We start from the raw sequence: 559,406 nt of genomic DNA, 5'->3' as shown, positions 1-559,406 counted from the left end.
GTGTGCCCGGGGAATGCAGACTAATTTTCATAATGGCCTAAGGGAAACATCTTGAGGAAGGTAAGTTTCCTGCCAAGAAAAAAAAAAATATATACACACACGCACATATAAAATGCATTCCAGATCGAACTTCTGAGATTTATCCCTGCCTGGGATTTGCTTTTCTGCATCACCACCAGCAACCTCAAGCTGACCATAACCCCCTGTTGCTGGAGACGCACGACCAGGGGCAGTTGGTGCCAGGTGGGCCACAAAGACATAACTGTGGTCAGCGGGTGGTTTGTTTGAACACGCACTAGGATCTCAGCCCTCTTTCACTCCATTCGCCTTTAAAGATCCGCGGTGCCCTGCTCTCAGTTCTCTTTTAAACGTGAGGACAAATTGCTGGTGCTCTGCTTTTGGTGCTCTGGATTCTTTGCAGCAAGCTCTCGCGGTGGCAGCAGCAGCAAGCAGTGGTTACTAGCACGTATTTACAGTCAAAAAGAAAGGGGTTCCTTGCCGTTGATGCACCTGTCACCTCTCGACTGAGCCGCAAGACAGGGTGACCCCGTGTGCCTGGCACTGAAGCTCAGCCATGGCGATGGTCTCGCAGGGTGCTATAGAATAGAAATCCTTCCCCTGTGCAGGTGTGTCAAGGGACCGGAAGGAGTTCGGTGGTAACTTATCCAAGGGGTGACGGGGAAGAAATGCAAGGACCAGCTCTGGAATGATTGGTCTGCCACACGAACCCGTTTATCTCAAGTGCAACTGTTCTTCCTGTTGCCCTTTCCCCCTTATTCCATGTTGTTTGAATCCATAGGAGGGGACGGGGCTTGTCGGGCTTGTTGGACACAGAGCTGTCCTGTCCTGGGAAAGGGCAGGGTAATGGCAGATACCAGTGGACTTGGCTGAGTAGAGACGAAGGCGTCAAGGACCAGCTGGAGACAAACCGTGATGATGCGAAGGTTTTCTAACCACCCCCAGTGGGTCCTTGCTCAGCCACCTTCAGAGCAGCGAGGGCTCAGATGGTCGTGTAAGGAGGACCATAGGGTCTCTCTTTGCGGGCTCCTTGCAGAAGCAACATGAAGTCTCATGAACCCGTCGATCCACGACAGCCTCACATGACCCTGTGGGCGGCCTCGCTAGGAAGGGTCAACGGAACACAGTCTGTTGAGAGAAAGACCATGTTTATGTAGGGAACATTCATACCTGCTTAATCAGCCAGAGCTTCATGAGGCAGTAAATACACCTTGGGATGAATGAAGCCCAGTGAATACTTTTGCTTTTTAGAGCTGCACCCGCGGCACATGGGAGTTCCCAGGCCAGGGGTCTAATCGGAGCTACAGCTGAGGGCCTATACCACAGCCACGGCAGCGCAGGGTCCGAGCCGAGTCTGCGACCTACACCACAGCTCGGGGCAACGCCGGATCTGTAACCCATGAGCAAGGCCAGGGATGAAACCCGCATCCTCCTGGTTCCTGGTCAGGTTCATTACTGCTGAGCCACATCGGTAACTCCTTTTTTGCTGTTTTTAAAATGACTGCACCCGTGGCATATGGAAGTTCCTGGGCCAGAGATTGACTCCAAGCTGCAGCTGCAGCAATGCCAGATCCTTAACCCACTGAGCTGGGCCGGGGATCGAATCCACACCTCTGCAGCGACCTGAGCTGCTGCAGTCAGATTCTTAACCCACTGTGCCTCAGTGGGAACTATGATACCTGGGCTTCTTAAAGTGTTAACCAAGTCCAAGCTCATACTGCTTGCCACCCAACAGGCCAATAAATCAAGAGATGAGTTGTTGGGGCAGGACACAGTGACTTTATGCAGAAAGTCAGCAAACTGAGAAGATGGTGGATTGGGGTCCCAAAAGAGCCATCTTTCCTGAATGAGAGTTCAGGTTTCTTTACTTCTAAAGGGAGGGAGGAGTGGTTGGTGGTGCAGACTTCTTGGTTCTGGAATCTTTTGTTCTTGCAACTGCCCCTGTAGGTCAGGTCATGATGTTTCTGTAAACCTCCAACAAAACAAATGTTATTCACTGTTCTGCAACTTTGTGTCTCTTTATGAACAGAAAAGTCTGCAGAGCCTTGAGAATGGGCTATTCTGTGTATTTCAGGCTACAGGCAACATTCTTGTAACAAAAGCAATAGAATACAAAAGTTAATGGAAAAGAAACATCCAATATGGAGTCAGGTTTGTTCTCCCCCAACTCAGAAGAGGCCTCCACACCTTAAAAGTTACACCTGCCTGGGGAGATTGGACACAAAGAACCGAGATAATAGGCACTGCTGTAGCCTGGGAAATAATCAGTCTCTCCTGCTGGACTGGTCTGTGTCTTAGGGTCAAGAGATTTTGACTTGCTATTTCCTACCTCAGGCGGGAGGCGAGGGGAAGAACCTGGGAGTTTTGGTGGGTTGCATCCTGAGCACATGTTCTAGCATGCCCATAGGGCAGTGTGTGCTGTACAAATTTGGAAAGATCCTGGCTTGGAGGTATTCAGACTCTGGTATTTGATCTCGCCCTTGACCCAAGGTCCAGAGAAACATTTTAAGACCAGCAGGGACTGAGTGCTCTGCCTTCAAATGAAAGGCAAGTGATGGTCTCAACTAGTCTGCAGAGAGAAAACCCGAGAAGCAATCCCACCTATAGAATCCTGGGTGGTGGGAAGGGTGAATTCCTAGAATGTGTAGATGGTCCATTTTGAACAAAGCAAAGTTCTTCCTTTACTCGAGTCGTGCTTAAACCAAAGATGCTGTAGGTTGATGGTGAACCAAATCCCTGGATTCGGGAGGTGGATGAGAGTGAGTGGTGGGGAGGAGGTGGCAGCATCTGTCCGGGATTAGTGTTCTTCAGCCTGGCCGTTGGGCCATTGGGCCCTACACGACTCGGGGCAGGGTGGGTCCTTATGTGATGTGGTTTGTCTGAGTGCCCTTTTGGAGAACTGTGATTTATGTCCAACCAAAGACTTGGAATGTCCTTGTCATGTTGAAACAGACTCCAAAGACGAGGTACGTACAGGGGCCAGCTCTTGGTGAGCAGGGGTCTTTAAGGGCTCTGGATATGTCAATCTCCAAAGCCACATGGGACACGATTTAGGACACATCTGGCTTTGGTGTCTGCCTGGGAGGCCAAGAGGGAGGTTATAAGTTGGACAAGAGCGCTCATCCTCAGGAGGCCCCTGCAGAGAAGTGGGTCACCCAGGAACCAGGCCAGTGGAAACATCGGCTCTCAGCTGTAGTGCAGCGGGGCGGGGGGGGGGGGCGGTGCACACGGCCACGGTCAGGGTGACTTTCTGTGGGAGCCCAAGCTCTAGTTGGGTTTGATCAGAGGCAAGAGGGCATTCTCCCATGAGTTCTTTGTGGGCAGCACCCATCACTGGTTCTTCGCACCCTGGATGCTACAGATTGCCTCACACACCCAGTAAAGCACCTGCTGTCCTGGACGTGGAGGAGTGAAGGCCGGGATGTGGGATGAACGGGTCTGGGATAGGTGTGGGCAGTGAGGGGGCAGAAAGGAAATGTGTGGGAAAAGCAATAGCTTTGACTCTGCAGCCAATGGAAATCACAGCTAACTTCATATCCCATTATCACTGTTGTTAGATCTCACAGCATCTTTCATACCGTCACTACTTCAAGACTGCAATTATTGGACTAATGCTAGATTTTGAATTGAACGCGTTAGTAAAGAAGCACACTGATTATTAGGTCACGCATTTGCTTTATAAATATCTCGATATCTGTATTTTGATTATAGTTGGCTTTCTTTAAAAAAATATATATATATATATATTCTCCATTTGAAAATATTATCCTGAGGAGTTCCCGTCGTGGTGCAGTGGTTAACGAATCCGACTAGGAACCATGAGGTTTCGGGTTCGGTCCCTGCCCTTGCTCAGTGGGTTAAGGATCTGGCGTTGCCGTGAGCTGTGGTGTAGGTTGCAGACGTGGCTCGGATCCCGCGTTGCTGTGGCTCTGGCGAGGGCTGGTAGCTACAGCTCTGATTGGACCCCTAGCCTGGGAACCTCCATATGCCTCAGGTGTGGCCCTAAAAAACAAAAAACAAAACAAGGAGTTCCCGTGGTGGTGCAGTGGTTAACTAATCCGACTAGGAACCATGAGGTTTCGGGTTCGATCCCTGCCCTTGCTCAGTGGGTTAAAGATCCGGCGTTGCCGTGAGCTGTGGTGTAGGTTGCAGACGCGGCTTGGATCCCGCGTTGCTGTGGCTCTGGCGTAGGCTGGTGGCTACAGCTCCGATTAGACCCCTAGCCTGGGGACCTCCATATGTCGTGGAAGCAGCCCAAGAAATGGCAAAAAGACAAAAAAAACCAAAGACCGTGGGTTTATAGTATAGGACTAGGGAAGGGTGGGATTATAGTGTGAAGCCTTCAAATGCCAGGCGAGGAGATTTCAAATTTAAGTGGGCACACTCTAATGCAAATTATTGAATAGGACCTGACCTGATGCCCAGGGTATAGAAAGAAGATGAACTAATAAGAAGCTCAAGGCCTTGGGTTCAGCTCCCTTTATACCCCATCTGCTCAAGCCTCCCCCACATGATCTTTTTTTTTTTTTTTTTTCCTTTTTGGCTTTTTGCCATTTCTAGGGCCGCTCTCGTGGCATATGGAGGTTCCCAGGCTAGGGGTCGAATCGGAGCTTCAGCCGCTGGCCTACACCACAGCCACAGCAACACAGTATCCGAGCCACGTCTGCGACCTACACCACAGCTCACTGCCACGCCGGGTCCTTAACCACTGAGCAAGTCCAGAGATCGAACCCGCAACCTCGTGGTTCCCAGTCGGATTCGTTAACCACTTAGCCATGACGGGAACTCCAGCCCCCAAACGATCTTGATTTGGAGCTTTATGGGCAAGTCAAGCCTATTCTACCCAAGGGTACCTTTTGAACGTCCAGGCTTAGAATTCAGTCAGACACATTAAAAGTGGTCCTCGAAGCCTCCCCGTCCGTCACATCCTTACGCTGTGGCCAGCCATCTGCGTGCATCCTCTCTATTTCTTTTCTTTTTCTTTCTTTTTTTTTTTTTTTTTTTTTTGGTCTTTTTGCCTTTTCTAGGGCCGCTCCCGTGGCATATGGAGGTTCCTAGGCTAGGGGTCTAATCAGAGCCGTAGCCACCGGCCTACACCACAGCTCATGGCAACGCCAGATCCTTAACCCACTGAGTGAGGCCAAAGACCGAACCCGCAACCCTATGGTTCCTCGTCGGATTCATTAGCCACTGAGCCACGACAGGAACTCCCTCCATTTCTTGAAGCAATGCTTTCAGCCCCCACTGGCCCTCCGGGCGCTCCCAGGGGCACGCCCTTCTGCTTTGGCCTCCTGGCTCTGGAAAGAAGCTCAGAGAAGGATCCCTGGACTGTGGTTCCCTAAACACTCTCTTGTAGGGATCTGGGATTACAAGGGGGTGGGGAGACCTCTTCAGCTGTTCTCCAGCCAGCTAGCAGGATGAAAGCCAGAGCCAAAGGGGAAGGAGGAGCCGCTCCTGCTGGCCTCCTGCTGTCCCAGGTGGCTTCTGTCACTTGGGTGATCACAGTTTGGAAACTCCAGAGCTCAGCTGGACTTCTTTCTGGGCCTTTCTCTGGTAAACGAAGTTAATCCCTGCCTGGCCTGCTGCACAGGAAGGCCGGTTAGGAGGAAGTGCTGGGAAGCTGCACAAACCAGGAGTCTGGGAAAGGCGATGGCCTTCCAAGGTAAGGAAGGCCCTTCTAGGGGATGCGGGCATCTGGAGCGGCTTCGCCCATCACAGGCCTTCGCCCAGACGAAGCCTTGCTTTACAAAGCCTTGCTCACCAGGCTCCATGGCCTCTAAGGGCTCTGGAGCTGCGCTGACCATCCCCGAGGCCTGATCTGGACAGCAAGGAGCCAGCCCAGCTGCGGGGACTCAGATCCTGGCCCCGTGTGCCCTCTCGGCTCCCTCTCCGCGTTCAGAACGGAGCTGGCCTGTACCCCTCCCATTGCCCAGTGATGGCAGGAAAGCTGCATTTAGATCAAAGCCTCCAGGAGTTCTCTTTGTGGCTTAGCGGAAACTAACCCGATTAGCATCCATGAAGATGTGGGTTTGGTCCCTGGCCTCCGCTCAGTGGGTTAAGGATCCAGCGTTGCCGTGAGCTGTGGCTGTGGTGTAGGCTGGCAGCAGCAACTCAGATCGGACCCCTAGCCTGGGAACTTCCATATGCTGCAGGTGTGGCCCTAAAAAGCAAACAAAAAAATAGCCTCCAGCCGAGTTTTTCTAGAAAATGAGCACGTGGGAGTGTGAAGCCTGGTTCTTGCTAATCAAAAAGGATCCTAACTCTCTAATAATAACATACTCTTTTTCTTTATTTTTTGGCTGCTCCCACAGCATTCAGAAGTTCCCCAACCAGGATCAAACCAGAGCCACAGCAGTGAGGATTCCAGGTCCTTAACCTGCTGAGCCACCAGGGAACGCCTAATAATGACATATCCTGATTTGAGGGTTCAAAACAGGAGACGTTCCAAAGGGCCCCTTTAGCTGCCGTCTTTCACTGTTCTTCATCCCTAAAACCCACCTCTTACTCCTCAACCAAGGCAGCTAGAGGAGAGTTCCACACACTAAGCCTGGTACCCAGGAGGCAGCCAAGCATGACACTCAGGCGGCACCTCTCCAGCCTCCTGATTGCCCATCCGCACCCCACCTGTCTCCACCTTTCTCCCCAGTTTCCATCAGACTGAGGTCCTGGGGCGTTGCTGTCTCCCTTGCAAAGAAAAGCTCTTCTCGGGACCTCTTGTTGTGGCTTAGGGGTAATGAACCCTCATAGTATCCATGAGGACTCGGGTTCGATCCCTGGCCTCGCTCAGTGGGTTAAGGATCCCACGTTGCCGTGAGCTGTGGTGTAGGTTGCAGACTCAGCTTGGATTTGGCGTTGCTGTGGCTGTGGTGTAGGCTGGCAGCTACAGCTCCGATTCTACCTCTAGCCTGCTGCAGGTGCGGCCCTAAAAAGGAAAGGGAAAAAGAAAGAAAAGAAGAGGTTTTCTCTCCTGGTCACATAATGAAGCTGCACCAGCTCCTCTGGCTCCAGGGTAGACAGAGGGGAAGCAGAAAGCTACGTAGAAGTGTCTCCCACCATCAAATTCCCAGCTGTATTTCCCCAAAGAATCCAAAGTGGTCTTGGAAGGGGCGGGGATAAAGGGATAGCCTGGTGCCAACAAAAAGCTGTCTTGGGCCTTTTAGGCATTTTGCATGTTTCTTAGACTGGCCCTGTGGTCTTCAGAGTTCCACAGAGTCAAAGCTTGGGCAAAAACGAATAAAGGAAACTACACTTCAAGACGCATCCTGTGGGGTGGTTAAAAAAAAAAAAAAAAAAAAGGTTCCCATGGGGGTGCAATGGGCTTGGCAGCATCTCTGGAGCACTGGTACACAGGTTCAATCCCTAGCCCAGCACAGTCGGCTAAGGATGCAGCATTGCTGTGACATAGGTCGCAAGAAGCAGCTCAGATCTGATCCCTGGCCCCGGAACTCCACATTCCTCCGGGCAGCGAAAAAAGAAAAAAAAAAAAAAGGAAGAAAAGACACATCGTGTAATGAGCAGTAGCCAGTACCCATGGCTGTTTACATGACAGCTTGCTGAGTGGCAGTCACCTTCTGGAGTGATGTAAAGGTGTCTTCACTGCCGACTTCAAGTTGGGAAAAGGTGACTATCAGTTGTACCCAGCATTGTACATTTTGAACATTTTTTTTTTTTTTGGTCTTTTTGTCATTTTAGGGCCACTCCTACAGCATATGGAGGTTCCCAGGCTAGGGGTCAAATGGGAGCTGTAGCCACCGGCCTACACCACGGCCACAGCAACGCAGGATCTGAGCCACATCTGCGAACTACACCACAGCTCACGGCAGCGCTGGATCCTTAACCCACTGAGCAAGGCCAGGGATCGAACCCACAACGTCATGGTTCCTAGTCAGATTCATTTCCGCTGCGCCACGACAGGAAGTCCGAAACATCTTAACTAGATAATTATCTTAGGAACTTGCTGAATTTCGTGTGGAGCAAAAGGTGCCATGCCGCAATTTGTGTGGCACAAGAGGGCCCCCTTCCTCACCCATCTTCCGCAGATGGTGACGGGGTCTGTGCTATGTGTTCTAGGCGCTGGGGATAAATAACAAAGCAAAATCGACTTGGTGGCCATCTGGGGGAGCCCACCCCTAGTGAGGGAGACAGACAATCCAGTAGTCACAGCAAGGGAAGTGTGATTACAGAGTGAGATGACACCTCACAGTCGAAAATAGTTCAAGTTAGAGCCTTGGGAAGCCCCTCCATCCCCAGTTACGCGTCATGGCCGTAGCCAAGGTCTAGGGCAGCGGCTCTCCAACTTGAGCATGTATCAGCATCTCCTGGAGGAACTGATAAGCTGCAGATGACCAGGCTCCACCCACCCCAGAGGTTCTGATTCAGTAGACTGTGCCCAAGAATGTGCATTTCTACAGTGATCCCAGCTGATGCTGGTGCCGCTGGTCTGGAGACCTGCAAAGCCGTGCGGAGCCTGCCCTTTGATTCGGGACACGCAGCCCTCTGGGGGCATTCAGCCAGAGGCAACTCCAGGGAGATACGGGGAAGAAAGGAATCCAGAAAATCACCACGCCAGCAGGTTCAGCTTTTGTGTTCCCAAGTGGAGCCCAAGCTCTGTCCACCATACATCCCAGACTCCAGAAAAGGCCAGGCGAGCGTGGAGAGTCTGTGAAGTAGATGTATGAGAGGTGGCTTTTTTTTTTTCTTTTTCTTTTTTTGGCCGCACCTGCAGCCTGTGGAGTTCCTGGGCTGGGGATCAAATCCGAGCTGCAGTTGCTACCTACATTGCAGCTGTGGCAATGCCGGATCCTTGACTCACCATGCCAGGCCGGGGATTGAACCTGCGTCCCAGTGCTCCAGAGATGCTGCCGATCCCATTGTGCCGCATTGGGAACCCCAAAGAGGTGGCATTTTATAAGGGATCAAGGAGTTACCTAAACATGATCACGCCCCTGGGACGCTTGACACAAGTACGGGGCTGTTTCTAGACCTGTACTGAAGGGCATGGGCAATTTTGAGCAATCCCCTGGTCTGTCTTGCCTAAAATCTCTGGCCTTGACCACATAGATTGAAATCCACATCTCCATAACATCCTGAGAGGACAAGATGCCATCAAAGGCTGTGGTATTAGTTAAGACCTTTGTGGCCACACGTAAGGATACATCCAACTCCAAATGATTTAAACAATATGGGACTTAGCATCTCACATAACAGGAGGCCACGATGCAGGGCAGCTGCAGGGATGGTTGTTTCTCGATGTTATTATCAAGGATCCAGATCATCTTTCCATCCTTCAACTTTGCCAACTTCAGCTTGTTGGATAGCTTCCCTCGTGGTTGAAAGAGGGTTAGAAAACTTCAATAAAGCTGAAAAGAGGAAAAACCGTGGCTGCCACAGTGGGAGGAACAAGACACCTTCACACCTAACTTTGTGCTGGTCGCAAGGAGACTCTTTTCTTCCTTAAGCCTGTTTTGAAGAATGCACACCCTCTTCCCCCAGACAGCCCCTCACCACTCATTGCCAAGGATCAGCTCACATGCCCTGAGCTGGTGAATATAAGGGCGAACCAAGACGCATGCCCTGGGCGGAGGCCAGGCTTAGCTGAAAGACATGGCTGCAGGAAGGAGGATGAACACTAAACGAATGAGGGGATGATGGCCAAGGAAGAAGGGAGTGATAGCTATTGGGTAGGCGAAGAACTGGATTGGCTGCACCTGTGAACTACCAGAGGGCAACCCCAGTAGGCGTATAGGGCACTCTTGCGGCATCTGGGGTGGAGAAGTGAGTTAAGCACCCACAACTTTAGCAGGAAGAGAAAACTCCGTCGAGCTTCAGGGATTCCAGAATGTAGAGCTACCCAGGAAGAAATGCATCACCTTCCAGACGTAATACCAGCTCAACGCAACTCCCAAGGTCTCTTAAAGGACATCCGGGTCAATCTTGAACCTCCAGTGACAAGGATCTCACCACTTACAATTGTGTGACTCTAAGCAGCTCTAAATGTTACACAGGGTTTTCTGCCGATGCCAAAGTGTGCACACATGTGATTAGGTGGCGGAGCCTTTGAAGTTGCCGTCAGTGTTTACTGGAAATGAAGTTTTCAGATGTTTCCAACTAAAATTTCCTTGCAGATTCATATGCTGCGTTGCCATAAGATACTTCAAGATATAAACCACCAAATAACTCTGGGAACATTTGGGCTTGTCTGCAGTAAGATCTTTAGATATTTTTCATAATTCAAACCCATTTTTGGATTGACTGGTTTAAATTTTAGCAAGAGCTTAGACCATAGCTAAACCTCATAACTAACATTTTGGAAGGCACTGCTGTAAGGCAATGCCTTGCAGTATTAGCTTTGCAAGCAGTCATTGGCGGTGAGTTCCTTATTGCTCCTTCCCCAGTCAGACCGGAGAAGCCAAGCTGAACTCCTGGTCGTCCCTGTGGAGGAGGGGGTCATTTTTCCTTGGCGCCACCTCACACAATGAGAGTAGCGTGTGTGTTTGGTGTGTGCACGTGCATCCAGGTGAATGGAGAATAATACTGGCTCCTGCCTCAGCCAAGACAGCTTGAACATGGTAGCACCGACTGCTGTGCTGTGGTGGGTGGGGTTGGGGACTGTGTCCCAGGGAGGGCAGAGATTAAGGGACACTTTGTCCCCCGGTGACTGTTCTTCTCTGAGTACATGGATCACCACTGCCTGACCAGACCAAAGGGAGTTGCCCAGGCTCACCAGCCTCATGGATTCTAGTCAATTGTTTGTAAATCTCAATATGCTGCTATGGGAAGATTTCTCGCTGTCCAGCTGGGAAGACTGCGCATACGTATGTCTGCATAGTCAGAGACATGATATTACTTGTTTTCATGAAGTATAGCTGATATGCAATAATATTATATAAGTTATGGGTGTACAATACAGTGATTTACAATTTTTAAGGGTTATATACCATTTATAGTTATCATATACCTTAGAAATCTATACATAGAACTTCCATATGACCCCGCAATCCCACTCTTGGGCATCTATCCGGACAAAACTCTACTTAAAAGAGACACGTGCTCCCGCATGTTCATTGCAGCACTATTCCCAATAGCCAGGACGTAGAAATCACCCAAATGTCCATCCACAGATGATTGGATTCAGAAGATGTGGTATATATACACAATGGAATACTACTCAGCCATAAAAAAGAATGACATAATGCCATTTGCAGCAACATGGATGGAACTAGAGAATCTCATCCTGAGTGAAATGAGCCAGAAAGACAAAGGCAAATACCATATGATATCACTTATAACTGGAATCTAATATCCAGCACAAATGAACATCTCCTCAGAAAAGAAAATCATGGACTTGGAGAAGAGACTTGTGGCTGCCTGATGGGAGGGGGAGGGAGTGGGAGGGATCGGGAGCTTGGGTTTATCAGACACAACTTAGAACAGATTTACAAGGAGATCCTGCTGAGTAGCATTGAGAACTTTGTCTAGATACTCATGTTGCAACAGAACAAAGGGTGGGGGAAAAAATGTAATTGTAATGTATACATGTAAGGATAACTTGACGCCCTTGCTGTACAGTGGGAAAAATAAATAAATAAAAAACAAATAAAAAAATAAATATAGTTATCATAAAGTATTGTCTATATTCCCCATGTTGTACAATGTATTCTTTTTTGGGGGGGTGTCTTTTGTCCTTTTAGGGCTGCGCCCGCAGCACATGGAGGTTTCCAGGCTAGGAATCTAATTGGAGCTGTAGCTGCCCGCCTGTGCCGCAGCCACAGCAACGCCAGATCCAAGCCACATCTGTGACCTACACCACAGCTCACGGCAACGCCGGATCCTTAACCCACTGAGTGAGGCCAGGGATCAAACCTGCCACCTCATGGTTCCTAGTCGGATTTGTTTCCGCTGCGCCATGAATGGAACTCCTTTTTTTTTTTTTTTCTTTTTTTGGCCACACCCACAGCATGTAGAAGATCCCAGCTCAGGGATGGAACTTGCACCAGAGTGGCAACCAGAGATGCTGCAGTGCCAATGCTGGATCTTTAACCTGCTGAGCCACAAGGAAACTCCTGTATGATAAATTCTTATAGCTTATTTTCTTATTTTATACCTCATAGTTTGTACTTCTTACTCCTCTACCCCTTCATTTCCCCTCTTCCCCTTCCCTCACCTCACTGGTCACTACTAGTTTATTCTCTTTATCTGGGAGGCTCCTTCTATTTTGTTATATTCACTAGTTTGTAGTATTTTTCAGACCCCACATGTAAATGATCCCATACAGTATTTGTCTTTCTCTGTCTGACTTATTTCTCTGAGTATAATACCCTCCCAGTTCATCCATGTTGTTACAAATGTCAGTATTTCATTCTTTTTCATGGCCAAGTAATATTCCATTGTGTGTGTGTGTGTGTGTGTGTGTGTGTGTGTGTGTGTGTGTGTGTGTATCCCTTCTTCTTTATCCATTCCCTTCCATGACTTGGGTATTGAAATTAATGCTACTATGAACATTGGGGTGCATTTTTTTCAAATTTGAGTTTTCATTATGATATTACTTTATTATTTTTTTATTTTTTATTTTTTGTCTTTTTTGTCTTTTTGTTGTTGTTGTTGTTGTTGTTGCTATTTCTTGGGCCGCTCCCGCGGCATATGGAGGTTCCCAGGCTAGGGGTTGAATCGGAGCTATAGCCACCAGCCTACGCCAGAGCCACAGCAACGCAGGATCCGAGCCGCGTCTGCAACCTACACCACAGCTCACGGCAACGCCGGATCGTTAACCCACTGAGCAAGGGCAGGGACCGAACCCGCAACCTCATGGTTCCTAGTCGGATTCGTTAACCACTGCGCCACGACGGGAACTCCATCATTATGATATTACTTTATATTTCAAGGTTGATTCTATCTACAATGTTTCCACCTCTTTTCACCACCCTCGTGATTCATGATCCACTCCACCACCAACTCTGAAGCCACTACATTGCAGCACCTCTCCTTCTCCCTTCCCCTTCCCTTCCTTGGGCCTGGCCACCCCGTGTTCAGACATGGGCTTTGGATTTGGTTTTGGCTTTGTCAAAATATGGGTAAAGCAGAGTCAAACTTCTCTAACAGTGGCCAAGAGCTTGATATAACCTATGGAATCAACCATCAGAAAATTGCTCCCACCTCCCAGCAGTCACACTTGGCTCTTCTTTTTCTTTTCTTTCTTTTTTTTTTTGGTCTTTTTGCCATTTCTTGGGCCGCTTCCGCGGCATATGGAGGTTCCCAGGCTAGGGGTCTCATCGGAGCTGTAGCCACCGGCCTACATCAGAGTCACAGCAATGCGGGATCCAAGCCGCGTCTGCAACCTACACCACAGCTCACGGCAATGCCAGATCCTTAACCCACTGAGCGAGGCCAGAGACCGAACCCGCAACCTCATGGTTCCTAGTCGGATTCGTTAACCACTGAGCCACGATGGGAACTCCAGGCTTTTCTCCTTTAACAGATGTGCCCTCATTTTTCCAGTGGTGTCTGTGTAGGCTGTACCCTCCAGAGGTTAGGCACTCACTGCTCCTGTGACTCAGTGGGGAGTGCCTTCCCAGCATGTGGCACACGTGGCATCACCCCTACTTTGGGGCACATCTCCTAACTCTGATGATGGGTATACTTTTTTTTTTTTTTGTCTTTTTGCTATTTCTTGGGCCGCTCTGGCAGCATATGGAGGTTCCCAGGCTAGGGGTTGAATCGGAGCTGGAGCCACCGGCCTACGCCAGAGCCACAGCAACGCGGGATCCGAGCCGCGTCTGCAACCTACACCACAGCTCACGGCAACGCCGGATCGTTAACCCACTGAGCAAGGGCAGGGACCGAACCCGCAACCTCATGGTTCCTAGTCGGATTCGTTAACCACTGCGCCACGACGGGAACTCCCCTTTTTTTTTTTTATAGTCAAAGGACAGAATGAACTTTGCAGAACAGATATTGACTCACAGACTTTGAAAAACTTATGGTTTCCAAAGGAGACAGTTCGGGGGGTGGGGGGATGCACTGGGCTTGTGGGATGGAAAGCTTATAAAATTGGATTGTGATGATCATTGTGCAACTATAAATGTAATAAATTCATTGAGTAATAAAAAAAATTAAAAAAAAAAATAAGTTAAGGCCAAGTCTGATGCACTGGCCAAAGGCTTCTGTCACCAACCAGGTCATATTATATTAGGTACCAAGGAAGCCGAGTTCTCATGGGGTTCCCTCAGTCACAAGGTAAGGAATTTCGTTTAGAAATAAGATGTGGTTGTGAAGGAAGGAGAGAGACTTTCTCATGTGACTCAGAATGGGTGCCAGAGGCAGGTCACGTGAACAGCGCCTTAAGTCATGTGAGTCTCACAATATGGCTGGAGCTGGTGATGGCCTCCCACCTGTACTTGGAAGGAGCCAGCGTGCTCAGAAGGGCAAGTCCTGCTCTTTTGTTGAAAGTCACAGATTTCACGACTGTATGGACGCATGGTGGTGGCGTGAGGCTGCATCAGGAAGTCGCATCAGCTTGGGGGTACATCTCATCCCTCGCTCTCATCGGGCCCTGTCATCCTGACACCTGCTTCTCTGGCAGTCACTTCTGGCGTGTTCTTTACTCAGACCCATTGGAACCTCAATCTGTGTGATCTCTGTGACAAATTCTGAACCTGAAAAATAAAACTTGAGGAAAACCAGGCTTGTTCCAGGCCCCCACAGCCTGTCAGGTATCAGGGTCTTCCTACTTCCCACCGCAAAGCCCCAGAGGCTCCCATGGTGATAGTTGGCTTTCCCTCCTGGAGCATCTGATTTTGATGGGGAGCAAAGTCACGGTCATGTAGAGCTTGGAGGTAAAGGCAGAGAGGAAGGGCGGGGCGTGGGATCAGGCTTCCACGTTGCCCCAATCACTCATTAGCTCTGGAAACCCCCAGCCAACCGATCGTTTCACATCCTCCAGAGAATGTGCCACCAAGATGGTCTCCAGAAGCTTGGCATGACTGGTCAAGGGGAAGACGGTTTTTGTACCATCTATACCTCCATCTGCTCCCCTGACGGAAGGCTTGGCTCGTCCCATTCAGTGCTTTAATGCCAGGCAGGAGCCTGGCTGGTGACATGGCCGGACTTTTCGGGTGGCTGCGTGGATCGCAGAGAAGCTGAGTGCGGACTCAGGGTTGAGGGCACCGGAGTGGATGCCAGCCAGACCTCCGTGGCCCAGGTGAGCTGATGGGACAGGTGGACCCCCGCTCTGAGGAGGACTGGGCTGGTGGGGAATTAGAGCCTGGTTCAGCCATCGACCTCATCTGAGGCCTCAGGAAAAATGTGTTTGGTAATGGAGACCCTGATATTGAAAACAGGTGGTGTTTGGGCTTTTGCCTTCTCGCAAAAATGGATCGTCTGAGGCCCGCAGTGCTTTTCTGGCTCCAAACTCTCAGTCTGTTGGCAGTTTGCAGCTCTGCTAAGGACAAGGCCTGTCGGAGCGTCTGTTCTGAAGGGGGTTCCTTGAAGGTCACCAGAGATATGGGGTTGTTGTTGAGCTGCACGTCTTGCCTCATGGTGAAGAGCAGGAGAAAATCATTGGGGCTGAAGTTCCCGTCGTGGCGCAGTGGAAACGAATCCGACTAGGAACCATGAGGTTGCGGGTTCGGTCCCTGCCCTTGCTCAGTGGGTTAAGGATCCGGCGTTGTCGTGAGCTGTGGTGTAGGTCGCAGATGCGGCTCAGATTCCGTATTGCTGTGGCTGTGGCTGTAGTGTAGCCTGGCAGCTATAGTTCCTATTTGACCCCTAGCCTGGGAATCTCCAAATGGCACGCGTGCAGCCCTAAAAAAAAGCAAGCAAACAAACAAACAAAAAAAACAAACAAAAAAACCCCCAAGAAACAAAACATTGGGGCTGCCCCGATTAGCAGTAGGAAGTCCAACTTCTGTCCCGTCAGTCACCTGTGCGCCTGTGCTTGCTTGGGACAAGGGACTAAGTAGCTGCAAAAATTACTTGGAGCCCCTCCTGTGTGCTAGGCACTGTGTAAGCAGGTGGGAGAGACAAAGCTGGGGCGTACATGGTAATACAAGGCATAAAAATAAGAAAATGATAACAGTAGAAGGTAACACGACTGCCAACAAGCAGTACGGACTAGGGTCTTCCAGACTGTTCTCTCAAAGCGACTATTGAAACTTGGGGGTGTGTTTTAAGTAGAGTTGCATATTCCCTGATGCATTTATTTATTCATCCATAAACTCTTCTTCCCTGGAGAGACAGGTCCGTCACATGATTGTGTGTGTGTGTGTAGAGTAAGAGCTGCTGGTTGCTATTTAAATAATGCATTTCCTTTCTTTTCTCTCTGCAAACCATACTCTCATGTTCACCCTGTAGTGTGTTTATTTTCAAGTGCAGTCAAGAATAAGTCAGGAAGCGATCTGACCAAGTGCTGGTTCCTAGAAATAGAAAGTGTATTCCGTTTGTATGCCCAGCCATCCATAATACCCCTGCTATATAAGTGATCTCATTTCAAATATTTTACCCTTTTAAAAAGAGAACCTGGATAAATAACAAGGGCCTACCATACAGCACAGGGAAATACATTCAATCTCCTGGGAGAGACCAGGATGGAAAAGAATATAAAAAAGAATGTATAAGAGATAGGAGTTCCCGCTATGGTACAATGGGTTAAGAACCTGAATGCAGTGGCGCAGGTTGCTGAGGAGACACAGGTTCGATCCATGGCCCAGTGCAGTGGGTTAAAGGATCCAGCGTTGCTGCAGTGCTGCAGGATGGATTCTGTCCCCGGCCTGGGAATGTCCATATGCTGCAGGTGTGGGGAAAAAAAAGAATGTGTGTATATATATATGTATAACTGAGTGACTTTGCTGAACAGCAGAAACGGGTACAACATTGTAAATCAGCTATGCTTTAATAAAAAAATTAAGTCAACAGTAAAGTAAATGGATACATAAAAGAGAAAACGCTCACCATTGTATATTGGTAATAACTGGTTGATGTAGGGCTGACCTGGAGTTTTTGTGGGTTGGTGCGTTTAATGTGCTGGTTCCGTGGATGTGGAGGCAGAGCTTGGGCAGATTGAAAGGAGGGCGTGGCGAGATTCCCACCACCAGCAGCCCACGCCGGAAGCCTCATTTGGATCAAAAGGACCATTCTGTTTAGGTAATACTTGGGTGTTTGTGATTCTAAAGTTTCTACCTGCTTTACCTGTCAGTGATTTGAAGACCACTCAACGTTGGGAGGGCAGCCAAGGGCTTAAGTGTGGCCCCTATTATTATCATCATTGTATTTTTTTTTTTTTTTTTTTTTTTTGCTTTTTAGGGCTGCAGCTGCAGCATGTGGAGATTCTAGGCTAGGAGTCGAATGGGAGCTACCGCTGCCAGCCTACACCACAGCTCACGGCAACACCGGATCCTTAACCCACTGAGTGAGGCCAGGGATCGAACCCCATCCTCATGGATCCTAGTCAAGCTCATTAACCACTGAGCCCCGAAGGGAACTCCCTATCATCCCTTTTGATTTTGCCTTATATTAAAAGACTTTGGCTACAATGAAGAAGATAAATCTACTGTGAGATTTTCCAATATGTTGGGCCCCTTTGGCTGTCTATGGAATTACTGGGAAAATTACCTGCAAGATTTTCCCCAGTTATTGGTCTCAGCTACTCACGAGAATGCGACGAATACAGAAGCATTGACATAGTCAAACCCTGAGGAATTGGCAGGTGGCTATCTGCTGGGGGATAGCAGGGACCCAGGCGATTCTCTGAATTCAGTTCCTAAACGGGGAAGTTCAACCTTAGCACTTTGTTTCATGTCAAAAATATGGGCCGGGAGTTCCCGCTGTGGCCCAGTGGTTAACGAATCTGACTAGGAACCATGAGGTTGCGGGTTCGATCCCTGCCCTTGCTCAGTGGGTTAAGGATCCAGCGTTGCCGTGAGCTGTGGTGTAGGTCGCAGACGCGGCTCGGATCCTGTGTTGCAGTGGCCCTGGTGTTGGCCAGCGGCTTCAGCTCCGGTTGGACGCCTAGCCTGGGAACCTCCGTATGCCGGGGGAGCGGCCCTAGAAATGGCAAAAAGGCAAAAAAAAGACAAAAAATATGGGCCGATGTGGGGTGGCTTTCTGGTTCTCATCAAAATGCCTCGGAGCCTTTCCACCTCTCTGCCCTCTGTGGGTCTGAGCCTGCAGTTGGACAGCCTGGCTGTGTAGCCAAGGGGGATCTGAGGTTGGAGGCCATTTAGTTTATGACCATTCTGGGGTCTTAAACCCTCACAGAAAGGGTCTTTTTAATTTTGTTGCTTAGCTGGGTAATTGCTTCAAATTCCATTTGGTTTTTGGCTGGGGCCTCATGCTCTTGTTTTTGTTTCTTGAGGACTCTCCCTGATTTCTGTCTCTTGAATCTTATAACGGTGCCATCCACAGTGTCCCTTAGGGGACCTCTCTTTGGCCATGTTCTCTGACAGCTGATAAACAACTCAAAAGTCCTGCTCCTCATCGGTGACTGGGTGCAGGGGGAGTGGGGAAAGTTGATCCAGGTCGTGGACATTTCGGTGGCCTCTCCCGCGCTGCTCACCCAAACGGCTTCCTTGCTTAGGGAAGACCCAGCTCTGAAGGGAGTCTGCGTTGGATGTGACCAGAGCGAGGGAAGATGAGGCGGGAGGTGCTTCATATACCTTTGGGGAAGATTTCTCTTTGCATATGTGTCTGTGTAAAAATAAACATTGTGTGGCGTTCCTGCTGTGGCTCAGCCGAAACGCATCTGACTAGCATCCATGAGGACGCAGGTTCAATCCCTGGCCTCGCTCAGTGGGTCAAGGATCTGGCATTGCCGTGAGCTGTGGTGTAGGCTGGCGGCTACGGCTCCAATCTGACCCTAGCCTGGGAACCTCCATATGCTGTGGATGAAGCCCTAAAAAGACCAAAAAAAAAAAAAAAGAAAAGAAAAGAAAAAAGAAAAAAACCACTGTGAATTCACCTTCTCTAGCATCAACTCACCAGCGTTAACCTAGTAATATACTTAGAGGCCATTTGAACTCTTTTTCTGGTTTCTTTGTGCTGTCGAAATCCCAATATAATAAGCCATTCATTCCCCTAATCTACGAGAAATTAGTCATATTTGTAGGTGAAAATGTTGAGAAATAAAGAGTAAAGAGAAAGGGTCTAAAAAGTTCAGGTATAGGCACAGTACACATGTGTCTTTTTTTTTTTCTTCCCCCCGAGACTCTGAGAAGAGAAATGTTTGCATTTTTTACCAAGTTGATGAGCTTTTCTGATTTCATCACAGGATAAGCTGGTTTTTTTCTTCCCAAGTGTAAGCTAGAATCTAAATCGAGGGCAACCTTGCCTTCTTGGACTGAGAGAGTGTTTTCCGGGCAGAGTATTTTAAGGCACAACTTTCCTCGTAACTGATCAGTATATACAGAAATGTTTGAACAAGTGCTTTCTTCATTACATGACAAACAAGGTGCTGATAAGATACAGGAATAAAAATATAACCACCTGTTCAGTAAGGAGGGGAGGAGAATGTGTGTGATCCTGTGTCTCAAGCCGAGGACTTGGCTAGTCCAAATGACCCAAGTTACAAAAGAATAGGGGGTGAGTCTCATTCAATATACTCCTAAAGTTTGTTACTTTTCTTAGAAAAACAGCACAACCCCTTGGGCAATGTTCACGGGCTAGTTTGCAAAAGCAAAGCAAGGGAGTTGCTTGAATCTTCTTTGAAAAGTGCCATGTGGGCCAAAGCTTCAAGGAGATGTATCAAAGTCTTCCAAGTAGCTTCTAGAACAAAGGAGGGCTGTAATATCCAAATCGTGTAAGCCCAGGCCATGGGGGCTGGAAGGCAGTGGAAGGTAAGGCTATTTTAGAGGAGGCAGCATTTTCCACTCACAGTTCCTTTGTCCTCCTTTGCCTACCTCCTCAGTCATGGATTTGTCAATGACAGGATTGACCTAAAGAATTTCCTGAGAGCAATGGCTTGTTATCAAGCAAACAATTATAGTAAGAATGTTGAGATTTGTGCTCCAGTTGTATTTTGTTACACTGACTTCCTTCAGACCGAAAGTGAGTCTGGTATGTAGAGCTTTAACGTGAAATGATCTCTACGAAGAATTTCATTTTCCCAGGATCTTTGGATGAACTGGATACCGATCCGCTATTGTCTTCTCCCAGGGCTTACCTGGAGGGAGAACAGAGGGGCTATAGAAGTGTGCGCTCCTCTCTTTCTTTGGGGGAGAGATCAAGCAGATAAGCGCCAGGGATCTTGCACCAGCAGACTCTCCTTCAGAGCAGGAATGCGAGCAGGTCAATTCTTCCAGCCCCTGATGGGTTTGGGTTAGGAGTTTGTGTGTATTTACGTGTGTAAAATTGGGCAAGCTAGCCCTCTCAGCTTGGGCTCATAAATAAATTTGATCAAGGAACTCTCTCTCTCTCTCTCTGTTTTTTGGCTGCACCTGCGGCATGTGGAAGTTCCCAGACTAGGGAACTGAACCCAGGCCACAGCTGCGACCTGTGCCACAGCTGCAGCAATGCCAGATCCTTAATCCACCGTGCTCCAGTGGGAACTTCCAAGGAACTCTCTTTACTTGCATCTTTTCTTGACAGAGAATGTTCATCCGCACAGGGCTGGAGGGTCCCATCTTCCCCCTAGCCGACTGCAGCCGGCTGCAAACCTCCTTCAGTGTATTGTCTAGCCCACATTTCACAGTTTTATGGATGAGACTATCATGGAAGACAATAACAGTTTAGAACACACAGAAGATCAGCAGAACTTTGAATATGCTGGTAAAGAAGAGTACTAATTAGACCAGAAAATCTGGAGAAGGGGCTTCACACTTTTTTGTCAGCGAGGAAGGAATTAAAATTCAGTATTAGAGGAGCTCCCTGGTGGCTCAGTGGGTTAAGGATCTGGCATTGTCACTGCTGTGGTGCCTGAGTTCAAGCCCTGACCCGGGAACTTCTGCATGCTGTGGGTACTGCCCAAAAAAGTATCAGAAACCTAAGCTACTTGAGGTTGATGTTTTTATTTTTGTTGCAGCACTCTGTTGCAAAATATAATCCATGGTGTAGGTTCCGTCATTCTCAGTACTTTCCATTATCTTCATGGTGTCCTGTATTTAACACCTCCTCCAGGTGTTGTTATAGAAACAAGAACACTATGGCCTTTCCTGCTTCCCCTCATCAAACATCACTCTTTGACTGGAGCCGCTCAGAGGTTTCCTCTTTAACCTTTTCAAGCCCAAGCGTGTGTGGGCTCCACATTCTTTTCTAAATATGCAAAAGCCACCTGTTTGATAACACGGTCCAGAATATTGCTGAGGCTCAGTGTCAGGTTCACTGCTTTGCAGTTTCCGGAATCCACCCATATGTGTGTCTATATTTAGTTGCCACCATCAACATTTTCCATCTCTTACATGTTTAGCCAACTTTTGTGTGGGCTGTTGCTTTGACCTTGCAGTGAAGTTCTAAGCATGTATGAGACCCAAAATAAATAATGAAAAGATCATCTGTTCACGGCAGTCAGCAGCCTCTTCAACCTATCTCATTTCAGCTATGGTTGGTACCCAAGCCAGGCATACTAGACGGATGAACGGCTCATCTCAATGGCTTTGGACAGCTGAGGGTCTTATACCTGCAGCTTGGGGTTTTGCCCCGCAATAGAAATGTTCCCCAGCGTTTCTGCTGTTGTACAACCAGATCAGTGGTGTCTCTGGAGCCCTGGGATGCAGGTTCGATCTCCAGACCAACACAGTTAAGGATCTGGCATGGCCACAGCTGTGGGCGTAGGTCACAGCTGCAGCTGAGATCTGATCCCTGGCCTGGGAACTCCATATGCCATGGGGCTGCTAAAAAAAGAAAAAAATATTCCCTTACAGATACACAGCAGGGCCCCATACACTCTGAGAGGGGTGCGGGCTATGGGATAGGGACTGGTCACAGATGCCTGGACAAGGAATACTAGAAAAAGCCGAATCCTCTACCTGCTTGAATGGGACAGAGATTGGTGACAGTGGCTACTTCTGGGAGACCCTGAAGGGGAAGGGAATGACACGGCATAGACTGCTCTTGTTTAGTAATTTCCTCTGTAAAAGCTTCTTTAAATGAACCCCCAGGGCAGATCAGCAGGGAGAGGGGGTGCTACAAACGGTGAGCCTTCAGGGGCAGGCAGGGGGGGTTGGTGAGAAGGGCCTGAGGAAAACCGTGTGACAGAGCAATTCTCAGCTTATTTCCGGAGCTCTGCATATGGACCTGTCTGTTGATATCTGATGCAATATCCCCTGTTTAAGCAGCAGAGTGGGGAAGGGAGTGGTAGGGCAAGCCCTGGATTGACATCTCAGGAGGGAGGGGCCCAGATCTGTCTTACTCACGACTGTAGCCCCAGTGCCTAGAACAATGCCTGACATGGAGTAGGAAGGAGATCAATGATTATTCGTTTAAATCCATGATGAAAAATAGTGTCATAATTCTGTTTAAAGAACAAAATAAAAGGAGTTCTCGCTGTGGCGCAGTGGGTTAAGCATCCGGATTCAGTGTTGCTGCAGCTGTGGCACAGGTCACAGCTGTGGCTCAGATTCAGTCCCTGGTGCCCGGGAACTTCCATATGCAGCAGGTGCAGCCAAAAAAAAAAAAAAAAAAAAGAACAAAACAAGAAAAAAAGTTAAACTCATTGGTCCCCTTTGAAGATGGTAGGTAACTAAACCCGCTGAAAGGTGTTGAATAAAAATAAAAGATCAAGCATTTATCTTCCTTTTCTACATAAACCATACTCTAGGGGAACCAAATATATTATGAGGCAAAAATTCATGTTACTGAAAGCATTGCAGCTAATAAATGAAGAGGGACTGACAGGATTGGAGTGTCAAGAGTCTGCATCCACTCAAAGATCAATGGACCAGGGCTTGATCATCAGTTACATTAGCATCATAAGAATGACAACCAGAAGTTCCTGTCGTGGCGAAGCGGAAACAGACCCGACGAGGAACCATGAGGTTGTGGGTTCGATCCCTGGCCTCGCTCAGTGAGTTAAGGATGTGGCGTTGCTGTGAGCTGTGGTATAGGTCGCAGGCAAGTCTCGGATCTGGCGCAGCTGTGGCTGTGGTGTAGGCCGGGGGCTACAGCTCCGATTAGACCCCTAGCCTGGGAACCTCCATATGCCGTGGGTGCAGCCCTAAAAGACAAAAAGACAAAAAAAAAAAAAAAAAAAAAAGAATGACAGACAATGTGTGATTCCTGATGACCCACACACCACCACCTGTGAAGGAGTCGGCCAAAAGACTCGAACCTGAACCTGATCAAGCTTCAAATTCTAACTTCCAATTGACGGGAAATCTAGGGAACAAAGGAGAATGTTGCCACGAGTCAAGTCCGGACTGTGGGAAACTGGACAAGACAAACAGGAGGAGAAAAGAGAGAGAGCAAAGGGGGAGCTTAGAGATTTTTAAAGGCTTAATTTATTGATTAATTGCAATGAATGAATTTGAGTTTGATCCTGATGTGAACAAATAAATTGTTTTAAAACGTTTCAGGAGTTCCCGTCGTGGCGCAGTTGTTAACGAATCCGACTAGGAACCATGAGGTCGCGGGTTCGGTCCCTGCCCTTGCTCAGCGGGTTAAGGATCCGGCGTTGCCGTGAGCTGTGGTGTAGGTTGCAGACGCGGCTCGGATCCCGCGTTGCTGTGGCTCTGGCGTAGGCCGGTGGCTGCAGCTCCGATTTGACCCCTAGCCTGGGAATTCCATATGCCGCAGGAGTGGCCCAAGAAATAGCAAAAAGACCAAAAAATAAATAAATAAAAAATAAAAAAAATAAAATGTTTCAAAAAAGAGAGAAATATTTGTTGATGGATGGATGGTGGCAGGTTGAAGGCGAAGGCTGCAGTTTGCTGAGCACGGCTGTGCTCAGGGTCCAGCCCAAGCCACAGGGCAGTGGGGGCTAATTTTAGTTCCCACCTGCTGGTGGAAACTGCGAAGATTCTGCCAGGCTTGATGGGAATCAGTATATGCTCCATTTCAAAGCGGTAAAAAACAGTTGGAAAGCTCCGAGGGAGCCAAGACCAAGTGTACCTTATTCGCTTCTGTCTGCCAGTGCCTAGGAAGGTGTGAGGCCCATAGCAAGTGCTCTGAAGGATCTGCTAAGTGGGGAGACCTAGACTGCGCCGCTAACTTGCTATGACCTAGGCAAATGATTGCTCCTTCTTTGGCCTTCTGTTTCTCCACATGTGCAAAGAAGGAACTGGGCCTATTGCTAGGAAAACTCCTTCCGGTTCACATAGTCTGTGATTAAAGAAGAAGCACTTTATTTCCCAGAAATGTGGCCAAGCTTAACCCCACATCAATCCGTGAGAATTGTTTCAGTGCCGTGAACACCATGACACTTGCTGCCTTACACCATCAAACAGCCTCCTTGACCACAGGAGAAGGACCACTGCCTTTGTGCACTCGCTGTGCACTGACGGAACTTGAGTTTTCTTTGTGAATTTCCAGTTGGCTTTCTGGTAACAGGAAAGGGGCCAAACTGACCCGGAGGCATTTCAGTTTGTTTCCCTCCTGGGAGCCAGCCGAGTGAATGATGGAATACTCCTCTGCCAGGGTGGTGGGAGCTGCCTGGAGCTCATTAGACCAAGGGGTGGGCCTTCAGACTTTCCAGAACTGCTCAACAGCAGAGCAGGTTCTTCCTGACCCAGGGAGCATGCTCACAGGAGTATCCTTTCCAGAGCCTTAAGACAAGTCTGACTCTGGATCCAGAATCAGCTCCCTGGGTCTCCAATCAAAGGAACTCTCCAAGGAAGAGTGAGGACCGCAAAAGCCTGAGCAGAGGTTTGGAGACACTTCCAAGTTCTACCCCCACCCCCAGGCCAGGTCGCACCTCCCAGCCTGGGAGCTGGGGGAGGGCCCAGCGACCTGAGCAGACTCCTCCAGGGAATAAGGATGCCCTTTGGTGATGGTGGTTGACCTGCACCCCACGAGGAGGCTCGTTCAAGGCCAGTTATCAAATCAACCAGATTAAAGTATTCTTCACTTCCAAGGGTTCTGTTGGAGGATGTGTTGTATTGTGGGGTCCCTCTGCACTGAGGCTTGGGAGGCTGCGGACTGGTGAGTGGCTGAATGCTGGGTACTGTCGGCATCTTTGAGAGTCTAGGGAGTTCCCTTTGTGGCTCAGTGGTTAACGAACCTGACTAGGATCCAAGAGGATGTGGGTTTGATCCTGGGCCTCGCTCTGTGGGTTAAGGATCTGGCGTTGCCGTGAGCTGTGGTGTAGGTCGCAGAGGCGGTGTGGATCCAGCATTGCTGTGGTGGCGTAGGCCGGCAGCTGTAGCTCTGATTCAACCCCAGGCCTGGAAACTTCCACATGCCGCAGGTGCAGCCCTAAAAAAAAAAAAAATCCCTGTTGGTCTAAAATGGAATATTAAAGTGGGAGAAAGGTTGTCAATATGATGCAGTCAAGCTCACCGGAGAGCTCATTCAGGGTGAGGAGAGAGAAAATGTGAAATTTGTCTGGACTCACTCCGCTGATGGAGATGTAATTTAGAGAAGGGTTACCTTCTAGGTTGGTGATGGAGCATAACATGATTTTTGGAATTGTGCAGCTTTCAAATTGATTTCTTACCTCATTTGCTTATTTATCCTTTGGTTTCTACCCCCCCCCCCATCTGCTTCCCCCCAGAGACTTGGAGGCGGCTTTCTTCCCTGGTGAAATTTTCAAAGCTGGACCATTTTGAAAGACCTTTTCATACTGCCAGCGGCAGCAGGAGCCGGCCTGGCTGCTGGAGGAGGGCTGGGCCCCCAGTTCTGGCTGCTGAACTATTCAATACGTGGAGTATTTATGGGGCACCTGTGTGCATAGTGCTGCGGGGCTACAAAAGAGAAAGAAAGGCTGTTTCTGTCCTTTCTACTTGGTCCATTCCACTCCCTCGGGCCTTGGGAACTTTAAGGGGTGGGGAGCAAAGGTGAGAACCTCAGAACAAAAGGGGACATGTGGCAATTAGGAACTTAGGAGCCTCTTATAGAAACTGAAAGATGGTGGGGGCCCTTTTAGACATCACCACCTGTGCTTCCCCAACTGAGGGCCGCAGACCCCTAGGGTTCCAAGACAGTGGGCCATGGGGTGGGACTTGAAACCACCAGAGAAGCATTATGTCATCTTAAAGATATTGATTAGAAAGTGGAGGCAGGGAGAGAGATCTTTTTTTTTTTTTTTTTTTTTTTGCTTTCCTTTAGACCTGATGTTTTTCTATCAAAACAAGCACACACGCATTTGAAAACCAGAAAAATGAGATTTCAAAGACTCCCCCCCCCACCCCGCCTTGCTTAAGCAGAATGCTTCAGATGATGCTCTGAACCAGCCTCCCCCAACCCCCTTCGGTGGTACTTGTATAGGCTTTGAGCGATATTTCTGTGGGAGAATTTAAGCGGTTTTAAGATGACTGTTGCAGCCCAGTGTTGCCCAAGAGAAACACAATGTGTACCACACGGGTAATTTCACATTTCATGTTTAAAAAAAGAAAGGAACAGGGGAACTCGATTCTGGTAATAGATTTCGTTTACCCTGACATACCCCAAAATGTTATCATCTCAACATATAACACATGTGTAAAAAACTAGTAATGGGATGGTTTACGTTCTTTGCAATTTTATTTTTATTTTTTAACATTCTTTTTTTTTTTTTTTCCATACTAAGTCTCTGAAATCGGAGTCTCCCTCCAGACCAGCCTCATTTCCAGGGCTCAGTAGCCACACGTCACCGGTGGCAACTATACTGGATGGTGCGAGTCTCCCTGCTTATTGCACAAATGAAGAAACAAGGCCAGGCCCGGAAGTTACAGTTTCTGGTCCGCCTTCCTAAACCTTCCCCACAAAACTTGGGTTCTCCTCCCAGGTCTTTACTCTTCCTTTAGGGTATGGCTGTTCTTTTAAGTAGAGACGCAGGCAGCCGGACGCACGCACGCACATGCGCACGCAGCAAACGTACGTGCGCGCGCACGCACACAGTGTTTGCCCGTAGGCTTTGCGCTTTGCTTTATACGCTTCCTCAGCACCAACTTCCTGGCCCGGCACAAATGGAAATGCTCCTTCCTGTGGCCTGTTGACCCCCCCAGGTCCAGCCTCCCAGGCTGACAAAGCAGACACTCCAACCCCAGGTCCGAAGTTCATGGGTGCTAATGGGTTCACGTGAGAAGCCCTCCTCCACCCCCACCCCAGCTCGCTCCTCATACAGTCCTGCGTTTTCGAAGAGGCCTTCTGGAAATCAGGGCCTTATCCTGACTCTGCTCTGTGGGAAAGTTTACACAGCAGGGCCGCAGCCTTTTGGGGTGGGGTGGGTCAACGCTATTGAAAGAGCCGGCATACAGGAGTTCCTGTTGTGGCTCAACGGGTTAAGAACCCGGCTAGTATCATGAAGACTCAGGTTCGATCCCCGGTCCTGCTCAGTGGGTTAAGGATCTGGCGTTGCCGTGAGCTGTGGTGTTGGTCGCAGACACGGCTCGGATCTGGCATTGCTACCGCTCCGATTGGACCCCTAGCCTGGGAACTTCCATATGCTGCAGGTGCAGGCCTAAAAAAAAAAAAAAAAAGCCAGTATAGTCATTGTTTCAATAAATGAGAAATCCAGTGACTAGGAGGGATAAAAGAAAACTCACAGCCCCTCTCCGCAAACTCCTGCACAGGGGCCTTTGATGGGACTGGGACCCCGGCGGCTGTAACCTCCCTCAGTGACTTTCCCTCAGGAAGGGCGGCCGGCAAGGGCTCCCTAGGGCAGGGGAACCCTCCCAGCCCCTTCCCACAGGCATCCCCTCCTTACAGACGTCAACTGCCATTGAGACTGTCCCCCTCTGTCTCCAGCGCAGCCTGAAGCTGTCAGTCGTGCACACAAGGAGCCGAAGCTGCTGGAGCAGGAAGCGAGGCGGCGGGGCTGGCATTGTCCGCCTCCTCCCAGGCAGGGGCAGCCTGTGGAGGTTCCTTGACCCCGGTGGCCCCGGGCTGACCCCCTGCCAGAGGAGAGGAGCCCGACTGCCAAGAATGCAGTGGAATCCCGCTGAGGCTGGAGCCACGGCCCGAGAAAATGTGCGGAATGCCATTTGTTCAGACACACTGGCCTTTGCACAGAAAAGCTCTTTGGGCTTCAAAAAAGGTAGGTCGCATTGTTTCAGGACTAAGGGGCTGATCCAAGTTCACTTCAGTCGGTCTCAAAAGGAGGACGCCAGCTCATTAAAAACAGAGCAAAGCAGTGGTGCCGCAGAGATGACTTGAACTTGACAAAGTTCCCACCCTGTCTCAATTTTGAGACTGATGTCAGATCTCATGTTAAAAAAAAAAAAAAAGAAAAGAAAGGAAAAGAAAAAAAAAGCCCTTGGGCCGTTCACAAAATGGGTATTCTTAGAAGGCTAATCCTGCTGTGACCTACAGTGTAAGGAAAAGATTTAGAAATTACGAGTATTTAGAAATTGATTATTTTTATTTAAAAATGATCATCGTGAGGAATTTTCGTTAACTTGAGGGGATTTCATTTTGGTGGCGGGAGAGGGTGGGTGCTGGGAAGAAGCAGGTGCAAAAGTTATATCAGAATCAGGCTGAGGCTGCCTAACATTTGCCTAATACTTTCCAGTGGGCACACTTTTTTTTTTTTAAAGTCATTTTTCCACATAATTAAATCATATGTAACCCTGGAGACAACCAAAGGGTATGGGCTGTTATTTTGGTGAGATGAGGAAACTGAGGCAGGCCACCAGGAGGTGAAGGGAGTAGCCTGTGCTGACAAGGTTTATCCATTAAAAATAGCGTTAGTAATACAATCGCCGTCATCATCCTCCCGATGCGAGGTATCCTAGCGGACACGGTGCTCGCTTCATGCCGGTTGCCCATTCTGAGGGCTTGGAAGGTATTTCCTCATTTCACCACTCACAGTCCAATAGGAGAAGGTATGTGTTATGATTCTTCCCGTTTTATAAATGAGGAAACTGCAGCACAGAGACGTTCAGTACCTTGCCTAGAGTCACACAGCTAATAGGTGTCATCAGAGAGCCTGTGTTTGAACCCAGACCTCTCCATCCGCTACCCTGGCTCCCATCACCTTTTCTCCTTAGCAGACTCGAAGGAGCATTTGAGAAACATGGGTTGGTCCATTGCAGATCTGTCATGTTTGACCCCAATACAGATTTCTTCTGTTAGCATTTATTGCGTGACTACAGCATGCATGATTCTGTGTGTGTGTGTAGGAGAGGTGATGGTGGGGAGAGGCGAGAGAGATCAGATCTTCAAGAAATTTATTTACTATTCATTTATCTAGTCGTTGTTCCTGTCCTCGTTGTGTTTATGCTCCAGAGTGGTAGGCAGATGGGTAAGCATCTAGAAGGTATTGGTAATCTGCTGGGGGCCGAGTGCCTCGGCTTAATTCGAGAAGGGGAGAGAAGAAATGAGCTTCCCCCTGAAAATAGCCTGAGCAACAAGGTGGGGTCATGGGACCCTGTCACCAGAGCAAGGCCGGGGGGAGTAGGAAGCTCCCTGCTTTTGGAACTAAGGTGTGGGGAGGCTTGAAACAGTGAAAGGTGAGTCCAGAAAGACAATTTAGGAAGTTCCCTAGTGGCTCAGTGGATTAAGGGTCTGGCATTGTCACTGCTGGGTTTTGTGTTGATGCTCTGCCATGGGTTCGATCCCTGGCCTGGGAACTTCCACATGACGTGGGAATGGCCAAACAAACAAACAAAAACTTATGGCGGAGTTCCTGTCGTGGCTCAGCGGAAACCCATCTGACTAGCATCCATGAGGACGCAGGTTTGATCCCTGGCCTTGCTCAGTGGGTTAAGGATCTGGCATTGCCATGAGCTCTGCTGTAGGTCACAGATGCGGCTCGGATCTGACGTTGCTGTGGCTGTGGCGTAGGCACGACTATCTTGGCTCTCCTCTTGGTACTCGAAGGGAAGTACTGCCAGTAGAGATACTGTACGGGCAGGTCGTGGTGCTCTCCAGGGCCCTCCCCTAACCCTGAGGATGAGACACCATTAGTGACCTCAGAAATGAGCCACCTGGGACCCTTGAGCTCAGAATTATGAATTTAAGAATTAAGGGAACCTCAAAGGATCTTAATTCAAAGACTTTCCCTGGGCTACTTTTTTTTTTCCCCCCAGGGACTCCGCTAAGGTTATAGGAATGTTACCATTAATAAAATAACAGCCCTGCCCTCAGGATTGTCCCAATCTAGTGGGGAAGGCAGACAGATGAATAATTCAATGTTGGAAGTTCCCTTCGTGGCTCAGCAGTTAATGATCCTGACTAGGATCCATGAGGACGCGAGTTCAATCTCTGACCTCGCTCAGCAGGTTAAGGATCTGGCATTGCCATGGCTGTGGTGTAGGCCGGTGGCTGCAGCTTCAGTTGGATCCCTAGCCTGGGACCTTCCATGTGCCACATGCAGGTGCGGCCCTAGAAAGAAAACAAAACAAAACAATGTAGTGTCCTATGACAAGTGTCCCCGTGGCTGCACAGCCTCCAGAGGGCCGAAGCCTCTGTGAAACCCTTCGGGAGGCCTGGAGGCGCTAAGCTGACCCAGTGGGAGGAGGAACCAACAAAGAGCTTATATACATGGAGACCTTTCCAGTTCACCTGAGCACTTGACGTGTGTGAACTCACTTCCTCCTCATCCTTATCATTATGCCCGTGTTACAGATGAGCAAACTGAGGCCCAGGGAAGTTAAGTGACTTGTCCAAGGTCACACCACTGGCCAGGGGCAGACCTGGGATCCAGGCAGACTGGCTTCAAAGACCCTGCTTTTAACCACACTGTGGTAAGAGTTCCTAAATGAAGATGCCGTGCTTGGCTTGGCTCCCGGAAGCTGGGGTTACTGAGGTGAGTCTCCACACCGAAGCAGAGCTGCCTCTGCCCCGAGTCCCTGGCAGATTTGTTCTCCAAAGGACCTTGCATTGTAGACCGGGAGCTGGTGTTCCCCGGGCAGCCCCGGAGGTGTCGGCGGCAGCGGGGAGTTCTCAGGGTTCCTGTGAGCGGTTCGGCGGCCTCGTAGCGCACTGAGAACATTAGGCCTCGGAACTAGGCTACCTCTGTTATCCAGCCCCTCCGGAACTCTGGGACCGCAGACTGTTTTTTTTCTGACCATGCTCATGGGCATGGGAAAGTTCCCAGGCCAGGAATCGAACCCGTGCCACAGCTGCAACCCAAGGCCCTGCAATGACAACGCCGGGTCCCTAACCCGCTAGGCTACAGTGAACTCCAAGTTTTCTTGTTTCACCGAAGGAGGACCAAAAGAAGTGGTAAATGAGATGGTGAAAAGGAAAATCTAGTGATTCTATCTTGAAAAAGGGCAGCGTGCTTTTAGCCCGCTGTGTGAACACTGCTCCTCTCGGAGAGCCTCACTGAGAGTTGACTAGATCTGTGTCTTGGCTGGATGCTGGACCCCCTGATTTAAAGCGCATCCATTTGAATTGCAGACAAGGATTGAGTGAACGCTTCTTTTGCTCTGGCTCTGAATAAAAGGTTTGCTGAGCAAATTCAGAGTGTAAACTCAAATGCCTGGATGAATTAAAGAGAACAAACGTCTCAGCCCCCCTCAAATGCTGCAGACGTGTACACCGATGTCAAAAAATAATATGCTGATTAAAAATCATTCTTACTCATTCAGCGAATCCTCCAAGGAGTTCCATGTAATTGTTTGGTTAGGCTCAACCTAATGACTCTATGAAAATAATCTTGGAACCAGCCTGTGGGGTCTGGCACACCCCACCTCTGCTTTGGATCACTTTGTGTACGCATGTAATAAGCTTTAGGGCTTTAGCATTCCTTGACATTTAGTTTAGTTATTTTATCAACTGTTTTCAAAGGACTTGTAGTAAAAGGCGTCTTCCCCTCACCACCCTCCCCCAGCCCCATCATATTTCATGGCGTTATTTGAGCTAAGTGTGTGCTGAAGGGGTTGTAGCCCGGCCTCTGCAAGTAAAGTGGAAGATTTTGAACGGCATCACGTCCGAGGCCTGGACTAACCTTCCCCCAGACAAACACCTCCTGGGCTTTATAATCGGCCGCCCCGTGCCACGCCCCCTGTGACTGCCCAGGAGGAACAGGCCACCCCTCTGCCCCTCCCGTGTGACTTCTTTCACAGCCCACACCACACGGCCCAGCACATGCTTTGTGTACACGTCTGTCTCCTTCAGAGGCTCTTTAATGCCTCCAGGGCAGGGGCCCTTTCTAAGTTTTTTCTAAAGCTTTGAACAGCTATTTCAGTCACACAGTCACACAAGTAATACCTCGAAACAGTTTCATTGTAAAAAAAAAAAACCAGAGATAAAACGACTTTTCTTTCCCCTATTCCCATTCCGCCCACATCTGTCCAAGTGCTTCTGTTTTGTTTTTAATTTTAATTTTGTCTTTAATTGTGCTTACGAGCACCTGACATTAAATTTACCATCTTAATCATTTTTAAGACTATAGTTCAGTAGTGTTAAGTATATTCAGTTTGTTACACAATAGATCTCTAGAGCGTTTTATTCTTGCCAAACTGAAATGCTGTGCCCGTTAAACACTATTTCCCCCCAACTCGCCCCAGCCCTGGGCAGCCACCTTTCTACTTTCTGTCTCTGTGAATATCATTGCTCAAGGTACTTCATATAAATAGAATCATACAATATATGCCCACTTGTGACTGGCTTATTTCGCTTAGCATCATGACTTCACGTTTCGCATATGTTACAGCATGTGTCAGAATCTTCTTTTTAAAGACTGAATAAAACTCCGTGATATATGGCTGTACATTTTGTTTATCCATTCATCAAAGGACATCTGAGTTGCTTCCCCTTCTTGGCTGTCAGGAATAATAAGGCAATGAACGTGAGTGTGCAAATATATCTTTAAGATCCTGCATTGAATTCTTTTGTATATCTACCCAGAAGTGGGATCAGTGGATTACTGGATCATATTTTTAATTTTTTAAGGACGCATCATACTGTTTTCCATAGTGGCGGCACCGTTTTACATTCCCACCCATAGCACACCATTGTTCCGTTTTCTCTGTGTCCTCACCAGCACCTGGTTTCTGCTCTCTTGGTGGTGGCCATTCTAATAGGTGTGAGGTGCTATTTCATAAGGGTTTTAGCAGTGACACCATTTTAGGCTGCAGGCCACGAGGGAGGTCCTCTCGATGGTTTAGAGGAAGGAAGAGTCTCTGTTGATTGCTGATGTTGAGCACTCTCCCCCGCCCCTGCGGAGACTGAACTTTTTTTAAATTTTTTTTTATTTATTTTTTATTTTTTCCATCATAGTTGGTTTGAGCATCTTTTTTTTTTTTTTTTTTTTTTTTGTCTTTTTTGTCTTTTTTTGTTGTTGTTGTTTTTTGTTGCTGTTGCTATTTCTTGGGCCGCTCCCGCGGCATATGGAGGTTCCCAGGCTAGGGGTGAATCGGAGCTGTAGCCACCGGCCTACGCCAGAGCCACAGCAACGCGGGATCCGAGCCGCGTCTGCAACCTACACCACAGCTCACAGCAACGCCGGATCATTAACCCAGTGAGCAAGGGCAGGGACCGAACCCGCAACCTCATGGTTCCTAGTCGGATTCGTTAACCACTGCGCCACGACGGGAACTCCTGAGCATCTTTTTGATGTTGGCCATTTGTACATCTTCAGAGAATTATCTGCTGAAGTACGTTGCCCATTTTTAATCAGCTTAATTTTTGTGGTTCAGTTGTAATAGATATGTGATTTTCAAGTATTTTATCCCATTGCACGGGTTGCTGTTTGAATCTGTTGATTGTTTCCTTTGATGCACAAACGTTTTTAAGTTCGATGTAGTTCCATTTGTCTATTTGTACTTTGGTTACCTCTGCTTTTGATGTTATAACTAGGAAAGCATTGCCAAATCCAATGTGCTGAAGTTCCCCCCCTCCCACCGTGTTTCGTAGTTTTAGGTCCTAAGTTTAGGTCTTTAATCCATTTGGAATTAATCGTTTGTATATGGTGTAAGTTTAAGGTCAGCTTCATTCTTTTGCCTGTGGATATCCAATTTTCCCTGCAGCATTTGTTGAAGGAACTATTCGTTCCCCTTTGTGTGGTCTTGGCACCCTTGTGGAAGATCATTTGACCAGTATACATAAGGGCTATTTTCTGGGCTCTCAGTTTTGTGCCATTGGTCTATATGTCTGTCTTTATGCTAGTACCACGCCATAATGATTACTGTTGCTTTGTTTTAGGTTTTGAAATCAAAAAGTGTGGGGCTTCCAGCTTTTTCTTTTTTCTTTTTTCTCAAGATCATTTTGGTTATTCTAGATCCCTTGAGATTCCATATGAATTTTTTTTTTTGTCTTTTTTGTTGTTGTTGTTGTTGTTGTTGTTGTTGTTGCTATTTCTTGGGCCGCTCCCGCGGCATATGGAGGTTCCCAGGCTAGGGGTTGAATCGGAGCTGTAGCCACCGGCCTACGCCAGAGCCACAGCAACGCGGGATCCGAGCCGCGTCTGCAACCTACACCACAGCTCAGGGCAACGCCGGATCGTTAACCCAGTGAGCAAGGGCAGGGACCGAACCCGCAACCTCATGGTTCCTAGTCGGATTCGTTAACCACTGCGCCATGACGGGAACTCCTCCATATGAATTTGAGATCATTAAGTCACTGAATGAACCCACATCTTCATGGATGCTAGTCAGATTTGTTTCCCCTGAGCCACGATGGGAACTCCTAGATTTTTTTTTTTCTATTTCTACAAATATTGTTAGGATTTTGGTGAGGACTGCATTGACTCTGTAGATCCCTTTAGATAGTATGGACGTTTTAACATTGTCTCCCAATCTACATACACAGGACGTCTTCCATTTATTTGTATCTTCTGTGATTTCTTTTAACCATGTTTTTTAGTTACTTTTTTTTTTTTGGTTGGTTTCTTTAGGGCCCCACCTGAGGCATATGGAGATTCCCAGGCTAGGGGTCAAATCAGAGCTGCAGCTGTAGACCTATGCCACAGCCACAGCAATGCCAGATCCAGGCTGCATCTGTGACCTTTGTGACAGCTTGCAACAATGTTGGATTCTTAACCCACTGAATGAGGCTGGAGATCCAACCTGCATCCTCACAGACACACTATGTCAGGTTCTTAACCCACTGAGCCACAATGGAAACTTCATGTTTTTTAGTTTTTAATGTACAAGTCCTTTGCCTCCCTGGTTAAGTTTATTCCTAAGTATTTTATTTTTTTTGGATGCTAATGTAAATGGGATTTTTTTTTTTAAGTTCCTTTTCAGATTGGTCATTTTTCGAGCATTGGAATGCAATTGACTTTTATGTGTTAATTCTGTTTCCTGCAACTTTGTTAAATTTAGTTTTAACAGTTGTTTATGTGGAATCTTTAAGGACTTTCTACACTAAGATCATGTCATTTGTGAACAGAAATACTTTTACTTCTTCCTTTCCAATTTGGATGCTTTTTATTTCTGTTTCTTGCCTAATTGCTATCGCTAGGACTTCCAGTACTATATTAAATAGAAGTGTTGAGAGTGGGCATCCTTCCTTTCTCCTGATCGTAGAGAAAGAGCAGGGTTTTTTTTTTTTTTTTTTTACTGTTGAGTGTGATGTTAGCTATAGCCTTTATCATATTGAGGTAGTTTCCTTCGGTTCCTAGATTGTTGATTGTTTTTACTATGAAAGGGTATGGAGTTTTGTCGCATGCTCTTTCTGTATCAACTGAGATGATCATGTGATTTTTGTCCTTCGTTCTGTTAATGTGGTGTATTACATTGGTTGATTTTCTTTTTTTGTAAGTGAGTTTTATTTTTTTCCATTATAGCTGGTTTACAGCCTTCTGCCAATTTTCTACCACATTGGTTGAGTTTCACATGTTGAACTATCCGTGCATTCCAGGTATCAATCCAACTTGACCATAGCATGTCATCCTGTTAATGTGCTGTTGAATTTGCTTTGTGTGTTTTGTTGAGGATTTTTGCATCAAAATTCATCGGGGATATTGGTCTCTAGTTTTTTATATTACCTTTGGCTGGCTTTGGTATCTATGACTGCATAGAATGAGTTTACAAATGTTCCCTCCTCTTCCAGATCCTGTTCATGCATTTACATAAGTATCTGTTTCTATGAAAATCTATAGTCTTGTTCAGAATATTTATGTAAAACTGAAATGAAATCAGATGAGGCAGATGTCTCTGCTTTTGTGAAGCTGCAGCCTGACTTGGAAAGCTCTCATGGTGGTACATGCTGAGCTTTCCCCATTCTTTAAGCTGCTGCATAGTCTTCAAGTGATGTTTGATTGTCTCCTATATCTAGGCACTGTGCTAAGCTTTAGGTATCAGAGGGGGAAACATAGGTGCCAGGATACAGCTGTGTACAAGGCAGGCAAGAACCTTTACCCTCAGGGAGTTTACTAGTTGGGAGAGAGAGACAATAACCTGAGCAGTAAGGTGATAAAAATCAAAAGATTACAGTAAATGCTGTGAAGGAAATAAAAGGGTGATGTGATGACATGACCTGGAGGTTGGAGGGTTCTTGGGTTGCTCATGGAAGGCTTTAAGGAGACATTCATGTGGCCTGTAAATGTTTGTTGAATGACGGAATGAATAAGTAAATAAAGTACTGACAGGATGAATAAATAGAAGTAATTTGGTTTCTAGTATGAATATATGTCTATCAGCCCATAATGTATGTGGCTCTATATAGTTACAGCTGCCTATAGAGAGTCAACTGTCTCCTAAGGCTAGACATGGGGTGGTTAAGACCAGAAGTCCCAAGTTTCGATGCTGCTCTAACTCAAGAAGGGGCCTAGGTGAGTTAGCTGTGAAGACCAGGATATTTGCTCTTGGGTAACTTGAGTCTTTGAAGCTCATAGGCTGATGCCCTTCTCCTTAGGGGAGGGTTTGAGAGATGAGGTGCCAGGAGTTTAGTGTGGATAAAGTCACCTGCCCACCACTACCTGGCACGGGCAATTACAGGATGTATACCTGCAGGGAAGGTGGACCTGAGAAAGGGGAGAGTCGACAGACCCAGGGAAAAGGGAGGAAGACCTGGGGTGGCACCAGACCTTCCCAGAACAAGGTCATCCCTGCAGAGCGTGGTCTCAGCTCCCTCTTTGTCGCAGGCCCACAGAGAGTGAGCAAGCCTCCGTTTCCTCCCTCTGGGGCAGAGAGTCAGATGGGAACAGCTATGCAGGGAAGGTGGGGGAGCTGGGGGAGCCAGTGGCAGCAGAGCTGATGTCAGAGCCAGGGATACCTTCCTCGGTGGCACCATTGCCTTGCTGGTGGTTGTGCAGTTAAGAGTGACCGTGGACTTTGGGTGGCTGGACAGTCTGCTGTGGCTTTACCTCTAGAAGGGTGACAGTAGGAACTTTTGGCCAGAGATGAAACTTCTCACTTGTTGAGGTTTTGTGTAAAAGCAGCCATGGGGATTTGGCTGGGTTTTCATGAATCACTAACCTGACTTTAGTGTATTCCTATATTTCTCTTTGGATCCTACGTGGAAGGAGCAGGTCCACAGAGATAGACTATATATTCTCTGAAAGTTGATTGCGTGACTGTGGCCCTTTACATTATTTCCCAATAATCAGGCATGGATTCAAAACCGCTTGAAGGATGATGCTACTAAAAAACCTGGATTGAGAGTTGCAAGTCCTGGGTCTCAGCCTGTGCTATTTCATGGGCCTCCCAACCTCCCTGGACAGCAGTTTCCTCATCTAGAAAATGATGAGGCTGGACTAGATGATTTCAGCTGCTCCTTGCAGCATGGGGTTCAGCGATGATACAACTTTTGCAAAGGTAGATATTCCTCTGGAGCCCCCGATGGTTTTATGCAAACCACAGAGGTCAGGTGAGCCCAAGCCTCTTGGGTTTGGAGGAGGAAAGATAACACATTATTTACAAGATTCCCTAGATTCTGAAGTAGCTGGGTTTGTCAAATATGCAATGAAGAAGGAAATTAGAAAAGCAAGATTAAACGTGAAGGGACAGGAAGAAAAGATCAAAGCCTTGGCGCTTTATTCTCCAGTTGCAAAGTGCGGCTGTCGGGGACTTCCCCCCTCCCTCCTCACCCCCCACTTCCTATCCCCCCTCAGATGGAGACAGGGCCTCAGTGGGGCTGCTGAATAAGAGCCCTAGAGTTGGGCCCATCTAGTGGCACTTCCCTACCCTTTGGGGGCGGTGCTAGAACAGCCAGCTGGATCCTTGGACCCAAGTGAACCCCCCGTCTAATTGCCCTCCCTGCCTTTGTTCCTAATGCTGTAGGACCAGGCTCCACTCCATAGTCCCACAAAACAGGTCAGTGACTCTGGTGGTCAAAGTTTGGGATATATCAAGTTCTTCCATTTTGGACTCATGTGCTCCCATTGGTATGAAAATCTGCTTTCAAGGAATCTTTCCCTCGAATGTTCTTTCTCTAGTAATAAGAGAAGGCTACAGAGTTAGAGCTGGTTCTCTTTACTCTAAATGCATCTAAAGTAACATTTAATGAAACTATTCTGTCAATGTAATGGAGCAGCAAAACTAGACGGATCTGTATCTCCCACCCCTTACCACAGAGGTCAAGTGCAGGGAGGAGAAATTTCAGAAATCGTTTTTTTAGAGGCTTTTCACCTTTGCTCTATAGATATAGGCATAGATAGGTATCTTTTTTCTTGGCCATACCCGCAGCATGCACAAGTTTCCAGGCCAGAAATCGAACATGCTCTGCAGCTGTAACAATGCCAGATCCTTAACCCACTGAGCCACAAGGGAACTCCTGCAATATATTTTTCAAAAAAAAGAACAACAGTAGGGAATGTTCTGCTTTTTGTTATGATGTCACTTAGGCCAGGCAGCCAAAGGCGTGGGCCCTCAGCAGGACCCACATCCCACGTAGGCCATGGCGTCTACACTGTGAAATTGAGGAGGGGGTGGCTGGAGGCCCTGGGCTGTGGAGCTTCAAACCTTACTCCTACCCAAGGGGAAGGCCTGACCCCCCCCGCCGCCCCGCGCCAGAGAACAGTGCGACTCAGAAGATGGAGTTCTGCCAGAGCCACCTGTAATCCCCAGAACAAGCTCTCCTCTGGGGAGGCCCTGCTGCCCAGGGCATGGCGGCCACAGCAAAGGTGAGGCCAAGAGGCAGGACGTGCGTCACCTCCGGGAGCAGCTGTGAAGGCAGGCGCCCTGGCACACCTGCCCTCAGGGCAACAAGAAGTGGTGACTGGAGACTCCATGGCACAGAAAGTACTTTGGGGAACTGCCAGATGGGGAAAGAAGAAAGGAAGAGATGCAGGGGGGCGGGGGGGCGGACGCCGATGCCATGGACGCACAGGAGGCAGGCAGGCAAGAGGGTCCCAGGAAGGAGACAACGTGAGGCGGAAGGGGGTGGCGATGGACCTCAGAGAGATGGAAACAGTTCAGGCAGGGGCAGCCTCCTTTGCCGCTCTCCTTCCTTTGCGCTGCAGAGACGTGCGGGTGTGGCTTCCAAGCCCGAGAGGCCTGGCTGACCCTGGCCTCGCGCCCCCCCTGGCCTGCACCCATCCTGACCCTGAGGCTGCGGTCGGCGGGTCCTCTAGGTTTTGGGCCCTCGCCCTGGCGCCCTTCCTCTGCCCTCTTCCTCCTCCTCCTCCTCTCGCTTTGACTCCCCCTGCCCCCGCCCCACTCTGCCAGCACCACCTCTCCTGGAGCTGGCCTTTGGTCCCCTATTTGCAGTACCCAGAACCAAACTGAGGATGAGGCAGGACCTGAGGGTGCTGCGTTGTGGTGACAAGGTTCCCGTAGAGGGACACGGACTGTGTTGCACGGTCAGCAGGAATGTTGGCCTTTCTCTGCACCACTGACAAACCCTCGAGGGCCTGTGGAGTTTGTCAGAGGTCACTCTCACCTCCTGGTGAGATCCCCTGGGCCTCAGTGGAGACGCTTCTGACCGTTGACTCCCTGGCTCCTTGCACATGGGCTTTAGTAAGGTCGTGCTAATGGAGTTTCATCGGTCGCAGTAAGATTTGTGACCTGCCCAGATGGGCAAACGAAGGGGGGATCCCTTCCCCCCAACAAATTAACATCCACTTCGTGTTTACTAGCCCAAAGCGAGTGTGCTGTATGGACTGCCAGTGTGTAGTTCAAGGTCGCCAACTCTTTGTGCCTCCAGCTCCCTTCCCAAGCCCCAACCCTCGTGGCAACCTGTGGCCGTCCAGGTCCCGGTGGGCAGTGACAGCCATGAGGAAATTTGCCAAAGGGTGGCAGGAGTAGGACCGTTTATGAGACCTCAGCCTTAAAGATAAGATGAGCATATTTCCAGTACTCCTCTCAAAAAAAAAAAAAAAAAATCAGGACCCACAGTGTGACCAGGCCAAGTGTGCTTACATCAACGACCGGGAGAAGTATTTGAAATTGGGACTGTTGTATGAAACACAGGACACGTGCTTGCCAGAATCATGACAACCACTACTTACCGTAAACCCAGAGTAGGGTTGGCAGGGTCCCTTTGGAAACCTGGTCTGAGTTTCTATGGCTCTGTTTCCCACTCCCACCCCTTCCTGCCCTCACTCCGCTTTTGGTGGCATCAGAAGGCCTTGCTAATCACCGAGGGCAGGTGACAGAAGACAGATTTGGGAAGGGATAGCTTTGCTGTTGCCAACATCATGGGCATTGTTTGTTCGCCTTTGTTGGTTTCGGATGAGGAGTGGAAGGAGGAGGAGGGACTTGATGGAGCCCTTGCACCTAGAACTCTGAGAGCCGCAAGCCCTGGGGCTGTGGCTGGGCCCTCTCTGCCCACTGTTAGGCTGCACGCTGCTGCCACGCAGGGCAAACACTGAGGTTCGGAATGGTTTTCGGTGCCCTCCTGGCGTTCTTGCCACAGAGTTTACATACATGCTTTAAAAGAAAAAAAAAAAAAGAGCAAAGTTGAAGTTCCAGAGAAGTTCTTGTGAGACACTGCATCATAGGCAAGGGTTTTCTGTTACAACAGCGTGTCAGGTGTAGACGAAAGGTCTAGAGAGTCTTCCACTATGGCTATTCTGGGATTTTTTGACATCAGTATATCCTGTAGACGCAAAAAGCTGATGCTTTCCTCATGGAGAAGAGGAAAACATTTGTATTGATGTTTATTTGTGAAGTGATAAAGAGTATTGCGGACTTCCCGTCTTGGCGCAGTGGTTAACGAATCCAACTAGGAACCATGAGGTTGCGGGTTCCATCCCTGGCCTTGCTCAGTGGGTTTAGGATCCGGTGTTGCCGTGAGCTGTGGTGTAGGTTGCAGACACGGCTCAGATCTAGTGTTACTGTGGTTGTGGTGTAGGCCGGTGGCTACAGCTCCCATTTGACCCCTAGCCTGGGAACCTCCATATGTCGCGGGAGCGGCCCTAGAAAAAGGCAAAAAAAAAAAAAAAAAAAAAAAAGATTATTGCAAACTTTCCGTCCAGTTGGGATGTCACACATAGAATGTCTATGTATATAGGTGCACTGAGTTATTGTTTGGTTTGGTTTGGTTTGGTTTTTTTGGCCAGGCCCATGGCATGTGAAGTTCCCGAGGCCAGGGATTGAACCAGAGCCACAGCAGTGACAACGCCAGATCCCTAACCATTAGGCCACCAGGGAGTTCTGGTGTACTGAGTTATAACCTGAACTTGAAGTCCTGCATGGGATTGGGGGTATTTTCCTAAGAATCTGGTATTTCTTCAGATAAACACTAGGTGGCATGGAGAACTTAATAAATAGAAAACACTAATATCAGAAATTGAAAAATAGGAGGTGACCCTCTCCTTCATTTTGCAGCAATTACAAAATCTCCCCGTCGAAGTTCAGCAGAAACACAGCAGCAGGACGGCTCGCGTGGCCCATGGAGCCATTCCCAGAGAACACTGTGCTGAAGGAATGCCTTCCCCAGATCTCCTCTTACCATCTTTTCTTGAGTATCGTTTTATAAACATGACGATAAATTCAAAAATATAATTGTTACCATGACCAGATTCCTTAATGGAAAACAGCCTATTTCTGTCAGTGTGGACGTGTTTTTCATTTGAGAAATCCTGACTGACTTTTCTCCTCCCCCTTTTCCTTTGTGAAAATCAGCCAAGGGGGCTGGGCCTGGGGAACAAAGCAGGCTCACGTCACTCTTTTCCAAACATCCCTTTGGATAAGAAGGCAGGATTTTCCCTGCCATTTTGGATAGCCACAGTATGTTCGTTTCCCTGCCTTCAGGGCTAGAAAGAGGAGTGTCTTTCCCGTAATGCCAGGTATGGCAGCATAGGGAACAGGCGTCCTAGTTCAAGAATTAGATCACTTCAGGAGTTCCCGTCGTGACTCAGCAGTAAGGAACCCGACTAGTATCCATGAGGATGTGAGTTTGCTCCCTGGCTTCACTCAGCGAGTTCTGGATCTGGCGTTGCTGTGGCTGTGGCGTAGGCCGGCAGCTACAGCTCGGATTGGACCCCTAGCCTGGGAACCTCCATATGCCGAGGGTGCGGCCCTAGAAAGACAAAAGAAGAACTAGATCACTTCTGACGATATAGCATCCTGTCCTTTTCTTAGCAAATCCTATCAAGAAAGCAAAGCTCCATCACTCAAAGACATTCTCTGCCCACCAGGGACTGATTGTCAGAGCCTGGCCTCTTTAAAAAGGGCCTTTTCTGGCCTTCTGGTAGTTGAAAGTCCTAAAAGACACAGTCCTCAGCTGTTTAGCGATACCGTGGTCTTGCCCCCCGCCAGACAAGAGGTTCATAAAGACAGAGGTAAAAATCCTTGCTGCTTAGACCAGTGGAGCACGGTCATCTGCAGGTTGGATTTAGTCCAAGAGTAAGAGGCACTAACTGACTACTCCAAAAGGCTTTGGCCCTGTGAAGGAGAGCTGTCTTGTCATAGCTGACACCTATGCTGCAGTAGCTTGCCATCTGCTTAGTGAGAAGACCCTCCCATCCAGGAGTTCCCATTGTGGCTCCGCAGGTTAAGGACCTGACGGTGTCTCTGTGAGGATGTGGGTTCGATCCCTGGCCTCGCTTAGTGGGTTAAGGATCTGGTGTTGCCACAAACTGCAGCATGGGTAGCAGATGTGGCCCAGATCTGGCATTGCTGTGGCGAAGGGTGGCAGCTGCAGCTCCAACTTGACCCCTAGCCCGGGAACTTCCACATGCCACAGTTGTGACTGTAAAAAGAAAAAAAAAAAAAAAAGACAGTCCTGTCCAGGCTCCATAGAGACCGTGGTCAGGTGCCAGGCAATACGAGTTTGTGCCTCCGCTCTCCCCTTGACAGCTGTGTGACCTCTCTGACTCCTGGCCCCTGTGTCCTCATCTGTGAAATGGGCTGATAGCAGGGTTGTATAGAGGAGCACATCCAATGGGGAGGCCTGTGGGGGGACCCATGTCAACTGCAGCATTGTTACTCCAAGCAGGAGAGAGGGAGACACCAGATCGTGCTGCTCGCTTCTGACTTTGAGCAGAAGCAGCAACAACAGGGCAGTCCAGTTTTGTAGATGGATCTGAGCAGTGTGAAGCTACATTTTTGGGGTTTGTTTTTTGCTTTTTAGGGCCGTACCTGCAGCCTTTGGAAGTTCCCACGCTAAGGGTCGAGTTGGAGCTGTAGCCACCGGCCTATACCACAGCCGCAGCAATCGGGATCTGAGCCATGTCTGCCACCTACACCACAGCTCACGGCAATGCCGGATCCTTAACCCACTGAGCAAAGCCAGGGATCGAACCCGCAACCTCATGGTTCCTAGTCAGATTTGTTAACCATTGAGCCATGACGGGAACTGCCCCCCGCCCACAGAATTTAACAAGCATTTAAAGCAGAAGGAATATTTTCTTTCTCGAGGGCTTTGGGGACACTGTATTAAAAACCAGTACAACCTGGTTGCGTTTTCTCTGAAATCTGGACATCTCTGTATTTCATATTCTCTCTCTCCCTGGGAATGAAGAACCTGCTAATATGGTTTCACCAAGGATCACATCCACTTCGTTACTCTGCTGCACTGCTCAGAAGAGAAGGACTTGTTTAAAAATTAATCAGATAAATCTTTTTCCATAAAAATGACCATGCCCTGAATTATCAGTTTTGCAAATGTGGATTTTTTTTTCCTGAGGAAAATTATCCTTTTTTTCCCCTGGCAGTCTGTTATGAAAAATCTTCAACATACAGCAGACTTGAACAGTTTTTACAGGGAGGATCCATATACCTATCGCCTAGATTTTGCCACCGATGTTTGAGTAGATATGTTTTATCACCTATCTTTGGACCCATTCCCTCTACCATCCACTAATCGTCTTGTTTGTTTTCTCACAGCACAAGTGTGGATTTTGGCCTAATCCAAAATTTGAATGTGCTCAAAGTGATATCCACTGTTGGCACTCTTGCAAAACTTGCTCTCTTTCCCCACCTACTAAGAGAGAAAAATCATCGTTCACCTGAAGACTTATTTTCCCTTGTGAGCTCACTCTGCATAGATACAAACATGGTCCCCTTGTGCTGCTCCAGTCAGAGGGTGCAGCACAGCTCTGCTGATGGACTGTTAGCCATGGCTCAGGGACCTCAAGGTCAAATGGCCCCAGTTCTGGGCTGTGCCTGTGGCTCAGACTAAATGAAGGGGTTTCTGGGGCCCCAGCAGCTCGAATTATCATGAATGACTGGGTATCATCATGAACATACTTCCTGTGCTTCTGCTCCGTTCCCCTTGAAGTCAAATTAACCTTCAGTCCCACCACCGTTTCTCTAGGTTAGGCGTGAGCAACCCACAGCTTGCACACCAAAAGTGTCAGGCTTTGATTATTTTCACTAGCCTGTAAGGATAGCTGATAACCTATTCTGGGTATCTGAGTGCCCTTCCTCCTCCATTTTTATACTTTGGTCTTGCTTACTGGTGGCCCTTCTTTATCTTACCTACAGAAAATGTGTGATTTCCGCCCCCCACCCTGACTGTCTCCTCAGAGCTACCCTTCCCCAGATATTCTAAGCTCTGAAAGTACTGCTCAATAAAAATTTTCATTGTCACATTGTAATAGATCTCAGATAAGAGAATATTACTGAGTACAAACTAAAAACATTTATACTAAAGTGTGAGTGGCTAATAGACTCTTATCATCTCAGAGATTAACTGCCTTTTAAAAGAATGAGGTACTTATTAGGGCAAATGGATATTGGGATGGTAGTGTATGTGGGATATGATCACGTGGCCTGTCGTAGTGACCCTTGTCTACCTCTAGACCTGTGCTCCCCTGGTTCCCTTACCTTTTTTTTTTTTTTTTTTGGCCATTCCTGTGTCTTGGGCCAGGGATCCAACCTGCACAACAGCAGCGACCTGAGCCGCTGCAGTGACAACACTGGATCCTTAACCTGCTGGGCCACAAGCGAACTCCCCCCTTTACCCTTTGGTACACAGAACAAGAATTTGTTATATCTGGACTCTTTTCAGAGAGGTTGGTAACCCTTGCTCCAGACCTTCAGCTAAAAAGGTATACTTTTCCCTTTGATTTGAGCTTGTTTTCCTCTGCCATCTCCTGAGTAAAGAACATCTTAAACTATCTTAGGTAGTTCCGGGAAAATTTAGGAGTTTTCTGAACGTGGAACAGATGCACAGAACATCTGGGTGGTAGGCTCTTGGCCATGCTTCAAGGGTCCCATTGTCACTGACAGCTGGGGCCCATCTGCCAGGGTGGGCATTCGGAGGCTCCTAATGCAGGAAAGTCTCTTTTTTATCAGTTTATCTCAAATGAACTTTTGGGAACATAGATGCCCATATAGTGCTCAAAGTTTCTGCCCAAATTTCCAGATCTTCACAGTGCACCAAGTGTTTGTTTTTGAAACATACCATTTCCACATTAGACATTTGTATTCAGGTTTCATTGACAACAGAACCACAACATATGCTACAAAACCAAAGTAATGATAATAAGCTCTTGTCCTTGTTACAATAGGTGGGTTTTGAAGTACTCTTGTGTCTGTGATCTTAGTTGATACTCAGAGCAGCACTGATGGATAGGCAGGGCAGATAGATACCCACTTTATAGATGAGAAAATGGAGGCTCAGAGACTCCAAATGACTTGCTTAGGGTCACATAGCTAATGGGGGTCAGAACTTGATTTCAGATTTTCTAACCCCTAGATTATAGGACCCTACGGATTGAATTGATGGGGAAAGCTAGCTTCTGAGAGTCTTGCCTGTATGCAATGGAAAGATTTGGTTTGGGGGCTGTTGGTATATGGTCTCTAAGATTGAGCTTTAGGTGCTGGTACTTCCTTTCTTCCTCAAGAACAGAGCTTCATAATTTTTTTTTTCGGTCACACCCACAGCATATAGAAGTTCCTGGGACCAGGGATCGAATCTGAGCTGCAGCTGCCGGCCTATACCACAGCTGCGGCAGCTCTGAGTCTTTAACCCACAGCAGGAACTCCCAGAGCTTAATATTTTCAAACTCATTAGACTGCTCCGTGGCTAAGAATTATTACAGAAAGAGAGAGCGTGTTGAGCTCCAGGGCCAGCATGTTATATGAGAGCCGGGTGGAATCTCTGTGCTGTCCACACCCACAAAACAGGATGAATCATGTTCCAGCAGATGACTCAGTGCCGCACATCTGAAGACAGCAAGGATTAATAAGCTTGGCCCGAGTCATCCTCAACTTGGGTCACCTTGTGAATCTCAGAACAATCCCTCTGCCCTTTGGAGCAGGCCTGAGGGTTCACGTTCTTTCTTTCTACCTTCTCTACAAAGCAGTGCCAGCTCTGATCCGTGATGAAATTTGGATGCTAAGAACAAAATGGGGAAAGGCCAATTTCCAGAGTCTTCCCTGAAGACTCCATTGCGTCCTGCCGTCCCAAGAGCCTCTCACCTCCCTCCAAGCCAAACATTCATATGGGGTCTAGAGCAGCACCGCCTTTGCTGTGGTTTCAGAGAGAACTTTAGAACCAAACCCAGTCTCCTCCTGATGACCTTTGAACCATTCTCCCGTTGGGGAGGCGAAGTGGAATCAAATACAGGAGTCAGTGCTTATCTTCTGGCTGGATCTACTTGTCATCAGAATAATTGGTGTGTCACCTAGCCCAAAACTCACTGAAACAGTCAAGTACCTTCACACAGAATCAGGAATCTGGTTTATGTCCAAAGATGCAGCCTAATTTTAGAATGTGTATAGTCTATCAAATTGGATGTTTAAAGGAAAGTTACTTCTTTAGGGGTGGGTCAGCCAAATAATAGATCACACTGGAGAGGCAGACTGCTTTTAAAGAGATGGAGTTATCAAAGGTAATTAAAAGAAGAGATTTAAGCATCCTGCCCAACGCTGAAACCCGGCTCCTCCCACTCAGTATCAGGATCTGTCTTTGATGCGGAAAGTCCACATGATCAGAGCTGATCTGTGTCTCAGCACTAAGTGACAACCGTCGAGTCAACCGGTGACCCAGCTCATTTGGATACTGTGTGAGACACCAGTCATGGAAAGCTGCATTTTTTTTTTAATCCAAAAATGTCTCAACCTCATTTGGACCGAAATGGAAAATGACATTTCAAACTTTAATCCCTTAATATGTAGTCTGGTGCTTTCCAAAGGTTGCAAGATTTCCAAGTTCTGGAATTCATAACTAACCATATGGAGACAGAATGGTCTACATAGTTTGGCTTCCCAAATATTGTCAGAGTATGAGTGACTCTCATTGACACTGGGCAGGACCGTAGGCACAGCCAGTCATCCCTCTTCAGCTGCGCTCTTTGCCAGGGCACATCCTTTTCTCTCACACGGCTAGTGCCCTTCCTAGGCCAAACGCATTGACTGCGAAACTTCTATCACCAAGATTTTGTCCTTGCAGTTCCCCCCACCCGACCCCCACCCCACCCCAGAAAGAGTGCCTTCTTCCCTCCTCATCTTTCCAGATCCATCTCAGGTGCCACCTGCCCATGAAATTTTCTTTGAGGACTCCAGCCAAGAGAGATGCCTCCAGTTCCTCCCAGCTCACGGGAGGTATTACCTACATCGCGCACGTTGAGACTCTGTCGGTCTCGCTGTCCCCACCCGCTCTGCTCCTGTCCATTCTCCCATCACACCACGCTGCCACGCGAACTAGCCTCTCAGAGGACAGGAGTAGGCTGGGGGGTTCCCTGGTGGTCTCGTGGTTAGGATTTGGTGCTTTCACTGCCGTGGCCCAGGTTCAATCCCTGGTCTGGGAATTGAGATCCCACATCAAGCCACTGCACGCCATGGCTGAAAAAAAGGTAGGCTTGAAAGTCAAATGGATGCATCTTCAATTTGGGGCCCCTCCACTTTCTCACTGCAAGCACAGCTTAATCACCTCTCCCAGCCTCCCTCCCTTTCTTCTCCCACAGGAAGCATGGTGTCTGTTTCCAAAGGTTGGGAGAGAACGTTTGCAGTGTGCCAGTAGCACAGTGCCTGGCACATAGTAATCGGGTAATAAACGGTAGAAATGTGTGTACTTCACAGTATCTACCCGGGTGAGGCACATGTGGGCAATGGATCATGATTGGATTACATCATACATTTGTAATGCAGTATCCCTGAGAATTAGATCGTAAGATAATAATAATTCTAGAGTTATGAGCCTGGGAAAGGTCAGACGTCATCTTACTGTGATGTATTTATTATATGGAAATATGTTCACTATTATTAAGCCAAAAAGGCAGTTTCTTAAATAGGATGTTTGGGGTCTGTATGTATTTGTGTGTGGATGTGTGTGTGTGCACATACATGTATGTGTGTCGTGTGTGTGTGTGTGTGTGTGTGTGTGGTTTTTAAATTGGAAAAGTATGCCCCAGAATGCTCACAGTGGTTTATCTCTGATCGGTAGGATTGGAGACAGTTTTAATTTTCTTTTTGCTTATCTGTCAATTTTTGTATTATGAATATATACTACTTGTTTAATTAAGACCTGATACATGATTTTTTTTAAAGTATCACGTGTGTATATAATTAAAGTATAAGTAAGTATAGATCGAGGCTAGGAGTTAGAGAAAATGAAAAAAAAAGGGGGGTATGTGGGATATGGGTTTTTTTCTTCCCCCAAAATCCTTTTTTTTTTTTTTTTTTTTTGTCTTTTTTGGTCCACACCCGCAGCATATGGAGGTTCCCAGGCTAGGGGTCGAATCAGAGCCACAGCTGCCGGCCTACACCACAGCCACAACAATGCCGGATCCTTAACCCACTGAGTGAAGCCAGGGATCGAACCCGCGTCCTCATGGATACTAGTCGAGTTTGTTACCACTGAGCCTCAACAGGAACTCCATAAATCTGTTATTTTTTATTGTTATCATTTCACTATCTTTATATAAAGTTTTTTTTTTTTTTTTTTTTTTTGTCTTTTTGCTATTTCTTGGGCCGCTCCTGCGGCATATGGAGATTCCCAGGCTAGGGGTCCAATCGGAGCTGTAGCCACCGGCCTACACCAGAGCCACAGCAACGTGGGATCCGAGCTGCGTCTGCAACCTACACCACAGCTCACAGCGATGCCGGATCCTTAACCCACTGAGCAAGGGCAGGGACCAAACCCGCAACCTCATGGTTCCTAGTCGGATTCGTTAACCACTGCGCCACAATGGGAACTCCTATATAAAGTTTTTTGTTATAGAAATCGTTTTCTAAATCATTCCTATACTTTTATTCCGGTCAAATTCATTTCTAGTCAGTACACAGTTGGCAGTTCCCAGTCAGCAGTGTTCTGAGAGGGGGCTCTTCTTCAGCTCCTAAGAATTGTCTCCATCTATAAAATGGGCAACCTGGGTCTTGACCCATCCATTAATTAGTTTCTTTCTGGTGGACCCCAGTTATTTTGACTCTGATGCCCTGTGTCATGTGGAGCCTGCCGAGACGTTTCGGAATTGTTCTGCAGCTTTTTGAATCGAGAAGCTTTTGTCCTGGTGGCCAGGGCGGGATGACTTGTGTGTATCCACCCATTTGGGGTCACCTTTCTGTGAGGCTGGAAACAGTGTCACCAGTGAGCACCCCTGGGATGCAGACTGTCCTTCTCCTCCGTCATGTGATCTCCTATCCTAGGCGGTGCCTCCCTCTCCCATGACCTCAGCATGGTGGCCAGCTCGGGACTAGGATTTGGAGCTCAGACTCCTATCTCTTGTGGTCACACAAGCTAGGTTTGTAGCCGAGGTAGAGAAGTAAGCGGGGTCAAGACCAGGAGACACAGGGTAGGGTTGAAGGAGTCTTATTCCTTTCCCTGTTGGCTTTAGGACCAGCTAAGCGTATGCTTCCTGCCATCACCTGGATTTTAAAGTCATATTGTGGAGTTCCCCCTATGGTGCAACAGGTTAAGGATCCAGCGTTGTCTCTGGCAGTGTGGATTCGATCCCCGGCCCAGTGCAGTGGCTTAAGGATCTGGCATTGCCACAGCTGTGGCTCAGATTCAGTCCTTGGCCTGGGAGCTTCCATATGCTGCAGGTGAGGCTGAAAAAGAAAGAAAAATAAAGTTACATTGTTTTCCAGTTGACAACAGTAAGAACAGAAAGTATTTACTGAGTGCTTAGGATGCATCAGACACTGTATACAGTGGAGCTAACCAGTGAGAAAAACAGACCCAACTCCTCCCCTCGTGTACTTCATACACTCCCGGAGACTGTCCAACCCCATGACACCTTCAATTCCAATCAAAAAAGAAAATAACACAGTTACTACAGATGACCGCTGGGTTAAGAACTGACCGGCAACATTCCACTCTTCTCAGTGGCGGGGCAGCTCTTCGGGACTTTATCTCCTTGTTTCATTAGGTTGTGATTCTGCCAGAAAAACCACGTCTTCCTTGCGAACACTTGCTTTAATCTGCTCTTTATGATCATTTCAGAAAATAACTCCAGGGACCAAAATTTTAGCTTCTGGGACAAGGGTGAGCTATCGGGGCGGACAGCCGTCCTCACTTTCCTGATGAGACGGATGAGAGGGCGGTGGTCCCCCTTGCTCTCGGTGGCCGGGCACACTGCAGAGAGCCCGGTTTCCTAAGGACGATAACAGGACATGCTGTGGGAGACACACGGCCAACTGAAGGAGAGCTAAGCGATGTCAGATCTGAGCGACTCTGTTCTCATGTGATTCGAACACGGTGTTGTGATTGTGTTTCTCTCTTGACTTTCAGACTGCCGAAGAGTAGGGGAGTTTTGGGGAAAAACTTAAGGTGTCCCGTTTTTAACCTGGATCTTTCACAGTGGGGCTTGCAAAATGATGGATCAGAAGGGATAGGTCCATCTGTGGATCTCTTTCCTCCTATAGGCGTGTGCGTGCGTGCGTGCGTGCGTGCGTGTGTGTGTGTGTGTGTGTGTGTGTGTGTGTGGAGAGAGAGAGAGAGAGAGAATATATCTAAGGATATGGAGAGTCGTTTTGTTTGGAGAACATGGCCCGAAGCTTATTACAGTGCCTTAACAAATCTCCTGGCACTAGAATCCAAGCATTGATTTTCATTAAGCTTTGGAGCGTTTGCAGTTCTCGCTGAGCTGAGGTCAGAGCCGGCGGAGCCTGTGCGCCCTCATAAGCGCAGCCTCTGAGTACATATGTGGTCTTAATGGCCAGAGGAGCATCCTCCTCTTCCTCCCCACCGTGACTGTCGGTGCTTCAGAAATGCCCCCAAAATGGCACTAAATGACGTGCAAACATGCCAGATGGATTGCTAATCTCTTTTCGAGGCTTCCTTAATGGTGCATTCACAGCCCCTTGGAGCAAACTCAATTTCTCTTGGTGCGTGCTATTTCCACTTCTACAATTTTAGAAGAAATCATTTTGGCCAACATATTCTTTGACTCGGAAGAGAGGTAATTTATACAATTGCTTACCTACTATGACAACAGGCAGCAACTCCAGTCACAGGACGATGGATGGCTATTCATCAGTCACAGTGGAGACACATAAATGGACCTGGCGCCTTTTACGAGGCTTGAGGCAGTGAACCTAGGGGCTACTTCAGGCAAATCTGGTTTCCTTGTGGCGAGGCAGGGAATGGAAAAACAAGTCAGCTCTTTGGATCGTCACCTTTACACGGATCACCACAGCCTAAGGGAAACACAGAGGAGACAAGGAGCCCAACAGAGAGGGTAAAGCTTGAATGGTACAAATGTCAGATGCCACAGAGCTAGAGGTGGGCACTGCCAGGTCATCCGTCTCAGGGACGTAGCTGTGGTCCTGATCTTTGAGGGTAATGAGGAGACGGAGTGATGGGACATGACTATTTTCCCCATGGGACAAGTCAGCCCACCCCTTACCTCTCCTGAGGGAGGCTGTGGTCATCCCCAACAGAATTCCAGATCCGCTCAGAAAACATTGCTCTGTGCTTGAGGCTTATGGAGAATATAAACGAATACACACACGTCCGTGGATGGAGGAGGAGCTCTTCGCCAGGTGGGTCTGTTCTAAGCCGTTGGTCTACAACCCCAGCTGCCCCTTAGAATCACCTGAGATGCTTATCAAATTCCCAGATGCCCGGGCCCACCCAAACTGACTCACAATTGCTAGAGGTGGGACCTGGAAGTCGGTATTTTTTCTGAGCTCCCCAGATGTGCAGCCAAGGTTGAGAATCAATGCTCTAAGCAGTTAAGGCTGACTAAAACAATGGGTCTCTTAATTTTAGGGCATACTGGAATCATCTGGGGAAATTGTTTTTTTTTTTTTTTTGTCTTTTTGCCTTTTCTAGGGCTGCTCCTGCGGCATATGGAGGTTCCCAGGCTAGGGGTCCAATTGGAGATGCAGCTGCCGGCTTACACCGCAGCCACAGCAATGCAGGATCCGAGCCGCGTCTGCGACCTACACCACAGCTCACAGCAACACTGGATCCTTAACCCATGGAGCAAGGCCAGGGATCGAACCCACAACCTCATGGTTCCTAGTCAGGTTCGTTAACCACTGAGCCATGACAGGAACTCCCTGGGGAAATTGTTACAATGCAAATTCATGGGACTGGGTTTAGGGCCTGAGGGTCTGTGTTTTTATTTTATTTTATTTTTTTTGTCTTTTTGCCATTTCTTGGGCCGCTCCTCCCAGGCTAGGGGTCGAATCGGAGCTGTAGCTGCCAGCCTACGCCAGAGCCACAGCAACGGAGGATCCGAGCCGTGTCTGCGACCTACACCACAGCTCACGGCAATGCCAGATCCTTAACCCACTGAGCAAGGGCAGGGATCGAACCCGAAACCTCATGGTTCCTAGTCAGATTTGTTTCTGCTGAGCCATGATGGGAACTCCCTTTCTCATGCCTCTTGTTTTATTTCACAGTGGTCCTCTCTTCTTATACAGATTCCCCCTTTGCCTGGGCATATGGGAGAGGTTATGGTCCTGAAGGGTAATCAGGCTATAAATTCAGACACTTCACCTTGTCACTTCCAGAAGTATCAAGTCAATAGATCAAAGGGGTGCTTGGGGTGGAGGGTGGAGGTGCGGAGAGCACAAAGAGAGGGGGAAAGACTGGCTTTAGTCCAGGAGGTGCTGGAGAGGGAATCCAGATCTAGAGTGGAGAAGTCAGGCTTCATCGGCCACAGTTGGAAAGCTCAGCCCTGAAGCACCCCCCTTCCCCCCCAAAAAGGAAGGATCTACTAAACCTGGGCCTCCACAAAGACATCCAGAGCTGGAGCTCTGAACATGCCTTCAGAGCTTGTCCAAGCCGTAGCCAGCTCTGCCGCAAGCCCCTCCTCCCCGCAGCCCCCACCAGGGCAGCACTGCTGCCCAGCCCAGCCCATGTTTTCCTCACCCACCTCCCGCAGAAAAGTCTGATGATTGCTGCTGCTTATCTTATAGAAATAAGATAAGGGGAAAGGATGGGTGGTGGGGAGAAGCAGAGCCACAGGGAAGCCATCCCAAGTGAGTCTCCTAGTTGCCTGCGCTCTGTTAGGTAATTGTCTGTTCTGGGTACCTTACTGCTCATTCCGCAGACTCAGCGGATGTGGGATTGGAGTGCAGAGCCTTTGATGTCCGGTGTGAAGCAAACTGTTACATGGAAAAGAGCATGGATTTTGCAGTGAAACTAGCGCTCCAATCCTACCTCTGCCACTTAAGAGTGGCTTGGCCTCCCCTTAGCCCCTGTCCTATGGCAAAGTCCCTGTTGGTCACCTCTGTTGGGGGTGAGAGTGCATGAACTTAGGGAAGGCTTCAAAGAGGAGGTCGCCTATAGCTGGGCCTTGCAGGACGGGAGAGGATTTCTGTAGGCAGAGATGGAAGAAAGTAACTTTCTAGAAGGTACAAAATGCTAGAAAAGGTGATTACCGTATTGTTCGAATTTGCTGCTGGAACCAGTCCTGGTGGCTGCTGTGAGTTACTTTGTTGTTTTTACCAAGTTTGTTTTTAAATTGCAGTGGGCATTTAGCCTCCTCTGACCAATCAGGAGACAGCTATGGGTTACTTTGTTGTTTGTTTACCCTGGACTTTCCAAAATACCTTCAACCTCCACCAAATGAAAAACCAGTACACACCTTGAGTCCTTCCCGCCCAGTCCAGCCCAGTGCTAACTGATGCCAGAGCTTCCAACACTGCCCTGCACCCCAGCTCTGAGGTTTTCCCCTATTTCCCACCACACAGCGGCAGGAGAGGGCCCGTTACCTGTGGGAGCGGGAAAGAGAACCAGGAAGGCTTCACGCAGGAGGCGGCCTTTGAGCTAGGTGCTGGGGGATGGGCATTGGCGGGAAAAGGACATTCCAGTGAGAGGCAACAGCACAAAAGGCACGATTACACTAATGATCAGTTAAGCACGCACATGGGTGCTAGGGGGCCATGGGTCAAACTCTTCTGGCCCTTTCCTCGTCCTCCTCACGATCCGGTCCCTCAGTCCGCTCACACCTCACACCCATTCTTCGTGCTGCAGGAGCATGCTCCTCACTGCCCGTGCTCAGTGAGGTGCTTGCAATGGCTGCACAACCGCTTTCACTGGTGGCACTTAGGGTGCGAGGTGAAAACAGCCAGACCATGACTTACTGGCTCTGAGGTCTCGGGTGAGGTGCTTAGCTTCTATGACCCTTAGTTTCCTTATTTGTAAAATGGAAATGTCGAAACTATACCCTTACAGAGGGTTGTCGTAGTAATTAAAAGGCCGTATATAAAATTCTTAGCGTCCTTCCTAGAATATAGTAAAATTTTAACAAATTATCTCACTATATTATCACTTAGGGTATTAAACTTGTATAATATGAGATGAGCGCATGAATAAAAGTTGGCAGGACTGTGAAAAAGAATCAGAAAAAAGAATTTCAAATCCTTTAAAAGCAGTTAGGGAGTCCTTTTGTGGGCTCCAAGGGTCAACTCTTTTTATAACTAAGTTCTCACCTCATTCATTCATTCTACGTGTATTTATTGAGCCCCTATAACAAGCTAAGGGTCATGCTAACTGCTGGGAACATGGGGAACAAGACAGAGTAAACCCTCCTCTCACATGGGGCTTACGTTCTAGCAGAGAAAGAGCATCACTAGACCAAGTGAATACACATTAAGTCAGTTGGAACAAGTTCTAAGAAGAAACTCAAGCCGTGTGGGTGGATGGGAAATTTGGGGGCTGGGACATCAAGTAGTCCGGGGAGGCCTGACGTAGGAAGTGTCCTCTGAGCAGAGGCCTGAAAGCCAGAGAGAAGAAGTCATGCCAAAGAGAAGGGCAAGTGCAAAGGCCCTGAGGCTGGAGAGGGCCTAGTGTGTTAGAGGCCCAGCAAGGAGGCCTTATTTTGTGAATCCAGGGGTCTGCTTAAAGGGACACATGATTCTCAACACCTGTGTGTTTATATGAACGTGCAGAAGACTGGAGGTCCTGGAAAAGAAAGCTAATTGGGAAGTCTGATGATTGCGGATTCCCCAGTCCCTGTCATCCTGCTCCTGTCTTAGTCGTGAGCCTTTATGTCCTGTCTGCCTTTGCTGTATGAGTTTGGTCTGGAGTGCCCGGGGAAGGGTGCTGGGAGGCGCCCTTAAAGGAGCTCCCACTATATAAGGCTAAGGACCCAGGTGAAGGTACTGGATTTTTATGGATCAATAGCCTTCCCTTACTCATCCCTCCAACTCAATAAGCATTTATGACTCACTTTCTTTACATATAACTGTACTAAATTTTATGAAAAATATGAATAATTCTAAGACAATAGCCTATCCATCTTGAAGCCTCTTTGGAAACATTTGGGATAAATCATAATTTTTTAGAACTATGCAATCCCAGTCTTTTTGGCTTTTTTTTTTTTTTTTTTTTTTTTTGCTTTTTAGGGCTACACCTGCAGCTTATGGACGTTCCCAAGCTAGGGGTCGAATCGGAGCTACAGCCGCCAGCCTATACCACAGCCACAGCCACAGCAATGCGGGATCCAAGCCGCATCTTCGACTTACACCACAGCTCACAGCAATTTCGGATCCTTAACCCGCTGAGCAAGGCCAAGGATCAAACCCGAATCCTCATGGATCCTAGTTGGGTTCGTTAACCGCTGAGCCTTGAAGGGAACTCCCGATCCCAGTCTTTAGGGACTAAATGGAGTGAGGAGACATACATGTATGAAGAGCTAATGAAGGGAGTGCCCCTTGTGGCTCAGCGGTAACAAATCTGACTAGTACCCATGAGGATGTGGGTTCGATCCCTGGCCTTGCTCAGTGGGTTAAGGATCTGGCGTTGCCGTGAGGTGGTGTAGGTCACAGATGCAACTCGGATCTGTCGTGGCTGTGGCTGTGGCATTGACTGGTGGCTGTGGCTCGGATTCGACCCCTAGCCTGGGAACGTCCATATGCTGCGGGTGCAGCCCTAAAAAGCAAAAATAAATAAATAAATAGATAATAATAATGATGATGATCAGAGTTAACATCAGCCCGAGACAACTGTAGTAGAAACAGCACAGTGCAGTGTGTGACGATATGTTAGATAATGTCGTTCAAATGATGAAGGCTATAGCAGCTGGTCAGGGGATGCTTGCTGGAGGTAGAAAGGCTCAGATTGAGCCTTGAAACGTCTGCTAGGGCAGAGAGCAAGAAGGAGGGAACACGAGAGCAAAAATGCCAACCGTTTTGAAATGATCCCTCCTGGAAAAATGTATGCTAAGTCAGTCATGCCAGTTAGCCCCACCCGCTCTGCCATTCGAATCCATGGTCTAGAGCTGTCATAACTTTTGTAATACTTCCATTCTCTAAAACCTTAAGTGCTTTTGCATCCCATGTACTAAGTGAATGCCTAATCCTCAAAATAATAGTATCTGCAATTGCCTGAGAGCCCGGGCCTAAGGTAACAACTGGTCTCAGTCTTAGTTTGCTTCGAGTTTATGCAAACCATTCCAACTTGCCACAGGAAGATGGATGGCCTCTTCCAACTTGGATAGGCTGTGAAGGCGAAGGTGACTAGGGCATCATTGTTAAGTTTGAGCAGGAAAATATCTACAGAGGCCCAGACACCAAGGCCAAATGGCTTTTGTTGGCTTGATGCAGTTGTTTCTCTCGTGGACTTCTAAGCTGGGTGGGTGCGGTGGCTGTATCCCGTGAGCTCAGCTCTGGCTGCTTTGCCAGCACTGCAGTCTCTTGGACTAGGCTGGAGCTTTGCTTTCAATTACAACAGCAAACTGAGCATGGATAGGAGTCTTACTTTTGTTCTTATGTTAACTCATCCCATGCCTCCCAAGTTCCCGTCTCATTCTTTTCCCTAGAAGGGACTTTTGGAACTCCACACGCTCGGCATGGTCGTGAAGTCCAGAGAGGGGTGGTAGCCCATCTGTATTAGTACTGCTGCTGTTTGTGCCCTTTGGTTTTGAACTATCCAGTCTGGGCGAGGAAGCCACGATCAATCGATGACTCCTCAGGTCAAAGCCCTAAGGCCCAGTGGTGGAGAGTTTGGTCACGTTAATAACACTAGCAATGGCTACTATTTACTGCATGCTTACACGGGGCCAGGCTGTCTGCTAATCTGATCTTTCCAACCACTCTGAGAAGTAGATACCATGATTATCGTCTTTTTATAGATGGGGAAACTGAAGGTCAGAGAGGCTAGGGGACTTGCCTAAATTCTTTTTTCCCTTTCCCCCCGTTTTACAGCCACACCTGGAGCATATGGAAGTTCCCGTGCCAGGGGTCGAATCGGAACTGCAGCTGCCAACCTACACCACAGCCACAGCTACGCCAGAGCTGAGTCATTCATATCTGCAACCTACCTACACTGCAGCTTGTGGCAACGCCAGATCCTTAACCCACTGAGCAAGGCCAGGGATCAAACCCACATCCTCGCAGAGACTACATCGGGTTCCTAACCCACTGAGCCTCAATGGTAACTCTGACTTGCTCAAGTTCTTAGAGCAAAGGAGTCCCTTCTGGAGGTTGGTTGGGTTTGACGTCTGATGCCCAGCTTGGTCTTTCTGATTTGTACAGTAGCTTCATCCCCTTTTCTGCAAAGTCGTATGACAGAGCCCCTACCTCACCAAGTGGCTGTGAGGATGGAAGTAGAGAATGGCGACCGAGTGCCCATGGGGCCTGGCAGATAGTAGGTGCTCAGGCAATTGGAGCTGCTCTTATGAGGAACCTGATCCCCAGGCTTGGAACCTGAGCTCTACAAGCACCTCAAGGCCAAATCACGTGTGGGTTCCACTGAGCTGCCAGGACGCCCAGCTGTTTATATCCCCTCCATCTCATCTAGCAGGGGCGTGCTCCAGTGCTAAGGTCAGAACGTGGGCCCGATTTGTTGGCTCGGGTAAGTTGGGCAGGAAGCTCTAGACAATGTAAAGCATTCAGGTAATATTCCTTTTGGAATTCATCGTGTGTTTGCACATCAGACCTACAGGAGTGTCATTTCTTCAGAAATCCAGTGGTCAGTACTAAAGACCCTGAGCTCTAAAACGCATCTGGTGATGCAGACTGCAGGCAAGCAAATGTCTCCTGCCGTGAGACAGACGTAAAGGCCTTTCTGTGTGATGAGTTTCATTACTTTGATGGGCAGCTCCTGGCCCCCAGAGGATTAAGGCCTCTGTCTCACTCCATCCTGAAAAACGTGTTCTGTGGCACGTTGGCCTGGTGTGAAGGGGGCGTGTGTGTGCCTGGTCTGTGAAGAATAGGATGTGGGACCCAAAGTGAAGTTCCAGGAGTTCCCGTCATGGCTTGGAGGGTTAAGAACCCGACACAGTGTCTGTGAGGATGCGGGTTCAATCCCTGGCTTTGCTCAGTGGGTTAAGGATCTGGCGTTGCTGCAAGCCGAGGCGTAAAGTCACTGATGAGGCTCAGATCCTGTGTTGCTGTGTCTGTGACGTAGACCAGAGCTGGAGCTCCAACTCGATCCCTAGCCTTGGAACTTCCATATGCTGCTGGTATGGCCATAAAAAGAAGAATGAAGAAAAGCAAAAAGAGAAAATGAAGTTCCATCTCTATTATGAGGGCAATTATGCAAAGTGTCCAGAGAATGACTTTGATTAAGGGTTAAAAAAAAGGCTGTTCTGGTCCATCATGTAATGGCAGGTAAAGTCTTGGGGTGTCACGGACTGAATGTCTGTGTCCTCTGAAACCCCTGTGCTGAAGCCCTAACCCCAGTGCGCTGGTCTTGGGAAGTGCGGCCTTTGGGGAGAACTAGAAGGCTCTGGTCTCCAGATCCAAGCATTACGGCAGAGCGTCCTGCAAAATCTAGTGCCTGGAAAGTGGAATGAAGACTCACAATCACATTTTATTTTCCTCCAGCATTGAAATTTCACGTGACAAAAACCATGGGAATGATACCTGACCCTGAGCACAGCAGACGGAATCACTGAAACCTTCAATTACTAACCCCCCTTTCCTAGGGTCTTCTTATTTCACGTATATCTTCCTAAAACCCTTCGTTTACCAAGTCACTCTTTTGTTCAAGAACTTTCAGTGGCTCCCTGTAGCTTCTAGCGCCAAGTTCAAACACTTCAGCCTGTCTCTGTGTCACGGTTGTACTCCCCACCTTCCCAACCAACTGCAATTGTAATTCATTAATTTTTTCATCCAGTACATCTTTTTTTTTTTTTTTTTTTTTTTTTTAGACTGTACCCATGGCAGGTGGAAGTTCCCAGGCCAGGGACTGAACCCGTGCCACAACAGTGACTGGAGCCACAGCAACCAAGTCCTTAACCCCTCAGCCACCAGGGAACCCCCCCCATCCAGTATATCTTTACTGTGCACCTAGCCCTGTGTGTTCGCACTGGGTAATGTGCTGAGGACAGGCCTCTGAACCATCCAGATGCCCTCACAGACCAGCTGCTTTAAGCTCTCCTGCCTCCTGTCCTTCGTTCATTCTGCCGCGTGCACACTCCCGCTCCTCTGTTGGAAATGTTTCCTCCTTTCTGCCAACGTATGCTTCTCACCACCTCTAAAACCTCTATTAAAATGCAAGCTTGGGAGTTGCGGTTGTGGCTCAGCGGGTTAAGAACCCAACACAGTGTCTGTGATGATGTGGGCTTGATAAGTGGCCTCGCTCAGTGGGTTAAGGATCCGACGTTGCCACAAGCTGTGGCATAGGTCGCAGATGCGGCTGAGATTGGACTCCTAGCCCTTGAATTTCCATATGCTGCAGGTGCGGCCGTTAAAAAAAAAAAAAAAAAGGAAAAAAAAAGTAAACTTGCCCAACATGCCCCACCTGTAGAAGTAGCTAGCAGGCGCACAGGAGGGGCTGTCTTGTCCAGAAGACTAGAAGAGCTGTAGCCAGACGCCATCTGTCTAGAACTTCTGCCTGCAAGCAAAGGAAGAAACTTCCAAAGACTTTATATGTGCTGTTTCTCAAGGGTCATACAGTAGGGATGAGAAACCCAGTTCCAGGCTAGAACAATCCCTGAAGGTGATAGACAGAAAATACAGCAAAGCTTGGGTTATCATGGATTTTGTGGGTGTCTTGGGGGTGGGGGTGGGGATGTGTGGGTGAGGTTGATTAACCAAAGCTTTGTCCGTCTTTGGTATGCTCTATTAGTGACACGAATTGCTTTGGAGTAAGTAGGTAGGACTTATTAATATGCTCACATTTAGGCTCGGTGATAGAAACGTAAATCTGAAATGAAAACAGCCCATGATAGTCACTCAGCCAATTACGTGCTGCGTAGCTACTTTGCTTAAGGCAAGCCTGTCCCTATCCTATGTGGGGCCCAGGGCAAATGTACAAAGGGAGCCCCACATACCACATGGCTGAAGATTTCCAAGTTATAAATTAAGCTAACAGTTGAATAAAATGTATTCTATACTCCTACCTTGACAAGCAAAGCACACCTTCATAACAATCTGGAAGCTCAGGTTCAAGTTTAAATTTTTGTTATTTTGTCTTTTTTATGGCCACAGGTGCAGCATGTGGAAGGTCCCAGGCTAGGGGTCAAATTGAAGCTGCAGCTGCCGGCCTACCACAGCTGCTGGCCTTCCAGATGCAACACCAGATCCAAACTGCGTCTGCAACCTACACTACACCTCATGGCAACACCAGCTCCTTAACCCACTGAGCAAGGCCAGGGATTGAACCCACATCCTCATGGATGCTAGTCAGGTTCCTAACTTGCTGAGCCACAATAGGAACTCCACAGGTTTAAAATTCTTGGATTCTTCAGCGTTTCCTGCCAAACATGACAGCACAGATGGATCAGTTGCAAGTGCCCAGTACCCAGCCTGACCTCCTGATCGCCTTTCTTGCTCTGCATCTTCATCCTGTACCACGAGGGGCCTTGCCCTCCGGCCCTCCTGTCCAAGGGTGTTGCACACCGGTGGTGTGTTCTACTCCTAGGAGGACGGACAGGTAACAGGGGGCTGCACCGGCCTGGCAAACAGGCACAAGGCTGTTTAGACAGGAAATTCCTGGGGCCTGTGTATCCAGAGTATGAACTGGAAGGGGAGGGCATGGACTCTGGTTAGGCACATTTCTTTGGTCTAGTGGATTCCTGTTCCCGGCGGAGGTACAGCCAAAGGAGGGCCAGAGTGAGGTCTCTAAGGCCTGGGGCCAGGTATCTGCCACGTCCTGGGGATTAGGTGATCAAAATCTGCTCGCTCTCCTCCAGGAACTTACAACCTGGTGAAATACACATACAGGTCCACAGCCCAGTCTAATGTGCTGGGGTAAATCAGTTTTCTCTTTGCTGAAACCCAGAACACAGAGAAAGATACAGTAGAAGGAGACGATGGGTGTGAGGAATGGCAAATAGAAGAAGAGCCAGACAGCAAATACCATACCTTTTGTTCCTTCTGGTTTTTTGAAGTTTAACTTTTCGTTCATTAAGTGCAATTAACATTCAGCCAATGGCGTTCCCGTCATGGCGCAGTGGAAATGAATCCGACTAGGAACCATGAGGTTGTGGTTCAATACCTGGCCTTGCTCAGTGGGTTAAAGATCCGGCATTGCCGTGAGCTGTGGTGTAAGTTGCAGATGTGGCTTGGATCTGGCGTGGCTGTGGCTGTGGCATAGGCCAGCGGCTATGGCTCCGATTAGAACCCTAGCCTGGGACTATCCACATGCCATGGGCGCAGCCCTAAAGAAAAAAAAAAACATTCAGCCGAGTGCTCCAATTCCACCTTATAGCGTAATGAATTATTATAATTCCAGCAGATCACAGGCCCTCTCGTGCCCCACCCCTTGCCAGTCAACATCCCTGCCCAAAGGTAACTGCCCCTCTGCCATCCATTGCTGTAAATTACTTTGGTTTCTTTTTCTACCTCATATAAATGCCAAACATTTACAGACAAACAAACATGTAACTGATTTGGTTTCTTTCATTCGCAGTATGTCTCTGAAATCCAGCCATGTTGTTTGGTGGAGCTGTAGTTTGTTCTTTTTCACTGCTGTATAGCATTTCATGTTATTAAAATATGACATTTGGGGGGGAGTTCCCTGGTGGCTCAGTAGATTAAGGATTCAGCATTGTTGTCACTGCTGTGGCTTGGGTCACTGCTGTGGTATAGGTTCGATTTTTGGCCTAGGAACTTCTCCATACTGTGGGCACAGCCAAAAAAATTAAGATATTTTATTTATCCATTTTACCATTGATGGACATTTGGGTTATTTTCAGTTTCAGGCTATTATGAATTAGGGCCGTTATGAACTTTCTTGTTCATATTTTTTGGTGAACATTTACATAATTCCTTAAAAATACTTCAAATTTTGAAATATGTTCAGGCTTAAATGCAAAAATATTTCAGAGAATTCCTGTATATTCTTCATTCAGGTTTCATTCTTTTAAAAAATAGCTATATAGTATTCCATTATAAATACTTTTTAAAACATTTACCTCTCATTTCCCCAAAACACTTAAAGCTTTTTCATTTCTTTTCTGTTTTCTGTTAAAGAAATTAAAGCAAAATATATACTTTGTGATCTACATTTATTCTTTGAATTAAAAGAGATAGTTGTACTTCAGATTTACATTTTATCAGTGCCTTTTTCAATTTGTGGCCCATAATTTCCAATTGTTTGTTTTTCAGAAACAGCTCTAGCTCTTCACATTTCTAGTTGAATTTTCTTATTGAAATTCCTCTCATTCCTCCCAGATTCCCAAAGCCAGTCTGCTTTCTGCCCTTTCTTGATGTAGGAAAAAATATCTGATTTCTCTCAATCCTGCTTCTGCTCAGCTGAGACCATCGGAGGCAGCCTGGATTTACGATTTCATGAGCCTCTGTCCAAGACTGACAGTCTGGCTCCAAGACCTACCACCTGTGGTTGGTAAAGGGCTGTGTTTATAAACATCCACTGATGAGTGATCCACCAACACACACACACACACACACACACACACACACACACACACACACACACTCACTCACTCACTCAGAGAGACTGAACCTGAGCTTATGAGGCCTCCAAGGCAGGCACATCTTTGCTTCAGGTAGCTTTAATGCAAAAATACATTATCCATGAGTTCCCTGGTGGCTCAGTTGGTTAAGGACCCGGTGTTGTCACTGCTGTGGCTTGAGTTTGATCCCTAACCTGGATCCTTCCACATGCTGTGGGCATGGCCAAAAACAAACTAACTAAAAAGGATTATCCACAAAAGCTTAATTAGAAAATTCAATTAATGGCAAGCCATTTAACTGAGGGGTTTCCATCTATATGTTTTGCCTTCTTCCCACACTCACCCTTCCCACCCCAACCCTATATTTGTGTTACCCAGTGAGCACCATGGAGGTTGGCTCCATTTCCCAGAAGACAAAGGGGCTCACAGTTCATACTCTGGCCCATTGACACTCCTTATGGCTGTTACTAGAATGAGGTTAGGCCATAGGATATTTTCTTCAGAATCAAGTGACCATTTGACTGAAAACCTACTCATTTCTGTCCTCTTCTTCGTGAACTGGCACTCAACACAACAGATGCTGAAAACACCGCAGGCCTTCACTACACACTTCTTGCTTAATGGAGACAAACTCTTTGAGGCAAACAAGAAGGCGGAATAGACGGTCGGTCCTTTGGAAATCTCTTCTGCCCCATTATTCAAAGATTCCCTCACTGTTTCCCGATCCAACAGCACCCCCAGCTTTTTGTACATTTAATCCCTATGTTCCTGATGCATGGATGTTTATAAATTACTAAAAGGCGGATTTAGAAAAGTAACTCATTGTCCAAGATCCCTTAGGAGCCATCTTTTAAAATTATGAACCAGATGTCTCATTTTCCCAGTAGGAAATAGACTTTGAACTTGGAAAGTTCACATTCTGTTTTCTCCTCACCTCCACACAGTGAGAGGATTTTCATATTGGTCAAGTGAGCCTCTTGGATCCCAGAGCAATGGAGCGTGGTTTGCACTGTGCAGGCTGTCAGTGGAGTTGGGCTTTGAGTCAGGAAATCTGTCTTCTGCTTCAGATTCCCCTGCACATTCAGGATGATCTCTGGGGAGTCACACCTTTTCTGGGGGGGAGGTGCTTTGTTTCACCACCAGTAGAGAATCACACCTTGACTGCAACATCAGATAATAGAAAAGAGATGGCGCAGAGCGTTCTGAGCTGGCTCGGGGAAGGGTAATCACATACTCCCAAAGTGGCCTGCCATCACCATCATTAGATTTTTTTAATACCATCAAATGAGTTCGGCCCTCTGAGATCGAGCCTTCAGTCTGCTTGTATCCCTTATGTTCATACAGACTCCTGCGGTACTAGAAGGACCTTTAGAGAGACCCTCTATCCCAACTGTCCGTGTGGCCAGTGAACCACTGAGTAGCATCCTAACAGATTGACACAAGGCCTGGGCTCCAACACTGTTGGCCCAAGGGGTTACTGCTGTCTGACCAAGCCCTTTCCTTTGTTTAACCACTGTTGTCATCAGCAATGTCTTTCTTACATTAAGCTGGAATCCATGCCTGTGTAACTTGTGCCTGCCGCTCTGAATTGTTTCCTCTGGAGTCACAAAGATGAAGTCTTTGCTTTCTTCCACAAGGTTGCTCTTCAGACATTCGCAGACAGCTTTCATCATGTCTCCTTCGCCAGACAAAAGTTATTTTCCTTAATATCAAATTCGACCCCCGTGCCAGGACCTCTTGCTGAGATGATCATGGTAAGGCTCCAGGGACTGTGGCCACAGTCCCTATGTCCCCCAAGAGGAGCTATTGAATCTCATCCAAATAAGCCCACATGTACAGTCCTGAGCCAAGGGGACCAGCAGGTGACACGCCCAGCAGATCCTCCTTCAGCGCACCCTCAAGTACACTAAAGGGCCTGGAGGATTTTGTTTTGACAACTTGCAGTCCGTTTGAACACTGTGGATTCTTTGCTCTTGTTTTCTTTTTATAGCCTCACCTGCAGCACATGGAAGTTCCCAGACTAGGGACTGAATCAGAGCTACAGCTGCTGTCCTACACCACAGCCAGAGCAATGTCAGCAACGCCAGATCCTTTACCGACCAAACAAGGCCAGGGATCGAACTTGCATCCTCACAGAGACTAATGTCAGGTTCTTAACCCACTGAGCCACAAGTGGAACTTCCCTGTGGATTCTTGAGAGGTCCTGAAATTCAGCTGAAGAGAACTTGATAATGGCTGATATTAAACAAAACACCAGGTAAACTGGTAAAGCGATTGATGGCCAATCTCTTTTACACAAATGACGGGGTAGATATTTATTGAGCACCTACAAAGCTCACCATTTTGTACATGAAGACACAGAGGCACAGAGAGGCTAAGTGACTTTCCCCAAGTCACACAGCAAGAGCTCGGAATCTGTCTGCTTGCCAGACCCTCATCTGTTCCACAAGGCCAAGCTGCCTCCCCCTTTATGTGACTAAAATATGCATGACTTCTCTTCTGTGAGAATGCAGGAAAGCTCTTCCTAAATCTGCCCTCCTCTTTCCTCTCTGGGATCCGAGGCTGCTTTGCCTTGTAGAAGCACTGGATCCACTGTCCATTTCCTGAGCCCCGGGGCAAACTCCTGGATCCCCCCATAACCTGCACCCACCTCCCCCCACCACGATGAGCTAGGAGATGTCAGCAAGGGCTGGAAAGCTCCACTTCCATCTTGACCAAAGCAAACAGACTTGCAGGGACCAGAATCTTCTGGGAGGGCATGGATAGCAAACAGAACTTTAAAAGCCATCGATGAGGCCCAGGGCACTCCCAAGGGCCCAGCACTTGTTTTAATGCTCCACTCTCATATTTTAAAATTCCTTAAAATTTTTTGAATAACGGAATCCGCAGTTTAATTTTGCATAAGCCCCACAAATTCTGCAGCTAGTCCGGTGCTACACTTACAACTGGGCATGAAGGGCCTCTGCCCTGTGCCTTATGGTTTAAAAGGCCCCACCTTGCCAGTGTTATGCTGGTAAATGTTTCCCAAATGGCCGTCTTGGGGAGTGGGGTGGGTGTGAATAATGGAAAGCCTTGGTTTGTAGCGTTTATTGATTTCCATGGCGTAAGGGGTCCCACCACTGCTAATTTTAAGCTACCCGTATAATGTCACCAAACCCACAGTTGGGAAGAGATGCCCGAGTTGGTTCTCACAAACCTGTGTGAGCCAGTTCTAATGCACCACTGCGACCCTTCTCAAATGTCAAACGAGTGAGTGAGTGAATGCTCAAACACCAGAGCACATGGGTGCCTCTGTAACTTGGGACAATAATTCTAAACATCTGTGCATATGAATAACTCTAATCATATTCCAGGGAAACGCTTCTAAATATCTCTTGGCCTGTTTCCTGCTCCAACAACAATGATAAGAGCACAGCATGTCTGCAGAGTGTGAAGGTTTCTGGGTGGGGCTGCAGAGGCCAAAGATGGACACCATTTTGGAGTCCAGAAAGGATTAGAGTGCTAAGGTTTAAAAAAAAAACAAATTTATTTATCAAATCCTTATTTTCTGATAACATAAAGACAACAGATTTCTGCACAACAAATAGTTTCCCAATAGTTCATTTCCTGGCTTTCAATTTACGGTGCTGAAAGTCTTTGCAAATTAGCATTCAGTTCACAACTGTTCTACTTGGTGTCTGAGGAACGTTTTGTGACATTAAATAACTCATAGCACTCTTAAATGTGTAGCTGTGGGTCTAGGTGCTAAGAGTATAGCATGATTCTAATGGACATTGAATGTTATAATTGCAAATAGTTTTATTTTTATAAACATATGTGATGAGATTGAATCAAATGACAGCTCAGCTCTAGTAATATAATTTTAATTTATTTTTTTGTCTGCATCCACGGCATATGGAAGATCCCAGGCACGGATTGAATCGGAGCTGTAGCTGCATGCAGTAACACCAGATCCTTTAACCCACTGCTCTGTGCCAGGTATCAAACCTGTGCCTCAGCAGAGATCCAAGCAGCTACATTTGGATTCTTAACCCACTGCGACACAGCAAAACTCCTACAATTACATTTTATTTTGTAATCCTTTGTCAGTTTTGACAAAATATGGCTCACCTGGGAGCTGCTTGTTTTTGTAAAGTTTTACTGTTACACAGCCATGCCCATTTTTTTTTTACATATTGTCTATCAGAGCTTTAGGCTGCAATGGCAGTTGAGTAGTTAAGACAGAGACCTTGGAGTTCCCATCGTGGCTCAGTGGTTAATGAATCCGACTAGGAACCATGAGGTTGAGGGTTCCATCCCTGGCCTTGCTCAGTGGGTTAAGGATCCAGCGTTGCCTTGAGCTGTCGTGTAAGTCGCAGACGTGGCTCGGATCCCGCGTGGCTGTGGCTGTGGTGTAGGCCGGCGGCTGCATCTCCGATTGGACCCCTAGCCTGGGAACCTCCATATGCCACGGGAGCCGCCCAAGAAATGGCAAAAAATAAAAAAAGAAAAGACAGAGACCTTATGGTCTGCAAAGCCTCAAATTGTTACTATCTGGCCCTTCATGGAAAATCTTTGCTGCCCTCTGCTTTAGATCATAAGTGACAATTCCACAAGTTATGTGAAAAATCTTGATCATAATAACATCATATACTACAAACAGTGATTTTGCCAAAATGAAGGCAAGAAAAAAATTTTATGGAATAAATGCAGTTCTCCAGCTATGTATGTCCTTAAGTTAATACTCATCCAAATATTGTTGGCCTATCAAAAGAACATCCAGGAATTCCCATTGTGGCTCAGCAGGTTAAGGATCCAACTAGTATCCGTGAGGAAGCAGGTTCAATCCCTGGCCTTGCTCAGTAGGTTAAGGATCTGGTGTTGCCTCCAGCTGCGGCATAGGTAGCAGATGCGGTTCAGATCTGGAATTGCCATAGTTGTGGCATAGGTGGCAGCTGCAACTTTGATTTGACCCTTGGCCCAGGAACTTCCACTATTTGCTGCCGGTGTGGCCGTTAAAAAAAAAAAATGAGAGAACATCCAGATATGCACAATGTACAATTACATTCAGTCTTTTTTGATATTGGGCTGACTTTCCAAAGTAAAAAAAAAAAATTTAGACATATTCATTGCTTTTGTTGTTATAAATTATAGTTGTCAGAGTTAGAACATATTTTAATAGTTCATTGCCTTGACTTACAGTTTTTAATCATTAGACATAGGTTATGTGGGCCTCTGTATTCTTGCTTGTAGGTCTCCCGAGTGTTAGGGGGAGGCTTGGTAAGCATGTCAGTAGGTGTCAGGAGCCATCTTTTAGGCTTTTGGAGCCTGGCGCTCTGATCAAAATCTCTGAGAGGTTCTGCCCGTGCCTCAGGAGTACAGCCAAGGCCACCTGTCTGCAGCCAGCTCGGGGCCCTGAGAGAGAACCCCGTAGAGCACAGTGTTTTCAAGGTTCATCCATCCTGCAGCAGAGGCCAGTACTTCATTCCTTTTTATGGTAGACGAGTCCATTGTGCGGCTAGTCCACATTTTGGAAACCCACCATGCTGTTTCCCTGCAGATGTTGCACCGTTTTACGTTCTCACCAGGGCTCTGGGATTTGGCTTTGACGAGTCCTGGAAGCAGGGGCGACACTCGCAACGTCACCTATGTATAGAAGAGATACTGGCCGGTTTTTTTGAGCCAGCTCCCCTTTTGTCCTGTGCTCTTGTCGAATCTTGCTAAAAGACAAACCCCGCCCCCCGACCTTTTGAACGAGTCTTACCATGGTGGCCCCACCTTAGAAGTCTTGCAACCCCTGAAAGACTCCCGAGGAGCTCGTGGTGCTGAGAAAGAGACCCTGTGCCTCCCAGGGCCAGGTCACATACCTCCACTTGCCTTGCTTGGCAGACTTGGCTTTGAGGAAAGGCCATGCCTGGCACCAGGCGTATCTGAGTGAGCCTGGAGCAAAGCCTTGCCAGCCAAGTGCAGCCAGGCAGCCCGAGACAACACCTCCTCCGGCCTTCTGGCCTCCTAATATGCTCTGCATTCAAAGCCCCATTTTGGTTTTGCCTTTGAGTCCTTGCTAGGGGAGCAATAAAAGATGAGCCATTAACATGTGGCCCATGGGGATGTAGGGATTGAGAAGTGACTACAGTTCATTCAATTCAGGCCCTCCCCCCCACCACCAGTATTGCCTGCGGTGATTGTTGTGTTCTGGTTCCAGCTCTGCCACTAACTGGAGGCGCAATTTCAGCAAGGGCCTTCCCCTCTCTGGGGCCTTTTCCCTATGGACTCAACGAGGGGGGAATCTCCAAGGAGCGCTTCCAAGGCTAAATATCTGTGGTTAATATTCAGACAGAGCCTGGCTTCTGATGAACGCGCCAGCCATCCACTCTGTGCAGTGGAATGGTGGGCAGTACTTTGGAAGTTATTTTCTTTCCCGGGGTGAAATGCTATGAAATAAATTTCTTTCATAATGATACCAGTCTCGCACCCTCCAAAATGGAGTGACACCCTTAGATGTGTTGTAGGAGAAGGTTTTCTTTGCAGAATCTCAGTGTGACCTTTCCTGAGGCACAGCGTTGTGTTGGGGTTGAGGGGGGGAGAGTGGTAAGTGGGGGTGGGAAATGCTGGATCGTGATTAACCAGATAATGAACCCCGTCTGCTTCTAATCAGCCCCTTCCTGTTCTCTCAGACCTCTAAAGTTTTAATATTAATGGAAACAGATTTGAATTCTGGAAAGAGCTATTCTGGAAAATAATTGGATATTTACTAGGTGAAAAGTGAAATTGCACAGGCATTTCATAGGCTTTGGTATTTGACAGGTGCCATTTTTCTTTCCAATGTGTTGCATACCTCTGTTTTATAAACCAATATGGATAGTGGCATAAAAAGATTACAGGTTTACATGGTGGCGAGTCCTGGGAATATGTTCTGGGGGATGTGGGGGGTGTTGGCAGGCAGGGAGAGAGAACTTCCACTGGGGACAAGGCTGAAATGCTTGAATTCGTAGGGCAGAATTATTTGAAGGCAAAGAATGATATATCTTTAAAAGAGAGACAACCCTGTTCATAAATAGAGATTGCACCCAGAGAAAGAGAGAGATGTCACTTACAGAACTTACTTATGGAAGCCTGACTCCATCCAGGAAGGTAACACCTCCCTTGGCTTCAAAAAGAACTTTGTAGTGAAAGGAGGTCGGAAGGCACTGGAAGGGAGTGGGGAGCTTTTATTAAAACAAAGTGCAGGCCCCTCCAGGGTTGTGGGCTAGCAGAACAAGCTCCAGGCAGATCCCTTAGGAGGGAAAGGAGGGCTGCCCCTGTGGGTCGTGGGTGGACTCAGTCCCTTTGGGTTCTTTCCCTTGAGGGCCTCTCACTTGAGCTGTTACTGCTGTGAGCCTCACCACCCCGGCCTGTTCCTCCTTTAATGGTTTGGCACTTGCGGACCGAAGACTCCTTCAGGGGACTTCTTATGGTCCAATCAGGCAGCTACCTTTGAGGATTATTCTTCTCTACATAAGGGAGAGAACCAAAAGGAAATGCTTTACAGAGAATACAAGCAGCCCTCAAAAGAGGCTTCTTGGAGCTCCCTGGTGGCCTAGCAGTTAAGGGATCCGGTATTGTCACTGCTGTGGCGCAGGTTCAATCCCTGGCCCAGGAACTTCTTCATGCTGCGGGTGTAGCCAAAAAACAAAATAAAACAAAACCAAGCTTCCTGAGTAGATACTTTCCTGATGCTGCCATCACTTACTTGCAGTTCCAGACAACTGGTTGGGTTTTAGCTGCTTCGGAGACCTGCTCTTTCCCTGTTCGTCCCCACATGGCGGTGGCCATTTTATTCTCCACCTGGGAAGTGTGCTCATCCAGTCATCTTTTCTGTTCTAGTCACAAAGTGACTTCTTTTTCTCCCTCAAGTCATTGTTTCTGGTCTTCAGGCTGAAGGAAGCGCTTGTTTACTGGCAGGATGAGGGGTGTCTTTTATCTGGGAGTGCAGTGCTGGCCCCAGGGGAGGCTGGTAGCAAAGTCTGGACGGCTCTGTGCAGATTGAGCGATGAGGCCCTACACCTGGTGATGAAGCAGCACATGTAGGTTTCAAAGGACAGGCAGAACTACTCTTTAGGACTTTATTCATGTCCTGTAGGGAGGACACTGGGGCAGCAGCAAGGAATTATTTCATTCATATAAAAAACTTTCTTTCGTGAAGGAGTCTTGGATGACCGTATATGCTATTCAGTCTTTTAAATTTGTTTAGCTGGTGACTTGGTGCAAAATATTGTTTCAGCTTCTGAATATTCATGAAGAACATGGTGCACTTTCAGCTCATCTTGAAAACAAGGCCTTTAGACCAGTGTTCTTGCAGATGCGGAAACTTAGGCCAGTACAGGCGAAGGAACTTATCAGAGTCACTCCATGGATCACAGACAGAGCGAGGACTAGCCTGTAGGCCACCTGAATGCCAGGGCGGTGCACTGCCAGGTGAAGAACTTTGGGGAACCAAATTAAGGCAACAGATTTAAGCCACCTTGCTCACAGAGAGATCCAACCAGGACCAAAGATGTCTCAATATTGCTTTCTTTTAAAAAATGTTTTTGAAGTATAGTTGATTTACAACATTGTGTTAATTTCTGCTGTACAGCAAAGTGGCTCAGTTATATATATAATATATATATGTATATATATAATTTTTCACATTCTTTACCATTATGGTTTATCACAGGATATTGACTATAGTTCCCTGTGCTCTATAGGAGTTAGTATTGCTTTCTTTCTTTTTTTTTTTTTCGTCTTTTTTGCCTTTTCTAGGGCCGCTTCCCATGGCATATGGAGGTTCTCAGGCTAGAGGTCTAATCTGAGCTGTAGCCGCTGGCCTACACCAGAGCCGCAGCACCTCGGGATCTGAGCCGCGTCTGTGACCTACACCACAGCTCACGGCCACGCCGGATCCTTAACCCACTGAGCAAGGCCAGGGATCGAATCCGAAACCTCATGGTTCCTAGTTGGATTCGTGAACCGCTGCGCCACGACGGGAACTCCCTAGTATTGCTTTCTGATCCAAGTTTATAAAGGGCCCCAGTTGGTACGGGTGCCCCGAGCAAGAAGAGGTCTCTTTGCTACCAGGTTGAGTCTCGTCACCTGGGTCTCCCTGGTTGTAGCTAAAAGCTAATCCCTGGTGGAAAATTCCTATTACTTTCTCTCCCAATTACTGTTTCCACTCTGCTAAACTTATACCAGACATTGTGTTTGTTCCACAAAATTCGCAGAAGTTGTGTCTGGAGTGAACTGGGTGGTGGAAGAAAAGGAGAGGGGAAGACGGAGAGGATGGACTTCTTGGGGTCCGTGGGCCAAGTTCAGCTCAGCCACATGCAGTGCCGTGGGCGCTGTGTCCTGGGGGCTGCTCCTCTGCAACAGACTATCTAGAGAGACTTGCTGTGGACCAGACACCCTCCAAGGACCGTGTCCTCTAGTCTGCCACATTCTTGCCCTGCAGAAACCCAGCTCAAGAAACCACAGCCCTTTTTATACAGTTTATCTCTGTGTCAGAGATTCACTTCGTGGAACATCTACGGCAGCTTTCTTTTGGTGAAACTCACATAAGATGAACCATCTTACAGTGAACAATTCAGTGGCAGTTAGTACATTCGTGACACTGTGGACCCACCACCTCTGTCTAGTTACAAAACATTTCCATCACCCCCGAAAGAAAACTCCGCACCCGTTAAGCAATAACTCCTCACTCCCGTCTTCCTCAGCCCCTGGCAAACACCAGTCTTCAGTTCCTCCTCTATTGATTTACCTCTTATGGAGCTTTCATATAAAGAGCATCACACAATCTGTGACCTTTGCTGTCTGGCTTCTTTCGCTTAACATCTTCAAAAGTCATCAAAGTTGTAGCGTGTGTCAATATTTGATTCTTTTTTATGGCTGAGTAATAGTTCATTGTCTGGGTATACCACAGTTTGCGTATCTGGTCATCCAGGGATTGGACTTTGGGTTATTTGTACTTTGGGGCTATTGTAAATAGTGCTACTTATGAGTATATGTGTGTACATGTGTTTGTTTAAGTAGCTGTTTTTAATTTGGGGGAGCTGTATCTAAGTAGAATTGCTTGGTCATTTGGTAATTCTGTGTTTAACTTTTTGAGGTACCGTATGGCAAATTGTTAATATCCCTGGGCTTTTCTGACCATTTCCCAGGCTCTGTGGCCATATTTGCCCTCTCCACAGCTGGTAGATGTCAGGGGATATTAATTTGTTTTCAAATTAATCTCTTTAGTCAGAAACTAACCATATGTAGCTTTTCAAGTACATTTTACTATAAATTCATCGTGAAATGCTTTCAAAATCAAATAGGAGGGAGTCCCCCTCGTGGCGCAGTGGAAATGAATCCAACTAGGAACCATGAGGTTGCGGGTTCGATCCCTGGCCTCGCTCAGTGGGTTAAAGATCCGGCGTTGCCGTGAGCTGTGGTGTAGGTCGCAGACGTGGCTCAGATCCTGAGTTGCTGTGGCTCTGGTGTAGGCCGGCGGCTACAGCTCGGATTAGACCCCTAGCCTGGGAACCTCCATGTGCTGCGGGTGTGACCCTAAAAAGACAAAATCATAAGTAAAAAAAAAATCGAATAGGAAACGACTTTTGGATTATAAACCAGCATTATCTCCCAGAACTTTCCTTCACTGTCCAGGATGGTAGCCATTAGGTACATGTGACTATTGAGCACTTGACATGTGACTAGTGAGCCTGAGGAAGTGTATTTTAATTTTTTTTTTGCTTTTTTTTTTTTTTAGGGCCACACCCGTGGCATATGGAAGTTAGCAGGCTAGGGGTTGAATCAGAGCTTTAGCTGCCAACCTACACCACAGCCGCAGCAAATTTGGGATCCAAGCCACGTCTGCAACCTACACCACAGCTCACGGCAATGCCAGATCCCTGACCCACTAAGTGAGGCCAGGGATCAAACCCAAATCCTCATGGATACTAGTCAGATTCGTTTCCACTGAGCTACAACAAAAAACTCCCTAATTCTATTTTATTTTTTAAAATTTTATTAAAAATAAAATTTAAAGGAGTTCCCATTGTGGCTCAGCAGTAACAAACCTGACTAGTATCCATGAGGATGAAGGTTCAATCTCTGGCCTTGCTCAGTGGGTTAAGGATCTGGCATTGCTGTGAGCTGCGGTGTCACAGACAAGGCTTGGATCCCCAGTTGCTGTGACTGTGGTGTAGTCTGATGGGTGCAGCTCTGATTCGACCCCTAGTCCAAGAAATTCCATGTGCCGCGGGTATGGCCCCTCCAAAAAGCAGAAAAAACATTAACATTTAAATAGCCACATGTGCCTTGTGGTTCCTGTGGTTATAAAGCTGCATCCCCAAGCTTTTCTAGGAGAGCAAAATCTGAAACTTACCCCCAAGTAGTATTTATTTTACACATTAGTGGAGGGAGATGGCCTTGGATATGCTGTAAAATAAATTGAGTTTTCTTTATAGATATCAGGCATAAATACTCACTGCTGGTAAGGTTAATACAAAAATGGTATTTTTTTTTTTTTTGCCTTTTTTTAGGGCCACACCCATGGCACATGGAGATTCCCAGGCTAGGGGTCCAATCCAAGCTGTAGCTGCCAGCCTACACCACAGCCACAGCAACATAGGATCCGAGCTGCGACTGCAACCTACACCACAGCTCAGGGCAACACAGATCCTTCACCCACTGAGCAAGGCCAGGGATTGAACCTGCGTCCTTATGGATACTAGTCGGGTTTATTTCCACTGAGCCACGGTGGAAACTCCCCAAAAATGGTATTTTCATGCAGCGCTGGTGCTAGTGTAACTTTTGTTCAACTGAATTTCATTCAGCAGCTCCCACTGTGGCACAGTACGTTAAGGATCCAGTGTTGCCACAGCTGTGTTGCAGGTTGCAGCTGCAGCTCGAATTTGATCCCTGATCCCGGGAACTTCCATACGCCGCAGGTGTGGTGGAGAAAGAAAAAGAAATAAAATAAAATTCATTCATTTGTACATTCATTCATTTAGCCATATTCTCCAATAAATGTTTTGACTGGATGCTTATTGTGTGCCAGGCACTGTGCTCTGTGCTGGGGACACAGAGATGACCAAGACATGATCTCTCCCAGTCAAGCAGCCTGGTAAGACAAGATTGCAACACGATGTGATGAAGGGCTTTGTATACATGATTTCATTTAGTCCCTCCCCTAGCCCTGATAGTGAGTTAAGTGTCATTCTCCCCATTTTACGGACAAGGAAGCTGTGGCTTCAAGAAGTTAAATGAACTGACCAATGCGGCACAGGGAACGCTGTAATCGAGGTCTGTACAGTGAACAGTTCTTGTGCAAATGAGCGAGTGATTCCCTATGCTTGGAGTACAGATAGGAGTGGAAGGAGGGAAATTTGAGCTGGATTTTGAAAGATGAGCAGAGATATGTCTGACAACAGTCCATTCTGTTCTATGGCTTTAAAAAGTTTTCCCATGATTTGACAAGTAACTCTGTTTAAGGGAGTTTATCTCAAGGAAGTACCCAAAGGTAAGGGAAAAAATCCTCCATGAATGAGGGTGTTCATTTCTCTATTATTTATGAGTAAACAATCGGAAACCAGCTACATGCTTAACAGTAGGGGAGTGCGTAAATCAATTCCAGTCCCTCTACTCTATCGATGCCATCAATGCACAAATTTTAATGATAATTAAGAAAATTATGTAGCAATATCAAAAGTACATATAGTATGATGTCAAGAGATAAAAGTAAAATACTACACGTATATGCGCTTTGAATGCAATTATGGAGCCCATGATTACATATGGACAGGGCTACAAAGGATGGATACACACACACACACACACACACACACACACACACGAAGTTGCCATCTGGCTATAGGATCAGGGCTGAGAGTTTATTTGTCTTTTTTCAAAAAAAATTTTAATGCTATTTTATCTTTTACTATAAGGGGAATTTTTTTTTTTTTTTAATGAGAGTTGCAACGTTTATTTCAGGTTCTCTCTTGTTTTTTTTTTTTTTGTATTTTTTTTTCTTTTTTGCCACACAGGCAGTATGTGGGAATTCCTGGGCCAGGGATTGAACCTACGCCGCACAGCAGCAACCAGAGCCACAGCGGTGAGAACGCAGGAGCCTCAACCCGCTAGGCCATCAGAGAACTCCCGGGAAAATTTTTAATCGTAATTTTTTAAATTTATTTTTTGCTTTTATTAAAGTACAGTTGATTTACAGTGTTGTGCCAATTTCTGCTGTACAGCAAAGTGACCCAGTCACACACACACATATATATGCTTTTTCTCATATACCCAAGAGATTGGATATAGTTCCCTGTGCTGCACGGTAGGACCTCATTGCTTTAAAAGAGACATCAAGCCTGTTTTAATGTGACTTTTACTTGTTCCAAATAGTCATTTTCACTGGAAAATTTGAGATTCCTTTTAAAATAGATCAAATATGGAAAATATTGTGTGGTCCATTCTGTCTTAGTCAACTCAGAATGAGTCTCTGGGCCATGAAAGTAAGTTGAGAATTGTTTTCTCTGCACATGTTTTCATGGCCTTGATTTCGTCGTTTTGTGCAACAGAAATCACGTTGCTGTCAAATATCTGCTAATGTCTGTGGGGCCACGGACTTGGAATGCGTGAGCTAATGAGCGACAGTCCTTCCATTTTCAAAGTGCCTCTCTTTGAGAAATGAAGTGGGATCGTAAGTGTGTTTCTTTTTATTTGATGTGAAGACATTAATATAAATCCAGGTCTCAGTTTGGTAATGGGCTGCTGCTGATAGACAAGAGAGGAAGAGAAAAGGAAGTATTGCTGGTCCTTAAGTTGTTGGGCTGAGAGAGCGCTACCAATATAAGCTCGGTGATGCTGTGGCCTTGGTGCCCTGCAGGATAAGCCCTTGAGGCGCAATCCCCATTTACTGATGGGACTGTCGGAGATAAGCAACACAGACATACAATTTTTTAAATTCTTTTTAAAAATTTTTGGCCACTCCCACGGAAACAGAAGTTCTCCGGCCAGGGACTGAACCCGAGCCACAGCAGTGACCTCAGCCACAGCGCTGACAATGCCAGATCCTTAACCTGCTGTGCCACCAAGGAACTCCCAGAAGAAGTGTTTCTGTTCAGAGTTTATTTCTCTTCCAACAAACAAGGTCAGCTATTAGATCCAGCATGACCCAGTGGCTAAGAGTTAACACAGACCAAGACGCAAACCTTGGCACCTCCATATGGGAGTTGTGTGACCTGTGCCTCAGTCTTCTCATCTGTAGAAGAGAACAGTAATAGAGCCTACCTCATCATGTTGTTTTGAGTTTTATCTGAGACCCTACCTACAGCGGAGCCTAGAATCTGACACACAGTTGCTTAATAAATGGCAACTGCTGTTATTGGTGTTCATGCTAAGTGACAGCTTGTTCACTTGTCTTGTCCCTTGTTACGTTATAAACTACTTGAGGGCAGGGGCTATGTGTGACTTGCTCACCATTGTAGCCCCAGTCCCTAGCACAGGCTTTGGCATGCAGTAGTTGCTCAACAAATATTTGTGGATGTTTCATATTCTCTTATGAGATGGTCAGTCAGATGTAGCCATAAGAGGAGTCAGAGGAGGGAGTTCCCTGGTGGTGCAGTGGGTAAAGTACCTGGTGTTGTCACTGCCATGGCTTGGGTTGCTTCTGTGGCGCAGGTTTGATCCCTGGCCCAGGAACTTCCACATGCTGCGGGTGTGGCAAAAAAAAAAAAAAAAAAAAAGAAAAAGAAAAAAGGATGCAGAGGAGAGACTCAGGGGAGCAAAGTGTATTATACTCACAGGTGCAAGAGACTGGGGAAGACACCAGGGTGCTCAGGAGGCAGAAGGCAGGCGGGAGGGGAGGGTTTAGGCCTCAGCCCTTACTGGGGTTTCCCGTCTTTATTGAGGTTTCCTGGGAAAGGCAAGACAGGGCAGAGGAACCTGGTTCAGATTGGCTAGTTTGAATACCTTCCCTGGGTTTTGGGCTATAGTGTGGTCTCTACCTGTCTGGCCCCTGGCCCCGGGGTGATGAAGGCAGAGGAGTATGGTCCCCTGGGTGTAAGGGCCAGGCAGAGGAGACGCGGTTCTGAATCTGTTCGCTGACAGATCAAGGGCATACTGCCGGCTGGGTTCTTCCCATCTCTAAGAATTGGCTCGCTGCTGGAGGGGCTGTCTCTCCCCAGCCAGAAAGGTCTTGCCAGATGTCAGAACATCACAAGGAACAAAAAAGTTAAAATATTTACAATACAGTGGAGTGACCTGAATGACCGACCAGTGATTTTTGGAAACACCAGGAAGCACGAACTGTACACCCCCACCTCTGCTCTTCGGCAGTTTACGGACATTGCAGGTGGGGGCAGAGGGTGTGGGGAGGCATGGCCAGCACCTGGGCCTTCGAGGGAACAGGTGCTTAAAAGTCAGAAAAACAGGTTTCCAATACTAGTTCTGCTTACTAGCTCTGTGGCCTTCAGAATGTCAGTGAACCTTTCTGAGCCTCAGTTTCCTCGACCTTAAAATGGGGATAATAATGATAATAATAAACTGCTCAAAGTAAATTTATATATGATATGAATTTACATGATAAATGTATGTGAATGTGTTTGGTGAACTGGAAAACAGCCTACGGAACTAAAGAGGTATAGTTACTCTAAGTATATACTGTTCTGGAAATGACAAGTCTCAGCTGTGGGGACCTTATTCTCTATAAAAGCTACAGAAACTCTCAAAAGAGAAAGGAAGACTCCAGAATAAGTGTTATTTAGATGATGCAGGGGAGGAAACTTTTCCCTTCTTCCCTTCTAGGGTCTTTGGCTTGTCTAATCATTAAATTGATATAAGACAGATTAACAGGAGAAAAATACATTTAATTTCATATGTATAGGAGCGCCGAAGATATAAAGCAGGCAGCTTTTATACTTTTTAGACAAAGAAACAATACATTTGTGAGGAATTGGCCAAAACAAAGGAGTTGGGGCTTGGGGTAGCAAATTAGAGAAGTTTTACATGTTTGTTTATTTAACTTTGTTGACCTTGAATTCCCTATCCTTGGTGACAAGGATGTCTCTCTATCTCCTGGCCCAGGGAAGTTACTTTTTTTTTTTTAATTAAAAAATTTTTATTTTTATGACTGTACCTACAGCATATGGAAGTTCCCGGGCCAGAGACTGAATCAGAGCTGCAGCTGCCACCTACACTGCTGCCATCTACGCCGCTGCCACTTACACCACTGCCACGGCAACACCAGATCTGAGCCACATCTGCAGCCCGTGCCACACCCTGCAGCAACCACTGAGCCAGGCCAGGGATCAAACCCACACCCTCACAGAGACAACATCGGGTCCTTAACTCTCTGAACCACAACAGGTACTCCAGGGAGGGTACTTTTTACCTGGGAGGTTTATTTCTTGCTTTCAGGGGGATAAAGGAGGGCCAGAGCGTACTTATTGCAGCCCTCTGTGTTTCTCAAGCAACTTGAATTCAAAATAATCAATATGCCAAAGCAGCGTATTTCGAGGTGACACATTTCGCTCCCCTTCAATTACTATTATTATACTGGCTTGTCAGTTAAAAATTATATTCATTATTCTTCACCCTTTAGAGAAAGAGGATAAGGGCTAGGAAATGATCTGCATTTCATCATGTCCAATCTTTACTTAAATTGTTTCTAAGATTGAGGCAATTGATTGGAAACTCTTGAGATGGCCAGATTTCCCTTCTGCTACGATAATGGATGATATCAAAACCAATTTGCAAGTGTGGTAGAGAAATTAAAGTTTGGAGTGTCCTATTATCTCCACTTTCAAGTCCTCCCTCTGTCCTCACCCTCCCAGATGCTTTTTCAAGTTGTTTCAGCCCCAGAGCTGTGGTAGAAATACCAAACCGATCTACCTGGAGGATGAGAGGAGCAAGCAGATGCATAAAAGGCACAAAAGCATTAGTTCTAATGTTGACTTGATTAATGGGCAAAGGAAAAGCACAAAGCTGTGTGTGTGTGTGTGTGTGTGTGTGTGTGTGTGTGTGTGAGAGAGAGAGAGAGAGAGAGAGATTCTTCCTTAAGTAGAAGCTTCAGATCTTTGAACCCACTTAGTGATCTACCATTGCTGTTGGAATCACTAGGTTGGCACCTTGGGTTTGGCCCCAAGGGGAGTGCGTGTAACAGGTCCCCAGCGCATGGCACCGCAGAATCCTGAGCAGGTGCAGAAACCATTTTTCTGATCTGTTCAGAAAAGAAGAAAATATAATTGCAATATACAGATCAGTCTCTGCTTTGAGCGTAACAATATAAAATGCTTGATTCGGAGTTCCCATTGTGGCTCAGGGGAAAGGAATCAGACTAGGAACCATGAGGTTGCAGGTTCGATCCCTGGCCTCGCCCGGTGGGTTAAGGATCCGGCATTGCCGTGGGCTGTGGTGTAGGTCGTAGACTCAGTTCGGATGTTGTATTGCTGTGGCTGTGGTGTAGGCCGGCGGCTACAGCTCCAATTCAACCCCTAGCCCTCCAACTTCTGTATGCTGTGGTGTGGCCCTAAAAAGCAAAAAAGTAAATAAATAAATAAAAATAAAAATGCTTGATTCTGGAGTTCCCGTCGTGGCGCAGTGGTTAACAAATCCGACTAGGAACCATGAGGTTACAGATTTGATCCCTGCCCTTGCTCAGTGGGTTAAGGATCCGGTGTGGCCGTGAGCTGTGGCGTAGGTCGCAGACACGGCTCGGATCCTGTGTTGCTGTGGCTGTGGTGTAGGCCGGTGGCTACAGCTCCGATTGGACCCCTAGCCTGGGAACCTCCATATGCCGCTGGAGCGGCCCAAAGAAATAGCAAAAAGACAAAAAAAGAAAAAAAAATGCTTGATTCTGTGGGGAAGGAGAAATAATTTTCCCCTTGACCCTTCCAGCTTTTTGGGTGGGACTTCTATAATAAAAGACAGACTATCAGGAGAAAAACAAACGGAAGTTTAATAACATGGATACCCTGTCCACATAGGAGAGAGCCAGGAAACTGGAATAACTCCCCTCCAAGGCCCAAGCTATCACCTTAAAAATCACCTCCAGCTAAAGACAAAGGAAGACATTGGGGGTAGAGGAGGCCAGTTATAGGCGGTGGTGGTGGGGGGGAAGCACAGTAAACAGGATAAGATTATTATGCAGATACAAGCGTTGCTTTCTCCACTGATAAGAGTTTCTAGAGGTTCAGAGTCATTTTTCTCTTCCTGGTGCAGAAAGAAAACTACCCTTACAAATGGAGATTTCTCTCATGAATGTAAACATGTCTTACAAAAGGTTAGTTTCCACTTGGTTTTCAGAGCTTTTCCTGTGTCCCCTGTTTCTTAAAAATAATCAGTTCAAGGAGTTCCTGCTCTAGTGAAGTGGGTTAAGGATCTTTTTCGGGGGGCAGTCGAAAAAAAGAAAAGAAAAATCAGTTCAAAATAACCTCTAGTCACTTAGGACGGAGCATGATAATGGGAGAAAAAAGAATGTATACATGTATGTGTAACTGGGTTACTGTGCTGTACAGTGGAAAAAAATTGTATTGGGGAAATAACAATTAAAAAAATAATCTTTATCCCAGATACATATTTTGGGAGGTCAAGTTATCCTCCCCTTCAGTGTGATTACTTTCATTTTCTTTCTTCCTTTGATTAATTGGGCTGGGAGGCCACTGTGCTGTAAGTCGGGCAAACACAGACTTTGGGGTCAGACAGTTTGGGGTTTGAATCCCAGCTCTGCCCCTTGTTAGCTGGGCAATGCTGGGGAAGGTCCTTACTGTTGTAGTTTCCATTTGAAAAATAAAAGTTTTGTGAGGATTTAATGTGATACTGTATATAAAGCAACTGACTCCAAATAAATGCTCCAGCAATAGCAGGCAAGGAAAGAAAAAGTATGCTTTGGTTGTCTCTTCAAAAGAAAGAAAACATCACTGGAGCGAGGGGTGGTCTCTGGCTCCTACAGCATTAACTCACGTGCCTTTGTTAAGTCTTTGATGGCAGTGTTTCTCATCTATGCTGATCAACAGACACATTTACACTGAGGAGAGTACAAGTATTTTCACGGGTCTGATTGGGGATCTTTATCCCAGTTCTTTCTCTCCACATTATAAGCTAACTCAGATTTTTTTGGGGGGAAATACTTGTTTTTATATAATTTTTTAAAATGTTTTCCTTAGAGTAGTTGATTTACAGTGTTGTGCCAATTGATGCTGCGCAGCAAAGTGACTCATTCATACATATATATGTGTGTGTGTCTGTGTGTGTATATATGTACATTCCCTTTTATTCTTTGTCTTTTTAGGGCCAAACCGGCGGCAGAAAATGAAAGTTCCCAGGCTAGGAGTCAAATGGGAGCTACAGCTGCTATTCTACGCCACAACCACATCCACATAGGATCTGAGCTGTGTCTGAGACCTACATGGCAGCTCATGGCAACACCAGATCCTTAACCCACTGAGCAAGGCTAGGGATCGAACCTGCATCCTCATGGACACTAGTCAGATTTGTTACTGATGAGCCACAACAGGAACTCCCTACATTCCCTTTCTTATATTCTCTTCCATCATTGTCTGTCCCAGGAGACTGGATAGAGTTCCCCGTGCTGTACAGCAGGACCTCCCTGCTTATCCATCCTAAATGGAATAGTTTGCATCTACCAACCCCAAACTCCCCGTCCATCCCACTCCCTCCTCTCTCCCTCTTGGCAACCACAAGTCTGTTCTCTAAGTCTGTGGGTCTGTTTCTGTTTTGTAGGTTTTTTTTTTTTTTATAATTTAATAACATCATTCTGTTCTCCCCTTCTGCCCAGGTTGGTTCTTCAATCCATTCTAAACAACATCAGCAGATTAATTGTCCTGAAACACCGAGTTGAGAGTAGTATTTCCCTACTCAATAGAGTCCGGTGGCTCCCCCCTGCCTGCTTCCCAGCTTGGCGGTCAAGGTCACATCTAGGACCCTTACAGTTTTATTGTATGTTGCTCTAAACTAAGAGATCAGTAAATGGCTAACAGTCGATTTGTTGACCTGCAACAAACAGACTGCCGAATATTTCTCCAGCAAAGATGGGTTTATTCAGGATTAGCAGAGAGTTGCACTTTGGGGTCTGCAGCCACAGTGAGTCACATGCAAGTCCTTGCATGGCAAGAGAAAGTGACCACTTTTATAGATGGGAAAAGGAAGTTCGGGGGAGGGAGCTGGAGTGAACAGAGAGAGTCCATGGCTTTTCACTGGCTGAGTCCTTGCTGGGAAAGAAGAGGAAACTTTGTTCTTCCTGTTGGGCTGTGCTATTGTCGACAGGGCATGAGAACTCCCCCTTTTGGGCTCCCGACTCTGTTTAACTGAGGTTTCTGTTTATTAATTTTAAATATTTCCTGTATGTAACGTGCTTTCCTGGAAAGTGCTTTGGAAGAGAAGAAGATAGGAAAGAAAAAATGGGGAATTACCACAGGGCCTTCAATGTGTGTGCATGTGTGTGTAATCCAGCCAACTTTTCTCACACTCTAGAAGGACTTCTCCTGTGAAAAGATAGCTGGAAAGAACCACTTCTGTAGTCTGTGCCCCTGCTTATGGAACTGCCACTATTCCTTCAACTTGCTTCAGTCTGTCTTGCCTCCACCCTTTGGCTCACATTATCTTCTCTGTCTGGGGTGTTCCATTCCCCCCCCCTCCCCACACACACACACCCCTCCCCATCCCCGCCTATGAAAATCCTACTCATTCATCAAGGTCAGGTTCAATTTCCACTCCACTTTCTGTTCCTTCCCTCTCTTCTGAATTCTTTTTTCTCTTTTCTCTTTTGTTTTTCTTTTTAGGGCCACACCTGCAGCATATGGACCTTCCCAGGCTAGGGGCTAGGGGTGGAATCAGAGCTGCAGCTGCCGGCCTAGGCCGCAGCCACAAAAATGCCATATTCGAGCCACGTCTGGGACCTACATCGAAGCTTGTGGTAACGCCGGATCCTTAACCCACTGAGCAAGGCCAGGGATCAGACCTGCATCCTCATGCATACAATGTTGTGTTCTTCATCCACTGAGCCACAACGGGAACTCCACATCTTTATGTACCGTATGTGCAGTGTTCATCTCTTCTAACCCTGTATTTTAGTGTTTCGTGTTTCTTCCCTGAGAGCGGGGTTGTCACATAGAGTTGTTTGGGTTGTGCCCTGAAGAAAGGTGCCTGGCCGAGGGGGCAAATTGGGGCTGAAATCCACCTGCCAAGCCAGGCTTGGCAGAAGCACTTTTTGTAATTTACACAGATCCACAGTGGGTGCTTTCAGCTCTGTCTGTTAGACGAAGAGCTCCTTGTGGGCAGAGACTAGGGCGTGAACATCTTTGGGCTTCCCCCAGCACATTGGCCAGTGCTCGCTGGACGCTCCTTGCAGGTATCGAAAGCAACTCCTCCTCCCCCCCCCCCCCCGAGGGTTAATTTTAACATGTCAACCTGACTGGGCTAAGGGATGCCCAGGTACCTGGTAAAACCTTATGTCTCGGTGTATCTGTGAGATTGTTTCCAGAAGAGATTAGCATTCAAGACCGTAGACTGAGTAAAGATCTGCCTTTATCAGTGCGGATAGACATCACCCAGTCTGCTGAGGGCTCCAATAGAACAAAACGGCAGAGGAAGGCAAATCCTCTGTCTCCTGGAACTGGGCCAGCCAGCTTCTCCTACCCTCAGTCACTGGAGCGCTTGGTTCTCGAGCCTTCAAACTTGGACGAAATGCTACCACCTGTTGCCCTGGCTCTGCAGCTTGCAGATGAGAGAGCGTGTTGCGGCACTTCTCGGCCGCCGTAGTCACGTGAGCCAGCTCTTGTAATAATCCCGTCGTCTGTGTCTCTGTATATCCTGTTGGTTCTGTGTCTCTGGAGGCTGCGAATACACTTTCTCCCCCACCGTATCCAATGAATCACACTGTCTTGTTGATTCTGCCTCCTACATAACTTCTCTCATCTACTTCTCACTTCTGTTTCCAATGCTGCCCCACCCCGAGGCATTGTCAGCTTGCTTGGGATTCCCTAGAAATGCAATGGGAAGTTTCTCAGCCTCCTGTCTTGTCCCCTTCCCAGCTCTTCTCCTCACAGCTGCCAGGTCATCTACAAGAAAATTGTTCCCATCCTGTGCCATTGCCGTGCCTTCATCATCTGCATCTACTCCAGCTTTTCTCCCTCCTTGCCCACCCCCTCTTCTTACCCCCGGGCTGCCTCCTCTTTCCATTCTTCAAAGACCTTATGTTCTCTCTTTGGTCCATACTTTTCTTTCTGCGTAGATTTTTCGTCCTGGCAGCTCATGCCTTTCATGGGATAACTCCTATTCATTTTTCAGGCCCTAGGTTGGACTTCGCATTCTTCAGTATCCTAAACCAACCCCAAGTTCACACACACACCCTGACTTTCCCTGCCGCACTGTTATCACAATTGTCCATTCGCGTTTCTATCCCCTCCACCACACCGTGTGATGTAAGCTGGTAGCTGTAGCTTCAATTCAACCCCTAGCCTGTTAACTTCCACATGCCATAGGTGTTGCCTTAAAAAGCAAAAATAAAACCCAAAAAACAAACAAACGAAAACACAGTGAGATACCACTCTATACCTATAAGGATGACTGTAATATTAATAATGATAATAATAATAATAATAATGGAGTTCCCATTGTGGCTCAGTGGGTTAAGAGCCAGACTGGTATCCATGAGGATGCAGGTTCGATCCCTGGCCTCCCTCAGTGGATTAAGGATCCGGCATTGCCACGAGGTACAGCATAGGTCAAAGATGTGGCTTGGATCCCACGTTGCTGTGGCTGTGGTGCAGGCTGGCAGCTGTAGCTCTGATTCAACCCCTAGCCTGGGAATTTCCATATGCCACAGGTGCAGCCCTAAAAAGAAAATAATGAGAATAATAATAGTGAAGATAATAAATGTTAATGAGTATGTGAAGCAGTTGGAAGCCTCCTACACTGCTGATAGGAATGTAAAATGCAGCCATTTTGGAAAACAGTTGCTCTAACAATTGAACAGAGTTATCACTTGACCCAACAATTCCGTTCCTGGGTATGCTCCTGAGAGCAATGAAAACAAATATTCAACGCAAAAACTCATATATGAATGTCCATAGAAACATTATTTATAATAGCTCAAAAGTGAAAATAAAATATATAAGGAACTCAATAGCAAGAAATAAATAAATAAGTAAATTCGCCCAGTTAAAACCTGTGCAAAGACCCGAATAGACATTTCTCAGAAGACATACGAATTGCCAACAGATACATGAAAAGATGCTCAACATCACTAGTCATCAGGGAAATGCAAATCAAAACCACAATGGGCTATCACCTCACAGCTGTTAGAATTGTGTTATCAGGGGAAAAAAAGGAGCCTTTGCGCACTGTTGGTGGGAATGTAAATTAATGCAGCCACTGTGGAAAACAGTATGGAGGTTCCCCAAAAGATGTAAAATAGATCCACCTTATGATCCAGTAATTCTGCTTCTGGGTATACATCCCAAGGGAAACGAAATCACTATCTTGAAGAGATAGCTGCACTCTCACTTTCATTGTAGCATTATTCAGTCTTAAAGCAGAAGGAAGTCCTGCCATTTGTGACGGTATGGATGAACCTGGGGGACACTATGCTACATGAAAAAAGCCAAATGCAGAAAGACAAATGCTGGATGATGTCTAAATCTAAAATGTCACATTCATAGAAATAGAGTAGAGGCGTTCCCATCGTGGCTCAGTGGTTACCGAATCCAACTAGGACCCATGAGGTTGCGGGTTCGATCCCTGGCCCCACTCAATGGGTTAAGGATCTGGTGTTGCCGTGAGCTGTGGTGTAGGTCACAGACGTGGCTCGGATCCCGTGTTGCTGTGGCTGTGGCTGTGGCCTAGGCCAGCGGCTACAGCTCCAATTAGACCCCTAGCCTGGGAACCTCCATATGCCGTGGGTGCGGCCCTAGAAAAAAGACAAAAAACAAAAACAGAAACACAGAACAGAAACAGAGTAGAATGGTGGGTTATCAGGGGATACAAGGAGATCTTAGTCAAGGGGCGTAGTTTCAGTTATGCAAGATGAGTTAGGTTCCGAAGATCATGTCCAGCCCTGTGACCATAGTTAGCAATAATGTATTGTATACTTGAAATTTAAGAGAGGAGACCTGAAGTGTTCTCACCATGCGCACAAAGATGATAACCATGCGAAGTGATGTATATGTTCGTTTATGATGTATACTATGTCAAATCATGTTGTACATATTAGGCGCATATAATTTTCTGAGCCACAGGGGAAGTCCAAATTCATATGATTTAAATTGTCAACTATAACAATAAAGTTGGAAAAAATTTCAAGATATATCTGTTTATGTATATATATACATATATGTATGCACATGAATTAAACTACAAAAACAGTGGAAACGATCTAAATGTCCATCAACTGGTCAATAGATAAACAAGATATCATTTCTTCTTAAAGTGCCTATGAGAATTTTAAATGTTTAATAGAAATTAAAATTAAATAGAAATGTTTAATACAATTTACCAATGAAGCCATCTGGGGGCTTGGTGGGTTTTTTGGTAGGAAGGTTTCTAATAAAAAATTCAATTTATTGTATATGTATATATATATATATATAGCTATAGGGGGATTGAGGTTAATAACTTCTTTAGTAAGCTTTGATTGTTATCTGTCAAGAAATCTTTCCATTTCATCTAAGTTGTTTAATGTATTGTATTAAAGTTTCTATGATATGAAACAAAACAATGTGGTATATCTTCACAATGGAATATTATTCAGCCATAAGAAATGAAGTACTGGAGTTCTCTTGTGGTGCAGTGGGTTAAGGATCCAGCATTGTCACTGCAGTGGCTTGGGTTGCTGCTGTGGCATGTTCGATCCTTGGCCCAGAAACTTCCACATGCTGCAGGCACGGCCAAAAAAGAAAAAAAAAAGAAAAAGAAACAACCCCATATAAGGTATTATTCCATTTGTGCAAAGTGCCCAGAACAGGCATATCCACAGGTACAGAAAGTAGATTAGTGATTGTCGGGGTCTGGGTGGAAGCAGAAATGAGGAGCGAGTGCCTGATGAGGACGTGGTCCTGTAGACGGGGACAGTGGTTGTACTGTGCTGTGAAGGTACCAAAAGCCACCGAATTGTATCCTGCAGAAGGGTGCACTTTATGGTGTGTGCATTTTCTCTCAATAAAGCTGTTATTTTAAGGAAATGAGGAGTTCCCTGGAAGCCTAGAGGTTAAAGACTTGGCATTGTCACTGCTGTGATGTGGGTTCAATCCGTGGCCAAGCAATTTGTGCAAGCCTTAAGTGTAGCCAAAACATTTTTTTTTAATTTCAAAGGAAATGAACGTAAATATCTCATCACCCCAATTCACTTCCAGTACCCCTCCGTGCTTACATAGATATTTATTTTTATATTTGTAATCAGTGAGCGTCCAATATTTTGTTACATTTTTCATTTACGGTCGTCTTCTCTTATCTGCAGGGGACATGTCCCAAGACCCCTGAAACAGTGGATAGTACCAAACTCTACATATACTGTTTTTTCCTATACATATGTACCTATGATAAAAATTTAATTTATAAATTAGGCACAATAAGAGATTAACAACAATAACTAATCACAAAATAGAACAATCACCACAGTCTACTGTAATACACATTATGTGAATGTGGTTTCTGTCTCAAAATATCTCATTGTACCGTATTTACCTTTCTTCTGGTGATGATGTGAAGTGATAAAATGCCTACGTAATGAGATGGAGTGAGGTGAATGATGCAGACATTGCAACATTAGGCAAAACCTCAGAAAGATCCTCTGCCTCCAGGGATGGCTGGTTGTCGGGAGCAGGTGATATCATGGCTGGAGATCCCCGGCTGGGATGGAGCAGGATGATGTGAGATTTTGTCACACTACTCAGACCAGCTGCCTTTAAAGCTTAGAAGTTGCTGATTTCTGGTTTTTCCATTTAATGTGTTCTGACCATGGTTCACTGTGGTCAGCACAGAAAGCAAAACGGGTTAAGGAGGGGCCACTGTAACATCATTTCACACTTACCCACATTGAGATCCATTAATTAAGTAGTGATTTCTGTTTCAACTACTCTGTTATTTCTGGCTCGATGTATGTTCAGTTATTAATCAGTTCTATTCTGGAATGTTAATATTTCCTTCAGCATTTAAAAATCATACATCATCATATAGTTTTAATAATTTGTTTAAAAATCTTAAAGAATTAATCTACAGTAACTACTCTTCCAAAAGAAGAATATTTTAACAACTTGGGTCTCAGTGGGTTTCATTTGTACTGCATTCAATTTATATGTAGACATACCTTTCTTTATATTTGGTCTCTCAAGTATTACTTCTTCGTAAATAGCTTTATTCTCTCAAATTAGGTAAACAACCAGGTATTTACTATTTTGTCTTATTGTGACTCTCCTTTTTCATTATATTATCTAACTTTGTGTCACTCTTACTAGCAATGCAACTGACTTTTGTCAGTTATACTATGTTGCTGATCGTCTCTTATTATTTTTAATTAATTTTACGTTGATGTCTTAGACTTCTTTATATAATCCTGTCATTTGAGAGAAGTGATATTTTTATCTCTTCATTCCATATATTTATAACTCATTTCTTTTTCTTCTTCAGTCACATTTTATTACAAAGTTAATTAAGACTGATGAGAGAGACATCCTTGTCATATTTATGTATTTATGGAGTGTCTCCAGTGGCTCTGACTCTTGATTTTTGATGTGTAGATAATGATCCTGTTAAGAAAGAAAATCTTCCATACCACTTTATTTTGTTTAATCAGTGGAAGTTATGAATTTTAAGGAATGTCTTCTCACCATCTTTTGGAAATACCAGGTCTCAGCTCAAACCATCCCAGAGAGGCCTTTCTTGATAACCTTATCTAATCTGACCACTCGCCTCTGGTCACAGTCTGTCATATCAGTCTCTCTCATTTTTGGCAGAACTCTTGTCGCCCTGTGAAACTGTTTTACTTAGTTATTGCCTTACAGGTCTCCTCCCCCCACCCAGAATGGAAGCTCCAAGAGAACAGGGTTTGAGGTTTTTTTGTTTTCTTGCCACACCTTCGTCTTGTGGAAGTTCCTGGGCCAGGGATCAAACCTGCGCCACAGCAGTGATAATGCTAGATCCTCAAGCAAGAGACTACCAGGGATCTCTGAGAATAGGGCTTTTTGACTGTTCACTGTTGCATCCCCAGTGCCTAGAACAATGCCTGATACATACTAGGCATGCAACACATGTTTGAAGGCATAAATGAATATCATTTTTGAACCTTATCCATTAATGTGATATGCTTAAAGTGTTTCTAAGTTTATAACATCATTGTACGAAGCTCACAGCTGTTTTGTGTATTGCGTTCTTTTTGTTGTATTACCTAGAATGTTTGTGTCTATATTCATAAAACCAACCTATAATTTTCTTTCTTGATATTGTCAGTTTTGAGCATTTAAATAAAAAACATACTGAGAATGTAAATTGGTGCAGCCATTATGGAAAACAGTATAGAGTGTCCTCTAAAAATTCAGAATAGAAATGCCATATGATCCAGCTATTCCACTTCTGGGTATTTATTTGAAGAAAACAAAAACACTAACTAGAAAAGCTGTATGCACCTCTGTGTTCATTGCAGCATTATTTTCTCTTTTTTTGTCTTTTTTTTTTTTTTGCTTTTTAGGGCTGCAGGTGTGGCTTTTGGAAGTTCCCAGACTAGGGGTCGAATCGGAGCTACAGCTGCTGGCCTACGCCACAGCTACAGCAATGTGGGATCCAAGCCGCATCTGCAACCTGCACCACAGCTCATGGCAATGCCATATCCTTAACCCACTGATCGAGGCCAAGGGTCAAACCTGCATTCTCATGGATACTAGTCAGATTTGTTTCCCCTGCACCATAACGGAAACTTCACAACATTATTTTCAATAGGCAGGATATGAAAACAACCTAAGTGCCCATCAACAGATGAGTGGAAAAAGGAGATGTAAATATGGTGTGTGTATATACATATATACACTGTGGAATACTACTCAGCCATAAAAAAGAATGAAATAATGCCATTTGTGAAAAAATGTATGGTCCTTGAGCATAATCCCCTTGGTGGAATAAGTTAGACAGGAAAATACAAATACTGTATAATTTCACTCGTAGAGAAATTTTTTAATTACTGAATGAATTTTATTGCATTTATAGTTGTACAACAATCATCACAACCAAATTTTATAGCATTTCCATTCCAAACGGTCAGTGCATCCCCCCCACCCCCCAACCTGTCTCCTTTGGAAACCATAAGTTTTTCAAAGTCTGTGAGTCAGTATCTGTTCTGCAAAGAAGTTTACTGTGACCTTTTTTTTAGATTGCACATGTAAGTGATAACATTTGAGTTGGTGTCTCACTGACTGACTTCACTTAGCATGATAATTTCTAGGTCCATCCATGTTGCTGCAAATGCCATTATTTCTTTCCTTTTAATGGCTAATATTCCATTGTGTATATGTTACCACACCTGCTTTATCACTCATATAGAATATTTAAAAACTAAAGAAATAAAACTAGCAAACAAAAGAAAAACAAACACATAGATATAGAGAATAAAATAGCAGTTACCAGAAGGGAAAGGGGGTGGGGGAGGGTGAAATGGGTAAAGGGAGTCAACTGTGTGGTGACAGATGGGAACTAAACTCTTGGTGGTGAGTATGCTCTAATGTATACAGAACTGGGAGTATGGAGTTCTCGTCGTGGCGCAGTGGTTAACGAATCCGACTAGGAACCATGAGGTTGCAGGTTCGATCCCTGCCCTTGCTCAGTGGGTTAAGGATCCGGCGTTGCCGTGAGCTGTGGTGTAGGTTGCAGACGCGGCTCGGATCCTGCGTTGCTGTGGCTTTGGCGTAGGCCGGCGGCTACAGCTCCGATTAGACCCCTAGCCTGGGAACCTCCATATGCCGCGGGTGCGGCCCAAAGAAATAGTAAAAAGACAAAAAAAAAAAAAAAAAAAAAGAACTGGGAGTATAATGTTGTGCACATGCAACTTACATGATGTTATAAACCAACATCACATCAATGAAAACTAAATAAAAATCATATCTGCTTCACAAAATACATTTGGTAGTATACTCTTTTCTGTATTTTTGGACAGATTGTTTAACAGAAGGATTGCTTCTTGGAAAAATTCTCCAGTGAATCAATCAGAGCCTGATTTTATATTATTTTATTCTTATTTATTTGTATTTCGGCTTTACTGGGGTGTAATTGACAATATTTAAAAATATTCCCTTTCCTTTTGTTTCCTCTATGAATAGTGTACTCCTGCTAATTTCCTGTGTCATAGTCAGTATTGTCTATTTATGTAGGTCCTCATCCATAGCGACTCGGTTTTCACTTTCATTAGCATGTAGCTGAGAATAATTCACTCAATCTAATCACACACTCATTTGACAAACCCTTTTTGAACTACTGCCCCTAGGTGCTGGTGGCACAAGTGATAAGGCAGTCTCTGTTCTCATGATGTCTTTTCCATTTTGCTGATTCGTATTTGGTGAAGCGTGCCGGTTCATCTTTGTGGCTCCCTTACCCCCACCCTAATCCATTCTCTGCCCTTCTCTGCCTTGCTCTGTGCCCTGGGCGGCTGACCCCTGTGGACGCAATCTCAAGGCTTTCCGGCCTTCTGGTTGCAGGTAGGAATCCATCTTTTGGAGGAATGGCAGGAAGTGAGAGGTCACAAGGTGGGAGAGGCTGGCGTATTTCTTCCGCCGGCTTCCTGCTTCCAGGCTGTGATTTGGCGGCGGCTTCCCTCTTCTCCCTGTGGCCACAGCTCCTGTTGGGCAGCGCCCTCTGTCACAGCTCCAGTTCTTGCCAAGTCCCCTTAACAGTCTTCCTGCTCCTTGGCCCCTAGGGCTGGGGCACTCTTGACCTGTTGATGTTGGTAGCCCCAGGGTGCTGCGACACCCCTTGTTGGCTCCCCTAACCCTGAGCCTATTATTGCAAATAGGCCCTTTATTAGTCTCTTCAGTAAAACCTTTTGGAGTGTGCCATCTGTTTCCTGCCAGGAGCCTGGCTAATACAAGGAGCCAGGCAAATAAATATATAATTAAAATATCACACAGTAAATGTTTTAATAGAGATGTGCACAGGGTGCAATAGAAACGAAGAGGGGCACATAAACCCCAGTGTTTTGATTTTCACGGCTAATCATTGCTAAATCTCCTTTTTCATCTTTGATTATGTTGTGTGTTTTTTTTCTTTTTTGTAACTCATTTGTCCAAAAATTCTGCTAAATTTTCAAAGAAACAGCTCTAGATTTGTTGATCAAATGGTTCTTTTTATCTTTTCCATTTTCCTGATTTTTTTGGGGGGGTGCTTCTGTTTTTATATTTTGGGGGGTTGCTTTAGTCTTTTTAAAGGGGATTTAGAGATTGAGTTCATTGTTTCTCTCCCTCTTTCTTATTAATGTTGGCATTTACAGTGTTACGCTCTCCTTTAAGTACTGCGTTGGCAGCATTCCACATATTATGAAATTCTTTATTTATATTTTCATTAAAAAATATTCTGTCCTTTTGTATTGTGTTTCCTCCCTTGACCTGGGAGTAATCTAAGAGAGTGTTTAAAATTCTATATCGTTGTTAATTATTTAGTTTCATTCTTGATATATATATTTTTAATGTTATTTCATTGTAGTCTGAGACTGTGCTATGTAGAATCTTTTTTTATATTTACAAAATGAAGTTTTGCATTTTCTGTATGTGACTGATCTTTGTGACATGTCTGTCTTAACCCAAAATTGTGTCTTCTATTGTCTGATCATGAACTTGTCTCCATGCGGTAATGCTGTCCAGCCCAGTGAGGGTCCTTTAACAAGTCATTCAGGGAATTCCCTGCTGGCACAGCGGGTCTAGTGATCCAGCAGTTGTCACTGCTGTGGCTCCGGTCGCAGCTGTGGCTAGAGTTCGATCCCTGGGCCAGGAACTGCAGCGTGGACACAGCTAAAAAAAAGTCACTCCAGTCCCTCACCAGGTGCCACCACTTGAACGGAGTTTCCTGTTTTAAAACCAAGATCTAAACAACTAATTGCACAGAAACCTCAAACCTTGTCTTGATTTTTTTCTTCTGGCAGGGGGAGGTTGCTTGTTTGTCTGTACTCTTCTAACCGCTGACTTTGTTGTTCCTTTTCTGTTATGCATTTGGACCTTTGGAACTAATGAATGAATGCCTCTTTCTTCCCTCGGACAACTCCAGCTGCTCTAATGACTCTACTTCAACTTTAGGCCGCGAGTCTCCTAGTTGCATCTGCCATGGACAAATGCTACCTTATTTTCTATGTTTGACTATTTCATTGTTTGGTCTCTGACCCTCTGTCGCAGAGGTGGCTGGCTGGCCCATCCAAACTAACACTGCTCCCTGGGAAGTAGCTGCAAAACCAGGCCCTAAATTTCCCCGCTCCCCCTGCATGGGGGCGGGGTCATGTTCTCCCCAAAGGAATGTGAGCCGAGGGGTCTTCATCAGCTCCAGGCTGGGGCCTCCGAGAAGTGGTGGGGTGTTTCCACCCTCTCTTTCCTCTTCTAATGGCCAGGTGCAGAGGACTCCGGGGTCCTAGGAGAGTGGTAGAAATACAGAATGGAAGCAACTTGGCCTCTTAATTATTACAGGCAAGAAAGCTGCCCAACAATCCGGAACATCCCTATTCAGCTGTTCAGTCAGTGAGAAACTTCTAATGCATTAAGCTATTGAAGTATTGGGATTTATTTTGCTTGTAGAAGTTAGCATCACCCTAATTAATATACTCTTTGAACGGTCCTATCTCAAATATTAAGATCTTTAATTAAATGAAATGTGAGTCTTCTGACATTTCTGTCAGTTTAGGTTTTTTTTTTTGTTTTTGTAGGGAGATTATGTAACTGTTATTGAGATCAATTAATTGCAAATATTCTTGATGTATTCTTGAAATAATCTAGGAATGACTTTTCTGTGTTGTATTATATAATGGTTTGCTTATGTTGTGTATCTACTAAAGGCTTTATTTCCTTAATTTAGCAGCTGTTTATCACCTTATATGCAAAACTAAAAGGAACCCAGCTTCATTCCCATCCACTAAAAAAGTAAATCCTTGAGGGGACTTCCCCAGGTGGCAAAGTTGGTAAAGGATCTGGCATTGTCCCTGCTGTGGCTCAGATCACTGCTATGTTGCAGGTTTGATCCCTGGCCCAGGAACATCTGCAAACTGCAGACATGCCCCACCCCACCCCAAAAAAAGTAAAAAAAAAAAAGTAAATCCTTGGGAGTTCCTGTTGTGGTGCAGTGGAAACAAATCCGACCAGTATCCATGAGGATGCGGGATCTATCCCTGGCCTCGATCAGTGGGTTAAGGATCTGGCATTGCCATGAACTGTGGTGTAGGTCGAAGACGTGGCTCAGATTCGGTGTTGCTGTGGCTTTGGTGTAGGCCGGCAGCTATAGCTCGGATTCAACCCCTAGCCTGGGAACTTCCATATGCCATGGGGCGGCCGAAAAAGAAAAAAAAATCTGAAGCAAATTTTACAGGATGGCTGTGAGAATTAAATGAAATTAAGATGTTGGACTCTGCTGACAATTTGCTTTAGCCTTTATAGAACCTAAAATATATAGCTTTCCAAAAGAAACCTCAATTTGGTTGGCTCCTTGTGAGACTAGCTTCAGTTCACTTAGTTTTGTATAGATTTTCCTTCCTGATTTTTTTTTTTTTAATCTTCTCCAGAGCATGATGGGCAAGATTTGGAGGCATTCTTTAAAGATTTTATTTTCCTTTGGCAGGTCAGTAACGTCCTTCATGTTAAAGTGGAAATGTTTGCTATGTAGGTAGGCAGCTTTGAACCCAGATTTTCTGACCCTCGAATCCAGAGCTCTTTCCTGTGCCTTAGGGTTGCTGGCAGATGAGCCAAGAACTTCCCTCATCTCCCACGACCACCACCACCATTAAAGACAAAGCCACAGAAATCAGTGGCCCTTTACACGATTCCAAAAATCGTGAAAGGTGTGGTAGGTGGTTTAAGGCCGTTGAGGTTTTATTGAATTTCAGAAGTTTTTTCCCCTTTAGTTAACTTGGTAATCTCTAGATGTGATAGCTTTCTGGATGATTAAGAGGTTTGGAAAGAACGATGGGGGTAAGTCGCCTGAGAGACAACCTTGTGTTGCTGCTGATTCGTTATATAATTGTCCTAAGCCTGAATGCTGGTGGTACCAAACCCTGCTTTGTTGTCCTCTGAGATTCTGAAACAGCAGTTCTGGCATAACATCTTTCCACTTCCCAGAGAAAATAGAGCTTTCAATGAGCGATCCAATTGCGGGTTTAGGGAGAATATTTTCTGGGGACGGAGAATGAGTATCCAGGGTTGTGGTTTTGCAGTGAGATCCATAATTGTGTGTTCCCAAGGGAAGAGGTTCAAGACCAAGATGGGCATCTCAGAGGGAAATTTCAGCCCCTCCTCTGTGGCTCGAGTATGACCATGGAAGCCTAAAAGTAGATGTATGAAAAGGGCGGAGCCAGGCCTGAGCTTCCAGGAAGATAGCCGGTTGCATGGTGTATTTTGAGAGGCATCAGAAAAGCCTCCCCTTGCTCCCTGTACTGTTCCCCTGCCTCTCCTCTCCCTGCAGTGATTCCAGAAACTTCATCTGAGTGTACTCGTGTTGAGTACTGGCCATCTTAAAAAAAACCACGCAAGGCGTTCCCGTCGTGGCTCAGTGGTTCATGAATCCGACTAGGAACCATGAGGTTGTGGGTTTGATCCCTGGCCTTGCTCAGTGGGTTAAGGATCCGGCGTTGCTGTGAGCTGTGGTGTAGCTTGCAGACGCAGCTCAGATCCTACGTTGCTGTGGCTGTGGTGTAGGCTGGCGGCTACAGCTCCGATTAGACCCCTAGCCTGGGAACCTCCATATGCCGCCGGAGCGGCCCGAGAATTGGCAAACAGAAAAACAACAACAACAACAAAAAAAATCCACACAAATCACCCCGGTGCCAGTACTCCTCAGGCTGCTGGCTCCTCCATGTGAATGAGTTTCTCAGCCCCTTTCCTTTCCTATCTGACCACAGAAACAAAGGAAAGGTGAGTTGGAAGAGGGCCCCAGCCCCCTTGGACCTGGTTCCCTTGGCGTTATTGCAAAGCTCCTCCGCACACCATCCACACCACAGAGGCTGCCAGTTCCTCAGCAGGAGCCCCGGAGGCCTTTGCAGGCGTTGGTGTTTGTGGCAGGGTTGGGTCAAGACACTTCGTGGACCAGGGCTGCCTTTCGGGGCCTCTGCGACTCACGCCCAGAAGGCGCCCCGGCTCTTGGTAGGAAGAGACTCTTTGGGCCTTCCTCGAAGGCGCTGGCCACCGAGGCGGGGAAGGGCCAGGCAGCGGAAGACAGATGTCCAGGTTGCAAAGGGCTCAGAAGGGAATCACCACGGACTTAGGTGTGTGCCCTCGTGTGTGTAAGAAACATGTTAGCTGACACACAGCTGGTGGAGGGAAGAGAGGAAGTGGCGGTGGCGCTGGCGGAGAGGGAGGGACACTTCCCTGTCCTGGCTCCTGAGGAGCAAAGGCAGCTGCCTTGTGTGTCTTCCCTCTTGGTTCCTGGGAGGGCCTGGCCAGATCCTGAAGCGGGCAGAGTTGCGCTTGGCTGGCTGTCTCTCCACCTCTGCCTTCAGCTCCCCTCCCAGACCCGTTCGCCCCTTCCCATCCCGTCTCCTCTCAGCACTCTGAGTTTAGTACTTTCTCTCTAGTGCCTTAGGAGAATGAACCTAAGGCCTCATTTAAAATTTAGGGGGTGACATTTTTCACGTGGCAGCCTACCTAGGAGAACTTCCGCTTTTGTTGTTGCTGGTTTGGTTTGGTTTGGTTGGTTGGTTGGTTGAGGGTTGGTTTGTTTGTTTTTCCACTGCAGCAAAAGTTCCTGGGCCAGGGGTCAAATTGGAGCTGCAGCTGCGACCTACGCCACAGCCATAGCGACACCAGATCCAAGCACATCTGCGACCGACACTGCAGCTTGCAGCAGCACTGGATCCTCAACCTGCAGAGCCAGGCCAGGGATCCAGCTCGCATCCTCACAAGAGACAATGTCGGGTCCTTAACCCACTGAGCCACAACGGGAATGCCAAGAGAACTGCTTTTTGTAAAGGGTCTGTGGAGGGAGGGGACATTGGCTCACCCCCAGGCCTGAATCTCTAGTGGAGGAATCAGGACAGGAGCAGAGATGAAGCTCAGTGTCCCTGGAAGGGTGGAGCCTGGTATCAGGGAGTGTGAAGAGCCGCCCGAGAACTGCCATCCCCAGCAGAGGGAATTTGGAGCCATTTTCCAGCCCACAACTCAGTGTCCTGGGCTCCTGCCCACCCCCCAGAACGCACCTCGAACATTTTGGCAACAGCAGCCAGCCTTGCTGGCTGTCGATTCCTGTCAGCCTATATGGTGATGGTTTAGGCTGAGGCTGTGTTTGAATGAAATCCAAACAGTCTTCCCTGCCTTAGATCAGAATTCAGACAAGCAGGAAAACTCTCAAAGCCTCACCTGTTTGTGGTTAATCGCCACCAATCAGGGCCCTGCTCTCTAAATGCAGTTACTGAGAATCAGAGTATCCAAGCAGAGGGGCGATCTCCTAATCCCCCTTCCCCAGTTCCAGAACCAGAGAGAGCCGAGCAGAGACGACGGCTTTTAATGGAGTCCGGGAAACTCCTAAACACACGTCAGGTTTAACATTAATGTGTTTAGAAAAGTCACCCAAGATCATGCTTTTGAAATCTGCTTTGTAAACTGCCTGCAAGCAGGCCTCCCAGGATCGTTTTTAATTTGTTGGGTCTTGCACCTGAAACCTGTCCCTCAGAGATCCCGGGCGGCTGGAAACATCCTCCTATTGATGAGGGGAAAAAAAAGGAAGAATCATGAGAAGAGAAATTTTACAGCGAGAGCTGAGTGCATTCAAAGAGGAATGAAAATCAGGAGTCAGCCTCAAAAACACATGGCTTGAGAATGACATTCCAGCCTCTGTCAGGGAGTTTTCCATCCTCCATGCCAGCCCTGTAAGTGCATCCCTGTGGAACCAAGCAGGGGCTCCCAGGTCCAGTCTTCAGGCAATTGTGCGAATCTGTTGCCTTCTTGTTTGATGAAGAGAGTAAGCCGTTATTTACAGTTGTCTCTCAGGAGCCTCTGGGAGATGCAAAATCATGGTAGTTCCCAGCAGTGTGATTCAATTGTGTGTAAGCCTTGCCCTGCAGCAAGGGCAGAGCCGCAAAGTGAGGAAGTACTTCGTTCCTATGGGTATTTAAATTGGAAAAGCTCACTCGAGACCTTCCAGCCAAAGGACAAAGCTTCAAGGCCATCCTGGAAAGGCACGGGTGAAGTGTGCTGGGCCTTCGGATTTGGTGTCGCCGCAGCCGGCTGGGGTCAGGGGCAGCCTGAGCCCTGTGAATTATGGGCCTGACTTGCATCTGGGAGGAACCAAGTTTTAGAGCAAGTTCTGTGGCTCCAGGAATGGAGGGGCCCCCCAGGCCTCTGCAGCCAACAAAAATCCTGGGGGGCCCTCATGAGAGGGACACCGGGAGAGGGGAGAGGGCATGGGAAAAAGAGGAGAATAAACATTACAAAAGGCGTGAAGGACACCTCCAGAGAACTCCTGCTTTTCCCTACATGTGCTACTTGAAATTTAAGTGTATGCGCATTGTTTTTGTTTTTTGTTTTTTTTTCTTTCGCTAATTTATTTTTTCTTTCTTTCTTTTTTTTTCTTTTTGTCTTTTTGCTATTTCTTGGGCCACTCCCGCGGTATATGGAGGTTCCCAGGCTAGGGGTCCAATTGGAGCTGTAGCCCCCGGCCTACGCCAGAGCCACAGCAACGTGGGATCCGAGCCTCGTCTGCAACCTACACCACAGCTCACGGCCACGCCGGATCGTTAACCCACTGAGCAAGGGCAGGGACCGAACCCGCAACCTCGTGGTTCCTAGTCGGATTCGTGAACCACTGCGCCACGATGGGAACTCCTATTTTTTCTTTTTTTTAAAACAGATATATCTATTCTTTTTTCCTATGTAGGTTATTCCAAACTATTGACTAGATCTCCCTGTGCTATAAAATAGGTTCTCTTTAGTCATGTACTTTATACAGTAGTGTGTATGTGTTACTCCCACCCTCCCAATTCTTCCTTCCCCATGAAAGGTTTCCCCTATGGTAACCATAAAATTGGTTTTGAAATCTGTGAGTCTGTTTCTGTTTTTTAAATAAGTTTTTTTGTATCATTTTTATTAGATTCCACATATAAGTGATACCATATGATATTTGTCTTTGTCGGACTTGCTTCACTCCGTATTTGCTAATTTCTCAATTGAACACTCAGGGCAGATCCCCTTGCTGTGGACTGAGGACTCAGGCTCAGCAGCTAGAAAGCGCACCTGCATGAGGGCGGGGCGAGCGCATTGCTTTCCATCAAAATATTTGGCTCTTATTTGAGCAAATCAGGAAAGGAATTCCTCTCAACCCAACTGACTCTGTGGAGGAGAGGTCACCGGGGCAGAAGAGGAGAGAGTGCTTGTCTGACCTCCAGAAAACTTTCCTTCTAGTCTCAGCCTTCCCCCTCCTTCAGGTTTATGACCTTGAGTCAGTTGCTTCCCTTCTGGGGGCTTTAGTTTTCTCATCTTTAAAATGAAGAGATGGGAGTTCCCATCGTGGCTCTGTGGTTAACGAATCCAACTAGGAACCATGAGGTTGCAGGTTCGATCCCTGCCCTCGCTCAGTGAGTTAAGGATCTGGCATTGCTCTGAGCTGTGGTGTAGCTCACAGAGCGGCTCGGATCCCACGTTGCTGTGGCTCTGGCGTAGGCAGGTGGCTACAGCTCCGATTTAGACCCCCTAGCCTGGGAACCTCCGTATGCCGTGGGAGCAGCCCTAGAAAAGGCAAAAAGACAAAAATTAAAAATAAAAAAAATAAAATGAAGAGATGAATCTTTTTTTTTTTTTTTTGGTCTTTTTTTTAGGGCCGCACCTGCAACATATGGAGGTTCCCAGGTTAGGAGTCAGATCACAGCTGTAGCCACCGGCCTACGCCACAGCCACAGCAACGCCAGATCCGAGCTGCGTCTGCAACCTACACCATAGCTCAGGGCAATGCCAAATCCTTAACCCACTGATTAGGGCCAGGGATCGAACCTGCGTGCTCATGGATGCTAGTCAGATTCGTTTCCAATGAGCCATGACGGGAACTCCTAAAATGAAGAGATGAATCATCTTTAAAATTGCCTTCTCCTTCTAGGAATCTGTCAGCTCTGAGGATAAGAGCTGTCATCTCAGGCCCTGTGTGTTCTACTCAAGTTCATTACCACCTTTCAAAGGTCATGCTCACAGCAGTTTAGAGGGGCCATGTTCTAGTCTTGCATTTATTCCCGTCATCCAGTCGGTTCTCCTTGGCAGTGAGCTCTTTGTGAAGACACCAAGAACTTGAACCTATTTGTATTCTAGACCCACTAGCATCTTGGATTGGTCTAGTGTGATTGGCCAGTCATTTTATGAACATTGACCATTTTTGTAAGACTACTCTTCTACATGAATTACAAGTCCATCTCTTGGGGGACTTGTAATTTGGTACTAATCGGTTTCAAACACACCAGACTTCTGGTTGGGAAGCTGATACAAGCGCATCTGGGGCATGGGCTTTGGACTTTTTAGGCAGAGCTGAGCTTGAATCCAGGACTCTCTGTACCTCTTACCAGCTAGGTGACCTTAAGACATGCAACCCGATCTCCTTAAGCATAACCTTCCTCATTTGGCAAAAGGGTTGTGGTGAGAATTAAACACGTGGACCCACCTGTCCAGTGCCTGGGACAGAGCATTCCAGCAAGGTAGCCATTGTTGTTCTTGTGATTTCACCGGGCTAATGCCAAACCACCGCCTCTGTGTTTGCCGCCGTATTTGGTTGGAAGGGCCTGCTTTCACGGTTTCGAGTGTTCGCTGCTGGATTCTCTGCCTCTTTCCTGCCCCTTCTCCCCTGACCGGCCCTGTCCATTCCTCTCCCATCTTATCTTCCTCTTCCTCCCTCCTCCCTGACCTTTACGTTTTCCTCCCTCCCCCCTCCCCCCTTTCTCTCCCCCCACGTCCCTACTTCTCATACACCCAACTCGCACACAAGCATCCTTTGTACCTGCCTTGGCTGCTTTCCTGGTTCAGTCTAACTCACTCGGGATGTGCCCTTGACGTTCGGAACAATAGCCCTTCACTCACACAGCCCACACTGTGTGCTTTACACATAATAAATCAACTCATCGTCCCAAGGCTGAGAGGCAGCTACAATTTAAAATCTCTGCTTCAAAGACGAAAGCATGAAATACAGAGAGATGCCATGACCTGTTCATGGTCACAGGACGATTAGTGGTGGAAATGGGATTTAGGCTCTGAGAGTTTGGCTCTGGGACCTGGGTTCCAGGATCTGTGCTCTTAGGCAATACAGGACACTGCCTCCATGAAGCAAAGAGATGGGCGACTCCAGTGTCTCCACAGATAATCCAAACAGTGAACAATGCACTTATTGATAATTAAAGAGAGTTTGAGTGTCTGTCCTTTCGGAGGCTGACATGTGCCACGAGTTGAACCTTTACTTCTCTATGGCATAACAGCAGGAAGGGGAGTTCCCTTGTGGTGCAGTGGGTTAAGGATCTGGTCTTGTCACTGCAGTAGCTCAGGTCACTGCTGTGGCACAGGTTCGATTCTTGGCCCAGGAACTTTTACATGCTGTAGGCATGGCCAAAATTTGTTTGTTTGTTTTTGTTTTTTTTTAAAAAAAAACAACAACAGCAGGAAAGGAATGGGGGCAAGGTCGAGTGGTGGAGTACGGCGGGTGTCAGTAATGGTCTTGGTGAGAATGAAGGGAGCCCTGCAGTCCAAACCTTCCCTAGGCTGCATCCCTGAGCAGACCCCAGGAGCTTGCTTGCATCACGAGGAAGCTCCACTTCCAGGGCCACCTTTCCTGCCCCGCCCTGAATCGACTTTGCCCTTCCTGTTGCTGCTGAAGCAGGTCTTGCTGAAGTAGCTAAGGGTTCTCTTCCCACCAGGGTTAACAGCTCTTTCACTAGGTCACCTGCACCACTCCGTTTCCTCGTCCCTCAAATGGGAACTGTAGGGGAGAATAACTGTGTGGACTTAAGATAGGGAGTATAAAGCACACTTAATGCTGTATACGGCACACAGTGGGAGCTCTTAAGAAGCTGCCAAACGGATGGCCTAGACCTTTCGGTGTTTATGCTGGCGCACCCTAGCCTCTGACGGTGCTGACACCACCCCGACTCCCAAGGCCTCGTGGACCTTTTGGTCCCTGATGAGAACTCCTTGCCCGTCTTGGGCATCCCCTTCTCCACCTGCATAAGCCCCTTTGTTGGGGCGCTTAATCCAGATGTCCCTGCCTCCTGCACATGGTAAAGTGTATGACCTTATACAAGTCCTTTCCCTTTCATGGTCTTTAGTTTCCCCCTATACTTGTTCATGCTCATAATTGTGGGGTACCTGGAGGCTGTGGGACCTCTGTGCACATCTGCTTGCACTGGATTTCACAAATGTCTAATATCTGTGCTGAGACACTGCACATGTCTTTCTGGAAAGTTGTGTGCATCTTAAACATGTTAGTTGTTGCAGCCTGGGAATTTTCCCGTTGGTTAGTTCTTGAAATTGGTTCAGATTTCATCACTTCTGTCCAGTGTTCCACAGTGTAAATGTCTCTCATTTATCTGATGATGGACCTTACCTCATTCATTCTCCACATTCATTAATCCCCCCCCCCAAAATAGTCAGGAATTGGAGTTTGAAGGCAAGGGTGATGTTTCTTTGATAGCAGTTTGTTAGCCTGTCAGTTATCTAAGCTAGTCAGGCAATGAGAAATCAGGTTATCTGGTGAGGGTTGAGGATTCCTCTTTCTGCAGTGAAACGGCTCTGAGGGAGAAGCTTCCTCACGCACGAGTGGGCTCTGGGATCTCGGGTGCATCACTCTTCACTGGTTAACCTGGGTTCTCAATCATGTAGGTGGACCAGAGATCAGCAAATCATGGCCCATGGGTCAAATCTGACCCACTGCCTGTGTTTGTACACCTATGGGGTTTTTGGATTTTATTTTTTGTTTTTTGCTTTTTAGGGCCATATCCACAGCATATTGGAAATTCCCAGGCTGGGGGTTGAATCGGAGCTGCAGCTGCCTTTCTATGCCACAGCCATAGCAACGCCAGATCTGAGCCGCGTCTGCAAACTACACCACAGCTCATGGCAACGCCAGATCCCTAACCCACTGAGGGAGGCCAGGGATTGAACCCAAATCCTCATGGATACTAGTCAGGTTCATTACTGCTGAGCCACAATGGGAACTTCACATACAACTGTTTTGCAAGCTAAGAACAGTTTGTACATTTCCAAATGGTTGAAAAAATCAAAAGAAGACTAGTTTGTGGGAGTTCCCATTGTGGCTCAGCGGTAACAAACCCAACTAGGATCCATGAAGACACAGGTTTGATCCCTGGCCTGGCCTTGCTCAGTGGGTTAAGGATCTGGTGTTGCCATGAGCTGTGGTATGGGTTACGGATGTGGCTCGGATCCTGCGTTGCTATGGCCATGGTGTAGGCCTGCAGCTCCAGCTAAGATTTGACCCCTACCTTGGGAACTTCTATATGCTGTGGGTGTGGCTCTAAAAAAGCAAAAAAAAAAAAAAAAAAGACTAGTTCCTGACACACGATAATTTTGTAAAATCAAAATGTCAATATCCACAAATAAAGTTTTATTGGAACACAGCCACACTCATCCATTTATATATTGTCTACAACTACTTTTGCACTCAAGGGTGGAGCTTCTTAATTGTGGAAGAGTCTGTATGGCCCACAAAGCTGGTAGTGGCCCTTTATACAAAATGTTTGTCAAACTCCGAGCTGGAACTTATTAAGATGCTTCTGAAGGTGATTTTATTGTTGTTTTTCCTTTTGAGAATTTTAAAATGAGATTTCTTGGAGGTCCTACTGTGGCACAGTGGGTTAAGAATCTGACTAGAGCAGCTTGGGTCACTGCGGAGGTGTGGGTTCTATCCCCGGCCTGGCACAGTGGTTTAAAGGATCCAGTATTGCTGCCGCTGTCGTGTAGGTTGCTGCTGTGGCTCAGGTTCAGCCTCTGGCCCGGGAACTTCCATATACCACTGCACCACAGTAGGAACTCCAGTTTTCATGTGTTTTTAAGGACTTTTTTTTTTTCCAGAAATAGATTTTGAAAATATCACTGATGTGTTTGTTTCCATTAAATCCAGAAAAGTAAAATTATAATAAATTCTGTTTGGGGTATAAGTAACCTCCTGAAGCCTAAAATAATGGGAGCTTTGATATACCTACTTTTTCAATGTTTCAGTGTTTTGTGTTTTTTTTTTTTTTTTTTTTTTTTTGCAACTCTCTTAGTTTCGATTTTGTAAAATAACTCTCCTGTATCCCTTGGCTGGCTTGACAAAATCAACCAGCAGACATGACTTAATTACTGTTTCTGCAGCACTGGACTGGATGCTGGAGGTGATACAAACGTGGTGGGATCACCGGGTTGCCTGGAAGGAGCTCAGAGCAGGCCGGCAGAGGTCAGACAAGGCACTGCTGGGCTTCAGAAGACGGAGGCGCTGCAGGAGGTTGGTCCGAGCAAGGAGACTTCTGGAAACAATGGCAGTTTAGTTGGAAACAATGTGCAAAAGCCTACGGTCTGGAAGAGGCGATCCACTGGCCACAGCACAGCGTGCATGTGAGGGAACAGGAAGGGGTGAGATGGGGAAGGTAGGCGAGCCCGGAAAGGGAGAATCTGATGGAGAGGTTGAGGATGGGCTCTGGAGACTGATTGCTCTGGGTTCAAGACTCAGCTCCACCCGTCCCTTGCTGACCAAGTTGTTTTGCCTCGTTTCGCTAACTTGCAACCTGAGGGTGGGCTGGGTGTTACCTGCACGCTCCTCCAGGTCCTTCTCCATCCTGCTTGGTTCCCAGGAGAGGGGTCTTCATGGGCGGCATCTGTGGGCCCCCATGCCATCTGGCTTCTGTTTGGATTGCGCCCATAGGAGGCAGTGACAGGAGACCAGAGGTCAAGAGGAGAGTGAGAGGCCGCAGATTTGTTCCCCAGGCTTCCTCCTTGCATCCCTCTCCCCAGAGCCACCCACAGTTTCTTTTCAGGCACAGATGACCTTTTGTCCCCTCAGCCTAAGGTAAGTGTCCCCTGCTGATGTAAGCGTGCCATCCTTTGTTTGTTTACGTATTTATTTATGTTTTTTTTTTTTTTTTTTTTTTAGAGCTGCAGGTGTGGCATATGGAAGTTCCCAGGCTGGAGGTCGAATCGGAGCTACAGTGGCCCCCCTATGCCAGAGCCACAGGCATGCCAGATCCTTAACCCACTGAGATGGAATGGATGGAACCCTCTTCCTCATGGATACTAGTTGGGTTCATTTCTGCTGTGCCACGATGGGAACGCCTTGTCATCCTTTGTTGGTTACTCCAGCGTCACCCATACTTTAGTAAACAGTCTTCATTAAATTCTCCTTAGTTACCTGTTTTGAATGTGCCTTATGTTTTCTGCTGGTTGTTGGCACAGAGCAAGTGCTCAAGAAACATCCGCCTTTTCCCACATGCTTGTCTAGATGAACTGTTCGGGGTGATGGCTCCTGCTGGAAGGCTCCATCCTCTGCAGAGGCCTGCCGGGGGCCCTGCCTTAGCTTACTTGTCAGCAAAATAGAACAAAGGATTCTCAATTCAGAGTCAGCAGCTGTGCCAGGGTAAATGCCAGGACCGGCTTCCCCAACAGACTGGCTCTGTGATGCCAGCCAGATCATTATTCCAGGCAATTTCTCCTGCCATTGTCCCCTTGGACTGGGTCCATCATTTTGTCACCTGGTTCAGAGGCTTCAGTGAGCAGTGTATCAACATTCATTACAAGTGGCTGTGTTTCTGTTGCAGTCTTTGTTTCTGTCTTTGGATTCATGCAGGTCAACTCCCCACTGAACTCAGTCTCTAAAATAAAGACCTTGGCCGAGGCTCCCTCCTGCTCCCTCCCATTCGCGTGTGGGAGGCTGGAGGGTAGCACTTTCAGGTTCCCTGAGGCGGCACCATTGGGCATTTTATCAGGGACCTTCCTGGATGGATTTTCCTGTGGTGCTGACCAGTCCGTGGAGAGGAGTTGTATTTCTGAGGACCGAAAGCTCTAATTCCTGGCCTTGGCAGAGATATTACACTGGCTTCCTTATTCCCCCTAAAGTTGCCAGAAATCCCAATTCTGTCCCCTCTCCCTTCACTGTTGGTGTCATCACTGAAGATGCCGTTCCAGGAATGGAGCCTCTGATTTATCCTGCGATGTTTACGAAGGCTGCAAACACTGTCCTGACTGGACGCACATCCATTCTTCCGAGTGATCTTACAGTTACCTGTGAAGTGTGCACCTCACACCTACTGCAGTGAATTCGGAGAGACGCCTTGTTTATTACTGGTGTGTCTGTTTCAGTCCCTTCTCATTAAAGCAGAGCACAGCAACCTTGGCCGATTAGAAAAGGGGGAAGAACACAGTGGCACAGGTGATCTAAACCACGAAGGAGGGAAACGGGATGCAAAGTGCCCTTGAACTCACCCGCATAGCACTAAACTGTTTTTAACAGGGAAATCCAACCTTCAGATAAAATGCATAGAGAATGTGGCGAGTCTTGCTCTGGAGAAACCACGCAAACTTTACTGTTGCTGTATCCACTTAGGCAAATGGGTCCAGTGTTTGGGGTGCTGCCTGTGATGCGAAACTGTGGAAGGGGCAGCTGCGGTCCAGGCATGGGAACCACACGGCCTCCCCTTCCTCTTCTTTTCTGCTAAAGGTGCAGAAGAGAACAAAGGCCCGAAGGTGGGAAAAGCCAGTAGCAAAAAGGATGAGCTGGTGCTGCATGGCTTCTGCACAGACGCAGCCCTATGTCTGACCAGGCTCTTCAGACAGAGGATAGACTGGGCCCAGCAGTGTGAGTAGTGAAACCACAGCTTCCTTGTCATCGCCCCTGCCTGTCTGTGAGGGGGTCTAGGTGGCAGTGCTCACACGCTGGTGGTGGTATTTGGCCCTGCAGGTCACCCTCGTGTCCTCACCTTCCAGTAGGGCCTCCAGTCCCATCTCCAGGGACAAAGCCAAGGCCTTGGGATTTTGGCCTGACATTTCTCTAAGAATCACAATTCCTCCTTAGATTTATTTAGGGAAAAAAAAACAAAAACCAGGTATCTACACTCGTGATTTGAGATGCAGGCATATGACAAGTAAACAGTCCCCCTTAACTCTAGGGAGGGGAATACTGTTCAAACAGAATGCATGAAGCGTGAAAGTGTCCAGCTAATCTACAGTATCATTAAAATTCCGCTTGAGCCCATCACTGTCTCAGTATTGTGTTTCTAGGCAAGTCCCTTTGTTTGCTCTGTCACTGTGTCATCCTTCCACTGTTTGCTCCCTTTCTGGAGTTGATGGATTTGGATTTCTACTGCACAGGTTTGGAACCACAGTGGTATATATATTTTTTTTACCCTTTTCATTTATTTTTATTGTGAGCTTAAACAACTCTACTGGAAAAAAAAAGACTCAGAAGCTCATGCACATTTAATTCTATTTGTGTCACTCCAAGTTCATTTATGATCCTGGCTGATGTAAAGACCGGGTTATTGTGTACACATATCTCCATAGCTCAACAAAGCCCGCACACTTGTCATCTTTAATGGCCATAGAGAAGCCCACCATGGAACCACAGCACTTTAAAAGACATCGTATTTGCATGTTTTCCTATTTGTGGCTGGTATTTCAAAATGTGCTGGCTGTAAAGAGAGCCCTGCCACTCTCTTTATTGGCCACAAATCAATAACCAGACACAATACGAATTAAGTCACATTGGAATGAAACCTCACCAAGTTGAACTTAATTAGTATATATTGTTTCAGGGTAATCTAGCCTCTCTTGGCCTGAGCCCCTGATGTTTCGGGTTCTAGCTATTCACTCAGCTCAGGATAGAAGATGCAATTTGAAATAAACCTGAGCTGTTTGGGACTGAGATTCTAAGTGAGCTTGGCTCTCATCTTCGAGATGCCCACATTCTGTTAGGCTCCTCTGCTTGGATCCTTTACGTTTACACCGCAGGGAACTGGACCTATGTTGTCTTCCTCCAAGCGTTCACGTCTTTTTAATTTCCTAGCCGTTGTGGTCTGACAGAGCTTAAGCGCTGACCTGAAGCGCTGGGAGACAGAAGCGGTACACGCTGCCAAGATACCACAGCGTTTCATTTCTTCATGTTGCCGCTGGTGCGTCTAAGGATTGTCAGGAAAAGCCTGCACCTGGCATCACGGTACTTTTTATTTTCAGGGAGAGATTTTCATTTTCAGAATCGATGTGTTTTGTATCCCTTGTGAGTTGGAGTTAGTAACCGGGTTCATTTTCCTCCCAGTGAGGGGTAAGGATAGAGTCTCCTGCCGAGGCTGGACGAGTCCTCTCGATGTGATCGTTTAAGGCTATTCAGAGCCTTTTGATGTATCTACCTGTTTGAGCCAAATTCAACCTTGGGCTATTACACTGTGACAGATTCTAGTGCGGCAGTAACATCTCTACCATCTTAAAATAGCCAGAGGAAAGACTTTATTATTTGCAAGGCAGGTTAGGTGGATGAGAGAACACACTGACAGGTTTGTTCAAAAGAAACTGCTCACGGAGTTCCCTGGTGATGCAGTGGGTTAAAGCTCCGGCATTGTCACTGCAGCAGCTTGGGTCAATGCTGTGGCGTGGGTTTGATCCCTGGCCTGGGGAACTTCCACATGCCACCAGGCACGGCCAAAAAAGAAAAAGAAAAAGAAACTGCTCAGTGGCCAGGGGCTGCACCATATCCAAGGTGCCTGCCTGAGCGCTTCATTCCAGAACAATGGAGACAGGAGAGATGCTCAACCCACAGTCAATCTAAGCGGCTTTCTTTGTACTTGGTATCCACAGGGAGCCAGAAACCTAACAAGGAGGGCCTGGTGTCCTGTCCCAAGGTGAAAACTCTGGACACACTCTCAGCAGGACAGACAAGTTCCTGGACAAGCTTCACCAAGTTCTCCGGGCTCAGACATGACGGCCCCTCGAAACAGCCGGCTCACCTGTTCAAGTTACCTGCCTAGAGTTAGGGGTGCATTCTATGGGCGGGCTACAGAATTAATCCACCTAGCCGACAGGGAAACCAAGCCATGAACTTGGCCCCCTTTGAACCTATGGTCTAAGCAGCTGACCTTACCAGTTGCTGCTCACAAGCCATCTCTGCTACTGGAAAAACAATTCGTGCACGCTGCCTACTGATAACAGGATGTAATAAACCAATACGGTGGGTGGTCCAGGAAATTGGTCTTTGCAAGTCTGAAGAGGCAGTAACTAGCATGGTAGTCCTTTGGTTATTTAGGAAGCTGTGTTTGGCCTGCATAGGACCCTTGCACTAACAAGCTTTCATCTTTTGTTTGCTTACTGATTCATGAATTCATTTTTTCAGTGATTTGTGATTCATTTACCAGATACTTATGAAATACTTTATACGTGCTAGGCATTACACTAGGCTGAGAGGCTACAGAGATAAATAAGGCAGTTTCTATTCTGGAGGGCCTGACGTGTAAATTCATACTGCCTTTACTAATGACTATAATATAATTGTATTACAATTATTAAAACGTGAATGATGCAGAAACCAAAGCATATACACTTATGTGGGGGTCACAGGTGACGTGGCCACTTTAGTCTTGGGGCAGGAGGTGGTCAGGGCGGAGGTCACCGACTTGACGTTGAAGGTTGTGTAGAAGTTCACGCAATAAGCAATGGCAAGGAGTCATCAGGTTATTGAGATCAGGCACTGTTTCATGTTAATGCAACAAGAGAAGAAAATTTCCCTTGTGCAAAGAAAAGAGGTTTATATTTGTCCTAATTTCATTCGAACCTACCTTCCTTTACTCATTCATTCATTCAATATATTTACTTTTTCCAGTTTTATGGAGAGAGGGTTGACTGTAACATTGTGTTAGCGTAAGGTGTACAACATAATGATTTGCTCTGTGTGTGTATACGGCAAAACGATGGCCGCGGTATGTTTAGTTAACATCCGTCACCTCATACAGTTACAAATTGTTTCCTTATAATAAGAATTGTTATGATCTACTCTCTTCGCAACTTTCACATATGCAAAGCAGGATTGTTAACTGTAGTCCCCAAACTGTGCCATAGCTCCTCAGAACGTCTTCATCCTGTAACTGGAAGGTTGTACCTTTTGGCCACCTTCATCCCCTTCCCCATCCGCCTGCCTCTGGCAGCCACCACTCTGATCTGTTTCTATTATTGGTTTGGTTTTGGTTTTTGTTTTTAGGTTCCTATATAAGTGAGAAAAACAGTATTTGTCTTTCTCTGCATGCCTTCTTGCTTTCTTTCCTTTTTTCTTTCTTTGCCACCCCGCAGCATATAGGGTTCCTGGGCCAGGGATCAGCTCCGAGCCATGGTTGTGACCTGTGCCGCAGCTGGTAATGCCAGATCCTTTAATCCACTGTGCTGGGCCAGGGATGGGACCTGCGTCCTGGCGCTGCAGAGACACTGCCAATCCCATTGCACGACAGTGGGAACTTCTGTGTGACTTATTTCAGGTAGTGTAATGTCTCAAGTTCCATCCATGGTTTTGCAACCGGCAGGATTTCCTTTTTCATGGCTGAATAGTACACCTGTGTGTAGGGGGGGAGTGCGTACCTGTGTGCACATACCAGATTTTCTGTACCCACTCATCTGTTGGTAAACCCTTAGGTTGTCTCTATGCCTCGGCTATTGTAAATCATGCTACGATAAACAGGGGGCCCGCATACTATTTACTGAGTAGGTATTATATGTGCTATGCGCTATTCTAGGCACTGAATTAGTTCTAAAATAATAGACAAAAGTTCCTGCCCTCCTAGAGCTTAGCTTTTGATAAGTAAGCAGACCTACAGTAAGGAAATGAGCTAAGGCATAGCAGAGGAGAATATGTTCTTTGGAGAAAAAGTAGGAAAGGGATATAGGGGTTGGAGCGCTCGAATTTCAGGTGGTAGGGAGAGGCCTTGTGGAGAAGGTAACATTTGAGGAAAGGGGCAAGTCATGAAGCTCTGGGGGAAGAGTTTTCCAGGTAGGCCGGTCAGTGTGGCTGGAGCAGACTGGGAGGGATGGTAGCAGGAAATGAGATCAGAGAGGTAACAGGAGGTCAGGCCGTGTAGAGCCTTGTAAAATCTAGTCGGGTATCTGGCTTTTACACTGAGACAAGAAGCCACTGGAAGCAATAAAATCATAGATGCTGGTTGTAAATCTGGCTCTCAGACTCGGGGAAACTCCTGCACTGAAACAAGCTTTAATATTTTCCAATGTAAACAATAAACCAAGTTTTAAAAGCTTTCTGTGCAATCAGTGAGTTTATAAACTTTAAAAAAAACTTTCATGAAGTTACAAAATTAAGAGGCTTTTGTGAAAGTCATTATTGTAGAATATTTTGTTCCATAACTCAGTGTTTTCTCCTTATTATGCCTTGCTCCTGCTTTTAACACTCTCTGTGTGCCTCATCCACTCCAAATTTCGAACAAGCTGTGTGTGAAATTGCAGGTGAGCTGGTAAGAGTGTGAAGTGTATTCCAGAGAATTGTCCCCGAGGAAGGGGCAGGGAGGGACGTGGCATGACTTCACAGGGAGTGGGCGTTTGGGAGATCTTGGAGAGAGAAAACACTTGCAGAAGAATCCTTGTAGCACCTGCTGAATCTCTGGAAAATACTCGTGATGAGACCTTTAAAATAAATACATTAATAATAGAACAATTAGAAGATTCTTGCCTTGAAGACTGTTACTGCTTAAAATTAGTGAACACTCATTAACAGGAATTTCAGCAGGCTATTTTAATTTTTAATATTTGTTATTAAAGTATAGTTGATTTACAATGCTGTATCAATTTCTGCTATTCAGCAAGGTGACCCGGTCGCGCACACACACACACACACACACACACACACACACATGTATATATGTATGTATATATATATATATATATATATATATATATATATATTTCCTTTCTCATACTATCTTCATCATGTTCTATCCCAAGAGACTGGATAGAGTTCCCTGTGCTGTACAGTAGGACCTCAATGCTTATCCATCCTAAGTGGAATAGTTTGCATCTATTAACCCCAAACTCCCTGTCCATCCCACTCCCCCCCACCCGCAACCGTGTCTGTTTTCTATAAATGTGAGAGCTCTTAAGCTCTCTAGCCTCTCTACACATTAAATATCTCATCTCTAAAATGGAGATTAATAATAGCTATTTCATTAGTTATTATGTTGCTATGAAATTAAAAAAAAAACTTTGTTAAAGTAAAGTATAGTTGACCTACCATGTTCCGTCCATCTCTGTTGCACAGCAAAGTGCCCCGGCTATATATATATATATATATATATATATATATATATATATATATCTCCATTCTTTTTTTTTCATACTATCTTCCATCATGTTCTAACCCAAGAGACTGGACACAGTTCCCTGTTCAGCATGCTTTTAAACAAACAAACAAACTGGACAAGAACCTGTAGCTCGAGCCGTCACATTTGGCCTTCTCTAGCAACACTGGAGAGTTTATAGAACTGGCAGCTCTCCTCTGGGTATTTCTCCAAGCGGCCACTGAGTGGCAGTCCAGGTAAAATAAAAGCAAGAACCTCGCTGAATACAGTTGTTAAGTAGAACTAACACAATGCTGAGGGGGGAAAGTTTTTCTACCTCTGGACGCTGCAGCTCTCTCAGTCCTGCCCCTGACCCACTGCAGACAAAGGCCGGGTCGTTTGTCAGTGGCCCGCCACGACTAAAGGCCACACATCTTTCATAGCCCCTCTGGGGCAAGTGTGCGGGTGTTTTAAGCAGGTGTGTGTTTATGTATATATGTGTAGGTCATGAACATTAATCTGCCAGTGCTGTTCAGGTGACACTTAGAGTGTTTCTCCTTTAGCTGCATAATATGTTTTTTAAATAGAACGAAACCAATCTGTGGCTGCAGCCCTATTCAGCAATCTGGTGGGGTGACAGAGAGTGGGGAAGAAATAGGGCTGCCAGCATTGATTGAACAGTCGAGATGAAAGTAGCAGGGGCTGAGAGATGGCAGTGAAGGGGCCGAAATACAAACTACTGAAATGTAGTCCTACTTCCTTTCCATCAGCTGCTCCTTGGTATCCTATTAAAATCGCTCTGTCCTAGCGCTCTATCTTGGAATGCCACTCACATGCAAGCCTTCCAAGAGGTTCAATCTTTGCCCCTTTTTTCTTCTCCTAGAGTCTCTCCTTGGGAGCTATTGTTCACTATTACAAAGAGGACTCCCCTGTCCAGTCTTGGCCCACCACTAGAAGACGGCTCACCTGGGCGTCTCACAAACACCTCAGCCAATATAGTCATGGTATGTGTTGATTTGTGGTCCCCAAAGTTCAGATGAATTCCTTCCTTTGAAGGCCTAACTCCTAGTACCTCAAAATATGACTGTATTTACAGAGGGTCTGGCCTTTTGTTTAATTTTCATTGAAGTATAGTTGATTTATAATTCGTTAGTTTCAGGTATACAGCAAAGTGATTCTATATATATATTCTATATATATATATATATATATAGTGTTTTTCCAGATTATTTTCCATTATAGGTTATTACAAGATATTGACTATGTTTCCCTGTGCCATATAATAAATCCTTGTTGCTTATCTATTTTTCCTAGAGTCATTTGCATATGTTAATCCCAAACTCCTAATTTATCCCTCCCCTTCCTTTCCCCTTTGGTGACCGTAAGTTTGCTTTCTATCTCTATGACTCTGTTTCTGTTTTGTACGTAAGTCTGTTTGTGTCATTTTAAAAGATTCCACATATAAGGGGTATCATATGATTTTTGTCTTTCTCTGTCTGACTTCACTTAGTATGATAAACTTTACGTCCATCCATGTTGCTGCAAATGTTGCTGTTTCATTCTTTTTTATGGTTTAGTAGTATTCCATTGCATGTATGTACCACATCTTCTGTATCCATTCATCTCTTGATGGACATGTAGGTTGTTTCCATTCTTGGCTATTGTAAATAGTGCTGCAGTGAACATACGGGTGTGTATGTCTTTGCGAATTAGAGTTTTCAGCTTCTCCAGATATATGTCCAGGACAGGGATTGCTGAATCATATGGCAACAATATTATTAGTTTTGTAAGGAACTGCAGAGGGTTTTTATAGAAGTAATCAAGTTAACTTGAGGTCATTACCATGGGCCCTAATCCCATATGACTGGTGTCATGAGAAAAGATTAGGACACGGACACGTATAGAGGGAAAACCATGTGAAGATAGAGGAAGAAGATGACATCAGCAAAGCAAGGAGGGGGCCTCAGATGGAACCACCCTGGGGACACCTTGCGATCAGACACTGAGCTTCCAAAGTTGTGAAAAAATAAATTTCTGTTATTTAAGCTACCTGGTCTGTGGCCCTATGTCATGGCAGCCCTAGAAAATGAATACAAGCCCCAAACGCAACTCACTTTCCCTATTTCGTAGTTGATGACATTGCTATTTGCACGTCACCCAGGCAAAACCACTCAGTGCCTTCCCTCTTTTTCTCTTTTCCTTCCGACTCTCTTGCATTCCCCGTGTGATGGGACCCCAAGCTCTATCTATCGTGTTGCTGAAATGTCTCCAGAATCCATCTTCTCCGTTCAGTGCTCACTTCTGTTGTCTTCGTTCAACCCACATCATCTCCCTTCACTTTACCATCAGGTGGCACTTTATTTATTTATTTTTTAGGGCCACACCTGCGGCATATGGAAGGTCCTCGGCTAGGGGTTGAATTGGAGCTAGGGCTGCAGGCTTATGCCACAGCCACAGCAGCACCAGATCCGAGCCTCATCTGTGACCTGCACCGCAGCTTGAGTGGGTCCTTACCCACTGAGCGAGGCCGGGGATCAAACCCCCATCCTAATGGATACTAATTGGGTCTTTAACCCACTGAGCCACAACGGGAACTCTCCAGTTGGCACTTTTGTGAGGGGGAAATGTTAGCCTGATGTGTCCCAATGGGAATAATGCAGTAGAGAGGGAAAGATGATGAGGCAGGAGAGAAGTGGCAGAATTTCTGGTGTTACAACCTGGCATAGGTGAGATGGGAGGGAATCTAGTACCCACATGTGCCAGCACACAGGCATGGCTTAAACCAGAATCCAGAAAGCTCATCTAGAGTAACAGGAAAACAAGGAGAGAATATGGTTCCAGTGTAGCTCGTTTGTAGATTTGGTGGTGGTGCTGTAGAAACGCTCTTTTGGCTGCTGTTACCTTCTCAATGGAAGGGGAAGCAAGATCAGCAGTCAGTCACCCCAGAATGAGAAGAGTAAAGATGAGTAGTAGTAGGTTTGAGAAGAGCAGAGAAGGGCTGAAATCATCAGCCTGGCAGGGAGAGAGGGCATGATGCTGAGGGCACTCAGAGCCCCCTGGGGGTAAAGCGAGAGCAGTCAGCAGAGCTCGACGTTATCTCTAGCTCTAACGGGCTGCACAGATGCAGGTCCAGTGCTGGTCGAGAGGTGATTTAACCAGGTCGCTGGTTTGACAGGTGAGAATAACAGAGGAAGGTGGAGACAGGAGAGTCGAGGGTGTGTGTATATAAGAGAATTACCAGAATAATGGGCCACAGGATTTCATGCCAGGAAGGAACCGAAGATTTGAGGGGCTGAGCATCAGTGAAAAAGTGGTACGATCAGTAGACTTTACGGCCTGTGAGGTTGAGGGATTGTTGGCTCTGTGGTTCTAAGGCAGGTGAACTAGAGAGTTAGGAGATGGTGCCCAGAGTGGGAGGCTTGAAAATGAGATTCTGGGTTGAGAAGCCAAGGCAGCATGAAGGACAAGATCCTTGGGGGAAAGGAGTTGAAGGAATTGAGAGGCCAGAGTGTAGGAAGGATATTGAAACTACTAAGAATGATGACAGGTCATAGAGTTTGGGAGAGATTGTGATCCTAGACCTAAAATTGAAATCAGAAATATGCAGTTTGGGAGTTTCCATTGTGGTGCAGCAGAAACGAATCCAACTAGGAACCATGAGGTTGCGGGTTTGATCCCTGGCCTCACTCAGTGGGTTAAGGATCCGGTGTTGCCGTGAGCTGTGGTGCAGGTCGCAGACACAGCTCGGATCCTGCGTTGCTGTGGCTGTGGTGTAGGCCGGCAGCTGTAGCTCCCATTAGACCCCCTAGCCGGGGAATCTCCATATGCCTCAGGTGCGGCCCTAAAAAGCAAAAAAAAAAAAAAAAAGAAAAGAAAAGAAAGAAAAAGAAATATGCAGTTTGGACCCTTGGAAAAGACAGGACTCAACCAACACCAAACAAAGCCATTTTAAATAGTGTTTGACGTCACCTTCAGAGTCTGTCACATTCCCCATCCTCACCACCTCTTGACTCAAGTGAAGACCTATGTGCTTTACTGCTCTGAGACCTATAGGTTTAGCTAACACGTCTCTAATTTCCGAAGTAAAGACCTTCACTAGAACAGATTTTTGTCTTCTCGTATTTCCCAAGGTATCAATCCAGCTTTCTGAAAACATTGAAATGTTTTCAAATATAATGTGCCCTGGGAACTCACAGACTTAACTTTGAGGTCTCTACCTCTAGGATGTCAACACCATGTAGTCATTTGCAGTTTGGGTGAGGCATAAACTTGAACTTCATTCTCTACCAGGTAGAAGTTCAAAGTGACACGGCGGTTGACCAAGCTTTGGATTTTTGGTTTTTGGCGTCCCCGTGGCATGCAGAAGCTCCCAGGCTAGGGATCAGTCCTGAGCCACAGAAGCGACAGTGCTGAATCCCTAACCACTAGGCGACCAGGGAACTGTGACCAACCCTCATTGAGCCTAGATAATCACTCAGCCTCCATAGCTAGGAATAAGAACTCCTATAACGTCCAAACTTTATAGTTTTGCTTCTACCACCAACCATTTAAAAAAAGGCCCCGAGGAGTTCCCTGGTAGCTCATCAGTTGGGAACTCAGTGTTGTCACTGCTGTGGCTCAGGTCATTGCTGTGGTATAGGTTCGATCTCTGGCCCTGGAACTTCTGCCTGCTACAGGGGTTGCCGATAAACAAACAGGCCCTGAAAAGAAAGCTAGCAAAGAAGGTGAGCAGAAACTAAGGGCTTCTAAGGAAGCCATGATTCCTTTTTTGCAGAACACAGAGGATTTATGAGGGAAATCAGATACTACAGTGATATTTGGGAATTTTAAGGACTTCCTGTACAGCTGTACAGAAGAAAAGGCAGTCTGCATATTCTTTTTCAGACACTTCTGCTCTGGAATACCAAGACGTGTCCTCACGTCCACACCCCATATCATCCCCAACTTAATGCTCTTTGTAAATAAAGTACAATAAGGAACATTCACTTCGTGTGAGAAAAATTCAAACCATAAATAGCTGGCTCTTCTCTACACCTTGTAACAGTAGGTTTCTCGTTTATGGAGATTAGGCTAAAACTAGCAATTTCGGTGTCTCGTCAAACTTGTTAAAATAGAATTCTACCTGCATAGGCAAATCTCACAAAGGCCGTAGAAAGATTTAGGTCAGATGGACGAGGGCTTTAATTATCAGCTGTGCGTGTTTTCAGATCTTAAAGCCTTTTGTGAAACCCCAGGTTGCCTGCCCCAGGTAACCACTCTATTACTGAATTGAGTTGGAGATGATCTCTCCAGGGAGAAGTTATAATTGGAAGTGTCATTTATCCTAAACTTCTGTCCTAAAAGACAAGATCCTCGGCACAAAGCCAAGAACCCCGTATATTTAGAGTATGTTGTAAACCCTCAAATGAGGAAAGATGCTTCAGTGTACATTTAAGGTTCAGGGTTCTCTTGAGACAACATTTTTAAAAGGAGGGCAAATAATACTTAGCTTTATTTTAATGATATCTCTGTGGAAGTCCCCAAGGTCCCCTCCAGCCCTAAGATTCTGTGATTTTAGGACTGGTGAAACTATTTTAAAGGACTCATCGAAGGAATAACTACAGATGAGCTACCTTGGGGGGATTTTTAATGATCAATGGATCGGCCTTGTAAGTGTAAGACCACATCTTGAATTACTTTGGTATCCACCGCAAGGTCTAATGGGAACTTAGACCTATAGAATTTTATCCAAGACATCCTCTCGTTGACAGATTACTTTACGAATAATGAAATTGGGGAGGGTACTGCATTATTTTTTGTGAGAGTCATCATAATGATGAATTACAGAATCATAGTTCTTCAGAGCTTGATGAGACCATTGGGATCATGAAATCCATGTTTTCAGTTTTTAAAGCCGTGCAAACGTTTCTCCAACGAGAATGTATTAGTTGGCCGTAGGGATAGGGATCCTAGACCTCTGCAGGACATGTCTTTTTGGCCACGCCCACAGCATGCAGAAATTTCCAGGCCAGGGATGGAAACTGAGCCACAGTAGTAATGATGCCAGATCCTCAACCCACTCAGCCACCAGAGAAACTCCCAGAACACAGTTTTACAAAAACACTGGGCTGGTCCAACACTCTCATTCAAGAGATCAAGCAACCAAGACTAGAGAGGGAAAAGGCCTTGGCCAAGGGTACACATTAAATCAGTGCTGGAGTCCTTGACTCGCCTATAATTTATGGCTTTTCCTGAGTTACTTTGGTTCTTAGTCAGATCCTATATCTGTGATCATTTGTTCATCACTACCTTATCTGAACTGAAACATTTCCATTCACGCCTATCTTTATTTCATTTAGCAAAAAGGAAGAATAAATCTAAATTCCATGGGATATTTGGCCTAGAATTTAGAGTTTTAATGGCCTTTCCAAACCATGTGAAAAGTCCAAAGCCAGTACTGAAGGATATGAGAGTTCTGTGAGGGTAGGGATATTGCCTGTTAGATCACTACTATATTGCCAGCACTTAGTACAATGCTTGGCAGATAATGTGATGGTTAACTTTATGTGTCAACTTGACTGGGCTAAGAGATGCCCAGATAGCTGGTAAAATATTATTTCTGGATATATCTGTGCAGGTGTCTCTAGAAGAGATTAGCACTTGTATCAGTAGACTGTGTGAAAAAAAGACCACCCTCACCAATGTGGGTAGGTCTTATCCAATTCACTCAGGGTCTGAATAGACCAAAAAGGCAAAGGAAGGGTAAATTCACCCTTTACTTGAGCTGAGGCATCCATCTTCTCTTGTCTTCACACATTGGTACTCTTGGTTCTTGGGCTCTTGGACCCAGGCAGGGCCTTAAACCATTGGCTCCCCATTTCTCCTAAGTCCTTCAAACTCAGACTGAATTATACCATCAGCTTTTCTGGTTCTCTAACTTGAAAATAGTAGATCATGGGAATTCTCAGCCTCCATAACCACATGAGCCAATTCCTATAATTATCTATCTATCTATCTATCTATCTATCTATCTATCCATCCATCCATCCATACATATATCCATCCATCCTATTGGTTCTCTTTCTCCAAAAATGTGAATTAATACAGATAGTAAGTATTTTTTTCTTTTTTTGCTTTTTAGGGCCACACCCATGGAAGTTCCCAGGCTAGGAGTTGAATCCGAGCTGCAGCTGCCGGCCTACACCACAGCCACAGCAATGCCAGATCTGAGCTGTATCTGTGACCTACACCACAGCTCACAGCAACGCCAGATCCTTAACCCACTGAGTGAGGCCAGGGATCAAACCTGAAACCTCATGCATCCTAGTGGGGTTCGTTAACCACTGAGCCACAAAGGGAAGTCCCCAGATAGTAAGTATTCAGTGAGTATCTGTTGAATAGGTAGTGACAAATGATCTTGACCTTGATGAGTTCTGGTAAGAAACGAGTGCAACACTGTGTAGTAAAAATCTCGGCTTTGATTGACATCAACAAAATGGTGGAATAGGAAATTCCAAACCTTTGTCCACCTAAAGAAATATTGAAAACAAAAAAAGTGGCTAAATAATCTTTTAGGAGCTCTGGAAAACAGTCAAAGGTCTATAGCAATCAAGTGAATGCCCAATCACGAAAAAAACATGTTCAAAACAGTAGGAAAACTTTCGGCATTTTTGCACACCCTTGCTCCCTCCCTCTTCCCCAGTGCAGCATGATCTTGGTCTGGAGAAGGTGGCAGCCCAGTTTCCAGTTCCCTCCCTAGAACCAGAGGGAGAAGAGCAGATCTTATTTACAACATTCTAACTTGTCTGGGTATTGCTTAATGGACTACAAATGTGTTTCACCTAATTCAGATCTCAGGTGAGGGGAAGGAGTGGATGCTGTGAGAGGAAGCTGCAGGAGGAATAAAATCCATAGATGCCTGTGACAAGCGATTATGGGTACAGACATACACTAGACCAGCTAGGGCTCCAGAAAGAAGCAGAGTTGAGACTCTTTAAGAAATTAAGACTTAAAAAGCAGCTGTGTATGCAGAGGAATTGAAAAAGCTAGACACAGGCTCACATAAAATGCATCCTCAGTAAAGACCTGAGAAGACCTTAAGCTTTCTCCTCAAGCTGACCCCAAGGCCCAGAGCACACCAGATATTTAGCAAAGGACTTCGGTACAAAGCCAGTCTGCGAAGATGGGGAAGTGGCTTTTCTTTTTTTTTAAATGCCCATTCCCATCCCTCAGAATCATAGAACAAACAAAGAAACACGGAAACATGCCTCATCCAAAGGAGGACCGTAAAGTGGCAGAAAATTTCACTGAAAAAATAGGCAGCAGATGTACTAAAAAGACTTTAAGACAATTGTCTTAAATATGCTCAAAGAGCTAGAGGAAACCATGGGCAGAGAACTAATGTAAATCAGGAAAATGATACATGAACAAAGTATCAACAAAGTGATAGGACTTATTAAAACAAAACAAATTCTGGAGCTGAAAAATGCAATAACTAAATTGAAAAATTCACTAAAGTCTTTCAGCAGTGGATTTGAGCAGATAGAAGAAGGAATCAATGCACTTGAATTTTCAAATCTGAGGCACAGGAAGAAAAAAGAGTGAAGAAAAGTAAATAGAACCAAGGGACTCTGTTGATGGGGCACCATCAAGAAACCCAATATATACATTATGGGAGTCCCAGAAGGGGAAGAAAGAAAGGAGCAGAAACATTATTTGAATAAATGATCAAAATCTTATAAATTTGATGAAGACATACATCTACAAATCCAAGAGGCTCAATAAACCCTAAGGAGGATAAATCTCTAAAGAGATCCACACTGAGAGACATAATCAAACTGTAGAAAAAGCAAAGACAAAAAGAAAATCTTGAAAGCAGCAATAGAGAAATGGTTTGTCATGTACAAAGAGCCTCAAAAAGTATATCAACTGATTTTTCAGCAGCAACCTCAGAGGTGAGAAGGCAGCGACTGGGATGGTATATTTAATGTGCTGAAAAGAAAAAGTTGTCAACTGAGAGTTCTGTACCTGGCAAAACTGCCTTCAAAAATCAGGGAGCATTTAAGACATTTCCAGACAAACAAAAGTTAAGGGAGTTCATCACCACTATACCTACCCTATAAGAAATGCTAAAGGGAGTTCATCAGCTTGACATGAAAGGAAGTTAGACAGTAACTTGTAGCCATATGAAGATAGAAAGATCTCTGGTAAAGGTAAATAAATACATGGGCAAATTTAAAAATCAGTAGTATTATAATTTGGGTTTGTAACTCCACTTTATATTTTCTACAGAATGTGAAAGACAAATACATGAAAATAATTAGAAATCTTTGCTAATGGATATACAATGTACAAAGCTGTACTTTGGGAGTTCCCATCGTGGTGCCGTGGAAACGAATCTGACTAGGAACCGGGAGGTTGTGAGTTCAATCCCTGGCCTCGCTCAGTGGGTTAGGGATCCAGCATTGCTGTGAGCTGTGGTGTAGGCTGCAGACGCGACTTGGACCCTGTGTGGCTGTGGCGTAGGCTGGAATTTGACCTCCGATTTGAGGTCAAATTGTAGCTCTGATTAGACTCTTAGCCAGGAACCTCCATGTGCCACGGGTGCAGCCCTAAAGATAAATAAATAAATAAATAAATATCAAAGATGTACTTTGTAACGTCAGTAACATAAAGCACACGGGGGACAGAGGTGTACGGGAGTAGAGTTTTTATATGTGATTTTGGTTAAGTTGGTATCAATTAAAGAAGATTGTTCTAACTTTAGAATATTATTTGCAATCTTCATGGTAACCATAGAGACAATATCTACAGAATATACAGAAAAGGAAATAAAAAGGAAATTGATATATGTCACCACAAAAAAAATCCACTAAGTGCAAAATGGAGGAGACGAGGGACCAAAAAACCTATGAGACGTGCAGAAAACAAATAACAAAATGGCAAAAGTAGGTGCTTCCCTAATAGTAAATACTTTAAATGTAAATAGATTAAGCTCCTCAATCAAAAGTCAGATTGGTAGAACGTGTTTTAAAAAAAAATGATCCAACTATTTGCTGTCTATAAGAGACCCATGATAGATCTAAAGACACAAACACATTGCAAATGAAATGATGGAAAGCAATATTCCATGCAAATCATAATCAGAGAGAAGAGGTGGCTATACTAACATCAAACAATGTAGACTTTAAGTCAAAAACTGTTACGAGAGACAAAGAAGGATATTATACATTGATAAAAGGGTCAATTCATGAAGAAGGTATAACATTTAAAAACATGTATGCACCAAACATCAGAGCTTCAAAATGTATGAAGCAAATAATGACAGAATTGAATGGAGAAACAGGCAGCTCTACATAACACTTAGAGGCCTTAATATCCCAATATCCTACTTTCAGGAGTAGGTAGAACAACCAGAAAGTTGATCATCCAATGATTCTGAAAGCACAGAGGTTTTTGTTGAGGTTGAAACAGGATAAGGGAAGGAGGTTACTCTGGTAAGGACCCTGTTTTCATTAAAGGGCATACCAATTATTTCTGGCTATGTTAGAAACTATTCTAAAATAATGACTTAAAACAATTTAGCTCAAAATTCCCTGGGTTGGCAATTTGGGCAGAACTCAGCTAGTGGTTTACCTGCACTTGGCACCATTTTCTCTCACAGTAGTGGCCAGCTGCTGGGTCGGCTGCAGGCTGGCTGGTCTAAGATGATTTGTCTCAGCTGGAATGACATGTCTCTGTTTAACAGTCTCTTATTCTCCAATAAACCAGCCCAGGCTTGATCTCATGGCCACTGGCCAGGCTCTGAGAGAAGAAGTGTACAGGATCTCTTAAGGCCTAGGCTCTGAACTGATACACTCTCACTTTGGCCATATTCTACTGGGCAAAGCAAGGCACAAGTCTAACCTGGATTCAGGCGGGATAAAAATAGATTCTATCTAGAAAAGAGAACCCACAGTTGGTGGGAATGTTAAATTGGTATAACCACTATGGAAACCAGTATGGAGTTTCCTTAAAAAACCAAAAATTAGACTTCCCTTGGGATGCAGAGGCTTAAGTATCCAGAGTTGTCACTGCAATGGCTTGGGTTGATGCTGTGGTGTGGGTTTGATTCCTGGCCCAAGAACTTCCACATACCTTGAGTGCAGCCAAAAAAAAAACAAACCTAAACTGAAAACAAAACTACCATATGATCCTATAATCCCACTCTTGGGCATATATCTGGGGAAAACTATAATTCAAAAATACATATGCATCCCAATGTTTATTGAAGCACTATTTACAATAGCTGAGACATGGAAGCAACCTAAATATCCATTGACAGCTGAAGGGATAAGGAAGACATGGTGTGTATATATCTATGTATCTATACACAATGGAATACTACTCAGCCATGAAAAAGAATGAAATAATGCCATTTGCAGCAACATGGATGCAACTAGAGATTATCATACTAAGTAAAGGAAGTCAAAAAGAGAAATACAGTTGATATCCATATGATATCACATATCTGGAATCTAAAATATGACACAAATGAACTTTTCTATGAAATAGAAACAGGGACTGATAGACATAGAAAAAAGACCTGTGATTGCCAAGGGAGGGCTGGGGAGGAATGGATTGGGAGTTTGGGGTTAGCAGATGCAAATGTTAGTATACTGAATACATAAACAACAATGTCCTACTGTATAGCACAGGGAACTGTAGTCAATATCCTGTGATACACTATAATGGGAGATAATATAATAAAGAGTGTATATATATATGTATGTGTGTGTGTGTGTGTGTGTGTGTGTGTGTGTGTGTGTATGATTGAGGACATTTTGCTATACAGTAGAAATTAACACAACACTATAAATCAACTATACTTTAACAAAATAAAATTTTTACGAGTTCCCTGGTGGCCTAGCAGTTAAGGACTTGGCATTGTCACTGCCGTGGCTGGGGTTACTGATGTGGCTTGCATTCAGTCCCTGGCCCGGGAACTCGTGCATGCCACAGACAGGGCCAAAAAGTAAATAAACTAAAATAAAAATTTTAAAGTAGACTCCACCTCTTAGTGGGAGGAACTAAAACCATACTGTAAAGGGTCTGATGGAGAAAAGAACTTTGGCCATTTTTGTCACCAACTGCAAAGAGCCACCTCAGGGACCTAGAATCTGCTGGTCTCTTTTCCTGGAATTCTGTTTTCTTTACTTTATCCATGACTGGTTTTTCTCATCTTTCACAGCTTAACTATCACCTTTTTAGAGAGGTCTTCCTGTCAGCCTGTCCTGCTATTCTCTATCTAAAATCTTTATTTTTTCTTCTTTCAAATACTTATCTCACTTTGTAATTGTATTATTTATATGTTTATTGATTTCTTTCGATTACACCACTAGAACAAGAGTTCCATAAAATCAGGAAATAAGTTTGTCTTTTTTTTTACCATTGTATTAACAGTATTTAGCCTAGTAGTAGGCCCTCAATAAATATTTGTCCAATGAACGAATTGAATGAAAGAGGAAGGCAATGTAATTTATCTAATTGAGGAAAAGACTGAGCATTCCAGAAGAGGGTAGAAGGGTTAGCCTGGTCGTTGTGATAAGTAGAACATAGAAAGAATCAAAGGAGATGAATAAAAAGGCCCAGTGAGCTCTGATGACCTGCACGACGTCCTTAAAGGGGTCCAGGTAAAGTGTTCTCGCCCTAAGATGGTCCTTCGTACCTGAGGTTAAAGCATGCTGGCACTTGGAAGGACCTTGAAACCCAAGATGACTTATTTCCAACCAAGAATCAGGGCATGCGGATTGCCAAAGGATCATTTTTCTGATTCATGACTGTGTTAAAATAAGAGCACTAGACATATAATGGACATAAAAAGAGTTTATTTGCTTAATAAATCACCATCACCAGAGGAGTAAAATGATGAGAAATGCGAACTTTTGTGTGTGGGGGGGTTGCATATATGCTTGCTGTGCTTCAAGGCCAGCATCAGATTATCAGTGCTTTACGTTTTGAGGCTGTTGACCCTCAAGACACTGTACATCTACAATTTTCCTGAGGACCAGTCCTGTTCCCAGCCCCAATTTGCTAGACTCTAGGGGAATGATTCTTACCTAAGCTGGTTTTGCTCCCCAAGGATTTCAACAATATCTACACACATTCTGGGGGAGAATGCTCTTAGCATACAACTGGCAGAGGCCAGAGGTACAGCTAGACATCCTACAATGCCCAGGACAGCACCTCCAACAAGAATTGCCAGGAGTTCCTGTTGTGGCTTAGCCGGTTACTAACCTAACTAGTGTCTATGAGGGTTCAATCCCTGGCCTTGCTCATTGAGTTAAAAATCCGGCATTGCCACAAGTTGTAGATGCAACTTGTTCAGTGTGGCTGTGGCTGTGGCTGTGGCTGTGGCGTAGGACAGCAGCCGCAGCTCCGATTTGACCCCTAGCCTCACATGCCTCAGGTGCAGCCCTTAAAAAAAGAAAAAGACACACACACACACACACACACACACACACAAACTCAAAAAAGTTTTAAATTAAAAAAAAAAATTTTTAAAAAAGAGAAAGAATTGTCAGCCCTTTTATTGCAGCATTATTTACAAAGAGCCAAGCCTTGGAAACAACCTAGGTACCCATCACTAGATGAATAGATAAAGAGAATGTGATATATATGTATATCATATATATATATATATATGGATATTATTCAGCCATCAAAAAGAAGAAAATCCTGCCAGTTGCATCGATACGGATGGACTTATGCTCAGTGAAATAAGTCAAACACAGAGTGACAAATACTATATGATCTCATTTACATGTGGAATCTAAGAAAACCAGACTCATAGAACCAGAGATCAGATGTGTGATTTCCAGAGGGGGGGTTAGGGTAGGAGAGGGAAGTGGGGAAATTGGGTAAAGGTGGTAAAAAGGTTCAAGCTTCCAGTTATAAGATGAATGACACATCCAGGCGATGCCATGTACAGCATGGTGACTGTAGTTAACGATACCAAATCGTCTGTTTAAAAGTTGCCACAACAGGAGTTCCCGTCGTGGCGCAGTGGTTAACGAATCCGACTAGGAACCATGAGGTTGCGGGTTCGGTCCCTGCCCTTGCTCAGTGGGTTAACGATCCGGCGTTGCCGTGAGCTGTGGTGTAGGTTGCAGACGCGGCTCGGATCCTGCGTTGCTGTGCCTCTGGCGTAGGCTGGTGGCTACAGCTCCGATTCAATCCCTAGCCTGGGAACCTCCATATGCCGCGGGAGCGGCCCAAGAAATAGCAACAACAACAACAACAACAAAAGACAAAAAGACAAAAGACAAAAAAAAAAAAAAGTTGCCACAACATTGTAAATCAACTATATAATAAAAAAACATACAAGCTAAAAAAAAAGTTGCTAAGAGAGTAGATCTTAAAAGTTCTCATCACAAGGAAAAAGATTCTGGAACTATATGAGCCGACGGATTTTAACTAAACTTCTTGTGATTGTATCACAATACATATCAAGTTATTATGGTGTATGCTTTCAACAAGTACAGGGTTATGTGTCAGTTGTATCCCAACAAAACTGGGTAACACAACAACAACAACAACAACAACAACAAACAACGAACAATAAGGAAAGTTAGCCCATTGCAAAGGTCAGTGGCGCCAAAGTTAAGAAACCTTGCTGTTGAGGGAAAGACCCGGTGGGTATGGAGAAGGAGTTCTGCCACATGCTGTGGCATGGATGAACCCTGAGGACATGATGCCCAGTGAAATAAGCCAGACACCAAAGGACAGATACCGTATGAGTCCACTTATATGCGGTACCTAGTACAGTCAGATTCATAGAGATGGAAATGAGAATGCTGGTTGCCAAGGGCCGGGGCGGTGGGAGGGGGAGAGACTGGGGAAGTATTATTTAATGGGTACAGACTTTCAGTTTGGGAAGATAAAAAAATTCTGGAGATGGATGGATGGCAGTGATAAACACACACCAATGTGAAGATACTTAATGCCACTGAATTGTACCCTTAAAAATGTTTTTTTAGGAGTTCCCGTCGTGGCGCAGTGGTTGACGAGTCCGACTAGGAACCATGAGTTTGCGGGTTCGGTCCCTGCCCTTGCTCAGTGGGTTAACGATCCGGCGTTGCCGTGAGCTGTGGTGTAGGTCGCAGACGCGGCTCGGATCCCATGTTGCTGTGGCTCTGGCGTAGGCCGGTGGCTACAGCTCCGATTCAACCCCTAGCCTGGGAACCTCCATATGCCGCGGGAGCGGCCTAAGAAATAGCAAAAAGACAAAAAAAAAAAAAAAGTTTTTTTATAGGAGTTCCTGCTGTGGCACAGCGGGTTAAGGACCCAGTGTTGCCACAGCTGTGGCGGAGGTCACACCTGGGGCTTGGATTCGACCCCTGGCTCAGGAACTGCCATATGCTGAAGGTGCAGCTGAAAAAGAAAAAAAAAAAATGACAATGTTTAGTGATCCTCCTGACAAATATTTACCCTTAAGCCAAGCCAAAAGCTTCGTCTGTGAGGTATCAGACATCAATCCCTCCTCTCCCTCCCTGCTTCTTTCATGCCTAGCCTTCTGGAGGACACACCAGCGACTCCAAGGAAGTTGTATTATGACTAGCATCCTGGTCATAATATCACTTTTGGTGACAGGTGCAGCCAAAAAAAATGTTTGTTTGTTTTTTAAATGAGCAAAACATCAGAATAGACATTGATCCAAGGAAGATATACAAATGACCAATAAACGCATGAAAGGCACTCAACGTGATTAGTCATTAGGGAAATGCAAATCAAAGCCAGAATGAGATACCGCTTCACACCCAGTAGGATGGCTAAAATCAGAAACTGGCCAAAACACAAACTTCCAGTTATAAGATACATAAGTACTAGGGATGGAATGTATACCGTGATTAATAAAATTAACACCGCTGTATGTCATAGATGAAAATTGTTAAGAGAGGAATCCTAAGAGGTCTTATCACAAGGAAAACATTTTTTTCTATTTCTTTAATGATGTATCTGTATGAGTGCCGGGGTCCAGCCCCAGCAGCCAGGAGATGACGAACAGGAGGAGGGGCTACAAACAGGCGCGGGAAGAATTGGAGCCAACTCCCTTAGCAAGTGCTGCAGATGACCCGCTTATTGAAAGGAGAGCATCAGCTTTTATACATTTTACTCTTATGCATGATTATGCAAACAACAATATATGTTAATTTATTATTCCAAACTATTCTTTTAGTTTTAGATTTTAAATAAAGATTACGTACAAAGATTACATACTTTTATTCTTAGAAAATAAGTAAATAGCAAGCAGAATAATAGGTATCTAATTTTTTACTTTAACAATGATTTGGCATAAGGTGATAGATATTCTTGCCTCAAGCTACCTATTGTGCTCCTCTAGCAGGCATGAACAGCCATTAATGGGGAGTGGGGTATTCACACGTGGCTTGCTTTCGAGGTCAGGCTGACCTCAGACCATTAGCAGGTTGTGGGAACATAAACTTTTAAATAAACCTTATCTATTATAGAAATCTTTATTAATTATAAAATCTATATATCAAAAGAATCTTGCCAATTATAATAATAATTTCCACCTGCTGGATCCCAACAGGTAGCGTTTATTGCAGAAAAAAATATATCTTGTCTTTAGTATCCACAATTGTTGGGCCATGGGCAACACCCAAACCACCCCCTAATCTGTCTCCATGGGGACGGACCAAGTCCAACAAAGATCTCCAGGCTTACGTGGCAGTTCTGCGTAATATTTACTATTACTCCTCTGAAGGGAAACTTCCCATTCTTAGGAAAGTTCTTTATGATAGTTCAATTGTTTTCAACCTATTTGACAAGGGCTTAGGTTTATAAGTAGGTAATGGCCCATACTTGGGTGGAAGCTCAGGAGTTTGAGAAGGTTCCCATATTATGAGCCAAGAATGACTCACAACACACATAAACGTCAGACGGGACAGAAGCGCAAGAATAGAAGAGGAAATCATATTTCAGGAATTTTTACTAAACAGGATCAGCTGGGGGATTCTTCGAAACTGCTTTGCAGCTTCAGTTTCTTCAGCCTCTGCTGTAGCTTTGCTTACAGTTAGGCCTCACGCAGGATTATTCTTCTTAGCCACTTTGTGGCTCCCAGCATATGAGATGACAGGTGTCCTTATTGTGATCATCATTTCATGCTGTATGTAAGTCAGACCATGATGCTGTGCACCTTACACTCACACAGTGCTGTTATGACAATCATATCTCCATAAAACTGGATAAAAACAAATCAGGAAGGATGTGGAGAAAGTGGAACCCTCATACCTTGCTGCTGGGATTGTTGTACAGTCGCTTCGAAAAATAGCCTGGCAGTTCCTCACAAAGTTAAACTTAGAGCTATCATAGGACCTATCCATTTCACTCCTTGGTATATACACCAAAGATCTGAAAATACATATCCACACAACTTGTATACACAAGTTTTACAACGGCATTATTCTTTTTTTTTTTTTTTGTCTTTTTTTTTTTTTTGCTATTTCTTTGGGCCGCTTCCGCAGCATATGGAGGTTCCCAGGCTAGGGGTCTAATCGGAGCTGTAGCCACCGGCCTACACCAGAGCCACAGCAACGCGGATCCGAGCCGAGTCTGCAACCTACACCACAGCTCACGGCAACGCCAGATCGTTAACCCACTGAGCAAGCGCAGGACCGAACCTGCAACCTCATGGTTCCTAGTCAGATTCGTTAACCACTGCGCCACGACGGGAACTCCACAACGGCATTATTCTTAATAGCCAGAAAAATGGAAGCACCCTAAATGCCCATCAGCTGATGAATGGATAATCAAAATGTGGTATGTGCCACAGTGGATTATTTTTTGGCCATAGAAAGGAATGGCATTAGTATGGATGACTATTGCAAAGGGAAAACAGCCAGTCAGAAAAGGCCGTATTTTGTATGATTCCATTATATGAAATTTCCAGTATAGACAAATATTAGACTCACAAAAGCGACTAGTGGTTGCCAGGTCCTGGATAGAAAGGGAAATGGGAGTGACTACCAGTAGGGAACGGGTTTGTTTTGGGGGTGATGAAAATGTCTTAAAATTAGTGATGATTGCTTCATAATTTGGTAGTATGCTAAAAACCCCACTGAAATGTGCGCTTTTAATGGGAGAATTTTGTGAAATAGTCACTAAATCCCAACAAAGCTGTTATAAAGCAGTGAGAAACAATATTGGTTTTTCTTTTTAACTAGAAAAGTACAATTCAGGATCTGGAGTGATATTGTTGCATTCTCACTTTCTATGGAAGACATTTCACATAAATTACAACATTGCTGCAGAAAATTAGCCAGGGAGAGTTTGGATCCAAATTCTAGCGACTGTGGAGTGGAAAAAACCAAAGTGGGGAGATGTATCTCAGAGGAACAAAAATGTTTTTGTATAGTCAGCAACAAAAAGTTCCGTGTCAGAAGTGCAGACAGTCGGAGACAGGAAAATTATAGCACGTGACGGCTTGAAAGATGGTGAAAAACTTCACATCATCGCAATGAATCTTGTCAGTGGGTTAAGACTAGCATTCACTGGGTTTTTTTCTTTTTAGTTGTTTCTGTTCTCCCACCATTAAAATAATTGTAACTTGTGTAGCTCAGAGAGCTAGATGTCTTCCTAGGGATTGTCTTCAGGCCCTCATTTTACAGAAAAGCAAAGCAAAGGGCACTTATTTCCTTACCGCAAGCGGAAGCAACAGCGCAAGCCTTCACATTTCCAGGTCCGCCTCTATACTGAATGGCTTCTGTTTTGTTCAACATCGCTCTGAAACCTACTGATACGCTTTTTATTTGGCCATGCCCCCAGCGTGTGGACGTTCCCTGGCCAGAGTTTGAATCTGAGCCACAGCCACAACCTGGGCCTCAGCTGCAGCAACTCCAGATCCTTTAATCCATTGCGCCACACGGGAACTTCCCCATACACTTTTTTTTTTTTTCTTTTTCTGTCTTTTTAGGGCCACATTCGCAGCATATGGAAGTTCCCAGGCTAGGGGTCAAATCGGATCTACAGCTGCCGGCCTACAGCACAGCCACAGCAACGTGGGATCCGAGCCACGTCTGCAACCTACACCACAGCTCACGGCAATGCCCGATCCCTGACCCACTGAGCGAGGCCGGGGATGAACTTGAGTATTCATGGATACTAGTCGGATTCGTTCCCACTGCGCCACAATGGGAACTGCCCTTATACACTTTTTAATGGGAAAAAAAAAAAAAACACACTTGGGAAACCATCACTACGATTGCATTTTAGGAGTTCCCGCTTTGGTGCAGTGGGTTAAGAATCTGAATGTAGTGGCTTTGGTCACTGAGGAGGCATGGGTTTGATCCCCGGCCCGGCACAGTGGGTTAAGGATCTGGTGTTGCTGCAGCTGTGGTGTTGGTTATACCTGCAGCTCAGATTCAGTCCCTGGCCTGGGAATTTCCATATGTGACACAGGTATGGGCATAAAGTTTTTTTAAAAGTTCAGTTTTAATGTTTGAGAGGCAGTAGAGTGAGCTAGTCAAGATCCAGTGGCCTCGGAATGGGATAGACCTGAGTCCTCTCCTGGCTCTGGCCATTACTGGCTGTGTGCCCTCAGAAAGCTTTCCTCAAGTCTCTGAGCTTCTATTTCTGTGGGGTTTTTTTTGGTGGGGTAGTCATAGGACTTAGCTCATGGGGTGGTTGTGAGGATAAAGTGACTTATTGCACATACAGTGCTGCAACCACAGCACTAGCTCAATAAGAGAGCTGGGTTGATCGCGATCGTGGGGCTATTTGGAGCCAGGATACATCTTTTTGCCAGCCAGGGGGCTATTCAGAGGACCTTGATGCTGAGATGGCGCTTCATCATCTACAAAAGTCACTTTTCAAGCCCCCTCAAAGCTCCGTGGCTTGTTGAAACTGCCGCCCCCAGGCTCTTCCCCTTCCAAGCTCCCACATCTTGTTCCCGGCTGGCACAACCATTTTCAACTCCTACACAGCCTCTTTTAATAAAAAGAACCAAAACATTTCTCTTCCCAATTTCTCTCTCTCACCTTCCCTTTCCTCGTGTCCTTACCCACCCGCTTCCTCCCACCAGTGTACACGCCTCTGCGTCCCAGACCCTCCCAGCGCGAGGGGACTGGGCCTGCCAGAGCCTGGAGCTTGTCCCTGTGAAACGATTTAGAGAAATGATTTTCACTCTTGAACTTGACATTTTTGCCCTTCTCTCTTTACCTCTGAGAGTTAAGGCCTGAGACATTGACAGTCGGGCCCTCTCTCTTTGTCCCCCTCTCTCTGTGTCCCTCTTCTCTTCCAGGTCACTATAGATGCTGACCTGGAAGTTAGACATCCTCGGTGGTTGTTCAGCATAAGTTAAGCATGGAGGTGCCCATTCCGTTTTGGGCTTTGGTTTCCTTGACTGTAAAAGGTGGGGCTGGAAACACTCTCTAGAAAGATCGCAGGCTCTCCGAGGTCAACAAACTATGTGTGTGTGTTCAGCGATATTCACTCATTTACGGAAGATAAGTAGAAGCCAAGTATTTGAAATGATAACTATCTGCCCTTTCTAAATATCCTTCTGAAAAAAATACAAAACAGGAGTTCCCACTGTGGTGCTGTGGGTTAGGGATCTGGCGTCCCTGAAGAGGCACAGGTTCGATCCCTGGCCCGGCACAGTGGGTTAAGGTGTTGCTGCAGCTGTGGCACAGGTCGCAGCTTTGGTTCGGATTCGATCTCTGGTCTGTGAACTTCCATATGCCACAAGGGTGGCCGAAAAAGAAAAAAAATACAAAACACGACATGGGGAAATACCTTCTTAAAGGACTTTTCGGATTCCCTGAGTGAGGATTCCCAAAGCAAGGTTTCTAGATAGGAAAACACTGCAGCCATGGACACTCACCAGTGGGAAAAGGGGAAAGCAAAGCTGGTGGAAGCAGTCCATGACATTTATAGGCTTGGAACAAATAAATTGATAATATAGAGATTACCCACCCTGCCAATTTGTCATGGCACTCACTATTTCATTTTTAGTAGAGATCGTGTGCCAGTGTGGTGCCAGTGGACCATGGTGCCACAGGCTCCCAGGGGGCCTTCATAAGACTCCTTGTGTTCAGGGGAGGAGTACCTGTGCTGGGGAAGGAATAGAGAGAGATGTAGTGGAAGCCAAATGCTACCACCAGCTGACCTCCTCCTTGGTATTTTTATGTTCCTGATACAAATTTGTCCAGTAATTTATTCATAGAAACCAGGTAAAGAGTCGCAATAACGACAAACGTCAAAGAAAAGAGGGACAATGGGGCATTGCACAGCTGTCCCCAGGCAGCACCAGCATTCCCTTCTTTGACTTCCAAGAGCCTTTGAAGGATAGTTTTCGTCTCAAAAACTGTCTGAATCGGAGGCTGTTCTCTTTCTCTCTGCCCTTGACTGTCTCTGCCTTGATCTCCTTCCTGCCTTTTTTCCCTCCCTCTCTTCCCGCAGGCCTACCTTGTCGCCTGTGCCCACACGTCCAGTGTGTACTTAGCTCGCAAGCAGCCATTCGAGGTTCCCCAGGCCGACTTCTTCCTTCCATGGGGAGGCGGGAGTGATTGGGGACCGGGAGCGTGCTCACGGAGATTGTATCTGGAGCTCATCCCAGCTGTCCACGTGGCTCGATTGTGTGACACCCGGCAGAAGAGCAGAGGGCTGCCTTCAGAGAGTCCCTCGCCCGTCTCTGTGGGTTTGGGAAGCGCTTAGAGAAAATACCAAGACACAAGGCCCCATCCACGCCTCGGAACATTAAAGGGGTCTGAAGCAGCAGCAGCCACATAGCCGGAGTACAGATTCTGCCTGGACTTTGTCTCTGGCATCACCAGGAGCGAGCCATTGTAAACCACTTCCTTCGCTGGCTGGCAAGGAATCGAGAAATGCATATAAAATATGCCAATGGGTTTTAAAGCAGATTTTGATTTCTTCTTGTTCTCCAAAGCATGGGCCATGCCAAGATGAGAATTTCCATTCAGCAGAAGCCCCCTGTAATGGGCTTTTATTCAAATGTCGTGTGTTGTGTGCTTCCTTCCGTTCCCAGTGTCTGCGCCTATAGAAACGGGACAGATCAAAAGCACTAGTGGTTGTATAACTGCCAGGTGATCTCCTCCTTGGTATTTTGTGTGTTGTTGATTTGATGAATGAATGTTCCCCTGCTAACAAACAGGGGAACATTTGCTCGTTAACAAAGAAACCTTTCGGAGAACCCCAGCGTGCTTCCTGGGGCTGTATTTATCAGCTGTCTCTGCAGTGTTGCTCAGTGGTGGTTTTGGTTTAATAGAGTGGCACTGTGATTGTTGGTGGGAAGGTAAAATGGTGTAGCCACTATGGAAAACAGTCAGAAGGTTCCTTGAAAAATTAAAATTAGAATTAGAATTCCCAGGAGTTCCCACCATGGCGCAGTAGGTTAAGAACCCAGCTGCAGGGGCTTGGGTCACTGTGGAAGTGTTGGTTTGACCCCTGGCCTGGCACAGTGGGTTAAAGGATCCAGCGTTGCCCGTCTAAGTGGCCTAGTTACAGCTGTAGCTCGGATTCACTCCCTGGCCGGGGAACCTCCATATGCTGTGGGTGTGGCCATAAAAAAAAAAATTAGAATTCCCTTATGACCCAGCAATTCCACTTTTCGGTATATATCCGAAAGAATTGAGAGTAGGATCTCAACGTGATAGTTGCACACCCGTGTTCATTGCAGCGTTATTCAGCATAGCCAAGAGATGAAGCCATTCAAACGTCCATCGGCAGGTGCACAGATAAACAAAATGTGGTATTTGCATAAGATGAAATATTACCCTTAACAAAGAAGGAAATCCTATTACATAACTACACATACTATACATATTCTAGATGAAACTTGAGGACAATATGCTAAGTGAAATAAGCCAGTCCCCAAAACAACAAATACAGTATGATACCACTTCTATGAGGTTTATAAAGTAGTCAAACTCAGAGGCAGAAAGTAGAATGGTGGTTTCCAGGGGTTGGAAGGAGGGGGAAATGGGAAGTTGTGTAATGGATATGGAGTTTCAGTTTTGCAAGGATGAGAAATTCTGGAGCTCTGTTGCACAACGTTGTAAATACATTTAACACTGCACAACTGTACACTTCGAATGGTTAAATGGTACGTTATGTTTTTACCACAATTAAAACTTTTATTCTTTTCTTTTTCTTTCTTTCTATTCTTTCTTTTTTTTTCTTTTTTCTTTTTTTTTTTTTTTTTTTTTGGCTACAGCCGTGGCATGCAGAAATTCCAGGACTAGGAAATGAATCCATGCCACAGCAGTGACAATGCCAGATCCTTAACCTGCTGAGCCACCAGGGAGCTCCCTATTTTTAAAACTATTACCAATAAAAATAGAGCTGCACTATGAAGTTTGTTTTTGTGTGGGTCTTAGTGTCGTTTTGTTTCAGAGGCTCCTACAGTGTGCTACAGTTGTGTTGGCAGGAACAGCAGGAGAAGGGCTCGTCCCAATGCGCTGACTGTGTGGCTGGTGGGAGTAGCCCCTTGAGGCATTTGCACTCTGTCCCTCGGCCCCGGGTCAAGTGTGGCCTGTCAGACAGTTCCTCCAAGTGCCTTCTGAAGACCTGGCTTTCAGAAAATACAGGCGGGAGTTCTCCTTGTGGCTCAGTGGTAATGAATCCGACTAATGAATGCGGACATGGGTTCCATGCCTGGCCTTACTCAGTGGTTTAAGGATCTGGTGTTCTTGTAGTGTAGACCAGCAGCTGCAGCTGCAGCTCCCATTCGACCCCTAGCCTGGGAACTTCCATATGCCACGGGTGCACCCCTAAAAAGACAAAAAAATATAAAATAAAATCAAAGAAAAAAGAAAATACAGGCAAAAGATGTGCATAGAAATCCCCCCCTTGAGAGTTCTCTGGTGGCCTAGGGGTTGAGAATCCGGCATTGTTACTGCTACAGCTCAGGTCACTGCTGTGGCTTGAGTTTGATCCCTGGCCCAGGAACTTCAGCATGCTGTGTGCATGCCCCCCCACCCCCACAAAAAAACCTTATTTTCCAGGTTTCTGTGACCACACACCATGAACCTGAGGCTGGGTTAAGTTACTCTAGAAAAGATACATCCAGCACAGCAGCTACAAGGAGGGGTACTACTTGGTAGAGTGTGCGGTTGTCTGCTGTCATTCTGCACAATCTGTCTGGATCTTGTAGTGTCCAGTCTGGTGAATTCAATAGGGATTTGATGGGAGCAACCACCCCTGCATCATTTAGGTGTCCAAGGTGATCTCTGAATATTCACCCACACATTTTTAATTCGCCCTACTTCTGGGGATTAGAAGGCAGTTTCAGTAACGCATGTTGCCTTCTAAGACAAAAGTGTCTTCCTTGTCTACAGGCAAGAGGTGGGCACTAGTTTTTCACAGGGGAGAGTGGGCTACTTTTGAGGGCCCAGAGGGTGCAGAGGAATCTGGGGAGCCAAGAGTTTTGAGTGCATCACCCCAGATTCACCAGTCCAAGTCTTAGGATCCCCCTCCTTCTTAATCACGGCCCCACCCTCAACCCGCCAGATCTGTTGGGAATGAGGATTCAACCTTCTCTGGAGATCGACTCCTTTTTTCTTTACTTTCCTTTTCTTATTTCTTAAAGTATAGTTGGTTTACAATGTGGTGCCAATTTCTGCTGTCCAGCAAAGTGACTCAGTCATCCATACATATATATAAAATCTACACATACGTTCCCTATCTTATGTTATCTTCCACCATGGTCTATCCCAAGACATTGGATAGAGTTGCCTGTGCTGTGCAGCAGGACCTCCCTGCTTATCCCTCCTAAATGGAATAGTTTGCATCTACCAACCCCAAACTCCTCGTCCATCCCACTCCCTCCCCCCTCCCCCTTGGCAACCACACGTCTGTCTCTTCTCTATGTCTATGAGTCCGTTCTATAGATAGGTTCATCTGTGCCGTGTTTTAGAGATCTGCTCCTCTTAAGCTCAATGTGAGTTAATTTAATTATAGCATCTCTCTCTCTTGTTCCAGGATTCAGAATAGCGTGAGAAGGCTGAACTGAAGAGTGATGGAAGGCATATTCAGAGCAGGGATAGGGATAAAGACAGAGGGGGCAGCAGAGAGGCTGGTGGACAGAAAGTCCACAGAAGGAAAACTTTACAAACTTGGCAAGTTTTTCTTCTGTCGCAGTGTTAGACTCCCTCCGCAGCTGTGTGCTAATGAGCTAGGCTGTCACGAAGCTCCAGCCTTGATGGGTGAAGAAACACCAATCTTCAGCCCCATCAGGGGCCCTGTGGGAGATGGAGCCTTGCGTACTGAACAGTCTAGTACAAGGGGACTCATACCTTCCCTCCTGGGACTCGACCTGAAGATCGGAGTGGGGGGTAAGTACAGTAGGTTATCCCTGACTCTGGGGCCCTCATTATGAGTCATTCACTTGGGCTGCATTTTGTTTTCATTTTCATAAATGAATAATTACTCTAGGACACTAAAGAAAGCAAGTCTGAGCGCTCTTGTGGACAAGTGAGTATCTTGGAATACTTTCTTGAAACTGCACAGCAGGAGTTCCCGTCGTGGCGCAGTGGTTAACGGATCTGACTAGGAACCATGAGGTTGCGGGTTCGGTCCCTGGCCTTGTTCAATGGGTTAAGGATACGGCGTTGCCGTAAGCTGTGGTGTAGGTCGCAGACGCGGCTTGGATCCCGCGTTGCTGTGGCTCTGGTGTAGGCCGATGGCTACAGCTCCGATTGGACCCCTAGCCTGGGAATCTCCATATGCCGCGGGAGCAGCCCAAGAAATAGCAAAAAGACAAAAAAAAAAAAAAAAAAAAAAAAAGAAAAGAAAAGAAAAGAAACTGCGCAGCAGAGAGAAAACAGCCACAGAGCTCCCTGGTGGCTTAACAGGTTAAGGATCTGGAGTTGTCACTACTGTGACACAGGTTTGATCCCTGTTTGATCCAAGAACTTCCACATGTCATGGGTGCAGCCACAAAAAAAAAAAAAAAAAAAAAAAAAAAAAAAAAAAAAAAGAGAGAGAAAGAAAACAGCCAATGTGGTAAGTGTCTCACTAGGTTACAGAAAGGGCTGGAAGACCACAATGAATTTTAATACCAAGTGATCCAGTGACCTTACTGTCTGATCCCAGATGGCAGCAGAAAGGATATGTTTATCCCATGGTTTATATTTGTTATTGTTCCAATCAAGAAGAACGTAATAGGAGTTCCTATTGTGGCTCAGCAGTAAGGAACCTGGCTAGTATCCACAAGAACACAGGTTCAATCCCTGGCCTCGCTTAGTGGGTTAAGGATCTGGCGTTGCCGTGAGCAGTGGTGTAGGTCACAGATGCAGCTCAGATCCTGGGTGGCTGTGGCTGTGGCTGTGGTCAGCAGCTACAGCTCTGATGCAACCCTTAGCCTGGGAACTTCCATATGCCACAGGGTGGCCCTAAAAAGACCCCCCCCAAAAAGAGACAAGAAGACTGTAATATATCTACTTAAGCATTTAAGATGCCCATCCTACCAGCTCAACTATTTCTCAGCCTTCTTGTGGACCACTACAGTAGTCTCCTAATTGATCTTCCTGTCCTCAGTCTCATTCTTTTTGAATCTCTCCTCCCCAGTGCCCCAGATAAATATTCCTATACTGCAAATTTGCTGACATGGATTCCATCCATAAATCCCAGTTGTCTCTAAGATGAAATTCCTTGACGTGTCTTACTAGGATCGCCATGTTTTGACCCCTCCCAACAGCTCACATTTTCATTGAGCACATACTATGGGCCAGTAGCAGTCTGACTGCTTTATGAGCATCATTTAATTTTAAGGTTTATAACAGCTCTAAGTATGATTGCACTGCTCTTTTACAGATGGGGAAACTGAGCCATAGACTCCTTTACCTCATTGTCCAGTTCACAAGATCCGGAACTGGAAGAGCTGGAGTTTTTTTTTTTTAATCTTTATTTTTTCAATTGAAATATAGTTGATTTACAATGTTGTGTTAGTTTCAGGGGGAGGGCAAAGCTATGCACTTACACTTGGTAGAGTTGGAATTTGAATCCAGATCTTCCTGATGCCAAAGTTCATAACCACAACCCACACATCTATACTTCCTGTCTCTCCAGCTTCACTTCCTGCTATATCTGCCCCCACCTTACTCTCTAACAACACCAGACTGCCTTGTTTTTGTTTGTTTGGGTTTATTATTTATTTTTGGCCATACTTGTGGCATGTGGAAGTTCCCAGGTCAGGGATCAAACCCTTCCCATAGCAATAACCAGAGCCACAGTAGTGATAAGGCCGGATCCCCAACCCACTGAGCCACCAGGGAACTCCGTTTTCTGTTTTTAAGATAAACAATATTTTAATGTAACTATTTTAAAGAATCTGTATTAATGCCAAGAAATTCATGATGAACAAAGTAACAAGGTTTTAAATAAAAACAAGATCTCGGAGTGCTATGCCAAGCTATATTGGAAGCTAAGGCAAAAGGAAAAATGTGTACCCCGATATACATGTTTTTATGTCTGTTTTAATGTTTCTTTTCTTTTTTGTTTTTCAGGACCACACCTGTGGCATATGGAAGTTCCCAGGCTACGGGTCAAATTGGAGCTGCTGCTGCTGGCCTATACCACAGCCACAGCAACACCGGATCTGAGCCACATCTTTGACTTACACCACAGCTCCTGGCAACACCGGACCCTTAACCCATGGATCCTTCATCTTTGCATCCTCATGGATACTAGTGGGGTTCATAACCCACTGAGCCACAACGGGAACTCCTGTTTTAATGTTTTCTTAAAATTTTACTGAAGTATAGCTGCTTTACAGTGTTGTGTTGATTTCTGCTGTACAGCAAAGTGACTTTGTTATCCATATATATATATTCTTTTTCATATTCTTTTCTGTTATGGTTTATCTCAGGATATGGAATATAGTTCCCTGTGCTATATTGTTGTGTTTTAATGTTTAATTACAATCAGGGCTATGCAATGATACCTTCTATACATATGATTTTTTCCCAGAACATGAAAATAGTTAAGAAAAATTTAAAAATTGAAAAGTAGAAAAGGTCACATTAAATCTGAATTTTTTTATACCCAAACCAGAACTTGCCATCACTTTCCTGTCCTTTATTCAATGGAAGCAAGCTCATTGATAATATTTTCATTAAAGCCATTAACCAGTTTTAAAAATACATAAAACCACGTGTATAGTCGTATACAGTACGTTAACACAGATTCTGCCTTTTGCCTCCGGCTCCTGTGTGGCTCAGCCCAGCACTAGCTGGTCTGTGACTTAAACAACCAACCTCGAACATCATAAGGGCTCCATAAATAGGGGCAGAACAGTCGATAACACATACTCTTCAGCACTCCTATCACAGCTCCTTTGGGTGGTAGCCTTTCTTTTCATGGAAAAATATCCTCAGTTTGCTACTGATTATCAGCCAGGAGATGCTCCTCAGCTCCTTCTCCATAAGGCAGCTCACCACATGGCCGCTTTCTTCTTCCGAGTCAGCAAGCCAGACAGGCATTAGGATCCTAAGTAATGGAATCCGTAATCACACATCTGTAATCACACACATTCTGTCACCTTTTCGGTGTTTTATTAGCTAGAAGCCGTCCCAGGTCCTGCCACCACCACCCACCACTTGGGCGGGGGGAGGGCATCACCCAGTGGTGTCAACACGGTATCTCACCATCTAGACCTAGAGCTACCATATCATGCAGCTTCCTGGAGTTGTGTGTTATGACAGCCCTTTACGAAGTGCTCAGTAAATATTTGTTGGCTAAAAGCAGAAAGAAACCAGACGAGCTTCGGGGCAAAATTAATTGGGGTGTAGCATTATAGAAAGAATTTTAACATGGGAATTGAGACTTCATCAGTCTGAGTCTCAGTTTCCTGATCTGTAAAATGAGCGGCGTAAACCAGCTGATCTCTAAGATGCTTTTCATCTTTAAAATTCTGAAATTCTAGATCATCTGTTTCTTTCCCTCTTTATCCATCGCTAGCTTCTTCGTGACATGATAATAGCTAATGCTTATATAGTATTTACTTGTGCCAGAAGTCCTTCTTTTTTTTGTTTTAAAGCTAGGTTTATTTTATTTTATTTTATTTTATTTTATTTTATTTTATTTTATTTTATTTTATTTTATTTTATTTTATTGTCTTTGTAGGGCTGCACCTACGGCATATGGAGGTTCCCAGGCTAGGCGTCCAATCGGAGCTACAGCCACTGGCCCACACCACAGCCACGGCAACATGGGATCTGAGCTGCATCTGCATTCTAAACCACAGCTCATGGCAATGCCAGATCCTTACCCCACTAAGTGAGGCCAGGGTTCGAACCCACATCCTCATGTATCCTAGTCAGGTTCGTTACTGCTGAGCCACGACTGGAACTCCTAGGGTAAAACAGTTTTTCCTTCTTTATTTATTTTTGGCTGTGGCAGCATGTGGCAGCTTGATGTGGGATCTCAGTTCCCAGAGCAGGGATTGAACCTGGGCTGCAAGTGTGGAAGCGATGACTCCTAACCACTGGACCACCAGGGAACTCCCCAGATAGTGTTCTACATGATTGATGGGTTCCAGCTTCTCACAACAACACTTGAGGTCCTTTGATGTCCCCCATCATACGGATGAGGCAGCTGAGATTCAGAGAGTTAAGTGACATCAGTGTGGCCCTCGAGCGTATGCGGTGACCCAGATGCAGTACCGTCTTTCTAGAAGAGAGAGACGGAAGAGGGAGGAAAGGGGAGGAAACGAATTGTCAAGGCTTGGTCGGTTGTATTTAGGATTTCCTTTTCATTCAAGGGTCAAATTTGAGGTTTAAGCACCATGAGTCTAGGGAAGGGAAGACTCGACAATTGTGGCCGCTCTTTCTTAAACTTGGCATCTCCCTGAGCATGAAAGGCATATGGGGAGAGCCAAAGCTCGGCTCAGCCAGCAAGGAGCAGTGGGAGGGAGAAGATTGAAAAGCCCCAACAGGAAATTCGACGACTCAAAGCTGAATCCCTCCCCCTCTCCTGCCCCAGGCAATGCTGGCAGGCGCCGGCTCCCTCTGTCCATTCCTGATCTGCCTGGGTGGACAGTGCCCCCTTCCCTGGTGGAATTTCTAAGGAGAAGGACAAGAAGGTAGGGGTCAGGCTGGTGTGGATGGTGGGAGGGAGTCGGGTGAGAAAGGCAGTGAAGCAGAACAGACCCCGGAGCGACAGTTTCTTATTCATTAAATGATCAGCTCCCTGACAGAACAGACTGAGTCGAAGGAAATCCTTATTAGGCCTGCACTGGCCGGGCGTAGTCCTGACACTTTGCTCTCTAAGTCATTCTTTTATTTCTCTACTAGGTATAATCCGATATCAAAGAGCAAGGTGTACTCCGACTTTTAATTCCTTTCCTGTGAAGTGGTTGTTTCTGGTGCAGGGGAAGAGCCAGGGCAGGCATTGGAATCTCTCAGCCCCTTTCTCATCTAAATTAAACGGAAAGTCAGAAACAAGGCGAGCTGCCTACTTTGTTCCATCCTGCGAGACTACATTTTAGCTTTTATGGAACAGAATCAACAATTTAATGGGGAGAAGTAAAAATTTATGTCCTTAATGATCACTTTGGAGAGAATGAAAATTCTGTCAACCTCCTCGACCCAGCCGCAGACACAAACGGGGATGTGTGGGCAGACGGTGGATCCACCCCAGGCCCTGGGTAGGGGGTGGGCTCTGGGACTCTGGGCCCCACCGTCACTGAGTCAGCAATCGAGCCCAGGCGAATTCTCCTTGAGAGGCAAGGGAACTTGCTGCAGTGTTTCCGAACACCCTCGCTGCCTGGTTTTTCTTCTCACATCAGAATGGCTTGCAGAGGTTTACATTTAATGGGGGGAAATAAAATACGGCGGAAAGTCTTTCCGTTTGGATGAATCATTAGAAGGTTTTAATGATAGAGGTTTCAGAAATTCCAACCTAGCATCATGGTTAAGTAACGTCATGGCTGTTAGGAATGCAGACTCTCCAGCTAGACGGGGTTCGAGTCTGGATGCTCCCATTTGCCAGCTGTGCAATTGTGAGCTAGTCACTTGACCTCTCTGTCGCTCAGTTTTCTGTACTATGTTGCTTCGTCTGTACTATGAAGGTAATAATGGTACCTGTACTCATAGGCTTGTTAGGAGGGTTAAATGAGTTAAAATTTGTAAAGCTTTAGAATAATGCCTGACACTTAAAGAGCACTGTGTAAGTATAAAATGAAAAGGAGTTCCCTTGTGGTGCAATGGGTTAAGCATCTCGTGTTGTCCCTGAATTGGCTTGGGTCCCTGCTGTAGTGTGGGTTCGATCCCTGGCTCGGGAACTTCCACATGCCGTGGGCATGGCCCAAAAAATAAAAAATAAAATGAGTGAACTAATATTCATTCACTCACTGCGGGGTGTTACGAAGTAGATTTTCTCTTTTGTTTTACAAAACACTCTGAAATGTAGGTGTGTGGCCAAGCAGGACCCTGTAGGCCTTCCCTGCATCCTCAGCTTTAGCTCCTCTCTTAATTGCCTGCACAAGGGCATCTGATGCACATTTCCTGAGTTGTTTTACAAATGTGAGAGGTGCCCCCGGCCATGGCAGATGTTGGCTACTTGATGACCATGGGCACACAGCCCCCAGGCCTCCTGGAGCCTAGGGATCGATGGGGAACCCCTGTGACCCTGCCCTGCTGCCTCACCATCAGCCAATTGGAGACTTGTGCGCAGGCTGATTGTTTGCCCTATAACTGTCCTTCCCTCACCTGGCTTTTATTTATTTTTTATTTTTTATTTTTATTTTTTGTCTTTTCAGGGCTGCACCCGCAGCATATGGAGGTTCCCAGGCTAGGGGTCGAGTCGGAGCTGCAGCCACCGGCCTACACCACAACCACAGCAACACCAGATCCAAGCCACGTCTGCGACCTACACCACAGCTCACGGCAACGCCGGATCCTTAACCCACTGAGCAAGGCCAAGGATCGAACCTGCAACCTCATGGTTCCTGGTTGGATTCGTTTCCCACTGCGCCATGACGGGAACTCCTCACCTGGCTTTTAACAGTGCTTTGCAATTTTGGTTCAGGGAGTCTGGCCTTTTAGGGGGCTCGAGTATCCTTGCATGGCCCTGCAGTAAACCTTTCTCTGGAGTTCCCATCTTGGCTCAGTGGAAACGAACACGACTAGTATCCCTGAGGATGTAGGTTTGATCTGGTGTTGCTGTGAGCTGTAGGTCGCAGACGTAGTTCGGATCTAGCATTGCTGTGGCTGTGGGGTAGACCGGCAGCAACAGCTCTGATTTGAGCCCTAGCCTGGGAACCTCCATGTGCCGAAGATGTGGCCCTAAAAAAGCAAGCAAGCAAACAAACAAAAACCTTTCTCTGGAGTTCCCGTCGTGGCGCAGTGGTTAACGAATCCGACTAGGAACCATGAGGTTGCGGGTTCGGTCCCTGCCCTTGCTCAGTGGGTTAAGGATCCGGCGTTGCCGTGAGCTGTGGTGTGGGTTGCGGACGCAGCTCGGATCCCGAGTTGCTGTGGCTCTGGCGTAGGCCGGAGACTACAGCTCCGATTGGACCCCTAGCCTGGGAACCTCCATATGCCGTGGGAGCGGTCCAAAGAAATAGCAAAAAGCCAAAAAAAAAAAAAAAAAAAAAAAGTTTATAAAAAAAAGCCCAAAAAACAAAACCTTTCTCTGCTCCAAACTCCAATGTTTCAGTTATTTTGGCCTCACTGTGCATTGGGCACACGAACTTGTGCTAACAGTTATTCCCTATTTATTGATGTGGAAATTGATCCTCAGACAGGTTATAGGACTTGCTCAAGGGCACACAGGTTGCATGTTTCAGATGAACTTTCAAAATCAAATATGTCTCCTTCAAACGCAGAGACCCCCTTCCATCACCCCCCAATAGCTTCCCTTTTCTAGCTCCCTGGGATTTTTCTCTCCACTTCCAGGAAGGATGAGGACCTCAAACAAACTTCTATTGACACCAGTCTCTCCATCTCCCCTGGAGCCATGGCTGCAGGAGCCTCCAGCCGCCATCTAGTTCAGTGTAGGTAGTCTCTGGTTTTGTCACTTCTTATTTGAGGACTATACTTCTGGAAAGCTGCAAGTCCCCAGAGTAGGAACAAACGAATTGACCATATCCTCTCTCAGCCCCAAAATGAACTTGGGTGGTTGAGTCTGGTCTGACTTCTTCTCAGAGAAACCATGTTGTCTTCCTCAAGCAGATTGCATTTAGTGACAAGCTCTTTGTAGATGTTTCAAATTCTGCTAGTCAGCTTGGCATTCAGCAACCTACACAGTCCTAGCCGCTGCTGCTTACTCCCGACTACCACTCTAGACCCAGTAATCCGTACTTCCTTTAGACATCAACCGTTGGGACCCCTACAGTGGGGCTCTGCCCTTTAGAGAACCCTGCATGGACCTCCACCTTCCCTAACGGGGTGACGATTCTGTGGGGCCACTCTTTGGGTGGCAGGAGCATAGTGGACATAGCAGGGATTCTGGAGTTGAGCCATACTTGAATTTTTAGACCAAGTCCATTTCCTCAACAGCGATGGACAGTTGGGCAAGTTCAGCTAATCTTTCTGGACCTCAGTTTCCTCATCTAGGGAATGGAGACAATAAAATAAACCTCAAGTTGTTGCAAAAATTAAACGATGTGATAAATGTAAAATATTCAGAATGGTACCTGGCACCTAGACACTTCAGGAAACTTGAGCTCCTTCTGCATAGTAATTTTCTAGAATCACAGACTACAATTTTTTTTTTTTTTTCGTTTTTGGCTGTCCTGAGATGGAGTTCCCAGGCCAGAGATCAGATCCCAGCTGCAGTTGCGACCTGTGCCACAGCTGTGGCAACAGGGACCCTTAACCAGCTGTGCCGGTCTGGGGGATCGAACCTGTGTCCCAGTGCTCCAGAGATGCTACTGATCCCATTGCGCCACAGTGGGAACTCCCAGTCTACACATTTCGACAAACATCACCACAATTTCCTTAACATCCTTAGATGGAGATTGCCTGACCCTGTTCCTCTTGATTGATCTACATTATTAACATAGTTTGTAAATTAGGATCAGAATATCTTGTGCACCTGACATTTTCTAATCTGGTACATCTCTTTGATCTGATGCAAAATTCAATATATTGGGGAAATGAGAAGGAAAGCAGCAAAGTGGAAAGTAAAAATGCATTTTTTGACGGAGGTAGATGTGTTTCCAAAGCTTGTTGCAACTTTATCTCCCATCCCACATGCCCTTCTGCAACTTGGTCTTGTCATTCCTCCCATTGACAGGTGAATTTAGACTGGCCCTGTGACCTCTCTTGGCCAATAGAACACGGCAGAAGTGACAGTTGAACCTCGAGAGACCTTCAGTCTCTGCTTTCCTGTAGGAACACTTCTTGGAGTCCAGTCGTCATAGTGAGAGAAAGCCCAAGGAGGCTTGTAAAGAGGCTGCCATGAAGGAAAATTGAGCCCTTAACCAACAACCTCAGGGAGCTCCCAGCCAGGAGCCAGCTCCAGGTACCAGCCCTGTGAAGAAGGCCGTTTTGGACCTTCCAGTCATCCCAGAGAATCAGCCACCACCACGTGAAGTGGAAGAAGCATCTAATCCATCCACCTTGGAAATAACAAATCGATGTTGTTTTCAACCATGAAGTTTTAGAGTTGTTTGTTATACAGCAAGAAAGCAACTGACACCGAAACATTTACTCATCATGTTGTGACCATGTACCCTGTTTACCTGAAGGCGTCTTTCAGTGATAAAAACACAGGGAGGAGTTCCCCTGTGGTGCAGTGGGTTAAGGATCTGGCATTGTCACTTTGTCACTGCTGGGGCTCGGGTCGCTCCTGTGGTATGGGTTTGATCCCTGGCTGGGGAACTTCCACATGCCTCAGGCGCGACCCACACACACACACAGAAAAGGAAACACATCATATTACCCTTGTAACAGCTTTGAGAGGGGATCCTCTTAGAAAAATTAATGGCACTTCTGTATTAGAAGCACATAAATTTATTCTTCATATTCTTCATATGTATGGAAGTGACCTTTTTCACTATTTTAATTTTTAAACAGGTGTGTGTGGTGATCAGTGTGAAGAGCTGTATCTAGTTCCTAATTTTGTTTTGGATTGTTAATCATGGATAAGAAGACCTGAGCTAAAATGTGGAAATGATTGACTTCATGTGTGATATTCATAGAGAGGGACAGAGACCTCCTGCGGGACACTGTGCGTCTTTTTGTGCCATCACTTTGGATGCTGTAATTGATTCCCCTTTTCGTTGCATCAAAATGTTACTTCCTGTTTTCGCTGGGGGACGGACAGGAATACGAGGCCTATGAAAGAAACACACACACAAGGATTCTAATATACTGACATGTGTAAATTGTCATTCTTCATTTACTCACTTCAAAGTCATTGCCTCCAATTGGTGCTAGCCACTGCTTTCACGTGCCAAACAGGTCCTTCCCCTCTCTCAGGGCTCTGGTGCTTTTTTGGTATGAAAACTCTAAAACTTTAATATACCGTAATACGGTTAGACATTTCTTTCTTGCTTCACCTTTACGGGAGGCCTCAGCCCATGCTTTCATTGGTTTGAACCTATGATTGTGCAAGTGTTATCTAACATCTTGCGCGATTAAGACCTTCTCCGATGCGCTCAAATAGGAATCATCATCTGGCATTGAACCCTGTGACAGCCTAGATGAGACTCTCTCCTTAGCAACAGCAGTTACCTGTCTAAAGCTCTAATTCTACATCCAGCAACTCAGATGCATGAAGGGAAATGGAAACAGTATTTTGAAGGCTGACCCTAAATGCCAAGCTTCTCTTGGAAAACACAGTCTTAATCACCTATTATTGTTCAGTCCATTGTATTTGGGTGGGGAAAGTAACTGATCAGAGGTGGCCAGAACTGCCTTTGCTGTTAACAAACTGAATGAGAGTAAATTTGCTTTCAAGGCAAAGGAGCAAATGTTCAGTTGATCCATTGTTGCAAATAAATAATTAGAAAATTGTACTAGAGAGTAAAGGATCTTCAATGAGAAGTCATTTAAAAATGGACCTGACTCAGTGCAAGCCCTGGGCCCAACTCTTTCTTCACTTGGCCTCTCTGACCTACTTCTTTTTGTCTAAAGGACATTTTCCCCAAATGAGAGTGTTCAAAGAATAAAAGATAAAGCAAGCCTGTGATGCAGGCCATTGCATCCTGATTTCATCTAAACTATAATTCATTATTTTTTCCTACATTTATTCAAGAACTCATCGTTCATTATCCTTTCATCACTCTGTGATTAGAACAATTTGTATGTGTCCCTTGTACATTGGCCAAATGATGAAATCATCATTTGTGCATCTACACAGTGTTTTTACACTTAGTGTTCACAGTCTCATGTACTCTACGAAGTCATTTTATCATCCTCGAACAAGGAGAGGAATCTCTAAAGCGTCTGGCCCATGGGTATTTATTGGGTACCTACTATGTGCTAGGCACCGGAAAAACGGACAAGAATCCTTATCCTCTTGGAACACACATTCGAGAGAGGAGAGACGGGCTGCAAATCAATATAAAGAAGTAAAATACATGGTGCACAGGAGGGTTAAAAAGAGCTGTAGACAAGAGAGAAATAGAGAAAGGGGAGAAGGAGAGTTTGGCAGATGTGTGTCATTTTCAATAGGATTATGGAGGAATGCTTATTGATAAGAGGGTTTGAACAAAGCCCAGAAGGATGTGAGGGAAGCAGTGGACTTTGTGGGTACTTTGGAAAAGAGCTTTCCAGGCAGGGAAAATAACAAATGCAAAGGTCCCGAGGCAGGAGTAGGTTTACATGTGAGAGAGGACCAATAAAGAAGACTTTTGTGTGGAATGGAGTGATAGAGAGGAAGAAGGGTGGGAGATAAGGGAATGGAGAAGGGTATTGTTCTGGTTCTTATGGGCCAGAGGAGGGCTTTGTCCTTTAGATGAGTGAGGGGAGCCAGAAGAGGAATAAATCAGCTGATGATGACCTTACACTTTAACAGAATCACTGTTTGCAGTATTGAGAACTGACTACAACGCAGGAAGAGGAATTAAGAAGCTCCTGCTGGACTCTAGGTAAGATAGGATGGTGGCTTTGACCAAGGTGGTGGCAATGAGCACTGAGAAGTGAGGGCATTCTTGTATACATCGTATAGGTAGGAACTGCAGGATTTGCTAATAGACTGGATGGAAGGCCCAAGAGAAAGAGAAGGGTGATTCCAAGATTTTAGCCTAAGCAACTGTTAAGGATTGGGTTGCGGTTTACTAAGACAGGAAGACTTGGTGGAGGAGCTCGGTTAGGGGTGAAAGGAAGGACGTTCTTTTTGGACATGTTCCGTGTGAGGTTGGTTGTGGCAGGGCCTGGCCGTCAAGCCAGGTGAGAACCCCGGGATTGGAGATAGACCAAACGGAGCCCATATTCAATTCACAAATGTCCGTTCGTGGCACCCAATTAGCACACAACAGAGATTGGTCAGAGCAAGGAAGGTAGAAAGGGGGTAAGAAAGTGCTCCAGGGAGAAGGCCTGGCAGGAAGCGGCTCTGCAGGAGCAGCGGTCTGGGGTCTCACAAGGGTGACGGGGGCCTCTGGCATCGATCCTTTGAACAGCTCCCTGCAGCCCCAGGTCCTCCAGCCTGGAGCCTTCCAGACGCTTGGCTCCATCGTCCCTTTTTAAAGGTAAGAGTTACTTCAGGGCAAGGGGTCTTTTTCTTTCCTTATTTTTTGTCTTTTTAAAAATTGAAATATAATTGATTGATAGTATTGTGGCAGCTTCAGGTGTACAGCAAAGCGATTCCGTTTTCTACATATACGTATTTATTCAGATTCTTTTCCATCATAGGTTTTACAAGATAGCGTTCCCTGTGCTGTACAAGTCAATGCTTGTCGTTTATCTATTTTACGTGTAGTAGTTTGTATCTTTTCATCATCGCATCCTCCCTGAGTTGCCGCTGTTTGAACGTTGCCACCTGCGAATGGGCAAAAGCGTTTACGACTAGAATCTCAGTCAATCTAATGGATGTTCTAACAAAGACCCTCTGATGGAAGGGACATGAAAGAAAGGAAGTGAAATGATTCTTTGTACTAGAATTATAGATGGTTTGAACTTGAAGGGACCTTAGAGATCATCTGGTGCAAGTCCTTCAATGTGGACCTGGGGAAACTGACATTCAGGTCACAGGGCTGTTGGGGGTCCAATTAGAACCCAAGCTGAAGTGGCTTGGATCCTGACACACGCTCTTTAGTGCGGAGTCCTTCCCTCAGAGCACCAGGGATGGGAACATCTAAATAGATGCAAACTTTGAGAGGCAACAAAGATTTCCTCTCCGTGCCAAAAATTGAGGTAAAGCGAAGAATGATTATGATATCCGAGAGGAAGATTACCAGTAGGTGTTTCCATTTCCTTTTGTAAGTCTCTTTCTAGTCAATTAATTAATTAAGATATATGTTTTGCTCGCTAGATACCATATGTTAATATGTAGAGACAAGCTTAGTTGTAGTTCAGAAAAGGTCAGAGCCTGCACCTCAGTGTTACAGTGAGCTGCTGCTTCCCTCAGACACTTTATAATCATCTATTCATCCAGATCTTAGGATGTTAAGTGTTTTCTAGGTCACAAGTTAAATGTCATTGTATGCTAAGAAATCGCCCATCAAAAAAAAAAAAAAAAGAAAGAAAGAAAAAGAAAGAGTTCCTGTCGTGGCTCAGCAGAAAGGAATCTGACTAGCATCCATGAGGACACGCAGGTTCGATCCCTGGCCTCACTTAGTGGGTTAAGGATCTGGCGTTGCAGTGAGCTGTGGTGTGGGTTGCAGACGTGGCTCGGATCCCGCGTTGCTGTGGCTGTGGTGTAGGCTGGCAGCTCCAGCTCCGATTCGACCCCTAGCCTGGGAACCTCCATGTGCCAAGGGTGCGGCAAAAAAAAAAAAAATCGTCCATCAGTGAAAGAGTGTCAATTTGCCGTGTGTGTGTGTGTGTGTGTGTGTGTGTGTGTGTGTGTGTGTGTGTGTCTAAAATAAGATAGGCATCAACTTTCAATTCTCTGCTCATGCCAAATGGCTAGCCTGTAGCCTGTGGTCCCGGGCAATTGATTCAATAAATCACCTTTCTCCATCTCAGTTGAAACCCTATAATAATCCATTTGTTCAATGCACATTTGGGTCTATTTGTAGGATTTTTATCATCTCCCATTAATTTGTTACTCTATTCTTAGTACAGAAACACATAGTTTTTATTACCATATCCTTGTAATGCACTTTAATGTCTGGTGGTGGTATTGACCTCTCATTTCTCTTCTTGTTCAAAATGGTTTTGGAAATTTCCTCATGATTACTTTCTAGATGAATTTTGGAGTTCTATGTTCAAGTTTCAAAGTGAAATGTTATATTAGTATATTTATTGGTATTATATTGAATATTTAGATTAATATAATTAATTTTTAAGCTATTTGTACCTTTTACAAAAATGTGTGTCTTTTTAATGTACCAAAGTCTTTTATCGTTATCAGTAGAGTTTTATAATTGTGGGTTTTTTTCGTATAAGCCTTATACATATCTTGTTAAGTGTATGTCTAGGAAATTAATCTTTACTTTTATTTTTATTTGCTTTTTAGGGCTGCAGGTGCAGCATATGGAAATTTCGGGGCTGAGGTCGAATCTGAGCTGTAGCTGCCGGCCTCCACCACAGCCACAGCAACGCCAGATCCGAGCTGCGTCTGCGACCTTCACCACAGCTCACGGCAATGCCAGATCCTTAACCCACTGAACGAGGACAGGGATGGAACCCACATCCTCATGGACACTAGTCAGGTGCGTTACTGCTGAGCCATTAGAACTCCAGTGAAGCGGGATTCTATTTGCTAATATCCTCCCACCATGGATAGTCTATTTTTTTCCCCAAAGCAACCACCCTCCTTATTTTTATTTTATTTTATTTTATTTTTTTGTCTTTTCTAGGGTCTCACCTGTGGCATATGGAGGTTCCCAAGCTAGGGGTCTAATCGGAGCTGAAGCTGCCGGCCTACGCCAGAGCCGAAGCCACACAGCATCCCAGCCGAGTCTGCGACCTACCCCACAGCTCATGGCAACACTGGATCCTTAACCCACTGAGTGAGGACAGGGCTCAAGCCCGAAACCTCAGGGTTCCTGGTCTGGTTCATTAACCACCGTGCCACGAGGGGAACTCCTCCGTCCTTTTTTTTTTTTTTTTTGACCCTATAAAATATTTGTTTAATGAACATAAGAATGGGAAAAAGTTTCATGTTTGCCCATTTGAGAAACTGTAGACTAGGCTGCTGAGAGTCTTATTACAGTATTAAAAGTTGGTGTTTGGAAGTTCCCTTGTGGTGCAGTAGGTTAAGGCTGTGGTGTTGCTGAAGCTGTGGCTCGGGTTTGATTCCTGGCTCAGGAAATTCCACATGCTGTATGTGCAGCCAAAAAGCGGGGGGGGGGGTGGGGGGGGTGGATGTTGGTGGTTTTTTTCCCTTTTCACCCCCGTTGCCCATTGTCTCCCATCTCTAGCTCAGTTTGTGCTCGTTCTTTTGACAGTGGTCGTGGGAGATGGCTCAAGTGTTATCTGCCTCCAAGAAAATGAGTTTCCCTTGGCAAATCCAAGCTGGTATCTTATGTAACACACAATAAACACTCTTCCTGCCCAACCCCTCCTTTAGAGGCACACAAGATGCTAGAAGAGGAAGAGAGCTCTGATGTTTAGAAATAGTTATGGCTTAGGTAGGTCCTAGCGTTTAGAGGTCCAGGGCTAAACCAAGCTCAGAAAGGCAATCATATAAAGCCTGGGGCTCCCATGTGATTTTTGCCTTTTCCCCTTATAACGTGGACATAGCCATGAACAATTCGGAAACCGATTGTTGTTAATGGGAGTACAAGCACTTGCCACAGATGTACCACCAGGGCTCAGTGCAAAGAGGGCAGGCAGAGCGCCCAGCTCCAGTGTTTCCCTATCAGATTGAGATGGCCATTGCCTCTTCATTCCTGTCTCCCAGAGAAAAGGAGGCATTAGTCTGGATTCCCCAGGGAATTATTTCTGTGAGCTCCTTGTCAGAGCTGGGTCAGAGCCGAGCCTCTGCGGGCCAGTGGTCATCTAGTCAACTAACAAACGGTGCGATAGGCCAGGTGAGGGCAGCAAAGGGCTGATCATGGAGCAGGATTCCAGTCCAGTGTCAAACAATTAGCCCTGGAGGCAGATGGAAAGAGGTGCATGCTGGATGCCATGTCTTTCTTAGGAAGGCCAAGGCTGCAAGGATTAGATGAGACTGGGAGGGTGTGGGGGATGTTCCAGAGAGAAATGAGGGCGATTCAGGTGCACAAGCAGGGAAGGAAAGTATTAAGGGCATGGGAGCCAAACTAAGACCAGGAGCGGAGGGAAGGAACTTTCTGGCACCTACTTTGAGCCAGATATTTATCTATAATCATAATTACAATTTAGGTAAAAATGAATACCGCCATTCAATTAGTATGTCTTGGATATTGTGCTAGGCTGCTAAATGTTTGTGAACATGTATATGAATAGGCATATATATATATATATATATGTATATGCAGGTGTATTTTTTATGTAGTGCTTAAGCTCTGAAATCAATACATGGATAAAGGTAGATAGCAGAGAGTTTCAAGGCCTCAACCCTGAGCACTCCAATGTTTAGAAGTGAGAAGGAGAACAAGCAAGAAGCCCTAAAAAGCAACAGTTAGTTGCTGATGTATAAATAAATAGATGTAGGGAGTTCTCTTGTGGTGCAGAAGGTTAAGCACCAGCATTGTCACTGCAGTGGCTTGGGTTCCATCCGTAGCCCAGGAATTCCACATGCCACAGGTGTGGCCAAAAACAGGGTATATTTATATTATATAATATATAATGCTTCCTTTCATATAATACATAATGTAGTATTATGTATAGCAAATTTACTTTATTATCTTAAAAAGATACACAAGGTAACTGTTACTACCCATCTTTAGTAGCTGAGCAAACTAAAATCCAGAGAAGTTAAGTAATTGTCCCATGCTCAGTGTATGGTTAAGCTGATGCACAAATTCACAACTTCCTGATTCAAAATCAGCACTTTCTATAACATCATATGCTATATGTCTTACACTGTACTTCTATGAATTTGTCTATGTCATCTAGATTATCTAACTTGGGAGTTCCTGTCATGGTGCAGTGGAATTGAATCCGATTAGCATCCATGAGGATGCAGTTTCCATCCCTGGCCTCACTCAGTGGGTTAAGGATCCGGCGTTGCCCAGAGCTGTGGTGTAGGTTGCAGATGCAGCTTGGATCTGGAGATGCTGTGGTTGTGGTGTAGGCCAGCAGTTACAACTGCGATTCAACCCCTAGCTTGGGAACTTCCATATACAGCCGGTGTGGCCCTAAAAAGACAAAAAAAAAAAAAAAAGGAAAAAAGGTAGATTATCTAATTTGGTGGCATACAATTTTTCGTGGTATCGCCTTATAATCTCATTTATTTCTATAATGTCAGTAGCAAAGTCCTTTCATTGCTGATTTTTGTGTATTTAGTATTCTTTTTTTTTTTCTTGGTCAGTAGCTAAAAGCTTGTCAGTTTTGCTAATCTTTCAAGAAACCAACTTTCTATTTTGTTGATAACCTCTATAATTTTTCTATTTTCTTTCCTCGTTTTCTGCTTTAATATTTACTATATCTTTCCTTCTGCTTGCTTCCAGTTTAGCTGGTTCTTCCTTTACTTCCTTAAGATGGAAGCTTAGGTTATTGACTTATTTCTTCTTTTTTTGAGGAGGTCTATAGCCAAGGCATGTGGAAGTTCCTGGACCAGGGATCAAACGTGCACCACAGCAGTAGCAACACAGGATCCATAACTCAGGGAACTCCAGAGATATTTTTCTTTTATAACATAGGCATTTATATTTGTAAAGTTGCAGCACATAAGTTTTGTTATGCTGTATTTTAGTTTTCATTCATCTCAAAGTATTTTCTAATTTCCTTTGATTTTTTTTTCCCCTTTCACCCATTGGTTATTAAGATGGTGTATTGTTTGATTTTCACATACTTGTGAATTTACCAAATTATTTTGTGAACTTCTAACTTCATCCATTGTTTTATGAAGTTTGTCTACTTACAATCCCCTTACATTGGTTAAGACTTGATTTATGGCCTGTACATGGTCTATCATGTAGTTAGTTCCATGTGGATTTCAGAATAATATGTTTTCTGCTATTTTGAGGTAGAGTTTTCTGTAATTTGGTGTCTACTTGGTTTATAATGTCCCCCAAGTCTTCTACTTCCCTGTCGCTCTTTGATCTTTTGTCTGGTTATTCAGTCCATTACTGAAAGCACTGAAGTCTCCAACTATTAATTTTGAAATTTTTTTTGTCCTTTTTAGGGCCACACCCTTGCCATATGGAGGGTTCCCAGGCTAGGGGTCCAATTGGAGCTGTAGCTGCCAGCCTACACCACAGCCACAGCCACGCCAGATCTGAGCCGTGTCTGCGACCTACACCACAACTCACGGCAATGCCAGCTCCTTAACCCACTGAGCAAGGCCAGGGGTGGAACCTGCAACCTCATGGTTCCTAGTCGGATTTGTTTCCACTGCGCCACAATGGGAACTCCTAATTTTAAATCGGTTATTTCTCCCTTCAATTCCATCACTTTTTGCTTCATGTATTTTGGGATTCTGTTGTTAGATGTATACATGTTAATAAATATTACAATTTCTGGAGTGATTTCATCTTTTCTCATTAGAAAATATTCTTTGTAGTAAAAATTTTGTCTTTTGTCTGATATTGAGATAGCCATTCCAGCAGTCTTTGATTACTGTTTGCATGATATATCTTTTTCATTTGTTTTACTTTCAACTTATTTCTGTCTGAATCCAAAGTCTATCTATTGTAGATAATACTGGTCAGATCATTTTTTAATTAATTAATTAATTGTTTGTTTTTCTTTTGTCTTTTTTTAGGGCCACACCTGTGGCATGTGGAGGTTCCCAGACTAGAGGTTCCCAGATCATGTTTTAAAGCACTCTATTTTTTTCCTAATTTTTGAGGGCCGCATGTGCAGCATATAGAAGTTCCCAGGCTAGGGGTCAAATGGGAGCTGCAGCTGCCAGCCTACACTACAAGAACACCAGATCCTTAAACCACTGAGTGAGGCCAGGGAGGGAACCCACGCCATAGCCATAGCCATAGCGATGCAGGATCCGAACAGCGCCTGTGACCTACACCGCAGCTCACGAGCAATGCCAGATCCTCAACCCACTGAGCGAGGCCAGGGATCGAACCTGAATCCTCACAGATACTAGTCAGGCTCCTTACCACTGAGCCACAATGGGAACGCCCAGGTCAGATCATTTTTAAAATCTATTCTGCTGATCTTTGTCTTTTCATTGCAGTGTTTTCATTTACACTGTATTCTGCTTACAATTAATTTAATCAATAAGTGAAGGTGTATGCTTGTCATTTTTTTTTTTTTTATCTTTTTAGGGCTGCACCCACAGCATATGGAGGTTCCCAGGCTAGGGGTCAAATCGGAGCTGCAGCTGCCGGCCTACGCCACAGCCACAGCAATGCCAGATCCAAGCCAAGTCTGCGACCCACACCCAGCTCGAGGCAACACCGGATCCTTAACCCACTGAGTGAGGCCAGGGCTCAAACCTGCAACCTCATGGTTCCTAGTCAGATTCGTTTCTGCTACGCCACGATGGGAACTCCTTTTTGTCATTTTAATATTTATTTTCTATGTTTTACAGACTTTTGACTCTATTCTTCCACTACTGCCACCTTTTGTATTAAATATATTCTTCCACTACTGCCACCTTTTGTATTAAATATTTTCTAGTATATCATTAAGTCCCTTTAATTTCTTTACTACATATTTTTTAGTTATTTTCTTAGTGGTTGCCCTGGAGATTACAATTAACCTCTTAACTTATAACAATATAGTTCTGATTAATACCAGCTAAATTTTAATAGTATAAGTGAGTGACTGAATAATAGGTACAGGGTTTTTTTGGGAGGATGATATTTTTTAAATGTTTGTAACTCAGTAGTGGGGTTGGTTTCACAACATTATGAATGTGCTTAATGCCATTGAATAGTATACTTTTAAATGGCTGAGGTGGTAAATTTATGTTATGTTTATTTTACTACGGCAACAAATCCAAACAGAATTTAAAAGGAGGATAAATTAAGACATTCCCAGATAAATAAAAATAAGAATTTGTTGATAGCAAACCTAATTGTTGCACAGCAAATACTAATGGCAGTTCTTTATGGTAAAATTAAAGAATACTAGTTATAACTTGCTTGAATCCACATGAGAAATGAAAGTATCAGTAAAGGTAACTACAGAGATATAAAAGAAAGTATAAAGGTACTTTTTTTTTTTTTTTGAGTTCTTATTGTGGCTCAGTGGGAACGAACCCACCTAGTATCCATGAGGATGTGGGTTGGAACCCTGGCCTTGCTCAGTGGGTTAAGTATCCGGCGTTGCCAGTGAGCTGCGGTGTAGGTTGCAGATGCAGCTCAGGTCCCGCGTGGCTGTGGCTGTGGCTGTGGCCGGCGGCTGCAGCTCCCATTTGACCCCTAGTCTGGAACTTCCATATGCAGCAGGTGTGGCGTAAAATAAATAAATAAATAAAAATAAATAAAGGTATTTTTTTGTTTGTAACTCAGTTTTTCTCTAGGGATCGAACCTATGCCACAGCAGTGGCCCTAGCCGCAGTAGTGACAACGCCAGATCCTTAACCCACAGAGCTAGTAGAGAATTCCTGAAATGTTAATTTTATATTATGTTATGTTATGTGAATCTCATCTCAATAACAACGACAAAAAAAACGCAGCTCCGTGACTGATAAGGATTGGGGAATTTGGGGACCACACTTTGGTCAGCTAATCTTAATCAGCTAATTTGGGCCTCCGAAGGATGAGGATTTTAATTCTATGTTCTTTCCACTTGAAGGTCTCTAGAGTCAAGTAGAAAGAACTAAAATAGAGGGCCATACCATCTCCACCACACCCCTTAACTGCACTTGTCTGGTTCAGTCCATTTAGCGCACTCCCTCCGCCCCTCCAGCTTCCTGTCATGATGGTATGTTCCATTCTGAACCATGGTTACCATGTAAGCTCCTGGTTTTGACCAATCCGGTTGATTGTTGTGCGTTACTTTGGTTACCAAGTTCGTTGTCAACTTGTTTGAATTTAAACTTCTCTGACCAATCAGGAGGCAGGTATGGGTTACTTTGTGGCTTACACTGAACTTCTAGAATATCTGCAATCTCACACAAGTGCAAACTCCCAAATACAAGGCTTATAGCCTTCCCGCCCAGTCCAGCCCAGTGCTAACTGATGCCAGAGCTTCCAACACTGCCCTGCACCCCAGCTCTGAGGTTTTCCCCTATTTCCCACCACACAGCAGTAGGAGAGGGCCCGTTACCTGTGGGAGCGGGAAAGAGAACCAGGAAGACTTCACGCAGGAGGCGGCCTTTGAGCTAGGTGCTGGGGGATGGGCATTGGCGGGAAAAGGACATTCCAGTGAGAGGCAACAGCACAAAAGGCACGATTACACTAATGATCAGTTAAACACGCACATGGGTGCTAGGGGGCCATGGGTCAAACTCTTCTGGCCCTTTCCTCGTCCTCCTCACGATCCGGTCCCTCAGTCCCCTCACACCTCACACCCATTCTTCGTGCTGCAGGAGCATGCTCCTCACTGCCCGTTCTCAGTGAGGTAGTGAGGTACTTGCCATTCTGTGCACGTGGTCTTCAATGGTTGGAGCCCTCCCCACTTCGTGCTCCTAGTGCATATGTATGTGTACTTGTCAGGTGGGCAGCTGTTTAGGCTCACTTTCCCCTTCAGATGGATCCTTGACGCACTATCACCTTCATTCAACTCTTTCCCAGTTTTAGTATATGTGCTTCTGAAATGGGCACTCCCAAGCATAGTTGCTGTGGGGAATTGAATTCCCTGCTGAGATAGATTTGGTCTCTGGCCTTAGTTTGACCCCAAAAGCAGAAATGGAGGGAAAGAACTTTCCAGAAGGAGACGACGCTATGCAAATCTAAAAAGGACAGTTGAAGGATGGTTTGAATTCACTGCTTGGACCAATCACGGAGGCTGGTTTGAATTACTTTGTGGTTCGTTTCATCCTGTGCTTCCCACAATTCCTGCAACCCCCAATTCCGGAACGAACCCTCCAAGAGCAAATCTTTCCCACCAATAAGAGCAATGCTTAGGATACGAGCGGGTCTTCCACTTATAGAGAAAGAGCGAGTGGATACTATCTCTGTCAATCATTCTCGACCAAACCAATCAGAATCTTTGTAGGCGGAGCCATCTACTGGCTATAAAAGGAGCTCAACCGTTTGCTGCGGTGAGCGTTTCGCTGTAGGCTGTGTGGAGAAGTGGTACCCTCAGTGATGAGGGATCATGGTGCCTGCTCCCATGTGCGTAAGGTTAATTTCCTTCTTATTTGTTATTGGTGGTAGTTTATAGTGCGTTTTTATAGAGTATATGGAATGTAGTAATATACTTTAACAATATTATAATTAATAGTATACTGGATTAATATCTTGACGGCTTTAGATTTGTGGCAATATGGGACCCTTAGCTAAACTTGGGCACAATGTTGTGCTTTATATTACAAGATGATGACCCTTTAATATTTCATTTGTTTAAATATTGGTCTTGATCCCTTTTTTATGTGATGTTAAGGTGCTTTTTTGGCTGAGCAGGTACCGGAGAGCATTGCGGCTGACAGGGAGCCGATTTTGCCTTTTTATTTTAGATCTTTGGATGATTATTGTCACTGGGTATTTAATTCTTGGTCTTAGCCCCTCTGTTTCTGTTATTTTCAACCCGAAAAGAAGAAACTTTACAAGCTGAGGGATTGTGCACGGGTTTAGTCAGTTAGTGGCTGCCCTTGAGCATAGGTGTGTGCGTGCTTTCTTATTTGTGTGGTTAATTTTTGGAGTCCTCTCATACACTGACTTAATTTAAAAAGAAAAAAATGTTTCCTGATATTTTCACTTTGGAGATGATAAAATCGACGATCAGATTGGCATGGGACTTGTTCGTTGATGACTTTAAATATCCTTCAGTCACCATCGGCACCGTTTTGCATTTTCATGCAATATACTTGTGTATTTAAAGTCACATTTGACTAGACATGATCCTGAGGCTTTTCATGCATTTTCCTTTGAAGGCTGGATCTTTTTTGCGCTTGGTGTTTTGCAAAAACCATGTATTCCCCAAATCCTCTCTTCAGCCAATATTGGATGAAGTTTGGCATTTAATTTTACAAAACAGTTGTTTGTTCATTCTCATTGCATGCAGTTAAGTTTTGATGTTGGGGATTCCATAGATTCCTTATGAAAGGTTTTGTGAAATTTTCGATTTCCAGTGGAGAACATTAACAATCAGATTGCGTGCCTTTTATTTGGTAATCGTGTATTTGGTGTAGCTTTATTTGTCTAAATTCTGCTCTTGTTCCCATTTTATAAATTTCTTTTTAACAAATAAACGTTTCAGGAGTTCCCGTTGTGGCACAGCGGAAGCGAATTCAACCAGTATCCATGAGGATGCGGATTCGATCCCTGACCTCGCTCAGTGGATTAAGGATCCAGCATTGACATGAGCTGTGGTGTAGGTTGCAGACGCGGCTCGGATTCCGAGTTGCTGTGGCTGTGGTGTAGGCAGTTGGCTGCAGCTCGGATTCGACTCCTAAAAAGCAAAAATTAAAAAATAAAAAAATAAAATAAAAATTAGAAAAATAAACGCTTCGGGTTCTCAGGATTTACAAATAAATGCAAAGTTTAATCATCGGATGGAGTCCCTAATGTTTTATGATAGTGAATGCCCATAAAGTGTCTGTAGTAGGCTGCCTTGTAACGCGATTTGGCACTTTATTTTACGGAGGAATTGTGTGTTTGGTATCATTTTAATCTATTAAATGTAAGTCCTGGTCCTTTTCATAAGCTTTGTGTGAAAAAAGCTGCGTGTTACCTTCGATTCACGAATAAGGAAACAAGTTTTCTAATTGGTAGGTTTGTGGTATTTTCAATGTAAAAATACACCCCTGGACAATCAGAGTGGCCACTTGTTTTAGGACAGTGGATGCTCAGAAGTGCCCGGCACTGGCCACTGCTGAGCAGTTCATTTCCTGTAAAAATCGTATGTTGAATATGAGGTTATTCAATAAAATTCTGTCCCTAGCCTTTGGCATACATTTTATTTGAAAAGTCTGAGACGTTTCAAGGTATAAGTCAGGAAAGTAACGGCGGAGATTGAGGACTTTACGTTTCCTAGCAGCTAAGCAGCTATTGGAAGTCGGAATTTTATTTTACAAGATCGTTGTGCATTTAAAATAATAGTAATTTTAGAATTTCGATCTAGGTTTCCTTCCCAGGTGTTTATTCGTAGGGGGGGAATTCTTTGTACAGTTTCTATTTATAGGCAAGATGGACAGCAGAGTTGGGTACCAAGTTAGAACAGGAAATGGCGGGAATTCCAGGCTCCTCCCCTCACGCGCTGCTGGCCGCGCCCCCTTGGGCAGGAGCTGCGGAGGTTTGTGCGGTTAAGCATGCTGCGCGCGCACGCAGCCTTCTGAAATCTGTAGCGACCGCCTGTGTACGCTTGTGCCTCCGTTAAAGGACATCAAGAGTGTATTCGAAAGTAGAATTAAACGAAAGGAAAACCCTCGCTGTTTCTCTCAAAAACCTGAGGACCAAACTCACTGAGAGGAACCTGTTCTCGCTTTGAGGTAAAAATGTGCTGGTGTTGAATTTGTCTGGTTTATACTTGATTTCTACTTGAATTATGTAGATTTAGTATCTCAGGGACTTCCTGACACCTTTATTGGTAGCACACTAGTGATATCCAAGTATTCTTTTCCTGGATTATGTTTAGAAATCAGAAAGATGGATTGTTGGTAGGATTGAAAGCTGCCTCTGCGTTTGTTACTAGGAGGTGCCGAAGTCTTAGGCATTGGGACATTAACCAGCCTCAGGAATACTACCGTTTCAAGTCCTAGACCTTGAATGATTTTTTTTTACTGTGGGAGTTAGGTCCAAGGATCAGGTTTGAAGGCACCTTTATAGCATCCACTTTGCTCATAGGATTTCTAGAGGGGATATTTTCTAAGGAACACATTGGTAAAACCAATATTAGCAGCTGTCCAGTTTCTTTCATTGTTATTGCCTTGAAGGATCTATGCTCAGTTTCAGAAGATAGAAAAGTTATTTAATGGTTGGGATTATTCATAAAAGGTACCCTGAATGATACTAGCTGCTTTTCGATGTTTGTAATTTTCTAACTTACTGCGTTACCAATTACTTAACACTAATACACCATGAAATGTTGTTGTGGAATCTGGTGAACAGCTCAGCTTCCCATTTCAAAGGTTTCTTATCCATAATCCTGCCTGAGTCTTTTGCTGTGGTATTGAATAAACAGATTTGTTCAAAACTCCCCCTTATAGAAATTAAGGGACATTTCCTTTCAGCCTGAGTTCGTACTTCCCTGTAATTAAAGCAGGATGAACTTTTTAACTTAATTTTTTTTTTTGGCTTTTGTCCTTTTGGGGCCACACCTGTGGCATATGGAGGTTCCCAGCCCAGGGCTCAAATCGGAGCTGTAGCTGCTGGCCTACGCCAGAGACACAGCAACTCAGGATCCGAGCCGTGTCTTTGACCTACACCACAGCTCACGGCAACACCGGATCCTTAGCCCACTGAGCAAGGCCAGGGATCGAACCCACAACCTCATGGTTCCTAGTCTGATTCGTTAACCACTGAGCCACGACGGGAACTCCTTAATTTAATTTTTTAAAAAAGGTTAATTCTGGCTCGGCAGGTTACAAACCCGACTAGTTCCCATGAGGATGCAGGTTCGATCCCTGGCCTTGCTCCATGGGTTAAGGATCCAGCATTGCAGTGAGCTGTGGTGTAGGCCAGCAGTTGCCATTCTGATTTGACCTCTTGCCCTATGCCACAGGTGAAGACCTGAAATGCAAAAAAAAAAAAAAATTTGAATCTGGTCTTGTAGCCACAAGATGAGCGTAGTCCCTGCCTTACATTATCTTTCACTCTGCCTGACTGGGTACCCCTACCCCACCAAGCAGCCCCAGAAGTTCCTCTGGATAAGGCGGGGGTGGGGGGGAAGATGTTTGTCCCAGCCACTCACCTAAATAAGTTTCCAAATTAAGTAACTTTCCCACCGTGATGCTAAGATGTCTGCTCTCAGGCAAGTCTCCTTGCAGATTTGTATAATCACCACCCTTTTCGGGACCTGCTGCGGAAAAGTCCAGTATTGATCAATCTGTGGGCTTGTAACATGAAGGAAAAGGAACCAAAACCAGTAGTCAGAACCAGCCAGATGAATAAGTGCATCTCTGTGTAGTGTGAGGCAAGGGGTGTTGGGCAGAGGGCAACTCTGCTGTCTCCTGTCTTGATAACACCATGTTGAACCCCATCCCTGGGTCCCGCCTCCCTGGCAGGGTCACTCCTGGGCACTGTCGACCAACCCTAAGGTAGAGATCCTGTTTCTACAACCAGTTCCTTCAATTAAGCCAGAGCATCTTTTCCCCTATACTTATTTGTATTCCTCTGTGCACTGTGGCTGCCACTGTGACAGAGACATTGGCATAGTAAGACTTCTGATTTCAAAGAAACCTCACTTTGACTTTTTTTTTTTTTTTTTTTTTTTTTTTGCTTTTAGGGCAGCACCTGCGGCATTTAGAAGTTCCTGGGCTAGGGGTAGAATCGGAGCTGTAGCCACCAGCCTACACCAGAGCCACAGCAACTCGGATCTGAGCCACGTCTGCGACCTACACCACAGCTCATGGCAACGCCGGGTCCTTGGCCCACTGAGTGAGAGAGCAGGGATCGAACCCACAACCTCATGGTTCCTAGTCAGATTCCTTTCCACTGAGCCACGATGGGAACTCCTCACTTTGACTGTTTAACACCAAAGTTTTGATCTTTCTTTTTATTCTTTTCGGAAAGCCAGTAGCAGACGGCAGAAGGATGGAATGGACTAGATTATAGGAAGCAAACTTTGAGAGTCAAAGGAGTGAGAGGTGCTGCTTGGATTCCTTTGTTCAACAGGTATGAGAAGGTGGATTTGAATGTAATTTTAGATCTCAACTCCATGTAGAGAAAAGGAGAGATGAGGTCCAGAGATCAGGTGGGAAGCAGGGAATGGTAGTCAGCCATCCTGCCTACCCTTCCTGTGCCATTTATGTGGTCGGGGTCCTGAAGGCATAGCCTAACAATTAAAGTCGTATGGAGGTCGTACTCCTCCAAATCTTTACATTGCATGCATTGTTGCCTATTTTTCTGCTTTGCAGACATTGCTGGGACCACATACCATGTTTAATACACAGTAAGCCCCCAATCTGAGAGAGTTTGAGAGACCTTTAGTTCATTTTCACTCTAAGGCAAGTCTGGTAGCTCAGCTGGCTTCTAACATATTATTTCAGCACTTTGTGCCACTGTTAACAACTTTCAACGAATTCAGATTTTGGCAGCTGGGGACAAGGTTTGAGATTTGCACATGTGAGGCTCCCTGACCCCTGTGTCTCCTATTGTGTTACACCGTGGGATGAGTGGATTTGGGCGCAGTGATCATGATGAAAAGTGCTAATGGTGGTTGAATTACTTTGACTGCTCCTGCATATTAAATGCTCTCTCTTGTCCCTGCCCAGGTCTTTGGTGACTGTCAGTACAGCGGCCAAGCCACAAGGCTCGCTTGGTAAGGATTCCTCATATTTGGTGCTAGTTTGCCCAGATTGCTCTCTGACATGTTTCTTAAAAACAAGTAGAGGTCCTGTGTGTGAACTTTGATTTCACCTTGGCTAACTGTCAGTTTTCTGGCAGGCTATGTAGTAACTGGGTCAGGATTCCTTTCTGGTAGGTGATGAGATTTCATATTAATTTGGGATTGAAGCTTTCAGAATATGGTAATACCTGATCTCAGGATGAGGCTAGCCACAGTTTACATTTTTGGAGTCATTGCTCATTTTGGTGTATGTTTTGGAATCTAGTCTTCTTCTTCAGCTATACCACAGTGAGCCCTGTGAACTGTGCTTGTTATAATCATCCGTAGAGCAAATGCCTACACTATGTAGCTCTATGATGCTTCATAACTTGCCACTTAGGTTGCTTTGGAGTCAGTCAGATCACAGTTTAAAGCTGATTCCGCCAGTAACTGTCTATCCTTTATTCCTAACTAACCCTTTGAGTCTCCGTTTACAGGTAAGGACCTGCAAAATAGGACTCATACATTGCTATCAGGCATGTTGTGAGAATTAAGTGTTAATTAACCTCTGTAATGCACCCATTAGTTAGTTAGTTAATTAATTAATTAGACTTAACCTCTGTACGAGTTCCTGTCGTGGCTCAGCAGAAAGGAATCTAACTAGTATCCATGAGGACGCAGGTTCGATCCCTGGCCTCGCTCAGTGGGTTTAAGGATCTGGTGTTGGCATGAGCTGTGGTGTAGGTCGCAGATGCAGCTTGGATCCTGTGTTGCTGTGGCTTGTGGTGTAGGCCAGTGGCTACAGCTCTGATTCCGACCCCTAGCCGGGGAACCTGCATATGCCACGGGTGCATATGGGACCCTAAAAAAAAAAAAAAAAGAACTAACCTCTGTAATGCACCCAGTACACAGGAGATACTCAAGGAATTAGCTCCCCATTTCCTAAATGCACATTTGCTTGGTTTAGACCCTTGCCTGCAACGCTTCCTGTGATTGTCGTCTTTGCTTTCTTAGGTACAGCGAATTCTTTATAGGTTACACTGGCTTCTCTTTGGCAACCACACCTCTCTGATCTTGCTATGAAATATGAGCAAGAGATGGCCCAGGAACCCAGAATTTTCATTATTCTGAACCCAGGTTCTGTCCTGGCTAATAACTTGGACACCTTACACTGAGGCTCACCCATTGGAACATTCTAGGATTTGTTGAACTATGCTGGCTGGAGGGTGCCTGTTAACTGGCAGTCCTAGAAAGTTCTTCTCCATTTCCTTGTCCTTAGCAAGTCACTTCTGAGCTTAGTTCATATTTAAGATGAGGTGAAAATGCCGACAATGTGGAAGATGGGAGAAAATGCTAAATATAAAGATGCACTATCCTAAGATGTTCTTAAGGAGACTTTTAACCCTTGGTACCCAAAGATACTTCTAGGAGTTCCCTCGTGGCTCGGTGGGTTAAAGATCCAGCATTGTCACTGCTGTGACACAAGTTTGATCCTTGGCCCAGGAACTCCCACACGCCCTGAGCACGGCCAAAACAAAACAGTGAAAAAAAAGTTCTGTCCACAGCATAAAAAGAGCTGATGAAGTTGCCACACTATGGCTGGATCAGGCCGAATCCCCAGGTAATGCTAGTAAAATACTGCGTCAGGACTCCAGAGAGCCCCGAGTGCCCGGGGGAGCCTCGTGACTGCTAGGTCCCCAAAGAGCAGACCTGTGAGCCCCTGCTGGAGTCCTTCTTCCAGAGTCAGGAGTGGAGGTTCTGCCCTCCTTTCTCTTTTTCTCACTGATGAAGCAGGGATTAATGCCTAAGGAAAGACTTCCCTAGAGGAGGCAAGGCAAGAGATGCCAGCTTCGAAGGATGGCGGGAAGAGAGTAAAGAGAGAAGAGCGATTGTTGATAGAGCACAAAGGTACGTGTGTGGCTTTGCTGCTCAGGGAGTAACTTGTCTATATTTGATCCCAACAGATCCGGTTTCACCGTTTACCCCGGGGGTGATAACGGCCTGCCTCTCTCAGGATCCTTGTGGAGGTGAGGACATAGGAGAGTCATAAAAGAGAAGCATTTTTTATAGTACATCCTTTTGCTCCACCAAGTAAGCAAAATGGCTGCAGGTGAAGATTTTCACAGCTTGCATGAGTGTTAATTAGAAACAGTTAGAAGTCTTGGCTGTAAGAAGGGCTTGTGTAATTTAAATATCTATGCAAAGAAACTGGTCCTTATCAGTTAAAACCATGCCTGGCACCTAGCCATCCTGAAACTCCCAAACCCATCTGTTCCCTTAGACTTTTGGCCCAAACAGTCACCCCTACACACACCTAGTTAGTGTAAGTGTTGATCATTTGGGTACTTTGACTCAGTGGAAATTTTGATTCCTCTATCAAGCAAAAAGCAAAAACGAAAAACCTGCTTTCCGGCTACCTATTTCAGCATCTCTCATTTTTGGCTGTTCTATAGACCTTTTCTCCATTTGCGCATGTAGTTAGCTTGGAAATGTCAAGGGACCACGGAGGGGGGTATGAAATTCCATAAAAATCTGCTTTCACAAAACTGAGGTTTATTGGTATTCTACAGGAGCTGGTAATGACTTCTTTTCCATCTGAGTCTGCTCCCCACCCCCTTCCCCTCACCTTGAACTTTTGCTTGCATCTAGGAATCAATTTTGTCTAATTTCCAAATGTTGCTTGTCGGTGGTTTGGCTGGGTTCGTTATATATATACCCAGAATGGAAGGTAACTTGGCACATGTTAATGACATAAACACTACCCTTATCCGCAAAGCTTTTTTCTCCCTTCGTGCTATTTTGTTTTTATAATTTCATAGCAGAATGAAGAGATAAGATGATAATTTTATTAAAACAAGGGGTTCTCTTAACAGTACAATGCCCCTGCTATCTCATTTCGTGATCAACTCTACTCATCATACATAGGCATTTGTGGGAATTGGTATTTTTCATAGAGGTCTAACAAGTCAAAAGTGATCCAGAAAAGACTGTCCTTTGGTCATTGACCATCCAGCTGTGGGGCTGACGTGCGTTCTCTGCAATCTGTCCATGCACAAACCAGTCAGGAACTAGAAGTTTGTGTTCTTTGAAAATTTGTATCAAACTTAAACAAGTATGACATGAGGAGAAGAAAATAATTCCACGCGGTTTACTCATAAAATAGGACTTCCCCCGGCCCACCACCATCCCTCATTTCCTGTTCACCATGTGTATTCAGAAGTGACATCATGTGATTTTGCAGTGATAGAAATAACTGGTGCCGAAAACTGCTCAGAAAATCACGAGAGCTTTGAAAGGGATTAAGACGAGGTTTGGGAGCCATTCTTTGTCTGTCTTTGTAAAGGGAGAATTCCAGGATAAATCCTCAGAAAGGGGATCAGGAGAGGGGAACTGACAAATACGAAACAGTCTCTCACCTTCGGGGACCTATAGCTCAGAGGTGGGGAGAGGCTCGGAACAGCAGCCCTGGGTAGGGCAGCTCCCAAGGCTGAGGAGAGAGCAGACAGTTAGAAGCGCCAGGGCTTTGGTTGTGAAAGGTGTTATGGGCACTCTGTGTTCAGCGGTGTCTCCCAACCCATTCCCCTTCCCACTCCTCCCTGTGCTCCGACACCTCCCCAACTGGCTCCGTAACCTAAGGGACATCACGGATCTGAGATGTAGCCCGCAAATACGGAAGGGATGTATATATCAGGAGGCGACATCATGGCTTACTGCCAACGTCACCTCTCCCTACAGGCTTTAGCTTCAGAATATAAGCGTTCAAAAGAAATGTCTAACACTGTTGTCACTCGATTTTTTTCCATGTGTCTTCTCCCCTCTGCCTTGTGGTTTGATTCAACTAATAATGACTAATTTCTAAAGATGGTTTGTAGGGAGTTCCCTTAGTAGTTCAGTGGGTTAAGAACCTGACTAGTATCCATGAGGATGTGGGTTCGATCCTTGACCTCGCTCAAAGCGTTAAGGATCTGGTGTTGCCGTGAGCGGCAGCGTACATCACAGATGTGGCTCATATCCCGCGTGGCTGTGGCTGTGGCTGTGGTGTAGGCTGGCAGCTGCCGTTCTGATTCCACTCTTAGCCCGGGAACTTCCATGTGTCACAGGTGCGTCCCTAAAAAGCAAAAAAAAAAAAAAAAAAAAAAGAGAAAAAGATGGTTTGATGGGTTTTAGTGAACAAATATACTAGTGTAGATAAGACTTTAAATTTTAGTGACCTTGAAGGCAACCTCAGTTTGAGATGCTTTAAATGCTTCATTTAAATATGTATTCCACCTATGGTCTATTTTTTAAACACGTGGGCAGAGAACTCCTAGCTCCATGCTTTTAACACTGTCATCTTTATTGGTCTGTTATTAAAGTGGCAGCAAGACTGATTGCTCTTGATACGTAAGGAAAGGATGGTGATGTTGATCATCATCTTTTTATCATCTGGGGTCTGAGAATGATTCTTTTTAGCCCTGAAAAGATACTGTACTCGCCAAAATGCAGAAGGATATTTGAGCTCCATTGTAGGTCTTTTATTTTATTTTATTTGGGGGGGGGGCACTGTGTGTCTTGATGTGGGATTTCAGTTTCCACACCAGGAATTGAACCTAGGCTGCAGTGGTGGAAGCACCAAATCCTAACCACTAGACCACCAGGGAACTCCCACATTGTAGGTGTTTTAGATACTAATTTCTTGGTGGCAGTTTCTCAACCTGGAAAAATGCTAGCTTGGAGTCTTAGGCATCTAAACCCATGTCATGAGTCCACACAAGGCCAGGAGACAGGGCAGGTTAGGCACTGTGGAAAGGAGTGAAGGTAAAGTGCGTGCACTGGAGAATATTCAATGGGCGATTCACAGTCAGACCATTTGTAAGGAGACCGTCATCTATGAACCTTTCAATTCTCAGAATTACTTTATATATTTGATTCATTTCTTTCCCAAGCCCCTTGAACCTAAAGGGAAATGAGTAGTTTGGAATTGGATGGCATTGTCTATTCAGAGCTACAGTAACATGGGGTCATTAAAGAATGGCAGAGAATTAAGGGTTCTTGATACAATCCTCCAAATACGTATAAGGAAGAAGCAAATACCTGTGCCTGTTTTGAGTCTAGGAGAGAGAAGTGCCCTTTTGCAAAGTTGTGAAATTGGTGATGGAGACGACTCTACCGTTTTGCCTGATTTCTGTATTTCTGAGTTAGTGTGGGCTTTGCTGCCCTTGACTCTCGTGGATTTTTATTGGGCCTTTGAAAAATGGTTCTGGGGATAGGTGGCCTTTCAACTTCTCATTTGTTGAGAGGCTTGAGTTCTGGGACAGTCTTTTGCACACGAGCTGTTCTTTTGAGGGTGAGATTGTTCCAATATATTTGTCAACACACCGTTTTCCTGCAGCTTTTCTGTATTCCAAGTCTTTCTGCTGTACTTTAACCTGAAGTCATAGTTGCTGCCTGTAATATTTCATTTCCCTCTTGCTATCTCTCATTTATTTTTCAAGAGGGCTCGGTTTTAATTCCATACATTGGTCGGTTTCTTTTTCTTATTTGGGGCCAATTCCGTACGCTGAGTTGCAGTGCCTTTTCCCCTCTGATATCTCATTTTCTGGACCAGACTTTTGTTTTCTTAGTATAGTCTTGTTTGTGGGGTTACACTGCAATGACACTTCTAAAATTGATGTGCTTTGTGTCTGTCAGAAAACATCTATTCAACTAAATTCTGCCTCTTTTCCATAAACACCATCAGGCCATCTAAAATCTGCTCCAAGCTTTGGTTTTCTCTGTCCTTGTTCTGCCTGGCTAAACCTTATCATGTTTCATCATTGATTTGCCTTTCCTAATTTCATACATTTCTCTGCTGTGTGCCCTTAAGAAACATGCAATTCCTATAGGCCCACCCACCTATGGTAGCAATCACTAGATAATCATCCAGTTAATCTGTTTCTATTTTATGCTGATATTCCTGGACTTTTCTTCTAATCTGTCTTTTTTTATCTTAATCTTTAAGAGGTATTTTTCTAATTGCTACTACCATACACCTTGTGTGTTTGTTTGTTTGTTTTGGCCACACCTACAGCATGTGGAAGTTCCCGGGCCAGGGCTTGAACCCATAGTGACCTGCGCCACAGCAGTGGCAACACTAGATCCTTAACCACCAGGCCACTAGGGAACTCCTGATGAGTTCTTATGTCTCATCATTTCTTAGGTTCTCGACGATCCTGACCACTGTTTGTGATTTTTAGCAACCTAAACATCCTTCTCTACATGTTGCTTTCTTGAAGAGAATGGAGACTCATTGTGTATTTCCTGGTCTTCACCATCTCATATTCCCCTGTCTGCACAGGCTGACATCCAAGATCTCATGCTTAATATTAGGAACTCTTACTTTGAGCTTAGTTTACATTCTTCTACTGCTGATGTGCTTTGATTTGGCTGATTACTTAACTTCTCTGAACTTTAATTTCTCTAAGTGTAACATGGAGATGATAAAATCTACCCCAGCTTCTTAAAGGGGCTGTTATGAAGGCAGAGTTAAAAGCATTGTTAGGAGTTCCCATTGTGGCTCAGCAGGTTACGAGCCTGACTGGTATCCATGAGGATGAGGGTTCAATCCTTGGCCTCGCTCAGTGGGTTAAGGATTTGGTGTTGCTGTGAGCTGTGGTGTAGGTTGCAGACATGGCTCAGATTTGGTGTTTCTGTGGCTGTGGTGTCAGCTGGCAGCTTACAGCTCCAATTTGACCCCTTGCCTGGGAACTTCCATATGCCACCAGTGCAGCCCTAAAAAGCAAAAAAAAAAAAAAAAAAAAAAGGATTGTTAAATGCTGGGTGCTGGGTCCTCAGAAATACCACCAGCATAATAAGGCAAAGTTGAATTTATCCTTACTATGGTAAGGACGAGTACTAGCTTGAAGGAAGAATGGGGGTAATTATGCGGTTTGGGAATCTGATTAAAGGTGGCTATTGGCATATGTGAGATTGATCAGGACGGGGTCAGGGTCTTGACGTAGTAGTTTGACATGGGTGGACAGAACAAGGAGGTGTTTCTTGAGACAAGGGTATTGCTCTTAATCCTATCTGCTGAAAGTGTTTTCTGTTCATTTCATGTCTTTTTTTACCCAAAAGTTTCTGGAGTGAGCAACAGAGTTATTTGCAATGTTTTTCTTCCTGAGCAAGTTACCTGGAATATTAAAGTCATGTTGATGAATACAGTAGAATAGTAAAATTATATTTGATAAGACAGCTGAAGAGTAAAATCATGTTAATGTAGGCAGTGAACTGTGAGGGGGTAGATGCTTTTAGTCCTCAGTATATAAAAGCACTTTGTAAATGATAAGTACTGTATAAATGGTGATGGTGTATTCATAAGGCAAATGTTTCACTTTTTTTTCACTTGTTTTTGATTCTTATGCCTTTTTACCTAAATGCCATATTTTTCTGCTTGAACTCAGTAGGAAGGGGAATCTTTATTCAAAATGACTAAGCTTCTGAAATGGCATTTAGTTCTCTTCCATGCCTAGGCCCAACCTAGCTGGAAAAAGTCAAGTGTGTAACCACTACACGATTTTCCTCAACCCTCTCAGAAAATGACTAATCATTAGAGATAATGAAGGGCAAACTCAGGGGGTTTTCGTCCAGGTTAATCCTTCAAAATGAGATAAAATGTTTGGGGACAGATGTACACCAACATGCGGAATGAACAAAAAGTCAGCTGGGCAGTCAAGAGGCAGCCTGCTGCCTCCTTATCTGAAAATGAAATCTTGGTAAGTCTTTCCTTTCTAGCTTCTTCCGATCTGGCCTTAATGCTGGCTCACTAGTTAACTCTAGCTACATGGTGTATAGACTGTTTTTAAAAGCTAATTGGCCATAAACTGGAGAATGGGCTTTTAACCTATAGGCTAATATAGATAAAGTATCAGAGGAAGGTTATATTTAGCTTTGGCTGAAGAGTTAAAATTTAGTTCTCCCGAGATAGTTATTACAGAGTCCATTATCTCTGGGTACCGTAAACATCAAATCTGTATTATTGATTAGTTCTCTTTTCATTCGATAGTCAGGTATGAATTCCCCCTCATGTTTCTGACACTATTGTGGAAAATAGTGGACAGCGAGGAAGGAGCACTGGTTGGTATTCGGTCACTGGAGTACGAATGTGGACCATCATGAAGGAGGAGAACTGCAAGAGTCCTCAAAGGCCGCCCAGTAATTCTCCTAGCTCATTTGGGAGGTAAACAGTGAAGAAAGTAGATTGGCTCAGGATTCAGAGTGCATTACACACTTGAAATAAACTCAGGACGAGGCCAGACATTGAAGAGAAAATGAAAAAAAAAAAACAAAACAAAACAAAAAACATGGCAAAGAAATGACCCTTTTCTCAAGGATCTTACAGTCTAGTTAGAGAGGCCAAGCTAACTTACATTCCCCTACTCTGGGTAACGGGTGGAGAATGAGGAAACATTGTGATTTAGATGGAGGGGTCTTAGTGTTAATGGTGGGGTGCTGCTTATTTTGGCTTTCCAAATAGAGCAAAAGGGAGAACGCGCAGAGGGGAAGGGCAGGGGACTCAAGAGGAGAGAAAGGTGTGAAGTAAGGAGACGAACTGGGAGGGCACAGATAACCCTGTGATCTTTTTTTTTTTTTTTTTTTTTTTTTGCCTTTTTAGGGCCACACCGCAGCATATGGAGGTTCCCAGGCTAGGGGTCGAATCAGCTGTAGCTGCCGGCCTACACCACAGCCACAGCCACACCAGATCCGAGCTGCGTGTGTCTGTGACCTACACCACAGCTCAGGGCAACTCTGGATCCTTAACCCACTGAGAGAGGCCAGGGATCCAAACTGTGTCCTCATGGATGCTAGTCAGGTTCGTTACTGCTAAGCCACAATGGGAACTCCAGTCCTGTGATTTTTAAAGCTGAATTGCTGATTGAAATCTTCTGCTGCCGCCACCAGCTTTACATCTTTCCCAGCACTGGTGCAACTTGGCCCTGAGTACGCAGAGGCTTTATTGGATTATTGCGTCTGTGACACTGCAGCTATTAGTCACACTCAGCCATAGGACCTGACAATATAATGATGTTCTATTTTTACTTCTGTCCTGATAATGTCCCAGAAGTACTGAAATTATGGCCAGAAAATTAATTTCTTTTGCATTTGGACAAGAAGTAAAAGAACAGGGAATAATTCTACATTCAGGCTATAAATCTCCAGAGTTGTTTAGAAACATTTTGTGTTAACAGTTTGGGCTGAATTTTGCATTAAAGCTTTGCACTCTTTCCTGGAGAAACTGGTGAGAAAAATCTCTGGTCAGAGCATTTTAATGTTATTCAAGGCTAGCAAACGGATGCTTGCACAGATATGCACACACAGTTGTAACAATGATCAATTTGCAAGGTCAGAAAAAGAAGGGCTGTTTTGTGTCACACACTAGTTATTTTCCTAAGTGCAGAAATAAAATCAGCTGCTTCATTCAGGCCTCTCAGAGGAGATTTTCTTGAAGGTCTGTGCATATGTGTGTGTTTTAATACCAGGAGATGAACACACAGAACCGTTTATTTATTTATTTATTTATTTAGTCTCTTTTTAGGGCCGCGCCTGCGGCATGTGGAGGTTCCCAGGCTAGGGGTTGAATCAGAGCTGCAGCTGCCTGCCTACATCACAGTTCATAGCAACGCAGGATCTGAGCTGTGTCTGCAGCCTACACCACAGCTCACGGCAATGCTGGATCCTTAACCCACTGAGCAAGGCCAGGGACCGAACCTGCAACCTCATGGTTCCTAGTTGGGTTCATTTCCGCTGTGCCAAGAAGGGAACTCCTGGTTTATGTCTTTTACGTTGAATTCGCATCAATTCATATTGATAAGATCAGTTGGGCCACATTCTCAACACTCTTCTGTAATACTTAGTCTAGAGTCTCAAACTGTCATAGACAGGCATGCCTTGGACATCACTGTCCCGTATATAAGTAAAGAAATGCCAATTTAGCGAAATAATGACCACACAGATTGTGACTGAGCTGGCACTGCAGTCTTGTCCCCTGCTTTGTATTGTTACTGTATTATTGTGCCTTTCCGCTGGAGAACTCAAAACTCACATTTCTAGGAAGTTGACAGTTAAACAAAGTCCCTTTTTCAGATGAAAGAATGGAACCACAGTGACCTTAAGTGCTTTATCCGCAGCCACAGGCTTGATCAAGGATCTCTGTCACCATGCTGTGGTCACACTCCCGTTTGATATCAGCATCAATGTTTAGGAAGAAATGTCATGTAATTAGGTGGTTAATTTCTCATCACTTAGACCAACTGATACGTACTGCATGTGCCATTCAGCCATTAGAAAGTCATTGCCATCTTTCTAGAATCCAAAGTTGTAGAGTGGTTTCTTATAAGTTTGTATATGGACTTAGATTGGGGTTAGCGTTGAGGCACTGGGGGTAAAGGGGGTAGTGATGGAGCATACATAGGTGAATCCCATAGGAGTTTAGCCTTCCAGGAGCTCCTTAACACACATGCTTTATAATTACATATTTCTCATTTCTTTATAGGCATGTAATTAGAAGGTAGAAAGTAGTAAGTGCTATATGACCGAGGTCTGGATCTGGATCTCATGCTTTAAATCAGCTCTCAGGAGTGCTGCTGTAAGGCACAGACACCAGGGAGTGTCTTTGTTAAGCCCATGTTTTCTGTGAAGTTGGGGAAATCGTTGGGCGAGATAGGAAATGACTAGAACCATTAGATATCCTTGGAGGAAAGTATGTTATTTCTTTTTTTAGATCCCATGAAGTAGGTTTAGACAACCATCATTCTTTGATTAACTCAGCAAGTAAGTATTGAGTTCCATTTTATTAATAGAATAGATTGGGGACCTTTAATAACTCACTGTTTAGCTTGTGTGTTCAAATGAGGAGTGAGAGTGAAGTACAAAGCCAGTGTTAGCTCTGTGGATGGACTACGAATTTGCTATTTAGAAATAGTTTCCAATCTCAGCTTTCCCACTAAAACCTACAATTAGTTTGAATGTTGTCATACGCTGATTACCATACTGCTTGAAGTAAAATATCACCCTCCCTTAATTGCAGTTTCTTTCACATTTGAATTATTCATCCTAGTTTTGAAAGAATTCTATGCATATCAACAATATAACAAACGCCGGTAGTACTTTTTTCATGAAACTGTGTTTGAATCATTTTATAAGGTGGTGTGGAAACAGTCCCCTATGACCAAGTTGGCTGTCTGTTGTTGGGAGTGATTTTCTAATTCAGGCCAGTCTGCGTTCACAGGCTGTCAAGAATGCTATGAAAGGGTCACCTGGGAGGGTAGCTCAGATGACTTAGAAGGTCTCTGCCAGCTCATGAGTATGTGATTCGGTGACAGGCTAAATTGGTAGTAGATCAGATAGAAACCATTTGCAAATGACATTTAAAGGGTTTTGAATTTCTTTTCCTTAGAGCTAGTAAGGACCAAAATTCTTCTTGCCGAAGAGCAGAGCTTAGCTTCCTATTTACGGCAACCGTTATTCATTTGTCACACTATTTGAAATTAATAGAGTATTATGTTCAACTTCACGATGCTGTTGCTTTAAGGTGTAATATGTTTTTCCTATGTGCCATTTACAAAATGCTCTGTGGTACTAACCCTTGCATTCTTGAAGGACAGAAGGAGGCAGACTTTCCCAGAGGCCCTGCCTACATGGACGTATGTGTTTGAGGGGGCTGTGTGGAGAGCTAAAAGCACCGCGATAGTGTGTCTGTCTGTGGGGAACGCTTTTCCCCATCATGTTGAGTGTCGCACACATGCACACACACAGCAGGGTGACCGTGTGGCAGCCTCTAGCATCTGTAAGGCCAAGAGTTCTGTTTGTAAGGATGCATTTTATCGGTTCTTAATTTTTCTTCCCTGCACTCAAACCCACACCGAGGTTGCGACCTGTACCACAGCTGTGGCAGTGCTGGATCCTTAACCCGCTGCGCCACAAGGGGACTTCCTCTTAAATTTGTTTGTTTGTTTATTTGTTTGTTTGTTTTGTTTTTGTTCAGAGATGAATTTGATAACCTGTTGACATTCTATACCATCTCCTTAGAAAAAATAGGCTTCTGCACACATCCACAGACTTTTACCAGTCTTTAGGGGTTCAGAGACTAACCTCAAGAGTCCAATGTATTATCCAGGCTGAGAATTCCTCTTAACGTTATCTAAGCCAGTATTTCTTTATTTGCTCATAAGACATTTGATTGCCTGCCGTGTACTCTGGGCCCTGTACTCACCAGCCACGTGACCTCGGGGCCATTCTTTTATCTCCTCAAATCTGTTTCCTATAATATAAAATTAGGGTGTTTGAATGGAATGATCCCTAAAGCCCTTAGAATGTTTTACTTACTGAGCCTTGTTTTGAGTGCAGAAAGGAATGCAGGGTCTAAGCATCCAATAACACAGGACCATGACCAGAACCAGGAAAAACAAGAAACAAAGGGAACAAAGGCTTCTGTTTGGTCATTTGAAACCTAGGCAAAGAAATGATGTCTCACTCACGTGAGGCTACTGCAGCACCAAGTCTGCCTCTGTATGTGGCACTGGATGTTAGAATAATAATTAATTCTCATGCGATTAATCCTTTGGAGCTATTATGCGTGGTTCTTTGACTTTATTCTTGGGTTGCTTTTAAACTTTGTAAAACATGGAATCCTTTTCAACCAACTACTTAATGTGTCGAGTTACTGCTATTGGACTGCAGGAGGTCAGGGAGATGGTACCTGGTGTGAGGAAGAGTAGAATTAAATTTTAAATGTCTATGTCATCACAGGCTCTACTGAAAGCGTTTCTAAAGCCCTTGGTAAACTTGTCCCTAGGCTGCTCGTGTCTATATTTATTCAGCTTTCAAATATTCATTTGCTCGTGTTGAGATGTGTGTTTGTTTTATTTTTTTGTCCAGTATGATTTAATTTTATACTTAGGGTTTGTGTAACTGAGACTTCAAGCTTGTATCAGGATGTCCAAGCAAGTTCATTAATTCTGGGAGACTTTCTCCTAACAAGTAGAAATTCATCAACATCGTAATGACATATTAAACCTATTAAATTGAAAATATCTTTATAGTCACCCTGGAGCTTAAGTATGTCAGCCAATAATAATCACATGCCACCCAATCACTCACAATTTTCTGAGAAGAGAAAATTAGCTGGTTTTAATATGTCTGCAAGATAAATCAGATCATCAATGTTTTATCATTCATATGAGAAATTTATATAACTCACATTAAACACATCAGATCAACTGGAAAATTAGAGTAATTAAATATTATAGGGGAAAGAATTTTATTAGAAGAGCAACAAAGACACTGGTGCTGGCAAGACCATATCCTAAAGAGCCATGAGGAAATGCAGATACGCCAGGCCAGAGGGCGTGATGAAGGAACCAGGTTCCCAGGTGTCCTTAGGAGTAAAGAGGGAGGGGCCAGCGTATCCAGATGCCTGACAGGTGACTAGCTAGGCCTAGAATAGGGCGGCCTAAAATAGAACAGAAGAGGACAGATGCTATAAAAGTTGACTTTACTCTTTTATTTAAATTTAAAACATTCTGAGGAGTTCCCATCCTGGCGCAGCAGAAACGAGTCCGACTGGGAACCATGAGGTTGCAGGTTCGATCCCTGGCTTTTCTCAGTGGGTTAAGATCCGATGTTGCCCTGAGCTGTGGGTGTAGGTCGCAGATGCGGCTTGGATCTGGCATGGCTGTGGCTGTGGCTGTTTCCGTGTCTGGCGGCTACGGCTCCGATTCGACCCCTAGCTTGGGAACCTCCATGTGCCACGGGTGCAGCCCTAAAAAGACCAAAAGCAAACAAACATTTCGAAGTAAGAAAAGATAGAAATACTTTGGGGGAGTGCAGGGCCATGCCTGTGGCATGCAGAAATTCCTGGGCAGGGGATTGAAACTATGCCAGAGCAGCGACCAGAGCCACAGCAGTGACAATGCCAAGTTCTTAACCACTAGGCCACCAGGGAACTCCTAGAAATACTTGTAAACATAGATGCATTTGTGATGAAGACCAAGAGCCTTCTCTCCCATGTTTCTCTACCTCCTCTTCAATATCCGTTTTTAGTTCCGGCTAGTTCGCTGTCTACATATACTATCTTTTTAAATAATTTTTATTATAGTTGATTTACAGTGTTCTATCAATTTCTACTGTACAGTAGTGATCCAGTTGTACACATATATACATTCCTTTTCTCATATTAAATACACTATCTTAATACTCATTGTTTACAATTTTAAGAGGTTGCCTATTTTATTCTGTTCTGATGGCTCTTTTACCTCACCCCCTTTTCTTTAGTCTCTTTCTCCCAAATTTATATCACTATTGCTCTACTAGTTACCCCTACAACTTAAGCCACTGTACTTCCACATCCATTTCTTTTTTTTAAAATAGATTCTATTGTGGTAGAGTTGACTTACATTGTTGTGTTAGTTTCAGGTGTACAGCAAAGTGGATCAGTTATGCATATACAGTAATCCATTCCTTTTCAGATTCTTTTCCCATGTAAGTTATTACACCATATGGAGTAGATTTCCCTGTGCTTTACAGCAGGTCCTTGTTCCCTCTCTGTGTGAAAGGTGGGAGCATACATATCGACATCCCTCTCTTATTGCTTCAAGAGTCCATGCTTGACAACCATGTTTATTTTCCCTTTCTGTCCTTCCCTTCGTTTCTTTCCCTTTTGCATTTTGTACTCTATATACAAAATATACTCAAATATACTTTAGCTTTTATTTTTTATAATCACCTTCTTTTGTGGAGTAAATCATTAAGTGTAAACTCCTAAGAAAGGTATGTGTGAAGCAGAGTTTGTGAACTGCTAATTATTTGAAAATATTTTTATTCAGACCTCACAATTGATACTTGGTATAGAATTCTAGGTTCAAAACCATGGGCCCAGAGTTGGTTTTCTTTTTTCTATTTTCTTTCTTCTATCTTTTTGGCTCTTTTATTAGATATTGGGTCTCCTTGCCCCGTTGCCTGTAGCATTGGCGTTTCTCCTTACATCTGTCTTGTACATTTTGCTCTATGTTCTGGGAACACATTCTCAATCTTGGGAAACTGGTGATTCATTGGACACCCTGTTCTAGGCCACAGTGGACTCCCTATTACCTGGGTCTTTCCTAGGACCCATTCTTTTTTCTTTCTTTCTTTCTTTTTTTTTTTTTTTTTTTTTGTCTTTTTGCCTTTTCTAGGGCCGCTTCTGCGGCATATGGAGGTTCCCAGGAGGTCGAATCAGAGCTGTAGCCACTGGCCTACACCAGAGACACAGCAACTCGGGATCCAAGCCGCGTCTACAAGCTACACCACAGCTCACGGCAACGCCAGATCCTTAACCCACTGAGCAAGGCCAGGGATCGAACCCACAACCTCATGGTTCCTAGTCAGATTCGTTAACCACTGAGCCACAACGGGAACTCCTCCTAGGACCCATTCTTGATAGGCTCTCTTAAGCTTCTCACTCATAGTTGTGACTCCAGCTATGCTGATAGTAGACACATATGTCATTATTTCTAATCTTCAGTTGCATTCTCTAACAAATGAAATATACACCTCTTTCCTCCCCTGTCTTCCCCTTAATTTCTCATGAAAATGTGCCTTCTCCTTCCCTTGGAATGTCATTATGCAGTGTAAGGTACCAATTATAGACTTCTCTATTTGCCTAAACATCATGAATGTTGCCTTTCACAATGCCATGCCTGGCTTCTTAATATGATTTATTTTGTCAACTTGTTCCACAGCTGATTTCTATACCCATTCTTCTTGAATCTGGGTAAATAAAAATAGTGCAAGGTCAGGAGTTCCTATGTGGCTCAACAGGTTAGGTATCCAGTGTTGTCACTACAGTGGCTCAGGTCGCTGCTGTGTCCGGAGTTTGATTCCTGGCCTGGGAACTTCCGCAAGCTCCTGGTGTGGCCAGAAAAAAAAATAGTAGAAGGTCATGCATTAAATGAGCCATTTCAAAACATCTCAAGTAACAAATTGAGGAAGAGGGGAGGTTACTCGTGTAGGAGTCTCACTGTCCAGATAGTTATAAATTAAAATCTACAATGAGCACTCTATTCCTTTGAGCTGCTCATTAGCTCATTCTTAATTGGCAGGCGCCTTCAAGATCCCACCTTGATAATCCAAATAGTTTTTGCTTTAACATGTATCAAGTCACTAAACTTAAGCTCTACACGGCAGTTAACTCCTTGAAATATATAGCATCCCTTCTGTCACAGAAATTCTTGAGAATTTTCCTGCAATTATTTTGTGTTTAGGGCTAAGTGGAAACTTTCCAGGTGATGGGTTCATCCAGCCTCCCACTTGCTGCAAGATTCCTGGCACACTAAGCCCTGCCAGTTTCTCCTGCCCGGTAATCAACCAGATCCTTCAGCTAGAACGGGGAGTCCATACTGTCAGTGGGTACATGGAATGAGTAAATGAAGTAAGTCTTTTTCCCAAACATTTAAACTGTCTAGAAGCATCCAAAGCAAAATTGTGAGATGAGGTTAAGGCTTCTGATCTTAGAATTTGGAGCTGGAAGACACTGTTTCTTTGAAGAACTGTTTCCTGTCTCTTCTTTCCCATTCAGTGTTCACTAGAGCTGCTCTTATTTGGGCAAAAGTTTCACGTGCCATTCCTCACTTCACAACCTGTGAAAGCATCCACAGATTGTAATTTTGGACAGATGGGGGCTGTGTCTTTCATACTGAGAAGTGACTGAGGGAAATAAGACCTTGAACATGCATTGCTGTTCATTCTGCCTCATTGGAGCATTCATTAAATACTCTCAAAGAATGTGCCTCTCTATCTGTATTTAAGGAGCAGAGATGGGGAGTTCTCATTATGGCTCAGTGGTAATGAACCTGACTGGTGTCGGTGAGGATGTGGGTTAAGGCTCTGGCGTTGCCGTGAGCTGTGGTGTAGGTCGCAGAGGCGGCCTGGATCCTGGGTGGCTGTGGCGGAGGCCAGCACTTGTAGCTCCGATTGGACCCCTAGCCTGGGAACCTCCGTGTGCCATGGGTGTGGCCCTAAAAAATAAAAATGAAAACAAAAACACCCAAACAGCAAAGATTGCCCCAATACATTAATTAATGAATCCTCTATATGAATTGATAGAATCCTTAAAACATCGTTAATTTTCTTTTTTGGCCGCACTTGGAACACGTGGAATTTCCCGGGTTAGGGACTGTACCCACGCCACAGCAGCGACCTGAGCCGCTGCAGTGACAATGCCGGATCCTTAACCCGCTGCACCACAAGGGAACATCCTCCCTTCCTTTTTTTTTTTTTTTGATTTTGAAAAATGTTTTTTAAAATTGTTTATCTGATTTCAAGGCAAGACCAACATCTAGATTGTTGTCAGATTTCTGTGCTTTTATTACTAATCTACTGAACAGAATGCATTTCGACAGAGCAGAGCAGAGCAATAGTCGAAACAATTAGGAATTGTTAGGACTTCTGTGGGTCACACCGTCTCTTGCCACAGCAGAAGAGTGCTTCAGCCTCTTAGAGAAATGATTGCATAAAACCCCAAATCTCTCATACTCTAAATCTCTATTTCAGTGCAGTATTGAATTCTACTTTGATTAATGCCCTTTTCTGTCACTCAGCACTCAACAGCTTGGACCTGGGCAGTGCTGGGTTACTAGGCGGGAATTGATGAAGGCCTGTTGTCAGGCTTTTGTGCTCTTACACTAATCTGCAGAACAGGATGCATTTCAGCAGAGCAGAACTATAGCATTAGGATTAGGGCTTTTGCGCTTCCAGTGGCCTCTTTCTTGTATCTCATATCTTGAACCATTTATTGCTTTTTTTATCTGTCTCTTGGAGGAGATTATCAACACTTTTATAAAGAGGAAGAGTCGGAGTTCCCTTTGTGGCTCAGCGGTTAATGAACCCAACTAGGATCCATGAGGAAGTGGGTTTGATCCCTGGCCTCGATGAGTGGGTTAAGGATCCGGTGTTGCCTTGAGCTGTGGTGTAGGTCCAGACAAGGCTCGGATCCCTCATTGCTGTGGCTGTGGTGTATAGGCCGGTGGCTACAGGTCTGATTCCACCCCTGAAAGCAAAAAAAAAAAAAAAAAAAAAAAAAAAAAAGGAAAAGGAAAAAGAAAGAAAGAAGTAAAAAGAGGAAAAGTGGAAGTCCAGCAAGTAGATTTACTGTATGCTTCTGTTGAGAGAAGTCCTTTGCTAGGTCCTGGACCTATTGGTGGAGCACTCTTGGCTTTTGTGGCTTGATGGCAGGCACCCAAAATAGTGGCAGTCCCAGAGCTTTGCTTTAGGAGGAGAAAAATTAGAGGAACTAAATTAGTGGACTTTTTCTACTGTAACTTTCCTGGTGATCACAGAGGGTCGTCAGATTTGTCCCCAGATTTCAGTGCTGTTAATAGTGGCATCCAAAACAGGAATGGTTAGTGATTGTTGAGTGCTTAGTATGTGCCAGCCAGCATTAAATTCTAACAGCTACCTGGTGAGGTGTGCACTAATGCACACTGTGTAAACATGAGATAAGGATGCTAAACCTTAAAGCCCTTCTGTTCTTTCTCACTCAGGCCGTTAGACTCTAGAGAAGATGCTCTTAACAGCTAGGTGTGTGTCTTGGTGTCTCTCCTGCCACCGTGCAGTGCTTGAGAGACTCAACTTTTATAAGGTGGAGGAGTTTTCTAATTTTTTAAAAAGTTCGAGATCGCTAGCTGGCCTGCCCTGCAAGAGATATTAAAAGGAAGTTCTTCAGGGAGAATGAAAATGATTTAAGTAGAAAATCAAAGCTACATTTTTAAAAAAGAGTGTTGGAGAAGGAATAAATGCAAGAAAAATAAAATTTTAAATTATTTATTTAATGGGTAGTTTCAAATAATAGTAAGAAAATATTGGGTGATTACAGGATCTGGATAAATGAGGCTTTTGAGAGTGATATCGTAAAGGATAAGAGTTTGGAATTGGGAATTCTCTGTCATAAGATAGATGCCAGGACTACTGGTGAAGCAGTATGGTGTTATTAGAAAGTCAAATTATAGTTGAAAATATATATTGTAAACACTAAGGGAATCATTACATTTTTTTAAAAATGAGGACCACACCCGAAGCATGTGGAGGTTCCCAGGCTAGAGGTCGAATCGGAGCTGTAGCTGCTGGCCCACGCCACAGCCACAGCAAGGCGGGATCCAAGCCACTTCTGTGACCTACACCACAGCTCACGGCAATGCCGGATCCTTAACCCACTGAGCGAGGCCAGGGATTGAACTTGCATCTTCATGGGTGCTAGTCAGATTCGTTTCTGCTGTGCCATGATGGGAATCCTATATTTTCTCTTAAAGTATTGTTGATATGCTAAGAGAAGAGATAAAATAGACTCATAAAATGCTCAGTTAAAACCAGAGAAGGCAGAAGTAGAGGGAAAGAAAAAAAAAGAATTAAGAGCAGGGAATAAAAATTGTTACTAACAGGGAATTCCTTGATGGCTCTGGGGGTTGGGCATCCGGCGTTGTCAACTGCTGTGGCTCAGGGTTGATCCTTGGCTTGGGAACTTACACATGCTGCAGGTGTGGCCGGAAAAAGAACAACAAAACCCCCAGATTTTCAGAGTGATGAAAAAGTAAGACTCAACTGTACGTTGTTTATGAGAAACCCATTTTAATTAATTAATTTAGTCTTGCCATTTTCTTGGGCTGCTCCCGCGGCATATGGAGGTTCCCAGGCTAGGGGTTGAATTGGAGCTGTAGCCGCCCGCCTACACCAGAGCCACAGCAATGCAGGATCCGGGCCGCATCTGCAACCTACACCACGGCTCACAGCAACACCAGATCCTTAACCTACTGAGCAAAGCCAGGGATTGAACCCACAACCTCATGGTTCCTAGTCGGATTCGTTAACCACTGAGCCACGAGACGGGAACTCTGAGAAACCCGTTTTAAATATAAATAGGTAGTTCCTAAATAAAGGGATGGAGAAAAACGTCATCGCTGGGCAGGAGAAAACTGGAGTAGCTCGGATATTTTCACACAAAATAGACTTCAAAACAAGGAAAGTTATCAGGGATCTGATTTTATCATTATCATAATGATAAAAAAAGAGAAAACTCTCCTAGAAAACATAACAAGAATTTTACGGCACTTAAACCTTACAACAATTTGTCAAAACAGCCAGCGATCTGGGGAGAAGGCGTTGTCGTGGCCAGGGGCCAACTCCAAAGAGTCTGTTCAGCCATGACAATTTTTAAAGGGAAAAGCAGGAAACCATCTCAGTTAATCATGGAGGTAGGAGGGCAGATCCTTCGTCGTTTCCATTGCGTGCAGGCCTGCTTGCTGGCCTCTCCTGATCTTCCTCCGGATGTGCTCCTGCCCGCGTGGTCCGCCTACACATTTGCTAAGGGGGAAAGCAGGTGGGGGTCCAGAGTCAGTCATTCTTCAACAACTTAAGTTTTCATTTTTACTCCTTTTAATCCAGAACAGGTTAGGCCAGGCATTGTGTACATTCAGTAGAAGTCAGGATTTAGGTTAAACGTTACCTAGGGATCTCATTTTTGTGATTAAGGTCTGAGGAAAATAGAGATGAACAAAGATAAAAGGGGGCAAAAGAACTACTTACAGACCCCCACTTGTCAGACATCTTTCCATTTCTGTGGGATTAGGAGGGAAGGTCTATCTTCTGTAACTTCTTCATGCTGACACCGTGCTCTTCGAGTGGGAGCTGTCGACATGGCCCTGTGGCATTTCTTCACTGACAATTTTAGCTGCCTGCTTACATATATGGGCCGAGCAAGCTGCAGTTACTCTAAGGCCCACAAAGATATAGAGCATTATGAGAATAGTGTTAATCCCATTCTTTCATCGGACACAGCCTGGGACTCTACTGTCCTTGTCATTAACTGCTTGAGCCTGCTCTTTGTGACTCTGAGAAACTTGAGAGACTTCAGCTTTTTTACAGACAAGAAGCAGGGAACATGGAGGGGTTTTGTACTTGGGAGGGGGGCTGCAGAGTTCTACTTGGTTCCATGAATAGGTACCACATCTTCTTTATTCATTCATCTATTGATGGACACTTAGGTGGCTTCCATATCTTGCCTATTGTAAAGAATGCTGCTGTGAATATTGGGGTGCACTTACCTTTTGAATTGGTGTTTTCTTTGTTTGTCTTTTTCTTTTGGCTCCAGCTGTGGCATGCAGAAGCTCTAGGGCCAGGGATCAAACTTGAGCCACAGCATCAATCCAAAGGCTGCTGCAGTGACACTACCAGATCCTTAACCCTCGGCTCCACAAGGGAACTCCATTTTTGGGGTATGATTATATGCAATTTCAAATGTGTCCCAGATCTGCCTCTGAGTTCCTGAGTGTAGCTCCTGACAGAGAAATCCCTTAATTAACTGTTCCTAGGAATTTCTAGCTCTCTCTTTTCAGAAAATAAAATTCATACCGGCCAGAAAGGAGAGAAGGTGAAGCATATCAGGGGTTCACCCTTATGACTTTAAACGTAATGACCTCCTAAAAAGCCTTATCTCCAAATACAGTCACATTGGGGGCTAAGGATTCAATATATGAATTTTGGGAAGACACAGTTCAGTCTGTGGCAAGGTGATACTCTTGGGGGCTGGAACATGATTATTTTGTACCAATAAAACCTGTTCTCTCTTCATGGCAATAATCCACAGGATCTGATAAGCCAAGCAGAGAGTAATCAGGGTTCTGCAGCTATCTATTAAGGCAGTGTTCATGCAGAACAGAAATGGATAAATATTCAGTAGTATATGGTAGCCATTTTTTGGGGGGGGGTCTTTTTAGGGCCGCACCTGCAGCATATTGAAGTTCTCAGGTTAGGGGTCGAATCAGAGCTGCAGCTGCCGGCCTACACCACAGCTCACAGTGATGCCGGATCTTTAACCTACTAAGCGAAGCTAGGGATCCAACCTGCATACTTATGGATACTAGTTGGGTTCATTTCCATGGAGACACAACGGGAACTCCCTTGGTAGCCATTTTTAAGAAGATTATGACTCAAATGAATAGTAGAATTCAAGGACCATCTAACTGTGACCACTTGGGCTCTCATTCTGAAATATCTGAGCTCTCCTATTTTCTACCTCTTCCTTCCTTTGCTACCAATAGGAAAGATGTGGGTGACAATTGGTTTGGACCTGTTTTCCCTCCTGCCTGAACCTTCTGAAGGGAGGTCTTATCAGAAGCCAAGCCCTGCTTCTAAAACTGAGAAAGTAAGATTTCTGCTCTTGAAGCCACCCAGTTTATGGTATTTGTTATGGCAGCCCAGTCTAAGACCTCCTCCATTCTTCTTTCTCTGGCCATGGAGGATCGTTTGGAGTAATAGCTAAAGTATTGCCTACATATAAAGCACAGATAAAGAAATTCCCTCTGTGGAAGTTTGGCATTTACAGTTGTTTAAAGGGCAATTTGGCTTGTCTCTTTATGTTTTAATAGCAGAAAGGCATTTCACATAATAATTCAACTTGGGGCTCACTCTAATCTAGGTCTGTGAGTGGGGGTTTGCATTCTTTGCTTGTGATTTACATCGCCTGACACCTAACATAATGACTCCCACTGCAAGGGCCATTGCTGCATCTGTGCAGCTCCAATTTGTCACTGGCAACATTCTGAGAGCTGGGGTAACCCCCCCATTCAATCAAGAAACTAGAGCTGGGTGTAATTAATTACATCCTTTTGCCCCAACCCCACTAACTGCTATACATCACTTCTCTTAAAAACTCAGTCAATGCAATATTTTTCCCATACCCCCCCTTTTCAGTAAATGCAAACACGGTTGGGCAATCAATCATCGAAACTTCAGGCTTTTTTTTTTTCCCCCGTTTCAAATATTCATGACCATGTCTCTGTTGCAAATTTCAAATGCATTCTTTTAAGGATGTTCTTCGTATCTGATCTTCCTAATGAGCGACTATACTTGAGGAAGATCTTTGAAACTGGAGTTGCAGCCATCTGTATGTAAGCAGCAGCCGTCACTGTGACTGTCTTCTCGGCCTGGAACAGATGTTTTAGCTGATAAATAAGACCCGTAATTTTATTGTCAGCATTGCAGTTCAATGCCAATACCTAAGAACTAAGTTATTCTGTGGGCTAGGTTTGAATGGGGTAATAGAATGTGGGACTAGAATTTCAAGGGTAAGATTTGATATGATTATTTAGGTTGTATCATTAGGCATTATTACCCCCAATAATTCATTCAAGTGGATGGTCTTCAATTTTCAAGTCACTCAGATTTTGAGTGACTGATAAATTAAGAGAAAGAGGTTCATTATGGGCAGTGAGAAGAAAAAAGTGCATCAGAAGCTTGGAAAAGAACAGAATCTTAAAACCAGCTAAGCCCATAATGCATTCCAGTGAATTGTTAAGACGCTATTATTATGTTAAGAAGTTCTCTGCTTTCCTATAAAGGTCTCGGAGAGTATTTTCTGTTGGCCATTAAGACAGAGCAGGGCAAACCAGACAGCAATTGTGACTTGAATGCTCAGTGCTGTAAAACTATTATGTGAATCCATTTCAGTTTAGGTGTGGAAGAGGATGGTGTCTCAGTGCCGTCTGCATCATTAAAACCCAAGAGGGAAAATGGAAAGCGCGTGCAAAAGAGGAAGGTGGAAAAAATTAATTGGAGCTGTGAGGCCAGCGACACTCCCACCCGGTCAACCCCATCTATAGAATTAAAAGGCTGTCTAGAGGACTCAGTCACTTTTTTTGAGTCGCTGGAAGGCTGTTAACCTCTTGCCCACATTTAGGAAGCGTAGCCCCTGGAATGGACTCTGCACACTACAAGCTAGAAATCCCGAGGAAGGCAGAAGTTCTTGGAGTTTATCCAGGAGAGTTCAGTTACTGAAATAATGAATCTCCTCATTACCCCGGCTCTCTCCTCCAACCTAGCACATGCCTCCTTGCACTTAGGGTCTTTGTGCTGCTCCCCATCCCCAGAACGTGCCCCCTCCCTTCACTTAATGCGTAGGCGGGAAAGGAAGAGACTGCACTCACGCGAGTACTGCGGTAGGAGTGGTAGGAGTTCTAGTCCTGGCTCAGACGCAGAAAGCCTCTCTGACCTGAACGGCCTTGTCTGACAAACTCGGCTGTGAGGGGGAGGCTCTTTTACATCTCATCAGCAGCAAGAGTTCTTGAGTAGAGCATTTACCAGCGTCAGAGAGGTCCCTGCTCTGCGGCCCGTGGGCACGTAGTGGGAGGTGGGATTTACTCCCATCTAGAAAAGAACATTGACCTGGCTCTTGAATTTTCACATTAGAAGATTGATCCAATTTACTCTGCTTGTCTCCAGTATGAATCTGGTTTTCTATCAGCAGTAGAAAATATTACCGCCTGCATTTTTTCTAGGCGTATTTCTGCAAAGACACGAGCTCATCACCATATTCATGATTAACATCTTCTTTTCTTTTGCGGAAAGTTCTCGTGCCAGGCGTGACAGAACCTGAGCCACAGCAGTGACAATGCCGGATCTTTACCACTGACCCACCAGGGAATTCCCATCCTCCTTTCTTACCATATCCGTGTCATGGGCTCCTTATAGTAACCGCAGATCCTGAACCAGGGAATGTAGACAGAGTATATCGAAGGGAGTCACTCTCAATGCAGGTGTCAGAAAACCAAGCAATTCAAAGTAGGTTTTAAGCAAGAAAGGAAATTAATGGCATGTTACTGACAAATCCTATGACGGCACCTAGTTTCACATATAGTATTCACTTTCATTCTATTTCTCAGCTCTGCTTTCTCTTGTTCTCTAACTCTTGGCTCTTTCCTGACACGGAGAGGCCCCATCCATATGGTGAGAGGAGACACGTACCAGTGCTCCCCCTTGTCTGCGTTGTAAGAAGAGATGTTTAGACTCTGGGGGATCTGATTGTCTCTGCATGGCTCAGGTGCACTGCGCCTGTCTTGGTGGACAGGGTTCATGGTACGTTGGTGGACAGGGTTCCTGGCTACCATGATGGGCAGGCAGCAGTCTGTCTGCCTGTTGCCTGACAAAATCAACAGCACTTCACCGCATTCTATTTCTAGTCTGCCCAGCACTCTCACACTCTCACTGAACTGTGTACAACCACCCCCCTCCTTTTCCTGGAAATCTTTGCACAAACAACCTCCTGGCTGGAATCACAAACACACTCTCTTTCCAATTAAAAATAACCAGAAGACAGTCACATCAGTGTTTCCAGCAATAGCTGTGGAGGGTTTTCTTTCCTCAGTTGTGAAATTCATTTTGTGAAGTCTTTAACAGGAATAAAAATCAAATTTTACATTTTTCCACCTTTTTGGTATTCACAGGCACATTCACTGCCTTTTCTGCATTTAAATGTCAGCTCTTTCAAGTGGTTCTGAAGCTTTGTAAACATTCGGGCACACTGGCCAACTAGTCACACGTGTGGCATCAGATGCCATTAGTGATCTGAATGTCGCCGTCATTCCCACTCAGGTGTATTGTCTTAGCTCTTTAAGTGGACAACCAGTTGTCTGCTTCAGTCTCTCTTGAACTTGGAGCCCACTGTCATAAATCATTTTTTTCATTCTCCATCTCTGGGACCACATCTCAGTCTCATTAGCCACATTCAGGTGTTCAATAACCCCATGTGGCTGGTGGCTGCCATACTAGACAGCACAGATAGAGCACATCTCCATGTCTGCAGAAAGTTCTGTTGCACAGTGCTGTACTAGATGAAATAGGGTCTGTGAAGGGATGCGTGCGTAGCTCCCAGTCTCAGAGTTGGCTAGTAGCTAAGCGGAGACCGGACACCTGGCCTCCTAACGTTCAGATGGTGTTCTTTCAAGTAGAAAGGATGGTTTTCTATAGATCTCTGTCATGCAGCGTTGTATTGCCTCTTATTCTCAAGAAATTATACCTTATTTTGTTGTTCTTCTGTACTGTAGTGTATGTGAATGGCTGAAAATGCTGACATGGCTATTCTGGTGCTTTAACTCATCGTGCATGGAGTGCATGCATGCATTGTATGCATATAATGTATTGTAACATTACATTATAGCCAGGGACTGAATGGCTATAAAGAAGTCAGTTGAGATAGGTGAGAATTGCGGTAACATTCAAGAAATCTGTTTTAGCTTTAATTTTGTTCTACTTTTTGTGATGGCTAAAAGACAGTGCCCCTTTAAGAAACCAGATTTAAAAAAAAAAAAAAAAACATATGCTTCTGAGGCTTAAATAAATGAATGAGGAATAGCCAGAGGCACAAAATGTTGCGTACCCTTTAAAAAGCTTTTTGGATCCTCAGCCTTAAAAAGGGCTAGAATGAAAGAGAAAAGTGCAGAAGCTGAGATGTTCTAAGAGTAATAAAGAGGAGGTAGGCTGTTATCAGCTAGATTCTGTGTAATAGCTAGGTAGAAATGGAAACATCTGGTTTAAAGCATGTGTAAATCGCCTTGGGTGATAGAAAAAAACAAAAGAAAAGGCATTAGTTAGAAAAATAGGGAATATTAGAAGTAATTAAGAAATAAGAATGGTTGCGTGTTTGAATTTTTTGGGGGGCCATTCCCCCCAAAATAGCTATTAAAACTGGGAGTATTATTGTTTATCTAAAACTATATGAGCACATTATCTGGTTTATTGCTGTCATTTTTGGTTTCTCCTTAGAAATTAAGCTAGTCTGTGCTGCCTCAATTAGCCATCATTAATCACCTTGCGGCTGTAGCCAGAGGTGAAAGTCAGCATCTCAGAAGAGTAAGCATCACCCTATGGTAGCAGGCCTTCATTTCTAACCCTCTTCTTCTTCTTTTTTTTTTTATGGCCTCAACCACAGCAAATGGAAGTTCCCCGGCCAGGGATCAAACCCTCACCACAGCAGGGACCCGGGCTGCTGAAGTGACAATGCCGGATCCTAACCTGCTGCCACAAGAGAACTCCTTAGCCCCCTTTTTAATAATGAAAAAACCATGACACGGAAAATCAAATTCTTGGCGGCAGCCCACTCAGGCGCATGAGTTAGGACATGTCCTGTGTTCTTGAGCATTAGCCTCATAGTTTTCATACCAAAGAAATCTGCCTTTTCAACTAACTCGGTTCCCTGGTTCATTCAGTCTCTGCATGTTTTTCAAGCCCTCAATAGGGAAATAAGCAACCAGTCTTAGTACCTAGAGGTTGGGAAGATACTGGGTCCTTCTAGATATATGCTTTGCTTGTTTTCACACACCCAGAAGACACACACTGTGGCTTGGGGAAATACCACACAAGTAACCTATGGAGAATCTGAGTGGGAGTCTCAGCTATGAGGATGTGTGCTCTGACAAGCCCGCACACTGATACTTAAAGAATATGAGGGAAGGAGTTCATGTCGTGGCTCAGTGGTTAACGAACCCGACTAGGATCCATGAGGACGCAGGTTCGATCCCAGGCCTCGCTCAGCGGGTTAAGGATCCGGCGTGGCTGTTAGCTGTGGTGTAGGTCACAGACGCAGCTTGGATCTGACGTTGCCATGGCTGCGGTGTAGGCCAGCGGCTACAGCTCCGATTCAACCCCTGGCCTGGGAAGCTCCATATGCTACACCCTAAAAAGACAGAAGACAAAAAGAATATAAGGGAATTTGTGCTCTTGAGCAAGTCATTCATCTATAGCCGTATTTTCCTTATTTGGAAATGGAGAGCTTGGAGAAGTATTTTGTGGCACAAATCTCATGATTCTGCATGGGAGATATGCCTGCTCCTCAGTCTCTGGAAATCATTACATGTGTCACTCCTCAGCACAAGTGAAAAAAATGCACTGTAACTGCTGAAAACAACTGCAGTGGCAAATGCCCAGTGCAACACATGGTCTCTTTCCATGAGAAAATTGCAAGTTCCCAAGGAAATTCTAATGAATTCTGACCTTCATCAGGAGGCACTGTGTAAATCAATGCAATTTTGATCAACCTGCTGTGATAAATCTATTTGGCTTTCCTTCTCTGAGTTTCCATACCTCTGGGGTGAACAACACGTCCAGCAAAAGCCTGCACAGCTAGCAGCCCAGCAGCTCCTCTGAGCAGTCAGCATAGGTGCTTTCCCAAATTTCAAAGGTGTTCTGCTTATCGAGCAGAAGTACACAAATTGCAGTGGAAGGAAAGCAGCTTGTCACTGTAGCGTTGCTCTAGGGTACACAGGCTCTGTCACACGTACTCTGACTTGTCCAGTCAAAAGCATGGAGAAGTAAAACCCATAGACATGTAATCATGAAAGCAGGGATATAATAGCTATGAAATCCAAATCCCTTTCAGTAGTTTCAAAGTCAAGCGCCAAGTAGGAACTCTTTTTACTATTACCCTCTTCCTGCCAAATCGAAACCAACCCCTCCGCTCACCCTATGAATTAATGACTCGATTCAGTATTTATCACCTGGGCGTGTTGAATACTGGCTCCCCAAAATATCACTGGACCAGCCTGTTGCCAAGAGAAAAGAACTAGCTGAGATTATTGCTTGCCACTGCAAGGGGCCAAGAACTCCATAGTGACAGATACTAGCGCTTTAGGACAGGAAAGGAAAAGCTAGGATATTGAGACTTCGAAATCTGTCCTAATTATGAGGAGAACGTGATTAAAATTGGGTGAAGATCATAACAAAATGGATTAGAACAGGTGGGCATGGCAAAACAGGGATTTGGAGGCAAAAAGATTCAAAAAATCTTAGGGATTAAACTCTCAGTTGCTATTTTCTATCGAAGCGTTGCTGGAATGCCCAGTAAAGCTATTGGCAACTCGTATCTTCCTGGGCAAAGGTCTTTTCAAATAGTAAGGCCATATTGATGACAGTAGTGGAATAGTAGGCTCGTGTCGATGCAGACTGTCAGCTATATGGGGTACGTGATTTTGGTTCTGGGGGAGTACCTGTGCCTTGCTTATGTATTTGAAAGTTCACAGAGATAAGCCAGAGTTGAGGGAAGGGAGAGAGCATGAGGTTGGGAGAATGATGGAGGTGAGTTTGAGCTGTGGATGCCCTGATCATTGGTTATGTTTAGAGCATTAGAGTGGTAACCTAGTGTTTCAGGCTGAAGGCTCCTACTGCTGGGCTTAGTCATGTCTTCATTTCTTCTTTAAGGGTTCATGCAGGACAAGTAAAGACTTTCCCAGTTTTGCCTTGGTCTCGTGGAGGGAAATTGAAAGCAGAGTCATTGGGTGAGGGTTGGGGCCTTCTTTCTGCAGCCTTCTGGGCCCTGTGAAGCAAAGTGACATGTTTCCTTGTCTGTGCCTGTCTATAAACGGGCTCAGAATGTGGGACAGAGCTTCTTAGCTCTGCCTTCTCTACTTTGAGGATGGCCTCCATTCGTACCACATAAACGTCACTCAGGTGCCAGCAGGGAAAGGGGGGGGAGGTGGTTTTGTTGGACTCTAGGGACACTGTTCAAGGATGCAAGTCCACAGCAGCAACTCATTTTCTTTCTTTCTTTTTTTTTTTTAGGGCCACACCTGCAGCATATGGAGGTTCCCAGGCTAGGGGTTGAATCGGAGTTGTAGCCACTGACCACAGCCATAGCACAGCAACGCCAGATCCGAGCCACATCTTTGATCTACACCGCAGCTCACAGCAATGCTAGATTCTTAACCCACTGAGCAAGGCCAGGGATTGAACCCGCATCCTTTTGGATGCTAGTTGGGTTTGCTAACCACTGAGCCACGACCGGAACGCCTCATTTTCTCATTTAAGCTTTGTGAGTTCCTTTTCTTTCCAAGACGACTGAGCTGAGAGCAGAGCCCTATTTTTGTCAAACAGTAGGTTATAGACCCTGAAAGCATGAGCACTGGTTTTCTTTGATTTTTGAAGAGTGCTCTATCTCTCATACACACACACACACACACATTTTTTTTTTTAATGGCAAAGGGAAAACATTTGGAATGCTGAAAGAGAGACCACTTAAGTAGGGAGATGAATGAGAATCCCTTTTTTTTTTTTTTTGTCTTTTTGCCATTTCTTGGGCCGCTCCCACTGCATATGGAGGTTCCCAGGCTAGGGGTCTAATCGGAGGTGTAGCCGCCGGCCTACGCCAGAGCCACAGCAACGTGGGATCCGAGCCACGTCTGCAACCTACACCACAGCTCACGGCAACGCCGGATCCCCAACCCACTGAGCAAGCGCAGGGATCGAACCTGCAACCTCATGGTTCCTAGTCAGATTCGTTAACCACTGAGCCACGACGGGAACTCTCTGAGAATCCCTTTTTTTAGAGGTTAGAGAGGTATGACTTAGGTTTGGGGAATCCATTGTTGAGGATATTTCCAGATAAGTTAAAATAAAACAGAACAATGAACAAATTAAGGCAGCTTCACTTTTCTCCTGTTCAGGGAACTGATCCTTCAGATGACAGAGTAGTATTCTGAAAGCATTATGAGGGATTTTCATTCCAGCACTCATGGCATTTACTACATTTTGAAGTTCATATCCCCTCAAAGCGGCTTCGTACAGTTCCCTCGGAGCTCTTACTGGGCCTGTGTCACAGCCTCCTTGAATTGCGGCCCTCCTTCCCTTGGAAAGGAAAATGCTATAGCTCCCCCTCGTGTCCTGTGAGGCCCAGTACATGCTGACTTGATCCACATCAGCTAGAGCCACCCCACTAAGTATCCTAAAGTATTTCCTCCAAAGTTTTTTGGTGATGAGCTTTGCTCGTTGCTATGCAGGAAAGGACCAGAGAATCCGCCTACTAGTTTGTCATTTCTCCCTTATTTCGTCCTTTCCTGTAGTCTCTTTCCTGGAGGGTCAGCTTTTTTTGGCACACAGTTTGGGATGATTTTCCTCATGAGGTTATAGTCCAGTTATCTGCCACGTACTATGTTCAGTCAGTACAATTTCTTGTCCAAGTAGAGGAAGTGGAACTTGCTTTCACTGTGGCCCCCTCTTGCCCTGTCACAGGGGCCACTTGGTTCTGTATCCTGACTTCTCCGTTGGCATCAGGGACCCGTTTCTTTGTCCTTCTACCTGCAGAGTAAACATGTCAAGGTTTCCCAAGTCTCTCAGCCTCTAGCCCTTGAGTTCGAACTGAAAACATTTTGGCTGCTTAGTGAGGATGCAGCCAGGGTGTGAGAGGCAGGCACACATCTCTTTTGGAGACAATTCCCCATTCGGAGTCCCTGCGTCACACTTGGACATAGGAGTAGGGGAGATGCCACAGTGGTCCCTATTAATGAATTCCTTACTTCAAATAATACTTGATAACTATTGATATTCTTCACACATGTAGCCATTCTTATATAATAGGATTCTTTTTACTGATTTTACATCTTAGCCAATATTGCAAGAGAGGAGGGGAAGGTCTCATTTTATAGGTCATTTTAAAATTATGTGAGTGGGAGTTCCCTTCGTGGCTCAGCAGTTACAAACCCAAATAGGATCCATGAGGATACGGATTTGATCCCTGGCCTTGCTCAGTGGGTTAAGGATCTGGTGTTGCCGTGAGCTGTGGTGTATCTCACAGACATGGCTCGGATCCTGTGTTGCTGTAGCTGTGGCGTAGGCTGGTAGCTGTAGCTCCGATTCAGCCCCTAGCCTGGGAACTTCCACATGCCGTGGGTATGGCCCTAAAGCAAATATATATATATATGTGTAAGTAGAAGATACTGATTGTTATAAAGATGTACCCAGTTTTGCAATTATATATGCAGGACAGAACTGTAAACAATTGCTTCCTTAAAGTGTGTGTGTGCATTTTAAGTGTGATAGATGGTAATCTTCACGTGCTCGGTCTCCTGTCTCATCGAACTTCTCTTCATGTCATAGCCTGATGCTCCAATAACCGTTCCAGCCCATTTAATTTTACCCCTTCCTGCCCTGCCAGCCCCCATTTTAAAGTTTTGGACACTGTTTTCTTAAGGGAAGTTAGAATTCTTTGGTTCCAACCCTTAAAGGACTCCTCATCCAACTTTATGATTTCTCTTAGGAAAGAAGTTTCGCTCTGCAAGGACTGAAAACCAACTCATTGTTCTCCGACATCTAGTAACTTTGAGGTAGGTTCGTATGAAGCAGTAGTACAAGGTAGCATGGGTCAAGTGACAATGTCAGAAAAATGAAGGCTCTGAATTCTGAGGCAGGGAAAATCAGGACCAAGTCTTAAAAGGAAGAGTAGAACTAAGGCAAAAATAAGGAGCTAATTAAGGAATTTCAGGCAGAGAAGAAACGCTACAAGAACCTGAGATGGCAGAAACACACGGACTCTTATGTAATACTAACTAGATTGTGTTTGATATGTTTTCCCGGTGCTGCCATTTTTTGGCATATTTGTCTTACAACCTATGTGAGTTGTACTCGAGAGTACCTTATCACTTTATCTTGGGATCTTGCCCATAGTCGATGTCCATAGTTGATTAGGTATCGACACATATTTTGGTTAGTAAGTAAACAAAGAAATGTGATACTTAGCAGAAGGGGCTGTAAAATACTAGGAGGGCTGCAACAGGAGACAAGGAAGTAATTTCCAGAAAGCCGCATTGGTCATGATTTCAATGTAACAAGTATGCACTTTCTCATGAAAGAATACTCGTTCTTAATGAAATCATATTTAACTTCTGGGAAATGATCTGCATTCTGTTGTCCTGATCAGCTATGTTTTATTAATAGCACTGGCATAACCGTTTTAAAGAATGAAAAACAACAACAGAAAAAGCTCTACCAAATCTGTCTCTGAGAAAAGGTTCAAAGCTTGAATAGTTCATGGGAACAATTTGCTAGTCTAGAGATTTCTTCCCATTTTGGTCCAGGCCTCCCATGGCGAGATTTATGTGCAGTGTATGTCAAGAGGCAAAATAATGGCATTTCTATGCTATACAATGAGTCGGACATTTGCTGAGTGCAGAAATGCACCTTTAAACCAGAGAAAGAAGCAGACTCTGCCCTGATCCAATCATTTTGAAAAGCCATGCGCACTGAAGCTGGGGCCAAACATAATGACAGGATTTAATTGCTAATGCCCTAGAGGCAATGCGCCTCTTGATGTGTTGACCTTTAACCCAGACTTGGGAGGGTGAAAAAAGAGAGGGGATGGTTCTCCCTTCTGCCTTTCCCCTCCCCCGTCCGCTCAGGCCTGCCTCTAACCCTGTGCACATCCCCCTAACAGTCATCCCCCCACCTCCTGTTTCCACTAGTTACTTCCAGCTTTGGGGCCGGGCGAGGATAACTAGCAGAGCGGAGGGGAAGGTGGGAGGAGAATAGGAGGAGGTCTACAGGCAGTTGACAGCTGCTTAGGAGCTGGGGGCAGTACTAGAGCTATGGACAGGAGAGCCCAACTCTCGGTCCCCTGCTGCTTCTACCCCACCCCAGCCCCTGATGTCCTGAGATTTAGGCCTTCCCATGTTTCTGGTCTCCACCCCCCAGTTCAGCCTCTCAGGTCCATATGTATAATCACTCCCTTCTGAACCTCTCTTACTCGGTTATTTATGAATGACAGAATCTTGAGCAGAGTTAAATTCAGGGCTCTGCCTATTACACATCTGCGCCCTGGCCGCCAGGCAGCTGAGTAGAGCTGGAGAAAACCACACGCAGGCTCCTTGGTCTCGCTGTAAATGCATGACCATGGCCTTAGGTGGACCTTTTGTGCTGATCAGCAAGGTTACCAGTCCATTCACTCTCCTGTTTTTTTTTTTTTTTTTTTAAATAAATCGTTCACACCTCCCTTCTCTTCTTCCTTTCTCTTCTTCTTTCTCTTCAGACGTCTTCACCTTCTCCAGCCAAGATGGTCTGCTTTCTGTTTCTAAGGTGTCAAGCACTCCCTCATCTGAGAGCCTTTTAATTTGTTCTCCCTCCTGCTTGGAGCACCCTGCATCTATCTGTCTGCTTCCCCACTTCCTTTGAGACCTTGCTGCAGAGTGTCATTACCAGTCAGGCCTTCCCAGGCCGCTTAAGTCCACAAAGGCAGCCCCTCCATGCGGGCGCGCCCTGTTCCTCTGACTGCATGTTTTCTTTAGCAGCTACCACCATCTGGTATTCTCTGTATTTTGTGTTTGTGTATTATTATCCATCTGCTAGAATGGAAGTTTTATGAAAACATGGGTTTTTTTCATTCTTCTTTACTTAGAGCTTAATACAATGCTTGCTAGTATGGTGTACGTATTTGTTTCTGGAATGAATGGATAAATGAATGGCTCTTGGATTTTGAGAAGCTCCTCTTCCTGTTTGCCAAAACCAGCATATTCACCTACTCACCATCTAGATGTTTTGTATGGAGACCATAGTTTCCGAGCTCAGATTCAACCCACGTCATCTAATTGGGGGGGTACCTTTTATTTGGATTGTCTGGGGAAATCCAACGTGCTTATTAAGTACATTCTACCTAGAATCAGATCTCATAGCATGGGATCCTCAAAGGAAACTTAGAAGATCATTTCCAATTAGTTGAATCGCCCTGATAGAAGATTTAGCTTACCAAGGTCACTAAGCTATGTTTAGTTTAAAATAAGCACAAGCTGAAATTGTTCGGTTTTTCAGAACTATTGCTTGGGCTTGTTGGAGATACCCAGAAATTATTGGAGACCTGTGGTGATTATCTGGCCCTGTCTGTTCTCCTTAGTGCAGTCAGCGGCTAGCACACCACCTCATGGGTCCTTTATCATTTCCATTCAGTGAGGTTTGCTTGAGGAACCGAGCAGGATTTCTCACCATATGCCTGCTGTTGGTCTTTGTTCTCTTATTTCACATGTTTTCAAACTTAAGCGACTGTAAAATGAAATAATTAAAATTCCTCACTTGTACCAAACCACCTTCTATACCTTGACCCCCATCTCTTCGCTAAAATAAACACATCCTTGAGTTTGTACGGGGGATCACAGTTGTAATCAGATGTCAGTGGAAGAGATCTGACATAGAGATACCACGCTCTCGTAGTCATTGAGCCTAAAGGGCCTTCTGGGTTTACTCACCTACCTCCAGGCATAACCACCTCCATATTTTCTCCTTTTGTAATGAATGCTTTGGGAGTGAGAAATGCATATTCAAATTTGAAAGGTCTATTCTCATGGGTTTTCTTTTTTTTAAATTTTTTTTTGTCTTTTGTCTTTTTTGTTGCTGTTGTTGTTGCTATTTCTTTGGGCCGCTCCCAGGGCATATGGAGGTTCCCAGGCTAGGGGTCTAATCAGAGCTGTAGCCACTGCCTACGCCAGAGCCACAGCAACGCGATCCGAGCCGAGTCTGCAACCTACACCACAGCTCACGGCAACGCCGGATCGTTAACCCACTGAGCAAGGGCAGGGACCGAACCCGCAACCTCATGGTTCCTAGTCGGATTCGTTAACCACTGCGCCACGACGGGAACTCCTGGGTTTTCAAGTTTTTCTAATTCTTGAAACAATGACAGCATGAATGGTGGATAACAGGATACAGTGGGTAAATACTCCAAAAGCCTCACAAGTCCTCATTAAATTATCTTACCACAGAATTAATAACCTGGGTTTCTAGGTTCTCGAGTTTGTCGGCATTCTTCCCCAGGGCCCATTTCTTATTTGCTCTTCAAAGGATGAGGTTAAGCCTCATTTTGCAGAGTTGTGGGTAGGGCTTGAAAAAGCTCCGTCCAGGAGATCCTCTCTTTCATGAAACACTGCTTCCCCACCCCCACCATGTATGTCAAGGTCTAGAAAATGGCAGTGAAAGGATATTTTCCCAGATTCTTTGTCCCCACTGGAAGCAAGGCCCTCTTCCGTTGTGATGTGTATACAGTGGCGTTTAGGGTCTAACTTGTTTAAGTGCAGTGGGCGCTCGCATCCCTGTGTCCCCGAGAGCACTGAGCACAGTACCCCACATGGAGCAGACACTGCGGAAATCATAATCTGCATAGAGCAGAGGCTCAGCAAGTACCCAAGAAGACCCATGTAAAGCGAATTAGTAAATTAACAACGGAGCAGGCATTTCTACCAGGAGTCCTTTTACCTCATGGCCAACTTCTTGACACCAAAGGTCATGCCTCCAGATTTAACAGGAGTAGTGCAGCTTTATGAGTTCCTGGCTCTCCTTTGAGATCAGCAGCTGGCCGGTTGCACTCATAGGTGATCAGTGAGATTTAATGGACTGAGTTTGTGAGTAAAAGGGGAAGCATACTTTGGCTTTTAAAACTTTCAAATGTAGTTGTCGTCCAGATGTTTCAGTCTGATTGTGGGGGTGGCAAGGGAGAGGGAAAAATCACCACTGTGGAGGTTTACTTTAGGCTACACAGCAGAACAGTCACCCAGTTCTTTTCATCAGAATCTTAGAGAACAGATACATTTTAGTTTCAAATCTCCCCCCGCCCCAAACCTAGCAATCACAAGAAGCCCTAAAAGCCCTTGAGGGATGAGGCAGAATCAAGAGGGGATTTAAGCTTAAGATGTGCCAGGAAGGAAGCAGTAGTTAGACTGCTCAACTGTGCGCCAGCCAGATGATTCTTGATCTTCACTTCCCATGCTCAGTGGGCTTCAAGAGGTCTCCTTTATTCTGGAATGAAATGTAAGCAGGTGGAATTGTGAAGAAGGTATGATGAATAGAGCCATCATTTTGGAAACACGTGTCTCTTAACTGTGTTTCTGAAAGCCACGTGGAAATGCCATGAGGGTCTAGATTATTTCAGCTGCCATTAGAAATAATGGACACCAATTTTTGCTAAATACAGAGCAGCTAGAATTACAGCATTTTTAAGTGCGAGATTGAAAGTGATTCTGGGGTTGTAGAATCTCTCAAGTGGTTGAAATAGGAGCATATAAGAGTTTTTTGTGGAGAGGAAATAGTTTAAACTCTTACTTAGCATCTATAGTAGGACAGTGAACTATAAATAATCCGGATCCTTGAATTTGTTGTTGTGCCTGAACGTTTTTATGGCCCCATTTCCACCATGATAAATATGGCCGTTCTCTCACTTGGATGCATATGCATTTTGATATATGGATGGATGCAATCTGTATTTGACTGAACATAGGTTGATAGATAAAATATTTGATAAAACAAATCTCATTAATATATGCTTCACCAATTTTGAGTTTTAGATCATTTGAATAGGGATCGAGTTGAAGTTTCATTTAGTATTATTCAAAAAGACAGGGTTTGCTGAGCAAGTTAACAGCATAGACAAGATTCAGGAAGAATATTTAACTATGTAGGAGAAAAACCTAATTTCCAATCAGTTATTGGACATATACTTTCTGATAGAAGCATTTGTAGTGCTAAGCGCTAAGCTATTGATTAATTCAGATGGGTTCACGTCAGAGTTGTTCAGAAATTTAAAATTTTGAGTGATTAAATATATCTGATCTTTCCTTGCTGGATTTTTGTTTGTTTGTTTTTTGCCTTTTGCGTTTTTAGGGCTGCACCCTCGGCATATGGAGGTTCCCAGGCTAGGGGTCTAATCGGAGCTGTAGCCCCAGCCTACACCAGATCGATAGCAACACCAGATCTGAGCCACATCTGCAACCTACACCACAGCTCACGGCAATGCTGGATCCTCAACCCACTGAGTGAGTTCAGGGATCGAACCCGCAACCTCGTGGTTCCTAGTCAGATTCGTTTCCGCTGCATCGAGATGGGAACTCCCCCTTGCTGGTTTTGAGTACAGGGAGCTAGCTCAGGTTATGTGGACCTGTGGCCTGTACATGATGGGCAGGAAGTTGTTATTTGCGTACGTCTTCTTGCCAGGGAGCCAGATACTCGAGTCAACCACAGTGTCAGTGGGATGCTAGTCATAATATAACTTCCTTGGTGTGTCCTGCAGAAGGCTAAGCATGAAAGAAACAGAGATTGGAGTTCCCATCATGGCTCAGCAGAAACAAATCTGACTAAAAAGAATCTGACTAAAACGAATCCGGCCCTAAAAAGACAAAAAAAAAAAAAAAAAAAAGAAGCAGGGATTGATGTCTGATACCTCACAGACGGAGCTTTTGGCTTGGCTTAAGGGTAAATATTTGTCAGGAGGATCACTAAACATTGTCATTTTTTTTTTTTTATTTTTCCGCCACACACATGGCATATGAAAGTTCCCAGGTTAGGGAGTGAAATTGAGCTGCAGCTGTGACCCATGCCACAGCTGAGGCAACATCGGATCCTTAACCCACTGCACCAGGTCAAGGATCGAACTCAGACCGCCTCAGAGACAACACCGGATCCTTAACCCGCTGTGCCACAGCAGGAACTCCTAAACATTGTCATTTTGCACATACTGTACAGTGCTCAACACCAGTGGGCTTGTACTGTTGGCCATTGGAAGGAGACATTCTACTTTAGGGAGAAATATTCACTACCAGTAGGATGAGGTCTTGGCTGTTAGGGAGTGCATTTTAATGTCATCTTAGAGCACTTAGGGCTTTGGGAATGGCTCCCCCTTGGTACTCAGGAGGTGGTCCTTGCATTGAACATGTTCTCACATGTTATCATAGTATGTTCAAGATGTTTTGGACAGCTAGGACATTTGGCTGAAAGTTTTCTGCATGTCTTGACCCTTTGTAGTTGATACAGAATGACAAGCAGTTACTTATGGTGGGGCTTTTTGGGATGATCTCTTCCTGTTGTATTTTGGAGCACTTAGTGTGGGGGGTTGTCAGTTCCACCCTGACTTCTTACGTGTAGGCCACGGGGATCTTAGTGCAGTGTTCTGGCGCTGCTCTGCATAACCTGGTGGAGTCTCCTCCTTCCTCATGTCATGTTTTGTTGTCTTAACTGTCTCCTTTTATTTACTTTCTGCTAGGGTGCTGTGTACTTAGAAATGTTGATATGTAAAGAACTGGGGTTACAGATTTATCACTTTGTGAGATTAATTAAAAGATGCCAGGGAGTTCCCTGGTGGCCCAGCAGTTAAAGGATCTGGCATTGTCACTGCCATGGCTTGGGTTCAATCCCTGGCCTGGGAACTTCCACATGCCACAAGTGCAGCGCGCCCCCACCCCGCAATAAAAAGACACTAAAGTATCTTTATGACTGGTGTGTTTGCAAAGCCTCAAAACATGTTTGGGGAGTTCTTGGACTGAAGTTCAAAGTGGCTGACTGAGGTTTTCAAGCCAGAAGTGACCTGAATCAGCCCAATTTGGTTCACCCAACTTGTTGAAATATATGTCTCAATGGTGGTTTGGAAGTCAAGGTACCTGAGAAGTAGAAAACTGGGATTATTTCAAGAAATTTCTCTCATTTAGCTTGGGGAAGGTAAATATGAGGCACTTTGTGTTAGTTGCAAATGTAATCAGATGGAGGAGGGTATAGAAGCAATTCTAGACCATCAGAAGAATCATGCTAGACTGTGATTATAGAAATAGTCCTTTTATTTATTTATTTGTGTCTTTTGTCATTTTAGGGCCACACCCGCAGCATATGGAGGTCCCCAGGCTTGGGGTCCAATCAGAGCTATAGCCACCAGCTCACACCACAGCCACAGCAACTCGGGATCTGAGCTGCATCTGTGACCTACACCACAGCTCACGGCAACGCCGGATCCCTAACCCACTGAGTGAGGCCAGGGATGGAACTCGCAACCTCATGGTCCCTGTTCGGATTTGTCTCTACTGCGCCACGACAGGAACTCCAGAAGTAGTTATTTTACAGTCTGAATTCCAGGTAGTCTGGAATACAAACAGATCCCACAGTCATCAATCCAGGTCCCATAATTAGCCCTGGATGAAAGTCCTTTGTACTAGTCCTTGGATGGCGCTGTGTATGTCCTAAAGATATTCAGATAGTATTTTCTGGAAAAGAGAGTATAAGACCTAAGGACTATTAGAAGTTATTGCATGTGATTTTCTTACTCCTCATGCTGGTCAGTTATACTGCGAGGCCTCAGGACAGTTCTTGACAGGCTCGCTGATCCAGGGATTCTGTTGGTGATCCTCCTTTAGACAGTTGAATATGAATATAATTGCAGGGATGAGGAAAGCAGGACTAAAGATCTTGGAGATGGTGTTTTTTATGTTGACCATATCCAGTTTTTCTCGAGGTCATATGATGATGCATTGAGAAATAGAAAGTTAGACATATGTTAATTGGTACTTAGTAAGAAATTCACATGTGTTCATAACAGACTCTTGAATGCTGACTTGGTTTTACCTCTGGCACAATGGCCAAAAGGTCTCCAGGCCATTGGTTTCTTGCTTTTTTTTCACCTGGGGCCATCTTCGCTCTCCATGGATTATACTGTCCTTGAAATTTGGGCATGCCTTCATAGAAACAGTAAAGCCAACATTGGAATCAATGGGAAACTCTCCACGCATCACATCCCCTTGCTTATAAAGCTTTTATACTATGGGTTTGCTTGTTCCGTAGTAGAGCATAGTAAACCCAGCCTTTTTTTTTTTTTTTAACGCAGTCTTGAACTGAGTCTCAAGTACCATTTTAACTAACCAGAATAGTGAGTTTTTGAATGATCTTGCTCAGCATGACTTTAAATTTTAAATCACCCTGATTTATCCCACTTCGAATCGGGGATTCTTACAACATACCAGTTCATCTTGGCTCATTGGAGCTGGTGCTTTGATACCTGCTTAAGCAGGAGTAGTTAGGCCTCCACATGGGGTAGAATGTGTGCACTTACCCTGGTGCCACATGAAAGGAAGAAACATAGGACTTGGAAGGAGGTAGCTTGAGCTCTCCACCTGTTACTGGGTTGAGGGCTACGTAGGGCCTCTCACTTTCTTATTCCCTTATTGTAGGTGCCCTGTGGGATCATTCTGTGACAGGAGGATTAGCATATTATATACATACACTTGAGACACTCTTCAGTATGCTCTTCAGCTGTGTACTGAAAGTCTTCCAAATGTTAAATGATTTCAGTTGAAGTGTGGAAATTTATCAGAATGGAATCTAGTATTGCAGAGGAAAGGAGGTTTAGTGTATGGGAGTAGACTTTGAGTTCTATCCAAGTATTTCCCTGATAGTTTAAATGATTTTTTCTTGATTTTTTTTCCCCAGTAGTGACCTTGCCTTGAGAATCAAGACTCTGCCATCATAAAACCGTGGACAGCTCTTGAAGGGTATTGGTTTTATCGCTAAAGAGCTGGATATCCAGAATTTGAAGAGATTCTAGTATAAAACTAACACTTGAAACAGGATCAATCTGTACAGAGAAACTAAAGAATTACTTCTTTGGTGTTGTCTCCAGACACAATTCGTTGCAAGCAAATTGGAACTTTAAGATTGTCAATAATTCAGGATACGTGTATTTTATTTGTAAAGAGACCATGGCTGCTCTAGTGGCACATGGTTTTGTCCAAATATGGAGCAGGAAAACTGGTATGTCTAAGTCGAAAGAAGCATTCATTCAAACAGTAGAAAGAAAGAGCAAAGTTAGATTGGTGGTCTATTTCCGTACTGGAGAGCATACAACTTTTCGTCTAAGTAATAATATTAAAAGCGTGGTCCTTAGATCCTATGGAAAAAAACAAAACCACGTGCACTTAACGTTCCAAGATAATAGCTTCTTGTTCATTGAAAAATTATCCTCCAGAGATGCTGAAAATTTGAAGGCATTCCTGGATAGGGTCCATGAAAATAATCTTCAACCACCCATAAGACCTGATAGGGATGGGAGCGTCTTTGCCAGCACAGCAGTACGCAAGCCAGTCAACAAAACTTCATTTCACAAAACATGTAAGAAGTCAGGTAGTCCATCTTTTGAGAAAGGGGGAAAAAATGAAACACCTGATCTTGAGAAGATGCCTTTGTTTGCTTCAAAATCATCAACATTGACTTGGGAAGAGTTATTAGAAAATGGATATGGGAAGAGAAAAAAGATGCTGTCATCTGGCTCAGAGATGAATAGGAATTTCCTGAAAGAGAACATCTTTGTAAGAAAGAAGAGGTCTAAGACAAATCCCTTCAGGCATGCAAGCCACAAGGAGAGGAAAGAATCAAGGTTAAAACAGAATAAGAAATTGGAATTTGGGCCTTCATTCAAGATCAGTTCTACTGGAAAACCTTACCTAGATGGCGTTGGTCTTCTCCAGATGCTGACTAAGAATATATATTTGGCATTTCTGTCCGAATCCAAGTATGGTGAGGATGACCCAGACTGGGACAAACTCAAGATGACCTTGGACTTTTATCCAGAGAAACTATGGCAAGGCTTCCCCAATTTGGGAAACACCTGTTACATGAATGCTGTTTTACAGTCCCTATTTTCAATTCCATCATTTGCTGATGATTTACTCAGTCAGGGTTTCCCATGGGGTAAAATTCCCCTCGATGCACTTAACATGTGCTTGGCACAGCTGCTTGTCTTAAAAGACATTTATAACATAAAAATCAAGGAGAGGTTACTTGTGAATATTAAGAAAGCCATTTCAGCAGTTGCAGAGATATTCTCTGACAACATTCAGAATGATGCTCATGAGTTTTTAGGTCAATGTTTAGATCAGATGAAAGAAAACATGGGACAATTAAACTCGATTTGGGAGACCACATTTGAGTCTGAGCAAGGAGATTCACCTCAACAGGTTCTCACCGGCAGTACTGCCACCGAAATGCTTGTCTGTCCTGTCATCACTAATTTTGAGTTTGAGTTGCTGTGCTCAATTGTTTGTAAAGCCTGTGGGCAGGTTGTTCTTAAGACAGAAGTGAGTAATTATCTCTCCATCAACCTTCCCCAAGGAACGGAAGCACTTCCCTTGTCTATTCAGTCTAGTTTTGATCATTTCTTTGGAGCAGAAGAGCTTGAGTATCAATGTGAGAAGTGTAAGCACAGGGGTTCCGTTGCTGTGCACAAGTTCGGCAGGCTGCCCAGGGTCCTCATTGTCCATCTGAAACGCTATAGCTTTAATGAGTTTTGGTCTTTAAAAAAGGATGACCAAGAGGTCATTATTTCCAAATATTTAAAGTTATCTTCCCATTGCAGTGAAAGCACCAAACCACCACTTCCCTTAAGCAAGAATGCACATATTAGGGAGTTCCAGATCTTAAAAATCTTTCAAAGGATAAATTCCGAAATCTTCGGTTTATCAACGCCTTCAGCAGAACCGACCTCGGAATCCAAGGATTCCTTGGCTGCTCACATTGGATCGGAAAAAGAGGCTGAGTCACAAAAATACCAGATTCTTGATAAAGGTTTAAGTGGAGAACAGCAAAAAGACCTGGGAAAATCTACACCGAATGTAATGGACTCCACATTGTTAAACTCAGGAGATGGAGCAGCCATTGCAAGAGAGCTATTAGCAGTGAGCTTAATGATGGATCTGGAAGACAACTTCCTTTCTCCGAAAGGTAAACCCACCAGCAGCACATGTCAAGAAGTGCCTGAAAATCCAAAACTAAAGAAATGCAAGAGATCCAACATGTTTGTAGATCTTGAGGGTGTCACTGAGACTATCAAGCATGTTTGTAAAGATAAACCCTCCAGAATTTCAGAAGTATTTCACCAAGAGTCTGAACAGGCGCAGCAGTATGAAAGGCTGAGACTCTATGAACAAGCCCTTTGGCTGGCACTGCTTCAAAGCCTTCCAAAGCCAGGTGCCCGGTACACAAAGAACCCGAGAAGACCTACAGAAGTACATTTTCAGGGGGCCGATGTGAATTCCCTAGGTGCATTGGGTTCCGATAAAAACCCTGGAAACAAAAAATGTTTAGATAGGAAGACAGAACCTGAAACCAAGAAACCAAAAAGAAATGCCGAGATGGAGGATCCTCATGCCTATCGGCTCATTGGTGTTGTCAGCCATCTTGGGAAGACCCCCAATTCGGGCCATTATATCAGCGATGCCTACGACTTTGAGAGGCAAGTCTGGTTCACTTACAATGATCTGCAGGTATCAAGTATCCAAGAGGCCCCAATGCAGGAGGCTAGGCTTTGCACTGGGTACATCTTCTTTTACATGCACAATGAGATCTTTGAAGAGCTGTTGGAAAGAGAAGAGAACTCCCAGCCTCATAGCACAGAGGCAGGGAAGACCCCTCGGGAGTAGTAAGAGGGACAGACTCCTGGTTGCACAGATCTGCTTGACTGCCTCTCCGTCACTTTCTCCATGGAAGGAAAACTCTGAACTCTAGCCGAACATGAAGAGGCAATTCGCATCCAGGACTAAAGTTCAAGCAGAAACACTTGGAAATCTCTGTTCTAACCCCAATCCAGACACCTCAACCCCCCAGTTCAGACTGATAAACATTCATCTCTCCTACTAGACGAGAACTGTGCTTTTCATAGTCTCATGCAGTGGATTTTAAGTGCAGTCCTCAAACCAGCAGCATAAAGAGCACAGAGGACTTTGTGAGAAATAGAGTTTTTTGATTGCACCTTGGACCCACTGATTCAGAAACTCTGGGGCGGGAGGCAGCAATCGATGGAGATTCTGCTGCCTGACGAAGTTGAAGAAGCACTTCTCTAGTGTGCAGAGGTCTTGGTGTATTTTGCTGTTGTCTATTTGAATTGTTCATATTTTGTAAAGGGATTTGATTACATTTTTTGTTTTTTAGATTCACATATACCTTTCCTTTGTAAACTTATTAAGCTCAAAATGTACACACAGCCTTACTCTCTGCTGATCATATTCAGCGATTTGATGGGGAAAGAAAGTTTCTGAAGTCCTGGCACAAAAAGGCAGGCTGGAGGAGACCGGTTGCTGCGGTCCTGGCAACACATACTACAAGAAGCTTGTAACTTCTGAATCCTCTTGGGCAAACCTAGATGAGACTGAATGCCATATCAAGTCTCCAGACTTTGCTAGGTCCCTCCTTTTCTGCAGTGTCAGGGCTACACCTTGAAGGTGGAGAAGTTGCTGTGCCCTGAAGAAATTTAACACCTTTTCCTGTTTGTCTGCGAGCGAGCTGTCCTTGTGGTCTAAGCCCGCTGTGCCATTGTGGTCTTTTCAGAGGGGCACTTGCAGTGCCTCAAAGAAACACTGATTGCCTGGACTTCATCTGAAGCTTTGAACTATCTTAATTCAACATGACAAGACTAATTCCAGATTTCTTTTACTTTTACTTGTACCTAATAGTATGGTGACCTTATTCCTTCAACGAGGGAATAATACCTGCTTTAAAGCAGACTTGTAGGATTTGAAAATCTTGTTACCGACTTGATAGTGTCAAAAAAAATGTGTGCCTGAATATGATCTGCTTCTGGGTAAAAGCCTCATGGATCCCGAGGTGATCATATTCTGTTGGAGCTTCGTGTAACTCAGGGATTTAGTAATTCCGATAAAAAGCTCGTGCCGTCTCCAACCTGACCTTTTGCTGTCTTTGAGGCAGTGATCCTGTAACATTTTGTACCTTTGTAATTAACAAATCACTTGTGCTAAGAGGCTTTCTCTTATCACGTAAAGGGGTTAAACGTCGGGTCCCACCTTTACTAGCCTGGGTGTGACCCCCTGGTGTGTGGGGTATGGTCTTAGGACACTTGAAGTAATCCAAGAGCTTCTTGGCGCTAGAGGCGCCCGAGGAGGTGAACTGGAGCTCTGGGGCAGGGGAGCTGGAAGATGCCCTCCAAGGAGAAAACCAGATTCCAAAGCTTGAGAAACAAAGTTTGTTCAGAACGCAGTGTATCTAGAAGGAGGTCTGAACGGGAGCTGAAGGATGCTGAGGTAGACGGGAGACGTTTCCTGGGTTGAATTAATCGCTTCCGCAGAGGAAAGGTGTCACCCAGACCGTAATGAGAGGTCCGTGCAGCCTGCGCAGAACTTCAAGTGGCTGCCGCAGGTGGAGGATGGGCTTGGAGTTGGGAAGTTAGAGGAGGGAGTGAGAGTTCATTTTCCCAATTTCAGATGTTTGACTTCTCTAAAATAGTTTAAACTGAACCCAGTTCCATAGGCATCAAAGCAAGTGTCTTGGAAAGTGAGGGGAATGCTATTTTGTTTTGAAAGGAGAAAGAAGATGCCAGCAGTTTGCAGAGATTAAAAGTTTGGGGTCTGGAGTATACAGTATCGTACATCCGGAACAGGCTACTCTGCAGCATGTCTCATGTCCACCCGCAGGCAGACCAGAAGGTGGTGGTGAGGTCCTCCTGGGCAGGTGGCTCGGGTGGGCTCCACCAGGGCCTCCTGAGAAGACATTCTTAGTGCATGGTGAGCAGCTGTATACTACCTACCTGTTATATTGTTATTACAAATAAAAGATGAAAAATTCTTAAGTGATTCAGTGGCTCTCATTTGCTATGAATCTTAATCGGTCCTCTGATTTACAAATCAGGTTTCCAGGTGACCCGTGGCTGTAAAGACGTCCTTTGAGGCTCCATGTATTGGCTTTCTCTTGCTTCTATAAAAATTACCACAGAGTTAATGGTTGCAAACAGCACAAATTTATTATCTTAGAATTCTGGAGTTCAGGACTCCAGGATGGATATCGCTGGGCTACAGTCCTTGCGGATGCTCAGAGGGGATGATCTGTTTGCTTGTCTTTCCCGCCTTCCTTGGCTCGTGGCTTCCTTCTTCCACCTTCAAGGCCAGCGGTGCTGGCCCAGTCCTCACACTGCCGTTCTCCTCTTCCACGTTTAAGAACCACAGTGAGACTGGGCCCAGATGATCTAGGATAATCTCCCTATTTTAAGGTCAGCTGAATGGCAGCAACCTTCCTTCCCATTTGTGTCATAATAGTATATTCACAAGTTCCAAGCCCTAGGATGTAGACGCCTTTGTGGGGCCCGTCTCTCCCTACCACACGACAGTAGAAGGGCATGAAAAATAATCACAACAAAAGCAGAATGATTCAGGCCTCAGACCCTTAGGGAATGGGTTTAGTCACCCCACCAGGCAAAGGACCCAAAAGCATCTGAGGTTTTAACCAAAGATGTAGGAAAACGGTAATTGGTAATTGAAGAACTAAAACCTGGGGACCAGTTACAGAAACAAGGGCTCTATTAGCGTTGCATATTTTCTCCGTGTTTTTTATATGCTTGTGTCTATTTGCACATACTCACCATTCTCTTTTTCTCTATCCTGCCTCTTATTTTTTATTTTATATACAAGTTATTGGAAGTTCACTTTACAACTTGGTCTTTAAAGGTAGCGACAGAGGGTGGTCTGGTGGTGAAGGATCCAGCATGGTCACTGCAGCGCCTCGGGTCACTGCTATGGTGCGGGTTCTATCCTTGGCCCAGAAAATTCCACATGCCGTGAGTGTAGCCAAAAAAATAATTTAGAAAAGGTAACAACAGAATATTCAATGGCTGCTTGACTGAATTTGAGGAATAATTAATAGAGCCCACGATGGATGCAGTGACTTGGGTGTGAGTCATCTAATTTGGGGGAACGGTGAAAACATAGGAAAGGATTGGTGTATCTATTCAGTAGAAATAACGGATTTTGTTTTTTTTGCTGCTGGAGGAGAGTTAAATGTATGTGGTTGTGCACAGGGAAGTGGAGTAATAACCAAAGAGTTGGCCCAGGCCACTTATCCATGCCTCTCAGTTTCAAGTTCACTCCCACCACCACCCCCCCTTATTTTTGGTCACGCTCATGGCCTGCAGAAGTTTCAGAGTCAGAGACTGAACTCCTGCCACAGCAGTGATAATAACGCCAGATCCTTATTAACCCGCTCTGCCACCAGGGAACTCCCCAAGTTCACCCTTCAATACAAGCTCTATGACCTTGGACAGAATTCCTTGAGGCATTTCTCCTTCCTAGACAGCACAAGTGGAGCTTTCTTAGTAGAGGGTGTGAGGGGTACGGTGGGTGCAAGTGGAAAGGATTCTCTCGCTAGTTCCAGTTGTTGACGTAGGTAAGCAGTACCAGCTGCGATCGCAAGAAAATCTGGGGTGCAGTCACCTGGCCGTGGAAGCAGACTGTGTGGTTCCTGAGACCTCACTTCCGGCCTGGAGATGACTTTCCTGCGGCCATCTCCACCTGGACACCATGTGCCCTGACTCCCTTTGATCATGTGCTCATCCCAGGTTTGGATTTTCCACATGTAAAAGTTCCAGGGCCAGGGATGGAACCCATGCCACAGCAGCCACCCAAGCCACTTTAGTGACAATGCCTTAACCTGCTGTGCCACCAGGGAATTCCCAGGGCATTTTAAATTTGACCCAAAATCTTCCACGATGTTGCAGCACACTGATTTCTCCATGTTTTTGTTTTTATTTTTATTTTTAGGGCTGCACCCGCAGCATGTGCAAGTTGCTAGGCTAGGGGTCGAATGGGAGCTGCAACTGCCAGCCTACACCACAGCCACAGCAATGCCAGATCCCCGACCCACTAAGCAAGGCCAGGGATTGAACCCGCATCCACATGGATACTAGTCAGATGCATTGCCACTCTGCCACAACAGGAACTCCCCGCTATGATCTGTTTTTGAAAATAAAATATGGGAAAATAGCCCTCCTGATTCATTTACATACTCTCCAACTCCAGCAGTCCAGTCTAGTAGTTGTGAAAAGGCCTGGAAAGCCTAAAATATTTCCTATCTTGCCCTTTAAGGAAAAAAAAAAATAGCCCTTGCTTAGACTGCCACTCTGATAGGGCTTGAAATTCCGCACTGGGGACACAGCATTTGGGGATGATCCTCTTGCTCTCGGAACAAGCCTGGGTAGAGACAGTATTCCAGTGTTCAGCGAGTCAGGGGCTTTTCTTTCCCAAATTTTAGCCAAGGGCAGAGACAAATAGGGATCGGAGGAGGGAGAGAGGAAGCTGGAGCATTAAGAGGTTCTATAGGGCAGAGTAAAAAGGAGGGTATGTATATGAACACAGTTTACCTTCATGGGATATACCTAGATATCTGTATACATATATAGAGAGAGAGATATGGGTATGTAGGTACATCCTATGTAATATACCAATATAGGATACACACAGAAAATAGGGAGCACTGGGTGGCAGACTTGAATGCTTACCATTCCTTGCAGCATTTGTCGAGGACAAGCCCAAACATTGAGGAATGGCATGGACAACATTACACTGAGACTTTGAACAAATACCAAAAAGACAGAGAAAAGGTTCCAGTTGAAGAGAATTCAGTTAACCTCCACAAGGATTAACGGAGTCCTTCATCTATTAATAGCCAACTACAGGTGGATAGCCTAGCTGAGAAGAGAGGACTTGATCTAAAATATTATTGAGTTCCCTGGTGGCTCAGCGGTTTAAGGATCTGGCATTGTCACTGCTGTGTTTCAGGTCACTGCTGTGGCACGGGTTTGATCCCTGACCCGGGACCATCCACATGCCGAGGGAATGTCACAAAAACAAGAAAAAAAAAAAAAGGAGAGGGTAAGCTGGTTAAAATGGTCTTTTGTATCCAGAGAAATTGCTACTTATGCTAAAGATAACGTAGTCATGTGTGTGCGTGTCAGGGTAGTAAGCGACCCTCCATACACACACCCTGCGAAGTGGCCACCCAGTGAAACCTAACATGAAGAAGCGAAGGTGACATCCATGTCCACATTGAGACCATGTTAAGAGATTTTACATACAGTCCGCTGATATTTGTGAAATGCCTGAGAAATGAATAGAAGGTGGTTCGTTTCTGGTTTGTTTAGCAAATCTGTAGCAATTTATCTGCCACAAAGCCTGAAATATTCTTCAGGACAAATATGCAAGCTAAGTCTTGGAAAGTCTCTCCTTTGCTATATCTTTTGGAAGCAGTCTTCCCAGGACTCTGAGCTTTTCTTTCCAGCTGTGACATGCTGCCTCACCCACCCCCAGCATTGCGCCTCGGCAGCAGGTAGGAAATGAACACTGAGAAAGAGCCCTTTCCCCTCGGAATTGTCTCTTCCTGGAACACCACGTTCCTCACCCCATGCCCGGTGTCCTCACACAGCATCTAACGCTATCGTTAAGGACGTACTTCCGGTTTTAAGAATAACGAGTTCTGGGGGGGCTGATGCCCACATGGTGATTACAGCTAATCACGCCAATAATACTGCATCAGCATAATAACAGCATGGTACTGCAGACTTGAAAGGTGCTCAGAGAGGCCATCTCAAATGTTCTACCCACAAGAAAAAATGGTAATTACGTGACACGACAGAGGTGTTGGCTAAGGCTGTGGTGATCATCGTTTTGTAACATATACGCGGATCGAATCAACACGTGTACTTTAAACTCACACGAGGTTATCCGTCAATTATATCCCCATAAAGCTGGGAAAAGGGAGAAAGAAACCCCCTCCCCCAACTCTTTTGTGCTCCGGGAAATGACTGCTTGTAAAGAATCTTCCCCCAGGACTTAGGTAAGACTTGGGCTGACACCGACCCTCCAGATGCCCATTCTGGGTCTCATCAGTTGAACCGAACTGTTTGTTTCCATTAACCAATGGGGACCTGGTTTGACTCAAGTCCAGCTCCTCCCCTCCCAACAGATCCCTGAACTTTGACTCACTCTGAGCCTCAGAAAGCGAAGTGGCCCCTCCATAACAGGCCCCCCTGAAAAATCAGGCGTCCACAAAGAAAGACATTCCTTGATTAATGGCCAGATTATGCCAGGTTGGGGTCTTTCTGGCCTGAATTACTCCCTCCTGTAACAGAAAACCCCCGACCCCAACCTTTGAGCTGCTTGGACTTCGATGGTCAGAAGGTTCTCCAGTGGCCACAGCCTCCCTCCTTAGATGGCAGTAGCCCCTCCTTCCCTCGGTCCCCTTCCCTAGGTCAGGACTTTTTATTCTACTTTATTGTATTATATTGTATTTATTTATTTATGGACTATGGTCATGATATGTGGAAGTTCCTGCCAGGGATCGAACCCATGGCACCCAAGCCACTGCAGTGACAATGCCTTAACCCACTATGCTACCAGGGAATTCCCAGGGCTTTTAAAAAATTTTTATGTATTTATTTTTAAATGATTTTTATTTTTTTTTTCATCATAGCTGGTTTACAGTGTCCTGTCAATTTTCACCATGTCTTTTTAAATTTGACACATGGTGTAGCAGCGCACTGATTTCTCTGTGTTTTTTTGTTTGTTTTGGTTCGGGTTTTTGCTTTTTGCTTTTTAGGGCCGCACCTGCGGCATATGGAGGTTCCTGGGCCAGGGGTCGAATCGGAGCTACATCTGCCGGCCTACACCACAGCCACAGCAACGCCAGATCAGAGCTGTGTCTGCAACCTACACCACAGCTCACGACAACACCAGATCCTTAACCCACCAAGCGAGGCCAGGGATGGAACCCGCAACCTCATGGTTACTAGTTGGATTCGTTTCCACTGAGCCACTATGGGAATTCCCTGATTTCTCCTTGGTAATCGAGATCAACCACACCAGTTAGTAGACTAACCCCCTCTTTATGCCACTTTGCTACAAGATCAAAATGTCCAACCCCCAGTTCCCTGGAACCATTTGTGTGGTCCCAGGTGGAAGCATCCTTCCCTTGGGAACTAGTATCTCCAAACCAGTAGAGTTCAAAACTCCTAGCCTGGAAAGCAAAAACGCAGGAAGTGTGTAATTGGGTGTAATAGTGACAGGAGCCGTGCCCACGCCCACTCCCACCCTCTAATTCCTGGACCCATGTGCTCTGGGTCTGGGGGGACACAGGATGACCTGTGATTTAAAACATAAACTGCATCCTGGGAGGCTGAATCCCATCCCAGCAAGGTGTTTTCTCCCAGTTGGCGCTGTAACTGAGTCTTCTGTAAGCCATTGCATCTCTCAATTAGGCCAGCTGCTGATGGGTAATGGAGGATGTTGGAAGACCAGTTATTTCCATGGGTACAAGGCCACTGCTGCCCTTCCTTGCTGTGAGATGAGTTCCCTGATGAGCCGCAAGGCTGCATGCACTGCCATAGCTCAGATACGGCATTCTCAGTCCACGGATGGGGGTGCTGGCAGAAGCATTCCCCACAGGGGAGACAAACCAATATCCAGAATATCTGTCTATTTCAGTGGGGACAGATATTTGCCCCCTGTATGGGAGAAGAGGTCCAGGGTAATCAACACGCCCACAGCTAGTGGGGAATGGTGCCGGATCCAGGGCTCCGTGTTGATCTCTGTCATCAGCCGGTTACACACTCCGCAGTAGCTGTTGCCCAGTCAGCCTTCCCAAGGGGAAGTCTATGTTGTTTTGCCCATGCGCAGCCTCCATCCTTGCCACCCATGGCTACTTTGTTCAGAAGCTCATTGAGCAAGACATCAAGTGGCTGGAGAAAGAGGCCCATTGACCTTCACAGAGGGCACCATCCTGGCCACCTGCGATCTTCACATCCTGTGCTTATCCAGAGTCACCTACCCACGTGCCTCTTCCCGGGACTTCCTCACGTCCACACCCCTGACCCACTGCACAACTGCCAGAAGCAGCGGAGAACCCTTTCCTCCTGCAATGTCCCTCCAGCGCCCTCTACTGGCAGATCCCGGCACTGTGCTCCGTGTGAAGGAGGACAGTTTCAACGTGTTCTGTTTACCAGAGTGTGAATTGATGTGTGAATTTGGAGCTAAGAGACAATGCATTGATAACTGGCACGGAGTCCTCACTTCAGTATCATCAAGCCCGTGCTTTATTTGGATTATATTCCTGTGTGCTTGTTGAGCTAGTAAATTTCTGAGCCTCCATTTTCTGACCCTTGGAACAGAGCTCAATGTTCAGGGCTTAACATTGGTATATTTTTTCAGCAACAGATTTCCCAAACACTTGAAAGTAAATCTGTCCCTTTTAGAATCTTGCCTGAAATCCTTGAGTCTTCCTTTTTTCTACCCCACAGAACATTCGCTTCACTTAAAATTTTTGAAATAAGTTACTCATTCATTCTACACTCATGAATTCCCCAGAAAGGCGGTCGGAGCAGCTGAGCTGCAGGCCTCTGGCTGTAAGGTTCTACTGAAGAAAGGGAGACGTTTGGAGTTTTTATACTAACAAGCCCCCCCCACCCCCACCCACCGCTTTGCTTCCAGTCTTTTCGGTGCAGAGGTTGACTGATTTGCCTTAGGAAAGACGAGTTGATGGTAATGAAAGCCCTAACAACTGGCCTGATGCAACAATCACTTTAAAAAATTTTTTTTTTTTTCTATTTAGGACTGCACCTGCACCATATGGAAGTTCCCCAGCCAGGAATCAAATAGGATTTGCGCTCGGGCCCTATGCCACTGTCACGGCAACGCCGGATCCAAGGCCCATCATTAACCTGTGCTGGTTCCTTAACCCACTGAGTGGGGCCAGGGATGGAACCCGCATCCTCACAGAGACAACGTCAGGCCCTTAACCCACCGAGCCACAATAGGAACGCCCATAAGTACTTTCTATACCTTAGCATTACTGGTGCTACAGGGCTCCAGGCGTCATGGGAGGAAGCTTCTTGTGACATGGCTCGGGCCACCAGGAGCTCCTCTAGCACATAGTGGGTATCCTCGTGTATGATGAGTATCCTTGTATCGGGCTCTCCCCAGAGGGCCTAGGATGGCAACAAAACGTCCATAGGCTTGTCCCCAGGACCCACAAGCCTCTGGGCGATTTGGAGACAGTTTTGCACTCCGCAAAACTGCAAGCCCGTTGTTTCTCAGCCCCTCTGCAGGCACCGCCTGTGACCTTAGCCCCCTTTTGCTTTGCATCAATTCCGCCCATCTTGCACAGCCCACCTTCAGGTCTACTTGGACCTCCCTCAGTCTCCAAAGCCTCTGCCTTTGTTGCAACCTCCACCTCCGCTCTGTGTTATCGCGAGACTGCCTCTCCCCACAGGACGGCTCCCGAAAGCCTCTTCTTCTCTCTGCCTCCCCCCCCCACCCCGCTCCACAGCCTTCCCTTAAAGCGCAGGGACGCTCTCCTTTCCTCCGTAGGCCAATCCCCCTCCTCCCGACCCGCGACAGTAACTGCATGGTCAAGGCGAATCGCTGTTTGCTGAAGCTTAACTCCCCTCTCACTGCGCCTGTGGTGAAGCGACAGGGGCTGGACTGTGGGACCCCTCCCGAGTCCGGGGGGTGGGGGGCGAGGCATAGTTCGCTTAGTTCCGGAGGCCCCATGGATTGAACTCCACTGTCTGGGTCACGTTGGCAGTTCCGAGGGAGAAGCTGCCGTTCAGCAGAGAGAGATACAAGGAGAAAATGAAACGTTTGCTGAGCAGAAGCTCTCCTTGAGCAAGAATTATGACCATTATTGAAAATGATTATCTTCACTATAGGTTTTTCGGTTTCCTCTTCGAGAAGCTTCTAATGTTCTTTTGGCCCTTTTCATTTTACAAGCAATTATCCACAAGTGCAACCGAAGTGCCAGGGATCTGAGCTGTTATTAAAACGGACAACGACGCGGTCTAAGGACTAAATGGGAAAACTGATCATACCTTTCATAGGCCGTCTCCGTCGGTTTTGTTCTTGTTTGTGTTAGAGGCGCAATTTCCGTAAAGAAGGAAAACAAACTGCGGTGCTTGTGTTACCTAGAAACCACCATGCTGAACATTCTTCTCTTAAATTGGGGTCCAATAGTCACTAAGAGCACCCTCCCCCGTGTCTGCAGCGCTGCTCCTAAACCGGGGGTGTAATGAGGAAGAGCTAAGTTCTGAAGCTGCCTTACCTTGAACCAGCTATTTAATGACTGTGCCTCGGTTTCCTAATCTGTGAAACGCACACTGAAATAATTTATCTCTGGATGGTGGCGGGATTAAAATAAATAATGTGTGCCATAACACCGTGTATAGACTTAAGGGTCAAACAAGTGTTAAACTCGGAGAGCCCTGCCCTTTAGGATGATAGATGATGGTTGCAAAGCCAAGTTTAAGACGCACGTGGAATAACTAAATAGCACAAAACATTTCCATTCCAAGCTGTGGATATCTTAGAATTCTAAAGCTCTTGTCTCCCAAGGAAATCGAGGCGTTCAAGGCAGCATTTTCCAGCTTGGTAAGTAATAAGCAATGAAAGTCCACGCCCACCTTCCCATCCTTCTTTCCTGTGCCACCACCCCCCCCATACCATTTTTCTGTGGTGTTCGAGGCAGTTCATAGGCAATTTATTTGAGTCTGGCTTCCTGGGAATTCTAGGTAGGACCTAACCAGTGGTGTGTTGGAGGCAGTTTGGACTGGGACTGGATGTTTATGTGATTCCTGCCCAAGTCCATAGTTGATGATATCCATTGGTAGCTTGAACTTGGCCATGGTGGGAGTTTTCATGCCACAGTTGGCAACTGCTACAAATCAGCTCTTTTCTTTTGGCCGTTCAGAGAGCTAGTTGTTAGACATTTACCAGCATACCTATCTCTTTTGTTTGTTTTGCTTTGTTTTGTTTTTGTCTTTTTGTCCTTTTTTTATGGCTGCACCCGTGGCATATGGAGGTTCCCAGGCTAGGGGTCGAATTGGAGCTGTAGCTGCCGGCCTATGCCACAGCCACAGCAATGCCAGATCTGAGACGTATCTGTGACCTACACCACAGCTCACGGCAACGCCGGATCCTTAACCACTGAGAGAGACCAGGGATCGAACCTGCAACCTCATTGTTCTTAGTCAGATTCGTGAACCACTGAGCCACGAAGGGAACTCCCCCTGTCTCTTTTGGGTTCTCGATTGCTCAGAGAGACACCGCTTCTCTTCCTGAAGCAGGCAAGAGTGTATTTGGCAGCTTGTAACCAAAGCCCCCAACTGAACGATAGTGTAAGTCTAGCTGTGTGGTAGCAGGTATTGCTGAAGGTTGTTCAGCTGTGTCTTCCTTAACATACTGACCTGGTGGTTCCTCCTTTCCATCCAGATATTGGACCCCCCCTCCCCAGACAATTCATTTTGCACGTGGCCACCAATAGCTGCGAGTTGTCCAGGAAAGTGTGTGTGGTGAGCTTTGCCATCTCTGTGGCAGAGAAAAGCAAGACAAAGGATAGATGGGATTGGATTTGAGGGGAGACGTCAGCCCCAAATCCATCCCTGGTTATTGGGCCCCTGATATTAACAAGATTCAGAGTTAAGATTCATTTCAAAGAATGAGTTAAAGCATAAAATAGGCAGATGCTTTGTTTCTTCTAAAACAGTTGTGGTTCCAAATTGAGTCCATGGGACATATCTTTATTTCCTCTAATGCCATCCCCCGTTGTATGGTGTTACTTAGACGTGATGATGTTGTGATTGTGTGTGTGTGTGTGTGACTGGGGCTGCGAGTCTTTGTAAAGGTCATCGCAGAGCCACTACTGCTGCCTGTTACTCATATCTTGATGCTTTTAGAATCCTTCATGGGATCCTTAGTCTGCAGGATTATTTGGGGATTATTTCAAAGAAAATTCCAGACACCGTAACATTTCACTTGAATATATGTGAAAATCTTCAGGAGCTTGCTTTTTATTTTTATTTTTTAGCCCTGCTCGCAGCTGTGAAAGTTCCTGGGCCAGGGATCGAACCTGCACCACTACAGCAGATACCCAAGCTGCTGCAGTGACAACACTCGATCCCTAACCCAGTGACCCACCAGGGAACTCCAGGAGCTTGCTTTTTAAAACGAGAAACAGAAACCTTTGTGAGTAACTGCCATTGACTATGCAGTTTACAGAGAATAGCTGCCTAAGGCAGAAATGTTTTCCTTGTTTGTAAGAAGAAATGTGAGGGAATTCCCATTGTGGCTCAGCGGGTTACAAGCCTGACTAGTATCCATGAGGATGCAGGTTTGATCTGTGGCCTCACTCGGTGGGTTTGCCATGAGCTGCGGTGTGGGTCACAGACGCGGCTTGGATCCTGTGTGGCTGCGGCTGTGGCGTATGGAGACCGGCAGCTGCAGTTCCAACTCAACCCCTAGCCCGGGAACCTCCATGTGCCGCAGGTGCGGCCCTAAAAAGATAAAAAAATAAATAAATAAAATGTTTTTTAAAAAGAAGTATGGTGACATGTCCTTCCTATGATGTTTTATAGAAAGCTTTGTCCTTTCTTTATATCATACATATTTGTCATCTCATCTTGATTATAAAGCAGCTAAGGAGAGAGCCTGTTTATCTTATTCATGTTGTAATCGTCAGCTTTGCAAGGTCTGGCTGTCTTCCAGAAACTCCAGGCCTGTGCCGTTTTTTGTTTATTCAGTTTTTCTATGGTGTCAGCCTCATAGACATAGTTTAGTCTTAGTGATCTGTTATATATCACTGTTTGAAATGGTGTCGGTTCCTGGCCTTCAATATTTACAATTCTACCTCTGTGTTCTGCCTCTTTATTAGACCATCCTAGGCTCGAGTAGCTGGCAATAAGTTGCCTTCTTTATGAAGAAAAAAAATCAATACCTTGTTAGTGGTGTTTTTCCAGATGAAATGAATGGATTAAATCAGCTTTTACCTTATTACAAAGTTTATTTTTGAGCAGTAAATGGGGGTCAGAGGAGCCCAAGAACTGGGTGTCTTCTGGAAAAATTTAATGACCTGGTTTCATTTGAGATGAAACAGCTCCCACCTAAGTGACTCTGTTCTCTATGACCCAATCCATAACCGGAGCCTGTGATCAAGTGGGCTAATGGTCAAGCAAAGTATCTGATGCTATTGGGCATTAGGATCATACTTCATATTTTGCAAAGTGCTTTTTCATTATTTATTCCTCACGACCTACCTATGAGATCTCCTGGCTGTCTTATCTCCCATATTGTGGCTGAAATATGACTAACCGATGCTCATAAATGCTTCAGGAAGCTGAAATGAATATAGGTCCTTGCCGACATACAAACACCCGACGTTCAAAATGGTCAGCCTGCTTTGCCCTTGGGAAGGGGGGATGCAGCTCCCCCAGAGAGCGGGAAATATCTCCATTCTCCTGTGGGTACAGAGGTCTGGGGGCGGCAGGGATGGGAGTTACGAAGGAGGGCCGTGAGGGTGAGCGATTCTACACTGATTGCTGCTCCAGAGACACATTGTTTAACTGGGGCTTCTGTGCCCAGCGAAGTTCACAAATGCCCACGCACCTGCGATGCTCTTCCGTTTGTGCTTCCGTGACGGCCTATCAGGGCTTTTGGGATTTTGAGTATAAAGGAACCCTGGGTTCACTGAGGGAAGGACCTTCGACACTTTGGAGGTTTGCATCCTGTTTTGGACTAGCCCCCCCCCTTTTTTTTTTGTCTCAAGCTACTTCTGCTGATACTTGATCACATTCTCCTCCAGCGAAGTTTCTAGAATAGAACAGTCTTTAGGGAAGGTCTGATGGGGTGACACAATAAGAGAGGAGGGCTTCTGTCTGCCGTGGCTGCCTAAGTGATCGTGAATGGCAAAGAGAATTTTATTGAAAGCCTCTTTGTGCCTGAGATGGTTAGGTGCCATCTCAACATCTCAAATTGCGGTGGCTCCATCCCGTCATTCTAGAGCAAGGGCAGGAAGATGGAAATCTGTTTACATTGTGAATACAGTACATATATGCACACATGAATTCTCTGGTGATTTGGTCTCAGTTAAATATGTTAGTGCTAATTAGTTTCAGAAAGTACAAGATTTGCTGGAGTTCCCATCCTGGCTCAGAGGTTAACGAACCTGACTAGTATCCATGAGGACATGAGTTCAATCTCTGGCCTTGCCCAGTGGGTTAAGGATCCGGCGTTGCCATGACCTGTAGTGTAGGTTGCAGGGCAGCTCGGATCCTGAGTTGCTGTGCCTGTGGTGTAGACCAGCAGCTGTAGCTCTAATTCGACCCCTAGCCTGAGAAGTTCCATATACAGCAGGTGTGGAAGTAAAAAAAAGAAAGAAAGTGAAAACACTCATTCAAAAAGATATATGGGAGTTCCCGTTGTGGCGCAGTGGTTAACGAATCCGACTAGGAACCATGAGGTTGCGGGTTCGGTCCCTGCCCTTGCTCAGTGGGTTAACGATCCAGCGTTGCCGTGAGCTGTGGTGTAGGTCGCAGACGCGGCTCGGATCCCGCATTGCTGTGGCTCTGGCGTAGGCCGGTGGCTACAGCTCCGATTCAACCCCTAGCCTGGGAACCTCCATATGCTGCGGGAGCGGCCCAAGAAATAGCAACAACAACAACAACAACAACAACAAAAGACAAAAAACAAAACAAAACAAAACAAAAAGATATATGTACCCCTATGTACAACATACAAGAACAGATGGATAATGCAAATACGGAGATTGAAATGCTATGAAATATCAAAAGGGAATGCTAGCAGTTAAAAACACAAACAGGAGTTCCTGTTGTGGCTCAGTGGGTTAAGAGCGCAACGCTGTCTCTATGGGGATGCAGGTTCAATCCCTGGCCTCAGTGGGTTGAGGATCCATCGCTGCCGTGGCTGTTGGGGCAGGTTACAGCTGTGGCTCCAATTTGACCCCTAGCCTGGGAACTTCCGTATGCCACAGGTGCAGCCCTAAAAAGACAAAAAAAGAAAATCTTTGAATTGATATTTCTTTCTAATGATGCTATAGAGTCCATATGATTTTTTTGAGGGGTGAATTTTAAGAGAAAGTGCAGTGGATTAGACGTCAGGAGATTGAACGACCCTCAGATCTAGTTCTTTGATTGACTAGCCTGCAAATGGGTCCTTCGCCAAACCACCCAACCCCTCTGGACTTGTTTCCTCAGGAGTCGAATCAGGGTGTTGAGCTAGACTGACACTGCCGCTTCTTGGCAGCATTGGGACTTTCTGCTTTATGCCGAAAGGGCATGGATAGTAACAGGCCAGCTAGTGCTAGAGAAGGTTCATTGCCAGAAAGCAGGCAGAGGATCTTATCTCAGAGGATGACACTGGAACTCGTTTCCTCTTTTATTTTTCTTTCTCTCCAGCAACTCGTTCCCATTCATGCACCTGATTTTTGCTCAAGACATGCACACACCAATCTTAGATCCAAACGCCTTAACACCAGTCATATCAAGGTTTTTCGTGTTTTGCATCTCTTCCTTATTTCCCAGCTACTGGAGCTTACGCCTGGGTCACCAGGAGCTGTGGCCTTGCAACCTGTCCATAAGTGTTCTTTCGTTGGCAGCACTGCTTTATTGAAGCAAGAAAGGAAAAGGGTGTGTGTCCATTGAAAATGAAACCACCTGCAGAGCTTTCCCAGCAAGAACTTAGGTGATGCTTCTTTAGAAGTATGAAGCATAGGGACGATGTTTCCCAAAGATAATCGATAAGACTAGAAAAGCCCAGTCCAGAGAGGAGTTTAATTGTGTCTTTCAACCATTAGTAATGAGAATAGAGAAAATACTAAATAGATGCATCCTTATCTGTACTGTGATTAGAGCTGTGCATACACTTTATAGTTGGCATTCACTCAGTTGTGAACTCTGCAAAGCAGAGACTGGATGGGTTATCAGATAGTAGTAAAGCAGTTTTGTTTTTTTGGCCGCACCCAAGGTGTATAGAAGTCCCTGGGCCAGGGATCCAGTCTGTGCCACAGCTGCAGCAACAGCAGATCCTTAACCCACTGCGCTGGGCCAGGAATCAAACCTGCACCTCAGCAGTGATGGAAGCCACCACAGACACAAGGCTGGAGCCTTAACCCTGCCTACAACCTATAAGTTTTTGTACATAGTATATGGCATCCTGGCGGTCCTTGAAAGACAGCCAGTACTCCAGGTGCAGACTGCTCTAGGTTGGTATCTGGGGGCTTGGTGTCAGTACCTGAGATAAGGCTCTGAGGCTCATCTGCTCTCTGTGTAGAGGTGAGAATAAGCCCATTGGCACGGCCTGGACCAGAAACCCAAATGTGAAGCCAGGCAGATAGACATGGCGTTCCTGAGAAAAATATGGAGGGAACTGTCCAAGGTATAGAATCCAGATAATTAAGATCCGGGATTGAGAACCGGAAGAGAGCAGCAGGAATCAGTTTGATCTGTGGGTGGGGCTGGATCGGTCATCTATCATAAAATATTGGTCAGATTGATTTGAATAAATGAGGGAAATGGTGTGCTCTGTCTGGTTGTGTTAAAGTGGTGCATGTGGCGGCATTTTGCAATCATCGGTACATTTGTTGAGTGCTTACCACGGCGAGATGGGAGGACTAGGAGATGTGCATAGAAGCAGCGGGCTTAGTAAGAAACAGCCTTCCTCTTAACTATGGCGAAGGAGGGGAAAGAAAAAATTTCTGATGTTCTTTAAAGTAAATTGGCCACGTCTCTTTCAATTCAGAGTGTTTGGCATGTACCGTAAAGCACTTTAGAGTAAGAGAATAATTGAGATTTATGGGAAAAGGGGGTGGAGGCGCAGAGGATAGGAACATAACAATTTAGGTTTCAAAAATATCTGAAGGGCAAGAAAGAGAAGGTGGAAGGTATTTTCAAAGACTGGTAAAAATGCTTTGATTGCCCTCAACATCAGAAATGACCTGGCTTCTAAAATTACAAACTTGTTGGGTTATGAAGAGCAGAGATTGGCACTACTCAACCAGCCTTGAGCTGCTTGCAGCCACCCCTTAATAGGTACGCTTTAAAAATTTTCAGTACAGCCAGAAAATGGAAAACTACTTTGCAGTTAAGATTGAGGCAAATCTACATCTAAAGTTACTGGAAAAATGTTTAAGGGACAGCGAATGAAAACAGGAAGTTGTAAAATAGCTAGTCTGGTCTGATTCCATTTTACTAAAAAGCTTGTCAATATGTAGAAAATAGTCTGGAAAGAATACAGCCACATAATAACAGTAGTCATTTCTGGGAGACCTTTTCTTTCTACTTTCTTCATTTTGAAATAATGTTACTTTGTATAACCATTGTGAAATTGTGTTAGTATACATGGAAATCAATTTGGCTATATTGAAGATCCTTAATATTCAAAAATATTGAAATTGTCCAAACGTTGAAAAGATTTTTTTTTAAATGTCGAAGAGGAGCTGTGAAATAGCTCCTGTTCTTGACTTCTTTCTTTTGAACGCATCACCTGAAGTTTTTACTATCTGGTCTAAGTCAAGAATCATGTTGCAGGAGGGGATGTGGAATGCAAAACATAAATTGTTCAAACATGATACATTTTAAAGATTGTGAATATATGTCTTTGATGATCTCAACTTAGATGTGGAGCAATTTATATTGGTCACTTTGATTTCAATTGAGATTTGAGGGCTTGGTTTTTTTTTTTTATCAGCAATGAGGAGGTTTTTTTTCATCTTCTCTTGGTGAATTTGCAGCAGCTTGGAATGTAAGTACAATCTGGGAAGCTGGCATGCAGTGTTTAATCCAGGCCAACAATTTGGACAGCATGCCCACAAACTGCAATGACGTTTCTTGCTAGAGGTTAAAAATTGTCATTCGTTTTTTAGATTTAGATTTTTGGCAAGGAAGAGGATATTACACACAGTTCCTAGAATTTATGGTATGGAGGGATACAAAAATCTCTAGGTCTTGGGCTCTCATTCTGGAGTTTTATACAATATATGCCGTTGTTTGTGCATTTTTCTGGATTAAAGTTCTTTTCACATATATCTGGCTCTCAAGGAATAGAAGACCCAAAGCACATTTAGAAAAGTTTGAGGTTCCTGCAAATATGTTTCGTATTTGTTATAGTCTAGTGTTGATTGATATTAGCTAAAGCATGCTAGAAAGAAACAAACGAGTGCATATTAAACATTTGTCAAAATTTGCCCTGGCTTTCTGACCCATGAACAAAGGCTGCCCAGATGGGGAGGTCAGGTAGGAGCCACAGGAGCTCTCTTTGCCTCTTAAGTTCTAGCACAGGTCCTGCATCTCAAGTAGGCAGTGCGACTGTTATGGTGATGTGTGTTGGTCTTCTGTTTCTTTTTTTAATTTTTAATTTTTTAATTTTTGGCTGCATCCATGGCATGCAGAAGTTTCGAGGCCAGGGATCGTACCCATGCCACAGCAGTGACAATGCCAGATCCTTAACCCCCTGAGCCGCCAAGGAACGCCTAGGCCCATTGCAGAGTAAATTTTTCTCCCAAACATCCTGAACACAAAATCTGCAACACCTCACGAGTTCGCGTGTCATCCTTGCGCAGGGCCATGCTAGGCTTCTCTGTGTCGTTACAATGTTTAGTACATGTGCTGCCCAAGCGAGCGCCCCCTGTTTACCTCGATGTTCTCTCTTGGTGGAAGTGATTTCCTTCTTTGTCAGACCACCTGTGTGGTTGGGCTGCCAGCGGAGGGCACCTGGATATCCACACCCCGAGGCCAATTCAGGGTGCTTGTGTCAGTAGTTAAAAAGAAAGAATTATCAGATTCTCCCATGATTTTTTTTTTTTTTTTGGTCTTTTTGCTATTTCTTGGGCCGTTCCCGTGGCATATGGAGGCTCTCAGGCTAGGGGTTGAATTGGAGCTGTAGCCACCGGCCTACGCCAGAGCCACAGCAACGCGGGATCCGAGCCGCGTCTGCGCTTACACCACAGCTCACGGCAACGCAGGATCCGAGCCGCGTCTGCAGCCTACACCACAGCTCACGGCAATGCCGGATCCTTAACCCACTGAGCGAGGCCAGGGATCGAACCTGCAACTTCATGGTTCCTAGTCGGATTTGTTAACCACTGAGCCACGATGGGAACTCCACCCCTTCTGTATTAAGAGGTGGATCACCCATTAGGCTGTGAGCCACTCCTACACAGCCACACACTCCTGTGTACCACCCAGCATAGTGTCCCCATTGTCTGCGCCCCTCTCCCCAGAAAGTGTCTGCAGTGCCGATCTGGGTGGTGGCGATCCTGTACGGGATTGAGGGGTTCAGCGAGCAGATGGCCAGTGACATTTGGGGTATTGCTATGACCCCAACTCCATTCCAGAACACCCTCTCATGCTTGTCATAAAAGTCTGGTAATGAATTTTGTCCCAGTTCAGATACAGTTTGTACGGCCCGTCCCCACTGGCCCCCAGTGGACGGTGGCGGAGAGGGGGGGTTGGCCAAGTGTAAGGCGTCTGCCCTTGGCCTGGCTCTGTGTGCGAGACTTGTGTGAGTTAAGGTCACCACGGCCAGAGAAGAGCCCGGGCCACGCGAGGCAGGCGTTGCCGCTGTTGCATTTCTATGCGCTGTCAACTCCCACAGATCCGGGGAGAGGTTTGCGCCTTTGTTATCCATAACAGCAAGGGACTTGGGAAGTGGAGGCGTCATTGGGAGTATGAATGACCTCGAGGGCTGGAGTACCTTGTTCCCATTTGTTGAGGGCTGTTTTGGGGGTGCCAGGTTCTGTTCACTATCTGCAGCATCTCCCTGAATCATCGCACCCCTGGTGGTAGAATAAATCATCACCTCCAGGAACAGTGAGGCTGCACAGCGAAGATGTGCATTCTTTTTTTTTTTTTTTTTTTTTTTGTCTTTTTAGAGCCGCACCCACGGCATATGGAAGTTCCCAGGCCAGGGGTCGAATCGGAGCTACAGCTGCCGGCCTCCACCACAGCCACAGCAACACCAGATCCGAGCCGCGTCTGTGACCCACACCACAGCTCACGGCAACGCCGGATCCTTAACCCACGGAGTGAGGCCAGGGATTGAAGCTGCGTCCTCATGGATACTAGTCAGATTCGTTTCTGCTGCGCCACGGCGGGGACGCCAAAGATGTACATCCTGACTTGGAGTCCATAGGGACTAGTTTCTGCTGATTTTACAAACAAGACGAAGGGAGTTCAGAACCAAGATTGGAGCACACATGTATCTGATTATATAGCTTGTGTGCTGTTAGCCATGTAGCACCCCAGGTTGTCATGGGACATATGGGGGTCGGGTAGAGGAATTATCAAACATTATTTTAAAAATCATGGGAGTTCCCTGGTGGCTCAAGGAGTTAAGGATCCGTCAGAGACTCGAGTTGCAGCTGTGGCTCAGGTTTGATCCCTGGCCCAGGAACTTCCACATGCCACGGGTGTGATCGAAAAAAAAAAAAATCATGTCAGTTAATGAGATTGTAAAAAATAAAAAGGTATAAAAGAAATTCACTGGGAGTTCCCGTCGTGGCGCAGTGGTTAACGAATCCGACTAGGAACCATGAGGTTGCGGGTTCGGTCCCTGCCCTTGCTCAGTGGGTTAACGATCCGGCGTTGCCGTGAGCTGTGGTGTAGGTTGCAGACGCGGCTCGGATCCCGCGTTGCTGTGGCTCTGGCGTAGGCCGGTGGCTACAGCTCCGATTCAACCCCTAGCCTGGGAACCTCCATATGCCGCGGAGCGGCCCAAGAAATAGCAACAACAACAACAACAACAAAAGACAAAAAAAGACAAAAAAAAAAAAAAAAAAAAGAAATTCACTGTATTTTTGCCATCTAAACTCCCAAACTTCTACTATTTTGTATGTTCATCCCGCCCTACTTTTGGAGAGTTATAATTATTTAGGTATGTACTTTCAAAAACCCTACTGTGTATGCAGTTTTTCTGTGTTTTCACTCAGTGTAGCATAGCATTCTCTATGGTATTTATTTACTTTTGTAGTCTAAATTTTTCATTGATTTTAAAAAATAGCTTTGTATTCTTTCTGATTATAAAAATGGTTTCTGATTAAAGAGAATTTGAAATTCAAAAGGACACAGAGAAAATAATGAAGAATGAACTCTAGGATTTCCCGCTGTGGCACAGCAGGTTAAGTCTGGTGTTGTCTCAGCAGTGGCTTGGGTCACTGCTGTCGGTGCCTCAGGATTCGATCCCCGGCCTGGGAACTTCCACATGTTGCAGGCATGGCCAAAAATATAAATGAAGTTTGTGATGTGAACTAATTATTAATTCAGACAAAATAAGTATGTCTTCACCCTTAGTCTTCATTTGGACTTTTCCTCACCCATTTAATAAAGTTATTTGAGCTAGAATCTGTTTTGATTGATTGATCTCTAAGCTTTTTTTTCAGCTCTGAGGTTTTATGGATTAAAATGGAGAAAGTTGCATCAATCACAGACAAATCAACTTACTACTATTTCCTTATATTTGGCTATCAAAATATGTTTGAGAGGATTTGTGAAAAGGCGGAGGGCAGGTAAAATGAGTGGATTAGGTTATTCTATCATGTAAAATCATTTCATTTTCTTTTTTCTGCCTTCCCAGGTAAGGAAAGAAAAGTGATCGATGCAGAAACTTCAAATGTACCTATCTCAGTTGTCATTTACTAAAATTTTAATGTTTTTGTAAAACTTTCATCTATCTTGCCTTTAGATACTGTGCCCAAAATTGATTTTAAAAATTGATTTAAATAGAATGCACAGAAAGCCAGTACTTTGACTATAGAGGCTAAACATGCATTCCTCGCTGAATGCCTAGGTAGATGCAACAGAAGCTTAGGACGTGCAGAGTTGTGTCTTAACAAAACAGCTTTGGGAGCCCCAGGAAGCCTCAGACCTGCTTCCACAAAGAGGCTGATCCCTTTTCTTAGCCTCCTGGGTGAGGGTGCTACCTGGGGCCCTTCCCTCTCTGAACTCAGGAAGCACGTGGCATATTTAACCCCACGTGTCCCAGACCCTGCTCTGCATCCACATCACCTGGGATGACTCTGTGTGTGTGTGTGTGTGTGTGTGTGTGTGTGTGTGTGTGTCTTTGTGAAAATACAGATCCCCAGGTCCCACTGCCCAGATATTCATAAGTAGGGTAGGACCTGAAAATCAGCATTGCAACAAGCTTTCTAGCTGATTCTGATACAAGAGACCCAAGATCAGCACGTCAGCCATTGGCAAACCAGGAACTGGGCCGATGGGGAGAATGAGGCCAAGAAAGGCTGAATGGCATTGCTCCGGGTCACACCGTGGAGTTTCCGAAGACGAACACAAGCCTTTGTTCCTCCCAATTTGATGGTGAATGTGAAGGTGCAACCAGAGCACAGCCTTCCAGGAGAGATAAAACTGGAGAAAGTGCTAAGCTGGGAGGAGACGAAAGAAACCAAATGTTTAACATTGCCCTCGGGCCCGATCTGAGAACGTTTTTCCAACTCATTTTCTTATTTGGGTGACTGGCCCAAAGCTCTCCCCATCCCGCATTACATTTCACAGCGTTTTTGTTTTGTTTTGTTTTGTGTGTGTGTGTTTTTTTTTTTTTACACTGCTATGGGACACAGAACCTTTTTCTTTTTTTTCTCAATGAATTTTATTGCATTTATAGCTGTACAATGATCATCACATCCCAAGGGCACAGAATCTTTTGACAGTAATTACCTGGTTTTGTTCAATATCAATGGAATATTTATTAAAATGACATGATGACTGGATGCAATATGGTGTCCTGAACTGGATCCTAGAGTAGAGAAGAGACATTTAGTGGAAACACTAGTGAGATCTGAATAAAGCATGCAGTTTAATGGTCATTTACCAATGTTACTTTCTGAATTTCGACATTGTTAGGTAAGATGCTAACACCAGGGAGACCCCATGACAGGTGTACAGGAACTCCGCCACTTCTCTATAGATATAAAATTATTGCAAAAGAAAAGCTTGTTTTAAAAAATAGGCTTAGCTAAGAACAAACCAGAGCAGTCAATGAAGCAAAGACAAATTGCTAATCACATAACCGAGCAGGACCCTGTAAGGTCTTCCCGGAGCAGAGCCCCCACTCACGTCCTCCCCCTGCCTCTCTACCTATACAAACACTTTAGTCCAAGAATCAATTTAATCAGAGAAAGGAGGCAATACAGAGACAAGGGAAAAGAGCCAAGCAGGACAGAATAATGAATGGTGGTCCAGCCGTGCCACGCAGCCAAGGACCTTTCGTTAATTCTTCCTCAAAGACTGTGGACACTGCTCACTCGGAGCCATGTCCTTGGAGCTGCTGAGCAGGTGCTGAAGCCCCACCAGGTGGAAGAAGACCGGATGCCGCCCACAAGCAGGCGGGCCCCAGACGGGCTGGACCGAGAAGGCCGAGGATGCTGACTCGCAAGCATCTCACTACCCGCCAGTCAGGAAGAGGTCCACGGGCGGAGGACAGCCTGCCCCGCGAACGCTGCACGACGCCTCGCTGCCCCCTCCCAGGCGGTGCGCGGTCCTCGAGGCACTAGCCTGCTGTGTTCCCTCTTCGCCGGGCGATTAAAGCTGCTTTTCCTGTTTCTGCAACTCCGTCTCCGCATTTCTGTTTGGCATCGGTGCACAGAGGCAACCGAGATTTCGGCAACAATCTGAGCAAATTCCCTCTCGCACTGGGGCAAAACCCTTTGGGGACATGACAGCTTGATTTGTGTGAGAAGGTGACTGAGGAGAAAAAGCCTGTTTACTCCCAGAAGTGAACCTGGCTGAGCTGGGGAGGCAAGTGGGCTTTCACTTCAGGAGAATTCGATTGCGGATTTCCTTCTTTAACAGCACATCCTGTTGGAGTTCTCGTCGTGGCTCAGTGGGTAACGAATCCCACTAGGAACCATGAGGTTGTGGGTTTGATCCCTGACCTCGCTCAGTGGGCCCGGTGTTGCCATGAGCTGTGGTGTAGGTCACAGACGAGGCTCGGATCCCACGCTGCTGTGGCCGTGGTGTAGGCCAGTGGCTACAGCTCCGATTAGACCCCTAGCCTGGGAACCTCTATATGTCGCAGGAGTGGCCCAAGAAGATGGCAAAAAGACAAAAAAAAAAACCCCCAAAAAACAGCACATTCTGTTTATGCTATTTTCATTGAGGTGACTGTTTTCCTTTTAAGTAATCAAGAAAAACTGGGGAGTTCCCTTGTGGCTCAGTGGGTTAAGGATCTGGCATTGTTGCTGCTGTGGCTCAGGTTTGATCCCTGGCCCTGGAACATCCATATGCCTTGGGCTTGGCCAAAAGAAAAAAGAAACAGAAAAAGAAAACCCTAAACTGGAATAACCTCTTAATGGCGTTTCTATACATTAGGCTGAAGTGGATACATGGCTTAAGCGAAAGACAACTATATTATTTATATGCATTGTGTAGCAGTGAATATTTTAAAAAATAAGTAATATTTTTGTAAAGGGTAGTCGTCTTCACTGAGCTGTGACCATACCTGAGGCACCTCTGTAGTTTACGTTTTCATTCAATGAACATTGACTGAGTACATTAGTAATGACAACTAAGGAGTTCCTGCTGTGGATCAATGGGATCCGCAGCCTCTCTGGAGCCCTGGGACACAGGTTCGATCCCCAGCATAGGCACAGTGGGTTAAAAGGGTTCGGCATTGCTGTAGCTGTGGTGTAGGTCACAACTTCGGCTCAGATCTGATCCCTGGCCCCTGGGAATTCCCTTACCGAGGGGTAGCCCCAAAAGAAAAAATAATAATAACAGCTAAACCATAAAGAATCATTATGATGGGGCAGGAAATTTACATCAATTCTTTTCATTCTTGCAGCCACCACACAAGTTATTATCTTTGATTCTTTGGACGAGGGCACAGACTGTTTAAGCAACTTTTCCAAGGTCACACAGGAAATAGGAGCTGGATGTTGAGCCTGGTTTTATCTGACTCTCTCACTTTGGATCTTCACGGGAAAATGCCCAGCACTACAGGGAACTGTGCGACAGGGGCAGAGGGCAAATGGCAATGAGGGAATTTTATCTGTGTGCCTGTGGGGTAGGGAGCCAGGGGCAGTGTGGTTGGTGAGAGGTCAGATGTGATGGAGAAGTAAGAAGCAGTGGCAAGAGTTCCCTGGTGGTCTAGTGGTTAGGATTTGGTGCTTTCGCTGCTGTAGCCAGAGTTTAATCCCTGGTTTGGGAACTGAGATCTCACATCAAGCCGCACCCAGTGGCGAAACACAAAGCAAAGACAAACAAGGAAGCAGTGGCATTTAATAATTTGTGCCATTTGAGTTCAGGCTGGTACTGGTGGGATCAGATCCAGACCCAGAGGTGTAAGGAGCCAGGGGGCAAGGACAGGGTGCAAGTCTGCCTCTTTGGTGGGGGATGGAAGGAGAGAGAACAGCGCCGCTGGAGGCTGGAGGCTGAGAAGCTCTGTGAGGTGGTGGATCTACTGTTGAGCGAGAGCGCTGCTATGCAAGGAGAAGGAGGACCATTGACTCTTGGCGACTGGGAGCAAGGGGGACGGGGAGGGATGAGGGCGCCAGGAGCGGAGGAGGAGCTGCCGCCGCCGGTGACCCCAGGCGGACCCGGAGCATCTGTGGAGCTCTCCTCCCTGAGAGAATATCCCTTCTCCTTCCTGCCGGCCCCTCCCTTCGCTCTTCTGGTTTCTGCATAAGCCCGGGGGGAGGGGAGGGGAGGCTCAAAATTGTCCTGAGGTCCAGACTCGCAGCAGCCGCCAGCCCCCCAGCCCCCACCAGGGCACAGCATCAGAAAGCAAATGTCCTTTGGGTCATCAATGGGGCTTATTTCAGATCGGAGGTGCGATTTCACCAAGGGCTTCTGCTTTTAGTCTTTTATCAACACCACAAAATCGCATTAGCTCCCTGATCAGTAGGTTACTTCGGCCAACATCATAACCACATTCATACCCCCACATATACCTCACTCTTCACTCAGGGTAATCAGTTTTAATGACACTCGCTTCAGTTTCTTTCATAAATCAGGCGCTTTTATGAGATAATGGAGGAGAAACAGCTAATTTTGATCTCCGACAAACGAAAAGTGAATGCATGAGTTTTTAAATGTATTTCTGGTGGCTTACCATGCCCACTACTTCCAGGGAAAAGAATATCTCCCGACTTCTCTTTTAGAAACAAATGAGGCAAAAGTCCAGTGGATTTGGAATACCAAAGCATTCGCTGTAATGTACTGCAAATAAACAATAGACGTAGCTCCTCCTTGGTCGGTTTCGCACGAATCTCCATGGACTAGAAATCGGTGGTTGTCAGCAGCCTGTGCGGTATTCTTCCTATGTGTTAAGGAGGGAAATCTTAACACCACACCTTTACAGGAGCAGAATCCGACTGAGTCGGCTGAGTTGTCCGCAGAAAACAGAACAGCCATTTCTTCCTTCCGTGTGGAATTCCTGCTATGCACCAGGCAATGTACAGAGGTGGATAAAACACATTTTCTGTAGCACCTGCAGAGAGAGCTTCAGCAGACAATAGCTTTGTTCCACCCATTTTTATATCCCCCCCATCCTTCTCTCCAAAGGCGCACCCACAGATCCCAAAGGGGTTTTCCTTCTCTCGTTCCCCTCCCACCTTGGCCCCCGTGGGGGAGAGGAGTCCCCCGCGGGATGGGATTGAGCCACTCTCCTTGGGGGACCTGCCCTGAGATCCCACCCCTGTGACTTCCTGCCCTCCCAGCCACTCCCTCCCATTTCATCAGGAGGATTTAGATCCTTGCCTCAGGCTCTGCTTTAGGGGGGATGCAGGCCAGAGATGGGGGCTCAGAGACGGGGAGATTTTCTCCTGCTGAGGGGAACAGAAGTCAGCCTGAGGAAGCAGCATTAAAGGAGAAGTGGGTCCATCCAGTCTCAGGGCTGATGGTTCTTAATGAAATAAACAAACACAAAACCCTGTTTTCTGCTCTTGAGCAGATGGCATGTTTTAGTTAAGGAAGCAGACACAGTATAGGCGTTCATTCACTAGACTGTGCTGGGATAAAAGCAATTACAAGGTGAAATGGGAGCACCGAAGATAGGTATTGTGGGTAGTGCATGCGTGCGTGCGTGTGTGTGTAGAGCTGTGGGACTGGTCGCAGAGGCTCGCAGAAACGGTGTCCTGCTGGCATTTGAGCTCCTCGAGGAATTAGAATCCTTAGGAGAGGAGAGATCTTGCCAGTCTTTCCCCGGGTAGAGACCGTCCTATGTTTCTCCAAAATCAAGTCCAAACTCCACGGGGGCATAGGAAGCTCTTTATTTTTATTTTTATTTTTTGTCTTTTTGCTATTTCTCTGGGGCCGCTCCCGCGGCATATGGAGGTTCCCGGGCTAGGGGTCGAGTTGGAGCTGTAGCCCCCGGCCTACACCACAGCCACAGCAACACAGGATCCGAGCCGCGTCTGCAACCTACACCACAGCTCACGGCAACGCCGGATCCTTAACCCACTGAGCAAGGGCAGGGACCAACCCGCAACCTCATGGTTCCAAGTCGGATTTGTTAACCACTGCGCCACGACGGGAACTCCGGAAGCTCTTTAAAATACGATCCCAGACTGCCTAGGGGACCCTTTGGTCCAACTCTTTGTCTCCCAGAACTTCTAGTATTTCCAGAACCTGCTTTTTTTTTTTTTCCTCACAGGTCCTTTCCTTTCCAGGTACCACTCTCATCACCTCGAATGCGCATCTCCCCGTTTCCAGCTTGGCAAGGGGACCCTTGTCCATCTAGCTCCAGAGTCAAGAGGACGTCTTGGCAACAACACCCCATACAGCTCTCTCTCTCCGGAGCTGCCGCTATTTCCCCTGTCCTGGTGGATTAGGGTCCTGGTCCTGCTGCCCAGGTCTTTTCCATGGAGAACTGGCTCCTAAACATTCCTTGCTTCTACCTACAGAAATGCCGAGCCCCTTTATTTTCGGCCTTTCGATGCCAACTGTGGGGGGGGGGGTGGATGGAGAACGGAGGTAGAATGACATTTTCCTCTGGTTCCATCCCAGGGAGGTAGATTATAATTTTCTGTGAAGATTATCCCAAACCTAAGCCCTCCATCCTGTGGCTCTCTTGGTCAAAATTGCCTTTGGATAATTAAGAGCAAATTTGGCCATCATTACAAAAAAATTTTAAAAGCTGATGCCTTTCGATCTTTAATCCTGCCCATAAGGCTCTCCTGGGTGAGTACAAATCTTTGGACGAAAGCCTGTTGCCCCTGCATTTCAGCTCTCATTATGCCTTCCTCGGTATCATTATGTCTTTGCTGAGGCTGAATTACAGCAAAATAAGTTAATTATTATGGAGTTGATATGATGGGCCTAGAAGAAGAAGGCTGGAATGAAGCCTTTTGAAGGAATATTATTCCCCATTGTAACACGTTTTACTGCTTTTAAGAATTAGTACATGATGGTTCCTACTATTGGCGGAATTACATAAATGCTAATGTCAACATCAGGCATCATCTAGAAGAGAGATGGAGAAGCATTTTTTTGTTTTTAAATGTCAAAACCATTTCTCATCCATCAGGTAATAATTTTTCAATTTTCTTTTCACAAATATGGAACATTGTCAGGGCTACCGAAGTCATAATTGATTGCACAGCTATGAAACCCTGGGAAGCCAAAGGACCTTCCTTAGAAGACAGAGCTTGAAAATATGAATAAGACACCACTTCCACAAGAACCACAAGATCAATATGGGACTGCAGCAGACAAGCTGAAGCATGCATTTACTATATCACCTTGGCTTCGGATGATTGCCAGATGGCAAGCAAGTAGGTCTTAAGTGACCACCACGGGCTCGAATGAGTTGCTTAGTAAAAAACATGGTGCTTTCAATTAAATGTCAGAGGCAATTACACGGGGAACATCAGAGAGCTCCAGAAGTAGGACGGAAAGATTACATTTCACTGACCTAACACTCCATCACCAAACTTCTCATCTTTTGGTGTTTTGACAGAAACCTTGATGTTCCATATTCATGAAGAGGCACAATAAAAGCACTTTGGTGTCAATGTCACTTTCCAGATAATATGTGACCAACTTAAAGGCCCTGGAAGTGTAAACCAGCAAGACTCCTGTGGTTTTTGATCTCTCAGCCAACATCTAGAATCTTGTTGAATTTCTTGAACCTGGTCATCATTCTTCGGGTAAAAATAAAATATTCAGACAATCACGTCGCTTTACTGCAGAACTGACCAAATCTTTCTTTGCTGTTTTCATTGACTCTCTTGTTTTCCTCATCCCCCATTCCATTGAGCATCAGTTGTTGGTAAATTGTCTAGAAGCTATGAGAAATTCAGGCTTCAGTCTTTGGGCATCAGGTAAAGGACTTGGGTCTGCTGGTTGTTTGGAGGACCCAGCTGTTCACCCTCTGAATTTATTCTAGAAGTATTGGACTAGAGCCAGCATCATCCATGTTTATAGCTAGCCCAGTGGAGGAGATTCTACTTATGTAGAGGTTTGGCCAGCACCGTCAAAGAAACCAAGAAGTGAGTTCTTACCATGACCAGTCCAAGGCCAGTCAAGACAAACTTAAGAAGAAAGGTAAGCTTGGGTTTGGGGTTCCTCTGCCCATGCTCTAGGGACCCCCATTTTTTCTGTATCCTAGTCCCAGATACCCTGGAAAGCACTTTAAATTATTAAACCATATTTTCCAATCTCTTTCAGGGCATACGAGATCAATGACATATTAATAGGCATTTGTAAACAACACATTAGCTGACAAGTATGTTCGGGAAACTATGATGTTCCATATCCCCCCATGGGAGATGGACAGCATCACTCAGCACTAAAGACTCTAAGAAGCCCTGTCCTTACAAGCCCCTCTTTATTTTATTTAACTCAGCCTTTCCTACGTTTATCTGACCGTGGAGCACTTCCTTTCATGTAATAGCTGATGCTGTACTGCGAATACCTAGTCCCTGAAGTTCAGCTATAGATTAAGAGGAACTTCCCAAAGCAAGTTTTCGTGGGAATTGGCCCCTTCAAGTAGATTTGAGGTTTATGTAACTCATCTGTGCAGAAATGTACCTTTCTTTATTTCTCCATAACTGATGCCGACCTGCTTGTGAGCCCGCATTTCCTCTGATGGAGGACATAGGTAAGCCTTGCCCCTTTAAGATGACTCAGCATCTTTTGATTTAAGACCTCACTTCTTGGCAAATTTTTTTTTTTTTTAGGACCACACCTGCGGCCTATGGCTGTTCCCAGGCTAGGGATCAGATCGGAGCTGTAGCTGCCGGTCTACACCGCAGCCACGGCAATTCAGTATCCGAGTCGTGCCTGCGACCTATACCATAGTTCATGGCGATGCCGGATCCTGAACCCACTGAGTGAGGCCAGGGATCGAACCCGCATCCTTATGAATCCTAGTCAGGTTCGTTACCTCTGAGCCACAACGGGAACTTCTCTCGTTGGTGATTAATCACTCATTTGCTCTGGCATTGCAGCTCAGTCCATTCAAAGCTCAATTCCAGGGCTGTCCAAAACTCGCAAGACTCTTCTCCTGCACCCCTCCTCACCCTCCTCCTTTTCCTCCCTCCTTCTCTCCTCCTCCTCCACGTCTTCCTCCTCTCCCCTTCCCTCCTTCTCTTCCAATTCCCTTTTCTTTTGCTCATCTTCCACTTCTCTTGGGGACTGTGACTTTTCACAGGAAGCAACTCCCCTGTGCAGGTAAGTGCTTTACCATACTGCGTGCCAGAGCCGAGTGTGCCACGGTGCGACCGCCGGATCCTTCAGAAGCACGTGGGGAAATCACGTTAATTAAAATTTCTTTTCCTCCCGGGGCAAGAGTAACTTAGTGCTAAAAATATCAGCGAGTATTTGGCTGGACACTCTCCTCCTTCCAGGGAGCTGTAAGAAATAACCTCTTTTCCAAATGTGCTTTAATATGGCAGACGGAGCAAGACCCAGAATGTTTCATGCCTGTCAGTCATAATGTCATTGTTACTGAGCGCAACTTCCTGTGCCCGATGCCCAGTGACACCGAACAATTCTGCAGCATCACCTTGGAGCGGAGAAAGGTTTATTGCTGGGCCAGGCAGGAAGATCGGGTGGTCCCTGCTCAAACAATATCCAACGACCCAAAGGGTTTCAGGAAAGCATTTCTAAAGGCAAGGTGAGGGGTGGGGGGCGGGGAGGTGGAGAGGGGTAAGGGGGTGGGAGGGGGGTGGTTTTCCAAGCCTGTGATCAGCTCATGCACAGTTCTCAGATTGGTTGATGGCGAGGTAATAGGGCAATGAACATTATCCATCCTTAGGCGCCAGGAGGTCTGGGGCCACATACTCATGCTCATCAAGTAATTGCTTTCTTCCATTTGCTGGGGGTTTTGGCATCTGGAAACTTGAGGAAATGTACATGAGATGCTATAGATACTCTCCTCTGGCTGCTTCAGAGAGGAGCTACCCCCGCACATGTTGGGGGTGGGGGGTCTGTCCCCGGAAGAGCCCATAGGGTCCTGCTGGGTGATATGGTGCCTTTGCAAGGGAGTTGAGAAAACAACATCCTTTTAAATTAGTTTTCATTGTCTTGTGGGAAGCTTTGGTCCAATGTATTTCTAAAGCTGGTGAAAAGCCCCGTGGTAAGTCTAAGATGACAGCAGATGGAACGGTAAGGAAAGTAGCTGCATTTTTGGTAGAAAGACAAGTTAAATGAACCCACGGGAATCTGTTATTTATGTGATGCGGGGTCTGACTTCCTTCTTCTGCAAAATGCCTACTCTGCGATCATATCTATTTTATGTTCCATGTGGTTGCTCAAAGAGTAAGGTAAATGTGACATTAAAAAAAAAAATTATCGAAGGAAAGCGATGTGTTTTTACAGGCCCGCCACCACAGCAGGTATGGAACTCAGGTCTCATTGTTACCTTTTCACAGCCTCACTTGAGACATCGCACCCCTGGAGGATCTGCTTTTTTTTTTTTTTTCTCTAAAATATATTCCCTCTTTCGTTTACTGATTTATTTGGCTACACCCACAGCATGCGGAAGTTCAGGGGGCAGGGATCGAACCTGCACCACAGCAGCGGAGCCACAAGACAACGCCCTGTTTGTGTTCACCTTTCTCCAGAGAAGCCCTTTGGAGTTCATCATATTTTCGAAGCCAAGTTCTTTCATAACGCACAAAAGGTTGAGAAAGACGGCTCTAATCTCTTGAAGAATCCTTTGCGGCCTCCAGAGAGACTTTATCTGGAGCTCTACCTCCGGCATGCTCGACCTGCAGCCGCAACGGTGTCTGTTCAAGCCTAGACCCAGCCACCCCCCACCTTCCAGGCTATTCGTTCTCTTGGCATCACCTTTGCTGTCATCTCCAACCTGTCTTCTCACAAAGCTCTCTCCAAACAGCAAGCCTTCTATCCAGCCACACTTGTTCTGCTCCCCAGGCGCCGGCCACCTGCTCTCTGCTGCCCCTCTTGTTCAAACTGGCAGGGACCTAGGAGGCTTCCTTTCCTGGGGTCATTCTTGGCCCCTTGGAAGAGTTGGCCCTGCCTGTGGTTCCAGGAGGCCATGTGGAGTTGGCTCACCCCTGTGGGCACGTAATTACAAGGCCTTATTTCCAGAACTCCAGAAAAGGCCTTCGAAATGGAGGATATTCTCCTGCAGCTTGAGGCCGAGATTTTACCTTCAGAGAACAGTCCATTTTAACTGAAGATTCTGACCTGTGCGCAAGTGTACCCGGAGCAAGAAGATTCTCAGTCACCGACACTGTAGGGTGAACGAAGGGTCTGAGGGGGGGTTTAGGGAGGGCGAGAGAAGGCTGCTGAGCCCCCAAGAATATGGAAGTAGATCAATCCACAGGGGTCAAATAGTGGGGAGTACTGGTAAGGGGAACGGGACGAAAAACCTTCAGCCTTCCTGCTTTTCCACAGGGTCCATTTGGAACGGTGTTGTCCTTCGAAGCTTGTTGTCATCATGACTGTTCCTGCTTTGTCCCCTCAGTTTATCCCTAGCAACGAAGAACAAGGGCCTCTGATTAACACCCAGCTCTAGCTTTGCTGAGAACAGAGGGGAGGGAGGGATGAATTCACCCTTATTGAGCACCTGCTGTCAGCCAGTTACCACGAATGTCCGCATCACATCAGCATTAGTTTTTTTTTATTATAGTTGATTTATTATATTCTGCCAATTTCTGCTGTACAGCATAGTGACCCAGTCTTACATATTAAGTGAGAATACGTCTTACTTATTCTTTTTTTCCTCCTATCCTCCATCATGGTCTATGCCAGGAGATTGGCTACAGTTCCCTGTGCTGAACAGTCAGACCTCATTGCTTATCCATACTAAATGGAATAGTTTGCTCCTACTAAACCCAAACTCTCCATCCATCCCACTCCCTCGCCCATCCTTAGCAACCACAAATCTGTTCTCTATGTTTGTGAGTCTGTTTCTGTTTTGTAGCTAGGTTCGTTTTGCCAAATATTAGATTCCACTTACAAGTGATATTGTATGGTATTTGTCTTTCTCTTCTGACTTACTTCACTTACATTGATAACCTCTGGTTGCATTCATGTTGCTGCAAGTGGCATTATTTCGTTCTTTTTTATGGCTGAGTAGTATTCCATTATATGTATATGTACCACATCTTCTGTATCCATTCATCTGTCAATGGACATGTTTTCAGGTGTTGGCTATTGTGATAGTCACTTCAGCCTTAGTTGTTGGAGAAGGCTGGCATTAACTCGAAGCAGCCAAAAGGCATCGAGCAAGCTCACTTAGCCATCTCATCCTCTTCCTTAGCATCTCCCTTTTGACAAATGTGGAAGCTGAGAATCAGGGTAAATAACTCCCCAAGACCCCACAGCTAGTCTGTGATAGAGCTGAGTTTGCATTCTCTTCTGTCTGAAAGAAGCCACACACCCTTCTGGTGCCGACATGACATGCAAAAGAGAGGAAGGGGGATGTCTGCCTTTGCTTAGGTATATCTATTGATGGGTGTCAGGTGTTAAGCTGTAGGTACATGTATTTCCAGCAGAATGCAAATCAGAAGGGAAACACGATGGGATAGAGTGTTCCAGTCTTCTGTGGCAGCTGCCAATATAGAAAAAAAAAGCAAAATAAAAAAAAATAAGGAAAGAAAAAGAAAGAACCAAGGTAGCTGAGAGGCATACATTCTGGAGAACTCAAAAGATAAAAATGATATTCTAGCTTGGAATTTATCTTAATGAGCAAGACTCAATCAATGGAAAGTGACAGATGGGATAATATAAAGTTCAAGTTTCCTTCTTCTGTTTCTTAGTATAAAAGAGAAGCAACTTTTTGATCATTTTTGCTCAGCTGTAATATTCTGCTGCATAAAGAAGATTGAACACCGAATACTACATTAATATGTTATTGGCATCTTTCTTTTTTCATATCTTACATGTTGATTGTAAAACCGTCCAGAGAGACTGATAGCTGTAATATATTACAGTTTCTCAACTTCAAATTAATTTCATAACAGCACAGTAGAGTCAGATATTCTCTGCTCTAAGAAGTAACTCAAAGTAGGCAATATTCTTTTTCTTTACTCTTTTGAAACCCCAGGTCGGGTTATTTTCTTTATTGGATCACCTATCTAGACTTGACTTCCTTATGATCCATTACCTGCTTCAGTAATTACTACCTCCTTTGAAATGTCCAATCCTCCAGCAGGTGGGTTGAGTGCCTCTCTGCAAGTGCCCTGAGGGTGAGCTGCACGAAGCTGCTATGAGCCGGGGAACTGTGTGTGAGCTGTGAAATCCATGTCTCCAAAATTCCCACTTCACATCCAGAGTTCCAGCTTGGGTCAATGGGCCTGTGTAGACTAAGCCAATAACCACATGAAGGCACATGTCAAGGCGAAGTCCAGTGACTGCAAGAACGTGAGTCCCTCTATCCTCCAGCCCAAGATCCCCTATCGCCGGCATTTGGGGGAAGGGGTGTGAAGAGCAGGACCTGCACCTTCTCCTCTCACCTATGCGTCTCAGGATCCCTCTGGCTGCCACAATCAAAGGATCAAAAATGGATTCCGTGGAGTTCCTGCTGTGGTGCATTGGGTTAAGAATCTGACTTCAGCGTCTCGGATCACTACAGAGCCATGGGTTCAATCCTTGGCCCAGGAACTTCCATACGCCTCAGGTGTGGCCATTAAAAAAAATGAATTTCAATCTTCGATCTCTTCCCTCTTGAGCTGCACTGTCCAATATGGCAGCCCCTAGCCACTTGTGGTCATTTAACTTAACTCAAAATTAAAGTGAATAAAAATGACATTATTAATTGGATTACAATTTGGAGTTCCTGTGTGGCTCAGCAGGTTAAGGATCCAGCGTTGTCACTGCAGCGGCCTGGGTGACTGCCGTGCTGCAGGTTTGATCCCTGGCCCGGGAACTTCCACATGCCGTCAAAAAACAATTGAATTCCTCCGTTACACCAGCCACATTTCAAATGGTCAGTGGCTCCAGGTAGCTTGCGGCCATGGTATCGGAGAGTGCAGATAAAGACTACATCCATCATTACAGAGAATTCTTTTTGACAGCTCTGCTCTGGACCCTAACCGATGCCGATCTTGAAGGAAGAGCAGCATATTGATTAGTTGCAGTGAAAAGGGAAGATATTTCAGGACATAATTTGCAGGGGCAAATGTTTATTTTGTTATGGGACAATGCTCTATGAAGAGAGCATCTTTAAATCTCTGGGTTTCTGCAGTAGTCCCGCTTTGGTAAGCATATCCAGAAAGAATTTAGGGTATTCTAAAAAATTTTCTCATCCAGCCATGTAAAGTAAAATAAAAAATGAGGTAGAAGAAGAGGGACTATGTAGGTTCAATAGCTGTAAATACACAATTAAATCTTTTCCCACGTTCAAAGTCAGAAAATACTTTTTGGGGGGCAATGACCTAAGGTTTGATTTATAAAATAGGATTGCTGGAACTGTAAAAATATTTTATTATAATTGTTGATAAAAATAACCTAAGGTTTATATCTTGAGGTAACATTTATTTGTTCCCATAACCAATTTTTTAAGCACCTGCTGTGTGTCAGGCACTCTTTTAGTCCCCTGGGATCTATCAATAACCTACCAGAGATCCCTGCCATGCAGAAGCTCATGTCCTAGTGGGTGGAAATAGAAAGCAAACAATAAACATCATAAATTAGTAAATATGTGGAATATTTGCGAGTAATAAGTTCCATGAAAAATAGAGCACAGTAAGGGACATGCAGAGTCCTTGGCGGTAATGTCAGTGGTTGGAGCAGGCAGAGGGCGTTAGGCATTGTCTCCTGGATCCTGACACAGACCAAAAAATCCTTATTTTTTACGTGTACAAAATGAAGCCCAGATTGGCTGTGGTTCATTTATATCATAACATGTGTTGGCGAGGATGTGGCAAGCTGGGTAGTCGCGTATGATATTCATGACACCGCCCTACTGGAGGCCAACATGGCAGGATCTAGTGCCTTGGTCATAGCAATTCCACTTCAGATTTCTGTATCGGTCAGGATAGGCTGGGTCATTTTGTGCTAACAAAGACACAAATTTCCGAAATGTTGGTGTCGTGTCTTGTAACAAAAAAATGTTTATTTCTGTATGCACACACGTTCACCAAAAGACCTGATCCTCACCTTATGGGGACCCTCACAAACATAATGTTGAGTGAGGGAAGCCAGACATAGAAGAGGACCTAGTGTATGGGGCAGCCTGAACTCTAAAATGGCCCTTCAAGATTCCAGAGCCCGGTACACACACACCTGCCCCTGGTTATGTACTCAGACACTCATCTAGGGGCTTCTGTAAAGGGATTTTATATATTTATGGTCCCCAATCAGTGACTCTCAAGATAGCGGAGATGATCTAGGTGAGGCCTGACCTATGAAATGAGTTCTTGAAAAGCAGAGTGTGCTCTTTGGCTGCGGGCAGAAGAGGAAATCAGGTTAAGGCATGAGAGGGATTGCCATGAGAGCGGTTCTCTGCTGCTGGCTTGAAGGTGGAGGAGGCTTTGTGACAAGAACGTGAGGGGCCTCTAGTGGCTGAGAATGGCCCCTGGTTGAGAGCCCGCAGGAAAACGCAGACCACAGTCCTACAACCACAAGGAGGTAAAGGCTGTCAACAACCAGTGAACTGAAGAGAAACCCAGCCCCAGAGGACTCCCGGGCCCTGGTGGACGACTGGATTTCCACCCTGGGAAGGCCTGAGCAGAGAATCCAGCCCCCCTGTGCCTGGATGGTTGACCTACAGAATTGCAAGATGATAGATTTGTGGTGTTGTTTTAACCTGTGCAGTTTGCGGTAATTTGTTACACAGCACCGTAAAACTAAGACACGGTATGATTTGGTTTGTATAAAGTTCAAAAGCAGACAAAACTAATTGATGCTGATATAAGCTACAGTTGTAGCCAGTGTTGGGAGTTTATTGATCGGAAAGGGGCACAAAGGAGGCTTTGGAGGTGAAAGTCATGTTGTTTCTGGATATGTGCGCTGATTACATGTGTGTTCACTTGGTGAAAATTCAAGCAGTTCACTCATTCTGTGTTCACTTTTCTATATGCATATCGTACTTGAACAAAATATTGAAACATATATACAAAACATACATTTTTTTTTTGGTCTTTTTGCTTTCTGCGGCATATGGAGGTTCCCAGGCTAGGGGTTGAATCGGAGCTGTAGCCACCGGCCTACGCCAGAGCCACAGCAACGCGGGATCCGAGCCGCGTCTGCAACCTACACCACAGCTCACGGCAACGCCGGATCGTTTAACCCACTGAGCAAGGTCAGGGATCGAACCCAAAACCTCATGGTTCCCAGTCGGATTCGTTAACCACTGCGCCACGACGTGAACTCCCAAAACATACATTTTTAAACCAAAAAAAAAAAAAAAAACCCACACAAAACAACACTAAGTATTTTCATATGTATATTCTTATGTGCACTTGCTTGCCAAAAACAGCCCCCAACCTACACAACAAACTGAAAACAGCAATTGGCTTGAGGGAAGGGAGGGGAATTGTATGCAGGTCAAGAGAATTTTTGTGTTTTCCATATTTGAACTTCCGTAGAGTTTTCAGTCAGGAATGACTTGGCTCTTCACAAACAGGAAAGTAGAAGAAGGAGGAAGGCGTAGGTATCAATCCAGTGACTTATTGGAGCAGAGTAATTCTTGTCCACAGTGGATGCAGACATTCAACCAGGATGGAAGGACACTTGTTCAATGACAATAGCTTCCGTTTGCCAGATACCCATTCTCTGCCAGGTCCTGTAAAAGGAACTTTATATACATCTTCTAGTTTCTCATGCATACTTTACGAGACAGCTGATTAGAATCACGCCCATTGTACAGAGGAAGAAACGGAGGCTCTGGAAGGCTAAGAGCTTGCCCGAGGCCACCCAGCTAGTAAGGAGCCAGATGAGGATTCAAATCCTGGTCTGACTCCAGAAAGTGTGGTCTTTCCACTATAGCTGCCAGCTCCTCCAATGGTCTTATCGATGCTTAGGCTGGGCCACATCACTGTATTATGGTTCATTCATTCATCTAAAGCTCCGGGTTCCTTATACCTCCATGGAGGTGACACCGGAGGTGCTCCCCAGGTGACTTTCTTCCCCCTTACGTGTCAAAGCAAACCTCCAGGCACAGGTGGGATGCCTGGGAAGATGGCGCTCTTACAAAAAGAAAGATGCAGTGTCCTAGGCAGGATGGACTTGAACTTGATTTTGAATTCTCAGAATTCCCCAGGGTGGCTGAGTGCTTAGGGTGACTCAGTCTCCTGGGGCCTCAGCTCAGCCTAGCTTCAAGCAGCAGCCTTTATAATGTGGATTCCAGCTTGCTCTCAATATGATCCCCCTGTATAGACTATATTAATAACCTTGGTGCAAGCGCTGTAGACATGGAAAGTGAAATCCAATCCCTGCCCAGGAGATTCCAATCCTCAAGGCATAAGAGCCAAGCCATCCGTTGAATTGCAAAAGACTTACAATGGAGGCAGCTGACTCGAGCCTGGACTTGACTCGGAATTCACTGAATACCGGAGATGGAGCCCGCTCTGCAAAGGCGCTCGGGTTACTGAGATGAAAGAGCAGCCTGCAGCACTGACCAGAGCCTTCTCGGTGGACTTTGGAGAAGGAAGGGCAGGAAAAGACCTGCTCAGAGCACACTATTTCTTTGGTTGGGGGGGACTTCTTACATGAAGAATGGTCTATCAATATTCCTAAGAGGGACCCCTGCCTTATCATTTCGGATCGGTTTCAGGGGTATTTGTAGGGGGCACAATTCAGCCTGAATCTCCTACTCTCTATTTTTATCTAACTATCAGGCCTACAAAGTCTGGTGTACAATAGAGCACGAAGAAGCCTTGGAGAATAAAAGAACATCTTTATGGTGAATTGTTTGGATCATACTGATGGTCCCTCATTTGACGAAATCTGGCACTAGCAACTAACCAGTTGCAGCCAACAAAGACGATAGCTTCTCCTGCATTCTGGGCATGCGTCATCCTGGCAAATTATTGTTGCTGTTGTTGTTGTTGTCGTCGTCGTCGTCATTAGCTTGCTACGGCCACAGCGTCTTAGCATCTCAGCTGGCCTAAGATTTGTCCTTGATAGCAGAGCCAGAAGCAGTTCATTTGGCAATTCACTATCTGGCTCTCTTCCAGAAGATTCTGGAAAACCAAATGTCAGTTTCCACTTTGACTTGCTACCAAACCGCTGGGGAGACCTGGAACTACGGAAACATTTGGGATAAAATGCAGAGGGCCTTTTCTTTTGCCTAAACTGTGTCTATCCTGCTCGCTCTTCTCCCTGTGAGCAGCAGCTTTATTGATTTGGTCTAAAAAAATCAACTATTTTTTCTCCAAGGGGCCTGTGCTTGTGTGGCCTCACACTGTCTCTTGATGGAAGAGCCCACAATGTCACACTCCCGGTGCCACCGATGGAGGGCGGGATTTGTAGCTGGGGAGAGCTACAGGACATTTTTTACACAACCTCATGGACAAGCAAGGGACCGGGTCCCTGGGCTCAAGGAAAGGCGATCAAAAGAGTTTCTAGCAGCAGAAGTTCCTCTTGCTGGGAGGCAGACAAAAAGGAGGAGAGACCAGATTGATTGGCTTTTTTTGACCCCTCTGATGTTTGCTAGGAAACCTCTGAGCTTTCCAGCCCACTTGGAGCATCCTTGGGGTTTCCAGCGCATTGGAGCCCGTGCCGCAGACTAGTCAGTGGTTCACTATCCTGGCTCCCTGTGTGCTGGTGGCTGGGTTTCTTATGTCGATGCTAAGCTCTCTGACAACACAGGCCAATCTTGGTTGGAGATACTGGGGTACCTGGTAGGATGCAATTACTGGAAAGAAAACATTTTATTTTATATTTTATTTTATATTACTTCATTTTATTTTTTGCTTTTTAGAGCTGCACCTGCAACATATGAAAGTTCCCAGGCGAGGGGTCGAATCGGAGCTGCAGCTGCCGGTCTACACCACAGCCACAGCCACATGGGATCCAAGCCACGTCTGTGACCTACACCACAGCTCACAGCAACGCTGGATCCTTAACCCACTGAGCGAGGCCAGGGATCAAACCTGCATCCTCATGGATACTAGTTGGTTTCATTTATGCTGTGCCACAATGGGAACTCCTGAAAATATTTTAAAAACCACAAGTGTCAAGGAAGGGGAGAGTGACCATCTCCTGAGCACCTTACTCTGTGCCAGACCCTTTGTGAGGTGCCATGGCATTACCCAGTATTGGCATGCGCCCTTGGGCGGGTCGAGGGACTGGTCAACAGTGGCAACTCGGTACAAGCTAGGTATCCTGGAGCAAGTTTCTCCAGCCCGCAGAGATGCCATCTCCTCATCTACAAAGTGAGGACAATACCAGCCGCCTAGCTGAGTGGCTGTGAAGGTCCAGCCAGTGTCTGTGAAAGTATTTGGTAAACTGAGAAGTTTTAGACCAAATATGATTGTTATTGGGCGCTATGGAGAGGTTTAAAAATGCAGGAGCCAAGGTCCCACCCTTCCAGAAGGTAATGGCTTCGGAGGGTGGACAGAGATGCTTAGGGCACTTCCAGAACATAACAGTATCAGATACTGCGGGGCTTGTCCCAAGGCCGCATGTGGGTTGTCATCCAGTTAGCAGTATCTCCATCTCCGGGGCCCTCCTTACTGAGATTCAGGCTCTGGGCCTCTACCCTTTATCAAGCCTTCGGGGCCTTCAGAGCTTGTGCACGGACACACGTGCAAAACACCCCCCCCCCCCCACACACACACACCCTTCCCCCATGACCTCTCTGGGCCCAGCTTGCCTGCCCGGAATGTGGACAATCTGTCTCCTGACACTCCACCTGGGGACCGGAGGTCTCAGTCTCCAGCGCACCCCCAGACACCCTGGAGCCAGAAGAGGATCACGCTGGCACATCGGAATTCTTACAGGCTGTGGAGTTTTGACAGATTTGGGTTCAAGTCCCAGCTCCACGGCTTCTGAGCTGGGCCGCTGTAATTCTGAACCCCCGTTTTACTCATCCGTGAAATAAGGACAACAGAAGTAACCGCCTCGTTGGGATGCTGAGCCTGTCCCTCGAGAAAGGGCAGGTAGCGCCTTCAGCGAAATGCTTGATGGCTGTGGAGTCTGGGAGCTGTTACGGGGCATGGTTTGCTGAGCGTTCCGGAGCCAGCCTACAGGGGGCGTCACCACGGCTGGCCCTCCAGGACCGCTGAGCGGAGCACTGGAGCTGCCATCCTTGGCAAGAGGGGGCCTTCACCCTTCCTTCCGTCCTACCAACTTCATTTTCTCTCTTCTCATTAAGGACTTGAATATTGGCTTCTGCTTCAGCTAAATCGTTCACAAGATTGTACCAAGGCAACTTTCTTCAGTGGAGACGAATGGTCGGTGTGTCTTTTACCAAGTTCACGGGATTCTGCTGCTCCAACGTTGCCGCTTTCTTTCTTTTCCCCATTTTCGGCCACCCTGCAGCAGATGGAGCTCCCAGGCTGGGGATCAGATCTAAGCTGCAGTTGTAACCGACGCTGCAGCTGCGGCGATGCTGGATTCTTCACCCACTGTGCCGGGTGGTGGGTCGAACCCTTGTCCCAGCACTCCCAAGACACCACTGATCCTGTTGTGCCACAGCGGGAACTCCCGCTGCAGCTTTCTTTGTTCTCAAGCAGTTTGGTGAAATGCAGGTTTTGAAAATAAAAAAAGTAAGCACATAAGACAAATAAGTCCTTTTCCAGGTTTTGCTCTCAAGCCCAGTTAAGTCTAGTCTGGCTCTCCCTTATTAAAAATTAATTTTCATTTAGTCTGTGACATGTATGATTTCTCTAAAACTAATTTTCTCTTTTCCTGGGCTGTTCTTATAAAACATTCCCCTTCAAGCCCATTTGAGTGACAAAGAAATCCCTTTCCTGGGAGCAACTTCGGCCTCCAGGCCAGCTGCCTCCAAATCCTTCACGTTGCTCTGAGATATAATTTTCAGCTTTCGCATTTTATTATTCAAAACCAGAACTCCCACGGCGACCAGTCAGGAGATCAGCAATGGGCGTGCTCCTCTCTCACAAAGATCCCAGAGTAAGGAAGACAAGTGGGAGGCTGCGGGCCTGGCAAGGCCATTCTTGTTTTGGTTATTGTCAGTATTAAGATGTACCAGGGCTTCTGCGTCAGCTGGAGGTCAATTCTCAACACTTTTCCACAGTCCTTCAGTTTTGACTTTACCTTCCAAGTCAGTAGAAGCCCGGAAGGCTCATTTTCCAGTTTCTCTCTTATTTATTTATTTATTTATTTTTTTTTTTTTTTTTGTCTTTTGTTGTTGTTGTTGCTATTTCTTGGGCCGCTCCCGCGGCATATGGAGGTTCCCAGGCTAGGGGTCGAATCGGAGCTGTAGCCACCGGCCTACGCCAGAGCCACAGCAACGAGGGATCCGAGCCGCGTCTGCAACCTACACCACAGCTCACGGCAACGCCGGATCGTTAACCCACTGAGCAAGGGCAGGGACCGAACCCGCAACCTCATGGTTCCTAGTCGGATTCGTTAACCACTGCGCCACGACGGGAACTCCTCTCTCTTATTTATTGATTTGTCTTTTTAGGGTGGCACCTGTGGCATATAGAGCTTCCCAGGCTAGGGGTCCAATCAGAGCTGGAGCCGCTGCACAGCAATGCCAGATCCAAAGCCGCGTCTGCAACTGACACCACAGCTCACGGCAACGCCGGATCCTTAACCCACTGAGCAAGGCCAGGGATCGAACCTGCGTCCTCATGGATGCTCGTTGGGCTCATTAATCGCTGAGCTACGACGGGAACTCCCAGTTTCTCTCTTATTTAAGTCCTTCTTTTGCTTTTCTGACCTAGCTCCTAGCTGGATGGTTATCTTTGGCAATGCATGTTCGCCCACACAAAGGCTAGAGAAAGTGGGGTCTCTCCCCAGCTCTTCCTGGGAGCTGGCATAGCTCAGAGCACAGGAAACTCCTGCTGGGATGGGCCTACAGGGTCATGTAACGCAGCCCATCAGCTTAGCAGGGTCAGCAGCTAGATCCCAGAGACGTCAGGAGACCAGCCCAGGGTCACATAGTGAGCTGGAGGCAGAGCTGAGACTCAAACCTTGTTTTCTTGGCATCCAACCTGGTGCTCTTTCTTCTCGGCCACAGTGAACGGGCGTCGCTGGCCCAGCTCTGGCTCTTACAGGGCAAACACAAAACTGTTTTTGTTCGTTTGTTTGTTTGTTTTCAATCTGCCTGCTGTGGTTGGCCCAGCCGAGCAAGTTAAAACTGCTCTGGCAGAGTTCCTGTCATGGCTCAGTGGTTAACAAACCCGACTAGCATCCATGAAGATTCGGGTTCGATCCCTGGCCTCACTCAGCGGGTTAAGGATCCAGTGTTGCCGTGAGCTGTGGTGGAGGTTGCAGACGTGGCTTTGATACCGGGTTGCTGTGGCTGTGGCAACAGCCGATTGGACCCCTAGCCTGGGAACCGCCAAATGCCAGGGGTGCGGCCCTAAAAAGACAAAGAAAAAAAAGAAACTGCTCTGGCAGTTATGGAAGTGAATGGGGTTGGGACTTAGTGGCAATAGTTTAGAGGGGTCCTGGAAGTTCTCCACATCCTTATAACTCTCGAGTCTGCTCCATCCCAGCTCCCCAAGCACTTTTCCCATTAGGTGTGTTTCCTGGAGCTTCCACCAGAGGTAAAGCACTGACCTTGTCTTCCTTTTCTGTAGGTGTCTCCTGCCCCGGGTCCCGCGTACATGTCCCACTCCCGAGTGTGCCTAAGTGGGTCAGAGACGTCCCCTTCTGCAGGGGACCCCAGGTGGGAGCGAGCTGGAGCGGCGTGGAGGCAGCGTGAGAAAAGACAGGCAGAGAAACGGGATGGCAGCAAAACTCTCATGAAACATGTGTATATGCAACCATTGCGGGAAATACAACAAAGAGCTCCAACCAAAGATATTCAGAGTCGAAAGGGTAGAGAAATGAACATTTACTCAAGGTCTACTTTTTCCAGGAACTAGACCGAGTGCTCCCCATAGGTTATTTTGGGTAACACATATAACAACTGGGTATTGTGGATGGTATAGCCCCATTTCCATGGATGAGAAAACTGAGGCTCTGAGAGAGGTCAGAGAGGCAATGGGCTGTCCAAACCGGTACGCTCTCATTTTTATTATTTTTTATTATTTATTATTTTTCATTGTTTTGGCCACACCTGCATCTTGTAGAAATTCCTGGGCCAGGGATGAAACCGAAGCCACAGCAGTAACCTGAGCCATAGCAGTGACAATGCCAGATCCTTAACCCCCTGGCCTACCGGGGAACTCCTCCTTTTTACAAAGGACCTCGTTTGAGATTGACTTCCTCCTTACTGTACCCCTAAGCCAGCTTTCTGAGGCTACCTGGTCGGGCTATTTTATAATGATGGAGACTGAAGCCCAAAGGGGTAGCTTGACTGTCACAGGAGCAGAGTCTGGCCTGCTGCCTGCAGTTGCCAGGCCTTGGCTCACCATGGTTTTCAAAGTCATGCCTGAACTGACTCTTCCATTTGTCAGTGAGAATTGGGGGGGGGGGGGTCAGGAGTCACGGTCAAGAAAATGGTGTGCAGCTCCCGTCAGGAGAGGGTGGTCATGGGTCTGCATGTTTAGAATCAACCATGAACCCCAGTCCAGGCTTCCTGGCAGCACGAGTTCATTCAGTACACACCTCACCCCAGCATCACCCTCCTCTTTTAATTCCTTCAGCTCCATCTTCTCCTTCTCCTTCTTCTTCTGCAGGTGCATATGGAAGTTCCCAGGCTAAGGGGTCAAATCGGAGCTACAGCTGCCAGATCAAGCCACGTCTGCGACCTAGAGCGAAGCTCACAGCAAGGCCATATCCTCAATCCCCTGAACGAGGCCAGGGACCGAACCCGGGTCCTCATGGATCCTGTAGTTCGTTACCTCTGAACACGGGAAGTAACCCCCCCACACACACACCGCCCTGTGTTCTTTTTAAAAGCTGAACAAATACAATTCAGTGCTTTGTGGGGAAAAGAGAGACAACTGTTCAGGGTGCTGTATGTAACACACCCAACCTGTTTCGAATATTAAAGCTCGAATTGCAGAGCCGTGCTTTCATTAAGCGCTGAGCTCATTCAGTTTGGAGAGACTCATAAAAACAGCAGCGAAGTGACTCAATAGTTCGATGCCTTCAATCTTTGTGACAAAAATCACCTATAATGGAGAGTATGAGTGGTTTTTTAAAAAATTAGTGACAGCTGGAGAGACAGCACAGAGGAGAACGCGGAGGGTAAGGGGAAACATATTTTCTCAGTGTTTTATGCTCTGTTTAAAGAGTGCCAGCACTTTCTTTGACATCAGGTTTTCACTGTTTCTGCTCCAATTTGAACAGGGGATCCTGCTCTTACCCCTGTCACGTAGGCTCAGAACAAGCCCAGCTGCCGATGGCCCGGTGGGCCCCCACCCTGTGAGTGTCACAGGAAGCAGGGCAGACCGGGCTGTCCCCTGCAACCAGGCGCTGAGGGATTGGCAGCACTTTGGCCCTTGAGCAACAGAAGAGAGCACGTGACGTACAGTGTGAGGGCAGGAAGATGCCCTTTGAATCGCAGCCTTGACTTGACCTCTGACAAATAGGGAAGCTCAGCCCAAGGGTGAGTATCTTCTCTTTTGGATGAGCCCGCGGCATGTGGAAGTTCCCAGGGCCAGGGATCGAACCTGTGCCGCAGCAGCGACCTGAGCCGCTGCAGTCAGAATGCCAGATTCCCCACAGGCTGTGCCACAAGGGAAATCCAGCGATCAAGTATCTTTCTCCTTGGCCTAGAGGGTCTTATTTGTGGCAGGCAAGACAAGAACCCAGGTCTCTGGACTCTCAGGCCAGCACTCTTTCAACCATCGCCCTCTGTCCTCCCAGCCTGCCGTGGCTGGATGCAGGTCTGGAAGTGCACTGCTCGGTCCGCAAGCCAGCCTGACCTTTACGCTCCTAGAATTGTCAACCTTTTGTGGAAACCATGGAAGGACAAGGTTCTGGAAAAATAATGAAAAGCACGGCACGCTGTGGAGACAACCAGAATCCCTGATCAGACTGCAGAGTCCTCCTCACCTTCCAAGTCCTGAATCCCAAATATACACACACGCGGCAATCCAGGTCGCCCTAAGAAAGGACATGCAGAGCCACAGAGCTGGCAATTCAGGCAGGCAACTGCATCCTCTTTTGCCCTCCATCCCAATCGCCAAAATAGGGCTGACTTCTAGAGCAGCAGGCTCTCTGTTATTCAGTTCCTGCGAGGAACCAGTTCCAGGAGGTGGGCCCGGCCCCGGACTGCAGGAGGCCTTGGAATGACCTGCAAGGGCCAGGGATCGAACCCATGCCATAGCAGTGACCCAAGCCGCTTTAGTGACAATACCAGATCCTTAATCTGCTGCACCACAAGAGAACTCCAAGAAGTCCCTCTTCTTAGCAGAGAGCTTCTTTGCCCCAAGATGGGTCCTCTGAGACGTGTGGGCTCCCCTGCTCCCCTCGCAAAGACAGCTTCCACTTTTTGGAAGGCTGATATGTGAAATCCACCATGAGAGATTCATTTCTTTTTCTTACAGCCTGAGAAGGGTGGAGGAAAGGCTTGTACATGCAAATACCCTCCAGTGTGTGCCAGTCCCCGTGATCTCTCAGAATAGAAAGATCTCTCCAGTTAGTTACCGAGGGCACAAAGGTGTAACCCACCAACCAGAAAAAATTCCTTGGGGACCCACTGAATGTCATACGTTGGTGTAATGGCAGCAGGGGTGGGGGGTGGGGTGGAGGTGTCCTCTTAAGGCACTGTGAGGAGAGCCACCTACTGGACGGAATTAAAGAGGTTGACTGGGTGGCCCAGGAGGAGCAGGTGCGGACATCAGGCAAGCTGAACTCCTGAGCCACCCCCATGGCGGTCCACCCCCCTGGCTCACCCTCACCTGCATACCTGTCCCACAAGCCTGAGGGCATCCGGGGAGTTCTGGGGGGAGCCAGGAGGTCTATCTTGTGAGTTGCTGTATCTGGCTCCTTAGTACAGGTTCATCAGTCAGAGTGTCCCTGTGGGACACCCCCCCCACACACACACACAGGTGAAATGCCTGAAATGCAGGAATCTCAAGAATCCCTAATGCCTGTAGCCAGACAAAGGGTCTCTCACTGTCCCCGGTGTGGGGGGCACAGGGAAGTCCAGCCAGGACTGGGAAAGTCTGGTGGGGGAAGGTTAGGGCAGGGGGCACAGCTGTCAAATCGCCTGAGGAGAGCCCTCCACCTTCACCAGCCCGTGACTCAGTGGACACATCTGAGCTTAGAGGAGCAGGGGAACAGAGCCCAAAGGCCACCCTCGCAGTGACCCCGTTGGTTAAAGAGGAGGAATGAGTCCTATTTTACTGAAGAAGAAACTGAGGCTCAGGAGAGTCAAGTCATTTGTCCCAGGGCTGCCCAGCAAGGAAATGATAGCATATCAGGATTCTCAGACCAGTGCTGGCCCTTCACCGCACAGAGCGACTAGAAGAGGGATGAGCAGAGCTCAGCAAGGCACCACATGTTCTGAGAGAAATACTCGGAGAGCCTGTCTCTGGAGGGACTTGCCCCCCACCAGCCCCCCACCAGCACGGAAACGCTGCTGCCACCACCGTGCATGCTTCTGCAGGGGCAGGACTGGACAGAGATGGGAATTCTGGTTCCCAATCCGAAGCAAGCTCCACCTGATCAATCGGATAGGAGCAGTCTGAGTCCTGGGGACCGTGTCTTAGAGGCATATTCTTTCTTTCCTTGCTAATCCTACATGGCTGGTCCTGCAGCCAAAGAAAAGAGCCTTTGAGGATGGTCTGCATCTATTTATTACCTAAAGAGGTGGTGTTAGGAATGGATGGCTTCCTGGGTTCAAACCCTGGGGCTCTGCTGTGTGACCTTGGGCATGTCCCTTTCCCACTCTGGGCCTCACTTTCCTCATCGGTCACATCACCTCGCATTAGATGTAGTCCTTAGTCCTGTGCCTTTCCTTTAATCAACGTTACGAGTGAAACCCTCCTGTGACGCTGAGGATTGAGCAAGACGACGGGAAAAGGGGCCGGTCTCTGCTCTTAAAAAGCTCAAATTCCCATTCTGTAACGTTTCCTGGTCATGCTTTTCCTTCATGCTGACTTACCTTTTCAGAAAATGCCCCCGCTTCCGTTGGAGAATGGAAATTGGCAAGGAGAGAGGGAAAGGTCCAATTTGCGCCTTTGCTATTTTAGGGTTGGTTGAAATTACGAGCTCAAGTGTGGTGATGCGCTCACTGGAGTGACCTCCGTTCCCCAAGACAGGAAGAAAACCCAGGTCCTCTGCCTGCGAAGTGGTTCGAGCGCTTAGGCGTGAGGCATTATTACATAAATTCAGGCTCGCTCCTGATCCTTAGTACCCTGAGTTGCCTGAAGGGGGGAATGGCACTGCCTGTGTGTGCAGCCCGGGCGCTCGGGCCGCCGTTGCAACCGGAGCGAGGAGCGCCCGCCCGCCCCACCTGTCCCCGCCGGCATTCCAGAGTAGAGGCCGAATTGGCAGCAAGCCGGCCCGGATCAGCCGCCGCCTCAGTCCGCGCGGGCCCTCCTAGGGGTGTGTCTCGCGGATTCAACTCCCAGGCGCTCCTGGACGAGCCCCCAAAGGCATCTTCCTCGCTGGCGGGAGCCGCGCGCGCCCCTCTCTTCGCGCTGCTGCCCCGAGGCCGCCGCAGGCGGATGCACGACCTCAGGAGACGCTGGGACCTGGGCTCCCTCTGCCGGGCCCTGCTCACCCGGGGCCTGGCCGCCCTGGGCCACTCGCTGAAGCACGTGCTCGGCGCAATCTTCTCCAAGATTTTCGGCCCCCTAGCCAGGTACGTTTTAGGCGAAAGCGGGACTCGCGCTCCCGGGCCGGGACGCGCGGGAGCCATGCGGGGAGGGAAGGCAGCCGCGAGGGGAGGGAAGGGCGCAAAGTTCCAGCTGGCCCGTGGCGGCCAGGCTCGGGGGCTCCGGCGGGGCGCGGCGCGCCTTTGGCCACGCTGCGGCTCCCTCCCCGCGGTTCCGCGGACACCCGTAGCGCAACGTCTCCGCTAGCAAGCCGGGCTGCCTGAGGACCCCCTTCCCTCAGGGGAACTCCGAACGCTCGGCTCCGAGCTCCCTCGAGGCGGCCCGCAAGGTGGGCTACGCGGGGCGGGCAAGAACTGGGCTTCGGCGCGCACGGGGGAAGGAGCCCGAGAGTCGGGCAGGCGAGGCGGCGGCGGCGGCGGCGGCGGCGTGCGCGCCAAGGGGACTAGGGGCAGAAGCGCCGGGGAGAGTCCGGTGGGCGAAGCAGGATGGGGATGGGAGCCACGGAGCCACCGGGAGTGGAACGAGGCGCGCGGGGGCTCGGGCCCGGGTGTGAGTTGGGGAGTGGGGCAACCGGGGCCAGGCGGGGTCCCATGGGCACGAATCCCCGCGAAGCGGCTCGAGAGAGCTCCGGCGCGGGGAGAGGGCAGGCAGCCAGCGGGAAGGAGTCGGGGGGAGGAGGGGGGTGTGCGGCAGAAGCCACAGCGCTGAGCCTGCCGGGAAGGAAGGAAGCGGGGAAGGGCGCCGCCGCGGCCGCTGCCGCGGTGGAGTACTCGGTGCCGAGGGGAGGGGGAAAGGGGCGCAACGGCGGCGCCAGAGGGAGGGGGCGGTACGGGCGCATGGCGAGCGCGGGCCGAGCTGCGGGATTGACGTAAGGAGCTTGGGTTTCCCCCAGCGTCGGGAACATGGATGAGAAATCCAACAAGCTGCTGCTGGCTTTGGTGATGCTCTTCCTCTTTGCGGTGATCGTCCTCCAATACGTGTGCCCCGGCACAGAATGCCAGCTCCTCCGCCTGCAGGCGTTCAGCTCCCCGATGCCGGACCCGTACCGCTCGGAGGATGAGAGCTCCGCCAGGTTCGTGCCCCGTTACAATTTCAGCCGCGGCGACCTCCTGCGCAAGGTAGACTTCGACATCAAGGGCGATGACCTGATCGTGTTCCTGCACATCCAGAAGACCGGAGGCACCACTTTCGGCCGCCACCTGGTGCGCAACATCCAGCTGGAGCAGCCGTGCGAATGCCGCGTGGGTCAGAAGAAATGCACTTGCCACCGGCCGGGTAAGCGGGAGACCTGGCTCTTCTCCAGGTTCTCCACGGGCTGGAGCTGCGGACTGCATGCCGACTGGACCGAGCTCACCAGCTGCGTGCCGGCCGTAGTGGACGGCAAGCGCGACGCCCGGCTGAGACCGTCCAGGTGAGTGCGCGCCCGCGGCGGAGTGGGGCCCAGGAGTGCGGGAGCAGACCCGGCCGGGGCGGGCGGAGGGCGGGGAGGCCGAGCCGGCTGCTGCCGGCGACCCAGGGAGCACCTCGGCGCCCCTGCGGTTGCGCCCTGGCTGGGCGGGCGCCGGGCGCCCTGGAGCGCGCGCTCGTGGCGCTGTGGCGGCCGCAGGAAGCTTGTCCCTTCCGACCCGGGCCGGCTCGTCTGTCTACCTGCGGGTTGGCCTGCTTGGCGGCTGGGAGTGCGCGCAGGGGAAGCGGCCGGGAGGCCCGGAACGAGCGCCCCCGGGCCGCCGCCGCCGGGACAGGGTACCGCGCGCAGACTCGGCACCGGAGCGCCGGGAAGAAAGAGCCGCGCTCTGCGTGTAACGTCCCTGACCCCCTCCAGCCCTCTCTCTTCTTTCCTCCTCACCCAGGTCCCCAAGCCCCTCTCGCTCTCTTCTTTCCGGCTCCCGCATCCCCCCGCCCCCGCCCCGCGCCTTTCCCCTTGCTTCCTCTATTTGCCTTTCTCTCCTTCTTGTGTTCGAGATCTTGTCAGCTCCTGGCCTCTCCCTCTCTCCTTCTCCCTCCGTTTACTTCTCTCACTTCGCTTCTCGTTCTTTCTTCAACCTTTCTGTTTTTTTTCTCTCTTCCTTCCTGACTTTGGTCACCTCGCCTCCTCCTTTGCGCTGGCTCTCTCTCCCTGGGCGAACGCGTGTCCCTCCGCGGCTGTTTGGGGACACCCAGAGGGGATCCAGGTGGACACCCGGAGGGAGCCGGTGGTATCCGGCTTGCGCCTCACACTGCTGGCTGCACGCCGGGCATCCTCCGCGCTTTGTCAGTGCCCAGGGGGGCACCCCGCGGGCCGCAGCGCAGGTTGGGACGCTGCCCCGGATCCCGCGCGGGGTTCAGTCTTGAGAAACCTCTCCTGATTTACGAACTCTGAATTTTCTGAGGGGGTGTCGCCAGGCCACTTGCTGGGAACCCAGGGCTGATGCGGAAAGTGCTGTTTTGTGAAGAGCCCATAGGCAGTTGCTTTTGAAGCTGGGGCATTTCCCCCTTCCGCCGCAATGCCGGCTTGCCGGGGCTCATGGAGCGCCGTCCACGAAGGAGGAAGGAAGGACTTTTGGGGATGCAGTGGCTCCATTCAGCCCCCCTCCCCGCCACCCCCGCTTCTGCCGCTCACCCTGAAAAAGATCTGGGCTGCGGCATGGAGCCCAGGGAATGGTCAGGATAAGTCTAGTTGACTTGGCCTTGCTCTCGGCCTCCCCATCTAGGTGGCCTTAGGGATTCTCCAGGCTGCTGCTGTTACAGAGGTTGCCTACCTGGACGGGCGTCCCTGCTCCCTCCTCTGCCTCCCCAACCCCCCAGGGTGAGGGGTGCTCTGTGCCCTGGACTTGGCCGCGTTTTGTTGATGCCTCTGCCAATGCCAGGGCCAGTGCCGTTTCTTCTGTCTGTCTGTCCGGCTCCAAGTGAATGCAGCCCCCTGACTTTCTGGTCACCATTGAGCTTTAGAGGAAACCTCACCCCTTCCTTGCTTCCCCTTCCCGCAGTGTCCTTTGGGAAAGCTGGAATTCTGGGAGCTGTCATTTCCCTTCCAGCACTGACCAGGTTGCTTTCCCCCATCCTGAGAGGACCTTGGCCCTAACAGGAGTGCCCCCTCAATGCATGGTAAGAACCGTGCCAGTCCTTGTCACCATGAGATTTTGATGTTGAAGAAGTTCCCAGACAATTTGGCAATATTAAAAACAATCCCTCTTGCTGAGGGAGCCGGTAGGTGTAGTGAGAGGTGGTGTTATAAAAAGCCCTTGAGGGCAGAAATAGAATTCCACAGCCAGGGCTGTGGCAAAGGAATAAAAATGAGATCTTGGCTACCGAGGCCTCCCCGGCCTGTCTGGAGTCCGCCAGGGCGCGCGTGCCTTTTAAAAACCTTTTGACCATGTAGGTCGGCATGTGACCTGGTCTGTAGACACGCATTATTATCGTGGTCTTGCTTATGTCTTTGGGGGCCACAGTCCTTCAGGAATCTTCCACAGGCACATTTCCATAGGAAACCAGGACCCCTCCAGGGGAGGGTTCAGCCTCTCGGACTGCCCCCAGTGGAAGCAGAATTATTTGCGATGAGATGTTCTTGGTCATCGAACCACTTTTTAAAGCGTCAGAGTTCCCGGCTCTTCCATTATTCGCCAGCATGACGGAAAATGCGTTAGAGAGGCCCAGGGCTCTCCCGAGGGGACCTTTTTTATTTCACTCATCCCTACCCACCTCCAGAAATCTTCATCTTGCAGCGTGGTGGCTGCCTGAGGGTTCCAGAGAGTCCCAGAATGCCGACAGATCCCTGCTGACAGGACCAGCTCTGCGAGTTCGGAGCGTCTGTGCAAGAGGAGCCATGCACAAGTGTGTGACAGTGGGAGAGAGGGTGTGTGAGTGTGTGGACAATTTTGAGACAGAGGCAGCTGTGCTGGCAGTGATGCGTGAGGGCGAGGAGCAGATCCCCGAGGTGAGAAAGTCAGCCATGGGGAGCTCCTGTGGGGAGCAGCCTTCCATGCCAGCTGCTGGTGGTCTCTGTGCTCTGTCCAGCAGGCCTGGGCCTTGGTTCCAGGCCGGCCATGAACCAGCTGTGGTGACCTTGGACCAGAGCCTCCTGTCCAAGCCTTGTGTGAGTGGAGAGTTCGTCCCAGTTTCAGCCGAGCTTTGGTATCCGTCTGGTGTGTTTCTGGAAACTTGTGCTGTCTGTAGGGAGAGGGCAGGGTGGGCACAAGTCTCCCCACTGATCAGATGAGAGGGAAGCCCAAAAGGGTTGAAGGACTTTCTCAAGGTCATTGAGCTCCTTAGTGGCACGGCAGGGATCTTGCACTAGTTCTGGCTGATTCCATCGCCCTTGCTCTGTTGACTGAGACGTAGTGAACAGAGTTGTGGGCTTTTTTTTTTTTTTGGTGAAAACACAGGTATTTCATGTGAGTCATCAGCACAAAGTGAACACTCAGCGAGTGTTGACTGATACAGTCTGTCACCCGCATCGTCGCCATTTCCAATAATTTTACACACGTGAGTTTGAACAAGTGACTGGACCAGAGTTGCCGCCCCCATTGGGAACAAAGCAGATTCCTAGCTCCCCCAGGCTTTCTGCTCACGGGGAGCAGGCCTCATGATTGGGTTGCAGAGGGGGCCCTCACTGCCTCTTCAGAAATCACTGCAAAGCTGAGCAGGATGGGGGGACGCTGGGGGCCTGGTGAATAAGCATCAGTAGGAGCCCTCAGCGGTGACAAGGGCCACCTTCTGACTCACAGCCTTTTATCCACATTGGCGGGGGCGGGGGGGGCGGGGCATGAGAGGCCATCGTGGCTGCAAGCCAAGACCTGAATCCTGCTCCCAGGGCTACATTCAAGATGCTTCCCTGCCTCAGCGGATGCTGAAGTGCTTGGGTGATATATAACTGCTGAGTGGAAACGGCTGCCGTCACGTTGCCTGGAGAGGACAAAGAGCGAGAGTGCTTGGCTGGCAAGAGGCACAAGTTGTTTATTAGGAGTACTATTTCTTTTCAAAAAAAAAAAACCACCTAGAAATTGCCTTTCGTACATCTGTGTGCCAATATGTTGTTGGGGGTCAGAGAAAGGTCTGGCTCATTCTAGAATTTCCAAGACCATTTTTGAAAATGGATCAAAACATGGTTTCTGACCAGCTCTTCAAACTCCCGAATTCCGCAGGCTTTTCTCAGGCCAAATTCCCTCTGTTTGTAGCCAGCTCTGTGGGAGGAATTCAGAATTGGGCGCCAGGAAACGGAGCCAGTCTGCTTCCTCTTCCCCAGGTATGGTGCTGCTGGCACACACCGGTGTGGCTGGGGTCGGGGGAAGGTCAGGTTCTAAGGGAACCAAGTCAAAGTATCTGATGGTTATATTCACGCTGCATCCTAGACTTTTAGCATCTCTACGTGTTGCAGCAGAATCATATGGAAGAGTAATTAATTGTCATTTAAAATCCACTAGGTTATCACCGACGGGAAAGGACTAAAAGGCATTTATATGGAGAATAGAGCTTGCTGGCTTTTTTCTTCTTTTTGGTCATTCCTTTTCGATATTGTGGTGGAGGCTTCCTTTTCTTTCCCTTTCTTTTCTAAAGGTGGCTCTACTTGGAAAGAGCCGTGTCTTAGGAAGAACCTCACGGTGCATGCACCTGCTTATGCCTCACGTGTCCACGCTCCCACTCCTTCCCTCTTGCAGCGAAGCTGGAGGATGCGACAGGCTTGTGGTACAGGGCGAGGCAGCCAGTGAATGGACTTGACACAGACAGCAATGCCGTCCTTCTGGTCCTTCAGGCTGTAGGCCACTGGGTTCTCACAGGGGTAGCTTTACTCAGCTGAGGATGTTAAGAGGATGCTAAGAGCTGTTCAAGCCGAGCACATATTTCATAGGAGAGGGGGCGCATTTCATCACGATCACATCCGTAGGTGTTAGCGTCTTTGTGTGGATGGCAGACTTTGCCAACAAAGCTCGAAGTTCTCCAGGTAGTCTAAAAAGCAATTCAGACTTGGATTTTCTTAATAGTCATGTTATTTGATTTGATTTGATGTTTTTCTTTTTAGGGCCGCACCTGTGGCATATGGAGGTTCCCAGGCTAGGGATCAGAGAGGAGCTACAGCTACCCGCCTACGCCTACGCCACAGCAAATACCAGATCCAAGCCGTGTCTGTGACCTACAGCACAGTTCACGGCAACGCCGGATCCTTAACCCGCTGAGCAAGGCCAGGGATCGAACCCTCAACCTCATGGTTCCTAGTCGGATTCGTTTCTGCTGTGCCACGATGGGAACTCCCTTAATAGGCATTTGGGATTAGTGCTCTCCTGTGGCCAGAAGAACGTTAGAGCTTGTCTTTTGTAGATATCTGTCCTCAGCTTCATTGTGAAACGACATTGAAGAAGAGTCACCTCTTCCATCTGTCACTCGTTAAACAAAATACTGTGAAACTGCCCATTATATTCGGGGGTGGGGGAAAGGCACGTCATCTTTGTTCTCACTGAGCTTACAGTAGAACAGAATAATTTGGCATTTTTGATGTTGAATAAAGAATGTGAGTTTTGTTTGCAAATGATTTGAATATTAATATTGTCTTTATAATGGCATTCCTTTACCAGAATATATTTTAAAAATAGAGAAACGTCCCTCTGTGTATGCAACAGTTTAGGTCTAATCAGCAAACTTTGTGGAATAAGTATTATGACCTGTCCAGGGCTAGCAGTGAGGGGAGATTAGAGCCCGAACAAATTCAAAAAAGCCAAGGTTAGGTTCAGCCTCAAGGCCTTTAAGATTAGATGGTAGGCGTTCCCTGGTGGCCTAGCGGTTGAGGATCCAGCATTGTTACTGCTGTGGCTCGAGTCACTGCTATGTTGCAGGTTGATCCCTGGCCCAGGAACTTCTGCATGCCGCAGGGACAGCCAAAAAAAAAAAAAAAAAAAAAAAAGATGAGATGAAAAAGTGCAGAACTATGCAGTATAGACAGATGGGGGTGGGGAGGCCCCTGTGATTTAGGGCAAGTCCATAACATAGGAGATTTAAACAAGATGCTTTCTAAGGCCCTTTCCTTTCTAACGTAGGAGAAACAGGCCAGGAAAAGAAGAGATCTGTTTGGAAAGGCTTCTGAGAATAGGTGGGTTGTATTGAGAAGACAGAAGGCATCATGGATGGGCGTGGCATCCTTACAGGGTCCTAAGGTCAGGTCAGCTCGCCTAGCCAGGGGTGAACAGGCCCGAGAAGTTTCCTGCTTGGGGAAGGGTTGGGGAACCTTATTGTAGAGGTCCTGGCATGGCCCCTGAGGAGGTTGAACCCCAGTGAGTATGAGAAACTCTTGTGTGGCAGGCATGTTAAAAACCACAAAATTCAACGAAGCCTGGAGTCCGGGTAATGGTACCTCCCTGATTGCCAGCCTGGAGTCTAGGTGGTACCGTTGACAAAACAGAGAGGTTGAGAAGGGGATCTGGCTGGGACTGGGAGAGTACTGAGAGCTGTGACTGCGCTAAGTTGCCTGGGCTTCTAGTGGCTAAGGCTTGTGAGGAAGTGAGAAGAGGGGCTCTGGGCAGCTTAGGGCTTAGTTGTATATGTAGGAGTCCGTGAAGCCAGTTAATGTGAATTTACAGTTGGCGTTGTTATTATTTATTTATTTATTTATTTGCCTTTTGTATTTTTTTTAGGCTGCACCCGTGGCATATGGGGGTTCCCAGGCTAGGGATCTCATCGCAGCTACATCTGCTGGCCCACACCGCAGCCACAGCAACGCCAGATCCGAGCTGCGTCTGTGACCTACACTACAGCCCATGGCCACGCTGGATCCTTAACCCACTGAGCGAGGCTGGGGATCGAACCCGCATCCTCATGGTTCCTAGTCGGATTCGTTTCCGCTGCGCCACGACGGGAACTCTGGGGTTGTTATTTAAATGACAGCTGCAATTCCTGTATGGGACTCTCAGACAAGGCAAAGGCTGTTTGAAGAGAGGAAAGGATCGACAGCTATGATTACATAAAAATGAGAAAGGCTCATCTGTTCCAAAATACCCCAAATGAAAAGGCATATGTCAAACTGATGAAAATAGGCACAACAAATAAAACAGACAAAAGGCTGACATCTTTTCTGTATAAAACACTCCTACGAATGGATCAGAGAAACAGAGCCTGTGACCAGAGAGTTTGAGACATGGGAACCACAACTAGTTTACAGATGTCGAAAACTGGTTTAGACTTACTGGTACTAAGAAAACGCAGACTTAAATAATTGTATATAGGAAACCCTTTTCGTCTCTCTAATGAACCCAGAGTAAGGAAAACAGCAGCAACTCGGTATATATCACCACCACTACCACCAAACAGCCACCAAAAGATAATAGCCAGTGCCGACAAGGGTATGGCAAGTACCATCCTCATATATTGTTGGTAGGAACCTACATTCCAATGATTCTTTTGGAAATAAAAGAGATAATAGAAACAGAGAACATTGAAAATATTTATTTTTTTAACCCACCGTTTCTTTTGGGGGATTTTACTGAAAAACAATCCTGTACCTGTTTTTCTTTCACTTATTTAATTCATTTATTTACAAATGTATATTGAATATCTCTTATTACTGTGCTGTGTGCTGGAGGCACCGTGAGGAACCTGGCAGGTGTGGGTCCCTGCCTTTGTGGAGCAGGAAAGATAGATGTGAAACAAATAATTCATTACTTAAAATTACAAGAAGGGCCGTGGGGAAAAAACATAGGTGATTGGAAAAATCTGCATCCGTGTATAAGGAGAATGGTTTGGGAAATCTCAGTACAGCCACTTGAAGATTATTTCAACACCATTTAAATGTCCTTTTAAAGAGTATGGAAAATTGGTAGTGATTTAATGCTAGGAAAAAGAGGTTGACAATTACGGACCCAGTATGAGTACATTTATGTGTGTGTGTGTGTGTGTGTGTGTGTGTGTGTGTGTGTGAGAGAGAGAGAGAGAGAGAGAGAGAGAGAGAGGGAAAGAGAGAGAGAGGGAGAAATTATCTTTCCATCCCTCTCAAACCTAAGTAAAAAAGACAAAGAATGGAAGAAAAATACCAAGATATCAATATATCAGTTGATTTATTTTCTTGTTCTGTTTCTCGAAAGGACCTTCATTTCCTTTATGAGTATGCATTACTTTTATAATAAAATAGAATATTAACAGTTCTTTAGATGATGCTTTATTATGGCTGTGATCAATTACACATGTCTGTTTTTGGTTCCTAAAGCCTGTGGCTGGTTATTTCATTAGCCTCTTGATATTCTGGGAGTCCTTAATGAGGAAAGCAGCCTCAGTTAAATAATAATCTCTTAGACTGAAAGGCAGGGGTGATAAGTCAGGCACAGGCTGTTGGTTTTCTGATGATTGGCTGTTATCGTATTCCATGGACTCCACGGGACTCTTATACCGGTACAGTCTGGAGATATTTGAGTGGATGGCTAGTGCTTGTTCTCTGTTTAACAATTAAATGAAACAGGAGATTAATAATGGCACACAGTCGAAGATAGACAGCTTGGCGCTGCCCAGCCAGAGCCACCCGAGATAGCCTGGATTTTGAATCTTCCTGAGCCTCTTTGCAAGTGAGCCGATATCAGAGCTACTGGTCTGGCTAGAAGAGTGAAGTCTTGGGGTTGGAGAAGGGTTATAGGTCTAAACGCCCAGAACTGAGAGCTTCGATTGGTTAGTGCGTGTGTTGCCCTCATCCAGGAGCGAAGGGGAATCCACCTGCTGGAGCAGCCTCCTCTTAGAGCAGTTTCACTTCATAAGACCATTGCCCCCGGTTAACCGTAAATTAAGTTTGACTACAACATTCCATTTCTCAATTGCTGTGGATTATCTGCGGGGCCACTGAATATGGTGAGGTTCAGAATCTCATTGTGGAAATTCCTCTGAAGCCACATCCTAGGTGCAGGTTATTTTGACAGCATGAAGAACGTGCCTCACACTTGGAAGGCTAATACCAGCATTCTGTGACAAATGCCATGAGATATTTAGGCACTGGGTGTAGGGGAAAAAAAAAAGGTATGAATGGGAATATTCCCTCTTCCGTGAAAGCGTAAATGAAGAATCCAATTAATGGTCTTTGTCTTCTGATACAATATCATTGTAAGCTTAGAGAGATATTTTGTCTGAACTTAGTAAAATATTTATTGGCAAAAGAGCGTTCCTAGCTTTGCTAGCTATTGGACTTCACAGATTATTCGGTTGGTCTTATTGCGTCCCATTTGTTATTTCTGCCATTTTGCCTCTAAGAACAGTGTTGAAGACGTTGACACATTTCAGAGCATTACACTAAATAAATCTGTCTTGCACATTCCACTGTGCTTTTTCTGGAATATTATAAATATTCAAATATAGGCACACATGCACATTCAAAATAAAATTCAATACATGCAAATTTGGCATAAATTCCATATTTATAACTTAGCAATAGTTTTGAACTTGTTATGCCATGATATAAATGTATCAAATATGAGCCCATGGGAATTACCAATAAGTATATTTTTCTGATTAAACTGTAGGTTCTTTTTTAGTCACGATTTAAGCTTCAATTTTGGGATATATTATAAGAGAATAATTTGCACTTCATTTACTCTGAATTGTCAAGAATCATGTTCTTTCCCAATGTAAATGTCTCCAAAAAGGACTTCTTCTTCAGTTTGACTGCTTTTTGAATTTTACTAGTAGAAATGCCCTAGTGAGGCTAAGACAATCGGTCTGTTTCTTGCGAAGAGTTTAGTTCTAATGAATCACATCCGTGCACTTTTCTGAAGGAATACAGAGAAATTGAAATGGGCAAGGCATTGATTTACATCAAGTGGATTAGGCTTGGGTGCACTATTCCTTGCATTAATTGACTTTTTCCCATAAGTGTTCTAATAAAGACAAATCTTAAGTATAGTATCGGCTCAGATTCACTCATGGAGATCATTGGGCTTTGGCTAACTTCCTCCAAGAGAGTGACTGCAAGCAAAGAGTGTTTAGAAATTGACTAGAGGGGTGTTCCCGTCATGGCGCAGTGGTTAACGAATTCGACTAGGAACCATGAGGTTGCGGGTTCGATCCTTGGCCTTGCTCAGTGGGTTAAGGATCAGGTGTTGCGAGCTGTGATGTAGTCGCAGACACGGCTTGGATCTGGCATGGCTGTGGCTGTGGCTGTGGCTGGCGGCTATAGCTCCGATTCGACCCCCAGTCTGGGAACCTCCATATGCCGAGGGAGTGGCCCTCAAAAGGCAAAAAGACAAAAAAAAAAAAAAAAATAGAAAAGAAATTGACTAGAGGGACCAGGTTACAGCCAGAAAACACAGAGACCCTTTCGAAAGGTCCTCTGATCTTGGCAGCCGGCTCCTCAGTTATTACAATAAATAGGAGTTGACTGAACTTACCAATTGAAAGACATAGTTTTTTCACAATAGATAAAAATACAAAATCCAGATATAGGAGTTGCTGTTGTAGCTTAGGGGAAATGGATGCGACTAGTATCCATGAGAATGCGGCTTTGATCCCTGGCCTCGTTCAGTGGGTCAGGGATCCAGTGTTGCTGTGGCTGTGGTGTAGGCCGGCAGCTACAGCTCCAATTTAACCCCTAGCCTGGAAACTTCTATATGCCACAGGTGAGGCCCTAAAAAGCAACAAACAAACAAACCAAACCAAAAACAAACAAAATCCCCCCAAACAGCTATATGCTGTGTATGAGAGACAAAGCTGAAACATTAGGTCACAGATAGGAGTGGAAAAGATATACGATGCAAATACTAACCAGAAGGAAGCTGAAGTAGCTAAATCGACTAAGGGAAAACCTTTTGGGGGTAAACAGGATCACAGAATCATGATAAAACGTTCAGTTCTTCAGATGACAATTCTAAACATGTATGCACTTAATCCCATAGTCCTGAAATATGTAAAGCCAAGATTGACAGAGCAATAAGGAGAAATTGTAAAATCTACTAACTTCTTTCAGAAATTGATAGATGAAATGAACAAAAAATGACTAAGGAAACAGAGGTTTTGAGGATTGTGGTGAACAAGCTCACTAGAGGAGACCCGCACCCGGTTAGAAGAATACACATTCTTATCAAGGACATTTTTGAAAATAGACCATGTACTAAGCCATGAAATTGGTCTGGAACAACTTTAGTTAATAAATACCTTACAAACCCTTCTATCTGACCATGCAGTGCCTAGGAGGGCACGAAGGATCGGGTGCACCAGAAGGAACATGAATAGTCTAATATATTTGGAAGTATTGTCAGTCCTTCGGTGACCACATCAAGCTTCTTAATTCGCATGCAAGGGTGAAGAACTCCATGGTACTGTCTAGATAATGTACATCAAAGATTCAGCACCTAGCATATAATATGTGCTAAAAAATGATGGCTGTGATGGTTACATTTTGTTGTCATTACCCATGCGGAGAACCTTTGCATCTTCAGAGGACTATAAAAATATTTGCATTTGGCAGATCATGTAGCATTAATGGAAGAACTGGTCCTTTGTGGAAAAAACTCTATTACATATAAAACACTCAGATACATTTCTCCAAGGTTCATTGGGGTAAAACATTCACAAGGCCCTTTCACACAAACTTAGAGATATCCAACAAGCTCATAAAAATGTACCATGAGGATGCGAGTTTGATCCCTAGCCTTGCTCATTGGGTTGGCGATCCATCGTTGCTGTGAGCTGTGATGTAGGTTGCAGACGTGGCTTGGATCTGGCATTGCTGGGGCTGTGGTATAAGTCGGCAGCTGCAGCTCTGATTGGACCCCTAGCCTGGGGACCTCCATATGCCACAGGTGCAGCCCTAAAAAGCAAAAAAAAAAAAAAAAGAGAAGAAAGAAAAATCATATCTAGCTACATATATGCACACACACACACACATGCAAGGTATTATACAAGATAATGTGTATAATTTGTACATTATACATATTATCTTTACTGGGGTTTGCAAACTATGGGTCAAATCTTGTCTCCACTGATTTTTGTAAATAAAGTTTTATTGGAACACATCCAAAGAAAAAGTGAGGAACTCTAAGACTTAGGCAGAGAGAAGTGCTGTGAAGTGATGGTTTGACTCAGGTAGCTGGGCCTGACTTTCCATGAAGACGTATTAGTATTTTGGGTTACCTACTGAGCCAGGCCATATGCCAGTGGGCATAACATATATTTTTCTCATGTAATCCTCAAAACAACCTTCTGAGGGAGATGTTTGATACAATCCATTTCAAGATGAGAAAACAGAGAATTGGATGAGATATATAACCTGCCCAAATTTACACAACTGGTCAGTGGTGGAGTTGGCATTTCAAACCAACTGGGCCACCTGGCCTGTCTGATAGGTTTTAATGTCCACTCAATTCTCAGACAAATTTCTAAAGTCCTTTACCCTCTTTTTTAGTTATTATTTTTATTGAAGTATAGTTGATTTACAGTGTTGTATTAATTTCTGGTATACAGCAAAATGATTCAGTTATATATGTATGTGTGTATGTGTTTATATATATGTATGTGTATATTTAGTCTTTTTCAGATTATTTTCCATTACAGGTTATTACAAGATATTGAATATAGTTCCCTGTGCTATACAGTAAGTCCTTGTCACATATCTGTTTTAGGTTTACTAGCTTGTGTCCCTTGGTGTCATACTCCGAATTTATCCCTCTGCAACCCCCTTTTCCCTTTGGTAACCATAGTTTGTTCTCTATCTCTGTGAGTCCCTTTCCATTTTGTTATATTCATTAATTTGTTTTTTTTCTTACATTCCACGTGTAAGTGATATCATACAGTTTTTGTTTTGTCTGATGTATTTCACTAAGTATAATACCCTCCAAGTTTATCCATGATGCTGCAAATGGCAACATTTTATTCTTTTTTTTTTTAATGGCTGAGTAGTACTGCACATACATGTGCCACATCTTCTTTATCCATTCTTCTGTCCATGGACATTTAGGTGGCTTCCATGTCTTGGCTGTTGAAAATAGTGCTGCTATGAACATTGGGGTGCATGTATCTTTTTGAATTAGAGTTTTCTCTGGCTATATGCCCACGTGCGGGATTGCTGGATCATATGGCAGCTCTAGTTTCAGTTTTTCAAGAAACCTCCTTTCTGTTCTCCATCGTAAAAGGCTTTCCCCTCTTTTTTGGCGATGTGTGTGTACGAGCTGAGTGGAATGGAGATCTGAAGTGACTATCTGGAGATACCAGGATCCAACGTGTTAACAGATTTTTTTTTAAAGCATCTTTTAAAAAGTTTAAGTTTTAATTTAAGCATCTTTTTAAAAGTCACTCTGTAAAGGTGAATTCTGCAGCTCTTTTTCCCTCTTAAAGAAGGATTTAGATATCCAGGATATTGCCAGTGCCTTCGACAATGATTTACACAAAAAGAATTATGTTTTAGGGGAAATATAAAAAGAAAGGAGTTATGTAAGAGGAAAGATGCAGGTTTTTTTTTCTCCAGATCAGAAGAATGAAGACCTTTATTTTATTTTAATTTATGCCCCATGTGGATTTAAAATACGGTGCCTATACTTCACAAGATTTGTAAGAGGCCAAAGCATCGTACTCCTTCTGGAATGTTGGCAGTTGCCACACTAGCAATTTGAATGGCACTGCTCTGACCATGGCCTGTTTGGATAAATGACCTTTGGTCTGTGTGGACACAGCCTTGGGAGGGTAGCGTGACTGAGTTCAGCCGGGACAGCTCATATAATCTTAGATTATTAGAAGCCAGTGAAATAAAGCTACTTTCTCTCAAATTCAAGTGAGGAGTTCCAGAGAAAGTGAATATTGAAGCCTGCTCTTCTCCCAGGGTTCACCATGAAGATAATAAAAGTGTAGTTTATTTCTGAAATAACCAAGTAAAGGTAGCAACTTCCCATACAAGCGACCGTTCTCTCTCCTTGGAAGAGGCAGCTTTAGAAAAGAGCCATTTAGGAGTTTTTGTCGTGGCTCAGTAGAAGGAAATCTGAGAGACATCCATGAGGACACAGGTTCGATCCTTGGTCTCGCTCAGTGGATTAAGGATCCAGTGTTGCTATGAGCTGTGGTGTGGGTCACAGACACGGCTCGGATCTGGTGTTGCTGTGGCTGTGGCCTAGGCCAGCAGCTGTAGCTCTGATCGACCCCTAGCCTGGGAACCTCCATATGTCATGCCTGTGGCCCTAAAAAGAGAAAAAAAAAAAAAAAAAAGAAAAGAGCCATTTAAAAGAATTTGCAAATGAGCACAGGCCTACCAGACTGGCAAGACATAGTGGGAGCAGCAGAGGAATTAGGTTGAAGGTTTGGAAGGATGGTAAAAAGATGCCCAATACAACGGGAGAAGAGTTTGGCCTTCGGATGATGGCCACCTCAGCAGATGCCTCGTGACCGAGACTTTGCTGCATAGAAGATTCACTGGCACAACATCTTGAAGGTTGAAGAACTGCTTGAGCCTATTTGCCATATAAGCTAGAGGCAAACATATTTGTCATTTTTGTGATTGGTTTTGCCAAAAGTGGTACAGCATGTTCTATGAGTGTAATAGGCCAACTAAAGCTCATTGAAATGAAGCATATTGGGGTGAATGATGCAGAGTAGGCTACTTATGAAAAATTACTTCAGGAGTTCCCTGGTGCTTCAGTGGGTTAGGGATCTGGCGTTGACATTGCTGTGGCTCGAGTTTGATCCCTGGCCCAGGAACTTCCACATGCTGTGGGCATGGACAAAAAAAATTACTTCCATAAAAATTGTAATGGATGTGTAGAAATGATTTTATGCATAAACATTATAAAATTAATGGAAAATAATTAAGCTAATGCAAGAACACAGAGCCAAAGAAAGGTGTTTAAAAAATATTTTGGGAGTTCTTGTTGTGGCTCAGTGGGTTAAGAACCCAGTGCTGTTTCTGTGAGGATGTAGGTTTGATCCTTGGCCTTGCTCAGTGGGTTAAGGGTATAGATTGCAGGTGCAGCTGGGATCTGGTGTTGCTGCGGCTGTGGTGTAGGCTGGCAGCTGCAGCTCTAATTCGACCCCTGGCCAGGGAACTTCCTACAGGTGTGGCTGTAAAAAGAAGAAAAAAAAATGCAAAAATTGCTTCTGGAGTTCTCTTGTGGCATAGTGGGTTAAGGATCGGATGTGGTCTTTATAGTGGCCCGGGTGTCACTGCTGTGTCATGGGTTTGATCCCTGGCCCAGGAACTTCACACGCCATGGGCGTTGCCAAAAAAGAATTTATTTTGCATAATCAGACAAAGTGGTCTGTGTGTATTTCTCCTTTTAGATAAGGATCCATGCTTAGCATCTACTACTCTCAACTTGTTCTTTGTGACTTGGAAGCAAAGCAAAAGCAAAAAAAAAAAAAAAAATACCATTTTAACATTCATATAGCATTTTACAATCTTCTGGCAGCTTTTGTATTTATTGCCATATGGGTGTACATTAAATCTGCATCTCCCTCTCATTTGTATGTTTATGAAGATATAAAGATATACACATGTGCACACAAAATAATTAAGCAAGTGATATGTGTTTGACAATGTTTGGTGACTTAATGCCAATTAGAGAGTTTTTTTTTAAAAAAAAAAAACACTCTTGCTTTTCTAATCCAATTGCTCGCATGCGTTTTGGTTTATGCACTTAAGGACAGAATCCATTTAAAGCGCCGAAATTTGCATGCATGCAGCTTTGAGTGAGACTTCCATTTATTCCAGATGGCCCTGAAAAATTATTATTGAGGGGCTTAGAGACCTGGATGTCACAAGATCCATTAAGATGAGACTAAAATCACACTTTTTGGTTTCCATCGGTTTCTCCTGTCCAGGAGGGGGCTCGTTGATACCTTTGACTTAGGGGGAGCTGAAGGTATGTGGTTTGGCCAGACTGTGGAGTGCAGTCCAGTCAGCCCAGGTCCGCCCTCAGTGAGCGGACCTGTGTTGCAGGCATCTTGACTAACGCTGAAGCTAACTTAAAGGCTGCGTACAGGATTTGCATGCACGGAGTTAGCAGTGACATTGACCGTCCCTCCCCTTTGAAAAAATGTGGTTGGATTGGAATGAGCAAGATTGGGATGCCCCCCGCCTTTGAATGTCATGTTTGTTTGGCTTTTAAACCATAGTGATGGAACGTTATTCCTTGTAGGAAGGTTATGGTTCCAGTATCAAGCAACTGGGTGTGGGGTCTCAGGTTGTGGTCTTTGGCTCGACGCATCTTCTCTAGAGCATGTCACAGAGGTCAGAGTTCCCTTCCTGCAGCAAAGAAGCCAGGGACCACAGACATCCAGCTCTTCTGGTCTGCTGCAATCTGAATCCAGGATGCAGCTCTTTCTGGTTAATGGAGCGGAGCTCTTGCGTGCACGGAGCCTGCTAAGATGGATATTTCTGAGTACCAGAAATCCTGAGGTCTGCTCAGCTGTATCATTTGGCATTTGGTTACGTACCTTGGTGGTCTCTGAATTTAGCTTAGCAAAACAACTGTTCTCCTAGAACTTTAACCAGGTAGAAACAGTAGGAGTTTCGATTGAAATGTCAGAAGTTAAAGTTGGGTCTGAGAAAGAGCAATAGCCCTGGGAAAAAGTAAACTCTTGCTGTAATTAAATGGCAGATTGCCTCTTAGTGACCTTGACCTTGCCCTCCTAGGTAGAGCTTTGGGCACAGCAGGTCCACCACATCTGCTGCAGGGCCCTAGAGGGAGGCAGTGGTCTCATGCAGACTGGCTGCTTTAATAGCGAGCACCTTAGGTCTAGGGCCACTGGAGGCTTTCAGTTTGGAATTCTGGGGCATCAAGGTTCTGCTGGATTAGGAGTGAGAGCTAGTTTGGGGCGCCTCCTCAAGATTCATCCAAACTGTTGCTTGTAGCAAATAGTTCATTCTTTTTTCTTGCGGAATAATATCTCACGGAAAGTATGTACTACAATTTGCTTAACCCTTCACCTGTTCAAGGACTTCTGGGCTGATTCTAGTTTTTGGCTGTTACGAAGAAAGCTGCTATGAACTTTCGTGTATAGGCTTTTGTGGGATGCTAAATGTTCTTTTCTCCAGGATAAATGCCCAAGACTACAACTGCTGGGATGTTTGGTAATTATATGTCTAGCTTTATAAGGAACTGCCAAAGTGTTTTCCAGAATGACTATATATCATTTCACTTTCCCACCAGCAATGTATGAGTGGTCCAATTTCGCCGCATCCTTTCCAGCATTTGGTGTTGTCACTATTTTTTTCCTTATCAAATTTAAAAAAAAAATTACTCAATGAATTTTATTACATGTATAGTGTACAGTGATCATCACAACCCAATTATAGCGTTTCCATCCCAAACCCCCAGCCCGCCCCCCCACCCCCCAACCTGTCTTATTTGGAAACCGTAAGTTTTTCAAAGTCTGTGAGTCAGTATCTGTTCTGCAAAGAAGTTCATTGTGTCCTTTTTTTAGATTCCACATGTAAGTGATAGCATATGATATTGGTGTCTCACTGCCTGACTAACTTCACTTAGCATGACAAATTCTAGGTCCATCCATATTGCTGCAAATGCCATTATTTCATTCCTTTTAATGGCTGAGTAATATTCCGTTGTGTATATGTACCACATCTTCTTGATCCACTCCTCTGTCGATGGACATTTAGCTAGTTTCCATGTCTTGGCTATTGTATAGAGTGCTTCAATGAACACTGGAGTACATGTATCTTTTCGAGTCATGGTTTTCTCTGGATAGATACCCAGGAATGGGATTGCTGGTTCAAATGGTAATTCTATTTTTAGTTTTCTGAGGAATCTCCATACTCTGTTTTCCACAGTGGTCACACCAATTTACATACCCACCAACAGTGTAGGAAGGTTCCCTTTTCTCCACACCCTCTCCAGCATTTATTGTTTGTAGACTTTTTGATGATGGCCATTCTGGCTGGTGTAAGGTGGTACTTCATAGTGGCTTTGATTTGCATTTCTCTAATAATGAGTGATGTTGAACATCTTTTCATGTGTTTTTTGGCCATCTGTATGTCGTCTTTGGAGAATTGTCTGTTTAGATCTTCTGCCTATTTTTTGATGGAGGTGTTTGGGTTTTTTTTTGGTATTGAGCTGTAGAAGTTGTTTATAAATCTTGGAGATTAATCCCTTGTCAGTTGCTTCATTTGCAAATATTTTCTCCCATTCTGTGGGTTGTCTTTTTGATTTGTTTAGGGTTTCTTTTGCTGTGCAGAAACTTTTAAGTTTAATTAAGTCCCATTTGTTTATTTTTGTTTTTATTGTCATTACTCTAGGAGGTGGATCTGAGAAGATATTGCTGTGGTTTACATCAGAGTGTGTTTGGCCTACGTTTTCCTCTAAGAGTTTTATAGTATCTGGTCTTATATCTAGGTCCTTAATACATTTTGAGTTTATTTTTGTGTATGGTGTTAGGATGTGTTCTAATTTCGTTCTTTTGCAAGTGGCTGTCCAGTTCTCCCAGCACCACTTATCGAAGGGGCTGTCTTTTGTCCATTGTATATACTTGCCTCTTTTGTCACAGATTAGTTGATCATAGGTATGTGGGTTTAATTTTGGGCTTTCTATCCTGTTCCACTAATCTATATGTCTGTCTTTGTGTCAGTACCATGCGGTTTTGATAACTGTAGCTTTGTCATATAGTCTGAAGTCCGGGAGCCTGATTCCTCAAGCTCCATTTTTCTTTCTCAGGATGGCTTTGGCTATTCTGGGTCTTTCATACTTCAAAAAAAAACTTTAAAATATTTTTTTCGAGTTCTCTGAAAAATGTCCTTGGTAATTTGATAGGGATTTCACTGAATCTGTAGATTGCCTTGTGCAGTATAGTCATTTTGATAATATTGATTCTTCCAATTGTCACTAAACATTTTAGCTGTTCTGATAGATGTATAGTAATATCTCATTGTGGTTTTTTTTTTTTTTTTTTTTTTTTTTTTTTTTTTGCTTTTTAGGGCCACACCCGTGGCACATGGAGGTTCCCAGGCCAGGGGTCCAACAGCACAGCCACAGCAATTCCAGATCTGAGCCACGTCTGCAACCTAAACCACAGCTCATGGCAATGCTGGATCGTTAAACCACTGAGCAAGGCCAGGGATCAATCCTAGGTCCTCATGGATGCCAGTCAGATTTGTTTCCACTGAGCCACGATGGGAACTCCTCTCACTGTGGTTTTAATTTCCCTTACCCTGATGGCTAATGATGTTCAACATCCTTTCACATGCTTATTAACCATCTGTAGGTCCTCTTTGATAGAACATCATTTGCTTGTTTTCTGATGGAATTCTTTCGGGTTTTTTGTTTTTTAACTGTTGAGCTTTAAGTGTTACTTCCATGTGCTGTAATTTTACTCTTTGTCAGGTATATCATTTGCAATATTTCCTTTTGGCCCACTGCCTGGCTTTTAAAGTTTTCTCTTTTTCAACTTTTTTTTGACAGAGCAAAATCTCTAATTTGATGAGGTCCAGTCTATCAGTTTTTCTTTCATGGATCATGATTTAGTGTCAAGAATTAGTTGCCTAACATGAAAGATGCTCCACATAACTAATTATTAGATAAATGCAAACCGAAACTACAATGAGTTATCACCTCATACGGGTCAGAATGGCCATCATTAAAAAGTCTATAAATAACAAATGCTGGAGAGGGTGTGGAAAAAAGGGAACCTTCCTACACTGATGGAAGTAATGTAAATTGGCGTAGCCACTATAGCAAACAGTATGGTGGTTCCTCAAAAATTGAAATATAGGGAGTTCCCATCGTGGCGCAGTGGTTAACAAATCCGACTAGGAACCATGAGGTTGCGGGTTCGGTCCCTGCCCTTGCTCAGTGGGTTAACGATCCGGCGTTGCCGTGAGCTGTGGTGTAGCTTGCAGACGCGGCTCGGATCCTGCGTTGCTGTAGCTGTGGCATAGGCCTGTGGCTACAGCTCCGATTCGACCCCTAGCCTGGGAACCTCCATATGCCACGGGAGCGGCCCAAGAAATAGCAAAAAGACAAAAAAAAATTGAAATACAGAATTGCAATATGATCCAGTAATCTCACTTCTGGGCACATACCCAGACAAAGCTATTATTTGAAAAGATACATGCACCCCTTTGTTCATAGCAGCCCTATTTTACAATAGCCAAGAAGTGGAAGCAACCTAAATGTTCATTGACAGAGGAATAGATAAAGAAGATGTGGTACATGTATATAGTGGGATATTAGAGAATATATTAAAGGGAATAAAATAAAACAAAATAGATAAATACCAAGGTCCTACTGTATAGCAGAGGGAAATGTTATTCAGTATCCTGTTATAAACAATAATGGGAAAGAATATGAAAAAATGTATTTATGTATAACAGAACCATGTTGCTATATACCAGAAATTAACACAACACTATAAATCAACTATACTTCAATTAAAAAAAATTAATTGCCCAGCCCTGGACCTTGAAGGTTTTATTCTATGTTTTATCTAAAATTTTAAAGTTTTTCTTTCTTGTCTCTTTGTCTTTTGAGGGCCGCACCCATGGCATGTGCAGGTTCCCAGGCTAGGGGTCTAATCAGAGCTGTTGCCACTGGCCTATGCCAGAGCCACAGTAACGCCATATCCGAGCCATGTCTTCGACCTACATACACCCCAGCTCACGGCAATACCAGCTCCTTAACCCACTGAGCGAGGCCAGGGATCAAACCCACAACCTCATGGTTCCTAGTCGGAGTCATTTCTGCTGTGCCATGACGGGAACTCCTGACAAAGAATGGCTTTAAAGAAAGCTTAGTGGACACTTCCAAAGAGGCTAAGCAGTGGTTAGAAGCCAAAGCCACAGACACAGGGTATAATCCTAAAATTTTATAGTTTTAATTTTTTTAAATCTATGATAAATTTTATTATTTTTTATTTAGATACACTCCACACTATAATATTCACCCTTTTAAAGTGTATAGTACAATGAATTTTAATATATTCACAAGGTTGTGCAGTCCTTGCCACTGTCAAATCCCCCCCCCCCAAATTTCATTACTCTGAAAAAAACTCTGTACCCATTACCCATCACTGTCCATTCAGCCTGCACCCAGCCCTCTTATGGGGGTGAAGTGGTACCCTATTGTGGTTTTGCTTTGCATTTTCCTGAAGAGTAATGGTGTTGAGCATCTTTTTATACGCTTATTGTCCATTTGAATGTCTTCTTTGGAGTTCCTGCTGTAGCACAACGGTATCTGTATCGGTGGCTTCTCTGCAGTGCCAGGATGCAAGTTTGATCTTGGTCTGGCACAGTGGTTAAATGAACCAGCATTATGGTATAGGTTGCAGCTGTGGCTTGGATCTGATCCTTGACCTGGGACCTCCATATGCCAGGAGGTGGCCAAAAATCAAAACAAAACAAAGGGTCTTCTTTGATTCAAATCCTTTGCCATTTTTAATTGTGCTTTTTTTTTGGTTTGTTTTACTCTTGTGTTCTGTATACATTCTAGAGATAAGTCCCTTATTATATTTGTGCTTTGCAAATACGTTTCTCCCATTCAGTGGGTTACCACTGCACTTTTTTGATGATGTTTACTGAAGCACAAAAGTTTTAAATTTTCATGACCTCCAATTTAACTTTTTTCTTTTGTCTCTCATGAATGATTTGCCTAACCTAAGATCACAAAGATTTACTCCTCTGTCTTCTTTGAAGAGTTTTAAGCTTTATCTTTTACTTTAAGGTCCATGATTTATTTTGAGTTATGTTTTGTGTGTTAAATAAGGAAGGCGTCCAACTTTATTCTTTGCTGTGGGGATATCCGTTGTCCCAGAATCATTTGTCGAAAAGACTTTTTCTTTATTGAATTGCTTTGGTAAGTTTGTTGGAAATCAATTGGCCATAAATGTGTCTGTTTATTTCTGGATTCTTAATTCTTTTTATTAATCTATACATCTATCTTTATGAAACACCATGTTGTCTTTGACTACTGTTGCCTTGCAGTTAGTGTTGAAATCAGGAATTATGAATCCTCCAGTTTTTTTCTTCTTTCTCTGGAATGTTTCGGCTGCTGGGGGCCTTGAATTTCAGTGTGAATTTTAAAATTAGCTTATCAGTATCTGCAAAGAAGCCATCTAGGGTTTTGTTAGGGATTGTTTTGAATTTGTAGATTAGTTTGAGTGAATATTACCATCTGAACAATATTAAGTTTTTAAAATCCATGAACATGGGCTGTCTTTCCATTTGAGTGTTCTTTAATTTTTTTCAGTAATATTTTGTAGTTTTTAGATTACAAGTTTTACACTACTTTGGTTTTTTTTTTTTTTTTTTTGGCTGTGCCCACAGCATGTAGAAGTTCCTGGGCTAGGGATTGAACCCTCTCTACAGCAGTGACAATGTTGAATCCTTAACCTGCTGAGCCACCAGGTAACTCCAATGTAATTGTTTTCTTAATTTCATTTTTTTTGTTCTTTTTGTCTTTTTAGGGCTGTACCCGTAGCATATGGAGGTTCCCAGGCTAGGGATCGAATGGGAGTTGTAGCCAGCGGCCTACACCACAGCCACACCAGATCCGAGCCACATCTTCCACCGACACTACAGCTCACGGCAACACCGGATCCTCAACCACTGAGCAAGGCCAGGGATCGAACATGCAACCTCATGGTTCCTAGTCGGATTTGTTTCTGTTGCGCCATGACGAGAACTCCTTAATTTCATTTTTGGATTTTTCATTACTGCTGTATAGACAAACGGTTTTTTTAAAATATTGATTTTCTATGCTGCAACCTTGCTAAACTCATTTAAAAAAATCCTTATCGTTTTTTACTGTACTCCTTAGGGTTTTCTATACACAAGGTTATGTCTGCAAATAGATACCTTTACACCTTCCTGTCTAGTGTGGATGCATTTTATTTAGTTATTTATTTATTCATGCCTAGATCCCCATGGTCTTGGGGGGGATTGTCTTTCATCATTAAATATGATGTTGATGTTATCTCTGGCCTGGGAACTTCCATATGCTGTGAGCGTGGCCATTAAAAAAAAAAAAAGGTGTGAACTGTAAGGCAGCAGATAGAAATGATAGCTCATCAGCATCTTATGAGCCAATTATTTACCGTGTCAGATATTCTCCCACCTTGTCCTTCTGACCACACAATTTGAAAGAAAGAAGCCCCAGGGTTCTATGTCATTGTCATGTCTAGCTGAAGGAGGCCGTGGGCTTTTCATTGGCTGACCAACCTGAAGAGAGCTCTTCCCTTGTTCAACTTGAGCCTGCCTGTTGGTTGGCTCTTGACCCCAGTATGAAAGTAGGAAGGTGAACTTGTAGTCTGTGAATATCTCAAACATGGCATTCACTATGCTATAGTAGAATTGTTTTTTTAAAAAAATTTATAGGGAGTTCCCGTCATGGCACAGCGGAAACGAATCCGACTAGGAACCTTGAGGTTGTGGGTTCGATCCCGGGCCTTGCTCAGTGGGTTAAGGATCCGGTGTTTCCATGAGCTGTGGCGTAGGTCGCAGATGCGGATCGGATCCCGAGTTGCTGTGGCTCTGGTGTAAGCCAGCAGCTGCAGCTCCGATTGGACCCCTAGCCTGGGAACCTCCATATGCCGTGGGAGCAGCACGTTAAGGATCCTGAGTAGACACTGCAGTGGTTTAAGTTGCTCTTGTGGTGTGGGTTCAGTCCCTGGCCTGGGAACTGTCACATGCCGTGGGCGTGGCCAAAAAAACCCCAAGATAATAAATTATTTTGTATTATCGGATGTGAGCTCTCTAAGGCCAGGGACTTTCTTTCATGTCTGTCTTCCAGAGCCTTCATCCATAGGAGTCAATTAATATTTATTGACTAAGAAAATAACTTTCACACACCATATCTCCAATCTGCCAAAACCAAACCCAGTTTCATCTTTCAGTGGATGGCCAGCTCTCAAAGGAAGCTGAGGGTTCTCTAAACCAGCCCTTTCAACTTTATTCTGTGCACATGAATCACCTGGGGATCCTGTTAAAATACAGATTCTGATTCAGTTGGTTTGAGTGGGACCTAAGAGTTGCATTTTGAACACGCTCCCAGGTGAAGCAGATGCTGTTGGTCTGTATATTACACTTTGAGTGTCAAGGATCATCTCCAAAATTTAATCCATCACCAAGTCTATTGATGCTCTTTTCTGTCTCAATTCTGGTCATTCATCTTGGTTTCTCTTGCCACTGCTTTATCTGAAACCTTCATCTTTTTCTGAGGGATTAGAGTAGTAGCTCTCATCTAATCTCCTTGGCTCTTTCCCTGCACACCATTCTCTATGCTGCAACCAAGGTGATATGTCCCAAATACATTTCTGATCTTGCTTACCTTTGTAGCCTTCTGTGTATGGTAGAACAGCGACCTCTCTATTGCCAGATTGTCTTTGTATTATATGAGAACAGAGGTAGGGGCAAAACAATGTGAGGCTTGAGGAACCAAGGGCTTATAGTGGTGGTGGACCAGTATTAGGGGCCACTTCATGCATACAGGGCTGCCCGCAGATACTATTCCATCCATTCATCCATCCATCCACTCATCTATCCATCCATTTATCCATTTATCCATCCATCCATCCATCCATCCATCCATCCATCCATCCCTTTAACCATCCATTTATCCATTTAGCCAACCAATCATCCAGCCACCCGGTTGACTGACCATCCATCCATCCATCCATATGTTCATCCATCCATCCCTCCATCCACTTGTCCATTCAGTCAGTTAGCCGGCTGGCCAGGCACCCAATGTGCTAGGACTGTTGGCTCTTGGATCAGACAGTCAAAGAAATCTTTTCATGTCATTTACGGTATAACTGCAATAACTTGATATCCATTGTTTCAGCTTCTCTGGCAGATGAGATGCCTCAAAGTTTTCTAGTCAAAATATTTGCTGTTCTGGGCCCAGTCAATCCCAAATCCCTTGCTCACATTCTTTTTTTCATTTGAATTACTGCAAATGTTAGTGGACCCTGAATGACAATTTGTTACACATCCCATACCGAAAAGATTACTTGTCATTTCCCTTTCCTTTCAGATGTCTCTGGCTGTGCTTTCAGCCAGGGATTGGTAGATGGGGTTGGTGTGTGCAGATTCATTTCTCAGTGAGGTGTGAGCTTTGCTGATACTGAACCCGTCCTGGGCATGGGCTAGTCCTGCCACAGTGCCCAGTGGCTGCCGACTGTTCTGATTAGGCTTTTGGTTTGGACCTTAACAAAGGAGCCCACCTGTTTTTTTTGTTTTTTTTTTTCGGTGGGTGGATGAATGGGAGAACTCTGTCTCAGGAATTCTTAGCTCTCCACTATTCTTCAGCCAGAACCTGCCCCCTCTGCTCCCAGGCTCCCACCTCTGGAGTGTGGTCGCATGCAGGGGAGAGTGCTGCTGAGCTCTGTTGACGTTTGGTAGCGTTTGTTTTCTTCCCCTTTCAGTTTTAGCAACTCATCACAGGGGTTGTTCTTTGTTCATCTTTCCTGGGTTTTTTTGTACCCTGACTAATGCTTACAGCTGGCTTTCTCGAGAGAGAAGTGCTGGGAAGATCAATCAAATGAGATTCTTAAAGGGTAAATCAGGGTTTCAAATGTGTTCAGGCAGCTTCTGTTCACTCCAGTGAGAAGAAGTGCTTCCAAGGACAGAAATTTGCCCAGTGAAATGCCTCCTAAATGCAGCAGAGCAATCATGCCTCGGATGGCTGTTTTGCAGCCGGAGCATCCTGCTCTGCTTAGATTTCAAATGACCATTTAAAACTCAGAGCACAAGGTGGTGGTGGGTGGGGGGGGGGATGAAGTGCATTTGACTTGAAGGAATTTGCTAATGGAAGATCAAAGTTGTAAAAACTGTACCTTCTCATGCGTCCCGGGAGGGTCACGAGAGGGAGGATGGAGACGAGAAGCTGCGCAGAATACCTTTTTCCAACCATTTCACGTTTCCTTTAGTTTTTCAGGGCCCGTAAGACTCAAGAAATACCTCACATGAAACCTGCATTGTATTTCAGGAAAAGAGCAGAAATAGTTGCTCAGGCTTTCGAAGTCAGAACTGCACGCAGGCCTGTGTGTGTGTAGACATCCCGAATGAAAATGTTTCTGGTGGAAGTTGACCGATGCAGCGGGTTTGTGACTGTCGTGTAGCAAATTTGGAAACTGCGTTGTCTTTTGTCCTCTGTTATGACATGAAAGTATGTTTGTACCCACAGGATGAAATGAATATTCTAGCCCCTTGCATTAGGAGATGAGCCTGTTTCTGCACGGTGACCTTTGGTGCTCTGTCCTTGCAGCTGTGACCTCTGGGGGCTGGATCAGGAAAAGCAAGTTATTTCCACGACCCCTTAAAGGAAACATAATTCGGAAGAAGATTTTGTAAAACATCCCCCAGCATAGCCCCTCATCCAGCAGGAATTATTCCTTCATTATATCCTTTTCTAGACAGGCCTCGTTCCCCTCTGTTAGTTGGAAAATTCAGGACTGATTCCCTAAAGAAGCAGAACGGGCTTAGGGTCAACCTGAAGGTGTGATCACTTGTGATGCAGTGGGTTAAGGATCCAGTGTTGCCGTAGCTGTGGTGTAAGTTGCAATGGTGGCACGGGTTCGATCCCTGGCCTGGGAACTTCCATGTGCCGCAGGTTTGGCGAAAAAAGTTATCATCAATAATAATAATAAAAAAAAAGAGTTAACAAGGCTTTCCTCCCTTCTGCAGGTCATTTATTCTGAGGTATGGCCTTCATTTGCTTCCAGAATGGGACTCTTAAGCTGAGGGTGACTGGCTGGCTGCCAGCAGGAGGTGGGACTTTTTTTCAGAGTAAACAGAGCAGCCAGCAGGGCTTCACTGAAGACCACCCAGTAAGAGAGCCCATGCCTTACCTGACCACATTCCAAGGAGGTGGCCGCTGGGCTTTAATGGGAATCCATTCCGAAGGCCCTCTTGGCAGGGAAGGGGTGGGCAGAATGCCTCCTGTCTTGACAATGATGGCTGTTCATATGTTGTACATGTTGGGCTTACAGCTACAGTTTCATGGGATGGTTGATTTCTGCTCCTACAAAGATTGAAAATGGACCTACTCCAGCCTATTTCTTCTAGCAAGAGAGAGATGGTCATTCATTACCAAGGTCATAACTAAGGTCATAACCCCCTTAGTTACCTGGGGGTCTAGCACTAGAACTTGACCCTCTCGACTGCCCATCAGCTGCTCTTCACCGTGTCCCCATGTCATAGGGCTTCCTTTTTTTTCCGGCCAAGGGCATGCAGTAGTTCCCGGGGTAGGAATTGAACCCGAGCCACAGCAGTGACCTGAACCACAGCAGGGACAACCCCCGATCCTTAACCCTCTGACCACCAAGGGAATTCCTATAGTGCCTCTTGTCTGCAGTCATGGCTCATCGCCAGTGAAATTTCCTTTGCTATGACTTGCCTTGCCCGCAGGAATTGTAAACTCTTCTTATGCAAAGTTAGCAGCAATAGGGACATTTTTGTTCCTATAGCCCTTTGCATTTTACCGAACCCGTGCACACACCCTTCCCGCCCGTCTTTACCAAATCGTATGAGGCAGGACGAGGGGAATGTCGTCATCGCCGTTTCCGTCATCATCGGCATCAATACTGTCTTCTTCATTCTGTGGATGAGGAGCTGGGGGCGCAGGGAGGATAAACCAACGGTTCAAGATCATGCAGATGGTGACAGAACTGAGACGACTCTCCTTGGAGGCAGACGTCCTCCAGGCCGTGTTGTTACACATCGAAGCAAAAGGCGAATCTAAAGGTACATCTCGGAGTTCCCGTCGTGGTGCAGTGGTTCACGAATCCGACTAGGAACCATGAGGTTGCGGGTTCGGTCCCTGCCCTTGCTCAGTGGGTTAACGATCCGGCGTTGCCGTGAGCTGTGGTGTAGGTTGCAGACAAAGCTTGGATCCCGCGTTGCTGTGGCTGTGACATAGGCCAGTGGCTACAGCTCCAATTAGACCCCTAGCCCGGGAACCTTCATATGCCACGGGAGCAGCCCTAGAAAAGGCAAAAAGACAAAAAAAAAAAAGAAAAAAGAAAAAAAAAATAAAGGTACATCTCTAGGAAAGCGACATGGACTAGCTGCTCGCGGAAACATCACGTGACTGCTGAACGCCGCTCCTCTTCGCAAGGGAGACTGAGTCACCATTGCCCCGGAAACCCCAAGTCATTGGGTACTTTTTACCTACAAGGCATCGTCCTAGCCTGAGCCCCGAGGTCTCTGTTATTCTGAGCGTCGGTGGCTAAGGTTCACCCCTGGGCTGATGGCCAATGGCAGTGCTTCCCGCACCAGCAGTGAGAGGGCCTGGCCAAGGAGGAGCTGAGACTGGCATCTGAGCTGAGACTGGCAACAGTCCGGTGGCTAATGTGGGGCTTAGCTGTTGCTTTGGCTCATCGGTCGCCAGTTCAGGTTGGTTGCAGGGGGGCCTCTAGGACTCCTTTCAACAGGCTCCTCCTTGGTCTGCTGCAATTTTCCCCTTTTCAGCACACTTTTCCTTTTATAAATCGAATAAGCCATTGCCATTTTTAGAGAGTTGATCATTTTTAAGCTGGCATAGAAATGTTTCTAAATATTAAGATTTCCAAAAAAGATCTGGGGGACTTCCCGTCATGGCACAGCAGAGACGAATCCCACTAGGAACCATGAGGTTGTGGGTTCGATCCCTGGCCTTGCTCAGCGGGTTAAGGATCCGGCGTTGCCATGAGCTGTGGTGTAGGTTGCAGACGTGGCTCAGATCAGGCGTTGCTGTGGCTGTGGTGTAGGCGAGCAGCTGTAGCTCTGATTAGACCCCTAGCCTGGGAACCTCCATATGCCGCGGGTGCAGCCCTAAAAGAAAGACAAAAAAGAACAACAACAACAAAAAAATCTGGGAGTTCCTGTTGTGGCTCAGCGGGTTAAGAACCTGACCAGCATCCATGAGGATGTACGTTCGATCCCTGGCCTCGCTCAGTGGGTTAAGGATCTGGCATTGCCGTGAGCTGTGGTGTAGGTCACAGACACGGCTCAGATATGGCGTTGGTGTGGCTGTGGTGTAGGCCGGCAGCTGCAGCTCTGATTTGGCTCCTTGCCTGGAAACTTCCATATGCCGTGGATTTGGCCCTTAAAAAAAAATAAGCAAAAAAATGTAATGGGCAAAAGAAAAACCTCATTCCCTGGTTGGATCCCTTTGTGAGCAGCGTCAGGGCCTGTGCTGCATTTAGGAGGGCAGGCCCACCTCTGCAGGCCTTTGCATGTCCACGGAGGTTCAGAAGAAAGAGATTTGGGGTCACACCAAGCAATCGAATCTCAGAGGTGGCTCTGGGCCCTTCAGCTCAGGGCCCGTGTTGATGAGATGGGTGCCTGGAAAGAGTCCAGCCACTCCTTTAGGTTTCGCTTGCGTGGCTGAAGAGCAAGTGTCCATCTAGAAAGCTTTAGGTTGTGAATTTTGCTTACTTTACGGGGACAAAAAGGCCAAACCTGCAATTATCAGTCAACCACCCTGCAAACATGAACCATCCTGATAACCGCATTTGGGGGTCGGGCTGAACGTTTTGCAGACTCTGGTTTTTCTCAGTTTCGAAAACAGACAGGCTTCAGAGCCAGAAGTGAGTGAGTTACATGGCTTGGTGCTTGTCAGATGAAGGTCCCTGTTCGCCTCGCTTGGGTAGATGATCGGGGTAGTAACTGCTGGTGGATTCCGTACCTCCCTGGTCAGTTTAAGCAGGGGGTGCGGATTGTTAAATGGGTGAAATCGCATGGAAAGCACGGCATCGGGGATTTAGATGGTAGCACTGGGGTGGCGCCTTAATTATCTCTTCCTCCCTTTGGGAGAGCGGAATGGGCTAAACACAAGGGTCTGTTTATATTATTGAAGCACAGATTTTCACATTCTAAGAGAAGTCAATGAGTTTTATTGAATGCAACTGAAGTAATTCAATGATGACTTCGTAAGCCGGTGTTTAAAAGGGTGGGTAAAGAGGGCAGCATTTCAGGAGTCCCCATTTTGCATTACCGACTAGTATCTAGGAGGACATGGGTTCTGTCCTTGGCCTCCCTCAGTGGGCAAAGGATCTGGTGTTGCTGTGGCTGTGGTGTAGGCTGGCAGCTGCAGCTCATATTCGATCCCTAGCCTGGGAACCTCCATATGCTTCGGGTTGCGGCTCTAAAAAAGACAAAAAAAAAAAAAAATAGGACAGCATTTCAGAACAGGTGATATGAAGCCTGCAAGAGGGGAAGAGGCCACCATTTCCTCTGAACCAGCCACCACTTCCCAGGACGGGATACAATCATTTTCGACTTGGTGGAACAGGCTTTTTATGGGTAACATATTTCTCAATCCCAAATCAGGGAATGCTGTTTTTTTTTTTTTTTTTTTTTTTTTTTTTGTCTCTTTAAGGCTGTACCCATGGCATATGGAGGTTGCCAGGCTAGGGGTTGAATCGGAGCTGTAGCCGCTGGCCTACACCACAGCCGCAGCAACGCAGGATCCGAGCTGCGTCCGCAACCTCCACCACAGCTCACGGCAACGCCAAATCCTTAACCCACTGAGCGAGGCCAGAGATCGAACCTGTATCCTTATGGATGCTAGTCTGATTCGTTTCCGCTGAGCCACAGTGGGAACTCCAGCCCTGGGTCATTTAAGTTGCTCTATCCTCATACAGGGCCTGGCATAGGGTGAGAGCTTGTAAACTAAGTGTGGAAGACTGAATTATGGAGGATGCCACCCAAGGGTTGTAGGGAACAGTGATTCACCAGGACTGGCAGAGCACAGAGGCAAGAGGAGAAGCGACAGGTTGGAAGTTTCCATAGTGGGTCAATGGAAGGGACCAAGTTCACCAACTAGAAGAGCACAAAGATGAACAGTTGACAAGAAGGTTCCGAGAGAAATGATAGTGCAACATGAGGGGGTTAAATTCTGAGCCACAGGAGTTCCCGTCGTGGCGCAGTGGAAACGAATCCGACAAGGAACCATGAAGTTGCGGGTTCGATCCCTGGCCTAGCTCAGTGGGTTCAGGATCCGGTGTTTCCGTGAGCTGTGGTGTAGGTCGCAGATGCAGCTTGGGGATCTGGCGTTGCTGTGGCTCTGGTGTAGGCCGGTGGCTGTAGCTCTGATTGGACCCCTAGCCTGGAAACCTCCATATGTCGCAAGTGTGGCCCTAAAAAGGACAAAAGACCAAAAAAAAAAAAATTCTGAGCCATAAACCACAGATGACTTTAACCCCTTTGTTGGTTGTAAAAACCTTTCCAGCCCTGGACACGGTGGGGTGCCACGGCCTGCAAGGATTAGACTGCGTGTTCTATGGAGTGGAACTGAGTGGTGTCTGGGAGAGGAGGGGATGGGTCACGTGCCTTTAGGGATCCTAACCCGGACCTGACGTCAGGGCAGCTGAGAATTCGGGATAGGCGTGTGCAAATGTAGGCGGTCTAGAGGCAGAACAGGCGACTCCCGGAGCAGGGAGGACCTGTGCATCTCATTGAGAGCCAATCCCTCCCACGAAGAGATGGGGAAACTGAGGCCTCAGGAGGGGAAAGGACTTGTCCCAGGTCACCTGCCAGGTTCGTCAGCGCAGTTCGTCAGCGGAGGCCCCCTCATTCTCTATCGAGAACTCGTTCCCCTTTCCACTTGACCGTGACTTTGCAGTAGAGATCCCGCAGACGAGGGTCAGGAGACGCCGAAAATTAAGTGACTTGCCCAAGGTGACGGTAGTGACTGGGAGAGGCTCAGGTCTGTCTGATTGCAGAGTCTACAGATGTCCCCGTACGTGACAGATGGTCTTGTGGCGGAAGGGGGTTACAACTCCTTACGAGGGATGCTCAGGAAAGGCGGGGCTAAGGAGCTCACATTTGAGCTGAAAGCCTGGAGAATACAGGAAGGAATGAGCCATGGAAAAGCCGGAGGACGTCCAGGCTGAGGCAACTGCATTGGCAAAGACCTTGTGGTCGACTGGCTCTAAGAACTGTTGATGCGATCGTGGCTTAAGCCCTTTTTGGAGTTTATTCTTTGACAGACCCACTAGGCATGTGTTACTTTGCTAGTGTATATAACTCAAGAGTTGGCCTTCTGGGAATTCCCTGGTGGCCCAGAGGGTTAAGGAGCCAGTGTTGACACTGCGGTGTCATGGGTTCAATCCCTGGTCCAGGAACTTCGGTGTGCTGCCTAAAAAAGAAAGAAAGAAAGAAAGAAAGAAAGAAAGAAAGAAAGAAAGAAAGAAAAAGTTGGCCTCCGAAGCTCATGTCATGAAATGCCCCTTAATACCTGTCTGTTTACCTGCTGAGTTTTTGCTGAGAGCAGGATGGATGAATGGAGTATAATAGGGCGCCAGGAGCAGTGGGAAGGAAACTAGTTAGGAAGGGCCTATTAAGTGTGTGTACCAGGTTACCAGTAAAATGCTGATAAATAGTTCATGTCTAAGACTGTGAATATACGTCATGCTACAGGATTCCTAGAAGTATTTTTTCCTCTGTCCATCAGAGGCTTATATTTACAGAGGCAAGCGGATCAAAGGCGAGGGACTGCCGGCTGCTAGAAACATGAAACCATCCCCGTGTGGGCTAGACCCTGGAACAAAGCAATACAAGGCCAGGATATTACTTCCTGCTCGGGAACTGACTTGCCTTTGACTCTGCAAGCCTTGCTTTTCTGCTTTATATATGATACGCATAAAATGCTTACTCTTTCCCTTTCTAACACAACTGTAATTTCATCGACCGCATTCATGACGGCGTTAACAAAATCCACATTCCCCATGGTGTGGATTGTGAGCGTGTTCTTTGGCTGTGATTTAGAGAAATGCATGTTTTTTTGGAAGCGGCCAAGTTGCCTTGCACCTTGCCTCTGGAGAAAAGATCATGGCACCCCAATCTAGGCTCCTCATTTCCTCCCCTCCTTTTTCTTCCCCTGGCTGTAATGCTTTTGGAGGTTACATTCTTCGATAGTCAGGGTTGGCCACACTCACCTGGTGAACAACAATTGGTTCTGAAATTATGTGCCCCAGCTCCGAAGCCGAAAGCATTTTCCCAAAATAGGATCCTTAGATGTGTTTGGATTGCGGCTTATTCCTAACTGAAATTCCAAGACCTGTTGGTGACAGTCGAGATTCATAGCAACCAGTTGTCACAAGAGTTAGAAAGAAAAGAATAGAATTCTTTTTTTTTAATACGTGTATGTATCTTCCCTTTTGTATATTACCTTCCATCACGGTCTAGCCCAAGCTGCTGGATGTGGTTCCCTGTGCTGTACGGTAGGGACTCATCACTTATCTAAGGAATAGAATCCTTCTATTACAAGGCTTAGGTCCGAATGTGAAGGCTTTCTGGATCCCGAGATGGCAAATGGTGGAGGCAATGCGGAGACCCTAGGAACTCTGGCTCACCGCCTCGGCTCCTGGCCACTTGGGAATGGTGGCGTGTCGGCAGGATGGGTGGGCGTTTCTGATGACCCCGTTTACTGTCACCTCTGTAGCTATGTTAAGTCTCGAGCCACCGTTCTCAGGGGTGGTGCAGTGATGCCGCGTGAACTACTGCCTCCCTAAGGCTCTCACTACAGGCCAGAGGTGGTCCCAAGAAATCCTTGCTGCTGCGGTGAGGCTCCGTTTACCAACACGAAACCACAGAATGAGGTCATGTCCATTTGTGCCTTTGAAACGTGGTTGGAGGGAAACCAGGATATGAACTCGCGCCAAGTGAAACATAATGCCCCAGGAATAAAAGAGAAGATCCCGTAAACGTTAAAATGATCACCAAAGCGACCATCTGGGTTATCCATTAAACCACAGCTCTCAATTGGTTATGGTTTGGGGAATGACCTCACACCGTGTAGTCCTCTTCCTTAACCCCAGGAAAGCGCTTGATTTTTGTAAATGTAGTGAGCAAAACATTTGCCTTCACTTCAGTTGTGTGGTTATTATTATTATGATGATGATGATGATTGCTTTTTAGGGCTGCACCTGTGGCATTTTTTTTTTTTAAGTTCAAATCAATAGTTTTGAGCTTTACTCCACAGGCCTTTAGCCCTGTGTTTACTGACCCCTTTACATGGAGCCTTCCTATGCGGTCTTGCATTGCTCATTGCCTTGTAGCTGTGGGAAATACACCAGTGCACAGTCACTGGGCCATGAGGTAAATCAAATCAATGCCGAGTTGACAGTTGAAAAACCCGCTCTGCCTGGACTCAGGAAACAAAAGCCTGTTCAACTCTCTTCGGAAAACCCTCAGGCATCAAAATCCTGGCATTTTCATGTTTGGAGACCATTGAGGAGTAGCCCTGTTTTGATAATCGTTTCAAAGTATTTTCCTTAAAAAGTAGTTTACTTAATTAGAGGAGGTTGGCTCAGGCGGAAAATCATATTTCTGTGTTAACCTGGCTTGAACCCTTCTTAGCTGTCCATTGTTTCTATTTAGCAAAGACAGCCTGGTGACCAGCTTCACGTGGGTTGGGGGTTTGGTAGACCGCAGGCTTTGAGAGTAGCTAATCCCAAACCTGCGATTCCAGGGGGGTTCCTCTATGGGTCTGGCTTTGAAACTTTTTCATTCTGTTAATTTCGGAAAGCAGTGGCGCCAACAACCCATGTACAACTCAGCTTCTTTGATGGGACTCTTGAGCTCGCTCCTAGTTTCGCTTTTTCTTTTTTTTTTTTTTTTTTTGTCTTTTGTCTTTTTTGTTGTTGTTGTTGCTATTTCTTGGGCTGCTCCCGCGGCATATGGAGGTTCCCAGGCTAGGGGTTGAATCGGAGCTGTAGCCACCGGCCTACGCCAGAGCCACAGCAACTCGGGATCCGAGCCGCGTCTGCAACCTACACCACAGCTCACGGCAACGCCGGATCGTTAACCCACTGAGCAAGGGCAGGGATCGAACCCGCAACCTCATGGTTCCTAGTCGGATTCGTTAACCACTGCGCCACGACGGGAACTCCGCTTTTTCTTTTTTTAAAAAACTTCTTGGAGGGTTTCCATCATGGCTCAGCGGAAATGAATCTGATTAGTATCTGTGAGGACGCAGGTTCGATCCCTGGCCTTGTTCAGTGGGTTAAGGATCTGGCTTTGCCGTGAGCTGTGGTGTAGGTTGCAGACGTGGCCTGGTGTTGCTGTGGCCGTGGTGTAGGCCAGCGGCTACAGCTCTGATTAGACCCTTAGCCTGGGAACCTCCATATGCCATGGGTGTGGCCCTAAACAAAACAAACAAAAAAGGGACAAAAAACCTTTTTGGAATACATAATTCACATGCCATACAAGTCACCCATTTAGAGGGTACCATTCAGTAGTTTTAAGTGTACTCACAAAATTATGCATCCAAAACCACAATCACTTTTAGATTTTTTGACCACACCCACAGCAGGTGGAAGTTCCCAGGCCAAGGATTGAACTTGAGCCACAGCAGTAACCTGAGCTATAGCAGTGACAACACCAAGTCCTTAACCTCTGGGCCACCAGGGAGCTCCCTAGAATATTTTTATTATCCCTAAAGAAACCCTATACGCCTTATAGCCCTGAAAACCACTAATTAACCTACTTTCTGTGTCTATAGATTTAATATGAAGGCGATAATAAGATATGTGGTTCTTTGTGACTGGCTTCTTGGTTCATCTGTATGGTAGCATCAATCAGTCCTTCATTTCATTTTATTGCTGAATAATATTCTGTTGTATGGATGTACCACATATTATTTATCTATTCATCACTTGATGGACATTTGGTTTGTTTCCACTTTGGAAACAAACTATGGTGAATGATGCTGCCATGAACATGTGTGTGCAACTATTTTTGGGCTTATACCTTCATTTCTCTTGGGTGCATACCTTGGAGTGGAATTGTTGGGTCATATGGTAACTATATTTAATCCTTTGTAGGTTGTTTTTCAACGTCACCACACCATTTTGTATTCGCACAAATGTATGAGGGTTCCAATTTCTCAACATCCTTGCCAACGCTTGTCATTATTGCTCTTTTTTCAGAACCACTCTCATAGCTTTGAAGTGGTGTTACGTAGTCATTTTGACTTGCATTTCCTAATGACTACTTCTATTATCATCTTTCCCTCTACTCTTTGGCTGTTTGTGTGTTTTCCTTGGATAAATGTCTATTTAGAATCTGCGCTTATTTAAAAATTGGATTACATGATTTTTTTTAGTAGTGGGTTGTAATATTCTTTCTATATCCTAAATATGTCTCTTATCAGTTATGGAATTTGCAGAACATTTCCCCCATTCTGTCAATGGTCTTTTCCCTTTCTTGATGGTGTTCTTTGCAGCATTTTAAATTTTGATGCTGTTCAGTTTATTTTTTCTTTCGTTGTTTATGATTTTGGTATTATATTTCAGAATTCACTGCCTCTCCAAGTTCACAAAGACTTACAGCTACCTTTTCTTCTAAGAGCTCTATAGCTTTTGCACTTACATTTCTGTCCTTGATTCTTTTAGAGTTAATTTTTGTGTATGGTGTGAGGTAGGAGTCGAAGTTTGTTCTTGTGCATGTAGATGTTGGCCTGACCCCAAACCATTTGCTGTCGGCAGTTCCTTACCTCACCCTGCCATGGCCTCAGATTATCAGCTTCTAGCAGAGGAGACCTGGGGTCAAGGTGAGCTGTCTCTGGTGGCATTGGCACCATAACCACGCTCCCAAATTTTCCTGTTCGGTCTCAGTGACATTGATGTGGATCCACTCAGAGGAACTTGGGGGATTCCTTGGCCAGAGTGGAATTTCATTGTAGAAACAGGTGGTAGGGAATTAATGGGTCGCCTTATGGACAAAGCAGGAGACTCAGTATCTAGTGAAGAATGGTATGGGCATGTCACAGCCCTGTGTGTTGCCCCAGAATTTTGATGCCTTGCTTTGGCTGCTAAATTTATAGAGTTATTACAGGAGATTTCAGATAGGGACGAGACAAGGACGTCTACAGTCTTCTTCAGTGATTTCCTGGAAATCCTAAACTGCACAGTAAAGCCAGAAAAATAGATAATGAGAATTGAGAAGAAGCTGTTATTTTGCACAGATATGATGGTACGAATAGAAAATCCACAAGAATCTTCCAATACATGTTTAGAATTAATAACAGTTAAGCAAAGTATAAAGTTAGTCTAAAAATCAGTTGCATTTCTATGTATACATAAATAAGTATGGTTTAGAAAAAGATGCCATTGGCATCAAAAACCATGCAATGCTTAGGAAGCATAACAAAAGCTATGCAGGACTTCTCTGAAGTTTACAGAAACTTATTGAGAAAGAATAAAGATGACCTACCTAAGTAGAGAGAGAAACTATACATGTGGATTAAAGGATTTGATATTATACAACTTAATTCTCCTCACATTGATCCACAGATCCAATATAATGGCAATCAAAATCTCATTTACTTTTGCGGGATTTGTTAAGCTGATTTTTAAACACGAGGGAAGGGGATGGCAGGAGCCAAAAAGAGACAAGATGTTCTGGAACAATCACGAAAGGGGCACACTTGCTCCTCCAGGTGTCACGCTGTAATAAATCAGCCTGTGCGTTGATGCTGGAGTCGTTGTGGACGCCAGTGGAACAAAATTTGAGAAGCCCATCCAGGAGCATGCGGACTTTGACGTGCCTTAAAGAAGGCGTGGCAGAGCAGTCGTGAGTGGATAGACTTTTCATAAAGGTTGACTTGGAGAATTGGCTATCCATATAGGAAAAAAAGTTTCCCTGACTGCTACCTTTTCATACAGACAAACAAAAATCAATTCTAGATTTATTAAAAACCTAGATGTGAAAAGCAAAGCTAAAATGCTCTTTGAAGGTAATATAAGAGAGTGTCTTTATGACCTCAGGGTAGAAAAAAACTTATCAAACAAGTCATTCAAAAGTGATAACTGCAAAGGAAAGGTTTTATATTCAACTTCATTGAAGTGAAGTAACTTTCTTCATCAAAAGCTACCATCAGGATAATAAGACAAGTCACAAATTGGAAGAAGATATTGGCAAAAACATTACACATGCTTAAATAGCCAGAATACACAGAGAACTACAGCTGGGGAAAAAGAAAAAGAAAAAGATAAGATAAGTAAAAGACCAGCAAGTACTGTACAAAAGAAGAAAACGAAATGGCCAGGAAAAAAACTTTTTTTTTCAGCCTTGTTAGCAATCAGGAATGGAAATTAAAATCACACCGAGACATCATTATACCCTACAATTGGCAAAAGTTAAAATGGCTGATGCAACCAAGCCTTGGTACTATGGCAGTGGAGTGTGACCCACATCTGTGGGCATGTAAGGTGATGCAAGTAAGTTGGAAGACAATTTAACAGCATCTGCTAAAATTCAAAGTACTTTACACAAATCCCTGTGACTCAACAATGACACCGATAACCGTAGACCATAGGTACTGCACCGTGAGACACACAGCCAAAATCTTCATAGCCACATAGTTTGTAATAGTGAAAACTGGAAATGTTTATCAGTAGAACCGTGGTCTATTTATACAATGGAAAGCGGAACAGCAGTGAGAGTGAACCAGCCCAGCTACGCAGGAGGCTGATTCCCACTGTATCGACTGAGAGAGGCCAATCACAGAAGACCATTGAAAGTAGCATTTCATTTATATATGGTTCATTAATAGGAGAAATTAGATGATACTAGATGGTAACTCTGTAGCAAGAAGTAGAGAGATAATGACCCCAAGAGTCGGGATGTGGAGACCTCTGGGTGTAACTTGCTGGAGGAATCTGAGGGCTTCAAGGCTGGGACCAGTGTCCTGTAGCTAAACTTGGGTCATGGCCACCTGCAGCGCTTGCTTCATAATCTTTGATTTTTACATATGGGTGAAAACATTGTATGCTCTGATTCATTTGTAAAAATGACAATGAACTACTATGACATCAAACACACCGGAATATTTGGAAGCCGAGAAGCAGAATTGTAGTTAAAAAAGATGCCGTTTTGAGTTTATCTTTTGAGGAAACACACAGGTTTTGAAATATTAGCATGCAAATAATGTCATCTTTTGGTACTGCTAAATAATTGTCATAAATCCTATGCAATAAAAATTGATTTTGTGGTGTCCAAATAGGCGACTGTTTCCCCACTGAATTGTTTCGCCACTGGCTTAGCACTGTTGTTAAAAATCAATTGACCGTAAATATGAGGGTTTATTTCTGGACTCTCAGTTCTGTTCCATTGAATCTACAGCCCTATTCTTAAGCTAGTTGATGAATGTTTTGCAATAGGGAAATGTAAGTCCTCCAACTTTGCTCTTTTTCGTGATGGTTTTGGAAATCCTGGTTCGCTTCTATTTCCATGTCACTTTTAGGATCAGCTTGTCTATTTATGCAGAGAAAGCTGGGATTTTCATAGGTATTGCATGGAATCTGTAGGTCCGTTTGGAGGGTATTGTAATCCTAACTGTATCAAGTCTTTTGATTCATAAACATGGGATGTCTTCTCATTCCTCTTGGTCCTTTTAACTTCCTTCTACAATGTACTTTAGTTTTCAGAGTATCTATTTTGCACTTCTTTTATGATCACGTCTATTGTTATCTACTTTATTTTTAGCGATGCTACTGTACATGGAATGATTTTCTTAATTTCATTTTCAGTTCGTTCACTGGTACATATAGAATTATAACTGATTTTTATTTTATTTTATTTTTTTTGTCTTTTTGCTATTTCTTGGGCCGCTCCCACGGCATATGGAGGTTCCCAGGCTAGGGGTCCAATCGGAGATGCAGCCACCAGCCTACGCCAGAGCCACAGCAACGCGGGATCCGAGCCGCGTCTGCAACCTACACCACAGCTCACGGCAATGCCGGACCCTTAACCCACTGAGCAAGGGCAGGGACCGAACCCGCAACCTCATGGTTCCTAGTCGGATTCGTTAACCACTGCGCCACGACGGGAACTCCCCATAACTGATTTTTAAATGTTGGCCTGCTTGGTTTTTGTTTCTCAGGATTGCTTTGGCGATTCTCGGTCTTTTGTGGTTCCATATAAATGTTTGGATTGTTTGTTCTAGTTCTGTGAAAAATGTCATGGGTAATTTGATAGGGATTGCATTGAATCTGTAGATTGCTTTGGGTAGGATGGCCATTTTCACAATATTGATTTTTCCAATCCAGGAACATGGAATATCTTTCCATTTTTTTACATCTTCTTTGATTTCTTTGATTAAGGTTTTATAGTTCTCGGCATATAGGTCCTTTACCTCTTTGGTTAGGTGTATTCCGAGGTATTTGATTTTGTGAGGTACAATTTTAAAAGGTATCGTATTTTTGTATTCCTTTTCTAATGCTTCATTGCTGGTATACAGAAATGCAACTGACTTCTGAATGTTAATCTTATATCCTGCCACTTTGCTGAATTTATTAATCAGTTCAAGGAGTTTTGGGGTTGAGTCCTTAGGGTTTTCTAGGTATAGAATCATGTCATCTGCATACAGTGACAGTTTGATCTCTTCTCTTCCTATATGGATGCCTTTGATTTCTTTTGTTTGTCTAATTGCTGTGGCTAAGACTTCCAAAACGATGTTGAAGAGCAGTGGTGAGAGTGGGCATCCCTGTCTTGTTCCAGATTTGAGTGAGAAGGCTTTCAGTTTTTCCCCATTGAGGATTATATTTGCTGTGGGTTTATCATAAATGGCTTTGATTATATTCAGGAATGTTCCCTCTATACCCACTTTGGCGAGGGTCTTGATCATGAATGGATGTTGAACTTTGTCAAATGCTTTTTCTGCATCTATTGAGATGATCATATGATTTTTGACCTTTTTTTTGTTAATGTGGTGTATGATGTTGATTGATTTGCGTATGTTGAACCATCCTTGTGAACCTGGGATGAACCCAACCTGGTCATGGTGTATAATTTTTTTGATATGTTGTTGGATTCGGTTGGCTAAGATTTTGTTGAGAATTTTTGCATCTATATTCATCAATGATATTGGGCGATAGTTTTCTTTTTTGGTGGTATCTCTGCCTGGTTTTGGAATGAGGGTGATGGTGGCCTCATAGAATGTCTTTGGGAGTATTCCTTCTTCTTCAACCTTTTGAAAGAGTTTAAGGAGGATGGGCACCAATTCCTCTTTATATGTTTGATAGAATTCACCTGTGAAGCCATCTGGTCCTGGGCTTTTATTTGTAGGGAGTGATTTTATGACCTCTTCAATTTCATTTCTGGTGATTGGTCTGTTCAGTTGGTCTGTTTCTGCTTGATTCAGTTTTGGCAGGCTGTAAGATTCTAGAAAATTGTCCATTTCTTCCAGATTTTCAAACTTATTGCCATATAGTTGTTCATAGTATTCTCTTATGGAGGCATCACTCTCCCAGACTTCAAGAAATACTACAAAGCCACAGTCATCAAAACAGTGTGGTACTGGTATCAAAACAGACAGACAGACCAATGGAACAGAATAGAGAATCTGGAAATTAACCCTGACACCTATGGTCAATTAATCTTTGACAAGGGAGGCAAGAACATCAAATGGGAAAAGGAAAGTCTATTCAGCAAGTATTGCTGGGAAACCTGGACAGCTGCATGCAAAGCAATGAAACTAGAACACACCCTCACACCATGCACAAAAATAAACTCCAAATGGCTGAAAGACTTAAATATACGACAGGACACCATCAAACTCCTAGAAGAAAACATAGGCAAAACACTCTCTGACATCAACATCATGAATATTTTCTCAGGTCAGTCTCCCAAAGCAATAGAAATTAGAGCAAAAATAAACCCATGGGACCTCATCAAACTGAAAAGCTTTTGCACAGCAAAGGAAACCCAAAAGAAAACAAAAAGACAACTTACAGAATGGGAGAAAACAGTTTCAAATGATGCAACTGACAAGGGCTTAATCTCTAGAATATACAAGCAACTTATACAACTCAACAGCAAAAAAACCAATCAATCAATGGAAAAATGGGCAAAAGACCTGAATAGACATTTCTCCAAGGAAGATATACAGATGGCCAACAAACACATGAAAAAATGCTCAACATCGCTGATTATAAGAGAAATGCAAATCAAAACTACCATGAGATACCACCTCACACCAGTCAGAATGGCCATCATTAATAAATCCACAAATAACAAGTGCTGGAGGGGCTGTGGAGAAAAGGGAACCCTCCTGCACTGCTGGTGGGAATGTAAACTGGTACAGCCACTATGGAGAACAGTTTGGAGATACCTTAGAAATCTATACATAGAACTTCCATATGACCCTGCAATCCCACTCTTGGGCATCTATCCGGACAAAGCTCTACTTAAAAGAGACACATGCACCCGCATGTTCATTGCAGCACTATTCACAATAGCCAGGACATGGAAACAATCCAAATGTCCATCGACAGAGGATTGGATTCGGAAGATGTGGTATATATACACGATGGAATACTACTCAGCCATAAAAAAGGATGACATCATGCCATTTGCAGCAACATGGATGGAACTAGAGAATCTCATACTGAGTGAAATGAGCCAGAAAGACAAAGACAAATACCATATGACATCACTTATAACTGGAATCTAATATCCAGCACAAATGAACATCTCCTCAGAAAAGAAAATCAATCATGGACTTGGAGAAGAGACTTGTGGTTGCCTGATGGGAGGGGGAGGGAGTGGGAGGGATCGGGAGCTTGGGCTTATCAGACACAACTTAGAATAGATTTACAAGGAGATCCCGCTGAATAGCATTGAGAACTATGTCTAGATACTCATGTTGCAACAGAAGAAATGGTGGGGGAAAAACTGTAATTGTAATGTATACATGTAAGGATAACCTGACCCCCTTGCTGTACAGTGGGAAAATAAAATTAAAAAAAAAAAAAAAAAAAAAAAAAAAAAAAAAAAAAAAAATAAATGTTGGCCATGTAGCCTGCAAGCTTCCTGAACTTGATTGTTGGTGCTACTAGATTTTTAGTGCATTCCACAGGATTTTCTATATACAAGATCATGTTACCTGCAAACAGAGATAGTTTTCTTTCTTCCTTTCCAGTCAGGATGCCTTTTATTTCATTGTCGTGCCTAATTGCCGTGCCTAAAACTTCCAGTACGATGTTGAATAAAAAGTGGCTGAAACAGACATCCTTGTCTTGTTTCTGATCTCAGGGAGAAAGCTTTCAGTCTTTCACCATTATGTATAACGTGGCTATTTCCTGGGTGCTCTTTGTCAGGTGGAGGAAATGAACTCTCCCCCCTCCCCCGCCTTTTTTGGGGGTCTTTTTAGGGCTGCATCCGCAGCATATGGAAGTTCTCAGGCTAGGGGTCGAACTGGAGCTGTAGCTGCCGGCCCACACCACAACCACAGCAACACTGGATTCCTCAAGCCACCGAGTGAGGCCAGGGATCGAACCTGCATTCTCATGGATACTAACCTGGGTTCTTTACCACGGAGCCACGGCGGAACTCCTCCTCTAGCTTTCTAAACTGCGCTGTGGATCCTGTCTCCTCTGCTTGGAGTATTTGGCCTCTTTCATATCTCTGCTTGCTGAAGATACAGCCAGTGTCAAGGCCCATCTCGAATCTATTCCTGCGGCTCCCTCCTTATCTGAGACACTGTTCTGCCCTTCAGCCACCGAGGCAGAGGGTGTTTGCATCTGCAGTCAGGATTGTTTTCCTTAAGGACTTTCTAACTGAGTTTCTACCCCCAAGTGAGAATGTAAACTCTCTTTCAGGCCAGCGGGGGACTCCATAGTCTTAGCACTTGGCCTCTCTCCTTCACCACTTTGGAATAATTGATTAAAGATTTCATTTTGTTTCCATTATAGGCCCATTCGTTATACTGTTTATTTTGTGGTTTTTTTCCTCTAGTGGTGATTCTAGAAGGTACATTTTATAGTTTGCTGCTTATGTGTTGTCACGTAACAAAATTAACCGCACATTTTGTAACTAAAACAACAAATACTTATTCTTTCACAGTTTCTGTGAGTTAGGAATCCAGGCGTGAATTAGCCGGGTTCTCTGGCTCAACGTCTCGCACAAAATTATAATCAAGATATTGGCTGAAGCTGTAGTCATTTCATCTTAAAGCTTGCCTGACGGAGGATACACGTCCAAGTTCACGGGTACAGTTGCTGGCAGCATCCAGCGGTTCTTTTTCGTCTGTTGGAGAGAGGGCCCCATTTCTTCACTGAGGACTGGCCAGAAGTGGCCCTCGGTTCTTGGCCCGCCCCCGCCCCGACCTCTATGTAGGGAAGTTTACTGCATGGCAGCTCCTTCCATCAGAGTGTGAGATAAGACAGAGTGAGCAAGAGAGAGAAGACAGAGTCTATTTTGGACCATAATCTTGGAAGTGACATTCCAGCACTCTTCTTCTCTTCTGTTTGTTGGAAGTGAGTCACTAGGTCAGTCCCACACTCAAAGGGAGGGAATGCCACAAAGATGCAGATAACAGAGCAGCTCATGGAAGCCACCTCAGAGGCTGCCTGCCACCACATTTCCCTAACTTTGGACACTTTACCTTGACACTATATGCCCTTTCACATGTACTATGAAAACATTAAAACAGTGTATGTTAATTTCCCTCCTCCCAGCCTCTGTGCTGTTTTTTCCACGTGTCATCCAGCATACACTACAATACAGTGTTATGATGTTTGCTTTAAATAGTTATCTTTGAAAGAGATTTTTAAAAATTAGAAACAAATCTCTAATATTTACTCACATATTTATCAATTCCAGACTTCCTCACTGCTCTATGTATCTCCGGTATTCCATCTGGTATCATTTTCCTTCTGTTGAAAGAATTTTGTTTATTATTTCTTACAGTGATGGCCTTCTGGCAATGAATTCTCCCTTAAGTCAATAAAGTTGGTTTGTTTCTTGGCTTGCATAGCTCCTGGCAAAAGATCTGCTGTCACTCTTATCGTTGTTCCTTTGAATTAATTTGTTCTCACTTTTTTAGCACTTAGACTATGATGTGTCATGGTGCAGTTTTCTTCTTTTTTTCTGTGTAGGGGTCATTGACGTTTTTAGATTTATGCATTTGTAGTTTTCCCCAAAATTTCAAAGCTTTTGGTTCTTATTTCCTCTGGGACCTCAGTAGGCCCCTTGATATGTCCCCACAGCTACACGGATGCTTTATCCTTTTTCCTCCAGTCTTTTTCTCTGTTTGTTTTATTTTTGGGTAGTTTCTATTGCTATGTCTTCAAGTTCACTCATCTTTTCTTCTGTACTATTTAATGCACTAGTAATTCTAGCTCTTGTATTTTTCATTTCAGATATTATATTTTTCATCTCCAGATGTTTAACTTGGGTCTTTTCTTTATCTTCCATGTTTATACTTAGCATGTCCAATCTTACCTTAGTTTTATAATCAAATATGGTATACTTATAATGGCTATTTTAATGTCCTTAGATGCTAATTTTATGATTTATATCATTTCTGAATCTGTTTCTGTTGATTTTTTTTTCTCCTTGCTTAAGAGTGGTATTGTACTGATCCTTTGCATGTCTGACAATTTTTAACTGGATGTGGGATATCATAAATTTTCTATCATTGGGTGTGGGGCTTCACTGTAGCCCTTTAAATATGATGGAACTTTGAACTGGGATGTAGTCAATTGAAGTGGGTTTGATCCCTTTGAAGCTTGCTTTATGCTTTGTTAGGATAGTATCAGTGCAGCTTTTAGCCTAGGGCTAACTTGATCCCACTACTGAGGCAATAGACTTATGAGGGCGCTAATTAATGCCCCAAATATTACAAGATCTTTTCACTTGGCTGCTGATCATTCGTACACTTCTGGGGATTGTTCTTCCTACTTTATTTTTCAGTGATTCTCTCCTTGGTCTTGAGTCGTTTCCTTTCCATACATGAGCAGATCAGTACTCAACGAAAGATACGAGAGGACCCTTTCTGAAGACCTTGGGACTCTCTCCCGTGCAGCTCTCTGGTATTTCTTCCCCCACAGGTTTTAACTGCTTCGGTCTCCCCACACCGTGATCTCCGTCTCTCCAGCAAAAAAGAGAACTTACTGTGCTCTGTTTGTAGTCCCCTTCCTTGCGCTGCACCTCAGAAATCCTCTCCAAGCAGTCTGCTAGGGCAGTTGTTGCATTTGCCTGATTCATTTACCTTCTCTGCGGGATCACCGTCCTGCACTGCCTGTTGTCCAGTGTCTGGAAACTGTTTTTGCATATATTTGGTCAAGTTTTCTAGGGACTTAATTTGCTTCCTTTTACCCCATCATGGTTGGAAACAGAAGTTGATATGTATTTGCGACGTCAGATTGAATTTACAGGGGCCCTCCACCTGCTGATGTTTCAGCTTATTAAAATGCAGGGGGGCTCATATTTATTTTCCTTAAGTCAATAAAGAGAGTGTTATAAAAGGACGCCTTTTTAAAAAGTCGTCGAAGCTCTTTTCTTTCCAGGGGCAGAGGGATGAGTTCAGACACGTTCCTTCACTGTAGACCACCATCACTCAAAGCCTCCCTTTTTTGAGCCTGGTAGAAGTATCTAGAAGATAAAACATGTTGTTTTCTGAACTACTGGGAAGATGTAAAGCCATGTAGAGCACTGACTCACTCAAACTAACAACATTATGGTTAAGGTGACATTTAGCAGCAGAAGTGACTCATCTGAGACTGTATAATGAATCCAATCACTCCAGGTCCCAAATGGTAAGAATTGAAACTCCTCCGTCATTAGGCTTGTAAATGGAAGAGGGTAGAGCATAGGTTAAAAGCTCTCACATCTCCATTTTCTTGTATGTGCCCTACTCCTGGAGCTGCCTTCCCTTTCTCTTTCTGCATGTTTAGAGACTCAGGTCATATCAATCATCTCTGCATAATAAGAGCTGCCATTTATCCAGTACTTATCATGCACCTTGCACTGTGATGAGTACTTTATATATTCTCTTTCACTGAATCCTCACATTATGCTATTACTATTACCATTTTGGAGGTGAGGCAGCCCAGATACAGAGAGGTTTAATTTTGTACTTAAAGACCATGCAGCTAGTAGTTGGCTGAGCTAGGACCAGAACGCAGCCCTTTTGGATGCCATAATCGGTGTTTTTGCTTTCATATCTCCATCTGAATTGTTTAAAAAGCTAGGGCTTTCCCATGTTTCCATATTCATTTCTGCATAATCAGGCACTCTTTGTAACCCCCTGCCCCAATATCTATTTTAGGCTACCCTTGGCCCGGGAAGATCCCAGATGTTAATAACAGGTGTCTCTCAGTCTCTAAAATGTTCCACATTCTGGAGTTCCCGTCGTGGCGCAGTGGTTAACGAATCCGACTAGGAACCATGAGGTTGCGGGTTCGGTCCCTGCCCTTGCTCAGTGGGTTGACGATTGGGCATTGCCGTGAGCTGTGGTGTAGGTTGCAGACGCGGCTCGGATCCCGCGTTGCTGTGGCTCTGGCATAGGCCGGTGGCTACAGCTCCGATTCAACCCCTAGCCTGGGAACCTCCATATGCTGCGGGAGTGGCCCAAGAAATAGCAACAACAACAACAACAAAAGACAAAAGACAAAAAAAAAAAAATGTTCCACATTCTGACTGAGTTCCGTCTTACACTTCTAGATGGTGGACTTCCTTACCATCTCCTGCTTAGACTTTGCCCATTTCTGTCTTTAAATCTCATGTTCTTTCAAAGCTCAAGACTTGGCTCTTTCATGTCATCTTTTTTTTTTTTTTTTAATGGCTGCACCTGCGACATATAGAAGTTCTTGGGCTGGGGATTGAATCTGAGCTGCAGCTGTGACCTACACCACAGCTCCAGCAACGCTGGATCCTTAACCTACTGCGCCAGGCCAGGGATCGAACCCGCATCCCTGCAGCAATCTGAGCCACTGCAGTTGGATTCTTAACCCACTGCACCACAGCAGGAACTCCCATGTGGTCTTTCTTAACGAACTATATCCTGCACTTCTTTTGGATTCGATTATATGGGCTTTCTGACTTTCTCTTGTGGTGCACCGACTCTCTGGTTGTTTATGACATATCACCCCCATATTTATATTACACCCTGCTCAAAATTCCCAATCATGAAGTATTCACGGAGTCCTTAAGATGGACACACAATGAATTTAACATTAGCCTTTCCCCTCTTAAGGTTTGTGTTTTCTCCAGTTATTTAGTATGAGGACCTGCCAGGTGACAAAAGAGAATGATGCTAATACAGAAGCAAAAGAGACACCTGAGTTATGTAAATAGTTCTCATCAAGCTCAGGCACTCTACCGTGCTGGCATGCAGAATCACTCAGTCCATTGATAAGACCTAAGGAAACAGATTAGAAACCACAGGCCAGTGTCCAGAGGCAGAAGGGACAGTTGACAGCAGAAAGAGGAAACAGGTGAATCTACCAAGTACAACTGGCTGCTGGACAGTCATTTCCGTGCCGATATCACTCCTGAGCATCACATTATCATAACTTAGTACAGTCATAGATATTCCTAAAGACCCTGAGACAAAATGTATATAAAGTCCTCACCAAATGCCTGCTGCATATAATGCACTGAATAAATATACTTTACATACACATATTTGAATGAAAAAGCTATTCAATCATTATACTTTATATATATATATATGTGTATATATATATATATATATGTCATCATATACATTATACTTTGAAGAAGCCAGAGAAGTATAAGAGACATTTTAGAATAATTTCCATGGAAGTATTTAGAATTTAAAAATTATTTTAGAACATCGAGAAGTACCTTGAATTATCGCAACAGAACACTGCTTTCTCCAGTGAGGCTAGAAAAATGAGGAGGCATGGTATTTAATGCAGTAAGATTTTCTTCTCTCTCCACGGTCAGATTAGTAAAGACCCTTTAAAATAAAAGAATGTAATTGCTGCCTTCTTCTTGGGGGCATGCTCTCCGTGCTAAATTTAAATGACAGTCAAAGGTCATGGGTTAGAGGAGGAAAATTTTAATTTCCTAGTTTATTGGAGTAGTGACACTCAAAGGCTCGGTGATGGAATTTGAACTGAGTGACAAGAAGAAGGGAGAGATTTGGGTTTTATAGGTGAAATAAAGTTGGCTGCTCTTGAAGTGAAATTTGAAAATATATATTCACTTAGTTTTCTTGGCAATATTCTGCTGCTCACATGAAACTGGACTTCCTGCCCTTCAGGCTGTTAATCCCTTTGGAGCCTGTATCATCTTTTAAAAGGAAATATGTGACTTTCTTCATAATTGTTTCCATTGCACAAATAGGTCTATTTTTCCTTGTACTTTGAAAGCTGTGGTGACAGTGTTGTGATGCCATAGCCTCAAAGTGGACTTCGCGAGTGGCGCCTGTAAATTCCCTCAACAGCAGCCCAGTGCTGACCTGCCGGGTGCCAGAGATGAACTGGAACAGCCCACATTAGGCGAAGCGGCAGGCACATCGAATAGAGAACCTGCGTCATGGGTGAGTTCTGGATGAAGCTCTTGTCGTTAGGTGGAGGGAAAACTGGATGTGCAGTCTGCAGGCCTGGCTTCTGGACCTGGCTCTGTCCCTTCCCATTTGGAAATTCGCCTCAGGATGTGGCGTTAGGAAGCACAGCCACCTGTATGCCTCTAGTAAATGGACACCCTCTTTGGTGGCATTGGACAGATCCCATCACCATCTTCGTTCTCGTCTTCAGTTGGGCCATCTTGGTGCCATCCCCCCTTGACCTCCCCCACTGCCAGGTGTCTCCCAGCCCGGGAAGAACTCTGTTGGGTTTCATGGACATTGGAGCCTTAGCGCCTGAGCCGTGGCTTCAGGCTTCCCCTTTACGCCCAGAGGCACACATCTGAGAAGCGGTCCGTGCAGCCTCAGACCCCTCCTTTTGCACGCGGAAGCTCCCGGGCCATCTGGTCCACTCTTCCCACGTAGAGGGATTGCACACTGCTCCCTCTCCTTTCCTTCCGTCCGCATCTACAGAGAGGTTTTTTTAGTTTACTGAGCACTGACATGTGACAGTTGTTAAGATGTAATAAAAATCTTAACCGTCAGAACATTAAGTCCCATTTGTCAAGTAATTACCATGAGTCAGGCACAAAAACACTTTGACGCAGAGTCGAGGCAGCCTCCTTAGAGGGTTTGAGGCGTTTGCCCGCGGTCATGCGCTGGCAAAGAGTAGAGCCTGGTCCTCATTCTCCCACACCTCTGCCTCTTTGTGCCCCGATGTCCTTACCCTGCCCGTCCGTGCTTCTCAAAGGTCATCTGTATGTGCATATCCTCTGGGAATCTTGTAAAATGCAGGCTCTGACTCAGTAGGAATCAGGGACAAGACCTGGGATTCTGTGTTTCTACCAAATTTCCAGGTGATGCCGAGGCTGCTGGTCCATGGACCACGTTTTGATTAACGAGAGTGTCCCTCTCGGAAATACGGGGGTGGGGGGTGGGGGGGTCAAGAATATTGTAATGTGGTGGGGCATTTTAAACAAAAACATTGTTCAAGTGGTATTCAAGAATAAAATGTTCTTTTGCTTGTAAAGACCCTCCTGTCAGGGATGCTTGGTTCTATCGACAAAACGTGTTCCTTCTTCGTCAAAATTTGGGTGAGAGAACGCGCCCCAGGTTATAACGCTCTTACTGCACTTGACTCTTCAGCCTGACATTGGCGGCATCTAAGCAGAGGTCTTGGAATGCGCTTCCGGGAGTTGCTGCACTTGTCTGGTCCAGGATTATATACAGAAGCATTCACGTACGTGTATGTGTGCATTTTCTGAATGCAGAATCTAGGATTGTTCACCACATTCTCCTTGGACCCTGAGAACTAAAGCAGGCTAAGAACCACTACTCCAGGAGATCTCTTGTGGCACACAGGGTTAAGGCTCCGGCGTTGTCACTGCAGAGACCCAGGTTGCTTCTGTGGCACGGGTTTGATTCCTGGCCCAGGAACGTTTCATATACTGCGGGCACAACCAACCAACCAACCAACCAAACAAACAAAAAAAAAACAACGAACCACTACTCCAGGGGGAATATGTACACCTTCAAATGGTTCTGGAACTTCCCTTTTACCAAAGCCTTGACCAAGAAGGGTACATGGTAATGTGTGCAATTTATTTGTATCAGATGCTGTGGGTTCCCAGGCTGCTGACTACATAATTGAAGCCCTTTGAAAATGCCAGTTGATAACTATAATTAGGTAAAAATAAATGCACTAGACCCTTTAGATAACTTTCCTAATGACTGTCGGCCAAAGCCCAGGCAGAGGTACTCCTTGAGTTCCCTCCAGTTGAAAGCGAGTGACCTTCACCTTCCCTCTGCTGCCCTTGTGATTGTCATTAGCGCTGTCCAGGTGACACCTTTAACCAGCAGCAGAGTGGAAGGCTCATGTGTGCGTATCCAGGTTTTTTTGCACTTTCAACCTCTGTAACCACAAATGAACTTGACTACTCGTCCCTAGGCGGTAATTACAGAATTAAACATCAAACCAATATATACATATGGGCTTCTGGTGCTCTAGGCACACGGAGCCATGCTGATGATTCACCTGGAAAGAGGTCTGAACCCAGAATGGCCGTGAAAGCTTCCGCTTGAATTCAGTATCCCTTCATGGATCCATTTCCATATTTTTCATCGAGTTGAGTGCTTGAGAGCTATGGCCCTGGCATCGTACTGCATGGATTCGGATCTGAATTATTCGAACTCTCCGTTTCTTCTTTCTGCCTCGTGAGCATCGTGATAGTAAACACGATAGTACGGACCTCATAGGGTTGTTGTGAAAATGACACGAAACAATCTCAGTAAGGCCCAGAGCCCAGTGCTTGGCACGTCGTCAGTATTCATAGTAAGTTATCAGTATTCCCTGAGCCAAACATCACGTGTCCTTTTTCACAGGAGTGTTGGGCATGAGGAGTTCACATCGCCTGTAACCCTGAACTCTTTAGGTTAGTTGGGGAGAAATTAGCAATCGGTTATCTATCGTAGTCTATCTTTCCAGCCACATCTACCTACTGATGACGGGTCTAACACTTCGTGGCTTCTCCACTCTTCTAGCTTCAATGATATGTGCTGCTGCTCCATTTTCCTCCGCTTACGTACCCAGCGGCACAGGCACACATTCCATCTGTTTTTAATTTTTTCCAGCTGTATTGAGATATAATTGAGGGGCAACACTGCATAAGTTTAAGGTGTATGATGTGATGGGTTGATAGACATGTACATCGCGCGGTGATGACACAGTGAGGGTTAGCTGACACACCCATCTCCTCACAGTTTTCTTTTTTGTGTGTGGTGAGGACATTCAAACTCTACTGTCTCTCTTAGCAACTTTCAAGAACAGTCGACCCTTGAAAAACACGGGTGTGAGCTGTGAAGGTCCACTTACAGGTGGGTTTTTTTCTCTAAGTATGTATTGTGGTACTACCCCATCTGTGATTGGTTGAATCTGTGGGTTCACCACATGCCGATGGAAGAGCCGTGAATACATACAGCTGACTGTAAAGTTGTATGCAGGTTTTCAACTACACGGAAGGTTGGTGCTCCTGACCCTTGATTCGTTCAAGGGACAATTGTATACAACATAATATTCACTATAGTCACCCTTCTTACACACATGTAGTCATATACTTTTTTTTTTTTTGGCTGTAGCCACCGCATGCAGGAGTTCTCAGGACCAAGGATCGAAGCCACCCCACAGCTGTGACCTGAGCCACAGCAGTGGCAATGCCAGATCCTTAACCCACGGCACCACCAGGGAAACTCCTTGGTCAAATACTCTTTGTATGTGACTCTTCTCCAAAGATCTCAACCTTTGACCACATTCATCTCTGACTCACCCATCTTTCCTTTCCCCCCTCCTGAAGCCGCTCTTGGTACCCTCGGGACTTGGTGATCTTCATGCCCTTCCTTTTTGACTCAGTACAGAAGTGGTCCCCAGTTTCAAATGACCCCCCTCACCACGGGCTAAGCACTCAAAATAAATTCATAACACGTCTTCTCAGATGAGATTCTCTTCTCTAAACCTCTTTACTGCATTTATTTTAATTTTGAGGTAGAGGGTGGTAGAAGGATGCAAAAGGGACCAGGAGAACATGAAGGTGTGTTTGAGAGAAAGAAATAACATCAGTGCACCAACATTTTGTTAGTGTTTGTGATGTAGTGGCAGGTCCTGGGGAAGCTTTGGCTCACACCCGGAGACCTGGAGTGCCCAGCAGGGCACTGACCACTTGGCACTCATTTTGAAGAGGAGCTCCTGTGCCAGGCACAGGGTTGCATTAAAAGGGTTCCGTATAGGGCAGCTCAGTGTACTTATTGGAGTACTTTAAAAGGCAAGAACAAGAAGTGGAGAAGTACCAAGAGAGCAGTAGTGATGGGAACAGAGTTTCATGGCCCCACAGGTCCTGGGGCTTCTTCTTCTTCTCTTTTGGCTGCACCCGTGGTACATGAAAGTTCCCGGGCCAGGGATCGAACCTGCACTGCACTTGCAACCTCGCAACCTATGCTGTAGCTGCAGGAATGCCAGATCCTTAACTCTCTGTACCACATGGGAACCTCTTCCTTGGGCTTCTTTGTTGACTGTTTCCCCATTAGTCAGTGAGCTGTTCCAGCAGAGGAAGTGAGTCTTTTTTAAAAAATCGTTTTAAATTGAGGTATAATTGCCATTTACCCTTCTATTAATTTCAAGTGCACACTATAATGATTCGATATTTGTGTATGTTGTAAAATGATCGCCATGGTAGGTGTGAGTCTTTGACCTGTATTTCCGGGGCCTAGAACAGAGGCTTGCACTAAAGATGTGTAACGGATAAAAAATAAATTGAAGATTGAACTGAACTGAGATTGAACTGAAGCTAAGATTCCTTCTAGCCTGAAAGCTTGGATTCCTCTGATTTCAACCATGACAGGTCTGGCTAAGTCTCTGGCAGGGAAAACCCTGCATTTCTCTTGTTTTAACTATCTCTTTGTGGTTGAATAGTATAAGTTTTCACTCAGGTCCTGGGAGGGTGTCAATTTCCTGTTGTACTTACCAGGATATTATAGGATTTCAAATAAGCCCTGAACAGTACATAACTGGGAGTTGAGCTATAGCCACACTTTCTATATGTACCATGGTCTGAAAATATGTTATTTAAAACATTTTTTTTTTGTCTTTTTTTTTTTTTTAAGAGCCACACCCAAGGCATATGGAGGTTCCCAGGCTAGGGGATGAATTGGAGCTACAGCTGCCAGCCTACACCACGGCCACAGCCACGCCAGATCCGAGCTGTGTCGGCGACCTACACCGCAGCTCACGGCAATGCTGGATTCTTAATCCACTGAGCGAGACCAGGGGTGGAACCTGCGTCCTTGTGGATACTAGTCAGATTCCTTTCCGGTGAGCCACAATGGGAACACCCCCAAATGTGTTACTTTTTCGAATAGGCGTTCTTCTTTTGGATACACAGGATTTCTTCCCCGGAAGGCTGTTAGGTACTGATGGGGGAACGGGGAGAATTGCAAAGCTCAGCTTGCCTTAGCAGGACTCCGGTTACAAGGTGCAGTTGCCCCGGAGGTTAGCCCTTCCTTACGCCATCGGCTGATTTGCATGTGGTTTAAGACGGGATCATAGAACTCGCTGTTCTCCTGCTGAGGAGAAAGAGGCGGAAAGCCCTGGAAGCTGGATTTTGCGCTCCCATTTGCTAATTAAACATAGGTGTCAATTCCTTAAATGCTTGTAGTGAGTAATTCTTGTGGTTTGTATTGGTTTTTGTCAAGCAATCTGTTTGGGGAACTTGAGGCAACTGGGGCAGTGCTGGCTTTGGTGAAGTTTATTTAATTTCTTTTTATGACATCCTTCATCTCGGAAATGGGGGTTTTCCAATATTGCTTTCCCAGGCATCATTACTGGTTTTCTGGGTTTTATCTCAGGATTGGGACTGGTTCGGGGTGCCAGGGAAGCCTTTTGTTGTGCTCTGTATTAAAGTTGTAATATCCAAGAAAATTGTCTGATTGTGTGTGGTATCCAGGATGTGGTGCCTTATTGAAAATGTTCCCAAATTTGGCAATGTGATGACTTTATTATCCTTGATTTATAGTCCAAGTGATCTTATTTTCTTTAATATTTTGTGCAATCTTTGAGATTCTGTTTTGCTTTCTAGTGTCATTTCGATGCATTTCCTTGGCATTTACTATCATTCACCATCTTCAAGCATTAAAAAAGCTTCAAGCATCTTCAAGCTTCTTTGTAGCCTAGAGTCTCTCTTCCTTTTAAAATTCACATTGAACATGAGCTAAACCAATTGCCAAAGCCTTGTATTTTACGATTGCTTATTACTTGGAGGAATACTTCTTGCTAGAGGGTTTTTAAAAAACCCTATCCCTCAGAGTTCCTATTGTGGCTCAGCAGGTTAAGAACCAGACATAGTGTCAGTGAGGATGAGGGTTCGATCCTTGGCCTCACTCAGTGGATTAAGAATCTGGCGGGTGTAGCCGCATGTCGCAGTGTATGTAGGTCGCAGGTGAGGCTCAGATCCTGCGTTGCTGTGGCTGGGGTGTAGGCCGGAAGCTGTAGCTCTGATTGGACCCCTAGCCTGGGAACATCCATATGCCATGGGTGCGGCCCTAAAAAGACAAAACATCCTATCCCTCTCCCCCAAATGACTCTTTACCCCCATCTTTAAAAAAAAAATACTCTTACTCCTGTGACTCCCCTCCCTTGGCAGGTCATTCAGTTCCAACTCCTATGTGATCTTCAGAGCCGCCCCCTCTTAAGAAGTGTCTCCAACCTTCCTTCTCTCTGCATTTGCAAAACTGATGGCTTTGTCCCTTCATACGGGTACCGGGTACAGTGCCTGGTGTGTGCATGTTTGTGGCATGAGCGGCCTTCCTTATTCTATCGAGCTGATCTTTGTGCCGAGCCCTGCTTGAGCCACGTGGACTGCAGGGAGTGGCATCTGACCACAAGGGAACAGAGTCCGAGAGTTAGAGTTGGAGGACTTCATTTAAGCCCCAGACCTGCGACTGCTTAGCAGAGTGACCCTCAGGGACCTTACCTCACTTTTCCGCGCCAGTTTCCTCATCGTGTGTGGTATCAACATGAACGATGCTTGGCGTAGACAATTTGCACAGTTGCCTCGGGTGAAAAGAGCAAATACAGGTATAAACCTTTTAGAAACGGGGAGCGTACATGCACATAGTAAATTTCCGTTTCTAGAGCCTCGTTTGTCTTCATCTGGAAAAGAGATGTTAATACCCACCTTCTTTGTTGGGTTATTGTGAGGATTAAGTAAGATAACATAAGATAACCTATGCGGAAGTGCTTAGCAAATAGTGGGTGTTTAATCAGTGTTGCCTGCAGATGCATTCTCCTCTGTGGACGGCCCGATGGGCTTTCCCAGATCTCGAAGGATGTGTCTGGAAGTCGGGCTGCTTCTATCTTCGATTAGACGACATGATTCTTTTTTTTTTTTTTTCCCAGCCTCCCTAGCTCCCCTTTCTTATTTGGAAAGGATGCATTTTCTAAAATGCAGAGTAATTAAATTTGCTAGTAAATGTTTCCAGGTCTTTGAACGGCGGCCAACGGGAAAAAAAAAAAAAAAAAAAAAAAACAGCTAAATATTATCCTTTTAGACATCATGTCCTTGATAGGGAGGAAATATCCTATTGACTTGCACAGAGCCCCACCTCAGATTGAGTAGAAAACGAAGAAAAATGTGCCCCCTCCCACTCACGGAACTTCCCTCTTGAAGGTGTTATTTGTATTGAAACCGCGATGGATGGCAGCTGCCCGCGAAGGAGCATGATTGTCCTTGGCCAAGGTAAAGCAAGGGTTAAAATCCTTGCGTCACTCCCTCCTCTGCCCCCTCGAGCTGTCTCTCACCTCCCTCCCACTGTGATGGAGTAGGTCTGCCCTCAGGACATTTGTCACCTCCCTCCTTCCTATAGTGTTTTTCCCACCCCCACTGCCTTCTAAGAACCCCTCTTCCCCCCTCTCCCCCCACCCCGCCCGCTGCCCCCAGGGCTGATCACCCAGGGCAGGTGGTTCTTCCCTGGGACCAGAGGCAATGGAGCCTGCAGACTAAAATTCACCAGGAGGAGTTCCCGTCTGGCGCAGTGGTTGACTAATCCAACTAGGAACCATGACGTTGCGGGTTCGATCCCTGGCCTCGCTCAGTGGGTGAAGGATCTGGCATTGCCAGGAGCTGTGGTGTAGGTTGCAGACGCGGCTCGGATCCCGCGTTGCTGTGGCTGTGGTGTAGGCCGGCAGCTGCAGCTCCAATTCGACCCCTAGCCTGGGAACCTCCATATGCCGCGGGAGCGGCCCTAGAAAAAGCAAAAAGACAATAAATAAATAAAATAAGATAAAATAAAATAAAATAAAATAAAATTCACCAGGAAAGGCCATCCCGACTATAACCGCACCCCATGCCCATAACTGGAACCTCAGCTGTGCTTCTGTCTCCAGATGGCGAATAGCTTCAGTAAAGCTCCACCCGTAAAAGCAGTGTTGAAGGAGAAAGAAAGATCTGGAGATCCAGATTCCAATGACCTTAGCCCCCCATCCGCCAGCCCCTAGCCTGGCAGTCTGGGCCGGCCTCCGTTCTCTAGTAAATGGAGACTCAAAAGTTAATGAGGCTTGCCCAAGGTGGCAGTGGCTCAGGCCTTCCATTCCCACATAAATCAGCCAGCCTGTGGTCCCCTTTGTCCCTTGACATTTTCACCACAAAGGACCTAGGGCTGCTCAGAGGCTTACCTAAGCAAGCCCATATTTAGCCCAGGACCGGATTACAGACCTGCATTCTGGAAAAGAGGTATTTCAGGCTTTTTCTCGTTACCGAAGCCCCTCATTGTGGGGCTGTGGTGGTTTTGAAATCGCCTGCATTGAAATGACCCACTGGTAACACTTGTAGTTCCCGCACGCTTTCCAGAGAAGCTGAATTTTTTTCTTTCAATGAAATGAAATGACTCTGTCTTGGGATTTTTCGCCCCACATCCCTTTGGTGCCCCCGAGGCAGGATTTTGTGGACGAACAGAGAGCAGAAGGTTGATGTAAAACCAACAAGTGTCCCCTCGCTCCTGCTCTGTGCACCCCCCCCACCCCCAGGAAGTTTTGTGATCTTAAAAGTGTGCTGAGTTTTAAAATGAAACATCCACTTCTCGTCTAAGCCTTGGACTGTGGACTTTGGCCTCAAGTGTGTTTTTCTACCTCTGTATTCCATCCCCCCGTTTCTTGCAGCTAAAGAAAAGGAATTCATTCAAGGGCTCTTCTGCCATCCATCAGGGGCCTCCAAGAGGAGCTTTCCAGAAAGATTGGTGCAAATTGCAAGCTCACTAGTTACTTAGCCCATAAGCAAATGCTTGCACATCTTGGGTGCTGCTGACACAGATGCAGAGAGAGGGCAAGCAGCTGGCTGGGTTCCTTTCTTTTGTCACATGCCAGCCTGCTAGCCTGTGCAGATGGGGACTTTGGGACTGCTCCTGACCTCTCAAACAGGGCTGGCCATGTAGAAACCAGGGTTCCCTCTCCAAAGAGATGAACTCTTTTTTTTTTTTCTTCTTTTTTTAGAAATAAGATCTTACTTCTTTTTCTTTTTTGTCTTTTTAGGGCCGCACATGTGGCATATGGAGCTGTAACCACTGGCCTATGCCACAGCCACAGCAACATGGGATCCGAGCCGCATCTGCGACCTACACCACAGCTCACGGCAACGCCGGATCCTTAACCCACTGAGCAAGGCCAGGAATCGAACCCGGGTCCTCTCGGATGCTAGTTGGGTTTGTCACCATAGAGCCACAACAGAACTCCAGAGAAACGAACTGTTAACTCAGGGTCTGCAGACCCTTTAAATTCTGAACTTGAACCTTGACCTGAAGGGAGCATTAAATATAAACGCTGTGTTTCAAATCAGTTGAACTTCTGCCCCACTCTCTACTTCTGCTATAGCGACATGTTAGCATCTTGTAGTCCTGGCATCAGCCTTGTTGTTCTGTTATTAGTGACAAGATGGCAATACGTGCCACTCACTGGGACCTGATTCTAGGATGTGAACTACCCCACACCACACACACACACACACACACACACCTGCTCTCTGCCCCAGGCTTTGGCACTCCCCAAAGTTTCATTGCTTTGCTGGCGAAATCATGCTTCTTGTTAGAGAGTAGCCAACAGCTTTCTTGTCACCAGGAAGTGGATTTCATTTCCTGGCCTCCTGGACTTCTGCTTTGTGATCCATGGCCCTCTCTGAGGTGGCAGAGGCACCCGTGTCCTGCCATGGGCCTCCCTGCTCGAAGCGGGGGATGTGGGAGAGCCTCTCCCCCGTGGTGGGGCTGCCGGCCAAGTCCAGGGAGGCCTTTGGCAGTCACCTTGGCCCGGATATTGTGCTGGACCAAGACTGAGCTAGGACTTGGCTTTTCCATTCTCACACAGCCGGTTGGAGGGGGTGGGAGCACGGGGCAGAGGATCCGAGGGCTCCTGAGAGCAGTAGCTGTCTCTCTTCAGTAGCCCCGGGGGGCAGGTGTGGTCTGAACCTGGCCAGAGAGTTCCCAGGGCTGTGCTTGTGCAAGTTTTCACCATGACTCGTCTCTTTGACTTCTCTTGTGCCCTAAGCAAAGTGTTTCACAATTGAACTGAAGTTGCATTGATGGTTCTGCTTATCGATTCAGATTCTGCCTTTTTTGCAGGAGCAGCTCTAGGATAAATTCTTCCTGCCAGGTTTTATGGATCTCTTGTTTGTCTATGAGTACACACAGAGAATTCCCAAGGCCAGAGCAAGAATTCTAGGCAAGTGTCTTCTCGGATCTCGGGCCGTTCTGCAGCTTCAGGGTTATTGATAAACCTGGCAAAGGGCAGTGGTCAAAGCCTCGCTGCTTGGGCAGAGATTCTTTTTTTCCCCATTGGAATAACTTTATTTTATTTTTGATTGTTTTCCATTATGGTTTATTACAGGATATTAAATCGAGTTCCCAGTGCTGTGCAGTGAGGTCTGTTGTTTATCCATCCTGTATGTAATAGTTTGCATCTGCGAATCCCAAACTCCCCATTCATCCTTCCTACCCGCGCCCCTGACAACCACAAGTCTGTTCTCTGTGTCTGTGGGTCTGTTTGTGTTTTGTAGATCTGTTCATTTGCCGACACTTCTATTCTTAACCAGTTCATATGTTTGTTTCAGTGACGGCTGCTCGTGTCACTAAAGCCATTCGTTCATTCTCTTCCTCTCTTGTTCAGTCAACAAATACGTTTTGACATTAAGTCTGTGCTGGGCATATAGTTTCTGTAAGTAGAAATGGGTGCTTTAGGCAAATGCCGTTTAATGACGTTTGCCACTGAGGCTTCTGTTTCTCAAGTATTTTAATATCTTTTCATAACCAGAGGTCTGATGGCACGGGGAAACTGCTGGGAATGAGAGCTTTGGAATAACGTAATATTGAACGTAATATTTAAATGCATGAGCGGGGGCCCAGAACATCTTATTGTTACGCACAGAATAACTTGCTTTCCTATCTTCCCTGGGGGAAATTTAACAGGATGCGTGAGGATGGGAAGAGCAGCAAGCTTATGTCACCAATACCATAGAAAGAGATCTGGAGCTTCCCACTCTGGTCATGCGGTGTTGCAGTAGCAGTAAGACAGCAAACAGAAGAGTGGGTACCTTATGTAGACTTGTCTCTGAGTACCCAGTCACAAAATGGCTTTGTTTCACGTTTCAATGCTTACCAGGGCCAAAGCGTCCCCTTCCTTTCTAATTTTTTTTTTTGATCCCCGAGATGCTTAATTGGCCTTAATGCAGTTTGGGGAAATTGCAGGAGGCGATGCACTGAGTTGGAAAATGGCTTGACGTTCGCATGACTCAGCCACGGGTCTCAGCAGCGTGTCGCCTTGACTCCCGAGGACTCCCGGAAGGAAGCGCTGGGCCTCTGCAGAGCTTTGATCAGCCTGTCCAGAAGGCGAGCATTTTTATTGATGGTTTCATGGCTATCTTTTTTTTTTTTCTTTTTAAACTGTTTAAAGTATCTGTGTGGTAAAGCATCTTTGGCTAATGATTCTGAAATGATCTCATATCGATGTTTTTCTTTTTTTCAAGAACATGACAGTCTTGGTAGTTTCTCAGCATCCCAAGGGAACAGGGAGTCAGTTTTTGTCTTAGTCCATTCAGGCTGCTCTAACAGAATCCTGTAGACATTCATTTCTCACAGTTGTGGGAGCCAGGACGTGTTAGGTCAGGGCACTAGCAAATTTGGGGTGTAATGACAACTTGCTTCCTGGTTCATAGACTGCCGTCTCCCAGCTGTGTGCTCACCTGGCCGAAGGGGTCTCTCTGGGCTCTATAAAAGGGCACTAACCCCATTCATGAGGGCACCGCCCTCATCACCTAATCATATCCCAAAGGCCACGCCTTCACATACCATCCCACTAGGGGTTAGAATTTCAACATAGGAATTTGGGGTGGGGAGCCGCAGACATTCACACTGTCACAGCCTCTTGTGGACGTTTGGCGGTTGTGAGCATCAAATAATGTCAATAATGAGCCGATCTGCAGAGTTCATATGATCAGCTCTGTGAAGGGATGCTGTTAAATTACAAGACCTATTGGTAAGTTTCATAGTACCACTGAGGCACTTGGTCTTTTGGTCAGAAGTACTCCACTGGGAATTAGGGCACATGGGTTCTCGTGACTCCGCCACCAATTAGCCGAGACCTTGGCTCAATCACTTTCCCCTGTCTTCCCACTCAGTGCCCCGTTCTGTAAAAATGAAGGGTTTCTTAGTTTCCTCTCTAAGTCCCTCATCCGCTTTAATGTTTTAAGATTTTAAAAAATGCATTGAGGAGTTCCTGTCGGGGCTCAGTGGTTAACGAACCCGACTGTGTCCATGAGGATGCAGGTTCGATCCCTGGCCTCGCTCAGTGGGTGAAGGATCTGGCGTTGCCATGAGCTGTGGTGTGGGTCGCAGCTGAAGCTCTGATTCGACCCCTAGCCTGGGAACCTCCATATGCTGCAGGTGCGGCCCTAAAAAAAGACCAAAGACAAAAAAATAAAAAGTAAAAAAAATAAAAACCCCACTGAAGTGGCCAGCCCTTAGACTCTGCCCCTCCTGTGGTGTCCAGATTTATGAAGAAACTCCTCCACTACACTTGCAATTAACCAGACAAAGAGAGAAAGCTGATCAATACACAATAAAGGACAACAGTCATTAAAGCGGCATGAACCTGGTCCGCAAATATTATTATGGCCAATGGAACAGAAGAAAACATATAGATAGGAAAACAGAGAACACTGTGCTGTATAATGGAAATTTCCCAAGTGTGTAGAACGTGAGGGTTCTCACCAAAAAAAAAAAAAAAAGATAAATATGTGAGGTGATGAAGTGTTAATTAACTAGGAGAGAGGAATCCTTTCCCAATGTAGCCATATATTGAATCATCATGATGCAGGAGTTTCCTCGTGGCTCAGCAGGTGAAGGAACTGGCATTGTCGCTGCAGTGGCTCTGGTTACTGCTGTAGTGAGGGTTCAGTCCCTGGCACTGAACTTCCACGTGCCACGAGTGCTGCCAAAAAAAAAAAAAAAAAAAAAAGTCACGACGCACACTTTATGTATCTTAGAATTTTGTCAATTATATCTCAGCAAAGCAGAAAGACATTTAAAAGGGAAAAAAGACATTGAAAATGTTTGTGTGTTATATGTATATTTATGTATGTCTATAAATTGAATACCTAGTAACCCAGACATCACAAAAAGTAAGGAAGGGAGTAGCTGCTTAACTAATGATTTGGGGAAAACTGGCTACCGAATGAATAAACATAAGCTCCTAACCTGCTATATTATATGAAAATAGATTCCAAATGGCATATGATTCAGTTATTAAAGCATAAACTTACTTAAGAAATCAAATTGCAGGGACAAAATCAGCTGAAAATTCATTTAAGAAACCATCTGTTATGTGGTAGGTTTTGAAGACATCATGAAGAAAAAAATGATAGATTGGACTACTCAAGAAGTAAAGGTTTATGAACAATAAAAATATACTTAGAATAAAAAGGAACACAGATTTGGGGGAATATCTGCAACAAATACGATAGGAAAGGGTGCTCATTAGATTTTTAAGAAAAAAAAAAACAAACAACAGAAGACACTGATGTAAGTTCATGGAAAAAAACACTTGAACAGACAGTTGATACAGCAAGGGCTACCAGCTAGTGAATAAAACTGATGGAGAACGGTCGAAATGGGGCTTTGCAAAGAGGTACAAATTAAGTGATGGGACAGTATCTTACACCTTTTGCATTTGCAAAAATTTAAGAAAATAAAAAATCTCTGTGTTGGGGAGAAAGTGGTAAAACGGATGTATTTGTATGCTGCTTGTGGCTGCTGAAGTTATTCTGATTTAAAAAGCAAATTTGATAAAATAATCAAGAATCATCACAATGTTTATTCCCTCTGATTTAATAATCATCTCCCAAAAATTCATTTGAGGAAAAAAAATCCAAAGGAAAAATTGACCTCCTTCCACCATTAAATCTTTAAAGTGGAGAAGTCTTCATAGTGAATTTGTGAAAATTTAAAAGTATAGTATTAGGAGTTCCCATCATGGCTCCGTGGTTAATGAACCAGACTAGCATCCATGGATTCAATCCCTGGTCTCACTCAGTGGATTAAGGATCTGGTGTTTCCGTGAGCTGTGGTGTAGGTTGCAGATGTGGCTCGGATCCTGTGTTGCTGTGGCTGTGCTGTAGGCTGGTGGCAACAGCTCCGATTCGACCCCTAGCCTGGGAACTTTCATATGCCATGGTGTGGCCCTAAAAAGACAAAAAACCAAACAAACTAAAGCATAGCATTAGTCCTAATAAGGAAAGATAAGGAAGCAAGAGAAAATAATCCAGTCATTGGTGGGGATGGTTAAATTACGATGCATAGACTCCATGGAATATTATACATCTGTTAAAATGATCATCATGGCCACTATGTGGCATGGAAAATGGTCATAGTGGTAAATGGAAAACAATAGGATGCAGATTTGTATCTGGACTAAGTAATATTTCAACCATGTCCTAAGATACACATGCACTTGGACCCAGACTATGAGGGGGCTCAGGGAAATGAAAATAGTTGGTATATTAGGATCATTGGAGTGTGGGTGACCTAGTTGTATTTTTATTTACATATGTTCTATTTAGCAATGAATGGAAGTATAGAAATGAAAACAGGCAATCGCACGCATGAGTTATATTCATAAAGCACTGTTGCTTGTTGAAAGCTGCCCCCTCCCCCTTTGCCCTTTGCCCTTTGCCCTCAGACTCCTGGTTTAGATGAGCCGCAAGCAATTGGAATTATCTGGCCTTCAGTGGAACATAGGAGAAGAAAGTACTGCTTCATGGGCAGAGATTTATTCTCTGATGGCTGGCAGGAGAAAGGATGTACAAAGACTCTGTGTGGGCAGATTCAGCAGAGGTAGCGGGAATGAAAGAGGAGGCCATCTGGTAGCATGTGCTGTGGCAAATTAAACTGCATATTATGAACATGAAATACCAAAAGAAAATCCAAATGCAGTGGACTTGGAAAAAGCCCAGCTGAGCACTATAAAACAAATCAGCTACAGACTGACAATATGCCACTCATAAGCTCCGATATGCCCATTACCAAGGAGAAGATCATTCAAGCCAGATTTTTGCAGACCACATTCTATGTGGATTTCACTTAGGGGGAAAAAAATCAACAAACTACCCTCCCCACCCCCAAACGTGCTTGCGCGCTCGCGCACACACACACACACACACACACAGATGCCTTAGAGCTACTGTTTCCGTGAGTATGGCGAATGCAGAATTAATAGGAAAACATGGGGTCTGCTTTGCTCCCTAAGCTCTGGGTTTGGGGTTGGGGCCATGTCAATGGCGAGGAAGGGGTGCCTGGAAAGGGCATCTTTGAGTCTTCTAGGTAGAGGCACTGGGGGTGCCAGGGGTAGCCCTGGTTGTCCCAGGAGGGGGCGTGCCTTCTCTCCAGGTCAGCTGTTAGAGAGCAAGGGAGCGAATGGCTCAGCGTATGCACTAGGGGAGGCGCTCGCTTTTTCTCCATCATTTCCGCATTTCCAGGATGTGCTTTGCCTCCACTGCGCTACCGAACCAGCTCCTTCGCTTATCTTGTCTGGGGCTCTCTTGCATCACCCACCTATGCTGACAACATGCACATGAAGACTCGCACCTTCCCGGAGATGGAGAGGTGCCTTTACACACAGTGCTGGGGTGAATTCTCATTTCAGAGACTATGCCTCCTCTTTTTTCATGGGACCACTGCAGATGATGCAAACTAAATGCATTTTGAAAACTGTGAAGAAATGTCATTATTGGTATGATTAAGTGAGATCCTATAACGTTAGGTAATCAACAGGCTTGGAACTCCAGTCATATTAGTATCTTCAGGGGTGACAAGTGCTGCTTGTTTGGCCATCGAGAATTCCCTGACCACTGCAGTTCATAGCTGAGGTTTTTTTTTTTTTTTTAACTTAAAAAAAATGTATCTATTTATTTATTTTTAATTTTTATTTTTGTCTTTTTAGGGCCGAACCCACGGCATATGGAAGTTCCCAGGCTAGGGGTCTAATTGGAGCTGTAGCTGCTGGCCTACACCACAGCCACAGCAACATGGGATCCAAGCCACATCTGCGGCCTACACCACAGCTGATGGCAATGCTGGATCCTTAACCCACTGAGTTAGGCCAGGGATCCAACCTGCATCCTCATGGATACTAGTTGGGTTTGTTACCGCTGAGCCACAATGGGCACTCCTTTTTTTAAAAAACTTTTTTAAAACTTACTTTTTCTTGGCCACACTCCCGGCATGTGGAAGTTCCCAGGACCTGAGGCACTGCAGTGACAATGCTGGATCCTTAGCCTGCTGTGCCACAGGGGAACTCCCATAGCCGAGTTTGTTTTCATCAGGCCCCATGCAGTGCTGACACCCACACCATTATCTGGCTGTCAGTGTATACAGCATTTTGTGGTTTAGTCATCCTTTCGTGTGTACATATTTTTTGTCTTTTTGCCTTTTCTTGGGCCGCTCCTGCAACATATGGAGGTTCCCAGGCTAGGGGTTGAATCGGAGCTGTAGCCACCGGCATACAACAGAGCCACAGCAACGCAGGATCCGAGCCGCGTCTGCAACCTACACCACAGCTCACGGCAACGCCGGATCGTTAACCCACTGAGCGAAGCCAGGGATCGAACCCGCAACCTCATGGTTCCTAGTCGGATTCGCTAACCACTGCGCCACGACGGGAACTCCTCGTGTGTACATTTTGTCTTCCCCAAATAGATGGCAAACTGCTGGCGCTGGGTGTCCTACTCTCTCGCAAATACCAGGAGGACATCAAAGAATACATGTGGTACTTTGTGAGTTGAACTGAATTCATCCTTCCTCTTTACTTCTTTCCCTTCCTTCTTTCGAGCTATATTTTTTGAGCATCTACCGTGTTTCTGTCATTGTTCTAATCAACAAAACAGACTAAAGTTCCTGCCTTCGTGGAGCTTTCTATTCTTGTCCAGATCTGTGTTTTTCTAGTTGTGCGTGTCCTCAACCAAAGCGCTCCTCCCTCTGGGACTGAGTGTGCCGTTCTGGGTACACTAAGGGTTTCACAAACGTTTCCATTTCTCCTATTGCTTTTTCTTTAGCCATCCTCTCCACCTTAGTTGTTTTCTTGGTCACGTCACATGTTCCTACCATTCAAAACCTTGAGTAGTGGAAGAACAAAAACAAGGATGTCCTTTTAATTAATTAATTAATATTGACTGCACCAGCAGCTCAAGGAGATTCCAGGCCAGGGATGGAACCCGTGCCACAGCAGTGACAATGCCAGATCCTTAACGCGCTGAAGCCACCAGGGAGCTCCAGGATGTCCTTTTAAAAATAACTCCTCTGGAGTTGTCTCGTGGCGCAGTGGGTTAAGGATCCAGCGTTGTCACTGCAGCCACTTGGGTCACTGCTGTGACTTGGGTTTTGGACCGCTGGGCCAGGAATTTCCAAAAAAAGAAAAAAAGAAAGAACTCATCTTTGGGTATTTTTATAGATATATATGCCTGGATCATTCTTTTCTTTTTTTTTCTGTTACAGACTTTTTTTAGCCCAAATACAGTGCCTATTTGATTTCCACCTTGAATGCCTCGTGCACAATGAGCTTTTATTCAGTTTTGCTAGTATTAGTTTGTATTTTCTCCCATTACGCATCAACCTTCTTTTGTTTATTGCCTTTGGTCCTCTGTCCAACTCAGCTCCCAGAGTCATAGCCTTGAATTCCCAAGCTGCAGGAGATTGCTTGTTTAACCATGATCAATCCTCAGGAGAAAATTGGGTCTTTTTTTTCTCCTATAACTTCATTTGTTTAAATCTTGACTGCTTATAGTAAATATCCTCTCAAAGATAATTTCATTTCTAAATAATTTGGTATCTGATTTGATGCAGCTTGAGTGTTTATTTTGGGGGTATCGTTTTTCTTTTATAGTGAGTTTCCCGCAATAGCTTTGTTTAAAGTTGTTACATCTTGTGCCTGGCTACCAGCAGGATTGTGGTTAGCTTTCCTGGAGTACTATTAGTTTACTAATAGTAATTAGCACTCAAGAAACTTCTTTGTTGGCAGTAGCGTTTGGTTTCCACACACACACACACACACACACACACAAAACCCACCCAATTTAAAAAGGTAATTCTTTGAGTTCCCATTTTGGTGCTGCGGAAACGAATCTGACTAGGAACCATGAGGTTGCGGGTTCGATCCCTGGCCTCTCTCAGTGGGTTAAGGATCCAGCGTTGCCATGAGCTGTGGTGTAGGTCGCAGATGTAGCTCAGATCTGGCGTTGCTGTGGCTCTGGTGTAGGCCGGCAGCAACAGCTCTGATTCGACCCTTAGCCTGGGAACCTCCATATGTCACAGCTGCGGCCCTAAAAAGACAAAAGATTGAAAAAAAAAAAAAGGTAATTCTTAAAAGTCTTAAGGAAATATGATACATTTATTCCTATATGCTTTTTATAGCTTTTGCAGTCCAGCAATCATTTCTATATTATGTAAGTTTCAGTTTCAAGGTCCTAAGGCCAGATTAATATAAACATATTAAGTGAGGCTATACCACAGCTGAATGTGTTTTTTTAGGAATACGTATACTAATTCAGATTTATTTAGGAAGTGGGATTGGTCTAAGGAGATGAAGGTTCTATTTTCGATTCATAACTTGGCACATGTCAAGTTTGAATTTACCTGAGAACTCTAATAATGGCCTGTCTTTGGTTGTTGTTTCCAAGAGACTATGAACATTGTCATTAGCGCTAAGCAAAGTGCTGACCAGCTCAGGGAACCACACTCTAATTGCCTAGCCTGAAAAGGAACTCCTTTCTTTCAGAAAGTCACTTCATTTCATAAGCGAGGACCAATAAAAGTCACTTTAAACTGTTTCCATATGGCAGCTGGGATGCGTCTCAAGATTTGGGCCGTGGCAGTTTGAGGCACCTGGGAGAAGAGAGTCGAAGCCTGTCCAACAACTTCACAAATTTCTGTTCAGTAAAGCACTAGAAACAGCTGCTGCTGCTGCTGATTATTATTATTATTATTACTAAAATCAATTGTTTTATTTTAATACGGGAATTGAAGGTCATTTTCGTGTTGATGCCTCCCACGGTGGAAGATGCGACGGAGCTCCCTCGGGTGTCTTTGATGAGGGCACAAATCCCATTCACCAGGGCTCCAGCCTCAGGACCGCGTCACCTCCCAAAGGCCCATCTCCAGATACCCTCACATCGGGGAGTAGATTTCAACATGCAATCTTGTGGGAATAAAACAGTCAGTCTCTGGCTGCTTTGCTTCCAGATTCATGGGTCTGGAACTAGGTTACATACATACAATGATTTATGCTCTTTAAAATGCTTGTGCACCGATCTCATTTTATCCTGCCTAGTGGGGCGGGATGAATCAATTTTGTAGGTGAAGATGTTGAGGTGGGCAGAGACTCATTCGAGGTTCCACTCTTTGATAGAGACAGAAGCTGGGACTGGAAGCATCGTTTTGCTTTTTCCGTAACATCCGGCCTCAGCAGCTCCTTTTTGCTCTTTCACTCACATGGCCATTAATAGGTGAGTACCCAAATCCTTTAAGACAAATGAGAAGTCATTGAGCCTCCGCAAACAAGATAGCCATCTATAAAAAGATGGATGTTGCAGGACCATGAAGATGGCAGCCTTAAAAAAAAAATCTCAGCAGAGAATCGTGTTGTGGCTAGCGATGGAATGAAAGCTGTGAGAATTGCACAGATTCCAAAATGCTGTTAAACCGGGCTGCTGGTCCTCTTTCCACACAGGGAGTGTGGTTATGTGGTTTGTGGGTATTTGTTTGTCCCGAAGTGGCTCTCAAGCTCCTGCTGCAAGCCTCCCAGTCCCAGCCCTTGGGTCACATTGCGTTACCCTCCAGTATACACCTCACCTACAATCAACAATGTAACATTTTAGAGACTTGGTGTTTTGGGGGCATCAAGTGGGGGCATCAAGTGGTTACTCGGGGCGATAGTGGGTCCCGCTCTGGATTTTTTTTTTCTTTTTGGCTGTGCTCGCAGCATGCAGAAGTTCCCAAGCTGGGGATCAAAGCTGCGCCACAGCAGTGACAACACCAGATCCTTAACCCGCTGATCCACCAGGGAACTCCCTGATTATTTTTATTGGGGAATATGCTGCCGCGTTTTTCTTCCTGCTGTCTCCATGCTGACTTTTTACCTTTGTCAGTTCCAGATTCAAAGTCTGTAGGATTGGAGAGGTGAGGACGAATGGAAACAGTTTGACTTTTTATTTCACAGCTCCTGCAAGTGAAATAGTTAATCGAGGAAGGGGCTGACACTCTTGGCTATGGTGTGTTGGTAGATTGCGGATTTCAATTATCCGTGCTCATGCTGTCCCCCAGGACTACAAATTATTGGCAGCTGGCTCTAAATAAAAGACTAAATCCTGAAGGTACCTAGTGTCTTCAGGATGGCAGGCAAGATCTCCGACAGGCGGCAGAGCCTGGGACTCTCAGCCGTGTGTTGGCTTCCCATCTGGGACCCTTTTCCCACTCGAATCAGAACTCTGACACGTAAAGGACTAACTGGCCGTGGCATCCATTTATCCACTTTATAGAATGGTAACTACAGGGCCATAATCTGAATCTTATACGGGGATGGGTCCCCGGGTTCATTAATTAATAACAGAAGAGGAGAAGCCTTTGACACCTACAGATTCATTAGAGATACCTGGATGGATTTATATCAAGCAGGTCGCCCTTGGAAACTTGACGGATTTCTGTGGGTGGATGGCAATGCAGATGGGCAAGAATGAAGCTTTAGATTGAATCTGCATCTGCTCCAAGAATGTTTCGTGGTCGTTCTGCCTATCCTAAATCCTAAATGAAGACGGAAGGGATGAACATATCGATGGTGTCTTTCTGACACAGATCAGAAACAGGGTCGGAAATCGGGAGCTGGGAAGAGTGACACACAAAGATGTTATTATAAAGGTGGATCCTAAGAAAGAGAATGCGCTGTGATGACATGAAAATCTGTCAGTGTCGTCTGTTAAAGCTTCTCTTTGGTTCCTCCTACCCCTTGCTGCTGACACCCCTGCAGTTTGGGGGCTGCTGGTGGAGGGAAGTGGGATGGTGCTTTCTAGGAGTGTATCTGTAGCTTTTCAATCATGCAAAAGATACAGGTCAGTGTTTCTCAACCTTTTCTTCATGCTCATCCCTGCAAGGAGGAAGTCACGTTCAATTTCACTTATCCCTGACAATAGAAATTAAATACCAATGAGTAAGATTTTGGCCGGGAACCACACAGCACTGTAATAGCTGAGATATTTATTCACCCTCCCCAAGAGTCAATTTTCTGCCCCTTGTGGGCAATACTGCCCTCGTAGAAAATGTATGATATAGATCTGTGAAACCAGACAATTTATGAGGTGATATTTATTTGTCCCCGGTTATGGATATTGTTTTCATTGTCCACATTAGTAAACTCCAATAGGAGGGCAGTGCTGTCAGTGAATTTCTTCCTCTGTGTGAGATATTTGCTAGGCATTGTTTCATTTCATTCTCACAACAAGCCTGAGGCTGAGACGTTAAGTGATGCTCTCACACTTCCGCAGTGACTTGAACTCAGGTCCGTCTGATATCAGAGACGATGATCTTTCTAACACTGACTTTTCATTTTTTTCATTTGTTTTTTATTGGCCACCCATGTGGCCTGTGGATGTTCCCAGGCCAGGAATGGAACCCCCACCACAGCAGGGACCGGAGCCACTGCAGTGACAATGCCGGATCCTTAACCCGCTGAGCCACAAGAGCACTCCTTAACGGTGGCTTTTTAAAAAGTGGACATTGTGGAGTTCCCCTTGTGGCTCAGTGGTTAACGAATCCGACTAGGAACCATGAGGTTGTGGGTTCAATCCCTGACCTCGCTCAGTGGGTTAAGGATCCGGCGTTGCCGTGAGCTGTGGTGCAGGTTGCAGACGCGGCTCGGATCCCGCGTTGCTGTGGCTCTGGCGTAGGCCGGTGGCTACAGCTCCGATTCAACCCCTGGCCTGGGAACCTCCATATGCTGCGGGTGCAGTCCTAGAAAGGACACACACACAAAAAAAGTGGACTTTGCAAAGTGGGTCTGTGTAGAAAGGATATAAAAGAGGGTATTTATTTCTCAGGTTGATTTTAGACTCTCTCATTGCATGTTGGGTATGCTTGTGTAGAAGTAGAAATGAGAAATTTGCTTAGAAGTAAATTTTGTCTCCCTCTCCTCTCATCCCCATGGTCTGAAATGTGCTTTTTGGGACCAGAATGGAAACAACTTCAGTTTCTTGATCTGTGTGGCCATCTTAGGACTTGAGTGAACTGCATACATACATTGCATATGGTTCATAATATCCTAATCAAGATTTTATAGATCTGATACTCACCTCTACATAGACTCAGGGCCCTTAATTTGACCCCTAAAATTGACTTCAGATTGTGGAGCCGGAAAAGGAATACAGATGGCAGAGAATGTTAGGCAAGGAACGGGGCAAGGATCATTTGCACAGAACTGGTGAAGAAAGGGGACAGAGAAACTGATTTTTAACATGCAGTGCCTGTGCAGTAGCTATGCACCTCAAACCAAGCCAGGGTACTTAGCTCTGGGGAGAGAAGCCATCACGTTGTATTCCATGCTGGTGTGTATGATGCGCAAGAGTGTGTGTGTGTGTGTGTGTGTGTGTGTGTGTGTGTGTGTGTGTGTTTAAATATAGAAACTTAGCCGTTTCTAATCTGGACTTTTTTAGCCTTTGTATTTAAAGTAAATCGTATGCCCATACATATGTATGGGCAGCTTTTCCACCTGTGCTTTCATAGATGCCGCTCCCTTTAAGGCTCCCTCCCGACCCTTTTCCCCCACTTGGCAGTGGTGCAAATAAGCCAGATTAGGCATACTGGGTCCCCCGGTAGTTAGGAACAGATTGATAGGTGCTGCCCTCATTTTAGAGATGGAGACGCTGAGTTTCTCACACCCACACGAAGTGGAACGGATTGCCTGCCTTGAACGGGGCACACTGCATTGTCTGTGTGCCATCATTGTTCTCGACTCGCTGCTTCGTCGAAAAAGACAGGAGGCAGAAAATATGTTGGCAGCTTCATCTGGTGGCCAGAGAACAATTCTGGGCCAGAGGTAAACTTTAAAGAGAATTTAAAAAGGGGGGGGAGGGGAAGTCGACTCAGAGCCTGTCATTTTTTAACATAATAACACCTTGGTTAGAAAACAGACTTGGGAGTTCCCGTCGTGGCGCAGTGGTTAACGAATCCGACTAGGACCCATGAGGTTGCGGGTTCGGTCCCTGCCCTTGCTCAGTGGGTTAAGGATCCGGCGTTGCCGTGAGCTGTGGTGTAGGTCGCAGATGCGGCTCGGATCCTGCGTTGCTGTGGCTCTGGCGTAGGCCGGTGGCTACAGCTCCGATTCAACCCCTAGCCTGGGAATCTCCGTGTGCCGCAGGAGCGGCCCAAAGAAAGAGCAAAAAAAAAAAAAAGACAGAAAACGGACTTGAAGAAAATGAAAATCTTCCTTGCAAAAATATTTTGAAAACAGACTATTTAGAGAATATTATAAAATCATACACCCTGCCTTTCCCCAAACACAAAACCCCACTGAAATTTGACTTTGGGTTTCGAGATGCCAAAAGTCGATCCATCTCGATATGGAAAATGAGGAGTCACTGTAGGTCTGTGGAGAGAGCCTTCTGCTAGGAGGGGGTTGACCTGGCTTCTAACTTTGTTCTTCCATGGACATGCTGTGTGGACACCAAGCTCATTTGATAGATGAGAAAATATCCTGCATTGACAGGAGGTAGAGATAAAGTCAGTGCGCCCCCCTGAAACCGTTCCACCTTTTCTAGATCTTTTATTTTATGGAATTCTCGGGTTCGGCTCGGAGTGCATGCTGAGAAGTGTTGTTTTTGCAGTGCTAATATTTACAGCACAGTAAGCTTCCCACAGGAAAGGATTGCCTTCTGATATTGTGGGCATGGCCCCTACCATCGAATGGGGGCGTCTATGATCGTGATGATTTTGGTGTGAAAAGGCAGTTGTGTTCGGCTGGCCACCTCCCCACTTGACTTTTTTCAATAGACAGGTCTTTGTCTGGCTCCTCGGATACCATGCACTACAGTATGTGTAGCTGGACTACCCTCTGCTCTTTGCATCCAGGATTTTGACCATGTCTTTGCATTAACCGTGGGAGGACTGGAGAGTTAATATGCTGTGTTGCCTGGAGGAATAAAGGCGCACATGATGCCTGCAATCAAAAGTCACCAGACGGAATTTCTTACAAATTATAACCGAGCGAAAAGCAGACGTTAAAAGGAGATTTTTATCTGTGTTTGCTTTTTGTGTCAATGGCTTGCTGAGCTGTATCAGTCTTTAATGAAGAAGGAAAAAGAAGACCTCTTGAAACTAATGCCTTTGGATTTTTATCTAGTTATTACCAAGACCCCCCCTCCCATGGACACTTTTTTTTTTTTTTTTTTTTTTTTTTTTTTTTTTTTGCATGGCTAGCTCAAGGGCAAGGAGATTTCTCTTCTTCTGCTTTTAAGATAAGCTATGAGAACCAGGGCACATTGGAGAGTGTGAGTTTCAGCGGCTTTCATCCGTGTTATTTAGAAGGGACCAAGGAGTCTGTAAGCAAGCATCTTTCTCATCACAGTTGGCCCTCTATCTGTTTGCTTGTGACTGACCTTTGGACTTATTGGAATGTTGGGTTTTTGTTTTCTCTTTCTTTTTTTTTTTTTTTTTTTTTTAGAGCTGCACCTGAGGCATATGGAGCTTCCCAGGCTAGGGGTCTGATCAGAGCTGCAGCCGCTGGCCATAACCACAGCCACAGCAATGCAGGATCTAAGCCTCGTCTGCGACCTCTGCTACAGCTCACGGCAACGCCAGATCCCTGACCCACTGAGCAAAACCAGGGATGGAACCCGCATCCTCATGGATACTAGTCGGATTCGTTTCCACTGCACCACGATGGGAACTCCCAGAATGTTGCTGTTTTCCAGGTTTGGGAACCTTTGTGCTCTCACCACTTTAGGGTTTCCCGCCTGGATGCTGTTGGCTTTCAGTGGTAGGTGTCGGTAAGGATGTTCCTGGGCCTGCCGAGAATTTTCTGGATCGTCCCTGTTGAGTGATTACAAGCTGTGTATCCTAGACCTCTTAATCATGTTTCAGGAGTGAAGGGGCTCTTCCATTTGCCAGTCGCAAGAGTCCAGGGTACACGTCTCTGAAAATGGCCCAGTGACTGCCAGATGAAGGTATGCTGAATGCCACCGAGGCCAAGTACCAGGAAAGTAGAAGTCCCCAACCCACGGAAGAGGGCCAGGAGTGCTGCAGGGCACTGTTCCTTTGAACAGAAAGGATCTGTGTTTCCATTTGGGTAGGTGTTACCGCCAGCACAGCTTTCTGGGGTTGGGGAAGAGGCACTTCTGCACACATCAAGGCAGGTGCTTAAGGAAGGTAGTTTGGAGGACCCTCGCATGGATGCTTCATTTTTAGTGATCAGACAAACCACATTCCTTCCAGAGGTAGTGAGAACAGGTGATCTTTTTCACAAAATTAAAAGTATAGTTGATTGGAGTTCCCGTCGTGGCACAGTGGTTAACGAATCCGACTAGGAACCATGAGGTTGTGGGTTCGATCCCTGGCCTCGCTCCGTGGGTTAAGGATCCGGCGTTGCCATGAGCTGTGGTTTAGGTTGCAGACGTGGCTCGGATCCCGCGTTGCTGTGGCTCTGGTGTAGACCAGCGGCCACCGCTCCGATTAGACCCCTGGCCTGGGAACCTCCGTATGCCGCAGGAGCGGCCCTAGAAAAGGTAAAAAAAAAAAAAAAAAAAAAAAAAAAAAAAAAAAAAAAAAAAGTATAGTTGATTTACAATGCTGTGCCAGTTTCTGCTGTACAGCAAAATGACCCAGTCATATATATGTACACATTCCCTTTCCAGTATTATCTTCCATCATGTTCTATCCCAAGTGATTGGATAGAGTTCCCTGTGTTGTACAGTAGGACCTCGTTGCTTATCCATTCTAAATAGAATAGTTTTGATCTACTAACCCCAAGCCCCCAATGCATCCCACTCCCTCCGAGAACAGGTGATCTGCTCGAGCCCATGTTAAGCCCGGTACTGGCAAGGTAGGCACCTTCGGTTTGTAGGCTTTAGAGAACTGCCTTCTTAGCCTGCTCTGAAAAGAGCACAGTGTTGGCAGCATTCCGCTCACATACTTGTGAGAATCTCAGGGCTGGAAGAGCTCTTAAAAGTCATCTACTCCACCCACCCACCCCCATCTGATGCACCAGCTGCTTCTACAACCAAGTTGTCATCCTTGCCTGGGCACGAAGCTTTCAGACACAGGGCCCTCGGAACCCATCCCATATATCCAGTTGAAATGTTCTTCCCAATCACTCCCATCCATCGGTGCTAGCTGGGCTTCTTGGAACCACACGGCAGTCTAATTGTTCTGCACGACGATGCCAGCCTTTCAGAGCTTTGTGTGCCGTCTCACTGCTACCCTTTCTAGTCTGGTTCGGGTTCTTTCAAGTGGCCTCTAATGCAGAAGAGGTGAAGCAGAGAAGAATAAAAGGATGCCTTTGAAATACCAGGGGAAGGCTGTTCCCTTCTCTCTGTCACAGAGGTTAGTTCACGGGAATAAGAGAAGGGGTCGCGAGGAAGAGCGGCACAGCCATTCCTCTGATAAGGCGGTTTTGAGTTTCCCGTTCCCTTTCAGCCCGTCTGATGGAAATGGGCTCCTGCCTTTCTGTGTGTTCCTCTGAACCACGTTCGGAAAGGCCCTCACCTGCGCCGATGGCCTCCTTTCTCTCTCTGCTGCTTTGATTCAACACTGCAGCCGTGAGCCAGTTCCACCGATAGCCTTCTCATGCTGGACATTCCTCTGAGCCACATGCGTTCGTATGCCTTCCAAACTCCTCCCCTGTATTTTGAAGATAGATTTGTTGACCCACACCAGAACCTTACATTTATTGCTGCTTAATTTCATCTGGTGACAAATCACATCACTACGGTTTGTTGAGATCTTTGGGACTGGCCAGATTAACAGACACCATCAGCCAGCCCATCTTCGGTCCTTCCAGCTTCACGAAGGAGCCTCCGTTGCCTCTGATGGACAGTTAGGACCAGATCCAGAGACCTTTCCTCTTACCCCATGCGGATTGTCTTCCTGGACTGACCCACCGGCTTCTGTGTCAGGTGGGCTGGTGATTGTTAGGAAGGGCTCTGTTTTCACTCCTTTTCTGTTTTACTTTTTTTTTTTTGGGGGGGGGAGCTACTCTCAGACTTCCCTAACAGGGAACTGGTGTGATCTAGAATGGCATTTGTATCCACCCCCCATCCAATCAGATTAGCAAGAGAGAGAGAGTTTAGCGAAGCGCTGCTGCTCTGCAAATGGAATCTCCAAATGCCGCATCAGCAGAAGGAAGAGTATTGACCTCCGTGGTGCCTGGGGGGCGGGGGAAAGCAAGGGTAACTAGATGGTTGCTTGGCCAAATCTGTTCACTTCAAGCACTATCCCAGTGCTTTTACTTCCACATATCTGGACAGAGATGGAGAATCACTGCTATCTCCAATATGATCTGTTTTTTTTTTCTTTTTTTTGTCTTTTAGAGCCCCACCCATGGCATATGGAGGTTCCCAGGCTAGGGGTTGAATCGGAGCTACAGCTGCCAGCCACAGCCACAGCCACAGCAACGTGGAATCCCAGCCGTGTCTGCGACTTGCACCACAGCTCATGGCAACGCCGGATCCTTAACCCGCTGAGCGAGGCTAGGGATGGAGGCTGCATCCTCATGGATGCTAGTCAGATTCGTTTCTGCTGAACCAGGACGGGAACTCCTATTGTGATCTGTTTCAAGGACAATGTTCTCACCAGTCGTGTCAGTTGCTAATGACCAAATTGTCTCCCCTGTTGGTCAAGATCATCAGACACTCATTTGAGCTTTCAATTGCATTACATCCCACGAAGGAATCATATGATGAGGTGAGCTTGGTGTAAGAGTCCTACTAGGGCAGTCCTGAGGCGTTATTTATTGAGCATCGCTAGAGAATGAGATATTCCACTTGAGTGCAATGAGCAGACAAAGGAAATGTTTTGCTTCTAAAAGCCAAAAGTGCAATTTTTGGTCCTATGTTGGAGAGCAGAGGTCAGCGAACTACAGCTGGCTGGCCACATCTGTCCCGTCCTGTGTCCTGTCTTGCTAGGTCACATGAGCTAAGGATGGGTTTTACCTTTTTCTATGGTTGAAAAAAATTCCAGGCCACACTGTCTTGTGACATGTGCAAATTATACAAAATTCAGATTTCAGTGTCCATATATAAAGGATTCTTAGAACACAAGCCAAATTTATTTGTGTACATGTTGCCTATGCTGCTTTCTTGAAATAAAAACAGAGTTGAGTCATTAGAATAGACTCTGTGGCCCATGAAGTCTAAAATATTTACTATCAGGCCTTTTATAGGAAAAGCTTGCCAACTCCTGGTCTAGGGCTTAATTCTGGAAAAGGAGTCTGCATTTTGTGACTTCTAATCTGTTGGGTATCTGAGCGTGGACTCAAGAAAGGAACTGTGGCGAGTTTGGGGACTGCTAAATAAGACATCTATTTCTATATATAAAATCACAGTCTTGGGAGCTGAAGAAATATTTCAAGAAGCTCCCTGAAGTTGCTGGGTTGGGTGTTTCTGGATTCTTTGTACGCCGCTCTAATAGCCTCTCTATCTAGGGTTGTGCAGTGACTTCTAAAGTTCATAGGCAATTTAAAGGATTGCCTCCTTCTTCCGAATAGATCTGAAGGTGGTTCAATTTGTCACGTTCACAGAATTCTTGTGCGTTTCCTGTGTGCCAGTCAGTAAGTGTGGAGACCTTTCCCTGAGACTTTCCCAGATGGGGAATTTTAGGAACTTCTGCCGCAGCTTCTCTGCAATTAACCTGAGGTTAAATGACATTGTTGTTGTTGTTTTTGCTTATGGGCAGTTGTTTCCTTCATATGCATAGAGGTGTGAGAAAGCTAACTTTGAAATCTCAGCTGCTTGTTTTATATATGTGAATTGAACCAAATTGCCTTTTAATTGGGAAAGAACATCCTTGAGATTTCTTCATCTGTATAGTTTTTATCCTTAGAATTAATAGTGATTCCGACTCATTCTCTAAGTCAACCTCTTATATATGTATAAAACCTCTCATAAGTAACTTCTCTCTCTATATATACATATATGTGTGTGTATGTACATGTAACTATTTTGTATAAAATTATAAATATTATGATTATGTATATATTTTTCTATATAATTTTATTTCTTTTCCCCCAGAGCCTTGGGTTTAAACGCTCCAGAGACTGTTATAGCACCCAGAGCATTGTATTTTAGGAATTCATTAAACCAAATTGACTTTCCTTAAGACAATAGCCTGGAGATGGCTTCATCCATGTAATTTTTATCTTTAGGATTTATCAGCGATTGAGACGCACGCTCTAAATAAGTCTGTCCTCTCACCAATATTGTCAAGGGCTTGTTTATGCTAGATCTGCATTTGGTCAGTGGCTGTTGATCCTACTTTTGCGGTGCCGGGAAGGGACCAAGGAAGTAAAAAGTGGCTGGCTGGGACTTCTGTTCTCATTCTGCTAACTGGTCTGGGAAGCTCATTTGGGGGTGGCGTGGAAGGTAGAGGCAGTAGCAGCGCTGAGAAAAATGAGAGAAGAGAAAGGGAATAATTACCTAAAGAAGGCAGACCCTTTATAAAATTTAGATCCAGTGCGTGGGTTCAAAATGTATATGCTTGGGAGTTCCCGTTGTGGCTCAGCAGTAACAAACCCGACCAATATCCATGAGGATGCGGGTTTGAGCCCTGACCCTGTTCAGTGGGTTATGGATCCAGTGTTGCTGTGAGCCGTGGTGTAGGTCACAGACACGACTCGGATCCCGAGTTGCTGTGGCTGTGGTGTAGGCTGGCAGCTGTAGCTCCGATTGGACTCCTAGCTTGGAAATCTCCATAGGCCGCATGTGTGCGGCCCTGAAAAAAGGGAGGAAAAAACCCTTACATACTCAGTTAGAGGTGAAGTGTCATTATTTGTGTCTGCGGATCAACACCTAGAATCTAGGAGGGTTGTGGACTCTCCAAGATGGACGAGACCTTAAGAGACCTGGGTTTTCAGGCCTCTAGAGCAGCGGTTCTCATTTTCTTTTCTTTCCTTTCTTTTTAGGGGGCAGGAGGATGAGGTGTGCAGGAGCTTAATGTGGGATCTGAGTTCCTAGACCGGGGATTGAGTCCAGGCCACATCAGCGAAAGCACTGAATCCTAACCACTAGACCACCAGGGAACTCCCTAGAGTATCGGTTCTTCATCTGGTTGGTCTGTGGGTTCCCTGAAGAGGTTTGCATCTAGATGTTTTTTTTTTTTTTTTCTGGAGAGGGGATTCAGGGCTTTCCTTATTTTCTAGGAGGAGCCTAAGACACCCTCCCACCCCTCAACAATGAAAAGGTTAAAAACCAGCTCTCTGGAGTTCCCGTCGTGGCGCAGTGGTTAACGAATCCGACTAGGAACCATGAGGTTTCGGGTTCGGTCCCTGCCCTTGCTCAGTGGGTTAAGGATCCAGCATTGCCGTGAGCTGTGGTGTAGGTTGCAGACGTGGCTCGGATCCCGCGTTGCTGTGGTTCTGGTGTAGGCCGGTGGCTATGGCTCCGATTGGACCCCTAGCCTGGGAACCTCCATATGCAGCAGGGGCGGCCCAAGAAATAGCAAAAAAAGACAAAAAAAACAAAAAACAAAAAACAAACAAACAAACAAACAAAAAAACCCAGCTCTCTACCTGTGTGAACTCTCCACGGGTACACTGATTAATAGTGGTCAAACCACCTCATTTAAACCTTTCAGTACTGACGTGGTGAGCCTGCACAGCTGGAAGGGTGAGTGGCCATTTATCTCTGTGTAACTTTTCCCCAGTTCATCTTATTGGCTTGGTTTTTGCTCTCGAAAGTAATGGAACATTAGTTTTACTCTTCTTCCATGCTACAGTCCTTTGAACAGAAGAACCGTTCTTTGGCCTTGCTCAGGGTGACTCCCCCCAGCCAAAGAGCCTTTCCAAACCTCCCATACCTGTGGCTTCCAGACTCTTCCTCATGTTGGGGGTTTTTGTCTTGTTTGTCCTTGTCCCTTATACGGTCATGGCAGCTTGAACTGAAGAGAACATTCCATGGGTTGTTCTGACCAGCACAAATCAGGAACTACTATCACCCTGTGGTTCCAGATAAAATACCTCGAGGAATGCCTGATTAGTCACTTTTTGTGATTTGCTAGCATGTCCTTCAACCTGTTGGTAGTTTGGCTCCTGGATCTATTTATACCCACTATCCTAGATTTTTTTTTTCTTTTGGCAGCCGCACCTGCACCGTGTGGAAGTTTCCAGGCTGGGGTCGAACTGGAGCTACAGCTACTGGACTACGCCACAGCCACAGCATCGCCAGATCTGAGCCACGTCTGTGACCTACACCACAGCTCATGGCAAGGCCAGATCCTTAACCCACTGAGTGAGGCTAGAGATCAAACCCGCATCCTCATGGATACTAGTCAGGTTCGTTTCCATTGAGCCACAATGGGAACTCCTTTCCTAGACTTTTTAAAAAAGGCATTTAAAAAAAAGAGTTCCCACTGTGGCACAGTGGGTTAAGAATCTGACTATAGTGGCTTGGGTTGCTTTGGAGTTGCAGGCTTGATTCCCGGCTGGGCACAGTGGATTAAAGGATCTGGCATTGCTGCTGCTGTGGTTCAGCCTGGAAACTTAGATATGCTGCAGGTGTAGCCATAAAAATTAAAAAATAAATAAATAAAAAAGGCTTGACATGGGTGCCCAAATTGAGGCAGCTGGCTACAAATATGTAGAGGAGCACATTTTGCTTCCTGATTTTTTTTTTTTCTTTTGGCCTCACCTGTGGCATGAGGAACTTCCCAGGCCAGGGATTGAACCCCTGCCACAGCAGTGACCTCAGCCACTTCACTGACAACACTGGATCCTTAACCTGCTGCACCATCAGGGAACTCCAGGAAATTTTTTTTTTTTGGTCTTTTTGCCTTTTCTAGGGCGGCTCCTGTGACATATGGAGGTTCCCAGGCTAGGGGTCGAATCAGAGCTGTAGCTGACGGCCTACACCACAGCCACAGCAACGCTAGATCCGAGCTGCATCTGTGACCTACACCACAGCTCATGGCAACACTGGATCCTTAACCCACTGAGCGAGGCCAGGGATCAAACCCGCCACCTCATGGTTCCCAGTCGGATTCGTTAACCACTGTGCCACAATGGGAACTCCTCCAGGAATTTAAAAAAAAAAGAAAGAAAACCCTCATTTTACCTTTATTGCTCTCGTTAAAGAGGTCCTGACATTTTCAGAGCAAACACCAAAACTTATGTGAGTGATACAGTATTTGGTAAGAATGTTCAGACATGAAAATACATAAGTGATGTATTTATCATATGATCCATTATTTGTTTTTGGAGGAATTTTTAGCAGTTTTCTTTGAAAGGCCTAGGGATAGAGTGGTAAACATCAGTGCAGATAGCCTGTAGGACTTTTAATGGATGTAATAATTATGAAGAATTCATTTCCAGTAGGAAATGGTCCCTTGTTCATTGATGGGGAAGACAGCGTGAGCCAAGTAGGAGGTGGAAATACCTCCTCTCTACAGATGCACCAAAAATGGTGGCTACCACTAGGGGCCATATCTGGGGTGGAACTGAGCCGAAGAGCCCCCTGAGTGGCATGTGTAGATGAAGAGCTGTATGTAAGAGGCCAGAGTGTCCTCGTGTCAATGGGTAGTGGCTCTGCTTCTTAGGGAGAGAGAATAGTGTCTTAATGTCATTTCTTATAAGTGCTTTGCTATTAAATCATTAATTATAGATCCAGATCTCCCTCTGGTCCCAAGACTATAATGAATTGCAGGTGAGGACCAGGCAAATGTCATCATCTCAGGTGTGAGAGGACCCTCCTGGGGGAGTAGATTTACCAGGATTCGAATCCTTCAGTGGCTTTGTTCCGTCGGATGCACTGATTACCAATGAGACACTTCTATGCGTGTTGATACAGGAAAGAGCTGTAGTTACCAGTGCGGGTATTGGGGGTGGGGACAGCAGACCAGCCTCACAGCACTGTTTTCTCTCTGTCCTCTTTTCTCAGGATTTTCTGGGACTAAAAAGGAAAATATTTTTCTGATAGTTTGGCAGAACACTTAATTAGAGGTGATAATGCAAAGTTATCACAGCAGCTCTGTGCATTCGGATGATGAGTTGGACTTAACATATTTAATGGTACTTGCTCACCAGCTGTTTAGTGATTAGAGAACAATATACTGAACATGGCACACAAACAAACAAATGTATAGTGTCACTCTTTGAAAACTGAATAGGCTGAAGTTAGACTGCATATAATTGCTACACAACCCAAACTGAGCATGTAGGGTCCCTGCAGAGATGGACAACCTTGTCAGGAGCATCTGCCAGCCTGAGCTGACATTTGGGGCTCCCCATGGAATGGCTTGCAGCTGAGTCTGACCATTGGCAAGCAGTAGGTGAGTTGATCTGTTCAGTCAGAATTGGTTGATGTAGGAGCTCCCTGGTGGCTCAGTGGGTTAAGGACCAAGCATCGTCACTGCTGTGGCTCTGCTTACTGCTGTGGTGGGGGTCCCATCCCGGGTTGGGGAACTTCTGCATGCTGAATTTCTCAAGTGTATTTATTTTCCCCCTTCATACAGACAAAACCTCTAAATTCATTGTGTTGAATTTTCTTAACCTTTAATCACTTGTGTTTGATATCACGTCTTCATAGCTGGTTTCCTACTTACTCAGTTTCTTTCATCTTCAATCTTCTTAGACTTTAAGAGAGACAGTTACTTCATCTTTCCTTTGATCTTCACCTGGTGGGTGTGTCAGCTGTGTCCATCAGTTTCACCAACCTGTTTCTATGAAACACTAGATAAAATGTTTAATCTATTATGCCAGGGCCTATGGATTATAAAAAAATAGCAGGCTGGTTTGATTTTTAAAAACTGTGCTCTGTGCTTTATGGGAAAAAAATCAGTAAAGCTGGTTCTTTATCTTAATAAAACCTGACACATGGTCGCTTGCCTTTTTAGATTTTTTTTTTTCTTCCATTTTGGCTGCTCTGCTGCTTATGGAGTTCCTGGGCCAGGGATCATATCTGAGCCGCAGTTGTGACCTCAGCCACAGCTGTGGCAATGCCAGATTGTTAACCCACTGTGCTGGCCAGGGTTGAACCTGCGTCCCAGTGCTCCCAAGATGCCACCAATCCCATAGCGCCATGGCACAAACTCCACCTTTTTAGTTTTCAGTTGGCTCTATGGGTATCATAGTCTGCTTCTGAGACTCAGCTATGCAAGGGCTTCGCGTTTTATATGGCGGATCAGTAAGTTGACTCTCACAACCAGCATCCCTTCCGTTTGCTCTTAATTTTAGCGAGAGCCTCATTGCCAGCAAGAAAGCTTCTTGTCCTGGAGTTCCCATTGTGGCTCAGGGGGTTAAGAATCCGAGCAGTATCCATGAAGATGGGGGCTTGATCCCTGGCCTCGCTCAGTGGGTTAAGGACCCGGTGTTGCCACAAGCTGCAGTGTAGGTTGCAGTCACAGCTCGAATCTTTCGTTGCTGTGGCTATGGTATAGGTTGGCAGCTGCAGCTCCGATTTGATCCCTAGCCTGGGAACTTCCATGTGCCGTGAGTGTGCCTGAAAAGAACAAAAAAAAAAAAAAAAAAAAAAAGAAGAAGAAGAAGGCTACTTGTCCAGTTCGGATAATGAGTTCATTGCCGGCAGTTCTCTCTGTGCTCTTGAACTCCAGAATCAGTGTCATGCCTGTGGTTGCCCCCTATGGAAAGGTCGGTGGCCCAGTTTGACACCCATTAGGGATACTCACATGATGGAAAGGGTTTTCCACAGAGAAGGTGCTGGAAACGTATTTGTGGACTCTATGAAGGCTCATGGATGGTGCAGCTGAGCAATAGTGATGCTGATTATAGATGCTTTGTGGATTTGGGAAAAAGTCAAACTCCAGATGAGCAGAGCATTCTCATTGGAGGCTTGCAGAGAAATGAGCAATAAATCTAACAGGCTTCGGAGTTCCCGTCGTGGCGCAGTGGTTAACGAATCCGACTAGGAACCATGAGGTTGCGGGTTCGATCCCTGCCCTTGCTCAGTGGGTTAACGATCCGGCGTTGCCGTGAGCTGTGGTGTAGGTTGCAGACGCGGCTCGGATCCCGTGTTGCTGTGGCTCTGGTGTAGGCCGGTGGCTACAGCTCCGATTCAACCCCTAGCCTGGGAACCTCCATATGCCGCGGGAGTGGCCCAAGAAATAGCAACAACAACAACAACAAAAAGACAAAAGACAAAAAAAAAAAAAAATCTAACAGACTTCCCTGGAACTCTCCCCAAACTGGTAAGTCACCAGTTTCTACTGCGACTCTACCTAGAAGTACTAGTTCATTATTTCTAGTAAAAATAACTTAGGGACTGAATTTCTTTCAAGGCATGAAATTTGGTGAGTGTGAGAGCATGTGGTTTTATTTCTCCCCTTTGAGCTGTCTCACCATTTGTAAGTAGAGCTAAGAGCAAATTGGTTGCACTTAAAAAAAAAAAAAAAGGCTTCATAAGCCTACTGCTTTCTACTGACCTGCTGCAGTTTTCAAATTGCTTTGGAGTTTTTATGAACCATCCCTGTGAAGTTCATAAAAAAACAAACACGGTTTACATGATATACGGGAGAGAGAGAAAATGTTCGAGGTAACAATTTTTATTATTAAGAATAGGCAGCCTGCAGTTGGATTTAAGAATAAGTCCTAATACTTATGCATGTTTGTACCTTCATGTACATATTAGAATTGGCGTCAGTTGCCCGTCGTGGCCAGATAAAGGCAGAATGGTTATAGAAAGAGCAAAGTAGTAAGAGTTGGGGGGGGACGAGAAAAGGAGAGTCAAATCAATATCTCATGGGTACCCCAAATGTGTCAGGCCCTGGGCTACGCGTTTTGCACACACACAATTCTGTGTCATGCTCAGCGTATACTTGCAATGTACATACTTTGCAAATTCCAATAATAATAATAATAATAATACATTTGTCAGGTGCTTTTTTAAAGAGAGAGAGGTGAGAAGAGGAGGCGGAGGAAGGGGAAGAGGAGGAAGAAGGGAGGGGGCAGGAGGAAGGAAATGGGGAAAAGACAGAAGGAGTTAAGGGGTTCTGGGGAGGAGAGAGACGCCAAGCCTGCCTCATTTCAAAAGTTTTGAGGAGTTCCCGTTGTGGCATAGCAGAAACAAATCTGACTAGTATCCAGGTTGTGGGTTCGATCCCTGGCCTCAATGAGTGGGTTAAGGATCTGGTGATGCCGTGAGCTGTGGTGTAGGCTGCAGACCTGGCTCGTATCTGGTGATGCTGTGGCTGTGGCGTAGGCCGGTGGCTGCAGCTCCGATTGGACCCCTAGCCTAGGATCCTCCATATGCTGTGGGTTTGGCCCTAAAAAGACAAACAAACAAAAAAAAGACAAAAAAAGTTTTGAACTTTTGGCAACCTGCATCATTTATCTCATCATTCTGTGCCTGCCCTCGGCCCAACCCCCCCATCCAATTGTTAAATTAATTGGATTATTGCGGGTATAATGTGGATAAGAACTGAGAGAGATTTATTTCAGTCAGGAGGAAAGAGATATGGCCCAGTTCGAAGCTCTTCAGCTGCTCTTATAACCCTGGCAGAGGCTCTTTTCTTTTCTTTTTTTTTTTTTTTTTTTTTTTTTTTTTTTTTGTCTTTTTGCTATTTCTTGGGCTGCTCCCGCGGCATATGGAGGTTCCCAGGCTAGGGGTCGAATCGGAGCTGTAGCCACCGGCCTACGCCAGAGCCATAGCAACATGGGATCCGAGCTGCATCTGCAACCTACACCACAGCTCACGGCAACGCGGGATCGTTAACCCACTGAGCAAGGGCAGGGACCGAACCCGCTACCTCATGGTTCCTAGTCGGATTCGTTAACCACTGTGCCAGGACGGGAACTCCCGAGGCTCTTTTCTAAAAAGGAGACCCCAGTTCTCTGGGGATCTATTTTTTATCCTTCTATTCTGCTTCCAGAACATTCTCCTTTTGAACAATTCTTGCTTGCTATATAGGCAACGCATTTAATGGTCATGGGAGGTGGGATGCTCCTTGTCAGCCTTGTCACCTACGACTGTGTTTGTTTTACAGTGAATGGGATAGAAATCCAGAATCACTTTTTCCTAGTTCAAGTGTGATGCAGAAAAAACGAAAACCTTCTTGCATTCTTTTAAAAGTAATAAAAGTGACTGGATTTTCTGGGTTCAGTCCTTTCTTAGAAGGAGAAAAGAAAACCCACCTTAACCTGATAAAACGTTAAATCCAGTGCTGCCAAGTCCAATTTCAGTTCATCTAGGGTCATTTACAGTTCTGGGTCCCTGGACCACCCCTTCCATCCGGGCCTATCATCCAGAGATCTCGTAGCTCCCTTGTCTGTAAAGACCATCTGATGAAAGTGAGAAGATTGCTAGTGACCTCTATGCTTCTGGATACACAGACCACGGGCTAGTTGTTAGGATCTCATTGGATGGGGGGCATCTTTGAGAAGAGGACTGAGGGGGCTCCCTGGCAGGGAGAGGCTGGGCGGGCAGGAGAGGAAGGTCTGGGGGAGAGAGGGAAAGGGAGTCCTGAAGTTTTGCTGTAGCCTTGCCAGGATCTGGTGAAGAGTGGGGGTGGGGGGATGGGGGGTGGGGGGTGGAGGGGGGGATGGAGGGGCAGGGGGACGGGGGGAGCCAGCGTTCACAGGAGTAAGGTGGTGAAAGGATTCGGGATGATTAAAATGATGTTTTTGGAGTTCCGGTCGTGGCACAGTGGTTAACGAATCCGACTAGGAACCATGAGGGTGAGGGTTCGATCCCTGGCCTTGCTCAGTGGGTTAAGGATCCGGTGTTGCCGTGAGCTGTGGTGTGGGTTGCAGATGCGGCTCGGATCCCGCATTGCTGTGGCTGTGGGTAGGCCAGTGGCTACAGCTCCGACTCGACCCCTAGCCCGGGAACCTCCGTATGCCGAGGAAGCAGCCCTAGAAAAGGCAAAAAGACAAAAAAATGATGTTTTTGTGTGAGTGAGGAAGAATACAGCCATACAAACATAATTACTGCACAATAGGCTGCCTTAGACCAAATAGCGACTTGGTGACTGCCCCTGTGCCTGAGCCATAAAGAAAGCGGTTCTTTTGTAAGGAGCAAAAACAAGGGCATTACATCTTCTTGCATATTCATGTTAATTGCTCACAGTCTGGCTTGTAATTGAACCATCAATTCTTACAAGATAGGACTGGATCAAACAGTGCCTAGAGTACAGACTAGTTTGCGAGATGAGAGCATGATTCTGGAACCAGGGTCAAGCCAAGAACTTTCTGGACGTCCACTGGGCACCAGCAGTCACAGATCTAGAAAAATATAGGCCCGTTGGAATGAGAGACCATAGATGTTTTGAGGTTTTCTTTTCCCAAATGCTGCTCCGTAAAGGATGGTTTGCCTGGATTCATGAGGGAAGAGCTTTCTGCTTTCGGTTGACTTGCCTGCGGGTCTGTGGCCAGGGGGGCAGCTTCGGCTCCACAGTGGCGATGAGTTCGAAGCACTGGTCCAAGAAGTCACGGGGTTATTGGTGATTCGTTTTCCCAATTCCGGACATAACGGAGCCGACCCAGGTAGGCTTGGGAATGGCCTCTATTTACACACAGGCGGAGCTTTGTGTGTTTTCCCGGACAATTGTTTTCCCCGCATTTCCTGGAGGATCTCCTGGAATCACAAATCACAATTTGCGGCTCGCCCTGGGTAATGAGTCATTGGATGGAATTTCATTTGGTAGATTTAAAGGGAGTTAGAGTTGATCTATGAAGCCAGATGATTTAAGAAATTGAAGCAGTAACAAGTAAATTGCTTTTCTCTTGTATTGCAAAATGCTTTCTAGGCGTTTTCGGCTTTTCTTTTTAAAATGGATTTATAATACTATTTCTCGCCACCTCAAGGCTCCAGTAAACCCCTTTGCTCTGATGAAACTTAAATGGCTCCTCATTTCGCACTAACAGATTGTCCAATAGTGTTTTGAATATTTCACTTTAGGCTGTGGGAGCTCGAATTTTTTAATTCTCCGGGAAATTTACGCAAATGAATATCCACTTCCTTCCTCTTGGAGGCTTAATTTCTGCGGACTTCTCTCCTGAAAAGACTAGGGGCGGCCGAATTCAAATTCTGTGGTCTTATCCTCCAACCCACTCGCCTTTATCTGTCGGTTCATCTGGGAGGTGACAGGGAGGGTGGAGGGACACGGAAAAGAAGGAACCGGGCTGCTTCCTTTCCTCCCCTCACTGGCCGCTGAACAGAACAGCAAGTGTGTCCTTCTTGTCAAGTGTGTTGACCTGCTGGCAAAGTGCTGTTGGGGGGGTGGGGGTCGGGGGCTGGGGGAGGGCTGCTGCCTCTCACAGGAAGCAAGGGACCTGGAGGGAGGCTGAAAAGGAGAATTTCTCTGCCCGAGGCCAGACGGCCTCCCAGATGGGCTTTTCTGTCCACACAAGCTGTCTTCCCACCCTGCCTCTTGTGGACACACGTCTCCTCCGCCTGCCACCTCTAGGCCCCCTGTGGCCAGGCCCCTTGAGAGTCAGCGAAGCGACAAATCGCAGATCACCCATGAAAAAAGACCCCTGCGTTAACTGCGTTCAGGTCACCGGGACGCCACAGAAGCGCGCCCACCTTGGTCTTGAGCTCATTGAGGGCGGGACCCATGGGACTCGAGGTTCGAACCCCCAGAACCGAGCATTCGGGGTTGCCCATAGCTGATGCTCCATAAATGTTTTGGGCTGCTGGAGGGCGGGGGGCAGGGGTGGGCAGGGAGTGCCATGGCATTCTGGAGGAGGGGACAGGTGACCCCACGTAGGGGACTCTGGAGCCGTGCTGAAGAATGTGTGGAGATGAATATGATCTAGAATTTGAAGGCGTAGTGGGACAGGTCAGGGCCCTTGCTGTCAGAATATGCCAGGCATTGAAGTAGGAGAGACAAGTGAACAGAGCAGATTTCTTACCGGTCTGGGTCTGTAAGCCACCAGGGCCATTTGGGGAGCCTGGCGTTTGGTGGCTGCAAGCAGACATATAAACGTGCGAGAACTCAGTCCATACAGCTCCAGTTGGAGGAGGACTTCCAGGAAGATGCTGAGACGAGGTGTAGTCCTCGGGTAGTGTTTAAGCCAGCCGCTGTCATTACTGGGTTGCGGTCAGAGGCGCGGGTGGGGGGCTCTGCAGGTTGGGTTTGATAGAATTGGCCCTTCGTCCCCCTCCTTCTGTTACATGCTCATCCATGCAGCTTTCCACCTCGTCGGGATTTTCCACCGTGGTGGCCTTTGTAAGACATGAGGTGAGCAAACTGCTTATTAAGGTAAGACAACGGAGGCCCCGTTTTAAAAAGGTTAAGATGTACAGTATATGGAATGCACAGACTGGTATTTTCCAAAGGCCAAACTAACCTTTTCAAGCATGGGACAGCCGAAAAGGAATGGGTTTCCTCACCACTGGATGAACGAAGGACTCTTTTAAATGCTTATTTTTATTTGCTCGCTGAAAATCGTCTCTGCAATGCTCAACACGGGGAAATGAATCCCGAACATTTTAGCAACTCACTTAAAATACCATTAGCGAGCACTTGGGTTATTAAAAGCTGAAAACAAAAGACAGGAGCCCTCTGGCGCTAATAACACCTAGAGAAAAAGCCAGAGCCACCTATGCCCTTGTGTTTGCCAAAAATGTCTTTGAGTTTAAAACTCCTCGGTGTTAAGGAGGGAAGCTTAAGTTTTGCCCAACCTTTTTTTTCCCCTTTAAGTACACCCACTTTTCTATGTAATTGGCCCAACACTGCTATTTGCATAATTGTCATATTTTTCTGCTTCCCAAGAGGTCTGTTAAGCGGAAAGGTGAAACTACAAAGCTTTGCCAGAGTGCGCATTTATGTGTGATGTGTACTTCTCAGATCAGGAGGAAAATTCGATTGTTTCCCTTGAGTTTATCTTATTTGTGGAAACCAGGGAGTCAAAGCTTATTGCCCCCTGAGCCAGGTTTCACGGGCTTTCCTTTAAGGTGGCCAAAGAGAGCGATTTCCTGAGCCTCAGGGCTTCAGATAACCTTGTGGCCAGGGGCCCTGGCTTTATCAGTGACCTAAAGCAAAGGCATTTTTCTTTAAGCTTTGGTTGAACAATAAGAATTTTTTCTGTTGGAACCAGGGATTTCCTCACAGCTGGGCCCTGGGTGAGCTATAAGGCAACTATCAGATAAATCCTTTAACCCCCAAAGTCTCGGTGTGTTGAGCTGTGAAATGGGAGATATCTTTAACTCAAGACTATTGGGTGTTTTGCGTGAGCAAGTTATGTTACCCAGGTCTCGCTACAGAGCAGGTGTTTAATAAGTGTGATAAATAAATATGTGAAAGGAATTCCTGTCGTGGCACAGTGGTTAACGAATCCGACTAGGAACCATGAAGTTGCAGGTTCAATCCCTGGCCTCGCTCAGTGGGTTAAGGATCCGGCATTGCCGTGAGCTGTGGTGTAGGTTGCAGACGCGGCTCGGATCCCGCGTTGCTGTGGCTGTGGCTGTGGGGTAGGCCGGTGGCTACAGCTCCAATTGGACCCCTAGCCTGGGAACCTCCATGTGCCGTGGGTGTGGCCCTAGAAAAGACAAAAGACAAAAAAACAAATGTGAAGGCCTTTGTCCTCCTCTTTTGCAGCAAGTGGATGGCGTTTGAATAAATCAGAGGGCTTGAAACTTGGGCAGGGGGAAGCCCTAGATGTGACTTCTGCTTCTACCCCTTTTAGTGACACTGGAAGGGACACAGAGGGCTGCATGATCTTAGGCAGATTACCGAGCATGGGAGCAGCCTGGGTTTTTTCATTTGCCCAGTAGGGATAGGTAATAGAAATATGCACCTCCAAGTTTGTGTTGGGAGGATTTTTTTGGGGGGGGGTAGTGTTCTTTTTTGTTTTTTGGCCCCCCTGCAGCATATGCAATTCCCAGGCCAGAGATTAGATCCGAGCTGTGGTTATGCCATAGCTGTGGCAGCACCAGATCCTTTAACCAACCCATTGTGCCGGGCCGGGGATCAAACCTACGTCCTGGCACTGCAAAGACGCCCCTGACCCCATTGCGCCACAGTGGGCACTCCGGTTGTGAGGATTAAATGAGATAGTGCATACAAAAGCATGTAAGCACTCAAAGGATGTTTCCTATAGTTGGTATTATAATGTCCTCAACAGCAGTCATGGTCATTAGCAGCTTTGGGTTACTGCCGATGGTGTCCCGAAAACCTAGTCCCTCCAGAGTTGCTGGGTCTTGTCTCATCACTTTTCACATTCCGACACTGTGGAATGTGCAACTGCCCTTCAGCGAATGCCCCTGGAAGCCTCTTGCCCACTTCCTTCCGGAGGGGACTGGGCTCTTGCAGCTTTCCTGGTCGCTGTGTGCTTCTGACTGCAGCCTAAGGGCATCAGGTTGCGTATTCTGTGTGTGATGCTGATCAGATCAGGAAGATAACAGGATACCAGGCATCCGGCATATGACAGCTTGTCACACGGGTCACTTTGGAGCCCTAGTTTCCCCCTGACAAGGTTAGCCACTCATGCCAAGGGTTCCATGGGCAGACTTCTAGCCGAGCCCTAAACCCTGACAGAGAGGAAAAATATAGGCTGGCAGGAAGGCTGGACTTGCTTTCTTATGAATGACTCTCTCATCGCCTGGTTTTGATCAGGGACCGATGCAACTTAAACTGATCAGAATCAAGGGGAGTGAAAAGTATCTAAATTTCTAGTAACAAGGAGTTAAGTGTATTATCATAAATCTACCTTATGGACTCTTGCATGATTATAATTTTTAAACGAAAACTTGGTAATTAACGTTAGAAAAGGCTTATGTTACAATGTTAGCTGAGACGTACCTTACACACACATACATGTATTTTATACTACATGCATTTAGTATAATTAGAAACTTAACAACCCTAGGCAAATCTACAAAGACAGAAAGCAGATTAGTGGTTGCCGAGGATTGGGGGATGATGGCTGAGAGGTGCAAGGTTTCTTTGGGGAGTGATGAAAATATTCTAATATTGATTGAGACGAAGGTGGCACATACCTGTGAATATTCTAAAGAACACTGAATGGTACATTTTAAACAGGTGAGATGTACTTGATGTGAATTATGTCGTGATAAAGCTGTTCACAAAAATCAACAGCAGCAAATCTTCTACCAGGGAAATAGAAATTTGCCAGAAGGCTAACTAAGAGTGGATATAGTTGGGTGCTGAATTATGATTGCTTTTTTTTTTTCTTCTATTTTTCGGTGTATCCCGGTATTTTCCATAGTGATCACATATGTACTTTAAACTTTTATAATGAAAAAACGATTTCAAAGTCAAAGGAATAAAAGTGAATTAATATCAATTCTTTTAGCTCACGGAATTTAAAATGTAAATGATTTAAATATAAAGGATAAATATTACTTTTACACGAAATGAAATTTTAGCCTAAGGTGTATGGCCCTGTGTACTCTGGATTAAATGTCAATACTCAGCTTTTTTATGAATATTTTAGCTTTTGATAAGATTGTCAGGCATACAATCTTATACAGAACATAAATATAGATGTTGTAAATGAGGAAAATCAGTGATAAATATAATAATCTTAAGAAAATGATTTCCCAGTACCGGTGTCCATTGTGGTTTAGATTTTGAGCTTTAGAAAGTTTTAGAATGTAAAATAAAAATTCTAACTGTAATTGTAGGAAAGGAAAAAAAAGGTTTTCTTTACTCTCTTAGGTTCTGTTCCTGGGACCTGCAAATTAGACTGATAAAGATTAACAGGAACAAAGGCATCCAAATTTTTACTTGATATCAATATTTTACTTTTGGTGCATTATTCACATTTATTTAGGATTTGTAATTTTGACCCATGATACTACACATATTACCTACAGTTATTAACTGAATGAGATTTAACCAAATATGAATAGGATCAATGTTCTGGGTTTTCCCGTATTAGATTTACGTAGTTTGTTTCTGAATACATCTCCATCCAGTTATTGAACATGTATCTAAAATCATCTTTTGCTTTAAAGCTCAAAACCCATACTACTTGACTCAATATTTTCCTTTGTAAAAGTCAAGTGACAAATTCCAGGATTTTTTTTTTTTTTTTTTTTTTTTTTTGGCTCTTTAGGGCCGCACCCTTGGCATAGGGAGGTTCCCAGGCTAGGGGTTGAGTCGCAGCTACAGCTGCCGGCCTACACCACAACTCTCGGCCACATGGGATCCGAGCTGCGTCTGCGACCTACACCACAGCTCACGGCAGCGCTGGCTCCTGAACCCACTGAGCCAGGCCGGGGATCAAACCCTCAACCTCATGGTTCCTAGTTGGATTCGTTTTCTCTGTGCCACAGCGGGAACTCCAATTCCAGGATTTGACTGGAGAAAAATATTCAAACTTAAGAGATCTGTTGTGGTTAATACCCTTACGAGTAATTCATTCCTTCTGTATTCTAGCCTCTGTTATCTTGACTGCTAAAATCCTCCTCTCACAGTGTTTCTGTACACATGTGATTATATGTGTGTGCAGGTGGTGTGCAGATGTGAGTGACTGCGTGTGCACATACTATGTGTGAGTGTGTGTGCTGGGTGCTGTTAATATTTTACTTTTTTAGCTGCACGGAGGCCTTCAAAGAAAATCAATAAAGACCCAAAGCGGTGGTTAAACATCAGGGGCTTATATCCCATTTTAGCAAAGGGTGATATATTCGCGGCGAAGTGACAAGGCAAAGAAAAAGGGACTTGGGTTCTAGGAGTGATAAATTGTGGGGAGGCTAATCTATGGGAAACGCGAATGGAAGATAAAGATTGTGCAGTCGCTTCTCCGTGCTGACTTTTTGTCTCCAGGGATAATAGCTGCCTCCTTTTCCTGGGACAGGGGATTGGCGAGGAGGCCGCTTTCGCAACGGGAAAGCGTATACCCTGCTTCTAGGCAGGAGAAGGGCAGAAAATTCCTCCGTGTCTGCTGGTTCTCAGTTGCCTTCGGCTGGCTATAATCCTTATGCCAACGTGGCATCTGTTGGGACGGCCTATTCTGATCCCCCCATCATCATAATACACCCCCAATGTACGTGTCTTGGTCTGAAATCCCGTTTATGAGAATTCGATGAGTCTTTATTAAAACTTAAGAGATCTGTTGTGGTTAATACCCTTACGAGTAATTCATTCCTTCTGTATTCTAGCCTCCGTTATCTTTGCTGCTAAAATCCTCCTCCGCTGTCCCATCATTTTGTCTTCCTCAGCCTCATCATCCCTAAAACTTTGGGTGCTTCTGTAGGTTCTTCCGTTAAATAACTCCAGTCCTAAAAACTGCAGAGGAGAGAGCTTTGAGCGCGGTCTTATTTATACACCCCACCCGCCCCTGGGCCACATTACTGCCGTGCTTGTTACACGGACAGGCGAGGAACAGCTGCCTCGCTCCACTTTGGTGTCCAGCTCAGCTGTTTCGTATTCATCCTGTGGCTTTAAGCATCTGTTGACAGGTGGGAAGCGCACTGTGAAGAGAAGCATTGTTGCCTTGGGTGGCTTCGGCCTCAGACCGGCCTGACCCCTTTGTTTGGCCCTGGAACAGAACACGTGCGCTCGTCCCAGCTCTCCTGCAGTACAGCTGTTGGGTACATTTTAGGAGAGGGGAGAACCATTTCCGCAGCATCGCCCTTCTGAGACCGGAGGGGCAGTGTCCAGAATGTAATTGGACCAGGCCTGCGTGTGACGGAATGTCTCTGAGTGGCTGGGCCTCCCAGCGGAGAGGCCAGCCTGTTATGGGCCCTCCTCGTCTCCAAAATAGAGCCTTTCACGCGAATCCCCTCTTGGGTGCTCATTCGGTACCAGAGAACGTGGCAACGAAAAGGCTCTTTTGTTAGAACCCTTGATTTTACAGATGAGGACACGGATGTCCCGGTTAGCTAAGTGTCTTGCATGTGACAAAGCCAGTTAGTGGCATTTTGTCTGCCACGAATAATAATGTCCCAGTGGTTCGGGTTGGCTCCTGGCCTCTCTTTGTCGGGGTTCTGGAACACCTCTTTCTCCTCCTGTTTCTGATTTGGGCCTTCGTGCAGGGTATTGACAGGTCCCCGGGTATAGACCGGTCACAGGATTGATCGTTCGGTCTCAGAGATCGCAAAAGAAGAAAAATTCTGCAAAAATGCAAAGTCCTGAAACAGTTTCTTGAGAATTGTTCTTCTTTGAAGTCTGAAAAATACACAAAACAACCCCCAGCATCCCGTCCCCGCCTGCATCCCGCTACCTCCTGTTGTATTTTGCATAGGTAACTACTCCCATGCCCAGCGGAAGCAAATTACTTGTGGGTGAGTGGAATGTGTGTGTTCACGGGGGTAAAATGCCCCGGGAATTTCAGCATCAGGTGTAAAAGCTTGGGCCCGGGGCCCTCCCTAATGACTTTTCAAGAGCAGATCTTTACAGAGCCCAAGTCTTCAATCTTGTAAACCGGACCATCAACCCCGGTGACAGCCCACTTTGAAGGAGGCCTCATAAAGACAAGGTTCAGGCTCTTTCTAATGGCTGCAGCTAATGGAAAACCTGGAGGGGAAAGTGCAATTGTCCTCAAACGTCTTCCAGGTGAAAAAGGAGAAAGTCTCTAGAAATTCAGAGAAGTGACAGGAATTTAGAAATTGCTGTTTGGGAGTTCCCGTTACAGCCCAGCGGAAATGAATCTGACTAGCATCCATGAGGACATCAGTTTGATTCCTGGCCTTGCTCAGTGGGTTAAGGACCCGGTGTTGCCGTGAGCTGTGGTGCAGGTCACAGACACGGCTGGGATCCTGCACTGCTGTGGCTGTGGTGTAGGCCGGTGGCTACAGCTCTGATGAGACCCCTAGCCTGGGAACCTCCATATGCCCTGGGTGTGGCCCTAAAAAATAATAATAACAATAAAAATAATAAAAATTGCAGTTTGATGGAGTTCCTGCCGTGATGCAGCAGGTTGAGCATCTGGTGTTGCCGCAGCTGTGTCATGGATTCAATCCCTGGCCTGGAAACTTCCATTTGCCTCAAGTGTGGCTTTAAAAAGAAAAAATTGCAGTTCAAGATGCAAGAAGGAGCAGGAGCTGATGAAAAACACTTGAAAATGCGTCCTTTTGTTATGGGCAGTGAAAATAAGATGAGTCTCAATTTGCTTCCCTGCATGGATCCCTCACCTAGCAGAAGAAAACCAGGACTGATCTACAGTTCGTAGGAAATGGCAAGGTCATGAAGGACAAAGTGGGTCATCTGAAGCTTCACCTCTGTGGTCCTTTCCCCCTTTTATTTTATTTTGTTGTTATTTTTTGACAATGCCTACAACATGTGGGAATTCCCGAGCCCAGATCGAACCCAAGGCACAGCAGTGACAATGCCAGGTCCTTAACCTGCTAAGCCATCAGGGAACTCCAAGTTTCCCCTTTTTAGGCGCTGAGCTCCTGATCTCATATCCATCCTGGCGAGGCCTGTATGATCTGGGGGATCCAGGGGCCCCTTTACATTTGCATTTTTTTTTTTTTGTCTTTTTGCCTTTTCTGGGGCCGCTCCCGCGGCATCTGGATGTCCCAGGCTAGGGGTCTAATCGGAGCTGTAGCCACCGGCCTACGCCAGAGCCACAGCAACACAGGATCCCAGCCGCGTCTGCGACCCACACCACAGCTCATGGCCACGCGAGATCCTTAACCCACTGAGCAAGGCCAAGGATCGAACCCACAACCTCGTGGTTCCTAGTCGGATTCGTTAACCACTGTGCCACGACGGGAACTCCCTACATTTGTATTTTTATCATTGCCTCTTTCTCTAAATTTGATGTATTTCTGTTAAAGTGCTCTGGGAAATATTTCAAGTGTGGTACTAATGTAAGAGACTCTGTGTAAGGGGTGGTATTATCTTGAGAAGCACCGTTTCGTTCAGCTAGTTTCGTTCGGCCTGATACCAAAGACCCTGTTGCAGTTGCTAAGAACAGAACCATTATGACCCTCTAGGGTCCCTATCTTCTGATTAAAAGAAATTATACACACACAAATACACACACACCACACACACATACACACACACACATATTTCATTGAAAACACAGGCAGTGGATATGCTGTACACAGACACAAAGTGATTCTAAGACAACTTTAGGACAGAGACTCAAATCACCTGAAATTCCATCATCACGACATAAACATTGTTACAACGGTGTGGTTGCTGTCACTTTTCTTCTGTTTCTTTTGTCGGGACAAGTCATGATGTACCAACGAGGTTCCCTATCCTGGTTTTGTAACCTGACGATCACAGAAGGAACATAACCTAGTCACCCACAAACAAGCATCTCTTCTTCCCAGTTATTTATCTGCCTCCGTCCTGCATATAGACACTCGCATTGCAGATGACTTCCTTGGGAGTGACGCCTGGAGATGGAATGACGGAGTCAAAGGTTCTGAATCTATTTTCAGGCTCTTGATACATGGTGGCAAATGGCTTTCCAAAAGGGCTGTGCCAGTTGACATGGCTGGCAGCAGCAAGGCCCGAGTCTTCCTTTAGGCCTGCACATGGGTACGTTAATCATTCAAAAAATACTTTCTTTTTAAATGCCCGCACCCGATGCACATCAAAGTTCCTGGGCCAGGGGTTGAATTCCAGCTGCAGCTATGGCAACACAGGATCCTTTAACCCACTGTGCCAGGCTGGGGGATGGAACCTGTGCCTCCTCAGTGACTGGAGCTGCTGCAGTGAGGGTCTTAACCCACTGAGCCACAATGGGAACTCCCCCTCCCATACTTTTTAAGTGAGATATAGTTTGCACCCAATAAAGAGCACAGATCTTCAATGCATGAGCTTGGTGAATTTTCACAGATGTACATCTGTGCAAATGCTACCCAGATCAAAATATACACTTGGATATTTATATTTCCATCATCCCCAGAAGGTTCTTTCCTGCCCCAGTCGGTGTCTTCATTCTCTTGGAGGTAACCATTATCTGAAAGGCCCTCATTTTCCAGTGATTTCTGTAGGTTTCTTCTCTCATCTCCTTGTTCCTGGACCCACCCAGACTTCCCCCACCTCATGTGAGCAGGTCAGAGCAGATCTGCATCATCCGCATTTCATTTCTTTCCAGCTGCCTGTACTGAGCTTAGCTTATTATGTGCCTGGGTTGTCTTAGGGTCACTTTGTGACCACGCCCACCGTTTCCACTACCTTTTTTTTTTAACCCCATGAATTAACAAAAGCAACTGCCATCTGTTCTGATCCACATGCGGCAGCAGGTAGGGGTGATGAAGGTGTGTTATAGAAATAAAGCAGGAGCGATGCTGCCTCTAAAAGAGACAACCACCCCAGCTGCGCTGCCCCCCACCCCCGGCTGTCTTCTTTCTACAGATAGGTTAAAACACGGGGTGTGTTAAGTGCTTGGTTTGCAGATCTTGCAATACTTCGCCAGGGCAGAATTGCACTTTTGTCCTGAAATCCTTAAGGGGTCGATTTCAAATGGAGCCTCCTCGGGCGAATAGGATTGGGCTGAGGATATGCTATGTTTGTGCTGGGCAGGCCAGTTTGAAGGGTTAGATCAGAGCGTGAATACTCCACTTGCTCAGACTCATTAGTCATTTTGCTGTTGATGCTGATGAAAATCATGGCTCCTAATTTTCCGTGGGAGCTTTATGCAGGTGCCTTCATCTTTGCTGAGATGGTCTGGCTCTTCATGGGTTCAAAAGCCCCTGAAATCCTCTCTTGTAAGATGGCAGAGGTCAACGTCAAGGTGAGGAACATCGTGGGCAAGAACTTCGGGCTCAACAACAGTGGAGGTGTCTGGGTCGGAAAGCAAGACGTCCGACTCAGAACGAAAGGCGGGGGAGCCAGCGGGCAGTGATGCTGTGCTCGCAGTCGGTGTATCCAGTGTTAGGTGCTCTCGTATATGCTGTCACTCGCTGATATTATTCCCCTCTGCCAATGAGGAGGTTGAAACATGTCCAGAGTTTCACAGTTCAAGTTCTTCTCTGCTATCCACTCCTTGCTCGCTGATACAAGTCAAGATGTGTATCCTCCTCCCGTTTTTTGTTTGTTTGTTTGTTTGCTTTTTAGAGCCGAGCCTACAGCATCTGGAAGTTCCCAGGCCAGGAGTTAAACTGGAGCTTCAGCCGAGGCCTACACCATGGCCATCGCAGCACCAGAGCCCAAGCCCCATCTGGGACCTATGCTGCAGCTCACAGCACCTTGAGATCCTTAACCCACTGAGCGAGGCCAGGGATAGAACCCGCGTCCTCACGGACACTGTGTCGGGTTCTTAACCTGCTGAGCCACAACGAGAACCCTCTTCCTCCTGTTTTCCTTCACCTTTTCATCCTCCTTGTCCTTTGTTATGATATACTATACCATAACAGACGGTCCCTTATCCTTGCTCTGCAGGGTCACTTGAGTCCCTTGCGAAGGCACAGCACCTATAGACCTTGTATGCAGAGCTTCCTGGGCTCGAAGAACGCGGTGACAAAGACGAGGTTCTAATTAAGTAGACAGGTTTTGGAGCCTCTGTGGGTATAAAGGTACAAATGGCCTCTCTGAATGTACCAAGAGCTCCCGAGTGATTTCTGATCAAGGGAAGCGCTTTCGTTCCCCAGCTACTGCCTTAAAAGCAATATCATTATCCAACACTGATCATCCAGATTATTCCTTCACCACCCTCCCCGCTCGCATGCGCAAACCACTTGACCGTATTTCATTTTAGTATTTCACCAGGGAGCTTTCAAACTTCTTCATTAATAACAAAAACATACTCAGCCGGGAAGAGATGGCCTGACCGGAGCACATTCCTTGCCGACCGGTCCCCATCCGGCGTGTGCATCGGGAGCTCCCGTCCTCTCCAAGGACCAGTGAACGGTTCACAGCTACAGGGCTTGATCAGAACAGACATGAGATTCAAACCCCAGCAGCTTGTTGTAGGTGTTCTCTGAACAGAACAGTGATAAAATAATGAGTGCATCTAATTATCAGTGTGTTCACACGCTTTATATTTTCAAAGGACCACAGCAGTGAGATGCGCTAGAAATAGAATGTGTGCCACATATAGAATTTGAAATTGGCTAGTAGTCACGTTAAAAATGTCCCAGGAAACGTGTGAAATTCATTTTAATACTCTATTTCATTGAACCTAATATATCCACATTACTACTGTTTCAACATGTAATATGAGAGCTTTTACATTCTGTTTCGGTACCAAGTCTTGGAAAACCAGGCGTGTAAAAAATACTTAGAGCACAGGCCCCGAGAAACCTGTAGTGGAGCCTTTTCTCTAAGGCTGGAGTTAGGTTTGTTCCCAGGCAAACTTTTTAAAAAGTGCGTTTCTTGAACCCCCATTCCATGCTAGGCGCTGAAGGAGGAGAGGAAGCAGTTTAGCAGAGCCTCTGCCAGCAGAGCAGCCTTTCGGGAGATGTGAAGGCACTCTGGTGGTAATTTATAATGCCGCCAAGCACGAGGCGGTTTTTGTGATTAATTCTCGAGCAAGTGGTTTAGGTCGTAAAAGACGGTATCTTTAGAGGAAGAGGGAATCCTGGCTAGTTGACGTGGTAAGCGATGTTTCACGGAGGACAAGGGACATTGGACAAATATGGCATTTGTCTGAGATGGCGAAAGGGGAGCACAGACAGGTCCGGCAGGGGGTACAGGTGCACGGCATGGGACGGGTTAAGTACAGGAGCCTCGTAAAACAGGAAATTAGCTTGACTGCAACTGGGAGGTCATGTAAAGGGAATTTTGATCAAGAGAGGCAGGATTTCTTTTGGCCATATTACAGAGAGGGAAATGTTTAGAGAGACAGGGAAGATGTTTCCGTTACTAATAGTGATAAAAATAATAATAGCAGCTGCCGTGTGCGTGATTAGCAGTCAGTCCCTCTACTAAGTGTTCTATATGTATTATGTCATCGAGTCTTATTTTGGCTGCACCTGCGGCACACTGAAGTGCCCAGGCCGGGGACCGAACCCACGCCACAGCAGTAACTGGAGCCGTAGCAGTGACAATGCTGGATCCTTAACCTGCTGAGCCACGAGGGAACTCCAGAAAGCCAAACCTCTAGAGCAGGTCACACATTTGGAAAGTCAGCAGAGCAAAATTTTTTTTTTTGTCGTTTTTGCCTTTTCTAGGGCCACTCCTACGGCACATGGAGGTTCCCAGGCTAGGGGTCTCATCAGAGCTGTAGCGGCTGGCCTATACGCCAGAGCCACAGCCACACGGGATCCAAGCCATGTCTGTGACCTATACCACAGCTCGTGGCAACGCCGGATCTTTAACCCACTGAGCGAGGCCAGGGATCGAACCCGCAACCTCGTGGTTCCTGGTCGGATTTGTTAACCACTGCGCCACGATGGGAACTCCAAGAAATCTTTAAAATTCACATTCACCAGAAAAACGTGGTCTTTTCCAATTCAAACCTTACTCTGAGTAAGGTTCCGGTTGGAGAACAAAGCATAGAAAAAACAATATTCAGGGTTATAAAGAACGTACTCGGATGACCCCGGAGCGGAGGCCGGGCATTCCGGCAGGGGTTCAGGCTGCCTTCCTTGTCTGGCAGACCGTTCGCCACACAGCACTTAAGAGGCCGTCTAAGTCTGACCTCGAAGGTCCCAGCACTTTTCATTTCTCTCCTTTTTCTTCTGACCTCTAACAAGTTTTGACTGTATAGGCTCCTCTGCCCAATAATATACCGTCTGTTTTCCTACTTTCCTTGGAAGAAATAACAGCCTAGAAATCGAAGGCCTGGAAGGGCTGGTTGCTACTTAGTGTTTACTGCTTTTCCTCAGGTCTGCTGGGACCTGGAGCAGGGCAAGGAGGGGCCAAAAGAGGCAAGGGCAGTCCCTGCCGCCATGAAGCATAGTCATTTTATTTTTATTTATTTATTAGTAAGGTATAGTTAGTTTACAGTGTAGTGTTAATTTCTGCTGTAGAGCAAAGTGATTGTTTTATACACACACATTCATTTTATATTCTTTTCCACTGTGGTTTAGCTCAGGATATTGACAGGATATTGAATATGGTTCCCTGTGCTGTATAGTAGGACCTCCTTGTTTATTCTATAAACATAGTCATTTTAGAGACCAGAACAACAACAACAACAACAACAAAACCCACGAAACAATTAGCAAACAAAAAATGAGACGAGGAGTTCCCGTCACGGCTCAGTGGAAACCAATCCGACTAGGAACCCTGAGGTTGCGGGTTCCATCCCTGGCCTTGCTCAGTGGGTGAAGGATCTGGCCTTGCTGTGAGCTGTGGTGTAGGTCGCAGATGCGGCTCGGGTCTGGCATTGCTGTGGCTGTGGCGTAGGCCAGTGGCTAAAGCTCTGATTCGATCCCTAACCTGGGAATCTTCATATGCTGTAGGTGCGGCCCTAAAAAGACAAAAAAAAAAAAAAAAAAAGAAAAAGAAAAAAGAAAAAAAGAGAGAGACGAGTGTGTTGAATATTGTGGAGCAGATCTTAGGTACATTTGGCCTGGACTGCTTCCGTGTTACACGGATAGATCAGTCCGTGTTGACCATTGCATTTCTAAATTGTAAAGGGACAAGATGGCAGAGCTTAGGCTCCCCAACTTAGCAGACATAAGTTCTCTTCAAGCATGATGAATGCTTCTTTTTAGAAGATTGTTCCTAAAGTGGGTTCTAGTCCCATGAGCTTTGTGCATAGAAAGGACTCTGTAGTCAAATAATTAATTACTTGACCTCCTCTCGGAAATTGAAGAGACCTATTAGTATATTAAAGGTTTTTAGAGGTCTTGAAGCCTGGACTCGAACCAGTATTAACCAAACAGATCTGCCAACAGAACCTTCCCATGGGACCTGGTGGTTCCAGCAAAGGGCACATTGGGAAATGCTGCTTTACAGTGACAGCCGGCTCCCCTTTAATGGCTAAATGCCTGATTCGCGTCCAGTCCTGTCAGGTCCAGGACCCTCGGGTGGAAGTCTGGAGCAGGAAGTAAGAGAGAAGCTAGCCCAAGCTATTTTCACAACAGGCTTCTGACTGAAACAACCTCCCTGTGTGTGTGGCTGATAAACATTTTCCCTCTCTTAAGGGAAAATCATGCACAGAAACAAGCACATATAAATAATTTACCAAGCTGTAATATGCTATAAATAACAAGCCTACTAAATAATGAATTAACCCAACTGCTGATTCATAGGTGGATGTCTCTTGTAAAGCAGCATTTTTATGGATTTTACAGCTTAGTTAATATCCAGTCATATTTCACGAGGACGGTTCAGGTGAAGTATTGGGGTAATAACCTGGATATATTTGAAAGTGATATAGCTCATATCAGGAGCCCAGGCCGAACTTGGGGCGCTGCCAGCATCCCTTCCTTTTAGCCAGAGCCTGAGGGGCGCTGGTCCTGGCCCTTACCCTTCTCTTTCCTCCATGGTCTCAGTTTGCCCAGCTCCTCCGTGTCAGCCTGAGATGCTGTCCCCTTTAAGACCCTGGGCAGGGATCGAGGTTGAGGTGGCTCTGGACCAGCGGAGGGAAGAGAGGCAGAAATCGCCTCGGGCTACTGGACAGAGCCAGCTCCTCTGCGGGACCCTGACACAGGTACACAGGCTCTGGAGCCAAACTCCCGGTACTTTGATCTTTATTCTATCGCCTCTTAACTCTGTGTCCTTGGGCAAGGCCCTTGAACTCTCCGTGGCTCAGTTCCTTCATCTGTAAAACTGGGGCAATAATAGTACCTCCTTGCTCCCGTTCTTATGAAGGGTAAATGAGTTTGTATTGTCAGGTGCTAGCGTGTGATTTTGTGTGTGTGTCTGTGTGTGTGTTTGTATTTTATTGGAGTCTAGTTGACTTACGATGTCATGTTCGTTTCAGGTGTACAGCAAAGTGAATCAGTTATCCCTATACCTCTATCCATTCTTTTCAGATTCTTTTCCCAAATAGGTCATTTATAGAGTATTAAGTAGATTTCCCTGTGCTATACCGTAGGTCCATTACTCATCTGTTCCATATGTAGTAGTGTGTACATGTGTGCTTTTTAAACTGGTGGATATTACATTCCTTGGAAAAGGGCTGATGTAGACTCTTTATTTTGGTTTTCTCCAGCCCCGGTGTTGGACGCTGACAACTCAGCTCTAGGGGCGTTTGGAGGGTCTGGCTGAGGGACCCTTCTGAGCCCTCCTCTTGGGTTTGGGAAACAAGAACTATGACTTTGTGAGAGTCAGAAAAAATTGCTTTTGATTAACTTTCAGTTATGAAAAGTGAGAAATGTTCTTTAGTTTCAAGGATTTTATGTATTTTTATCAGCGAGGGGTTTTTGAGAAAGTGGCAAGCCATGATCAGTGAAGTCACTTGGAAAAGGTGGACATCTGAGTTTCCCCGTCAAACCTTCATTTGTTCATTGGAGCTGATGCCAGAGTAGAAAGGCTACTGCTCCCCACCCATGGTGGCACTGAGTGCCCTGCGACGTGGAGCACAGTAATGGGGCATCCTTGTGGTTCTCGTCCTGCTCCGGGATGCAGGGGGAGTAAGCTTCTCACCCTTTCTGCCATCACAGCACCTCCCTAAACCCCACTGCTCACTTCTTTCATGTTAGGTCCCTACCCGAGGCACATGCAAGTTCCCAGGCTTGGGGTCGAATCGGAGCTGCAGCTGCCAGCCTACACCACAGCCACAGCCATGTGGGATCCTTAACCCACTGAGGGGGGTGGAGGGGGGCGCGGCGAGGGATTGAACCCATGTCCTTATGGATCCTAGTCGGGTTCGTTTTTTAAATTTTTTAATTTTTTGTCTTTTTGTCTTTTGAGGGCTGCGCCCACGGCATCTGGAGGTTCCCAGGCTAGGGGTCCATCCGGAGCTGTAGCCACCGGCCTACACCACAGCCACAGCAACAGGGGATCTGAGCCATGTCTGCAACCTACACCGCAGCTCACGGCCACACCGGATCCTTAACCCTTTAAGCGAGGCCAGGGATCGAACCTACAACCTCATGGTTCCTAGTCGGATTCGCTTCCGCTGCGCCACGGCAGGAACTCCTCATTTGTCTGTTTTTAGAAAGACAGTAGCAAGGAAGCAGGGGGGCCTTTGGGTTAACAGGGTTGGACTCTCTCAAATGCCCTCTGACATACCTGGCACTAAGATACCTGCTAGGACTGCCAGTGGGCACAGCACCGTCTAAAAGAAGGGAGGAACCAGCCCTGCTGCCTTGCAGCCTTCTCCTTTAGGCCTTGGCATGAAAAGCTTCGCAGCTCCCCATTCCCATTTGGGCAAGCCCCCTCCTCACCCCTACCCCTGTGAAGTGGAAAGAAACACGGTGGCGTGACATTCACTTTGACAAAGCTCTTTTTTCTTTTCTCTACTTCTCAAAAAAAAAAAAAAAAAAAGAAAAGAAAAAGAAAAAAAAGGAAAGAAAAAGAAAAGAAAAGAAAAAAGAAAGCTGAAAGAAATAAAAACGGTTGCTAAGCCATTGGGTGGGCCCTATCGGTGTGTTTTGTTTCCATCCCAGCTTTGAAGAGTCGTGTTATCCCATATTCAGCAGCTTAAACTGAAGAAGGGGGGGGGGCCTGCGGAGAGGGCCCCTTTGTCTGTTCCCTTGTCAGGTCAAGTGCTTGGCTCTGGGAATGCAGGTGACCTGGGGCATGTCAACCACGATTTCCCAGGTGGGAAAACAGGAGGGGGGATTACTTCCCAATTTGCAAGATGCTCTTTGGGGGCCTCGTCTTTCTTTTCTGTTTGTTTCAGACGGGTCAGCTCGCAAGGAAGCCCGGGTCACGTTCTCAGTGCTCTAAGCATTGTATTTTGCACACATCACATGCACTTGATGCTACGATGGGGCTTGGACTCCAGTTGGCCCTGGTGAGCTCCTAGCTCAGTCTTTCTGGAAAGAAAGACCACAGCCAGACCTTCCGTGCCGTCTCCCAGAGTGTTGTACTGCTTTGTAGTCTGTTTTTGGCTTCAGATTTTTTTTTTTTTTCAAAGCTGGGTGAATCGCCGGTTAAGCAAGTCTTCATTTAACCATGTTGGGTTGATCTCTAAACCCCACGTGTTTAGAACTCGTTACTGTATCCAGATGCCCCCCCCCACTTGGTATTAAGGCTCGCCTCCCCACTCCTAGTCCAAAGGCATTCATGCCGGGAATGGCAGGAGGAGAGACTTTCCCAACACCGCTTTGCGGCGTTGTCTCCATTGTTCACAACGGCCTAATCCACCCATCACGCATTGGTTCTCAGTGTGGGGACAAGGGCAGCATTACCGACTTTAGGCTTGTTTTCATCAAACTAGCTCATTCTGTGTAAAGTTGGGTTGAAGGAAGAAAAAAATCTTATAAAAATTAATGCAGCCTGGGACCCCCTTTGTGGAGGCTACATTGAAAATACATCTTCAATAAAAACCCAGGAAATTGTCCCTTCTGTCTTTCACCTGTCAGAAGAAGCAATCGAATTCTATAGCCCATTCAGTGGCATATTTAATTAAGCCACCTATCTGCTGAATGCGCTGGGGGTTGGCTGACAGTGCTTTTCACTGCCGATTTGGATGACAAAGGATGTGGTGAAATCGTCAACAGTCGGGTGGAATGGAAAGAAACTCCCAATTGGTCACACCTACCTATTGCTCTTGGCATGTTGCATTCGCTCTGATGATACAGAAAAGAGACTGTCTTTTATTTATTGCAAAAGTCATTGGACACCAGCCTCTTGCCTTTGCTCCTCCACGGGGAGCCCTGGCTGAGTTTTGCACACATTCCCATTACAGATGAATAGAGAGTGGGTCGTAGGCGGGAACCGTTAGCTTGTAATTTTCAAAAGAAAAGCTAGGCAGGTGCTCATTTTCCTCCTGATGCAGAACCATTCCTGACCATCCTTGTCTGTTTGGGGGAGAGGTCTTGCCCATCCCTGTGGGCATCTGGTAGGATTAGTGACAGTTGTGGAGTGTTTACCAGACACATGCCAAGGCAGTCCATGTATTAGTCCTCCTTATTTTATCCGGGGGGGGGGAATGCTATTAATATGCTATTTTGCAGATGAGGAAACTGAGGCTCAGAAAACTTAAGTAACTTGCCTCCAGTTACACAACTAGTAAGCGACAGAGAGAGCCTCGGAACCTCGAGCTCCTCTATCCTATAGCCCATGTCCTTTTTTTTTTTTTTTTTTTTTTGTCCTTTTAGGGCCACACCCGCGGCATATGGAGGTTCCCAGGCTGGGGGTTGAATCGGAGCTGTAGCCGCCGGCCACAGCCACAGCCACAGCCATGCCAGATCCGAGCCGCGTCTGCGACTACATCACAACTCACAGCAACGCCAGATCCTTAACCCACTGAGCAAGGCCAGGGATGGAACCCGAAACCTCATGGTTCCTAGTCGGATTCGTTAACCACTCTGCCACGACGGGAACTCCTAGCCCATGTTCTTAACTACTCCTCTCCTTTGGCACTCTAGGAAGCCAAAAGGACTTGTGATGGCAATACAGCTGTTATTCCTGGGTGGTGATGGGCACAAGACTATTGGGATTATCAAGTTTTGGGGGATCTCTCCCGTGAAGTCAGGTCTGTGCCTTGGGCACAGGGCCCTTAAAATTAGATGCAAATGTATATGTGTGTATGCTGGGGGGGATGGGCCAGTTTTTCTCAGCTTATTGGAGAAGTTCATGACACAGGGATGGTCATTGGCTTCCATATATACCTAAATTGCATATGGCGCATGCTGGGTGCCAGGCCTTCTATACACAGCGCTTTCTGTACACGAATATAAGTGAACTCATTTCATTCTCACCACAGCCATGGGAGGTAGGTATGATTACCATGCCCATTTTACAGACGGGGAAACTGAGACTAAGACTGGCAGCTTGCCTAAGGCTATAAAGGTAGCAAGCCTCAGCACCAGGAGGTGAATGAAGTCAAGGAGTCTGGCTCCTGGATCTTTGCTTTGAACCACTTTTGACTGCAAGTTCCTTTTTCTTCATGTGCATATCTCCTAGCACATGCCTGACACTAGGGGAGTGGGTTTTATTGCTATTTGTTGAATGGGTTTGCATACTGCCAACTCCATATGGATTTTTGCCTTAAGAGTCATTCTCAAAGGTCTGAGGCTCGTGGTGGGACTCTGAATTTTTTTTTTATTATTATTTTTTGCTTTTTAGGGCTGCACCTGTGGCATGTGGAGGTTCCCAGGCTAGGGGTTGAATCGGAGCTGCAGCTGCCAGCCTACACCCCAGCCACAGCAACATGGGATCCGAGCCGCATCTGCGACCTACACCACAGCTTGTATCAAGGCTGGATCCTTAAGCCACTGATCCAGGCCAGGATTTGAACCCGAAACCTCATGGTTCCTAGTCGGATTCATATCCCTTGCACCACAACGGGAACCCTGGGCTCCGTACATCTTGACTGGATGAATGCAGAGCATCAACATGGTCAAAAGATCATTTATCCGAGTTTTTCAAGACGGGTGGCTTGGCAGAGCATTGGCGCTTTGCTTTCATTGCACGGATCCCCAAGCCCCTTCTCGATTGTTCAAAGGGGGTTATGAGGTACCTCTGCGGATGGGCTAGGGAACTTTGACAGTGACATAAAATCTGTGGTGTTTCGTGTCTTGATTAGCATGCGTGCCTTCCCCTGCCTCTTTCTTTCCAAGTGACCAGCAGAAGCCACCCAAGCCCTTTGCACGCTGGCGTGACTCAAATCTAGGTCTCTGCATGGCAGGTGGGCCTCACTGAGGCGAGGGCGGAGGGGGGTGCAAATCCTGTTGAACTGCCCCATACGGGCTCCACTGTCGTTGAGATTCTAGGTTGGCGCCTTCTGAAAAATCAGAACAATTGGCTGTGATTGTGGCGAGCGCCGGGTGAACCGGCCAAGCGGGTGAGCAACGGGAAGGAGCAGCTTGAGTTTTTAATCACCTTGATTACGTGTTCCCGGGTTTAACTTTTGTGGCCTCCACTGTTCTCCTAATTTTGCCTGCTGCGATCTTCTTTTACTTTTCATTTTATTCTCTGATCACCGCCGATTAGAGCCCCGAGTCCACGCTGCTTCTGTTGCCTGCCTCCCGGCCTGATGGGCCTCTTTGTACAGAACCCAGCTGGCGGCTGGACTTCCTAGGGCCCGGAAGCTTCATTACTCTTTGTTGGCAGTGAACTCCAAAGTTGCTGGCCTTGGAGTTGGGTTTTCTCAAGGGTGGAGCTTAACATTTGTTCTCAAAGTTGAAGGTGTCCCGTCTTCCCGTCCCTCCCCGCCTCCCCACCGCCGCCCCCAAATTAATCAGACGCATGAACTAATGATAAGGCAGCAAATACTTTAAGAAAACTGCCCTCTGGTAGAGGCTTTTGCATGACCTGCAGACTATTTTCCCAGGAATTAAGATGCTTCTTTTACTTCCTTTGAGGTGGAAAACAGTTGTTGACAAGGACTCCCTACCCATTTGGTTCCAATAACCAATGTTGGACCTGAAGTATTCATTACGGTAGCGACGCCATCTTTTCCTGTTACGTCTCTTACTCGAAGAACTCCAAGCACCGTATAACCATTGGACCCCGAGGGCTGGTTTAGTCTGTTCATGAACAGCGTTGGCGGTGATCAGAAGTATAGCTAACCTCTTTAATTGAGCCCCTACAAATTCAAAAGGTAATAATTCAGGCAGTGAACAGAACAAACTTAATAAGTGTATGGTGAGAAGAAAGTAAGTTGGCAAAGGGGTTGTTTATTTATTTATTTTTAATTTTTTACTCTAAATTTTTTGTTAAAGTGTAGTTGATTTACAGTGTTGTACCAATTTCTCCTGTACAGCAAAGTGACTCAGTCATACATACATATATATATATATATATATATATATATATATATATATACACACATTCTTTTTCTTATATGATCTTCCATCATGGTCTGTCCCAAGAGACTGGATATAGTTCCCTGTGCTATACAGTAGGGTCTCATTGCATATCCGTTCTAAATGGAATGATTTGCATCTACTCACCGCGAAGGAGTTATTTAAACTGCCAGGTGGAACACGCTTTTCAAAGTGCCAATTCACATGGGAAGAACTGGGAAGTAGATACTAGACCTTTCTTTAATGGATGCTTAAAACCTGAAGGTTAAAAGCTCTATGGCGCAGCTCTTCAGTACTCCAAAAACATTTGTTGAGCAATGCTAGGTGTTGACCCTGGGAAGACAATTATTTTGGTAACAGCTTTATTGTGATAGAATAAAAAGAACATATAATCTGCCCATTAAAAATGGGCAATTCCGTGGTTTTTAGTAGCCTCACAGAGTTTCGCAGTCATCTCTATCGTCCATTGTAGAACGTTTTACTTACCCCCGAAAGAATCCCTTGTACCCTTTAGTCATCACTTGCCCATCCCCCTACCTTCCTCAGCCCTAGGCAACCACTGTGCGGCTTCCGACTTGATTAAAACACAGGATCTGACTTTGAGGGATTCTCACGCTATTGACAGAGATAGCGAGCAGAGAAAGCATACCTGGCGTAGCATCACAGAACATTGATGCCGAGAGGGACCAAGCTGATCGTGGGATATAATTTTCTCATTTGACATGGGGGGAAACTGAAGCTTGGAGAGGAGAAATGATTTGCCCAGGGGTACACAGATAGGAGAGCCAAAGTGCAGACTCTTGTCTGCTGCCGTTTTAGCATGCTGCTGTGCTAATTATGATCCAAACTTTTGGAGTGCAGTGGCTGTTAAGAGCATGGGTTCTAGAGCCAGGCAGTCTGGATTTGACTCTCGGCTCCACCTTTTTTTTTTTTTTTTTCTGGCTGCATGCATGGCATCTGGAAGCTCCCAGGTCAGGACTTGCACCCGAGCCTCTGCAGCGACGCAAGCCATGGCAGTCAGATTCTTAACCCACTGCACCACAGCGGGAACTCCCTCAGCTCCACGTTTTATAGGCTGTGTAACCTCAGGCAAATCACGTAATCTTGAGCCTCAGTTTCCTCTGTTGTTGAATGGAAATAATAACTGTATCTACCTTACAGGTCTGTTGTGAAGATTAAGTGAGTTCATGTATGTCAAGTGCTTAGAACAGTGTTTGCAACAGAACTACGTTGTTGTGACAATTATTACCTAGTCATTGAACATGAAAACACATATTTTATTAGATCCTAAAATAGGTTTTAAGTATTTGTTCTTCTGCTTTTAAATCTTGACTGTCCTCATGCAGAGCTTCTACTTCGTTTGTTCCAACTTTTTTTTTTTTTTTTTAGTTTATGGTCTTGAACTTTATGTTTTTATTAAAATAAAGTTGATTTACCATGTTGCGTCATTTTCTGCCATACAGCCAAGTGACCCGGTCATAAGTATATGTACATTCTCTTTCTCATATTTTTGAATGCGAGATGCTGGGTATAAAAGAGATGTTTAATAGGTGGTCTGCAGAATTGAGGAGTTCAGAGTCAAGGGAATATGTACAGATGTGAGCAGATATGTAGCTTTAAATCAAGGCCAGCAACAAGAGGTGCCCCGAATGAAGCGTGTGCCAAGCGTAGAGGGTATGGGAAAGGCTTCATGAAGGCAGTGGTATTTGATGTGAGTTTTGAAAGCTGAGTCGGACGTCGTCAGGCTGAAAGGGGTGAGAGGAGTCATTCTAGGCTAAGGGAACAGCAAAAAAGCGAAGGAAAGGAAGCATTTGCCATGGCAGGAGAAAGGCTCAGGGTTCCGTGTGTCCAGAGCATAGCAGGTGAGCCTGAAAATATAGGTCGGGACCGGACTCAGTAGGAAAAGGGAAGAGAATTGAGAACTATGGGCACTGACTATCCAGCAGATTCTGTAAAGTACCAAGTACTACTGGGTGTGTATAGGGAAACCCATTCTGTTCTCGCCATCGTCCTGGGGAAGCAGGTGCAGAAAGGTGAAGCAAACTGATCAGTATCACACCCAGCCCCTGATGGAGTCTAGATTCAATCCAAGATCTCTCTCCAACTTGACTGCCTGTGCTGTTTCCCCATCCCCAGCACCTCCTGGACGTGTACGCCAGTTTGGACATTATTGCAAAATAGGGGCTTTGAAGGTTTTTGAACACGGACGAAACATGTATTAGTTGTGGTTTATTTATTTACTTATTTATTCATTTCTTGATTTGCTCTCTCTGGTAGAGGATGGTTTAAATGGAGGAGAAATCCGAGGCCCCAAATAATCTACAATTCAGGACGTAAAAGGCAGTGAGGACGTAGACTAGGCCATGGCCATGGAGAGGAGGAGAGACAAATAAGCGAGAGGCTGACCGGACAGGACAGGTGACCTGTCCAATATGGTCAGGGCAGAGGTGAAGGAGCATCAGCCATGAACCCTGGTTTTCCAGCTCCTGTGATGTGGTGGAACATGGGCTGAAGTGTGGATTGATTATTTATTTTTTCTTTTGTCTTTTCGTCTTTTTAGGGCCACACCTGCAGCATAGGAAGGTTCCCAGGCTAGGGGTTGAATCCGAGCTGTAGCTGCAGGTCTACATCACAGCCACAGCCACACGGGGTCCGAGCCACATCTGTGATCTACACCACAGCTCACGGCAACACCGGATCCTCAACCCACTGAGCGAGGCCAGGGATCGAACTCGAAACCTCTTGGTTCCTAGCTGGATTTGTTTCCACTGCACCACGACAGGAACTCTCTGAAGTGTGGATTTAGAGAAGGAAAGACAGTGAGTTCCATTTTCTTACACTTGGACTTTCTCTGAGTCTTTGAATGTAAATGCCCCATAAGCAGATGGATATGTTGGTGTGAGGCTTGAGGCACATCAAAGAAAGAATCTGCGCAGAAGAAATGTCGCAATAACCACAACCAAGAGGAAGCAGCTGAAAAGGACCAGGGGTGAGTGAGAGGGATCCCCGAAATCCCGGGAGAAGGGGGTGTCAATAAAGAAGGCGTGGCCAGCATTGGCAGGTGCTCCAAAGTGGCCGGGTCAGATAGACTGCAAAAAGTCCCTTGGATTTAGCAGTTAAAGAGGCTGTTGAGCATTAATGTGTGTTATGACCCTAATGATGTAGTAGATACTAGAGATTAGTAGGGAAAATACACCTATTTCTTTGGTCAAGGGTATATTTTCTTGCCTGGTATAACATGGAAAAAACACTGAAAACACTTCTAATTATAAAATAAATGAATGTATTGGAGTTCTGGTGGCCTAGAGGTTGAGAACTAAGCATGCTCACTGCTGTGCTGCGGGTTCGATCCCTGGCCGGGGAACTTTGGCATGCCTTGGGTGAGGCCAAAAAAATATTTGTATATAATGAGTTGTTAGGAGCTTTACATTAAAGATCATTTCCTTGAAAAAAAAAAAAAAGGTATTGAGTAAGGGGAAACAGATCGAGTCTCTCTTAGGGCTGGAAATCATGTGGCAATGGTTTGAAATATGAAAGTGAAGGGGCTGTCGGGGGACATAGAGGTTAGATTCCCCTTTCCAGCAACTTGTCTATTAAGGTATAGCGTGATGGCAGAGTTTTTTTTTTAATTTAGTTTTTATTAAAGTATCGTTGATTTGCAATGTTGTGCCAATGTCTGCTGTAGAGCAAAGTGACCCAGGCATATGTCCATATACACCCTTTTCTGCATTCTTTCCCCTCATGATCAATCCCAGGAGATTGGATAGAGTTCCCTGCGCCATCCAGTAGGCCCTTATTGTGCATCCATTCTTAATGTAAGAGCAATGGCAGAATCTTGAAGACAAAACAGCTCTTACAGAAATTGTCTTTAGAATGGGGAAATTTGAGTCCATATTTTGAGAGAAGTGAGGCGGTAAAGAGGCAGTTAATAAATGGGGAGCCATCCGAGTATCATTGATAAAGAAAGATCTTTATCAAGGAAATAGGAGAGCAGGGCAGCCAGACCACAGAGAGAAGGTTAGCTGTGGACTTGAGCTTTTTCCCCAAGATGGCATTAGGGATGCACAGGGCACAGATAAACTAAGGACTTTTTTTTTTTTTTTTTGCACCCGTGACCTATGGAGGTTCCTGGCTAGGGGTCCGGTCAGAGCTAGAGCTGCCGGCTTCTGCCACAGCCACAGCCACAGCCACAGCCACAGCAATGCCAGATCCGAGCCGCCTCTGCGACCTACAGCACAGCTCATGGCAACGCTGGATCCTTAACTCACTGAGCGAGGCCAGGGATCGAACCTGAAAGCTCCTGGTTCCCAGTCGGATTCATTTCCGCTGCACCACAACGGGAACTCCAGGACTTTTTTGCAACCGAGTCTAGGGTACTCATGATTAGTTCCTCCTTTAATTTAGAATTCCGTACTCGTCTAAGAAACCCTGCTCCACTTCTACCATGAAAAATCCTTATGGAAACAACAACAATAACAAAAATAAACAACTTGATTAAAAATGGGCAAAGGACTGGAATAGATAGTTCTCTCCTAAAAGAGATACAGATGGCCAATAAACACATGAAAAGATGCTCAACATCAGGAATTATTAGGGAAATGCAAATCCAAACCATACCATACACTCAGTCAGATGGCTAAAAAACACCGCCCTCCCCAAATAAAAACTATATAGGGTTGGGGAGGATGCGGAGACATTGGAAACCGTGCACGTTGCCAGTGGGAACGTTTGTTGGATGATTCTGCGGATCTGGGCCTGGCTTGGCTGGTCAGAGCTGGGCTCGTGGGCTAGCTAGGGGTTGGCTTTTCGAGGATGGCCTCAGCTGGGATGACTTGCGTCTGCTCCCTGTGGCCTCTCATCCCTGAGAAAATTAGCCCAGGCTTGTCCTCCTACTGTGGCACTGCCATTTCATATAAGAGAGCAAGCAAAAAGCACACAAGCGTTTCAAGTCTCTGCAGTATCTCGTTGGCTAGTATCCCATTGGCCAAAGCGAGTCACATGACTGAGTTCCCATTCAGAGTGGGAGGGGGTCTACAAAGGGAAGAGCAAAGGGCAAGGCTATAGAGAGGCTGTTAACTTGGGGCCCCAGTGCAGTTCATCTACTGTAGGATGCTTAAGTCAAGTCTGAGGATCTGCATCTTTTTTTTTTTTTTTTTTGGTCTTTTTGCCATTTCTTGGGCCGCTCCCGAGGCACATGGAGGTTCCCAGGCTAGGGGTCGAATCGGAGCTGTAGCCACCGGCCTACGCCAGAGCCACAGCAACGCGGGATCCGAGCCACGTCTGCAACCTACAACACAGCTCATGGCAACGCCGGATCGTTAACCCACTGAGCAAGGGCAGGGATCGAACCCCCAACCTCATGATTCCTAGTCGGATTCGTTAACCACTGCGCCACGACGGGAACTCCTGAGGATCTGCATCTTTAACAAGCATCCCAAAGTGATTCTGATGCAGGCGATTCATGAACAGTTTCAGAAATATTAGTCTGGTATCTCTTGGCACCAAGATTGGAACTGTGGTCACGAAAGGTTCTGGTCAGAAAACTGGGACTTGTGAGTCAAAGAGCAAATATCCTTTTCGTTTAGCTCTAGCTTATAATTCAGGCCACTTGGCCTCTTGAAGGCAGAGGATTAAACTAAAGCTGTTATCTGTGTTTCTGACAATCTCATCAAGTCGTTTACTTTTTACAAAGAGCAATGCAGTTGCGGTCAGCCGATAAGGTATGATTTTTCAGTGCAGGTCAGGGGGGCATTGTTGCTTTGTTTTGTGTTGCTCGTTATAATGTGTATTTCTGTCCCAGGGAAGCTCATAGTAATGGAAATGAAGCATCAAGGTGGTTTATGGGGCATGTGTTAAGACCATGAAGTTGAGACCGTGGCTCGGACCAGACCTTTCTTAGAATAATAATCCACGCAAGGAGAACATGAACAGGAAAGAAAAGAAATGGGAAGAAACTCCACTTATTTAGCCTCTTGTGTGCGTTGTTTTGTTTTGAAGACCTTTAGTCAAAATGTGGGATTAGAGACATACGTAAAGATGTCTGCCCCTCATGCAGGGCACGCAAGCTGGGTTAGGCAGGATCCGTGCTGATGGAGCATCCCTGACCCAATCACAGTGCTTGCCTCGGACTCAGTGCCGAACACATCTTCTGTTGCATGACTCTGCAGAGTTCTCGGATCCACTCTCAGAGATTTGGATTGAGTAGGGTACAGACTGTAGCCTACGGTGTGGTCGCAGGGCCGTCTGAATCAGAGTCACCTGTAGAGTTTAACATCTGGCACCTCGGTCCCACCTTCCGCCTCCTGCATTTGGCGCACGAGAAACTTTCCTTTACACCTATGTGGGATCCTTGAATAGATGTCGCTGCTGCCAACTGGACTTGTCTGGAGTGTTAACTGGGCTTTTCTGGAGGAGACTGTGTGTGAGGCTCCCTCCCTCCCCTGCCCCGTGCCCCCACCCCCCACCGCTGAGAGCCCCCAGAAGGAAGGCTGTGGTCCAGTGTGCTGATCTGAAACCACCACAGGGCTTTGCTCACAAGGAACTGAGTGTGCTCATTTAGCATCTCTTAGCTATGTAGCCTCAATTTCTTCCTGTTTGCCATTTTTGAGCCTTTCCCCCTGGGGAGCCAGAGTGGTTTTCCCTATTCTAGGGTGTACAAGTGGCATCTTCACCTCCAAAGCAATCGTGGGGTCCTGGCCTTCTGAGCTATAAAGTATCAATTGCTTCCGAATGGCTTATTATTATTTTTTTTTTTCTTTTTAGGGCCGCTCCCACGGCATATGGAAGTTCCCAGGCTAGGGGTTGAATCAGAGCTACAGCCGCCAGCCTACGCCACAGCCACAGCAAGGCAGGATCCGAGCTGTGTCTGCGACCTACACCACAGCTCATGGCAACGCTGGATCCTCAACCCACTGAGTGAGGAGGCCAGGGATTGAACCCGCAACCTCATGGACATTGGGTTCTTAATCCACTGAGTGACAACGGCAACTCCCCAAAAGGCTTTCTTTCCCAGGATCTTGGACAGTGTAGACTTGCTCAGTGCTGGCATTTAGGAGGAAGTAGCCTGTGAGTCCTGGGGGTGGAGTGAGTGCGTGGCGCCCTCCCACGCGTTCCCTGGGCCTCTGGAGCGGGAGGAGCTGCGGTTTCAAAATCAAATCTCCTCTGCCCCATAGCCTTCAGTTAACAGGAATCACTTCTATCACAGGCGCATTTTAAAATGGCAGAACAAATTGGATACTTTTTTCCATGTCTGGAAGAAAGGTATGTTAATTTAAGTGTGGAGCGTGACATTTGGAAATGTGAAAAGAGGTTCGGGGGGGGGGGAGTTGTTGGGGCTTTGAGTGGAACGTCTCTCCTTTTTTGTGTCTCTCTCCTATTTTGTTCATCCTGTGTCTTATTCAGATAATCATTTTAATGCACCCGCTTGATCTTCGGGAGCAAAGATTTAGAGAAAAGCCATTTTCGGAGCAGCTCCGCCAGGGTGAGATTTGCACACAGGCAGGAAAAGGCTGTGGGGACACTTCTAGACTGCAAGTCAATGTGCCAAGCCAGCCAAGTTTGAAGTGTCTTGGAGGCTGGGGATCTCCAAGTGCCGTTGCATAAGAGGATTCAGGAACTTTCCTACTGGGAGCAAATGGCCAGACACCGATGCTGAGTTTGCCCAGCCCTCTTGAGGGAGTGCAAACAAAAGCCCTCTTGGTCAAGACATTACCTTCCCTTGAGCCTTTGAGCACGAGTCCTGTTTTGCCCTGATGCCCAGAACCTTCTACCTTCCGTCACTTTCTTAATGTCCTTTTGCCTGGCTTGTATTTCAGCCAAAATCATGCCTGGTGACTTTTCTATTCCCAGGGTGCTTGCTCCTCCCAGCAAAGAATCTATCAGCCGTTTCTTGAATCCTTTGGAGTTTTTTAAGGTGTTAACATTTTCCATTTTGCCACATTCAGCAGTTTTGCTTGTTCTGACGTGAGCTCGATAAAGAGCTACAGAGACTGAAGAAGGAGCGGAGCCAGTCTCTGTAAGCACGAGCCCTGGCACTGCCCACTCCCACCACCCCCACTGCCCACCCCGCCAGCCCTCCTCTCCATCCAGCTCTGCCCATCTGGCCCCTTTTCTTTTTAGGTGAACTTCATTGTTTTATCTTAATCAGATATGAAAAAAATCAAGCATTGTATTTATTTTTTAATTAAAGTATAGTTGATTTACAATGTCGTGCCAATTTCTGCTATATAGCAAAGTGACTCAGTCATAATATATAGATTCTTTTTCTCATATTCTCTTCCATCATGGTCTATCCCAGGAGATTGGATAGAGTTCTCTGTGCTGTACAGTAGGACCTCCTTGCTTATCCATCCTAAATGGAATAGTTTGCATCTACCAACCCCAGACTCCCCGTCCATCCCGCTCCCTTTCCCCTCCCCCTTGGCCACCACAGGTCTGCTCTCCATGTCTGTGAGTCTGTTTCTGTTTTGCAGGTAGGTTCATCTGTGCCATATTTTAGATTCCATATATAAGTGATATCATATAAAATCAAACATTTTAGATGCTTGTTGGAAACTCAACCGTAACCAGATTTCAACTCCTTAGATTTAACTGCAGCGTGGCTGTCTTAGGCCCACCAGTTCGTGGACCTGATAGTATTTTCATTCACAGCTATTGTATTCACGTGTTCCTGAGACAGGCTACCATACTATTGGGGTAGTTCAACTAGTTTTGGGTTTTTCGTGTTTTTTTTTTTTTTTTTTTTTTTTTTTTTTGTCTTTTTGCCTTGTCTAGAGCCACACCCGCGGCATATGGAGGTCCCCAGGCTAGGGGTCCAAGCGGAGCCGCCGCCACCAGCCTACACCAGAGCCACAGCAATGCGGGATCCCAGCCATGTCTGTGACCTACACCACAGCTCACGGCAACGCCGGATCCTTAACCCACTGAGCGAGGCCAGGGATCGAACCCGCAACCTCATGGTTCCTAGTCGGATGCATTAACCACTGTGCCACGATGGGAACTCCTGGGGTAGTTCAGTTAGAGTGGAGCTGGCAGTTCTGTTCTATAGAAGTGAGGTAGCTGTAAAGAGCGTGGGTCTTAGAGTCAGTCCAATGGGCCTCCAATCCTGGCGCTTCAGTGTAGTAACCACAGCCTTGGGCAAACCACTTTGCGTTTCTTATGTCTCAGTTTCCTTGTTTGTGAAATGAGGACAATGCAAGTCGCAGCCTCAGAGGTTGGCTGTGAGGATGACACGAGAGGCATCCTTTAAATAGCTTAGCACAAGTCTTGGCACCTGTCACGGGCTCAGATGTCATCATTATTGTTACTTCCTTGCCCCTCAGGTAGGAATAGTCCTCCAGGACAGGCGTTAGCAAACCATGCCTCAAAGGTCAAATCCAGCTCACCTTGAGTTAACATTGATTTTCACAATTTCAGTTGGTTGCCAAAAAAAAAAAAAAAAAAAAAAATTAAAAGGAGTTCCCGGTGTGGCTCAGAGGTTAAAGAACCTAACCAGCATCCATAAGGATGTGGGTTGGACCCCTGGCCTCACTCAGTGGATTAAGGATCCGGTGTTGCCACGAGCTGTGGTGTAGGTCGCAGACGCGGCTTGGATCCTGCATTGCTGTGGCTGTGGTGTAGGCTGGCGGCTATAGCTCCGATGAGACCCCTAGCCTGGGAACCTCCATATGCCATGGGTGCAGCCCTAAAAAGACCAAAAAAATAAATAAATAAATAAAAATAAAAGAAGAGTGCTGTTTGCGGTAGGGGGAAAATTAAGTGAAGTTCATATTTCAGGGTCCATAGATAAAGTGATGGGACACAGCCCTGCTCATTCATTTACGTATCATCTAGGGCGACTTCTGCTCTACACCAGCAGAGTCTGGTGGTTGCAAGAGAGATCACATGGCCTGGAAAGCTTAAATAGTGCCCACCTTGCCAATCGCTGCTCTAGGACATGTAGCCGTCTGCAAGATCACAGGGATGGATAGTTTGGGAAGTATTTACACATCATCATCACCAAGTCCCCAAAGTCTTTTTCTGCATGTAGAGTTGATTTACAAGGTTGCTCATGTACCCACATGCATGCTCTCTCAGGTTCTTTTCCCACACAGATGATCGGAGAATACTGGGTAGACGTCTCTGTGTCATACAGCAGGTCTCTGTTGGCCAATCATTCCATATACCTCAGGGTGCCTATGCCAGGCCCAAACCCCCAGTCCATCCCTCCCCCCAGCCCGTCCCCTTTGGTAACCATAAATTTGTTTTCAATATATGTCTCTCTTTTCAGATTCTTTTTCCTTAGAGATTATTACAAAATACTGAGTAGCATTCCTTGTGCTGTACACCAGGTCCCCGTTGGCCAGTCATTCCATATACCTCAGTGTGCATCTTCCCCAAACTCTTGTGCATCTGTATTGTGCCGAGTGATTTATAAGGGAAGAAATCATACAAGTCCATGGAGGACAAATGAGATGAGGTTTTTGTGGCATTTTTTTAGCTAAGGGTTCACTCCGTGCCTTGAGGGATTGGGAAGAATTTAAAAATCGTGGCAGCCTTGCTTAGCTGAATGGATGAGTGTGCATACATCCTGTGTTTTTCTTTCCTCCATGAGCACCTTCTCTGCAAGGAGGAGACAATGGGTGATTATCTTCTCTTTGTGAAATGGATCGAATGGCTCTTATTAGGTGTGCCATCGTTCTGAGGAGTTGAGGCTAAAAGTGACACACGGAAGCAAAGCCTCATCTCACCTGCACACCCTGTTCGCCCTAAAAAAGGCAATTTCTGTAGAGAAATGTAAACTCTGAGAAGATCCAGGTTCGAAGGAGCCTTCAAGATCTACAGGGATGATATTCATATTATCATCGCTCTGCTGCTAGAGATGCAATATCCTGTTGGAAGGCAAAATATCGTATAATGAACAAGTCTCAGTCCATTCAGTCTGCTCACCTATGACAGCCTTTCATGGGTGTTTGTGTACTGGAACTATATTTGAAGACGTGGAAGATATTGAATTGCATGTGCTTTACAAAATGCGCATCTCTCGAGATACACGAACATAATCCCCAATCTGAAGCATGAGGGCAAGGATAAGAATGTTTACAGTTCAGGAGCTAGAAACTCTGTTCTTGTCCTCGGCTTTATCCTCTGCCTGGCCTTAATGAAAGGCCTTTTCAGTACGGATCAGCTCTGCGAGGGGCTGGGGAGGAGGTGGGTGAGGTTTAAAAACTGGGCGGGCTGGCCATGGGTCTGCCCTGGCTTCCTCTAAATAGTCCATTTTACCTGGCTTCCTTCTCATGGCGTGATGGCTGTAGCCCCAGGAGAGCGCATGCGCCCCCTTCTCTGCTCTGCCCATTCTCACCAGGCTCGGGTCCCTGTGTAGCCAGATCTGAAGTCACTCTTCCTCGGGTCTCTGAGACGAGAAACATCACCAGGGCTACATTTGGTGTTTTTGTGCGTGGGACAGAGGTGAGAGTTCATTCCTGGCGCCCCCCTGTTTCCTTGACCTCAAACCTCAGAGTGAGTTTTCACTTGTTATCAACTGTCCCTGGAAAGATGAGTCAGCTTCCCAGAAGTTCAGCAGGAAGTCTTCTTCTGGAGGGAATGGCTGGTCTGCGGGGTTTTTCGAATTGCAAGGTTGATTTTGGAGTGGAGATTTGTTTTCCCAGCAAAGTGTTAGTGGTTTATAGTCTCCCCTCCGTCTGTGAAACAAAAGAGAAGGCAGGCAGGGAACAGACCACAGACTGAGGCCAGAGAAAGGGTGCATCTGCTTTTCCCTTCAAATCAAAGACGGCTACAGAGGTAGGGTGACACAAACGTATTGAGATAGGTTCCTGTCATTGGTCTTTAGGCAAAAGCCATCAGCAGATGATAGCAATGGCCATCAGGATTTCTGTGTGTCCAAGGTTTTGTTTTTCTCCTTGCTTAGGCTTCTCTAGCTGTTGTAGCATCACGATCGCTTTCTCATCACCAGCCTTTTCGCACACACCCCCATTAAAGAGTAGATTTCTCTAATTACATGTTTGACGGGTATTTTGTATTACAAACAATGTTTAATTGTGTTCATTTGCAACAGGTTGCAATTAAAATCTATAAACCCTTTAAGCCTCTATAAAAGCTTCACCGTCCACCTTACAGCTTAGCATTAATATTTCCTCTAGAGAGGAAACGCATCTCATCCTGGATTTCTCTGATGTACTGTTTTTGTTCTCAGTAAAAACAAAAGACACATGTTTAATTGGATCCCTTAGGTTTCGATGGAAAAAATGATTTGGATTCCTCACTTGCCAGGATGGTTCCACAGACCATCTTAGAACGATCCTTTTTCTCAGATCCTTTGAGGACACACCTCTTTTAATGTTTTCCTTCCAACTATCGCGTGATGAGCGTAATCAGGGCTTCACACTGGAGTGCAGCTACGCAAGGGACCCGAGAGAAGGCGACCTCAAGTTCTAGTCCATGTTGGGGAGGAAGGAAACAGAGCGGTCCCTAGGTACCGCGATCCTGCTGACCCAGTGGGGTCCGAGCCGTTGCACGTTAACGGTGTGATCCATCAGAGGACAACCCTCACAAGTCCCTTTTCCAGATCAAAACAGTTAATATTTCTTCCCATGCTTTATCTCATAATCAATATCCCATTTTCAAGGCCGTGAAACTAACCAAATAATAGAAAATGAATCTAGCGCAGGAGGAGGGAGGTAGAACGAGGAAGCTGCATAGGGGTCTGAACAAGCGAATAGGAGAATGTCTGTAACCCTCAGATGTCACTTCCTGTGGGTTAATTTCTATGGGAGGCATGAGCTGAGCTCTGTGACGTGGGCTGCTGGGTTTGTCCACTGAAACACCAGAGGCAGGAGGCAGGAACAGTGCTCGGAAACCAAGTGAGTTCTTGTGGCCCTTCTCGCGGTGGTATTGGGGTATTGCCAGCGATGGGACGGGACCTGCAGCTCCTCCGGAGCCTGTAATGCAGGTGCGTTCACGCTGAGGCGGGTGGTGGCACTGAGGCAGGCAGCAGTCAGCATAGGGGATGGTGGGAGTGACATGTCCTGGACCACTGTTCTGGCATCTTCTGCACTCTTTTCTTTCTTTATTCATTTTTTTACACTTAATTTTATTGGAGTAGAGCTGACTTACAATGTTGTAGTAGTTTCAGGTGTACAACAAAGTGAATCGGTCACACGTATAAATATAGCCATTCTTTTGTCCTGTATAGGTTATTCCAAACTGTGGAGTAGATTTTCCTGTGCTCAAAGCAGGTTCTCATTAATCACCTCTTTTATACAGTGGTGTGTATGTGTTACCCCCCACCCTCCCAATTCTTCCCTCCCCATGAAAGGGTTCCCCTATGGAAACCATAAGCTTGGTTTTGAAATCTGTGAGTCTGTTTCTGTTTTTCAAATAAGGTCTTTTGTATCATTTTTATTAGATTCCACATATTAGGGATATCATATAATATTTGTCTTTCTGTGTCTGACCTCACTTAGTATGAGAATCTCTCGGTCCATCCATGTTGCTGCAAATGGCATTATTTTATTCTTTTTTTAATAGTGATTTTATTTTTTTCCCAGCATAGCTGGTTTACAGTGTTCTGTCAATTTTCCACTGTACAGCAAGGTGACCCAGTCACACATACATGTATACATTCTTTTTTCTCATATTGTCCTGCTCCATCATAAGTGACTAGATATAGTTCCCAGTGCGCTATAGCAGGATCTCATTGCTTATCCATTCCAGAGGCAAGAGTTTGCATTTTTCAACACCAGATTCCCAGTATTTCGTTCTTTTTATGGCTGAAAAATACGCCATTGTGTTCGGTTCTCTCTCACACCCTGCCTTATCTTCACCTTTATTCTGCCCTTTCATTACAACCTTTGCCAGCAGGTAAGGAGATCAGTGCGTCCTGTAAGTTCTTTCCAAGAGAAGTAGACTAATAGTCTAGATTTATTGAGAACTTTTGAAATGTACGAGGCATCTCACATGTGGTATCTCATTTAATCATTTCCACAATCCTAGGTTATGCTCATGTTACAGATGAAGGAAGCGAGGCTTGCAAAGGGTTATCCTGTCGTAATACTGGTCACAAAGCCAGTCAGTGGCAGAAGCAGATTCAGCAGCTCAGAAATGAATGAGGGCATTTCACATGGAGAGTGACACTGCAAATGTTGGGAATGAAATAAAGGGACCCAGGTTTCAGTGTTTGGGGACTCACATGGGACAACATTGTCTTACTCCCTAGCAATTCACCATTCTAATTAGTGTCTAGTTAGAAATAGTTCCATGGAGGGGGAGGGACAAATTAAGAGGTTGGGATTAACATATACACACTACTATATGTAAAATAAATAAGAAACCCAGATCTTCTGTATAGCACAGGGGACCCTACACAATACTGTGTAATAACCTATATGGGAAAGGAGTCTGAAAAAGAATGGTATATGGGTGACTGATTCACTCTGCTGTATACCTGGAACTAACACAACATCGTAAGTCAACTATACTCCAGTACAGTTAAAGAAAAAAGAACTGGTTCCAATCAGATGGACATTTCTAGAAACATCTGGAATGACCCCACATCCTATCCATCAGCTTCTCTGAGGGACTTCCAAGGCCTAGAAGCATACCTTTTACCAATGGTGCTGATCTGCCTCTTAAAAGAGTCTTTCCTTGGCTATAGTTGACCATTCAGCGCAAAGAACCAAGATGCGCCTTACTTTTCTGATGGGCCACTAGAAATTGTCAAAAGATCCTTTGGTTCCAGGAGATGAATGGCTCATTATCCAGTGCCTGGGGAACGGGCTTGCAAGAACGTTGTAAAATGGAATGATGCTACCTAATAATTTATTTAACAAACATTTACTGAACTCTTACTCTGGGCCAGGCCCCTCGCTGGGGACACAGAGGTGAAGGAATTCCCACCCTTGAGGAGATGACAGTCGGTCAGCGGAGAAGAGTAGTCAACAGATAATTACAAAACCCTTGCATAATTGCTACCATGAAGACAGGCAGCCCCGTTCCCTGAGTGCTTTGGGAGTGTGGGCACTTGTGACTTGGCGGCTGGATGGTGGCAGCGCTATTAGAAGATCCGGAGGCCTGTCCACATTGAACTTGACATCAGCCTCAAGCCAAACCCTCGTTTTCTCAAATGATTTTATTTTAAGAAAATCAGTTTTTTATTATGCTAACTCAAACGATGTAGTCTGTAGGGGTTCACTGAACCATCTTTTCCCCTTTCACATAACTAATAACTGTATGTTTTGACATGCTTCGGGGAATACTTTTATAAAGTAGCACAGATAGGACAATGCAAGAATACATTACTGTGCTGTGAATCCTGAATCAGTAATACACAAACAATTGCACCTTAAAAAAATATCAAGAGGAGCAAAATGCTGGAAACCATTAAGTACAAAGAAGCAGCTCTGCATGGGGAACAATGACTTGCCAACAGGAAGGCGAGGGTCCCTGCTGGCTCTTCCGCTGAGTGCCCCTAGGAGGTCCCTGTTGCTCTCTGGACCTCAGTTTCCTGGTCAGTAGAATGGGTGACTGGTGAGATTCTCCATCTCAAGGCTTAACTTCCTTGACAAGTTGCCAAGATCGTGGATGCCTTGGACAGCTCCTCTGACCCGTCCGAGCTTCTGTACAGCAGGGTGCAGTAGGCACATCTATGGCACCCTTCCTTGCTCGGGCTCCTTCTTCTAATGCACACACGTCTTGTTCACATGTGCACACATGTGTACATACTCCCCCACTATGCTAGAAAGAACTGGACTCAAACTCCTCTTTTCACTGAGTCTCAAAATGACAGCTATCCTCTTCCACAATTCAGGATGAAGTGGGCTTCCATTTTCCTTGTCACCTTCCAGACAGAAAAAGAGCCCAGAGTTCCAAGAGTGATGGGGTTCTTGGCAGGCACCCTTTCCGGGGTGGGAAGGTGATCAGTCTGCCGTTCGGCAGTCTGAGGCCTCGGCTTTCATCTGACTTGGAAAATACCAGGGGCTTGGGATGCAGGCATCCAGCCACATGACTTAGATTTGAGGTTAACATATTTTTTTTCCCGTCAATTACGCAGTACTCTTTATCCACCAAGTACCCAGTGTAATCAGAGGGAAAGGACGTGACAGATGAAACGAATCTGTGTGTGTGTGTGTGTGTGTGTGTGTGTGTGTGTGTGTGTTTAGCATTAGGTGGGCTACAGAACTCTTGGAATTGGAGTTACTTATATGCCTTTGAATTCAGCCCCAAACCCTCCTTCCATCAGCATGCATTTGCCTTCCTAGAATCCACTTGTGAAGGACTAGCAGGTGGGCTAATCAAGGAGGACTAGAGTTTTCTGGCTCAGAGAACATAAGGCAGTTTATTTACAAAATCTAACCATTCACCTCTGCCCTCCATTTTCCTTTGCTTTCTCTGATTTTAGCACTTTGGGTTTGCAGTAAGGTCTCACGTCCCTAATATAGGCTGAAAAATGATAAGAAAGCATGGCAGAGAATCACCCCCCACTGAAAATATACCTGACGCTAGACCATTCTTGCATCACTTGTCTCTTCCAGGGACCAGATCAGCCCTGTTGCCTTGTGTTCCTTGGCTTGAGCTGTATCTGTAGACGTATTTCAAAGCCACACTGTTGTTCGAACTGAAGCATCGCGTTTGATGGGATGGGCACTGGAAGGATACATGGAAGTTCTTCAGAAACTGCTCTGATGATGAAATTTACCAATCAGTTGTGTGATGCCGCTTATAACACAATCAGGGCACGGGCCATTCCCTTTTTATTGACAACATATGGTGGGTATTTAGAACTCACCCTAGGCCAGACACAGTCTTGGTGCCACCAAGCAGAGCCAGAGCTAAGAAGGGGAAAATGGTATCCAGGTGCAGTCGGTGGGATGGGAGATATTTAGTGTTAACGAGCTTTCGTAAGGAGAACGGAAACAAGTTGGATGCAATTTGCAGGTCCAGAGGAAGCCAGTATCTGCCTGGTATGGAGAAACCTGGAAAGGATTCTCAGTACCTCACACCTGACCTGAGCCATCCTTCTGTCTCCCCTTCCCCTGAACATGCTTCATGCATAATGTTAAGCTTTCAAAGTTTATCCATCTATCTATCTAATCTATCATCTATTGTCTTTTTAGGGTGCCACCCATGGCATATGGAGGTTCCCAGGCTAGGGGTGGAATCAGAGCTATAACTGCCGGCCTCCACCACAGCCACAGCAACATGGGATCCAAGCCACGTCTGAGACCTACCCCACAGCTCACGGCAACACCCGATCCTTAACCCATTGAGCAAGGCCAGGGGTGGAACCCGAGTCCTCATGGATGCTAGCTGGGTTCTTAGCCTGCTGAGCCACAACAGCAACTCCTATTTACTTATTTATTTTTAATTTTCTTTTTTTTTACCTTTTACTGAAACATAGTTAACTTACAAGGCTGTGATAACTTCTACTGCACAACAAAGTGACTCCTCAGGTCCATGCTCAGCTTTGAGAATTTTTTAAAGCCGATACCTGCCAATGGTCAGAAAGCCGACCACCTGCCAATGGTCATGCCAGGCCCCATGGTGAAAGTCTTCTTCACATTTTCTCGTGTCATCCTCGCAAGGTTATTATCCCCATGTTACAGATGAGCAAACGGAAGCTCAGACATTAAAGCAGCCAGATCTGCCTGAGTAGCCCTGGGAATGGGAGCACGTGGGTCTCGGCCCAGGGAGGCTTCAAGTCAGCCTGCATTTCTTCAGCCGCCGGGTGTTGCAGTCAAGGAGAGGGAGGGAAGCAGGAGGCGAGGGATGGCTCTGAAACCCCTGCCGCAGGGCACCTCATCCTCCCCTCCCCCCTCCCAGGGTCGGTGGAGTGGAGAGAACCTGTGATGCCCGCTAGGGAGGTGGGGGGAGGGGCTAAGCTAAAAACAGATTTATGTAAATATAAATATTATATTTCTATTTAACTCCATCTCGCTTTTGCTCCCCGTATGAATGCCACCACCTGCAGGTTTTCAGGGGCTATCACACTGCGACTTCAGTCCTGGACGATGGAAAGGGGCTGAGCTTTATTAACAAGGAGGCAGTGACTGTGGGCCAGTCACTTAACTACCCCCTGCAGTAGTACAGCGAACAAACCAATCCTTCCCCATGTTGTATCACTCGATCATCGCAAAGATTAAATGAGGAGCTATGTGAAAGCGTTTTAGCAGTCTGAAGCGCTAAATGTCAGTGATGATGAGAAATTGAAGGAAGGGTTGTCCTGTAACTGACATCATCCATTTGATGCGGCAAAATCGGTCCTACCCTCCCCCATCGGTGGACAAGCATCTTTGTCCTTAAAGCACATTTCCTGAGCAGAAGGAAACCTTCATCCAAGCGCAGGCGCCACATTTCTGTATGAGAGCTCGTTTGAGATTTAAATGAACCCTGTCTCTCAAGACGCAGCTTTGCATCTATTCTGCATTCAAATTTATTTATCTAGAGAGAAACTCGTGCATTCTTTAATTCTTCTCACAGCATATGCAAGCAGATCAAATGAGGTGCTGATCCAGCAAAATGGCAAGTAGCCTTTTGCTTCCTTGAAATTGCTAATTTTACAAATGGCAGAGTGTTGAAACATGGCACGGAATATCTATTTTACTAGAATCTGGCAACACAGGCACATATGGTCTTGTCAAGAGGGAATCAAACACAATTCCAGGATTATAATTAAGCAGTTGGAATTCCAAAAGGAATAACTTAGCATGAACAAAGTCAGATTTAGATTGCTTTCTGTTAGCTTTCTCTCAGACTCCTTCCTTGGCACATCATCGGCGACACAGCGACTTTGCTTTCTTGCTCTGAGAAATGTTTAATTGTAAAACACCAAACATTTTCACCTTGACTCTAATTGTGCTTGATTTAACATCTGTGTACCATGCTTAGAGTACCATAGATCATGGAATATAAGGAGAGCAATCATAGACGTCAAGCCAAATGTTCTCTTATAAATATTAAGTTGTTACCGTCTCCCACCAAATCTGAACTTCTGATCAACTCAGCTCCCAAACTTAAGGAAGATTGGGACCATTTATAGACAGAATCTCTCTGTCTGTCTCTCTCTCTCCTTTTCTCTCTGTTAAACTCAATCTCGATCGCTCTCTCCGAATGCTCTTTCTACATGAAGGAAGGGCCCATGTCCCATCCTTGTGGATAAAAGCCCAGCATGTCGCATCAGGCCTGGCATGGAAAAGGAGGTGATTTGGAGACTTGCATCCTGTCTCCAGGAAACATTCTCAGGGAATCCCCTGGAGTTGTTGCGGACTGGATTTCGAGCCCAATTTGATAACTTAAACATCTATACCTTAAAGCACATGTCAGCCAAAAGGTAGACACAGCTCACATGTCCATCAACTGATGAGTAGATAAACAAAGTCTGGGTCAGTCCATGAAATGGAATATCATTCAGCCGTAAAAAAGAATGAGGTGCTACTACATGGATAAACCTTGAAAACCGGAGACTGAGTGAAAGAAGCCAGTCTCAAAAGATCACATAATGTGTGATTTCATTTATGTTAAATGTCCAGAATAGGCACATTTATAGAGACAGAAAGTAGATCAATGGTTGCTTGGTGGTATGGGAAAGGGGAAGACTGGGAGATGATAACTAAAGAACATGATATTTCTTTTTAGGGTGTTGAAAATTCTCTGCAGTTGGTTGTGGGATGGTTGCACAGCTTTGTGAATACACTAAGAGCATTGAGGCATACACTTGAAGTGGGTGAATTGGTTTTGTTGGTTTGTTTGTTTGTTCTGCTTTTTTTTAGGGCCCTATCTGTGGCACATGGAGGTTCCCAGGCTAGGGGTCGAATTGGAGCTGTAGTTGCCGGCTTACGCCAGAGCCACAGCAACGCCAGATCTGAGCTGCATCTGCGACCTACACCACAGTTCACGGCAATGCTAGATCCCCAACCCACTGAGCAAGGCAGAGTTCCATCCCTGGCCCAGGAACTTCTCTATTAAAAACACTAAATAAATAGAGAAATATTGATTAAAGGTTAATGGTGGCATGAAATATTTAACATCTTGAGGAAACTTAAAGCTTTTGTCACAATAGATCATTTTTCCCTAGGGTGATTCCTTAAATATGTTACCAAAAATACTTACATGGGAGTTCCCATCATGGCTCAGTGGTTAACGAACCCAATCAGTATCCATGAGGATGCAGGTTTGGTCCTTGGCCTCGCTCAGTGGCTCAAGGATGCCAGGAGCTGTGGTGTAGGTTGCAGACGTGGTTCAGATCCTAAGTTGCTGTGGCTCTGGCGTAGGCCAGCAGCTACAGCTCCGATTCGACCCCTAGCCTGGGAACCTCCATATGCAGCAGGTTCAGCCCTAAAAAGACAAAAGTCAAAAAAAAAAATGCTTATATGGAGTTCCCGTCATGGCTCAGCAGAAATGAATCTGATTAGCATTCATGAGGAAGCAGGTTCGATCCCTGGCCTCGCTCCGGCATTGCTGTGAACTGCGGTGTAGGTCACAGACATGGCTTAAATCTGGCATTGCTGTGGCTGTGGCATAGCCTGGGACCCCTAGTCTAGGAACCTTCATATGCCGTGGGTGCGGCCCTAAAAATGTAAAAAAAAAAAACAAAAACAAAAAAAACCTTACATAATGAGAATGATAGCTACCTTTCCATGTCTTTGAACTTGAACATTTCTTAACACAAGACTTTCTTTGAAAAGGATTTTTTTACAATGATTTAACTAAAATTTTAAACAAATGCAACATAGACCTCAAAGTTTATTGTCAGCCCCTCTTTCAATATCCGCAGGTATCCAAAACAGTGATATTTTTAGAGATATGTATCTCTTAGTTCATTTGTAGTTGCAAAGGATGATTCTGCAAACAGCATGAAAAGGAGCCACATACTGAAACTTCAAGATATCCTGTAGTTAATTTCATGAGCAAAAAGGAAAGCATGGCTTGGGCGATTGAAAGGATGGAAGAATGAATGGACAGGTGGACGCCCATCATGCATTCATTAAGAAATGCTCCTGCGCATGTAATTGCAGTGGTGATAAATACTCTAAACGGGAAAGAATCTGGTGCTATGCGAGTGTACATGACGGGCCTCTGCCCTCGTCCGGGGAGTCAGGTTTAAGCTGAGACTCGAAAGTGAGTAGGAGCTGGGAGGAGTACAGTTGGGGAGTAGGTCCACAGAGGGAGAAAAAAGGGAATAAGAAAGTAATAGAGGAGTTCCTGTTGTGGCACAGTGATTAACGAATCCGACTAGGAACTGTGAGGTTGCGGGTTCGATCCCTGCCCTTGCTCAGTGGGTTAAGGATCCAGCGTTGCCGTGAGCTGTGGTGTAGGTTGCAGACGTGGCTCGAATCCTGTGTTGCTGTGGCTCTGGTATAGGCCGGTGACTACAGCTCCGATTCGACCCCTAGCCTGGGAACCTCCATATGCCGCGGGAAGTGGTCCTCGAAAAGGCAAAAAGACAAAAAAAAAAAAGAAAAGAAAGAAAGTAATGGAGATAAAGACAGTAAAGACAGGAAGCAGAGAGAGGAAAGGGAATGACAAGATTGGCGGTGCAGCTGTGAGGAGGAGGGGCCACAGCTGGTGATTCTCGAGAAAACGTGATGGACTAAAAACCTTTGTAATCCGGAAAACTCCATTAACCAGAAAACCACTCATTCCCCAGTTATGCCCCCAAAGGATTTTCTTGGATAAGCAAGCAGACTGGCCCTGGTCATTCTCAGTGGACACTGCTGCTGCTACATCAACATCTGACAGAGGTGCCAGAGGACAGGGAGACGGAACACGGCCATTGAGTTGGAAGGGGGCTTGAGAGGCATGGAGGACACCTTTCACTTTATAGCTAAAACCAGAGCATCGATGCGGGAACCTTACAAAGCAGGGCCCACGTGCCAGTCACTGTTGAATCCTCAGAAGAGTGCTGTGAAGCAGAAACCATTACAGTTCCCCTGGTACAGAGGAGGGCTTGCGCGAGGCCCAGAGAGGTTAAGTGACTTGCAGAAGGTCACAAAGCTGATAAGTTGTGCCATAGACCTTGGGCGTGATCAGCGGGTCTGTATCTTTCAAGAGCATACAGCTGTTTAGGGGCAGCTCCAAGAAGGGAGCCCAGGTCTTCTGACTCCCATTGCGTCCTGTCTTCTTCTGTGTTGACCAGAACTTTGAGGCTCCCTCCATGGGGCACGAATTAATTAAATAACCTCACGATCCCCTAGTAACCGAAAGTATGGGAACAAACTCTTTAGTCCCCCTGTCTCCACTGTCTTTCTTTAGAATGGTTCTCCCTCTGGGAGGGTGGAGCCTACCTATTCCCCCAGCCTACCTCTAGGCATGGGCTGCCCAGAATTTTGCCCTCCCTCTTGGCATTGCCATTTCAACAGTGAGTGTTTGGGAGCTGGCGGAAGGTATTTTTTGTGCCTCGGGGCAATCCAGCAGTCATATTAGAAACTATCTTCCAAGTGTCCAAGGAAGGGGTGTGTGTGTGTGTGTGTTCTGGTGAGTGATTTGAAGGTAAACGGGCTTCATCATTGGGTGATGGGCTGAGCAGGAGACTAAGGTATGAAAAACAAGGCTGGAGAAGAGATTTCCAGGGCGGTGAGTAAACCTGCTGTCAGGATTTGCAGAGAAGATATGATTGGGAGGAAAACACATCTGGGCTTCATCATTTCAAAGCAATTTCATGCTTCAGTTCCCCATACTTCTGTCTTGTGAACATTTCCGAGGCCCACGCGTGGGCCTCGGCATCAGCCTGGAGTCTTGTGTGATGGAGTCGCCGTGTCAGGGCTCTCTGGGAGGGATGTAGAAAGCTACATGGGAGTGCTTGATTTTGATAGAACGATTTAATCATATTCTTTTGCCTCGATTAAGTTGAAAAGACTCAAATGCAGCCGAAAATTGAAAAGTGTAACTGAACGAGAAGGTTTATATCAAATATTGAAAAGGCTCAGGGAGAGCTCACAAATGTTTCAGCTGTGACTGTTACCACTGGGACCTGCACTCCAGAGGGACTCAGGGACTTGTAGCTGTTGACAAGGATCTTCACCTTGCTGGATGGAGAAGGTGGAATGGCATTGAAAGCCAGAAACCAGAGACCCTTCCGAAGGTGGGGGAGCGGGTTGGTACCTGGTGGGTGGCTGAGTCTATTATGTAAAGATTTCGGGAGTTCCCGTCGTGGCGCAGCAGAAATGAATCCAACTAGGATCCATGAGGGTGTGGGTTCCCAATCCCTGGCCTCGCTTAGTGGGTTAAGCATCCGGCGTTGCCGTGAGCTTTGGCGTAGGTCGCAGATGCGGCTCGGATCCCACGTTGCTGTGGCTCTGGTGTGGTCTGGTGGCTACAGCTCCAATTCGACCCCTAGCCTGGGAACCTCCATATGCCTCAGGTGCAGCCCCAGAAAAGACAAAAAAAAAAAAGAGAGAGATTTCAAATACCATCGGGTCTTTTCTTTAGGACCTTGTTTGAAGGTCTGTAGGGCTGTTTCTTTTTTTCCTCCAGATTTATTGAGGTATAACTGACATATAATATTGTGTAAGTTGAAAGTAAGCAGCATGATGATGTGATACACATATATATTGTAAAATGATTACCATAATCAGATGCGTTAACACGTTTGTCACGTCGCATAATTACAGTTTGTGTGTGTGTGTGTGTGTGTGGTGAGAACATTTAAGATCTGCTCTCTTAGCAACTGTCAAGTATACAAAACAGTATTGTTAGCTATTGTCACCATGCTGTGTGTTACATTCTCAGCCCTCATTCGTCTTGTAAGTGGAAGTTTCTACCCTTTGACCCACACATTCCCACTTACCCCGCCCCTGGCAACCATCATTCTACTTCCTGTTTCTGAGTTGAGCTTTTTTTTTTTTTTTTAGATTCCACATCTAAATGAGATCATACAGTATTTGTCTTTATCTGACTTATCTCATTTAACCTAATGCTCTCCCGGTCCATCCATGATGTCACAAATGGCAGGATTTTGTGGGATTGCTTCTTGATGCCAGCCCCATCAAACGTCACCTACTTCCTTGTGACGAGAGTGAGAAGCGTAAGCGGTGGCCTCAGGGCTCAGAATACACGTGCCACATTCCTTTAGCCCCTGAGATCAGCCGTTTGGTTTGGACTGCCTCCATTTCCTGCCTCTGTTGCCACCGTAATATTTCTAGCTTTCCAAATAACCATTGCTGGAGTTCCCATCGTGGCTCAGTGGAAACGAATCCGACTAGGAACCATGAGGTTGCAGGTTCAATCCCTGGCCTCACTCAGTGGGTTCAGGATCCGGCGTTGCCCTGAGCTGTGGTGTAGGTCACAGATGAGGCTCGGATCTGGCGTTGCTGTGGCTCTGGCATAGGCCGGAGGCTACAGCTCTGATTCAGTCTCTGGCCTGGGAACCTCCATATGCTGTGGGTGCGGCCCTAAAAGACAACAAACAAACAAAAACCCCCAACACAACCGTCGTTGATACCATTGCCTCTATTCTGGATACCTGGAGAGAAGATGGCTTGCCTTCGTTACTTCGTGACTCTCCAAGGTGGAAAGGGAGGCTGCGCAGAGGAAACTGTTAGGAGACGCCAAGAAGAGATGCCCCCCTCTTTCTTCCGCTCTGGGCTTCATCCCCGGACACTTCCAAGGACACGGAGCTCTGCTGTGCCCGGCCAGCCCTCCTGCCCAGGAGAGAAGGCTGAAGGCAGAGCTGGTGGGTCCTGGGGCGGGGGGGGGCCTGGAGAACAGCAACTCCAGACGGAGAGCCCCTGGCTCAGCGGGTCCCCAGGAATCCCCTCGGGACTCCCAGGTGAGAGACGCTGTCGTCGAGGAAGTTTGCTCTGCCAGGACCCCAGGGCCCGGTGTGGCTGTGTGGGTGGGGAGGGCGGGAGAGGGCCCCCTGCCACAAATGATGCCAGCAAACAAGGTCTGGGGCACAGGAGAGAGAGAGAGACCGTGTGGGTCTGTGCCGGTTCATTTTGTCAGGTTCCTGACAAAATGGAAGTTTCTACAGAGATTTAGACACCGCTCCCTCCCCCAGCCGGCCGTCCACACCCATCACACATAGCTGTGTCCGGATTCTGAGTCTGCAAAGTGCTGTCGATTTCTCTCACAGCCTCTGTGATTTCGGAAGTGAGAGTGAATCCTCATGGGGCACCTGCCACATGCCAAGCAGTGGAATCTGTACGTCCACCCATATGTTACCCTGGTAAGGAATTTAATCCTCAGGTCCCCCATGAGGTGCCTCTGGTAGCTGTCCTCATTTTGCGGATTGAGAAATTGAAGTTTGGCTCATCGACATGATTTACCCAAGGTCACCCAACCTGGGCAAGAGCCTGGGCCAATCTAACATGGAACTGAAGTCAGCCCCCTCTGGGCAAATGCAGGCTAACTCTCATGCCCCTTTGGCATCACTTGTCATGACCCCTTCCGCCATGTCTTCTTCTTAGGATAAACATCTTCTGTTCCTTCCGATAATATTTCCAGATGTGTTCTAGAGCTGACTTCTCCAGATCCTCACGTTCTCTTCTTCCTTGCTTCCCTGCAATCGGGCTTCTTTTCTGGCCTTTCCAGTGAAACTCTCCTCCCCTAGTGACTGATGACCAAATCGGCAAACCTAACCTTGATAATCTACCCGTATCCAACCTGTCTTCACTGCAGTTAGCACTACTGAGGACCACTCTCTTTCTTGAGTTGGGCATGCTCATCTGTTCCCGTGGATGCACCATCTGTATGCTGGCAACTCCCAAATCTACCTCTGGAGACTTGACCTCTCTCTTGAGCTTCAGACCCATCTATCCAGCTGCCTGCTGGGCTTGCTCCTTTGGGGTGTTCCACAGCTCCCTAAGACTCCATGCACCCCAAAAAGGAATCCAGAATTTCCCCTACCCAACATTCCACCTCAGCCCTGCTCTTTTCTCTGTATTCCTTAATTATCAAGCTTCCTTAGTGGAACTGCCCTCTGCATGATCTACCAAGCCAGGAACCTGGGCACGTCTTTGCCCTCACCCACTCATCGAAATCAGTCCTTCAAGGACTATGGATTCTACTCCACGAATGATGCTCAAACTTGACCTCTCGTCTCTCCATGCCCACGGCTCCGTCTTTCCTTAAACATCTCTTGCTCAGCGTGGTTCAGGAGCTTTGGCATACGTGTCTCTGATGCTCCTTCACCTCACAAGTCTGTTTTCCAGGCTGCTGATGGAGATGGCCCCGCTCACACGGTTCACCAGCTCTGTGAACCCCTGTTTCTCAGTGTACATTCTTCGTCTCCTAGGCTTTACAGGGTGTGAAGAACCGGACTGTGGTCAAGTAACTTGGGGAAAACCTGTATACTCTACTTCTCTCCTCTTAGAGGTTCCAATTCACGTTAAATGTCCTGAGAAGTCCTGCAGTTATAACCATGTTTAACTTTGTATATTTCAGCATCTCACGTGGATGTCATGATGGCATCATCCTTCTTCCCCCTGCTCCCATTTTTCAGCATGGGACCTGCCAACAGCCTTCTGCAGAATACCTTTGAAACCACAGGGCAAATGCTCTGCTCCTTGGCATGGCACACACAGCTCTTCTTCATGCGACCTTTGCTCATCTGTCTGGCAAACCGCCCCCCTTATACTCTCGCTGCTCGTGGCATTCTTCCTCACACAGCTCTGTGGGTTCGCTTCAGGTCTACAGAGTGAATCAGTTACCAGGTTATCACAGAGTATCGAGTAGATTCCCCTGTGCTGTAAGTAGGTCCTTGTTACGTACCTCTTTTTTTTTTTGTCTTTTTGCTATTTCTTTGGGCCACTCCCGAGGCATATGGAGGTTCCCAGGCTAGGGGTCGAATCGGAGCTGTAGCCACTGGCCTACGCCAGAGCCACAGCAACTCGGGATCCGAGCTGCGTCTGCAACCTACACCACAGCTCACGGCAACACCAGAGCCTTAACCCACTGAGCAAGGGCAGGGACCGAACCCACAACCTCATGGTTCCTAGTCGGATTCGTTAACCACTGCGCCATGACGGGAACTCCAGGTACCTCTTTCTTATATCGTAGTGTGCATAGGTTAATTCCGACCTCCCAATGTATTCCTCCCGTTGCCACCTTTATCTACCTTCGGCTCATCATTCCCCCCGTGGTAGCCATAAGTTTGGTTTCTAAGTCTTTGAGTTTTTTTCAGTTCTGCTCACACCATCATTTTGGATTCTTCCCGGACCCAAGAGGAAAACCATCCCATCCCTTCTAGTTGATGGTGAAGCAGGGGATGTGAGAAACCTTATAGCCAGGTACGGACTAGAGCACATCTCCATCGTGTCCTTGCTGATAAGTTCAGCTGCATAGCATGTGCCATTGTGTGCTGCCTCCCCTAGCTGGTGCGAGGATAGGCTTGGTTGGAGCTATAAGGTAGATAATAACATTTTGGTGCAGAAATGAAACTAGAGCCACCAGAGCCACCTATTCCTAAGAGAGAGGCTCAAGGTCCAGCTCCAGCTAGCTCACCTGGATCTTTCTCCAGTCATCTTGGGCCTGGAGACCTGTGAGTCACGGCCCACCCCAGGCTTCCTTGTGGGGGCTTACTGTGTGCAGGCCCTGTGCTAAGTTTTTACAGGCACTGTCTCATTTCAGCCTCACGCCAACCCAAAAGGTAGGGACTCCTTTATTTCCTTCGTGTTTCAGGGGAGGACAGTGAGGCTCAGGGAAGCCAAATGACCTGGTCAAGGTGGTCTTAGAGCTCCAGCAACAACTTTTTTGCTGTGTTACCTTGGGCACATCAGTTAATCTGTCTAGTTGAGTCGCAATCTGCTCCCTTGCACTGAGGACTCATGCTGCTGCTTACCTTGTGGAATGATCATAAGGTCTCAGTGATGTGATGTATGCAAAGTACCTGGCACGGGGTTGCTACGCTATAAATGGTAGCTCTTACGACCTGAAGTCGGAGACAGTGTTTTCAGCCAAGATGAAGGGGAAACCAAATGAACGACTGGGTCCAGAAGCTACTTGCACTGTGAAAAGGTGACATCCCTCAGGCATTCAAACAAAGGAAGAGGATCACGTTTGTCAAGGAGCCAAAGTAGGCGGCTCCATCTTAAAGGCAGTGGGGGAGCTGGCCGCCGGGCACAAGACCTCTTGACGGGAGAAGGGCTGGGCCTGTGCAGGCTGAAAAACGTCAGGAGAACTTAGCTCTGGTGCACATCAGGGATGGGCTCTGAATGAAGTTCATGCCTCTGACCCTGCGCATGCATGGCTGTTTCTAATGCCTGCCCTGTAGGGGTCGCTGTGTCCACTCCTGCCGGATGATGGAGGCGGAGGACCATGTAGGGAAGCTTGTGCATGCCAGTGAGAGTGGGTGGCTGTGGCGAGTAGAGCTAGAAGGGTAGACTCTGAAGTCAGAGGGCATCGTTTGCAATTGTGACTCTGCCTCTTGTGGGCTGGGTGGCTTTGGCGACTCCGTGCCTTTCTGGGCCTCCGTGTCCTTATATGTAAACTGGAGATAATGAGAGTACCTACCTCATAGGGTTATTGGGAGAAATAAGGGCATTTATCCAGGTATGCAGCACAGCCCAGGCACATGATAGAGTCTCAAGAAATACCAGTTATCGTCATCCTTATTTTGTGTGCTGGACGCGGCAAAGGGGAGATGGGAAGGGAACCGCGTGGGGGATCACAGGGCTTTGCTGAAACAATCCCAAATGAATCATCCCCAAATAGACTTCTGCAAATATTGCATTTGCCTCTATTAATTAAAAGCAGCTTTGCATTCTTTTCTTTCAAGTTTATTTTGTGGCTCAGATCTTAATGAGCTTTTTAAGACTATAGAGATTTTGATCCAATTAAAAACTACCTTCTAAGGTATCAGCATCTGACAGTTACACTTTGCCCTTTGAGGCATTTTCGCTGAAATGATTGTCATGTGATATGTATATCAGGTGAAAATCAGGAGTTTTCACTAAGTCTTCTTCTTCTTCTTTTTTTTTTTTTTGGCCTTTTCTAGAGCTGCTTCCCGCGGCATATGGGAGGTTCCTAGGCTAGGGGTCGAATCGGAGCTGTAGCCGCTGGCCTACACCAGAGCCAAAGCAACGTGGAATCCGAGCCGCGTCTGCGACCCACACCACAGCTCACGGCAACGCCAGATCCTTAACCCACTGAGCAAGGCCAGGGATCGAACCCTCAACCTCATGGTTCCTAGTCGGATTCGTTAACCACTGCGCCACGACGGGAACTCCTCACTAATTCTTAGATGAGACAAGGTTTGGTGACTAGAAGGGAGCCTGCACATTTCATCTACCTCAGAGCAGCTTCATTTAGTAGATGGTCCTCGTGGGTTTGGGGAAAGGATGTAAAGTATCCTCCGTGAGGTGTGAAGCCGGTTTTAAAGGATGGAGTCTCTTGTTTTCAGAACAGATTCGGTGGCTGCAGAATCACAGCCACTGCCCAGCCACACACAGCCTCCTGCCTGGGCTCCAGTTGGGTTTTTCTTGACTGGGTTCAGCCCTCCTTTTCGTGCTGGCAGCTTTTGTGTCCCTTTCCTTTATCCTCTGCTGCTGGGCTGGTGGCTGCTGCCTCATTCAGCAACCACGGCGCTATGCTCTCTGCGTTCGTTTCTCCGTCCCACGGTACTGTCTTCTTGTTTTTGCGATTTTTGGAAAAATGTTTTGAGGCGCTTTTTGCAACCAGTAGTGCCAGCAATCAGCTAAATGTTTCGATAGAGCTTTTCTGGAAGTTCGAAATGTTCTGATAGCTGCCCAGTGTCAAGAAGACGCTGGGGAGAAAGGAAAGGCCCGGTCTAGCTTTCTTAGGACAACTTTTAAAAAAAGACCCAGGGCTTTCCATTCAACTTGGCGCACCACTCCCCAAGTTATTCCAAATTAGTCGAAGGTAGATCCACTTATGGCTCATCTCAGTACTTGGTGTCCATGTTTATAGCTACTATAGGAGGTTTTGAGTTGACTTTGTTGCTCAGTGGAGTGTGTTTCGTATGTTGAATACATACATCATTTTATCCAGACACCACTGTTTTTTTTTTTTCTTTTCTTTTCTTTTGCTTTTTAGGGCCGCACCCATGCATATGGAGGTTCCCCGGCTAGGGGTCTGATCAGAGCTGCAGCTGAGGCCTACGCCAGAGCCACAGCAACGCAGGATCCAAGTTGCGTCTGCGACCTACACCACAGCTCACGGCAACGCCGGATCCTTAACCCACTGAGCAAGGCCAGGGATTGAACCTCATGGTTCCTGGTCGCATTCCTTTCCACTATGCCACAACGGGAACTCCAACACCATTGCTTCTTTAAAGAACCTAGAGAGCAATGTTCTTTGGGAATTTATTGGAGAATTTATTAATTTATAATATATAATTAATTTCTTTATAATTGATGTATAAATAAATCAATGTATTCATTTATATTTATTAGTTCATAATTTATTTTTTAAAATTATGATTTGGTTGTGATTGCTTTTAGGCTCCGTGCATGGTTATCCTTGATACACTTGATGCCTAACCTCTGGTGAAGACCAGCAGCATTGGGTCCATGGTAAAATGTATTCTATGACAGGGATGTGGCCCCTAGCAGTGAATGCATCATAGTGAAACTCAAGAACGGAGCCCAGTGTTGGCCACCCAGGAGGGGCTCATTAGACATCTGCTGATGGGCTGAATTAATCGTCTCTAATCTGCCCAGCCGCACCTGAGTGGCAAATGAAAGCTTGAGATTTCTGTTCTCTGTCGCTTCATCACGGTCAACAATTTTAGACACTCTGGTAACAATTTGCTGGCCCCTTTTCCTTACTAGGAGTGGTCCATCTCATAAAAAGCTTAAGAAAAAAGGACACTGACCCTAAGTCTAATGTGACAGTCTTTAAAAGTGATATTTAAACTTCATTAGACAAAAATAGAATGAAACCAAACCCATCCATTTAGATGCACCTTTTTTCTCTTTTACTCAACCAGACAGATGGTGACATGTAATCAACACACATCTATCTGGAGCCACTGTCATGGATCTCAGTACCAGGCTAGACGCTGTGAATGGCAGCCTTCCTGCTCTGAGAGCTTCCTGTTCAGTTGAGTAGACAACACCTGTTTATGTGTAAACCAAGTTTTCTCAGCCTCTGCTTTAGTGAACTTCTGAGGGGTGTAATTCTCTGTTGTGGGATGTGGTCCTGTGGACATTGTGGGATGTCCACATGGCAGCATGTTTCCCAGCATCCCTGGCTTCAACCCTCCAGTCATGCCTGGCAGACATGTCTCTGGGCACCATAGTTTCATTTCCCCCCGGGATGCAAAATGGCTTCCCTTTGAAACCACGGGGGTTATGTGATTGGTCTTGCAAATTAGCCCATGGTGGCCGAATGAGGAAGTAAGAGGAAGGGGGCACTCACTGGAGTGAATGGGCTCAGGTGGTCAGTCTTAAACTGGATCTTAAAAATGTAAGGTGAGGGAGTTCCTGTCGTGGTGCAGTGGTTAACGAATCCGACTAGGAACCATGAGGTTGCGGGTTCGGTCCCTGCCCTTGCTCAGTGGGTTAACGATCCGGCGTTGCCGTGAGCTGTGGTGTAGGTTGCAGACGCGGCTCGGATCCCGCGTTGCTGTGGCTCTGGCGTAGGCCAGTGGCTATAGCTCCGATTCGACCCCTAGCCTGGGAACCTCCATGTGCCGTGGGAGCGGCCCAAGAAATAGCAAAGAGACAAAAAAAAAAAAAAAGTAAGGTGAGATGTTGATAAGCAGAGAAGTCATTTCAGGTGGAAAACAACGGCACACGCTGGGCTTCCAGACTGAACTGCATTTGGCAGGTGGGGGGGGTGCTGGTGAAGAGATGGGCTGGCTTGAGTGGAGGAGGAAGCAGACAGTGGAAGACTAGACTGGATAAGGTAGGTTGGCTGCTGCGAATGCCAGGCTGGGGAGCAATAGGTGTCTGAGAGTGAGAGAACACAAAGGGTATATAGGGGTATGTAGGTAGTGACTTTGCCTGTACTTTGTAGGATGGGATGGAGGGAGTGTGGACAGGACCAGGGCCATAAGCCCCTTCATTCTTGCTTTTACAAAGACGGAGGGGAAAATCACGTTGAGAGAGACAGCACAGATTCCTCACGCAGCAGGGACATCTCTTAGTGGCATGTGCACAAGTCACTCACACAGAATGGGCTCTGCAGATTTGTTTCTCTTTTTAAAAAATTTTAATACATTTTAAAAATGAAAGTATAGTTGATTTACAGTGTGGTGCCAATTTCTGCTGTACAGCATAGTGACCCATATTATATATATATGTAATTCTTTTACTCTCTTCCATGATGGTCTATGCCAAGAGATTAGACACAGTTCCCTGTGCTATAAAATAGGACCTCAATGCTTATCCATCCTAAATGGAATAGTTTGCACCTGCTAACCCCAAACTCCCCATCCATCCCACTCCCTTCCCCCTCCCCCTTGCCAACCACAAGTCTGTTCTCTATGTCTGTGAGTCTGTTTCTATTTTGTGGATGGTTTCGTTGATGCCATATTTTAGGTTCCACATAGAAGTGATATCATAGGGTGTTTGCCTTTCTCTTTCTGACTTATTTCGCATAGTCTGAGAGTGTCTATTTGCACCCATGTTGCTGCAAATGGCGTTATTTCCTTCTTTTTATGGCTGAGTAGTACTCCATTGTATTGTTTTTCTTTTTCTTTGGAGATCAGATGTAGATGCTGCAGACTTGACCTCAAAAGTCATTGCCTTGTTCATCACATTACTGTTCTTCATTAGATCTTTTAGATTAGCTCCTGGGGCTGAAATCTACATTCTTCAGTTTTCAACTCTGTTGCATACCTCCCTCAGCTTTGAAAATCTTCTCCGTTTTGCCTACGCCATCTCTCCTCTGATGGTATGGTACGCATCATCTGAGGAACTGCTCACCTGAAGAAAACCTTTCTTTCATCGTTTATTTTTGTGTCAATGTATAATAGACACGTGGGTGAGATTAACACCTTTCTGGCGTGTGGGGTGTTCATAAAGCACATCGTGCCTGCTTTTACATTTTAATAACCTAGGAGTTAGTCTAGCAGAACACATATATGTCACCAGCCCCTAAAGGTGAGTGTATGAAAGTTTAGGGCAGCAGCTTAATCCTAGGACATTTTATTTCAGGACTGAGACAAATGATTACGGGTGTACGGTGGCTGACATCAATGAAGCACGTAGTAGCTGAGCGAGGAAAATTCGCTTGGTTCATTAGCAAACAGAGCACGAGAGATGATTTCTATCACAACTCATCTCAAAGTTATTAAAATTGAAAAGCGACATGAGAACCGTGTAAAGCCCCACGGTTTGGTCCTGCCAACCTGAGCCCAGTCAACCTGCCATTTGAATCACGGGATGACATAGTCTTGGCAGACGGTGAATCAGTTAAGGTCTCAGGGTTATTCAAGCCCAGTTTCCTTGGAAAGAAGAGGAAATACTTCTATTTTCTTTGATGGGATCTCATAGGAAGCCTTTTTCATAATTTCACGTAGGAAAGGAAACCCCCAATGCATCCTTTGATTTATCTGTGATAGAGTAAGCTTGCGGAATCGGAGCTGGCCCTGAGCCTGTTGCATCTCTGCCACTCTTCTCGAGGAGGTGGACGAAGAGGGACAAATCACGTGATCCCTGTCCGCCACTGTTGAGTGGAGGTCGTTGAGTAGCTCTCCACCAGTCCTGCCTGCACTCTTTCTCCTCCAATGATATGGCACATATTATCTGGTTTTGTGGGGCGCAGACCAAGGTCAGTCTGGGCTGGAGGGTTCTAGAAAGTTTCCTGGAAGAGGACCAACTTATACTGGGCCTTGAGAAGTAACATGGAGAGAAAGGTGTGGGCTTTTGGAGTAACTCGAGGAGAGAACCAGCATGTTGTGTGTAGGGAGAGGCTGAACGCCCTGCGCAGCAGGAGCAGAGAAGTGGTATATTTAGGGGAAGAACGAGAAGCTGCAGTTGGACGGACAGGATGCCCCTGGCTCTGAAGGTAGGGTCTTGAAAAACTGCTTAGTGTCGTCAGCAGCGGTAACCACTGTAGTCCATGGAGCAGGGATGGACCAGGAAGAAAATGGTACTTTGAAGAGGAAACCCCGTTTGAACAGGAGTAGTCCCGAGAAGTCTATAACCGAAGTTTAAGGTAAATGAATTGTGGTGACCCCCATAGCTGTGGTTCATGCTGATCAGTTCATTGAAGGTTCTTTACACCCACTTCAAGTTCAATGGTCCATTCTCTTCATGACTCATCCCATGGCTTTCCCCCAACAGATAAGGTGTCCTTGCATGAGGAGCTGGAATGCAGCTTCCTAGCAGTTTTGAGCCACTGTCTGTAGGAGCTGTTTTTCTAGAAGCAGGACTATTTGTAGTGGGTACTAAAAATAACTCTATGGGGTGGAGAATGGAAAAGAGCCAAGAACACTCTTTTTGAAATGAACAAGGAGGTTCGGGAGATTTTATGCCCATGCCCCAGACAGTTTCCTTGGGCGTTCTTCCAAACCTAATGTCACACCCATCACCCAGAACACGTAAAGCTGGGTCGTTAGAATGTCCATTTCCCGAAGACAGGGACTTCGCCATGCTCACTTCTGTGTTTCCAGCACCAAGAACAACGTCGGGCACAACAGCAGACCCTCGACAGTTCCCCCTTTGCATAATATGCTGTTGAATACATGAATTTTCAACTTTTAAAAAAGACGTTGCAGTCGCACCCGTGGCATGTGCAAGTTCCCAGGCCGAGGATTGAACCCGTGCCTCTGCAGCTACCTGAGCCTCTGACGTTGGATTCTTAACCCACTGTGCCACAGCAGGAAATCTTGAATTTTCAACTTTCAACACAGATGTTATCTGAAGAACTGTCTTTATTTTCAGCTTGCCCATTAGATATTGAGTTTTTTTAGATAACGGTTTTATTGAGATGTGATCCATGTAACATATCATTCACGCTTTCAAAGCACACAATTGAATATTTTTTAGTATATTTACCGAGCTGTGCCATAATCACTAATTCCAAAACATTTTTAACCCCTGCCCCAAAGAAACACTGCCCCTATTATCAGGCACTCCACGTTTCCTCCTCCCCAGCCCTGGCAGTCACCAATCTCTTTTCTATCTCTATGGATTTGCTTCTGTTGAACATCTCATGTGAGCAGAATGGTACAATATGTGGTCTTTTGTGGTTGGCTTTTTAAATTAATTAAATATTTTCAAAGTTCAGCCATGGCATAGCATGTATCTTCCTTCATTTCTTTTTATGGATGAGTAATATTCCATTGTATGGCTAGACCACGTTTTGTGTATCCATTCATCTGTTGATGGACATTTGGTTTATTTCCACTTTGTGCTGCTGTGACTAATCCTACTGTGAACATTCTTGTGCAATTTTTGTTTGATCTCCTCTTTTCAGTTCTCCTGGGTACATACCTAGGAGTGGAATTGCTGGGTCACATGGTGAATCAGACTGCATTGAATTTGGTCTCTGTGGAGGCGTGGGTTCGATTTGCTACCTGGAGCAGTGGGTTAAAGAATGTGGCATTGCTGCAGCTATGGCATAGGTCGCAGCTGTGGCTCGAATACCATCCCTGGCCGGGGAACTTTTTGAGGAGCTGCCAGGCGTTTTCCAAAGTGCCTGCACCCTTTTATGTTCCCAATAGCTGTGTTCGAGGATTTCAGTTTCTCTACATTTTTGCCAATACTTGTTATTGTCTGTCTTTTTAGGATAGCCATTCTAGTGGGTTATTGTTGACTTCTGAATTATAACTGTATGGTCTAAATAATACCTATGGAATACAAGTGTGAAAAGCTTAAACTGTTGTTCCTTGGCGTCAGAAATGTTGGAGTTCCCACTGTGGTGCTGTGGGTTAAGAATCAGACTGCATTGGATTGGGTCTCTGCGGAGGCGTGGGTTCAATCTGCCACCTGGAGCAGTGGGTTAAAGAATCTGGCATTGCTGCAGCTATGGCATAGGTCGCAGCTGTGGCTCGAATACCATCTCTGGCCGGGGAACTTCCATATGCCTCAGGTGTGGCCATAAAAATAAATGGCTACAAAATTGTGCCAGTACACTGTTTTCCATCTTGCATCTTTATTTTGCAGTGGTATTGTTTTATTTCCTCTTAGAGTTAGTGAAAAAGAGAGATTGGGGATCTGCTAAACCAGATTTTTAGACCTTTTCTAATTCAGAGTGTGGTCGTTATAAGAAAACATGCATTGGGCCTTGACATAGCATGGAAAATTCTAGAAATATGTCATTTCACAACGTCTGTGCAGAAACTGCTTCTGTGCCAGTGTGTTACATTTGAAACCACACTTTGTATGTGCTCAACTTTTACACAGCTCTTGAGAAAATGAAATTGAATTTTATGCCTCTTTAATTTGATTTGAGACCATGACCGTGCCATTTCTTTATAATAATTACAAGAATGTATCCAATATATGACTTTCATCTTACAGTAATTACAACCATTTACCATTTATAGAACACATGGTTTAGGCCACCATAAGTCACATTTCATGCTAATCGCCTTTCTGAAAATAAAGGGTTCTGTTCTACAAGTCCAAGAACAATGATAGGGAAAAGAGAATCAATTGATATGTCACATCAAAGAAGAGCTCAAAATGAAGACGTCAGATATATGCCAAAGATGCTCATAGATTACAAAGTGTGAACTCACCCCAAACTTTATTTTTAGGCAAATAAAATATCTTGAAGTCTCGTTGTAAAATCTACTTCAAAGATGATTTGGTGACAGTATTTCCCCCAAGGCCTTGCCAGTGGAACATGCCAGAGCCTTCCAGGGTGAGCAGAATTCCATGGGACCAAAGCCCAAGAAGCCAACTTAGACTTTGAGATCTGGTCTTTCATTTAAGGACAAGGAGCCCATTTTTGTGATCTGCTTCCCATTTCCTCCATTTAGGACTAACCGAAGAATTAAAAGTTGTCTTCCTTCCTAAAGTTAGAGGCAGGGCACAAAGAACGCGTTTCAACAGCTGCTTCTTGTCATTCCATGGAAAAAACTTCTGATGCGAAAGATACCCCCAGGTCCTCCAGATAGTTCTCCGATTTCTCACTCCTATTTTCCCTTCGCATGAAGAGGTTTGGCTCCTACCCCTTCTTTAGAGGCATTATCTCTTCAGGAAGATGTTTTTTCCTGGATATTAAAAGTCACACATTAGAGGAGTTCCCGTCGTGGCTCAGTGGTTAACGAATCTGACTAGGAACCATGAGGTTGCAGGTTCGATCCCCGGCCTTGCTCAGTGGGTTAAGGATCTGGCGTTGCCGTGAGCTGTGGTGTAGGTTGCAGATGTGGCTCGGACCCTGTGTTGCTGTGGCTCTGGCGTAGGCCGGCGGCTACAGCTCCGATTCGACCCCTAGCCTGGGAACCTCCATATGCCGCAGGAGCGGCCCAAGAAATGGCAAAAAGACGAAAAAAATAAAATAAATAAAATAAATAAAAGTCACACATTAGAAAACAAATTTAAAAGCCCAGAAAATATAAAGAAAGAAAATAGAAATCACTTATTGTCTCATGAACCAGCGAACTCCATGAAGACCCACTTTCTTTGTTTAATGGTGTTCATTCGTTCATTGTTCATTGTTTATTTCACTCAGCAGATATTTACTGCACACCTGCTACATGCCATGTGCCATGGTTGGCATGTAGACCCTACAAACACACGCTCCTAATCGTCTTCATAGTAGGTATGCATCTAGTTACTGGTACGGCATCTGTCTCCTCTCTTATGCTCTAAACTCCAGGACCATCTTATTCACTAAACAGCCTACAATGAGCACGTACCAGCCATGTGATATTCTTGGAACATGGTATTTTTAATGGCTGCATGCTCTGTCTTCCATAATTTACTATTTCTCCATTTTTGCTCAGGGAAGACATTTCCGTATGTCTTGCTTTGCTAATTAAAGCTGTTTTGGACATTAGGTCAAAAGGGCTACACATTTCTATGGCTTCTGTTGTATTAGCCCAACTGCCCTGGAGCACACGCTCTACCAATTTAAGCACCTGGTGTATGAGGATTTCTGAAAGGCAGTTACAGGGAATTCCAAATGGCAGACTCCAGGGAGTGAAGGACTTAAGAATCCATCCCTTGGTCTGCAAGGAGAGTCAGCGTGATCACCTCCACCAGGCGGAAGGCCACTTAGTTTAAGAGCATTGAACATCACTTGGGAGAGTGCCGTCAGCTTAGTAGCATTGTGCTTTGGGGCTGAGACTAGGCAGTGGTAGAGTTGCTTGTTTATGTGTTTACGAATTATCTTTGCAGAGCTAAGAGTGAGCTGTCAAATGCAATGTTGACATAAACTCAGAGAGGTGACTCAGATGTTGATTGGGTCTCAGTTATGTGTGAGAGTCCGATTTAGGTGCTATGATAGAGAGCACAGCTCTTGTCCTCAAAGAGACTAAAATCCAGTAGCAGGGAATCTGATAGACCTGGATTTCGGTTCAGATTCTGCTACTGATATTAGCAGTGATCAGAATGTGTCTGATCGTCAGTTTCCTCATCTGACAAATGGGGCTGATCATAAAGCTGTGAGAAGGGAAAGAGAGAACGGGTGTCAAGTGCTTAGCACCTAACACAGTAGCTCTCAGGAAATGAGGAGTACCCCTGCTTTGGGAATGTTTTTTTCCTATCTTCCAAGGATTTTGTGGGGATTAAATGAAATAATGAATGCCAAACCCTTACTGCTATGGCAACATCAACTTAAGAAGTGATGATGGGAGTTCCTGTCCTGGCTCAGCAGAAACGAACCCGACTAGGAGCCATGAGGATGCGGGTTCGATCCCTGGCCTCGCTCAGTGGGTTAAGGATCCGGTGTTCCTGTGGCTGTGGTGTAGGTCGCAGATGCAGCTTGGATCCGGCGTTGCTGTGGCTCTGGCATAAGCTGGCGGCTCCGGCTCCGATTCAACCCCTAGCCTGGGAACCTCCATATGCCGTGGATGCAGCCTGAAAAAGACAAAAGACAAGAAAAAAAAAAAAAAAAGAGATGATGCCCTTGATAGCCCTTTGGGAGAAGAACTGGACATATATCCTAAGTGAGTTGTAGCAGGCATAAAAGAGCCACAGAAGGATGGCCATTCTTGTCGCAGAAAAGGTGAGTCTGAGCACATGGTGCCGAAGATACTGGGGGCTCTCCAGGTCCCACGTCACCAAGACTTAGGAAGATCAGCTGCTCAGAGCCATTGCAGGTTCTGACCACTCAGCTGTCGGTCACCTCTCGTCTTTGTACTCGCTGCATTCGGGGTCCCTGGAGGGTACGTGTCTGTGGAGTCGTGAGGCCATGCCTGTGGCTTGCCTGCAATTGTCTACCAAGGCCAAAGCTTTTGAGGAGCAGATGGTATTTTTCTCTGGTGCCATCCCTCGAGAATAACTTCTGTAGGTTGAAATGAGCCAAGGTATTGCAAAGCTCTCCGTGTCTGGCAAAAGACGTCGGCAGCTGCAAAAGCTGCGGTGGGTGTCTCTGAAATGCAACGGATGAACATGCTTCCCCCCTGACCCCCCGAAGCCACTTTCCTGTTATGGGGTGGAAGCTGGTCTATTTCAGTGATGTGCGCTAGCTTCTTCCCTCCTGAAGCCCATGGAGTCGGTGCCCCAGGTTTAATGAGAATGAGGACAAATTAACCCTTGTTCTCCAGTGCTGATGCTGCAGGCCCTTGTGAAATAAAACCTTTGCCGAATGGAAAATATGCTTGTCCTCCCACTTTCCAAAGTTACTTGTTTACCTGTTGCTCATAAAGCTCAGGGTAATTCGTGGTGGGGAAAAGATATTCTTTTGTCTGATGGGTTTCATGTCGCCGCCAGAGACTTGGCCTGCGGATGGCAAAGCTATTCTGTTGCTCCGCATTTCTAGAGCTCAGCCCGAGGAAGGAGAATTAGGGTCTGGTAGTACCTTCCCGCCTGCCGGTGTTACCTCACGGAATCAACCTTTGGAACTGATGTCATCAGTGGATCAGCACATTATTCAAAGGGGGAAATGCTGTTATAGGAACACTCTCATGAGGGCCGATGATTCGTGCAGACCCTATTCCGGACTTTTAATCACATCACCGAAAAGAAGCACATTTGAATGTTGCTTGGGCCTAGAAGTTTGACGAAGATAAAATACCAAGGCGTGCTTAGGAGGAGCCCATGGCTTGGATTTCTGTGTACAGACGTTTCGTCTGAGAAAGAAAAGGTAGAATGTTCTAGAAGAAAGACCCACAAAAACCAAAGTCACCCCCATGGACGGGCCTAACGGAAGTGGGAGGAATGAGAGGTGGAACGTGATGAAAAAGTTAAAGTGCTGTCCTTTGTTGCGGATGGTCAGTGTGCTCCAGGGGAAGGAGGTCCAGCTTCGGTGGCAGAGACCTGGGGCTGCAGAGGTCAGTTGTCAGGCAAGTGAGGCATCTCTGGTCTTCTTTGGCCTCATCTGTCAAATGAGGTTAGTAATACTTACTTCCCAAGGTGTTTGTGAGCATTAGGACAGTAAGGCTTTTGTTTTTATTTTTCCTACCCGTCCGTGTTCTGTGTATTTTAAAAATTATTTCTATCTTCAAACTAGATTCTGAGTTCCATGGGTATGTGTGGTGGGTCAGATAAAGTACCAGGCAGGTCTCACTCACCTCGAAGGCTGACCTGGGGGAGCCCACTTGTAGACATGGATGCCTTGGGTCATTACCAAAGCCTTCTGGATAAGGAGGAAGACTTTCATCTCTAGGACAGGCTGGCTGGGTCTGCTCAGTGAAATGGAAACATCACAACATCATGGTTTTAAAAACAGGCTTTGTGTTCAGTCAGGAGTAGTTTTGAATCCCAGTTCTCATCTTAATCGCTTTATAATCTTCGGCAAGTTTCTTAACCTTCCTGTGGTTTTCTTCATTTGAAATGTGAGAATAAAAGGGAATCTGTGAAGATAAAATGAAATTAAGGATGCAAAGCACAGAGCCCCATATCTGGCATGGAGGCTCATTAAAGGGCAGTTGGGAAGAGTGGCAGGTGCCATAGCAGCGGCAGCATTATCCCTTGAAGACACAAGTTCTCCGCCATCTTGAAGCCTGCTGGAGCCGTTAGCTCCATTGGTGCTCTCTTTGGGGGAGGCCCATTACTATCCCCCGGTTCTTTTTGCCCGCCTAGAACCTGCTGATCTTGCATAGACTGCTATAGAAGGTCCTTGTAATCAGGCTGTTGAGGTGGGACAGATTTGAGTTCCCTCCTGGCTCTGACACTTTGTAGCTGAGTGACACAGGCAAGTTAACTTCCTTCACTTTTCAGAGCCTCATTGTTCTCAGCCACAAAATGATAATAAAACGATTATTTACTGCATAGTGCTATTGAGAGAATAAACTATGATAATCCATGTGAAAGTATTTCCCCTGGTCCCTGGGACAGGACAAGTGTCCTGTAAAGGTATCTTCTAAGGTATGGAAGCAAGACTTCTTCATACACAGTATCATTTTAGAATTGAGTGCCTTTCATTGTATTAAGTTTATATGAGAATTGGTGATACAGACATGGTAACCACAGCACACACTGAATGTTTTCTAGGCATTCTCTTGTGGCGCAGTGTGTTGAGGATCTGTCATTGTCACTGCAGCAGCATGGGTTGTTGCTGTGGTGCAAGTTCGATCCCTGGCCCAGGAACTTCCACATGCCGTCAAAAAAAAAAAATGACATTTTCTGGCTTAGAACTGCTTATTTTCCAGCCAATGTGGATAAAGAGGAGTTCCTAGAGCCCATGAAGGTCAATGTTTTCATGATAGAATGAGTTAGACCCTTACGACTCAAAGTACGACCCTTAGACCCTTACGACTGCTGACCAACCACATGTGAGACCTTATGAGAAATGCAGAGTCCAAGGCTCCACTCCAGTCCTGCTGAATCAGATCAAGAGTCCCAGGTTCTAATCCTAGGGAGTCATTGTTACAACATTCATTGCCAGACTCACTCACTATTATTTGATTGTCACAATGCTCTAGTTTCTTGGGGTGCCTATGTTATATACGGTTCTTCTTTTCCAAGTGGGGAGTTAGCCCTAGAGATGCTGAGTGTTTTGCTCTGGGTCAAGTGAACTACTTGGCAGCAAGGCCAGGATTGGACTGGCAAGGGCTTGGCATTCCCCTTTCTGACACTGTCCTCCATGGCCCTTGTCTGCACAATCCCATCTGCAGCCTTTCCAGTGTCTGCCATCCACTCATCACTCTTTTTCTAGGTCCCAGACGGCCAGCCTTTTCGTGCTGCCTTTCCTGGATATGATATCAACCATATCAGGGCAAAATCTAGATGACTTACTTAGTAAATTAATGATGAAAAACTCCTGTACCAAAAATATTGACTGCTCTCAATGCCACTCGTAGTAATATTCCAGCGTTCACGGTGCAAATGGAAGCTATACTGCAGTGCTTGTCAAACTTTAGTTGCATTCGTTTTGCTTGTGTTTGAAGTACTGATTCCTGGGCTCCCTAAACAGGGATTCCGGCTTCTGCGTCTGGCCAGGGGCTCAGGATCTGTGCTTTTAACATGCCCCCCAAGTGATTCCGAGGTGCGTAGCTCACACTTTCAGGAAAGTGGTTGGCTTTAGAGTCAGGCTGCCTGGCTTCCAGTCCACACTATGCCACCGGCTAGCTGAAGTCTTTGGGCCCTGATTTCCTTGACTTTAAAAAGGGGATAATATCAAGTTCCTTTGTGGTGCAGCATCCAGTGGTGGATGTGGTGAAGGATTCAGTGTTGCCACAGCTGTGGCGCAGGTTCCAACGGTGGTGCGGGTTCAGTCCCTGGCCCGGGAACTTCTGCATGCTGTGGCCAGAGAAAGAGAGAGACAGAGAGAGCAAGGGAGAGAGGGAGGGAGGGAGAGAATAACAATCCCTTCCAGTCAACGTGTTTGGTAATCGCATGAGATAATGTGAATCCGCATAGCACGGAACCCACAGTTAGCGCTAAGAAATGTTAGGTGGTGTTATTTTCAAATCCAGGATGTGGTTTTCTGCTTATTAAATGGTAACTAGTATTAAAGAAAGATTGTCCCTGTGTTAACACACATGTATCCCATGTAAATTGAATTACCCTGCACAGCTTAGGGAAAGCACTCTCTTGTCCTTGAAGCGTTTCTGAACTTCCTCCCAGCTGGAATAATTGTGCCTTAAAAAAATCTTTTTTTTATTACAGTGGATTTACAATGTTCTGCCGTACAGCCAAGTGACCCAGTTATACATATATATACACACACATTTTTTTTCTCACATTATCCTCCATCATGTTCCATCACCAGTGACCAGACATAGTTCCCTGTGCTCTACAGCAGGATCTCATTGCTCATCCATTCCAAAGGCCAGAGTTTGCATCTACTAACCCCAAACCCCCAGGCAACCCCACTCCCTCCTCCTCCACCTTGGCAACCACAGGTCTGTTCTCCGTGTCCATGAGTTTGTTTTTTTTATAGCTCTCCCATTGGTGCCTCCCCATAGAAGGCATTTTACATAAGAAGTTCGCCTCTCTCAGGAGTTCCCATAGTGGCTCAGCAGTAACGAACCCGACTGGTATCCATGTGGGTTCAATTCCTGGTCTCGCCCAGTGGCTCAAGGATCCGGGTTGCCAGGAGCTGTGGTGTAGGTCGCAGACGCAGCTTGGATCTGGCATTGCTGTGGCTGTGGTGTAGGCCAGCAGCTACAGCTCCAATTGGATCCCTAGCCTGGGGAACTTCCATATGCCATGGGTGTGGCCCTAAAAAGCAACCCCCCCAAAAAAAAAAAACCAAAACCAAAACCAACCAACCAACCAAACAAAAAACAAACAAGAAAAAGAAGTTTGCATCTCTCTAGCTCCCTAGCCTTCAGGACAGCGGTGTTGTACCACCCTGTACCCCAACTCCCACTTCATGCAGCCATGGCTCCTGTACATAGTGCTTCATCCTCAGCAGGACTCAAAAACCTATTTGCTCCATTGACCTGAAGGTCTCGGAGTTAGAAGACCCTCAACTGAAATATACCAGACTAGAATCTCTTCATACTCCCAGGCCTGAGCAAGTGAGAGGGAACAGAAGAAATCCAGGCGCTGTTGGCTTTTCTGGCTTGGTCCTTCTGCCGGAGGATTGGGCGGAAAAGTCCACCAGAAGTGCGGTTGCGAGGACCACGGTGAAAACCACCCCAACAACTACAGTCATTTTTTTTTGTTTTTAAATCATAGTCAGATGGAGGACATTTGCTGAAATTGCACCTTTGGTTCTTGAAGGAAGACAAAGCCCATCCGTGTAAGGGGGTGTCCATTAACTTGGTGGACAGGGGAGACTCAGCCTGGCCCAGGGGGGATTTCTGCATGGGCGCCCAACAGACAGATAAGGAGGGATATTTCCCCCCGGGACTCATAAATCAGGCGGCTGGTTGAACTTTTTACTTTTCACCCAACTACTTGAGAGTTTATTGACCATATGTGGCTCCAGATCTTCCACCTCACCGAGCAGAGATTTGGTGTCTGAGACATAAAACACAAATGTCCCATCATGGACTCTTGAAGGGATTTCAGCCATCATCTAACATGTGAAGCAGAGAATGTCAGTGGTTGGTTAAGACCCTGCATTACGTCCCATCCCCAGATGGTTAGTATTTCTTGGGTTTGAACTCCAGCCCTGTTGTTGACTGGCCATGTGACCTTGGGTCTGTCACTTGCCCTCTTCGTGGCCTCGGTTCCTTTTAGAAAAGGAGCAAATTAGATTGGCAGCTCCTCAGGTCCTTTTTAGTTCTGAATAAAAGAGATTCTCCCAGAAATAGAATAGTATTATTCCTTTTTTTTGGGGGGGGGAATCCATTCTTTCCTCATGTTGAAATGCTCGCAGTCCAGTGAGCCAGGTCACTGTATGTCATAGGAATTGTCTCTCAGAGTCTAGCAGGAAGTAGGAGGCAAAGATACATTCTGAAGTATGTTTCTCCTATTAGATCCAAGTGACATTTGTCCATGCACATGTCACATCGCACACCAACATGCTTTCTGGCAGGGCACACGCTGATTAAGACCTATTCCAGGAAAACGTAGTGTGTGTGATTGAAATCCAAAAGCATTGATTGTTTTATCTCTATCAGGAGAGATTGCTGTCTATTTGGTGACAGACGACAACTCTCCACTCTCGCTTCATCTGCCAGCTGGACACGGGGTGACACAGGCAGCTTCCGAGTCTGTGGGCTGAGTCATTAGCTGTGACGGTCAGCTTCAAACCCTCGGTCACACTGTCATGTCCCTCGCATGGTCACAGTGAGCAAGATTAGATGTGTCACATCTGAAAGATGATCCCTAAACTGAGGCCTTGGTGGGAAGACCCTTGGCCAGTGGCAGACCCGTCTAAAAGCTTTTGGATGGGGGCTTGGGGGGCGGGGCTGGAGAGATTTGAGAGCAGAGCACAGAGAGGACATCTGGGGTCTGAAGATGCCACTTCTCTGCATCCCAGCGTGATAACAGGACAGCCCCAGAAGGATGAAATCCCAAGTATTTATGAGCTAAATATGATGTTTCCGTCTCCGGGGGAATGCCCAGTGAAAGCTGCTGACATCTGCACTTGATGCGTTTGCATTTCACGAAGTCCTTTCGCATGCATTAGCTCATGCAAGTCTTAAAGCTTGAGTCATGGGAAATGGGTAGAACCTAGGCTTTTACCTTGTTGCTAATGAGGAATTAGCCATGCCCTTTAATCTCTGACCCTTGGCCCCACAACCCACTCTTCCAGGCTTGAACCTGTGGCTCTTGGCCTGGGTTCTTTCTACTCTTCAGAGCAGTTCCATTTTCCAAGCCTAGAGCTAATGTCTACAGGTCAAGAAATCTTAACAGCTCACACTTAGTGAGCCCTTACAGTGGCCCAAAGACTTTATATAATTCGCATTTAATCTTCACAACAACCTAATGAGGGCAATACTATTATCGTAATCCTTATTTTCCGGAAGAGGAAAATGAAGCTCAGAGAGGTTAAGAAACCTGCTCAGGGTTACATGATCATAAGTCATGAGCTCAGGCTCAAACCCAGTTGGTCCGGCTTCAGAATCTGCGTTTTTTTTTTTTTTTTTTTTTTTTTTTTTGTCTTTTTGTTGTTGTTGTTGCTATTTCTTGGGCCGCTCCAGCGGCATATGGAGGTTCCCAGGCTAGGGGGCGAATCGGAGCTGTAGCCACTGGCCTACGCCAGAGCCACAGCAATGCGGGATCTGAGCCGCGTCTGCAACCTACACCACAGCTCACGGCAACGCCGGATCGTTAACCCACTGAGCAGGGGCAGGGACCGAACCTGCAACCTCATGGTTCCCAGTCGGATTCGTTAACCACTGCGCCACGACGGGAACTCCAGAATCTGCGTTTTTAACTATCATGCTATGGTACTGGCAACTCCCTGTCACCTACCCTTTGCCAAAAGCTTAAGAAGAGGAAGAAGAGGGATGGCTTTTAATTCCTGAGCTACAGTAGCAACAGGGGTCAAGGGAACATGCTCTTTGGTTGTGTTTTTTGGGGGGAGGGCATGCCCGTGGCATGTGGACGTTCCTGGGCCAAGGATGGAACCTGTATCACAGCAGCCTCCCAAACCACTGGAGTGACAATGCCAGATCCCTAACCTGCGGTACCACAAGGGAACTCTTGGAAAGTGCTGCTTTAAGTCAGTCTTCTAGAAGGAGCCGCTGGGAGCTCACACGATGCCAGTATAGACCAGTCTGCCCACAGGCTAATTTCTGGGTCCTTTCTAGCCTCTGTCACTCCAACCCCTCCCTTGACCTTCATAGTCCTTTTCCTCTGGATCCATAGCAACATTGTCAACCCTCTTTGGACACCCTTTTAGGTGACATGTGTAGGGTTATGTGTAGGGTTATTCGAATTTAGTATTCGTGATTCCCCACCTACTTCTAAAAAGGACCTGAAGGGACTCCCAAGAAGAACTGTCTATTAAGTAATTGACATTTTAGAAATCTGTCTAGTAGCATTAGAATGGTCAGCGAACTTGAGCGTTCGAGTTGGCCTTGAATCCTAGCAAAAGCAGTGAGTGGAATGTGATGGATAGTCCAGGACTCATCTGATTCATGGAGTTATGTCTCTTCTTCAGGAGGGACAGGCTTCTTTAAAATGCTGAATCATGGACTTCCCGTGTGGCTCAACAACAGAACTACTCGGCGTTGCTTCTAAAATGCTGAATCACAATGATAAATTATCATGTATATCAGGAATAGTTACTATTCCTTGAGAGCTCACCGTGTGCCAGCCACTGGGCCAAGCACTTTGCATTCATTATCCCATTGGGTCCTCGCCAGCGTCGCTGTCATGTATGTATAATGACCCCCCACAATCGCCAGGTGGACTCATATGTAACATAAGGAGTGATATCTTCCCGGGAGTTTTTGCAGAGGATTCAGACCCACCTTTCACCAAGCCCATGCACGCATCGCTCTGCCATTTCTGTCTTCCCTCTCATTCTGCAGGACGAGGCTCTGCATATACCATCTCCAAGGGCAGTGATGGTAGTAGCCATTGTGCTTTGGCATTGCCAGCCGGGACCTAGCGGTTCAGAAGATGCAATAACTCCCATCACATGGACCAATTACAGAAAAACTGCCTTTGTAAAGCAGCAGCATGAGCAAGAACAGGCACTTCATTATCTGCCTGTGCCCACGGGGAAGTGGAGATGCTGGGGAGAGGATGATTGGCCTGGGAAATGGCCAGGCTTGGGATCTACACTTTCAGGGTCAAAGAATTTCATGCCGACTTCCAGGATTGCCTTCCCAGGATGCTCTGGTGCTGGCTTGCCCCCTGCAAGGGCCAGGCTCCTGGGGTTCGTCTCTCAGTGGGATCCCATTGGCAGCCTGTCCCCTCCCGCAGCATCGGCAGGCCTAGTGACTTCTGGGCACTCATTTCCCAGGGCCCTTTTCATCCCCCAAAAACCACAAGTTCTTTTTCACTCTGGGAGTTTGCAGATGGGGCCACACGGTGGAGAACAGACATACTTTCTCTGTGCAGGGCTTGAATTGAGTGAATTGCGCTCAGACAGGTAAAGGGTAATTTTCCTTCTTTTCTGCCATCTTTCTCAAAGTTTCTAGGGTGCATTAGTCAGAACTCTGCAGGCTTCTTAGCTCCAAAGCAAAGGCCAAAGTTGTTTCTTTCTTGATTCTTGGATCGGGTGGAAGATTCTTAGGAAGTGATTTTTTTTTCTCCCCTCATATCTTATCCCAGGAAACAGTGCTCTCTTTTTAGATAAGTGCCTTCCATCAGCCCAGATGGAGTCATTACAGGTCTTGTTAGTTATCAGAGTCGTATTTTTTTTTTTTATTTTTACTGGTTGCATATGGAACATTTTGTTTAAAAGCCCGTGCCTCTGTCCTGGCCCTCAAATTCCCGTTTCCCTCAGACAAGCCCACTTAGCAGTGAGGGCTGCCCAGATGTCAAGAGTGAGCGAGTTTGTGTGTGTTGAGATCAGAGTGGGGAGGTGGGCATTTGCCTAGCCTGTTCCCCTCTATGGAATCAAACAGTTCCGATTCTCTCTCACACTCATGCTCTCCCTACACACACACACACACACACACACACACACACACACACTTTCTCCTTTTCACCTTTTCTTCCCTCTGAGTGCATCTATTCTATTTCTCTCCACACCCCAGATCCCACCCCACCCCACACGACTGCTCTTCTCATTGCCAGCACTATCATCTGCCCAACTCTTGCCATTTCGGGGTTTTTGTGTCAAGAAATGGAGCGTTTGTGGGCAGAAAACCCTCTTCCTCCTGCAAACTGACAGTCGTATATTCCCTCGGGAGATGTCAGCTGTGACGGGCATGCGCTCTGGAGCCAGAGAGCCATGAATTGGAGGCAAAGCCTTAGGTGTCTTAGCTACGTGACCTTGAGCGTGACCTCGAACTCCTGTGAGCCTCGGTTTACTCCGTGAATCACAAATAGAACCTACCTTGTAGGATTGTTGCGTGAAGCTTCAGAATAATAAGGCATGTGATTTAGCATACAGCTCAGCTCTGTAATCAATAAAGCCTGCCTGTTATCACCAAGCTTTGTGATCTTAGCTGTTTTGGTTGTGCAGGAGTTTGCTTCATCTTGATGCTCGTTGTTTGCCGCTTGGGACTCAGAAGGAGCTTCTCCATCACCAAATTGTGTCCCTTTTAAAACGAAGGTGAAGTGTCCCTAACAAAACCCGCCATGTTAAAGGGGACCCTTCAGGAGCATCTGGGACAACTCACCATGTTGTGAAATTCCGACTCTCTCGTTCAAAATATTTTTATCGTCCCCAAAGGCAACCGTGTACCCGCTAAGCAATCACTCCTCACTCCTGTCTCCACCAGTCCAATTACTTGCTTTGAAATCAATTTCTTTCCGATTATAAGCCGTTCCAGAAATCTGAGGAATGCAGGGGCATTCTAGGTAGTAAGAGTTTCCCAAAAGTCAGCCAGAAATGCATGCTCAGTGGAAGAAATAGACGCTGGTAGCCTCGGCCTGACTTCTTAGAGAGCAGAGTGGACAACGGGCGGAGATGCCCTCTCGGTGTGGCCAGCACAGACACTGTTTCTCCGTCGCTGCTTTCTGTCTTTCTTCATGTTATTCTGTCTTGTGGCTGAAGGAGAAAATGGCCTTGCACCCTTGAGTGAGGGGAGCGATGGATATGTAAAGCCCCTGTCACCAACTCACACGAAGGTTAACAGGTCAGCCGCTTTGCCTTGACTTTCCATCCTGCCACATTCCAAGGGGGGAATTTTAGTCTTGGGAGGCAGGCTCCAGATAACCCTCGGGGAAAATGCAGCCCTTTGAAATTCTGGGTGGTTTCCGCAGCTATTGGTTTCTTCTGCACGGCGCCCAAGTCGGCAGGGTCCGGGTCAGCAGCACTTAGGAGCCGTCTGACCAGCTACTCCTTTGCGGGGGCACAGGCTGTGGGCTTCCTGCACCAGGCTGTGTGAGCAGGGGACAGGGCTGATGAATCCGCTGCAGAGGACAAAGGAGGGAAGCTCCAGTTGACTCAGGCCTCAAGTAAGAAGTGGGCAAAAGGACACACACTTAAGAAGGGTTCACGGGTGAAAACTACTCTCCAGTTTGGCAAATGTATGCAAAGGCCTCCTGGGTTGACCAGTTGGCCTTTTGGGGCTGTAGGTCTCCCCTCGTGGGTTGACCAGTTGACCCTTGGAGCCAAAGGGAAGAGCCTTTCCTTGGCAAGCTTCTTGGCTCAGTCAGTGTTCAGGCAGGTTTTCTACTTGTGTGGGATTCAGGACATCGAGTCAGGCTCTTTTTTTTTTTTTTTTTTTTGGTGAAGCCTGTGGCATATGGAAGTTCCCAGGCCAGGAATCAAACTCGTACCACAGTAGCAACCCATGCAGTTGCACTGACAAGACTGAATACTTACCCCATTGCGCCACAAGGGAACTCCCACAGTCAGGCCTTTTTGATTGCTTGGTTATTTAAAAATTTTTAAAAATTTTGTTGAGCTATAATTGACATCTAGCATCGTGTAAGTTTAAGGAGTGCAACATCGAGATTTGCTGTGTGTATATATTGCAAAAAGGATCACCACAATGTGCTTCCTTAACATTCATCACCTCACATGGTTACAATTTTTTCCCCTTGGCATGAGAACTTTTAAGATCTACTCTCTTAGCAACTTTCAAATATACATACAATACAGGATTATTAATTAGAATCATTATGCTGTATGTTACATCCCAGAACTTACTTATCTTTTTAAAAAAATTATTCAAGTATAATTGATGTACAATATTATAATGTCAGATGTACTGCGTAGCGACTTTAGTAGAGCATACACCATAGAAAATTACCATAAAATATTGACTATAATCCCTGTGCCATACATTACATCCCTGTGACTTATTTATTTTAGGACTGGTAGTTTGTACCTCTTAATCCCCTTCACCTATTTCATCCCTCCCCACCTCCCAGAACTCATTTACCTTATAACTGGAAGTTTGTACTTTTTGACCCAATTCTCCTGCGCCCTAGATCCTGCCTCTGGCAACCACAAATCTGATTTCTATTTCTCTGAGCTTGGTTTTTTTAAGCGTCCACCTATCAGTGAGATCATATGGTATTTGTCTTTGCTTGTGTAACTTATTTCACTTAACATCATACCCTCAAGGTCCATCCATATTGTCACAAATGGCAGCGTTTCCTTCTTTTTTATGGCTGAATAGTACTTCATCGTGTACATATACTCTATCTTCTGTATCCATTCATGCTGTTCATCCAGCATCTCTTATAAAACCATGTCCCTACTTTGGGCAATTTTGCCATAGTTGATTAAAGACCAGAAAGGGACTGGGAAAGACTAACACATTTTGGCAACCTTGATTTGATGGGTGACCAGTGGGGTTCTTCGTATCCATTCTAAAAGTAGATAGACACAGGAGTTCCCGCTGTGGCTCAGTGGGTTACGAACCTGACTAGGATCCATGAGGATGCATGTTTGATCCCTGGCCTTGCTCAGTGGGTTGGGGATGCAGCATTGCCCTGAGCTGTGGTGTAGGTCACAGACGTGGTTCGGATCCCGCGTTCCTGTGGTTGTGGCATAGGCCAGCAACTGCAGCTCAGATTTGACCCCTAGCCTGGAAACTTCCACATACCATGGGTGGGGCCCTAAAAAAGAAAAAAAAAACAAAGTAGAGAGACACAGAAGAGAGGTCCGTAATTTAAATATGCTTCCTCTGTTTGGGTCTGACTCTAAGTCAGTGACCCTCACAGTTTAGCCTGCATCAGAATCATCCAGGAGGCTCATGCAAAATGCAGATTCCTGGGTCCCACTCCTGCAGAATCAGAATCATGGCTGTTGCCGAAATCTCGGTTGCCTCTGTGCACCGATGCCAAACAGAAATGCGGAGACGGAGTTGCAAAAACAGGAAAAGCAGCTTTAATTGCCCGGGGAAGAGGGAACACGGCAGGCTAGTGCCTCGAGGACCGCGCCCCGCCTGGGAGGGGGCAGCGAGGCGTCGTGCAGCGTTCACGGGGCAGGCTGTCCTCTGCCCGTGGACCTCTTCCTGACTGGCGGGTAGTGAGATGCTTGCGAGTCAGCGGCCTCGGCCTTCTCGGTCCAGCCCGTCTGGGGCCCACCTGCTTGTGGGCGGCATCCGGTCTTCTTCCACCTGGTGGGGCTTCAGCACCTGCTCAGCAGCTCCAAGGACATGGCTCCGAGCAGTGTCCACAGTCTTTGAGGAAGAACTAACGAAAGGTCCTTGGCTGCGTGGCACGGCTGGACCACCATTCATTATTCTGTCCTGCTTGGCTCTTTTCCCTTGTCTCTGTGTTGCCTCCTTTCTCTGATTAAATTGATTCTTGGACTAAAGTGTTTGTATAGGTAGAGAGGCAGGGGGAGGACGTGAGTGGGGGCTCTGCTCCGGGAAGACCTTACAGGGTCCTACTCGATTACGTGATTACATGGTAAGACCAGAGAAACAGTTCTTGGGCAAGCAGCTCCAAGTGGTGCTGCTGTCATTGCTCTTTGAAGTGAGACGCTGCTCCCCGCGGTCATATGGAGGGGGATCAGAATAATCTGATTATTCACAGATATTCTATCAAGAAATTATGCTGAAAAGGAGCAACCCCCAAAGAAGCGCTTCTCACTCCTGTCTGTTTATGCCTAGTTCCTATTTTACTAAGAGAGTTTCAAGTAAGTGGCCATTATTTTTTATAGAAAATACATTGTGAAGTTGTAGGACTAGTTTTGAACCATTTTAGTTTAAACTTCATCCCTGAGATTAAATTTGAAGAGTGTTCTTGAAAATCCATCTCCGCATTTGAATACATAGAAACGTCTGAAGCTTTCCTGCTCAAAGGTATTTTGTTTTCTCATGTTCATTTTGAGAAGAATGAAGTCTGCCTCCTATTCACAGGGCAAGGAGATTCAGTGGCTCCCACTGAATTAGTCCTTTCTGTTCCTCGAGGAAAGAGCTTGATAAAACTCAGCCTGCGTTCTGGAAATTGAATGATTTTTATGTTGCTACAGTTAGATGGATTCCTATAAATGAGCCCCAAACAAACTGGTTAAATCTCTCTTAAAAGGCAAATATTTCAAACAAAGGGGAAAGTTTCTGAACAGCTCATGTCTTATTTTGGCCCCTGGCGTGTGGTTGTATCAAAAAGGCTTCTAGAAGTATCATTTAAGAAAAAAAAAAAAATGGAGCATTGCCATGGCCTTCTTAAAACTGGGGCTTCAGCTAACTTGTCACTTATGGAATGGAGAAGGGAAGGAGAGACAGACAGTCAGACAGACAGAGAGACAGTCAGACAGACAGACAGACAGACACACACACACACACACACACACACACACACACACACACACACACACACAGAGCCAGCCTGTACCTGGGGCTCCCTCCCCTCTTCCCCAGTTTGCTGTCGGCTATGCCCCCACCCCTGGCAGTCTCACCACACCCATATACAACTCAGCATCTGCCCAAGTGCCACCAACCATGCTTCTCTGCTCCCTGGTGGAGAGTGGCCCAGAGAGAAGTTTCCAGAGGCGATTAAGGGAACCTCCCAGCCTGACGTGGTGCCAGAAATCAAAGTGACTCCATCCTTGATGCGCGTTTCTGAAATCCTCCAAGCAGCTCTCCAGAAGGCTCCCCTCTCTGCTGGCTGTCTCTCAGAGGTGCTGGCTTTCTACTGTGGGAAGTCCTTTTGCTGGTAACACATTTGAGGTGAGTTAAAACAACTTCCTCCCCCAGCTCAGCTTCCTGTTCCTGAGGGTGACTTAGACAATTAGTCTCAAGTAGCCCCAGCTGTTCGGGCTTCCCAGGGGACCTTGGGTAATTTTGATGGCTTCTAATGAGGCTGCCTGCTTTGTCATTAACAGACAAGGCTAGATTGCACATCTCTAGCCAAATAGAGCCTTTTTGCCCCAAGGGTTTTAAGAGTTTTCTGAGATCACTCTTGAGAGCTTTGGACCCAGTGGCATTTTCCTTGTTGTGGGTGAAAAAAAAATCTTTCCTGCTTTCCCCATGGAGCTGGCCTAGTTCCTCTGCTCTGGGGTGCTCTGTGTGTTTAGGGAACTGACTCTTTGGCTCTTAGAAGATACACACGCAGGGAGTAGGAGAGCAAAATGGAAAGAGAGTGGGTGAGAACAAGTCAGCAAGAGCATGTGGGGGGGGGGAGGAGTGGGGGGAGAGGGAGCATGAGAGGGAGAGAAGAGGGCTTGCAGAGCAAAGAGAACAAGATGGGCCAGAAGCCACAGACCAAGCAAGATGGAGAGTGTGCGGAGCCCAAGAGAGGGGCCACGAGGAGGTGGGAGAGGGGCAGCAAGAGCTCAGGGGGTAAATGCGTCACCAGGAGAGGTTAGCCGAGACTTGTGGGCTGAGTAAGAGAAAGTCTAAAGTAGGGAGCTGCTGCCCCCAACTTGGTGAGACAGGAAGAAAAGATGCTCAGGGCCCCGATGGGGTCCTTCTCCTCAGACCCAAAGTGGGACTTCTGGGACCTCTGGACACACATGCTCAGGACCAATATTGCGCGACCAACTTGAAAGACCTGGATCCCGACTGGAGCCGCACAGGTGCTCCCCTGCCCCCCTCCCCCGCTGCCATTGATATTATTTGAAATTATAAAACAAACGTCATCCTTAAGCACGAAAGAGACCGTGATAACTTTAGAGTCTGTTCTTTTCACACCACCTTTCCATCCAGAGACCTGCTTCCCCAGCATCAGACCTGGGGTCATACTGGATAATTGTTTCGGACTCCTTTGTGTTCACATGGCAGGCTCTGGAGTTCTCGCTGTGGTTCAGTGGGTTAAGGATGTGACGTTGTTTCTGTGAGGATGCGCGTGTGATCCCTGGCCTGGCTCAGCGAGTTAAGGATCCGGTGTTGCCACAGGCTGTGGTGTAGGTCACAGATGCAGCTCAGATCTGGCATTGCTATAGCGGTGGCGTAGGCCAGCCACTGCAGCTTCTGCTCAACCCCTAGCCTGGGAACCTCCGTATGCTGCAAGTGCGGCCCTAAAAAAACAAAATCAACCAAACAAACAAGGCAAGTTCCTCCATCTGCAACAACATGGATAGACTTGGGGCGGGGGGAAGCATCATGCTGAGCGAAATAAGTCAGGCAGGGAAAGGCAAATACTGTATGATAGCCCTTATATGTGGAATCTAAAAAAGACAACCACCTAGAGAATAAAACAAAAAATAAGCAGCCTCATCGAGAACGAGCTAGAGGTTACCAGTGGAAGGAAGGGCAAGATAGGGGTAGAGGAAAAAACGGTTATTATGGGATTAGACGAAATCATGTGTGTGAAATTTGCGAAAATTCTAAAGACTACAGCATTTACAAAATAATAAAGTTATCTGAATATTGCAATAAAATGGCAGCTTCCTGAACCCGCTCCCAGAAAGTATGATTTAGGGGGCTGGGCTGAGGCCTGGCAATCTGTAGTTTGAATACACAGCTCCACTGGAGATTCTGATGCCCAGCCAGAGGGGGGCCTTAAGCTGTACCCTTGCTTAGGAAGCAGCCACAAGGTCAGCTGGGCCTCTGACCTTAAGCCTGACTGCTCTGTAACAGGGCCCAAACTAAGGCGAGGTGGGTGAGGCACTCACCTTGGGTGCAAAGCTCAAGGGGGGTGCCGAAAATCTCAGTCATCACAATCAATAATATTTTGATGCTACTTTTTTATTGAAGTATAGTTTATTACAATGTATTAATTTCTGCTATACAGCAAAGTGATTTCAGTTTTATATATATATATACACACACATACACATTCTTTTTAATATACTATTCCACTATGGTTTATCACAGGCTATTGAATATAGTTCCTTATGCTATATAGTGAGCCCTTATTTTGATGATACATCTTGTCAATTGTGTTTAAAGAACCAGCTCTTGGTTTTATTGATTTTTTTCAAATCTCTATTTTAATTATTTCCTCTCTGATCTTTACGCTCTCCTTCCTTCTGCTGACTTTAGGTTTTATTTGTTCTTCTTTTTCTAATTCTTATAGGCGGTGGGTTAGGTTGAGATTTTTCTTGTTTCTTAAAGACGGCCTGATGTGGTTCCCTCGTGGCGCAGCACATTAAGGATCTGATCTTGTCACTGCTGCAGCTCGGGGTGCTGCTGTCACGTGGTTTAATCCCTGGCCTAGGAATTTCCACATGCTATGGGCACAACAGGAAAAAAAGCAGCCTATAACACTATGAACTTCCCTCTAAGAACTGCTTTTGCTACATCCCATAGATTTTGTATGATTGTTTTTCATTGTCATTCGCCTCAAGGTATTTTTAAATTTCTTCTTTAATTTCATCATTGGCCCATTGGTTTTTTGATGATCTGCTTTAAAACCTCAAAATGATTGCAGAGAAGTGTAGGCTGAACCAAATGTGAAATTTGTCCATAAAGACAATCTCCAGCTCTGCCCTTGTACACCCCTGTCTCTTATCCCATCCTAACAGCATCTCTTGTTCTAATTAAACTTTATTTACCAAAAAAATAGGCAGATAGGCTGTGGGCCACAGTTGCTGATTTGACTTTTTAGAATATTGCATTAAAACATGATTTCTCCAACTGGCGCTCATATCTTGATTGCGAATACCATTATCCAATAAAAGCAACCTAGGCTCCTTGGAGAAATGACTGATTCTAGGATTGGGGCAAGAAGAAATAGACAAGATGAGCCTGGAGCATCTTGCAGTGCCAGAAAGAAAGTAAAGAAATTCTAAAAAAGAAAAAAAAAAATCCAAAGAGCAAAACATTGATGGGAGTATAGCACAGATTTCAGCTGAAAGCTGTCCACATTTGAGAAACAAAATAAGGTAGTACTGGAGTATAACCCAAAGTGTAATAGAAATACCGGAGTCCACACTGACATATAAATGCTTAAATACATGGGTAGGAAGAGACAGATGTCCCATGCAAATTCCAAATAATGTGTGTAAATACTCTGCCCTTAAGGAGACAGAGTATAAGCCTTCACTCCTTAAGTGTGAACTGTGAAGAGTGACTTCCATCCAAAGAGTACAGCGTGGAAAGGGAACAGGAGTAACCTTCCCATGGAGAAACCTGACAACCACTACTGCAGCCAGGTGGGCAAGGCCAACACCAATAGTTATAGTCATAAATCACGTGGGTAGTAGGTACGTACATACCCTTGAGATGATGTGATGAGGATGGCACTTGACCTCTGTGCTCTCGCTCACATTAATCCATAGCCTGGATCTAAGCGTGAGAAAAAATATCCAGTCAAGTTCAGTAGAATGGCATCCTCTCAAATACCTGACTCTTCAAAATTTTCAAGGTCATCCAGCACCAAGAAGGGCAGAGGCACCATCATTGCCAAGAGGAGCCCAAGGAAATTGGCACTAGAATGTAATGTGGGATCCTGGAACAGAAAAAAAAATGCAAGTTAAAGGAAATCTGAATAAAGCATAGACTTTAGTTCGTAATAACGTATCCTTAATTGTGACAAAGGTACTTAGACTGATCCAAGATGTTAATGACGGGGGAAACGGGGTGTGGGGTGTATGGGAACTTTCTGCACTATCTTCGCAATGTTTCTGTCATCTGAAACTATTCTAAAATACAAACATTGATTCTAAAAAGCCCCTTGATTACTGAGTGTTGGACCCCCCCCCTTAAATTTTACCCCCAAGGTGAGTGCCTCACTTGCCTCACCCTAATCCTGCCCAGCTGTCTAAACAAATTCCTAGCGCCGGGTTCCTGGGACAGAGCCATACACACAGCCCTCCTGGCCTCCATTCCCTTTATTTGCGTAGAAAGAAAACCATAGTACGCTTTTCCCCCACAAGCTTCTCCTTAGAGGAAGCTGTATGACATGCCTTGGCTTCTGACAAAGAATGGCTTTCAAGAAAGCTTAGTGGGCACTTCCAGAGAGGCCAGGCAGTGGTTAGAAGCCGAAGCCACAGACACAGGGTATAGTCCAAGAGTGGGGGGGGGCGGGCCATGTGGTGCCCAGCCAGCCAGAACTTTCCCTGCAGCTGCTCTGTTCCCGCAGAGAAAGGCCGTCCTGGCAAAGGGCATATGCAGAGGCCATCTGTGCTGCCTGGGTCTGCCCTGCACCCGACTCTGGAAACCTGGCCCTTTGTCCCAGAAGGTGACAAGACCAGAGGAGATTTCATCCTTCCTGTGACTCGTTCCTCTCTTCACCTCGGTACTGACAAGAGGAGACAGATATCCATTTAAGGAACAATGTCATGGGCACCGTCCCCCCGCCCCCCCCCCACCTCCACCCTGGTCCAAGGTAGAGACACTGCTTTCACTTTATTCCCTCAGGTGAAACTGCATCAATGAAAGCACAAGGTTGAGCCAAATGGAGCTTTTCCGGTTTCTGACTTGGGTGGAAAGATTTGTTTGGAGAAGAATTGGGATCCGGGAGGAGGTGGGTGCCGTCTCATCTCCGACAGGCATCTCTGTAAGAAGAGCCTTCAGAGCCGGGCGGTGTGATTCCCATTGGAATAAGTGGCTGAATCTGGTGTCTGTTCTTTAACGGCTCTGCCTCTTGGGGGTGAGCCGGGGGGACGTGCTAGAGACGAATGCCAGAGCCTCCATCCGGCTGCATGGATAAGAACGTTGGCTCCGCCTTCCCATAGACCTGGGTGTGCATCTCAGCTCGGGAATTCTGTCCCTGGGTGATCTGGGCAAGTTACCTAGCCCCCCAGGACCTGGTTCTTCCTCTGTAAAATGGTGATGCTGGAGGTTTGCCGGGAGGTTGGCCCTGGGCTGGGGGACACTTGCCCTGGAGGACAGACCCAGGAATTGCTCTGATGACCTGTTGCAGGAGGTCTGCCAGTTTTGCAGGGGCATTTCCTTCTTGCTGATGGATTAATCCGCGAGAAATGGCTCAGAACAAAAGGCTGCCCTTGGGAGAATCCCGGAACAGATGGCATGGAAACTCATGCTCTTGCGAGGTGGGCTCCCACAGGACCAGGGTTTCTGGTCCTTCCTTTTCCAGGCCCACAAGAAGGAGGGAGGGCTCCTTGGTGAGGAGGGGTTTCCAGAGAGGAGCAGCTCGGGGCCGGGGGGTAGGCCTCATATGGAATTCTTTGCATTAGAGATGTGCCATGACCCCTGCCTGGGCTTTGCACTCAGGTCCCTGGGAGCCAGGGGCAGCCCTGAGAACGGGCGGCATCGCGCATCTGCCTTCCCAGGTGCAGTCCTGAGAATGTGCTGACGGAGTTTAGTTTTAATGACAATCATAACTCAGGAGGCCTCCTCTTTCCTTTTTTTTTTTTTTTTTTTTTTTGTGGATTGTGCAGCTGAAGACTAGATGACCTCATTGAAAAGGGGAGGATGGCAGGGGGAGAGAAGCAGCTGTTGCCACAGGAAACACCCCCCCCCCCCCCCCGCCTTGTGGGGCACACTGCTCCTAAGGGTTCTTTGGGGGTGGAGTGGATCCAGAACGGCAGCTGTCCTCCATCCAGATCTTTCTTGGTGTACCCAGAGGTTGGGCTGAGCTGTGGGCTGGTAGACTGGTGGATTAAGAAATGGTGTCGAGTGTTTCTTGGCCGGGAAAATCTCCATCTGGTGTAGCGCTGCAAGGACCCACGTACCTGCGATTTGGTGTTTGTGGCTTTATTATATACTCTCAGCTTTCACTCAATCAAAAGTCAGGAGATAGGTACTAAGCCTTCAAGCTCGTAGGTGAATACTTCAAGCAAAGGCTTGATGTGTTAGTGATGTAATTTTAGGTACCAGCTGCAGGTTGAGGTGGTAGCAGGTGGGAATTGGGAGCCAAGGGAATTTTCCTGAATACTTGTTACATCACAGAAGGTTTTTTTTTTTTCTTTTTTCTTTTCTTTTTAGGGCAGTGCCTGTGGCATATGGAAGTTCCCAGGCTAGGGGTCGAATTGGAGCCATAACCCCCTGCCACAGCCACAGCCACGCGAGATCCAAGTCGCATCTGGAACCTACACCACAGCTCACGGCAATGCCGGATCCCCAACCCGCTGAGCGGGGCCAGGGATCGAACCCGCATCCTCACGGATCCTAGTCGGATTCGTTTCTGCCGCACCACAACAGGAATTTCCCACATCACAGAGTTTTAAGGGCTTCTTTTCCTTCTGCAGACAATGTTATGCCTGTTTGGGCAACTACACATATACATCCAAGTTATTCTCCCCAATTTCCAGACCTTGGCCCATCACCCCACAGAAATAAAGGACAGGAGCCAAAGAAACCCCAAACAGATGTCTAGATAAAAACAAAGCAGGCAGCACTACTGTATAGCCCACATATTGTGTTTAAAAATAGATGGTTGGGGCTCGCTCCTTACCCCGTTTCCTGTTGGTTTGATTACTGACCAGGCAAGGTGGCTGGCAGGCTTCCCTTGGCTCTTTCTGGTGATTGGCATCTTTCTTGCTAAAAAAACGCCACACCTCCCCCAGAAATTCAGGTCCGTCCCCATCTACTGAGCACCTACTGAGTTCACGGACCTGTTGCAGGCGCTGGAATGGGAGGAGGGTCTCACAGGTGCACCTGCGCAGATTGGACCTTGTTGAGTCCGGCTGTAAGGCCCGGTTCCCACAGATTATGGTGGGAGGCTGGCGGGAAAGAGGCTGCTGGTGTGTCACAGGAAGCTTCAAGAAGGGAGCTGGGGACGTGTGGCCTCCTAAGCCTCCCCCCACCCCAACCCCCGCGGTTAATTGGCTTTGTTTCTGAAACACGCTGACCCGTTTCCGAATGGGCCTCGCTCGTGGTCAGGACTTCGTGCTGAAACTTCATTAGCTCTTTTCAAAGTCCCTTTCCGACTGGTATAGAGGCTCCTCTCCACACTGCCAGTTTCCTTGAAAGGTTTGTCAGCTGCTCCTGATAGAATCGCTTCAAATTAAAATGCTTCGTTCCAGGGGATATTTTATTTACAGCCGAGCAACTGTAACTAGCGGCACCCCTCCCACCAGGCTGCAGGGACTGCAGAGCTTTGATGCTGCTGAACGGCCCTGCCCAGGGTTCCAGTTTGCTTTTATACCAGTGAATCGCCCAATTCAAAATAAATGGTACCCAGGCTGCCTTGCTCTGTTCCCCATCCCCCCCCCGTCCCTCCTCCCACCCCCCTGTCCCCCCCCATTCCCCTAGGCATGTGACCCTCCGTCCAGTGCTGTCTGCAGCCATCTGCCTGGCACAAATCTATCATGCTGATCCACCAGGGCTCGCGCTTGATTGCAAAACATCCGGTGATTTCGGTAAGGGGATAGTTGTTTCCACACTCGTCTCCTGTGGCTAGAACATGGCCCTTCCCAAGTCCCCACATCCAGGGTGTCTCTGGTGCCATGTTTCACTTGGAGAGTCATTGAATTTTATTGCTGTAAAGGCCCATTTTCTGACGTCCCTGCCAAAGGCTGCATTGACTGCCCCCCTCCCCGATTCAGTTCGAGTTCCGAAACGTGTTCTGGGCTGAGCTCAGGGTTCAAGGTTCTGGTATCTGCTGTAGTCCCTGTCCTCAAGAAGCTCCCAGTCTCTCAGGGGTGACAGGAGGGTCACCAGCTGGCTCTCACGTAATGGAATGACTGCCACAATAGCGGCCAGAACAAAGCGTGCCAGGAGAATCCAAAGGAAGGAAGGATTACTTCTGCCTGGGAGGGGACACCGTCAGGACAGGTTGCTCCGAGGAGGTGATATTTGAGCAGGGACAAGTGTGTGCGTCAAGGCGTGCAGGCATTTGGTGTATTGAGCGGAAGCTTGGTTGAGAGACGAGAGACCTCCCGTGATCAGTGGTTTTCCAGGGAATGAGCCCAATAAAGAGCCTCTGGCTCGGAGTTCCCGTCGTGGCGCAGTGGTTAACGCACCCGACTAGGAACCATGAGGTTGAGGGTTTGATTCTTGGCGTTGCTCACCGGGTTAAGGATCCGGTGATGCCGTGACTGTGGTGTAGGCCGGCGTCTATAACTCTAATTCGACCCCTTGTCTGGGAACCTCCATATGCCGTGGGAGCAACCCAAGAAATGGCAAAAAGACAAAAAAAAAAAAAAAAAAAAAGCCTCTGGCTGCAGGGAGTGTCTTCCCAACTGTGGTCCCTTAAGACTCAGCCCCAGCCGAGTCAGCACGGGGCAGGTGAGCAAGTGCGTGTACTTGAGGATGGCCCCTCCTCGGGCGCCAGAGATTGGTATGGAGCCACCTTCCCTTAAATGGTGGCAACAGTGGTGGCAGCCAGGGCCAGCAGCTTTGTGCCAGAGGGAAGTTCAATCTGAGGTGTGTGTTGGTCCCATTACCAGCAGCCTTTTTCTGAGCGAGGCTTAACAAGAGGCAACCTCCTAACGAACTCCTGAGTATCACCAAAGTATTCAGGGTTGGCATGAAAAGCCAAAGAAGATGAAAAGCAAGAAAGGAATCAAAGCGACCTTCAAAAGAAAAGAGGCAGACAGTAATGGCTCAAGGATTTGGAATTGCTTTTCTCTGATCGGCAGGTTGGAATTGCAGCTTAGCGATGTTGCAAGGTAGTTCCTTTTAATGCTATTATTGATACAAGACTCCCTGTTCCCACAGAGAGAGCGATGTTTGGGGAAGAAAGGAAACATTTGATGTCCAATTCGTGGGCATGCTGCCTGGCCCTACACCCTGGCGGAGAAGCAGCAGCTTTGTTTTGAAAAAAATGTCAACCTTTTTTCCTATTTTTTTTTTCAACTGGAGAAAAATAATGTAGGACTTTGTCACTAATGGCGACCCCTTCACGTGGCTTTATTTTCCAGATCTTGCAAGCCTGCTGCTTCCGTACCCTAGTGGGAAGCAGAACCTCAGCCCCATATCTGGAGGGTGTAGAGCCTCAAGAACCAGCATCCTCTGGTGGCCCCGGCATCCGGAGACATGACAGAGGCATCTGTGCTGGCTGATGGGGGGGTTCCTTTTTGCCCCGTGGCTGCCTAACCGTGGACAGGCAAAGAATCCGAAAGCGTCTGGGTCGGAAGGGGCTTTGGGGCGTGCTGAGCCCAACCCCTCCTTGTACCAATGGAAAAACCGAGACCCAGAGAGGGGAAGGGACTTGCTCCTTGTCACCCAGCTCACAGAAGCAGAGCCAGGGGTAGAACTCAGGGTCCTTTTTTTCTAGTCCTCTTTGCACCAACCGCAGGCTGCAATCCCTCTTCCAGACGCAGGCAAGAGCAGCAGATTTCTCTCCGGCAGGGCCAGGGGAGGGTTTAAACTGCTGCCCGTAGGGAAAGGTGTGGAGAAGAAAGAGGAACAGGCCGACCTGCTGCTCCCCTCCTCCAGGTAGACCTCCGTGTTTCTTTCTAGTCACATTTCCGTGCCAGCAAGATTGCTGCCTATTTCCTATGCCTCGTAAGTAGAGAATCAATGAACTCCCTCAGGTACAGAGGAGCTTCCCAAGGGCAAAGTCGTCTTATTATTGACCTAAGCACCCCCCCTCCCCCCGCACATGTTTTGTCCTCCCCCTGCCATTGTGGGAGGAAGAGCTCTGCCTAGTTAGGCATCACCTCCTCCAGGAAGCACTCCCTGATTTCCAAGACTGAGCTGCAGCCCCCTCCCCTATGCCATTATTTATACCTCCCTCTCCCCTGCTGGACTGTGAGTTCCCCGAGGACAAGGATCGTGTCCTCCACTTGTCCCCAGTGCAAAGCACAGGGTCTGGCCCACAGGGGACAATAGATCTTTCTTGAATGACGTGGACTCAGATGCCCATGGTAATTTGCTGATTTTCTCAGCAAATTAAGAAAACAAAAAAACAAAAAAAAAAAAAAAAAAAAAACAGAACAACAACAGCAACAAAACAACCAACCACTCCACAGGGGAGAAGCGGGAAGTCCGAGTGAGCTCTTTGTTCCTTGTTGGGCCTGATGCTTCCTGGGACTCTGCAAGCCCAGGTCCTGAATAGCTTTTCTCTGGGGTGGTGTGTCTGCCAGTACAATCCTGTGGTTGTGTTTCTTTTCGGTGCCTCTGACTGTGGACGTCAGGAAACGCAATGGAGCTTGTTGAATAGATGTTGGTTATGCAGACGGCCATGGCTGAATTCTGTCATCCTTCACGGAATATTCCAGGCCAGAGGCATTTTCCAAGGCAGAGGTGGGTTGGTGATGAGGAGGCCAGAGCTTCAGGTCAGAGGACTTTTTCTTTTCTTTTTTTTTTTTTTTTTTTTTTTTGCCTCTTAACTAAATGGGTTGGTGTTGGTTCTCTGACCTTCCAGGGAGCTTTCCACCATTAAGCAGGAATTTAATGGTATTCCTATTTTTAAATTTTATTTATTTTTTTTAGGGATGCACGTGTGGCATATGGAGGTTCCTAGGCTAGGGGTTGAATGGGAGCTGCAGCTGCCAGCCTGCACCACAGCCACAGCCACGCCAGATCCGAGCCGCATCTGTGACCTACACCACAGCTCATGGCAACGCCGGATCCTTAACCCACTAAGTGAGGCCAGGGATCGAACCTGCGTCCTCATGGATGCTAGCTGGGTTCACTACTGCTGAGCCTGACGGGAACTCTTGCATTCCTATTCTTAAAGGCCACATACCTGCAGAATCCTGGGTCACTGGAGCCAGTGCCTTTTGGCTTGGGCTCACTGGCTCCAGGAAAATGGGCAAAGCCTCTTCTTTTTGCACAGCCACAAGAGACAGATAGCTTTGAAGTGCTTCCTGGTTTGTGTCTGTCATTCTCAACACACAGGACATTTGAAGCCATTTTATCAGAAATTCGAAATTAATGGAAGATTCTGGGGAAGAAAAAATTAAAACTGATTAATAGGACAAAAAGAAACTTGATGCTCAGGCTCCCTACCCAGACCAATTCCATTGGAAGCTCCTGGGTCCGGCCTGGGCATCGGTATTTGACAAACTCTCCAGATGATTCTAAAGTGCCACCAGATTTGAAGACCAGTGGCCTAGGTAGAAGGTGATAATGTGTTCACTCTTTGTTCTCTTTCTAGGGGGTTCTAAAAAGAGGCAACACTGTAAATCCGTTAGAGTTCATAAACCACAGTTCTCAGGCTGTGCCCCCTCCAAGTCTGTGCAGGTTTGAGATGCTGCAGAGAGTGACATGAATTCTGCTCTCACTGGAGCATGTGGGTGAGGGTTGAAAGTACGGGGTGACACAGTTCTCGTGCCACCATGCCTTGTAAGGCCACGAGGCACTAATGATTTTGTCTTTGACTTCACTGGGTAGTCAGAGCATCTGGTTCCGCCTCACAGATTACAGAATTCCACGTGGACTTAAAAAAAGACTTCCAAAGAACATTCAGAACAGTAGGGCTGAAGCCGTTCCACGGGAAATTTTCGGTCATTTTCCAAGTGCAGCTAAGTGTGTATTTATTGCCTGCTTTCCACGCATTCACATCTTTGATCGGAACGTGTCGTGGGTCCCTGGTGGAGGCAGATCTTTGACTTTGGGGCTTTCGAAGTTTGGGACTTACAGAAAGAGCTCTCGCTGGGGAGGGGCCTGTGTTTACACAACCCTGAAACAGCCTGTCAATGTATTTGGTGCGAACAGGTCAATGGACTGAGAAAACAATCCAGCCACCTGACCGTCTGGACTGATAGGCTATTTGATTGACTGGGCTGGTGGAGTCGCTCAGGAAGGCTGAACCACAGCACTGCAGCCTGGGAGGCCAGACAGGCAGCCGAGTATGAAAGCATCTGCTTAGCACGTGTTGCCGCCTGGTTGGCTCAAGCCATGAGAACCAGATGGGAGTAAAGCCATCAGGTGCTCCGGGGATGCTGCGAGGATGAACGAGTCTTCTCCCTCATCATCCTGCCGTCCTTCAGATCTCCGGGGCTACGCAGCTCATGACCCCCAAATTCCTCTTGAACAAGTCGAGAAGAAAGCTCAACTCTGGAATCAGGCTCTGCAGCTTCTTAGCGGTGCGAACTTGAGCGAGTGACTTGACCCATCTGAGCTCTGTGGCTTCGTCCGTCCCCATTACATACGCCGTAGGGTCATCGGCAGTGTTCTGTATCATGCTTATAGAAAAACTCTCGCTGCAAATGCCTGGAAAACATCGAATATGGGGTCCCTAAGGGTTCTTGCGAAAAATAGCGCTGTAGGGAGGAGAGTGGAAAGGACACAGGCTTTGGTGTCAGGGGGCCTGGGTTTGAATTCTGGCCCTACCACTTCCTGACCCGGTGACTTGAGCAAATAAGTTAAAATCTCGTGGCGGGTCCCCCTCCGCTCGTCCTCTGTCATCGCGGAAGAGTGAGGTGATGTGAGCATTTAGCACTGTACCTGGCGCCTAAGTGGTCCATAAGTGACGCCGACTGTGATCATCTGTCACCGTCATCATCCTGATGGTTGCTAGGAGATTGCCCTCGTTCCTCAGCCACTCCTCGGTGTGACGCCTCTTCTTCCCTCCTTGCCATTCCCGTCCCTTTCATTCACTTGGGCCTCAGCTTTTTTGCTGTTTTCTCCCACAGGGTGTGTAAGCCCTCGACTTCGGCTGCTGTGGAGCCTGGCCCTCTTGTCACACCACCCACCCCTGCGTCCCTCTGTTTGCGGATGCTGAGCTTCCTGTCCGTGACCGCCCCGAGGTCCTATCATAGGGCTGCTGTGCAACCAGCGCTCCCTGGCTTCTACCGAATTGATGGTCTAGACCTCAGCCTGCAGCTTGACCTTGTCAAGGAGCACTTGGGTCTTGGCCCATGAGTCCAGCCAGTCACCAGCTCTCAGTTGCCTGCTTTCCCGATTATTTTGGTGGGGCTTTTAGGAGGTCTTGCGTGTGGATCTTTATTTGGGAGGGTTTGGGTCTGGCAGAGGCCCACTGTGATGCTAGTCACCTCATCGTCTTCTCCATTATTCTCTTTGTGGTTTTGTAAATCTGGTTCTAAAAATTATTTTTTGATTTTTAGGCCGCCCCCGCGGCATATGGAAGTGTCCGGGCTAGGGGTCAAATTGGAGCTACGCTGCCAGCCTACACCATAGCTCACGGCAATCCCAGATCCTTGACCCACTGGGCAAGGCCAGGGATCGAACCCACATCCTCATGGATACGAGTCAGGTTTGTTTCCACTGAGTCACAACGGGAACTCCCTTTTTTTTTTTTTTTTTTTTTTTTTGGTTTTGTAAATCTTGAATTCACCTACCTACTTCACCCTTGGCCTTGCAGAGAACCCTGACTGCTGCATCTGCAGAGTCCAAACACGTGTTGCAGCATATGAGCTGGCATCTATCTGAACTATTACCACTGTACCTAGACAGGCCTCTGAGGGTGCTCCTTGTCCCCCTGAATCTTTAAGTGTTGAGGACATGAGACATGTGTGTGATCTGAAATGCGGACCTGAGGCTTCCTAACGTCGGGAAGATGATTTGGTGCCGTGGACCACCAGATGTTCACGCCCGACATTTGATTGACCATATAATTGTTGCCTTTCATTGATACAGAAAAAAGGGGAGCGTCAAGCTTTGGTTGAATGGAAGCACCAACAAAATCCATATTTGCCCCTGTTTTGGGGGGAGTTTGGCCAGTTCCTTCAGGCTAGCAACGATGAACCGTGGCTCGCTCAGATTTGGAAGAATCCTCGTTTGGTTTTTATGTCATGGGCTCTATGAAGGACCAGCCTTGTGGGCAGGATATAGTGAGAGGAGATCCCCTTGATAACCTTGGAATCTGGACCCCATTTCCTGCTATGCCGCTGTGGGCCAGCCAGTGCCTGTCTTCTGAGTCTCCGTTTCCAGAGGGGTTTGGCTTCAGATTTGACCTTTGCCTGTTTTAGTGACTTTGAGAGACACAGCTGAATCCATCCATGAACTTGTTTGGACCTTACGTCCTATTGAAAAAAACACCCAAACCCAAACCCCTTGTAGACAAATGGTACGTCACCGATTCCACGTCCCGGGCTGGCACCTGCACATGCTCACGCTTCCTCAGATCTGCCTGCTTCCACTGACCACAGGGGGACCGTGCCATTTCTGCACCAGATGTACAAATCCCTTCTCTTGATGGTGCTCCCTGAAGACTGGCGCAAACATTTTGTAGTACTATTAGTACCACTCTGAAGAGCGCCCACTGTATGCCAGGCACTTTGCTGTGTACCTCATGCACATTTTCTCTTTTACTATTTACAAGACCCCGTGGCATAGGTATTATTACGATCCTCTTTTACGGAGATGAGGGATGCGTTGTTGAAGGTAACCCACAGCTAGTAGGTTTCCGGCCCCTGTTAAGACCCAGGACTGTCTGATCCAAATCCGAGGGTCTTAACGCGTACTGCTCTTGGCGTCCCTGGATGGAACTGGGACAGCCTATGCCTCCTCATCGTCATCATCGCCATTGTCCTCGGCCTCGTCATCACCATCACAGCAATAGTTTTCCTTGTGTGCTGTGAGGCAGGTGCTGTTAGCCCCCATTTTAGAGCAGAGGACCCGGAGGTCAGAGGCGTGTGCTCACGTGCTCCGGGTCACACGTCTCCAAGCTTCCAAGCTGAAGCAATCCTGCGGATGGTTGCCTCCAAACCTATGCTGTTTCTCCTGCACCATGCTGCCCGGGGTTAGAGCATGCCTTCAAGGACCTCGTGACTTTGCTTTGCATTCTCCGCTCCCAGCACGCTGGCCCCCGCTTTCCTGAGCAGCCTCACCAGCACCGCGCGCCAGGCTGGGGGAAGCTCCGGGGCCCTACCATGGAACAGCCTCCCCCCCGCCCCGATACAGCCCCTGAGAAGCACGTGATGCTTGCCGACAGTGACACATGCCAAGCAAATCATTTTGCCTTTTGAGGCACAAAGAAGTAAATCAGATGATACCCCCAGATAGAGGAGAGGAGAAGAAGGAACTAACAAAGGAGGACGAAATGCCTTCCCTCTTCTCTGACCATCCTCGGCCAATGTCCACAAAGTCGCATTGTTCATCAAGACATAATCTTGGCTTCCCATCTCCTTGCGCCCCAGCGATCCGCGCTCCCAGCGGTGTTTTAAAGGCTACCTGTATGGCTGTCGGATGCCTTGATTCTCAATGTCACCAGCTGCTTCAGCCGCTTCCTCAGTTTCCCTAGCCTTGTCAACACTTCGCGTTTTGCCTAACCAGTGGAGGATTGCCATCAAGTGGTCCATACTGGGAACTGCATGGCTTTAAAAAAAAAAAAAAAAAAAAAAAAAGTCATAGTATTTTTTTTTTCCCCCATTCTAAAGGCAAACTCCATCCATTCCTCAGTCCCAGTTAAAGGATTAACCATGCCCTTTCTTCTTCTCTTTTTGTCTTGGTCTTTTGTCGGTTTTGCTGCTCATTAGCTCTTATACAAGAAGCAGAGCAGGAGAAGTAAATGCAGAGCAACACAAATCACGGAGGGATTTCAGTACACACACCCCCTTGCCCCAGCCCCCATGCCACCCCCGCTATTATGAGCGGTTTGCTGGGAGAGAAGCCCTAGGAGCTTCTGACGGGGTTGGGCTCATTCAAAACACCCCTGTTCTCCTTTCGTATTGATGACTCAGAACTGATTACATCTGCAGAGCGGTGTGAATTGTAGGTTCTAAAAGGGGCTGATACAAAAGACAATTCACAACGGATTATGTGCAAATAGCCAATACACAAAAGGCAGAAAATCAACTTCTCTAGTAATCAATGAACTGTAAGTTAAAACGAACAATGAAAATTATTTTTACATATAAAATTGGCTGAGAAATGTTGAAATCAAAATTCCCAGGGTGGACGAGGATGCAGTGAAATGGATGTTTTGATACACTGCTGGTTAGGGTCATAAATTACTCACAGCCTTTCTAGAGAAGATATTGGCAGTTGCCGACAGAAATAATCAGATACAAGTGTTTATGTATAAGGATCTTTACTGAAGCATTACTTAGGAAAAAACCACAGGACTCTGAATGTCTAAAACGTGTTAGTTAACTTAGGGTATAATCATGGATTAGACTATTACTTAGCTATTTATCAAAAGCCATGTTCTTAGGGAACATTCAAGGATTTAAGCTCATAGGAAAAGGTTTATGGTATAAAAATATATTTTTAAAAAGTCCCCTAGGAGAGTTCTCTGGTGGCATAGCAGTTTAAGGCTTTGTCACTGTTGTGGCGTGGGTTGGATCCCTGGCCCGGGAACTTCCACGTGCTGTGGGCTCACAATTTTGAAAAATAATAAAATACGAAGTAAAATTACTGGATGTAAATCTTAAGACAGGATTATTGGGTTTTTTTTTCCTTCTTCATACTTTTCTATGCTATCCATTTTTTTTCTATAAAGATGATTATTAAATTTATCATCAGAAAAAAAAAAAAAACCCTAGTAGAAATTTTAAAACGAGGCCTGGAGAATGAAAGTTCAACTCAAATACATGGGCACAGCTAAGAAAATTACTAAAAGCTTATATTTTCTCAGCTCACCAAATTAGTGCTTTAAAGGACCTCAGATGCATCTAGTGTCAACCTCGCCAATGCCACTGCATTCCCCTCAGTGATTTCCTGGCACACCTGTCAGGCAGCCTCTCCTTAAACATTATGCTTAAGAAACTCACTCACTGCCTCTGGCAGCTGCCTCTTCAAAGTATAATAATAGCGATAATCCCTTACGTGCATCTAGTGATTTACAGTCTATAAAGCTTTTAACGGTACCATTTTATCTTACAACCCCGGGAGGCGGGAAGGGCAAGCGCAATTATCTGCATTTTCCAGATGAGCATCCTGAGTTGAAGTGACTTCCGATGGTAAAGTGACTTGTTGCATCGCTGGTTAAGAGCAGAGCCAAGCCTGAAATCCAGGTGGCCTGACTCCCAGTCTGGGGTTCTTTCCATCCCTCCCGCCCCCCGTCGCGTGTTCCGTTTCAGACAAGTATCTCCTTTGCTTGAGCGCACGTTGGCCTTGCTCGAACTCCTGCACACACGGAACCTTGCATGTGGTCTCCGGAGCCCCCAAAGATGTGCCTAGATGTGGGGCTACATGCAAGTTAGGGCCCAGAGGGGGGCAAACTTGGAAGGAGCTCAGGAGCGAAGGGGGGCAGGATGGGGACTCCGCCGAGTCCCCCTTGTCGCCAATCCGGGTGGTCTCCACTCAGGCACCTGCCACCGTGTTTATGCAACGTTGTTGTCATAAACTGCTGGTTGTTCAATAAGGCATAAAATAGCCAGTATTTGATAGTTATTTGCGCCACAAAGTCGTTTTTGCAACACAGCTTCAATGTCATTGCCCTTACTGCATTTCGTTTCGTTTCCTAAGAGAGGTGACACAGTAGATTAACCGTGTCAGCAGCACACGGGGGGTCCCTTAGTGCTGTCAGCGGTCTCGTTCATTCTCTCCCCACAGCTCGGCGCCCTTCCCTGGTCGCAAAGTCACAGACCCACGTGTCAACTCATGAGAAAGCAACAGGTGGGAAGGCGACTTGCTTTGCCCCTGGGAGGATGTCTGTGAGTTGGGCAGAGCAAACAGATGTGCAGTCTATGATTGGGTAGCCCAGGGAAGCAGCCGGTCCCCATTCTGCCCCTGGGACCATCAGGAAGGGGACCCAGAGGGGTTGTCTCTCTAGCTGGGGAAGCAAGAGACACGAATGAGAAGGAAAGAACCAGCCAGAAAAGACTGTATGGACAGACCGCTCAGCGTGCAGTGAGGGTTCCGAGAGGGCGGTGACTCCCTTGGGGCCGCTGCTTCCGGTCAGAACGGGGTCAGAAACCAGCTCTGGCCTGGACCCAAGGCCTGTGGGAGGACAGAACCGGGTCAGTGGGGCTGAGAACGGGACAGCCGCTGGCTGTGGGTGCCAGCCCACTGCGGTCCTGGGCCCGCCCCGCTGGCGCCTGGCCTGGTGCAGGAGCTCAGCCCAGAGCTCAGCCCAGGGCCGCACCACCCTCCCGGGCCTGATGTGCCCACTGCCACAGCTGGCACGTCCCGGGCCCAGGGCTGGGGCGGACAGGGACAGGGTGTGTTCTAGCCAGAGAAATGCCCCAACAGCTGTGCTCGCCCCTTCCCCTGCTCTGACTGTTGGCCCAGAAGGGCCCTGAGGGATTCGGGGAGATGATTCAGAGGAACAGGGGGCTGAGTCCATGAGAAAGTTGAGGCTGAATTTACTGAGGAAGAGGAGCTTGGAGGGCCGGGCCCACGCTCCTGACCGTGTCTTCCTCCAAGGTGCTCAAGGTGGAAGGAGCCGGGCATCCAAGGGTGAACCTCAGTCCAAAAAAAAAAAAAAAAAAAAAAATAGTGGAGGAAAAAAAGAGCCTCAGCTGCTGTTGTCTCACGCACCTGCCCCCTAAGTTGTCCTGAGAGCCATGTGCGTCTCTTCCTGAGAACACCAGAGTGTTCTAGCAGATGTTTGCATCTGTGAGGGGTCACGGGAGTGACGAAGAAGGGACTCTCACGGGCACAGAGATTAGCTCTGGGGCCTTATGTCACGGTCTGGCTCGGTTTGTCCAGGTTCCTGGAGCCCAGGTTGTCCTCAATCCAAGATTCTGTTTTTAAATTTATTGAGGTATAGTTGCTATACAGTATTACATGGTGCAGGCGTACAGTATAGTGAGTCCCAGTCTTCTAAGGTTGTGCTCCAGGATACGGGCTCTTTGCCTCGTGTTGCGAAATACACCCTTGGAGCTTATTTTATGCCTGATGGTTTGTGCCCCTGAGCCCCCTCCCCCTGTAGCGCCCCTCCCCCTTCCCTCTTCCCATTAGTAACCACTAGTTTGTTGTCTGTGAGTCTGCTTTTTTAAACTCATATTCCCTAGTTTGCGGTATTTTTAAGATTCCACATAGAAGTGAGAGCATACAGTATTTGTCTTTCTCTGACATGTCACCTGGCACAATGCCCTCCAAGGCCATCTGTGTTGCTGCAAATGGAAAAATTTTATTCTTTTTTTTCCCTAAAATTTATTCTTTTTAATGGCTGAGTAGTATCTGTGTCTGCGTGTGTGTGCGCGCGCGCACGTGCACACACCAGATCTTCTTTGTCCATTTATTTGCTGATGGATATTTGGGTTGCTTCCATATCTTGGCTATTTTTAAAAAGGCTGTTATGAACACTAGGGCACATGTATCTTTTTTAAATTTGAGTTTTCTCTTGGACTCCCCTTGTGGCTCACAACATGCAAAGTTTTCTCCAGATAGATGCCCAGGCTTGGGATTGCTGGATCGTATGGTAGTTCTATTTTTTGTTTTTTAAGGAACCTCCATACTATTCTCCACGGTGGTTGCACCCGCTTACATTCCCACCAACAGTACAGGAGGCTTCCCTTTTCTCCACTTCTTCTCCAGCATTCGTTACATGTAGACTTTTTGATGATGGCCGTTCTGACAGGTATGCGGTGATGCCTCATGGGAGTTTGGATTTGCAGTTTTCTAATAACGAGTGATGTCGAGCATCTTTTCATGTGCCTTTATCTGGACCTATTGTATAGCACAAGCAACTATACTCAGTATGTTTTATTTTATTTATTTACTTATTTATTTATTCTTATTTTTAATAGTTATTTCCCCAATACTCAATATTTTGTAATAACCAGCAAGGGCACAGAATGTGAAAAACTGTTCTGTCTCTGTAGTGCCCTCAGGCCCAAGCCCAGCCATACTCCAACCAGACTCTATTTGGCCTTCCAGAGAAATCATTCATAGAGGATGCCTTGAGAGCAGGCTTCCTATTGAAGCTCTGATGACTGGTGCTAAGACACCCCCCCACACACACACACACCTCTGTTCCAGATTGCTTGTCTGCTCAGACCTTGGCAACACGTCTGACCTGGAGTGCATGATTAATTGCCCGAATTAATTAATGAATGAATTAACCAAGGGGCAGACTGGATTCTGCCCCTTGGTATCTTACACAGCTTTTTTCTTTGGAACTTGCTGGAGTCTTTACATGTCCTCAACACCTGCTTTGACCTTCCAGATCCTTGACCTCTTATCCAAGAGCCTTTCTGATAGACGTCTTGTTTATGGAGCCCACTTCCCAGGCTGCCTCGCTTCTTTCTGCTGCCATCCCCCTTCAGTGCGACAATGACCATTCTGGGCACGTACAAGCCTCTCTTCCAGGAAGCTGGAACGCCAAATGACAGTTGTGTATGAGGGATGGCTCAGTCGACAGCTGATTCAGGACATCGACAAGATCTCATTATTTTTCGCTCTTGTGTTTACATCTTTCAAGTGTGTTTGAAACATCAAGAAAACAATACAATTTCGTTTCTCAAAATTGAAACGATAATGAAATTGCCTTTTTATTGAGTTAGTTTGGGTTGTTCCTGTCTTTTCTCAGGCCTCTTCTCACACATGCTCCCACCTCCCCGCCCCATCCCCCACCAGCTTTCTCTCTGGAAAAGCTTGACCTCATCGTAAGCTGTGCTGATCTCCAGTCACATGCTGGATCTTTCCAGGGCTTTCTGTCACTATCCTTTCTGTTCTCATTCATAGGTGACACGGCTAACGATGATATCCTAGGCCTATGCAGGCTTGATTGAAAGGGCCAAGATGGCATATTCTTTTCATAAAAATGGTGCTTTGGTTTGCAGCTGCTTTTGCTCCTGGTCCTCTGCTTTTCAGGCATCCTGTCTCTTTTGCTTGTGAACAGACAGCCCTTGGACTGTGGTGATTCAGACGAGTCAGGGCAGCGGGACTCAGTCCAGTGGAAGAAGATCCAGGGCATCTCTGCTAGTTTCAGTTTTCACTACCTCTGATCGTCTTGCTTCTGCTCCTGTTTTAAAGTCCTGGGCTCCGCAGCTTGACTGACACGGAGCTAGTGTCTCTGGTTTTGTTTCTTTGTTTCTCGGTCTTCCTTCCATACCTTCCCCTGGGGTTTTTCAGAGGCTCGGTCCTCTGTCTTTGCCTTTCTTTCTCTCTGTGTTCATTTCAGGATCTCACTCAACCAGCTATAATGGAAAAAAAAAAATCGCTATTTAAAAAAAAAAAAAAAAAAAGATCTCGCTGACCTTGGCTTCTGTGAGGAGAGCGTCAGTCTTCAGCCCAGACCTGTGTCCCGAGTCCCAATTCAAAGGTGTCGTGGACATTCCTATAAGCACTTGTTGCCAGCCTTCCACGCTCGGGCTATGTCATCACCAGCATCTCGCTGCCATCGGCAGAGCAAATCAGTTGCCAAGTTTTCTTGCTTCTAGGGAGCATCCGAAACATGTAGAGTTGGCAGCAACCTTAGAGATTATCTAGAATGGGATTCTCATTGTCTCAGAGAGTTGGAGGGTCAGTCGTCAGGTTGAGACTGGGACTCAGAGTCCAAGCTCCCTAAGCTCTCTCGTTTTTCACATCACATTACCCTAAAGCATAGATAAAGTCCACAGGCTCCCAAAACAAACGACTGAGTTCATTCAAATCTACCCAGTTATGCCATTTGTTGGCTTTGACTTTGCGTAAACAACTTAATCTCTCTGTGCCACATCTGTAAAATGGAAATAATAATACCTTATCTTAAGGCATTGTTGTTAGAATTAAATGGAAAAAAGCACAAAGCGCTTAACCTTGGCTTGAATGTGTTATCTCACTTCCAGATCCACTGCTGACACGCTTCTTGACGTTTCCGCATGGTGTTAATCTTACCTCGTCTTCCTAATATGGAAACTTGAGATTCAAAAGTCTTTGCCTTCTCTGAATGTCATCCCAACCATTTAAGGAATTCAAACCAAACCATCGTTTCAAAAAAACATTTTGAGAAAGAGAGTGTCTGTAAGTGTTAATACCTCAGATTAGAGCAAAGAAAGGTAAAACAGAGGACCCCTCGGTAAGTTCTTAGAGGGCAACTTGCAAAATGATCCTTCGTTACGTTTGAGAGGCACATGAAAGAGACCCTGGTCTAGACTTAGGTTATAACAGAAAGAGTGGGCTGATGGGCTTACTGGTGGGGAGGGGGCTATCAGATCATATTAGATATACTACTGAACCACCTGTTCTTATTGTCATGTAACAAAATACCTTGGTCATGTATTGTCATTGAGCAATATCCCTTTTTGACCCTCGTGTATGTGTAGATGTACTAGAGGAACCCCAGGAGACTGGAGAACGCAGAGGGAGAATAGATTTCTGGAACTAGAGGGGTACTTAAAGGAGTGGAAATAATCTTGGAGCCACTGAGAAAGGGGCTGGAACAGCTGACATCTTCCTGGGTGTGGGGAGGAAAGCCAGAGGGAGCAGGTTGCCTAGGAACCCTTGGGTCTAATTAACCTGCTGATGGCTTAGCCAAAAAAAAAAACAAAAAAAAAAAACAAAAACAAACAAAAAAAACCCTTCAAACCTTATAAAATGCTTTTTTTAAAAAAATGTTGTGATTTTTATGTTTTCCAATATAGTTGATTTACTGTGTTCTATCAATTTCTTCTGTACAGCAAAGTGACCCAGTCATAGACACACACACACACACATTCTTTTTCTCACATTATCCTCCATCATGTTCCATCACAAGTGACTGGATAGAGCAGGATCTCATTGCTTATCCATTCCAGAGGCAATAGTTTGCATCCATTGACCCCAGATTCCCAGTCCATCCCATTCCCTCCCCTCCCCCCTCCCCCTTGGCAACCACGAGTCTGTTCTCCAAGTCCATGGTCTTCTTTCCTGTGGAAAGGTTCATTTGTGCCGTGTATTAGATTCCAGATATAAGTGATATCATACGGTATTTGTCTTTCTCTTTCTGACTTACTTCACTTCGTATGAGAGTCTCTAGTTCCATCCATGTTGCCGCGAATGGCGTTATTTTGTTCTTTTTTATGGCTGAGTAGTATTCCATTGTGTATATATACCACATCTTCTTAATCCATTTATCTGTCTGATAAACTGCTTTCTAGGACAGTGTCGTTTAAAATTACCTCCGGGGATAGCCTTTTAATGTCTAGTTAACCTTCTATTGTCAGAGCAGAAAGAACTTCAGAGATATCCATACACATATGAGGAAACTGAGGCCGAGAGGGCAGAGGGAATTGTTTAGAGTCCTTCTAGTGGCTCAGTGAAGACGCGAGAAGCACGACTTACCTGGTTTTTGTGTGTGGCAAAGGCACTGATCATTCTTTCATATTATCATACCCATAGCTAAAGAAATTAGGACATCTGTGCACTTAAGACAGAGAACCAGAAGCTTGATTTTTTTTTCTCCTTTAAAAGGTGGCTCAAGTGGAGTCGCCTGCCTACTTTGCTTGACCTTTTTAGCTTTGATAAAGGCAACCTTGATTCATGATGCATGAGCCTGGGTCTTTGAAACCGATAAGAAATGGTTTGTTCATTGAACATGCAAACAAATTACTTTCCAAGGGCTGAAATTTAAACTGACATTAAGCTCCGAGAACATCTATATTTAATTATACATAAAGGCCAGAAAACAATTTGTAACCTTAAAATAGTAAAATTAAAAGAGAAGTCCCACCTATGCAAATAATTTATTTCATTGCAACACTACCCTTTAGTTTGGCCATCATTTGTCTACATTAGCAGTGCTGGCTTTACGAGCATTTCCAGGGCAGCCCTGAAATATGAGCTTAGATTGGAAATAAGCAATTCAGTGCAGCTCTCAGAGCAGGCTGATGCTAAGGAGCCAGGCAGTGTGTTGGCTTCTCACAAAGTTTGCCCCTTGGTGGGAGGAATACTAAAGGAAATGCAATGTATAATAATCTATTTCTCTCATGATGAGACGTAAGGCTCAAAATGTAGTGCGAGGAATACAGGCAAGAAAGCACAGAGACTTTGGTCTTATAGCTTATCTGGGGCAGAATCTGACTCTTCTCCACTCTGGCCCTCTGGTTCCTCCTCTAAAAGTCAGAGGCTTGGAGTTCCCATTGCGGCCCATTGGGTTAAGAACCTGACATAGCGTGCTTTGAGGATGCGGGTTTGATCCCTGGCCTCACTCAGTGGGTTAAGGATCCGGCCATTGCCGTGAGCTGCGGTGTTGGTCAAAGTTGCAGCACCGATTCGACCCCTTGCCAGGAAACTTCCTTATGCCATGGGTGCAGGGGTAAAAAGTCATCAGTAATAAATAAATAAGTGAGAGGCTTGGATCCAGTGATCAAGTTGGAAGGAAAGGGGGAGAATGTGAAATGAGAAGCATGAATCAAGTGAAAATGGCTCAGTTACGTCTAAACACCCGCAGCGCCCCCTCCTCCCGACACTCACGTGTGCCCACTCGAGTTTTCGCCTTCCCTTGAGCAAAGCCTGGAACTGTGGACAAAGCACTGGACTACATACAGTCAGGCTCTCTGGCGTCTCATCCCAGCTGTTCGGTGAACGCTGTGTGGTCCAGGTAAAGCTGTCTCTTGCAGTTTCCCCATCTGTTAGGTGAGGGAGTTGGGTTCTCATTGGAGCCACATCTGGACTGCGATCCATCCCCCAGCAACAAAAGCAGAATTTCCCGCAGCACGGGGCCCCGCAGTCCTGTGTGTTTTAAACGGCTGCCCAGGTGATTCTGAGGGGGTACCTCCAGCTCAGCATCCTGGCTAGCCAGTCTCTGTGGGCCCTGTCTGCCATCTGGGGAGATGAGTGAGAATTTTAGGGGGGGCGGTCCTTTTCAGGCACCGTGTACCCTGCTGCTGCCACTCCAGTGGTACAGGGATTAGCCCTGCAGTCCATCCAGCTCGCCCCTTCCTGGCAGTCTTTTCAAAGGTCTGGAGGTGCGCCTCGGGCAGGAGGACCGGGAGGCACAAAGGCACCCTCTGTGGAGTCACCACATGGCAAGCCGCCAAGACGCTGCTCTTAACTTCCCAGTTGTCGCCCGCGTGGGCCTTTCTTGAACTGTCCAGGAACCTGATTCAAGGAATTGATGCCTGGCTTTTTAGAAAAATCTCTTCTCTGGTGGGATGCATGCTGCTTTTCAAGATGCGCTGAGGAAGTAGGTGCCAGCTTGAAGTCTTGGGACAGACGAGGCCGGGGCCAGCTGGATCCAGAGGGGAAGCTGGTGGGGGAGGGCGTGTTGGCTGTAAATCTGTGGATTTAGCAGACACGGAGCGTGAACAGACCAAATGTGCCTCGAAGAGCGGGAACAAGGAGCCACTGCAGGTGGCTCAGTCTGGCCATTATCAAGTGCCCAGCACAGTGCCGAGCACAATAAGTCCAACAGATGGTAGGTGCTGTTGGCACTGTGGGAGCAGATCACTGTAAGGCCAGAGAACCTGAATCCTGAGCCCAGGCTTGGGGGGTGGGGGTGCGCAGAAGCCCCGGAGGTAACCCCAGCTCTTCTGGCCTGACAAATCCATACCCCTCATCTTGCCTGGTTGCCTGGTTTCTAAAGTGACAGGGTTGGACTGAGCTGTTATTTTCAAACTTGGCCCCTCGGGTATCCTCAGGGTTCGGAGGAGGTCTTGGGGCGGGGGGCTGCCTCAGAGGCATGGGAGGTGGGGAGGAGGCTGAACAGGCAGAACGCTGACCCCTACCCTGCCCCCCAGAAACCCCGGGCTTTGTGCAACACTCCTGATCGCATCATAGTCCGTGTCCGTGGATCTCAGGCTTTTTCGCTCTCAGGACTCCTTTACGCTCCTCATTACTGAGGCTCAAAAGAGCTTTTATTTACAGGGGCTATAGCTATCGGTATCGACCCTCTTTGAATTTAAAACTGAGCCATTTTCAGAAGCAGGCACTAATTCATTTAAAGCAAAACTACACCTATTGCATATTAACATAAATAACATATTTTTATGAACAATAACAGACTTTCAAAGCCAAAAAATATAGTTGGCAATATTTTTAGGTTTTGTAAATCTCTTCGATATCTGGCTTTGTAGCCAACGGACTCCCATAACAGCATCTGCGTTCCATCTCTGTGTTACTCTCTCAACTGTTGCTTTCGTTGAGGTAGATGCAGAAAATCCACACATCCATACATTTAGAAAATATGGGCCTCAGCGGCCCCCTGAATAGGTCTTGGGGACCGCCAGTGTGATCATGCTACCCTTGGAGAACTGCTGCTCTACACGAGTGATGCCTGGGGGTGGGGTGGGGGTGGGCAGTGAACGGCAGCTCTGCTCTCCCAGCCTCTCCCTTCGTCCACCCGCCTCTTCAAATCCAGCAGCTCAGTTTTTAGGTGTTTTATATACTGGAGTTACTGGAAGCTCTTTGGTTGAAAAGAAGGTTAGGCTTCTAAAAGTGTTTGAGGAATTCCCGTTGTGGTGCAGTGGATACGAATCCGACTAGTATCCATGAGGATGCGGGTTCCATCCCCGGCCTTGCCCAGTGGGTTAAGAATCCGGCATTACTGTGAGTTGTGGTGTAGGGCACACGTGCAGCTCGGATCCTGCGTTGCCATGGCTGTGGCTCCGATTCGACCCCTAGCCTGGGAACCTCCATGTGCTGCGGCTGCAGCCCTAAAAGGCAAAATAAGAATAAGAATAAAAATACATAAAAGTGTTTGAAATCTACCCACCTAAATCTTGGGGTGACTGAAGATGCGGGGATCTGGATGGGGATGGGGAGCATGGAGATGCTTTTTCCGGGCTTCCTCTCCCCTCTCGGGCCCTGAGGAGGAGGCTTTGGGATGGTGCCTTAGCTCTTCGGGGACAGTGGCCTGTCATCTTGACAAGTAGCGGTCTCAGCTCAGGAAGATGGCATCGTATGGCTTGAAAGATTGCGTGCTGCTTCAGAATGGGGTTCACCTGCCCAGGGGTGAGTTCCGTGTTTGTCGAGCTGAGCTGCCTGATCACAGGGGAGGGAGGACGGGGAGAGGCGGGCCAGGAGGGCACATTGCGGTGATAGCCTTTATATGTTGTCATCTTTAGGGCTAGACACTCGCCATTATTATTTATTTCCTAGAGAGCTGTCAGATCTTTATTCTGAGAGACAGGAGCCAGGGCCAAATATCACGGGATCAAGGTGCCCTCACCACCCTCTGCTGCTGCTTCCAGTTTCTTGTCTAATAGAGAAGGCGCTGCTCTTTTTTCCCTGACTGCCAGAGTCATTATTGATTTCATGTCATTTCTCTCATAAAGTCACCTCTTGGGTTTTGCTGGGCTTGGCTCTCACAGCTGAAAATGTTCTCCTCCCACTTCTCTGCTGGGCACGATGCCGGCCCGCTTTCCCCTTTAGGCAGTGAGCATGCGCAGAGGTGCTCCCAGAGCTGTGGCCAGACCCTCCTCTTTGTCCTCATTTGCTTTGTGTCGCCCCTCAGCCGAAGCCTTAATTAAGGGGCCCAGTGCCTAATGCCCAGCATTAAGGTCAATCATTTAGGCTAATTGGGTGTCTCGATTGAATGGAACCCGTCTCTGGGAGTAAGAAATCAAACTGAATCTCTGGGAGCAATTGGAGCCCTTGTAATTTGCTGGTGGGAATCTAAGGTGGTGCAGCTGCTGTGGCAAAGCAGTTTGGCCGTCCCTCAAAGAGTGAAACAGAGAATTACCGTCGGACCCGGCCATTCCAGGCCTAGGTATACACCCAAGAGACGTGAAAACACACATCCACGCACCAGCAAACGTGGCCCTGAATGTTCATGGCAGCATTAATCATGAGACTGGAAAAGGGGAGGCAACTCACATGCCCATCCAAGGATGAAGATGGAAATAAAATGTGATGTACAGGTACCAGGGGTTATTTTTCGGCCGTAGAAAGGAAGGAAGCGCCGATACATGCTGTGACGTGGATGAACCTCCATGACCTCGTGCTAAGTGAAAGAGGCCATGTATGTGTGAACTGTCCAGAACAGGCAAACTCCTAGAGACGAAAAGCAGATTGGTGGTTGCCAGAAGCTCAGGGGAGGGGAGGGGGAGGAGTGACTGCTTAATGGGCTCGGGGTTTCCTTTTGGGGGCAATAAACCTGTTTTGGAGCTCGAGAGAGCTGGTGGTTGCACAACACGTGAATGTACTAAATTCTCTTGAATTGTGTACGTTGAAATGGTCAGGATTTCCCTGGTGGCTTAGCGGTTAAGGACTCGGCGTTGACACTGCAGTAGCTCAGTTCCGTCCCTGGCCCTGGGAACTCCCGCATGCCATGGGTGTGCCCCCCCCACAATAGGTTAATTTTATGTTGTGTGAATGTCACCTCGACCAAAAAAAAAAAAAAAAGGTAAACAAACCAAAACACCCGAGTCCCTGACTGCTGCCCTCATGAATGTTTCTGGATTTAAGAACCACATCCTGGTCCACAGACTCCTCCCCAGTGGAGACTGAGCTTTGCCCCAGCTCGTAGGTGCTTTCAGTTGATATGTCCCGTGGAGCTCCTGGGATGCGTGGTTTCCCACGTTGCTGTCCACACTGTTGGCTCATGGAAGGCAGGGACCAAGTCTTGCGCATCCTTATAGTCCAAGGGTCCCAGCACATTCCTGGCACATAGGAGACACTCAGTAGATGTTTGCTGAGTGAATAGACATGTTTGTTGTATTTTCTCCTCCGTCTCCATTTGCTAGTAATAGATGGACCGTGGCAAGTAGCAGGTGCTCGGGACAGACTGTGGGCTTGTCTGGTGGGTAGGGGGGACATTGCTTAGGTGCGTTTTATTTACTTATTTATTTATTATAGCCATGCAATGGAATGTTCTTTGGCCACGAAAAAGAATGCAGAACTGTTACGTGCTACGACATGGGTGAACCTTGAAAACATTATGCTGAGTCAAAGAAGCCCCTCATAAAAGACAATACATTATGTGATTCCATTTACTTAAAATGTCCCAAACAGGAAAATCCATAGAGGCAGGATGTGGTGGTGACAGCTAAAGGGTATTGGGTTTCTTTGGGAGGTAAGGAAACTGTTTTTAAATTGTTGGTAGTGATGACTCCACATCTCTGGGGCTATGCTAACAACCACTGATTGGTACCCTTTGGGTAGGTGAATTCTGTGGGATGGGAATTACATCTCAATAAAGCCATTACAATTTAGATATATGTCAGAAGCATAAAGAATAAAATTTCATCACTTATATCTGGACTCTAATATATGGCACAAATGAACCTTTCCACAGAAAAGAAAATCATGGACTTGGAGAATAGACTTGTGGTTGCCAAGGGGGAGGCAGAGGGAGTGGGAGGGACTGGGAGTCTGGGGTTAACAGATGCAGACTGTTGCCTTTGGAATGGATAGGCAGTGAGACCCTGTTGTAGAGCGCTGGGAACTAATCACTTGTGATGAATCTACACATGTATGTGTAACTGGGTCACCACGCTGTACAGTAGAAAATTGACAGAACGCTGTCAACCAGCTATAATGGAAAAAATAAAAATCATTATTTAAAAAAAAGAGAATAAAATTTCCAGGACTTCCCTAGTAGCCTAGCAGTTAGGCATCTGGCGTTGTCACTGCTGTGAAATGAGTTCTGTCTCTGGCCCCGAACTTCATGCTGTGGGCTGTGGCCAAAAAAAAAAAAAAAAAAAAAAAAAAAAGAATAAAATTTGACTCAAAACCAAGTGTGCCCTTGTTTGGGGAAAGATCTCCACCCAAAATCTAAAATAACTGCCCCAGTAGCTTCAAAGGGCTTTTTTAAAGAAAGATTCCTTTACACTGGGCTTCCCTTATAGCAGCGGCTCATGTGGGTTTCCAGATCTTTCCCTACCCGAGGAAGGGCGGGGCGGGGTGCCGAGTAGCCGAAGGTCAGAGTGTGAAGGGCAGCTGCCAACGGCTGGGCATTTGGAGATTGCTCATAATGTATGTCAGTGGGAACCAGGCTGCCTGGCGATTTCTCCACTGGCTGCGGGACATCCGCTGCCCACCTCCCCACCCCATGTTGATGGAGAAGAGTGAGCACGTAGCCCAAGGATGTGCCAGTTGGGCACTTAGCAGTTCAGCAAGGCCAGCTTCAAGTAGGCAGTTCCAAATTCTTCCTCCTACTCCTAGGGACTGCCCCCCTCCCACCTCAGTGCCCCTCGCCTTTCCTGAAGGAAGAGACACCTCTCTGCTGCTCTGGGGCCACCATCGTGGGGCTGACACGGAGCTCCTTGAGGGGGGTTGTGCATGGAGTGAGCACTGCCCAGGGCCGTGTGCAGACTTCAGCTGGATCCCTTGCCTTTAGGCACCAGGGAAGTCCCACAGCATCGTCTCACTTAGGTGACAGCTCAGATGCCCTTAGTCCCCAGGTGGGCAGCCTCGGCAGCCTCAGGTGACACCACCACTTCTTGTCCGGAACTGGTGGGGGCAGCGGAGATGGATGACAAAGCCCTCAGTGATTATATGAGGGAACCGATTGGCAGCTCCAGTGGCTTCTTGTTTTTCTTGGCTCCCAAGGCCAACAGTCCACAGTTGCTCCTCGGAAGCCGAGAACCAGACCCTGGTCAAGGCTTTGTTGGATGTGGGTTTGCAGATGAGGGCTCATCTCATTTCTGCTTACAACTGTGAAATAAATAAGTAAATACAAAATAAACGAACACATTATAACTCACTTATAACTTGGCGGGACCTCCTTTCCAGTTGGGAGAGGGCCACAGAGAAATCAGGGGGCCTAAATATAGCCGAGGCAAAAAGCACATTGGCTTTGGAGTCAGACCAGCTTTCAAGTCCTGTTCTGTAAGTAGCTGCAGGAATTTTGGCAGCCCCTTCAGCAGCCTCTTCCCTCTGAAGCTCATTTTGCTCACCTGTACAAGGAGGTAGGAGAGAGCATCTTACAAGGTTGTTGTTCCAGTGAAACCACAAAGCCCAGTCCTCATGTCTGGATCCCTAGCTGCTGGCTCCCAACCGGGCCCTTTTTTTTTTTTTTTTCTTTTTTTTTAGGGCTGCACTCGCGGCATATGGAAGTTCCCAGGCTAGGGGTCAAATCGGAGCTACAGCTGCCAGCCTCCATCACAGCCATGGCAACACCAGATCCGAGCCGTGTCTGTCGACCTACACCACAGCTCACGGCAACACCGGATCCTTAACCCCACTGAGCGAAGCCAGGGATCACACCTGCAACCTCATGCTTCCTCGTCAGATTCGTTTCCACTGCATCACGATGGGAACTCCCCAACTGGGCTTTTTTACCGCCCCCCCATGCTACGTTCAGTTTCATGTAGAGGACAACCCTGGTGCTTAAAAGACTCCTAAACTGGAAGACATTGAGTCCAAGAGGTGGTTATGGCCCTGTTACGTACTAATTCCATGATCTCAGACAAGTCCAAGGCTCTCTCGGGGCTGACAAAGAAGCAGAAGTTGGGCTTGATGGTCTCTAAGGGTACCCTCCAACTTTGATAGGTTTTAAAGCTACATCAGGGTCAAGGGGTGAGTGGCCTGGCTCACCCTGCTTGGGAATGAAGTTCATCATTAGACGAACACAGCTCTTCCCCAAGGCAGTGTGATGCTCCTCTCACCACCGGAATCACACAGGGCCTTCTTGGAATGACCCGTGCGCTCTTGCTCCTTCCTGCTTTTCGCCTTGGTTGTCTTGCCTTAGATGTTCTAGATGCTGTCTAGATATGATTTGATGGAATTTTCCTATAGATAAGAAATAGAGGTATGAGAGCAAGAAGTAACCCTCACCGTCACCCTGCTGTGGAAAAAGAGAGAGACCTGAGCTGCCTGCCAATTTCCTCCCCCCCCACCCCGCAAGCCGCTGGCCCACCCAGTGCCACCTGATTTATGTCCCAGGGGAGCGGCACAGCTGTGATGAAGATTTACACTAGGGTTTCATCTTCACATGAGCTACTACCCCTCTTCCTGGTGTATTCAAGGGCTTGGCACTCATAGCCTGCAAGTTTATCCTGAAATTCAAAATGAAAAATGGTCCCAGGAGAAGCTTGAAGAGAGGCACACGACAAAGCACTTCAGAGCATGCTGCGGGCTGGCGAGGTCGCCGGAGGGCCAGGCCCCCCTTCCCCGCTCTCAGTGCAGGTTTGATGCAAATGGAGATATTATGCACAGGGACACTTGCCACGTTCGTGCCTCCTGGAGGCATGGCACGCGGCGCAGTGGGGAAGGTGAGTCAGGGTAAGGGGTTCTATATATAACTCAGTATCAAAAACAAACAATCCAATCAAAAAATGAGCAGAACCCCTACGCAGACATTTCTCCAAAGAAGACGTACAGATGGCCAATGGGCACATGAAAAGATGCTCGACCTCACTAATGATTAGCGAAGTGCAAATCAAAATGAGGTATCTCCTCGTGTCGGTCAGAATGGCATCATCAAAAACTCTACAAATAAGTAGTACTGGAGAGGATGTGGAGAAAAGGGAACCCTCCTATGCTGTTGGTGGGAATGTGAATTTGATACAACCACTATGGAAAACAGTACAGGGGTTCTTTTAAAAACACCATATGATCGAGCAATCCCATTCCTGGGCATATACCCCCAAAAGACAAAAACTCTAATTTGGAAAGATACATACACCCCTCTGTTCATTGCAGCATTGTCTACAATAGCCAAGACATGGAAACAACCCAAGTGCTCATCAACACGATGAGTTTAAGAAGATGTGGCCTATTTACAACAGTGGAATATTACTCAGCTATGAAAAAGAATGAAATAGTGCCATTTGCAGCAACATGACTAGACTCCGAGAATATCATACTAAGCGGAATAAGTCAGACAGAAAAGACAAATATCATATGCCATCACGTATACCTAGAATCTAAAAAATAATGCAAATGAACTTATATATGAAATAGAAACAGACGCACAGACACAGAAAACAAACTTATAGTTAGGGGAGGGTTAAATTAGGGGTGTGGAATTAGAGATACAGACTACTATACATAAAATAGATAAGCAACAAGGGTTTACTGCGTGACGCAGGGAACATTGTCAGTATCTTAGAATACCTTATAAAGGAAAAGAATCTGAGCATATAGATATATTATTCATATAACTGAATCATATATATTCATATATATAACTGAATCACTTGCTGTATACCTGATACTAACACAATATTATAAATCAAATATACTTCGATTTTTGAAAAAAGGACTAGAAGTCAGGGATACTGAATATTCCCATCTCAACACTTTCCCTTACTAGGTGTGTGACCTTGAGCAAGTTATTCTCTAAGCTTGACCCAAGTTACCTGTAAAAAAGTAACAATGATGCCTACCCCACGGTCCAGCTGAGTGGCTAGTGCGCTTGGGTGCTGGCATGCTACAGCTCTGGGCTTGAGTTACTCGTTGTGCGAGTCCCTCTGAGCCTCCATGTCCCCTCATCTGTACAATGACATAACCCCTGTCAAGCTCATGGTGCCTGACAGTCTGCTTGTTATTGTTTGGTATAATTTCCAGTAATTCTAGAAAAGACATTGGGTGTACTCATCTACAGACTTGGCAACCTTGTCCCATATTTTGGATTTGGGGGAGGCAAAAACACTTAGGGTCTTTTTAGTGCCTGGTTTTGAAACTTCAGGTAAAACAGGAACCTGCAACTCCTGCAGTAAAAGGAGACTTGTTGCCTCATGAAAACAGAGGCTTTGCCCTGACGACGGTGCTACATCTTCATGTGGAAAGGTGTCCAGAGTCCACAAAAATGTTCAGTTGGTCTTGAATTTCCAAAAAGCATCCATCAGTAGCAGCGAGTTAAATCCAATTGTGAATATTACACCTGCCGAACAGAAAGGACTGTTCAGAAAGGTCAGGGGTCTCAAGCACAGCCCTGGACCTTCTTTCTTTTTCTATTTTTTGTCTTTTTAGGGCAGCACCTGCGGCATATGGAGGTTCCCAGGCTAGGGGTCGAATCGGAGCTGTAGACACCAGCCTCCACCAGAGCCACAGCAACGTGGGATCCGAGCCGCGTCTGCAACCTACACCACAGCTCACAGCAACGCCAGATCCTTAACCCGCTGAGCGAGGGCAGGGATCCAACCTGCATCCTCATGGATCCTAGTCAGATTCATTTCCGCTATGCCACAATGGGAACTCCAGCCCTGGACCTTCTGATTTGTCACAGTGACAGAGGCTAACAGAGTGTGTGGGGGCAAGAACAGCAGGGGCTGAAAGCCTTTCACATGGATTTTTGACCATGGAATTCTTTATGCAGATGTTTCATTTACTTCGTCCCAGACACTCAACTCTTTGGGAACATCTGGGCAATGAGGGGTATTCTTCACTTTTTAGAAGTTGAAATGGTTGGTGTTAGTAAATCCAGCAGGTTTTATTAAGCACCTGGTCTGGGCCCTCTGTCAGATATTATTGGAGATCACAAGGAGGTCGCAGTCGTGCTGAGAAAAATGAGACTGACAGGTTGGAAGTGACCAAAGATATTTAGAGGAGCTGGGATTCGAACTCAGTTATGTCAACTGCAAAGCCTGGGCTGGCTTTGCCCTAGGACTTCACAGACCTGCCACCTCCCTCTTTGGGGCTGGCTTGAGGGACATTTTCAGGCCCACGCTAGTGGCTCCTGCCATGCTTCCGCATCAGCAGAGATGGAAGCTCCTTGCTGGAAGCCAGTGACATAGGTCCAGGACGGACCATTCCATGTGTCTCTACCGTCTGATCCCACTCGTGACTTGGCTGAATATCTCCCGAGAATGATCTCCATCTTCATTTTAGCACTTGCCAAATCATTACTCGTCAGGGACTTTGTCATGTTCTGTGTTTTAAGCTCCTCTATTGAATCCCAAATATTTTATGCTGACACGAAGAGTGGCAAGCTGCCAGCATGTGATAAAACTGCTTCATTCACATTTTAACAAGTACGGTGGAAAGCTTCCCTGCCGATGTGAACTGGTGCTGAGATAGTATTCACTGTGGATCTCCCAGACCCCCAAACCTGAAATATGGAAACAAAATGGGGTCAAATAACCATAGAAACATACATGCACGCACGCATGCCCATTTGTATCCATGCTGTAAGCAAAACTTTTTCAGGCTCTTACTAACAGAAAGCAAATCCTGTTATACCCAAAACATTTCAAAGGGATTCTTAATGATCTATCCTTCCTTCGAGGCAAAAGAATATACATATCCATCCATCCATATATACATATATATATAAAATCAAATTGAGAAAACACATTGCTGAAACCTGACATATAAATACAGATGTTTGCATCTGGGGAACTCTAAAACACATTCAAAAATCTCTGTCAATCTTTAAAAAGAAACAGACTCACAGATATAGAGAACGAGCTGGTGGTTACCAGTGGGGGGGCGGAGAGGGCCAATAGAGTGCTGGGGGAGGGGCAGGTACACTATGGGTGTAAGGTAGGCTCAAGGATGTATTGAACAACACAAGGAATTTTTATTATTATTATTTTGATAATAACTGTAATGGAGAGTAACCTTTAATAACTGTATTAACATTTTAAAAAATTCAAAAATATCACTGTCAACTTTCAGTTGATGGGGTCGGCCTCCATCTGGGCGCCCACTTTTAGGAATCAAGCAGCGCTCCACGTCACTAGTGGAAATGCGTCTTAGGAGAGAGGACAAGCTAGGTCTTCTTTTCTGGCCCTCCCTTTTCTTGGTTTTGGTTTTGCTTTGTTTGCTCCATGACCACACACTCCTTTCACTGCTTCCTGAACGACTGCCTTGCCCAGGAGGGGCTTTGGAGATGCTTCCGGAAAGTCTTCAAGATGTCTTCATCTTGACACAGCCAAGGACCCGTCAACCCACTTCCTACAACAGCAGGACTCCCTTGGACTCCACGTTCTTAATTAGCTCAGCGCTAGAGGGCACTCTTGGGATGCCAAAAATGGGAGGATTTTACTAAAACCTGGTGGGTGGGCACAGGAGGGGAGCTGAGGGGGCCGTTTCAGTAGTGACTGCAGACAGCAAACGGCTTAGCAAAGACATCTACAACGGAGGCTTGCCTGGCTCGCCAACAGATGATAAGAAAACACTATTTGAAAAGGACTGCAGCAATCTTCCTTGTCAGATCCACTTTGTTTCCGAAACGTGGTTGGTGTTTTGGTGATGCAGGGCTCAGCTATCAGGCATTGTTTCTCAAAAGGAGAAGAATAGCAGAAGCACTGGGTGATTACCATGGGATGTAGTGAACGTGCATTTAGGCAGAAAACCAAACCTGAGAGGGAAGCTTAGGAAAAGGTGTTTACAATCTAACAGCTGCTGGAGGAGGAATGGAACATCCCTGGCGTTTTCTGGGACTGAGTTCCAGTCTTTGGCAGCCATTGCCCTTTGGTTGTCCTGAAAGGTTGTGCAGTTGTTTGTGGAGGCACGGATGCCTGCTTGCCTGCCGCCCTAGGTGTGCTTTGCTGAATGGACCCGGGGGTGGGTATCGTGCTGTCAGGGAACGGGCCCTCTAGACTTGGATCCTGGTCTGGTTCTGCCACTGATGTGGTCTGTGATCTGCGGCAAGTCCCTGCCCCTGCAGGGACTTGGGGTCAGGAAAGGGTGGGTCAATGTGGGTGGTCCCTAAAAGGTCACCGAAAGACATCTCCCAGCCCCTCTGAGTCTGGGGTTGATGATTATAGAAAGAACTTTCACATCACTTATTTATGGAAGCCACTTGAGTTCTGAATCCAACATTGGGAGACAGGATGACTCAATGCCATTGATGGAAATGGCACTAGAAGGACCTGCCAGCCCAGGGCAGCTGATCTGCCCATATTAGTCACTCCTGTAGGTTTACCACCCAGTCCAAGTATAACCTCAGAGAGTTACCACATGTGAGCCATCAGTAGCTCCCCCTGCCTCAGCTGGCTTATTACTCCCAAGCTAGGTAACTCCTGACTTCCACCTGGGCACTGGCCGGAAGTTCTCAGGTGTGGCCTCTGCCTTCCTCTGAGGAGCCAGTGCGAGGTCTGGAGATCTAATGGCAAGAGTGGGCCACTGCAGACAAATTGTTTGTTGGGCCTTTGGCCCCAGAGTCACTTAGAGCAAAATGTAAGAGTGTTTCTCTCCAGCCTCAGTTGGTAAGAACTCAGGCTCTACTTCATAGGAACCTTCCTGATGGAGTCAGAGTCATTATGCAAGTCTTAGAATGTTCTCATCAACAGGAACCTTTGGGAAAGCACCTAGTCCAACACCCTACTGTGCGGAGAGGGAAACGGAGAGCCATCTTCCCGTTGGAGAACGGGCTTGTGCAGGGCCACACGACAGAGCTGGCGCGAGGACCTCTTAGGTCCGGCCTCTTTCTGTTACCTGGCACTGCACTTGTCTCTCCCCGCCCACTCTGGCTTCAGGGAATTAGAAACTATCAGCTATTAGCCAAGGGGTTTCGACATAGCTAGACTAGCTCTGTGTTATATATTATATATTGCACATATTATAATTGTATTGCATTGTGCTGTATGTATTGCATTTAGGTGGTGTAAATGGAGAGGTATGAGGGCAAATTAATCCCGGCCAAGAACCTGTCCTCTCTAAAGCTCATAGGATTGGAAATTGGACCATTAGGGGTCATTCCTGTGAGTCCAGAAGACTCTTAGTCTTAAAATGGCCCTGCCCAAAGGCAAGGGGAGGATTGAAATCCTTGTCTGCTGTCAGGCAAAGGAGGCCAAGGAGGAAGGGTCTGGAAGCCAGGTTTAATATCTTGGGGGAAGGGGCCCACTACGAAAGAAGTGGTCAAGACAAACACAGGTCTGAGACCTCAGAGTTGTGCCAAAGGCTGACTTTTCGGAGAATGAGAGCAAATATTTATAAAGGTTGGAAAGAATGTTCTGGATTCTGGTCTTTTCAGGCAGACTCTGAAGAGCTCCCTTTCTTGGTGTTTTCAGAGTTTCTGGTAGGCTTGGCTTGGAACAAGAAAGAAAAGCAGAGCAAGTCAAACAGTAGAACCTACTGGGGGCACCTCTCCTCAATACCAGTAACTGTAGTTGCTTTCAGCATGGCTTTTTCCATGGAGGTGTCCTTGAACCCTGGCTTTGAAAAGTTGGCTCAATTCTCAGGGCAGCAGCAAGAGGCCTCAGTGAAAGGAGGCCCGGAGTCCTCACCCTGGCCTGCCGTAGATGCAAAATAATTTCTCTTACCCGTTTTTCCTCCCTCGATAAAAATAATCTTGCATAAAGTGACCTGAGTCCTGCCCCTGACCGTGGTACTTTGGGGGGCATTTGTTGGCCTGTCTACCCAGGTTGTTTACGGTTGATTTCTGTTCTGACCGGTCCATGCCCAAGCCGTATTGCTTGTGAAACACGCTGAATATCATTACTGCTCTTCCTGCTCTCCTTGTCCCAATTTTGGAGATGAGAGACTCCAAGGGGACAGGGTAAGGCACCCTAGCAGTATCGTAGAATTATTCATGAAAGCCTGGAGGCCAACTCGGTCTGTGTGTCTCCTGGGCTTATTCCGTGCCCACACTTCCTCTCAGGCCCGTGTGTGACCAAAGGCTAGGGCCTAGCATTTTGACACCTTGCAAGGAAAGAAGACGAGTAGCTTTTTCTTTGGTTGCTTAGGGCTGCAAAAACCACACAGACCTTTTCATCTGGCTTCTGCATTTCCCCCACCAGTTTGAAGACGAGCCCTCCACCTGGAACTTAGTGGGCATATGGGACACCTTTGCATTCAGGGCACTAGATGCAACGTGCAGAAGAAGCTTTTCCCCGAGGATGTACTGTATTTGGCCTTCAAACGAGGATGCGTGTAGCCTGAGATTCAAAAGGAGGTGGTGGGTAAGGGAGCAGCAGTCTGTCAGGTCAGACCAGGACGAGAACAGAAGGGCATCCTACGTGGGAGGAAGGTCAGAAATCAAGGGCACAGCAGCTCTGGGTGTGCGAGCTGGCGAGAGGCTGAGCGAACCAATCCAGTGTCAGAAACCAGAGCACTGAATGGCCCTTTTGCTTGGCAGCTACGGAACAGTGGTAGGTAATTGGTTCCCAGAGTGTATTGTCTGCCTGGGATTTGCCATCGAACCAAAACAGTGTCGGGGGTGGGGTTTTGTTTGTTTGTTTTAACCACCCTCTGCAAAAGCTGAGCCTGGACCTCAGCCTTTGTCTGGGAGTGTGTGACTCTGGAGGCCTCCAGGGATTGACAGCCATCACCAACCTCCCAGGCTCCTGGCGGAGAAGCAGCTGCTGGAGCAGGAAGAGAAATGGGGAGGGGGCAGAGGGGTCAGTTGTTTATCAATTCGATTTTCCTTGCTAGTCTCAATGAAGTTTACTTGTATAACTTTTCCATCCTAGAGAAAGAGCCTCTGGATTTCAAATAAACAAAGCTGCATTTCAACTTGGCTCTTATTGTTTTGGCTGCGGTCTCGTTTCCGCATAAGCTCAGACTGTTGGGTTCTGGGCTCTCTGAACTTCCAATGGCACGTTGGGCTGAGCAAACGACTAGAGATTGCTGTTCTTTTAACTAACTTGGCATCAAAATGAAAGGCAAAGCGATTCGAGCATTACAAAATGCTGGACCTGGAGGATTTCTAGAAACCACCTCGTGAAACTCCTTCATTTCATCTGGCTCCCTGAGGGAAGGAGAATTTGCCCAAGCTCCAATGAGTCATTGGTAAACCTGGGATTGGAAACCAGGAATCCTGATTTTTAGGCAAAGGCTCTCGGATTTTTTACACCGTCCTGTTTGTCCTAGGCCTTAATTTGGATCCTTAAGACCCCAGTAATAGACGGCTTCACTTTTAATTGTGAAGTGCTAAGCCATGTCATATAAAGGATATAAACGCCAGGTTTGGGGGGCTCCCAAGTTGCCCCCCTCGCTTTGCATCTTTGCCATTGATACATACGTGTTCCCTCCATCATCTTTTCCTTTCCCTGCTGATGTGACATTTAGGCGGTGGCGGTCACTTGAGAGGTGTTTAGTCACATCTTCTTGAACCTTGGCCCAGAGGAAGGTGACTCGTTCTGCTTCTTCTCCAGCCAGTGTCTGGGTCGTGGGCGTGGTAACCACAGCTCCCTTTGTCCACCAACTGCTGTTGCTTTGCCAGCATGTGGCTTGCTGAGGCGTGACTGATCCGATCTCTTTCATTCCAGAACACTGCAGCATCCAGCGAGAAAAACTGCTGGATGGGGTGCTGCAGTATTACAAAGCTGCCATCTAGAGACTTCTTGTTTTTACAGTGTTTAGGTGTACACATGGGGAGTTCTATGAACAGCAAATGGTTTAGCTAAAAAGAAACGTGACTGGAGTTCCCGTTGTGGCTCAGTGAGTTAAGAACCTGACTAGTATCCATGAGGATGCAGGTTCCATCCCGGGGCCTCGTTCAGTGGGTTAAAGATCCCCCGTTGCCGTGAGCTGTGGTGTAGGTTGCAGACGCTGCTCGGATCCTGCGTTGCTGTGGCTGTGGCTGTGGCTGGCAGCTGCAGCTCTGATTCCACCCCTAACCTGGGAACCTCCGTATGCTGCGGGTGTGGCTGTAACAAACAAACAAACAAAAGGAAAAGAAAGAAACCTGATTTGCAGCCTTTTGGAGAGACTTTCCACAAGGAGAAATCACGAAAAGAAATATAACGTCCTTTCTAATCAGGAAGAGAGTTCTAATACCCATGTTGAATCTGAGGCCATTGGATATGGTCTCCATACAGAAACACATCAATTAAAAGAGGAGGGACTTTTTTCCTAGTGTTAGTAACACACAGTATATTTCTGTGGAACGCTTTTCCAAACAGATGGCCTAAAAAAAATCTTCCACAAGCTCGTACCCTCTGTGAAGGCAGAGGTTTGTGTCTGTTTTATTCGCTGCTATATCCCTAGTACCTATAACAGTGCCTGGCACATAATAAATAAGACATTTTTTGGTGGGGAGAAATTTTTAATTGACTATATTTGACACCTAACATTGTGGTAAGTTAAGGTGTACAGCGTGTTCATTTGATACGCTTACATAGTGTAATATGATTGCTGTTTTGTGATAATTGGCACCTCTTACATAACTATCATTTATTTTTTTTTAACTGTTTAGGGCCATGCCCACGGCATATGAAAGTTCCCAGGCTAGGGGGTGAATCGGAGCTGTGGTTCCCGGTCTACACCACAGCCACAGCAACACCAGGTCCGAGCAAGGCCAGGGATCGAATCCACATCCTCATGGGTACTAGTCGGATTTGTCACTGGTGAGCCATGATGGAAACGCCTAATTATCCTTTCTTTTTATTAAAAGCTCTTTTAAAAAAGATTCCATCCAAGAACCTTCCCAAACTGTGTGTGTGTGTAAAATGGATTCATAAAGTTCATTATTTTTTTCTAATCAGTTTGCCTCTCCTTTTTATCTTTTTCCCTGTGGCTTTGATTCACTTTCGATGACTGCCTGCCCTTTTGATTGATGTGCTTGTAACATCTTCCTGGATCTCCATTGAATCATCTACTTCTGGCAACCTGGACTCCCAGGTAAGACAATGAGCTTCCAAAAGTTTCCTCAGTCATCCTTGGGCAAACTTTAATAGGCAGTTGAGAAGTTTGCATAGAAATTAAAAAAAAAAATCTCAGGAGGCAGTAGTTCCCCTGATTAAAGTAAAGTTTGGTCTGATCCCCATATATACGTCATTTGTGTACATGCTTCTACTGTATGAGAATTCTATTAATGTAGCAAAAGAAAGTTACCGTTTTGGAAAGCGCTACATATTTGACTTTGGAATTTTCCAAATTCCATATGCTATATATTGACTAAAAATCAATATATAACCTCTGTTTTCATGTTGTTGTTGTTGTTGTTATTCATCCAAAGGTGTGTTATTTTTTGTTCATAAGCCCAAGTGCAATGGAAGGGGTACTAGCCTTTCTTCATTACGTAGGGAAACTAAGTCATGGGGTAGGTCAGAACATTCTAGATTACTTCTTTCTCGAGGCTGGAATGGAAGAGGATCACCTTGGGCCCTGGATGGTAAGTCAGCTAATGGGGGTGTCTTGTCTAGCAGATCTGATGTCGGGGCTCAGTAAGGCCATCACTTTTGTTTCTCATAACACTTGCCGCTCCGTCGTCTTATCAACTCACCGAACCAGGGAAGGGGGGTGCTTAGCCATGCCAAGAACTGATGATCAAAGAGCCATAAATTGCTTCTCAAATGATGACACAGGGCCTCTGCTGCTAGTCGTGCTATTAAAAGTCTATCTTGGGAGTTCCTGTTGTGGGGCAGCAGAAACACATCTGACTAATAACCATGAGATTTCGGGTTCAATTCCTGGCCTTGCTCAGTGGGTTAAAGATTCTGCTTTGCCACGAGCTGTGGTGTAGGTCACAGACACGGCTTGGATCCTGCGTTGCTGTGGCTGTGGTGTAGGCCGGCAGCTGTAGCTCCGATTCAACCCCTAACCTGGGAGCTTCCATATGCCGTGGGTGAGGCCCTAAAAAGCCAAAAAAAAAAAAAAAAGTCCATCTTACCTCACCTCTAAAGCCTCCAGACATATTCGATGTAAAGAAACACTTCTCCCAAGAAAATGTCCAGGCGGTAGAACTCGCTATGGGCAGAAAAGTGTTATCACATTGCAGTATCCCCTACTTCATATAAAACAAGAAGCTGACCAAACCCATTCGAATTCTCCAATTAGCAACTGACCTGTGTACAACTTCACAGCCCCTGCCAATATCAGACATTGACATAGTAGAATTAGTGCTTTGTGACTCTCAGGACATACATTATGAAAATAGCTGAGCATTTTGTTAATGGAGAGACATTGCTTACTCTGATGGATGGCTTGCATTTGGGTGGAAGAAGTAGCGATGACATATGTGTCATTTTCTGTGTGCTTTGCATTTTCATCTGTTTAGACTGCAAAGTCTAATCATTCTTTTCTTTTTGTTATGTGTGTTTCATATATGCCTGAAAATATGAAGAGTACCTATCAATTCCTCCTAGGTCCTTTTGATGAGACATTTCCATTGCGGTGATGCCACAGTGTTTGGTTTGGCCTGGTCTGGTTTGGGGTTCACTGACTTTTTGTGTTTTTGCCCAGATCGCGGTGGCATGTGTGAAGGGCAGTGGCATTCGTGTGACTGAGTGGAGAATCTATCATTGTGAGCCCATAGCCCATCAGAAGCCTGGCTCTCAGGGCCGCCCTGCCCCTTTTAGCCCCTTGATTCTTAATCTCCCCACTACCTGGGAGGAGCCAGTGGGGAGCAAAGTTGGGGAGCTATCCATGAGCTGTTTCCTTATGGGTTTGGAAGCTGGAAAAAATACGTCGTCAAGGCAAAATGGAAAACGTTTCTTATTTTAACTCTTGTCTTACCAAGCCCTTGCTAGCACGTGGTTTTACTGTTCCTTTAACAGGTGGAGGATTTTTCAGATTCTAGATGCAGCAAGGTAAGTGACAATGTCTTTTTAGTTTCACTGAACCCAAGTGAGCTAGACTCAATAGACGCTGCAGTATCAGTTTAATTTCCATGCAACAAAAAGTCTGATTCTTTCCAGGGCTCCTTTTTAGGGTAAAACACCTGAAACTACCCAGGTGTGTAGTCTTGGATCTGAAACCTGACCTAGTTCAGAAGTGGGATGAAAGTTCGGGGCCAGCACCCCAGACAGTTGGGCAGCAGGTCACTAGCTTCTTCTTTTCGCTGAGAGCGGATGACACAGAAATGTGTTCTGTTGCGCAGACCCCGCCATCAATGACATGTTCTCGCCACGCATCAGGTATACCTGCCTGTCACAAGCCCGGATGGTGGTTTAGGGAACAACTAGGTTAGCATTTTATTGAAGGGAGATCAAGTACTTGAAAATACCAGGGCTTATAAAGTAGGTCAACATGCAGACTTGCAAGGCAGAGTAACGCCCTAGGTCGGGAGCCTTTTGGACTTGAACTCTGCCGCAGAGTAAATCTCATCAAACACAGCGAAGGTCCCAACTGTGGCAGGGAGGGGCTCTTGAGAATGCCACAGGGTAGTGGCTTTGCAGGCAATGACTGTTGCCACAAGCTGTGCCATCATATTGCCATCCGTGCTAAAGAGGCTGCGAGAGTCATAAGCCATTCTGGAAAGGCGTGCTCTAGTTGCCTGGCACATGGTTTTCTAAGATCATGATGTTCACCAGTACCGTATTTAGCCTAGTGTAGGCTTATTGGCTCCAGAAAGATTTACCAGTGTCTCTATTTTCTCTTCCTATCCACCTGCATTATTTGTTCTCTCACCGAATCGGGTAGGAAGAGCAAAGATTGTAGCCGTGGGAGTCCTTCACTAGAGCAGACTCTCATCAAAATAGAGTCGATCGACCAGATGCCGAGATGGGCTTTCAGTAGTTGCGCTTCCATATTCCTATTAGGGCCTCAGGGGATTTGTTTGACGTCTGGGACTATTAAATTTAGGGTTTCATTCCATCGGCAGATTATAATTCATTGAGATAAATGGTATAGGCCCACAAAGACACTTAATCGCATAATTTTAATACGGGAGGGCATCTCAATGTCATCAGATTGGTTATGTCATGGTGGCAAGAGTGCTTGGTTTTGGTGCTAACTAGTTGGTGACTTTGCTCAAGTCCCGCCTCTGCTGTGAGCCTTGACCTCCTCATCTGTACAGTAAAATGGAGTGTATGACCATTAAGACAATGGTCAATTAAGATAGGGACTGTTAGCCCTATGATGGTCTTCATGGGGAAAATATTGAGAATTTTGTTTTATTTTTGTTTTAAAATTTGTTGTGTGGTGTTCCCGTTGTGGCACAGCGGAAACGAATCCAACTAGGAACCATGAGGTTGTGGATTCGATCCCTGGCCTCGCTCAGTGGGTTAAGGATCCTGCATGGCTGTGGCTGTGGTGTAGGCCGGCAGCTATAGCTCTGATTAGAGCCCTGGCCTAGGAACCTCCATATGCCAAGGGTGCGGCCCGAAAAAGCAAAAATAAAATAAAATTCGCTGCCTGCTAGAACCATCTCTCCGTAACACTTTTGCTATAAAACAAAGCAAACCCTGACTTATTCTTAATTTTTTATTATGGTGCTGATCAGTTTGACCAGAAGTTATTATCGGAATAATTTATACCTGCTCTTAGTTTGTGAGAAAGGAAGAGAGGAACACAGATGGTGAGATGGAAAAGAATTGGCTTTGGTAAATGTCTCTGGGGCCATTTTTAATTCCGGTGGACTGAATGATGTATGAAAACTATTTGCAGGGCTAGCATATTTTTTTCACCACTCGTAAAATAATAAAGCAACAATTCATTTGGTAATCCCCATTGTACATGCAGTTTTCTAAATATGCAAGATTATCTCTGCCTCATAATTAACAATTTGCATAAATGCTTGCTATTATTTAGTTGTCTGAATGGGTTTTCTAATCCAGAGAAAAAAGGGAACAATCAGGGGGAGCCATCCCAAATGCCTCGCATTGTTGCTACACACATGTACAATTAACAGCGATGCTAATTATTTCAGACCAGAACCTCATTTGTTTTTCTATAGACAGCAAAAACATTAACTGCAAGAGGTTTGCCAATCTCTCTCTCTCTCACTCTCTTTTTCCTAGAGCCAGCCGTATCATAAGGTCTGCAGTTGGTTGCAAGCAAATTATCTGGCTGGATTTTCAGGGTATCATTTTGTGATGGAGTGTCCAAGCTTCTCCTTAGTTAGCAGTCAATGCCTCGAACAACCGTAGACTATATTTATAATCTTTTAACAGTAGGCCTCTATAAATTTAAGGACAAAAGGATGCTGACATACCAATCAGTTCTGCTGCTGCATTTACATTCTCCTGATAGTCCATACCTTTCAAATGATCGGCATTAGGGAGTTCCTGCCGTGGCACAGTGGGCTAAGGATCCGACGTTGCCTCTGTGGTGGTTCAGGTCACCGCTGAGACATGGGTTCGATCCCCAGCCCGGGAACTTCCATCTGCTGTGGGTGTGGCCAAAAAAAAAATTACTGGCTTTCGACCTGAATATGAGAATCATATAAAGTCAAATTCCCTCCCCTTTTCAGATGCGTTTCATTGGCAGTAACGTGAATGTCAGTAATAACCACCAAATCAGTGATGCCACGCTTTCTTTTTCCTTGCAAGCCCTTGGGTGCTAGTGTAGTAAATGCACTTGAATTACAACTGGTTGTTTTGGAATCATACAGCTTCCACTTATTTTCCAAAAAGCCAATCAGCTTTCTTTAAATAAGCCTTCATAAAGTTTCCCTAAACATAGCCATAATGTGGGTGGTCTTTGTGCCAAAGGAGCTGTCCCAGGCAAAGCACTTGGCCAGAGGAGAGGCTCAACCAGTATAAATCAGCTCTCTTCCTCTCGTGCACAGCGACTGAGCGTGTAGGCTTTGAGAAGCAGACTGCCCTTGGGTCTGGTCCTGGTGATGCCACTTTCTAGCAGCGTGACCTCGAGTCATTTCTTTAAGCGCTGTGGACTTGGTTTCTTCACATGTAAGATGTAGACACGTTGTAGGGGTGCTGCGAGAAGTACATTGAGATCGGGCCTATCAAGCACTTAGCGCTATTCCCCGCACATAGTCGATGGTCAATGCATGGTAACGGTCATTATCACCGTGGTCTGGCACAGCCTGTGCCAGTCTCATTCAATGCCCAGATCGACTCTTAGGCTGGTGTGGAGTTCACGAGGGGTGCCCAGAAGCCTGCTTCCCGGAAGCTTAGCCGCGACTACCATGTTTCAGCGTCCAGTGGCTTCTCAGGCTTCAGTATTCCTGAACTCTTTGGAGGTTCTGGAATTTCTGCACATCTTCTCTTGCTTGAATGCATGCCTCAATTATCTTGGTTCACCTCCTGCCTTCTTCGTACCACTTCTTAAATGTCCTCTGTTGGTCTTTGACCTGCACATGCAGACACACACACACACACACAGCCTCTTCCTCCCCCTCCCACCTTTCAGTGAAGCAAGTCCCGAGGTCCTGTCATGGCTCTGCTTCTCTTCTCGTGCTGTGTTCTCATTCTGGGTAATTTCATCTCGTCACATGGCTTCACCTTTCACCTCTACGCTAATGATTCCCAAATTGACCTCTCCACTTCTTAACTTCTTCCGGAGCTCCAGGCTCACTCCAATTTCCAATTGCCTGCTGAGCATCTCCAGGGCAGGATATCCTAGGAGGCTGAAGTGCAGTCTGGCTTTTGTCATCCTGCCTCAGGAATGCAGATGGGGGGGAAATGGAGCTTCCAGAAGTCGCCAGAGTGGAAAACAAGGCAGATGTGCAGGGCGTTCCTCTGAGCGGAAGTAAACGTGGTCTAAAGTGAGGCGAGTGGTTCAAACCGAGTTTTCCGGGGGAAGCCTGACAAGTAAACTGGGAATTTCTTTTATGATAAACTGGAGCCAGGAAGGGGCAATTGCCCTTTCAAAGGTGTATGTTTTCTGGGGAGGAGGGAAGGGCTCTCCTAATCGAAAATCGAGATCAGTGTTTAGGTGCCAGAAGGTTGGTGTGTTTGAGGGAAATGTGAATGCAAATGACCTTTCTTGGGACAAGTCTGTGTGGTGCATTCTGCTCCGGTGCTTCGTTATACAAATAGACATGCCAAGAGGAAGGCTAATCTGTTCAAACTGGAGGATGCGCATATGGGAGTTTTGAGAGCACAGCACGCCTAGACACATATGCACGGGGCAGGGTCAGATCTGCCTGAGATTTTGAATGTATGAAAATAATTCTATGAGTGGGTAGATAGATTTTTTTTTTCTTTCACTTATTCTGTGACTATTTACTGCACATCTACTAGGTGCCACACTCTCGGTGAAGCAATGGGCTGTGAATCCAGGACACAGAGAGTTTTTGTCCCTAAGGATCGAATAGAGTTTTCTTTAGTTATATGCAAGTACTTTGAGAGTTTAATTGGGTCTCAAAATATCTGCAGCATGGAGTTCCCATCGTAGCTCAGTGGCTAAAGGAATCCGACTTGGAACCATGAGGGTGCGGGTTTGATCCCTGGCCTTGCTCAGTGGGTTAAGGATCCGGCGTTGCCGTGAGCTGTGGTGCAGGTTGCAGACGCGGCTCGGATCCCGAGTGGCGTTGGCTGTGGTGTAGGCCGGTGGCTACAGCTCCGATTCGACCCCTAGCCTGGGAACCTCCATATGCCGAGGGAGCGGCCCAAGAAAATGGCAAAAAGACAAAAAAAAAAAAAAAAAATCTGCAGCATCTGACAAGTTGTTCGATGACGATAACCTTGCTGACCATCATAATAACCAAAGAGGAACTTGAGGGAAATAAGGACAGGGCCGAAGCGGAAAAGAATGTGCATAAATCCAAATTAGAAATTGATTACTTCCTTGAAATTTAGTAAATATTGAATTACCTTGGGATTTTACATTTCAAGTTGGCTCTCAGTGTTTCAGGCCGGAGGAAGAATGATTGCGTCTAACCCTAAAACTTAATTAGAGCAAAGGGACAGACACATCTTGGTTAATGTGTATCGTATTGTTTAGGTGAAGTCTTTGTAAACGAGCTGTTCTTTCAGGAACTACAGACCTAGCTTATAGCTTAAGCACAGGGAACTGTATGTCTTTTGAAAGAGGGTGACCTCATTCCCCACCTTCCCCAAACTAAGTACTATCCCTCCTAGTTGAATTACTGCTCTGTAGAATATGCAGAGGTCATTATACCCTCCAGATGGTGGTGATCTAGAAAACTGAGTGAGTGCCCGGCCTTCATGGGCGCATCCAAGCTTCCTCCTGGCCTTTTGTTTGCAAGTCTTGAAGCCAAATGTTCTCAGCCCCCCAGCTGTCAATGTCAAAGCCCCCTTCAAGCTTACTCTCAGGTCTCAAAGCTCCCTCATTGCCTCTGTAATCTAGAAAGTCAAAGTTGATGCCCTAAGGCGCCTGCTCTGGTTCTGTAGAGGACAGCCCTCCCCTTTTCATATGCCAGCGCCCCCTTCAGGACCTTGGTGGCAAAAGACTCTATAACAATGGGGCACGTGTTGACCAATATTCTTATTTCTTTTGCCACAAATGAGTTAGACACTGACGCCCTTCTATAATAAAAACATCCGTGAATATATAGTCATCCTTGCATAGATGGCTTTATTCTCACAGTGTGTGTCAGTTATAGGCTACCTTCTTTCGCTTTTCTCAAATGTATTCATTCGATATGTATCTACTGAGCACTTACTATGTTCCAAGCACTGTTCTAAGCACTGGGGACAAGAAGACAGACAAGGTCTTGTTCTTGTGTTTCTTATGGGGTGTGTGTGTACAGCTATGCTGGAGGGAAACAGAAAATAAACATATATACAGTGAAATGAATAAGCGAATCTCAGAGAGTGATAAATGTCATGCAAAAAATAAAACAAAAGGGGACAGGGAATGATTGGCTGCGTGGGGCAGTGTGATCAAGAGGAATTTTGCTGTTTGTGTTTATTGGTTTGGTACAGGTTTCGCTGACACTTTGTCTGGGCCTTTTGGTTCCCCCTATTTCATACTTTTCTGGATTCAGTACCAATTCTAATTTTGCCGCTCTGGCGTCTCTATCATTAGGACCCGTCCCCTTAGCTGGTCTGAAAGTATAACCCAACATTTGCTCCTTATTAAACTTCTCTTCCATACTTCTCTTAGATTTGTCACCATCAGAACTTGGCAGACTCACCCACTTCCCTGTCCTGCTGACCCTCAGAGAAGATGACACACGGTGTTTTTGTTACTTAAGACAAGCCACAGGGAGTTCCCGTCATAGCTCATTGGTAGCGAACCCAGTTAGTATCCGTGAGGATGCGGGTTCGATCCTCGGCCTGGCTCAGTGCGTCGGGGTTTCGCTGTTTCTGTGACCTGTGGGGTAGGTCGCAGACATGACTTGGATCCTGTGTTGCCGGCAGCTGTAGCTCCGATTTGACCCCTAGCTTGGGAACTTCCGTGTGCTGCACCTGCGGCCCTAATAAAAGGGGGGCCAAAAAAAAAAAAAAAAGACAAACTATCTATTGAACGAAGAACACAAGCATTAAAGTTTAGACATTGTGCTGGCATTTGGTTTTGTCCATTTCTTCTGTGGGAAGAGCCCCAGACTGAGAACCAGAAGTCCAAGGTCTCACTGCTACAGATGATCTGTATGACCTTAGACATGGCACTTCCTCTCTCTGAGCCTGTTTGTTCATCTATAAAACCAGTGTTCAAAATAGATGCTCCCTAAGGTCAACTAGTTGTTTTCAGAGACATGGGCCAAGATCCCGTGCCAACGTTCTGTTTAATTTTGTAAAGTGGATATGTAAGAACATTTTCCAGTGCATCAGAACTGCTTAGATGAAGCATAAGTTTTCCAGCAAAAGCCAGCTTTACAATTCTTGTAAATGTCACAAGCAGTTAAAACATAGCTTCTTGTTTTAACCTCTGCCAGTGAGGGCAACAATTCAGTACCACAGAAGAAACTGTCAACTTCTTACATGTGAATATTTAAAAGTTCACTGTCTTTTCAACTTGCCCACAGGAAATCTTCAAAAATAACCAAATACACGAAAATTAAAGACGGTATTCTAAGTTGCCTTCAAAAGAACATGGCATAGGTGAGTTGCCTGCTAGTGCATTAGACGCTGAGAAAAGCATCTTACCTCTTAAGGGGGCCACTCAGGATTCTTCCAGCCGTGGCGGTGCTGTGTGGCTAGGCGCCTAGCCGAAGCCCACTTAGGAACTGAAGTAGGAATTGAAACACTTGCCTTCCCCAATTTCCCCCCACCTTCCCTACATCTGCTGCACTGGGCTTTGTGGGAGCAGATGGGGAGGCAGGAAGGGTGGGTTTGGAGAAGGTGAAAGAGACAGAAAATCACCATCTGCGGTACCCTTGCAATTACCTTCTGAGTTGTCACCCTTCCACTTATTATTCCAATACAAGCATCAGCTCCATGACTAGATGTTAGAAATGCAGTTTTCTGAAAGTCCAGAGAAAAGCTGGGCATGATTTGGGAGTAAGGGTGTCTGAGGAAGAGGAGCCAAGAAGGTTTGGAAATGCATCTCTGGTTTACTGTCATAGGATCTTGACCCGAAGAAGAATGGGGCTTATGGAAAGAGGTGAGGAAGGCAACACAGGGACTTCCTGTATGGCTCTCATTTTAAGGGTGTATTGTTGTGCAGGTGAGGAAATAGATACCCACCAAGACAATGACTTATCTAAGTACACACGCTAGTGTGTGGCAGACTCAGGGCAAGGACCCAGGTCAACTGTATCCTGTCTGGTACCTTGATTTAGAATTACTGATGCTGGAGTTCCCGTCGTGGTGCAGTGGTTAACGAATCCGACTAGGAACCATGAGGTTGCGGGTTCGGTCCCTGTCCTCGCTCAGTGGGTTAACGATCCGGCGTTGCCGTGAGCTGTGGTGTAGGTCGCAGATGCGGCTCGGATCCCACGTTGCTGTGGCTCTGACGTAGGCCGGTGGCTACAGCTCCGATTCGACCCCTAGCCTGGGAACCTCCGTATGCCGAGGGAGCGGCCCAAGAAAATGGCAAAAAGACAAAAAAAATTAAAAAAAAAGAATTACTGATGCTAACTGGTCATTTTGCTTGCTTCTTTGCTTGCTTCTGCTGTTTAATTCTTGGCGCTGCTTCTGTTCACAGCACTTGTCCTTCGTTATTCCCAAAGAATTTTCTCAATGAAAGTGGGTACCATCCCTCAGCAATAGGGAAAGTGCATTTATTTTGGAGGGTTTGGGGCCAGCTGACAGTACAAGGTCACAAAGAGGAGAGAGCAGCTGGCTTGGAAATAGAGCCTAAAACTCAAGATTCAGTTGAAATCAAAGAAGACAGGGAAGATGGTGGCTATAGACTCTGGGGGTCCACAGTTCAACGTATACATCATCGGTTTAATGCTAACGCTTTTTTAAATTTTGCACATATTTTTAAAACTAAAGTATAATCAATGCTCTTTCTTAATTACAGCCCTAGACCTTTCTCCATCCAAGGATTTAAACGTCTTTTATTTGAGGTTCCCAGTACTTTTGAATCCTTTTTCCCGGCGTATTTGTTACCTCTGTCTTATTTTTCTATTTCTCTATTCTAGATGTTTTTATTTTTTATTTATTTATTTATTTTTTTGTCTGCAGTATTTTTCATTAGTTTGGTCTGACTGTCCTGTCCAGGGCCTTCATAGTACAACTATATATCACAGGAGATCTTATGTGCACGTAAAATGGAAAACACTATTTCACAAGTTAGAAATTACTAGATTCTTTCCGTTCCCCCTCCGGAGTTGAAATATCTTCGATGTGGCAAATGGCCCTTCTTTGAAATCCTAAAATTGCACCTAGCAAAAAAAAATGACTGTTACTGTGGCACCATGGGGCTTCCTGTCCCTTCGCTTTCACTGGCTGGCCATCCAATTTGCTCCATTGATTTTTCCAGACAGCTCCGCATCGCCTCGTCAGCCTGACGCTGGAATTATAAGGGGGCTTCATCAAGGCCCGAGGCGGTTTGAAAACTTTTCACCGTTCATAATTTCGGCCGTGGGTATGCCAGAAACCACGTGTAAATGGCATTCGGTAGCACATTGGTCTTTTTCTCACGGCTTTTACAATTTCCAACCTGATTTCTGCTCACCCCAGGGCCCCGTTTACCTTCTCTTCCCTGGGAGCCCTTGCGATTTGTCAGGAGCCTTAAAAGAAGGCTGCTCATGTGCAGCCGTGAATATGTCAGGGGCATCCTCAACAGGCACAAATGGGCCTTTCGATGGCCTTCGCTGATCGTTTCCGTATTAAAATGGAAATGCATGTCGGATTTTATGAGGAGACTCTGCAGAGTCTTTCTTCTGTCTTTTTCATATGAATTGATCTGACAATGTCATAGGTGATGCATGAGGCAAAATAAAGAGTTTCTTAAGCCCATTACAGCTTGTTTGCATGAAAAGAAATAAAAGCTACAGGGAAGAAGTGAACAAACATCCTGTGATGCTTTAGACAGAAGCTATTTTTTTCTTTTTTGGGGGAAGGGGCCACACCCGTGGCATATGGACGTTCCCAGGCTAGGGGTCCAATCGGAGCTCCATTTGCTGACCTACACTGTAGCTCACAATGCCAGATCCTTAATCCACTGAGCCAGGCCAGGGATCAAACACGCATCCTCATGGGTACTAGTCGGGTTCGTTACCACTGAGCCATGACGGGAACTCCCACAAACATCCTTTAGACGACAGCATATCTTCTGAACCTGTGACGAGGAAAGTGGTCACTCTTTCACTCGAATAGTTTTTGGTTTTTTTTTTTTTTTTTTTTTTTTGGCTTTTTGCCTTTTCTAGGGCCACACTCGTGGCATATGGAGGTTCCGAGGCTAGGGGTCTAATCGGAGCTGTAGCCTCCGGCCTACACCACAGCCACAGCAACGCCGGATCTCGACCCACTGAGCAAGGCCAGGGATCAACCCGCAACCTCATGGTTCCTAGTCGGATTCATTAAACACTGTGCCAGCGCGGGAACTCCTCAAATAGTTCTTGACTAATGAATGAGAATTCCTTTCGGGTTACATGGGAAATACTGAGGGTTTTCTGAAATTCATAAGGGTGACATAAACTAAGAGGACCTCAAGAAATGACTTAGGTCTAAAAGCTGGTATGTTTTATGCGATAATGAAATAGGATGGGCGGATAGGAGCTTTTAATGAAAATTCTCTGCAGTCTATACAATGCCGTATCATTGAAGAGCCACGCGGTTGAACACACTGTGATCGTACGGCCATCCACCAGGAAGGCTGCATAAACCTCATTTATTTTATTTATAAACATGTTACTACCATAGGAAAATAGACACCGAAGGTGCTCATATAGAAAGGAATAAATGAGGACAAGATCTCCTCTGAATTCCTCTTCTCCTGGAGGAGGTGTTTCCCATCTTGGCCATAGGCCCTCTCGTTCGCTTCTTTTCATGGCCCGCAATCAAAGGTGGTGGGTACCAGTCATATTGAGACAAGGAAATAGGTGATGGCCATCCAAAGATTTGAGGGCACGAGGAAGGGACCTCCAACTTGGTGATTTCCAGTCCTGTAGTTGAAGATTCGCTTGTCATGGATTCATTCATTCAAGCTTTCCAGAGATATGTCTCGAGCACCTGCCATAATCCGGCACTATTCTTAGTGCTAGAGATCTGACAATTGAACAAGACACTTAAAGCTCTCAGGGAGCTTACATTTTGGTGGTGAATACAGACCACCCAAATAAGCACGTCAATAAAGCATGTCGAGATTGTGCTAGGTGTTATGAAAGAAACACACAGTGTGCTGGATGAGGAACGTAGAGCCTTTGGAATAAACTCGGCGGGGACCAATTTTATCCTCTGTAGGTGTATATGATTTTTGGAAGCATCAAAAATGATATGGAGCCAAGTCTCATCAATATACAAATCAAAGCCAGTGATAATGATATGGGCCCCAAATGAGAGTTATATGTACGTAACATAATATTTTTTGAGTGCCAGTAAAGATGCATCCTATGCCGAGTAATGCTGTGCATGTCTGTGTTGTTAAGTGAGGTGAAAGAACTCAGGCAATGCATGCTGTCCTTCGATGATTATGTAGACATATTTAGCTACCAAACAGCACAATCTCCATTGCCCTGCTTCTGTTGAATTCTGGCCTATCCTTGTCATCATTGTCAACTGTACTTTAACTATTGTCTTGATCAAAATGATCATAGGATGGGGAGTGGGATATAAATAAATATTGAAATATTCCCTACGAGGTAATACAGCTGTAATGCATGAAATTTGGCGAGGACAGCTTGTAATTCAGTCCTTTCATTTTAGTCGCTCAGAGAAGATGAAATTTCACTTATGCTATTTGGTATCAAATAATTCTGTAGAATGCTAATATACCATTGTGATGAGATGGAAGCAGTTTGAGTGTTGGGAGAAAATGTTTATAAGTGACAATGTTAGGAGGTCCAGACAAAGGAAGCCATGATAGGAGAACTGAAAACCCCTGGTGTGTTCCTTCCTGTGCTAAGCGGTTTCTCTCACTTCTCTAGGGATTCCGTATGTTCTAGAAATCTTCATTATGTCCCCAGCAAAGGAGAGCTAATAAAGATGGTTTTGCAAAATGGGAGGAAGCCAATGATGGCCATTTCACTGCATCTTTAGTGTGATTTTAGCCCCCTGCTTTGAAAAGCATGGATCTGCCCTGGGGGTGTTCACTTGAGCAACTGCTCTGCCAGACACTGGGCCAGGCCCTGGGGGTACAAAGGTAAATCAGAGAGAGAGGCTGCTTTTGTGGTACTTCCAGTTGAACTGGGAAGACAGAAATAAGCGTGTGATGGAATATGGCGTATATTAATATGTAGGTACCTCTAAGAGTCTGCACGAGGTTGAGGCTGTTGGTTATATTCTGAGGGAACCATACTATGAGTCACTATAGCAAGTGATGTAGCAGGTGTGCTCATTCTCTTTACCTGAAATAAACCTCTTTGCAGCCTTGGTAAAATTCACATGCATGCATACAAAATCTATTGCCATTTTTTTTTTCGGTCTTTTTAGGGCCGCACCCATGGCATATGGAAGTTCCCAGGCTAGGCGTTGAATCGGAGCTGTAGCCCCTGGCCTACACCACAGCCACAGCAATGCAGAATCCAAGCTGTGTCTGCGACCTACACCACAGCTCACAGCAATGCTGCATCCTTACCCGCTGAGCGAGGCCAGGGAGTGAACCTTCGTCCTCATGGATGCTGGTCAGATGCGTTTTCCCTGAGCCACGACGGGAACGCCTATTTGCCATTTTTTAAAGGCAGGTAGCATGGCGAAATCTAGCTTCACTATAACTAGAGTTTACAGGGACTGTTTTCTCCTTGAAGGCAGAACCAGAGTGGATCAGAGTAAACCTCAGCTGACCTGTCGTGAGGAACCCATCCTGATGTTCTTTTTGCAGCACCAGCTCCATTTCTAGCAGCAACTGCAGCTGAGCCAAAAGCAGATTCATTGCCTGTTTACATCAGACGCTAAAGAGCCACTGAGCAGAGAATTAAGACAGCCCTGTCTTCTGGGAGCTTATAATCGAAAACAGACAATAAACTGGAAACCATATCCCTCACACCCGATATGCTCATTCCTTTCTCATATAAATTCAAAGAAAACAGAAAGTGGCCAGTCACATTCTCCAGGAATTATAAAACCTCTAGAGAGTGTTCTCTCTGTTTTTGTGACTTTTCAAATTGAAAGCTATTTTGTAGATAACATGCCATAGATTATAGTGTTATTTTTTACATTAGGGATGAGAAAGCAAGCAATATTTTTTTTTTTTACTATTAACAAGTTACATTGGCAAAGTATGGATCAAGCTAAAAGTGGATTCTCGATTTGCCAAGGGGAAAAATGCACAGTATTTCAAATACTCTAAGGTCAGGGTCAACTTGGGGGAAGAAGAAGTGTCATAGAAATTAATTTAAGAAACGAGCCTTGAGATATTTCCTAATTATAACAATCCCACAGGCGAAAGAAACATCTGTGGAATAATAAAGGTGCTTCGTTTGAGCTTTTTAGCAAAAGGAGATATTACCAAGGCATGACCAAAGCTTGGAGCTGAGGCAATGCAATAAATTAATGGGGTTGACTAAGTATTCATGTGGCAGGGATGTGATCATTTGTGAGAAACAGGTGAAAAGGTAGGGCACGTGCCAAACCAAGATTAATTTCCCACGGCTTGTGTGTATGAGGGACAGAGACGAAGCCAGAGAGAGGACCAGAAATGCAGAGATAAAGAAAAGAAGGCAAACAGAGTAGCAAGAGGCTGCGTCAGAGACGGACAGAGACCAAGAATGGAAAACCAGGCAAGCTAGGATCAACATTCCAACGCTGCTGTTAAACTCACCCCAAGACCCTGGTTACGTCACATCTCTTTGGGCCTTGGTTTCTCCATCTGTAAAGGGTGGAGGGAGGGGTGCTGGAAGGTGACTCTCTAGAACTTACCAACTCTCTAATTCTGCTTTTGGGTGCGAGGAAATGAAAAGGCCAGGCAGGCGTGCAAACAGGCTGCCTGCAAACGTGCATCTACCAGCTGCACAAAAATAGGAGAAGACCAGTATTATGATGGGCCAATGGACTTGGACTCACAGAGCGGACCACAGAATCAATTGGCACTTTTGATGGTGCGGTGGTGATCTAAGGAATCGGCACCGTTCCTTTGCCTGAAGTTGCTGGCGCAGCCTTCTGGGGGCGCTGTTGAGTCGTTTTCTGACTGGTTAGGTGGACTCTCTTTCCTCTACAGGCTCAAAGAGTAGCTGTGTCAGGATCTATAAATGACCTCCGGTGTCCAAATGAAAGGAGAACTCAGATGTCAGGCTCTGTCTGTATGACCGTTATTTCGGCCCGCAAGAGAACCTTCTGTGGCGGGGAGGGCATGTAGAGAGTGGCTATTCTTAACACCTGCAGATGAGGAAACTTAACCTACCACATTTTCTTGCCCAACTCCGTCTGGACATCTGTCTGTGTTTCTAAAGCTCTGTGGGTAATTCGGAGCATGCTGTGTTCCCCAGCCTTTCACATTTTACCACTTTTAAACTTTTGTGAATCTAGTTTGCAGGGTTGGGGAGCTGATGAGAATAATTAGTGCTTGTCAGCTTCCAGCCAGCTTTATGAAGGAGCTAACCATGTGCGTAGAAGACAAGCTGAATGCAGCAGAAAGGTGAGGCCCCAGACAGGTTGTAGTATGTGGCTGATTTCATGTTCATTGGTTTTTGCAAGAAACAAAACATGGTGGCTCTCTTGCTTGGCTTAAAATTTACCAACTCATACCCAGAGAGGTTAGCATGGCCTGATGGTAGAGCCCCCTCCCGGTGAACTTGATTGGGTGTTGGCCCCTCAGTGGCATCTAAGACTCCATTTTTATTATTATTATTTTTAATAGTTATTTCCCCAATACAATTTTTTTCGACTGTACAGCATGGTGACCCAGTTGCACATACATGTACACATTCTATTTTAACACATGATCATGCTCCACCATAAGTGACTAGACATAGTTCCCAGGGCTACACAGCAGGATCTCGTTGCTAATCCATTCCAAAGGCAACAGTTTGTATCTATTAACCCCAAGCTCCCAATCCACCCCACTCCCTCCCCCTCCCCCAGGCAACCACAAGTCTATTCTCCAAGTCCATGATTTTCTTTTCTGTGGAAAGGTTCACTTGTGCTGTATATTAGGTACCCGATATAAGTGATATCATACAGTATTTTCTTTCTCTTTCTGACTTACCTCACTCAGTGTGAGAGTCTCTAGTTCCATCCATGTTGCTGCAAATGGCATTATTTTCGTTCTTTTTTATGGCTGAGTAGTATTCCACTGTGTATATATACGACATCTTCCTAATTCAATCATCTGTCGATGGACATTTGGGTTGTTTCCATGTCTCGGCTATTGTGAATAGAGCTGCGGTGAACGTGCGGGTGCATATGTAAGACTCCACTTTGAATATATCCAGATCTTCCTATTCCGATGCTCATACATGTTAGAAGTAAGGAAGCTTCATCAAAAATGTGTTTCTCCAGTGAAGGGCAGATCATCAGGATGACAGAATCTACATTGTACCCATCATTATCGTACTTTCTGAAGCAGCTTTTGCCATCGCTGGAACCCCCACCTTTAAATTTATGGGAGTAGAGTTGACTTACAAAGTTGTGTTGCTTTCAGGTGTATAGCAGAGTGATTCAGTTATACGTATACATCTATCCATTCCTTTTCAGATGCTTTCCCATTATTACACAGTATTAAGTAGATTTCCCTGTGCTATGTAGTAGGTCCTCGTTACTCATATATTTCATATATAGTAGTGTGTATATGTTAATCTCCACCTCCCAATTTATCCCACTTCCCAGCCTTTCCCCTTGGGTAACCATATGTTTGGTTTCAAAATCTTTGAGTCTGATTCTGTTTTGTGAATAAGGTCTTTTGTATCATTTCTTTATTAGAGTCCACATATTAGTGATCGCATACGATATTTGTCCTTCTCTAACTTACTTCACCTAGTGTGATAATTTCTAGGTCCATCCATGTTGCTGCAAATGTTGTTATTGTGTCGAACCCCCACTTTTGCCGACTAAGTCTTGAGAATAAAGGCCAGGGTGAGCATGGAGTGCAAGGAGGAACGTGAGGAGGCCAAGCCGGTTTCAGGCAGGCTTGTTCCTACACTGAGTGGCTGATGGTGTCCATGGAGTGGAGCCTGCTTGGAGAGGATGAGGAAAGGCTGGGGACAGGCTTGGCTTCCTTGTGCATGACCCGCCTGAGGTGTCTCCTGGTCTCCAGACTCGTATAAGCAACATCTCAACCCAGATGCCCACTGGCAAGCTTAGCTGGTATCTCAAATTTGACCTGCCCCCAAGCACACTCCTGACTTTCCCGCTAAACTTGGTTCCTCTCACCATCTTGCCCATCTCAGCAAATGGCAACTCTGTTCTTCCAGTTGCTTTGAGAGGCCAAAATTGGTGACATCAAAACACCTTCAATTGCTGACGGTTGTGACGGCTGCCTCAGTTTTCTTCAGAGGACATGGTTGTGAAATAAGAGCCCCTTTGCTGTCTGCGAACTGTGCGGTCACTTCTGCAGCACCAGCTTACAGGAACCTCTGAGTCAAGGACTGGGAAGTCTTGACAGGACACTGTTCCCATTTTTAGCATTGCTCTGAAGCTTAGCCTACAAATGTCTGAGTTACAGACTTCGAACCCTCTACTTCCTGAAAGTGATTGTAATGTGTAACCTATTCCTGGGGTCAGTCACTGGGGGCTGCCCTGATGTCTGCCATGCTTATCACATGAACCGTTCCCCTGGGTGGGAAGAAAGACAGTGGCATGAGTATGGCCCAGAATAGGTGGTCACTCGGCCATGCTTTGAGGTTATTTCATGCACCTGCACAAGAGGATTTTTCTTTGACTCTCTTCTGCTATAAACCAAAGGCATACTAAACAGTTTAGATGCCATCCAGACTCATTCAGCTAACATGTGCTAATTGGCCTGTCGGTAAAGGAGGTGGGAGAAATGCTGAGACGAAGCCCAGTCCACATAACCTCAAAAAGTTCACAATCCACAGTAGGTGGAAGTAAAGACAAGCGTGTAAAGAAATCTTCTGAGTCAATGCGATCTAATCAGATCTGAACAAAATCGAGCCAAGAGAAAGGGTTTGATGGTGCCCAGGGCTGTGGAGAAGAATACACAGCAGAAAAGGCAACAACTGTAGGTTTGGAGGGAGAAGCAGGTGTTTGCTAGGAGGAGGAGAGGGAGAAGGGCCATCTGGGCAGAGGAAGCTGCTTTGTAAAGGCCCAGAAGCAAAGCCCAGCATGGAGCATCTGGGAAGGGCAGTGGTGTGGCATTTGGAAGATGAATCAGGCTGCGTGGCATCATGAAGGGTCTTGGAAGCCATGCTGGGGTGCGGAGTGGAATGCGTAGGCCATGAGAAGCCACCTGAGGCCACGGAGCAAGGGAGGGGCAAAATAGCTACTTCGTCCAGAGATAATAAATGGTCCAAGAGTGGAAGGAAGAAGGGGGTGGGTTGGTGCTTCGGTCACTACGACTGCACTCCCACCATTACTGCACGACTACACTGAGCCAAGTCTTAGTGGCAAAGAGGGCACAGTTCTAGTCCCAAGGCTTGTCCCGCCTGGGCAGAAACCCTGCAGCCCATCTCTTGTCCTGATCAGTGTTACCCGGAGCCTGGGGTGAGAGCTCCTTGTTCCAAGGCAAAAGGCCTCAGTAGGAGACTGTCTGTAATCCTGGCTAAAATTACTTCATTATTGCAACCCATGTTTGATCTGTGATGAGGCACTGGATTAAGAAATCAAGTAATCAGCCATTGAAATTGTAACCATAAATTGTTCTATAAACAACTAGCTTCCCCTGCTTCCCACCCTCACCCCCCCTAGCCCAAGGAACAAACCTGAAAACAGATGCTTCTCCTTTTGTTTATTCTCCCCGGGGGTTTTGGCCAGTGCTGTGGAGCCATGCAAACGTCAGAGAGCAGTGCCTGCCAGCCGCGATGTCCCATGAGCCCGCACATATGGGGCGCTCGTGCTGTACCTTGTCACACTAAGACAAGACACCCAGGGAGTGTGGAACTGTTTTAAAAATATGCAACTTATTAAGATTTGCCTGGTGAAGGGGAAGAGATTGACTTTTCACCAAACCCAGGAGAAACTGCCTGGAGGTCAAGATGAAGAAGAGGTAAAGAGAGAGAGAAAAAAACAAAAGCCTCCGAGACTGTGGCCGTTTGAATGATTTGTTGGAAGTAGTTTTTGTCCGGAAGGGTTTTCTTCTAGGCCAAAGGCATTCAAATGGTCCGGCCCCTGGAGACAGGTATTTCCGTAAAACAACCTTAGGGTTTATTGACTTTTTCGTGTCTGGGGCTGCACGGTGCTTAACCCTCCAGACGTGTAATAAATAGTCGTAGATTACAAGTAAGATCTCAATTTCGTTTTGGAAAGACTGGCTGTCGCCACACAATCATGTCACGTGAAGCACCTGACTGTGCAAGAAGAGCCCCCCTCCCCGCCCCCGTTCCCATCATGCCCAGCGACAACCAGACCGGAGCAGCCGGAGGTGTTTGATCGTCTTTCTGATGTCAAGCGTCCCTCGCCTCCTTTGTCATCGTTTCCCACTCACAACGCTTAGAAATCACCACATAGAAGGGTCTTTAAAGATCTTGCCAAGCCCTTCCATGTCGCGTAATGAGGAGGAAGGCTCACGGAAGCTAGGCGACTTTAAGCCTTTGTCCTCCGCAAGTCATCAGCAGAAACAGAGCTATCATCGGGTCTCTAACCCGGGGGTTGTACTTTATTAGACGAGAGCAGTTGATCTGCCCTTTGGGAGCAATTCCAGCAGCCCCTCCATAACACTGGCTCGCTCACAAAAATTCACATTGACAAGGTGCCCTCCTTGACACTTGGCATAATGATACCACCAAATATTACCAAGAGTTGCACGTAGCACGTTACAGTTTGCCCAGCGCTTTTTCACCATAGCATCCTGACTGTAACTGCCAGTGTCGATGGCTTTACTGGTGGCATTTTAAATGCTAGTGGGTGGGAGATGGGATGTCTTTTTGGAAGTGGGGTTGAAATTCCCTTTATTTAAAAAAAAAAAAAGGAGCCCTGAGAAAGGTTTTATGTTGTGTTCTTGTCATTTCCCCCTCCCTCCAAAATGGTGATTAAAAACATGAAACCGTTCTGTGTGTGAAGTCAAACGACCGCAGCATTGGAATGGACTTCAGGTAGGGTGGGCAGTTCTAGGAGGCAGCTCAGTGGCCGAGTCTGGGTCAGGAATAAAGAAATGGATTTCCAGAAAAACATGATGATAAGGAACTGTGGTTCCTGAAGAAAAAACAAAAAAACAAAACAAAAACGGAAGGAAGGTGAAGGCAAGAGGCTGAGGAGAAACCTTTGTATGAGGTGGAACTTACACAAATTATGTCTTTTTTTCCCCTCAACTCATCCATTCACCAGAGGAAACTGCTACCACTTGAACAGAAAGCATTGGAATCTCTCAAAGCTCTGCTGAGAAGTTAGTACCTTGGGAAACCAAAGACTCTTTTCAATTTCCTAGAGAAGTTGCTGATTTGAGGTTTATACATCAGAGGTCAGCAAATTACAGCCTCCAGGCCAAATCCAGTCCATGGCTTTTTTTTTTTTTTTTTTTTTTTTGGCATAGCCTGTGAGCTAAGAATGGTTTTTATTGCAAATGGGTGTTTAAAAAAATTAAGAACAATATTTTGTGACACTTCAAAATGCTGGGACGTTCACATTTCAATGTCTGTAAATAAAGTTTTGCTGGGAGGTAGCCACGTGTTTGTTTACGTGTTCCCGATGTCTGCTTTTTTGCTGCAGCAGCAGAGTCTGCAAATACAAAAATATTTACACTCTGGCCCTTTACAGAAAATCTTTGTCAGCGCCTGCTTTAAAGGGAAGTAGCTTCCTGATCTGAAGGAGTTAAGTAACTTTCCCTGGCCCCCAGCTCCTAACCAGAGGGGGCTTTAGACACTGGGACGCTCTGGTTCAATAGAACCGAATTCAATGACCTATGCTATTAACTGCCCTACTTTTAGAATCATATTAGAAAGATGGGATCTTGTGCTTACAAGTCTAACTATAAATTGTATTCTCTGGAGGTACAGGAGCTTTTGAAATTTTCTAAAATGTAATATTAAGATTCCTCATAATTCCGAATGAGATTAAGAGGACATCTTATCATTTGCCCTTTGTAATGACCTACCTCATATGACCAGCAGCAAGCAGTTTGGGGTCTGCAAAACTACTGGAGGACACATTTTGTATTGATTAACTGTAGCTTAAACCTGGTTAAGTCAGCAATTTGACTTTTTTTTTTTTTTAAAGCTGTAGATTCTAATACCTCTATAGCAACAGCTTTGCTATTGGGCAGGTTGTGGGGACAGGCAGTTATTTGTTTGTACCAATTTCTGGCTCATTACTCATCTTTTCCTTGTGGCATCTCCCACCAAAATGCCATCGAAAGCTGGGCTTTCCAAGGGCGTTTTTGAATAATGGAATTCATGGGACAGTCAGCCTCTGAATCGTTTCTCATGCAATTTAAAGACATATTTTGCATTGATTAGCTGTCACTTAAGCCCATAGAGTTAAGGCAGTTTTCTGCTCTTTCTCCCAAGCACCTGCATTAGCCGCAGCTTAGATCTCGGAGAGAAGGATGGATTCTGTGCCCAGTCGAGATTTATTCTCCCAGCTGAGAGGGTCAATGGCCTTTCAGCCTCACGTTTCCATCACTGCCTTTTGAACTAGATTAATTTGAGTGCCGGACTTCGTAATTTTGCCATTCACTTCTTTTGCTTCTAATCAGTGATTTTATACAATTATGACCTTACATTTCCAATTACACTTTACTTTGGAGAGCTTGCCATTTTTCATGGGTTTCTGTAGCTCTCTTGCTTTTGGCTCTTGTGGAGTCTATAGATAAAGCTCCCCACCCCAACCCCATCCCCTGGCTTTTCTACTCTGCTAAAAGTCATCAGAAGCGACTTGAATTTGTATTTCAGAAGGCTTCTCTGAAATCAAAACAAAGCTATCTGCTGATGGCTCTGGTTCCTCAACGGAAGATTTGTATGAGGGTTATCGGAAATGTTGAATTATCAATATCTTCCATCTGGGCAGGTTACAGTTTCCTTGTGGTTTCTTGTCTGACCACTGGTGTGCCTTGCAAATGTTTCACCTGAATACTCTAGATGTGGTTGTTTAGTTGGTAACCTTGAATGCTTTCCAGTCGGTCCTTCCTTATCCCAACGGGGTGTCACTTAGATGAAATTCATTCAGAGAAGTATTGATCCTTCAGCCATCACAGTCCATTGATTGCCACCCCCCCTCCCCAACAGAAGAGCACCCTTCATGGGCCCAGAATGTTTGTATTGCCTCTAGGTGCGATTGTTTATTCAGCAAGGGCCTTCATTAAGCCAAGCAACACTATGAGCTAATGAGGCTTGTTTTCACAAACATAGCAGAACTTATCCATCCAAATGAGCCTTGGCTCCCTGGCTCTCCTTGGCATCATCTGATTCTCCCCAAGAGAAAGTAATAATGAGTTGGAGGGTTCCTCTAAACCCCTCCTTCCCTTCCCCTGCTGCTGTGATCCCCAAGGGACTGGTCCTCAGCTTCCATTCCAGATCACCTTCAAAGAGACCCCGGCGGCAGGGCAAAGAAGCCCAAGACTGGCAGAGAAGGGAAAAGCCTGAATACAGCAGGCACAACAGAGGGCTTTTCTTGGGGGTATAAAGGGTGCACAAAGCCAGACTCTTGTGGACTAATTGTTCCTTTACTGCTCTTAAATGTACCATGACTGAGCCGCAAGGGGCAAGGAAGAGGACTCTTGAGAGTGTCCCAGAATTTGGTACCGCAACTCACTAATTTGAGAGTTGTAAATACATACTGTTTTTGTATCACTAGAGCTTTGCCTGTAGCAGGTGGCAGGTGGGTTGTTGTTGAAACAATAGTAGACAAGAGCTGTGAACTTGCACCGTAAGGCCGAGATGACTATAACGAGTATCCAATCAGAATGATCACCACATATGCATTGTAAAATCCTGCTAAAAGAATGACTGAAGTACAGCTGATTTACACTGCTGTGCCTGACCTTTTTCATTTATTGCCGTCATTATTCTGCAAAGTCGGGTAGCAAGATTACCTCATTTTACCCCCGTTTTCATTCTTACGAAGGGTGGCACACCAGTCAGTTGAGGGACTGGTGTGATGGCTTTTGCAACAAGAACCTCAGTCCACCAGTTGTCCACGTGGTGCTCTTCTCAACAATCTAGGTGAAATCAGGAGCCAGCACCCTTCATGGTTGCTCTTCACCGAAGTCTAGTTAATACCTCTTACTCCTTAATGAGCTACTTCTCTTGACTCCATAGACAAGCAGAGCCAAGCAGGTGACGTCAGAAGGCCAGCGTGAATCATTGGGCTTGTGTCAGCCCAGGCAGGGGATGAAAAATCACCCCAGTGAACTTAATCCAGGAGCAATCAAAGGGCCAAAGTTTTAATTAGTGAGAGTTGTAATTTACATTCTCATCGAGCATCCTAAAAAGTCTGCATTAGTCTTCAACTCCTGCGCTTCCCTGCTGCTGTCTGACACTGGTTAGGATAGTTAATGTGCTTTGAAATAACGTTATGTTTAATGGACCTTTGGAGGCACTGACGTATGGACCTATTTCTTTATGCCTCAGCAGAACTATTTCCATTAGAGGAGTCAGTGAAAGATCCCATGTTAGAAGGAGCTGAAAAAAAGGGGGGGCATTTCAGTTTGGTACCTGGTTCTTTTTTTTTTTGTTTTTTGTTTTTTGGCCATGCTGGTGGAATGTGGAAGTTCCTGGGCCAGGGATTGAACCCTCGTCACAGCAGCGACCTGAGCCACTGCAGTGACAACACCGGATCCTGACCCTGCTGTGCCGCCAGGGAGCTCCTGGCTCTTTCATCTTTGTCTACGAAGAAAACGCTCAAAAAAGGTATCTAGGACCACTGATGTTAGGATTTATTTCTCATTAAAAGGCGAATGAAGCCAAAGCACTATAGTGATCAAAAGAAGGGAAAGGATTATAACAAACCCAGCAGGATTGATAGCTGGGAAAAGGGGCTGGTTTCTTCCGCGTAATCAAGCTTTCCATGGAGCCCCATTGGTTACCAGGTTTGGCAGCTGTGGCATAGTCTCTGGACTCTGCTCAGCGAAGGACTTTGGGGGTGCATTAGGTTTTTGGAATCAGTCCAATGTCATCAGAAGGTAATTTATGAGGTACTCATTGGATGAGCCTGTGGTCAGGGCCAAAACTGAGGTGTGACCACGCAGTCGTGAATGCTGGTTCTCCTCTATGTCATAACTGCCTGTGAAGAAAGTTTCCAGGGACGAGCTTTAGGCAGGTGACAACTTTCAGAGGACCAGTGTGCACGGGGTATCCTATAGGCCCTGGTGTGCTTGCTAAAGATCTGGGTCAAGACTTTGTCACACCGCCTACACTGACTCCCTCATTTGCCAAGTCCCTCTGAGCCCGGGTCTCCTTCCAATGGTCTGGATGGAGCTGGCATCTTTCAGGAGTGTAAATTTACAGAGGGCTAATGAATACCTCCTCCTTGCTAATGAGTTCCTCCTTTTGACTTCGTAGACAAGCAGGGCCAAATATGTGATGTCAGAATTGCCTAGGTGAATTACCGAGCTTGTGACCGCCTGGACCTGCATGAAAAATCGCCCCCGGTATATTTGATCCAGGAACAATTAAAAGGCCAGAGATTTAATTAATGTGGGTTTTAATTTGTTAAGGTCTCGAAAGAAGGAGCCTCTTTGTTTGCCCTGGTGCCTTTTTGTGTCCTCTTTGATTAACTGTGAGTACGCCTTTGGGGAAAGATAGCTATTTCCTTACTCTGTTCCTTTGTAAGCTATGGGCAGGAAAGCAAAGAAAGTGGTTTCTAAGCCTGCCAAGAGCATCAGATCGTTAGCTGTGCAGTCCAGGTGATGAGCCAGTGCCCTGCCTGAGGGACTGAGAGGAGGCAGAGAAGGGGAATTGCCAGTGGGAGGAGCAGGTAATGATAAGAGAGAATGGCTGATGGCGTTTGACTGAGAGCAATGCCCCAGGAGTCCTGAGCAAAGAATGGGAACGAAGCCCAAGGGATAGTGGGAGAAGAGCTTCTCCGCAGCTTTTGGCCCAGTCTCCCCAGCTCCCGAGAGGATGTCGACAGCAGATACAGCTGCTGCTGATGGTGGGGGCAGGATGCAGGAGGATCAGCTGTGCCAGGGCAGGAAAGCCACGGAAAGCCCCAAGCCTGCTGACACGAGACCACTCAATAGGATCTATCCTTTTTGCAGTCCAGTGAACAAGTGGTAGTTTGGGGAGCCATCGATCCGGGGCCCGTGTTCAAGTGCACGCCTCCAGGTCTTTCCCCCGCCCCACTATCAGGTTAGATCCCCAGGAAGGCTGCACCCACACCATAGCTGCCTGCAGGTTGCCTTACCCTCTAATGTGACATCCTCAACGGCTCAGCATGGATGAATTTTACAGTATGGAAATTATGCTCCGTTCGACTTGTTAACACGTCTGGGTAAGACATTGTCCCACGGGAATGTTTCTGCATTTCCAGAAAACTCTGTGCTTCTTAGACATAGCACCAGGAATAAGTTTTGACTCTCCTGACAAAATGACACCCTTCCTTTCATCACAAGTTGAGGATGCTGTTACCCAGCTTGTTTCCCTTATGGCCTTGGTTGCTAGGAAACTCACAGCCGACTCCAGCAGTTGATTTCAGTAATCCTGCCATCCAAGATTTTGAGAACGAGTCTCTCTCCCTTTTGCAAATATTTTTATTGATCCTATTTTTTTCCAATTGTCATATTAGAGGTGTACTTTAGAATAAGCTGCCTTTAATTGGGGGCAGTGGTGGGCTATACATTACCAGAAAGTGGAGTTCTCATTGTGCTCAGGGGGTTAAGGATCTGACATTGTCTCTGTGGATTTGATCCCTGGCCTTGCTCTGTGGGTCGAAGATCCGGTGTTGCCACAAGCTGGGTCTCAGCCGCAATTCCATTTGACCCCGAAAAAGTGGCAGGGGGTGCATAGAGCAGTGCTGACCCCCCTGTTTTTTCTTATCTCTGGAGCCAGAACCTTTTTCAGCATGGGGATCGCTGGCCTGTGGCAATTACTGATGCTAGCTAGCATTGCTTTCATTGGTGCTTTACTTGAGTTTCAGCTTTTGTGGCCATCACTTGATAGAATTAAAAATGGACTCTTCTCTGTCTCTTCATTTTTGGAAGGGGACAATCTGTTCCAGAAGAGATGCTGTCCAAAATCAGATGGGTCAGGCCTGCAAGCTCTTGGCTCCCTGGAGTTCACGGTCTTGCATAGGCCACAGAATACCTTTCTCTAGAACCCCGGACAACTGGACAATGTACCCTGACAAGGTCTGGCTGAGTTTTGACATCCTGGCAAGCAGGCGGTGAAGGATATTGTCCCCTTAATTTAAACAAAAGTCCTTCCCGGGCCTGCAGAGGAAGAGCAGAGTGAGGGCTCCCAAGAGAAATCCAAAGAAAGAAACAACAGCACAACTTTTGGAGAGCAAGAGGGCCACGCTTTCTCCCTGGGGTTTCAGCTTCCTCTTGAGTTTCTGGAACTTTCATGCTGACCTGCCCTCCCCTATGCCCCAGATAAGCTGATCATATGAAAGGTAACTTTAATAGACCACACTCAGGGAAAAAAAAAAAAAAGCAAGGAAAACACAATTAACATAGAGCAGACAGGGTCACAAAACCCATAATTCTAAGACTCCCAAGAGAAGCACTGCACAGCTTTGGAAAGCACATTTCCTTTGCCCTTAAGCCACAAAGGATTGTTTGTATCCCTTTTCTGCATCTATCTGGGCGCCTCTCCTCCCAAGCCTGTGTTTCCCTGGGATAAATGCCATCTGGTTTTCCCTGTAAGTGTCAACGGTATTTTATTCCGTTGGAATCTTCTGTGCTACTTCCAGGTCCCCACCCCTCCTACCTTGTCCCGATGCCATCTAAAGAATGGGTCTCCTTGCCAAGGGCCATGATGAGTACCGGACATTCTTGAACCCCCGTGAAGATGCTAGCCCTTCATAGCTGAAGGGATCTGCCTCTCTCACACGGAGTCCTCACAGCTCATGCCTGGCGTTGTTCTGACCCACCTGCCCCCAACCGAGAGGGTTCCCGAAGTGGTTCGATGCAGTTTAACATCGCTTCCTGGACAAACATTCACTTCTAGGCCTGTCTTCCTGGAAGACAGTCGTTTTCTCACAAAGACCGAGGGAGAGAAGGAAGAAGGCAGCATCGTCCCACGGTAGGATCTGCTTCCAGCCGGTAACGGGGCGTTTTTCCCAAGGGCTTTGTTCTTTACTTCATTTAGACTTTTGCAGTAACAAGCTTTATTTGTGCCTTTCACGTTTTTCTCACTAGTTTTCTACCTTCCCGTTGCTCCTTGTTCCCCTGAGCCAAGAAGGGCGCGCCCAGCCAGCGAGATCGTGTATTGTGATTTCAGCAGTTGGCTCTAGGGAAATGCGTGGACACCCAGTTTGTACAGTTGAAGGGTTTTATGAATAGGAAGTTGATTGTTTGGTGGCTGGGGAGAGCTAGAGGGCCACTATTTCAAAGCACGGGACCTATCTTGGGAGCTTGTTTGGAGGTTCTAGCAGGGGAAGGCACCTACTCCTGTACCCCTGGCCAAAGCACAGTCCTCTGTCGGGGAAGGTTGTCGTCTTTTACTGGGAGCGCAGCCCCGGTGGGGGGGCGCATGGAGTGACGCGGGAGGTGGGGTGACAGATGTCACAGCCAGATCACTCTCCCATCCACAGCACAGGACCCCTCTTAGCGAGACGTGATAGGGATGAGATGAGTCTCAGGAAGACGAGGCCTTCTTAAGTGCAAAACCAGTGGGTCTTGGCATATGGCTTACTTGAAATCTGATTATTCCGGAGCCAAGATTTTTCTTAAGGTTTTAAAGCCAAGGAGGGAGGAGAAGGGGCCGTTTCTGATTTGGGACATAATAGAGGAAGCAAACAACAGGAACGGTGATGGAAAGCAGGCTAGCTCTTTCTCTGGGAGATTCGAACCATATTTACATAAACGATGGTGGATTCATCTAGTTCAGGCACTAAAATGGTTTCTTTCTTTTTTTAATTGGCCTTTGTTTCAGTAAATAAGGCCAGACTGAAAAAAAATATGTCTGATGCCTGTAATTAGGGATTTATTTGGCACAAGATGCTTCCTTCCACATACCTCGGATCATCTTTTTTCAAGAATTGATGAGAACAGGTTGCATGTGATCAAGAGAGTTTATTGTCTATCAGATACTCTTGGCACTGCCCAGCACGGCATGACTGATGAAACACCACAACTAATCAGAAAGCTGCGCTGGGGGAAAGCAACACGTAGCAGTTGGAAACCCAAGACACAAAACTGACTTATCATCAGCAAATGAGTCTCTTATGATAGCAACATTCATGCTTCTGGATCCAGTTTCTCCCTTGGCTTGCAGGGGGCCGCATTCTCCACTCTAGCTTGTCCTTCTTAATTTGCTTCCTAGGCTCTTCTCATTCTACCCACTCTTCTAAGTCTAAAATGTGCAACTACCATCAGTATGCTGAAGACTCCCAAATCTCTGGGGACCCTTCTTCAGCTGAAGTCTCTCTATGTAGCTAAGCTTTGCATCCTAGATCCAATCGTCCATTTGAGCTCCGCAGGCACATAGAATTCAATATACTTCCCTTGGATATAACCATTCTCCTCTCTGAACCTCTAAGGACCCTTCTAGGTTCATATTTGTGAGTCTTTCCCTTGCCTGGGATGGGGTGCATTCAGTAAAGAGCCTCAATCTTTGGCTTACCCTTTAAGTGTTCTGTGTTAGACTAGACTCTTCTTAAAAACTCATGTTCCTGGAAAGAAGTATATTGTTATAAATTATACAAGGTCTAGCATTTAACAGGGATTAATGGGGTGATAGAGAACAAGTTTGTTTTCCTTCTAGGAATTTTCAGTATTTTAATCTTACATGAGCAGACAGTAAAATAATGCTCAGAAATCCAAATTGGAACACAATAAAAAGAAGCTGATCATTGAGTTTCATGCGGAAAAGAAATTAGAAGTTGCCTATACGCATCATGGAACAGATAGTGTTTGCAAAGGAGCTGTGCTTAGATACAGTGTGCGGGAGGGCCCATCGTGGCACCGAGGAAATGAATCTGACCAGTATCCATGAGGTTGCAGGTTCAATCCCTGGCCTGGTTCAGTGGGTTAAGGATCCTGCGTTGCCGTGAGCTGTGGTGTAGGTCTCAGACGTGGCTTGGATCCCGCGTTGCTGTGGCTGTGGTGTAGGCTGACGGCTACAGCTCCGATTTGACCCCTAGCCTGGGAACCTCCATATGCCTTGGGTGCAGCCCTAGAAAGACAAACAAACAAAAAAAAAAAAAAAAGAAAGAACGAGTGTGCATTCTAACAAATACATGATACTTGAATGAGAAATGCTTGAGCAGTTTGAAAATGAAAATATTTTCAAGTCTTAGCCGTCCCTCTCGGTATAAATGAGAAGTGTAAAAACCCTTGGTTTAGAGGGGCAGGGCTGTTAAGAGACATACTGGAGCAGAGCTGAGAGAATTTTTCTTTCCTTACTACCCAAGAAAGCATTTTCAAAGACCTGTTGACCTGGCCCTTCTACTTTATTTCTAAGAAGCCAGCTTCACTTTTTTTTCCATTTTTAAAGTTTTATTGAAGTGCGGTTGATTTACAATGTTGTGATCATTCCTGCTCTACAGCAGAGTGATTCAGTTATACGTGGACACACAGGCATTCTCTTTCAGATTCTTTTCCCTCATAGATGATCACAGGATATCGGGTAGAGTTCCCTGCGCTAGACAGCCGGTGCCTGTGGGCCAGTCATTCCATATCTCAAATACATTCACCTCCTTAGAAAGCACTTAAGATGTGGCGTTCAGGGAGCTCCTGTCGTGGCACAGTGGAAACAAATCCAACTAGGAACCACGAGGTTGGGGGTTCGATCCCTGGCCTCGCTCAGTGGGTTAAGGATCCAGCGTAGCCGTGAGCTGTGGTGCAGGTCGCAGATGCGGCTCAGATCCCCTGTTGCTACGGCTGTGGTGTAGGCTGGCAGCTGTAGTTCCGACTCCACCCCTAGCCTGGGAACTTCCATACGCTACGGGCACGGCCCTAAAAAGGCAAAAAAAAAAAGAGAGAGAGAGAGAGAGATGTGGAGTTTAGTACCAAGAATGTATGTCAGTGCTCCTGGCTTTGAGCACCAGTATGTAGCTAGAGAATTGGTACCTTGAAGTCCCAGTGTTAAGATCAGAGGCCTTGCTTAGGCAGGACCGACCCTGCCTCCATCACTCAACTTGTCCAAGAGCCTCCAGTTATCACCAAGACAGACTAGGATCCTGGTTCTGCCCGATTCCAGCGCGCATGCTCTTTCCACAACTGTGGGGCTGCCTTCAGCTTGTTTGGCAATGCCGTTCTCCAAAGTTGCCGACTCCCACTAGGTGTACCCTGCTCGAGCTTCCTACCTGGGGGCACTGGAGCTCAGAAATGGCACTGTGATGGGATGTCACCTCTGTAGGCAGCCAGCGTGGTCTGACATAGTCATTTGAACAAAAAGACAAAGGCGCGTGACTCCGTTGCTAAACCTCTAACCTAATTCGTGCTAGTCTGTTCTGCAGGCATATGTTGGAAGCTAGATTTATCAGAATGCTTAGCCATCAACAGGTATTGAAAGCTTTTATATGACAGATGTTATAAGAAACTTTAGGAACAGATATGAACACAATTGGCCCTTGTCCTCAAAGCATTTGATATATAATGTGCAGGCAGAGTGGACATTCTTGAAAATCCCGTAAGAACTGAGATAGTAGAAAATAAAAACAAAGTAATTATTCAGCAGAGAAAAGGAAACGATCTGTTCCTGCCCCCCGCCCCCCGACCCCCCCCCCAACATCTTTGGTTCATGACGTCTTGAAGCCTGAAGCAGAATCACACTTCCACATAGACGGATCGACTTTCCTTTCTCGTGCGTGCCAACTCTTGCCACCTTTGGCTTTTCCTCAGAGTGCACTGAGACTTTTCTAGCCCACTCTGGGGACTCCCTAATGTATAATGTTCACCACCTAGGCTCCAGTTGTGAATTTTTAATTATGCCAGATCATTTTCAGTAAATAGAACTTCAAGCTCAATTAATCCTGTCGGATCCGATTTTTGTGTCACCTGCTAGGAGCTCCACTGTGTGGTGTTTGCAGTAACTGCCACTTCCCCGCAAAAGAGGAGATTCTCCCAGATGGATGTGGGCAGCCCTTTGCGTCTGCCTCTTTCCTGACTCAGGAGCAGTATGGGGAGGGGGCGGGCATCCAGAAGATTCTCTGCCTAAGCATAGGCATAATTCTGCTCTATTTGATGAAAATTCTCATAACCAAGGTTTTGTTTTCTGATTATAATTTTTAAAGCAATTCAAAAATGATAATTTTTTCATCATAGTAATTCAGCTCGAGCTTTGCCATCCCTGATGCCCCTGAGCACTGGCAGTTGCTCCCTGCTTTAGTTCCCTCGTACCTTTTCACACTTGCTTTGTCTCATTTGGTACGTGCTATTGTTTTGTGTCTGATGACGTACGTGCCTCTTGCACTAGCTCATCAGTGTATCCACGGGGCCCAACACAGTGACCGGCACACAGAAAACACACCATATACATTTTTGAGCAAAGACATTATTTACCATTTTATGATTTTCAAAACTATGTATGCTGTGGCCTTAAGAAGTAGGACTCACAGATGAGGCAACTGAGACCCAGAGGAATTCAGTGATTCAGCGGGTAGGTTGCAGGCCTGGAGCTTAAGCCCAAAGCTTGCTTCGATTTGGAAAGGGTCATGGCCACGGTTCCTTGAACACGGCCCTCCTGAACTCAGCTCGACGCAGGAAGCCTGGGCTACATGGGCTGTTCAAGGGCAAAGCTGTTGATTTGCTCCCAGGCAGGCTGCCCCCACCCCCAGCCCTGGTGATGTTCTAGTCGTGTCGTCCTTGTATCGCTTGGGATGCTAAGAGAGGGTGACCGAGGGTGCCAGTTAGCGAGGCGCAGGGCAAAGGCTGGGAACAGGAAAAGGGAAGGGAAGCCTGCTGACAAATAGGAATGGATTTGGGCGCCGTCGATCAGAAGTACAGTCCCAGGCACGTGGTTAGGTCTCGGTAAAGGAGAATGAAGGGGGCAAGTGAAGCCAAAGCTTAAAGCTCAGTTTTGATTCTCCGCCCGGCTGCCCTCCTTACCCCAAGGTGACAGCCGCGTGGGATGTACCTTGCAGGATATCGTTGTTATGGGAATGGACTGATGGTCCTTGCCACCCACCTCTCCTCTTGGTGCCCCGCTCACCTTGTGACCTGTAAGCAATCTGACTGAGCTAGGAGGATGGGGGAGAAGCAGGCTATGGACACAGGATGTGAAAAAGTCACTGGCCTGCCGAAGGCTCGAGGCCCCACTTTCCTCATTAACCTTAGCATTGAACTCTACACCGCTAAGTCAACCTGGGCCCCCAGGCATCTAAGATTTTGGAACCCACTGGTAAATCATCCTAAACTGGAGTGGAAGAAAGCGGATTCCGACACAGGCTGTCCCTCCCCGCCACCCCCCAAAACATCCGCTCGTTAATCACGGTGGCTGGCTGGCTGTCCCATCCAGCCTCGCTGCTTGTCTCACAGCCTTGACTCCCTCTTCAGAGCAGCGACTGTACATCTGACACTGTCTTTCATCTGGAGCTGCAGCGCCATCTCTCTAATTGCCTGCTGGATGCTGTCCATCAGCACCCCACCTCGATACGCTCCCGACCAAATCCATCATCTTCTCCTCCAGTCCAGATCCCCTTCCCATCCTGTCTCTTTCACCGCACCTCTGTTTTCCCAGTCGTTCAGCTTCCAGACTTTTCTCAGCAGCTTTCATGTAGACTTTATTCTCCTTCTCCAGAGGGAGTCCGTTCTTGAGTTTAGTCCTTCGTGTTTGCTATGCTATCCATGGTTTCCTTCTCGCCACCCCCATAACTACTATTCGGGTCCCAGGCTCCCATTGTATTTCAGGTCTCCATCACCCACAACCATCCAAGACCAGAACTGTGATTTTGTTTTGTTTTGTTTTGCTTTGCTTCTCAATCCCCAGGGCTCGAGGTGAAGGTGATAATTGTGACACACAGTTCCAGTGGCCCCTGATGGTCTGGAGCCAACACCCAAGCTCTTGGTAAAGACCTAAGTGAATAGCCAGCTGAAATGAGGAAATAAATGAGGAACTGATGCATGTTCTTTTTTGATCCCAGTGAGGGATTCAGGGATGGGACCACCTTCCCTGGGCAGAAATAGCATCTGTGCCAAGAGGTGAAGAGAACAAAATAGCAACGATGATCAATAAGGATCAATAAACATATTGCTCCCGTCCCCGATGCCCCTGTGGTGAGTCGTTAGAGTGAAAGGTTAATGGAAGGGGAGAGGTCGAGATAATGTGACTGTCCCAGCTGCCTTTTCCAAGAGCCCTGCAATTACAAAGTAATTGTGAGCTTCAGTGTGAAGGGTTTACCTGATCGGTTGCATGCCCTAGGCTTTAGAGAATAAATGCTTTGAACACCCGAGGTTGCTTCTGAGCCACCATAGCCACGTTGGGCTTCAGTCACTGGCCACCGTTCAGCCAAGGGAAGCTGGGGAAGGAGGCTAAAGGAAAGCACAGCTCAGTGAACGGAACTTTCCTTGGCTTGGTGATTCACGGAAATCCTAGATCACGGGGAAGAGGATGCTTAAAGGGACAGGGCCTCTCATTTAGACACTTTGGGGAGAAGGAAATGAAAAACGTTGGGAGCAAAAAAAGAAAACCTCTCAGGAGAACCACCTAGCACGATAGAAAAATGAAATAAAGGAGCCTCATCAGCTCTAATTAAAGGAAATCTATATTTGAAGAGCTGTCTTGCTCAGTAACAGAACAAGGGCGAAAAGACTTCAGCAAGGTGAGCCTCTTAGCAAATGGAAAAGCAGGCTTTCGTGGGGAAGCAATCAGGACTGAAAAGTCTTCAAAAGACAACCACTCGGTGGCTTGATATGTTGCAGAGGGGATTCAAGCACCTGTTGGGGAAGCAGCTAGATGAGCTCCTATCCCTATATTTTTAAGCACTCTTCCTTATCCTGGGAACTCTAAGGAGCCCAGGGTCATTTCTAGAGAGCAAAGAGTAGTCACCGCTTCCCCAGAGACTTGAGGTAACCCCGTAACAACAAACAGCTTGGGTTTCATCTCTGTTACCACTTAGAAGAACACACACTGGAAAAAAACACTAAAAGCCCTATAAATGCAATCGATTTTTTGTTGTTATGCTGCAGCACTGGCCAACCATCCAAGCGAACTTGCTTGAGCGTCCTTTCTAAGCTCCCCTGTCTTTGTGATGCACCTGATGATCAGCCATGAGTAACTAGAATCCAATTTTCCCAGCTCATTCTCCTTTAGGGATGGAAGATATGTGACACGTGTGTCACCACTTCCTTCTCTCACAAGAGTGCCAGATAATCCATCATGGTAATCCTTTTCCACTGAGCCGAAATGCACCTTTGTCAGTGATTCGTTCAGCAAATATTTCGTGGAGCGCCCTCTTAAGAGCTAGTCGGGGAGACAGATAATGAAATACAAACAACACTACAAGCACTGCACCCTCAGTGCCAGATAAAAGATATGGAGAGTTCTGACCCAACTCTCTCTTCTGAAATACAATGTCTATTTCCTAGGACCCTGCAAACTAATTTTTTAAATTTCAGTGCTGTTTGTAGTTAGAGCAGCACAACTGTTTTTCATGGATCTGAGATGAATGAATTCCAAAAAGAGCTTACCAAGTCCTGTAGGAAATGCGGAAGTTTCTGTGTGTCGCCCATCGAGAAAGTGGTTCAAGGGTGTGAGAAACTGCTCGGTTCTTGGCCCTCAAGCACCTCTCTGACCTAAGAGAAGACTCCAGGTTGGAGTGGATCTGATTGCCATTGGGGGTGAAGTACTCTGGATGCCATTTCAGCGTCAAATTATTCAATCAGAACCACTTTGAAAATGCTGAAGAGTTGGGTTAGTCACGGTTTTCCCACCTGAATACACTGTGCATAACGCTGCAGGTTTTTTCGCCCCGCTTTTCTGGTGTTGGAGACATTTGTGGAGCCTGTGTGGATGCATGTTGATGCGCAGTGGACCAAGCAGACCGAAAAGAGGGCTGGCGTTCATTCCACGTTCCTGTCGGGAACTCACTGGGTATCGTGTGCATAGGCCTTCGATGAGGCTGGGTTGGGAGGGAGGGAGGAAAGAATTTGACCCTTGGAAGAAGATAGGTACTCCTGAGGAGTGGGAGAAGCCTGGACCCATGTGCCCTGGGATTTCAGACCGTAGCCTTTAAGATCGCAACCCAGAGAAGAGATGCACGTCAGGAGAGCTGCCAGGTGTTCTAGAAACAGAGAGAAAAGGGCAGCTGGGGATGGCCTGTTTCAGAAGGGCACCTTGGAAAGTAGCTCCAATTCCAGGCAACATCCCCTCCAATCCCCTCCACCCCAAATTATTGTTCATATATCTGTCCTGAGAGCAGGCAGGACTTATTCCTGCAAGTCCCTGGGATTGCTGGATGTTTCTTTCAGTGGCCAGCATCCTCGGTAGCATCTTACTCAATCTTTGGGTCCTCCACCCGTGTTTTTCCAGATCTCTTGAGTCTCCCAGACAGTCTGTCGTAGCAGGATTTTATTTCTCTGCGATGGAGCCCGTGCAGAAAACCGAGGGTCTTTTGTCTCAGAGCTTCAGAATCATAGCATCTCGTCCAGAATGACCTACTCAGCCTGGAACATTGGCGAGAAACAATGACTCTTCACCCTTTTCCTGAACAACGCTCCTTAGTCCATCTACAAACTTGAACTCCTAGGAGTCAAGCCTTCCCCAGTTCTGCTCGGCACTTCCCCGCCCCCGCCACTTTCAGATACACAGGGCCCGCTATTTCCAGGGGACAAACGCTTGCAGTTATGTGATGACTTTCACTCCCAGTCTTAGCGCCAATACCTGCCGCCTGTGATTTTTCTCCAAGGAGGTTTTTGTGTTTATTCCCCTCGGATCTGCACTTACAGGATTTGGCAGGAGGTCAGAAGGGGCTCTTATTCCTATCGCTGAAAGGACGACTGCTCCAGGACCACCCCCCAGCCAAAGCAGCACTTAACAAGCTCAACAGCACTTAATAAGGCTGCCGCTGCCAGCTGCCAGCCTTCCCTGATGTCCTGTGGTGCCCGGCATTGAGCTTAAACAGGGCCACTTGTCATGCAGATTATAAAGGACCCTTGGTGCGCAAGGCACAGACTGGGAAGCACAGCAATGGGAATGGGTGTTCCTTTATTCAAAAGAACGTGGATGCCTGAACCGAGTGGCTCAGAGGAGGAGGTGTTACAGGACCACCTAGCCTGAGCCGAATCCAGCAAGGTCAAAAGATCCCTTATTTCTGAGTGCTTCCAGCAAAGTTTCCCACTGCCTTTTGTTTGAGTGAGGGGCTTTGGAGGAGGAGGGCTCAGTGGCCAGTGAGGTAACTCAGATCTGCTTACATTTTGCAAGACATGGCATATTTTGTTCTTGGGTGGCTGTGGGATGAGAAAGAACACTGAACCCTGACCACTTGATCTAAGTCCCCAGTACCTGTCCCTTTGGAGCAAGAATTCGGCAAAGAGATTGAGACTGGTGAAGCAAATAAAGTATTTATTTATTTATTTATTCATTTATTTATTTATTTTTGTCTTTTTGCCTTTTCTAGGGCCGCTCCCGTGGCATATGGAGATTCCCAGGTTAGGGGTCTAATCGGAGCTACGGCCACCGGCCTACACCACAGCCACAGCAATGCGGGATCTGAGCCGCGTCTGCAACCCACGCCACAGCTCATGGCAACGCCGGATCCTCAACCCACTGAGCGAGGCCAGGGATCGAACCTGCAACCTCATGGTTCCTAGTCGGATTCGTTCACCACTGAGCCACAACGGGAACTCCAATAAAGTATTTATTAAGAGAGATGAGAGGGAGTCCCCATTGTGGTGCAGCAGAAAGGAATCCAACTAGGAACCATGAGGTTGCAGGATCGATCCCTGGCCTCGCTCAGTGGGTTGAGGATCTGGCATTGCCGTGAGCTGTGGTGTGGGTCGAAGACGCAGCTTAGATCCCGAGTTGCTGTGGCTGAGGCGTAGGCTGGCAGCTGTAGCTCTGATTGGACCCCTACTGGGAACCTCCTTGTGCTGCCTGCCATTGCGGCCCTAGAAAAAGAAAGAGAGAGAGAGAGAAGAGAGATTAGATCGGTGTGGCGAAAGCACAGGCAGGCTCAGGTGGTGGTGGGAGGTGCAGATAGAGAGAGAGACAGATAGAGGGAAAGAGCAAGAGGGGAAAGAGAGCCACACGTGCTTTGGAGGTGGTTTAAATCACTTGTGTGGGGGCAGCCCTTCCAGGCTTCCTCTGGCCAATCATCTTGCTTCATCTGGCCTGGAGCCCACATTTGGCCTGACTCAGGGCCCTCCCCTGTGTGTGTGTGTGTGTGCGCGCACGTGCGTGAACATCTTTTAGCAAGGCTGGATTCTACTGCCAGGGTCTCTGGGAAGTTGACAGGAAGTACTACGGTCTGTGCCCCTCCTTTCTCTGACCCCTGGGGAACCTTTCTGTGAGTGTGTAGTTCCGGAGGTCTCTTGAACCTCAAGAATGAGGGTGGTCACTATCTTTTATCCAAGCAGGGCACAGCACCTTCTTGCTCCTGCCATCTTTTTATCTTGAAGTATCTGTCCACAGCGAAGAGATTACAGTTGCTCAGCCTGGGACCCATTGATCTCCTGCCTCAATTTCATCCTCTGCACGTGACCACACCAACCTTCTGGAATTGACAGTTTTGAGTTCTGAGTTAGTCTTCGTCCAAGGGATCGGTCTTATCACTTCGTTTCTGAGATGGGTTCTTTTTTAAAATTTTTATTAAAATATAGTTGATTTACAATGTTGTGCCAATTTCTGCTGTACAAGCTGGGTTCCGAATAAGGATGGTATCTGGTATGGTCCTAGGGATGATTAAGGAGTTCTTGGCCAGGAAGTCAGCATGGATGGGCAGGGCCAGCATTGCCTGAGTTCTTTAGTCCCCACTCAGGATGCAGCCACGCTCCACTGAGTCTGTGAGCAACATAGGGAAATGGTCCCGGCAGTGTGTGTCAGCGGGCTTCTGGCACTTCCTCTGGGACAGGCTGTGCGCCCACTCTCTCCAGCACCACCCAGCAGAAGGATCAGAGCTCACCTTGGTGAACTCCCACTTCGGAGAACTGCTTTTCAGACCTTCTGGACACTGAATCCTATCTGCTGGAACCTTCGCTATCTGTCAGATGAGCCCTGTGCCACACACATCTGTCTTACCTTTGCAATCACCAGGAACCCATGATTAGCTCTTGTTCCAGTCACATCCGCGTAGCCACTTAAAGCTGATGGATGCAAAACAGACTATCTCTTGTGTGACCTCCAACCCCACCCCACGCCACATCTAAATACAACTACTTTCAGTCACCTATTTCTGAAGTAATTAAAAGGTTCATAAATATCTGGAAAGCTCTTTGACATTCTCTGAGACAATATTCTCTGCCTTTCCAAGACTCTATTTTTCTCATTGAAAGCCAAGATATGCAGTTTTCTTTTTTACCTTCACTTTTCATAAAGGTTATGCTGACATAGATCTTACTACCAAAAAAAAAAAAATCTTTTTGATGAAATCAGGATAAATAATTCCACACATCATCAAGTGGAGAGAAGGGCTTTGAATTGGTTTCCATGGAAATCTGAAGATGAAGTAAAGTAATAATTTCAAGGCAGAGCAGCTGAATTGAAGATAATGGTAAAAATAGTTTGATAAAGAAAATAGAATAAAGTAATCAAGAGGACTCTAATCAATTATTCCTTTTTGTTTACCTTCAAGTGATTAATTTGTCTGCGTTTATTAACCTGATGAGATTAAGCAGACCTTCCTAGTGATTTATTTCGTAATTGTTTCCAAGGTTTGACATAAGCTGTGGAATTATTGAAGGTGGAGATTTAAATTCAATTACTCATGAAGCAGGTGGTGCTTCTCTTGAAAGAATATCTGAATTCACGGCCTTCCCATGTTAACATTATGAATGAAAATTATTAATTCATCTGATAGTATCTCCCAAAGACTTTTAGAAGTCATTCGGCATCCACATACTTCACTAAAAGTCAGCAGCTTCAGAACTGAACTTGTAATATAGAGAATCTAGAGACTGGAAATAAAGGCTTTTACATTAAAGATTAGTTATCCTTATACATTTTTGCGGCCAGAGCTTCTCTCCTGGGGCCTGAGCTGTGGTGCTATCATTAATGGCAGCTACCTGCTCAAGCTTTGAATGCCGGAAGAATAGCTTTCTTTGAATTTGACCAATGGCTCCCACTCTCTGTACCTTGGAAGGGCAGCCTTGGATAAGATCATGCTTTATTTTGACAGGTAACACACACACACACACACACACACACACACACACACACACAGAGAGAGAGAGAGAGAGAGAGAGAGAGAGAGAGAGAGAAGGAGAGAGAGAGAGAAGGAGAGAGAGGTTGAGAGATTGAGAGGCACCTTGAAAGTCTTTAAATGAAATGACTGATCTCTTTTTGTCTCTGTGGTCACTGTTGTATTTTTCTATTCTTTCTGTGGGTATAGTAAGGATAAACGGGGTTCTCCAAACACTAATCCAGGAGCCAACTCACCATCATCCACAAAGGCCCGGAACACATCTAAGAATGGGAAGTAAGTGAAAAGTGCCCCCGTGCGTCCAACATCGCTGTCACAAAGCCATGTGCTGTCTTCTTTTGTGATTCATTCATATTCATTCAAAGATTTCCAGAATGTGTTGTGTGTGCTTCACCTTGGGCTCGTCCCTGGGGGGTTTGAGTAAGGCCTGTGTTGGGAATATTGGGTGCATGAAGGGAGACAAGAAAGAGGGGGAGGTCAGGAGATGCCTTTGGGAAGATAGCTACCAGGGCTGATTTCGAAGGGCAAGGACTTGCAGCAAGACAAGGTTTGGACTATGAGTCTCCAAAATTGAAGAAAGAAGAATCAGAGGCACTGATCAACCATCTTATGATGGCAAACTCATTTTATGAATTGCAAAATCCATGAAATCCATGAGCATTTGTCTTCTACATCCACTGTGATTTGGGGTGGATTTAGAAGAATCTGGAAAGCTGTTCCATAAGGGTCCTGGCTTGAGTACATTTACATTGTCACCATGTCACCGATTTACATGATATGTATTCTTTTCCTACTGACAAACCTGTACCATGTCCTACCTGAAAGTGTCTTTTTGGTATTGCCCAAACTTGTTTTGGCTGAACAGTTATGATGTTAGTTTAGCTCCTTGGGCTGATTCCAGAAAACAACCTTAGCTGACTGCTCCCTTTGGAGTCAGCAGAGCACGGCAGTCTGAAAGAGTGTGACCCCAGGCAAATGACATACTTCTCCTTCGAAGTGGCTGCCACCCTTCGGTGAATGGCTCGAGTCTTTTTGCAAGCTCTGTGTCTCAGGAATGTGGGGGCATCATGACAGGCAGAAATACAGCCCCAAAGGAGCATCCAGCCTGCATCTAGGAGAAGTTGAAAGATGCCTTCATCACGCTAAAAGCTCTAATCTGGCAATAAGCTATGTCACTACAAGAGCATGGCTTTGCCATGAAAGGTGAATCTGTGATGGTCATATATTTTATGTATTCAGCATATGACCATAAATGCTGCTCTTTGAATATGATCTTATTTTCAATTTCCCAAGTGAAAGATCTATTGGCTGCCTTTTTCCTCCTCCTGAATACCATTTCAAGTTTGCATATCAAGTTGGATGTGGGCTAGCTTGGAGAATATAAAAAGCAGTGGTGAAGACATAAGACTAAATCTCAGAGCAGTTAGAACTCGTTTCTGTTATTTATCACTGAGCACCACAGTCAAAATGCTGTATGAATTATGAAGAAAGGGAATTGATGCACACGTTCCCAGGCAGCCAAATGTTTCCAAATTAGTCCCAATCCACAGGCAGCATGCGCCCTCGGTTAACAGAGGTGGCGCTGGAGAATTACTTTGAACTCCATGCTTGCAGAAATGGCAGGCCCTGTCTGGCACCTTGTACATGCCTGTCCTGCTGACATCTGCACAGTCTTCGTTTATTAGACCCTGATGTATAATTAAGAATGTTTGTGGTTGCTGTTACACTTTGACGGGCCCAGTGTTCTATATCTTTTTGGCTTTGCAGGAACCCAAGGTCTCTAACCTTTTGACTGAGAGACTCTCAGTGTGAGCCCCGAAAGCAGCAGTTGGTAGACCTGGAGTTAAGATGCCATAGAGGAATTCTGTCATGGCTCAGCAGTAACAAACCTGACTAGTATCCATCAGGACGTGGGTTTGATCCCTGACCTCGCTCAGTGGGTTAAGGATCCAGCGTTGCTCTGCGCTGTGGTGTGGATCAAAGATGCAGCTTGGATCCCAAGTTGCTGTGGCTGTTGCTGTGGCATAGGCTGGCAGCTACAGCTCCAATTTGACCCTCGACCTGGGAACTTCCATATGCTGAGGGTGTGGCCCTAAAAAAATGCCATAGAGAGGGAGTTCCCTCATGGCACAGCGGGTTAAGGATTCGGCATTGCCACAGCTGTGATGCAGGTCGCAACTTGGGAGTGGGTATGATCCCTAACCCAGGAACTTCCACATGCCATGGGTGTGGCTAAAAAAAAATGCCATAGAGAATGCAGTAGGAGGCCTGCATAAATACATTCTTAAGTAGATAAACCTGATCTTAGATCCCACTTGCTGGATTTTGGATACGTCCCAAGCTTCTGCCACAGGGACGGCCTCCCTCCACACATTCGGAGCTAAAGGTTATTTATCTGCCATGTATGTGACTCCCAGATTGAGCCTTCTCTTTTCAATTCTTCATTCCTTTTGGTGATTGCTAATAAAGAGTAAAAAGTTCTCCCATTTCTAGGGTTGTCTTCCGCAATATGTTTCAGGGACCCTTTCTCTTACCTTCCATCAGTTTGCAGGAGGTTGTTGTTTGTTTGTTTTCATTCTGTCTCTGTACATTTTCTCCTTCTCAGGACGTTTTTGTCAACTGGAGAGGTACTGATGTTCCATGAATCTGGTGAGACTATTCAGGGGCATTTTCCCCACCCTTTCTAGAACAGAGTCTAGCAGTGTTTAGGCACGTGTGTTATTACAGTTCAGAGAGAGTAGTTCCATCCTGGGTTAGGGAGTATGTGCTGGGGGGGAGGGGTCCAAGGTGGATTTCTGCCCCCCACCCCCACCCCAGGGGGGCTTTTCCCCCTTGGTGCTTTTTCACAACAGTCAGCGTCCTGGGTGGGTGTTGTGCTGCTGGATTTTCTCATGCCATTTGAGTTAGCGACAGGGATGTGGAGCAGATCTAAGAGTTCCTCTATATTATTTTGAGGCCGGATAGAGGCTGGAAGACAGAGGTGTGTTCTTTTCTTCTCTGCAAAGAAATTGGCCTCCCTTCTTTTGAAGACGAGTCAAGCTGCCTCAGATATACATCATGGCCCCAAATAGTAACTCCTGAGTGTTGAGTGGGTGCTGTGGATCAACCTGTGTCCCAGACCACTTGATGTATTTTGTCTCAGGAATTCTCACCCACCAAAGGTTCATGAAGTGGGCACTATTATTATTTCCATTTTGTACATGAAGAAATTGAGGCTTAGAGAAGACATCGTGTGTCTATGTGCGGTTTCCCAGCCAATAGTTTTGGTAAAACCCTTCTTTAGCACCCATCATTGTAATGATGATACTAAAATATGTCAAGCTTTGACTTTGTGCCACTGTGCTAGACTATGGGCCACGCAAATGCAAGATACAGTAGTGCCCTCAAGGAACTCACAGTCTTAGTAGAAGAGAGAGGATGATAATGTGGTGTTTACATGTAGTCATGGGGTGCTATTGGGGCCAGCACAGTCACCCCCTAACCAATGCCAGGGTTCGGGTGGAGAAGACTTCATGTGGCAATATCAATGAAGGCTTCTGAGAAGTGACCCTTGAACCCTTTCCTTTTCTCCGCTTACCCCTCAGCGGGCAAGACTAGGTCAGAAGAGGGAAATGCAAATTAGTCATTTAGATGAGCAGAATCCTCTAATATTGATGAAAACAAGCTGGAGTTGTGGATTAGGTCAAAGCTAAAACTGAATGGCCGATTCTTGCCTTTTTTTTTTTTTCCGACTTCAACCCATTTGGGGCCAACTGACAGGCTGTAGCATGGCGAGGAGCTGAAGGAAACCTACAGCTTGAAAGTTGAGTCAGTTCTGCTTGCTCTGTTTCATTGCCTGTATTGGAAGCTGAGTAGCGAGCCCTCTGTTTCGGGGAGGAACAGATGGAATGGGATATGTCTGAGCAGCAGAGCCAGACTACCCTGGCACTGGCTTTCAGGGAGGTACATGCAGTATATTCTATGCCAACAGTGAGTCAAATCGATAGGACAGAAGAGAAAATCAGTGTAGAGCCATGCCACTGAGATCAGAAAGTATAGGTTTTGCAGAGGTTGATCGGAGACCAACCAGACGAGGCTGCCATATTTAATATCACATTTGGTTTCCTTTGGTAGTGTAATCTGTTAATTTTTCCAACACATCAGGCCACGATCAATCCTTTTGTTGATCCATTGGGTTCTTCCCAGCAAGCCCTTAACCTGTCAAGGCTGAGCATAAGTCATGGTAGCCACAAGGAGCCATTACAAATTTTCATTCTGTATCAGAACATACTCACATGTCAGATGAGACCAACTCTGTTGCTGAACAGATAAGGACTCAAGAAGTTGTCAATCGCTTTCCCAGAGTCACGCATTAGTTAGTAGCAGGGATCAACCTAGAATCCTGGTGTTGTAATACCTGACCCGTGCTCTTTCTACTGCAATGTATGCTGCAGTTCTGCTCCCAGAGAGCAAGACACTTCAGCGGATCACACTGAACAAGGCTTGGAGCCTGGTCTCAGGATGGCCAGTTGAGTGCTGTGCCTGTCCTACACCACGATTCCTGTAGGGGATGAAAATGGCGACTTTGGGGAGAAGTTGGAACCATGCCACTTTAAAAAAATGTAGCAGCGCTGATGATGAAAGGAAATTCTGTGGACTTTTCCAACACTTCACTTTTTCTCCAAAATAATATCATTCTGGTTGTTTTTAGACAGTCAATATTATTGTTGAGCTTTCTCAATATTATTGTTGAGCTCTCTTGAGCCTTTAACACACCCCTTCATCAAGAAAGCAATAAAGAGAACTCATAGGTCACTACAGCTCTTCTCCCTCAAGTTAGCCAACCAAGGCTGAGGGTGTGTGTATATGTGTGTGTGTGTGCGTGGAATATTCAGAGGTATCCATTTAAAAATTAGATTGCAGGCAGTTGCAGATGATGAAGCAAATCAATCAGTCCTCCCAGTCCGAAATGTTTGTCACATAGGCTCGGGGTATGGAAGGACAAGGACCACGTTCAATGTTCAAATACTAGCGAAGGCCATGACTATTACAGGATCGGGGCAGAGTGCCCAAGCACACTGCCTGGTAAATGATACCGTAAATGTTGAATTAAGTTCCATAAATGTTGGCTTAAATGAATGAAGCCTGAGGGGGCGGGATGCTAAAATAGAGGAAAAAGGAGGACAGAAAGGGAATGTGAGACCGTTAAGTCAAACCTCACTCACTTTACAAATCTACCCAGAGCCAACCCTGATAGCAGATGCCACAGGGAAAACTGACTCCAACCTGTTTTTGCCAAAATTGTCTCATAATGAACAGATCCATTTCTTCAACAGTCTTTAGAGCCCATAGCTTCATAAATATACTAAACACACCCATGATCCTTTAGTTTTGCCTGCTTTAGAAAGAAGAGGCAAGGAGTTCCCGTCGTGGCGCAGTGGTTAATGAATCCGACTAGGAACCATGAGGTTGCGGGTTCGGTCCCTGGCCTCACTCAGCAGGTTAAGGATCCGGCGTTGCCGTGAGCTGTGGTGTAGGTCGCAGACTCGGCTCGAATCCCGCGTTGCTGTGGCTCTGGCATAGGCCGGTGGCTACAGCTCCGATTCGACCCCTAGCCTGGGAACCTCCGTATGCCACAGGTGCGGCCCTAGAAAAAGCAAAAAGACAAAAAAAAAAAAAAAAAATAGAAAGAAGAGGCAAAATCCTGCTTGTTGAGTGTGGATTCAGTGGGTTTAGTTTTAAGTTCAGGGTAAGTGGTTTACACATGCATTGCTGGGCTTCGAGTCCTGCCTCCTGTGCTCTTACGACTGCGTCATTTCCTCTCATGGAAAGCCATGTATTTCCTCTAAGACAAAATAGGCTGTGACTGCTGATAAAATTCCTAGTTTTGCCTCAGTGTGTGGAAGTTCGTGTGTGTGTGTGTGTGTGTGTTGTGTGCGTGTGTGTGTGTGTGTGTGTGTGTGTGTGTGTGTACTTCCACTTCAGAATGCTGGTGTGCTGTACGAGCATAGTGATCAAATGGCCAAATATTCAACTTTTCAAATAATCTCTGTCGTCTTATGTGATGATGATGTCAGTAGTGCCTCAGTTTAGCTATTAGACCAAGTCTATCATCGCGAAGGCTTGTGAAAAACCAAAGTCCCAAGCCAACCCACCTCTCCCTCACCCTCCCTCTCCACCCCTCCCTCCTTCTCCTTCCCCTCTCTCTCTGCGGTTGCTCCTTGGCAGCCAAAGACAAATGACCAAAACATAGGCCCGTGTCAGAATGTATTTCTAGGAACAACTTTTAGCAGAGTGTGCCCAAGAATCTCTACCTTTGTAGCCTAACTGCCTTTTCCCCTACAATATGCCCCACCCAGGAGAGTGTGAGTCCTTTGATCACAACCAAAACAAGTCACATCTAGCCCAGAAAGCACACGCATGAATAAGGCAGGAAAGTAACATGAGACATTTGCAAAGGACTTTTAATAGCAAGGGCTAGGAGTTCCCGTTGTGGCTCAGCGGAAACGCATCTGACTAGCATCCATGAAGACACAGGTTCGATCCCTGGTCTCACTCAGTGGGTTAGGCATCTGGCATTGCCGTGAACTGTGACCTAGGTCGCAGATGCTGCTCGGGTCTGACATCACTGTGGCGGTGGTGTGGGCTGGTAACTGTAGCTCTGATTCAACCCCTAGCCTGGGAACCTCCATATGCAGCAGGTGTGGCCCTAAAAAGACCAAAGAGGAGTTCCCGTCGTGGCGCAGTGGTTAACGAATCTGACTAGGAACCATGAGGTTGCGGGTTCAATCCCTGCCCTTGCTCAGTGGGTTAAGGATCCGGCGTTGTCGTGAGCTGTGGTGTAGCTTGCAGACGCGGCTCGGATCCCGCGTTGCTGTGGCTCTGGCGTAGGCTGGCGGCTACAGCTCCGATTCGACTCCTAGCCTGGGAACCTCCATATGCCGTGGGAGCGGCCCAAAGAAATAGCAAAAAGCCAAAAAAAAAAAAAAAAAAAAAAAAAAAGACCAAAGAAAGTGGGGGGGTAAAGAACACATAAGTTTGCCACATTTTGAAGATTCACCTAGTGCTAACTAGCTGTAGTAGGGGGCTATTCAAAGATCTCTTTATATAAATTAATCATGCCATCTTGTGTGTATTTGAAAGCACATCAGCTTTGGAGTTATCAGATAGACCTGGATTTGAATCCTGGCTCTATCACTGATTAACTTTGTGCCTACCTCAATGGGCTATTGTGAGGATAAAATACCCTGATCCAAGAAAGGCTCTTCTAGTGCCTGGCACATAGCAAGTGCTCAATAAATGTCAACTAGTGATTATGCCTGCTTCAGCTGCCAACATACTGCAGCTGGGGACAATGTGACCTGGCCTGTATGATTGTGACCAAATAAGAGGTCTGGTTATCTGCTTTGCCAGCACCAGAAATGGGGAAGCAGAAGCCTCAGAACCTCTGGCAATACTTAAATAATGCCCCCAGATTGAGTGAGGGAAGAAATTACTGGAGGAGTTCCCATTGCGGCTTAGCCAAAACGAATCTGACTAGGATCCATGAGGACGCAGGTTCTATCCCTGGCCTCACTCCGTGGCTTAAGGATCCGGCGTTGCCGTGAGCGGTGGTGTCGGTCGCACATGCAGCTTGGATCTGGCGTGGTTGTGGCTGTAGTGTGGGCCGGCAGCTATAGCTCTCTTTCGACCCCTAGCCTGGGAACCTTCATATGCCGCAGGTGCGGCCCTAAAAAGAAAAAAAAAAATAATTAACTTTTAAAAAAAAGAAATTACTGAAGGATCCAAGAAGAAACAATCCTGTCTTGGAAATATTTCCTCGTGGGTCCACGTGCATGTCTGTGCTGGTTAGGATGCAGAGGGTACTAATTAACATAATAAACTCCCCCTAAATGTCGGACCGTCGGTGCTAATGATGGTTCTACAGCGTAGTCAAGACGAGTGTTCTGTTAACGGAGCCTTAGAAGGCAAGAGCTATTTTTCTTCCTTCTCACCTGCCGCACAGAATCATGGACTCAACACACTGCTCTCCAGAACCAGGGTCCTCAATAGCTCGATGTCTCCCTCCGTGGCCTACGGGGTTGGGAACTCTCATTGGCACGCCTCTGGCCGAGCTCGGGGTTGCATTCACATCCCAGGGGCTGGCTGGAATCCCACTCCTCGCTCTCATTGGAGCAGGCCTGGGAATGCAGGGAAGAACCATGTCAAGCAGGACTCCTCCGTTTTTCTCCAAATAACAGATCTCTGTGTCTGCCTCTCTATTGCAGCCCCTCTTCAACTCCTCTCTTTCTCCCACCCTCTTTCCCTTCCTCCTTCTCCCCCCTCCCCCGCCACCATCCATCTAACTACCAAGGCTCCAACTTGCCCTTATACCCCCATATTTTCAGCTCCTGGCCCAGCTCTTCCTGAGGTGAAGGAATTATAGAGGCTCAATCAGTGGCATCTTCTGATGCCTCTGAGCCACATCCATTGTTTTCCAGACAAATAACCAATTCGCCGTGGCCCACTAGGGTTTGCAGTACTAAGCGAGTATGGGAACCACAGGGCAAAACTGTCATGCTATTCAAAAAATGACTATGAAGCCAACACTGATTAAAAGTCTGGAGTGTAGAAGCATTTAAATGTAGTGTCGAAAATTTTAATTTGTGGAAATTCAACTTATCATTATTTGCTTTTCTGGATTACGCCTTTGGTGGCACATCTGAGAAATCTTTGCCTAACCCAAAGTTGCAAAGGTTTTTGCCTATGTTTTCTTCTAGATGTTTTATAGTTTAGGTTTTAAATTTAAGGCCATTAACCGATTTGAGTTAATTTTTGCATATGGTGCAAGGTAGAGATCAAAGTTTTGTGTTGTTTTACATATGTATATCTAGTTGTTCCACTACCATTTCTCTTTTTTTAATTACTCAATGAATTTTATTACATTTATAGTTGTACGACAATCATCACAACCCAATTTTATAGCATCCAGTACCACTTCTTAAGAAAATTCTTTCTCCATTGAACTACCTTGGCACTTTTGTTGAAAGTCAAAAAACAATTTACATATATATATATATTTTTAATCTTTTCTACATTCTTAATTGATTAATATCTTACCCTTATGCCACTTTGACATGGTCTTGATGACTCTAGCTTTATGATAAGTTTTGAAATTAGATGCTGTGATTCTTCCAACTTCATTCTTCCTTTTCAGAGTTATTTTGGATATCCTAGGTCCTTTGCATTTCCATATGCATTTTAGAATCAGCCTGCACATTTCCAGAAAAAGAAAAAAACCTGCTGGGCTTTGGGCAGGGATTATGGTGAACTGGGGAGAGCTGACAACGTAACAATACTGAGTCTTACAAGCCATGAATGCAGTGTATCTCTCCATTTATTTGGATCTCCTTTAATTTCACTCAGCAATGATTTGTAGTTTTCAGAGTACATGTTTTTCCCATCTTTTGTCAGATTTCATACTTTGGATGCTATGGTAAATAGCATCCTTTCATTTTAACTTCTAGTTGTTCATGTCTAGGATATAGGAGGACAATTGATATTTGTATACCACTCATATTCTGTGAACTTTCTAAGCTCACATATTAGTTCCAGGACCTTTTTTGAAGATTCCATTGATTTTTCTCCATAGAAGATTATGTCGTTTGTGAATAAAGGCAGTTTTAGTCTTCTTTTCCAGTATGGATGACTTTTTTCCTTTGCCTTACTGCACTGGCTAGAACCTCTAGTATGGTGTTGAATAGCTATGAGTTATTTGGTGTGCAAATAGTTCCCACCCATTAAGTTTTGCAAAAAGATGCATAAAAACGATGGAGACATAGTCGAACAACAGAAGTGTCCTCTAAAGATACTATTTTGGGGGCATATAAATCATCACTGCCTTTATCAAAAGGCCAAAGCTAGATTCCCAAGGGACTGCACAGAAATTGTATCTGGAAAAAGTAGGTACAATTCATGGACAGGGGGAGGATAATTAAAAGCATAACACAAAATGAAAAATAAACTCTAACTTTCGTGGAATCACATACACTCTTCCCATTGTTCTCATTCTCCCATTCATATTTTCTCCCTCTCTCTTTTCTCTCCCTGCCTCCCTCTCCCCACTCCCTCCTCTCTCCCTCCTTGAGTTCTTTAAAAGAAACAGTATAGTTTAATGATTAAGAGCCCAGTTGCTGCTTTTCATTTTTATTTTTATTTTTGTCTTTTTTAGGGTTGCACCTGCGGCATATGGAAGTTAATGGGCTAGCGGTCCAATCGGAGCTACAGCTGCCGGCCTACGCCACAGCCACAGCACCGCAGGATCCAAGCTCACCACGACGCTGGATCCCTAAACCACTGAGTGAGGCCAGGGATCGAACCTTCATCCTCATGGATACTAGTCGGGTTCATAACCTGCTGAGCCACAACGAGAACTCCCCAGTTGCTGCTTTAAAATCCCAACACTTCCCTGGGCAAATTTCTGACTCTCTCTCTCTCTGCATCAGTTTCTTCACTTGTAAAAAGGGGATACTAATAGTGTCTGCTTCGTAGGATTTTCTTAAGGATTAAATTCTTCATTCAGTCAAATATTTTATTGCATGCCTATGAGATACCAGCTACTATTATAAGCTCTTGGGACACAGCAATGAACAAAACAGTCAAAACTCCCTCCCCTCATGCCCATTCTGGTAGAGGGATACTGTCATTAAACAAACAACTGAACTATACAGTATTGCAAAAGGGAACAAGTTGTAAGGGGACCAAAGGGCAAGGCAGGGGGATAAGAAGTGATGCAGACAGGAAGTCTGTAAATTTAAATAAAGTGCTTGGGGAAGACCTCACTGAAAAATGACATTTGCAGAAAGATTTAATTTAAATAAGGTAATACATCTTGAAAAATGAGAGCCATTCCTCACATATAGCAAATATACAATAATGCTTTTTAAACTACAATTTATTGAGTACTTTCTATGTGTCAGGCACTGCGCAAAGTGCTTTACGTAATATTATCTTGTTTAATTGTTATATAAGCCTATAAAGCAAAGGTTATTATTAGCTCTTTTAACTGACAAGGAATCCGAGGTGACATCGACTTGTTTCAGGTCACATAGGTGATAGATGATGGGGCCAGGATTCCAACCATGTCTGGGCTTGTCCCATGAGGCTAAGGTCATCCATCCTTTCTGAAGATGCCCTTTGTGCATGGGGAACTGTACCAGACCTTGATTCACAAGGACTAGGAGACTGGTCCTGCTGCTGGAGCCTTAGTTGGAGGGAATAGTATTGAGTAGGAAGAAGATTCTTCAGGGGTCATGGAATGTAGTGACATATCATCTTAGTATTTCAACTTGAAGATAAGAATGATTGTCCCTGGGAGTCCACCACCAACACCCGGCCCGGACACTTTTGTTACTACATGTGTTGGGTGCACACAATCCGAGAATGGAGGAAAGAGGTAAAACTACATTACGGGCCAGTGGCTGTTGCTTCCATTATAAAACATGCTTTGGGTTTTCAGGATGGTTGCTTGCAAAGAGTAAAATGGAAAAGAAAAATGAGGCAGGACTCAGCTCACGGATGGGTTGCACTATAAATTTTGCCTGGAAAGTGCTGGTGATGCTATAAAATTCAGGACACCAGCTGTTTGTGTTTGCTTGAAGTAGCATTGGTACTGGATGATTAAGATGTCACATACATTTGAAGCACAAACCATCAGTCCCTGGATATCTAGCATCCCTGGATGGTGAAGATGGTCCAAGGAGAACATCATGCTGCTTGAAGGATATATTTATACAATATCACAAGCCACAGTAGGGTTGAGTATGGCTGGAGATGGGGACAACTGCAAAACCCGACTGCTTGAATTGACTGGATAATTTCATCAAAATGGTCAGTTGACTAGTCCTGTGCAGACCTGCTATATGTTTGGCCATCGCTGCCTGCAAAGCTTAGAGTGCATCAGGAGATACATGTGCGGGGGGAGGGAATCGAGTCTAGTTACGCCTCAAACGCCTCATAATAAAAAGAATGCTTCCCTTGTATAGTATTTTTTACTTTGCAAAGAGCATTCTTTTTAATTTATTTTTTACCTTTTATTATTATTTTTTTCTATGGTACAGCATGGTGACCCAGGTACACATACATGTATGCATTCTTTTTTCTCACATTACGTGTTCCATCCTAAGTGACTAGACGGAGTTCCCAGGGCTACACAGCACATCCCATTGCCAATTCATCCCGAAGGCAACAGTCCGCATCTGTTAACCCCAATTCTTACCCATTATTTCATTTAATTTTACCAACAACCCACGGATTGTATCTACAGCTTAGACGAGGGAAACTACCTTAGACAAGGAAACTACAACTAAGGCTAAAACAGAGAAAAGAAAAGAAAAAGAAAAAACAAAAGAAAACTCAGGCTGGGAGAAGACATATTTTACCCCAAGCCACACAGATAGTAAGTGGCAGAGCCATGAATGAAAGCAGGGTTCATTTCTCTCTAAATCCTAAATTCTTTTCCCTACTCCGTAGAGCCCCAGAGCAGGCGACTCTTCAATTAAAGTCAAATAATAATACCACTAATAAAAGCAAAACATAGAATACATGTAGATAGAGAACTTAGAGAATTCATTCCCAACAAAAGCAGTCAAGATGGCCAACTATATATAACAAGGACCAGGGATAACACTGATTGAGCGCTTCCTATGCACCAGGCCCTATTCTAAGTGCTTGAATGCATGCATTTGCTCATTTAATCTGACAACTGCCCCCTGACATTGGTTCAAGAAGAGCGCATCACTTGCTCCGACTGCATGGATCATACCCAGTCCCGAAGGTTCCCTTCAGGGTGGCTGTGCGGGCATCGGCTGAGACAAGCTTGTAGCGTGGCTGCCGCGTGGAGCTGTGCCAGGACGGTGATGCTCCAAGCCTTTGCATCTAAAGAGTTTGGCTTTTTTGGCATCAAAGAGTGTACTGACAGAAGTAGGAGTGCTGGGCTTGCTTCCAAGTGGCTCCTCAGCAGTGTCCTCCTCTCCCATTGTTAGGGAGGACGTGTGTTCTCCGCGGCTTTGATGAGATGCTCTCCATGCAGCCTCTGCCTGCTTAGCTTCATTTCTCCCATTCACGCCTATGGAAGCTTCCAGGGCGACCAGGCTATTTTGTGCCTTCACAGTAGGCACAGGGCACTTGCTTCCACTGGGAACTCTGGCAGAAAAGAGTTCGCGTCCACTACCAGCCCACATCCCTTTCCCAGGACTGTTCCTTCTTCTGCGAAATGCAGATAACCTTTCTTGTCACTCCTCCTGGCATCACCAGGAGGGTATGAAAACAAGCAGTAGCATGTCTCTAAAGCCCTGTCAAAAAATAGTCAGTCATACATACACTCTTTCTAGTGTCTTCCGGAACTTTCCACAAAAGCGCATCTCCATGGAAGCAAAAGTGACAGGTTCAGACTCTTTTCCTGAGGGTGTTGACTGTCCTTCTGCCAGGTCTGCAGTGGTTGCCCCTGTTATCCTGCAAGCTGGCACGCCTTTTCCCAGGCACACGGTTGGTGCCTCACCAAATAGTCATTTCTCTACTGTCCTTTTTTTAAAAAAATTTTTGTGTGGCCACACCCGTGGCATATGAAAGTTCCCGGGGAATGAGGGATTAAATCTGAGCCACAGCTGTGACCTACACCACAACTGCAGCAATGCCAGATCTGTTAACCCACTGTGCCAGGGCCACGGATCAAACCCATGCCTTCACAGAGACCTGAGCCTCTGCAGTCAGATTCTTAACCCACTGTGCCACATTGGGAACTCCATTCATTTCTCTGCTATCCTTCTTTGGTCTCGATATTTCAGGGACCACTTAGACATAAGCAGCTTTATCCTTGTAAACACATTTTTTGGACTCTGTGGGCTTCTTTGCCTGGATTCGTGTCATTCACGTGTTGGCAAGGAAGAAACAAATGCATGCTATAGTGGATGACTGTGGGTTTATAGTGTTTTTTTTTCCTTTTTTCTTATAAAATGGCTGTCCTTGTTACCATTCATTACCAAATGCCTGCAGTTGACAAGGCCCTTTGTGCTGAGCTAAGGAGTACCCTCCCCCACTCCCTGCTCTGCACATGCCTTCTGGTGGGGACTCTGTCCATTCTGTCACTTTCTAGTTCCGTGTCTAACAGATGAAAAAAAGCCTAGAAAGGAGTTCCTATTGTAGCTCAGCGGGTTAAGAACCCAACTAGTATCCATGAGGATTCGGGTTGGATCCCTGGCCTCGCTCAGTGGGTTGAGGATCTGGTGTTGCTGTGAGCTGTGGTGTAGCTCAGACCCCAAGATGCTGTGGCTGTGGTGTAGGCCACAGCTGCAGCTCTGATTCGACCCCTAGCCTGGAAGCTTCCATATGCCATGAGTTTGGCACTGAAAGGGCTGGGGCAGGGGAGGCTGGAAAGAAGTCTAAAGAAGAGACCTAGCCTCATAGAGCCACTGTGGTGCACTTACCACATCCTTTGTGTAGACCAGTGCTTTTATATGTGCTGTGTAGCTCTTGTTTTTTTTGTTGTTGTTGTTGTTGGTTTTTTTTTTTTTTTTTTTTTTTTTGCCCTTTCTAGGGCCGCTCCCTCGGCATATGGAGGGTCCCAGGCTAGGGGGCAAATCGGAGACATAGCCGCAGGCCTACGCCACAGCCACAGCCACGCCAGATCCAAGCCACGTCTGCGACCTACACCACAGGTCACGGCAACGCCAGATCCTTAACCCAGTGAGTGAGGCCAGGGATCGAACCCGCAACCTCATGGTTCCTAGTCGAATTCATTAACCACTGAGCCACGACGGGAACTCCCACTCTTGGGTTTTGAAGCCGGACCTCGGAGCCTGCTGAAAGTGGCTAATTGTTCAGACAATTTGGTCTGAACATTAGCTCCTCAGTGGGCTAATGAGGAATCTCAAGTAAATAGATGGGATTCCAGGATGCTACGCCAGCTCTTCCTGAGTGGCTGTTTTAATCTGTTACATATATTGAGGTCTGATTCCATTTTTATTTTTTTAAGTTTTTTTTTTTTTTTTTTGGACACACCTGCGGAAGTTCCCCGGCCAGGCATCGAACCCGTGCCACAGAAATGACAGTGCTGGATCCTTAACCCACTGAGCCACCAGGGAATGCCTTGATTTCATTTGTTAAAGCCCTGCTGCTTAGAATGGGTTTGGTAACCACCGATGCGCAGCCAGCCTGAGGATATTTGCGGAGCAGAGTGTCAGATAACAGCTTTCTCCACCCTGCCCCAGCTCCCCAGTGACAGACAAGGTAACTCTGAGTGTTGGGCAGAGTCTGGCAGTCCCCTTTCTCAATTCTACCCGCTCTTAAAAACAAACAAACAAAAAAAAACAATAGGAGAGGTAAAGGAAAAAACAGATACTTCCCTTATGCCCAAATTGCTCTGAACAGATGAAAGGAACCCGACCCACAGGCAATTGTTCCCTGAGATTAAGGCCCCAAACCCAGGCTGAACCTGGGATTTCACTTGGAGGGGAAGAAAAATGCCACCGATTTCCAGTAATGCTCCCCAGTTGACTTCTGCTCTGAAGACTGAATAGAACACACACTATTTCCACTCCATTTCCTTAAACTGGCCCCTGTGCTTGGCTGTAGTGAAACCTGGAAGGGAGAAAAAGACCATTAGCTGGAGGAGAGGATTATTTTGGTTGCTTAAGCCATCCTCTGCTGGAAAATAGTCAAGTGGGTGTTTAGGCCAAAGTCTGACTTGTTACTCTGAAGCCATTAGAAGGCTGTCCCCCACCCCGGGGTGGGGTGGGGTGCTTCTAGTATTTATGCATTGTAGGTATTCTACATAACCCTATGCACAATGTTGTTATCATTTTTCAACTCTCTCTCTAGTGTTTTATTTTACGTTTGCTGACTGATTCACCTTTTTATCGTCAACAATAAAGCGTCACGATCAGCCCAGCCCTCCGCTTGGTCATACTGGTCTCATCTGCTACATTCCCTTTTTCCCATAGCGGTGCAGCCATCTTGAATGGCCTCCAACCTTCATCTACGCCAAAATCCTAGTTTGTTGGAAAGAGCACTTTTCTTTTCTTTTTTTTTAGGTTTACTTATTTATTTATTTTTATTTTGTTTTATTTTTATTTTTTATTGTTATTTCCCCAACACAATTTTTTTCCCACTGTATAGCATGGGGACCCAGTTACACATACACGTATTCATAATTTTTTCTCCCATTGTCATGCTACGTTGTAAGTATCTAGACATAGTTCCCAGTGCTACCCAGCAGGATCTCATTGCTAATCCATTCCGAAAGCAATAGTTTGTATCTATTAACCCCCAGCTCCCAATCCACCCCACTCCTTCCCCCTCCCCCCGGGCAACCACAAGTCTATTCTCCAAGTCCATGATTTTTCTTTTCTGTGGAAAGGTTCACTTGTGCTGTATATTAGGTACCTGATATAAGTGATATCATAAGGTATTTGTCTTTTTCTTTCTGACTTACCCCTTAGTATGAGAGTCTCTAGTTCCATCCATGTTGCTGCAAATGGCGTTATTTTGTTCTTTTTGATGACCTAGTAGTATTCCATTGTGTATATGTACCACATCTTCTTAGTCCAATCATCTGTTATGGACATTTAGGTTGTTTCCATGTCTTGGCTATTGTGAATAGTGCTGCCATGAACATGTGGGTGCATGTGTCTATCTGAATGAGAATTTTGTCTGGATATATGCCTGAGAGTGGGATTGCTGGGTCATATGGTAGTTCTACATTTAGTTTTCTGAGGTCCCTCCTTACTGTTTCCATAGTGGTTGTGCCAATTTACATTCCCACCAGCAGTGCAGGAGGGTTCCCTTTTCTCCACACCCTCTCCAGCATTTGCTATTTGTGGACGTATTAATGATAGCCATTCTGACTGGTGTAAGGTGGTACTTCATGGTAGTTTTGATTTGCATTTCTCTAATAATCAGGGATGCTGAGCACTTTTTCATGTGCTTGTTGGCCATCTGTATATCTTCCTTGGAGAAATGTCTATTCAGGTGGAAAGAGCACTCTTCTCTCAAATTAGGTAAATACACTTTTGTATCCCCACTCTGGTATCTTGGACAAGTTACTGAATATCTTTGAGTCTCAGTTTCCTCATCTGTGAAATGGGGGTAATAATTGGACTTCTGTTTCTACTAGAGATCCTTTGCGGGTTCAGTGAGATAACTTATGCAAATATTCTGGCCCATATGGGTGCTCATTACATGGAATTATTGTACTACTCGTATAGCAAAACACAATTAATATGCCCCTTGCTCCTTCGTGTCTCTCCTGATGCAGCCTGAGAACACCCCCCCCCCTTGAACAATACCCATTTGGCATTTAGCCAGGCCTTAATATGTGTTCATTTAAATCAGTCAGCAAGTATTGCACATGTGGTATGTGATGGGCACAGGACCAGATGCTGGGGTAGGTGGGCCTGGAAAGGTGGATGTGGGAACGGGAGGGGAGGAGGTAGAGAAAGCAGGGCTGAAACAAACAACTGTGGCCACTGCTCTTAAGCTTCTTATTTTTTAGTAGGAAAGAAGCTCACACACATAGATAACTAGAATCCAAGGTAACAGAGTGGCGTGCTCTATAGAGAAGGTGCAACCCAACTGGAGACGCAGCTGGAGGAGTAGGGATGCTGCGTAATAAAAGGCAAAGTTCTAGAAATAACAGCTCTCATTCTTGTTGTTAGCTTTCCCCCTGTTTGCTGATCTCTCCAGCTGACTAGGGTTGTGGCTCCTTAAGGAGGTGTAGGTGGAACTCTTCTCTCTTCCGCCAAGTGGACCAGAGTCCATCACTGGCTCTTAGTAGATAGGAGACACTTCTGTAAATTGGTCAAGGGGAACATTTATTCTGTCTTCAGCACACTCTGGGAGAGCTCACCTGTTCTCTTGTTTCATCTTATTGCAAGGGTAGAAAGTGAATGAGGAGTTCCCACTGTGGCTCAGTGGTAATGAACCCAGCTAGTATCCAGGAGGACACAGGTGATCCCTGACCTCGCTCAGTGGGTTAAGGATCCCGCGTTGCCGTGAGCTATAGTGTAGGTCACTGGTGTGGCTGTGGTTGTGGTGTAGGCCGGCAGCTACAGCTCCGATTCGACCCCGAGCCTGGGAACCTCCATATGCCACAGGTGCGGCTCTAAAAACATTACAGTGACTTAGTCCTGGAGCTCCCTGATGGCTTTGTAGTTAAGGATCTGGTGTTGTCACTGCTGTGGCTCGGGTTAGATCCCTGGTCTAGGAACTTACACATGGCCAAAAAAAAAAAAAAAAAAAAGCAAATGACATAGCCCTATTTTTTTAATGAATAGGTGAATAAATGAATCCTTCTCCTTGAATCTTAACAGTCCTCGAGGTTATTTTATTATTATTTTTTAAATTTTGTATTATGATTGATTTACGACGTTCTGTCAATTTCCTCAAGATTTTTTTAAACAAAGGGAATGGTGTTGGGGATTTGAATATTGAACCACGTGTAGCACTGGTGGCTCTCCCCTGAGTCCATGATATTCCAGACAGGTGCAAGGAGCGCTTCTGGGATGCTTTTCCCACACAGACCTCTTTTTTAAATCCACTGCTCACCCCTGCTTTCCAGACCAGTGTCTGGGAAGTGGTGCCGGATGGTGCTTTGGGAGGATGTCCGCTCTAGCCACCGCACGGTGGCAGGCTGTTGTCAGGCCTGTTGGAAGTCACATGTCCCATCTCAGCGCACAGTTCCCCTCCTCTTGTTCCTCTTCCTCCTCTCTGTCCCCACAGTAGCCCTTACCTTCATGAACTGACTCACTTATCCCAGAGGACACCATCCTTTTAAGGCGGATGCCTGCCGATGACTTGGAATTTGTCCTCATGGAAACTGGGCTGGACTAAAGCATCAGTGAGTGGGGGGAAGAAAAGAAAGTCCAAAGACTGGGGTTTTAGCCCCAGATCTAATCCTTATTAACTCTGCCACCTGAAGACCGTCACCTAGGCTCTCTGAATCTCCATTTTCTCTGCTGTGAAAGGGAGGGACCGGCTTTGCTGACTCAAGTCGAAACAAAGAGCTAGACAATCCCCCATCACTACTATTCGCACCAATAATGGAGCTATAGGAACAGGAGAGCCTTTCCAGGTAATGTGCTACTGCTGCCCTTTAAGGGTGGCGGGCTGGGAAGATGGGGTTTAAAGCAGGGGGGAGGCGTAATTCACCTCCCCAAACTGCTGCTCATGACGGTCTATTAAGATCACCTTTAAAAGAATGGCCTACTTCCCTAGTCTCCCACCCAGGACAACAGGCTGGTTCAAAGCGGTTTTTGAATAGGGCCATAAGCAAACCCTTTCAGTGAAACGTAGAGCTGCTTTGTGGAAAGCAGAAAAGCAGAGTTGTCCTCTAATACATTTGAATATGGTCACCTCGCCATTGCCAAACTTCATGACCACTCTCAAGAGCGAAAGCTTTGAGATTAATGATCCTCTCATCCCAAAGAGAAGGCAGTGATTGTTAAAAGAAAAAAAAAAAAAAAGGCAGCAGCACGCATGCTCTTTGCTATGCTGCGTTCTTTGAGAATTAATGTCAATAATATTGTTGCAACATTTTTCAAAATAAAGGATGGAGTTTTCTAATTGTCTAGTAAAAAAACAAAACAAAAACAGTTCCAAGGCTGAATCCCCAGAGACAAAAACCTGCGTTTAAATCATTAACACGACAAATCTCTGATAATTGTGGCGTGTTTGCAAGTGCCTTAATCAGCATGGTAGGTCTGAGTGGCCTGTTTTAATTTGATCACCCTGATTAAGTTTCTGTAAGCTAATATATGTCGCATTTCCAATTCAATTAAATGAGACTCTCCTGCCATTACCAGATATTACAAAAATGCCCTGATGGGTGCAAACTAAGCTTGGAATTCTCAATTGCTACTGACTTCCTGATTACATAATCTTTGTAGTAAATGAAATCAATGAAAGCTCAAATTAAATTCAGCACACTTTAAGGAGTAAAGATGTTTTCCCCATACTTTGGTTATATTTTCACCTCGAGGTGTGGAGCGCCTGAGTTGCAACGCATTGATTACTTTTAGTGATAAATTTTACAAGGCTCTCTCCTCTCATCTCCCCATTTCTACAACAGCCTATCCTGTTCGAAGGCACTGGAAATGGGGGTGATGAATGGGTGCTCTCCCTATTATATATGTATTATAGCTGCACCTCTTTCGGCTGTTGATAAGAGCTATCTTATGTAAATGCAATTGCTTTGTAAATGTAAATGCCTACGGGGTCATCGATCACCCGGAGTTAGAGGAAACAGAACAATAGGGGGAGGTGTGAAAGAAACTATCTTGAGACGGGAATGAAGAAAATTGCCAAGTGGGTAAGGGATTGAATCAGCTGAAGCTAGAGCATTTGGTGAGGGGGGCTGGGACCAATTTATGGTTACCGGGGAGGGGATCAATTAGGAGGAGGGGATCCACAGACACTACAGGGAACTCTAGTCAATATCTTGTAATAACCTATGATGGAAAAGAATCAGAAAAAAAAATATATATATATATAGAATTGAATTACTTTGCTATACACCTGAACCTTGAAACTTGAAATATTGTAACCCAACGGTATGTTAATGAAAGAAAGAAGAAAAGAAGGAAGGAAGGAGAGAAGGAAGGAAAGAAACAGAACAGCCAGGGAGTTGCCCCCGGGTTTGTACCCACAGAGCCCTAAAAAGGCCTTGCTTTCTTGAGGTCTCGAAGACTGACTCTGCTGAACAAGAACTGGGCCTGGTGGGTCTGGGTCTGAAGCAGGAGGGACTGAGAAGGGAAGCCGGCCTTCATTGTTCTGTTGGACCAGAGCGCTCTGGGTGCCTGTCTTTTGGGAGACTTCCAGATCCTGCCCACGCTCAACAAGTCAGTCATCTCTGTGGGAGTTCCCCTCGTGGCTCAGTGGTTAACGAATCCGACTAGGAACCATGAGGTCGCAAGTTCAATCCCTGGGCCTTGCACAGTGGGTTCAGGATCCGGCGTTGCCATGACCTGTGGTGTAGGTCGCAGACGTGGCTCGGATCCTCCGTTGCTGTGGCAGTGGTGTAGGCCGGCGGCTATGGCTCCGATTCGACCCCTAGCCTGGGAAGCTCCATATGCCGCGGGAGCAGCCCAAGAAATGGCAAAAGGAAGAAGAAAAAAAAAAAAAAGTCATCTCTGGAAAGAGTCTCTTGGGATGACAGTCACTTGCCTTACCCTGGAGGAAGAGGGTCCTCAATAGACCTGAGGCCACTAGTCAGCAAGCCATAGCGGCATCCTCAATTTGGGAGTGGCATCGGGAGGCGGGCAAGCCCAGTGGCGAACGTGGGAACCATCTGGGAGTGAGTACCCCTGGAATCTTCTGGCAATATGTTGGGTCCTTTTTATGGATTCTGGCTTTGCAAATCTGCTGTAAGCCAAACGTGTGACTCACGGAGTAATAAAACCCTCTAAATCAATTCGTAAGACATCTTGGAGATAAACATGGGGGAAAGACTTTTCTATTTTTGCCCCACTATTTTTTTTTTATATTCCGCCTACTTCCAAAAAGGATTTGAAGTGACATCCAAAAAGCTTTCTTACTCATGCCTAGGAGTATTTAAGAACTGTTTCTTAAAGTTGAGTCGTGTGTATCATATAAATAGAGAAGGATGATTATATAAGGACATGAATATATCAGGGACCCCTTGCTTTATACACTAAATAAACTCCAGGGAAATTGTTCAGTGAGTTAAGTATTGTTGGCACTTTCTCCATTCTCCTCTCGGGTGTCCCTTTGGCTCCTGTCCCCAGCATCTGCAATCTCCGAACAGTGCCTTTCCTCCCGAGAAAAACTTTCCTGTCCCCTGTCCCGCACGTGCAAGGGTATTTCTTCACTTTCTAATAAAGAATGTGCTAATAAATATGAACTGATGATTTTTAAATTATCGTATGATTATGTCAGTTACGCTAATGCTTAAAAGACCTTCCTGTAATGGTTGGAAAGGGATTTGAGGACAGAAATCCCACGGTGAAGAGTTGATCCCAACCCCGGAAGAGTATACAGCCTGGTTACAGACCCCCTCCAAAAAACGCATTTGTAAAATTTCAGAGAAAAGAGTCAAGTACTGCCTCTAAGTGCCCTTGTGGCTCAGGGAAGGGAAAGAGCAAGGTCATCTAGAAGCAGCCCCATGCGGGGTAAGAGGCTTTCAGTAGCACCCAGCAAGCGCTCAAGGATGGCTTGCAAGGAAGACGAGAGCCCACGTGGACAGGCCTGGGATGGCAGAAGGCGGGACAGAGCATCCCCGCCTGCCTTTCTCCCTCCTTTCTTCGCTGCCTCCACACCGCGCCTCGTGATGGTTCCTTTTTATCCTTCTTTCTCCTCCCTCTCTGCTCTTTTCTCTCTTCTCCCTTCCCCCTCTCCTTTCCGTAGCGACCCCTTGACTCAGCGACCCCCTCCTTCCTCTCCATCGTCTTTGGATGCGCCCCTTCTGGTCCCCCATCTCTCAGTCTCCCGCAGTTAGGGGTCAGAGGGGAGCAGTGGGATCCAAGAACCCTGAATATGGGTACCCCTGGAAGCTTCAGCCTGGTAGCGGGCAAGGGAATCTTCCACACCCTTTCAAGAGATCACTTTTACTCGGATTCCCCTGCCGGAGGGTCGGGGTGCTCTTTGCCCAGGAGTGGCTCTGGTAGCCGTCTCTGCTCCTCCCCACCTCCCTTTGGCTTTAGCTTCTTCGCCCCGTCAGCGTCTGGGCCCCCACTGCTGGGAAATGAATGAAACGACGTTGTTAGCTGCAAAAAGCTAGACACGAGGCGGGAGGAGAATGCTTGAAAAATGTAAAAAATAGATACTAAGCAAAAGGAGGGCTAATCAACAGCTTCAGGAGGACAAGCAGGGGCTTTGTGCCCTCCCCCCCCCAATGTTTTTAAACAAGGCAGTGTAGCATAGAGGTCACGAGCCTGAGCTCTCCAGCCACCCACTTGGAGGCTTGAATGCCACCTCCACCACTTCTAACTGTGTGACTTTGAAAGACTCTCTCAACCTTTCTGTGCCTCAGATCCTTCCTCCCTAGAACGTGGATGAGAGTACTATCACCTGCTCCAGAGGTGGTGATGATAAATGAATGACTCCCTGTTCATCACTCAGACTCAGGCTTGACGCCTAGTCAAGGGTCCATGAGCACGTGCTGTAACTGACCATGGGGGTGTGTCAGACTTCCCTGGGGTCTTTAAGGACTGCTCCATCCATAAGGCCGACTTACATGTTCTGTGCAGAAGGCTTTTCTAGGTACCTAAAGAAGTTGACCTTGGGTGGGGTAGGGAATCCCTCGAAGCCATTTCCAATGTCAAGGCCAGTGGCACCGGTCTCATTGCCCTCAGAACCATGCCGTTTGCATGTCTACTTTCCATGGGTCTCAATGCATGAACACTCAGGAAAAACTGCCCATAACCCAGCCAAAGCTGAATGGACAGCTCCATCAATGAGGCCATAAAGATCACCCACATTCCTCAACGAAATCAAAATTTGAACAGGTGGATAGCTCTAGAGACTTGGGTGTCTGATGCCATTTAACTCTGAACATTGTATCCAGAAAGAGACAAAGAAATGCTTGGGGGTAAAAATCTAGCGAGCCCACTTTAAAATGTGAGCACATAATAGCACAATCGAAATTTCTCTTCTGCAAGCCTTCGAGTTCTAGTTCTGCCTAATAAATACACCTGGGCCTTTTGTGGCTGGTTAACAATTCCACAATGGGAGTGGAATTTTTTAAAGTCATTTTCCTGGATGTTTCTTTCATGTCTTTAACCTGGTGGCGTGGCAAAACATGGCTCCAGCCGCCCACCCAAGGCCAATTCAGAAGACGTGTTGAGCCATGGCTTTCTCTTAGAACCTGAGTCTTGGTTTGGTCAACAGCAGTATCCTTGTGAATGGCAAACAGCCATTACAGTCCGGGAGCCTTGGACAGGGTTCTCAGAGCTAACTAATGTTTCCTTAAAAGAGCCTGAAACGTGTGTGGGGTAACACATATTTTATCATAGTTATTCTGGCTCTGCGAGTGCAATGAAAATGTTAGCCTTGGCATATCAATCGTGTTTTACAGATGACTGTGATTTCCTGAATGTCAAAACTCCAAATTTTTCTACTAAGCAAACTTTTCAGTGGCAAAACAGATTGCCTCCATAATGTATCACTGTGGGCAGGAAAAATGAAATCTTTATTCACTGTATTATGAATCAATGAGGCATTGAGATTCTTGGAAGGGTGAGTGGACTCTGGCAAATGAAAAACTGCCGCTATTCCATCTCTGCAAACCGCTGCTCAGGGAGTGGAGGCTTTGGCGGCGTTTAGCATGTGGGCCCCAGAAATATCAGATTCAAGTGGAAACCAGTTCCCATCTTTCCCTGCCTTTTGATGGGGTAAATGTCGCTGTAAATACACTGTGAGTCAGGGCATTGAACAAGCCCTCCTAACACGATTCCCTTGGCTTCTGGGATAATGTCTCTATTGGGTGATTAATAAAGGGAGCCTGAGAGGGACTGCACATTTCGTTAGCAGAAAAATAATATCAATAAGCAAATCAGTGTGGGATGCATACCAGGTGACCTACACGGTGCTGAGTGCTTGACATGAGTCATCTCATTGAAGAATTGCAACACCGTGAAATGGGTGCCTGCAGATGGGGAAGCCGAGACAGAGAGGTGAAGTTATTTGCACAAGGTTACATAGCTGGGGCTTGCATCTGGAACTTTCTGACTCCAGAGATGGGGCTCTCAAGTACAAAGCATTTATCAATAGCTGACTGTTACTCGAGCGTCTCGGTCAGCCGTGTCCGCGGGGAGAGAGGAGCAGAGATACGAAGAAGACCTGATCCTGCCCTCTTTCCACAATGCCCACCATCTTGGGGGGAAAAGAGGCCTTGGACAGGAACCCCGACATCACAGAGTCGGGTGAACAGAGTCCCTGGAGAGACCTCAAGATAACCTTTTCTAGGGGCTCATTGGAAGGCATGGCTGCTTCAACTGTAGAGACAGACCTGTTTGGAGAAACAGGTAGAAAGGAGCAGGCAGTGTTGTGCCTGGGCGACCAAGAGCAGCAAAGGTGGGAGGCTGCTTGGGAGGCGCAGGGAGGAAGAGTTTGGTCGGCTCAGCACAAAGGAGTCCGCGTGCAGGGGAGCAGGGATAGGATGGAAGATAGGTCTGGACCAGTAACTTAGTGATAAATCATGGGCACGATTCAATAAAAAAATCAGTCTGCTAATTTTCCCTGGGAAGCCTTGTGCTTTACACTTTATCGCTTTGATTTCACAGTTACATTCATTCATTTATTGCTTTTTAGGGCCACACCCGCAGCATATGGAGGTTCCCAGGCTAGGGGTCCAGTTGGAGCTACAACTGCTGGCCTACACCACAGCCACAGCACTCCAGGATCCGAGCTCTGTCTGTGACCTACACCACAGCTCACTGCAATGCCGGATCCTTAACCCTCTGAGTGAAGCCAGAGATCGAACCATCGAACCAGCATCTTCATGGATACTAGTTGGATTTGTTTCTGCTGCGCCACAAGGGGAATTCCACTTTCACATTTACTTTCAAACCAGAGATTCTTGATGGGTCCTTAGCCCCAGAAAAAGTCCAAGGCAGTCAGGTTTGCCTTTGGTGTCTCTTAGTTTCCTGGTCCTTCCTTAAAACGTGGTACCCATCTCTGTACATGCCCTGCACACCCCTTTCCCCTCCCCAGTGTGAGATCTGATCATTAAACTTAGAGAAGGGCTATATTAGAGGTCATTTAATTTATAGGAGGACTGTCTTGGAGGTCATTTAACTTATAGGAGGGCTGTCTTAGAGGTCATTCAGACCCTCTGCATCTAAATGACTGAGAAGTCTTAGTGGCTTAGGACCCTCCACCCCCACCCCCAGCTCCTCACCCCCCCCCAACAGGAGGCAGATCCTTAAACCAAAGGAATAAACCTTACACTGGCCAACTGTGACAGGGAGAGCTCTGCTTCTGAGCACCCCTGAAAATTCTGCCACCCCAAGAGGCTGACCCTGGTTGCCCATCCTACTAGGAGGTTGTAGAAAGCTCTGCACTGCTTCATGAAAAATTCCTTTCATTCTCAAACGAGCAGAGGGTCTTGGGGTAGCAACACGAGTCTGGATGTCTAGACGAGGGTTTCAGACGTATGCAATTTGATCCCTTACTAGCTGTGTGACCTTCCTCCTCTCTGTGCGCTAATTCCTGCATCTGTGAATTGGACTGGACCTATCTATTTCACAGGCATGTTGTAAGGATCTAATGAGAGAGAAAGAAGATGTGCTTTGTTTAAAAAAAAAAAAAAAAAAAAAAAACAACTTTGCCATAGAGAACTTTTTAGAAGAAGGGAACAAAGAGAGTGTTATGCCTTCAGAAGGGTTTGGAATAATAGCTCTTTAATCCTTGAAAATGAACAGAGAAATAGAAATATTCCAAATTATTTAAGACCCTCCGGAGTTCCCATTGTGGCTCAGTGGTAACGAACCTGATTAATATCCACGAGGATGTGGGTTCCATCCCTGGCCTTGCCTAGCGGGTTAAGGATCTGGCGTTGCCGTGAACTGTGGTGTAGCAGCCGGCAGCTGCAGCTCTGATTGGACCCCTAGCCTGGGAACTTCTGGATGCTTGCAGGTGTGGCCCTACAACAACAACAAAAAAGAACCTCAAAGGTGACTCACTTGTCATCTGAACTGTGTTTGGTATATTCACATGCAGCCACACCGGCCTCTCTAAAAGGTATCTGCACATATTTCAAGTGTCAGAATATTCTTCCCACAACATGGCTGTGTTCTCCCCTCAAGCATTTCTAGTAACTCCTTAGCTCCTGAATGTTAAAGGGAGGGGGCAGGGCAGGGAAAGCAGAGGACTTGGAAAGCAGCCCTAGGGAAATCAGATCTTGTTTTAACTTCGTGTATTCATGACTGATGATTCTGGCCAGGAGGAGAAGTCTGATCAAAACTGTCACCAAATGGCCTCATTTGAAAATCCTGGGCTTTCTTCCAGCGGAAAGGATCAGCACCCTGATTGGGACTCTGGCTGCAGCCTTTCATGGACCGGCCCTGGCCCGTCTCCTACAAGCTGTGATTTCAGGAAGGCTTCATGCCCCTTAGTCCTTGCCCTACTGCTGCCAGAAATTCTCCCGTCAGTGAAGAGTGTGCAGCCTTGTCCCTCAGGGTTTGCGTCTCTAGAATGCAAGTCCTCCTGGAGGTGCCAAGTATACGACACCTTGATGAATGGAGTTTGTCTCTGCACTTTCTTTCCAGAACTAAGGTTTTCAGCAGCCTAAGCTGAGAGAGTCCAGGAGGAAAAGGTGAGAGGAGGAGGGAGGTCCGGGACAGGGATGGAGAAGAGCAGAGGACAGCGGCTTCTAGCCAGCATGAAGGACAAACAAAATTCTAGCTGAGGGTGGGGTTTCCATCCTCAGTGGGGAAGTGTTTGAGGGAAAGCGCCCTTCTTCACCCTTTCAGGTGGTATTGCGTGGGCAACAGTCTCTACTGGCTGGAGAATGTCAACCCTGGGCCTGAGGGGTGGCGGCAAGCCAGAGGCAGGGTAGTGTTGAAGTTAAGAGTGCGGCTTGGGGAATAAGGCGCTGTTTAGTGATAAAGGATCTGAGAGGAGGAGCTAATGTACAACGAGGTGAGGAGAAGGCAAAAAGGAACATTCTGGCCATTTCCAAGGCTTGATGGTAGATGTTCCATTAACAGACTCACCAGTCTGCCTTCCCATAAGGTGCTGAGCCCGGGCTGAGAGATGGGAGAGGTGCCAAGTAGTCTGGACCTTTAAGAGATGTACAGCCTGTTGGAAAGACAAGAGAACTAGATGGTTCAGGCATCCCCTGGCGGCTTAATGTGCAACAGAGAATAGTGGGGGAAATACTGAATTGGAATTTAGGGGACCTGATTTCTGATCCTAGATGCGTTGATGAGTTGGGTATCCTTGGGCAAGTCATTCTTTGGTTTGAATTTCAGCCTTCATCCGTAAAAGGGTAGCTCTATATTTTGTGCTGTAACACTTCACGGGATTGTATCAGGAATGAAAGCTCTAAGAGCAGAGAGTCTTCCATCATTTCACATGAAACTTCTGATTGTTATTAACCAGCCTTCCTTTCTTCACTCCCTCCCTGCCTTCCTCCTTCCTTCTCTCAGGATGTCCCTGGGTTTGCTTCAGATGACCTTTCTGAAACACCATTGCGGGAAGGGGGGTGGCATTTTAGAGTGATCATCCTGGGCCTTCAGTCCCGCTTACTGTGGGTCTCTAGCTCTGAGAATTAAGTGCGATTCCAGGGAGGAAAGTCAAGCCAATGGGGAGAGCTCTGCAGGTGGCTCCTGCAGCCCTTAAGTGAATCTGACTCCCCACTGTCTTCAGAATGAATGATTAATGGAAGAATCGGAGGGTGGGGCCACCCTCAAGCATTTGCCTGCGGTTGGAAAATCAGAGCCAGGCATCTCTCTTAGCCTGACTGTTGATGTTTAGTCCTTTTCCATGGCTTCCAAATCTTGCAGTGGAGACTGAGTGAGCTTCTGCCAAGCAGAGGGGCTGCCTTTTCCTGAAGCTGGTTCTTGTTTGTCAGTCACCTGGAGCATGATATTCTGAAACCTGAGGAAGGTGTCAGAGACTTGGCTTTGGATCACAGCCCTGCCACAAATGGCTACAGCTCTGATTCAACCCCTAGCCTGGGAACCTCTGCATGCCGTGGGAGCGGCCCTTAAAAAAAAAAAAAAAAAAAAAGGCAGAAACAAACAAACAAACAAACAAAAAAAGATGCCCTTTCTCGTACTCACTCCAGTGAGACGTGGGCTTCTTTTTTTAGGTAGAGAGGTTGGGAGTGGGATTAGTGAGTTGTTTTTCCATTCCCAGTGTCACCATCAGAAGAAACACTTCCTTCTGATCCTCGGAAGGCTGTGCCGGCTGCTGTGTTATCAGCAATTGTGCCTTTTGCAGCCTGAATATCTGCTGCCGGGGGTAGGGTGGGGTGGGGAACGCTCCTCCCAGGGGAAGGAGACAAGACCCTGCCAGCCCTAGAAATTCTGCATGGCTCCCATTCTTCGCACTGGAAAAATAGCACGATGCCGAGAGCAGGCATTTATCTTGACGAGTTTTCCTCTAACATTTCCCCAAAGCCCCCCCCACCCCAGAAGAAGCACGTGGCCCGCAGGCCCAGGTGAGCCAGGACAGCTGGCGGCCAGCGGCTCTGAATGAGCTGCAATGCTGGTTATCGACCGCCTGTTTCCTGATGCCCCGTCTTTGAGGAAGTCCCAAAAGGATCCCGTGGGTCTCCGCATTTCTCATGGTCTGGAGATGGCAGGCGAGCCAGCTCTCTGGTTTTCTCATCTGCGGAATGGCCAGTTGGGGCAAGAATGGTCACCAGCCACACCCCACCCCTGGCCCCCAGCTCTGCGGTGCTCTGATCCCACCCCCAAGGGTCTCTGAGGGGCCGGAAGAAAGCAGGGAGCCAGCCCCTCCTTTCGCGTCCTGGCGTATCCGCCTCCCTCCAACCTGAACCTTCCTGCTCTGGCCAAGCCAGTTGTGCCCTTGACCTGTTGCTCCTTAAATTGTGCTCTGTGCCCAGGTCCGAGTAAGGATGTACAACCTGCTGAGAACATCCTAGCCAGAGGCTCAGACTCACCTGGGCAAAGGCCAAATAGGGGATCATCAGCCAGGGCAGCAGGCAAGGCTTTGGGCTCGGGACACGCAAACAAGACAGGCTGTCATTAGCAAGCTTTGTGATTTTAGGAAGGTCGAATAACATTTGTTTTTCTTTCTTTTAGGGCCGCACCTGCGCCATATGAAAGTTCCCAGGCTAGGGGTCGATTCAGAGCTGTAGCTGCCGGCCTACACCCCAGCTACAGTGTCGCTGGATCCGAGCTGCCTCTTCCACCCACACTCCAGCTCGCAGCCACGCCAGATCCTCAACCCACTGAGTGAGGCCAGGAGTTGCACCCGCATCCTCATGGTTGCTAGTCGGGGTTGTTACCACTGAGCCATAACGGGAACTCCTGAGTCACCTCTTTTAACTCAGTACCCTTACCTGTATAGCAAAAGCAGCAACAACAATCACAATAATAATAACTAACAGTGGTTGCGTTGAGTGTTCTCTCCCAAGCTGGGTTCCAAGAACGTTATATGTATTACCCGTTTTATCTTCATGGAGACCCAGGACAGGCGGTATCAAGGATGCTGATCCCCAGAGCAAGACTTTACCCACCACGGTCCCCACTGGCAGCATTTAGACACTCCCCCGGCTTCCTCCTGTCCCCTGGGGGAGGTGAAATTTGCTCCTTTTCACCTCTGCTCATTCTTTTGGAAGCAGGAAGGAAACCGACCCCTCTCCCTGGCTGTCCTAGATGCCAACCCCCGGGGGTGACAAATTGCCAGGGGCATGCCACGGAGAAACAGGCAGGAAGCTGAGAAGTGCCAGGTGGGGCGGGAGGAGTCCTGGAAGGGAAGGCAGGAAGCCTGGTTTGTTAATCAGTGGCAGAACTGCTCTCCAGAACGGGTCCCCTTCAAGGGGCCCCAGCTGCCTCATCTACACACCAAAGGGGTTTTTCTCTAAACGTTCTTTCCACCTCAGAAACACACTGAGTATTAATGATCCGAGACTCACACCGTAATTTTAGAATGCCAAAAATTTCGGGGGGGGGGGCAGTGTAAGCCGCACAACTTCTTATGCCGCCGAGAGGTGGAGTGGACTCTGGGTGAAGGCTGGTAACTACGGGTCATAAAACTTGGAATTTCACATCTTGTTAAAATTCTCAGCTTTCTCACTGTTTGCAAAAGTCCTTAGATTTATGTACTTTGGAGCCTCCTGGGCTTTGGGAAGGAAGCGAGCTAGATTTCCTCTAAAAACAAGTAAATATCACCAAGGACTTATTGTGTGAAGACTTCCAGGTTGGGTTTGAATTTACCGACCCCAGGAATCGTTTCTTCCCTTTCAAGCTAACAAAAAACCGTCCTGTTCCTGCTTTTGTCAAGGAAAGAAAAGAAGAATGTTGTAGAAAAACATCCTTCTGTTTCATGAGAGCCTGTGTGTGCTCGATTGACCGTTCCTCCAGAGGGAAAAAAAATCAATTAATTAAAGCATTGATTAAGGTGGTATTTTCCATACACAGAACTGCTCCTTCGGGTGAGGTGTGAAGAACAGCGGAAACTCTCCTCCCTGCCGGGAGAACTGGAGAGCTTACTTGGGGGAAGGGGTGTGAGACCTTCAGCCTTTTCTGAGTTGGTTTTCCGTCCAGTAGATGCTTTTCTGGTTGTGCGGTGCACGGACTGCTAAGGACTGTAGGTCAAGCCATTCAAAGAGCCAGTGAACGTCTTGGTTGTCTTACAAGTCAGGGGGCTCCCAAGGATGGTCCTGCCCACCCCCCTCCCCGGGTTGCCTAGTCGTGAGCCCACTGCATCAGCTCCAAGGGGAAGAGAACGGCCCGATCGTCGAGGTCTTCCTAGTGCCATGAGGCTCCTCAAGTGAAATCAGGGGTGTTTCGACAAAGGTTCGCAAGAGCATCCACCCACTTCCAGCTCCCACCCCTCTTTTATGAGGCTCCTGCCACTGCCGATCCCAGGGTTTATGGGACTTCTCTTTGGGGACAGCCAGTAGATGCGTCACGCAAGAAAAGCAGTTCAAAAGGCAACTCCAGGGTTTGGGGGATCCAATCCCATTGGACCCATATTTGCCTTTGAATCAATGAACTCTACTTTTATTTAGTGTGTTGCTCACATATTAATGTTGTTTGATCTGCAAGCCACCCCCCTCGCTTTGATGGAGTCGTTTACATGCAGTGGGAAGGTCCGTGCAGTTGGTTTAGACATCATTAACCCAGGAAGGAGACCAGACCTTCGGTGTGAATGACTCAATGTCATATGACATCCCCCACAGAAGCTACGTAGGACCACTAACCACAGCTCTTATTTCTGGACCACTCATCATTGCTCCCAGAACAAGATGGGCACAGGCTGAATTTTAAATACAAAACTAAGCTACAGGTAGAATAAAATGTAAACTCCTATTGATTTGGGCTAAGAATTTGTTTCCTTTTTTAAATTAACTTTTTATTGATCGCTCCTATGACCTTAGCTTGTACAGTTTTGCTGGTCTTCTTCCATAAAAAATGGCTTTAATATTTATTTCCTCTTTCAGTGGTGCAGGAAAAACTTTATTGTGGCCTTTTGTGAACCGGTGGCTCTAAAGGAAAGTGAATGTTTAATCCTCATAACTCTGCTCGGGCCAAGTTCCCTGGGCTTTTCCTGGACGGCAGTCAGCCTCCTTAGGCTTGTCTTGTCATGCTTCTCCTGGGGGCTCGCTGGGCTTGTCCATACTCTGAGGCCACATGTCTAGGACCGTGGTTCTCAAAGCCGAGCACACATGTGCACCAGAAGTTGCTGGGGGGCTTGTTCAAACAGATCACCAGACTCCAGCCCCGGAGTTTCTGCTTCAGTGGGTGGACCCAAGAATGTGCCTTTCGAACCGGTTGCTAGGTGATGCTAATACTGTTGATTCTGGGGCCACAATTTGAGAGCCACTTCTTCTTTTTGCTGCGGCACGCAGTGGCTTGATATAGGGTCTCAGTTCCCAGAGCAGGGATTGTACCTGGGCCGAAGCAGTGAAAGCACCGAGTCCTAACCAGTAGACCGCCAGGGAACTCCTGAGAGCCACTTCTTTATCTTGTTCAAAGCAGAAGTCTCAGGTTTGTGTCCCGGCAATAAGATGGGAAGAATACGGGTTCTAGAGTCAAAGAGAAACTTGCTCATGTCTGAGTCCCTCCACTTAACTTGTGGCATGACGCTGGGTCAGATCATACCTCTGTTAGTCTCAGTTTCTCCATCCTCAAAATGGGCATAATAATATCTGATTTGCAGCATTGTTGGCAGTTCATGTGTAAGTGCCAGGCACGGTAAGGAAGTGCCTTCTCTCAGCAGCCAGATGCTTCCCCTTCGTGAGAGTGAGTGGGCGCTTCTGGGCATGGTTTAGTGCTGTCCTGGGTAATGAACCAACACAAAGACAGCTACTAAACAGATAGACCTTCAGCCCAGGAATATTCCTCAAAGTTAGGTCGATTCCAAGAACTATTGGCACCTCGCGACGTGTGGGCCACACTTTGCCTCTCAGAGCCTTGCCTTCTTCACCTTTAAAGTCAAGGCTTTAACCCAGATGATCTGCCGTCTTGAAGGTTTCTTGCTTTGGCAAGTCTGGAATTCTGTGACTTTCCACTCAGGTACTTATTTCAGGATAATCTGTTACAGTGAAAAATGAAAAAATGTATGGTTCTTGTTTTTACCCGTTAACTTCATTTAACGTCCTCAGAATTCCCAGCCTTCTTTCACATTGGGCGGCTACACAGAGAGTCAGGGACAGCTGCTAAATACGAGATTGCCATAAAAGGTTCTGACCAGGTGTAAAATGGTCTATCTGTTATTTAATACTGACATCTAGTGGCTTTTCCTTATCAAAGACCAAGATGGCCATTTTTCTCTTAGCCTCAGCTCTGCTGCTTCTATTGCAGACATTCATTCAATAATCTTTTATCTTACTATTCATCATGTATGGGATGTCACACTTTGTGCCAGGCCCAGCAGAGCTGATGCTGATAAATGATACACGGTCCCTACCCCCGCTGGAGCTCATAGTCCAATGGGGGAGGCAGACAAATCACTAGACAGTCACAACACAACACCTTGTGATAAATGCTCCAGTGGGAGAGTACCAGCACCACTGCAGCAGAGGACGAGCAGGGCAGTTAACTCTGCCCAGGAAGGTCAAGGGAGGTTTCGTGGAGGAGGCAGTTTTTGAGTTGAGTTTTGGAGGTTTCCAGGTACCCTACAAGGGGCTGACAGAAGCCTTGCCAAAGAGTAGGCACTCCATATAAAAGGGAAAAGAACTCGTACAGTCTCGATCTGGGACCAATTTGGAGTATTAAGATTACTTTTACAGGAGTTCCTGTCGTGGCGCAGTGGTTAACGAATCCGACCAGGAACCATGAGGTTGCGGGTTCGGTCCCTGCCCTTGCTCAGTGGGTTAACGATCCGGCGTTGCGGTGAGCTGGGGTGTAGGTTGCAGACGCGGCTCGGATCCCGCGTTGCTGTGGCTCTGGTGTAGGCCGGCAGCTACAGCTCCGATTAGACCCCCAGCCTGGGAACCTCCATAAGCCGCGGGGAGCGGCCCAAGAAATAGCTAAAAGCCAAAAAAAAAAAAAAGATTACTTTTACATACTTGGAACAGAGAGTACAGAGTTTCTCAACCTTGGAACGGCTGATGATTTTTTGTCTGCATTGTACAATGTGTAGCGGCCCCGTCTGGACTCAACCCACTAGATGCCAGTAGCACCTGCCTCTCCGTTGAGACAAGCGACATGTCTCCAGATATTTCCAAATGTCCTAGAGGCCAGGAAGGGGAGCAGGGTTGAGAAAGGCTTGTATAGAGGGAGCTTAATAGAGAGAAGGCTGGAGAGACAGAAAGGTGGTTACTGGGTTACCCCCCAAGGCTGTGCCTGGCGTGCAGAGGAGCTTGAACTTCACGTCAGAGTTGATAGGGAGCTGTTAGGAGTCTCTTAACTCGGTCATGGGAGGTCAGATGTGTGCCCTTTGGGGCCGAGGAATGGATGTGAGACCAGAGACAGGGAGGCGGGCCGGAACACTGATGCAGTGACCAAGTAGAGAAGTGACGAGGCGGTGGAGGAAAGGATGGGTTGGTGAGCTCTTGAGAACCAGAATCAGCAGGGCTTGGGGAAAATTCAGCTGCTGGTGGTAAGTGAGATAGAGGAGTCAAGGAGGCCCCCAGGTTTCCTGATGGGACTGTTTTTTCTTTGGTTGCTATTGTTTCCACAGTTGCTTATCAGTGACAGGCAAGAGGCAGCCTAGGCTTTGGAGAAGGCGCCAAACCTTTCACTGTGTCCTGCCTATAAAGGCACCAGGACACCCAGAGGCGCCAAACAGCGGTCTTTAAATTAACTCGGGCAACCGAGGGGGAGTCATGACTCCAATGTAGAGATGTGACACCTGGTCATCGTAATGAAGTGACATGTTTGGTCACAAGATATTTCCTTCCAATCACCACTAACTGAAACAGGCTGAGTGTGATTTTTCTGTGGCTACGCTGGGCTCATCGTTGCAAATTAAATCAAAGCATTCAGCAGCTACCAAAGACCCGCTCCCGGCTGCATCTTGTTCTGTTTTGATGACTGCCTGGATGCAGGCATTGCCAGAAGAAATAAGAAGATATGGTGAGGATATTGGGGGATGTAATCAGAATCCTGATGCCTTTGGACAGGCTTAGATTTGCTCCAGCAAGGAGAAATTAAACAGGGCCACAAACAAACGGCATCGGTCCAGGACAAAGTCGACTGGGTTTCCAAATGGCGTACGTGGAAAAGAATGAAAGAACTCAGGGGACCGTGTGTCAGCGCTGTGGCGTGCCTGCCCCAAAGGCCACTGTGATAGGAGGCCACAGGAAGAGAAATGGTGTCAAGAATTTGATGGTGAGAGACTGTGTCTACTTGTCACTTGTCAGACTGCGCCTGGAGGGCATGTTCCAGTAAAGTGGAATATATTCAGAGGCAAACAGAAGGATAGCAAGGGGACCCGAAGCAGTGTCGAGAATGGCTGGAAACCGTATTTAGCATAAAGAAGAGACACCTCGGGTGCTTCATTGCCGCCTTCAAATATCTGAAGCCACACGTGCAGAATGAAAAAAAAAAAAAAATCCCTAAGTAAGCCCTCAAGGTCTGAAACTAATAGTTTTTGCCAACACCGCCACATCAGAAGCTCAGATCACTCGCTGAGGCCTCTATTTGCCCCTTCAACTCTCTTTCAACCACCCCCTGCCCTCCATTCATTTTCTCACCGTCTTATCATTTCTGCCTCCTAATGCCTCTCCAGCCTGCCCCTTCCCCGTCTGTCTTGTTTTCTCCAGGAACCTCAACTAATGTCCTTAATCGCATCTCCGTGCGCCACACGCGGTGGTGACCTTTCTAAAACGCAGACCTCATCAAATCACTCCCCTGCCCAAAACCCCTTCCAGGCCTCCGTGCTGCCTACAGAAGTCCCTTCATGCAGCATCCGAGGCCTTGCGCGGCCGCATCCTCGGCTTCCTCTCCACGCTCCCTTCCTGCCGCTGGCCCGGAATTCCCAGGCACCTGTTTGCGGCGCCCTTGCTTCACACGCAGCAGCTTGGTCTGTGCCTTTGCGCCTGCTGACCTTTCTGCCTCACACTCCATTCCGTTCTTCCTGCCTCATCTAAGGAGGGCCCCGCATCTTAGCCCTGACGGCATCCTTGGTCCCTATGGAGGTACCTGGACGGACCTGACCGCCGGAAGAGAGCTGCCTGTGCGTCTCTGCCTATTTGTCTCTCCGCTTACAGTCCCATCAGGTCGGGGTTTCACCTCCTCCGCTGAGGCCACTGGCCACTCCTGGAGACCGACCCTTTGGCGGGTCTTCCTCTTCACCCGTGGGGTCGTTTTTTCAAGCAGCATCAAGGGTTTCCATTTGAGGCAGTCAGGCATCCCGGGCTTGTCTTCCCTGGAGGAAGGGGGCTGATCACAGCATTTCCAGGGCCTCTTGGCGTCGGAGTATATATAGCCTGGCTGGGATCGCCAGCCTGTGTGCACGCTCGCCCGCAGGCTCCTCTGATTTCTCTGCTACTGTGATCATCCGTGCAGGGGAGAGACAGAGGCTGCCCTCACTGGACTGCCCTCCCCTACGGGCCGAGGAGACCTTCCTCTGGAAGGAATCACACAGCCAGAGCACGAGAGCCTCTGTGGATGTCTGCTTCTCTCTCTCTTTTTTCTTTTGAGAGGTGCACCCGCGGCATGTGGAAGTTCCCAGGCTAGGGGTTGAAGCGAAGCTGCAGCTGCCAACTTACCCCATCCCCACAGCAACACAAGATCCAAGCTGCCTCTGTGATCCGCACCACAGCTCACAGCAATGCCAGATCCTTTTCCCACTGAGTAGGGTCAGGGATCGAACTCGCATCCTCATGGATACTAGTTGGGCTCATTACCGCCGAGCCACAACAGGAACTCTCCTGCCTCTGCCTTTCTGCGCTGCTTCCTCTCTCTCTCCACGTGGAGATGGTGCTTACGAAACATATGGGGCCTGAACGCTAACCTGGGTCAGTGCCTCCATCTGCTCTGAAAGACAAGGAAGAATTTTTAGGCAGGAGAGCCACAGGCTTGCACGGGGGTGCGCTCTAGGATTTGCCAGAAGATGTCACTGTAGGCTTAAAGCAGTAAAATAAATTAGGGCCGGAGGCCCGTCAGCTAAGCATGAAGGTGACTCCATTAGGGGGTTTTAACACCCATTTATAATGCATGCCTGGAAAAGCTGGTTGAAAGACTAATCCAAATGTGTCACTGGACTTCATAAATTTCTTTTTTTTCCAAATAATCAGACTAATTGCCATGAAGCTGTCGCCTCAGGCCTAGTATAAAGGCTTGGTAAATCTGCACCCAAAGAATGAATGAATGAATGAATGAATGAATGAATGAATACCACAGCCGGGAGGGGAAGGAGGGAGCCCAGGGGAAGAGCAGTCACCTGTGTTGGTCAAGGCTCCAGGGGAACAGAAGCTGCTCCTCGTTGGCAGTGGGTCTTTGCAGAGATGCCTTTGAGTGGCACCTGCAAAGCCAGGTGCCAGGCAAAGCGGTGAGGCTGGTGGAGGAGGTCTTGGCCTCACTCACAGATGCTTCTCCTGTGCCCCTTTTGCTTGTTTCTTCCAGAAAATCATCGAAGGTGATTCAAATTAAATAGAAAACTAAGTGTCTTGCAAAAATCATTCCCCAGCGTTTTTAATAGGACCAGCCATCGCCTTCCCAGTTCCTAACGCTCTCCCTCCTCTTCCCCAGGACAGGTCACTAAATAAGCAATGAAAGGAATTGGTGAGATTCTGCTTTGTGCCTGGTATAAAGGCAAGGGAGGAAAATGAAATGGATGAGATGAGAGTTATAGGAGAATATGCAGAACCCCTGGCCTGGAAAACACACTTGAAGCGGAGATACAAACAAGTCATGGCAATTTGGTATCGACGGTGTTTTTAACAAAGGTTAAGTGTGGAAGTGCCGTGGTGACGCAGAAGGAGAGGTGACGGCTGGCAGCAAAGCCTGCAGTACATTTTCTAGGAGGAGAGATAGTACTTGAAGGGGAACTCAAAGAATGTCTAGAATTTTCCAGTCAAAGAAGGAAAGTCACGCCAAGCAGAGGAAACACCAGGATAGATCCCAGGGTGCCCGTGTTGCTCAAAGCCCAAGGCTGACACATGCAGGTGTTCAGGCGTCCTTTCCGTGGGTAAAGAAAAGGGGCATTTTGGAGCCGATAGAGTTAACTTCCGCCGCTGGGAAGGTCATCACGTGAGTGAAGGCGGAAAGCAAGGTAGTAGCTTATATACACCCAGTGGCAGCTACCATGTCTATTTCAGTCAGTGACTAAGCACAGCGTTTATTTCTGGAGGCCCCGGGCTGCTGTGCCTATCTCTGCATTCCACTGCCATCACGGAGGAGCCAGGATGTTATGACAACAGCCAGAATCAAGAGCATCCTATCAGACATTCTTTCAGCGAGGTTTTGTTCTTTAATAAGATATCCCGATTAGGCTAGACAGGAGGAAAATGCTTTTGTATGTGGAGTGAGAACGATTAGAATGTGAGCTCCCTTGTCAACCTCGCATGACTTCAGTAAAATCACTGGTTTCCACGGAGTGTTCATTTCGTGATCAGTCAAGGGGGGGTTAGGGTGGCGAGTATGAAATCCATGAGGTCATTGGGAGCACTTGGTCATTGGTGGGTGAGAGGAACAGAGGGGAAGGAGGGGTCTGGGTGGGGGGTGTTTTGGCCAATGGGTGATGGGCGGGGCCGATGTCCCTGCTTCAGCTGCTGGACCAGCAACCTGGGTGAAAGCGTTGGCTCTCCGGACAGGCTAGCGGGACTCAGGGCGGGGGGCGACAAGTCCCACTTGCCTTCCTTCCCGGCCGGGGACCATGGCGTATGCCCTGCACCGCCTCCCCGACCCCACTGAGGTCACCCGCATCCCTGACTCTTGGCCCTTGTGCTTGGTCCACAGGAACTTCCATTACATCACCATCCTGCGCGACCCAGTGTCCCGGTACCTGAGTGAGTGGAGGCACGTCCAGAGGGGGGCCACGTGGAAAGCGTCTCTGCATGTGTGCGATGGAAGGCCCCGACCTCCGAAGAGCTGCCCAGCTGCTACACTGGAGATGACTGGTCGGGCTGCCCCCTGAAAGAATTCATGGACTGTCCCTACAACCTCGCCAACAACCGCCAGGTGCGCATGCTCTCCGACCTGACCCTCGTCGGCTGCTACAACCTCTCGGTCATGCCCGAGAAGCAGAGGAACAAGGTCCTGCTGGAAAGCGCCAAGTCCAACCTGAAGCACATGGCCTTCTTCGGCCTGACCGAGTTTCAGCGGAAGACCCAGTATCTGTTTGAGAAAACCTTCAACATGAACTTCATCTCGCCCTTTACCCAGTACAACACCACGCGGGCCTCGAGCGTAGAGATCAACGAGGACCTCCAGAAGCGTATCGAGGGGCTGAATTTTCTGGACATGGAGTTGTACAGCTATGCGAAAGATCTCTTTTGCAGAGGTATCAGTTTATGAGGCAGAAGGAGCATCAGGAAGCTAGACGGAAGCGGCAGGAACAACGTAAATTTCTCAAGGGAAGGTTCCTCCAGACCCATTTCCAGAGCCAGAGTCAGGGCCAGCGTCAGAATCCGAGTCAGAACCCCACCCCGAATGCCGGTCAGAATGGGACTCCGAATCTGATTCCGAATCTGACTCAGAGTTCGGGTCAGAATTTGAGCCGGAAGGAGAACCGGGAAAGCCGGAAGCAGAACCCAGGCCAAGAGCAGGGTGAGGACAACACCAGCAATGGCACCAATGACTACATAGGCAGTGTAGAGAAGTGGCGTTAAGTGGCCCCCCCCAAAGGCTTTTGCACACTGCTCCCCAAGCGCCAGCCAAAATGTGGCAAATCGTCAAACATGAGCGTGTCCAAACACATCCTGCTTCCTTAGGTTTGGAAGTGAAAAAAAAAAGTTAAGATGTTGCCTTTACAGTTGCCTTTCAATTGAATGTTCTACTGTGCGTGGGTAAAACAAATTTCACTATGTAATTAAATGGTCTTGGGGGAGGGGGTTGCTGGAGTATTTAGAAAATCCCAAAGCCAAACCAGACTCACCAGAAATTGCTGTTTAGATATTTTAAGAAGTTCTTAAATTAGTCATAGAGACAAAATGAAAACACAAAAAGTGGCCATCTAACTTATGGCCAAGAAGTGGACTTTATTTAGGATACACTGTTAAAATCCAGTCTTGGAAGCAAAGATTTTTTTTCTAGGGGTAAGCATGAATGTAACATACAAGAAACTCAGATTAAAACACGAAATTCCTCCTTGTCTTCTGATTTTAACGAGGAATCTATTTAAATAGAATAAGAACTGATGGTAGGTTTTTACCAAACCATGGCAAATGAAAAACATCTCTCCAAACGTGGGTAGTTTTATGTAAAAATATTGGCTTTCCAGTACAACAGGACTCATATCTTGTTATTTAAGAGATATTTAAAATTTTAAACTTTTTCTACCTTCTACTCTTTAAAGGTTTTAAACAGGGTGTCTCTCATATTAAACAAAACACTTTTTCCTCCAGTTGGACGGAGGACCGATGTAAAGAAAGATCTAATTTCCAGACGATTTCTGGGCACTGTAATCTCAACATTTCTAGAATCTTTTTGGCGCTGCTTATCATTCATTTTAAAGCTTCTCCGAGTTGTGCTCATTCCAAACTAACCTGTTTTTAGAATCTTTCTTCATCATCTAAATGGTGTGTTGCTGAATTTATTGTGATATACAATCCTGGCTTCAAGTCAGGACTTTCTATAGAATTGTCTTATCACTGTTTGTGTAGTGAGGTCCTTATCAAGAAACCCTTGAACAGGATAATAACGTGTCTAAAAATCTTGCTGAAGTTATTCTTGATCAGTTAGAATTGAACCTGAATGTGAATGAATTGTTATTTCCTTTGTGTACATTTTTATTGTACCGTTTCCAGTTGGGCTGGCACTTTCTAGCCCGATAGTTCTTTTTCGTGTCGACAGAGTGTAAACAATTACAAGAGAAAAAAAAAGGGGGGGTGGAATAAGCCTTAGGCTAGCCAGAGTGATTCAGTGATTCCACTCAAAGCTGTACCCCGGTACTTTGGGTGAACCATGTATCAGGTTTTGAGAAAGAACAAAAGGAAAGAGGGTCCTGAAGTGAAGTTAAGCATCATTGGAAGCATATGGGTTAAAGAAAGTGATTTGTTATTGAAAGCCTGTGCGGAAGTTCTTTTAGGGTATCTATTGTGAATTCTGCGGGGCAAAAGATGGAATGTAACCCACTGTGCTAGCAAGCATCCTGATTCTGGGCAGTCTCCATTTTATGGGTTTTGCTCTCCTTTCTTAAGGATTTAACAGTAAGCCCCTGGCTGTCAATCAAATAAGGCAACTGGAAATGGCATTTATGTTTTCACGAGGGACAGGCTTAGAAGTGTGACCGTAAAGTCCCATCTTGTACAATCTGCTCATTTGCATGATCTAGTTTCCTCTGTAATGATAACGCCACAAGCTGGATAAGAAGCTGAGCATTTGGGTTAAAAAATAAATGTTCTTGACTCTGTGCTTGTATCAAAAGTCTAAATTTTGTCTAATGGTATCTGCAGTCCTGAGACTCTGAGAACTGGAAAACTGAAGGGAAAAAGAAAATTGTTTTTAATCCCAAACACCTTGAAATCAGAGTGAAACTATTTTGTGTACTTTGTGTTTTTAAAATAATGATTCTGTAGATCACTGTGGTATTTCGATTTTGTTTAGTTTTAATTGATAATGTTTGCTCTTAAAACTGTTGGAAAGCAGGATGAAGCCCGAGCCAGTGGAAAAGCTTGTTACAGAAAAAATATCGTGTGTTATTTGCTGTGGTGTGCATGGTTTGCAGAGATTAAGTGCATTTTCTCTGTCTATACTGATTTATTGTATATAGGGGATATTATAAATATACATTTTGATCATCCTGTAAATCCCATGATTTCAACTGTAAACATCTGTCCAATGGTGTAGCTTTACCAGCTATTCACTGATTTTGTGTAATTTAACAATAGATATGAAATAAAGTTTAAATTCCAGGCTTTGAGTAATTTCATGATTTCAAGGTTGGCAGCCCCTAGACATTATGACATCACAGAGAGAATTCTCTTTTCTCAAGGTGTTTCTGGAGTTCCCGTCATGGCGCAGCGGAAACAAATCTGCCTAGGAACCATGAGGTTGCGGGTTCGATCCCTGTCCTCACTCAGTGGGTTAAGGATCCAGCGTAGCCGTGAGCTGTGGTGTAGGCCGAGGACGCAGCTCGGATCTGGTGTTGCTGTGGCTGCAGTGTAGGCTGGCAGCAACAGCTCCAATTGGACCCCTAGCCTAGGAACCTCCATATGCCTCGGGTGTGGCTCTGATAAGACAAAAGACAAAAAAAAAAAAAGAAAAAAGAAAAAAGAGTTTCTCTTTTTCCCCTTGGCCACTAGGTATGGAAGTGAGATGAGCCATTCCAGTCTGGCGCACTAAAATGGCCTTAACTTTGGGTGCTTCCATCTGGGAGTCCACAGCGCATCCTCTTTTGAGTAAAACACAGTTGTCAGTGAAAGGCAGGGTTGGCTATGCATCTTAGCTTGGGCTGTTATAACAAAATACCGTAAGCTGGGTGGCTTATTAACACCAGAAACTTATTTCCCACGGTTCTGGAGGCTGAAAGTCTGAGATCAGGGTGCCTTCTTCCCAGTTGCAGGCCATCTTCTTGCTGTGTCCTCATAGGGCAGAGAGTAGCTAGCTACACCTCTGGCTTTTTCCTATGAGGGCACTAATCCCGTTCATGAGGGCTCCACCCTCATGACCTAGTTCCCTCCCAAAGGCCCCCCCCCGCCAGATATCATCACACTGAGATCAGGGTTTCAACACATGAATTTGGTGGGGACAAACATTCAGTCTGTTACACTAAGCAAATAAAATATGGGTGTGTTTTAACTTAACAATTATTAAAGGAGACATTTGTACATCTAAGACTCTGTTGAAAAGAGAAATAGCACTTGCTATTTTTTAATCTATCCCCTTTGTCCATAGGACAGAGGTTAAAGGTGAGCATTAAAGAATTGGCTTTTAAAGTCATGAAGACAATATGTTCTAATCCCATTCAATGTACAAATGTTTCCAAATGAACTTATGGCTAGGATTATGGATGGAGATGATTTGTTCTTGCCCTTTCAAAAGAGAGTTTAGAGGAGTTGCCATCGTGATGCAGTGGAAACGAATCTGACTAGGAACCATGAGGTTGCAGGTTTGATCCCTGGCCTCGCTCAGTGGGTTAAGGATCCAGTGTTGCCGTGATCTGTGGTGTAGGTCGCAGACGTGGCTTGGATCCCGCGTTGCTGTGTCTGTGGCGTGGGCCAGCGGCTACAGCTCTGATTCGACCCCTACCCTGGGAACCTCCATATGCTGAGGGAGCAGCCCTAAAAAGACAAAAAGACCAGAAAAAAAAAAAAGAATTTAGAGGAGTTCCAGCTGTGGCACAACAGGATTGGCAGTGTCTGTGTAGCACCAGGATGCAGATTCCATCCCCGGCCCAGCACAGTGGATTAAAAGATTTAGTGTTGCCGCAGCTGTGGTGTAGGATGCCACTGCAGCTCGGATCTGATCCCTGGCCCGGGAACTCCATGGGGCACAGGGTGGCCAAAACAGAAAAAAAAAAAAGAGAGAGAATTTCGATATCAGTTCATCGGGTTTAAAGGAAGAAAACTACAAACGTGTAGCATTGTACTCAGCCCGTAAGCTATTCATTCTTAGACACCCCTGCCCGTGAACTGTTTCTTGAGCGATGATTGCATCGTCAAGTGTCCTGACTGTAAAAGGGTTTCCTGGCCTCCCCTTCAGAGGAGCTGTGAACAGGAACATAGAGACCCAGCACTCGACATATTTAGGAAAGAAAGCGTGTGTGTTTCCCTTTTCCATCGAAGAGGGTACTTTTGGAGAGCAGGGCCCGCTTGCTGAAGGGGGAGAAACCCACAGGAGGCTCTTGGCCCCAAGGTCAGGGTTGGCTGCTGAGGAAATGAACCGTCGAGGTACCCCAGAGAGGCGCACTCACGGAGGAGAAAGCCCTCAGTGACCCAGTTCCCCGGGACTTGAGATTCTCAACAGGAGTTATAACCAAGTAAAAGCAGGGCTGTCTTGGGGAGGCGGGAGGTGGAGAGGAGCTGTCGCACTTGGCTGGACGGATGGCTTCCTTCCATGGTGGGGGGACGGAGGTGAAAAGAACCATGAAAGCATCACAGGACAGGCTTGCTTGCACCTTCTCTCTCGTCCGCACTAGGGAAGAAACTGAGCAAACAAACCCAACCTGGGCATTTGGTGATGAGTCTAACAAGACTTGGTGTGGGCGGACTCCCAGTCGGACCCCAGTGGGGCTGGCGAGTAAGGCAATCCTCATCTCTCAAGAGGCCAGAAGGAGGCGAGCCGACGGTGAGAAATAGCAGAGGCATTAGATCAACGCCTCAGTCATCCTCAAGTGAATTGATAAGGCATCAATTCCATCTCCCCAAATATGCAGAGGCTTTGGAACCACGGGAGAAGCCTACCTGGAGAACGAGGAAATCAGCTATTTCTCAGTGCAAGCCACACCGTTCTGAGCAGCTAGCTCGGGGGCCTGAAGCCAACAGGCCTGGGGCCAAATCAGCCTTCCCCTGGCTTTTCTCAGTAAAACGGTGTTGGAACACAGCCATGCCTCTTTCTTTGCACATTCACCCTGGCTTCTTTGCACACTCCAGAGGCAGGAGCAGCTGCAACAGAGATCTAATGGCCCGAAAAACCTCAAATATTTATCTCCTTGCCCTTGAGAGAAAAAAAAAATGGATCAACTTCTGAGCTAGAGAGCCCATCAAAATTTCCCCAGTACTAAAATCTTGGCAGAGTTTATAATGATTTCAGCATCAGAGAGAATAGGAGGGTGTGATTCAAAGAACGTACATAACACGTCGACATTGATGGACTACTTCTACCTACGCCCCTGCCAAAGTCCCTGGTTGGGCCTGAGAACAGGGAGTAATCTTTTTTTTTTTTTGCAAAGGAGCCTGGAAAGGGAAAGCAAATGCTGCATCAGAGTACAGCAAAAAGCTTAATTCGTTCTTGCGAGTGTGTGCGCACTCGTGTTTGATTATAGGCTTATTAAAACTGAAAACAATTTAAAAGTGTGTAAGTAAAAAATGAAATGACCAATTACCTACACAAGCCTCACTTCCCCAAAATAACTAGTGTAATTATGTGATTTCTTCCAGATTTCCTTGTCCTTTTCACGTTCAAATCTAATCCTTCTCCTTCTCTCTTACTCAATCTCACTCTCTCTCTCTCGCTCTCTCCCTCCAACACATAATTTTTCTTGTCTTTTTTTTTTTTTTTAGGACCAGACCCATGGCATTTGGAAGTTCCCAGGCTATGGGGTCGAACTGGAGCTGCAGCTGCCAGCCACAGCCACAGCCACAGCAACGCCGGAATCTTAACCCACCCAGCGAGGCCAGGGATCGAACCCACGTCCTCATGGATATTAATCGGGTTCGTTACCACTGAGCCATGACAGGAACTCCCCAACACATAGTATTGATAACAAAAATGAAACTATGTAGTTCTCAATATTGTTCAATTTCCTTTTTTATTTATTTTGTATTTTATTTTATGTTTTTGTCTTTTGTCTTTATAGGGCCGCACCCGCGGCATATGGAGGGTCCCAGGCTAGGGGTCTAGTTGGAACTGTAGCCTCTGGCCTACACCACAGCCACAGCAACGCCAGATCCGAGCCGCACCTGCAACTTATACCACAGCTCACGTCAACGCTGGATCCTTAACCCACTAAGCGAGGCCAGGCATCGAACCTGCAACCTTATGTTTCCTATTCGGATTCGTTTCCACTGCACCACAACGGGAACTCCCAATTTCCTTATTTATTTATTTATTTATTTTTTATTTATTTATTTATTTTATTTTTTGTCTTTTTTGCTATTGCTTGGGCAGCTCCCGTGGCATATGGAGGTTCCCAGGCTAGGGGTCGAATCAGAGCTGTAGCCGCCAGTCTACACCAGAGCCACAGCAACGCGGGATCCGAGCCGCGTCTGCAACCTACACCACAGCTCACGGCAACGCCAGATCGTTAACCCACTGAGCAAGGGCAGGGACCGAACCCGCAACCTCATGGTTCCTAGTCGGATTCGTTAACCACTGCGCCACGACGGGAATTCCCCCAATTTCCTTTTTTAAAGCTCAACAGTGGATTGTGGTTTTCCTTCCAAAACTAGAATATAGTGGATGGGTGGTTGACCCTACGTCTCTAAGCTCTCCAAATGATTACTGCCAATGTTATATGTTGAGAATGCCGGCTCTGGGTCCATACTGCCTGGGTTCGAATCCCAGCCCCACCATTTACCAAGTCTGTGACGTTGGAGAAGTCACTAACCTTTCCATGCCCCAGGTTCCTCACCTGTACATAGAGAAGATAAGAGCTCCGACCTCAGAAAGTTGTTGTGAGAATTAAGTGAGTGTATATTTGTAAAGTACTTAGCAGAGTGCCTGACACAAAATAGGCTTCAATGTGTTAGATAGAATAGTTATTACTGTTATTGGCATGAAAGCTAGAGGTCTGGTGAATGCCCATGTCTTTAATGGCTAAAGGCTGACTCTGAGATCAAGGATTGAAGATGCTGATAAAAAAATTAAGCAAAAAAGTAGTATATGTCCTACTGTGATTAATTAAAAAAAAAAAACTTTTCTAGGAGTTCCCGTTGTGGCTCATCAGGTTATGAACCCAACTAGTATCCTTCAGGATGTGGGTTAAAAATCCGGCCCTGCCACAAGCTGTGGCATACATCACAGATGCACCTCGGATTTGGTGTTGCTGTGGCTGTGGTGTAGGCCGGCAGCTGGAGCTCTGATTTGACCCCTAGCCTGGGAACCTCCATAAGCCGCAAGTGTGGCCCTAAAAAAACAACTTTTCTAAAGACATTTGTATACAACCAATATTACATGATTAAATGTGTAAAGCCCTCCCCTAAGGTCTCCTGAATTTTGAATGTAGCCAGTGACAGGTCTTCTGAAAGATCTCATCCACGAAATGCCAAGTGAGTCACTGATACTCTCTTGAGCAATGAAAATGCATTAGCTGAGGTCCCTGGCTAACTGGGGACCTACTCTGGTGCACTTAGCCAGGGATGACTCACCACCCGTCCCCTTCCTTTCCCACCTGCCTCCCCACCCGACATTGCCAGAGCATGGGCCTGTCTGCACCCTGAGGTCCGAGAGGTTCCCCCAAGGTCTAGCGGTCTCCCTCACAGGCCTGGCTTGGTGCTTGCAATTCCCACGCTCCAAGTCCCTACTCTGGCCGAAAGCAGCCAGTGCAGAAGATGCTATTAAAAAGCATATATGCCGCCTGGGGATGGGGGGAGAGTAAACCATTAAAAGCACCTCCTAGTTTATCACCTTATTAGTCACGAAGGGCCCTCGGGGAAGGAGACCCAAGAGTCTTGTAAATTCAGGTAGCTCACCTCTCTTAAAAAAAAAAAAAAAAGAAAGAAAGAAAGAAAGAGAAGAAAAGAAATTGAATAGTTTGCTTCCATCTCATTTGAATTTAAAAATTTGATCTTGTTGCCTGCGGGGCAGGATAAGGTTCAATAATTCTCATCAAGTCTCATTAAATTGTATAAATTCTATTCTCGTTGGGCCTGGTTAAATCTTGTGACTTCACGCATTTCACCAAGATTTACTGATGCCTAACTGGGCCTAAGAAAAGTTTAACAGTTTTTGTGACTTAAAAAGGCTCTCCTGGATTTCATGTGATTTAAGAGGACCTGAAAGGAATTGTCACGTCTTAGAAGAGTGCTTTATCATGGCTTGATAGGCCCTAACTGGCCAGCTAGAGCCAATCCTATCCAGCTTTTTCAAGGAGTAATTCAAATACAAGAGTTGGGCTTTTTTTTTTTTTTTTCCCCTCCCCTCAGGCCTGAAAAGGTCTTCTGTTCCTGAAACTACCTGGAGCAGGACTGTGTGCCCGTCAAGGTCCTTGGCATCACCTGGCAAAGACTTCATGAATTTGATCAGAGAGGTAGATGTAGGCTTTGCAAAGATGAGCAGGTAGGCCGTTTAAGAGCATCAGCACTGACTAGTAAGATGAATAGGATTTATGAAGATCCAGCTTGACATAACAGTCATCAGTGGTTTCCCAATGCTCCCCAGTGTCCCTTGCCATTGGAAACAGGCTTTCCCCAAACCCCCAGGAACTTGACAGGGCAGTCATCGTTTTGATTTTTCAGCACTGCTGCTCAAGGTCAGGTTTCTACGGAGCCTACTTGAATGGTCACATTATCGTCTTAACTGTTCTCTTTACCGTCAAACTCATCTTCCTAAAACTGTCTAATCCATGGACCTGTGGCATCAGAACCCTCTGTGATGTGTTCGTTTAAAGATGTAGATTCCCTGGATCCCACTGCGGAGGCTCTGAGTCAGAAGCTTGGGTGCATAGTGAGAGCTCCTGTCTTCATCGGTGAGATTCTAGGATGATTCTGAGAAGAGTCTAAGATGCTCAGGTAAATTGGAGAGCTACTGTCCTTAACTGTAGGTCTGATCACACTGTCCTTCTCAGAAAGTGCTGGGGGCCCTTCACTATCTGCAGATGGAAGTCCACACTTTTCAGCTAAAGGCGCAAATTTCTCTGTGATCTGACCTCCTCTTTCTGCCCAGACTCAACATGGGAAGCCACCCTCCTGGAACCTGAAACTTTGTTTTTAATTCAATGACGTTCATTATATTTATAGTCGTACAACCATCATCACAAGGTAAGTTTAGAATATTTCCATCCCAAATGAATCGGAACAAGCGTTTTAGAGATATTATTGATTCTAATAGGCTATATATAAAATCTTAGGTTGGCTGATTGCCATCTTAACAGAGTTTTAATGAACTCTAACAAGCCTTGACTTATTAGCAGTGAGACCTAGGGTAAATGACCTCCCCTTTTTGAGCCTAACTTTCTTCATTTCTAAACTTGAAAGTATAATAGTACCTACTCCGTAGATTTGTGGTAATGATTAAATGAGTTAAAATATGCAAAGCATTTTGTAATTATTTTCCAAAGTATGTTAGAACAGAGTTCAGGTGCTTCGTGATTTGATTGGATTAATACAGGTAAACATTTCTAGCACTGAAGCAATTTGTCATTTTCAACTAATATGTTTTATTCATTCTGAAACTTTTAATGGAACACTTGCACTGTTTTTCTCGATAATGTTTTACGTTCTTCTCCCACCCCAACCATTCATTATATTCTGCTAAGTGACCCAGTAATTGAATTCACTATCACTAAAAGGAAATAAATTTCTACCTAAAACCCTGCAGAAACTGGATTTCTATTTATTTATTTTTTCTTTCCATCTTTCTCCTGCTCTCCCCTCATGGGGTCCAGTGCTGTATTTTTACACACAGGGGGTACTTTGCTAGACTTGGTAATATTTAATACCTTTTTGGTTGGATAAAAACAATGGCTATTCTCAACAAGACTGGGAATTACTATTTAGCAGATGCACAAGGCATACTAGGCTCTGTACTCAGAATTCGCCCTGTGTTCCATTGTCAGCCCATACGTTCCAGTTTTGGTTCCTAAAACGATGGTTAATCTTTAGCATGAGGACTAAAAGGTAGCATTATTTCATGGATTTTAATTATAATCCCTGGTGGCATATAACCAACAAAATGGTATCTTTGTAAATAAAGTGCACTCGCTGAATACCTTGGAGGATCATTCCAAAGTCTTGAGTCTGGCTTGCAAGGCTCTCCATGATCTGGCCCTTGCTGACTTGCCTGTGTTATCTCTCAACTCTGGTTCTCACACACGAGGAGCTATTGGAGGTCTTCCATTGTCTCTCATTCTGTCTCCAGGCATTTTACGCCATCTGTTCTCCTTGCCTTAAATGCGATTCCTCAGCCCCTCTCTCCCTTGCCTCCTCTGTTACCATTGCATGCACCCCACCCAATAATGCACACACATGCATGCACCCTGTTGGCACAGTTAATCCCCGCTCCTCTTTCAGACTCTGCTTCCACGTCCCCACTGCTGGCAAGTCCTCCCTGGCCCCCTCCAAACTGGATTTAGTCAGCTCTCCCTCGCGCTCCCCCCAGTCTCTGTGTCAGCCTCTCCCCCCAGCACTCATCTCTGCACAATAGTTTTATTGTGCGAATGCTTAGGATCGTGTCCTCTTGGATTTATATTTACTTCAAAAACTTGATCGGGGTAGGAGTATCTTCGGGAGGTAGTGGGCTGACCGAGGCCACGTCTATCACTCATTTTTATGGTTGCGCATCTCCTTCCTCCAGTGGGCGGTGGGCTTCAGGAGAGCATAGGTGGGACCCCTCCCAGTCACCGTCGTGGTTCCCGTGCCTTAGCTGTCATTCACTGAACAAATATTTAACCGATGGCACGCCCAGCAGTGTGCTCATATTGGATATTCAGATATAAATAGAAGAGACATGCCATCCTGCCTTGTGGAGCTTATGGTCTAGCATTAGAGACTTATATTAATCAAAATATCTTACAAGGCAATTATTAATTATAATCATATTTTATATGTATACCTGATAATTGTATTGTATATTTCAAATATTTTATACTTTAAAATTATATTTTATAATCAATCATACCTTACATATCATAGAAGGTATAATTAATTATAAAATACATCATGTTTATCACCTTCCTCTATACATCATGAAGGAAATGTATAGAGGGAGGTGATAAAGGGTAACCGAGAGGAAATATTGCAAGGATGACCCCTTTGGAAGGTGACATTTAAACTGCGACAGTGGGAGTTCCTGATGGCTCAGTGGGTTAAGGATCCAGCCTTGTCCCTGCAGCAGCTCAGGTCACTGCTGTGGCACGGATCCGATTCCTGGCTCGGGCACGTCTCCATGCTGCAGGTGAAACCAATAATAAATAAATAAACCGGGAGTTCCTGTTGTGGCTCAGCGGCTTAAGAACCCGACTAGCATCCATGAGGACTTGGGTTGGATCCTTGGCCTCGCTCAGTGGGTTAAGGATCCGGCGTTGCCATGAGCTGTGGGGTAGGTCGCAGATGCAGCTCAGATCCTGTGTTGCTGTAGCTGTGGCGTAGGCCAGTAGCTACAGCTCCGATTTGGCCCCTAGCCTGGGAACTTGCATATGTGGCAGGTGTGGCCCTAAAAAGAACAATAACAACAACAAAAGAAATAAATAAATCAACTACAACATGAAGGATGCAAAGGAGCTAGTTATGCAAAGAGGCAGCGTCAGAGGGGAGAGGATGCAATCTCAGGTAGTCAATACATAATCGTTGATGCACTAATTAACGACCAAGGAATATTGAAACGAAATCGGCTGCAAAGACTTTTGTCTTGAAGAGTCCCTGGGAATGGAAAGCATCTCTCTGATCTCTCTGTTTGCTGTCTTGGGTTTTTCTGTCCAGGCAGCCTGGACTACGGGCTGTCTAGCAGCAGTCCTTGAGCGGCTCGTCCTTGAGATTGTGGCAGCTGCTGAGAGCAGGGAGTGCCCTGACTCAGCCATTCCCTCAGCCTAACGAGCTCCAAAGCACGTGACCTCGCATCCTGCTCCCTGACCTTGGGCAGCCTCCCAACCTGGTAACTCTTCTCTAGGCGCTCTCTTCTAGCAGTAAATAGGCTTTTATGTGACTAGTTAGAATGTTGTTCACTTTGATTTATATACACTCTGGAAAACTTGAGAGCCGAAGGCGTATCCTTGGAGGCGATGAAGCAGGATGTGTTTCTGGTCACTTCTATATGCAATTTGATATCGGATCCTGGGTCAGGAAGATAATCTGACAACACTTTGAACCTCTCTTACAGAGCTTATCAAATACTCCCTTGACTTTCATTCTTTTTTGCGTGCCGGCCTTATCTCTCTTATGGAACTGTAAATATATTCTTCAGGGTAGAAGTGTGCTGTTTAGGCACCCTCTGTCTGCCGTTATTGACTTGCCTGTAGCAGGCACTGGAGACCTGTGTTTGGATTAAATTTTTCCTGTGAGGAAACGTACCAGGGCTTTCATCATTGAATTATACTCTTGGAAAAGCTTCACTAAGTTCAAGGGCGGTTCATGGTGTAGTGGCTTTCTTGGTGTGTGGCCCATCCATAATGTGGCTGTACTGGTCAGAGGTTAAATCGGAGAAGTAGAACCACAAGAATGTATATCTATCTATAAAGAGATTTGTTTTAGGAATTTGGCGTTACATGACTGTGGGAGCTGGTCAAACCATCTCTGTAAGATAGGTATCTTTGTTTCTGAGGCTGAAGCTTGAAGTCCACAGGGCAGGAGGTTGGGAAGAGAAGATGGATGTAAGGCGGACGAAAGCCAGAATGCCATGCAACACGTGAGAAGGAACTGAAACCCATGTCAGTACTTGTCGCCTTGACCTTGGGATCATGGGCGTCCAGCAGAGACCAGGACATTATGTCACACAGCTAGATACATGCACGCTTGGGCCAGAAGTCGGAGAAGCTGAAGGGGGGATACAGGGAAAGATGGAGAAGCCGAAGGGGGGATACAGGGAAAGATGGAGCCGCTTCAGGCATCGTCACATCCTCACATAAACAAGGTGAGCCGGCAGATAAGCGACAAGGTGTACGAGCTGCCGCAGCACGGTTACTGCCTCCTCCTTTCTGCCCTCCAAATCTCTCACGAGAATCTCTCTTGTGGACCACTCTCATTGAAACATACAGGAAAGGGAATCCTGGGAAATGTAGTTCAGCCAGACAAGTGGGTCCATCACAAAGCCAGCGCAAGGGCTTTGACTCAAGCCTCACTCTTTGGAGCCCATAGGCTATCAAAGAGTCCTTACTCCCTTACTGTAGAAAAAGAGAACCTTCACCCCTGCTTGACTGTGTTGGGCTTGCCTGTTTGACGGATTCAGCCTCGGTGTACTTTGATCCAAACATTGCTACTTCTTTAAGTCAGTCATATTGTCACAGCCCTCAAAGAGATGCCATCCTACTGACCAGATAAGGTGATTTTCTTCTGCAGTGTTTAAGCTGATTGTTTTCAATGAGGGCCCTTCCCTGGGTTCTTCTGCTGATGAAGCAAAATGTATCTGGCTACCTGTGCCTCTTAATAGTCTTTCAGGGGCTATGCAGTATTATGGGGGAGTGGCCCACAAAAATCAAACATAGATCTGCTATATGGGGTAGGTGATATGGGCGATGGAAAGAAATAGTACTTTTGTTAAGAATTAATTCTGGAAATCACTGTATCTGACTTTGAGGATTTCTGATTGAGGCTTTAGAGCTGATTGAGGCATTGAGTCAGTCTTGACAGGACAGAGAGAGACGGGGGGGCGGGGAGAGAGAGAAAGGGGGAGAGAGAGAGAGAAGGAAAGGAAAGAAACACAGTGGATAAGCCTTGCTAGCATAGCCTTTCCTTTCCAAATTTGGTGGCTAGAAAGAAAACAGAGAAGACAAGATGGCGATGGACATTTTGCAAGGTTTCCGGATCTTGGCCGGTTGCTTACGAGCAGGGAATGTGCAGTTCACAGGTATGGCCACAAGATGGTGCAGTGACTGTGTACATTGCATGGGGCGGGGGTTGTGGGAGGGGGATCAAGGCCCTCTAAATATTCAGCTTTTTTGTTTTTCCATATGGGGCCTAAGCATTGGGAAGATCGCAAACGTGGAAGGGAGCCAGGGAATTTAAATGTTTAACCAAATATGATCTGCAGTGTTTGAAAATGAAGAAAACCTATTCACAGCCATACTTGGCTCTGAAATCCTGGTGATGGGTACTGGGTATGCAATGTGTAAATCTGTCAGCTAATTATGAGTTCT

The 559,406-nt window shown here is 46.1% G+C and overlaps 2 protein-coding genes and 1 long non-coding RNA gene across 3 annotated transcripts; all 3 read left to right on the top strand.

Annotated features, from left to right (window-relative positions):
• LOC102163952 lies at positions 26,961 to 41,872 on the top strand. The gene is made up of 3 exons (XR_309288.3): positions 26,961 to 27,122; positions 27,823 to 28,111; positions 41,679 to 41,872. It is a non-coding gene; the product is annotated as an uncharacterized LOC102163952 (long non-coding RNA).
• On the top strand, positions 207,682 to 210,608 carry USP26 (ubiquitin specific peptidase 26). Its single transcript, XM_021080583.1, has one exon. The coding sequence runs from the start codon at positions 207,682 to 207,684 to the stop codon at positions 210,394 to 210,396; it is 2,715 nt and encodes a 904-aa protein (XP_020936242.1). The 3' UTR covers positions 210,397 to 210,608.
• On the top strand, positions 259,254 to 547,653 carry HS6ST2 (heparan sulfate 6-O-sulfotransferase 2). The gene is given in 7 exon segments (XM_021079794.1): positions 259,254 to 259,800; positions 260,667 to 261,185; positions 467,436 to 467,468; positions 505,713 to 505,799; positions 544,538 to 544,650; positions 544,653 to 545,072; positions 545,075 to 547,653. Coding segments are annotated over 7 exon segments (1,935 nt in total). The 5' UTR covers positions 259,254 to 259,372; the 3' UTR covers positions 545,410 to 547,653.

The sequence above is a fragment of the Sus scrofa genome, chromosome X, assembly GCF_000003025.6.
Source record: "Sus scrofa isolate TJ Tabasco breed Duroc chromosome X, Sscrofa11.1, whole genome shotgun sequence".
NCBI lineage: Eukaryota > Metazoa > Chordata > Mammalia > Artiodactyla > Suidae > Sus > Sus scrofa.
The sequence above is the reverse complement of the archived record's forward strand: the minus strand, read 5'-3'. Positions and strand labels throughout refer to the sequence as shown.

What these genes read in the sequence shown, in the direction of transcription:
- USP26 (XM_021080583.1), top strand. Translation starts at nt 207,682, where the DNA reads ATGGCTGCTCTAGTGGCACATGGTTTTGTCCAAATATGGAGCAGGAAA.